The following is a 555,946-nucleotide window of genomic DNA, read 5'->3' on the forward strand; positions in this document are numbered from 1 at the left end:
TTCTTTTAAAGGGAAAATAAAATCCCTTGACTCTGACATTTACAATAGGAATTATCTGCTCTCTGACATTTGAGCTCATAAACTGAGGTCAACCAAATTTCTGTTCTAACTTACCCTGCTGTATCAGACCAGATATGAACTGACTGGCTGTCCCTTCCTCTAAAGAGCAGCCACCTGCCCCTTGCTCCCAGCACGTGAGTCAGGAAGCCTGGGAGTCATTTCAGTGATGATGGACTGAGCCTCAAGGAAATAAATGAGCAGAGGGGGAACTGGCTGAGGGTATTCTACAGCCCCCTCTTGTACCATAACAAATCATTTCCTTGCGCCCACAGGAGGTCTGTGTGCCCTGCCTCAGCAGTGCCGGCCGGCAGCAGCCGTGCCGGGTGTTATCAGTGGCTGCTGTGGCGGCGCAGCCGCTCCCGCGGGGGAGTTTCGGGCCGTGCCGTGACCCTGCTGCAGGTGCTGCGTGTGCCGGCAGGGCCAGCCTGTGGCTCGGGAGCTGCCGCTTCTGCCAGCAGGGCTGGCCCCGCCTGCCGGGGGATGCTCCGGGCTCTTTCCTGAGGCTCTGTGATGGTGGTGGCTGTCTCTGATACTGCTGTCTCTGATACTGCTGTCTCTGACATGCAGGCATGGTTTTAAAGGGATGAGAATCAGGACGAGGTTTTCATGGCTCCTTTGAAGACGGGTCCCTTGAAGCAGCATTAACAGTGATTTTCTGTGTCTGCATTGGCCTGGTGGGGAACAGATGAACAGGAACAATACAAGCCTGCCCTGGGCTCAGTAGTTGGGTGAATAAATGTAGGGGTAAATGGATCACTGTGGAGCTCAGAAATACAAGGCTAAGACAGGAGCTGAGGCAGAGCATGAAAAGGAGAGGCTTTGCCTGATCTCCCTCTTTTCTTTTTCTTTGAGAGGGGACTCAAAATGGTAGCAAGTGCTTCAATGAAGTTTTTATTTTTAAAGGAGGAGAGTAACAAAGATATAATTATGGTGGCACAATACTCTGTCCTGTCCATCATTAAGACAAACAGCTTTGAACAAGAACACTTACTCTGCTTTTAATTTGGCATGTATTGGGTTCAGTAAGCCAGCAGCACATTGGCCTTACCCTCTGCTCTGAACAGGAACCAAACTCTCTGTAACCCAGAGCTGGTCCAGCATGACTTTCTCCTGGCAGCATTTTGGCACTCGTGTGCAGCACAGGGACCAGCAGCAGCTGTACAATTTGCCCAGCAGTGTTAACCCTGCTGAGTGAAAGGCAGGTAAGGATCAGTGGCATAACTAAGCTTTGTAATGGGTTGTGCAGTTTTGTTTGCTGATGATCTCTAAAGGGAAACAGCTTAGGAAGAGTGCTGCAAGAGAAATGGAGGAGACTGCTGAGGGTTACAGTGGAGTGATGCTGGTGTTAGAGCAGGGCCCCCTGTCCAACCCAGCAGCTGATGTGTCAGTGCCCAAGGCAGGAGACTGGGGAAAGCCCAGCATGCTGGCCCCCTATACCCTGACCACTCTTCCATCACACCCCAGCTATTTCCTGATCACATTTGTGGCTTTAAGCAGCCAAGGCCACACAGAGTCCCAGGTCAAGTCACTGATGACCTACTCCCACATTTAATAAGTACCTTTTTCTCTTGGGCAGGGCAGAGGTGGGGAACAATGCAGAACAGAAGTGTCTTTATTCACCTTCCTGTTACTATGTAGAGTTTCCACGAAAAAAATCCTAGTCTTGCTACTGGAAGAGAGTGGAGGTAGCTGGTATGAGGCTTCCAGAGATCATGTGCTGGGTGGAGGGCCTGTAGTTTGTCTGACATTTAGCCCAAGCTGTTTGCACTAGTGAGGATTTTAATCAGGCTGTCATAGCAAGGCTATGAAAGGTTGCAGTTTTCCAAGTCCCAAGAAAATCATGGCAAAGAGAATAGAAAAGAACAGAATGGAAAATAATATACAGTCTGTATTCTGTGCGTTGTGCATGATGGGCAGCAGCTGAGTGGCACTGGGAACTACAAAGTCACCTTCTCGGTAAGGCACATCCCACTCACCCCAAAAGCTGTATTGGCTTGAGTCTCCCATACTGTAGTGCCAAAGGAAGCAAGCTCTCAGGGATAGTTTAAAAACAGCAAGGAGGGGAGAACATGCTGGGGGAGAAGGCATCACAGGCCACTGTCTTTTAAACTGTACTGGTTTTAGTTATTAAAAGTATTATTTACTGTATTCACTGTTTAATTTATTAAAGCTATTTTCAAAAGAAAATGGATTTACATTATTCTTGTCACTTTCAGGGCAACAAAGCTGGTGAAGAGTCTGGAGCACAAGTTCTAGTTGTTGTGTTCTAGTTTTAGCACAAGGAGCAGCTGAGGGAGCTGGGGTGTTTAGCCTGGAGGCTCAGGAGAGACCTTATCCCTGTCCACAACTGCCTGAGAGGAGGTTGCAGTCAGGTGGGGATCGGCCTCTTCTCTCACTCAGTTAGTGACAACAGGACATGGCCCCAAGCTGCCCCAGGGGAGGTTGCATTTGGACATAGAATTTTCTACACAGAAAGGGTGATTAGACATTGGAATGCACTGCCCAGGGAGGTGGTTTTTCAGTTTTTCAAATCTAGTTTGTTTTTTTTTTAATTCAGTTTGTAACAGGTGGATGATGCACCAAGTTAAAAAATTACTTTGCTGGTAAGAAGTAATTTTTGCTACCTCTTCCTTTAAATCCTTTAAATAAATGCTGAAGAGCTACAAATCAGCTTAATCATCACAGTTGCATTTTGTGTCCTTCTAAGTGCTTAACCTGGTCCCAGCAGAATTTACCATTTAGTGCAAAGAGGACAATGACACACAGGACAACTCTGTGTGGTATCAAAACTGAAAACAGTTGTAAAAAATCTTGTGGACAGTGAGTCAGGTGGAATTTGCTCCTTTAACTCTTAGAGCCAAAAGCATCTTCTTCTCTGGGTAGTTGTGTGTAAAACAGGGGTGCTCCCGAGAGCAGCTGAATGCCAGCCTCCCCTTCCTGAGGCGTGCAGTGAGTACAGACAAGCTGCCTGTAGGTGTCACACTCGGACTTCACATGGCATAAATGCAAGTCGGGAGCAGGTGGGCCTTCTGGTTTGTTTCTTAAATCAAAGCAACCTCACATGTTGCCTGTTTTAGTTAAAAAATAAACCTTAAATCCAAAGTTTGTTCTGTTCCAATCAAAAGAGGGAGAACTGCAGACAATACTGCTGACGTGGTCATGTCCCATACCCGTTTTAATGCAAATACTTCTGAGAAATAAAAAAGGTAAGTTTTAAATTATTGAATTGTGCACTCTGCAGCCATCTCAAGACCAGCAGCATATTCATTTTCAGCCTTCTGCCTCCTTATACGTTCATAACTTTTTTTTCCTTCACCACTGCAATTGGGCTGCCAGAGGGGAACACACATGAAATGTAAGAGGACCCAAAGGAGCTGTCACACCTTCCCTCAGAATGAGAACTGAGAAAAATACTATTTCTACTCCTCAGTCTTGCAATATGGTGATGATACTAATTATAAACAACAGTTTAAAACAGAAGAGTTTGTTACAGAAACCTACTAAAAAAGAAGTGCAAAAAGCTAATAATTACCAGATTTTGACACTGCTCTACTTTCCTGAAGGAATGGGGCAAATGGTACTTGACTGCAGACTAAAAAGTGGCAATACCTTTTACAAGCAGCAGATCTGAAGCCAGTTCTCCATAAATACGTCTGTTAACTATAGGGGGAAACATTTTAACCTACTGGCTTAATTACAAAATAGGGGACTATGCTGGGATAAAGGATTAGTTAGAAGTTTTACAGCTTAAATTCTGTTGAATTTAAGTGGCTACCAAATAGAATTAAACCTGCCCTTATTAATACCAAGACAAAGATAGCATTCACATTACTATTGAATCCATTGCTTTATAACAAAATGCAGATTACAGAAAAATACCAAGTTCAAAACTAACTTCTTGCTTGTATGTGAGCCAAAGATGGAGGAATTCATATAGAAGGTAGATAAAATGTGTACTTATCAGTTGCAAGAGGGCTTAGTAGGTACACTTGTACATGGGTCAATTTTCTGCTAAATGCCAGAATTTTAAAAATAAAGTTTTCTTTCATGTGGTGGTCTGAAGTCCTGGAAAATGGAAAGGAAGGCTTGTATACTTCAAACTGCCCACACAAATCTCTCTGGATGCAAATTTAGAATACACTTTTTCACGTAAATCTGAACTATGCAGGGTCCTTCTGGAACAGAGGCACGAGTCCACCTCTGTCTGTCAGTGAAATCCCAAATTTTACCCAAATACAGTGTTGTACTCAGTTCATGAATTACAGTAGGCAGAAACCAATACTGGTAACCTCTAAAAAAAGAGAATACAGTTCCTGAAAAACAAACCAACCAGAGAGAAAAACCCCATAAAATATCCTCTAAATTTCTAAAAGATTTTAAAAACACTTTGTTGTAAAAATAATGATTCAGGAAGTGTTTTGTGGTAAGAATATTTTATATATTTTTTTACACTTTTAACACTTACAAAAACATTCAAACACAAAAAAAAATTAAATAACTTTGGGAGCAGAATAAATCCTTCTGCCTACACACATACATCAATTCCAAGCTGTTGGCACAAAAAGTAATCCACATTCATAAAACCCTTACTACTATATCAAACATAAGTTAAGTAAATCATAGGCACTATTTTATCAAATCCATATTTCCACAATTCTGCAGTAAATCTCTAAACACAGAGCCCCATGATTTCCTGATATCAATGAACTGGTAATGCACAAAGGCTTTCTAGCAAACAGACAGTCTGTCTTCTCAGGAAGTCATTTGCTGTATTTCGGGGAGAATAGCAGAGAAAAAAATCCCTATAAAACTCAAGCTGAATTTACCCAAGCGATGAATTACTTAACTTAAGGAAACGTACACAAGTTTGATGCAGCCATGGCAAAACCCCCAATATTGTCACCTAAATTGACTTTCAAAATTTCTAAGTCAAGTGAAGTTTGATCCAATCCATCAAATTCTCCTTTCTTCAGTGAAGACTGCAGCACTGATTTGTACAATGCTGAAATATTAAAATTCAGGCTTTACTGAGAATATGCACATTTGATCTAGTCCTGTTTTCTGCTGAACAGTGCTGTGAGATACATCCATTCCCTGTACCTGCAGGTGACTCAAGGCTGCATTAGTGGTATGCACTGCTCTGTACTGGTGAAAGGTGCTTTCTGCTGCAATCTGACAATTACAGTATATTTGACACCCCGACTTTGAAGTCTTAGCACAGATCTTGGTCTGGTGTGTGAAATCACCCATCAACCCAGAGCTTGCTTGAGTAGTTTAAGTTGCAAGTTAGTCTCCACTCTTTCCTATTTGGTTTCTTCCAAGTCAAGTAGTATTGAATGGCTTTTCATCCAGGAATATGTTAATGTTGGCCTAAAATTCAAGTGCTAGAATTTCAGGATTAGTTATCCTCTTAGTGGTGGGAGCAAAATACACCAACAGTCCCAAACTCAGTTACTAATGGGGTTGAGGGCTACCTACCGTCCAAGCTGACTTGTAGTGTTTGTCAATCATTGCACAAAGGATTCACATTCTCTTACTTCATCAACTGTACATCCAAAATATTGAAAAACCTTCAAACAAAATCCCTTCCGCTTAACTAGTCCCACTCAATACAACTTTAGGTACAGATTTTTGTATGATGTCTTCCAAAACAGAAAACAATGGTTCAATGCTAAATATATCAGTTGTTCTGAGCAAAATGTATTAAAGTAAGTCAGAGCCACCAGAGGAGTTTAATAGCTTGTAAACAGACATAGCAGGTTTCATACTCTGTTACCAGTAATGTAAGATACACATATGTAAGGCAAAGTACATATTTAAACACACTTACATGGGCAATATCTTCTGTAAAAATATTTACAATTTAAAATAAACCAATTTAAGAAATGGATGAAAGTAAAAAAATAGGATACAGAAAACTCCCTCATACCATGGAACATCACCTAAATGAATATCATTTGGCATCAAGAGTCAACTCATTTCCTTAAAATTTGTATGTTACAAGTGCATAGTTGTGTTTCCTTCTCCTTAAATATCAGCATTTACAGTTGCTGCAGGCTGCATGTATAGTGGTATGGTATTAGAATAAATCAAAATTATCACTTGCTCTTTCTTTTGCAAGGAAACCTGCTATAAAAATTTTTTCCCCAAATAGCAAGCCATGTGTTAAAAATGTGGCTACAATAGTGAAGGCCATCTTTCCTGAGCCAGGAATTTAAAGTTAGAAAGATTGTACAACTGATACTAAGCCCTTTTGGCAATCGGACACAGGAGTGGCTAAAGCCAATAAATCAACATAGGAAAGATGCAATCTATACTATTGCATTGTGTGTCTGCTACATTCAAACTTTTTAATGCAACAGAAGTCATGGCTACAACTCCCTGTCTGCCCAATCCTCCAGAGTAGCTGCTGATTCTTCCTGCAGTACTGAAGGACAGATCCAGCCCCAGTTGGGATCTCATACAATTGATAAAAGCAACATTTCCCTAGCACTGTAGCAGTCTGCAATCAGAACATGAGCTCTGATTCATGTAGCCTTTTTCAATAGTACATATTCAGCAATCTTTCTGCTGAGTTAAAGCAGGCTGAAAATGAAGTTTTGAATGATGTGTGTTGATAGTTATCCTTGCTGTTTTTCAAGATGGGCATTTCTTTGGCATTCATTCATTTTTGCCCTGACATTGGCCACTCTCATAAATGCTCATATTGATAACATTTTTAGCAAGCAATAAAAAAGCCCCCAGAACTGATAGCAATTTAATGTAGAAGTGATTGTATGACCACCAAACATCTGATGTTAGATGTCATTAAAGTGCTGCTTTATAATAATCTCTGCCAGTTTGTGCTAATTAGAGACAGAGAGGTTTGGAATTTTTACAAATTCCAAGAGTCACATCTGAACAGTTTGTTTAATCAAGCTGTCTTTTCGCCTGGTGAGGAAGTATCCATGAGCACTGGAACTCTGCATTAAGCTGTGCAGATCAGTAGCAGCCATCTTTCCAACTCTCATCTTTCACGTTGCCATATGTCTTGGGAGTGGGTAATGATCTAAAATGAAATGAGATGTTTTTCAGTTTCATAAACAACTGTTCAAGTCTCTATCTACAATACATAAGAATTTAAACATTTATAAATAACTGAAATATACACTTCATTCATTTACTTCTCTGCAATACAGTTTACTTAGGGCAATCTCTAGAGTATTTTCAGTTTTAGGTTTCATGTGTTGTATCTTGGCAACTACCATGCCAGGAAAAAGGCTAAATAAATAAACAAACAGATAGAAAACTTATTGCTATTATACTCTGTGAAAATGCAAGCTTAATCTGCTTCCACCTAAAATGGGCCATTTTTCCAGTGATGTATATAAACAGGCAAATCCTTGTTTAGAATATTGCATTTTGCTTACATTAAAATCTGACATTCCTGGAAACTTGATTATTGCACTGTGTACAGAGTCTGCATTATAGAACCATGGAATTGTTTAGGCTGGAAATGAACTGTAAGATCATCAAGTCCTACCATTAACTCAGCACTGCCAAGGCCACCACAAGACCATGTCTCAAAATGCCACATCTACACATGTTTTAGATATCTCCAGGGATGATAACTCCACCACTTCCCTGGCCAGCCTGTTCCAATGTTTGAGAACCCTTTCAGTGAAGAGATCTCCCCTGATACCCAATCTAAACCTCCTCTGGTGCAAGCTGGGCTTATTTCCCTTAGCCCTGTACATGCAAACTTTAAAAATAAATTATAAAGTCAGTTTTAAAAAAGTTTAGTAAGTGAAACACTCTTCTATAAGCTGTGATTTGGACAACCACACTTCATTACTATTAGCAAACTCCAAGAAAAACAATTGCTTTTTATTCACAGAGTTTTGTACTGCTGATCAGTGCAGGCTTTAACCACAAAAGTCAGTGCTGTGACAGTCACTTGTCATTCCCCTGCCTAGCACTCACTGCAGAGCAGAACTTTTCCACTGTGCTATTTACCACCATTTTGTCTTTTTTACAGTACTACAGACTAACTGTTTTTAAAGAGATTCTTAATATTTTTAATTAAAGAGATTCTTAATATTTCTCATGGATGACTGCTTCCTTATGTCAGCTTCTACTTAACACCTTCAGTGAAAACCGACATTTACAGTTAATACTCAGTCTCTCTCGCAGTAGTTTTCAAAAAGACACATCAAGCAACTTCTATTCTTGGGTGTTAGCACAGTTATGTTTAAGCTAAAAATGCTGTTTCAGCCTGGAGGTTAACTGCAGTGCTTTTTATGTTAAGTTTAGCAAATGCTATAGATGTCTCGGTGCATCTTCCTTCTGGAAGTTTCCAGCTGCCCAAGGAGAGAAACTACTCTCACCATGGTACTGTTGCTTGAGTTATGGAAGCAAGCAGTTCTGACTTCAGAATGTGTCACTCTCTTGTCAGCTGTATTTTGGTAACTTTTTACCACATGCAGACAAATTCTTGCTGCCTTATCAGCCCAGACTATGATTTTATTTACTTAGTTCAGTATCTTCCATTACCGATTTCACTTTCACTCATTTACTTTCACTCTCTCATTAAAGAACCTTTATCTCTCAGTTTGGATTCAAAACTGTTTTGGAAATACTTCACATGGAGGTCTCCATTTCTGTTCTGAAAACCTTAAGATCAAAATAACAATTGCAAGAAGCAGCAGCACAAATACACAGTGAACAACATTAATTTTGAAACCTTCAACCTCAGACTGCCTGTCAGAGACTCACCTGCGAACAGGCTGTGCAAGTTTGCTACGAGGCACTGGGATGCCCCCTGTGGAAGGGGCACTGGGTCTGGGCAAGCCACTCCTCATCCCTGCTGGTCTGGTGAGAGTAGTGCTGTTAATACTGCTGGCAGGGTTGGGCAAGCCTGAGCTCTGGGCTGCGAGGGGCCCTGGTGAAGAACTGCTGTGCGTCAGCTGAGCGGCTTCTGGAGAGGCAGACGAGCCCGGCCCGTGGGCGCTGAACGCTTTCACCGGCTGCCGCAGGGCCAAGGGCGACGGTGCCGCGGGCGAGCGGAACTTACTCGAAGAGGGTACTGCAAAATACACAAGTCACTTTCAGCTTGTGTTACAGTATTACTGAAACTGGAAACTGGAAATTATGTGATTGTACAAACAATATGGAATGTATAATGGAATACAGCCAATCAAGCAGCAATGAGAAACAGGAATTCAGATGTCCTCTTTGTCATGTGTTTTTGATATCATAACCCTAATGCCCTCTTTGCTGACTACAAATATTTATTTGGATTTCTAAGTGATCCTAATCAGGCTATAACTGTTGTATCAGTTAAGTCAAAAAAAAAGAGAAGGTGGCTTGGGAAGAAATTTAACTGCTTCAGAAACATGTGAACATAATTCCCATCTGTGAAAGAACATGTTGAAAAATACAGTATTCTAGTGTGACACAGGCTTTAAACAGATTCAAAGTCTATTTTAGTCTTCAATGATGAAATTTTGAGCACAGAGCATCTTGGTGTTTCTTTAATGCTGTTCTGTTTAACCACTGAGTTAGAATTCATCTAAAGATATAGTTACATCCCACATTTTCTGGCAGACGGTAAAAAAAAAAGAGATGGGGTTATCTGTCCTGATTTCAGCTGGGATAGAGTTAATTTTTTTCCTAGTAACTGGTATAATGCTGTAGTTTGGATTAAGGATGACATCAGCCAACCCCCAACACCAAAGAGGTTAAGGTGCTGCTTAATGAAACTTAAACCAGACAACTCTTAACAATTTACAGCCTTCCTCTTCTTACAAACATTACCTAAATGATCAGTACAACTAATATCTGTTTTCTAGTACTTTGTACCTGAGTTGGTATGCAAGGTTTTCTTATCAGTCCTTTCTGGGATAGGTTAATAAGACAGAATATTCAACAGTCCTTTGATAATGCCAAACCTTAAGCATAATTCTTCACAAGTATGAGGAATATTTACAAATTATGCATAACTTATCACTGAATAGAATACTTAAATAAACTCATCATCTTAGTAATGGAATGAAATTTCACCAGCTTTTTGAAGTGATTAGAGTGAGTCAGTAAGAGTCAACACAGGATGATCAATCACATGACAAAAGCATGTTTACATCTAGTAAATCTGCATTAACTATACTTTCCTCTACTAAATAATTGTTTTATACTGAGACCAAAGTTGCATCGTTTTTGACTGATGTTGTGCATAAAGAAGCTGGTCCTTAACACAGCTTTTATTATAATTTTCAAGGTAGATCCAGTAAGAACGTGAGGAGTGAGAAAGGAGACAGGTAATGCAGGAATGCCGCATCCCAAATGGGGTACAGAAGAACTGGTAATTTTGAGATTGTATTCTGAAGCTGTTTTTTATAGGGGATGTCTAGGAAGATTAATATGTACCTCATTAGAGATGTGAATTGGATTTGATTCCTTTCTGGATTACCCAAGGGGGCCTTTCCCCTGACAGCAATATCAAACACAGCATGAAGCCGCTCATGAGAAAAGCTGACAAGAAAAGGTGACAGAGAGGTCAAAACCACGTGACAGTTGCTAAGTGGCAGGGAGATTAAGTAAAAAAACCTTAAAAGCTGGCATCAAGCCAGAGTATGGATTAAGGAAAGCATTACCAACGGAATGACTGGACAAGAAGAGCATCCAAGTGCTCCTAGGACTAAGATAGATTATATGTAAGTTTTTAAAACGTGACCTCAGCTGTTAACATCAATGCAATCAAATCTGCAGAATTTCCAAGTGACTCTACAGTGTAAATAGTGGGAGCTTTTACCACTGAACTCCTCATTACAATGCTTGGAACACAAACACAGCACCATGTTAGCAACTACCAACAAAGCAACGCCAGTGTATAAAAGCTGAGTGCAGCTTCGGGCCTCTTACAGGCACAACAGGGAAAAGGATTTTAGGTAAAGAATACAAGCAACAAGAAGTTGCAACAGAAGTAAGCTTCCAGCATTCCCAGCAGAAGTAAGGATCCAGTAAATTAGTCTTCTCCATCCTCTTTAACCTTCTGCTGGCCATATTTTACCATGCTGCAAACTTGAGCTGTCAATTCACAAAACATTTCCTGTCAGCACAGCATTGCAGACATTGCTGAGAGCTATATTCATTCTTGTGCATAAAGGAATGAATTGTCTTCTAGAGCAGCCCACATGATGCAGTCTGGCAAACTGCCTAATAGTACAGTTCTACAGATAAAGAATTTGGTCTCAGAGCAGTTTTTGATATTCATTATAGTCAGTTTGGTCTATCTGTAAGACAGGATCACAAAGACTGCCTCACAGACTATCTGGTAACTGCGTAACCATGTAGAGTATTTAGCTGATCCATGTTCAACAAAAACATGTAAACATGTAAGTGTAGCACTTAATAATTTTATACAACTCAGTCTCCTTATAAAGTAAACTAGAAACAGCTACAATTAAAACATCTGGCAGCCAAAAAAAAAAAAAAAAAAAGAAAAAAAAAAAGAAATTAAAAGGCATGGTGCAGTTATGATATTTAGATGTCCTACCCTCTCTGGATTCTGTCCTGGATTGTGGGCAGGGAGCACGAGATCTCCATGTGGCAAAGTAGGGTGCTGTGAAGCTGCAAACTTATTTGGCTTGCACTCCAAGGCCAGCTGCTGCACACCAACTTGAAAACAGATTAAATTCTAATGCAGTTGTTAAACCACAACCATTATGATGAGATGAATCACCCCAATATGAAAGAACAGATGAGGTATAACCACTGGAATCAATAAACTGATCTGTCATCTCAGTACAGGAAAGATGTGGACCTGTTGGAGCAGGTACAGAGCATGGATGAGTATCTCTCCTCTATCTGGAGAGAGGTGGAGGTCTTCAGCCTGGAGAAGAGAAGGTGCTGGGGAGATGTTACCACAAAGTGGTAAAAAAAAGCCAACATGTGTGTGAAAGGTGTCAAGCTATGCAATGAACAGTATTTTAAGAAGGTAAAATAATAAATTATCGCTCAGCTGTTCATTTTGCTGCTTCATTACTATTAAATACTTCTATACTCATGAGGATCTCAGATCAGAAGAAAGAAAAACCAACACATTAAGGACCATAAAATAGCAAATAACTGAAAAAGACAAAGCAAGTAACTGAAAGGGTCCTCATTTGCAGTAAGGAATGACAACAGCCATAAACTGGAATATATAACTGGCAGTGCAATATGCTCTGTTCCTCATTCTCTAAGGTTTAATAATTTTTTACAAACAATATAAACTCAAAGAAAAGCTGATTTTCTGTACATTCCTACAGGCTCAGACTAGGCCACTGACCTAATAAGTGTTCCAGACAGCCAGAGGGGGGCATGGCCAACTGGAAAGAAAGCAAAGAAAGCTCTGCAGAGGAATAGCAATGGTGCTCTTATGCAAGGCAGAACACTGTGAGAACTTTATCTGGTACGAAAGGTATGAAAACTGTTAAAAGGCTTCCTATTAAGACGTGAATCTGTTCCACAGGCCTCATACTCTGCTAAAACTTTCTGCATGGCATGAAGATGACTAAGGAGTTGGCACTGGCCCCAAGAGAAACACGTACATTCTGTCAGTCCCTCATGTCTGCACCAGTGACTCTCACAATACTCAAAGGATTCTAGCATCTACAAGCTTATGAATTGGTCTCAAGTGTAATATGATTTTTAAAATGAGATCATCTTGATTGTAATAGACAACAGACCAACTATGCTTAAAACCAGAATCATTGTTTACCTTAACTGTGAAATTGAGGCAGTGTCACATACAAGGCTGCCAGAGCTGATTAAAAATCAGATAAAACTGTCTAATTGTATTAGAGACTTGATATTTCATTGTATTAAAAAAAAAGTCAAGTTCAACCACTAGCAAACTGGAATATTATATACAAGAGTCTCTAATTCCTTGAGTCAACAAACCTTAATTCATCTGTGTTGGGATTAACCTTCTGTTTTTGAGAGGAAAAGAGAAAGCACAAGTACATGCAAAATAAGTTGACAGTCCACACTCATCTTCTCAAAGATAAATTTGTTAGCTTTTGTTCCCAGCACAAAGGACTGTATGAGTATTTTTACAACTTCTGTTTTAAAAACTGTATTTTGCCATTTAAAGAATTCCTATACAAATGCAGCCCTAGTGAATATGTATTTAGGAGTCTACTTTTCTAATCCCTATTTCCAGATTAATGTTAGAAAGTCACTGTTCCTTGGATTTTTATCTCAAAATTCAATCTCCTATATAACACAGAGTTTATTTTCAATATTTAGACCAAGAAGTTAACTTTCATACAGCAAGGACCACTGGGTTAATCTCTACAGTAATTGCAAGAGCAAGTTTAATAATCTAGAACATGTGAGATTTAATGCAGGCGAACCATTATCTGAGATTTGCTGGAGCTTGATAAGAGGTTGTAAGTTAATTACCTCCTTTTGTAGATGGAGTTTGAAGAAACTGTTTGGTTTTGAAGGCAGCACGAGGCAAATTTTTCTGCCTTTGCAGAGCTGTTGAAAGACAAGAAGTGTTATATTTGTCTAAGAAGAGAAGAAAACTAAATTTACTGGGAATTTCAGAATTGTATCCGCTTGTGAAGCATCAAGAAACAGTGTAAGTAAAACACTCTAAAAGCTGTTATGACTCTGGAAGTGATGGAGTTTTGTGAATGGTGCTTGCTCTTAATGGCAAAGAGTTGCAGAGGAGTGTGTCAGAAATTTTGCAGTGCAAAATGCGCAGATTTGGTAAGAGTAAAGCTTCTTGCAGGGCAAAAAGCCCAGAAATGCAAAACAAAAATTAAAACACCAAAGGGAGAACAAGCCACCTAGCAAACATGCTACAGCAATATGAGAGCAAGATTAGATACAGATGAAAATTAAACTGTTGTATTTGACCTAGGCAAGACTAAATTTTTAATTTTAGAAGTGTTTTCAAAAAAATATTCTAATACTATACAAAAGCATAAATCTTTGTCTAATATGATCATCATATAAACAAATTGTATTCTTCAGTTATGGAGACTTAAGCCTTCGTGAGAGATGTCTTTTTTCTCTCCTCTTCAAAAGTTATGCAAGAGGACTTAAGCTTAAAATGAAGACTTAACACTAAGATTTATCAACTGCCAGCATGTACCCAGCATGATGGAAATTGGTTTTTATTGCTCCTTTTCTCCCTCATCCTACCTTTTGCCTAGTAACACTCAGGGCTGGTGCTGCCTTGAAATGACCTCACTACCTACCAGTTACCAAGAGAGAAGCCAATGTTCCGAGAGCTGCAGAATCTTGGCATGGAGAGAATTACTTATTGCCAGAAGGAATGCACTGACTCAGCCTATTTCCATCGCAGCACATTTAAGGGGGAGAAGGAGGAAAGTAGTCAATGAAATAAAGCTTTGACTACACAGAGACTTCATAAAATGATAATGTATGAATAAACATCTCTGCTTATCTCAGTGTATGAAGTTTTATAGCAGCATAAAACTGATTGCACTAGCAAGGCTTATTTCCATAGTGAGAAGGAAGAAAGATGGGGGAACATCTGTGCAAAAAGATCCTGACCCTGAGTGAGGAATAATCCCATCACCAATTACTGAATATTGCTATAAAGAAGGTGGGGGGGAATAATTTGAATCCTAATGTTAGTTAATCCTTTTGCTTGATAGCATATAATGATTACTATCACCTTTCCTATGCTTCAGTCAGTGCAAAATACACAGTATTTTATGAACTATAAAAAATTCATCATATGTTTTATTAACATCACGCTGAAATTATGACTAGGTGGGCTATTCAATTTAGTCCTAAGAACTAACTAAAACTGTCGCCTTCAACAAACAGCAAAAAGGAATTAGATTGTTCATAAACAGTAAAATTCTGCCTGTGCCTACTACTAATAAACATTATTCCTTCTACCAACTAGAATCTAAATAGCCTTGGCAATATGTAATTCTTACTCAACTGGCACATGGTCTTCCTAGAAACCTTTTTTAAAGCATACATGTGAATAGCCAATTAAGTACAGTATGGTCTCTAAATATGAGCACAATTCCTAGAAATTTACTGAGGCAGACCACTAGGCAGACTGCTTCAGTCCTCAAGTATTCCACTTTATTATTTTCCACAGAATCACTGTTTTTGTTATACCACACAAAATGAAGAAAAGCTTCTTTCTTCGTATTTTGAATTTGTTTTGTCCTAATCCACTCAGATTTCAATATACTACTGCACATGGCACTTTCTTCCCCCATCATTATTCACACTTCTTGCAAGTCAGAGAGATGGGATGATATGGAAAGGATTTTAAATATGCATATATCAAATTCCTTCCTTCTCAATGGAGACTCTAGGAAATAGACACTCAATAGCAAAACATTTCTGTGCACTGAAACACTGAACAGAGCTTAGGCAGTACAATCTGAGCAATGCTGAGCAAACATGCAGTTTGAGATAAGTGCCCAGTGCATGTTTATCCACACCACTTGCTGCTCTTGAAGTGCTCTGTGTGCTGTGACATTCCCTGTCACAGCTGCTGCGTGCAGAACTCATGTAGTTACATTTACCTCTGATCAACTAACCGGACTACTTGGTCTCTTCAAAACTTACTCTTCCTCCTTTTACTCTGAACATGCCAAGCAGTTGGATCTTGGCAAGCAGACCAGTCACTTTACTGATAGTTTGAATCTACAGCTCGAGAAAGTTTTGTATTTAGCTCTTCTTAAAAGCATCTCTGTGCTCATAGTGCCACTAAATACAAAAGCATCACACAGAATTCAAAGGCAGGTAGCTCCTACGTGGAAGTCACCCTACCATTTCTAGAGCTTTGTACAATCTATGTGGTATAGGACCCAAACACAGAGATTTCCCATCACTAACACTTTAGACAATACCTATTCCTTGGGGAACACACATATTACCATATCTTCTAGTGTTTTAAGGTGAACTATTTACTAGCTTTTATATTTAAAAAAAAGTACTTTCTGCAGAATGGCACGGAGACTCAGATGTAAATGAAGAATCAAATTGTTAAAATTGCTACTTAATTCAGTCTCTCTTCAAAACCAATTTGGATTGTTCATGACACTGCAGCTAAAAGTTAAAAGGCCTATGTTTTCATGTTTACAGTTGTACCTCTAAACACATCACATGTGTCTTCCCTCTCTTCTGTAAGCAAGCAAATACAATTTGGCTATAAAACTGTAAGAGGAATTGTCATTTCAGAAACTTACTGGATTCCTAACTCATTTTTTGAATGCCAGCAACCATAGCAAGTTCAGTATTGCAGCCACAGCAAATGTGCAAGTAAATTATGAACCGCAAATCTTTGACAAGGAGCAGAGTAGTGACCTTGGGTGGCAAGCCAGCGTCCTTGCAAAGGTAAGCTCATGCAAAACTAGCAGCTGTATGAGGAAGCTTCAAATCCCAAGACCCAGAAATCATTGCCACGGGAAAACAAAAATTTGCTGCAATTTAACAGTGCTTTGTGCAAAGTGACAAAATATAAAACCAATAAAACAAAAAGTATACAATAAAAAGGACACAATTCTGGAAATCTTGATACAATGTACAGTTTTGCAGAAAAGTTTTTAATCCGGACTAAGCAAAGATACTTACTCATCGACTTCACACACAAACCGTTTTACGATTGTCAATAGCAAGACTCTGACAAACATCTGTAAGAGCAGGGAAACTGTAAAAGCTAGAAATCTGGCCTTTATTAATGATATTTAACTTACATTTAAATGTAAGTTGGTCTAGAGTGGTTCACATTTGGGGAAATTGTCTATGAAAGAAAAGTAAATTCACCTAGTAATTCTTAATGCATCCACAAGTTGAAAAAAAGAAATATAAACACAATCAGACCACTTTGGTTCCTGCAATGAAGTAACTGACTAAATATTGAATACTGAGTCTTCTGTTGTCTGGTCTTTCCAGAAAATTTAGCCATGAAGATACTTTTAATTCTGGAAATAGCCTTCTAGCTAAGTTGCTCTCTATGCTCTTCCCTTTCCAGTTCACTCAATTCTAAAGCACCAAATGAAATCTGTAGAGATTTTTACTAAAACTATTTTTTCATTAAATTTATTTCAGCTCATTTTGATAATTCTTCCTATCACTGAAATAGCACAGCTGTAGACCAGCTGCCCAACTCCTCTGAGTGCTTTCTACTTTGATAAGGCTGCCAAACAGGTAACAGTTGTGCATTTGAACTACACAAATGTCCTTTCAGCTTGAAATCCCACCTTCTGAGTGTCTGCCAAAGGTGGAAGAAGAGGGCCAAGGTGGAAGGATGCTGGAATAACTTATATGAACAATGGTAAAGTCACACTAACTTCTGTCTACTGCAGTATCACACACCTGGGACTGACTGTCCACACAATCCTTACATCTGCTCTGAGTCTGTACAAAGATGGAAACCTTGGAGTCTTTGGCTTGGTCTCTTATTCTGTGTTTAACTGTACTTGTTAGCTTTAACACATTGTTTTGAAAGTTTTAAGACAACCAACTAGGTATGCCACTGTGGCTTCACTGTTCTATAGGTAAAATACCCCTAGTTAAATTCACAAACATTATTTTTACATTTCCTGCCAAATATTTAGATTACGATAAGCCTTTATCACAGAATCTTTACAGTTCAAAGCTCTTCACATAAAATATTCATAATGTGTTCTTTCCTTGAAAATGTCACACAAGGTTATTAAATTCAGAAACTTGTTTTAAAAGAAATGGTCAGGAAACATTTAAACAACAGGAACTGGCAATATTGACATATAAAGAAACATTGAATATTTAATTTTCATTTGCTTTAGCTTATTTAAGGTCACCATTTTCAAGAGATTTGTGAGAATAGCAGTATTTTCATATCAGCAGTTAACTTTTGGAGAAACTAGGAGAGCAGTGGGAGTCCAGCAATGGGCTAATATGTTTTATGAGACACAGGTTCATCCAAACCATTTTTAGGAAGTAACTAACACTTTAAGTAAATAAAGTTGCCAACTGGATATATAATCCATATGCTCAGAAAAAAAAAAAAAAGAAAGAAAGAAACTGGATTAACTTAAAGGGCTAAGCTAAACTGAAATTAACACTTTCAGGTCATGTTTCACTTGTTAAAAAAAGCAATAAACATCATCTAGGTGTTTTTTTCAGAGCCTAGAAAGAAAAGTTTTGGACATGCTCAAATACTGTATTTATAATTCTTCATATTACTTCTACATATACTTCTGGTAAACTATGAATGACACCTTAATAAGAAACCAGACTTCGACTATTTTGCGAACCATAAAAACAGATTCACAAAAGTCTGATTACAAATCAAGATTAGCATCTCCAGCGTGGCATGCAATGTTCTGCCTTGCCCTGAGACTGGGCAAAGACAGCTGAACACCATCACTTAACTCTGAAATTCACACTGAAGTAGTACTAAAGGTACTTACTGGCTGAGGCTTGAGGTTGAATGCGAGGTATTCCTCCATTTGGCACTTGGAAGTTTGAGTCACTTCTGCTGTTTTTCACAGACTCTGCTTGGATGTTGGATGTCCTGGACAAGTTTGGAAGACTGCGCCTTAGCTTTTCTGTATGAAATAATACAAAGATACAACGTGTAGTCTGATGCTGGACAAAGGTCAGGTTGTGAACCCGTAGCTGAGCCCCAAATGTAAGTAGCCATATAAAACTACAATTTAAAAGTGTACTTTGCTACATTATTTCTTCTATCATATACAAAATATTTATGTATCTAAAGAGTACGAATGTCTTATTTCTCACCTATGGTGAAAAAAGTCAAGCATATTGTATTTTGAAATTGAAACATATCTGGATTGTGATTCTCTGGGTTTTATGGCAGTATTATCAAAGCTGGACAGACAAACCAAATTTGCACTTTGCACAGTTTTCCAATTATTTACCTAGAAGGTTATTTGTAACAAAACACTTGCCTGAAGAGTAAAAACAACATAGATGTTTGAATTTTTGAGACTGCCTTGTCCCATATCAGTCCATTACACAACAAATCACAGAGTCCCACTTGGTAAGGACCTCTTCATACACAGCATTATTCAAGTGTCCAGTTATGCTTCATCTTTCGCATATGACTTGACTTATCTACTCAGCTAATGCTGATACGTCAGGGGCCTTCTAATATTTGTACCACTGTTCACAGAATATGAAAAGATGTCATTAAGTACTTCTCAAGTCTAATGACATTCGGTGTATCTCCAACCCATGCAGAGCTGGGTTGATGACATACTTTGGACAGAGGACTGAAGATGCCTTGACAGGATGAGTGGCCAACCTGATTCTGCAGAGGGATGCAGGGAAGAAGTAGGTTACAATGCACAAGCACTAAAGGTGAAAACAAAACTAAGTCTTCATTGGCTGAATATTCCAATAAGTGTACTTTCTTCACTTAGCAGTCTGCATTCCTTTGTACTGCACTTGGTACATTGTTGAACCCTGTCAACCAAATTTCCCTCCAATCATTTTAGACAAATAATATTAAAAAAAAAACAAAGAGCAAATCTGAACAACTTTTTTTGGCTGCTGCTGTATCAACTCTGAATATCCAAGCAACACTCAACTGCACAAAAACCACTGCAAGATAACTCCTTGGAAGTGTTTCAGAAACACATGATCACATACTCTATTTTGATTCCTCTGGTATGTGGGATACTAGCTTTTGGTACCATTCCTCTCATAGGATATTTTTACTGCAGCTCATCTAGCACACATTAAGACTTTCATTTTAAGAAATGAATGGGAAAGGAATTCTCGATTAAGTTACAATATAATTGATTAGCTTTTGTGTTGCACATTTTCCTAGATACCTAAAATTTCCCCAAATCACTATTACTAGTAAGGGGAATTCTTAATATTTAAATGTATATTCTTTCTAAATTTAAAATCTTACTTGCTGGATAAAAAATACATTTGTTGAAATGGGAACTTGCTTGCAAAATTTCATCCCAGTAAAAGGAGTTTCTGCTAGATGGCTACTAGGAAAAAGTACATTCAAGAAGAAAAGTTGTATCAGGATTATATTATTTTGTTCTATGCCAATATTGTATAACTCTATGAATTTACTCCAAACTTTATTTATTACACAGTTTTCACAGCTTTGAGATATCTAAAATATCCAACAAATGCATAATATTTTTAAGACTATGTTCATGATTGAAAAGTTTCAGAGTCCTGTGCAACCAGAAGAAAGCATTCAGCTGCCTCAGAGGCTATAGGTATGCATAAATCACCATGTTACTCTTATCTGACCACAGTTACTTTCCTCTGCATTTTGTTCAGTCATCTGCAAGGCCTAACTCTACTAGTAAATGAGTTTCCCTGCTTTATTTTAGTGCATTTGCCTGCCAAATATAGACCTTGGTCGCCATGAAACTCAATTATACTCATTGACTGGATAACATCTAAAATAAATGTAAGCCTATTAACTTATCACACTGTAAGGGTGCCCCAGCAGAACTTAAGCTTTGCTTGCTCTGTGTTTTCTTCAGCAATTCAGAGATCAAACCACAATGTTACACAGGCACATAATTTTAGGACTGCACATTGACAAAACTCCTTTTACAGAAACTACACAGCTACTCGTGTAATGAACTTCAAACCGTTTTTTACCTTCACTTTTGACATTACTAGTTTGCAAGTCTGTAGGATGGCCTTGAAGGGAAAGACGAGGCTGCTGCAAGCGGCTGATCATGGGCTGCGGTGACACTCTGCTGTACTCTATGCTTCGAGCAGGTGATCGGGAGCGAGGCGAGTTTCTTGGGGATTGTTTTGGTGAAGGCCAGGGAGAACTGCGAGGTGATGGTGAGAACCTGCTAACAGCAGGGTGCACTGTGTGATGTGTGCCATCCTCCTCATCTTCTAAGCTCTGTGCATCAAGCTCCTGGTCGCTGAACGTGCCTCGCCGCGTGGAATTGCAGGAGGAGCCAGAACTACGCCGAGACGCTGTGGCTGCGTACTCTTGCCGCAGGCCTGGCAACAACAAGACCATTGTTTACTTGCTTCCAGCCCACAAATGGTTCCAATTAGAGACTGTGCACACAGATACCTGCACAGTTCTCAAACTCAGATTTGGCTCACCTTAACTCCTTTTATTGGAGGCATTAAATAAATTCCGATCAGTACCAAAAAGTTATCGACCAGCTAATGATGACTTGAATTACGTGAGCTCATTCCTTTTCCTAGTAAAGCAATCACCAGTATAGGTGTAATGTGTACGTACATGTTCATCTCCTCTCTCAGGCTGCAACTAGCAACACAGGCTACATCATAATTTTGGTATCAAGTAACATCCTACAACAATTACAGCAGCCACAGTGAAATGTCTCTTGCAATGTGTTAGTGAATTTAACCAAAAAAGCAACACAATAAGCTACCCCTAGAGAAACTGAAGGTGTTAGATCAGTGGTCTCTGAATCGTGGTGCCCACACCTCTGGGGATATACAAAGCAATCCACTGGCATAAAGCAAGAAAATTCTGAACAACTGATATTCTTAAAAGAGCATTTATCTTGTCTTTATCTCATACTTTTTAAAATTATATTTTTGTGTATGTGTATGTATATGTTAGATTAATACACATCTATAGTTTATTAAAAAGTACATATATTAGGCATTTGGTTTTGTTTTTTTTCACTGGTAAGGACACATAATAAAATAGTCTGGAGATCACCTAGTTAGACATCTGAAATTATTACCACTGCAAATTCAGAGGGACACAAAGTCTCAACTAAAGCTATAATTAAAGACAGACATCTATATAGGCACTTTTCTTAATAACTCTTTGCCATATTGACTTTATAAATCAATGATTTAAATTATGATTTAAGCATTGATATGACCAAGACTGGATTATATCAGGAAGGCACCAATCCCCTTAGAAGAACAGTGGCAGGCAGTAGTCCATTCAAACAATCATCCTTTTAGCAAATACTGTACCTTACAAAAGTCTTGTCCATTTTTCCTAAAGAAAACTTCTGCACAGCAACTTCCCTTGTTTAGCCGGGAGGCTGAAGTCCTTAACCAGCTTTCTTGGGCAAACTACATTTGTACATCCATAGTAGAAGTTATAATGCTTTTTCACACTTACTAAGCAACTACTACTGCAGTTATTAAAAAAAACCAAAATGCTCTATTTGATTTCAGGAAAAAAAAACAAACTTACTTTCTTCCTGCATTCGTGCTAAAATTTGCACATCTGTAACATCATTTAACTTGTAATTAGACCCAATAGAGTCTTCATCCATCTCCGACGCACTTAATTCACTGTCCAGAGAAGACTGTGGACTTAGTGGAGGATTTCTATCTCCTGAAATTTTAAGATGACCTATAGAAGGAAAATAAAGTAACAGGAATTGTTGTTACTAAAAAAAAAAAAAAAAAAAGAAAAAAAAAAAAGGCAAGCTGCATTTCCTTTCCTAGTAAAAACCACCAGTGAAGAGACTGCTACTGAGACATTGATCTGACAAACCATTTGACACATTTCATTATTTTATTGCAAACCTAGGCTGAAAATGTAACTTGTAACTTACAAAAGCAGGTCACAGCCATTACCTTCTAAAAATGGACAACTTTATAAAATCATTGCAATAGTCTCAAAACAGACTAGTGGCAAATAATTTGGTCTATCATAGCATGCTACAACTGCTGTGAAGTTTGCACAGCTCTACAAAAAAGCAACTGCATACCTGGTTCCATCTCTGCTTTCATTCTCACTTCTGTATATACCTTGTAGAATGTAAGTTTGGATCTTTCTTAACAATAACATTTTTGCTGATCTAATGAATATTGATTCAGTTTAGAATGCTTAAAATAGACTTTATCTGAAAATACTGCCTGTTCCACAAACACACCTTTGCTGAACTGTAACATGGAAACTATAACAAGGAGAAACTCTCCCTGTTCGCTGCCTTCTGCCTTCCCACTTCCTGTTACATCTCTGTCCCTCAGGCAGACATGTCATTGTAGCACACAATGCAGAGCAGAGCTACCAAGATAAAAACTGGGTAATGGCTCTCATGCAGTGCAGGCTTCTGTAAAAGCCCAGTGAACTAGTGATAGCTGGATTGTCAATGCAATGTTTTTTCATCTTTCCTGTAAGCTAACTTAAATTATATACAATAAGCCAACAGTCTGACTTCAGAGTAGAATACGTTCCAGGCACCAAATTTTTTCTACAGAGCAGAATAAAAGTAGAAAACATCGCCAGAAGTTAATGCTCACACTGATAGCTACAAAGGCTTATGGAATGCTTAACTGGAAAGTATGCTTCTTCACATATCAGAGGCGTTGCTGGATACACTGCATACCAAATGTTTCAGTTAGTAAACAATAGGATATAGTTGAAAAAACTTCACAACTAACCTTTGAACAGCTACCATGGAACTTAGACCCCTGTCAATTACAGAGTCAGTTCCAGAAGCCACTTGGAACTCTACAGAATTATCTCAGGTGTTTTGGTCTAACTGCTAATCACATCCATCAGTAATTCTTGGGTCACAGACACCCAAAGAAAACATTTTACATGTTTCTCATGCCAGAGAGTATGCAAAAATCCCTTCCTGAAAAGCTTAAAATGTGTGATGCACACATCCTACAAAATGCTGGAAAGTTCTGGAGTCTTTCTTACTCTAGTTCGATGCAAATGTTGTCTGAGCATATTTGTGAAGGAAGAGGAGGAAGAAAGGAAAAGACCAGACACACAGTGCCTTACCTGAGGTACCAGGAGGTATGAGCTGTTTCACTAAAGCAGATTTCACTGGTGTTGAGGAGGGAGAGTTGAAGCCACTGCTGTAGGGGCTGCCGGTATTTGGACTGTAGGAGCTCGCGTAACTGACCGCACTGAAAGGGCTGCTGTACAAACTCTGTCTCTTGAGAGCTGCAGGAAGGAGGGGAAAAGTGATTAATTATACTCAGTGAATCAATGAAAAACAAATACAATACTATACTGTGCCTTCACTGTGATTTAATTACTATGCAATTCAAGTAGAAAACTTCAGTCACCAGAAAATTTTTCCACTGCTTTCTTCACCCCTAGGTATAACCATAAAGTGAAAGGAGTGGCAGAAGAGGGCAAGACAAGATAGTGACAAGTGTTTTCTTTTCAGAAGTCAGATCTAAGATCACTACAGCTGATGTCTTTGAGATGTCCAGTGTAGGTGCTGGGAAGCAGGAAGGCAGTAGTAGCTCAGTTACACTAACACACACCCCATACACAACTACATACAAACCAGAGCACACCAGGAAGTTGCGTTCCCAGAACTCTCAGACCTCTCTGAATCACACAATACTTCAACAGTAACTCCAAGACTGGCACCACACAACTAAGCAGTATTATCTACAAAATTTCCTTAAGCATATGCTAAAATCAAAAGCCACTAAGTAAGGCAAATGCTTCTGTATAGATTTGTGGGTACCAGAACATACCAGACTAAAGCAAATTGACTATTTCCTACTGTTAACCTTCTGTTCTAATAACTTGGGATTTTTTGACCATAGGCTTCAACCTCATATGCAATATAAGATGTAAATTTGGTACTTTCCTCTGCCATTTGTTGTAAATGTTTCAATGTTGAAGAATTTTCAGATTCATTTTAAACACTGGTGAACATTAACAGTGGTGAACAGTATGATACTGAAAGTCCACTGGTTGTCAGCTATATTATTTGTTTAGTCACTTGATTATTTTGTTCAAAAGTTTACATTTTAAATGTAACAGAAAATGGAGTTTCACCTACAGAGGTAGTGGGATCCAAAAGATATTTAGACACTTTTGCTACAAATCAGTTCCTTCACTGCTGGAAGTATATTAATGCAGAAATGTATATAAGGACAAATTAAATTGCAAAATGTTAAGAAGAAAAAGCTAGAAAAGCCAACTTGATGTTATGTAAATCCAGATTAGATTTAGTTGCAGCTCACCCAGCTGCTGAAAGTAAGCAATTAAAAAATATTGTGTGACATTTCTCTTAGTGAAAAGGGGCTTCAATAAGTGCAGTAAGAATTAGGCTACTGATAGCAGTGGACAGAAAAAAAAAAGGAAAGGAACCCAAATTTCCTCACTAAAAATCATTGTTAATTTGACATTAGAAGCCAAAATAGATTACAGTTGCATGAAATGCTGCTTTCAGCAGCCAAGCCCAGCAAAGCTTCAGCTTCTCCCCTTTCATCTTGGTCACTACATCCTCAGTTGTCCAGTGCAAACATTGGTGGGGCTGCACTATTATCTGACCTACTAAAGCAGATTTAAGTTTAAAAATATATTATTTAAACTGATTTTAACTGTATTGCATCACTTAATCAGTTTTGAAGAGTGCCCCCAAAAAAACATAACATCCTAGCCAATGGCAGAATACAGAGGCAAAAGCAGCAGAAATTAAAGCTGACTTTGCAGCAAATTCCTAAAATCACATCTCATGTAAAGATCCTTTCTAAACCAGTTAGTATTACCAGTGTTTTAGTTAGAATGAAAAGACAGTTATAGATGAAGGATGAAAGGTTTATATTTCAGCTTTCACTGCAAGTCTTAAACAATATGTGTTAATTTCAGCAAGCTGTGACTTCACTAAATTCTAGCAAGTATTCATGAGATATTTTCAGTTTATTTTGAGTGTCAGAAGGGAAAACCTCCATTTGATTACAAAGCTCAGTAAACAAAGCCAGTAATTACAACTCACTCTGATCTGGATGATTATGATGAGGCCTTTGATATCAACTTCTAGCATTCACAAGGGAACCCCAAAGCATCTATTCCAATTGAATCTTTGTTCTCACACCAAAAAAAAAAATCTACTTTTCATCTCTTGCTGAAAAAGTCATTAAAAATCCCTAAGATCTAAGTCTGCACAACAGTTCTTTCTTTTGTATTTATTACACAGACAAGTATTTTAAAATATTAACCACACATTAGAAAACAGTTCTACTACTGTATAGTCTTCAAAACAGGCTCTTTGTATACATCCATAATGATACAAAGTATTTGATCATACACAGTTGGGGTTTTTTTGGATGAAATTTAGCAGGATTGTACTACATGTAAAAAGTTTGCTCCTGTATGTGGTGAGACTTGATACACACAGTAGTTTTGATGGTAGCTAATGTGAACCTTCATCAGCACAGCAGATTTTCCAAGAAAAAAAAAATCTGGATTCAAATCCATTTTCTGGACCAGAATTTCTAAAGGTTTTCCAGCAGGGATTTTTGTGACATTGCTATTTTTACAAATAGAGATATGGTATTTATTAGGAGTGTCAGACAAAACTACTAAGACAGATAATAATTTTAGAATTAAAATGATCCTAATATTAAACACTAGCTTACAAAAGATTACACATTAGCTTTTAAAACATCAGAAGGGAGGGCTGATAATCAGCAAGTTTATTATAACATAAATTTTCTTTTATAAAATACAGAAACAGTATGCAGCATCTAATTCCTTTTAGTTATGTTTCTGCTGAAATGGCAATGAATTTCCCTCTAGTCTGAACACACTTCCAACACTGAGCATGACTTGCTCTGCTGACAAGGCACTGTGCATCAGTAACTGCTAGCAGTTACTGCTAACAGCTCTCAGCTCCATGCTATTCTTCTCTCCTTGATTGTCATGCAATGAAAAATACAATGGAAGAAGACAATAAGATATACAAAAGAGCATTTGAGACTGAAAAAGAGGAAAAAGATATTAAGATTAGAAAGACCTAACAATGTAAAAAGAGTAAATGCAAAAGAAGCATCAGAGAGTCAATGCAAAAGAAGCATCAGCAAGGATTCAGGGAAGAAAGTTACAGACATCGAACAGCCTTATCCACGGAGATTGGAACCAGAATATGAACTGAACCAGTAGGTAGTAACAGGTTAAGTGATGGGTCCATGAGGTACAAGTACTATGTAAAATGCAAGTTACATGACACTCCTGAAGTTTAGAATAGGAAATACACACAAAGTTACAAGAAACACCACTTGTCTTCCCCAGTGGAGCTCCCTGATACCCTTATTCTTAAAGGAGGCTGGTTGCTCTGAAAGATAATTTTCTGTTTTGTTGAAAACTCATTTTTACATGCAATCTGTTCCAAGCAGCATGTGCTCCATTAGTATTTCCACCAATTAATACTACAAATTGTGTTATTCTTACAAGTATCACTGCCAGAAGCAGATTCACAGATCTAGGGGAAAACAAAAAAACCCACATCATTGGAATGTTAAAACTTTGAAATGTATCCATTTCACAGACAAGTTTCCTGCCATTGTGCTTCAGCTATGAATTTTTAAAGATACCCTGTGGGCAGCAGAATTAGTGGTATTTCCGGAAGACTTCTACTCAATTCTGAAAGAAGTTAAACCACAAACAGAATTATGTCAATCAACTGCTATCCATTCATAAACACTCAGTAGTATTCAGATTCCCACACCTGTATCATCCTTCATAAATCCCTGTGATGTGAGTGCTTTTTGTTGTTCACAATCTCAGTCTTTGCCTGTATCTAAGTCATGTATCATGTTAACTGTTGAGGTAAATTTTTAATAGACAATTGTCCAGGCAGCATAAAAAAGCACAAGAAATAGGGAAATATTTAGGGTGACTCGTACTGAAGGCACTTCCACCACTATGCCCATGATTTTCCTAAGAATAAAGAATGGATTGAAATTTTATTAAGAACAGTTTTAGTAGAAACCAGAATAAAGACTGAATTGCTCCAAAAAACAATACAAGGACAGGAAAGAAGTCACAGCCAAATAAATTCAACACAAAGTTTACATATAACCATGGAAAGGAGGTGGCTGCTGGAACCACTCCTGGAACTGTGTGTTCATACACTCTTAGCTCAAGTCCAACTATCTGCTAATTCCTGAAGATAACAGTTTAACATGTAGCAGTAGCAGACTACAAAAAGAGGCAACAGGAGGAGAATAGCTATTGATAACAGAAAGTAAGTTTTCTCAGCATAATTAAAAAAAAAATAGGTTCCAACAAAGAAACAAAACAAAGCAAGAAACCAGATGGACAGAGAATTCTAATCAGACCTTCAGGATTTTGCTGCTGGTTTGACATTAAAAAAGTCTGGTAATAGAAGGATGGAGAATGCAGACTTGCATTCTCACAGGGTCAAACACTCTCCAGTTTTGAATATAAGCAACTAATTAGTATGAAGGAAGAATCAAACTCTGGATTTTTTTAAAATCTGACTGTAACTAGATCTCAAGTTACTGGGGATGTGAGGAGAAGAAATCATTATCATCTCCCAAAAGTATTTAACAACATAAGCCTCCATTTCTTTAGGTGAAGTAAAACAGATAATCTAGCAGAAAATCAAGTTTCATGCTAAAATACTGACAAACACTAACAATTATGATATTTTAATATAGGCCTCTATTAAAAAAAAAAAAAAAAAGATGAGAAAACTTTTTGAGTTAAAACCATTGGCTTTTCCTGAAAACATCAGACCAAACTATGCAAGTATTACAAAACTCTGAAATCATGACTCATGATCTAATGCCTTCTTTCATTTCATTCATATGGGTAAAATGAGTAGAATTAATGACTTTATAAACCATAATGAAAGCTTTAGACACAAGTAATTGATAAATGTTTTATCTCACAACCATTAGCTAATTTTGATGCTGTTTCAGAATAAATACATACAACCCAGGGGTTTCAGTGTGCAGAAACTCACCTGACATTGTTTGCTCCAGCTTGTGGATCAGTGACTTCTTAGCACATTCAACATCAGGACTTGGGTAATCCAGTACCTGTCTGCACCAAACTAATGGACTGACACTTTTTTGCAGTGGATTTTTTTTCTTCTTTGGAGATGTATATAACCTGGAAAAGAGAGAAAAAAAAATAAACTATGAGGACAGACAAAATGAGCGTGAGATCAGACATGCAACAGAATACCACGGAGTATGCTATTTCTGTTTTTATACTCCACCTACACGATAGTACAATCCCAAAAGATAAAGCACAGCTTTGACCCTACAATTAACTATTTTGGAGTATAACAGCAATAACATATGCCTACCAAGGACTTCAGACACATCATGGACAATTTCACTGTCCATAATATACATAAACATACAAATCAGGATTAATCTTTTCAGACTCAACTGAAAGAAATAAAACACTATGCAATAGAGAACTCTTGTTTTCCTAAGCAAAGGAAGCAATAAGCATCTTAATAGCCAAGGAGCAGTGCTAAAGTACACAAAACACAACTACTGTTTCAGTAGCCTTGAACAATAAACAATTTATTTTTGTTTATTATTTCTATCCTAGCACCTGATCTTTTCACTCTCTTTGAACACAGAACAAAGAAACTATCTCTGTCCTAAGGAGGTACACAGTCAAGCATTAGGAACAAGGAAAAAGAGATAATGCACAGAGGAGAGTGGAGAGAAACAACGAGATCATATTGTTTTGCCAGATACACTGAAACCTTCGTCTGTCTGCATCTCCACTCATTTATTTTAACATCAACATTCCATGACTAAAGAAAGTAGTAGTCCAGTTTAAAACCTCTAGAAATTTAGCTGAAAACTTCTCCCTCAACAGACAGATCAAAGGAAAAGTCATAACCAATCACACACTCACAACAGGGAACTTTAAGCCTTACTTGGAATTAGAACCAAACTTGGAAATGTGGTTCATCAAAAGACAAAAGTGAATTGCAGGACAACTCTTAACTAGAGATTATGCATGTGTAGAATCAGCAAAACAAGTGTTTCTTCTAGGGTAATGACAGACTTCATATTCCAAGTGAATATGATTGCATGCCACACAGCGTCACTTAGGAACATCTGACAGTCTAATCAGACATGCTTCTGTACAAAATACACAGCAAAAGTTGTTCTCTTTATGCCAATGACATTAGCAACACAAGTTATTTCCTACAACTTTCTCTCTACAAGATTATCTCATCTCTCCTCTGTAATTCTAGAACTTGAACTGTTTGCGTTATAATAGCTTTTAGAGATTTTCTGTAATTACTACCATTAAGCTCACTTCTTACAAAAGCTTATGTTTCTAAAACCACCTCTCACCCAAAATACTGATCTTTATTAAAAGCGAGCTCCAAAACACTCTTCCCTCTAACACAGAAATTAGCAAGCTATGCTTGCAGATCCAGGCAAGAAAATATTTCAGCTGCCAGATTTTAAAATAAAAATGAAGCTGTTTGCTACAATCTAAATAGTCACTGTCACTTACTGTAGTTCAAGGGGTTTATGCTGTGGCCAATATCATGCTGTCTGTCGTAACTGCTTTTGTAGAAATGCCTGCAATTGGGCACTCAACCCAAAAGAAAAGCTAAAAGCTCTTCATGTATTTATAGCCCTGAAGATCCTTGAAAAGCACAAGAGTCACTCAATTTTCACAGTTGTGTAAACAATTACACCACTTTCTGTAATTTTTAGGACATCTCCATACCATTAAAAGTAATGTTTAACATTGACTATCTCTCCAGCATTTAGAATTTACTGTCTTTTTAGTACTTACCTGTACTCCTTTCTGTCCTAAGGTATGTTTATACAATACACAGAAGTGTCAAAGGCAACAAGGCCAGCTTTGCCCAGTACAGGCCAGACTCACTCCTGGTGCTCTGGATAGCTGGCATGCCTTGCTTTGTTTGAGAAGTTCCATGCACATTCAGTTTACAGTAGCAGCCAGTATAAAAGGTAAGAAATTAAAATGTATGTCCTCTTTGAGGACTGGTCTAATCAAAACTATACCTGATATTTTAAACTTCAACACATTCTTTTCAGGAATTCCCAATTGTTCCATTTGTTTCACAAGTAGTTTATTTACTGAAGCAATCCAGGCTCACACAGCTCCCTCCCTCTTTTCCACCTCCCTTTCTAACCAAATATATATTGCATATTCCCTCCACCTCTTCCAACTCCTTTATCAACCTTTGTTTCATAACTTGGACTTCAAGGAAAGACAGAACTTGACAACATACATATTTCATGCAACTCCAACACATACACACACATACACTGATGCAGTGACAAAACAGCTCTTTCAGGGCAATTTCTTGCACATCATGCAATTATCAAGTCTCACTATAAACAGTGATCTTAATATTCCACCTGACAAAGAACAGCCAATCTCAAGTCTTGAGACTGACTTAACTCTACTTGCTTTGCCTAACTTGGATTTTACAAAAACCAAAAGGACCAAGGGCAAGGCTAAGAATCAGAGTGATGCCTCTATTACTTCTTCCTCTTTGCCCAACATCAGAAAAAGAACAGATACATGAAGCTCAAACAAGTAACTTCACACAGCTAAGTGGTCTTCCTGGTCAAACTGTTTGATCCAAATGATATAGGTCCTCTTTAGCTGAAGAACCTTCCAGAAGAGATCCCATTTGTACCTGTCAATGCAATCTACAGCAACACAACAGCACTGACTGGCAGTACAGCAACTTCAAGACAGATTATCAGAATGACTTCATACATCTTTAACCACTGTAAATCAACTCTCTCAAAACAAGAAGTTAAAAATTATTGAAGAAGCTGACAACTTACAGTTGCCATCCATACTACAAATGTTAACACACCAGAAATATATACTCCAATCTCTCCTCAATGGAGTAAAGACTCCACAACTCAGTGACATAAGGTAAAGCAGAACAAAATGGTACATTAAGAAGAGCTCAGGAGCTTTGATCTACTTTGGAACAACACTAAGGAGACCAGACACTATGACTCTGCTGCAGCCATTAGTATTTCCTTCCTTTGGCTCTTACTAGTCAACCACAGCAGAGCAGCACCAACCTAAGGCTGAAAGCAGCCAGAGGCTCTACTGATTAGTTCCAGGAAGATGCAGCACAGAAAAGGGCAGAGCTTTTGCAGGAAGACTGCCCTGACTACAAGCAAATACGATGTCAGCCAAATGGAGCAAGATGCAGCACGTTGCACTGGGACACAGATGAGTCAGAAAAGGCTTTGAAGAAAGAGGACACACCACTGCAGCAGGAGTGGAATATCTGTGTACAGATTACCTCACCTGAGGAACACCTCCCAGTGCATTAAAATACAAGAGGCTAGTTGCTACAGGCATGAAACAAGAAGCCTGGAAAAAAAAGGAAGTGCCTTTTTGTATCAAATCCTTCCACTGCTCAGTACAAGAGTGAGGGAAAACATGAAGTCACAAATCTGAATTAGAAAGAAGATGGCAAGTGGAAGGAATCTGAAGTTAGAGCTCATTTATTTTAGTTACGTTAGGTTTAAGCAAAAACTGGAAGTTACAATAAGGGAAATTAAATGGGAGCACACAAAACATGATGCATGCAAAAGCAAGATTAAAAACCTGAAGACATTATGAGGAGAAAAAACTGAAATCCAAGGATAAATCAATAAGAAATGCCCCTAAAATACAAGAAAGAAACTTCACAGTGAAAAGCTAATGAAAACATATAAATCAGGAGACAATAATACTGGACAGTCTTGGAAACAGACAATTTAGAACACAACAGTGTCAGTCTAAGCTATTTTAAGACAGTTAAAAAGTTTTAGGAAATCCTATCTGAAGTGGCTTAAGCATGTTGAAATTTAAGACAGATTTTGAATGGACAGGTAAAGATCTGAAAAGCATCTCTGGCTGAAAGACAAATCAATCAAAAAATTAAGTGACATCCCTGCACTTACGTGGCCCACAGATCTCCTTTCCTTCTCCCCACCCCACAAAATTCCTGTGCCACAGCTGTGGCTGACTAAGACACACACTGTTTAGCCTGCAATTATTGGTTTTCAGCTCTACTTCACAGAATACTTCTAGTTCTGAGAGATTGTACAAACTACAGCAAACTCCAGTCTATGAATATAAACTGCAGAATATGAATACTACAAAAAGCCTTTGACAGACTCATTAAACCTTCATATCACAGTGGTACATCTCACTTACATAATGAAATTTTTAAGTAGAATTAAGAATATCCAAGAGGTTGCAAATTTGGAAGACAACTATCTTTCTGTGCCCAATTAAAGCTAGTTAGCTGTGCCCTGGCTAGTTGCTGGAAATTACTGCCATTATTCATTTCCTCATCCAGAAGAACATGTTTGTGTCGGAAAAGAATCTTGTAAAATGGGAACTGGGCCATCAAAGCCACCATCACGTACCTTCTCTAGAACTACCACACAAATTGTACAACTGTCCACTATCCGAGAAGCTTTTCATAAGAAATTTGTTAGTGCACATGTGCTCGAACATAGCGTTGTTCATATTTACATTCAAGAGAGAAAAGTTGAGAAGTTCTGTGTCCAAATAAATGTGCTCCAAAATAAAATTCCTTTTAATGACTACGCCTGAGAGCTCTATCAACAACTACAAGTTGTAGAAATGTGAATCATGCCTAAACAAGACATGATTATGTAGTAAATTTCAGGAATATCATTAGGAAACCCATATCAAAGATTTCCTTATATCTAAATATCAAGCATGTTTAAAAGCTATAATTATCACAAAAAAGGTCAGGAATTGAAATAGTTCTTTCTCAGAATTCTTCCTCCAGTCCTCAAATATCTGTTTCACAAATATGCATATCTCAAAGACAATAATCAAACTGAGTATTATTTAATGTTACCAATTGCTTTTCATTATAACACTGACGACTTCCATAATCCCTGCCTTTCCTCCATGCTTCTTTTCATATTATCTTCCTAGTTTGCAAAGATGTTATCTGAATTTGGTTAAACCCCAACAACTTTAAATCAAATTGACTTTTTATGTGTCACAAAATGAAAAGCAGCAATTTCTCTTTTACTTACACCATGGAAGAGAAATTGATCACAATCTGTCCTGCTTCCAAGGGGCCTAAACCACATTAATTCAATAAAATTTAACAGTTAAACAGGAAATGCTGCAATGCAATTTCAGCAATGGGGTTTCATTCAGGCGGAGCTCTAGCCTAAAACAGTCAGAGTATACTTTACCAGCTCACTATGGCAAACCAGGATTCCAAAACAATGCTGGTGCTCAAGGGACATCCAGCAATATGAGACAGAAGAATCATTACAGACGACAATCGTGTATCGCACACAGGCTCTTGGCCAAGTAACGCTAATGGATGGCTGGAACGGAAACTTGCACTGTTACCAACAGGTGCAAATTAGAAATAGCTGCTGAACGAGAGTGAGTGTAACAGCAAACGTATGTGCCTTCCATTTTAACTAGTCAGGATACACAGCCAGCCTGAGCTCTTAACAAACACTGAAACTATTACTTTTAGCTATTCAGTCAGTAAAAAAACACCAATAATTTAATTTTAAATTCACAATAACCGCCTTTTGTTAAATGAGGTAAATCAACTGTCAGCTATTTTAACCCTACCAAGGAGACCTGATGCTGATATGAAAACATGGGTGCTAGCATTTATAGCACTGTCATTTAAAGAGGAACAACTGTTCTGAAGTTTGCTGAGCAATTACATGTGCAAAACAGATACACAGCAAACTCTATACTCTTATGCACATGCTGCAAGTAAATTTTGAAGAAAAGTACAGCATGCTTTGCTCAAATTTAAAACAAAACTTCTCAGAGAGCTTAGTCTGGGAGACCGTGCAACAAGTTACCACAAAGGAAGTTACAGTGGGTTCCCAGCCCAGTAACTCATCTAGAGTAATTGCCCACGTGTGCACACTTATCCTGCAATAAACTCAAGACCCAATAAACTCTTTTTAAAAGCAGCATGGCAAGCCACCCTGCACCCTGTTATCCAGATAACACATCCACACCCAACCTTACCCAGCAAGTCAGGCAAGGAGGTGCACACCACTTCTCTGAAGATTTCTCCACTCTGGTCACCTCTTCTGCCCTATTGTCTTTGCAATTAATGAGTAAGAAAAGACCTGTTCAGACTGAACTTGAAAAAAATTAAATTTGATGCAATCTGGTTCTGGTTCAGCTAAACAGGAACACCCATAGAGTAGACTATGAAAGTTGCTGATAACTGGAGGAAATAATCAGCAGGCCTAAAGCAAATTCTCCATGGGTCTGTGCAGAGCTCAGTACAGTGTGCAAGTACAGATGTGCCAATCTGCAACATTCAGGACCTTATCAGGAAGAAAGTTTCAGCACATTAAACAACTTTCAGAAGCATATAGACAAGAAACTCATTATAAATTCACTAAAATATTTTTAATAATTTACCACATAATTTGAAGATTGTCTGATGCAAAAATGTTTAAAACGTGAAGTGAATCTGTATTTAAGTAAGCACAGAGAAGAAAAACAATCAAGCAAAAATATAAACAATCCCAAAATTCACTAATACTGTATGGATGTTTTAATAGCTAATGCTGCTATTAAAACAGCAGTGCCAAAGTTCCTTTGCTTGTTTGACAGTTGCACCTTCTCCTTACTTTTTCACTTGACACTTCTGTTCTGTTCTTACCTAAATGCATTTTAAAAGCTAAAAATAAGTTGATCAACTCTACAATGTAGATTTAAAGAAACATGTCACATTCTAGTATCAATTTCAATCACAGTATTAAGTGTTCTGTCTTAAATTCACAGCCACTTATCTCATGTAGGCATTAAATATAAAACAATTTTAACAGTTAAGAAAAATATTTATTCTTCTATGACAAAACTGCAGACAATTTCATAATGGGGTATGAAAATGTCTGTATTACACAAAACAGAAAAGAACAGTGATAACCAGCACCCTTTAACACCTATTACTGCCCACAGCAAGGTCCTTTTGAAATCAAAAGTAAAGACAAATCTTAACTTCTATCTGTAGACAAGCAAAACAGGCAAGATGAATCAATTTTTTATGAACAAACAATGATTTAATTTCTTTCCACAAGAGGCGTCCTCAGCTGCTAGAGAGGTATTTGATTTTGACAGCGTATAATCCCATATTTTAAACAGGACTTTGGGTTAAGTAGTAGTGTAGTGATCCAATCCATTTGAACCTAAAAGAGTTCATATGAGACTTAAATTTCATTGAATACATTCACCCTTTCAGTTGATTAAATTATTTTATGAATGACCTTGCATAGCCAAGGTCTTAGGAGCAGGATATTTATAAAACAGTTTAAGGGAAATCCACTTACTCACACCAACCCCTCCTAAAAGAAACAGGCTTGTTTCTTTTAGATTGCTCCATTAGCCCTCTGAAAATTTCCAACTTCATTAAGAGCAAAAACTCCATTAATCAAATGCATAAATACAAAGGCATCTTACCTTCATAGGAAAATAAAAGGGGTTGGACTATTTAGTGTTTCAACAGTCGAATAAGAAGGTGTTTAGAAATTCCAAGAGCTTGATTTCCATTTTTATTAAGCACTTTGGAACAAAAAAATCATCATTCTAGCTAAACTATCTTTATTATTAATTGCATATTAAACAACAGCAGGAAAACACTTTTTTTAAACAACCACATATCCATATTTTGTGATACGTGTGACAATTTGTAAGTTTTTACAATTGATCTTTTGTTTCATGCATTTGTGTCTCACTCAGTGTCCCATGCCTGAGAATGAAAATTAGTAGCTAAAACACTTCAGCATTATAGTTGCCAAAATATTAGTAAAGGAATCAAGATGTGCAAAAGACTGCCTATAAGTTTTGCTGCCTTTTGAGCAGCACAACTTGCACAGAAACATGAGGGTGCCACAATAACTGGCGGCCAAACACCTGACACCAGCAAGGGCAGCGCTCAGCGAACCATGCGGCTGCCCCGTGAGAGCCCAGAACTGCGTCAACAAAAACACAGCACTAACGCCACCACTGTCACCACACACTCTGTCAGGACATTCACTTTCTCTTAAGAGACTCATTATGTTACCCATGATTTAGAATTAATGTATAAAACAGTAAGATCTATTGTCACTACAATTCATGACATTTACAAATAAATTTGGCCATGCCACTCCAAACCTGCAGTGCAAATTTACCAGATTCTATTTCCACCAAGGGCTGTAGGCCCTTGTAGGTTACCAGGCATACAGCGAGAAATAAGAGTAGCTGCCTTGCACAGACTCATCTTCTGGGAGATGATACCTTGTGTTAATTTAGTGTTGGATGAGAATAAACTTATGCTCTCATACTTCTCCAGTGGATCGGGCTGAATGTCAGGCAAATGATTTCTCCAAGGAAGCGCACATGCCGTCTCCTCCCTGAGCAACTAAAACATTGCTCATGCATGGAGTCATTCCAGAATTTTTAAAGGCGTTCCTAACTCTGCAAGACATTTTTGTTTGTTTTGTAAATCTGTCTGCGTGTTTGCTTCCAGAGACCTTCGCAGATGGACCCACAATCAGTTCTGTTGCAAGACAGTCTGCATATCTGTTTAAACAAAAGTTTACACTTTTTGTCCCTGTACAAGCTTCCCTTGCATTTCTCTGTGGACATGATGCTGACACGGTGCTCCTCCCCACTATTTCTCCTGCAGCTCTGAGGCTGCTCCTCAACAACTGTCACAGCAAACTTCAAAACGACAGCTGGAGCCAGTGTGATGTTTGGAGAGAGCCAAGTCTCCTTGATTCTCAGTGGAAGCTCAATCAAATGTTAATAATGACAAGGCAGACAGCCACCTGCAGGTGTTTCTGCTGGAGCAGCAGGGTAAGCAGTCCATTTATACCGAGGAACCACCTAAGGGAAACCGTGATCCTACATCATTAGCAATAAATTAGAACGCCTAAGGGCAACACGTTTATGAGACGAGAAAGTGCTACATTTGCTGTCTTTACAGCTGAAAGAAATCGAGGCATTAAAGGTGCCCGATGCATGTCTGAAGTCTAACAGTACCTGTGGGCCAATTCTATACGCAGAAATTTCCCACAAGTTTCTCAATGCCTCTCCACCGCCTGCACTCCCGAAAACACTGCCGGCTCGTCCTGCGGCAGCACCGGAGCCCGCTCGGGGTCCGAGTGCCCCCAAGTAACGCTCCCCTCGCGGCCGAGCAGCAAGCAGGGCAGAGCCGCGGCCTCCAGGGAGCTTCACCGCCGCTTGCAGAAAGCCAAACACCCTTCCCCGGCAGGCGCCTAGTCCAGCTCATTAAGCCCTTCACCCAGCCCAGAGGGCGAGGCTGCCTCCGCACACAAAGCCCCGAGACCCCCTCCGACATCAGCCACACGCCTGGAAACAGCCCCTTCCCCACCCGGGCACGGCGGAGCCCTGCTCACCAACCCGCCCCCGCCCGATCCCCACCCCGGCCGCCTCCTCACCACCCGGTCTCGTCCTCATCGCAGCCGGCCAGCCGCTCCAGCTCCTCCGGCCTGAGCACCGCCGCGTCGTCCAGGAGGCCATTGCCGCCGTTATCCCCATCGCCACCGCCGGGCTCCTCGAGGAGCGAGTGTCGGGCGGTGGCCCTGGTGCTGAGACAGCGGCCGTCGGGCGACGCGGAGACGGCGGGGGGCGGCGAGGAGGGCCCGGCGCTCGGCAGGCGCTTGGGGCTGGCGGGGGCGGCGGGCAGGGCGCCGTGGCGGCTGCGAAGCTGTTCATTCTGCTTCTCTAGCTTCTTCACCAGCTCCTGCAGCTTCCGCACCTCCGCGTCCGCGTTCACGCCCGAGCCCACATCCTCCATGGCGGCCGCCGGCAGAGCGGCGGCTGCGCGGGGAGAGGCGGCCGTGCCGCCCCGTCTACGCGGCCCGGCGGCCGGCGGCGGGGCAGGGCTGGGGCGGGGCGCAGGACGCACATCCGCCGCCGCCATGTCACCGCCTCCGCCTCTGCCGCCGGAACCGCCGGCCCTCGCGCCGCCTTCTCTCCGGGCGGCCCGGAACGGCACGGCACGGCATGGCACGGAACGGCACGGCATGGCACGGAACGACACGGCACGGCCGAGCGTGGCGGCGGCTCGCGGCCCCGGCAGCGGGAGGCTGTGACTCAGCCCCGCCTGGGGCCGTGCGAGGAGCTCGTGCGGTGGGCTCGCTCCTGAGGGAGCGGCCTGGCCTGGCCTCCCCTCCCGTGTATTGGGCACCGCAGGTCCCGGACAGGAGTTGTATGGAAGCCCCGGAATATCTTTCAAAACCTTTCAAAACCTCTGGAGAGTACAAGGCTGCCCATGGTCCAAGGCCTAGGTGAAAGCGTTGGGCCTATTGTGTATGACAGACGTGTGAACTGAACATCCTTGGAGTGTACATTTTGTATAAATAGATGCATATTCTTTTAAAGGTTGTGGGGATTTTGCCTTCCATAGCAAAATTTACACCTTTAGGTTTAAGGAATTAGTGGGGCTTTGGGATTTGTCACAGAATCACAGAATGGATAATGTGGGAAGGGACCACAGTCGTTGATCTCGTCCAATCTCCCTGCTCAAGCAGAGTTATCGTAGAGCTCAGGGCACAGGATTGTGTTTATTGGGCAATGTGTTCCAGTAAAGAAGTTTTTTATATTCAGGTGGAACTTTCTGTGCATTTCTTTCTGCCCATTGCCTCCTGCCCTGTTTCTTGGGATGTTTTGTGTCTTGTGACGAATTGTCTCCAAATTTTGTCAGCTGGCATTGTGGGGATGCTCTGTGTCCCCCTTCCCTGAGCCACTGAGTGACACTGTCCTTAGTCCCACCCCTTCAGAATTTTTTCCTCTTCCAAAGTTCCATCTACTCACCAGCTTCATTTTGGAACCTGTTTTAGCAGGAGAGAGGAGGAACAGGAGAGAGGCAAGGGGGCCAGAGGATGGCTGGAGCTTGCAGGGGATGGCTCTGCTGTGAGCAGTTTTTACCAGGCTCAGGAAGGAAAGAAGGAAAATAAGACTGGGGTGCTCAGACCTGCGGGATGTGCTGAGAAGTTGCAAAGTTTGGGGGCATTTAATGCCACACAATCTGGTTGTGTTAGGTATGGTGCAGGGACTGCTGGTGTGTTGAGATTGCCAGGCATGACTTTACCACATCCTTACAAGACTGGGTCACTTCCTTGCCTTACCCAACACTCTCCCCTTATACATTCAAAGAATACATTCCCTGTATGTACAGCATTATTTGAGGGTTTATTCTGGCGTGGTTTTGCACTGTTACTGTTAGCTTCTCACCAGAATCCAGGCCTTTGATCCATACATGCAATTTATGTCATTGTTTTCCCAAAACAATTATCACCTTAAGTGTTTAACTGCATTAAAATACATCAGGGCTGCTATCTTCCAACAAAGCAATTTAATTACTCCTATGGTAATGTCTTCATTATCTGCAAATGAAGCAAACTTCTTATCAGCAGCAGATTTTGCCACAGATTTTGTATAATTCTCACAGTTGTAGAACTACTAAACAGTTTTGGCCCATAAGCTGAGACCTTTGGCACTCAACTCCCTGGCACCACGTTAATGACTATCATAACTCCTTAGAGACTGGTCTGTAAACCAGTTTGTAAATCCAGCTAGTTCTCTGTGTCTGTATGATATGGTACAAAGTCAAGTGCCTTAAGGGAATCCAGATATATTCTGTGAGAACAGTTACTTATCAACAGAAGTTACAGTCCTACCAAAAGGCCAAGAAAACTATAATATAAAGTTTTTTTACATTAAGGATCTTCCATGACCCCCATACTTACAGTGACACTGCTGATGATTCAGTAGTTGGTGGGTCTTAAAATATGCAGGGAACTTTATTCCAAATTAGAGCATTTATAGCAGGACCATGCAATATAACTTCTTTCTTCTTCTATGACTGTCCTCAGGCCAAACATCAGTGGTGTGAGAAACCCTCAGTCATTTGAATTAATCATGCTTCTATGGTAGCAACAGGAGGAGTTTAATCCTTTCTATAGTGCGAATACTGGTATCAGGATGGGACTGGTGGCTGGAACTGGGAGTGTGACAGTGTGAAGTGGGGCTCTGGCAAAGGGCTCTGCCAGGAGATGCAGACAGGCAGTGCAGAGGAGGACCAGGACCACAGAGACCTGGGCTCCTGGGAGCTGCTCCAAAACTGCAGCTGTTCCTGTGATTCTGTCATGTTTAGGTGCCTGCTCTGATAGCTAATGGGGCACTTCTGAGAGCTCTTTAGTGGTCAGTGCACTGCCTGCATCCTGCCTCTCCTCTGCTTCCTCTTCTTTCTCCCTTCCTCTCCCCCCAGTTCATTTTATGGTCTGTCTGTCCCCCAGATTTCCTACTCCAACCTTCTGTCCCCTGCTGACACCATTACTTTGCTGCCAGCAGCTGTAGAAATTTTTTCTCCCCACGAGATACACTCCCTGCAGGTGTGTGTGGACAAAGGGGGAGGAAAGTGAGAAAAAAGTCTCAGAAAAAAGCCTCAGAACTGCTGAATCATCTGCTATTTTTACAAAGAGTAAGGGCATAAATGAAATGAACAAAGGGAGTCACTGCTTAATAGTCACCATAGTCTGTGCTTTGAATAGCAAGAGCCATGATTCTGCTTTCTCATTCATTCCTGGGCTGTGAGTGCCCTTCTCATGTGCTGGGAGCTGAAGAGCAGCAGGGCTTGGTCCATAAGCTTCCTATGAAATACCAGGTCAATAACAGGCTTCCACAACCTTCTTGTTCCTCAGATTCCAAGCTTGCTCTGGCCAGAAGTGAGACCACACCCAAGCAGAGGCCCTTGGGTGGATATACAGAAATAGTATTAATTGATAGTAATGCTACAAAAATGAAACCTTTCCACTGTGTCACAAGGGCCAGAGAAATTCCTCTGTGTGTGAAATTAGATCTGTTGCAGAGTTTTTTTGTGAACAGCTGTGATTGCACCCACACTGTGTTTTCCCTTTTCACAGAGAGGGAGGAAAAGCAGCCTTTCCACAGCACTATTTCCAGATCTCAGTTCATGCATGGGTGCTTCTCTTGTCTGACTTGGGGCAGGTTCTAAACTCACAAGATGAGAGAAAATAAGGAGCAGTCTCTCCAAAGGAAGGGAAGTCTGAACAAGGCTCTCATGTCACTCAAATAATTCAACCCATCCTTCTGATAAGTGGATCCTAGAAAAAGGATCAAGATCCTAGAAAAAGCTCTCTAGCATGGACAGCCCTATGGTTAGTTTCTCACAGTGGTGATTTTCTGAATCTTTGTCTTTGCATCTGTCTGACTTTGAAACCTGGATTTCACTTGTCACATGAGAGGACAATCCCTCAGGGGGAATAGTACATGAAGATAGGTAGATGTGTTGTGGGAAGTTAATATTTGTTGTAAATATTTAACTTGATATCTGGAAAACTGGATTGGTTTTTAAGCAGCTTTGTTTATTCTCCTGCAGAAGGGTTGTTGCCTGCCAGACTTGTCAAAGGAGGTGTTCAGCAGGCCCACACATGTTTGTGTTAGGCAGCGTTTAGCTAAACCTTTGACAAAATATAAAGTATTGTTTATCATTACAATATATGGCACGTGCAAAAATTGAATACAGAGTGGAAGAAGCATGTTCCTGTCATAATATGTTCCTTTCAGAATTAAAGGCAGAACTGTTACTCTGGTTCTACTGAAAGAACCAACATTGTAACTTCAGTTATTTATAAGATACTTCTGACTACATCAGGCCCATCAGTGGTGAGACAGCACCAACAACGTTTAGCCCTTTAGACTGGAGTTTGGAAACTTAAAAATGTAGTCACTCTGCACACATCTTCAGTACCCATCCCCTAAAAACTGTAAACAGCAATGAGCTGTGCATAAATACACTTTTAAAGTCTTCATAAATAATTTTTCAAAAGTGTTTTCTGCTGACAGTGTTGTGAATGATAGACTGTGATCAGTATGTTGGTCTCCTTACCAAGTTACAAGGCACTTAACAAAATTGAGTTGAGCAAGCTTAACCATAGTCAAATTTAAATTATTCAGACAGAACAAGGTACTTGCTAAAGCATTGATTGGAATTTTTTAGTCTGGCTTACAATATATTTTGAGAAGAAAAGAGAAAAAGGAAAGGAAAGGGGAAAGCGGAAAGGGAAGGGAAAAGGGAAGAGCAAATTCAGTTTTGTCATGGTGTTAGCTACCAGTATTTCATTTTTATCAATCACTTGGAAATAGCTTAGTTGCTCTTAAAAAAACTGCAGAGTTCAACACACTTAAAATGCTGTGGTGACATGGAAATTGAATTGACATTGTGGTGACTCAGAACATTGGGAAAGGATTTATTGTTGTCGGGAAGATTCATGATTGATGTTCAGTTGCGAGTGCAGTGATTTTAATCACTTGGGTAACAGTGAGTGAAACCTTACATGTCTCCACCCGTATGAAGCAATCTTCTGTTCTGTCATTCAAAAAAAGTTCCCAAATTTGCTCTCCCAACATGGCTTTACTAACAGGCCAAGGCTGGAAGGAAGAAGACTTCATTGCACTCAAGAAGTTTTTAAAACAGTTTTCCTTCTGCACTTTTTTTAGCATGATAAAGCACCAAATCTTCAGAATGCAAAGTAATTGGAAAGTCAGGAACTTTCAAATGTGTTGAACGTTTGAAATGCTGCATACTGGAAAAGCTAGTATGTTTTAAATGTCTTTTTGCTTAGATTTGCAGAAAAATTGTTACTGAATAGGAGAGAGAGGGTATTCACATTGCACAGACAAAACTTTGCAATCAAATTAGGTTTATGCTCGATTTATTAATGGCTTGTATTTAACAAGGCTCTGTCTCTGTCTGAAGGCAGTATGCTAATGGTGACAAAAGTAATTGAGATTTGCAGTCAAGACAGGAAAATGTGTGACCGTGAGTAACCAAAATACTGTATGCAAACAAAAGATTTACCAAAGAAGCCTGAGATACTACATGAGTCTGGAGAGATACTACTTGAGTCTGGAGAGAAAACGAGAATATGTTATTTGAGATGTGGCATATCTCTGTATAATACAACTTCTGATCTTTTTTTTTTCTCTTCCCTGTTCTCTTTTGAGAAAGCTTTTGGCTATTTTGCACCGTATCGAAGGTATCCATCGCCATCTAGTGACACCACGTTATGCCTGAGTCTGAGCCTGTAACCGGAGCGTTCCCAGGGAGAAGCTGGTGCCCCAGGACTCCTGCCGCTCGTTCAGAAGTCTTGAGGGCAAGAGACCTCGGTCATGGCTTTGGTGGTCCAGGGCTCCCTCCTGAGGAGGTGGCTCAGAGAGGGGACAAATGTGCCTGGAGAGTTTCTCGTGGGACAGCTCTTGCCATGTCTGTGCAGTAGGGAGGTAGCACAGGTTTGTGTGTGCCCTGGCCTCTGCACTGACATTTTCCTGCCCACATTTTGGGGGCACTTGGAGAGGACACCCTGCACTTTCCACAGTGGAAGGAGTTCCCTGTATTTGGAGGATGCCATGAAGGAAATCCTACAGTGTAATCAGTCCCAGCACTTACTGATCTTCTTTTCTTCAAGACCAGCATTATTTAAAGCAGTGTCATGATGTTTTTCTTTTGGATTCTTGTATGGTAATTTTTTAATAAATCAAACGAGGGCTGATTTTACCCAGCAGGGATAAAATAACAAATAATTCATAGGACTGGCTAAAACATTCCCTCTGTCGTCCCTGCTGCTCAAATAAATGAGCTAACCTCAGTGAGGAGCTGAGTTAGTCACTGTGCCCTCTATCAGCAAGGACAAGTGAAAGGGAAGGCCCTGCAGGGAAACTAAAAGAAAATTAAAATTCATTTGTTTCCCAAAGCATGTTTTCCAGGGCCTAATTAAATGCATACCTTTTTGCTGAAGTCCACAAGAAGAACTATCATTACATTTCCTACTGCAAAAATATTATAGGGTTTGTAAATGAGAAGCAAATAGGGAAAATATTGTTTAGAAATCATGCTGGAAATAAGAGCAAGCTGTCCAGGAAGGGGGGCAGGAGACCTCTCAGAAGGGCTTGCAGGCAAATGGCCCTCTCATCATGGCTCCCAGCAAAGTCAAAGGAAAATAGACAGGTCTTGGTATGACAGGTCACCCACCATAAGTCAGTAGGCTTGATACAGAGATTCAGTTGCCCAGCTGCAGGTGGATCTTGATAAACAATTCGATGTAAAAAAAAAATCAGGACAAATGTATTCCATTATTTCCCTGCTGAATTATTTGCTTCCCTTCTAATGTTATCACAACATTCACCAAGCAGACTGGGATTTTTTCTTTTTCAGTAATGACTGCAACAGCAATATCATCCTTTAAGGTATACAGTATCACAAATCTTATTTCTTTTCCTCTGGTTTTGCTTTATTTTACAGACATTTTAGAGACTACTAAAAATTAGAAAAACCAGGCTGATAAAGTGGTCTGTGTCATTATTCATGCTCCTGCTTGTATAATGTATTTGTGTTTCTTCTGTTTCTGTTATCTATAGGGGGATACAGGATGGGTAAATGAAGGTGGTAGAGAATGTAATCTTATCCCCTAAAGAGTTGCAGCTGAACCAATTACTAAAGATTAGGAGCAGGCCTGATGTTAACAGGCCACAGCTGTAGCCAGTAAGGAGAGTGCTATAAAAGAGTGGATTGGTGGGAGCTGGAGTCAGCTGGCTGCTGTGAGGATAAGGAAGAGTCAGTGCCTGGAGGAGCTGCCTATGAGAAACATCGAGGAGGTACAAAGCTCTAGCAGTATGGAACCCTTGCAATGTAATGGTAATAGAACTCTTGCACTATGATGACAACAATTATCCACTTTAGATTATAAGGTCTTTGTGTGGAGCAGTTTTGCTCCAACTTCTGTTTTTTAAGTGCTTTGTTTTTCTCTAGTACACCTAGTAGAACTACTCAAGCATAAGTCAAGCTCTGCAGAATATAACTAGCTGGAATATTAATTTAAAAATACTTGTGATACTCAGCTGATTTGAAGCCAGAATAGCTCAGTCAGATAACTGTGGTAACTGTGGAAGCTAACTGGAATTCCTTTAAGCCTAAGTGCTCCAGAAATTATCTTTAGCATGTATCACAAAGGGAAAAAAAAAATGGAAATAGCTCCATTCGCAGTTAACTGGGAAACCCTGAGCTTTATAAAGTAAAGAGTGAGTCTACAAGGAACAGAAAATGAAGAAATGTCTTGCTAGACAAAAGGCATGTGAAAATGTCAAAAGTCAAGCTTAGGAAGAGGCTGCAAAAGAAGTTTAAGCAAATAGTGAAAGGTACCTTGGCCATATAAACAACAAAAAAGGAGTGGATGCCTTATAAATCATGGATGTGGTTGCAATTAAGGATAATTAAGGTCCCACCCCAAACTACCTGATTATTTGGCTCAGCATGAGTAATGATAATGCTGAAGTACACAGAGCTAAACCCAAAGATGTTCGTGAGAATGGATGTGGAAAGAAATTGCGTGAGGTGAAAATGAAGGGCAGAGAGCTTGCCTGTCAAGGAGGCCCAGTAGCAGAGATAATAAATCCAGCAGTAAGGTTTTTACTAAAACAGACAACAATACCGTGTGACTAAAAGACTAAAAATTGAAGTAGCAGTATTTAAGGAAAAAAGTGATGCACAAAAGTGCATTGTGATGATTTCAGTTGCCTGTAAGGACTCAACATTTTTGCGTAAGGAACAGCTATGGAAGCAGATAAAAATTGGAGACAGTTGCCAAGGATCAACTTGTATTTTTATTTGCTAAAATACACAATGTTTTAGACAATTGCAATGAAGCAAAAGCAAATCCATATAGATTTCAGTAAAGTGACTGACATGGTGTTACATGGAGGTCAGTGTGATGATGCAGGAAAATCGGAGGAAAGAAACCAGCCAAAGAGCAACAGCAATTACTGTACTTCAAGGAAACTGCCCTGGCTATAGTGGATGGTTTATGTAACTGGATTAGGGACTGGTGCATTTATTATTTCTGTTAATGGTTATGTCCAAAGACAAGAACTAATTAATGAAATACATTTGTGACCAAAATAAAATATCTGGGCTGAACTGCCATAAAACAAAGTCTTAATTAACAGAAGTCTAAGGCAACAAAGGCAAGGTACTTAAAAGAGTAGGAGGAATTTCTTCAGTAACTACAGATTTATCAGCTGCTGAATAAAAATGAAGAGAAAAGCCTGGTTCAAAATATTTTTGAAACTGTTTAAACTGAGACCTTATGGAGATTACTCAGAACATGTCACAGTGAAGAAACATTAAAATACTCTGAGACGTTTAGGAGACAGAACCTTAAAATGGCCAAGGAAATGCTGATACCTTAAGTATAGGTCAGGAGGTGTCTTGTTTGGCTCAACCAGATGAAACCAGATGTTGTTTTAGACAGCAACAAGGGTAAACACTGGGGAGGAAGAACTATGCAAGTCAAAGAGCAGTGCCCCATGAGCAGGTTTTCCAGTTTCCTCCACATCCAAGTTGCAGTTCTACACAGTCTGAACATTCCCAGTGCAAGCAATACATTAATAAGCCATGCATTGATGGTTTGCTATAACCAAAACCTGATCTTATACTCCCTATTTATTCCTATTATCAGTGGGAATTAAAAGCTTGTAGCATCAGGATCCCTCGGGTGCCTTTGTAATTCAGGTAAGTTGCAAAAATGCAAGATTTACTGTTGGGTTTTGTTAATGCATGTAATAATTATGAGTGTCAGTACACATACCATGTTGCGACTGTTCACTGACATGTATTTCTCTGTGTACATATATGTATTTGATTTCAATCAAAATGTTAAGCTGAGGTATTAGAATATGATCAGTAAAATAGCAGTAGAAATATTCTACCTCGCTGCCAGGTAGAATATAAAATTTTTAATACTTTTAAACAATTATATTTCTCTCTCAAAATTAAATAGGGGAAATAATATTTGAACATGTAGTTACCATCACAGAAAATCTGTTTATTGAGGGCTTGACAATAATAAGCACAGCAGAACATGTACATTTTATTAGAAGTTACCTACTGTATGTATTCTTCTCTGTAAAAATCCCTGGCTCCTTGCAGTATTGTACTTTGTACACATGGAGTTTAACTTATTTTATCATTTTCATCTTGAAACAGTCTTTGGAATGAGCTGTAACCTTCTAAATGCCTTTGTTCCTTGGTGGAAAGGCTGAGTCACTCGTCATGAGGGATTGATGGAGGATGCAAAATCAAAAGAATATATGGGACAGATTCAGCCCAAGTGTGGCTGATGTCAGTGGTGCTCTAGGGCTAAATATGAGCCACATTTAGGCTTTCTCCAGGAGAAGGGAACTGTCTTGGGCTGAGGCATCTTACCCCCATCACAACCAAACCGGCACATCAGGGCACAGTAGGATGCTGGTGTCTTGTTCAATAAGGCACATTTTGCACTTCCTCTGTTAACAGGTTTGAACCTGTTCCACTGCTGCACAAATCTTTAAGTACAGAAAGCCCTACATAAAAGCTAAGCTATATTCAGACCTCAGAAGATGTGCCAAAATGACAAAAGTCAACCCTTCGTGGAAAGTTCAGAGTAGAGGGAAAATTCAAAGGCCTCTTATTTTTAACTGAGAATGTAGCAGTTTGTCTCAATTTCCCAGCTCAAACAATGTGGCAGGCGGGTGAGAGTGAGATATTTTCTATGGGCTCAGTTCCTGGTATTGTTTGCAAGCCAAATGTAAGGGTAGATAGCAATGTGTCAGCCCACTCTCAGTCATGGCACAGGCATCTCCTACTAGTGACAGGCCTGGCTATTAGAACAAAGAAAAACATGAGGCAAGAGACTTAAAGACTTCTTCCTTTCTCATAAGCATTTTGGCAAGAAAATTTTGAGAAAAACATTAAGGTTTGTCCAAGGAATAGAATTATTATTAGAAAACCCCAAAGCTTTTAGTGCTCTTGACAATTTTTTTTCCAAAGAAATAAGTGACAGCTAAATAGTTCTCTGAAAATATTGGATTTATGACAAAGTCCAATGAAGCAGAGAGGGTATTGACTTGGGAAGGCTAGGGTTATGATCTGTTCACAATGCCATATTTCAAAGTGATGAACCATATTGTGTTGTTTTAACTTGTCTTTTGTTAGGTGTACAGCAAAGTGTGTGATCAGCCACACACGTGTGTGTATCTCTATGCTTATACATGCACATACACCTTTAAACACCATATTTGCAGACCATGTTGGACTTGAAAAATTGCTAGAATGCCGGACTGCAGCTTCAGGAGGTTGCAAGGAAGGAGCAATGAAGTATGAAGTGCAAATTCCCTCTTTATGACACTTGAGGGTCCCTAACTCTTCCTATACTTCAATATTAAGAGCTTTTAGGAACAATGAAGGCAATTTTTTCAGCAAGACCATAGCTGTAGACATGACATTGGGGAGGATGCAACATTCATCTTCACTCAGCTTTGTTGACAGCAAAGCACATTCACAGGGGTTGAATTAGGAAAAAAAAATTACATTTTATGTCCCTACTTCATTTAATCAGTAAATATTACTTGAAAAGTGATCATCAGTTAAATAAAACATTCTAACATGAAGTTGCAAATTCTTTAATAACAAAACAAATGCTACTTGCTGCAACTGTTTTGAAAGTTTGTAACATTAGTGTCTGTCAATGAAGGCTGGAAAATGGGTTTTAGAGGGAGTGTAGAATGTCAAATTCACTCTAAAATAATAGTAAGGTCATGTATGTGATTATCTACTCTGAATTGTCATTACTGGGATGCCAGCCTGATAAGGGCAGAAATTAGGGTCATGTGGCAAAATGCTTGGACTGAAGGCTGCTGCCATACTACTGATTCCATGTGCTGAAGTGAACTTTTATTGTCAACTGGATGCATGGTTCATTTTATTTTGCAATTGTGTTAGGGAATGCCAAATACACTAAAGCTCCATAAGCAAAACCATAGTCTGACCTACATGTAAATTCAGAATAATTTAACTAGGAACACAGCTATAATAATATCACAATCAGAATCTGACCTTCTCTTGGGGATTTGGCATGATAGGCTTCTAATCAATGTGGTTCAGCTGTATATACAGTGATAGAAACCTCTCAGAAATGGAAATAAAATATTTTTTTCTCTTGAGAGAGAAAAGTTGTTTGCATCTTTGCTTTACTTTCTAACCTTACTCAGTCTTACATAATATACAAGCTAAAATCATTGACACCTACTTTTCCGTAGTATATTCCAGTTCAACAGATCACATCTTGACACAAAATTTCCTTTCAGCATTTTCACTGTAAATTTGGTGTAGCTCGCCTAAAGTCAGATGTGAAATCCCAGTTTTGCTGAGCTCAGATTCTGTTCACTGAGCATGCATATTAATTGGTTAAATTTTGCTTTACCACCCGTATCTAAAGGCTAAACTTGCTTTTGAAATCTAAGAGTTGCCTCTTCAAGCAGACTTACTGTTTCCTTAGCAGCAGCACGTGCTAAGCCACATATGATGCTGTCACAGTGTCTGAGGCTGCCCTGCAGTGTCACCTAGACAGTTTTTGCCCACAGCTCCTGGTAGCTGCATGCTTCAGACAGTCCACATTGACTACATTAGCTGGCAGGGCAGTAGTTTTCAGATCTAAAGTTCCTTAGAGAGTGAATCCTACTGTGGTCCTTCTTGGTTACCTCCTAGGGGGTCCTCTGACAAGTATCTAGAGACTCAGAGAGCACAAGCTGACAATCACCAGAGCTGAACAACCCAGCATACTAATCCACATCCTTGTCTTTTTAGACAGTTGTTCTTTGTACCAGGACTGGCAGAGAATTTCAAAGTACTCCTTAGCACTACTGTTCTGACCCTGGATGTCAGGTAAAATGTGCAACTAAATGAAGACTCTACATTCTCTTCCATGTTATACATTCATGTTACTTTCCTGTTATGCTATTACATTAGCACATCAAGCCACCACTCAAATCAGGCTGCACTGTGCTGAAGACAGGGCCCTGTTTTTAATAACTAACTCCTTTGTTTGTGGCAAGTTGCACTGCAGCAGTACACCCTAGCACAGAGAAAGAGGAAAGAAGGGGTTGACAAATGTGTGTGGTTGTGTGATTTTACCAAACATTGTGGTCAAGCAGGCCCACCACTTACTAAAGAAATTTCTCAGACTCTGCAAGTTTATGGGTCTGGTAGCTTTAGAGAGGTCTATGGATTTTTGAAGGCTAATTTAGCCTGATACATGCTTCTTTAACCTTTTGTTCATTAAATCAGTAACTATATTAGAGTTCCTTGCAAAGTCTTGTGGGTTTTACTCCTGGCATATCAATAACCTCACTGTTTGATAAACTATTTCCCCAGTTTCTTTTTCCTACATAGAGTTAGCATTCATTTATGAGTCCTGCTAGAGTGTGGATATGAAAATCCCAAAATGTCAGGTGGCACAGCTGCATGCCAAAGGAAAATCTGGCATCAACTGACAGCAGTTCTCACTGAAAGGATGAAAGGTTACCATGGTGAAAATCACCCTGCATCCCCAAGAAGATTAATCCCAACTAGACCAGCAAAGGTTATCACCACAGTAGGTCAGGGCCTGCCCCTTCCCAGCCATCCAGCAGTAGCAGCAACATCCTCCCACTTGGAAACACTGGCTTCCTAGGCCAGAAAGGGAAGTTCCTAGAGGGGACTTTTCAGAGGAGATGGTGATCAAGGAAAGGACAAGTGATACATATGGATAATTGCTGTTCCATAAATCTAGATTATAACCACATAACAAAATAAATGTTATGTGGTTATATGTTTTGTTTGTGCACATAGCTTGAGCACAGATCTTTCATGTTGTGCTGGGCAATGTTCACAATGAAAAATGCTATAATAATCTAAAGCTGTGGGTGGTAAAACCCCAGATTCCCTGTATTCTAGAGTGCTTTCAAAACTCTTTAGTATTTTGACTGTACCTTCCTGTTGTGACTACGATATCTTGTAAATCAAAGAGTCACAGAATCATTTAGGTTGGAAAACATCTCTGAGATCATCAAGTTCAATCTTTGACCAATCATCACCTCGTTGATTAGACCATGGCATCAAGTGCCAGAAACAGTCATTTCTTGAGCACCTCCAGGGATGATGACTCCACCTCCTACATGGACAACCCATTCCAATGACTGACACCCTTTCAGTGACAAAATTCCTCCTAATGTCCAGCCTGAACCTCCTCTGGCATAACTTGAACCTATGTCCTCTCATCCTGCCACTTGTTATGTGGGAGAAAAAACTAATCCCTAGCCAACTCCAGCCTCCTTCCAGGTAGCTGTATGGGGCAATAAGGTCCACCCCGAGCCTCCTTTTCTCCAGGCTAGACACCCCCAGCTCCCTCAGCCACTCCTCATAGTGCTTGTGCTCCAGACCCTTCACCAGCCCCATTGCCCTTCTCTGGACTCACTGCAGCACCTCAACGTCCTTCTTGTAGCGAGGGACCCAGAACTGGACACAGGATTTGAGGTGCAGCCTCACCAGTACAGGGGGACAATCCCTGCCCTGCTCCTGCTGGCCACACTATTGCTGACACAGGCCAGGGTGCCATTGGTTTGCTTGGCCACCTGGGCACATCTGGCTCATGTTCAGCCCCTGTCACCAGCACCCCCAGGTCCTTTTCTGCTGGGCAGCTTTCCTGACACTCTTCCCCCAGCCTGTAGCACTGCACGGGGTTGTTGTGACCCAGGTGCTGGACCCAACACTTGCCTTGTTGAACCTCACACTACTGTTCTTAGCCCATGGATCCAGCCTGTCCAGATCCCTCTGCAGAGCCTTCCTGCCCTCCGGCAGATCAACACCCCCACCCAGCCTGGTGTCATCCATGAGTTTGCTGAGGGTGCACTTGATTCCCTCATCCTGACAAAGATATGGAACAGGACTGGGCCCAGTACTGAGCCCTGGCAAACACCACTAAGCACTGCCACCAGCTGGATGTGGCACCATTCACTCTCTGGGTCCAGCTGTCCATACAGTTTTTGACAGAGTGCACCCATCCAAGCCATCAGCTGCCTACTTTTCCTGGAGGATGTTGAGAGAGACCGTCTCAAAGGCTTTGCTGAAGTCCAGGCAGACTACATCCAACTGGGTCAAAGCTATGGAGAAAGGAAAACCAGCACATTTGCTGATAGGAAAACCAGATAATGAAGAATGACTGAAATTTTTCTCTCATTCACAGGGTTCCCTCTTGAGAGTGTTATCTCTGCCCACAGCAAGTGAGGGAAGAGTTATAAACAAAGAAAATGCTCAGTGACTAAATTGACAGAATCCTCTGAGAAATTAAGGGACAAAGAGGATTTGACAAAGAGGCATGTAAAGGAAAAAGAGCCTCTCTGTGATCGAGGAACTGGTAGACATGCCTCTCTCTGACCAGAAATATTACAGAGTGTCTTTTTGAACCCGAGCACACCCAAAAGAGCAACACTGGCTTCAATGAGAAAATGGACATGAAACATGAGATGCTGAAGCATCGGTAGGTTAAAAACTGGTGGAAAAGGTATTAAAGTTGCCATCCAACTTGTGTATTTGCCTTTCTCTCCCTGGTACTTTATGTAGGACTGAAATTTCAAAAGTCTCAGTATTTCCCAAAGTGGAGACTTTCTCCTTGAGACTTCACCACAAGGACTCTTCACTATTACTCTTTCCTTAGTAGTAGAGCAAAATCATGAGAAGCAGTGGCATCCTGTTGTTGCTTTGATTCCACCATCCTGATGATGTCCTTTGTCTGCTATTGTGGTAGAAAAAACACGGGAAGGGAACTGAGACCTGCAAACTCCATAAAGTTTGCAAGCAAGTTTGTGCTCCACCAGTCCCACCACAAATGCTCTGTCTGTTGGCTGATCAACATCAAAGTAGTTAACCCCTGATCAATAGTTGTAAGAACAACTTCAGCATGGAAACAGCCAAATGCTTTGAACCACAGGGATGTGCCCTGCTGTCCCTTTGCTTCTGCTGCAGCTCTGGAGTGAAGCCTCAGTAGTAAGGTAGCTGCTGCTAGTTAAGTCATAGTGTAGCATAACACATAATCTAGTTCTCTGCTAGATGTCACTTCTTTCTAGAGCTCAAAAAGGGCACCATATAGGGCAAAGCTATTTCAAGTTCCTCCTTTAAGCAACTTTTTGGTTTTATTGCCCTTTCCCTGTGCCACAGCAGCAGCAGAGGGGGTGAGGAAAGCTGTAGCTGCCATTGCTTGAAAAGTGAAGCAACAGTTGCCTGTTTGCAAAACTGACCACATCAGTGGCAGTAGGTAAAGGTGTCTGAATGGATGCCTGAGTGTGTGCTACCACAACTGCGTGGATGTGGAGGGAAGTGGGAGTGGTGACATGGGCTGGTGGTACTAGTCATCATAAAGTGGCTGCAAGGAGACTGCCTATGTATTTAAAACAGGCCCCACACACCAGGCATTCAGCCCTGTGACTCCCAGGTCTCAGCAGTTGTGTGACAGGCATGGGAGACATGGACACAGTGCCAAAGTAAGTTGGAGGAAATCCCTCAAGCAAAAACAAAGGCTCGGTAAGTCATTTCCTCTGAGCTGAACAGAAAGACATCTGTGTTGATACAGCTATTACACACTAATCACAACAAAACAATTCTCTTGTAAACGGCATAGACCCTGCTTGCTTTCCTCCAGGCTGACTGAAATGTGAGAGATGTATTTCCATTGAACTTTACAAGATCTTTTTCTTTCAATGTGGTTTTGCAGTGACAGTTTCTGTAGGTCAGACTGGGCTAAGAGGGTAAGGAGGTAAAGAATAGAGCCTACGTGCCATTTCAGTACAGACCCTGAACTTTGAAGTTCAGCACAGGCACCTGAGGTGCACAAAAGCCGCTTCAGTTATTCTGGCTGTGGGTTTGAGGTGGCTGGATGTGGCTGGCTGTTGGCATGGTTAATTATGAAGGAAGGCACTGGAACCCCGGGGGCACTGGGACACGAGCAGATCTGCGATGGGCATTGAAGAGGAGCAGCCTCGGGGTGCACAGCCCATTGGGGTTGGGGGAATGCTGTGCCTACCGCCACCGCACGGCCCAGCCCGGAGCGCTGCGAGCGCTCATCCTCCCCGTGGTTTGGCAAGAGAAATGCTGTAGTCAAAGCACAACTTTCACACAATTTACAGCCAGCTGGGGCCAAGAACATAGATTTTGAGGGAGCGTTTGCAACTTGCTCCGAACTACGTAATTTGCCTTTTTCTTGTACTTCTCGGACGGGATTCGAGGGCGCTCCCGACGGATCTGGTGGGCGTGGGACAGCTCAGTTCAGCTCAGCCTCTCGCAGCGCCGCACCCGCCCCGGGCGCCCAGACAAGCGCGGCCGCCCCGGGTTGCCCAAGCTGCTTCCTCCGCGGGCAGCCGCGCTCGGCGGGCGGAGGAGGAGGAGGAGGTGCCGCCTTCCCGGGCCGGAGAGAGGCAGTGCGGTGCCTCTCTCCCTTCCTCCCTCCCTCCCTCCCTCCTTCCGCCGCCCTCCACGCCGCCGGCGCCCGGACTCCTTCCGCGACGGCGGCCGGGACACGCAGGTAGGGCAGGTGAGACCGGCCGGGGGTGCCGGCCCGCTGAGGGAGCGGGGCCGCCCCAGCGCCGGCAGCCGCGGGGCCCTGCCGGGGGCCGGCACACGGAGCCCCCCTGCCACCGCTCCGAGCCCCAGGGCGTGCGGCACCGCCGGGGCCGAGGGCTGCTGCCTCGGAGCGCAGGTGTCACAGCAGCCCTAAGCGGGAGCGGTGACAAAAGCCGGCTTTGAAACCTTTGCTTAAAATTGCTCTAACTGTGTGATATAAAGGGGCTGTGGCCCAGGCTGCCAAGTCCATTTGAAAGGCCACACTGATGAGTATTTCTTTATGTGACTTTCTTCTCTGAGTCTTAGCTCCATGCAACCAGTGTGCTTTGCTAAGACTGTTTTGCCTCGTCTCATGGGAAGAATTGCCTTCTTTTGAGTTCAGTTATCCTAATAATTCCTCCTGCTTTCTGTCCCACACGGAGTTGCCTTTTGTTGGCAGTGCATGCTCTTACATAGCCTTGTGCTGGGATACAGCGCACCTGCTGCTTGTTCAGTGGGTGACGAGACTCGCGTGGTGCTTTTCCACAGGCTTCCTTTCTGCACCCTTAAAAGTTGGAACGGGTAACTATTTGTGCTGTAAACTGAAGTTTTAGTACCGGAATGGCCGTGAGCTCCTTGCTTGAAATGACAGATGCTGATCTGAAATACTCAGGGTTGTTTTTTGAGTCAAATACATATTGGTTTTATAGATGGAAAAACTGACTGTAGTAGAAATGCAGGCAAAAAGCTGTCTTGTGAGTACATGCTACTGGAGCTTTTGTTTTCATTTTAGCGTACGTGTTTCTGATATTCTGACTGTCTCACCTTTGATAGAGGATGATGTTTTGTTCAGTTTCTCAGAACTCTTCAGAGACTGGATGATGGGTTATTACTTATTGCTGTTACATAAATGTTTAAAGTATTTTGAGCTATCAGAAAGCACGTGCTTTTCTTTCCTTCTGGCACACCAGCTGTGCTGCTCAGATCATTTCACCTGTGCAGAGGAGGCCCTTCAGGTGTCCTGGTCTAGTTTGCTGGGTACTGCTCCTGTATGTGGGGAGATAGCTCCCGGACAGGGAGTTGCTTACACTCATTTGGTGGTTATGGTTTGTAAGGGGACTGCAGCAGGAAAGGGCCCATTTACTATCAGACTCTCCTCTGGTATTCTTTATGTTTCTCTGAGGGTTATTTATGTTTTATTTGTTGTGAGATACATTTTATCATGAAATGATCACATTTATCTCTGCACTTAGTTCTTATTGAAAGGGTGCCTTATATATGTTCCTCTAAATTTCTAAATGAATATTATGATTATTTTGAACCAAATGGTTGATTTCTATGTGAGCTTGCCTGCTGAAACCACTGAAAGCAGAGCAGCGTGATTATGTTTGGCATGTTTTTTGTCTTGATAAGATAATCTCATAGGTGCGCAAATCAAAACCATACTGGCAGTTACACCTCTGTCTTGAAGGAACTCTGGTTATCAACTGCCAGCCCTGCTTTTATTAACCCTTCTAAATTTGTAGGAATACCACCTATTTTTAATGTTAATATAGACTTTTTAAAGTCTTTGAAATATTTTAAAACCATTTACTGTGAGGTGGTTTGAAGTATGTCCTAAGTTAAATCACATTTTAATGCTTAGCTGTAGGCATTGTGGATTTGGCATTGTAGTGTATCCACTAGGCTGTTTACAGTAGATAGAAAGAGAGAAAAATAGTAGAGCTGATAAAACAATTATTAGTTCCATATTTTTTTATCTTGCCCTGAAACAACATTGTATTCAGAAGCACCATATGTAATAACCTGTAATGAAGTTAAAATAATTGGGAACTGGTTAATTTAATAGAATTACTTGGAAGCATCAAGAAAAGTCTTCCCCCCCACCAAATATAGGTGCAACTTGTTGTATATTTGATTACCTCTGTGTTATGTGAGCTAATAAACTGGATGCCCAAGATAAGGTGCAGAATAGTGTAAGTTTCATACAAATATTTATACCTCAAATATGCAAAACATTTTCTGTTTCTTAGACAATAGGAGTCTGTGCTGCCTGCTGACAATGCAAAGGTCATGGAAAACAGTCTTTAGCCTTTGTTAACCATTGATGTCTAAGATGTTTTTTGCTTTTGCTTAGTTTGAATTTTTTTCAGTAACCTATTACCTTCTTGCTGCTGAACCTGGAACTATTCTTTGGAAAAGGAAGATTTGTGCATGGCAAAGAATCGGTTGTAGCAGTCTACAATGACTCTCTTGCAGAAATAATATAAGGAACTACAAAAACTGAAAAATATGGAAAACAGTACTCAAACATAGTGGAGTACAGGTTGGCATGATGAAGAAAGCCTGAGGTGGTGGAGCTTTTATATTTCTAATTACATATGTGCTCCTGAAGGACATGTATCATATATTTTTGTATTTGTGCTATATATATTTTTGTTACTATCTAGATACATCTATTTGCTCAGAATTACAGGTACCTTATCTGGAAAGTGTGGCAATGGTCAGTCAGTTGCTGCACCATGGAAATTAGAGTGATGAAGTTCATTAAATTACCTGCTGATACCCATAGCTTTCTCCATTATGCAAAGTGCAAGGGAAAGATTCTCACTACACTGGCTGCTCCTTACTGCAGAGGGATCAGCCCAATTTACCCTAATTCTCCTGGCCAGGACTTCATGCCAGCACTAGGCCTTAGAGGTATTACTGATATAGTGGGACACAACTCTCCAGAAACCCATGAAATTGCACCAGTGTTTTAGCAAATGTCAGCCAGGTCTCAAGAAATGTATTTTTGTTGATGGAGCAGTTTACTTCTAGCAGCAAACCACTGGTTTGCTCTGCCAGCCCTCAGGCAGAGGAGCATTCTGCTCTCCTGCTTCTGGTCTGTTTTTCTAAGTGTATTTTCTAAAGGAAAAAGCATTAGGAAAGAAAGCAGTGTGCAAGTGAAGGAAACAAGTGTTTGGGTGGACACGTCTGCTCTTTGTCTGGTGTGGCAGAAGAGGAACTGGGGAACTGAGCACTGCCCTGTGGCCATTACAGCTCTGGCAGTTCTCAGTCATCCCCTGGCCTGGCTCAGCCCCATGGGCTATGATTCAGAGTCAGGGAAAACAACATATGAGCTAAAACCTTGAAAAATAGACAGGCACCTACATACCAGAGTGACAACAGTCTCATTGCAGAAGGTGCTTTGTGGGGAGGGGAGCAGCTTTCTGTCTTTCCTGGGCATGGAGGTGGGATGGAGAGAGAGATATTTCTTACAAGTACTGTGAAGTGGCCACTGTGTTCAGATGGAGTCATGAAATCTTGGGAAGAATTACAGAAGTCTCCTGAGAGTAGGTCTGTCCATCATGGGCAGGGTTTACCTTTCTTAGGAAGAACGACATCACCTAGAAGTTGTCTTGGGCTTGGTCAATACCCAAACATTTAGGAGGAAATTATATTGCTGAAAAGACACCTCTTGGTTGCACGGCTGTCCTGTATTCTGGGCAGTTCAGTAAAGCTCATGCTTAGCGTGGTGTGGTCCTGCCTTTGTGTGTGAGCAGGAGACAGGGTTTTCAGGAGCCTGCTGCAGAGAGAGGAGTTGCTCCAGGAGAGTCTGAGCCTGGCCAACAGCTGATGTACAAGAGCTGTTTCCCATCAGCTGTGGGACTCAGGTTTTGGTGAGGGGAAGGAGAATTGTTTGGCCATGCTAGCAGTCACACCTCCTCTGCTGAAGCAAAGCACCAAGCTGCCAACTGGGTTACTCTCTTTCAGCTCTTAAGGTAAAAATCCTGTGCAACATTAAACAAATGCAGGAAAAAAGGAAAAAAAAAAGTAGTGTGCTGAGGCCTGTGGGACCTGAGCAAAGGCTTTCTTGGCACTCCTGCTTTTTCTCATTTCCATTTCTCTTATCAGCAGATATGTGAATGGGTGCCACTTTGCCACACATAGGGTACAACTTCACGTAGGCTCAAGTAGGTCACAGCTGAGTTTCCTGTGAGGAGGGGTTTTGTTCAGCCTTGTGCCTATTGCAAGCTGTGATCTGATTAACTTGTAAGATCTAGGCCTTCTTTTCAATTGAATGTAGGGCAGAAAAGCATGGCTTTGGGTAGTAAAGGAAGCAGGACTCTTCCTTCTGAAAGAGGATCTGGCCACAACACTGGGACCCTGCCCTTCTAGGGGCACTTTCAGAGTGTGCACTGTACACTAATCTGGGACAAAGTCCTGGCCATTTATGTTTATGAAACAAAAAAAGGGTTCTCTTTGTTGTCTTTGTTTTTTTTTCCCTCCACAGGATAGCCACATAACTCACCATCAGACCCAGGTGATATCTGCTCCTTCATTTTAGTTAAAATTGTAAATCTGTCCTAGGCAGCCCTGTGAACAAATCTTGTCGGATTCACTGTGCTAGTTTACTGGATAGGTGAGATAATTATAATTAAGTTGAATATATATATATATATATATATATATATATATTCATATATATATTCATATATATATATATATCTTCATATATATCTATCTTCATATATTTATATATTAATATATTCAAGGTTGCTACTTGTCCTGTGAATTACAGGATGTCCTATATCACAGGGCGAGCTCCATATCCTGGCAGAAAAAATAACTGTGTGTTTTCCCTGCCTCCCCACTCTTATTCTGAGCATCTCTTCCTAGCTGAAGTGGCAGGCCACATCAGTGGTCTCCAGTGCTATGGCAGGAGGGGAAGAGGGGGGACTCTCCTGCTTTGAATTGTGTGACCCAGTTCAAGGGGTGTGCAAAGTAAGTTGAGCTGAGTGGGCCTTTTTCTGTCCCAAAAGAGATCTCCTAAACTGATAATTTTACATATACTTTGGGATCTTTTGAAATTAAAATTTCTACCTAATCTGTATCCAAAAGATGCTTAAAATAATTTTTTTTTAACATGAAGAGATCTAACACTCCAGTATTAAGAGTGGCTGGTTCAAAACTGCTATTGCAACTTGAATTTTCCTTGCTTACACCTAATCTGTTATGTGTTTAATTATGTAGCCACATGTGATTTTGCTGTTTCATTCAGCCCATGGCTGGTTGGACTGTTTCAGTTTGCTTTGTTGTGGTCAGCCTTGAGGACCATCCTCCTCCTCAGAGCTGCAGGCTGGCAATCAGTCATCCTCAGTGGTCCTTGAATATAGCAGGTTCTGTTGTTGGAAGGAGACATATTTATATATTTACTCCAGAGTGTCAGATGAACTGTGAGGGTCTGTTTTATCAGCAGGGAGTTTGGGAGAATGGCATGGTGAAAGGCTGTGGAGTGTGAGAGCAGTGGGAGGAGGCCATCGCTCTGTGCAGGCAGCCTCTTTGCCGCCACAGCAGCTTTCTCTTCCCACCAAGGCACTCTCTCCAACCATGAACGGGATTGCAACTTTCTGAGGGAAAAGTAAAAGTAAAAGTCATGGGCAAGCAGCAAAATTCCCTCAATTTGGTTTAGTTACTTTTCTGGATCTCTTAACCTGAAACTAACTCTGACAGTCAGTGTGATGCAGGCACTCCCCATGAAAAGCTGAGACCTAACCCTAAATCTTACCTTTGCAGTGCCTTAGCTTTACTTCTTGTAATTTTGGCCTCAATGGGACTGGATTATGGTAGCCCATGTTGTGATGATGTTTGGTTGATTCTCCAATATCCTTGTGTCTCACCATGGATAAGCAGAGTGCAGTAAGGTACTGTGAAGCATTAATGACTGTGTTGCATGATGTCTCAAAGAGTTTGAGCTGAATGCTGTTCCTTAATACCATAAATGTCTTGTGACTCCTCACAAGTGCAAGTCCAATTCCCTGTTTAACTTGCAACAGTTGAAGCACCTCAATGCATCTGAGATCTGATATCAAGGAGAGCAGAGATAACAAGCTGCTTTGCTAGAGATGCTCACTACCTTGCCTTAACCAGAGGAAAGGGAAAACACAAGACCACAGCCATGTGTCAGTTCTGTTTATTTTCAGATTCAGTGAGAAACTTTTCCCTTGAATTGATATTTACATATTGACATGAATGAAGCTGAAGTTCTTTGGTATTCCTTGTTTCTTAGGGTGCACTCTATGTGAAGGAGAAATTCTTCAAGGTCACAGCCTGGCTTTTCAGTTCTATATGAGGAGACTTTATTAGCAAGTGGCTGAAATGCAAGTAAAAGCAAGGATTTCTTTCACTACTTCCTGTGGGTAGGCAGGTGTTCAGCCATTCCCAGGAAAGCTGGTCTACAACATGCAAAGCAGTTTCTTGGGAAGACAAATGCCATAGCTCCAAATGTCTCCCCTTCCTCCTTCTTCCCCCCACTTTGTATACTGAGGTGATGTCATTGGTGTGGAACATCCCTTTGGTCATTTGAGTCACCTGTCCCTGCTGTGTCTTCTCCTAATTTCCCTTGCATCCCCAGTCTCCTTGCCAGCGTGGCACTGTGAAAAGCAGAAAAGGTCCTGGCTCTGTGCAAGCACTGCCCAGCAATAACAAAGCCATCTCTATATTATCAACACTGTGATCAGCACAGTTTCAAAACACAGCTCCATATTAGCCACTGTGAAGAAAGTTAACTCTACCCCAGCCAAAATAAGCACACCTATCCAGCATGTCAGGGTAAGAGAGTCTGGAATCACAAGATAAGCAGGCTGACCTTGCCAACACCACTGCTTTGCCACGCAGGGGAAGGGCAGAACACCATCTCAGCTGAAATGTAAATGGTTGTTCATTTCGTGTTCCATCTCCTGCACTTGTTTTGTAGTAGAGGGGTGAAAACAACATGGGGAAAAGGTGACATGGATATTTTCTGTTCCCCACTCACTGCCTTGGGTTTTTCCTGCACAGAAGGCAGTTCTGACCTGTAACTTTAGATATATTATTTAGATATAGATGAATGTTGCTTTTTCACACCTACTGAGCCCTGTCAGGTGGGACTAGTCAGTTGCTCAGTAGGTGTGAAAAGGCAACATTTATCAAGTGACCTTATAATGCTACCTCAAAATAATTACTTTGAAGGTAAATATATCCGTTAGTCGACAAGTGAGATGGGCCCAGTAGTTCATCATCTGAGTCAACTTCTCAGCTTTGTCTTCAGCAGAAGTTCTCATGTTTGTTGAAGCATTTCTTACTGTGTAGCTTCACAGAGTCTAGCATGTGGAGAACAAGTAGTTCTTTAGTAGGTGGAGAACAAGCAGTTGTTTAGGGAAAAAAGGTCTTGGAATGTTTGGAAAGAGAAATAACTGAGGAAGTATTAGTCATTCCCTGTGCATAAAGACAGTCACAATTTGTATGTATTTCAGTATTTTAGTTAGACCATGTCAAAACAGCTGAAATAAATTGAGCTTGTTTTTGTATAACCTAGCACATGCATATCTGAGATTGTATAACATTTGAGAAGGCAAGTTCAAATTGTGAAGAAAGTTAATTAAGTTGACTCCTTTATGGTAGTTGGAAAGAAGGATACCCTCAGGCACTGTTGATCTATTTTCTTTTTATATTTTTCTTTCCTATAGATTTGATTTATTTTTCTCATACTTGCAGTTTTGTGTACAAAAGCAAATGTCCTACTTGACAGTGAGCTTTAGGATTCCTTAACAGAGTTAGGTTCAACCTCTGATTTAATAGTGCTTTTATTTTTCCACCCCTCTAAACCTTCAGCTTCCTGGAGAAGTAGGAAAATCTTTTGCACAAGCATCACCCATTTCTTTTTCTGTTTCATTGCCAAACCTCATCTTTGCCCGTTTCTTTAGAAAGTGGGTGTTAATGTTTCTCTTCCCTTCTCATCAGCGGGGGATTTTTGGAAAAAGCCAAGGCAGCACTCAGCTTTACTGAGTGTCCAGCCAGTGGGGTGGTGGCGGGGTAGCCTTGGCCTGTGTGGAAGTGAAGCAAATACGCTCTGCTCTTGAGGTGCTTCTGCTCCTCCAAGCCAGTGCCATGCCACTTTGGAGTTAGCTCTTCCACATCCCTCTCTAATCTTATTTTGGAAACACTTGCCAGAAGAAAGCAGATTGTTTCCTTTCAAAGGTTCATAAACATGTGAAAGGGACCAGTACACCACATGCCTCTTCCCAGTCCAGAACCTGTCCTTCCCTTCCTGTTCTTACTTTATCTTTTACCTTTTCTCTGCCAGGTGAGGGTCAGTTATATTTGTACAGGTAAACCAAGCCAATATTCTTCACCAGACCTTTATGCTCCACAAGTGAATTAAGCAAATCTCTATGCTCTGCCTCATTGTGCCAGCTACAGTCAAACCTTGCAGCATCCTGAAGTCCTGGTGATAGCACCATAGAGGGCAAAACCTGCTGGATGACAATGGAAAATTGTTTGCTATTTTCACTTTGCTTTATACATGGTATTTAGAATAAAAATAAACCTGAGTTACAAAGTCCAGACCTAGGAAAATCTGCTGTCTCCCTTTTAAGGGTTAATATCAAACACTGAAGTTTCAGTCTTTCTTTTTTTTTTTTGTGCCTTGCTTTCCCATGTCCCAAACTAATTTTCAGCTTGTCTTGCAGCAGAGAACATTACAAATGATAGAGGGTTTTGCTCTGAGTAAACTGAAGGCAAAATAGTCAATGCAAATTTGTAAATATTGCAAAGCATTTTGTGGGAAAAATAAAACAACTAGAAGTACTCAGCCCTAGAGGAATGAATAAAAATATAAGAAGGTGATGAGGATAGTGAAAAATTATCAGTTCATCTTTTGTATGGCATCTCATAGTGCTGCTAACTCAAACTTAGTACTAAATAATTTCAAGTAAAAATGCCCATGTCAACATATTTCCTTCATCACGTATGGTAATAATGTAATTTTTGTTTCATAAATTTCCTGAATAATTTAGTGGTGAAGAAGTTGCCCTCTAAAGCTGTGAAAGGATAACTTAGTAACTGGAGTGTATGGTTTGCAGGCAATCCCAGTAAGGAGCAACAGCTGAATTTATAAATTACTTGGAGACCTGGACATGCCTGTTCTACTAAATCATCATTGTAAGGGGAAAAGAAACCCTTTTGGTGCTCTTACCATTTCCCTGAGCTGTTCTGTGTCCTCTCTGGGGTGCATTTCCCTTTTGCAATGGTTGATGCTCCAATTTGGTGTGATAAACACCTCAATGCCAGCTGACCCTAAGAGGGACCGTGACTTGTCATCATTGTTTTCTTTACTTACCCCAACTACCTAAGTTAGAATGCCAAAAGGAAACAAATGATGTATTTTGTAAAATGTAGTGAGCCTGTTTCCAAGAAATTTTGGAAAACTGGTTCTGATTGTGATAAAATGCTCCTTCTGTGTGTGTACATGGGTACCTTTCAGCTGAATAAAGGATATTTTGCAGCATCACATGGTCTCAGAGTCTCCAGTCAGAGTTGTCACAGAGTTGCCCCTTAGCCTGTTTACTTTTAAACCTAAATTTCATACAGGCAAATATAAATTTTATTTTTGCAGGGTTTGATTGTGTATATAAAATTAGCCATTTGTTGTTTGGCTGATTTTCAAAGAGAAACAAAGCTTTTGCAAACCTTTGGCTGTAATTTTGAAATCTCTTAGAAATTAGTCCCCCCAAATTACATTTCTCACAGTTAAAAAAAACCCCAAACTTGCATATGATGGAAGTGGTGGAAGTGGTTACTGAGAGTCTGCTGTTAAAAAAAAAAAGGGAAAAAAGTAAATCAAGTAAATCTAAATATTTCCTAATGTCTTTACTTCTCCTTTTTCTGGATACGATACATTTTGTATATTATTACAGTATTTCCCCCTGAACTTGAATTTTAAAATTATGACAGATTTTCACTAAAGTATATTTCTTTTGTATTTGCATTTCTGTGAAATTTACAGAAATGCATTTCTGTGAAATTTTGAACAGGAATTAATAACAGTTGTATTTTATTTTTTTGAGTTTGAATTTGCAACCTTAGATGTGGGACAAAAAGGCAATACAAGAGTATATTTTGCAACCTTTGCTTACTCTGAGTTGTAATTATTCAAATAAGCCTGTGGTGGATACTTATGTAAATGTTCACATGTAACTCCGTTCATGGTTTCATGGTAAAGCAACAGAAGCTCCAGCAGAAAAAGACAGGGTAATGAGTTCTCCTTTCCTTGTTCCTTCTCCACTGTTTCTGCTCTCTACCCAGAGGAGCTCTGGGCTGCATTTTCACTTGCCCCACTGCAGACATTTGCACAATATGAGCTTGGTCAGCAAACTGATCTGAACTGATTAAAATGGAGGAAAAATATTCTGAAATGTGCAGATTTGAGGAGGGATTACAAGGTACCAATTGGGTTTTTAAAATTGACATTTTGATTGATACTTTCAAAAATGGAAGTAGTGAATATTCTATTTTTTTTTTCAGTCTCCTGCCCTAGGAGGTACATTTTCAATGTTAAGTATCCAGATCTGGAGTTGACATGGGTTTGGATTGATGTGTCCCAAATCTGAAAAAGAGCAGTTGTGCACAATGTATGAAATCCGAGTCAGAAAGCTGAGGATGCTTATTCCTTAGAGAGATTGTCTGCCTTGATTGCCATCAGCTTAACATTAAGACTTTGCTATGAAGGACACAAATTCCTAGGGACATTTTACCATCAGGAGGTGTTGAAACTCAGAAAACTGTTCCACCTTGCTTTCATTTTTCTTTTCAGCTACCAATATTTTCTCCTAGTGTTCCTTTTGTATCATTGTGATAAGTATGTTTTTCAAAATGTGTTTTTGTCTTGTGAGCCCCTCCATGACTATGTGTGGTGGAAAGATTTGTGCCTTAAAAAGTAACAATTACTTGTTGCATTTGGCTGAGAGGAACTCTGGTCAGACTGGATGCACTTTCTCTTTTCTGCTTGCTAGAATTTGTGCTGGGATTTTCATACATTTTTTCAACTTTTTGAGTGTTGAAGGTGTTACAGTCCAGGTGGCTCACAGTGACTAATTGTTTCAATAAACAGACACAATCTGGGAGTGGGAACCAGAAGATGTGTGGGGTGGGTAGTGTTGCAACACCTGAGCTTACCACATCACTTGGTGGCTCAGTTTTCCCCAGTGAAAACTGGCAGAGGTGGCATGCATAAGCAGCTCTGCGTACAAGTGAAGATGTACCTCGTGCATTTGGACCAATATTGACTTAGAAGGCTCGTCTGAACAGCGGTTTTCATTTGTTTTGAGGAGGTGTATGGTGACTTCGTGGCTGTACAGATTAATAATTGTACAATGGGAAGATGGGAAACCTGAGCTGATGGAGATATTTTGAAACTTAAAGTTGAGGATGTTTTTCTGCCCTCAGAAAAGCTGAGAAACTGTAACTCTTTCTGATTTATGCCGTAATTCTGAGTCTTCAGCATCTCTGCAAATTGGATTGTCTTTGTTATTGTGTAACTATGGTTGGCAGGGAACAGGACAATTCCTTGGCACCAGTCACATCGTGAAAAGTTTACATTGGGTGTCAGCCTGAAACTCCCACAGGTGTTTATAACAAGATAACAATGTGTCATGCAAACAGCTCCGTGTTCCGAGGGTTGGTCTGGGAACAAAGGAGTGGTTGGGGGGAAGTGGGGCAGGGAAAATGTGCAGGAAGTGTCTAAAACTCTAATGAAGAAAAGTTGTGATATATGGGTTTGTTAAGAGGTAAGTGTGGCTGTTACTTGGGCTTCTTGATGGATTATTGCTATTCTGAAAAAGAACTTTCAGAATAATAGGTGAGGATTCACTTATCCTGAGCCAAACAGAAATGTATCTAGAGCCATTGGCTTGGAAATAACCCCAAATAAGGCAGGTTTCCGTGACCAAATGCAGATTCAAAGGCTGATCTTGTGACCTGGGAAACTGGTTCTAATCTGCTGAAATCTTCATAGCAGAGATAATTCAGTGTAGCAACCAAGAGCAGACATTTACTGATGTTTTTATTTTTTAACCCCGATTTTGTCAAAAGGATTTTTTTAATTCTTGTGTCATGTTAATGTAACTTAGAGAGAAATGAAATATATTAGCATTATCAGTATTGAGATTTGAAATCATAGTTAGCTTTGCATCCTTCTTGTGCTCTGCAATGCAGCACTCGAGGGATCTAGAGATATGATGGATAATAATTATGTTTTTCTTAAGTACAAACAGAGAATTTTTACTGTTGAGAACAGTAGAATTGTTTTGAGTGGGAGATCGTGTGATGGGAACTCTTAAAGTTTTGTATGCATTAAGCTGGTCTGAAAGTTAATACTGAATTTTAATTTTTTTGGACAATGTTTATATTTTCAGTTTATGGTAGTATTCTTCCTTCTGCAATTACCTTTAAGATTGCCAGTTTATTTTTAGAAGGACAATAAAACAGAATTGGTCAGCTTTAGTAATTAAATAACATATCCAAGACAATTGCTTATTAAAGGTCTGCCTTTTTCCCAGAATGCAATATGACAGATTACCAACAAAATATATGTGTTTGCATTTCAGAAGAAGAGAAATAACAAAATGTAGATTATTCATAATAATCACCATTTGCAGTCCAATCATCATCTTTTACTTATGCATCCTAGCCTTGTCTTATTTTGTAGTTTTATTTAAACCTGTTGCGGAATGATCTGATTGTCAGGGATGAGATATTTGTTGGGTGCAGGGAAAACTCAGACACTCAATATGAGTGTTCAGCAAGCTCCGTTTATTGAAGAGAGCATCAGACACTTACACAGCAAGTACTAAGCTCATGAATATTCTGTAATTTACACCATCCATTGGCTACACTACAACATCAGCTCTTCCCCATTCCTTAGGAGTTACATCCTTCTTTTCTCATGTCTCTTTCACTATTTGTTATCATGCTACAACTAAGCCTAAAGACACACTGTCTTACAGGTGCAAGACTTAGAATTAACCACAGCCTTGTATTTTTCCAATCTCTAATCAACTAAAATCCTAACATAAACCACTGATTTTTTTTTTTTTGACATATGAAGAGGTATTCCTAGGAAAGAAAATGATATTTTAAAGCTGTTAACAGCTACTTCCAGCTGTTAAGATAGCAGCAGTATGGGCTATGAGAGCTCAGCTGATCAAACCAGGCAGTGAAAAGTAGTATCGACCCTGGACTAGAAGGCCAAGAGTGTCACTTCATGTATTGTGACAGCCATCAATTGCTCACAAAATGAGACACACTACAGTGAGTTCGTTTACATTTGATTTTATTAAAAATTATATAGTGTAAGGCAGTGTTGTGAAGAGGTTTGTGGTTTTTCAGGATTCTCTGCCACAATTCTGTGAAATGTACTGTTTTGTCCATGCTGAAGTTATATTGCCTGTAGAGAAAAACGTGCATGCCATTTCCCCAGTGAATTCTGAAATACTCTAAGTAGCAAATAGGTGCATAAAGCAAGCCCTGTAAAGAATGAATTATTTTTTTGTTTTACTCTAGGGCTTTGGTTTGTGTTATCCCCCCACCCCCTCCAAACAGCTGAGAGATTGTTCAGTCACTGGTGCTTCAGCAGATGCTGCTGTTCCTTCTTCAAGCCATGGCTTCAGCTCCAGCTGTGCTGCTCTAGCCTGAATTGCTCTCCAGGTCTGTGCCTGCAGCTTCTCCTGGCTTTGGAGCACAGCTTCAGGCAGGGAGGGCAAGTGGTGCCATGGGCAGGGCTGGCAGAAAGGGAGCAAAGCAAAAGGGAGTGGGGAGGAAGATTTCTGGGACAGCTTCTGCACAACCTCTCCCACAGCTTTCATTCCTGCCTCCTTGCACTCCATTTAATGTGTCTGTGCAGGCAGATGAAATGTGTCATGTGCTGCATGATGAAATCCTGCTTCGATCCCTTCCCTAACCTGCTTCCCAGCCTGGCAGGAGGAACACCTGCACAAGGCAGGGTGGCATGGCAGGACAGTGGTGGGTTGATGAGGGAGGAGATCAGCTGTGTTTAAGCTGGCATCATTGTGAAGAACAGAGAAATTGCCTGCGGTGGAACCCTGAAGCCAGATTGGCCAAAAAAAGCAGCTGTGGGTGCACTGGCTTTCATGGACTCCTAAGTTTGTCCTGCAGGTATCTGTTATGATGTAGAGCTTAAAGCAGCTTGACATTACTGAGTGACCAAAACTGTGAATCCAATTGCTTGATTTTGATAGTCAGCATGAAGTCTTTCTCAACAGAAGCTGGAAGGCATATGCTTAGCAGTTTCTGAAAAACAAGCTTAAGTTCTTTTTTCTCAAACTGATTTCTTCTAAACAATCATTTGTGTCTAAAAATTTTCATTAATAAAATTGGGGTAAATTTTCAAAATTACTTCTACTGATCCATGTTAAGTACAAAGGGTTGTAGTAAATGTGATTAATCAGGCTGATGACTGGTCATTAGTGGAATTCTCCAGGGCTTCATTTTAGGCCCAGCATTCTTCAACATCCTCATAAAACACTTGGATGCAGGATTGAAAGAATATTAAATGAGCTTTCCAAAAATACTAAATTGGGAGTAGCTGCCCTCAAGGGCAGAAAGAGGCCCTGCAGATTAGAGAGACGGGCAATCACCAACCATTTGAAGTTTGACAAGGGCACATTGGGGATTCTGCACCTGGCATGGGACAGCCCTGGTTGTGTGTATAGACTGGGGAATGAGAGGCTGGAAAGCAGCACTGCAGGAAGGGACCTGGGAGCCGTGGTTGATGGCAAGGTGAACATGAGCCAGCAGTGCCCTGGCAGCCAGGAGGGCCAGCCCTGTCCTGGGTGCATCAGGCACAGCATCACCAGGCAGGCAAGGAAGGGGATTGTCCTGCTCTGCTCTGGGCTGGGGCAGCCTCACCTTGAATATTGTGGGCAGTTTTGGGTGCCACAATGTGAGAAAGACATTAAGCTATTGGGGAGCATCCAAAGGAGGGCAGCAAGGATGGTGAAGGGTCTAGAGGGGAATCCATATGAAGAATGTCTGAGGACACTTGGTCTGTACAGTCTGGAGGAGGCTGAGGGGAGACTTCACTGCAGTTGCAACTTTTTTGGGAGGGGAGGAGAAGGGGCAGACACTGATCTCTTCTCCCTTGTGACCAGTGAGAGGACCCAAGGGAATGGCCTGAAGTTGTGTCAGGAGAGGTTTAGGCTGGATATCAGAAAAATATTCTTCACTTAGAAGATGGTTTGGCACTGGGACAGGCTCCCCAGAGAAATGATCACAGCACCAAGCCTGACAGTTGAAGGAGCATTTGGACCATGCTCTCAGATAAATGGTGGGATGCTTGGGGCTGTCCTGTTCTGGGCCAGGAGTTTGACTTCCATGATCCTTGTAGGTCTCTTCCATGCAGGATATTCTATGATTCTATGATCTTCAATTTTGCGTATAGAACTCTTTTGCAAATGACATTTGTACATGCACAATTAGCATTTGAAATTAAATTAGCAATTAGCAATTAAAACTTCTATACAGGTTAGAAACTTCTGTACAGGTTTGAGGTGCAGAGCAGTTGTGCACTGCTGCTTGCCTGGAGCACATTTCAGACTTCTCACCCGTATTCTCTGTGACACAGGCTGCAGTGTACCTGATTTCATCCCAGTCACGTACAGCTTTGGGCTTCCTGGGAATGTGCCAGTGCAGCCCTCAGCTGAGCAAAGCCTGAACTTTTTAGTCTAATAATTAACTTTTGTAAACTTCCATGTGAGCTCCAGCTTTCTGTATATTCAGGCAGTTTCGTTTACAAGTAGAAGCTCTTTTTGTTACAGAAGTCTCCAATTCTGTGATCCTCCTAAGATCTGGTAATGTTTTATTCCTCATCTTCACAGGAACTGATGTTCAATGGCTAGAAGAGAGCTGACAAGAGGCTGAAATGAATACGACTACTATCCTACAAGAGATTTTGATTAAAAGATCGCAGCAGAAGAAGAGGACTTCTCCCTTGAACTACAAAGAGAGGCTTTTTGTGCTTACAAAGTCTATGTTAACATACTATGAAGGTCGAGCGGAGGTAGGAGACACAGATTGCCTTTGTTCCTTTTTGCTTTTGTACCACACTGGCTTTTTTTCCTACTGTATGTCATACTATCAAGAGCTGATGAGGGAAATGGTCTTTAGTGGCTGTGAACATGAGCTGGCACTTCTCTTATTTATAATGCAAGCTGGCAGAGGTGTAGGTAACTTACCTGGCAGTCAGTGTGAATTGATTCTCAATAGGAGTAGCAGTGTATAGCCAGGATGGCAGGAATGACATAAAACAGCATTTAGAGGTGGTCATCAAAGCTGATTTCTTTCTCTCTCCAGAGACATAAAAGATCGCACTGCTATGATGAATTGGGGAAAAGGTAGAAAAAGTTGCAATTGCAGTTTCTTGTAGCCGTGGGTACTGTGAAGGTCATTACATTAACATCTGACAATTACCTGCATTTGAACAGGAGAAAGATCATTTGATAGGAGTAGTGCATTGCAGACCAAGTTCAACAGAGACAAGATCCATTAGAGTGGATCATGCAGCCTGGTGATTGAAATGAAGCTGGAAGCAGTTTATCTTTGACCATACAAGCAACTCATCCAGATTACCACTTTCTGTGTAAATTCAGTTACTCAGAAAGTCATTGGTGTAAACCATGCAAATCCTCAGATCAGCATTTTTCCAAATAATCTTCAGACTCCGTTTCTTTAAGGTCACCTGCCCCCAGAGTATAGGTCACCTGCCCTGTCATATCCTCAGTGCTCAGGGTGAGATTTTTTTCCCCAGATCATCTGCCCTGTCATATCCTCAGTGCTGGGGGTGAGATTTTCCACTTAAGTGAGGCTACTTTCCATGTTTGTCACAATGCTGAAGAGGATTAAAATGACTGCAGTAGCTTGTGAAACATGTTGTATACCTTGGGAAGCCATTTAACACATAAAGCTTAATGGAGGGAGCCCTGCAACCTCTTGTCTTGGCTGTCTTACCTGTGCTAAAAGAAGAGGGTAGAGGAGAGCTAAGGCTTGCTAAGCATGTTTCTCTGCCAGATGTTATGGTTGCACCAGAACTGAGCTCACTTACCACGCTGCAAGGTGCTCACAGCACTTTGTTCTATGAAAGTAGCTTGGACACAGTCAGGGATTAAGAACAAGACCACAGACTGAGGCTGGAGGGGGCCTCTGGAGGCTGTCTGATTCAAGCAGGGCCACACAGAGCTGGTTGCCAAGAGCCAGCTGGCTGTCAAATATCTCTGTCCAGCTGGCTGTTGAGTATCTCCACTGATGGAGTCCTCACAGCCTTGCTTGGCAACCTGTGCTAGGGCACGGTGACCCTCACAGTAAAAAAAGACCAACATTGTTTCCTGGTGTTCAGATGGAGCCTCTTGTCTTTAGTTTGTACCCACTGCCTCTGGCCCTGTCACTGGACACTGCTGGCAATAGCCCAGCTCTGTCCTCTTTGCACACTCCTAGAGAATAAAGAGGTGGGGGCTAGGAAGTCCTCTGAAATATGTCTTGCCTGCTTATCCCATGTCTTACATTCAGATCAAATAGAAATGTGACAAACAGGTTTTGCAGGTCTAGTTGTCACCCTTTAAGAAGTTACCATTTCCAGCTTCCCCTCTTCCAGTCTTCCCCTTCCAGTTTTCCCTTTGCCTTGCACGTTAATGTCCTCTGGCTAAAATGCTTTTCCAGGAGACTGACTTGAGGATCTCTCTGAGAGGGGGTTTAAACTGTCAGTTTCATTTGCAGTGAGATTGAACAGGGCAGCCCATAGTGCCATCAGCAGAGGATGCAGTAACTTCTTAAAAAATTTCTGCCTCAGATACAGCCAGTTGGGCTGAAAATATGCATTATGCCTATGCTATGCCATCAGTTTGCTGCTGAAAAAGGCCATTTTATCCCTGTCCTAGACCTCCTAGACTCCTCTACTCACATGCTTTCATACTGGTCCTTCTTGGAGTCCATATTAAAAATTTGCTAACTTGACAGAATCATAGAATGGCCTGGGTCAGGAGGGACCTTGAAGTTCATCCAGTTCGAATCCCTCTGACCCTGGGCAGAGATACTTTCCACTAGCCCAGATTTCTCAGAGCTCCATCCAACCTAGAGCACTTCTAGGGATGGGGCACCCACCACCTCTGTGGGCAGCCTGTTCCAGTGCCTCACCACCCTTACAGTAAAGAACGACTTCCAGAAATCTGATCTCAGCCTACTCTTAGTTGGAAGCCGTTCCCCACTGTCCTGTCACTACCTGCCCTTGGAAACAGTTTCTGTCTTACTTGCCGGGTGCTGGAAGGCTGCAATTAGGTCAGCAGAAAGATATTGGATCTGGTTTTATTTTTGCTGGATTAGTGTTCTGCTGGGTTAGCACGCTGCATGACTGGGTGCAGGACCTAACAAGTGCCAGAGGCTGTGCCAGGTGGTGGAGGAGAACAGGATGATCCAAGTGTTGACATCAGCAGGTTGTTAGACTGGCTCAGCCATAATGCATTACTTTCCAACCTCAAATCATTTTCATTTTCACTGTTCCTCTCATTTTAGATTCTTTTAAACATTAATCAGCATTTTATTAACAATGTTGTCTGAAAATAGTGAGCTCTGATCTTAAAAGGGCGTACTGAATACTTTTATCTCTTTAAAAAACCACAACGGTAAGACTAAGATCTCTGTGGCACAGTTATTCCTTAATGTCTCTGGAGAACTTTAATGGCAAAGATGTTTGTGGGTTTGATTATTGTTTGGGTTTTTTTAAAGCCAATTGTGGTGGCTGTAAATATGTAAACTGCATATTCTGGCTAATTTATATGAAGAGAAAAATGTTATTAGCCATCAAGATAATTCTGCCCCCTCTGAATAACTGGGGGTTTGTTGCTGAAATAAATGTGACTCCTGTGTATGCTGGTTGAATTTAAAGACTTGACAGATGAAAGGATAGGTACAGACTGATTTAATTTTGGGCTTGGCACTATTCAAAGTCCAGATTGGTAAAATAAGCATGAAAATCCCAAGCCAAGAGGATCTCACACCCTCATTTTAATCCCACTACTGCAGTGGTAGCAGTCTGCCAAGGGTGGTTGAGTTCTGCTCCTCTAGGCAAGTGTGCAATTCCCAGTTTGATTGTTGACCAATCTGAAATATTTTCTTGTTTTCTTCCATTTTAACTTTTATGGAAGCTCAGTAGAGAGAGTTCAAGAAAAACCCAGGGCTTATGGGCACGTGAATAATCATACCACTTCTTTTTTAAAACAAGACTGAAGTAAATCTCGTTAACCAGATTAGTCAATACTCAGAGTGTGGGCAGGTTGGGATTATTAATAAAGTGACAGAATTAGACATTTTGTATGTCTGGTGACAGAAGTGGAACATTTATGACAACAAAAAGCAGTCAACCACAGCAAACAGTATTCATGTAAATGCTGCTGAGAGATTTAATTGTTCTGTGCAGCCAGAAGTGGAGCATCTCTGGCTCTTTGAACAGAAACTGCACGTTATAGACATCACACTTCTCTGTTTTTTCCTGTCCTGTGTACTGAAAAAAGTCCCATTTACCTTGCTTGGAGCAATAAATGATTATCTCCTAAACATAACTTCTAACAACAGGCTAAAATCTTGTTTTAGCTTGCTTATTACTGGTTTAAATCTTTCTATACATGCTTTCAAGCAGATCAGGCCCCTGCCATGGCACGATGGCAGTGCATGCCTGCAGTGAAGCTGGAACTGCACTGCTGCCATGAGAAGGAGAAATACACTTTATTCACTTAAAGATACTGCTCTGCTGTAAGTCATGGAGCAGGTGCATGAGCTATTGAAGGAGCACAGCTACAGAATCAGTGAAGAGGCTGCATTTCAAGACTGGTTTCAAAACACAGAAGCCTGAGGAAGGAGAATCCTGGTTTGGGCCACCTGTGCAAAGCTCTACAATTATGATTAATACCATGGGAAACTTATTTTGCATAGGAAGCCAATAGGACCTTGGCTTTTACTCATTACCTTCTGGGCATGATGCTGTTGGATAAAAAATGTGGAAGAAGTATCACCTTTAGGGTTTTTAAAAAGATGGACATTAAGAAGCTTGAAAATAAAAACACATCAGGAACCAATCTGCCTTAAGTGTCATGGAGATAGCTTTTTAATGTCAGAAAAGAGAAATATTCTGTTTAAGATGGGATGTGTTCTGGTTTTGTCTTTTTTTCTTGGTCATAAATTCTGAGAATTATGGGGAAATGGCATCTTTGCACTATTGTGCAATATTGGACTAACAATGATTATAAGCAAATGAAAAGGCTGAGCTGATGTTGTTTCTTGAAGCTCTTAATGGTTTATCAACTGGAAAGAGTATTTTCTATATTTTTTCCTAATGCTGCAAAAGTGGCCATTGAAATCTGAATGTGATGTGGTCCATTTACAATGAAGACAAAAATTCACTGTAGTAAAATATAACTGCATTGGTCTCTAAGCACAGAGTACTGGTCACAAATGTATAAAAATAGGGAAGAAGTAAAATATCTTCCTATTCTGAGCATGGAGATGTACTATAAAGTACATCTTGCTGGTTATGCTGCAGTCAGAAAGACTTGAGATATGTACAGTGTTCTCAAACATGTATGGTAGACTTACCAAGCCAGCTTTAAACACATTTATGTAGACAGTAGTAACTAGTTTGAAGTGGGAGGTGGTGGCATTTTTTCACGAACTGGCCCTTGTTCTTGAGGGCTGCTGCACTGTTCTTACTGGTGTCAGCTGGAGTAATGGAGTGTAGTGTGACTTTGCTGGATAATCTGGTTGTATAGCAAAGGCAGTGTTTGTTTGTTTCAAATGAGGAAAAACAAGCATGAAATATTTTATTAGGAAATCTCTTTTCAGTTTTGTGTGGTTTGAAAACTGAGGATAATATTTCAGGTGTGCTTCTGGTCATTTTCCTGAACTATTTTCTTTCAAGAAATCAAAACATACTAGTCAGTTTTAAATTGATAAGCAAATTCAAGGAATTTTGAAATTATTTCACTTGCTTGAAAATCAAATATTTCATGCAGTGATTAAAAAAAAATCTCATTCAGAACGGCTTTCTTTATTTTTGACCAGCAAAAATTTAGCTGAAATTTTAGTATGACTTTTTCCAAATTGCTAATTTCATCTTGAATGTAGGAGGGTAGGTTTGAATTCCAAGGAGGCATTTGTGGAAATAATACCACATATGCATGGCCCTAGGTAAGTTTAGCCATTTTCTGTCAAAAGTGAGCTCATATGTTGAATATTCAACTTAAAATTCCCTGGAGTTTATTTTCAAAGGATCAGTGCATTCTCACTTTCATCTGTGTCTGTTTGGAAAATCAAACCTTAAGTGTTTATCTAGGAGCCCACTGAAATTGTAAACACTTCAGTAAATATCAGCTGGACAATGGAAAGGAGGACTCATTTTACCAGCATGCCTGATGGCTGGTGTCGCACAGTTCATGTGTCCCCCACCCTCCTTTGGAGGCTGACTGCAAAGAGCAGCATCCTTTATTCCTCTTGAGTTAGCCAAGACCACACAAAAATTGCATCCAAGCTACTGCATCCATCAGGCTTGGCCACCACCTTCTTGTGGTTTATTGGCTTTCTCCTTGTGTGCCAGTGAGTCTGACTGCTGTGAATCCTTTCTCAGCACACAGTGAGAAGGTGTCTCTCACTGGGCAGCTGGATGGCCTCAGCTGGGGCAGGCTTGCTGCTGCATTACAGAACAGCCATGATAGCAAGTAACACCTACTGCACACAAGTTTTAGCTAGCTAGTACTGGCAGGGCGTCCTGCTTGAACATAAAAGTGCCACCAGACTAGAGGTGTTTGCTCTAGATGGCATTTTAGGCAAGGGAAATTCATCACGATGAAGGAAAGAGAGTAAGTGTAGGTGTTAGAGTACTTCTTGCAGTGAAATAGTTGGAAAGAGCTGGTCTGTGCAAGTGAGATGTCCTACCAGTTTGTTGGTTTGAAAACTTTCACATTGATGTTTCTCATGAGTGTGGTGCTTCCAAAAGGTGACACAGATCTGGTCATAATTTTATCAATCCTTGTCAATGTGTAAACTGTTAGTATCCTCATATATATTGAGCCTGTGCAATGTTCCCTTTCACCATGATATTTCTCTGTCACTCAGCTTGTTTATCAGTGATACTCTCTAGTTTGAAAGTGTGCTGATGTGTGTGGTTTGGTTACTGTCCTCCCACACAGGGCACAGCATGCTTGAATTAACCTTTCCATCCCACTGCAGCTTGCACTGACCATGAATGTGAAGCTGACTATGAGCTTATGAACATTAAATTTCTTTATGCTTTGGCATCTTTATTGTTTGCTCACGTTTGCTGTATGGATGACAGTTCACAGCAATAAATAGTGTACATTGGATTTTGCATTTTCAAAAGGCATAGGCTAAATCCTGGTTCCTGTGGTTACCCTGCATGTGTTTGGGTGGACAGGAGTCTGCAGTGCTAGAAGAGAGGAAGAGAAGGGGGCAGAGTTTGGGCTGCAGTGCTCACTGGCTCTGGAACTGCTGCACAGATGTTGGAGTAGGCACATCACTTACCTGTTTATTAGTATGCAGAAACCATTTCCTTCTACAGAGAAGGCAAATGATAGTTCCCTGAGGGAAAATGTTTAAGAACTTGAGAGGTGCAGAATGCTCCTGTCTTCAGTGGCAGTAGTGGTATTTGCCATTGGGATCAGACTTGTGTGAAAAGTTTATTGTGTAAACAGGGCTGTTACAAATGATAAAAGCCAACCAGAATATAAACGAAAAAAGCAGAATACAAACCTGAACGTTTTGGGGGGTTGCTCATTTTGAAAGTCTCTTCCTAAGGAAAAAAGGTCCTTCTGTGAGGGTTATGTTTGGTTCTTGTAATTTGAATATAGAGGAGACAGAAGCTACTGAAATTACAGTGGTGATATTTTAAGGAAGGAAAGATGAAGCTCTGGGGCCCACCCCGAAGCTGTAGGTTTCAGGGTAAAATTGTGTAGCTTCATTGCAACACTAATATTGTGCAAATACTTCATTTGGAGCACAGCAACATTATAGAGTTCCAAAAAGCTGTGCTTCTTTCTGTCCTTTTTTAATAGAAGATTAATTCATTCTTCTGTTGTTTATTCCCATAGTACCTATCCTTTATAATTTTTTAAATAATTACCCTGATTAATGTGATTTCCTTAGTCATTGCATAGGTGATTTAATTATTTTATATAAATGAAAGCACAATTCAGTATTACAATGCTTCTGAAACCAGTAGGTTTACAGAGAATTTTTTAGTTTCAAGTCACAGGTCATAATGATAGAGCTTTCTTAAATTACTTGTGAGTGAAAAGTATTCAAGTTGGAGACATAATGTAAAGCTTTTCATGTGAATGGGAGCAGCTTAACAGATGCATGGGAATGCTCACTTCTAAAGGGCAATTCATAAAGAAACCTAAGTTGTAAAAAAAAATTTGTTATGTTGTAGTAATGATTCCCTGTTTTCTATAACAACTACTGAAAGAAAAGTCAGCTATAAAATGAGAATCTGCAGTAACTACCCTTCTACAAGAATTTTGATTTTTATGAGATGGAACAAATGAAATGTAGATGAAGTTGAGGAGCAGAGATTGTAGTTGTTGAGATATAGAAAGGCAGGAATGAGAACATTTACCTTATGACTGGACAGGAATGGATGAGTCTTAAAGGTCTTAAGAAGGAAGAACTGGAAAATAGATGAGAGAAGGCTAGAGAAGTCCTAGTTTTTTAAAAAGCGTGCAGAAGAGAAGCTGGGAAACTTTAATCTGTGAAGATAATTTAGAGAAAAATGCAAGAAAAACCAAGCTTGTTGAAGGTACCTAGAAGATGCAGAAATTGCACATCAGCTAAAAAAGAAACACAACAAAATAAATAAACAAAAGAAAATAATCTCAGATTTATCTATGTCCTGTCTGCTATGAGGTGACAAGTCTTGTGGATAGTAGAGAGCAGCAGAAATCCTGTGTTTTCATCCCAGTAAAGGTTTTTTGACACAGCTGAATGAGACATTTTCATGTGTCAGCATTAGAAAATACCTATATAAACTTGTGTAAATCTGATTGCAGAGCACATGGGAAGCTGCTACTGTGTTGAACAGGCATTGGTGGCTTGTTTCTAGATTAATAGCCTGTCTTGAATGGGATGTCCTATTCTGCATTTTAGTATTTTCACTACTGATACTATTGTTGGAATAGAAGCTTGTGGAGTTCTCAGGTGAAATAAAACTTGAAGGAGCTGCAAATATTTTGACAAATAAGTCTAGAAATCCATGTGGTATATTTGGATTGGGTGTGTGGTGGGTTTAATTGTTTGCCTTTTTATTTTGTAGAATGCAATTCAGTGTGGACAAGTAAAAAGGCAGGATGCTGAAATGTTCAGATACAGCACAGCAATAAGTAGCCAAGAGTCAGGCTGTCCCCAGCAGGACCTGGGGCCTGTAGTTGTGGAGTCCATCACCTGGACCTTGAGAAAGTAGCTAAAGCAGCAAGTGCCTTGGCTGAGTGACCTCTTGGATCCTGTTTTGGGCTCTGGTCACTGGCCTGTGGTGCCTGTGGACTTGGGCTCTCCTCTCTGCATGGCTCAGACAGCATGGAGCTGAGTTTGGGCTGAATGCAAGGTGCCACTCACCCAGCAGCCAGAGGGAGAAAACAGGGCAGAAATGCTGCAGCTGGGCTGGGCAGACTGAGAGCTCTGTGTGTGTGGACTTCACAGAAAACCAAGAAGAGAAGACTCATCTGAAAGAACCTGTAGAGGTATAGCAGTTACTTTGACAGCAGAAGGGTTGAAGGTTATTTAAGGCCTGGTATGGATGGAGACCTGGCTGATTTATTATGTGTCCTTTACTTTTATGAGGTTGTAGCAATGTATCATAACTGCAGTTGTGCACATTTTAATGGCTGCCTCTCCATTGCAGGAGAAGAGTTAATTAATTACATTAATTACAGATACTGCACTGTAGTCATGGTTAGGAAGTTGTATCAGTGCTATGACAGAGAATTTATTTTTGTGCTTTTCAGTCTCTCCAGTGCTGGTCATTGACATCTGCTTAGCAGCCAGGCCGTGGTAATGGATTCTCAGTTTCTTAATCTACAAGACAGGGTTTAAAACTTTCTTCTTCTTAATTATGTCTGTATTTTTTCCCTTTAAATTCCTCCTTGTAGACAGATATTGGATCAGGTCAGACTAGATCAGAATAGTAATCACCTTTTATTTTCCTATCCATTCTAGCCACTTTCGAAAGGTAAATGAAAATACTTGATACTTGCTTTTCCTAATAATTTAAAAATATAATTGAAAGGAGAAGGGTATTCTTCAATATATTTAACACACTGGAAAATATAGGAATAGAAAATGTGGCCACCTAGCACCTAGTTATAGGAATTATATTCACATAATCTGTAATTGCTTGCCTCAAGAGGGAACTGCAGAAGTATTCAGTCAGTGCTTCTTATTAATAAATGGCAATATTATGAAAAGGAAAAAAACCCTGAAAGCCCAACCTCCCTCCCTGCAAAGAACCCAAAAATGAAAAAATACCCATGCATTTGGCTCTGGAGCATATTCTATCAGAGCAGCTGTCTGAAGGCAGTGTTGGCTTAGCCTGGCTTTTTGTGGTTTTGCAAAGTTGAAGAGACACTCCATAAAAGGAGATAAAAGTGGTGCTGTGATGTGTTGCACTTGTGAGAACCCAAGATCCATGGTCACATGCTGATGACCTCAGGATTTCCTATATGGGGGTAGGCATGGAAGAAAGAAATAATAAGTACTTCAAGGAAAGAGAGAAAGAGAGAGCATGGGGGAGACAAAAATCTAGATATTTCTTGCAGGCTGGGCTGACTTATGCATGTTTTCATTGAGGCTTTTTTTTTTTCCAAATCTAACATCCTTTGTGTTGTTTAACACCCCCACATACACACATACTTCTGCAGGGGTAAACAGTGCAATATGTTCATCAGCAAAGAGGAAATACGCTGAAGAATTATTTTCATCTGATAGTGAGAATATGGGCTTCTGTAGCTGTAAAGCTTCTGTATTTAGCAGAGGAGGAATTCCAAGTGTACAGAGGATCAGCTGTTTGATTGTACACTTATCTAACACTTGGGTATTTCTTGTCTTACTGTATTCTAAGATTATTTTTTTAAAGAATTGTGTAATCCTGTATTTGTTCCGTATCTGACAACATAGGTCTAGTGTTATGACTTCTTCATATTACTGTTTATTATGCTAAAATAAAGAGGAATAGCTTATTCTTTTGAGATTGTATGGAAACAAGACTTGGTCATACCCATTGTGAGCAAGGAGCAGGACTTCTAAAACTGTAAATCAATATTTTGAAACATAGGTAAATATGAAATGTGTACACCATTTTGAAAAGCTTTGTATAATAGTTTCTGTATAGTCACTTCCCTTTTGTTATTTTCAGAAAGAAGATACATTAAAAAAGAAAACCCACACCAAAACCCCGACCTTTAGTGTCACTTTGAAGTACATATTTTACCTATTTTAGGTTTTCCTTATTGGGATTTAGTATTTTTATTCCTTTATTACTGTTCTAACCATATTTGCTTCTATAGGCCTCCCTCTAGAGGCATATATTTATCTTTAGTAAAGGAGCAGACCAGGTTTGATAGATCCCTGTGTTTCACTGACCTATGATTCTTCCAAATGCTCTCTGAATACTTGTATCCCATTTAGACAGCATGCATGAATGTTCTGGTAAAATACTGCTACTTCTACAATAAATCTATCTTTTTTCTACTCTATTAGCCATCTTCCACCTAAAAAAAAAGTCTCTAAAAATCTCTCAAAATGTCCCTCTGCTTCCTACCCTTCAACATTGCATGATTAGCCATTGCACTAATTTTGTCTCTCTGTAGCTTTTGTTGCTGGAAAGAGTGGTTATGGTTGGATTTCTCAGGGCTGGCTCATTCCCACATCTCTACTTCCCAGCTGCTTCAGGGCTTGAGCTCTGCTTTGATTCTGCATTTCTGCACTTCATGTCTGCTGTACAGCTGGGTGTAGAGCCCACAGAACCCATTTGCCTGGAGAATAAATGCAACGCAGTTATGGTACGCAAGATGTCCTATTATTATAAAAGGAAATCATTTAGGTAGGGAGGAGAGAGAATTGCAGTGGTCTTTTTAGCATTTTTCTTGAGTCATTCTTTCCTGCTTCTGTGCACCATAGTTTATGTAATGAGTAATGGTCAGCTAAAACAGAGCTGCACACTTGGCATTAATAACTGTTGCTTCTGATGTGATCTGAAAATGTCTTGAGCAGTAGGTTTGTTTTTAATTTCACATATGCAAGGGGGTTTTTAAATCTACAAAATATAAATATAAATATTTTCTAAATATAAATGCAAGAACAGAAGAATCTTTCCTGACATTAGGTTTAATAAGGTGGATTGCCTTGTAAGGTGGGTTAGCTTTGTGTTAGCTTAATTTAGCATCATATGATGAAGCAAACTGAGCCACCCAAAATCAAGAAAGCATACAAAGGTAGGAATTAGAAAATACAATTACTAGAATGATGTGCTGTACAGCAGGGGGTTTCCTTTATGTTTTCCCCCCAAATGTTAGATGGTTATCTAGTTGGGTTCCAGACCTTTGTCCTCCTGTCAGTGTCCTCTGAGTGAGCTCCCTGAATGCAAGAATTGACATGAAAATCTCTGAGCCCAGAAGGAGGGTGATTCAAGATAGAATAATAGTGTGTTCCTCTAAGGGATTTCTGTGATTCTGGACAAAAACCCCCTCCAATGTGTATTGTCTGTCTGTCCTGCAACCTCAGTTAACCAGTGGGTGGGATCCAAGCAGTATGAGCACCCCTCTGGACACGGAGCAGGGTAGATAACTTACAGGAGTGGTGTTTCTTCTTCTTTGCCTGTTGTTGTGGAAGAAACGATCTGGGGAGGTGTCTTCAGCACAGTTATGTGGGTATTGAATTCTGGGGTTCATGAAAAAGCTGATCTTGTTTGGACCTTCCTGTTCTGCCTTGGCTAACCTGGCATCCCTGAAACTGCCAGGCAGCCACACAGTGACAAGGAGAGGGAGGGACAGTACTGCCTGCTCTGCCAAGTGGTGTATGTTTCAGTAACAACTTTTGGCTTTTGCATAACTTTAGGGAGTCAATGTTCAAGTAAGGGGATACCATAGAATATACTGAGTTTGGAGGTGAGCAACATAAAATAAAAAACTTAAAATGATTTTTTGGTAAAAAATCCAAGGTTACATACTTAGGACAAAATTATTTTTCAGCGTTACTTGATAAATCTTTGTAGTACAACTCACGGTAATGTTTATGATGTACTTTTTTTCTTTATGGTTGGTTAAAGTACCTAATTCCCCCATACATTCCCTTTAAAATCCACCTCTTTTGCATGTGTTGGTTTTTCTGGTAACAAATAGGAGTTGCAGCTTTATCTAAACTTATCCCTTGTCATTCTTCCTGGTGCTGACCATGATGTACATGAATTCTTTATTCATGTTCTCTCTGCACTAATCTATGTAAGACTCAGAATGCTAAATGCATTTTAAGTGCTGATGAAGCTTCATGGTAATTAACTGTAGTGTTTCTAGGGTGATGGAATCATAACTGATGCGTTTGAAGTTGTTCTTTGCTTCTGTTGGCAAGACTGTGTTTTCAGTTGCTTGTGATTGTACCAGACTTCTGCTATTTGGGCTAAAATTTCCATCCCCAAGAGAGGAGCTGAGTAAGGATTAGCATATCTCAAAGAATTCAGTAATTGCTAATTATTTCCACATTGTGTGAACAGTGTCAGTCTTTCATAAGATGTACTCTGGACTGGATGGATGTTCTGGATGTGCTTGGCAAATCAATTTTTTTGATGTGTATTAATTCAGTACCAGCCATGAGCTGCTACTGCTATTTTTTTGTTCTGGATTCCAGTAGAAACTTCCTCTCCTATTAGAGATTGGTTGTCCCAAAAGTGAGAGGTGGCACTGTACAGTCTTTCTGTGGATTTCAGTGTGGACTAAAGCCCAGTACACCTTCCTCTCATTATCAGCTCTTCTTCCAAGGGGCTGCCTCTCCAGAGTGTTGAGCTACACTGTCATTCCATGCACTGTGTAGCACCTGCTGAGCATCTTTGCCTTCTTTACAATGCTCATAATTATCAGTGAAGGTGACTAAATCTCAGATTTAGTCTGTGCTTTTGACTTTGCTTTTCTGGGCTTCTGCTAGCCTTGTTCAAAGAAGTTCCTTCAATACAGACCCCACTTTGGTCCAGGGTTACACCTGTATCTTCTGCCTTCTGTTTCATCAGGGACTTGTGTTGCCTGTGTAGCATCCAAATTTCTCTGGAACCTTAGTGGAACACTACAGAAGCCTCCAAATGGGGGGAGCACTTCAGCAACAGAACAAGGAAGCAGATCAGATGAGATTATACCAGTTTTATTCATAAACTCACCAAGGGGAAGCACTTATTTTTTCTCAAGTTATTTTTTGTAAAGAAGAGTATATTAAGCTTACAATCACATCTGTTTGGAAACTTTCTATATAAAGAATTGGTACTTTTCACTAAGCAAATTTAATGTACTCAGTGCATTTTCACAAGTGCAGATCTTTATACTTTCAGTTTTCAGACAACTTCTCCAGTTAAAGTCACATAAAGTGAAATCACTTTTATAAGTGGGAAAGAAATCAAGATGCCTCTGCTGAAAAAAAAGATAATTAGATAAATTTGTTATCTTTTAACAATGTTTTCTATCTTTCTTTTCTCTTATAGAAAAAGTACAGAAAAGGATCTGTGGATATTTCAAGGATTAAATGTGTAGAAGTTGTAAAAAATGATGGTATTATTCCATGTCAAAATAAATATCCTTTTCAGGTATGTTTTCTAAATATAAAATACATAAATTAAAGTGCTCTTTTCAACAACACCAAGTCATTTGGACATAACCAATTTAATCTAAAATTACTGTAAATTCCAAATAATGAGCCCATTCTCTGTCTCTTTTGGGCTGGTGGGAGGTAATTCACGATCAGTGGTTAAAACACATCCCCTGCAAGCTCTGCTGCCCTTGCAGTCCCTTTCCTTGGCAGTTGGGCCACAGACACTTGGTTGTTTTCTATTCCTCACCCTCAGCTTGAATTTTGACTGGAAACTGCCTTGCCCTGTTCTTCTGCTGGAACGAGTGAGCTGACATTAAATTTAATCTAATTGCCATGAAATTATATAGGAATAAGAAAATCAAAATATAACTTTTTTTTTTCCTGTTTCACTGTGAATTGAATGGAAATGAAAACAAAGTGCTTAGAGGGGAAAAAGAAAAATGTGGGGTTGGATGCTTACTATTCCCTCCTTACTATAGAGGGAATGGTTGGAGTGAGGAGGAATTCCACAGCTGGAGAGGGGCAGCAGTGACTCTGATCCATTTTTGCCACAGCAATACTCTTTTTCTGCCAATACAAGCAGTGGAGATATACAAAAGAGTCACTCCAGAGCAATACTGAATCAGATGGGAGAATGTCTGATTGCAAAGTAGCTTTCATTCATTAAACAGAAGTGTTTTTAGAAAAAGCACAGTGAAGAATGAACAAAGCAAAGCATGAAGCAAGCATTTTAAGGAATGCTGACAAGATAATATACCATTACAAAATTCTTCCTAATTCTCCTGATAACATCGTATCAGAATAATTACACCTTAATAATCTTTCCTGGTTTCTGCATTTTGTGCCTGAATACACTAATTTTGCTAGATGTAACAGTTATTTGTCTTACTCTGTTTCTTTAGGAAGAAATTAATTAACATTATGACGTGAATGTATTTTGATTATTTCTTTTCTCCCCTCCAGGTTGTATATGATGCTAATACACTTTATATTTTTGCACCGAGTGCACAAAGCCGGGATCAGTGGGTGAGGAACCTGAAAGAAGGTAATGGGAGCTGCTTGTACTTAAACCCTAACAAAGGCAGATAGCTTTACTTGAGCTGTCTGCATGGGTTGGACTTAACTTGGTGCTGTGTTTTGGATTTGTGGCCAAAACAGTGCTAAAAACCTACCAGTGTTGTGGTTGCTGGTTGAGCAGTGCTTGCACAGCATGGAGAATTTGCCTTTTTCTTCCTCATTTGCCCCCATCCACTGGGGGTGGACAAGAGGCTGGGAGATGACACAGCCAGGACAACAGGCTTGGTCTCACCAAAGGGATATTCCAAATAAAGTTGAGCTCAGCAATAAAAACTGGAGTAGAGGAAGTCAGGGGTTAGGGTTTTTCCTTCCCTATTGGCTGCTGCACAGGGGCTGGCTGGGCACTGGTCTGCTTGTGGGAGATGGTGAGTGATTTACTGTACATTACTTCTGGGCTCTTTCTTTCTCTTTTTTGGTTATTAAACTGTTTTTATCTCAAGCCAAAAGTTTTTATCTCTTGTCCTTTCTATTCCTTCCCCCATCCCATTGGGTTGTGAGAGTGGGGGAGTGCCTGCATGGGTGCTTAGCTGCTGGCTACATCAGCCCACCACAAATTACAAAAATGAAATGGTAGAGTTTCTGCTGCTCATATCTACCAATTTTAATTTTTATTGGGCCAGCTCATTGCTTGCCTACACAGGGTGTGGTAACAGGTACTGAGAGCCTCAAATGCTCAGACTGATCTAGTTTGATTTTGTGAAGTGCAGCTGCAATCGGAATTTGACTCTGCTTTTGCACAATGAGTTAAAAAGTTTATCCAAGCTAGCTGATGGCATCACTGGAAAGTTTTGTTTGGATGTAGCTAGACAACATTGTGGGCCTTAAGCTGATGTAAAATGATAGGAGGTATCTCTGCTGAGATGTGATTAGATAGTTGCTTTCACAGTGAGTAAAGGTGTTTTTTTAATTTGCCTCTTAATGCCCTCTCTCACCATCAGGTGCTCACATGAATTACAGGTGGTCTGTAAAGTAATAAGAAATTATTTCTGGGCTGGGGTCAGGGGGCAAGGAGCGACCTCTGAAACTCAGCAAGCCGCTAGCGTGGGGTAAGGAGCCTTCCAGGCCAAAATGATGAATTGTGCCACGGAATAGAGATAAATATCAGCTCCCTTTCCCTCCAGAACAGTGTTTGTAGATGAATTTGAGTCACTTGCAACAGCAGTAAAGGAGGAGGCAGAGCTCCCAAAGCCTACACAGCTGCCTGACTGATCCCAGTGGTGCAGGGTCTCCTTTCACTGATGCACCAAACCCATGCTAGGATGGCTGGTGTGGGGGGGGGGAGTAGGGCATACCCTTCTGGAATTAAGTTACTACCTTAAACATATCCTCTGTGATTGTTTTATCACCTCCATGTAAACTTGCAAGAAGAGATGCCATGCTAAAGTAAGGGCAAGCAAAGATTATGCCTCATGTTAAAGATATTGTAATATGTATTAAAAACTACCCTCTTACAGACTTCTTTTATTGTATCTTTCAATATATGCTCTTTTTCTTCTTGTAGAAATAAAGAACAACAGCAATATAATGGTAAAATATCATCCTAAATTCTGGACAGAGGGAATTTATCAGTGCTGTAGGCAGACAGAAAAATTAGCACCTGGCTGTGAAAAATATAGTCTTTTTGAAAACAGTAAGTACATACATTTTCTTATGAAGTTCTTCTGGTATATATTTCTGTATTTTTATATGATCCTATTGTCACACCTGAGTGCCCTGGCTATTAGGCAAATTTGTAGAGCAGAGTCAATCACTGGTACTGTGCCTAAAGTAAGACAAAAATAATTACCAAGCATTCTGGAAAAAATAGAAAAGCCAGCAAAATATCCTTGGAAAGAAAAGAAAGTTTATATAAATCTGAAAGAAATTATTGAAGTTGCTGAATTTAATTTGGTTTTTTTCTCCCATTTGAAACTTATTTGACCAAGGGTTTACCTTAGACTGAGGATAAAACCTTATGGTAAAAAGATTCAGCTGCAAATCTTGCCAGCTCTTCAGTTATTTATTGAAACCTCTGCATAGCCATATGAAGGAATAATAACTGCATTGCATTCAGTGTTCCTACACCAAGCTAAAAATGATACAACAAGATTTAATATGTTTACAGACACTGGATATCCTCAGAGGTTTGTAAATGCCCCTGTGCTGAACCTGGATGAGCTGTGACTTTTTCCAGGCTCCAGACTGCAGGTTCAGCAGTGGATGCTGCGCTGTGCATTGCTGTGGCACTGCAATATTGTCCAACAAAGGAGCTAGTTATTATTCAGTCCTTGATTTAAGGAAAATTCTCTTGTAGGGAAAGAAATTGAGCCATTGCTTGTCTCCCAGTTAAATCTGTGGCACCCAATGATTTCTTATGTCTGCATAGGCAGTCAGGGGGACCTGGGCATTTAGTAGCATTAGAAGACTTGCAGTACAAACAGGGGCTCATGGCTGATCTGATTCAGCAAAGTGAAAAGCATGACTATAGCTCAACGTTTTCAATGCATGAAAAAAACATTGCAGGGGAAAAAAAAAATTGGATCTGAGACATGGAATCAGAAAATACCTACAACTGTTATGCATTATTTAGCAAGGCAGGGGTCAAGGGCTTATGTATTTTAAAAGGGCAGATGTTAATACTAACAGACCTTTAGATCATCATGCTGACAAGAACACAGCTTCATTTTCTTATGCCTTTTACATCTCTATCCCTTTTTTATTTCTCACAAATTTTTGCATCTGAGGGCTGGTTCAGAGCTCTCTGTGGCATGCTCTGGTGTGCCATAGATGTTGCCAAATCTGTGGTCGATGTAACCTGCTGGCTGATTTGGGATGTCTTTGCAAGAATATTTAATCTCTTTTCCTATAGCTTAATTGGAGTTGTCTTTGCTTTCTGAATTTCTAAGCCATACTGAAGGCTTGTTCAAGCCTAATCTGAAATTTAAACCTTTTATTTAATTTTGAGATTTTTAGCTAAATGAATAGGCATAAATCCTCTCCTGTGCTTTGTTTCTAGATGTAATGAGATTGTCTTCTTCAATGCCAGAAAAAAGTGCGGTAGGTAGAATCTTTAAAATATTGAACAGCTAATTACTGCTTTTTGAAACAGTGCTTACATTTCTCAAAATACTTGCTGTATCCTGGAGCAAAGGTCTATTTCTGGATGCATCAATTGGCATCATACTCTATCTCAGGGTGAAGATAATCCCACTGAAATTTAGCTGCATCTGTTAGCTGTGTCTGTACTGCTGGTGGAAGATGTGGGCAAAAAGCAAATGCCAGCCAGCTTTGTTCTGTACTGGCAGCTGCAGGGCTGCAGCACAAGCCAGCCCCATGGATGGCACCTGCATGGTTTGCCTCCCCAGCCCCAGCTGCCCCCCAGGCCTAGCCCAGCTTTTGCCTCCAGGATGCCCAGGTGGGATGGTGAGGGTGAATGGGGCAGGAAGGTGGAGCAGCGTGGGATGATAATGATAATTTATAATGGTAATGATAATTTAATAATGTTGTGCTGTTTTCAGAGAAGGCCTCCCCCACCTGTTCCTCCAGTTGAAGAAAATGGGAATGAAGAGGAGGAGATAGTGGTAGCAATGTATGACTTTGAACCTACAGAACACCATGATTTAAGATTAGAGAAAGGTGAAGAATACACAGTGATTGAGAAGAATGACATTCATTGGTGGAAGGCGAGAGACAAATATGGGTAAAAATGAGTTCCTTATTTTTTGTTATAAAGTTCAAAAGTCTGTTCTCATATTGTAGAAGTTCATATTGACTATGTATCAAGAAATAACTGTGTTAGACTCTACATTAGGCCCAGGTTCTGAAATCTCATCCATGCATTCTCATGCAGAAACCAATTTTTAAAAGGGCAGTACTCGATAGATAGATTGTGGGACCCAAGTGCAAAGACAGTTCCAGAACTGGAAGCCTTTCCAATTGTGTTTACTTTCCAACTTTATAGCTCCACAATTAAAGCACCAGCCATCCTTTAAAACCTCACTAGACTGGTAAAGTATTCCCACTTCCCTGGGGAACATCTCATTAGGGAGCAATATGGGTTAACATTTAGCTCAGCAGGCTCTAACTTCCAGACTTGAATAATCATCATTTTACTTAATAGCTGGATCATTAGGGACAATCTTTGAATAAGTTGAGAGAGAATTGCAGTGAGATGCTGTAATGACTACAACTTCATATTCCCTGTATTAGAATTTTCCCTGCGGTTTCAAAGATGAAAGTTTTCATATTTCAATATTTATCAGGTTCCTGTTGCCATATGTTATGGGTAATTGTGAGTTATCAGGCTGTGCCAGGCTCCACATATATTTCCCCTGACTGACTGGGCTTCTGAGTGCAGAAGAGTGACAGAACAGCAGGGAGTTTCTCACTTTCCTTCATCCCTTCTGCTGTTTTCTTGGACACTTTTGCTGCCCATGACACTTTTCTAGGGGCGCTGAAAGTTAATGTGGGAATGCTGATGCAGAAAATTAGTTTTTGAATAATCAGTAGTAGGGTGGGTGGGTCATTAATTAATAAATTACATTGAGAGACCTCTGATAATTAGCAGAATGAAACAACTGTCTTCTAGGCATGCAATTTTACATGTTTTCACTCAGATGATATATTCTACATTTTTTTAGAAAACAAGGATATATTCCAAGCAACTATGTAACAGGAAAGAAGTCCAACAACCTTGATCAATATGAGTAAGTTGGAATTCCATAAAATGAAACCTATGCTTCAAGAATGACAATGTATTTTTAACATTTTGAAAGCAACTGCTCAACTAGAGGTTAAACTTAAGCAACTGAAGTAGGCACATATTTCTTCAGATTCTCCTCATTGGTTTTGTTAGGATTTATAATGTAAAATCAAGTCAGCAAGACAGCCATCAGCCTGTGGTATTTAGGCTGTCATGGTTAAAGCAAAATTCCCCTCTTAATTCTCTGGTAGACAAAGGGAAACTTTGAAGTAAATTTACCCATTTAAAGTGTGGTAAATGTTGTTTTAATAGTAAAGTGACGTGTCTGTCCAAAGTTTGTAGCAGTAAACACTAGAGGAGAAAACAGTGAAAGTCACTCTAAATAAACATAAAAGATTGGATATTTTGGAAGCTCTAGTTTTCAAGAAAATATGTAGTTCAATGCATTTCAGTGTAACTTAACAGCTATAAATGTCTAGCGTTTTTTTTTTTTTAATACTTTTTCCAGTTGATGTTTAATTAGGGAGTACTTATTTAAGAACATCAGGGTAAAATTTAACATGATAGTCTCCAAACCTGTTCTTGATGCTCAAACATCATTGTAGGATAAATTGTTATGTCTGAGAATTTAGGACATACTTCATGGCTTTTAGATAAAATGGAGGTGTCAGAAAATAATAAATAAAGCCAATGTTCAAAGCTATGTTAGTAGCTCCAAATCTTTACTCTTGGCTGTATATGGCTCCTACTTGCCATGTTTTGACAGAAGACAGAATTTCATCTGGGATTTTGCCCTTAGCTTGACTAGAGGGAATTCTTTGTTGCTTTCTCATCTTAAAAGCTCTTGCTAAGAGCTCTGCTCAGCTGTGGGCTGGCCTGCAGGGCTGGCAGAAAGGGAAGGAAGGAACTGCCTTATCTGGTCCAGCCACTTTGTGCTTTTACCACCTTGGGGCCAAAATTCTGAGTCTCTGTGCAGCCCAGGGAGCATTACTCCAGGTCATGTACCAACTGCAAGAAACCACTGTCTCCTGAGCAGGCACAATCTGATTAAAGGCTGCTGTGCCACTTCCCTGCTTGGTTACTGAAATAACAGCACAGCTCAAAACAACTGCACCCCTCCATTTGCCAACTGCCTGGTTTTCCTTTTTTTGTTGTTCTCTGTGACTGGCTGACATGCTGGTGCTTCTGTAGCTGCTTTAACCTGCCCATGCAGCTCAGAGATGTGCAGCCATGGCACTTAATTCAGAGTTTCAGCCCCCCCTGTGCTAGGTGGGTCCTCCCTGAGAGCCCAGAGGTGTGGGGTGCTGAATGGCAGAGTGGCAGCAGCTCCATGGGTGGTTTGACTGGCGTGCAGGCAGCTGCTTCCCAGGGCTGCCAGCCTTCCCCTTGGGCTGCTCTTCACAGCAACTGCTGCCATCAGCCTGGGTGTGTTGGACAAGTGTTGTTTCCAAAAACTTACATCCGTTCCCTGGGCTTTTGTGGGATGGATTTATTTCAGGGCTTTTTTATGGGACAGCTACACAGTGTGGTAGAGACTTATATTTGCATGTTATCAAAGGTTCAATTCTTGATCTTCATTTATCATAAAATTATTTAATCTCCAGCTTCATAACACTTTGCTTACAGCATTTTAGGCAAATAATGCACCTTGAGGAAGTTTTATTTATTGATGTTGTGTTGCAGGTGGTACAGCCGAAACCTGAACAGAAGCAAGGCAGAGCAGCTCCTCAGAAACGAGGTGAGCACATCAGCCTGGTGGTATCAACTGTGAAATTCACTTTAAATAGCTTCTTTAGTTAAAACAGAAGCTTATTTTGGCAAGTGCATATCCTGGAACCAAGTGAAAAAATCATGTTGCTTAAAACCAGTTGCTCAGAACTGTCAATGTGCTTGTGTTTTAGGATAAAGAAGGTGGTTTTGTGGTGAGAGACTCCAGTCAGCCTGGCCTGTATACTGTTTCCCTTTACACAAAATTTGGAGGGTGAGTTTCTGTGTTTTCTCTGCATACCTTGTCTCATCTGAATCTGTTTGTATCTGTATCCAAATTCATTGGCTGGGGGAAAGCCAGAACAGGGCTCAATAAAGAAATGGGCTGCTGATGAAAAAGAGGGGTGACTAAAATGAACTGCTCAACTCCATGGTAAGCTCCCATTTGGTTTAATCCAACATACACCTTAACCCCAACCCACAGCAGGAGGATTTGCTCTCCCACCCCATTTGGTCTCTTCTCTCCTGCCAGCCTGCATTTATGTCTGCATGTGTGAACTGGACTGGGGAGTTCACTGGGCTGAAAATTAACCTTTTCTGGGTTAATCTTCAACTTGGTTTGAGCACCGAGATGAAGGCGAGTTGCCAGTTCTTTGGATATTTGATATTCCAGCCATTCCCAGAGCATGAGGTGCTCTGCAGCTGTGCTGGCCCTTTCAGTTTACTTTCCCTTGTCAATGTGCTCCTCTTAAAAAATTCACCACAAATTGCATATTATTACTAATTGCTATTGTTGTTTTTTTTTCCAGGGAAGGTTCATCAGGAATAAGACACTACCATATAAAAGAAACCGTGACATCACCAAAACAGTACTACCTCGCAGAAAAACATCTCTTTAACTCCATTCCAGAAATAATTGAATATCACAGCCATAATGCAGCAGGTAGATTGATTGGATTCTTTCTATCACTTAAGGTTGATTTGAAAAGGACATTGAGACATTTTATTGTTTGAATGAAATTTTGGGGGGGGGGGTTGTGGATCCTTCCTTTTCACGGAAGCCATGAAACACTGTAGTTTCACATTATTTCAATAATGACAGTAATTTGAAAGGTTTTGTGCATGTGTGTATGTATATATATGTGTGTACATACGATGTATAAAACGTTCCTTCCCCAGAGTAACAGAAGAATAGTTGTATCAAGTCAGGAAAAATTTTCCCCTTAGCTCCACATAGTGCTTCTATCAGCTGCCTGTAACCCGCAGTAGATGAATAGGGATGGTACTTCCCCAGAACACTCTCCAGGCCCTACCTTTTTACCTGCTGCTCACTGCCACTTGAAATAATCTAACCTTCCCACACAGCAAACGGTTGAGGAGAACAATAATGTGTTGTTCAGAAAATCCCTACTCCAGATCCATAGCTGATGGCTGATGCTGATCTCTGCCCTCTGTATGATGGAATGGGGAGAGGATAGGAATTGAGTTCAAGGCACAGATACTAATACTTCTTTTTTCCAAGTCTTGTCTGTGCATTAATCTCACTCACTCAAGAGCTATAATTTCCAGATCTTTGCATCAAACTCAGACGGCTCAGCATTTCCTCATGCCCCCTTTTAATTTATTATAACTGATTTTTCTACATATTCTTAATTGTAGTCTGCAGTGAACACGAGGCTGCCTGGTGCTGTTTCAGAAGTAAACTGTGTCTCTTGAATTGTCATTGAACCTCAGGTCTTGTTACCAGGCTGCGCTACCCAGTGACCCCAAAGAGGACGACAGCACCCACAACGGCAGGATTCAGCTATGGTGATTGCCTGTTATCTTCATCTACACTTATTCTGATGATTTTATCTATGCTGAGATGCTACAGTACTTTCTAAAAGTTTTGAAAAGATCTGATTCTGTGCTGTGATTGGCTATATGAACTTACACTGGTCCAAGCTGTACTTTCAAGACCCTTGCACAGAGTATCAGCATGCAGAGGCACCATCTGCCACTGGTGCTCCAGGGGAATTTGGTCTTTTCCTCCCTGCTTTCTGCCATGGATATCTTGAGCTTTGCCTTGTTAGAGAGCTGTGCCTTTGATTCCTTCGTTAGTCTCCAGACTTCTGACTCAAACTTGAAACTTTAATCTTTGTTGAGGGGTTACCATTTTAAAATATAAATTTAGAATAGCCATTTTTAAAGTGTGGTGATGTGAGCAACTTCTTTACGTTGGCACAACTTTGTGGTGGCATTTTGTTGCAATCAAATCTGATAGTATCAGTATGTACTTACTGGCCTCAGAAAAGTTTGAATTTTGACTTCTTTGTTAGTCAGGAGCTGCTTAAAGGTCACGTCCACCTAAAAGTTTGTTTTGTGAAGTACAGAAGTGTTGAGTTTTCAAGTTAATTCTCAGACATTTTCTACCTAAATTACTTAATTTGCTACTAGTCCATTTTCTCTTTCCTCTTCCTTATCCTCTACCAGCTCAGTAGGTTCCTTAGCTGTTTGTTAACTTTTTTTACAGAGAAGTGGGAGATCAACCCCTCAGAGCTGACCTTCATGAGGGAGCTGGGGAGCGGCCTGTTCGGCGTGGTGCGCCTCGGGAAGTGGAGGGCGCAGTACAAGGTGGCCATCAAGGCAATTCGGGAAGGTGCCATGTATGAGGAGGACTTCATTGAAGAAGCTAAAGTTATGATGTGAGTTGTGTGCTTGGCACTTTGATTTCCAGTCCTAGGCCTCTGATGCTGTATACTGATTATAAATAAACTCTGGGGGAGGGGGTATTTCTGCAGTTTTGTGTGCTGGAGGACTAGCACTGCGTGGAGGAAGTAATAACGACATGATCTCAATCTTTTCAGGAAGCTAACTCATCCTAAACTAGTTCAGCTGTACGGTGTGTGCACACAGCAGAGGCCCATCTACATCGTGACAGAGTTCATGGAGCATGGCTGCCTTCTCAATTACCTGAGACAAAAACGGGGAGTTTTGAGTAAAGACACTCTGCTTACTATGTGCCAGGATGTGTGTGAGGGAATGGAGTACCTGGAGAGAAACAGCTTTATCCACAGAGACCTGGTAACATCCCATTGGGCAATACAGTCCTCTTTGAAATTTTTATTTGTGAATGTATTTATTCCTTTTTGAAACGGTCTGTTTGTTTACAACTGCTTCTGTTCTTGCAGAAAATTGAGAGGATGAAGTTGGCTCTTTATGGTCTAGTCAAGTCTCTAAAACTGCTCTGTACAAAAAATCATGAGAGATTTTTCTCTCCTAAGAAAATGGAATAAAATCTCTCTGAAATATTTATAAATAGTAGCAATTTGTGCTGATATAACAGCCTATCTCCTTTCTATATTGGTGCCATTTTCACCACACATTAATCCCTTGAGATGATAATTTTTTCCTGGTTTTCTTTTACACAGTAGTGTAGTTGTGAAAATGATGCTATCAAGAGGAGATGCGCGTGCACTTTTTATAATTAGAATACACCACTGAACGTGGTAAACTTGCTAAGCAATGAATACAAAGACATGATTAGATTGCTGTAATTTGTCTGCAAGAGACTCCAAGTTTCATCCAGCTCTAACCATTCCCATTGCAGGCTGCCAGGAACTGCTTGGTGAGTGACTCAGGAGTGGTCAAAGTCTCGGATTTTGGAATGACAAGGTATGTGTGAGTGTGCAAATGCATTTATGGAGATTTGGGAAAATTCACCTAAGCCTTGTACTTTGCCCAAAGGCAACACAGACCAAGCAAAATTGCATACAAAGATGATCTTTTTTGGCCTCTTCTTTTTGTTTTTTTGGGGTTTGTTTTGCTTTTTTCTTTTCTGGTATCTTTAATACTTGCTGGTTCTGTGTTGATTTCCTTACTCATTTTAAAAAAGACAGAGGTTGTGTTTCAGAGAGCAGAGCTGCTGCAGAGATAATAGTTAAACTGTGTTTTGTTAAATAAATGTTAGAAAGAGGCTGTTCAGTGAGTTTGGGATTCTCTTGGGATCAATGTTTCAGAGTTGTGCTGGCTGAAGGGCTGGGAGATGCTGAGATCTGGAGGGGGGTTAATTTCCTGCCCTTGTTAGCACCTGCGTGGGTGATGTGTTGGTGAGGCAGTGGTGGGAGCAGCTCTTCCAAGAAAGGTGTTAAAGCACCGTGGTTTGACTTTTGCCACATCTCTGTGCTGCTAAGTTTCTATGTCCCCTGACAACCGAGCTCAGACTGGCTGGTGAAAAACAGAAAATGAAATTTCTGCTTTTCCTTCATTTTCTCTCATAATAGAGACATTTAACTAGCAGGTGGCCTAGACCTGTGTTGTATAGCTAATAAATCACAAGAAAGGACTCTGGGGTAATATGAAAAATGAACAGTTGTGGCTGAAGCAGTAGTACTGTCCCAGGGAAGCTATTTTTATCTTGTGATGCTAACGCCCATGGCCATTAGGTGGCAATATGAACTTCTAGTACTCCAATCCAAAGCTAAATTAAAATTTGCAGGTTTGGAGACTGACAGAAGGATATCAGAAGGATATCATGTCTCTCTCTTTTTTCTTTTTTTCTTTTTTTTTTTTTTTTTCTTTTCTTTTTTTTTTTTTTTTTTTTTTTTGTGTGTGTGTGGTTTTTAGGTATGTCCTTGATGACCAATACACAAGTTCTTCAGGGGCTAAATTTCCAGTGAAATGGTGTCCCCCAGAAGTCTTTAATTACAGCCGATTCAGCAGCAAGTCAGATGTCTGGTCATTTGGTAAGATATTCATCATGGAAAGAAAGTGTATTTTTTATATTTTATCAGTAGCAGTTAAGCTCTGGTTATTGGGAAGGATTCAGACATTTGAGAAGAAGCTCAGAGAAATCATTTGCCATGGTTTTATTTGTGATAAAGTTCCAGTTCTGTTATTCATTAAAACCCATGCTACTAGAATAACAGATTTTCAGTGATGACACATGTGAAAAGTGTCTAGAATATGGATCTCAAACTATTTATCTATCAGAAAGCCTGAATCCAGGGCTCAAAATAAACACACATGTTTAATGAACACATATGTTTAAGAAGTTATTTATTTTCTTCTTTTTTTCCCCACAGGTGTTTTAATGTGGGAAGTATATACAGAAGGAAAAATGCCTTTTGAAAAAAGCTCCAACTATGAAGTGGTAACAATGGTTAGCCAAGGACATCGCTTGTATCGGCCCAAGCTGGCCTGTAAGCAGATGTATGAAATGATGATGATGTGCTGGCAGGAGGTATGTATTCATATACATATATTTAAATTTTGTTTGGTCTTTGAATTGAAATAAAGGTTGATCTAGAAATGGCAGTTATGGTCTCTAGAGCAGTGTTCTGAGTGCATCCAGGTCTCTCAGCTATTCATGTGCAACTGAACTAGAGCTCTGATAAGATAAAACATTGAAGAAATTTCTATTAAATAAATGAACTGTCAGATTAAGTATGTGAAGGCATTTAGTAACAAAATTAAATCATTTCTTATTTCAGAGGTCAGAAAATAGAGCTGATATAAAAGAGGCATCAGAGAATGACACCCAAAATTCTTAGGAGCATGAACAACTTGCAGAAAGAAAGATTGGAGCAGTTCATTGGGAAGGGTGGGAATGGGGAAGAAAAATAAAAAGGTGTAAAACTATGCAAATTTTTTAATTATATAAAGAGTGTAGTCCAGCTACACCTATTTATGCCTTTTCAAAACATAAAGAAAAGTGTGGCTTACTGAGATTAAGTGATACATCCCAAAATCCAGACAAGGAAATATTTTTACATTTAATACTTAATGAAATGCTAAATTCCTCACCAAAGAATGATGATATGTCCAGTAATTTATCAAAATCAACACAACTTTATTGATTTCTGATCACAACTGTGCATGCTTTTTATTTTTAGAAACCAGAGGAACGCCCAACTTTTGAAGAGTTGCTTCATGCAATCATTGACATTGCAGAGGGTGAAGATGCGTTTTGAAAAATGGCAACAGCAGCACAAGCAGAGAAAATAAGGCACTTCCCAGAGATATGTGCCTTTTTAGTTTCTTTTTAAGAACTTGATCCTGTAAGCTGTTGGGTGCTGCTAAATAAACAATGTGGGGAACCTGTAATATCTGATGCACTCCAGAACAAGGAGAATTTTCCATGATGTCGGGAAATGAGCACAGTATCTTCAGCAATATTAGCAATCTCTGTATTTTCTCTGAAAAGTCAGCATAGCTGTAAAGTTTAGCTCTTTATGGAGGTAGAAGATGTGGCCAGAGGCCAGGAACCTCATTTGTATTTAGTAGGTTGGGTTCCTGTACATACAGTCCACGTTTCTGGGTTTGTCTTTACATGGGCAGTAGCATTAGTAGTGATTTGCCTGCTTAAAAATGGAAGGTATCTATAAATGGCTTTTTACTGACACTGAAATGTTTCCAGAGATTCTCCAGAAACGTTCTTTTTCTTGGTTGATGGGTGTTTATCAAGAAGACAAAATGCACCTCTTTCATTTGCACATAGTAAGTTGTTGCCAGCTCAGTTTAGCATAACACTCTAAAAGCTGTGCTTCATGAGCCATGGTATGCCTGGAGTCATTGTAAAGTTGGTTTACCAGAGATCTCCCATGCTTAGTCTTCATGTTGCTAATGAAAAATAAGTCCAAGATTCACCACAACTGGCTGTGAGTGAACCATAGTACCATGTTTTGGATTAATTTTAAAATTATTTATATGCTGTATGTACTGTAAATATATAAATTGAATGCATTTATTTATATAAAGTGGGGGGTTTTTGTCTTGAAATGTTTAAGTAAAAATTTTTCCTTCCTTCACTTAAACACACAATTATACAGGGAGTTGTAAATGAAAGAAATTCTCGAATATGTTTAGGAAGGGCTCGTGTTTCTGTCTGTTGTCTGTACATACAGTGATCTAACCTTTTGTTCATAACAGGAGATATCATACTGCATGTGTGTGTAAATAAACTGAATGTTAACTATTGTTTGGAACCAACTAATTTGTGGCCTATAATTTACTGTCAATGCATCATAAGTCAAACTAATTGTTCACATGAATTTGGCATTATGGTAGGGCATGTATATACAGACACTCTCTGTCTCTTTAAATATATATATATATATATATATATATATATATATATATATATATATATGGTGGAATGAATACATATTTAAATGAATTTGGCCATGATGAAATGTTCAGCATTACCTGAACTTTCCTTGGAAGTTACATGCCCTGTCCCCTCTGCTGGAGGCTAACATCTCCACAGTCTTACTGAAGCCCACCTCAGTTAACCTCACTTTGTAACAGTGCATATGAGGGCTATTTGTACTCCTGTTTCACTGTAGTCACCTTCTAAGGAACTCAATTGTTTTCATTTTCTGTTGCTACTTCTGCTGTTGTGCCATGTGTAATAGCAAATAGATTGCAACAAAAGTTATTTTTGCAAGTAGTCAGAGAGAAGTATGATGAATTTTATTTCCAATGAAGTTATTAAAAGTAACCATAGTTAGCTTAATACATTCCATCATTCTGGCATTGGAGTATTTCAGTAATCAATTTTAGAGATGTCCAGATTCCCACACCGCTTTGCTTAATGTTTGCCTTTATGTTCAAAAGGAGGAAGCCTCCTCTTTCTTGGAAGAAGTGCTTTCCTTTCCTCATGCTATTCTATTGAAAAGCTACAGGCTGCCAGAAAGGTTCAAATGCCTATTTCCATCATGACAAAGTCTCAGAAGATTATTCCAACCATGCAAACTAACCTGTCAAATTGCTGAGTCCAAAACCACTCTCCTATCAGTAGTAACAGCAAGCATTGTTGAAAGGGAAAATCTAGTAGAAAAAGTAGTGGAAAAAGCAATGTGGAACATTTAAGGTAAGCTTTCCTTCCCTGACTGCTCCTTTGAACCCCACTTTCTCTTAAGATCCTCCAAAGTATGGTGCTGCTAACTCTTTCAACAACATATCCTGTCATAAGTAATGTTTTCCTTAAAACCTAAATGATGCTTAGGAAAATCAGAAGATTAATTACTTGCAATGAACCTTAAGCCTATTTCTTTGCAATAATTAAATATTTATCATTAATTTATATTATAAAACACACCCTAATTGTGTGAAGGTTTGGCAGCAGTTTTCTCAGTGGGATGGGTGCTTTGAATCTGACCCTTTCACTTGCTTCTTCCCAGTACCTGAATATAATTTCTGCCTACTTGGTAATGGGGTTGATACTGAGGATGTCAGGAACTCTGAGGCACCCAGTTTCTAGATGAATTATTTTTTTTTAGTTGAATGTAGCCTTAGGTGGCTTATTTTAGAAGGTATCAGAACTCCTCTGGAGGCAGCTGTGTTGCTGACTCTCCTGGAATCTTTGAAAGCACGCTGCTCACCCTTAAGCTACTTCAGCCCTTCCTCCCATTTTTATTATAACTGAATCCTGTCAGATGTTGGGGTCAAAAATCCATTTGAACAAAACCATTCAGTGATTTATATCTGCTGTGGGTTTTTTACTTAAAAAAAAAAATAGTTAGACCTAGTGGTAACAGCTTAATAATTTTTTTTTCTATAAAATATTTCATACCAGACCATTTTTTCTCCTTCTACTCTGTTTTTTTTTTTAAAGAAAAGGTAAGTAGGCGTGGTCAAGCAATATTTGTGGTTTACCATGCTTCATATCAGAGCAAAGAGCTCAGTTTGGGCTGTTTTACTGGCATGGCTGATGAAGGGAGGTTTGCATTTTCATTTTGATATAAACGGATAACCAGACATGATTCTTTCTACCTGTAAGTAAACTTGGGTGCATATTTTGATCTTGTAGTTTTGTTTTGTGCAACAGCAGTGTACTTAGCAAATGAAGTATTTAAATATTGCCATAAAAATATCAATCTACTTTCTCTTGCACTGCTAAGGGGATCTCTGTTAAGACTGCTTGTCTTGACTTTCAAAATTAACACACAAATATTAATCCATTGTACCACAGATTTAGCAAAGCAACTGTTTTTACATATAGATAGGGAGATGTTTCCAAATACTGTTCTTAAACTTGTGAACTACATGGACATGGACAGAGAGTTTGGTAGAGCTAAACCTATCCTTCCTCAGAGTAGAGTTAACTCACAGGAAAGACAGGAAGCCTCAGCTTGCACACATCTAAAACTGAAAGCTTGTATTTTAAAATTATTTTAGAAGCAAACTGTACTGTGGCTTTCTACCAGGTTATTGATTTTTGTAGTAATGTTGAAAACTGGCAGACCAGACCAGGAGGCATGGTGTGTTACAGCAAAGGTTTGGTGGGTGAAGCTGAGTTTGTAGTGTTGAACACAGTTAACCTTCTGCTCCATTGCAAGAGCAAGAGCTTCTTGCAAGCCAAAAAATGGTGGAAGAGTGCAAACCTTAGATGTGGACTGGAGTGCCTTCAGTGTTAGTAGCACTTTGGGAAACTGATTCAGAAAAAGGGATTTTCTTCTCAAATGAAGAAAATGGTGAAATAGCAAAGTTATAAAATGCCAATTATAAAAATTAATTTCTAAATTGTTGCTTTTGTCTTTGATGTTACTTTCCTAAAGCTTCCATTTACAGTGAGTAACAACTGAGGATGGGAGGAAGATGGCACGTATATGTGTGAATTTACCATGTATACAGACAGCATTATCAAGCCAAAGTGTACTCTGGGTGTTGTGGGACTGTATCAGGCCATGATGTGTTTTCACTCCACCTTCTCTGTTCTCATGGCACTCTCCTTAAGCTGCTTAAGCAAATGGCTGTTCCTGACAGCTGACCCATCTTTTTCTTCTTCCTCTTGCATCCCATCTGCTCTGTTGTGCACAGATAAATTTATTTCCAGGACTCAAAAGTTAGTTATCAAAATGTCAGCTGCACATTTTTAGGCTGTGTATTTGTCAGATTAGCTTCAACACCATTTTCCTAGTGTTTTTACTTTAGCCACATGCTTCTCGTGCCATGGTTATTTCTTGTTTTGAAAGAGAGCATCCTAATAGGTCTGATGTACAGAACTGTCGTGGTTCTTGCTAGTGTTGGGATTTGTGTTTGCTTGGCTGTCATCAGGGAGATAATGTGACCCTGCTTTATAAACAAGTGTCTTCTTCATAAACTGCTCATTCCCAGAAAGAAAAAGATATTAGCAGTGAAACACACTGTATTTGTTTATTCCTGTGTTAAATAACTTTGTCTAAGGTGGAAAGCTTTCATCAAAAATTGCAGAAATAAAAAATTCTGTATACAGTTTAAGAAGGAAGATGGCCAGTTATAGATTCAACACCTCAAATACTCTTCTTGTTTAATTTAAACCCAGGTTTTAAGCTATGAGTTTAGTTTTTCCATCATGACGTACCCCAAGGATCAAAGCAACGTGTGTACATAGCTTGTGTTGTGATAGAACTCAAGGGAATGTGAGCTGGAAGATTTAATGGGGCTGTGGGTGCTGCAGAAATCTTTCTTGTTATGGATTTAAAAGAAGCTGGATTTGAGTACTTTTTTATTTATGGGAAACTTTTTGGTTAGGCCAGAAACAGAGAGGTGGATTCTAAAATAATTGATAGCTCCATAAGTACTTTATTTGAAAAGACATCAAAATTAATTTACTGTTAAAAATTAGAGACTGTTTCTTCCTCTTAGCCTGTATTTCTTTCCTGTGTCCTGTCCAAGCAGTCTGTAATTCATAACATGGCAAATCTAACTGGTCTCTCTGTTCTCTTCCAAATATGGAACCCAAAGTGTGATTTCCTTGCTGAAGCACAACTCTCAGTGATACCATCAGTGACTAATCTTTAATTTATGAACTCTTCAGTGTGGTTACTTGAGCTGGGGACCAGGGGATCTAGGCCAGCTAATATGTGACTCTAACACTCCTTGACAAATCCAGTGTTTTGCTTAGGAGAATGTCCTTGGTGAAAAACTAAAGGAAATCAGATAGAATTGTTCCACTGATTTCAGGGATCTAGCAGAAGGGATAATCAAGAAGAAATGTTTTAAATGAGTAAATTCTATTTTCAAAGTACTTGTATTTTAAATTATAGCTTTTAAAAAATTGAAATACGAGAGTTTAAATATTATAATTCTTTCTTAGTTTTTCTGATGGGTGTTGAGAAAAGAGAAAGGAAGGAAGAGCTCAAGACCTGAGAGAGTGCATGTGGGGGTGAGAAGTGTCAGGCAGGAAATGCCATCTTCCTGCTGTGTGACAGCACACACTGCTTTGCAGCCCTCAGTGTCAGCATCTTCCTTGGTCACGGGGAGAGTTAAATCAAGTTACTCACTCAGTGTATCACAGCTTGCCCCATCTGTAATGTTGGCCATGTCTTCCTGAAATAGCATCACAGTTTGGGCCTACTTTCTGAAGTAAGTTATGAACTTAATAAATATGAATTTAATTGGGAGGGAAAAATGTACTTCAAGAAACTTACCAATGACCAGGGAGGATGTAAAGTGCATAGATCAGTACATGAGTCTTTGCTTGAGAACTGAAATTCCAAGCCATTAGGTCCAAGCTTCTTGCCTTAAGTCAATTTAACTTAAGCAGGACTGAGCTCTGCAGAGTTGAAGGCCTTTTTCTATGAGCTTTGATAATGTTTCCTGGCAGCCTTGGCAAATTTCCAAGCAGGAATGTACAGTTTGCACTGCAATGATTTACACTGGTACTAATTTCTACTGAATTAATTCCACAAATACTCTAGGAGTGATGGAGGGACAAAAGAATTTCAGAAGTGACTGAGGTTGCTGAAAAAAGATGTATAAAGACAAATTAATTCTCAAAGAACTGGAAATTGTCTGCTTTAGGATGATATCTGCTGGATTGATAGGCTGTGATTTCACACTTAAAATACTCTACTACTCCACTAAACTTTGGTAGGACTGTGCAGTTTTTGCTGCTCCTCCAGATCCTGCAGTTCAATTCAGTGTGGTCTTGTCTGATCCATGGCCTTAATCCAATCTGAGCCTTAATTTACAGTCTGCAGAATTTATCATCTCCTATTTTGTCATCTTTATTAGGTTACACATTCCATCCTTGGAAAAATTGCTCACCAAATGAAGCACATGTCCCAGGAAGAAACATCACAATTACAGCTTCAATCTATACTTTTTCTGTGGTTTTATGGATAGGACAAGAGGATAAATATTCAATATCATATATGCTTAGGGTATTTTTTTAAGATGTCACATGCAGTCATTCATTACTAATAGCTTTTAGCACAGTGAAAGGAGGGGGTCAGACATAAAAGTCATCCATTAACAAAACAAGTCTGAGATTCACTGAAGGCAAAAAGGATTCCTGACCTTACACTATAAATACACTCAAATTACTGGGCTCATAAAGAAAACAATCCAGAATTACACATCCATGGCATCTGTCTGAACCCTTGTTTTCAAGCTAACAGCCAAATCTTTAAAATCTAATTAGAAGATTATTTTAGTGTTACAATGAAAGTCTGCAGTGCTCTTTCTAACTATTTATTGTAAATGTTTTATATGGAGAGCAAATAAACTGAAGAGAAAGAATGTATTTAATTAGACTAGATGGTTCAATGAGAAGAAACAGGTTTTGAAATATCATGTTCCTGTTTGCAAATAACAACATACTTTATAGACATTGATTAAACTTCATGTCACTGGCTGAAATAAAAGAAACCCAAGCATTTCTTCACCCACAGTGTTGACTATTTATGAGGCAGGTTTAAATGGCCAAGGGACAATTCAATGTACACTGGACAATTATACAGCAAATCAACTTCATTGAAAATATCTTTTTAGTCTGGCTGCTTTGAAGAGAATTGTTGCTGTCAGCTGACTTGGGTATTTTTATTTGCTGCATTTTACACAGCTGTCACTGGAAACTTTTATCAAACAATCGATGGTGTCTTCTGATTACAGTCAGCTCATCCATTTCCCATACAATAGATTCTTCACAGGATTCAACAGTCTAGGGGAAACTTGACCATGACTTTCAAGACTGTCTAAACAAACCACTTATGAGACAGGGCTCTTCCAACTAAGAACTAGATTTGGTCTTATCGTTCTGACATCGAACATCCTCACTTTTTTTATTAGCACAAGATTTGCTATGCTGTGTACCTTCATAGGGAAAATAATTACGTTTTCATTATGTGGTAAGGTTGCTTAATTGTTTGAATGCTAAGATTCATATTCTTAGTACACTTGGCTTTCAGCTGGTAATAGGCAATGGCAAAAGGTTTCACAAGACACTAGAAGGGACATCCTATTTATTCCAGGCTGGATTAGGTCATTAGGATCAGCGATGCAAAAGTGCCATGAGGGCAAAACAAATAATGTGGAAGGAACTGGTGGGACTGCACAAAGAAATATCATTGAAATACAAAGCAGCAAAATTCTGAGACCTTGGGAAGTCTATTTCAAATAAAAATCTGAGGCGTCTTTGCAAACTGTGACATCTATGGCAGAGAAAAATAGGACACATTCTAGTGGGATATAAAGTTTATTTTGTGTTAGTGCTGCTGAATATGAGGGGAACCTTGTCTCTCCATCCCTGACTGACATGCTTCTTAAAAGAAGAACCTGAGCCTGTCCTGCAGGTGCTGCTGTGCCCTCCCACCTGCCCAGTGGTGACACTTCAGGGATCTGACCCAGTAAAAAGGGAGTACCTGCCCTTTTAGCATCCTGTCTTGTCCACTTTGAGATGAGATGAGATGAGGTGGAGAAGGAAAGAGTACAGGACTATAACTGCTGCAGCTTAGCTCAATCTGCTCTGGGAACACAAACTGGGGAAGGTACATCTCAGCCTGGGTAGGAGTGGACCAAGTGTCAACCATTTATTTACTTCATTCAAATATTTTTAATGCCTTCCAACATATTTAGTATCATATTATCTCTGCTGCATATACAAGATAGAGTGGATTGGTTTCTCTCTAAATTTTTGATGTCTGTGATAATGTATCTAATGTATTTTGGATTTAGAAACAATTTTGTAAACAAGGATTATCAGCCCCTTGACATGGAAGTGTAAAGCACATATTCTCTCTGCACTTCAAACCTAGGCTAGTGTATTCATTATATTAATGGCTGCAAAAGAAACAGGAAAATCAGTATTAATTCAGAGAAGTAAATGTAGTGTGGCTCCTTTAATAAACCTGAAAATAAAGAAAAGCTTTTCATGCAAGCATGGTTTTATATTTGTCTTGAATAATCTAAAAATTATGTCAGTGCTAAAGGGGACAGTTCTCCATCTCCTGTCCCTGACAAGAGTCTCATTCCCCTCAGTGCGCTAGGTAGAGCTTGTGCAGGGTGGTGTAATCAGCCAAACTGGTATGAATTTGGCTGACAATGTATCTTTTTTTATTATTTATTTTTGCTGATTTAGTGAGCTGATTTAGCTCATACATATAGCCTCATGATTGCCAAAACATTGTAAGGGAGACCGTGGTAGGAAAGGTCTGCTGGTTTTGGTGACTGCAAATTCAGCCATAATGATTTGCTAGATATCTCACAACAAGACAGAGCTAACAGTGGGTGTAAGCACATAGGATAGTCCTTAATTCTCTAAGTTTTGTGAGCAAACAAACAGAAACACTGCAAATATGGAAATTGTTCTTGTTCGCAGATCACACCATCCAGTCTGTTTTCTGCTGCTGCTGCTGCTCAGTGCAAGAAAGGTATGTGAAATGCTTAAACTTTTCAGTAATTAAATATCTACACATAAAGGACTTAATCAAGTCCCTCTATTTGCAGTAGAAGATGTAGGATGTATTTGCCATACATCCCTAATGAAGGAAGGCATGGATGGCCATGGAATTTTTAATGTGCCTGTTTACAGGTAGGCATTCACACGAATGCTTCATGTTTTTCAAAATCAGGGAAATGAGAACAAAAGTGAACCTGGAGCCTGACGCTGTCCTGGTGACCCAGTACTCTGCCTCACAGCCAGATGTTTCCTATGAATCTATTTGGAAGTGTGGGGTAAGTAACATTTTGGCAGGTGAAAAGAGAGAATTGACACACCGTGGCTCAGTACCAGGATAAGCAGGGGGGTAACTAGCTCTTGAGCATATAAAGTCCTTTGTTGCATAAAAATTACAGAGTAAGAGTAACTAAGCAATCTATAGTACAGAGAAAAGACTAGTTATAAAAAATACTTTGATTTTTCAGCAGCCCAAGAGACAGTTTAAGGACAAGCCATTACCTCCTCTGCCTCCTGAGGCCTTTGAAGACTACAAGGACAAACCCAGAGTTATTGCACTCTATGACTTCTTTGCTAGAGGGCCTTTAGATTTACCTCTCAAGAAATCAGAAGAATACATTGTCCTGGAACAGTATGATCCCCTCTGGTGGAAGGCAAGAGACCAACATGGGTAAGAGAGAGGGCATCTATTTCAATCTCCCTACAAAGAAAGAAAAAAGCCTTAAAACAACCTGTGCAAAGGTGGGCAGATAGAATGAGACTTATGGGACTATTTAGGAACAGGCTTGAAAGTGCTCAACTATATATGAGGCACACAGAATGACTGGGGAGACTTTCAGCAGGGCTTGGCACCCCAGAAGTGGACAGGGAATCTAGAACCTGTTGGGAATTCAGAGTTAAGCCCTACACTCAGTAGGTTCCTGAGCAACATAGGGATGTTTGAAGACCATGTGGATCACTGGGCTCTGGGCCATGTGAAAATCCAGCTTTCCATATTTCAAATGCTCTACAATGGAGCATGTAGGTGTAAAAACTTTATGAAACCACAGAGATTATGAAGACATTCCTGAAACATAAACTCTTCCCCAAAATACCTGGTTATTTCAGAGAGCTAGATAACTTCAATTAGGATCTTTTTCACAGTTATATTAGTTTTGTTTTGTTCCCCTTTCTCCTGTGTATTATCTTCAGTATATCCTGTTTGGGAATGGTTGCATGTTATATTATAACCATCTCCTTTCCCTTCTGATTTCTCCTTTAAATATTTTAAATGCTTTTTCTCAACTTATGTTTTCAGCAAAAGTATACTGACAACTATTTTGAACATACAAACAAGTACACACTTTGTATTTCTTCATATAGGAGGTTTGTACAGGCCAGAAATAAAGATGGTGGCTTCTGGTTCAGAAGGAAAATATTTTTTTCCTAAATCTCAGCCTATACCATCTGGCTTTTTCATTTGAGTAGCCATCCACAGTCATGGGACAAAAAGTTGTGCCTGGATGAAAGGACTCAAATTTTTATTCAGTTTTAATGCTGGAATTCAGTATCCAGCAACATAGCCCCCAAGATAAGGAATCTTTGTAATTCAACAAAAGGATGATGTATATCTTAATCCTACTTATCTTTTACACCATACTATAATATTATCCCCAATATGTCGTTTCAGGAATGAAGGTCTAATTCCCAGCAACTATGTTACAGAGAAGAAAAGCAATTTAGAAACATACAAGTAAGTACCTTTGAAAATTATAACTGGGCTTTTATTTCTAAAAATGGATTGCAGAAATACATTTTAATGTTTGAGCCTTCAAATTTTTATTAGACATGAACATGTTTATCAAAAGCTTTCTTTTTTTTTAATACAAAACATTACTCCTAAAATGAATTTAAATTCATGTACATGAATCATAGTGTCAGAATCCAGATTTTTCCTGTTTCTGTAGACCCAATGCATAATTCTGTATTCAGATCTTTGCCTGTTGTGATCATGTAGCTAATTCCATCTACTATAAATTTGAATTACTGGAGAGAAGATGAAAATTCTGAAAAATTGTAGAGAAGAAAGGCTTGACACATCATCCAGGACTGTAAATTTCATCACAGTTTGGCATAACTTTTTTTTTTTCCCCTGGGGTTTCTTTTTCTTTTTTTCTTCTTTTCTTTGAGCTAATACTTAGTCACAGTAAATTGGGGCCAAAAAGTTCTAAAAAAATGTCAAATAAAATCATTCTAAATTAAGACATATTCATATACAATGATAGTTCTAAACATGTTTTTGACTTGGAATAATGCAACTACTAAACTGTGAAACAAAGCAAACATTCATTTTTACTGTCTGAAATTAAGGATAGGTTATGTCCTTGTTGCAGGTGGTACTGCAGAAACATGAACAGAAGCCAGGCAGAACTTCTTTTGCACCAGAAGGTAATTCAGCTTACTCATAGAGCTAACAGTACTGAAAAAATACCTATCAGTAGAGGCATCAAGAGCATTATCACAGTCAAATCAAAATCTGTTTGGTATTCTGTAAGAGAGAAAAGTACATTGTAAGATTTCTACCTTAAAAGGTAAAGGCTTTCTGGTGTAAGTGTAAAGTGCAGACTATCCAGATTTCACAAAGCTTTAAGTTGTAGTCCCAGCAAATTCTATGCCAGATAAATCAAATTATGTGGCTTACTGTGCTTGTCTGTTACATTAGACATTAAAAACTGAAATCCATGTAGTAAGCTAATTAGCTCTGAGTTTAGCAGAACTTAACAAATCACTGCATCTTCCTTAAATACAGAGCAAACAATCCACACTGATTCTACCCCCTGTCAGTTACCAAAGTGCCTAACTCAGTCAAACTCATTGGGTCTTTGCTCAGGCCTAGGGCAAGAAAGACCAAGGAAGAATGTCTCAGACAGAATTGTTTTAACTGGATTTTTTTTTCTAGTGATTTGTACAATTTGATTTTTTAATAAATTGAAACATTTTCACTCTCTCACACTGAAGAGTATAATTCAGCTAAATTACTTATCTCTAAAAGTTTCCTGGCATTTATTATTTTCTCTTGGTTTATTTTGCTCTGCCATGTACCCGGCTATCTATTCCTGTTCTCCACTTCTTGATCTTCCTCCCAAATAGCCATAGGTATTCTACAGAATTTGGTAATCAGCTGCAAGTCCTGTCTCAAGGGAGCATTACTGAAGCTCAAAAGCATAAAATAACTCTACCTGGATTTCTTTTCAGCCCAAAGAAGGTGCCTTTGTTGTCAGGGATTCAAGCCGGCAGGGTCTTCTTACGCTGTCCATGTATTCGCGGGCTAAGGGGTGAGTTCCTCTGAATGGTCGGGGTTTGAATCAAGTGGTGATGGAAAAGCTTCCTGCAGACTCCTCAGAATAACTGGGTAGGCTGGACATGCAGTGCACAGGAGCAGGGAGCCACTGGGATGCTTTTCATGCAGAGTTAATCACCCTGTGTGCAGAAAAGATCAAGGGGGGTGGTGGATCTGGGAGTCAGTGTGCAAAGGTCCTGGCAAGACAGGATTACCTGCACTCTCTGAAATTCTCAAATGATCTGCTGTGGAAACCAGCTGTGGAAACCATGCCACAGCCTTTGGCCACTGCACCAAACTGTTTCCTTTCTCCACAGGCTCTGTGCACTGTAAATCCATCCCAGACTCTGCTGTGCTCAAACTTCACTTGCTTGTCTCCCAAAATCACCTCACCCCTACTTGTGCAGTCTTACTTTTGCTGGACAACAGCCACAGGACTCACACTTTCCCATATCAGGAGCAATCACCTACACCACTGATTTAACCTATTTCAAGCTGTCCTATACCCTCTTGATCAGCCCTCCCACATCCCCCTCTATCAACTGTGTCTGCTTTCCTTCTCTCCCTCTTACAGCAAGCCAGAGGTCAGAGCAGCTAATGCATTGCTGTTACCTCCACCCTCTTCCTCTCCCCCTCCATTCCCTCCTTGGAAATCTGGGGCCAGCCCTCCCCACCATCCCTGTGCTGGGGTCAGGCTCACAATTTCTGTAGGCTCAGGAGTGTTTCTGACAATGACTCAGTAATGCAGACTGTATAATGTCTCTGTATTCTGAGCTCTGCTCGCTGTGTCCACAATTTAGAGTACTAACCTTCAGCAACCACCAGCCTGAAATGCCAACTTAACTGCTTAATTTTGAGTGTCACAGAAGCAGGGATAAGCAGACAGCAAAATACACAGAAAGCAAAAAAGACAGATAATGCAAAGAAATACAGAAAAACAAAGGTGTCAAATAAAAGCTCCAATGAAGAGTCTTTGAAGAAACAGAACTGAAAATTTAATCTCATGCTATACATGAATATGTGTTTAAGTTTTTGGGGAGAAAATGCAGGTAATTTGTAACATTTCAATTTCAAGAGGTTGTATTCAAATGAATGTTAAATGAGGAGGAGCAATTCTTAAACACTGTGGCTATTTCTTATGAATGCATTGATAGAGGGGTAAAAAATACTTTGGCAACAAAAGTGGGGTTTTTTCTCTTGAAACAGTGTTCCACCTAGACACAGCCATTCTCAGCTGAGAACTGTGTCCCAAGTTTTCAGATTTTTCTATGTTTTCATAGTGAAATTTAAGCAGATTTATACTATAAATTATTTTTACTGAAAATTCTAATGCTTTGTTGATTTCAGAAGTCATAATGGGAATATTCTACATTATCAAATTAAACAAAATCACTCAGGACAATATTATGTAGCAGAAAATTATGTCTTCTCATCTGTTCCTGAGCTCATCGAGTATCATCAACACAATGCTGCAGGTAATGGATGTGAGCTGATAATGGTTTTACATCTTTTTCTAATAGCTTCCTTATAAAATCTGACACAAGTGTTTCTATTGGTAATGAATTCAAATATGCCTTGATTCTTTCTGCCAAAGTTATAGCTGTCATGTGCATATACCATGAGGGAAGTGAAATGACCAAACTTGTCTACATTATTAAATGAGTTTAGCAAAAATAAAAGACTGCTCTGTATTCTCCCGGTTCACATTTGATCGAATGGGACTTGGGTGTAATTTGATCATAATTCTTTCTTTGTCTATGACAAGGACCAGCATACATGCAATCTAATAAAAGCAGAAGCTATGCTGTGCATCAGCAGGCAGCATTCTACTGATTTTGAAAAAAACCCAACCCATAACACAAACAATCAAGGGCAGAATTAGTTCTCCAACACTGACTTTCAGCTTACCAGAGTTAGATACCCCTAACTGTTGGCTGATGGCAGATTTTTATAATTTTTAGCATGAAAAATATCCTTCACCTTGGTTCTGCCCATCATTTTAATACAATATAAAATGGTTTTACTCTGAATGAGGGAAGATGGGAAAACACAGGGAGATCCCTTGCTCTAGAGGGGAGGATATGGGAATGGACAGAGCCTTTTGCTGGAGGGAGGAGAATTGTAGGAAACACTTGTAGCAGAATTGGCCCTAAAAGTAGTAGTGGGAAGAATCAATTAACTCAGGGAGTCCTTGGTGAAGGATGTATTCACTAGTACCCTTGGCTTATTAATGCAAAGAAAATAAATGAGACACAAAAATATTTCAAACCTGAGAAGTCATGCGACCCTACTTAGGTCAGTGATACAGCATTTTAGAGGTCATTTATGCTTACTATCATGGTACAAAAAAGTAAGAGTATTAGTGTTGGCTTTATGAAGTAGAAATAGTTTTGTAGTCGGAGCCCTATTAAATAGTCTTTCTCCGTTTCTTCTCACTGTAGTGTTTTATCTGAGCAAACTAGGCAAAAATAACTTCAATAAATAAGAAATTTACATGAGATTCCAAGTAATTTTGTTTGAGAAGAAGTATGGTATAGCATATTTTAAAATTAAGTACTTGGTCAGCAGAATATTGTGGCTTTGTCCCCTACAGGTCTTATCACACGTCTCCGACATCCAGTGGGATCAGATGGATGCACCTCACCAGAAACTACAGGACTGAGTTATGGTAAATTTTTTATCTTCTTTTGAAGGAGATTTAGCTATCTGCTAAATATCTGAGGCAAGAATTTAGCTCATATTCACCCAGTTTAATTATTAAGTTGTATCTGTGAAATTCTTTGGTAATACTAAACACATAAACAGTGTAAGGTGTCAGTACTAAATGAGACACCTGACTGAGCTGCTTCTGTGACTGTTGTGCTTCTGTTACAACCCCAGTGCATTCAGAGCTATTTGGACTTTTCTAAGCAAACCTAAGACTCAAATAAACATTTAATAGCTTTTGAAAGGCTATTTGATTTTTGTAAATGCTTAGGAAACCAAAATTGAAACCTGAAATTAATACTATTTATGGAGAAGATTTTCTTTGTCAGTTCTGCAGGTTTTAGAAATAAGAATGGAATCTTATGTGGTATTGAAACAAACAAGCAATAAATGCGAGTTTTGTGTATATAGATCAGGAATTTCATACCATCTATTAGACAACAGGAACCTCCAAAACTGAGTATCTTTCATGTTCCCATGAATCTCATGGCTTAATATTTCTGAAGGGTTGAGCTATTGTAGTTATTACAATAAAGGCAGCCACTGACTATTTCTGTAGCTATACTATCCATCTGGAACTGGTTTGGAGATAAAAACATCACACATCATAGTGCCAAAAAAGTTCTCTTGTGTAATCAAAGCTAAACACTTGCCTTATCTTCAAGCCTCAGACATTCCTACATTAAGCAAAATTCCTAATCACATTCTTTAAGCTGTAAAATAGCAATTATATTTAAACATATATGAGCCAGTAAAAAATTTCAGATATTTAAAACTCATGCTATGACTGACGAACAAGTGTGATGCTTTGCAGTGCTCATTGACTGCCATCAGCAAGACATGTCTCCTGCAGCATGGCTCAGGAAAGCTGGCCTGACTCTCCTGACATTTTGGGTTGCTTTTGCAGAGGAGTGGGGATTAAACCCATCTGAACTGCTGATACTGAAAGAACTTGGGCGTGGGCAGTTTGGAGTTGTTTATCTTGGTAAATGGAAAGAGACTGTCAAGGTTGCCATCAAAACAATCAGTGAAGGTGCAATGTCTGAAGATGATTTCATAGAGGAGGCCAAACTGATGATGTAAGTACAAAAGCTATTCTGTCAGCTTACCAAGAAATAAATATAACCTAATTCCATTTCAAACAAACAAAGCAGTTTGATGGGAATGGTGGATGTGTGGGACAGAAAGGCTGATATAAAGGTCTGAACCAAGCTGATGCAGGTGCTTCCTATGCCCAGACTTTCTTTAGAGTGTGTCTTGCTTTGTACTGTGGAGCTCAATGGGGAATAAATGTTCTGGTAAAATGTAACTGTGCTCCTACAACTATTCTTTAATCCATACCTCAGTGTCTCTAGGAAGAGCTTCTACCCAACTAAAGCTTTTGAGAAACTATATTACCATACCTGCAAACTTTGGAAATTAAGGAAGTATCTACACGAGGTCTTGGCAAAGCCCAGAAGGGATGAACCCTTCCTTGCAGGGTCAAGGCCCCTGCCTGCAAACCAAGTGTAGCTCGACCTTTCCATTTTGCAGCAACCAAATCAAGCTTTGCATTCACTGCATTTATATAACTGATGAAGAATTATGGGTTCACAGAGTGAAATTTTGTAGAAAGTTTTAGAGAGAAAAGCATTAAGTACTGGGAGAACTCTTAGTATAGCTGAATAGGACACTGTTTATCAAGTAGTGAAATATTTTTTCAAAGCCATCACGAGAATCAAAGGTTTAGTTACCTGCCAAGAACAAATATTAGCCTGTTGAAAATGTGATTTTAAACAGGAAACTCTCCCACCCAAAGCTGGTCCAGCTTTATGGAGTGTGCGCCCTTCACAAGCCCCTCTATGTTGTGACTGAATTCATGGAAAATGGTTGCCTGCTCAGTTACCTGCGGCAAAGGCGGGGGAAACTCGGCAGAGACGTTCTCCTGAGCATGTGCCAGGACGTTTGTGAAGGGATGGAATATCTGGAAAGAAACAGCTTTATTCACCGTGATTTGGTAAGTACAATAGGTTTTCTGTGGCTCTTATCAAATATTTGCAGTACAGAATGTGCTGTTGCATTTTATGGGGCACTATGTATCCTGTAAGACTTCAACCCTGCAGGATCTAATAAGGAAAATCCAAACTTTTCAGCTGTTGTTTTGCCCATGGACAGCTCAAAAAACCACTTGAGAGAAGTTTGTCCATTGGAAACACCCCTTGAGAGCTCAGAGAAAATTAGGATATTGACATGGAACTAGCTGGTATTATGACATCTCAATGTGAAAGTGATTAGGACACAACCAGAATCACAGCATTACAAAATGTCAGCAACAATCAGAATTTTTTAAAATTGAAATATTTTTCTATCTATATTTTTTGGCTCTCTACAGCCATTCATTAATGTTGGGAGATATGAGTGGCTTTTCTGCCCATAGGCAGGGAATTCGAGAAAAGGAGTTTGTTTCTTTACTCCTTGATACTTTTTCAATGCTCACATTTGGATGCAGAGAGGAAATCTTCCTCCTCTCCTGCCTAGTTGCATGAAGAAATGTAAAATCTTGAAAATTACCAGGAAGTTCCTGATTTCTGTAATGAAAACATCAAAAAACAAATTTAAGAAGTTACACTATTTGTCCCTTGTGTTGATGTTCAGGAAAAGATCTGGTTGGATCATTAGACTCTGAAGCCTAAAAGTCTTTCACTGTTAAGAATACATAAACATACATACTACAAGCATATAAGTTGCCAGGTGCTATGTATGTGTAACTACACAATAGTGAAATATGTTCACTGACTCAAAAATTCATTAATATTTTTGACCAATACACTAATCTCCTTTCAGATATAAACAGCATGAGCTAGAGCAAATATAATCAGCTGCTGTATTTCTCTTAAAAATCTTTAGCCCAGATTTCAGATATGTTTCTCTCATTTTCCCCAGGCTGCAAGAAACTGTTTAGTCAATGAGGAGCACGTGGTTAAAGTATCTGACTTTGGCATGGCAAGGTACGAGGTCACTGACAAAGGTTTTGTGAGCACCCATTCTCAGACAGGTGCAGCATGATCTTTAGTTAACCTCACTGCTTGCTTCACTGGTTTGGGGGATCCCACTGTGGGTAATATTTGAATCCTGATGAAAATTGTAATGTTGTTTAACCACTGTGCCATGAACTGGATGTCATGTCCTCCTCTTGCTCTTGGTGAGAGCAAGATAGGTAAACACAGTGCCAGGTAAACTTCAGAGGTGTTTATGGACAGAGAAATGCCCAGAGTGCACAGGGCAGCCAGAAGCCTGAAGAAAGAAGTTCCCCAGCTTTGCTAGCAGGATGGAGGTGAGAAAGTCGCTAGGGACAGAACTGGAGCTGGTGCTGACCTCTGGAGGCTGCGGTAGCTGAGTAGGTGAGGCAGGATGCAGGGAGGACCATGTGGGTAGGAAGTGTGACACATGCTGCTCTGGAAGGGAAGTGGTTTTTCTGCTTAGTGATAGAATCAGCCAAAGTGAGGAAAGAGAGCACTCTCAACTCTGACAAGCACCAGCCTGAGAAACATAACTCTAGCCTCACAGACTTTCCTCAGAGGACACAGCTGAGCTGGCCAAATGACTGAATGCTGACCAAAGAGGACAACAAAAGGTTGTCCTCTTATAAGGCCAACATAAAGCCCTCTACTTTTGTGCTTTACTGGCTGGTTTTTCTGTGGGTTAGCATTAGGAGGCAGATGAGCTTGAAAGACAGTCAGTGGCTCTGAGCAGAAGGTTGTGGTGACACTTGTGGCTGCGAGTCGTTAGGTCAGCACAGCCATGCTCCTTCAGTTTTGCCTCCTATTTCTAACCTCAGGCTTACAACACCCTAGCAGTTTATAGCTAAGGACTTGTTTTTCAAAGGGCTATCCTGTACCATGGTTGTACTGCTCCCCAAAAGGGAAAGGTCAGCATCAGGGCTCTGGACTCATCCAAATGAATGAGAAAATACAGGAAGACCAAGGTGGCTGCCAGGCTCCAGCCTAAGAATAATGGACCTGAAAGGCTCACTGTGGCCACAAAGTGGAGATCAGTGGGCTGGCTCTAGGACTCACTATCCTGAGGAGGCCGTGGAAACGCAATGGGAACACAACCTAATTATTCAGAGCTCACACAACTGCTTTTACAGGTTATTTTGTACTGCTATTTCATATGTTCCTAATTCAACAGCCTCCCATGTTTCTGTGCCTGAACCAAAATGAGAAAGTGAGGCAAAAAGATTATTTATTTCAATGTGACCTCCTTTAAAAGGTGCTTTAAAAAAATTACCTTTATGCTTTCCCTGAGAATAAATGTGTGCTGCATGTCTGTGATCTGCTCAGGAACGTTAATACTTGGAAAATGTGCCCAGTGTTCATAAGGATGTTGGGGTCAGCCTAGTAGTCATTTAAAATGTTGCCCTATAAATGCCTGCATTAGGTAAATAATTTCATTTTATCTGGGAGGTCAGCTCCTATAAGCTTGGGGAAAAACAATTACATTAGTGCTCCTACAAGAACTGCTGTCTTGAATGTGATAAACATTTGTTTGTGTGCTGCTTTGGTAACAATGTCCCTGATATGGCATCTGTGAAGATGGACAGCAAGAGTCTTACTTGGGTAGAACAAGTGGTTGAAAAGGTGGATCCTTTAAAAAAAGGACTAATTATTTATTGCTGCTGATTTTCTTGCCCATGGTGATGTGTCTTATTGTCATCTTTTGGGTGTATATTAATAATTACCATCCTGTCACTCTTATGCTTGTATCAAAATGTTTTATTCTGACATAATTCTGATGAATAATCCAAATCATTCACTTAGACAAAAATGTCTTTAAGTGCATTGCTATGGGCTTTTTTGTGTGTGTGCATTTTATACTAAAATAGCGATATAATTTTGTTTCTAAATTGATACTATTTTTCTGGAATGAGTGGGAATTTCACTCATTGAAAAATATGTGGTTTCCTCTTATTCTTCAGGTATGTCATTGATGATGAATATATCAGCTCTTCAGGTGCCAAGTTTCCAGTCAAATGGTCATCTCCTGAAGTCTTTCATTTCAAAAAATATAGCAGCAAATCAGATGTCTGGTCATTTGGTGAGTTGATTGGGTGAAAGGGCAACCATACTTCCCTAAAAAAAACTACTGATGTGATTTAGGAAAGTATAAATTTCTACCCATACTACATATCTGAAACTTCAGTCTTTCCCAATTTTCAAAGTTTGCTTATATTGGACAAATGGATTTTTCATTCGGAAGGTTGCACCTTAAAAGTAGATTTTGACTGAAATGTGCATTTCTGATGAGTCCTCATTAGCCAAATGTATTCATCTGAGTTTCATGGACAATCACCTTAGCTGACTTAAAAGAGAGCAGAATTATATTAGTTGAAAATTGTTTGGGCTGTATCCTTCATTCAGCTCAGGCTGCCCGTACTCTCATTCATTTTTCAACACACAGAAGAATCAGGAGTGGTTTTTATTCTCCTAATTTTGTTGAAAACTTGTGGGTTTGGCATCTTTTGTTTTGTCCTAAACCTATTTTGGTTCACTTCTAGGTGTACTGATGTGGGAAGTTTTCACAGAAGGCAAAATGCCTTTTGAAACCAAGTCAAATGCTGAAGTTGTCCGTGAGATTTCTCAGGGTAACCGACTTTATCGACCACATTTGGCATCACATCCTGTGTACAAAGTCATGTACAGCTGCTGGCATGAGGTTTGTTCCCCATGTTTTTTTTTCCCTGAGGTATTACTTTGTTCTTAATTTTTAACATGGATGTAAGAGCAATCTTAAAAGCTCAAGGCATTAAATCCTTATTTCATATCTGTGGCATTCTCAGCATCTCCAACTGTTTTTGGAGTTTACAAAAGTTTGCAAGCCTCTGCTTCTTTTAACTGTTGCAGCTGAGAAATACAGAGCACACTATCAGTACAATAGGTCTAGAGCATCCCTGGTTGGAATATGCCACTGCTGTCCTGTTTCTCTGCTGGGTGCAATGTGATACCTTTTTTGTGCCTTTGTATTGTTCATGGCTTTCTCTAGATCTGCTCTGGATGATAACACACTCATACACCAAGTGGATATGCCCACTAAATGTAGATTTTGAAACCCCTTTTTCAAGTGTATATCAGTATCTCTGTACATCAGGGCAGCTCCTAAGGCTGCACCTCTTTCACCCTCTCCAAGCTGATTTAGTACTTCATGTTCTTTCACCATTTGTCCAGCACCTATTATTTCCTATATTGGTAACAAAACACTGATTTCCTCAACTTCTCCATCTGATTAGTCCCTTAAGGGCCCTCCTTCTCTAGTCTCTAGAAGAAATGAATCTTTATTTTAGGTTAAAAGTCCTTTCAGAAGAGCTTTGTGTGCAATTTTTTCATGTAAAATTGTGGGCATACACAGTGAGTAGCTGGGGAATCTTGTCGTTACCATTGCCTCCTTTATCTCCCACCTTACTCCTCTGAATAAAATTTTTAAATCCTGAGTAAAAAGAACAAGCTTAAGAGAAGGAAATCTAAATTGCATCCAGCTTGCCTGCTTACTGCAAACACCCATTGGGGTGCCATCCAGCAGAGAGATCATGGGGAAATTCTCTTTCCTGTCTGCCACCAGACAGGAGTTTGTTTTCCATGCTGAGCTGCAGCACTTCAAATTATACAGCAGTGAAGATCCTTTATCAAAAACACAGGAAGCATTCCTGAGTGCCATGGTTTCCTGGCTGGTAGAGCTTTCCACAAACCTACTGCAGGGAGAAATTCCATAGGAATTCTGATCCAGAATTGAAATAAGTATAAATAAATTTCAGGAATTTTTCACAAGTGTCTGTGCTCATGCTGCTGGTGTCATGAATAACAGATTTTTCTTTTTCTCTAAAATGACAAGCTTGATTTTTTTCATCTGTATTAATAAAATGAAATGTAATTTTTAAGTGTTATCTCATATGTACTTATATCCAATTTCTGAAGTCTGGTACTGTAATCAACCAATCTGCTAACACAAGTTTATCCTCTGCTTTTCTTTTCAGAAACCTGAAGGACGTCCTACTTTTGCAGAGTTAACAGTGACCCTCAGAGACCTAGCAGAGATGACATAATCACAGATTTTATACCAATGTATTTCCTGAAAGGTTAGCATTAAGCATGCCACTAATGAAGCTGGTACAGAAAACCTCAACAGTTAGGAGAGCTCTCTACCTAAATCACAGTACCAGCATCCTGCATACTGAAGCAGCTGTTTGGTCTTGGCACAGTTTTTCTTTTTTGAGAAAGATACTCCAGGACATTGGTTTGGGACTCCCAAGGCTTTGTTTTCATCATTAGGGAGAAAAATCTGTCTGAAAAGCAGTAACCAAGCCTACTCGCCTTATAGATATTTTTATTCATTCTTTTGTTCTGAGTTACACTAATTCTTGCATCAATATTATTACATTATTTATACTTAATATGACTCATGCACTGGGGAATAGTGATTGGCAGAGCAAAATGATGGAAGAACCTCTGATAAGCTCTGGCTGGGTCACTTCTAAAGGCAAGTCCTCGTGCACTGCACAGCATCCAGCCCTGGAGAAGCAGAGCAGGGCTCTGTCCAAGGGACAGCCAGCCCAGTGACTGGCTGCTGGGGCAGTGCCCACACGTGTGCCTGCACCCACTGCTTGGACAAAGTAGTGCCTCAACCCTCCCCTTGCAAATGGCCAGGATGGTTCATGGGCAAGTTAAAACAGGAAACTGACAGTGAAGCTCAGATGGATCCTATGACACCTTACATGGGCACATCTGTACCTCTACTTCTTATGCTATTATTCACTTTTAATTTTAAATATTAACTATGGTCAACACAAATATGTTGTAGAGAAGGAAAGGTAGATGGAATTCATAATTATTTAAAACAAAATAGATCATTGCAAATAAATATGTTCTTGGAAATATGTGATTGCATTGTGAATTATTTGTAGGTAAATACATCACAATATTTAGTGTTTTAGGGCTTTGTAGACAAAATATGTAAAACATGCTAGATAAAGAATTTGTTCAATTTAATTTTTGTCACAAATTGAGTCACAGTTTAATTTTTTATTTCCAAATATAAAAAACAACTGTAACATTAAAATTAAATATAGAAAACCCCACAAAGTTTGGAAATTTCCAAAGGATGATGGCATCTCATAATCAAATATAGTCCTGGCAGTAATCAGTCATCTTTACTACAATTGTGTTTTGATAGTTATCAAGGCTTGGGAAAGGAAATCATTAGTCCCAGTGTTTGATCATTTGGGAGTACCTTCAAACACACTTCTAAGGTATTTCTGCATCAAGTAAACCATGATATTCTCATTATTTCATGTAATTTCCCAGAAGAATTTATGTCACTGTTTACGTTCATAATCAATTTATTTATGAGAATTCAGTCCTTTATGAGAGCTATGACTGAATGCAGGCCTGTAACTGTTGTGGTTTAACCCCAGCTGGTAACAGTGCCATGCAGAGCTTGCTCACTGCCTCTGCCCTGGTGGGACAGACAGTCAGAAGGTAAAACTTGTGGGTGAGATAGGAACAGGTTATCAGCTGAAGCAAAGTAAGATGTAACAATAGCAATAGTGATTAAAGGCAGAAAGAGAGAGGACTAGAACCCAAGAGAAGCCAGTGATGCCCAGTACCAGTGCTCACTCCCTGCTGACTGATGCCCAGCCCATCCACAGGCAGTAACCAGCAGCCCCCAGCCAACTTCCCTCCCTCTCCCCCCCAGGCTGTACGTTGATCACGACATTCTATGGTACAAAATATCCCCTCGGCCACTTCAGCTCAGCTGTCCTGGCTCTGCTCCCTCTTAGCCAAGACTGAGACAACAACACAGTACACACATGGAGCTCACCACAGTTTATGTCCAGGCCACAGAAGTACAAAGCTTTTCAGCAGATGATGTACTACCAATGTGGAATTCAAGCTCTCTCCCCAATATAAAGTACATGGGGACTTTGAATAACATACGAGACATCTTTTTAAGCAGCTCTTGTAAAACTGGTTTTGCCATATTACTGCAAGTTAATGTGTAATACGTTACAGCACCCTGCAGTGAAAACCAGCTCCATTAGATTTATGTGCTCAAAGCATCTTGCTCCTGCCTGTCTCACTGAGCTGTCCCATGGTGAATATGGGACCCATATTCATGTTTCCACCCATCCAGAAACATGCTGGCCTAATAACTGGAGCCAATAATGCTTGCCTACCAGGCTTCCACTCCCCAATATAATCTTTCTGTAGGCTGCTTGGGGAAAAATTTGAAGGAGCCATTATTAACATTCTGACACAGAATAAATTTAACAGCTGCTATCATCAAGCTGACAGTAAATAAATGAAAAAGCATGAGAACTTGATTCAGAGTCAGTGAAACTGGTGCTTAATTGGCAGCAAGAAATGATCTGCAGTACAAAGGTCAAGTATCTACAGTGCATTTATTTACCAGCTACACTCTTACATAAGGACTGAGTAGGCCACCTTAGACCTCATGGTGACTGTGAGCTTAGGTCAAATTCCAACCATATTCTAGGCAAAAAACCAGATGAATAGTGAGTGACATCTTATCACTAACCATAAAGAGGTGTCTGCTTGCTGGTTTCTTTTTGAACTTCCATATGATGAAAATGAGATCTGGAAAAAGTAGTAAAGAAGGTACATCCATACAGGGAAACTTCCATCAAAGGCTGTAGGAGTGTTCAGCATTTGTAAAAATTTAGCTACTATTTGCTGATCAAACATCAGAAAACTTGGAACATAATATTATGGATGGGAGGAAAAGAGGCAGAACTCCAAGCTTTTGTGAGCCAGCCACTTAGGATACATCTCTTTTCTATAAAAAGATGCATTATTGACAAGATGGAATTTATTTTCAGAAAGTGAAATTAATTCACTTGTCAAAAGTACTCCTGAGAAACAGTGCAGACCAATAACTAGTGTGTACAGGGCTGGTGGCATTTGTTTCAGACCAATTCCTGCCTCCTCCCCCTCTCCCCCCAGCAGATTTCACAATGGGAGGCCCTGCAGGCCCACCAAAGCACATCACCATCCCTCCTCCCTCATGCACCACCAGTCTGGCTCCTGCTCAGCCTCCCACCCACATTCTGAACCATGGCATCATTTTAAAACCTGCCCAAAAGGAGTCAGCTACAGCAAACCTGTCCTGCTAGAAGGATATTTCCCAGCACGCTTTCCTAGCCAGTTTTATGTGGGGGGATAGAATGTAAGAGAATAGTGCAGAAGGTAATCTCACACCTGATGAGCTGCAGCTGTACCAATCAACAAAGATTAGGAACAGGCCTGCCCTTAACAGGCCACAGCTGTGTCAAATAAGGAGACGAGTGCTACAAAAGAGTGGGGTAGCTGGTGGTGAGGAGAGAGATGGAGTTTGTTGGCTGTGTTGTGAGGAGCTGTCCATAAGAAATCACTGAGAAGGTATGGGAGCTTTTGAAATAAGATGATGATAGTTTTATTTTGCTGGAATTTAAAGAATAAGAGAACATTTTCTAGGAGTATGCAGTTCCCTGTATAGCTCCAGGATGCAGCCTGATGAGATGAGTTTGAATTTTTGAATATGCACCCTTTGGGACAAAGATTTTGTTTATAGCATAGTTCTTTCAAGTGTGGCTGCAAAATGAAGATGGTAGAACAAATCTCTATAGAAACTAATAACTGATGTATTTCCTCCCAAAATTGTACAGGTGTTTTTAACCTATCCAAGTCTTCTTGACCTACCTAAATTTAGCTGGTGCAGCTATGTAAGGAACTTAATTGCCCATTAATTTGTCCTGAGATATGGTAATAATGAGTGGCTGCCAAGATTTGTTTAGTATCAACATTTAAAAGCATTGTTTAGTATCAACATTTAATTTGGTTAGCAATGTATTGCCTCTGAGGATTGCTTTGTTCTCCTTCTTAACCCTTTGCCCTACATACCAAAACACATCTAATTACTTTAAATAGTGTTCTTCATTTCGCTGCCTGGGAAACCTGACAATTCACTGAAACACTCTCCACTGAGACTGGCTGTGAGACACGCATGCTTTGGGTTTTATTCTCCAGTTTAGAAATATGAATGACACTCTTTTTTTTAATCCCCTGTTTAAAAAACACAGCTGATTTAGTACATAACCATGAATAATTTATTACAAGAGAAATGTTAGCATAATTTCAATTAAAAAATCAAAGTTATTCCAAAGTAGTAACTAAATATAAACATTTAAAAAATAGCCTCTCTTACAACAAATGTTTTTATACAAAAAATATCACTAATTTATTTCTAACATGATGGACTTGTTGTACACCATGAAAATAACCATTAACTTTGGTTTTTTGGCATTGTTAGAAAATAACATTCTTTTATTATTAGTTGCTATTTATGTGTAATAGCAGATACACAGATCCAGTAGGAAATACAGGAATTTTGCTTGGTATTAGCTCATTATTGCTAGCAGTTGGTATATAAGGAGTCCACAACCATCTCAAAGAAAGTATTATGATATATCTTTAAAAAATGCCAACACATGATCATTCAAGAACTGGACTTGTTGCTATTTCTTACAAATAACTCATTTGGTCACATCACTTTGACTCTATAAGCAAATAAAGGGGCCATGAACTATGCAAAATGCATTTCTTTTTTTATAGTCAACATTTTCTTCAGTTATTCTTTGAACTGTGTAATTCAGAGTGAAAAGCAATTCAAGTTTTTGTTAAAGAACAAACTATAAAACCCCCTCCATCTTTAGTATTTTTATTGTTTGTATTACTTGTTTTAACTATTAAGATTTTTAAAGCTTGGATGTGGTCAATGAAACCAAATTATTCTCTACATTAACTAAGAAGTAATGAAACCCTGTTAGTAGATTTTCTTGTCTGACGCTTTTTTAACAGCAAAGAATTGCTATCAATTTCATCACTCAAGCTGAAAAATACTCCAAATTGATAATGTATATAATGTCATTATAATTTGAAGGCAAGTACATTTTTGCTGGGTAACAGTGATGCCACACAAATATATGAAATATAAGCAGCAACCCTTTTGTAAAGGATGAGCTTTCTTTGGCAGAACAATTTTCTATCCATCCAAACTGTCTTCTTCTGCTAAACCTTTTGAACATTAGAAAACATATAGCCTGCTTCATGAGGAAGTTCCGCTTGGCATATATATTTCAGCTGATTAAAACCAGTTTTTAACTGCTGAAGTCATGGCATCCTCTGGCAAACTTTCTGGACTCACACTTAGAAATCCAAAGATTGGAAATGCTGCTTTGTGATGAGCTTGTCACCAACCACATGTCTGATTGCTGAAGTTACTTACTTACAAAGTGGAAAACAAAGAAGATTGTAATGAGCAAACCATGGACTGTGCGAGCTTTTTTGTGACAAGAAGATCCATGACCACAACTGAGGAACTACAGTACAGTTACCAATCTTCAAGGCCTCTGGTAGGTTAACATATTGTAAAACATCTAATAGGGGCAAATACTCTTTTTTAGAGAAGTCCAAACTCAAAAAAAAGACATTCTGACATTTCTCACCCCTTGCCTACAGCTCATCCCCTACCTAGTATTTTTAGTAGTAGTGCATAGATTGTAAAATGAATTTTTCACTAAGAATAAAAATTAACGGGACTGCTTTATTATTAATAAAGAACAATACTTTCCCAGAAAATAAGGAAAAAAATTTGAAAAGTTTATATGGGTTCTGATGGTTGTATATATGGGTTATAGATGGCTGTATAAGGAAGAATATGGAAATAAGTAAAGCCACTTCGTAATCCTCAAAACTACATGAAACAAAGGAGAAATTTTTAATTGCAGGTTCTGTTTTTCTCCTGGATTTGAATACTTAATTCTATAACCTCGTGTAACTTTTTAAGCCAGTAGCAGCTGTTTGCAGGCAAATGCATTTTTTTTCTTAAACTTGGTCTTAGTTTTGAAATAAAAAAGTACAGGCACATTCAGGAATTCACAATCCATTCAGGATTCCTTGGGTAGAAAAGCTGAGATATATCAAGAATTGCATTTGTGAAAATTTTTGTGACATCTAATCAATGTTCATTGGAAGGTCATCAAAAGTGAAAAAAATGTTGCACAAAATTTTAAATGAAAAACTAGTATGGTTAAACACTGTTTTCTTCATGTTATGTCTTCGATGAATATCCTTCATGTAGAATATCTACAAGCTCACTTGGCAGTAAATTACAAAAATATAAAGAAAGCCAGAAATATTAAGGCCATTGCAAGATAATAGCAGAGTACCTGCCACTTCAGCAAGGATTGTCTTTTATCATCCAAAGAAAATTTTATTTTTAAACATGGCTTACAAAGACCATTCTTTTTTGCTAAAATTTCCCAGGAAGAGAGGCTGCATAAAAAAAGGACCATGTTTTTAATTGTCTAACATATAATCACTTCCAGGTTTCTGTCTGTTGTGCTAATTACTGACCGTTTTCACTCATTACTGCCAACAGCTGACAATAGAGGAGTGGTCCACACTTAACTGGCCTCACAGACTAATTTCCAGAGGACTGCAGTCCTCTAGTAGACATGGGTGGGCTGAGTTTGCAATTCGTGATACTTTGACGACGAACACTGCTTGAGTGTTTCACTGACTGAATAAAATGTCCTCCTCATATGCCAAAGCTGGGTTTTCCATGCTCTCCAGCAAAGTGTGACTGGTTTCAGAGTCACGGTGTGGCGGTGACGATTCTTTGGCAACAGTGGACATCAGCTGACTCCAGGTGATGTTAGTGTTCTTGAAAGCATGCAGTAGGAAGATGCCAATGATGATGCTGCAGAATCCACTCAGGGTTCCAATGATGTCACCCAGTTCCATACTGCTCCACTCCTTGAACAAGATGATGGAGCACGTCACCACTGTGGTAGTGAAGCACACGTAGTAAATGGGCGTCACAAGGGATGTGTTGAACACGTCCAGTGCTTTGTTGAGGTAGCTGATCTGAGTGCTGACTGAGAGCACCAGGCTGCCCACCAGAATGTAAACCAGGGGATGGCGATAGACTGGCTTCCTCTGCAGCATCTGCTTGATGGCAATGCCCAGGCCCTTCACAGACGAGACGGAGAAGGCACCAATGAGAGAGCAAATTAAAATGTAGATCAGTATGTTTGTCTGACCTCTCTTTGGAGCCACAACAATGATCAGGACAAGGGCAACGACTGTCAGCAGAAGAGCAAATGTAACAAACACTGTAAAAAAGAGGAAAGGGAAGAGTAATGCACACAACATCAGACTATGCTCACAAACATGCTCAGAGTTGTTCAGTGTCCCAGACACTTCCCTGTGAACTGCAGCATATCTTCACTGCAATTGCGTACAGACCTGGATCTTGCAGCTTTCTTTCCATCTCATCTAGTGAGGTGACCTCCTCCTCCTCTGGGGCATGAATAACCATGACTGTTGACCCCAAAATGCTCAGTACACAGCCCAGCTTTCCATGAATATTCAGCTTCTCATTTAAAAAATAGGATGACAATATAGCACTGTTCAGCAAAACAGAAATAAAATGTTCAGCTCCACCATGCACAGAAGACATTCAAAATCTCTCTGTGTAGCATATCAGAAAACCTCTCTTGAATTTGGATATATGGTAAACCAGTCTGAAACAATCAAATTGTGAGGAGTTTTTCCACAAAAGTTGGTCATGACCAAGAAGGTAAGGTCAGGTTTTAGGGAGTTTAGCAGCCCTCAATTCTTCCTTCCAGGTTGTAAAAGGGTCCAAATTGCTAAGGAGCTTCTCATTCCTGATTGCCTGGGTCAGGGTATGCACTCTCACTGTAGATTAACCACAGAAGCTGTTTCTTTCTTCCGAAAATGGCTCAAAGCATTTAATTTGCCATTACAACCAATGCACATGAGTGCTGGAAACTATTCCTCATCTCTCCCCAGGCTCTCCCACCCAGGCACACTTTCTGCCTGGCTTGCTAGGGCTCCCCCCAAAACACAGAGAAGGCATCTCCCCCTTCAGAGATCAACCCCAGGATCTCCATAGGGTTGATTATTTAACCTAAGCACAATAACATGGCCTAAAACACCACTCACAGGGCATGATTAGCCTGCTAGAGAACAACCTTGGGCACAGACACAGGCTTAATGGTGTGTGAACACACAAATAGCTACTCAACCCACTGATCAAAATACAGACCTTTTTTTCACACAAGGGTAATGAGTTCACTGACATGAAGTTCTAACAACCCCTCTGTCCCATGAAAATTTGAATGATTGCTCTCCCCATCAAAGAAGAAGGCAATAAAGCTCAAGCTGTTTTTGCACAGCAGCAGCCAGGCATCCAGCTGATCTGCATTTACCAACATGCTGACCCCAGCCCCACTGCAGAGACTCAGTTACATTGGTTTTGGTTTTGCTATGACAGAACAGCTGCAGTTTGAGCAGGTCAATTATTCCAAGCATCCTAGGGGAGGGGGTTGTTTTTTGGGGGTTTTTTGTTTGGGTTATTTTTGTTTTGTTTTTAATATGTAGTGCATATTGTTTTAAACACAGTGTTTCATGTAATATACTCAGTTCTTAAAAATCAAATTTTTCCAATTAAAATACTATAACTTCATTTTGCTAAAAGATTATTTCCTATAAAATTTTTGCATGCACAGTCCACATCTTTTCTGCTGCTATGATGGCCACATTACTGTATGTGCTTAAGAACTTGGAAATTATTTTTTTCTTCATACATAGGAAACAATAAGTCTGTGAAAGACATTTATGTTTCAAAAGAACCACAAATTTTAATTGTGGATACAGAAGAAAGCTTAGATTTTCTTTGCCTTCTTTCCAAAATATTTCAATGACCAAAAAAATCAAAAGGTTTGCTAACTGTGCCTTAATATGAAATTGTGCTCCTATCAATAAAAATGTTTTTGAAAACATTTTGTGAAGGAATGCTGTATTTTTATTTAAAGTTTAATCACAGCCGAAGAACAGGATAACAGTTCTTAAAGTTCCAGTTCTCTAGGAATAGCTAAATTACCTTCTATCAGCAGTATACCTTGTTTATGCTGATAAGAATTACTTTGTGATCTAGGTGAAAAGCTGCTGGGAAGGCCTTCAGTGACCTTTGCAACAAGACTTTTGATTCCATCTACCCAGATAACTCAGTTCTAAATAAGGAAATATATATTTCCAGCAATCAACAAAAACCAATTTTTGCCCATAAATTGATTTTCAGTTTTTTATTAAAAATCTCTCCTTTCAGCCAAAGCCAGTATTTTTTCCCTCAGTGGTTCATTTGCCAAGGCTTGCTCCCCATTGGTACTGACCTTATGAGAACACTCAGGGCACCCAAGGGGGTAACCAAGGTTGCAGGTGCAAAGGCATAGGCAGCAAAGTTTGCAGCTTCTCCTAATCCCACTACAGAAGAAAGAACATTTGGATCAGCTTGGAGGAGAATATTAAAAGGCACGCTATTGTAAATATTTTGTACGACAACTCTGACAGCAAATAACAAACCAAAATCTTTTTTCTGCACTATACGTGCACATTTTCATTTCAAAATTAGCTGCAGAATTAGTAATGCTGAAAGGAAGTAAAATACTCTTCCCCTAGGTAGAAGCTGGACAGATGCAATTCCATGGCATTTTACCAGATATTAAAGAAAAGATGGTTATTCTGCAAAGAGATCTTAAGACCAAATGCAGTATTTGAAAGAAGGCATATGAGAAGAGCTTGTCATGAATGTGATTGCAAGGACATTTCTTTTAAGTGAAGGGAATGAAAAATCAGACAATAAATCTATTTAAAACAATCTGCTTTTTGTAGATTTACATATGGGCTGAGAGGAAAGAGCTGACTTACTTGATAGCAGTCCAGCCCACCAAACCCATTCCTTCAAATAAGAATATCCACCTTGTCCTGAAAGAGAAAAAAATAACCTTATCTTAGAGGAAACAGATCACCTTACTGTAAGAAACAAAAAGTACAGCCTCACATTTGCACTTACAAAGTACAAAAAGAGCATGTTACCTTGTAAGAGATACAAAAAGAAGAATATTTGATTTTGACTGACATTTTATTAATGACTCTACTGCTTTGTGACTTGGGCTTTCAGAAAATGCTATTTGACTAAATATTCACAGAGGAGAAGTTTCAAGCAAAAGTAAAATGTTTAAAAAGATTTTTGGTGAGCTTTAGAGATGTTTCAAAATGCTTTTCCAGGTCAGATCCAATATATTCACACAGTCAGCTGCAGTTTGACTCTCCTTTTATTTTAGGTTTGAAGAAATTAGAAAGAACAATGCCCCTGTGTGCATGACTCTTTTTTAACATAAAACATAAGTATATCTAATATTCAGTATCAGAGTTTTTTCAAATAACCAAATTCCCTGGAATAATATTTTCCAATAAAGACAACAAACAAAAGCAAAACTGCTAATGCTATGTATTTAAATCCACGCAAAGCAAATTAAGACATTAGTGCAACTGTTCTTTTTCTAGCTGTTCATCTGCTGACTTTGATGAAGGGATGGTTGTACTAACTGTAGAAACTTCTGTAATAAATGTCATTTCTACAACTCATTGCACTCACTTTAAAAAACCTGAGCAAAACCAAAAAGCTAAACCAGCCTAAGACTTTCAATCTCAAATGAGGGGGAAGAAAGATTGAAAAGGGAGAAGGGCATTTTGGAGGATAAGACAAATGGAGAATTTTATTTTGGTAACTAATTTCTCTCAGTAAGGAAATAGCACCAGCTCACTAGATTTAATACCCACTGCATATCCCTTAGTCCTAAGAGTTCTGAAATCCCAGTCCCTGTAACCACGCACAGAAATAATACCTTGTCTCCATCCCTCACCAAGACAGGACTTCTGGTCACCATTAAAGTAATTTTAAACATGTGATCTGTGAGTTGAACCTTGATTTTGTGAAGTTAGAAGAGGTGTTTGTGTCCCCAGCAGGAGCAAGGATGGCACCATCACCTACCAGCTCGGGTGACTCCTCTCTCTGCCAGTTTCAAAAGTCCTTTCTTCTTCAGTATGAAACTAGAACCAATAAAGATACTGGAGCCTATAGCCAAAGCCAAGCCAATGTAGAGGTGGTATTTGCTTCCAGAAGGAAGGGAATTGCTCCAGTTTGTTTCATTGCCAGCCCCCTCCATAGAGGTGAGGAGAGGAGAGTGTGATTCAGATACGTTGGTGATCTGGCACCATGCCTGGCAGGAGTCAGGGCGAGAAAAAGAGAGCACAGCACCTGGGAGCAGAAAAAGAAGGACAAATGATTCACAACACAGGCCCAGCACTGGAAGAGCCCTGTTCCCACTCTGCTCACTCCTTTTTGTGTCTTTGCAGAGCACCTGTAATTTCTGACAGTGAAATAACACACAAAACCCACACAATGCACACAGTGCTGCACTGGGTCATTACCCACTCCTGTAGCTCACAGGTGATTACATTATTTTACATCCCTATTTTGCACTTCATTGGCCAGACAGGCAATAAGGGAAATACCGAGGAATGAACAAAAAAAAAATTAGCTTCAGTTAAAAATTCAACTCAAAATCTTAAAAGCTAAACTGAAACCTGAAGATGAAAGGGCTCCTTTTTGTTGTGCAGAGAACACAAACATATAGCCAAATCCATGATTTTGGACTTTGCCTGTTAAAGTAAGCCTGCTGCAATTCAAGGCTTCTGGTTTTATATTGCTAGCTAAGATTGGAAAAACAAATGGAAAAAAAGGAAGGAAAATCAAACAGAGAGGAAACTGTCACTGCATATGGGAGCTAAGGCATTTTATAAAAACTGTTCAGTGAATACTGTGTGAGCCAAGTCTTATTTAACCGATCACAAAATTTTCAGGTGAAGGCCTCATTCCACCTCCCAGCAAATTTAATCTAACCTCAGAAAGCCCTGGTGGAGGTAGATCACAGCCAACAGGGGACAGCTCCCCAGCTATCCCTGCAACCCTGCTGGAGAGCTGGGTGATCCCGAGCACAGAGCAAAGGTTCACACTCAGCCAGCCAAGCATTATCAGCACCATGATGATGACAGTCTATGGGAATGGCATCATTGTAATCAGCCTAGATGTGTTTCTAAAGGAAGAGCAGGTACTGCATTTCCAAGAACAAAAGGAGTTGCTTTTTTCATGGGGAACAGGGGTCAGGCAGCAAAGCTGCCACAGGGCTTGGGCAGTCTAGGCTGACGTCTCAGTTTGTCACAGTGGAGTGCATCAGGCAGCCTGTGTGGGTTACACACTCTAGCCTGGAAAACTTTTAAGAGCAACCTTTTTTGTAAAGAAGGCTTATTGTGAAGATATGTTAAAATATGAAACAGTTTGCAGAAGTACAAAAGCTCAGTCCACTGTGATACAGAGGAAGCTAGGGATGCAACAAATAGATTTTTTCCCCATGTTTTCCCTGTAATTAAAATAATACATTAACGATTCATCCTGAAGAGTGACAGCATCAGTAATACATTCCCTTTGTTTCTTTTCTTTTCTTCTCCCCTTTCCCAACTGAAGAATTGGCACCTGGGGACTTGGTAGAAAAGGATGCGCCTCAGTGTTCACACATAAGCTCTGGAAATAAAAATGTTATATCAAAAGTACTTCACTGAACAATTAACAAGAAGCAGACTTGGATAATTCATTTAATACAGTTTAACAAAGAACAGTTAAAATACATAAGGTCCGAAAAATATCCTATTTGCTGTTGGCAATGCTGGTATTAGCTCTGGGAGACAGAACCCTTTTCAAGTAAGGAGCTAGAGTGAGTACCTGCTGCCTGTTTTCTCATTCCATATTATACAACAAACATACTACAGGAAGTTATAATTTGATTTGCAGGCTGTGCAAACACACTTCCTTGTTTGCTAAGAGTGTTTCCATATAACAGGATTTGTTTTGTATTGCTAAGTCAGACTTAATAAAAATGTTCCCACAAGATAGGCATGTTCATATTCACCAGCTGAAGATTAAAATCTTAGAGAACTTATATCCACATGCAGTTCCTGTTGCATAGTATGTAGGAGAGACACTATTCTACACTCTTATTATTACTAGAAATTACAGTTGGATAATGTAAAAATATGGAATTAGCATTTGCACCTGAAAGTATTTTAAAATCCTAAACTATTAGCATAGTCTTAGAAAAAGAAAAATTTGCATATACTTGTTATGACAAAATTAGTGAAGAATAAATCACAAAACAAAATTACACAAAAGTCCTTTAAGGATAAATATATTTTCTCTTTATAAACCCATACCAGGGCAAGATAAAAATGCCCTGCTCATGGCATGGTGATCGGTTTAAACAGTCTTCAAAGGTCCCTTCCAGTCCAAACTATTCTATTATTCTGTGAAAAAAAACCAACGGAGAGATGAATGAAATCCCTTAGCTCCCAATACCTATACTGATGCCAAACCAGGATGGTGTGAGAAGCAGTAACATTCCTTGCCTTTAATGAAATAAAAATCATGAAGATAAACACTCCTGATAAGTATAGTCCTTCAGTTTCCTGCAACAGTAAGGAAACTGTAAGGCAGCTTTCTATCAGTGCATTGGGTTTCTACAGTGAAGAAAATAACAATTTTCTTCCCCCTTTTTGGTGACTGGTGTACTTTCATTTAGCTGGAGATGAATGGCAGGCTTATTTTTTTTCACATGAAACAAAATGTTTTTCTATGTGTTCTAAAGGTTTTCATTCCTTGGCATACCTTATGACATCAGAAAAATTTAATCATGCCATTTGTACTAAGTCACCCAGTGACTGCCACAGGTTGTTTCTCTCCTTTCTGAATAACAATCTTTGCCCACATTCACAAAGAAATATTGGATTTATCACTGAGAAGACTAATCTTGAATGCTTATGATCTCTGTTTATTGGGATGAGCAGCTTCTCATGGTTAAAGAAAAAAAAAGTCATTTGTTCCACTTGCATGAAAAGTGGCATGTAACTGCACTGACCAAAGAACCACCTGAGAGGTGGGAAGAGGAGGCTGATCCAGGCATTACTGTTATTTTATTACCCTGTGAACAGTCTGAAGATCACTTGGAAAGGCTGAGGAAGATGACAAATCACTGAGGCTGCCTGGCTTGCTCAGCACAGAGTTTCTGTAGCTAAGCTAGTTTCACCTCCTACTTCCAAATGTCAACAAACACGAACGTGTCAGCAGAACTCCTCCTAGCAGAAATAATCTCTCCCAGCTCTGACTCAAGACTGGCAGCAACAGGAAACCAGTCTGAGCCAAGGCAGTTGCTGGTGTAAGTTCTGAACCTTTTTTATGATTCAGCTGCATTTTTTTTCTTTTTTTTTCCCCTTTAAACACCTAAATATTCTCTATCTGAATTGGGCAGACCAGACACTCCGGTGCTACACACTGTTTGTGACATCCATGACTTGCTGTCATTCTGCAGTTCAGGGCTGACTTGCCTTGGTTAGTGACAGCCAACTTGGTTCTTAACCTGCTACTGAAAGTACTGGTCCTAAGTCATCTCGAAAACTAACTGCTTTGATTAGACAATAATTTAACCATTTCTAGCGAGCTCATGACTCAGCTCACCCCTGGCAGAAACATGAAACGCCTTTCTCGGTCACCCAGGAAATACCAAGCCCACCTTTGCCAAGGCGCAGCTCCTGGGGCCAAACGTGGGTGTATCGAGAAGCAGCAAGGAATTCCTCCCTGGCACGCCTGGAGTGGAGACTCACCAAAACGCACAGAACAAAGCTGAAAAGATGTTTAACCCCAGGCAGCCGCGGCAGAACCGCAGGAGCTTCCCCGGCCCCGGACCCACGCCACTCCTCGGAAAACAACGGGGCGACGCCAGGGCGGAGGGGAATCTTACGGGGGCTCGGACACCGGGGGAACAGGAGCGTCCGAGCCCCGCCGGCCCTCCGCGTCCCGAGCGATGCGCACACCGAACAGACCGGGCCGGCCCCGCGGCCGCGCAGACACCGACCCGCACGGCAGGACGGACGGACGGGCAGACACTGACCCGCACGGCAGGACGGACGGACGGACAGACGCTGACCCGCACGGCAGGACAGACGGACGGACGGACAGACACTGACCCGCACGGCAGGACAGACGGACGGACGGACACTGACCCGCACGGCAGGACGGACGGACGGGCAGACACTGACCCGCACGGCAGGACGGACGGACAGACGGACGGACGGGCAGACACTGACCCGCACGGCAGGACGGACGGACGGACGGACAGACGCTGACCAGCACGGCAGGACGGACGGACGGACGGGCAGACGCTGACCCGCACGGCAGGACGGACGGACAGACGGACGGACGGGCAGACACTGACCCGCACGGCAGGACGGACGGACGGACGGACGGACAGACGCTGACCAGCACGGCAGGACGGACGGACGGGCAGCGCCCCTCCGGGCCCCACGGCTGCCAGGCTCCGCGGGCTCCGCCCGCCCGGGCGCGGCTCAGCGCACCTGGGCGCGCCCGCTCGCCGGCGGACACGGAGGCGGCATCCCCTCGGCCTGCGGGGAAAGGGCACGCAGGGCTCCGGGAGTGACCCCTAATGGGCTTCCTAGATCGTTATCGAGTCCCAGACCTGGGGAGTTCTGTGACCCCACCTGAACACTGAACCCAAAGAAAAGCGCGCTCTCCTGAAGTACCTTGGCAGCATTTGCCTCTCCTGGAGTCTCGACAGATTTAGTTTTCTTCCCCTTCGCAGCTGGGAGAAGAGATGAGCAGTCTTGATGTGCAACCCCTTGTGTCTGTGACAAGCGGCCTGTGCTCGCTTTGGCCGTGGATCTGCGGGCAAGCAGAGGGATCCCCCAGCCAAACTAGAACAAGGGCAGTGCCTGGTGATGCACACCCTGAGATGACTCCCTGTGGCTTAACAGGCTCCAGGTTGTTACAAGAAATAATTACCTTTATCACCCAAGACCTTAGTAGAATAGTTTCAACTAAGGTCTTGGCTTTGACATGATTACTTGAAATATATTTACAAAATGTAAGGTTTAATAAAACATTACATGCTGCCCAGCGAACTTCTTGGGACACTGCAGACCTTTAGCATGCACAGGATTTCTCTAACTGGAGTCAAAATTGCAAATTTAACACACCTCCACAGAGCACCACAGTGATACATGGGATTGAGATTAGAGCTGGAACCAGGCTTTGCAGCACCCAAACTAATCATCACTGGTTTTGAAAAGTTGTACCATTGGGCCATACTGCTGAAATACACTGACATTATCACCAAAATATCTTGGTTTTCCCTGGTTTAGGTATCCTTGAATTTGCAGTCCTGTGGTTAAACCAAGAGACCAGTTTCAATGTCTTAGTCTCATTTTTTTTATTTCTGTATTTATTTTTTAGCATAACCAGCACTCTGTATGTTAGGAGAAAAGGAACATTGAATTTCCTTTTTGTGATTTTAGTTACCATTCCACTTTATCTTTACTGTGTCTACACTATAACAACTTCTAGGGAAGGTGGCCTGAGTCCAGTGCAGGCTGCATGATAAATAGTGTGACTTCTCTGCTTTAACATTTCTAAAGCAGGTTACTGCTAAAAAAACAGAGCAAAAATTTTAAATTATATTTGAAAGAGTTAAATCAAAATTTCAAAGCATAATCTGAAAGTTTGGGAGAAAACTGTGATCTTCTTGTACAACATAAGCATGCCCATAGGATGAAACCACGTATATAGACAGATGCATGTCTGTAGTCTGCTTCAAATTCCTGCTTTTGTTATGTGTCCCCTCAGATCTGTCAACTCTGTTCATATCTGTTTCTGCAAAAATATGTCAATTTTTTGAGCTTGCTGCAATCCTGCAAGTGACTCTGTTGGCAGATGTGCTGAGAAGGGAAGTGGTAATATCCACAGAGCCCTGCTGGAGCAGCAGAGCAGGTGGGAGAGGGTGAGCTGCCAAAGACCACCTCTTCCTCTGGCACAGCTCTTGCCGCCCTGCTGCTCACAGCTTCACTGTGGTGCAGCACCCAGAGCAAGAATACTGAGAAACAGCACAGCTAGCACTTCTGTAGATGGGCCTCTGCATCAGCCAAGTCCTTTAGCAGGCCATGGACATCAAAGTCTATTTAATTAATAAATAAAATATTTAATCTGATTTACACATTTGTTGACAGCTGGCTGGGCATGAACCAGCAGTGTGCCCAGGTGGCTGGGAAAACCAATGGCATCCTGCCCTCTATCAGGAATAGTGTGGCCAGCAAAATTTTGTCCCCCTGAGGTTGACACTGATGAGGCCACATTGTGAATCCTGCGTTCAGTTCTGGGCCCATCACTACAAGAAGGACATTGAGGTGCTGGAGCAAGTCCAGAGAAGGGCAATGGAGCTGGTGAAGGGTCTGGAGCACAAGTCCTGTGAGGAGTGGCTGAGGGAGCTGGAGGTGTTTAGCCTGGAAAAAAGGAGGCTCAGGATAAACCTTACACCCCTCTACAACTGCCTGAAAGAAGGTTGTAGTTAGAAGAGGGTTGGTCCCTTGTCCCAAGTCAAAAGCACCAGGACAAGAAGAGATGGCTTCAGGTTGTGCCAGGGGAGGATTTTCTTCACTCAAAGGGTTGTCAAGCATTGCAACAAGCCACCTAAAGAAATGGTGCACACACCATCCCTGGAGGTATTCAAAAGATGTATAGATATGGTAGTGATGGGAATAGTTTAATGGTGAATGTAATAGTGTTGGGTTAAATTGTGCTTATTTATCTTAAGAATATTTTCCAACTTAATTGATGCTATATATTTATTGTTCCTTGGCTGAAAAGCTTTAAATGCTTCATATTTTGATATTGTAATAAACTCCAAAAAGCACTATGAGACCCTTTTTCTTCTGAGAAAAAAATGTGAAGTCACAAAAAAATTGTGACTAACAATCCAAGTCAATGGACAGATGCAAAAAACTTGCAATCCATAATATTATTACAGAAGAGAGTAGGCATATACTTCATGTGTAAATATTTCAATGATGATTAGCAGTTTTCACACTCAATTTGTTTTGAAGAACTTTGAGACAATGTCAGGAAGAAACTAACTACATAAAAGTAATTTATCAACATTGATATATTTTTCTTTATTTTGAATGGCATGTAAAAGTCAAATGGGAAAGAAAATAAAGTATTGATATACAATCTTGTTAACTGATATAAAGAGAAAAAAAATGCCATTTTGCCATTCAAAATGACACTTATAACTGATTTAGAGCAATGCCTGGATCATGAGGTAATGCAAATCAGCACAGAGCCATTTAATTCCCTGGAGCTGTGCCAGATGCAGCTAAGCACAGATCAACCTTTTGTGTATGAAGTAAAAATATGCATGTAGTAATAGTCAAAGCAATTTTGTGGCAGTTTCCATTTCTCCTAAAGAGGAATAAGTGTCTTATGAAACCCTGCTATGCTCTTCTATGTTATGGCATTATTCTCCCCCCCCATTAAATGTTTGGAAAATGCAAGAGAAAATTTATGTTAAGATTCTGCTACTTATGTAGTTACATAACTTCATTAATTATGTAGTATATGAAAGGTTTCATGAAACTTTCCTTAAAGCCAACAAGCACTGACTTTAATTGTTGATCTTCCATAAAAAGGGAAGCACCATCTAGCCAATTTTAGTATTTTACATTTATAACAGTCATGGTAAACCCCATTTTTGTGCCTTAATAAATCCCATCTTTATCTCTGTGTTAGCCATGAACAACTTAATTACAATAATTTGTGTATCTCTTTGGCTTTGTTATAAATTTAATCTTGAGGATTTTTTTTCTTATGTGCATAAACTTTGAGTTCCTTATGCAGTATTGAATTGTATTATGGTAAATACTGAAGATGATGACAAGTTTCACTACAATTAGAAAACCTGTTCACTATGCAGCTCATTCAGGTGCAGACATGAAGCAAGAACTATCTCTTTTATTACTATTTAGGAAAATTGCCTGTGGCATTTTTAAATCCTGTTATCATTACTCAGCTTCCCTGCTCTGCATTACTCTGCCAGCAGTCGTTGCTACATGACAGCGTCCAAACATGAGTTCTGTTCAATACAGAAGCTGCAAACAGATTCATTACCTTTCCTGGCATGTAGCCACACAAAAATTACTGAAGTAGATTTGCGAATGAAGCTCTGACCATGGGAACTCTATCTTCTCCACTACATGGTGATTTAGTGCAGACCTGCAGAATCAATACATGTGAAGAAATTAGGTTCAAATGAGAAAAACAAAAACGGTCTCTAGACAGAGGTGCAAAATTATTAAATTGCAGTACTTGCTGTGTAGAAATTAATTGTATATATGTTCCCTTATAAATGCCCACATAATGCCACCTTAACTCCTTCTTTACTACAAAGAGTGAATAACATGCAAGGCTGGATTTATTAAACCTTTTTTATCACAGTGCACTTTCTACCTCTCTTATTGGTGGCTATGGCATATATTGATGATTTTTGTTTAATTAATATCAGGTTTTGTTTAACTAATATCAGTTTTAATTTTTGTTTAATTAATATCAGTTTTAATTTTAATTTTTGTTTAATTAATATCAGTTGAATCACCTTTTTTATGTGTAAATGTTTCAGCATCATAATTCTGTGCAACCAAGATTTCCTATGTTATTTTAACTTGAAATAAAATTCTGCGAAACAGAAGTACTGACTGTACAGAAGTTCTGGAGCTTCTGTAGGGTCACTACAATTATTCTTTATCCCAATTATACCACTGAATGAAGATCTAGTATTTCCCAGAGAGTTTTCTGATAAGCCAGTCCCTCTGTTCCTTGCAGGTTTCAGCCTGGGAGCTGAGGAGAGATCTCAGGGGAGAAACACCCACTGAACCTGGAAGACACAAGGATAATCTTACTGCAGGTTCATCTCAGGACACAGAAAAAACTGCCAGGCATGGCCAGACACAGTGTACCCACATTGTCACTTTTCAGAAGTGCCAGTCCCTGTGCAGAGTAGTCATGCAGAAACTAGGCTCTGGACCTGGAGGGTGGTGGTGAGAGGTTTGAGACAGGGTTTGAGCACACTGTGCAGTGCTGTGCTCTGCGCCTGAGAGCACTTAGAGTGCTTTGTGATTCCAGCCTCATCTGAACATTAGAATCCAACTCACCAACACACATCTTAAATTGCTCCTATTTCACTCTCCATCACCCTGAAGTAAAAATACAGTACCACCTACTGGTGGAGACACTGTTGGCACTGATGGTTTTCCAGTCATCAAGCCTCATTGGGCCCAATTGAGCTTCATGACACTGAATTCTACACAAGAGCATAAGTAAGTCAGAAGCCCTGGAGTCTTCTCAGCTGCAGCACTTCCAACATGACATTAATTGTTGAAATCACATCAGCTCTAGAATAACCAGAACAATATTTGCAGTATATAAGCTGGTCAAAACTGTGATCCCAATCCAAACACTCGTCTGTTTACAGAGCTTCAACACAGTAAGCTGAAAGGCAATGTGCCATTCAAACCTGCTTATTTATAAGTCATAATACATATGTTTAATGTATCTAGTGTTTTGTTTATGAGTATCTGAAACTATATGTAGAATTAATAGGATTGAGAAGAATTACGGATGATGACAATGCAAGATGCAAAAAGAGATTACAGTTGGCCTACTAAAACAATAATCCATTAGTGCAGTCATTCTCCCATCAGTCAAGGTTACTTCACTGGAATACAGAATGACAGGAAAAATATCCATGAAAAATATTGACAGTCAACTAATATAATTGTCAGTGAAGTCAATGACAGCTATGTAACTGGCTTTTAAAGGAGGGCAGAATTGACACCACTGTGTTGAGCTTATCCAGAATTTGTTCTGCAAACTTCTTCACAGGTTAGTGAAGTCCTGGCCACTGTCAGACAAGAAAGCGGCCAGGCTTAGCAGGACTCATTTTCCTCTGTTTGAGAGCTTTGAAGAATTCCAGGGTAAACCGATAAAGGAAAAAATAAGTTAGTTTTGCTTTGCAGGACTTATTATTTTATAAGAAAACTGGCAGTTCTATACCAGATTAAAAAGGTGTATTCCTTTGTGACACATAACAAGGCATATGTCCCAAACATTTAGTGCCACCACATATTCACAGAATCGCTGCTCAGCACTGGACATTGACACCTTTCAGATAGCAAGACAAGGAAAACCCTGGAGAATGACAGAGGTAAATCTGATCAAGATTCAATACTGGTTGGATGCAGTAACCTTCTGAGATTCTTTCATATCTATGATCTTAGGATAAGAGATGCATTTCAGCTCTTCAAAGACAACAGTAAAGCATAAACCAGAATTTAAAAGATTATTCACTTTATATCTTTGTCATGTTGCATATCTTACTAAAACTGGCGTATGTGGCTTCCATTGTGCATAAGATTATACATTTCCTTGTTGCCCATTACTATCTTATTTTAAATTATTTTTATTCTTTAAATTTCAATGTATGTTCTCTTTTCTGGAAAATGGAATGACTGTCTTCAGGGCTGGAAAGTCATACCAGCAGAAGTGTTTAATTTGCTTCCATCATCAGGAGGCTGACTTGTGCTGAGCTTTTGTTTTATGATTAAATCCATAAACTCAGTCACCTGGGCTGCAAGATTTAAGTTGGTTCCTATGATAGCTAATGACATTTTTTCCTGCTGCCCTTGATTACAGAAACAAATGTATCATAATCCTAGAGTCCCAGGGGCTGGACTGCTTTCCTGAGTTCTGCTTTTTGTGAAGCAAAGTTAGAATGTAATTCATAGAATGTGAAAACTTTAGCTATGTCTCAGTTGTGACAAAGATAAATTCAAGTTTCAACATATACTTCTTTTTGCTGCTTAAGAGCTTTTTTCATTTTTCTTTTAAAAAGATGGGCCATGTACAAGATTCCAGATTGAAAAATTAATCACTCAAACTTCAGAGAACATTATTTTTCTCATTCTTATGGTATCCAGCAGTGAAATATGAAAGGTGAGGCATGCAAATACCATGTTCTCTTTTGAGGTATATCCTCATGGGGCCTTTCTTGACTCTCTAGCTACTACAGATGCACTTTTGCACGTTTCTAATGGAGGAGGAATGCAATTACTTAAACCATTTTGCAAAGTCATAATCCATACTGAAGCTGAAGATCAATTCAGTATCTTATAACTTCATCATCAAGGTATTTTCCACTAAAAATGTATCCACAATTCACTGGATTTTAAAGCATCAAAATATGTTATGTTATATTATTTAAGAGCTTTAAGTAATTTAAAATGTTATTTCCTTTTCTTCAGCCCTATGGTATACGCATTAAAATAAATTTTTAATTTATTCTAATTTTATTCCTTTCATAAAAGGAAATTTCCATGTATGGCATTTTATCTATTACAGTAAAAGAACCTGTTACGACTGCTAAAAAGCATCTGCAATATGTAAGAGAACAAGTGAGCAGTCAATACTGAATACACAGTTATTTACAATATTTTTTTCAGTTTCAAAACAGAGCACACTCCCATATTTGTCACTTCTTGTGCTTGCAAATAGGGCTAGTAAGCTTCTGCTCAGGTGAAGGATAATACTGACTGCCACTGTCACCTTCATCTCCCTCTAAATCTCAAAATCCATCACTAGGTCAAGGAAATCCTCCTCTAATAACCATGTCCTTCCTTGGGAATAATTCAGAGAACTGCACAGGGGGCTGGCTCTTTGTGAAATCAATCAATAAGCGAATAATTTTTGAAATGTTGATTATATTTAGTTTTTCATGGTGATACTGCTTATGTAGTAAGGAAATGTGGCTGATTTAAAGGACTGAAATCTCTAGCAGAAGCAGCAGATTGCATTCCTAAGGTAAGCATGCACACTGCTTGTTGAAACTGCTTATTGCAGAACTGCTGAGGACTCTTAGCATGTTAGAAAAGACAGATCATGCTGCAAATTTCAGTGTAAATGAATATTTTTTGCTGCTTTTTGTAAAGAAAAAAAAATAGAATCTGTATATGATGCCCAAATCTGTTCCAGGGAATCCTTATTTAAAGCATTTTGTGTATGAAAATAATGATTAGAAATGTGAATGTAGTGGGCCAGTAAAAAAGGGAGAAATACGTAAAATAAAACAGCAGAAGCAACAGAAGTTGGTCTTCCATTCATCACAATCCTTCATTTTCTTGCAGCCCTAAAGATTTTGATGTATAGTGATTAGTAGAATTAGTTTTCAGCTCATAATTCTTGAAAACTTGGTTGTTTATCATAGTAGTTACATTTTAAAAAATCCAAGTAGTAAAAGGATGATACTGTTTGAGATGATACTGTAAAAACCATATGGTAGAAATCTAAAACATGTCTATAGAAAACATCTATTACTTTTTGCATTTGCTACATAAATATGATAATGTGAAAATGTGCATCCCAATATTAAAAAGCACTGTAATAAGTTGTGACAATGTATCAGTTAAAGAAAAAAAATATGTGTGACTACAGAATAGGAAACATGATAGTGATAGAATTTAGTAAAAATTTTGAAATGCTTGAAAATGCATTAACATGAAGTTGGACCCAGGGAGTTTAATGTGATATTTTCTACTGTGCCCAGTATGGGCAAATGCTGTACCGAGGTATCAATGGTCCCCAAATTAGATTTAGTTTCTGTGTCTGTCCAACTTGCACTGGGCACATGCTGCATTAGCACTTCTGTGTCTTAGACTTGAGAACTTTAACTCCCCACAATTTGCTTTTAGACTAATGGAATTTGAAGATACTCTTGTGCTACACATCCTGACTGACAGGAAAAGAAGCTGGTGCAGCACTTACCTAAGCCTGACATTCAAACTTGGTATTCTGAGACTGCAGGGTAGTTAATACTTCAGTTTCTATGCCACTTAATGCTTTCAGTGCCTCAGTAATATGAAATGTCCAGTCCTGCCTCCAATGGCAGCTCCTCTTTCCCAGCAAATCCTACGCATGGCTGCCATGGCAGAACACACGGTATCCCACAGTACCTCTGCTTACAACAGACACCAACAGAGCCAGAGGAAATTTTTTATTTTGAAAAAATGCAAAGAAAATCCTATTAAACTGAAGAAGATGGGAATGTAGAGGACACAGATTTTTTTTTTCCCCAGCCTTCAGGCTCCATACTCTGGATCGGTGTGATTTTAGACACGTTCTATTTTAACATACTTATCATCATCTTTAAACTCCAGAACAAGTGCAAATCAGTATGTCTGGAGAGCAGTATGTCAATTTTTTTTTTTTTTTTTTTAACTAAAGAAGACTCAAAGAGCAAAAGTAAACATGAAAAATATATGCCTATGTAGAAATGCTGGTACTGTTAGTACTAACATGAACTGAGCCCACTCTGTTGGAGAAATTATTTCCCTTGAGAATAATGCATTTGAACTTGCCTGGTGCTGAGCTGGATACAGCTTTATTTTGCACCATTATTTGTGTGGTCCTGTGGAGGATATAGGTTTAATCAGGATGGAATTGTGTGTGCCAGCATTAATAGAGATTTCAGAGCACCTGTAAGCAGATATAAAGCTACTTAACTGAACCTCGTGTAATTTCAATCCTCTCACTTTCAAGCAGTAAGTCACTGGAAACCCTGGTACAGCTTTTAGTCTCCTGATGAATCTAACCTGAAGTTTACCATATCTTAGATACTTAGAATATTTTTATGTCTATTTGTCTTAGACCTGATCCATGCTGGTAAACATTGAAAGTCTGACCAGTAATATTGGACTGTATTTAGGACTATTCAAGGAATAACACATCTTAATTTTCAATCTTTATCTTTCTATTGTGTAGAATGTTAGATCTCAGTTGGTCAGAGCATGGTGTTTATAACACCAAGACTCTGGATTTGATCATTGTATGGGCCATTCACTTAAGGGTTGGGCTCAGTGGTCCTTGTGGATCCCTTTCAAATCAGAATATTCTGTTATTCTGTGATATTGCTGTATTATTTTTTGCGCCGTGTGTCATTCATGTCTGATGAGTGCTGGAAACATGAATTTCCCCTCCTATTTCCTGTATAGGCATATTTTTAGTTTCAGTGACAAATAAGGGAAGTCAAGTCTGGCAGCAATGTCAGCTGTGTCATTCTGCTCCTCCTTTGTGGTGCACCAGAATAAACTGCTGTGAGACTGATCCCTATGGCATTTGACTTCACTTATCAGTGGTACAGTCACTCATTTGCCAGCTTGTGGCTTACAGAGATCTCTATACTCTGATTTCACACATACAGGGATATTGTTACTGTGGTGGACAGCAGTATCAATATCTGCTTTATAATTCTCTCTAAATGGCCCTGGCAAGAGCAAACCACACCGGTAGAATTCATGCCTAAAGAGATGGCAGTCTCACTGATGCCAAGATATAACTGTAGGAATAAGTGGTGAAAAAGGAGAGCAGAAGTTAATTACACCAGTTCTAGAAAATTATGCAGTAGAATGCACTGTATTAGCTAGAAAACATTTTCAGGGTTTTTTTTTCCCTTGAGATGAACAGAGCAGACATAAAGAGCCACTAACACTTCTATTTAGGCGTTTATTTACCACCTGCTGTATGAGTAAGGAAACCACGGCATTAGAGTGCAAGTCTCTGTTACCAGATATACTGAGATTTCTTTGGACCTACAACCAGGGGATACTTCTTAGTCTGGTTTTCAGGATGCCATCTGCGCATGAATCTGTTTCTCTGTTTTGATACAGTGTTTCTGGCCTTTGGTTCAAAACCCAGAGAAACAGCGGTAGATGTTTCAAACACAATTGCTTAAATATTTTCAAAGTATGTGTCAAAACTCAGGAGTTTTGACCTAAAACCTAAATTAATGCTTCCCTAAAGATGTGTACAACGTTCCCTTTAGCAGGAGTTGCCTGGTCATTTTCTTGTCTGGTGGGAATGTCATGGGAGACAGGAAACTGCAAATATTCTTGTTGGGCTTCAGGAAAGCAAGAATGTAAAGGATTTATCCTTAGGAAAAAGAAATATTCTAGTTGTGAAATGACTTGATTCTTTTTTTATTCAGCCTTCTTCAATTACCCAAGTTAAAACAGACCTGACCATGAAGGTAGGAGTGATTGAGACCCATCACTCCCATGCAATTGTTCCCAGTGTGGTAGTGCATGACACCAGTAAGGACCATGGACTGATGCATGAAGGGGGAAACAGGTATGTTAAATATAGTTTTTGTCCATTTGTTTTTTGTTGGTTTTTTTTTTTTAGTTTGGTGATTTACATAGAATTATCTAAGCACATACACTTGCTATCATATAATTTTCTTCACTCTTAGTAAAAGTCAAAGTTTTTAAGATTACAGTATATTGCTTATTGTAAATATTTAGGAGATTTTTGTTTTTTAAATTTCAGCAGATATCATATAACTGTGTTGTTTTTTTGTTTCCCAGGCAACAGTATCTACCTGGAGTTTTTGCGTGCTACAATATTAACAATAATAGTAATAAAGATGAGTAAGTATCTTTGCCATTTGATAAAATGAGAGCAATGCAATTTTGATTCTAAAAGCAGAAATAAATAATTATAATAAATGTCTAATTGTTTCATTAGAAACAGTTATGTCATTCAAGTAAGCCCAAAAGAGACTGCACATACATTTCACTTCATGCACATCAGTTATGACGTTGATGATTCTTATTACCAAAGTTACTGATATTGTATCTATTGATTTATAACAAAAGTAGTTCTAGGTGAAATAACAAGCAGTAAGAAAAACACTTTTTTTGAAGGCTAAACACATAAGTACAATGTTATCCTTACTGAATTCAGATGCTTCTAATAAATAGAGGTTGAAGAAACAGGATGTGAATCCCACGACCTTATGATATTTTTCTTTTTCTTAGAGAGGAGAAGAAAAGGAAAAAAGAAAAGAAGAGGTAAGATGAAGAGTAATATTACTATTTCTAAGAGATTTAGGTTTTTTCCTACATATGTTTTACTTGGTCCTTAACAATGGAAAATGTTAATCTATTTCTTAGCAAGCCAGAGAAGAAAAAGGATGGAGAAACACAAAAGACCAAAGAAAAAAAGGAGAAAAATAAAAATAAAGATAAGTTGAAGAAGAAAGAAAATACAGAAGAGTAAGTATTTTTTGTTTAGGTCCAGATATGCTATGCAATAAAATAGCTTTTGATGTAAGAACAAATTCATTCACAGATGTCCTGTAAAGATGTTTATACTTTAGTGAATGAGTGTAAAATATGCTGTTGTTCTTCCTAAAGCAGAGTTGTTTTGACTTAACTTCATATGTGGGCAACAGAAATATGTATGCGTGGAGGTGATCTGAAACATTAATCAAGATAGATCTCCTTTGGATTCTGATTATCTAATATTTCTTGTACAACACACTGCAGCAAATGATGTGCCAGTATAAAGCAACCTCTTCCACATTCAAAGGCACCTACAAGCCAGTAAACTCTTCAATGCTCTAAAAGTTGTTGCTTTATGGTCTGCTTGGTAAATTCATAATTTTCTGGCTAAGGAAGAGAAACTCAAGACAGTGCAATAAGGAAGAGAAACTCAAGACAGTGTATGATTTCCTATTCTTTGGTATCTTTATGTAAACTATGCCAATGTTTTATCTTCCTCAGGGCCAGATTTTCCCTGTGAGAAAGGCATGATTCATCTCATAATTTATATTTATCTAAAAATTAATGGTCACATAATCTTTTTTTTAATGATAAAATAAATTATCAGACAAGAGAGTTGTTTGTGTAGGAAAAAATAATTTAAAAATCACATGTGCCACTATGAAGTGAGACTGCCAAGCTGACTTTCGTCAGCAAAATTTCAATTCTAAATTTGTATCACACCAAGTTGTACCAGCTTCATATCTTCCATGCACTTGAGCAAGGAAGTTTAACTTTGATAAAGACCATTTATTTCACAATAATAATTTCTGGAATGTTAATTCCTCAAAAATGACATGTGTATTTCAAGTCTCTCATTAAATTGCGTTTTTTCCCCTGCTTACCACTCAGGAAGAAGAAAGATATTTTCACCATTGATCCAGCAGGAAATATATATTACAACTGGTTGTTTTGCATCACAATGCCTGTCATGTACAACTGGACCATGATTATTGCTAGGTGATGTACTCCTTTAGTGACTACATAGAACTTCTGGAAAATCATAATATTCCTGACTAGATAAAAAAATAATCATTGATTCATACAAGTATTTAATTTTTGTTTTATGGTAATTTACTTTTGTTTTTTCATATTCAGAGCCTGTTTTGATGAGCTTCAGCACGATTACTTAGTGGCATGGTTTATTATTGATTATGTTTCTGATGCCATTTATGTTGCTGATATGTTTGTACGGACAAGGACAGGTAAATATACTCAAGGATTAATTACTCCTTTTTACATTTTTATGCCAGTTTTTTTTTAATCAAAACCCTACTACTTCTCTTATCTGAATTGCCTTGATGAGGTGCAATAGTAAAAAAAAGACACTGAGATTTCTGAAAGACTGCAGCCTTACTGTAAAAGTAGGAGAAATTCTGATTAAATTTTATGTATTACTCAAAGGATACATAAAGTTTGAGATATGCAGGTACAAGCTGTTCTGCCTGCAGCTGACTCAACAAGACAAAAAAAGAAGTGCAGCCAAGAAAGGATCAGGGGTTCTGAAAAACAAGCACCTAAATCTGGTTTTTGTATTAATGGGAGATTCAAGTATTTGCTTGATTTTCAAGACTATTGAGCAAGCAAGACATCCCATTAACTTCAGCTACAACTATTTATTTTAAAATATTAAGATATGGAGCTATTAAGTAGATACACTCAATATGGAACTGCAATTCCTGTGTTCAGATTCTTTTCCTCATTAATCACCCTTCCTATAGCTTGTGGATGTTTCTTTGGAGGGGAAGATGTTTTTTGGTTTTTTTTTTCCAGATGTTCACCATAGTGGAAAAGTGGAGGAAAATATTCAGATCTAGAATTGTTTATCTTTCATAGCTAAACCATATAGCACTGAGCTGACTATTTGGAAATAAGAAATTAAATAGTAAAAAGTAAGAGAAATTATGTTCCATATGGAATTTGCACCCAAAATATTTTTCAAAGTAGATTTGGACTGACCTTAAACTCAACATATTTGAACCTGTAGCTTCTTTTATTATTTACAATTTTATTTTAGGTTACCTGGAGCAAGGTCTTTTGGTGAAAGAAGAACATAAGCTACGAGAGAAATACAAGAAATCTTTTCAATTCAAATTAGATTTTCTGTCAATCTTACCAACTGATCTCTTATACTTTAAGTTAGGATTGAATTACCCAGAATTAAGAATAAACAGACTACTCAGAGTAGCTCGGATGTTTGAATTCTTCCAGAGAACAGAAACAAGAACAAACTACCCAAATATCTTCAGGATCTCTAACCTTGTCATGTACATTGTGATTATTATTCACTGGAATGCCTGTGTGTACTACTCCATCTCAAAAGCCATTGGATTTGGGGCTGACACGTGGGTCTACCCCAACACCTCAGATCCTGAATTTGCCCGCCTGACGAGAAAATATGTCTACAGTCTCTACTGGTCAACCCTGACCCTGACTACTATTGGTGAAACCCCCCCTCCTGTAAGAGATTCTGAGTATTTCTTTGTGGTTGTTGACTTCCTGGTTGGAGTACTGATCTTTGCTACCATCGTTGGTAACGTGGGCTCAATGATCTCCAACATGAATGCTGCCAGGGCGGAGTTCCAAGCAAGGATTGATGCTATCAAGCAGTATATGCACTTTCGGAATGTGAGTAAGGACATGGAAAAAAGAGTTATAAAGTGGTTTGACTACCTGTGGACAAACAAAAAGGCTGTGGATGAAAGGGAAGTCTTGAAGTACCTGCCAGATAAACTAAGAGCAGAGATTGCAATCAACGTTCACCTTGAAACGCTAAAAAAAGTTCGGATTTTTGCGGACTGTGAAGCGGGTTTGCTGGTTGAACTGGTTTTGAAACTCCAGCCCCAAGTATACAGTCCTGGAGATTATATTTGCAGAAAAGGAGATATTGGACGAGAGATGTACATTATCAAAGAAGGCAAGCTGGCAGTAGTTGCTGATGATGGAATTACCCAATTTGTGGTCCTAAGTGATGGCAGCTACTTCGGAGAAATCAGCATTCTTAACATCAAGGGTAGCAAAGCTGGCAATCGAAGAACAGCCAATATTAAAAGTATTGGATACTCAGACTTGTTTTGTCTGTCTAAAGATGATCTCATGGAGGCTTTAACAGAGTATCCAGATGCAAAGGCTATGCTGGAAGAAAAAGGCAAACAAATCCTAATGAAAGATGGGTTGCTGGACATTGAAATTGCAAATTTAGGAAGTGATCCTAAAGATCTGGAAGAGAAGGTCGCCTACATGGAACGTGCTATGGACAGGTTGCAAACAAAGTTTGCCAGGTTGTTGGCTGAGTATGAAGGTGCACAACAGAAAGTGAAAAAAAGACTTACACAAATAGAGAAAATATTGAAGCCAGTTATAGAGGAAGAATTTGCAGCCTTAGAAGAAGCAGATCCATCCACAGATAAACCTGGATTGTCAAAAGCAGAATAAAACCAATGGAAGTTGCCAATAAGACTGAGGGTTAAATCCTGACTGGGGCTTAACACATCGATTTCTAATCTTTGTAATACCTGACTATTAATTACAAAACTTTATTTGTTGAGACAATGCCACTAATCTCTGACAAGTAGCGCATATTTGGCAGTTTTGGGGCAGAAAAGAAGAATCAAGAATAAGAATGGAAGATAACACTTTGCTCTTGCACAAACAGGTGTTATTACCTGCTAATGTGTTTTGTACTCTCTGTAATGCTGCCCTATGACAGATGCACATGCACTGTCATATACTGGCAAATATTGGAAGTTTTGCTGATTGTTTTAAAATAATTTCTTTGTGTCTGCTTATGGAAAGAATGAAAGGTTTGGTAACAATTATATTATTTGAAGTCATTAACCTTTATATTACATTTGTGTATAAATGAGCACATTTTAATATCTACTGATTAACATGAAATTAATTAAGTATGCAATATTATAAAAAGAATTAGGTATATCTACTAATATTATCCACTCTCATTTACAATGTAGGTGAGACTACTGAAGACTGTAAGATTTGGAAAATACGATTACTTCATTGGGTACACCTTGGCTGATTTCTTGAAATATAAGCCGGCAGTTTGAAATATACCTTTTTTCAGGATAGTACATGCAAAGGCTGGAATACAGAGAGGAGAAAATACAACTTTTTGCAAGCATCAATATGAAAGATATGGATGGCTCATAATCTAGTGTTTTTTTCACAATAAGAACAAATAATATACAAACAATATAGAAATAAAAATATGCATTAAACATTGTTCTGTTCCATGTAATCATGTGGCTGCAGACTATCAAGTTTTGAAGATTTTAATTAAAAATGTTTATGTCCCTAATGTAACATTTGTTTATGCTGGCAGAGTGCAAGAGGAAGACATGACAGCAACAGGCCAAATTCTTCCTTCAGGGTCTTCTGTAGATGCTGTTGGGGGAAGAATATGACTAAAGAGACTGCTTTTTCCCACTGATAGAGGATTTCTTTTTTTCATACTTACCTCTGAGATAGTAAAGTCAGTAGATTCATATGTTAGATCAATTTTCAACTGCTTTAAAATGCATTATCTCCTTGGATCCTTTTTTCTTTTGCAAAAAAATAGTTTGCTTAGTTATGGTCTCGGCTGAGTGTTTGCAGCTGGGTATTTTCAGTAGAATTTGATCATAGACACATAGCATTGTTAAAGTTTGATGAAAGGGAGTGAAGCAAGGGACTGTAGAGAGAATGGATAATTCTCTGTTTAGGGAAGTTTGATTACTCTGAGCAACTGGACTGCCACTCTTAAAAAATACATATGTACATGTTACTGTCAATAATCTCTCTACACTTGATTCTCTCCTTAATGAGATGGAGATAATAAAAATTGGGTATTTTATAAAGTGCATTCCTTTCTGGCTGTTTTATATTTTGTAATGTTGATGCTTTCCAGCATGCCAGAGATTTAGAAATAACTCCTGATTTACTGCAAGGATGAAATTTTCTGAAGTACCTAATGCATAAGATATATATAAAACAACAAGGGTAAATATAAACACAAAATGGCTGTTCATGCCCTGTTGATCTGTGCTTTGAAGGATAAATGGCTTCATTAGGTGATAAGGGGAAAAGGTATGCCATCCTGCCGGTAAAGATTCTATCCCTGTACACAGGAACAAGGATTATTCTGGTATTTAGCTATATTGTGAGAGTTGGACTTTGCAATCAACATTCTTCCAGCTCAGGTCTTGAATATAATTTGCAATCTGTATGCCAGCAGCAACCTATCCTATATGGCTACTAGGCACTTAGAAGGTACTTTGATGAAGTGATGAAGACTTTTTATTAGATAAATGTGTGATATGAAGATTTTATTAAAAAAAGGACAGATATCTACTGTTAACTTTTTTTTTTTCAGTATTGATTCTTCAGTCTAAGACATGAATTGTATTCACTAGCTGCCTCTTTCTTGAGAATAAAAACTCTTTGATTTAAACAATTTCAAAATAAACAGAAAACCAGAATTTATCTCCAGTGGTTTGCTTACTATTTTCAGACTACTTATGGTTGGAAATCTTCTATAACGACTTTCATGAGAAGGTATTTGCTGAAAAAAGGCTAAATGCAAAGTTTCCTCCTGGCACACGACATAATGCAAGTGCTATAAGGAAATGTCAATAAAATTACAATTATTTCAACCTGCCATTATTTGTCAGAACTTGGGAGGCACACGGGTTCCTCAATACACGTTTCTGTATGCTAAAACTTTCTGGATGTGCTTCAGTCAAGTTTCTAAACAGGCTTTGTGGTCGGTTTTTAACTCTCATCCTCCAGGAGCTATGAAGTTATAGGAGTCACAGGAGCTGCGCAGAAAATGCCGGCAAGAGCCGCGCGGCGCCGGAGCAGCTGCCCGACATTCCCCGCGGAGAAAAGGCGGAGGCTCAGGGGCCCTGACCGCTGGTACAGCACCTGAAGGGAGGCGGTAGAGAGGGGATGGGGGCGGTGTCTTCTCCTAAGCAACGAGAGACAGGACGAGAGGAAATCTGCGCCAGGAGAGGTTAGATTCGTTTAGATTACTTAGATTAGTAACTAGGTTTCCTAGTAACTAGGAAAAATTTCAGCCGAAACGGTTGTCAAGCACTAGAATAGGCTGCCCAGGGAAGTGGTGGAGTCACCATCCCTTGAGGTATTTAAAAGCCGTATGGATGTGGCACTTGGGGACACGGTTCAATGTTGGACGTGGCAGCGCTGGGTTAATGACGGCGATCTCACACCCTTTCCAAGCTGGGACGCCCTGTGACCGGGGCACAGCGCCGCAGCCCCGGCTCCGAGACCGGCCGGCTGAGGCGGACCCGCCCGCCGCGCGGGGAGCGCCGGGAGTTGTAGTCGCGCTGCCGCGGGAGCACAGGCGGCGCCGCCGCCTCCACGGCCGGGCGGAGCGGCCAGGCCGGGCTGGGCCGGGCGGAGCGCTCTCCGGGCGGCTGTGCTGGTAGCGGGGGAGGCGGAGGGTCTGGTCCCAGCGCCGTCCTTCGCTCTCTGGCGAGGGACAAATGGAGGCTCAGTGGCGTCAGGGCGGCCGGGGCCGCGGCCGCGGCAGGCCCGGGGACGAGCTCGCCGCTCGCTCTGGGGCGGCCGCCCGGCCCCCGGCCGCTCGGGGCCGCGGCGCTGCCCGCGCTGCGGCAGCGGGGCCCATCGGCGACGGGGCCAGCGGTGAGTGTTGCGTTCCGCCCCCTAGCCGCGCTGCCGGGCCCCGGGCTGGGGAGCCGGCCGTGCCCGGAGCCCCTGCAGATGCGAGGTCGGGGCTGTCCCTGGCGGCGCGGGGAAGGGAGGCTGGCGGGCCCCCGCCCCCTCCCGCGCTGCTCGGCGGTGTCGAGCCGGTGCTCGCCATGTGCCGGGTCCTGCCTGCAGGCTCCTGCCGGGGAGAGACGCGGAGGCCTCGGGCAGTGGCGAGGAGCGAGGGGCTAAGCCCTCGCCAGGGTGCACTGGGTGCACCGTCTTCCTGAAGCATTAGAGGAAAGTGTGAAGTAATGGATGAAGTGTTTCTGTCTGGTTGGAAAGAGCCAGGGGAGTTGCTCGGTAGAGACAGCATTAGGTGCGCTGGTCAGCGAAACACTTGGCTTTGGTCTGGGAAAGGTGCGGGTGCTCGGTGTACGCGGCAGCTGGGAGTGCAAGTTCGTCCTCGGCAAATACAGCAGAGAAGTGCCAAAGACAGCTCTTTTCAGTGGCAGCATAGTTTCTTAAGAAAAGCCTTAAAGCTAAACTTGATGAAACCCTGGTAAATATATTGGGTCTAATAGAAAAATCTCCTGTGAAATAGCATGAACACACTCTTGCAGTAAAGATTTCTTGAATTTGAGGGAGATCGGTGAAAGTCATAATTTAAGAAATACCACATGCTTGAGAAATACCTGTGTGGTACCTGCAAGTTAACAGCTGTAAATTTCTTATAAACAAAACTGTGGGTCGTGTTTTGTTTTTCTCTTCCTCATGTGTGTCAATTGTGTTTGTGTGGGATGTCTGGGGTTTTTTTAAGTATCCTTTTCATAAAGCAGCATTATAGTTGCTTCTGCTCTGGTATGTTAGGTTTTATTTGTTGGCAGTATTGATAGATAATCCTGCTGTGAACTTTATTATAATGCACAGTAAAGAAGTAAATACAATTTAGCTCTTCTTGTGTGGTATTGAAATGGTAGTGATGTAGTACTCTTAAAAAATAAAATCAGCAAACTCTTTAAAGAAAAGGACAAGTGAAAGTATGTAGAACTGAATGTGGTATTTACAATTAGCTATCATGGTGTTAATCATCATTAGTATTTTCTCTTAATAGAATTATCTTCACTGAAGAAATTTGATGAAATTAAGAAGGCCAACCAGGCTGCAGCAAAAAAGCTAGTTGAAGACCAATTAAGCTCCTCGTCTGAAGATGATGATGAAGATGCTGAGGCAAAACAAGGGAAGATTTTGGACAAAACATTTACCATTTACACCAGTCAAACTGGTAATGTTTTTTTTCATTTCTTGACTTTTATTTTGGTCTGAAAGCATAAGCAATGCAGTATTATTGTATTAAAATTGTACTGTAGTTGGAAGGAAGGCACTCTATCGTGTCTTACATTAAAAATGTTCTTTCCCAGCAGTGCATGCTGGGTGTACTTCTTGTCTTTTCGTGCAGAAGCAATGGTATAGCTTTTAACTGTCTGAAGTGTGGCTTTTTAAATAATACACAACTGGCTTTATTCAGAGAAAAAATACTTGTGCAGTAGTTTCAGCATGTACAAAATAACAGATCAAATGTTACTAATTCCTTTAAAAATCTTTTTCCATTAAGATGGAGATGCAAGTGAACTGGAACGTACAAGACAGTACATGAATGAGGCCTTTCAGTCAGGGGCCATGACATGTCTCATCTGCATTGCTTCAGTTAAAAGGAACCAAGCTGTAAGTACTTTACAGTAATCTTTTGGAGCAAAACAAATGTTACTGTCTGAATAACTTGTATTATATTATTGAGGTTATTATTGGGATTGATAGCTTTAAAATGGTAAAAGTACTAAATGCAAATTTGGCGTCTTTGGATTTTGAAACACTGGAAGATGCAAGAGGTTACATGTGTAGCTTGTAATCAGAATGTGTCCTTTTTTTTGTCATATGTTTCTTATCATTGTGTAAAATAGCTATTTTTAAGTTTTAGGTAGTAGCAGGTGACAAAGATAAGTGCTTGAATGCCAGTGCTTGCAATTGTGTATTCCGTGTGCTATGGAGTAGCAAAGCAAAACATGAAATACTAGAACATTAGGAGATATTGTTAGGCTTACAGCAGGGAAACTAAGAGAAACTTCACTGCCCTTAATGCTGATTAGGTGAAAAAGAAGTGTGTGTGTCAGAGAAGTTTGTCCTATTTCATATAGGTACATTTTATATGGGAAAGATTTCAGGACAAATATTTTTTCCTCTTTCTGATAGAGGTACATGAACCAAAAACATGTAGAACTGTGATGCTTTGTGAAGGATGACCTGGAACAGAGACTAGGCAGAGCTAAAGGAATAAAGTAGGTATTTATTAAATGGACACACCTGGGGCAGTACAAGAGCCCAGGCAGGGCTACACCCAAGATGAACCCAAAATGGTCACAAAAAAGGGACAACCAGTCATGAGGTCTCTCACTTTTCTAAGTTCTGGTCCATTTGCATATTGGAGTTAATTGTCCAGTTATAGCTTTAGGTTATGAAGTCTCATTCTCCTTGTTTTTCTCTCTTTATTCCACTGTTTGTGCTCTTGGGCCTGAGATTTGGATCGGTTGTCCTTGCGTCCCCAGCTAGAGAAGGAATTGTGTGGTCTAAGCTACTCTGTGAAGAGAGCTCACCATCCCTTAATATGAAGCTCAGAGCTCCCCACAAAGCAGTACAGAATCTGGAAAATATAAAAGCTAAAACCTGAGGCATCAACTGTGTCTTTGACATGAAGAAGAAATGAAGTGAAATAATAATAATAAAAATAACAACAAAATAATAATAAATAATTTCAGAAAATATTTAAATTTCTTATTATAGATATACACAGACTACAAGTACCCAATGAAACTGTAGTCAGTAACTTCTTTCTAAAAAGAAATGCAATATATTTTGTATGAATTCTTAACATATTTAATCCATATTCTTTCAGACCTCAATGAGTTTTGCTTCATATTTCTATGGCTCTTGATAGAGTTAATCTTACCTTAGCGGAAGTGAGATGATTTGGTAACTTGAAAGCCTTCTTTTATAACTCAGTGGTTTGCTAATTATCTTGAATCTGTAGAATTTTGGCCAAGTCTGTTTGTTTATATAATGTCTCCTGCTTAGCTTTAGTTTTGGGAAGTTAGTTACCATAGTTATAGAAACTTAGTCATTGGCACTGTCCTCTGTAAGTTACTGGAGAAAATATCTGCATTTTCACAGTATTATTTCATAACATTGTCTGAAGTTATTTAAAAAAATAGTTAAAATTTTCTTCTGCACTTTTCTTACCAAATTGTTACAGTTTTGGGTAAAACTAAAGTCATCTTTGTGGTGCCAGGTGGTTTAATAAGAGAGAGTGGCACACACTGGGCCTTGGGAGGTGCAGTGTGGGTTCTAGGAAGGCAATATGATGGTTGGAGTAGCTTGCTCACAATGATGGTGGAGTCCCCATCCCTCAGGGCTTTCCAGCTTTGCTTGGCGAAGCTGTGTCTGAACAGAGCTAAGCTGGCAATAGTCCTTCTTTGGGCATCAGTTTGTGCTACATGACCTCCAATAGTGTTTAAATCAACATTTCTCTGATTATCTGAGTACTTTGGGCTCCATCAGCCTTGGCAAAAACTTCCTACGGGAGTTGAAAAAAAGATTACAGATATGAATCTGTAACAGGTATGAATCTATGTACTGATCTAACAGTGGGTATAATCTATCTTTGAAAAACCATTTTGGAAGGGAAGTATTTCTTCAGATGTTATGGATTTTCATCAGTGGAAACAGAAACCTAATTTAAAGCAATTGGTGCTTGATGTCTGCTCTTTAGGTCTGGAGCTGTTGTGGATGCTTTTGTATATTTCATCTGGTGTGTATCCAAAAGTGGGCCAAGGACAGCCTCTTCCTTGTATCTTCTCCTCTGACAGATGATGACTTTGGGAAGAAAGACTATCCCTGGCCATGGTGAGCTCCTCATGGTACATTTACAAAGTTATTTCTGTTGGGAAGACCAGGCAAACTGGTGTTCCTTTAGAAGGAGTGGTATTTGTACATCATGTGCACAACAACAACAACAACAAAAAAAAACTGTTCAGAAGGCTGACTTTTCTTTGCTTTTTAAAATTATGTAAGTTTCTGTTAACATGAATCAGAAAAATTTCACACTGTAACTAAAACCTTGCTGCATCAAATTTGTTTTAACCTCTTGGAAGGTAACTTATCTGTCATGTGTCTCAACTTCTGATATTTATTTCTGAATGGCTTTACATATTTTTCACTTTTAAAGTTGGCACCATGAAATAAGTTTAAAAAATATTGTCAAATAGCAAGATGTAGGGATTTGTTTATTTTTTTTAGTCTCGTTATAATCCAAACATTAAATTAGGTCTTGCAGTTTTCCTTGAGATGGTATAAAGAAGGAGGTAATAATGTGGCTACATGAATACAGTTTCCTAAGCAGTTTTGTTTAGGTAATAAAGTGTCAGTTGTTGTCTGGCAGCATCTCAAGTTGATAATGCATCTTCAGGCAAATGGTATTTTATTTTACATGTAAGGACATGCTAAAACTATGCTATCACTATAGACAAATGGTTCATGGTCTGTAATATATTATATCAGGGCAAAGTGGTGTTTTAATTGATAAAAATGAGTGCATAGGTGTTTCAGAATCTTTCTGTTCTTCTCTGAGGGGGACTTTCTTGTCTGTTGTCTTTTCTCAGTGTAGCCAGCAATGTGAATTGCTTTGTTTCTCCTTCCTCGTGTTGCCTCCTTTGTTCATGGCTTCTGTGGGGCCTGTTGGGCCTGTGGCACTTTATAAATCCCAGGCCTCTAGTGTCTGTCTACCTTTATCAATAATTATTTTTTTAACTTCTCTCAACATCAGGGATGAACAATGAAGGTGTACATCTTGAATCTAAATTTTTTCATATAAAATTCTAATTAGTATGCTTGGTTTTAATAGCATTGCTAAACTTTGTTTTACATGACTAATAGACTGCTACTAGTAAACCCCTGGTTTTTAATCCTTTATTTAATTGGTTCTATTTAAGTAGGTTAACTGTTGCATAGGTTCTTTTGATATTACTTGACATAAAAACTGTTCTGATTTTTGCTGTGCTTATTTTTGCCTATATGTATTCTTAGAGAAGATAAATTGCATTAACAAAGCAATTCCTTAGACATTCTAATTAATGTATTATAATATCTGACATATAGAAAGACTTTTTTTTCTGTTTTACTGTATATTTTTGTTATTCATTATAGTTGCTGTAAAAATATTAATTGGTAGCATTGAAACAGTCTTGGGAAGCCAAAATGATAAAACTGCTTTTTTTTTTTTTAATTGTTTTAAGAAGTTGTTTTTGTTTTGACTCCTTTTCCCCTTGTTTTAGTCCAAAATGTAGGTTTGAATACAAACGCTCTGAAACTCCCAGTAGGTATTACTGTTACTGTGGAAAAGTGGAGAATCCAGCAGTGGACCCATGGCTGGTACCTCACTCCTGTGGTCAAATATGTGAGAGGGAATTCAAACCTTCCTGTGGTCATAAATGTTTGCTGCTTTGTCATCCAGGTAAATCCTTTGTGTTTCTTGGTTGTGTGACCTGTATTTAGATACCTGTTATACAGTTCAACTTAGCATCTCTTAAGTATATTTAAAATTCCCAGAATAGAAGCGATGTAGTCAATGCTGAATGGTCATTAACAAGATGAATGGTCATTAACAAGATGCTGTTTTTCCTGTCATTAGGACCATGTCCACCTTGCCCAAAGATGGTCACAACAACGTGTCACTGTAAGAAGGCCAGAGCAGTGCCCCGGCGGTGCAGTGCCAAGGCGTGGTCTTGCCGCCTGCCGTGTGGGCGAACGCTGCTGTGTGGACAGCATGTTTGTGAGAATCCCTGTCATGCAGGTAGGCCAACCTTTTTAAATTTCAGAGCAGTAGCTGTTTCTGTTGTGAAGATACATCATTGTTTTGCAATTCCTATTCTGCGTCACTTTGCAATTGCATGCAGGAGATTGTCAGCCTTGTCCACGTGTCAGTAAACAACGGTGTATCTGTGGGAGACAGACAGCAGAGAGGCTTTGTGCAAGCCCTCAGTGGCAGTGTGATCAGGTATGTTGAACCTATCCTTTTAAACAGATTTCTCACCTTTATAAAATTTGATTACTTGATGTATTAAGGATTGGAAAAATGTATTCAGTAAGAAAAAAAAATTAGCTTTCGGAAGTGTACAAATTAAAAATATAAACAGCATTGTTTGAGTAGAGATTTAATTGGTGGCTCCATTAATTTTCTATAATAGTTAAAATGTTACTGTTCTGGAATTGTTCTGGGGTTACTCTAGTAGTGAATTTAACTTTGTATACTCTTTTGCTTTTATTTGAGGTTGAAATTTCAGCTGTTGCCTTCAAAAATAAGAATGAAACCACAGCTTAGCAGACAAGAGTTTCATACCTAATTTTAGGACTGTAGCAGAATGAAAGCTTGTGATTAATTCTTTGAAGTGTATTTGCAGCCTGTGCTTAAGACCAAGGCTATGGATTGACAGACTGGAAAAAATAAAAATAATTTTAAAAATTAAGTGGTGGAGGGGAGGCTGTATCAGGGGGTACTTGGCCATTCTGGTCCCAGTAAGGAAGGTACTTGGCCTCTGTGAAGTATCAGTTAAAATGCAGTTTATTTCAGCTAACACTGTAGAGAAAAGGAGTATAATCTAAAGACTAGCATGTCACTTTAGATCTCTGGAACCCCCAAGCTGTGCAGCATTGAATGGGCCATGATAGATGTGCAGCATACAGTGCAGACCCCACTTTGGTTGTTGAAAGTTATTGGAGGATCTTACAAGAGGAAAGCATCCTTGATCATAATTTCTACAGTCAAACACAAAGGCTGTTCAGATGAGAACTTCTTGCTGCTCTTTAGATAAAGGCAAGGACATGCAGACAGCATAATCACTGTACCAAGTGGGAGGTGCCTCCACTCTCTTGTGTACAGTAAGTTTATCCTGTGGCCAAAGCCTGTGTGCCCACAATGCAGGCCTGAAGGCTGAGCTGTAGGTGCAGCTGTAGGTGCAGCTCAGCAACTACTCAGGTTTTGTGAATCACCAACTCCTCACTGTACTGTGGCCTTCCAGGCAGGATCACTGCAGGGACAATCAGTTTTATTTCGTGAATCTGGAAAATACAACATTCATTAACAAAACTCAGAAAAAGTGAAATTCCATCCAGAAGCATTTCACTCCTGCTTTTTACCCTTGGCTTGCTTTGGTTTGGTATGTAGTTCTATTTCATTGCATTCACTGATTTCTCTGAATTTCTCAGGTGTGTGGGAAGTGTTTGCCATGTGGCAATCACACATGTGAACAAGTTTGTCATGCTGGTCCCTGTGGAGACTGTCCTCGTTCTGGAAAAAGGTCCTGCCCATGTGGAAAAACAAGTAAGCTACTCTTTTTTTTTTTTTTTTTTTTTTTTTTTTTTTTTTTTTAATGATAAATTGAATAAAAAGTCCTCCAGTCTTTCACAGTCGGTGGTTTAGGCTAATTCTGCAGGGCAGGGTCCATAAAAAGTTCTCACTGTCAACCATGACAGTACATTAACTTTTTTTTGCATGGCTTTCAAAGCTTTATTTAGCACCAGGGGTTTAATTTTTGATGGGAATAACTAAGTAAATCTAAGGAAGCTTTGAAAAAAACAAAAGACAACTGTCATTTGAACTTACTATACGTTGCATTTTTTTCCTAAATATTTTGGCCTTTTTTTTTTTGTTCCCTAAATGTTTACTTGTACTTTCCTCTCTTCATTTAGAGTTCACATTGCCTTGTACAGAAGATGTGCCCACCTGTGGTGATAGTTGTGACAAAGTTCTGGAATGTGGAATCCATAAATGTTCACAGCGCTGTCATCGGGGTCCCTGTGAAATATGCAGACAGGTTAGTCTTACTTTATCAGGTTCACATTTTGTTTGGGCTCTTCAACTATGTGCCTGGAACAGTGCAAGTCACCTAAGGAAAATGAAATCACATCTATCACAAAATCTGTCACTCTGTTTATTAAAAACTACATGTTCTTTCATTATTCCCCTCCCACCTCAACACAACTCTGAGTAAGTAGTTGAGCACTGTATTGAGTTGAGGCTGCACCTGTGGATGAGGGTATTGCTTTAGCTTGGATTTATTTCATTTTTTTAAAATTATTATGCCCTAAAAGACAAATTTCCCCTATCTTTTCTAGCTTCCTTCTGGCTTTGTCTTTCTATGATATTCCTTCATTAGTGAGATGGAAGGTGGTATAAAATAACACTATTTTCTTCTTTGTAAGAAAATTAATAGTAAGAAATTTACTGTGCTCTAGATATCTCTGGAGCTTCTGTGGTCTGGCCTACAAAGCCATTGCTCTGTCAGGTCTCAGCTGTCTCTTCCTGAATCAGCTTTGGCTACAAAATCTAGGTGATAGTAATCATCACTTGACAGCCGTGATGAAGGTCAGATAAACCTGCTCATCTACTTCTTAAATTATATGTATACACTAGGGGTGAATCTACTTTCATGTGCAGGAGAGGTACTCTTTTGTACTAATTTGTTTTGCAGTTACACTTATCTTGCAGGACACGCTTGCCTTGTGTATGCAGTGTAATGTTACTTTTCCTCAAACTTTCCTTTACAGATAGTAGTAGAACATTTTATTTTCCTTTTTTTCCCTCTTATATGAAAAACACCCTGCTTTTTTTGCCTGTGCTGGTGCCCAGGAGGTTGAGAAGCAGTGTCGCTGTGGGAAGCACACCAAGCGCATGCCGTGCCATAAGCCATACCTGTGTGAAACCAAGTGCACCAAAATCCGCGACTGCCAGAAGCACCAGTGCCGCAGGAAGGTGAGAGCCCACAGATGATCTTTCTCAAATGCATTGTTTAGCTGACTTGTGAAAAAAGTCTAGATAAAACCACATCAACTTGTTGCTCCACCTCATGTTACTGTGTAGCAAGAGGAATTTTCTTCCATGTCACTGAAATTAGTTTTGAATGTACCAGAATTCTCTGAAAAGGATGACATCAAGTAACACTCACTGGCCTTATAAGCAGGGAGGGGATTTTGACAACTCTACAGTTCCTGAAGGCAGTTTTGCTGTCAGGTTCTTGAGTAGTCACTGATGCTTTATGCTTTCTGCGGCAGTTAAATCAATTTATTTCCCTGCTTTGCAGGAAGAGCTGGGAAACACTTAAAATTTTGTCAGGGACACACTCTTTATTTTTCACAGCCCAGCATTCCATCCCACATACACAGCAGCGCAAGCAGCAGTGGTCTGACAGTTGGGAATTGGAGATTTGTTTCACTTCTTATTTGAAGTCAAAAGTATCAGAAATATCTTTTCAGTTTATTCATTCAAGAGAGCCTGAGAGTTGCCTCCTAGTTTTGAATTAATACTTTGGGAAAGTTGGACTACTTACCACAAACAGGCATGAAAAAATACAGTTGAACTCTTAAAGTATTTTTGAATATTATTGTTGTGGTAAATTTATTTTATGTAAAAAGATTACAAAACAAGTAAATGCAATGTTGACACCTCCATGGTGGAAAATCGAGGTTTCTTGTTGGAAGGTACTTTTCAAGTTAATAGAAAAGGTGATGTTCTCTCCTGATACAACATCCACTGATGTGATGATTTTATGAAATTTTTTGATTCTTTCATGTTACAGATTTAGGAATAGAAAATAAATAACTGGTTTTGAAATTACCTGCCTTTACTACAGAGGTAAAGGGTGTATAAAAAAATGGTTAGCAACATTTTTGTGCTGGGGACAATAGAGCACAAAAGTGGAAGAAATTGCAGAATAATGAGGTGAACTGTTAGATGTCCTATCTTCTGAAATTATTTGTGATTAAAATATTATAATATTTTGAGCTTTATGCTTTTTTGAAGCCCTCTGCCTTTTTAATGTGTTGAAATGATACATTAAAATGCGTTCTCTTGTTATTTTGTAATAAAAAAAAATTTTAGACCACTTCACAGGTAGCCTTTTTACTGGAATGGGTTTGAGGAAATTTGACTAAATTACACTGACTTTTTTTTAAAATAAGTATTGAAAAAATGAGATAGTAGAAGAGGGAAAGTGTACACCAAAAATATCAGTGTCCAGTTATTAGATTTCATGGGGCTTTTTTTAATAGTGCTGTTCTGGAAACTGTCCACCTTGTGATCAAGTCTGCGGGCGGACTCTTGGCTGCAGAAATCACAAATGCCCTTCAGGCTGCCACAGAGGTAAGAACAGGTGAAGAATCCCTGTAGTGATGGAATATTGCTTATTTTTTGCCAAATTTCATGCTTGCATGACTGTGTGTAGTGCTTAATAAATTCTCTCCATTGTTGCATGTGGGCTTTTTGTGGGGGCAGTGTGTTTGAAAGTGCTGGTTAGAACTTAAGGACTTACATAGTGGCAACCTCAATTTTTATGTGGTGATTTTGCTTAATACTTTTCCTCTGAAAATGCTCCTGTCTCCTTTCCAGTTGTGTAATACAAAAGCCATGGCTTGACTTCCATTTCTCAATAATTCTGTTCACTGAATATGCATAACAAAGTCCAAATGCATACAAGAAATGACTGCTGCTGATTGAGTCTGGACAGTTTTAAAAAATCCTAGAATGCAACATGTGGTACAAGTGGGCTTAAAATGAAAAAAAAAATATGATGGAGTTTGAATATATATCGGTATCCTATTGGTAAAAGAAAATAAGAACTTGTTACTGACTGAGAAGGATAACAAAAAAGTTTGCTTTGGAATCCAGTGACCTTGGTTAGAAAGATGCTGGAAATGGGCAAAATTACCTGGCAGATTGCTTGGACATTGGCTTGGTAGGGGGTTAAATTGGAATGACTGGAAAATTGTCTGCCCTCTCAGCAATTTTCCCCACAGAAGCTGCTGCCCTGCTGAAACAGCAGCCAAGTAGCCTCTGTAATTTTCCTTAGTATTCTGAAGTATAAATTGCAATGACTCAGGAAATAAATCACAACTTGTTCAGCCAGTCTTCCTTCTGAGGCAGTGACTCTTAGGAGAAGAGGATAGGTAAATGTGGTAGTTGTACCTGTTAACTTGCTATTAAATCTGTCACAATAAACTAGTAGTTTGGTTTTTCTCTGTATACTGTGCCCCCTATTCTCTTTCCCTTCCCTTTCTTCTCCATCCCCTCTCTAAAATCTTGGAAATATGTAATTTTTTTGGTGTACTGTCAGAAGAAAGCTGGTAACATTGCTTTTCCATGTTAGTTTGGTTGATAACTAAATTCTAGAATAAAATTCTGATAGGAAAACTCAAGAGCTTATGTTGTATTATGGGATAAGCTTTTATGTTGAATGATTGTTTGTATTTGGTGCTGCTGGCTAAAAGTGACAAAGATTTCTAGTAATTAACATGAAAACAATAAAGCAATGTCTGTAAGAAAGCAAAAGTGATCCTTGAGAATGTAAATAACAAATATATACACTTTGAAGAATAACTTGTCAAAAGAACATAATTATCTATTTACTCACTAAAGTTGCATATAATGAAGGTAATCACTAATGATACCAGATGATACATTTATTTTCTTTTCTAAATTCTCTGTGTTTTAACAAAATACAGTCCTGTACAGTTTGTAACATCTTCATAAATGTTTGAAAGTATTCCTTATAAAGGCAATTATTTTAATATAAAAATATTTATATTCAGTTGTTTCTCCCTATATACCAATATTTTAATAGCTACTGAAAGTTATGATTAATTATTTTATCTTTAGTATATAATACCAGGTCAGGGTAATTTTCCTATGGGCTGTCAGATTGCAGTGACCACTGATATTAAAGGAAATAATGCCTCATAGAAAATAACTTCTCAGATAGGGTCCTTTAAAAGGCACCAAATCTCAGCATTTTTAGAGGTTGGTGATAATAAACACTTGGCCTTTAGCAGGAAAAAGGTAACTTAATCTATTCTGTTCATGTTTTTGGTTTTTTTTTTTTTCCTTCTTTTCTTAAATATTTATTGTGCCTGCTGAAATTTACAGTATGTTGCCAGGGAATAGAAATGTTTTGCTTCCTACTGTAGTACATTATAATGCTTGATTTGAGAGCAGTGTGCGCTCACCTTGCCTTCAGGCTCTCTGAATCTCTGATCTCTGCCTTTCTGTATTTTTGAGAATGTAGCCAGTTGTCTTCCTTAACAGGATATTTAAGTGAATTGTAGACATATTAGCCACTCTGGGCACTATAGCTTTAGACCTTTGGTTTATTTTGCAAAAGTAGCTGGACAAGCTTGAGAAGGGGGCCCATGGAATCTCATGATGTTTACCAACCAGGTGCAAGGTGCTGCACCCCAGGGTTGGGGCAGTCCCTGGTATCAACATAGGCTGAGGGATGAACAGATCCAGAGCAGCCCTGCTGAGAGGGACTTGAGGGTACTGTGAGAGGCTGGACATGACCCAGCCATGGGCACTCACAGCCCAGAGAGCCAAAGGTGTCCTGGCTGCATCCAGAGCCCCATGGGCAGCAGGGCAGGGAGGGGATTCTGCCCCTCTGCTCTGCTCTGGTGAGACCCCACATGAAGTTGCATCCAACTCTGGGGTCCTAGCACAGGAAGGACGTGGACCTGTTGGAGAGAGTCCAGAGAAGGGCCACTAAGATGGTGAGAGGTATGGGCACCTCTCCTGTGAGGGAAAAGGGTGAGAGAATTAGGGTTATTAAACCTGGAGGCGACTGGCAGCCTTCCAGTCCCTAAGGCAGCCTACAAGAAAGATGGAGAGGGACTTTTTACAAAGACAGGCAGTGGCTGGACAAGGGGCAGGACAATTCTTTCAGTGAAAAGAGAATATGATTAGATTAGATTAGATTAGATTAGATTAGATTAGATTAGATTAGATTAGATTAGATTAGATTAGATTAGATTAGATTAGGAAGAGATTTTTTTGCTGTGAGAGTGGTGAGGCATTGGAACTGGTTGTCCAGAGGATTTTTGGATGCTCCATCCCTGGCAGTGTTTTGAGGGAGGGACTATGAGCAGTGTAGTCTAGTGAAATGTGTCCCTGCCCATGGCAGAGGGGTTGGATCTAAATCATCTTTAAGATCTCTTCCAGCCCAAATGATTCTCTGTTTCTGTGCATGCTGAACACTACAGTCTTATTTAATTTACTTTGCAATATGAAGACTGTAGTGCTTCCATCCTTTTCTCTTCAGCAGCCTTTTGCCAGTGAGACATCTGCTTCTTGAAATTCTGCTTTTCAGATCCTGCTAACAAGTCAGAATTGCTTAAAATTTTTTGCTGTAAATGTCTTCAGTTGTTTTCTTTAAAGCTTCAGAATGCAACATGATTAGTAAGCTAAAATCTGACATCTTTGCTTTTTTTAGCAGATTCATATTCTTGCTTTTAAATTACTCAATAATAAAACTTAGCAGTTGTCACTTGGTGAAGAAATGGTGTGGGAGAGTTATGAATTAAAACATAGATCTTTTACAGATACAGTTTTTAAAATGCATTAGATTCCTAACTTTATAGAGATGGAAGATGTTGTCAGGGAGGAAGCATTCATTATACATGGGCTGAGCATGAATATCATACTAAATCTGCACAACTTTATTGTACCAGTTTTTCAGTGTCCCTTTCTGAATTTAGATGAAAGATGACATTTCTTCATAGGTATGTAAAACTGAAATACAAATTGAAAACATTTAAGTGTTGTGTGATCCAAATAACTGGGTTTCTTTTATAAATGTGTTAAAAGGGTTATCTCTGACTTGCCTTTCACATTGTTAATATATTTATTTTTAGGTAGTTGTAATCCATGTCCGGAGACTGTAGATGTGAAATGCAATTGTGGAAAAACTGTCATCAAAGTGCCCTGCGGCAGAGAGCGCACCATCAAACCTCCCAAGTGCAAGCAACTGTGCAGGTCAGTATAGAAAGTGGGTCTGTTTCCTGTTCTTTAGTGGAGTTTAAAGTGTTCTTAAAGAAAGTGGTAAAATATACCTTGAAAGGCAAAATTTGTTCATTATCTGATTACAGTTATTACTTCTCAGTCTTCTGAATCCCCGACTTTGCCGATGCAGATTAGCAATAATCTCTCCTATCAGATTGTCATTGTCATGAAACACAGAGGTTTCATGAGCAGCTTGCCTGCCTCATGGGGGGGACATTCTGTCTCACCAAGCTCTTCCAACTCTGTAGACCAGCTCATTTCTTCAAGTCTCCTCTGGTATGTTTTGAAGTACCTCAGTGAGGCAGTTTATCTAGAAAACTAGCAAAAGAAAAAGAATATTTTCTGCTGGGATGTAGCAAGATTATGTAGTGCAGAGTAGAATTAGGATTGAAACAGCTGTTTGAATATGTAAACCAACTCTGATATTTTATTTAGAATTCCTCTCTAATTTTATTGTAAGGTTAACAACCCGCTGAAGATGAAAAGTAAACTAATTCACAAAAAACACCAAGAGCTTTTTCATTTCAGTTCTTTTTATGTTGAACATACTTGCCCAGTGACTGTAACTTTGTATTTCCTGCTGTCATATTGATTCATTCTTGGATTTTACTTCAGTCGGCCACCTACCTGTCACCATCCTACCCAGGAGAAACACTACTGTCACTTTGGGCGGTGCCCTCCGTGTCGCCAGCCCTGCCAGAAAACCTTAACCTGTGGCCATTTGTGCCCTGTTTCCTGCCATGATGAGGCACTTGTGAAGCAAACAGGCTCAGTAAGTAAACAGTGAAAAATGGTGCATTATCTGTGTTTGAACAATGAGCATCAGTTTGACCTGAATCTTCTGTTTTGGGGCTTTTGGAGTTCAGAGTAAACACATAATCAAGCCCACAGGGTAGGCATACTGCTCAGCATGATGCTAAGTGGTTCTAGCTCCTTTGTTGCAATCTAGCTAATTTCGTAATACATACTTGAATTGCTCAAAAGATAAGATTCTTGTTGGAGTTGTATTAAAAACATTTAATTTCAGCTTTAAGCAATTGCTTTTAGCATAAGAACCAAAAAAAATTTAAGTGTGGTATTCACAAAACCATCAAATTTTGCACAAGTTAAGAGGTCAGATATTGGCAGTTTTTAACATAACATAACATAACATGTGTTATGCACTGCATGATGGTAATTGAAGTAGCTTACTAGTTGAAATATTTTTACCTTTATTAACTGGTTAGAACTGTTTTACTGGTCTTTTTCATTTGGCTTGGTGCTTAATTTTTAGCACTAGGAGCCACAGGACTTAATTTTCCTATCCCTAACCACACTAAGGATAAAACTGTAATTTTTTTGTCTATATGGGATGTGGAGATTTCCATTAGTAAAAGCTAGTTAATAGAAAGTGAATTTCTTAGAATTGGAAAGGTTTTAGATTGTACATTTATTTATGGTCAGGCAGATAGTTCCATTTATGTTTTGTATTCAGCTGGTGTCTTTTGCTCTCAGCATCAGTCTGCAGGGCCTTGGGAACAGCCATCTGAGCCAGCCTTCATTCAGACTGCACTCCCATGCCCTCCCTGTGAGGTTCCTATACCAGTGTAAGTAGTAAAATAAAATAAGAAAAGCAAATTAAAAAAGGAGTTTTTATATGGAAGGTAATTATTTTGTGTCCAAGAAGTTATCAGGGATATTTTTTAAAAAATAACTGTTCTTCAGACTAGACCTCTGAAATAACTGAAAAATATGGTGTATTAGTAGAGAAAAAGAAGATGCTGTTTAGAAGAAAAGCAGGTTACTTTCTAAAAAGTAACTGATTTCATATACAACTACAATTAATTTGCAATGAAACAAATTTTGAGATTTTCATTATAAAACACAGCAATCCAAACAAGTGTTGAAAAGGGAGAGGCATTGAACTGCATAGATGGGTGATTTTCTTAGTTTGTACTTTTAAAAAATAGATTGCACTAATTTTTGTGTGAAAAGCAGTGTCGCTGTTTGAAGTCCCCGAAAGAAATAGGCATTTTCTAATCTCTGATTTTTTTTATTTTTTAACAGGGAGTGTCTTGGACAGCATGAGGTGAGTCATGGAAACTGCCCTGTGAAGTGAAATATGGCAGTTATCTTACTTTGTAAGTCTGGAAAACAAAAGGCATTAAAAAAATTAGTAGATTTTTAATAAATATTTTTTAACTGATCAAGTACTTTAACACAACAGCTTACATATTCATGGACAGAAATTTAAACTCATCATTTATGTAGCTCCCTATGTTTTCTTGCAGGTGTTTAAATTGTGTTTAAATGTTTTTTGGTGGTCTTCTTATTAAATATTTATGGTTTTCCCCCCTCACTCTATAGTTAGTATTCTCTCTCTGTCACACACTCTTGAGTTCTGTGCACTGCTGTGTGTATTTTAAAAGGATTAGGAATATAATGTCATACAGGAAAATTCTCATGTGACTTGGGTCTAAGCACACATGGATGAAGTCAGACAGTAGAGTGGAAACTTCTTTAGTGGTAATTAATAACTTATCTTTCTGGTGTGTAGCCTTCTCTAGTTCTAGATGGATTTGCTGTCTCTTTTGGCTTACGTGAGAAGAGAATCTAATTGAAACTTGGTAGCTGTCATCATGATTCACAATAATTTCTAAAAGTTACAAAATGTAAGGTCAAGTATCTTTTCTTGATTTCAGAAGATGATTGCTAAACTAATTTAAAAAACCATTTTGCTGTTATGGTTTTGTCTACTGGTATGTCTGCTATAAATTCAGTGTCAAAGCCTGACTAACTATATTAAAAAAATCCCGAGGATAATTTTAAGCAAGTAAAAAATTGTAGAAAACACTAAATAAATACAAAAATATTGAAGATACCTCTTTTTTTTTCCTTTTACCTTTATTAATAATGTCTTGCTGTGTGTTGTAATGGTGCCTCGATTATGTTTTGGTGACACCTTCAAATGTTGTTACCATGTGTCCATGTAGCTGCAGTCTGTTGGGGCAGCATGTTCCTAACCCATCCCGGCTGTGAATGCAGCTTTTCCATCGAGCTGTTTTGCAGCTTGATGGTTGCTGAAGAAAAGCTTGTCCTGAAAGTGGATGAAAAGATCAACAGTGTTTGTCTGTTTGTTGCTGAAACAGATGGGCTTTGCTTTGTTTTTCCACAGCCAGTTTGTTATTTAGTCAGTGACATGATTTTTGATAGGACATCCCGAATCTCACCCAAACTTCCATGAATTTATGTTAAACAAAATGCAAGCTGTGATCAATAGACCCAGTCTAGAACGTGATCTAGACAGTGTAAAAGGATTTGGTCCTGTTCAGATGATGACTGTGAAGTTTGTCCTTCCTCACAGCAGAAGGACAGTATTGTTACCTTAATAGAGAACATAGCAACAATTAGTACATACTTATTACTACTTGTTTCAGAATAATTAAAAAAAAAATCACTTTCTGTTGCATACTAGTCTTGGCAAAATTATCCAGTGGTTTTGGGTCATGTTTTCTATATGGATTTGCATAGACAATAAGGACAAATCCCTGTGAGTCTACAGCTGACTTTAATTGTTTAGATTTTTTGATGCTGCATGGTGCTGTAGATGAACTGTGACTTCTGTCAGCCTGCAGAGGGCGGTGCTACCTTCCTGCTGAAGTGCAGCAGTTCCTCGAGTGAAATTGTCTCCTATTTGAGATTTTGGTGGAAGTTATGGAAAAGAATGAGTCATTAATATGTATACGAAGTGTATTTTGTTTGCAGTGGATTTTGTGTTCATTGTACATTTTTGTGTTGCTCTGAGATCTCTGGAAAGAAAAAAAAAAAAAAACATGTAGTGTCTGTTCACTGTTTTACAGCCACATTGGTTCCTAACAAATAATCTCAGCTCAAATTAATTTACTTTTGTTAATAAGAGAAAACATATGTATTTAGGAATGCTTCCCTCCAGTAGAAGGGTCCAGCTCCTGAGGGGATTTTCACTGGAAGATGGGAACTGTTCACAAGTGGCAAAAGTAGTAGGAGCAATTTTCTTAAGCAAACTTTGGCTGTGAGTAGGTGTTTTCTGCTGTACTATGCTACTACTTATGTTGGACTGTTGTTATACCTCCTATAATGGAAGAGATAAAAAAGAAAGAAACTAGGAATGAAGCAGGCTGTAAAGTCTTCCTGTGTTTTATCAGGATGCCTGATGACAATGTGTAGAATTGAGAATAAAAGCAAACACCTTAGGACTTGTATAACAAGCAGATCTACTGTCTAATTTTTTAATATTTGGACAGTAAATTTAATTTGTGTAGATATTGGAGTTGGTTGCTCATTGGGAAGGTTTTGTATGGGGTTGTTTTATTTTATTTCTATTTGGTACTTAATTTAGGAAGTATTTTTAAGGGATTGATTTAGTTTGAGCTCTTATATGTTCTGGCATTTAGAACAAGCAATTTATCACTTAAGAACAGACTTAAAATTACTTTTCAGATCATGTAATTATATAAAATCTGTGCTTAGTGGGAGTATGATTCTACATGATGTTTAAGCTAAAAGAACATTTCTTTTAGCTGAAGTCTACAACCTTCTCTTAAATAATTTTACATATATTTATAAAAATAAATAACTCATCATTCTCCATTTGTAGGCTCTTAAAAGTAACTCCCAATTTTGTTTTAGGTTGTATGTCAGAAAAAACACCTATCAACAGTTGATACCATCCCAAAAAAGAAATCTTGATGTTCTGACTTTTCTTAACTTTTATATACATTGGAATTTCAGAGCAGTAGTACACATATGCTCTTTTAAAATCTTTTAAAATCAAGTTATTCTATATCTCTTTTTGATCGGAAACATACATTAAAGCTGATGCAAGGTAAATTATGACAAAGAAGGAAATATTTAGTGACTGTGATATCAATTTATCTGCTATGTGTGATTTTCTTCTAGTTGCCTAATTTCATTAAATGTTCTAGAGGAAGGAAAACACTCTGATTCTGCTTCCTTCTAAATATCCTGTATCAGGCTGGGCATATCATTGAACTCTTCTTGAGTGTTTCTTTTTTTCTTTTGAAAGGAATTTAATGGTATGTTTTAATAGTCTGAGTGGGATTTAGTTCTGGTTTTTTCATAGGAGGAAGACCATTACTCTGCCTCTAGGTAAAATTTAATGTGAAACTTGATGACTTTGTACGTATGGCTAAACACCTTATAAAGGTTTCCAGAATTTCCTTGTCCTGTTGATTTCTGTTTTCATATTCTAATTGATTTATGTGTTAATTGCTTTTATGCATTTGGGAGATTTCCTGGAAAGCTTCTGAAAGTTGTCATGTGGTTTTTTTCTTTCCTTCCTTTCCTTGTGGAAGACCTGTAGTCTGAAAATGTTGCCTTTTTTTTTTCCCCCCCCATTCAGCTTTCATAAAATACTTATGGTTCTCATCTGCCTTCTTCATTCTTCAGCTCATCAGCCTCCTGGAGTTTGTGGCTACTTTGATGTTTGTCTTTGTATTAAGAATTCCAGCCCTCATTTAACTATTTCAGAAACTCATTCCTACTGTAGGAAGTAAAAGTTTACTTTCTCAGCTGGATTTATTACTTAGATCCACAGCAGATAAATGGAGAAAAAATAATATAGGCTTAAATTAATTGAAAATTTTCAATTTTTGGCTACAGTGTCTGTTGATTCCAGGAGGTGGTTGTATCTTACTGAGCTCAAGCTGAAGCCCTGCTGGATGCAGCCAGAGGGCTGGAATGTTCCTTCTAGTTAGACCTCTGAAAGCTGCCAGTGTTGCCTGGCTGACTTGTGTGCTTCACCAGTCTGCCTTTGTTTAACAGTGCCCCTCATCTGTGTGCTTGAGCAATGCTCCTGGGAGGGATGCTCCAATTCTGCCTAAGTGCTTGGCTGTAACTGGAGCTAGGGGTTGTGTCCTTCTCTGGTGGAAGACTAACTCCTGGTAAAAGAAGTCTCACCAGCATTATGGAACAGCTGGAGCTAATTGCTGTTGTTGCCCTGATCTGGTGTCAGTGTCTGAGCCATGGGCAGAAGCATAGTCATCAAAATCTGAGTGGCAATGGGAGAGCAAGGAAAGGTAGAGAAGTGGGTGGAATGTAATGATTAATACATCTTTTTTTTCCTTCTTTTATCTTGTAATCCTTTGACTACTTATATTGCTACTGAAAGGATGTTATGCTCTGGGGAGAGAGATGGAGTAGGATGTGAAGGGGTGGGATATTAGGAACATCAAAACCTTTGGTGATTGCTAAGTGCATTCTGGGTAGGGTACTATTCTCTGCTTCAGACCCACTGCTTGCTGGCTTTTCCTTTTGTCAACAGAAGCATCCATCAGAGACAGAGGAGGATGTTTGCAAGGGGCAGTAGGGACCAGGTGTGCTTGTGGTATTGGTGCTTTAGCCAGCATGAGCTTCAGCTCTGACACGGGTGTCAAAGTGGTTGGATGTGATGGCCTCAAGGTTTTCTCCTGTGTATGCCATGCTTGATGTTCAGCCTGCCATGCAGTCTTGGTGAGTCAGGATGATCAGGGGAGTTCAGAAGTCTTGTGAATGAACTGGATTTTGAAGTGATGTAGTGGAGTAGTATTTTTTGGGTGAAGCCCAGAAAAATTTATATAGGCAAGTGGATTTAAATTGTGCTTTGTGTGCTTGAGGGAGGATAACATGGCCAGTGCTGAAGGGAGGCTGTCCCTCATTCTGCCCTGTGGGGTCATCTCTCTTTTCCGGTGTTCACCTGTTTGTATGGCCAGGCCACTGGCAAAAGTCAAGAAAATTTTTTCTATTGATTCCTTTTCTTCCATTTTGATTATTTGAATCATCCTTCTGTAAAGAGAGATGTGTGGTAGGACTTGTTCAAAGTGGTAGGAGAGTGCTGTGAGAGCTGTAGAGTTTGGAGAGAGAAAAAGAATGGGTACCCTGCAAAGCAGTTCAGTCAACCACAGTTGCAACATAAAATCACACCCTTGGTCTAGTCAAAGTGAGTTATGTCACATTAGCCTCTTGTGTAATAACATCACAAATAGTTTGTTTTTCTCTGAGAAATGACATGAAATTAAGAAACAAAATCAATTTTTTTGACAGAATGACAGAAAACTAATTTTTTTTTTGTATGAGTATTATATAATGGTTGGAAAATGCTAACGGTGAGTTTCCTCTAATCCTTTTGTATGGAGGGACTTGTACTATTCAACTTTAGGCAAGTAACCTACTTAGGAATTTACACTGGTTTCAGTACCAATGAAGAGTAATGCCTTTAAAGTAGATGCTCTGAAGGTTTCTGCAGAGTTCTGTTAACTGGAGTGTTGACCCCAAACTGGAAAGTACAAATGTGACATAAGACATTAAAATCTCAGTCCTATTCTGGAACTATTTCTGCTTCTCCTTACTTTTCCTGGGAGTTATATTTGATGTAGTCAGTATTTGCTTTTTAGCATTTCTGGCTTGGAGGTTTTCTGTTTTTGAGACTGTAAAATATTTTTGATTTATGTTGACCACAACACAATTAGCCCTGTAAAAGCAAACTGTTACTGTCTTTTGCAATAATAGTGAAGCACCCTAGAAACCTTTAATGGAAGACATGAGTGTAATTCAGAAAGATGGAGCAAATGGTGCTAAAAGATTTGAGTGCAAAATAATCTTTCAAAAAGAAAGGGAAACTATGCTACAAAAGTTAGCTTGTTTAATGAAGTGTGCCTTTTTCCTGTTATAGTCGGTGTAAAACAAATTTGTGTGGATACATTGTTATGTGGACACGAACCCAAATGATACTTAAAAAATCAAATAGAATTTCTCTGGTGTTTCTTCTTTTTCAAAGGAGAACCAAAGCTTCTCTGTAATAATTCTGTGTCTCTGTGTGTGTAAATTTATATATCTCACAGGCTACATATGTGCAATGCTTGTATATATATCCCACTTGCATATCTATATTTATTTTTTTATTTTTAACTTTTAGGTTAGTCCATTACCATGTCACTCTGCAAATCCCTACTCGTGTAAGAGATTTTGTGGGCGGCTTCTTGATTGTCAGAATCATACCTGTATGAAAGAATGTCATCGTGTTACTAAATCCAACAGCAGTGCAGATGGAAAGAAGGTAGGGTAATTTCCTGTTTGCTTTTGTTTTTGTATTTTATATGGAAATTGTCTTCAGTTTTACTTGGAAAATAAGGAATTTACAGCTAGCAGGTAAAGATCTATTCCAGATCCCACTGGGAGACTTGCATGTGTGCTGTTCCCATTGATGCTGTGACAGTTAGCTAATCTATATTTCCTTAGACTATAAACCTGAGACAGCATTGTGTTTTTTGCAAATTCTATAACTTTGTCTTGTGGTGACATTACTTTGATTTCATCAGAACTTTATTTAACACCCTAGAGAAGTCTCTTCTGAAGTTACAAAAAGTAGCTGTCAAGATCAAGGGGAGCTACTGATAATCCCTGTATACAAATGCACTTGTAATCTACTGGGGAAGCTGTTTACTGAGGAGAGTTTAAATGGGTTGAGGAGGCTGGGAGACCTTTAGGAGAGCACTGGAAATGTTGCAGAATTGCTGAAGACTTTTCAAAGTACTGGGATGATGTATTCATGTGTGGGAATTTATAAAATCAGAAGATTTTAAGAAAGTAAGAAAAGGACAGGCTCCAGAGACTTGTCAGAATAGAGAAATGCTGGAGCAGCAGAAAAAATATATTAGCAGTAGCGAAGATATGAAGACTAGAACAATAGGCCTGTGTGGCTTGGCTTTCTAAGTTGCAAAAAGTATATTTTAAATATACATTTAGAAACTTAAATGTGAATGGAGCTCTGTGCTTTGTCTTTTATAAACGAAGCATTGTATTAGAGAAAAAACTGCTGTTGTTTTAACCACAGCTAGGTGTTCTTCAAGTGATTAGATAGAACCACTGTCAATATGCTTTTGCTTTAAGTGATTATATGAACATGAATTTATCAGTGTCTACTAGAAACTGTCATTTATGCAGTTAAGTTGCAGGTGTTAACTGCTGAAGATAATGTGAAACCAAAGTGTAAAACTAAAATTGTTCAAGTTATGAGCAGTTAGAGGCACATATATGTGTTGTATGGTTTGGGAGAGCCATGATTTGGAGGAAAACAGCTTCTCAAGTTTTTTTTTTAAGCATTACTTTAGAAAAAGTTGCACCATGGGCAGTCTAGGCATTTAGAAAACACAGAAGCATTGAGTTGGGTGTAAAGCAGGAATGTTATATTTTAACTAGCTGACACTGAACTTAAATAGCATAATATCTCTGTGGATTCATGTCCTGGACGTGGTGGTGTTGTCATTTAATAACTGTATATCGTAACGCATTAATTTATGATTGTGGAAATTTTGTGTGAGGAGTATGGGCTGTTAGTACAACTGGTGGAACAGTGCAGCAACAGAGTGACATCAGTAAATAGTGAGTGACAGTTAAGCATCCCTAGTTCTGGCTATAAGAGGCTGCCTGCCTGCTGCCTCAGTTAAGCCAATTAAAATGTGAATGAGTCAGGACTATTCCTGGCTCCATTTTGAATGAGGCAGTACATTCTCAGAAGAATGAGAGTCTATGTACCTGCAAAGCATGGGTAAATCTCATTTCTCAATTTTCTTCAATTCTTATGAACTCAAGTTTGTGTTGACCTTTAGAGCTTTTGTTCTCTTGTTTTGGTAGACTAAATGTAGTCAGGGCTGATTTAATTTCTGGCTTATATGTCTGAGTAGTGATTTTTCTGTCTGGAATTTCAGTCTGTTCTGCATGTTGTGTTAGAAAAATGTTGCAGAAAGGCCAGCTCTTTACTTTTACCTACTGTTAAATGTTATATGACAGTTTTCTAAATGGCTTTAGTTGCTGTTGTTTTTCTTAGATTTGAATTTTTGTGAGTCAAGATTTGTAAAAAATCATTGTACAAAGGTTTCTTTTTAAACTTCAGCAAAAATTGTTCAGCTATAGATGGAGAAGGAAAGGGAACTGGGGAAAAACTAATAAAACCTTAAAATTCTTATGCTGTTATTTTGAACAGCATAAAGTGGAACACTGGTGTTGGAAAAGTCCTTTTAGGGAAGCTTTTTGTAGCTTCATTCCTGGATAAATTTGCTTTCCTTTGGCTGACTTCTTGGAAACTATACATTGAATGTGATAGTGGGCCTTAAATATTGTGTTGTGTAGGTTCAGTTGATAAATCATGTCAATCTGTCTAGGTCTATTTGGTTGCAGACTGGGGTTCTGGTAGTGTTGTTAAGAATATGAGTAGAAATGAAGCTTCATTTTCTGTGCTGTTGATCACCTTGTGCCGCTGATCGCTTCAGCTGGAATGAGAGTGGCATCATAGCTCTGGGAGACTTTTGTAGTCTGTGGAGTAGAAGCAAGACCTTAGGCAGTTCCTAGGATGTTCCCAAGTTAATAATTCTATTTGGAAGATTATACAAAATATCATATGTGTATGGAAATGGAATGACTTAAATTTGCTTCTTAAAATCAAGCAAACCAATCCTACCACCCCTGCATTAGAGGGTAGTATGTAATGACTCAAGCATTACAAGAAGATGGTGAGTGGAATAAGTTGGTTTTGAATATGTAATGACTTATTTTTTTAGCAATTTTCCTTAGAGAATTAACAGGGATTATGGTCACTTTCCAAAGCACTAATATTAAGGAGCTTCTTTTAAGCCCAGAAGGGAAAACAGAATTCTCTTTGACTGACAAACACTGGCATTTCTGTTTTTTTTCTTAAAAAACATATTTTAATAATTACTCTTGCTTGTGAAATATCTTACTGAACAGCTTGATTCTCATAGCAAAAACACGCCAACTCCTTCTTCTATGTAACAGATCATTAATGACACCCCACAAAACAAATACTTGGCATTTTCTTTAGTACTTTGTTTTAATTTTGTTAGGCGGGTCCAGAGTGTTCGCAGTGTGAAGAGGAGTGCACCAAGCCCCGGCCAGCTGGCTGTCCTCACCGATGTGTTTTGCCCTGTCATCCTGGGGACTGCCCATCATGTCTCCAGATGCTTAAAATAAAGTGTCACTGCAAACTATCAGTACTGTACATTGAATGCTTGTAAGTGTCAGAACACAAACCAGCTTTTCATTTCAATGCTATTAACTGGAAATAATTTGAAATGACTGGGGATGGGAGCTACTCTTATGGCAATTTATAAAACTTTTCTTGATTATAATTTCTAAGATAATGGTTTTTTCTATTTAAATTTTGCAAGTATTTTATTTGCTTTTACTGCTGAAACTGCTATAAATGCATGGATCTCATGAACAGAAATTGATTTTATAATACAGATAAATCCTTTAAATTATGCAAATATAATGTAATCTACATAAAATTTGTTCTATATGTGCTTATTTTAGAGTATGTAAAGAAGAATTTTATACAAGTATTAGAATGAATGTAGTTAGTCTAAAAGGTCTTTGTCTTTGCAGTTAATGTCTTTCAATTTCTAGCTTTAATTGAAAAACTGGTTAGTCTTTCAATTTATACACTTTTTAAATCATTTGTGTGTGTGGATAGATTTTAAGCTAGACTTCACGAAATATAAGTTGAAACTTGAGAATTCTGCTGAAAATATTCATCATATGCAAGTATTTTTTTCTTAATTTTCTTTAAAGTACCTCAAGTCCTCTAAATTTTTGTGGGTTTGTCTGTAAAAAAGGGCAGTTTATATTAGTCACTCAGGATGTGGACAAATGAGTCCGCTTTTATTTACAGTGAAATATACTGAATTATATACACCCCTAATTGCATTGACTTCTGTTGTTTTTAAATTGTTTGGGGTTTTTTTAACACAAATACATCTTTCCTTTTACAGAAAACTAACATGTGCTGATGTAAAAGAAAAGGAGCTTCTTATTTCCTGCAGAAATCAGTGTCCAAAAGAGGTAAGCCATATTAACAAAAAAATACTTCAGTTGATGGGTATGTGGCATTTTGTGAATATAGGCCAAGCAAACCAGAGAAGCTTAGTCTAAGTGAATATGTTAAATAATAGATGTGAAGGTGGTTAGTGGACTGTACTTCAAGGACAATTATTAATATATTGCTGTCACCTAGGAGGAGTATATTAAAGGGACAGGGGTTTGTCTCCAAGGCACGAATGGCTTGGATGTTTAAACACACAGATGAGCTTGAGTGTGAAAGAGTATGTCCTCTTACATGGTTAAAAACTAGTCATCAATCTATGTCTCATAAATGATAAGATGCTGTTTGATTAGGAAAAATGATAAGAATTGTATTTGCTATTCTCATGTAAGTGCAGGTTTAGAATCCCTATCTGTGCAATTTGGAGGCTAAGGGATTTTATACTTAATAAATGAGATGAGATAATAATGTCCTGGTGAATTAGTGAAATATATGTTAAGTAGTGTAAAATGGAAGACAAGCCAGTTAGTCTGTCTGCTGTATCTGGGTGCATCTAAAGGTTTGCTGTGAAGAAGAGAAGAATAATATCCTTACTACATGATACTTAGACTATGAGCCAGTAGCATCAGTAAAAAAAAATTCCTGTTCAATACTATGTTTAAATAATAAACTTTGTGGAACAGGGCAGGAGAAGCTACCAAATTTTCATCAGAAGCAGTTTAGAAATGTTTCAGGATGTCTCTTACAGCAGTGTCACCCACAACTGGATGTGAAGGATGGGCCAAAGGACTTTGTCCTTGTCCCTCTCAGTACTGCAGTTGTGTGGTGCTTGTGTGCTTTCAGAAATCACTGCGTTACTTACTGTGTTATGTTTGTTCCTTAGTTGCCATTAATTGTGCTGAGAGTGACAGCTCTTTCTTTACTCCATTTCCTGGAGGGTTAGAAAACATGTAAAGTGGAAAAGCAGGAATTTCATTATCATCCAGTGTCAGAAACTTCAAATTTGAGTCCTTGTCTTTATTAGAAAACTTTTTTATTATTATTATTTTGATTAAATACAAAAATTTACAAGATTTCTCCTGCTTTCCCAGCAGTGTCTGATGCTCTGCTTTTCAGACAAGATTGGGTTAACACCAACAGGAAGGCTGTGCTCTGTACATACTTGTGTTTTCTGCTTTTTGCCCTTGTAGATGCCTATCTGATGGATTTTTTTTCTGTACATGAATGTTCCTGTCACAATTTTCTCATCTGGATGTCTGAAAGCTGGTGGGGGAACACTTTGAGATATTACTTAATTGTCCATTTATCTCTTAATTTTGTCCTTTCATGTCCTTCTCTGTTACTTTGAGTTTATTTGCTCTGTGACTTCCTTCTCTGTATTTTCAAGAGTGCTTGCAATCTCTTATCATGAACTGTATGTTCTGTACTTCAGCTCCTCTTCAAAGAGTCTTTTGTTTCCCATAGCTCATCTTTGGTTAATATAACTGTTGTGATTTTTCTGAACGTATTCCCCAGACTTAGTCTGGGATTTAAAATCCACCTAGCAGTGGTCCCAAACTTCAGCTTGCAGTTCAGAATTGCCCTGTTCCACAGATAATGTCTTTTTTACTTAGTTTAGTGGGATGTGAAATAAGGAGTACAGCCACAGAGTTTGCATTCGTTTTATGAAGCAGCTCTAAAATTCTTACTCCTATAAATGCTTTGGAAAATAAGGTTTTTTTCTAACTTCTGCTATCCAGAGCATTGTTTTACTGTAATTGATGATGGGAAAATGCATGTTCTTCCTTTTCTGTGATGCTAGCTCTGGCTCTTACAGTCTTTCATGAAATATAGAAATTAGCTATTAGTACCTTCTTGCTTCAGGTAGTTCATATCTTTGTGTTACAATTCTTCCTACTTTCTTCAGATCCTGCTTTGATAGCTACATGGGTACTGTCTGGGGTTTTTACTATTTTTTGTCCAAAAAATCTGTTCCATTTCTCTGAATACTGAACAGTTCTAGGGATGTTTTGTCTGTTTGTGTTTTATGAAGAAAATATATCACTGCAGCTTTGAGAAAATGAGATACCTGTATCATAATACAAATTATACTGATAGTTCTCTTTTAAAGGAATCATTGATAAACACAATTTGAAGGGGCAGCCTTAACAGACACCACCCTGCCACTTCCATCACCACCTCTCCCCAGCAAACAACAAGCCAAGCCCATTTTGTTGTTTTTAAGTCTTTGTCTTATGAGGCAAGAACTTAGAAACAACTTGACCAGAGATAAGATGTATATGACTACTGATTTTGGAGCATTTATAAATTGCAGATCTAAAATGTCTGCCCAAAACTAATTTGGGAGTGTTTTTGTGTGCAGTTCTGGAGCCTCAAGTAAATTTCAAATTAGTGTTTCTTGAGAATTTTGTTATTCCGTGTCAGGAGCTGATATCGAGTCATTTGCAGAGCTCAGTGAAGTTGATTTTTCCTATAAATCAGTGTACACTATCACTTCTAGCTTACCATAGTGCAACTTAGGTTCAACAGAATGCAGTATTTTACTGCAGTTATCATTTTGAGATGTTTTTGGTTAATGGAAATTGCAGTAGACAATATTAGTAGACAGTGGTAGGACAGCTACCACATTTGTTTTACAGTTGCCATGGTACATTTGGGGATAAAGAAAACCAATTATATTGTCTGGTCCTTTGCAAAAATGCTACAGAAACTTGAAAAAATGGAGAAGTTTCATGCTTTTCTTTTGGCTATGGCAGTATAAAACTAAAAAAGTAACTTGTCAGCTGTATGCAATGCTGAATTTCCTTTCTGCTTTAGGGGGAAGCAGTGTCTTCAATACTGCAACAACTGTTATAAATGAGATATTTTAATTAAAAAGTTAATTATTTTGTTTGGTAGTAATAACAAGATATCCTGTTAAAGGAAATTTAACTTTATTTTTTTCTTAATCAGGGTGAATAAATTCTTATGCTTGCAGATGTTTTGAGACAATTCTAACATAGAAATTTTAAGTCGATCAGTTTTCATTGTCTTTGTTTTCCAGTTAGTATTTGTGAATCTGTATTTAATACTTTATTCCATGTAGTTAGTATTTTTTGACAAAATAGCCATACTTTGTAGTTTTACTGTGCACTCTACTTTTGTCTTGATGTGAAATACATGACTCCATTATGATAGATTTTTGGAGTTTTTTTTAATGCATTTAACTAATTAAGCATTCTGGAAATAAAATTTAATTCTGCAAACACACACTGCAAATGTATGTGGATTGTAAAAATTTGTAAAAATTCCAAAAAATTTGAAGTGATAAAATTCTCTTTTGTACTTAGCTTTTGGAATTGGTGCTCAAAAGTGCTATTTTCTTTAGGACCAGGCTATTTTCTGTGTTATGAGATGTGTAGTAACTCAAAGGTTGTGTTTACTGCCTTCTGTTGGAGTTCACTTAAACCTCCATAAGTGTTGACAGTTTATCATCATTGGGTATAATGTTAAGACTTAAATGCACTGCCTATGGAAAAAATATTTGTAGGACATTTTTTGTTTGGTTTTTTTTTTTCCGAGCTTTGGATTAATTCCCTTCTTTTAACAGCCTTGCCATATCAAACATAAAGCCTGTCCAATTTGGGCTTTAGTCAAGAAGCTATTGACAAGAGATTTTGTACAGTGCCCCTCCAAAGGGGGCACACACTTTGAGCACCAAGTAGTTCAGTACTGACACTTAAAAACAAGCAAAAAAAATCCTTTCCCATTACATTTTTTATCCAGCAGAAGCAGCAGAATAATTGCTTTTGTTTTCTGCAGTCATGGGGAAATGTTGTCTTGCCATTCATTTCACAGCTTCTCTTCATATTTTTTTAGTGTTGTTTTTACAGTGGAGGGAGTAAGAAGAAAGTTCCCCACACAGAGATATAGGACAAGAAAAAAGCTGGCAGGGAAACTTAAGTCTGTGCATTTGCTTTTCAGTATTGGATTAAACATACTCCTGTGCTATAAATATTTTGGTCTAATGGTGTCTAAGAATTTTATTGCAGAAGCACTTAGAGGATGAGATGAGGGTTACTGTCTTGAATTTGCAGCTCTGACATGTTAGTCAGGATACGACTGGGCTTTGACATTATTAATGAGTATGTGCCTAATTACTGTGGAAGAGTAAGCTGGAAGTAATGGTTCTAGCCATGGCTTGTTCTAGCCTGCATGAGGTGACTTGGAGGTGAGACTGGATGGAGTTACTGTGTCTGATGCTCTTGTGTAGGGAGCCAGGAGACAGTGTTCATGCAGTAGCAAATTGGTTTTGCAGAGACTGTGGTTAGTTGTGAGGAGACTCAGCCATTAGATTCCATGTTCTGAGTTGTAGTCTTGCCTTGGTAGCATACAAGACTTAGACAAGGTTCTCCCCTCATATTTTCAAAATGAGGCAAAATAACATTTTGATTTAAGGGAAAAATATTTGCTGATGATCAGTTGTGCCTGAAAAAACCTAGGTTCCTTCTTTGATAAGGTGACCAATTTATATATTTTCCCCTCCGGATAAAATGAATAGGTGAGATCTGCTGCATATGGTTTCAGCTGAGAGAGCGAGTCAATGCTACTTAGTGAATATCTAGTTCAGGTACAGGAGAGGGTTAATACCAGCATGAAGGTGGCTAAAAGAAACAACTGTGTTTGATTATCTTTTGAAAAAACCACCCAACTTCCTCCCCCAAAACAACATCAAAACTAAAGAAAAAGATGGAGCAAGAGATACTAACAATAAGGAAGATTTTTCAAGGACTGAACTGACGCTTAACTTTGCATTATTTTCAGTAATGACCTTGGCAGTAAAAACATTGTAATTTTCTGATGAAAAGTTGTGGGGTGTTGTCAGTGTATGAGAATTGAGGAAGTGCATCTGTAGAACACATGTAATGGGGTCATGTTATTAAATACAGAAAAACACCCCAAAACAATAAGACCATACATACGAAGCTTATAATAAGCTCCCAGGAAACAGCAGATATTCTTATTTTCACAGCATGATTAGCTGGAGAGAAATACAATGAGAGCTGAAGATGTTTTGGGGAACATGCTCTACTAAGAATGAGGTGCAATTAAGGCATTGTACAAAGTCCTTCTTGCTGAGATGTCACTTGAAATATTACATGCAGTTCTGGCTGTGTATTCAAGAAACATTGATTGAGCAAAGTTGAAATTCAGTTAAGGCAATACTATGATAATAAAGAGCCTTTTAAGAAAAGACAGAAGTGCTTCAATATGGGGATAAGAACTGCAGCTTAGACTAGCTAGAACAAACCTAGGAAACTAAAAAGAAAATAAGCTCTTACATCTTGTAGTGACCTCCTTAGTGAAATAGTAGAATAGGCTCAGAATGGGGGACTGTTTCCATAGTAAGTGTTCATCCAGTCCTGGAAAAATATATGTAGTACCTGCCTGTAGGAGGACTGGATTTCAGGACAGAACATGGTGACTTTAAAGGTTTCTTCTAGTCCTGTATGGAATGTGCTGAAACAATAACTAGGAAACTGAGCCAAAAGCACAAAGTATCTATAATGGTTTGTGATTGTCATGGACATTAAGTCATGTGTATGTGTTCCATAATTTTAGTCTGAAAGATTCATGTTCTGTTTAGGTGTGTGTTTCATGATACTGGCTCAGATGTTGTGCCCATTCCAATGGACTTCTGAAAACCCAGATTTACTAATCAAAGTTGTACCCACCTGGGTTTGATACTTACTGTTTTCATTCTTGTGGATGAAGTGATGTAGTATGTATACATTTTTAATTTTTAATACATGGGAAAAACAAATCTTAAAATTGTATGTCTTAGGGCATTTTCCAATTTGTGTTAATCCCTTAATGACATTTTCCAATTTGTGTTAATCCCTTAGTGAAGAGATGCAATTTCACTTTTGATAAAGAACACTGTCTAATGCTATTTTAAGTAGTTGGGGGCTTTAAAGCTCTCTATAAGTAAGTTGCTTAGATGTCTTCTGTGAGATTCTATCTTTGGTTATTAACAGTATTAGGTTATGTAATTGAAAATGAAAAATGGTTACTGGAAAGACTTCTTATGAGCAAGAGATATTTTTAGTCAAGTTCTTAACAATGAAAAAAATCTGTTTACTTTCCTGACATATTTTATCTAATGCAATGTTGGGAGCACTGCTACATTCTTATCAATCAGCATACTTAAATTAGTAACTCAATTCTTACACAGTAAATGAATGATATTTTCTTTGTAAGTTAAAAATTGCACTGGCAGTAAAAAAAGACTTTATCTTTCACATGGCAGAAATAAGATAATCTGCCAAATGCATGAATTGAGGATTTTGTGAAATTATTTTTGCCATTATAAGAATTTTGGTGACCTTTATTTGACTTTTGCATAGTTCAGATAATGCTGGAATAGAACTTTTTTTTTGCGATATTTTTCTTCTGATTTTTTCTCTTCCTTTATTACTCTGTCTAATCTACAAGTAGGTACAGTACACATAATTTCAGTTTTCAGGGTTTTCTACCTTATCCATTTGTATTCCCCCAGCATAGAGATGGCTAGGGTGATTGTTGTATATGTTACTGTGGAAATGACTGTTCTTGAAACATGTGAAAGGAGAAATTGTCTTCCAATGAAGCTGTGCCAATAAAAGAGAAATCATCCTACAGGAACTGAAATCCAGTATATAATAAGCAAACATTTCCCCCCACAAAAAAAAGAAAAGAAAAATCAATTATTTCACAAGTTAAAAGACTGATTACCTGAATGAGTTTTCTGTTAAAATTCTCTGTCTGAAATAAAACCAATTCCATAGGTTCTTGGTAATTTTACAATGCTTTATTGATGAGGGAGTTTAATTTGTGTTTTGTTCCTTACAGCTGCCCTGTGGTCACCGGTGTAAAGAGATTTGCCATTCAGGTAGCTGTCCTCTTAACTGCAGCCAGAAGGTCAAACTCCGATGTCTCTGTAAGAGACTGAAAAAGGTAAATTTACAAGATGCAGTTTTTGAAGGATGTGTATTCCTTACATGTTCATGAGCTTGTATGGATGCTGCAGATTGGAATAGGGCCTGTTGCTATAGTAGGGCTGTTACAATTCACATCACTGAAGATCTGGGCAGATTCACTGAAGATATCTGCAGATTCACTGGAGAATATAAAATCTTGTTAGTTCTAAAATATGTTAGCTGCCTGACTTACAATAGCTTTAACTTTATTCACACTTAAATTTTTGTGAGAAAAATACTCAGATAACCTGGAGTGATTTGAGAATAAAAATGACATTTTTATGACAATATTGGGAAAATGTACAGAAGTTGGAATTAGCACAGATATTGTGAAACCTGAACTACTATAATTAATTAAGATTCCCTGCAAACCTAAAAACAAGTATGGGTGTCAGCATCCTTAGCTTCTAACACAGATAAGGACAAAGTAATATAACAGGTTTACTATAGCTATACACTGTTATGAGGGGAACAACAGAAATTTATATGAAGTTTTGACAAATGATAATGTCTTAATGAAAAAAACCCATAATCTGTCATGTTCAAATTACCTTTCTGGACCCAAATTAACTTCTGAACTGTCCAGCAGTTCCCCAGAGTCCTCAGCTTCTCCAAAAAGTGTCTTGTGCATCCAAGAAGTCTTGCAGGTGGGATGCTCAGCAAGAGAAAAGATGACACATATAGAATAAGTGCTTAAAACTGAGTACCCTCTGCTTACAGATAACCACTTTGTTGTTTGTTTTTTTTTAAATTTCTTCAGTACTAGGAAAAGGGGAGAAAGTATGAATGACAATTACTTAATTTCCCCCCCCCATGACCAGACTATGTCCTGTAATCTAAGCCAGTTAAGATAATATATATTAAATTACTGACACTCTAAATGCAAAGGTTCAGAAGGTTATCTTATTTGTCTAAGGCAAACAGATGAGTAAAGAGGAGAAAAATTAAACTGGACTGTAGATTTATTCTTCCTTTCAGCTTAGCTTATTAGAAAGAAGGAAAAAAAGGACAATTTAATACATAATTACAGGTTGAAATAACATTCAGTCATTAACTTTATATGTTAAACCAATGTTTCACTAAATAAGAAAGTTTTATTATTTTCATAAAGAAGTTGAGAATTAAAATCTTATATAAGGAAATGATTATAAAAGACAAATTCTGCTTAACAGGAAGTGCAGTGCAGCAAGATACAAGAAGGCCAAGTTTCACTGGAATGTGATGCGTTATGCAAGGAAATGAAGAGGAAAGCATATGAGGTAATGTAACCATTGGAGCTATAATTCCTTCTCAGAGCTTCAAGAAAAGTAGAAAAAAGAACACATTATTTTTCAAGGCAGTACCTGCAGAAATGCAACATAAGTGGATGTGCTGTTGAATAGTAGCTATTTTTTCAGTCTTGAATTTATGAATGGTGTTAATTGACTCAAATACTATTTTTAAACAGTATTATGCTTTTTTTTTTTCTTTGAATTGATTGGAACTGATTCTTTCCTCTTTCACTGAGAACAAGTGATGATCAGTGATGATAAAATAGTCATTATTAGTGCTGTAAGACTAGAGTCAGACTGCTTTACAGAGCATTCTAAGATCTGTCTTTCCAATCAAGGTTTTGCAGCTATCAGTTGCTCAGCTTGTCCAGTGTGGAGTATAATCTGCCATGTGGTATTAGTTATCCTATACTGGAAGAATTGAGACTTTCTGGTAACTGCAGAATACTACCTAGACTGCTGTTAATGTGGCTTCTCCCGAGCTCAGCTCTTTTATGAAGTAAAGAATTTGCTGTGTGCTATCACACAGAAAGACAGGATAGGATCCTTGCTGTTACAAACCTTTAATAAAAACATACACAAAAAGAATTGATGCTAAGTTGCTTGGGTTTTATCAGGTAAGTGTTAGATGTTATAAATGTACAAGCCAAGAACTCAATGGGTAAGGCCAACAAGTCAGCTTCTGCTCAGATTTTCAGGATTGATTGACAGGTTCTAGCAAGTACCACACTGACCAAATCCTGCAACTTTGCTAGCAGGTTGAATGCTAAAGCCCTTGGGATATGCCTTTAGGGAATGCCAACCACAACAAATAGTTCCAGGAAGAATGTGAAGATGGTAAGTTCATAGTGTATGGAGTCCCTCCCTAAAGCCAGGTGAGCTGACAGTAAGGGTGCATGAGCTGAGACCCAGCAGCCTGTCTCAGAGTGCTGCAGTGTCAATGCTGTCTGCCTGGAGCAGATGCTCCTGCCAATGTCTTGCCCTGATGTAATCCACAGGTAGAAATGGTCTAAGGCAGTGAGCAAATGGCCACAAGTCTCTGCTGTAAGCAATGCCACAGACATACTGGATGGCACAACCTAGCTGTGTCTACCTTCTTCTCAGAAGAATGGGTATTTACTTGTTCTGGGGTTTTTATATAAAGTGATTAAGTTTTATTTAAGTTCTTTCTAGGCACCTTTTTGTAACCTGTGTTGATTTATTATCAAATTGCATACTACAATAGCCTACTAATATAGGCACTTTAATCAAGTGGCTTATTTATGTCTATTACTATTGAATGTGTCCAGACTGGAAAAAAACTTGGTGAAAACTGCAGACATTTACAAAGATAAATTAGTTTGCACATTTTTAAGACACCCATTAATTTCTAAAACCAAAGTGCATTAATTCTTAATGAAACTTTTCATGTTTGGCACCTATTGAGTAAGCATTTCTTACTCATTAGATTCCTAGGAATTGAATGTGTCTTTTACTGTACATTTTATTAAAGAAATAGTCCTAGAAATGTTTTCCCATGCTGTGATTATAATAGTTAAGGTTCCCTTTATCTGTGTACATTATACCTGTGTATCTTATACAAACATGACCACACCAGAGTAAAAAGAAACTTTTCTGTTGCTCTTTTCCAGATTTGAAGGCCAGTTTTTCTTTTGTAGCTGAAGTTTTGCCATTAGGTGGCAGTGAAAAACAAGGGGGCTCATTGTGTAGCTTTTTGCACACCAGATTTTCAGATTTCAGATGTGCATGGCTGAAAAGGTCCTTTACACACATTTCTAAAGAGACTCTGCCATTGCATCTAAATTAATGAAATTCTCAGTAGTGCTTTTATTTGATACAAGGTTTAGTAATTTCAAAATTAGTCAGAAAACCTGCAAATAGGACTGTACTTTTGGCCCTGCCCCCAGTCCCTGCTGTTTGATCTACAGCATGCTAAAGCATGAGCTAGTGTGCTTTCTCCTTAGTCATCCAACGCTCTTGAATTGGAAATTATTTGTAATCAATTCTACCTGTGCAAACAGTATTCAGTAAACTGTTTTCATTGTTAGTATGCAAATCATCCAGCTACTAGGATCAAGATTTTTTCATTTCAAGTTATTAATAGATTTTTACATCTAAATTTTCTAAGGGAGTGATTCAGTGACTGCAATGCTAAAAGCCTAAAAAAGGTATAAAAAAGGGAGATAGAGAAACTTCTTCCATATACTGTTCCTGTGGTAACTTAAGAGGGTGAGATGGTGTCTTTCTAATGGCCTTTGTTGGATTTATCTCCTATTAACATGCCTGGTTGTTTTTCAGTTGACATAAAATTTTGGCATCTACAAATGTCCTGTAGTACTGAAATTCTAGATTTAGCCAAATACTCTGTGGGAGTAGAACACTTTCCTCTATTGTGAGCCAAACTCCTGGTAAATTCATTTTATGCCTTTGCATTATGAAACATAATTATTGATGTTTTATCCCTGTTTGGCATCTGTGTACTCTCCAGGATTTCGTGTCCTGTTAGTCACCTGATGAATCCTAGCTATGCATATCTTCAGATGGGAGCCACTCCATCCTGTTGTCTTTTGTATACATTCAGGTTTCACATTTATTTATTATTCTAGGACCAAAATGGAATGCAGGTGCTAAGATTCAAGTATGTGACATCTTTATGTATTGACAATGTTTTCTGCACCATTTTTTTCTTAATACTTTTTAGCATTTAATTTGCTTCCTTGAACTCTGCAAAATATTTCCATAGAGTTATCAATAGTATCTTGCATGACTACTTTTCATGTGGCTTTTGGATGGTGGAGCTCATATGACGGAAAGTTTGCAGGCTTTTGCTGAGAACCATTCTATAGGAGTAATTATGACTTCTTAAGAAAATAGGCTTAGCTGCTGTTTACAACAATTTATTACAACTTTGTGTGTCTGGACAGATAAAAGAAGCAGAAACGAAAGCTGCTCTTGAAGAGGAGAAGCGAAGACAACAGGTATTAGGCTTTCTTTTTCCTCATCCACATCATACCCACCTTGTTCTTGTTAGTAAATAATGTCATTTACATGCTATTAAAAATTTATAGTTTTTAATGTGATATGCACAGTCATTCCTGTCAGCTGTTACCATACTCTGTGTGCTGTAAATTATTTACAATGGTTGAGGCCACATTTCTGCAAGCAATTTTCATAATTTTGTGCAAAATGATAACTTTGTATTACTATAGCTTTGTACAAGGTAATTTATTTTTAAACTAGTAAGTATGCTTTATTTTAATCAAACACTTTATACAGCATAAACACTACAGAATACTGAATAGCCTCTGCAAGATTTAAATATTGGGTGAAGCTGCCCTTCCCCCTCCTGTCATGAAAGAACAAGTACAGCTGGAAGAGTCTTTGTCCCTCAAGGTCTCTGGGCTGGGAGAGGAAACATGGATTTAGTGTAATTGGTGGTGAGGGCATGTGGTTGGCATTGTAATCCACAAAGCTGCTGTGCTGGTCACATTCAGGCAAACACTCTAAGCTCAGTTGGTGATGGCTAGGACAGGTTTGCCATCTGGAGTCTGCACGCCTTCCAGCCAGTTCATGTGTGCCTGTGCCTGAGTGAGCATTTGACACCAAATCATATTCCATGTCTGGTTTGTGCTTTCTGACTCCTTTTACTCAGTTATCGCAGCGTCTGTGTATTTGGTTTACACTTGTGTTTTCACCTGCATGTCACACTCTGTTTTTATCAGGGATCAGTGGCTTGCTCCCTTCAAGGGGGGAGCAAGGGAGGCTTACAGAGCTGATGCACTTGTGCCATTTCCCCAATCTCATTATGACAGACAGTCTCTCTGTGGGTCATAACTTCTGTTATACACACTTTTTAAGTTCTCTAAGTAATTTATGAAAATGTTACATCTAAATTGCTCTGGCTAGGCATGTTTTTGCTTATCAGAGGAGAACCTTATCTGCTCATCCTGCAAGAAAAACATGGTTATGCATCTGTCCAGAGCACCAGGCACTGTTCTGTGATCATCCTGCAATGTTTGTTGCAACATTCATATCTCAGCTGGCTATAGAATTGAGCACATATTTCCTCATATAACACCTAGACAGTTCTTTTAATTCTTATTCTCTAAGCTGACCCTGGAAATGTTACTTCTGGCATATAGGTCAGGAAGTGTGACTTACATACAGGTGTCTGAAACAAATCGGCAGAGCAAATCTGTAGGTGTTGGTTCTGCAAGCTGAGTACTGATGTATGCTAATGGACATTTAAACATGTGAAGAACATGTTTACAGTCCTAGAGCTAGAAAGCCAAATTTGCTGATGTTTGTCTTTTACTGAGTGTTTGCATGCATTCCAGATGCCATCTCACCCAAATACTAATGATTTCTGCTCAAAATCACTTGATTTATAGTCCCTCTAGTAAAGTCTCAGTAAGGAGGCTCCTCTGAAACAGTAGCAGATTCGCTCCACCAACACAGTGTGCTGGATTTTGGCTGGGTTCTTCAGCAGTGATTGTTTCTCTCTGCAGTCACACCACCATTGCTTTCTACTTGTACATCCTTTGAAGTCTCACAGTTCCAGCTCCACTGTAGTAACTTTAGGCAATATATGGCAACTGTTCCTGCATATGTGTTTTGTGATGGATGCAACTTCAGGGGTGGAAAACTTCACCTATACATAATGGATGCTATTAGAAGGTTCATTTAGTTATTTAGTGCATTAGGAAGCAGTAGGATAGAAACAGTAAAAAAAAAAAAGACAAAACAAATTGTTAAAAAAAAGAGACAGCTGTAACTAATAAATAGGCTCTAGAACTGCATGCCAGCACTAACCTCAACTACTGCAGCCTTTTTATGTAACATCGGTTCCCATCCAGTTAGAACTCATTATCTGCCATCTGTTGATGGAAGTTGGAGGACATCACTGTCGTAGGGTGTTGGGTCACATTAAAAGTATATTTTTGAGTGTACTCCCTTCTGACAAAAGTATGCATCTTGTACCACCTTCCTCAATGTCATTAGCACATTTTTGTAGAGACTGTTCATCTGTTAGTCACAGTTTCTTAAAACTATTTTGATTAATACTTCATTAAATGTTTTATATACAAATTAGTTAGTGCTCTAGTAAGTCTGTGCATTTATATTTTGGTATTTGCTATATTTGGTAGCAACTTTTGCTAATACCATTTACAGATGGAATCACTTGTTTCTTAGTGGAAGAGATGGCTTGGCTAGGCTTCTTGTTGTGGCCCTAGCAGCCAAACTTTCCCTCTGCTTCTAATTCAGAGGCACCCTGTGAGGCCAGGGTTTTCACAACTGCTAGAGGTGGAAAAAAGATCAGCACTTTGATTATTTAACAACTCAGACCAAGCTCTGTCTGTTCCTCTCCATTGTAAAAGGTTTAGTTAAATTTTCAAGCTAACTGTTTAGAGTTTCAATACTGGAAGTTAGGGTCTTGAACCTGAAGTGTAATTTACTGACTTGTAGGAAAGATTTATTTTCCCTTTTTTTTATGTCCAAAGAAATTTTTTAACAGATCCTTAGAAGTTAAATAGTCAAGTGTTCCCCTCCCTGTTAATAAAAATATATCCTCACTTTCAGTAAATACACTTTGTCACTGTTACTTGCATTACTTGGTTTTGTAAATTATATATTTATTTTTAGACAGGTTTTTGTAGAGTTCACTAGGAAAGCAATTCAATAGCTATTACATAATTTTGTTTGAGCACTATATTTTAATTGAACTATTGTAATTCCTAGAGCTTTCTGCTTTTAAAATGTACTGATCACAAGTGTATAGTAACTATAGAAGCTCCAAATTTTACTTGAGTGTCTTTCACTCAAGTAAATGAAATACTGTCATGAAATACTGCCATGTTGTCTTTAAAACCATAAAAACTCTGCCCTTGCCTTCAGATTTTGGATTTTGAAAAACTGTTTCATTAAAATACTTTGCTTTTCTAAGGGAGGATTACCTAGTTGAGAGTAATCTTGTTTCAAATGGGCTGTGACTTTGTCTGAACTCTTCTCCCATATCATCAGAGAAGTGCCAACAATTTCTGCCTTTATTAGGTACAAAGGAATAGACTTCAAAATAGGTCCCTTTCTCCTGCTAACAGTGGTATCTGGCTCAGGAAGGGAAGAGCTGCTTTGTGAAACTTGACAAATATTTGTTGTCAGTGAAGGAAGACCAGACATCAGGCAACCTTGAGTTTGAATGAAAATTTTATTTACTGAACTACTACTCTGTCCATTTCCCAAAAGAGTCTTTTTCTTGTTTTTATAATGCACCTACTGTATTGTCTTAGTCCCTCTTCCTGGCAGCACTGCAGTTGTAGTCACATAGATTTATTTCCTCTCTGGCCAGGCTTTGTCCCTGTTCACTGTCCATGATTCCTCTGCTTCAGCTCAGTCTTGTGCCTTTTGCCCAGCCAGTCCTGCCTTGCTGCGCTCTGCTACTCCCATCTCACTTCCTTTCACTCCATCTGGTTTCTCTGCTCCCTAGTGCCTTGTCTCATGTTTTCTCTGGTAGCTAACAACTTGACCAAAAATCCAGGAAATCATCAGACTTTTTCTGACTTTAGTCTGTCCCAGGTATTCCTAGCAATTAGATACCTTCTCATTGGAGCCTCATCCTAGTCTTCATTCTTTATTCTAGCTGCCTAGTTCCAGTTTTATTTCAGCTTTGTACACTCAAATGAGTTTTTTCTGTATTCTCATGAGGCTCTTTTAAAATAAATGTGGAGGGGGATGAGGAACAGGGATCAGAGATCCTATTGTTTATTCCAGACAGGACCCTGAAACTACCATTCTATGTTGGAAGCCTGGCATTCTTACTTTTACAATTGTTTTGCTCCATTTTTGGGCCTATAGGCATGTGCTTCCTACTGAAGGATATTATATACCACTTACATTCATATGAGTGATTAAATGTTCAAGTTACAACACTTAACAAATACAATATTTTTGTGTTTATCTAAGATTATAGCAATTATTCTAAAATTTAGTGACCATGCAAATATAAAGAATTGAGGGAAATAACATAGAGTTTTAGTTACTTATGTTTTTATTTACTTATGATTTAGTTTTGGCAGAATGCATCTTTATTACAAGGGAATGTCTTTGAAGATTTCAGCCTATGCCCTTATAGAAGTTGGTAAATTAGCTTAAATGCAAATGTGTTTTTTAATTTAAAAAAAAAAAAGTATTTTTAACATATTTCATGGAAATAACATTATTTTTAGCTTAATATTTTCAGCCTGAGTTAAAAAACTGAGCATACAAATCTTCAGTTGGCTGCATTTTTGGCAATGTTTTTATAGGAAACTAAACAATGGTTTACTACTTGAAAGCAGTGTGCTTTGTACCTGTGGGATGTAATGCCAATCTATGGGTGTAGTACACATCTGTGAGATGTGTAACTTCTGGCTGACAGTTATTTCTATGGAATGTTACTTGGTAATGTTCTTTAAAACCTTCATATTTCCTTGTTTTTAATTCCGATACAAATATCAACTACCTGTGGTTCTCTTTATCTAGGCTGAACTGGAAGCTTTTGAAAACAGATTAAAAGGGCGAAGAAAGAATAAGAGAAGAAAGGATGAGGTAGAAGTTGAACAATCATCATGGCAAAAGTACAAGAACTTCATTATGCTGCCAGTGTTCGGAGTTGCTGTTGTGATGGTTGCATGGCTCATGGTCTACAATGACTGAAAACAACTCAATATTTCATATACCTCAGTTGGATTTTCGGTAGCTGTTATTCCTACGTTAGTCTGTGTGTAACAGAACTTAATAAGCATAGATTATGTATGTATACTCTTTGCTAAGAAAAATGTAGAGGAGAGAAGAAATGTCGCCTTTTGTGTTACTACATTCACAGCACAAAACTGAAGTCAGACACCAAAAGTAATAGTAGATTCTAGTTTACACTGAAATGCTGATAGTTTGACTGGGATTTGTTAACATTTCTTCTATTATTCTGTTATTTTTCCTTGTCTTCATTTCATAATATTAAGAATAGCTTAGTATAAAATGGTTTATTGAATATATGTTTCCTGTAAAATCAGCTTAGTTGTTTATTGGAGGTTAGTGTTCTTATGCTCATCTTTGTTGTATCACACAATAATTCTATGCTTCACACCAGTTTTAATTATGGCACCTAACAGGGAACCTTGGGTCACTTAGGCTTGCATATTCTGGGGCCTTGTTCAGAGCTTTGTTAGATAAAGGAAATGTGAACTATCTTTCAATTCAGCTGTATCACAAACAAAACAGTGCCTGCCTCCTCCCCCCCCCCTTACAAACGGTGGGGTTTGCTTTTCTGTTGTTTCACCCTACCCCTTCCCACCCTTGTTTCCTCAAAATTGAACTAACTGAAAAGTTCCTTTAGTGGACAGATGCATATGCTGAACAGGGATGTCAAGAAGTTTCAGGGTACAAGGCTGCATTCTCACTGTTGCCCCAACGGCCAGCAGCAGAAAAACAGTCTGAAATTAAACCTAAGAGTATCAATTGACTATTCGTGTGGATAAATGTCAGAGTTGGATATTTGCACAGGTGTGCAAAAATGTAATTGGACAGTGTAACAATACAGTAATGTGATGTTCTGAAGTCATCTGATGCTTGGTAGTCACATTTAAACCTTCTAGCTAAACTTCCAAATGTTTAAATATTTTCTTACTGACACTTGTGAATACCTTGCTTTAGGTTATCAGTATTGGTGGGTAGAACTGGAAGGCTTTTATCTGGCTTCAGGATTATCAGAGAGGCTATGTAGTCTCAGCTGAGAGACTGCAAGTTCAATTCAGGAATGGGGAAATCAGAAAACTGAATTTTTAAACCTCTGCTAGAAACTTTTTGCTGATACTTGAGCATTGCAGGTTACTGCACAGTGATTACAACTCCTGCAAAAAATGGGGTGCATGGCCAACAGGTATTAGTATTATGCCCTTGTAATTCTGGCATACAATTTAATAACAAATCCTGCAAAAGCAGTGGGACCATATGTATGAGTAAGCAGAAAATGTTGCAGTTTGCTTGAAAGCTCTTCTGGTTGATTTTGACTTACTTGTGAAGGACCCAGTATTAATTTGAACAGATATCCAATTGTAATTCTGATTCAGCAGCAAGAAAATAAAATAGAAAAGCTGCAAAAAGGCAGAAGCTTTTGATTATATAGATTAAGAAAACAGATGAAATCAGTTTCTTTTCAGTTTTTCACAGAAGTTTGGTGAATGAGGAGAAAGGTGGGGAAAATTTGGCAATATTTAGCATGGATTGATGCTGTTCTATAGTACTTTGGTTGTAAATTAAATTTTAGAGATGCATATTACTTATGTGTCAGACCATTAGTATTTAAAGTTGTAGAATTAATTGAAATTACACTGTGCAAAATGGCATCTCCGTTGAATTTCTTATTTTTCTAGTATAAAAGGTAAACATTGTTTCATATTGTTGCTTTAACTTTTTTCTATCATATTAATGCCTGGAAGATAATATCAGATATGTTTAACAAGAGTGAGGTGATGCTATTCTATTGTGACTGCATATGTCAGTAACTCTTCTGTCACTAAGGAAAAAGGAGAGATATTTTTGTTCAGATGAAGTAAAATGTGATGGTTTATCCAAAAGTACAAAAAGATACCTTTCTGGCTGAAACATGGAAATCAACATGAATGAGAACTTTGTGGAAACAGCTTTTATCTTGCATGACTGTCACTAATTTTTTTTTATTTACTGCTAGCTTTAAAATAATTACAATGGAAAATTTATCCTTGCTTCTACAGCAAAGAGAAGAAACCTCTCTCTAGCAAGTTATACTAATTAACTGCACTTATTAGATGTTTGAAGAAGTTCTTAGTATTCTTTTCTGCATATTTGTGGGAAATACTGGAGAGGAAGAGGCTTCTCATTGATCATCTCCATTAAAGATTGCCATGAATTTTTACTATACAAATTCATTCTGTTCATACAAAGGTGTGTGTGAGTGGGCGTATTCCCTTTCTTAAAGGATTTGTATCTCTTCTGAACCTTGCATATGCAAGGCATACCTATGTTTGAAATTTTATTCAAAATAGTTCTGTATATCTTATCCAACCATCTGAGTCATTTGCACTCTGTTGGTCTGCCTGCTGAACCAGATATTTATTTCTTGGCATAAAAAAAGTGTGGGGGTTCAAGCAATCTGCAGTTTAATAAATCATAGGTTTTTGTTTGTTTCTTTAAAATATTTTTACAGTTAATATTTTGCCTTTCTTTGGTTGGAGCTCTGTGTTGTCAACAACCTTTGAAGTAAAAGATACAGATAAAATCACATTTTATTCAATATTAATGAAAGCTGGCAATTTTAGAAAAGAAATTTTGAGCTGAAGGTAGGGTTTGGTAGCAATTTATATGTAATGTGCTGTTACATAATGTAATGAGCAAATATTTTTAATGTTAACAGCTTACAAAAAAATGCATATTGATCAGTATCCATTAAAACAAATTATGTAATCTGACCTGCTGTTGAAGGGAAATTACAGTGATAGAAGCCTGATGATGACTTAACATGAAGAATATTTAGGTATGTGTAAAATGAAAAATATTGTGGCTTTTCCTGATTCTGGATGCATTGTGATGAAAATGTATCCTTCCATTGAGCCAAGGTTCTTACAACTGTTCAGTATGTTTGGGATTGGAAACTCCTAGGGCAAGTTTTTTCCCTGTAACAGTATCAATCCATTGTGTGTGTTAATTTAATGTAAAAACCAAGTCGGACAATAAATATATCAAAAACAACTTGAAAATTTGTTTGTTCTCAAGGACTGGTGTAGTGAAGCAGCAACTTCCCAGGTAAGGATGACTGACACACTGCAGCCCAAGATTTAGGTATACTTTCTGCCCCCTGCTCTGGTAGTGATGTTTCTTCCTTCTCAGATGAATGCTGGAATTATGTAATTGTGTTCCTTCATGTTACTGCTCTGACAAAATTGTGAAAATGGGTTGAGGAAGTCGATTAAGGTGAAACAAATGGGAATGGACTTGGTAGAGTTTTTTTTGGTCTCACAGGGAGACATATAGATGATTTATTAGACATTTGTGCTGACCTTAACTACTAGAGAAAGAAATGTTACTAAGCAGAAAGCACCAAAATTTGTTCATAAAAGCATCTATGTTTGATTGTGGCTTTAAAGCAGTGAACTCTCAGTTTGTCATCTCAGTAGTAGTTCAGGCTCCAAAACATATCTGCCCTGTGCCAGCTTTCTCTGGGTGATGAGCTTGTGTGATGTGAGGTTAGAGCACAGAGATGCTTGGTCTGAAGGGTGTTCCAGTGCCAGCCAGTGAAAGCTTGATGTGTGTGCTTTAGGTTGGAGCATTCTTGTTTGGACACACACAAACAGGCTCATGTGTGGCCCTGTTCTCATTTTCATTTAGTTTTGATATCCCTCTTCTGCTTGAGTTGCATACTGTTACCAGTTGTTATCTATGAGCATTTCAATTGCTCCCTTCCTTCATGATTATATTTGTATTCCTGTCTGCTCTTATTCAAGTAAATTATTTAGTTGCTTTAGAGAATTAGAAAATTAAGAACCTGTAGTGTCTTGAATTTCCTAGGAAAAGAAATGCAAGGTAAAAATTAAGGAAAAAAAATCAAGTCAAATTAATTATAAGATAATGAGATACACTTCTTTCCACTAAGATGGAAAGATGGTTAGATGTTAATGAATTATTTGAACACGGCATTATGATGTCTACATGCTGTGCTACCAGAAAACAATTCTGTGGTATGGATAGTGTATGAATATGACTTGTGATACATCAAACTCAACTGTAAGGTAGGCTGAACAGCAGCTGTATAGAAATAAGTCATGCTCTGAGGGAACTGTGGCTTCATTCAACCAAGCATTATATATGCTGTATGTTGCTCATGCAGTGATTTCCATAAAATCACCAACAAAACCAGAACTCAGGCTTTCTTTGTATGCTGCTGAATCTTGTGAAACTCCAGTTTCAGTGGCACTCCTGTTGGAGGAAATAGTTTGAGATTAGGAGTCAAGACTGACTTGGGGTTTGGAATTCACAGTTCTCCAGCTGAAGCCATCCTCAGCCAAGGCCAAGCTGGCTTTGCAGTCTGAGTCATGCACTGCACCTCTTAGATACCCATTGTCATTTACTGTTATTAGAATTTTTGACAGGGCTACCTAGTCTCTGTAATGAATCACAAATTATGGTTTGATTCCTGCATTACAGCACAAAATATTTGTTATTTTGCATAAATAATGTCTCTCTTTCCATGCTTTTCCTATTTTTGGTGCAATTGTTTTAAAACCACCACTGTTTTCCTGCAGATGCTGGAGGTTGTTTTGGAGAGATGTTTGGTTGGTTAGGTAAAAGGTGCAGCACTGAGTTACCATGAGCAGAAGCCTCTAAGTACATTGGCACTGCAGAAGCACAGAGAATACTGTCTGCACCATAACGTTTGCACACAAGGTAACAGGGCCTAAATCTGAAGGTATGGAAATACAGGTATGGAAAAGAAACTGGAAAAAAATGCTAAGCATCTTGTTTGTTATTTAAGCATAAACATATATAACACAATGTGTTTATATTTACAAATATAAACACTGTGATGAGGGGTATCACCCTCACTGATTGTCAAGAGTGCCGACAGGGCTGGAGGCCATATTCATAGAGAGGTGGTGGTTCACATTTTCTTGGGAGTTTTCTGATTTACATTTAGAATGATAGCAGTTCAGTAGTACTAAATCATACACAGGAAAAACTGGAAGCCTTTCTGGTTTACAGATGTCATCTCAGAACCCAGCAGTAGTCCCTGTGACTTTTGGAAGCGTCCTGAACTGTTTCTGTTCTGGTAGCACACACTTCCGCCCATTTTGTACTCATTGTTTTGTCCTGTTGACTTTATCATTCTTGGATAGTATTGGTGAGCTCTGTTGTGTGCACAGACCGGGGCTTCAGTCAGACTTGACATCTTTGAATGCAAACACAGGGCAAGGGAACAAATAGATCAAATGCAGGTCTTAAAAGCTGGTATCTCATGGGGGTAGGACATTTGCTCTGTCATTTGCAGCTTCAGGCGGCACTTGGCTCTTGGCCTGAGAATTTTGCTTCAATAGATACGCAACAGCCAGCACATCCCTCCAGCTCCGGATCATTGGGGCCGGTCAGGACCAGGACCGGCGTCGGGACAAGGGGTAACGCCGTCGGGTCGCCGCTGTTCTCCCGCGCAGCGCTTCCTCGCAGGGGAGGAACGGGGCACGGCAGGCTTGTCGCCAGGGGGCTGGGACCGGAGCTTTCCTGCGGGGAACGAGCTGGGGAAACGTGTCTTTGGCTCCGGAGGTTCCTCCTGCTGGAGCTCTTTCCCCTCCGCTTCTGCGGTGCCAGCGACTCTTTCAGCTCTCTTTGGAGCATTAGAAGCCGGGCTGCGACAGGCCAGCCGCTGTGCTACACAGGGAAGCGTTGCAGTCCCTGCAGGCGCCAAACTCTCCGTCCCTGGGCTGAAAGGAAAGCCTTTGCCGGAGCGTAACGTAAAATAAAGCGCAGGGAAGTCCATCCGCGGATGAATGAAGGGATACGGGAGTCTGGCGCACGCTTGCCAACCTCCGCTCTGAACTCTGCGCCTCGACTCGGTGGGCCGAGAGCGCCCGCAGGTCCGTGCGCTGGGCTGGCTTCGGATCGCTTCAGCCGCAAGTGCGCGTCCGGCCGACCCGGGGGCCAGGGCGCGGCGGAGCCCCGGCGAGCCAAGGTAAAGGGGTGCGAGGGGCGAGCCCCGCGGGTTCTTGCCCCCTACACCATCTCTGACTCAGGCTTGTCTTGCCACCTGAAGTCCTTCCCAGCGTGACGAGGCGTCCCTTGACCGGATGGGGGGATGGGGAGGGGCGCAAAGGCTGTGCCCACTCCATCCTCCCTCCCTGGGGGATGGCTTTAGGGCGAAATTAGCAAGTGGGCTGTCTCTCAGCGTGTCCCCAAGGGCTAGAGCCTTGTGTGCGAAAGGGGTGGGGATGTGGCTCTTTCTCGCGGAGGTTTATTATTATTGGGTGGAGGAGCGGGGAGGGGGAGTCTGCAGAGCAGACAAAATGCGAAGCCCTCCTGGCAAGTGTGTCTGTGCAGGAGGCGGGTGGACGCGGTTCGTCAGAGACCGAGGTAGAGAACGGTGAGGGGGCGGCCAAAGTGGAGAGGGGTCAGCAGCAGCCAGAGCATGCTCTCCACGCAACAGTTCCCTGCCCTGCCTGCGGAGGAGGAGCGCTACCGGCAGGTCCTCTCCGCCAGCCGGGTAAGGCGAACCTCGGGGCGCTCCCCTCCTCGCGGGGGGCCGCCTGGGGAGCGCGGGCCGGGGGCCTGGGAGGGCGGCTGGCTCCGCCGCTCGGTGACCCCCGGGCTGCGGGCGGGGGCAGCGCGCTCGGGGGACAGCTCCGGCCGCAGCCGGCCCAGGGGCAATTCCCGTGCGCGGCGCACAGCCTGCGCTGCCGCCGCGGGGCTGAGCGGTACGGTGCTTGGGCAGGCGGAGGAGGAGTCCTCGCCGAGCTGTTGTAGCGAGAACGGACCCGTGGCTCAAAGGCGGAAACGGGGCCGTGTCCCCCGGAGGGGCGGCCTAAAGGACGGCTGGGGACAAGTGACCTGCCGCGATGGGACCGTCCCGGAGCGCTCCTGTGTCTAAACTTGCGGGGACGCGCCGGGGACGGCCGCTTTCAAAGGCGGCAGGTGAGCCGCAGCCAAGAAGCGCTCGTTGTCGGCGTCTCAGGGAGAGCCGAGCGGCGCCCTCGACCCGCCAAGTGCGGAAGATCAGCGGGGCTGCTGTGCCCGGTAAATGCTCTGCCGCTGGAAGGAGCAGAGAGTTGTTCGAATCCGACAACAGGTCCGGCCAGGATTTGCAGGAGCAAAGTTTATGCTTAACCTCTGTCAGGGCTGTCATGGCAGCTCTATCGGGGGCTGGGCTCCCGGGGAACCGGTGCACCGTGACTCCGGCGCGGTAGTTGCCCCCCGGCATCAGCGGGAGCTGGCTTTATCCTTGCGTCGGTGCACCTTGCGGTCGGGCGGAGGCACCCCGAGCCCCCTCCCACGGCTGTCCGGCGGGATGGTACCGCTGGCCGTGAGGAGGTGATCCTTACAGGGTCACAGAGGGAGCCCTTAATCATTCCAGAGAGAGCCACCCTGTGTGCTTGCAAGTGTCCGGAGGCGATAGCGCAGGTGTGGTGTGGGCAGTCTCGCAGCACACACCTGTGGGGAGGGATGAGGGAGTCTGCCGCCGTTATGGGAGAGGCTGCATAAGAGAGGGAACCTGCAGGAGGTGGCTGCTGCGCTAGTGCGAGCTTGCAGGGTGGGTCCCCTGAGCCTGCCCTTCCCTCCGCTGGCCGGGGCGCAGGTGTCTCCCCGGTGTCTCCGGCGCGGGTGCACTGTCCGAGGGGCAGGCACGGCGGGGACCGCAGCTCTACAAGCGGGGAGCCCACGGCGAGCGAGCGGCAGCGTCCGCAGGGAGAGACCGGCTGCCCTCGCCCTCCGCCGCCGGGAGGGACCGGCGAGGGCCGCGCCGGAGCGCTGAGCCTGATGCGTGGCACTTGCGGAGAGGGCGACGGAGCTGCTCGCGCTGTCACACCGATCGTACGCGACCGAAATGCCGCAGCAGGGGGTTTCACAAGTTTATAAACACGGCAGTATACTTCAGTAGTATCATTGCTGCACTTGATTTAAAATGCAGAGTCCTTGGATGCATTTCATGGGAGGCAGTTAATTAATTAACTTAATTTACTGGCAGTCTGGTTGCGATTATGAAACTCTGAAGTGAAATCAAATATCTAGAGCTTTTAATGCATTCACAGGATCTCTTGGGAAGTTTTGGCTTTCAGCAGTAAGAGTGTAATAGTAGATTTTTCCATATGGGTATGTACACCCTTCCTGTGTTCCTAAATGAGAGATCAGTCAGCAGACTAAATTCTATTGATTGTTTTTGTAATGGATGCTCTAGTTGGAGATCTCTGTTATAAGCTTCTTGGGCGCTGTGACACATGAATGAATGAATGTTTCACTGAGATAGTCCAAACAGCGAAGTTGTAATACAAGAAATTAGAGAACTACTCTGCCTGTGTCTCTGTAAATGCTGGTGGTATCCCCAGAGGACCTTGGACATCTAGGTTCTGTGGGAAGATGGGGATTCCTCCAGCTGAACAAAGGAATTCCTAAACAGTGTTTAAACCTCTTTTAGAAATGAAATGCTCATGACTTTTTTTCCCTCCTCCGAAGGCCATTTATGAAGTACCCAAACAGGCAGGTCTTGCTGCCTGTGGAGAAGCCTGGCCCTCCAACCCCATACGTAATCCTCACTCAGCATGCATTTTTAAGGAAGCCACCAGCACTCATCCTCCTGAGAAGGCTCTCCTGGTGGTGAGCCATGCAGTACATACAGCATGCTTTCCCATGTTAGAGGAGCTTGCTTGTGCTTTTAGTGTCTCATGAAGCCATCAGGACAAAATACTGTTTTTCCTGAGTCTTTTGGAGCTGGAACTATAAAATACTGAGAAAACATTCACTTCCTTTCCATACGTCTTAGCTGGCACTCAACTGTGTGCAGATCACTGAAATGTCCAGCGAATTAAAAGTATTGCAGGTAGATGGTTGAAAATGTGTCATGATTTGAGGTGTTCTATAAAATGTGCACAGGACGATTTCATATATCTCTGTTATTGTTTGGCTGTTAATTATGTATTAGATGATGTCTGCAGATACAAGTCAAAGCCAGGACTGTTAACAGTGCCAGTAATTATTTTAAAATGTGGGTTTACTTGAATGTAGGAGTTGCCCTTTTTAAAATTTTTCTTTTCCTGCTAAGCTGATATACATGTTTAGGTCTTAGCACTCAGCTCCCTTGAGGAACATTACTGTCCTGGCATTGTATTAAGCCCGTGTATTGCCAGACACATAATTTCTTGTCATTAGTCGCACAGCCAGACAAGGAATGTGTGCAGAGGCTGAGGTGGATAAGCACCTAGACAGAAATTTCATTTGTCAGAAGGAGAATGGTCCTTTCAATTGAAGGTGAAACAGGCAAGGGAATTTTGGGATTGTTGTATCTGGTGAAGAAATCCAGCAGCTCCAACTCAACTGCTCTAACCAACAAATGGTGAACTGTAAACAAACCCTTTGTTTACAAGCAGGAAGACAACACTTCAGTGTGGCTAAGTGGATGTTTGAGCTCTGTCAATCTTTGCCATGCTGAGGCCCAGCAGATTCAGCTCATCCCAGTTCTGGAGACACAATATAAGCACTACTGGTACTTCCTTAGGAAGTGGGAGCTGTGGATTTGACTCCACCTGGACTGGGAGGCCCTGGGTACCAGGTCATGTGCTTTCAGGCTGAACAGGTCATGCTGTTAGGCAGTTACATACACTAGGAGATAGAGCCAGTGTTAGTGGGGTCAGGTTTTAAAAGGTGGTGGTTATAGCTACATTGTGTGGGAAGAGTCCTGTCAGCATGTCAGGCATCCTTAGCAAGTGCTTACAAGGCCAGATGAATGTCTTGTTTCTGAATGTCAGCCAGGGTTTGGCAGGGGCGGATGTCAGGCCACTTGCAGCAGGGCAGTTTTAGACTTGCAGATGCAACTAAGGCCCTTTCAAATGTGGCTGCCAGACGCCTCCTGATAGTTAAATGCCTTCAGGATGAAGCAGCTAAGTAAGCAGCAGGGCTTGAGGGGGGCAGTGTGATTACAGTTTGAAATACTGATGTTTGTAATCTGTCCCAGTTTCTTTCCCTACTGAAAAGAAATGGACCTCATAAGTGGCAATCTGGATACACAGAGTTCTCCAGTGCCAGGAGAGAAGGGTAGGTGATAACCTGCTATGAAGTGATGGATTGTCATAGTGGGAGAAAGCTTAAATCCTCTTTGCAAAAGTCTTTGCACTGATGAGGTGACTGAAGACAGTATCTAGATAGGTGCAGCCTGACTATTCTCATTGCCACTGAATTGTTAATTCTCTTGGTCCTCGGCAGTCAGTTGTTGCCTTGTGTACAGTTTCACTACAACTGTCCTGGGCCTCACTCCGGGAGCCCCCGCCCCCAGTTGCTGGGACTGCAGGGAGTGAGCCCTCGCTCCCCGGGAGGCTGCAGGAGTTAAACTGGACAGAGAGGGAAGGAAGAGCGCCTGGGCCTTGTCCCTTTGGCTCTCGCGGCAGCAGCCCCCATGTCCAGCGGGCTGTGCCCGTGTCCAGCGGGCTGTCCGCTCTCCCGGCCGCGGCGGCCTTGCCCGGCTGTGCTGAGGGGCGAAGGAGGGGCTGCTCCTGGGTGCCTCTCGCAGTCCGCAGCCCCGCGGCAGAAGAATACGATGCCGATCGCATCCTTTCCCTCAGTCCCCCGCCCTCTATAAATAACTCTGGCTGAGCTGACCTGTCAGATTCCCCCGGCAGAGCGGATCCCCTGACCCGGGCCGCCTGCAGTGGAAAGTCTGAATGCAAAACATACCGTAGTAAAAATAGAGCTGCCGGGGAGCCCCGCCGGCAGGTCCCGGCGGCTTTCGGGCCGCACCGGGCCCGGCTCCCGCTGTCCCCTGGGCGCTCCCGTCAGCACTGAGAGCTCCCCCGCTCCTAAATCTGTGTACGCTTTAATGCCCCTGTGGTGAATGCTTTTGTCGCTGTCAGATGGAAGCATAATTCATTTTTGCTGTGGAACAGATAGTTCTGAGTAGCATTTTTAATTTCAGCTTGCATTTCTAACCGACAAAGATGAAAGAAATACAAAAAATGGTTAATTTCCTAAATGTAAAAATAATAATGAGATGACTGTCAAGCAAGAGATTCTCATTTCAAAAAGAGGTGAGAATGTTGCTACCTCTGAAGTCTAAATTAGATTCCACCCTGTGCCTACCTTGTGCATACAGCTGCTCCCCTGAAGAGATAGATGCTCCTTGGGTATGGTTTCTAGACATTACAATTTAAAGCAGTGCTTGTAAATAAATTGTGCATATATTATTTCTGGTTGTTTTACCTGCGAAACTTGAATATCTGGGGGTTAAAGCCAGCAACAGACAGCAGAAAATGCTGTCTGATGCTGCTGGTTCATCCATGTCACAGTTGTTGGCCCTCAGTGCCCTTAAGGGCACAGCCAACTCCAGGGGTGGTGGTGGCCTGGCCCCGGCCCACAGCCAAGATTTTAAAGATTTTTTAAAAGATTTTACTTCCATCCCACATGTCCACTTGCTCTATCCCTACCCCATCCTGTGGGATGGGGAAGAAAACAGAAAGAATGAGAAAGCTCATAGGTCAAGATGAAGGCTGGGAGATCCCTTTGGGGTCACCATCATGGATAAAACAGACTTGAGTGGAGTAAATTAGTTTATTACTGGTTAATACATACTGACTGACTCAGATATTGTGAAACAAGAAGAAAAAATGAAGCAAGCATTAAAACACCTCAGGAAAACACCTCTCACTTCCCAGACCTCTCAGCTTCCCTTCAGACTCCTTCCCCCTTGTTATTGCCACAGCTGGCACTCAGTCCCTTCAGTGAGGCCATGAACAGTGCAGGGAAGGACTGTGGTTCTCTTCTACTCCTTCATTCTTGCTCATCCTCTGCTCTGGTGTGAATCCTCTGTGGGCTGCAGTCCTTTAGGAAGTATTTGCTCTACCATGGAGCATGTACTTCTCTGACCTTGGTGTTTGCTCTGCTGTATCTCACTCTTTTCCTGCTTTTCTGCCTGTGTGGCGCGTGTGCCCTTAAATACTTTTTCACAGAGGCACCACCAGCTTGGTTGATGGGCTCAGCTGTGTCCTGTGGTGTGGCTCCAGGTGGAACTGGGCATATCTGGCACACAGCAGCTCCTGCTCTCTTCTCAAGGAGGCCAAACTTGCAGTCCCCCCACTGCCAACAGCTTGCCACCTACATGGATGTCCATGTAATTGGGACACAACTGGTGGCCAGGGTACTGACCAGAGTAGCAGTGTTGCCTCTGTGGTTTTCTGCTTCCCTGTCCTTCTTCCCCTATCCCTAAATCATGAAGGAGTGAAAATAATCCAGCCATCGTTCCATTCCTTTTCATCATTTCTGTCATTAGAATGGAACCTTTGCATCATTTGCTTGTTTGGGTGCCACACAGTTTACAGTTCTCTGGTATTTTTGAGTTGTTTCTAGCATAAGGAACTTTTTTAGCACGTTGACCTGTAGAAACTGAATAGATACTGACAGAGCTGCTTTTGAATGGTGAAGTTTGTGCTGTGATGGTTCAGGTGCTGCCCCTGGGGGACAGCTCCTGTAAGTCTGTAGGAAAAAAGACTGTCAGGTTGCATCACTGCAGGTGCTCCTCTAAACTATTGCTCTTCCAGAATTTCAAGGCCAACTTTTTCTTGGAAAAGAAATACTTTGTATGTTGAACATTTAATTGATCTTCACCTAGTTCTTTAAGGGAAAGGGAGTGAAGGTAGAGTTTCCTTTTTTAGGACTGCATCAGATTTCATCTACTCCAATTCATGTGTTGTAGTTCAGGGAGAATCCAGTATTCAGTGTATGGTGCTCTTGCTTTGGGACTGGTTGATGGTTATCAAAGTCTGTCTTTCCCTTCTTCCCTTCCTAAAACATATAACACTCAGTTCTGCCATTTATAGAACCTGGTGTTTTAAAACTAATGTGCTAGAATCTTTCAGAACTGATTTGTTTGATGCCAGAGAGAGATTTCACTTGGCAATGATTTAGCAGTAGTAGCAACTGCCCAGAGCAATTCCTATTACTGTTCATCACCTCAAAAGAACTCCTAGTTTCAAAATAGCCTATACTGTCACTCTAATATTATTGAAAATTTCTTGATAACATCAAAGATTCAGGAAGCACTTCCTAAGGAAAGAGACTCTCATTTTCCCCCTGTTTTGCCTCTGAGTGAAGCAGTGAGAAATTGCTTATGTGCTCCTTGCATTGTTCCTCTCACTAATGGTTTCAGAAAGCACCCAGGTCTTTGTCTTGGAAATAAAACCTCTGGTAGGTAGCATTGAGGAGTTTTCCATCCCACATCTCTGAGTCCTGCAACTCTGCATGGATGTAATAGTCTAGCAGATAGCTGTAATACACAATCATGTTTTCTCCTGACTTCTGTGGGACAGTGGAGCAACATGGACATGTTTTACATTGCTGCCGCTTTTGCTATCAAATTTTTTTACTGGGTGGATTATTTTGCCTGTGGTAAAGCTGTCCTGAAACCAGTGGCACCTGGACATTATTGAAGCAGCACAGGCTACGTTTCTCAGACTTTTCCCAGTCTTCTGCATTTTCACATCTCGCGGAAGAAACACAGACAGCTGAGCCCACCTTGCCTTAACAACCTTTCCTTTTTTGCCATGAGTGACAGGTGTTGCTGAGAGATACTTTATTGTTTGAAAAAGCTAGTTCTGTGCATCTGCAAATATTGCCTAAATGGATAATTTATCTGAAAGAATATTGGGAACTGTAGAGTAAGTAGCTATCTTTCTTCTTCTTTTTTTTTTCTTACATTGCCTTTCGATATGCAGCAACTACATATCAGAATTATGTAGTAAATGCCTTTTCATAAGCTTGGTTTTCCCCCTGCTTAGCCATTTTAAGGGTGTTAGCTTAAATAATTTGAAGTGCATGTTGACAAGCCTGGAAAGGAAGTCTGAAATGATGATTGAATGTGTTTAGAAGTTGTTAACAAATCCTTTTCCCTATAAAGTGAGAGATATGGAATAGTGTTGATGGTGTGAGATGGTTTGGATTGTTTGAGGCTCCAGATGGTTTTCATTTGCTTTTTCCTTATCATAGATGGGATTATTCTATGACTCTTGGAGTTTTCCAAAGAAAATGTGAATGGAAGGAAATCTGGCATCTGTTCTATGGATGACAAAATGAATATTTCTAGCCATAAATACAGTAGAATTTTTATTTTTTGATGAAATAATCATTGTTATTGTCTCAGGGACTTAGATGGATGTTTTTATCCCATAAATCTTTGTGTGATCGAAAAGCTTAATTATTATAACAAAGTTCTAGTCAAATATATACACCAATGTAAGTGCCTTGTTAACCCATTTGATCTTTTCTGTATTGGCTCATTTCTTTTGTAAGTTCAGCAATATTGAATAGGTTTAATCTCTAGTCACCTCTCCAGTTATTTCTGTCTCAATGTCCTGGTAGTTTCAAAAAATATTCTTCCTTTTCTTTATTTTCTTTTACTGAAGCAAAATGTTCAAAGATGACATGTTTCTGAACAAAGTGGTACCCTACTGAAAAATGAATGAGTCACCTCTAAATTTTTTAGGTAGTAGGTTATCGACCTTTGTAACATCGCATAACCCCATTTTCATCTTTTGGAGGAGGTCAAATAAAAATCCAGCTATGCTGTACAGATAAGTCTTTGCTTTGACACTAAATCAAATACTTTCCTTTGATTGATATTCTGTTGGCCTTATCTTTGGTCCAAGGGTTAGTATCTTTTTAAATCATAATTCAGAAAAAAATTGGTAAAGTTAACATTATACATTCAAATTCTAAATTTTAATTTCTTCTAGGTAGATGTTTATAGTTGAAGAATAATTATGCATTTTTAAGGAAAAAATTGATTAAAAATGCATGAAAGATAAAGAGACAAATGATTTTAAAAAGGTTTCTGCAATTTTTTAGCTTGCATTCTAATTTTCCATCTAGTTGATGTAATTGAAAGCTTCTGATTTCAAATGGGCTTAGCAATTACATAATCAGCAGTAGGCATCGCACAGAGGGTTAAACCCTACTGATGAGGCATTAACAGGAAAAAAAGGTATGTCCAACTATGAGCTCGTAACTACTTTGTGTGGGGTGGGGCTTCTGATGGCATTTCTACATAAGCAGTGGGTGACTGATACACTGAATTTGAGCCGCAGGACAGGCAGGATTTCCTTTTGGCCTTTCTAGTTTTCCAGGCTTGAAAGATTATTTTAAGAGGAAGTTTTCAACTAACAGTATCCCTCCACCCCCTCAAAATGTTTTTGGTTTTTTTCCAATTTTTTTTATTGCCAGAAAGTAGGCCACTAAGATTTTTCTGTGGGGTTTTTTTTATGGTTTTCAAATTTGCCTTTCTTATGCTAATGGCTCTTCTGCAGACATCTGCTCATTGAATTCCCAGCTAGGCAGGAACCTGAAGAGGGTACTGTGTTCCTTACTCCCTGCTTGCTGGGTTGTGATTGTCAGCAGTGTGTAGCCAGAGGCTTGCCAGCGCTGTTCAGCGTGCTTAGCTCAATGCAATGAACATCTGGGTAGTCAGGAAAGCATTAGAATAGTCTCTCTGTGTGTTCAGAAAAACATCACGGCGCTGTGGAAACTTCCATGAGTAATTTTTGCAAGCCGTAGCAACTTAAAGAAAACTAAGAACCCCTGGAGCATGAATTCTGCATTAGCTGAAGAGTACTTTCCCCAGAACAATTTCCCACTGCTTGTGCAAGTGGGCTGAATGGATGTTCATGTTCTGGCGCTGAGAAGTATCAGATAATTCTAACCATAGTCTAATCCTTAAAATTACTGCCTTTCATACACACTTCAGTTTTTAAAAAATCTTTGCTATCTTCCATATGTTTACTGAACCTTGCTCATTTTATGAGGAATGGCAGCATCACACATCTTTGCCACCAGCTGTGAGTAGTAAAGAAGAGAGAACTTAGAAATGTAGTAAGTTTGCCATCAGCTGTACTATTTCCTAATCTGAACATTCTTGAGAATTCAACAAAGTTCCATTGTAAATGTGGGAAGTATCCCCACAGTAGTTTTAACTTTATATCAGTGAAATGATAAATAATTGTAAATATGTACAATATATAACGAAGTGTGTAAACAATTAGCATTTATGCCAAAACAAAATCATTATTCCGCAGCACTTCTTTTTAAAAATGAAGGGATCACAACATAAGAGTGATACTACTGTTCTCTAGTAATGATAAATATCCTTTTTTCCCTGTTTTCTAATTCAAGTTTTGAAGACAGATTTGTACTGACTGTATATGTTGGCTAATGGTGTGTCTAGTTCTTATTTACAATGAGATGGAGAACAGTTATTGATACCACACATGGAATCCATGGAAATCCTTTCTTTTCCACTTCCATCTTTTGCATGAGATGTTAAGCATAGGTTACCTGTAATGGAGAATCAAGGTGAAGAGTTTGCTTGTCAATAGCTTTCTGATGTCTAAATAAAATATTTTTAGGGAGACCAATTATTAAATTATTTATGTTTATTTTGATATCAAATAGATGTTTTTCAAAGTGCCTTTACAGTCCACTACATTGCCAGGATAGAACAGAGTATTCTTTACCTGAAGAACTATATGAAATGAGAATAAGCACAGAACTCCAAGCTTTCATGTTTATGCTTCAAGCAAAAGAATATGGCCTCTAGCACCAACCAAATACTTATTTTGGAAAGATATGCCCAGCTTTATATGACATCTCCTTTAGTGGGATACTCTGTATTTTGGATTGATTAATTTCATGGAAGAGTAGGGAGGTCTGATCGTCAAAATGAACTTCAAATGGATTATGTGAGCAATTTGTGTTTTGTTTGAGCATATGCAATTCCCTGGGAGAAGTTACAAGATGACAGTAAACTTGAACTATCAGGAAAATAGTGCATTTTATTGGCAAATAACTTTGTGATGATAACATACTTTCCATGTTTGCTGATTTGCTGTATGAAAAGGGTTGTTTGTTTGGGGTTTTTTTCCTGCCTTGTGTATGAAAAGGTGTTTGGTTGTTTTTTTTTTTCTACTTTACTGCATGAGAAGTTTTTTCCCCCTCTAAATGGCACTATTTCCTTTTAGAATAACTGCGACACTACTGTTCTTCAATTTGTGTACACTAGAATTTGGGTACTGCTTGTAAATGCAGACAAAAGCTGCTTAGTATCCAGTTTCTCGTGCTACCTGTACATTTATTTGTCAGTGTCCGTTTCAGTTTGCCTCTCTAATTCCTCTAACACTGAAAATGAAATATTCTGCAAAATTTTGCCTGTATGTCTTTTTAGTATGTGACTTTTTACCTCTGGGAGATTGATCTTACACTTTCTACTTGTTACAATGACTATTGAAGTATGATGTTATATTTTTTTGACAATAAAGTAGTCAAATGGAGGTGCATTGCTGCCTCCTAGTATTCATGTAAACAGGACAGAACTGATAAAAAATGTAGGCCATTTTCAGCTTCTGTTACTCATTACCAGGCCTTCGAGTATTATGAGTTGATCAGAAAAGGCTGTAAGAATGAGTATGGTTAAATTGATATATATATGTGGTGTTTTGTGCTTAAACATTGACACTTCACATGCTCAATTTTTGCTCTGTAACCATAACAGATGGGAACCATCTTCCTCTAATGGCAAAGGAAAAGCTGTAATGGCTGGTAGGGTCATGTCAGTTCAGTATCTAGAGATTTAAGACCAGCATCATAAAAGCAGATGAAATCACAAGACCTGACAACCGAGCCCTGCTTCAACATTAGAAGAGGAACAGTATCATGGATATGGAAAGAGCTGCAGGTAGTCATGTAATCTTACATAATTATTGCTTGGCTGGTTAGCAGATTCCTCAATGGCATTATGAGGACTTCTGAGGACAGTGGCATTATGAGGTGACCTGTTCACTGCCCTGTGACATTCTTTCTGCATTTCATGGTAGTACTTCTTTCCATTTCTCTCCATTACAAACACTAAATAATGCTTTGGTGTATGGCTTGCTCAAGATGTACCAATGCTTCTGATCTAGGAGGTGTCTTCTACATTTCTGTGTAGAGCACTATCATGCACAGAAGATACTGACAGTAGGCAATTACGTCTAATGATACTTCTTTATTGGGAGAACATCTGTTAGTTCTGTGGTGACAACAGCAGGAGATATTTTTGTCGAGTGCTCATACCATGATTCAGGCTGTTTTATAGACTAGTAACTTAGATACTTTTAGTATCTAAAAGGAAAATTGCATGCTGCCATTGGCTTTTCACCCATAAATCTTAATGTAATCTGTCACTTCTCTGCTTTAATATGACAGGCATGCTATTGAAATGACAGCCATGAGATCAGATTCTTTCCACGTCTTGCAGAAAATAAGCTGTGAATTTTGGTCCAATGAATTCTTAGTCTTTTTGCAGTCAGATGGGACTACACACTCTTTTTCATCTTACTTTTTTCTTCCCTCTGTGGTTCCAGAGAATAAACTGAGCAGTCTGATCCAGCAGTCCTAGATAAACCTAGAATTTTAAAATTTAAAATTTTAAAATTTAAAATTTAAAAATACACACTGAAATTAGCTCAGAATTTATTTTTAGTCTATTTCCTTTATTGCAGTCATTACTGAAAGAATGCCACTCAGGTTAGCAGTGGTTAATGTAATTTTGTTAGGGACAAAGCCTCTTAGCTGTCAAAAGAAATTATCAGATGTTGTCAGGTATCCTCTCTTCTGACTATATTCTTGTTAAACACAGAGCATGTTTGTATAAAAAGCAAATTACTTGTTGCCTTAAAAAACAAACACAGATATTTCCTAACTGTAGTGCACACAGAATTTAACTCTGAAAAATATTTCTTAGATTGAGTTTTCTAATAGCAGTTGTTGGAAGAGAACTTGCACCTGTTCTTCAAGTATTGAGAATATGTTTTAGTCCAGTGCTATATATATTTTTGGCTAAATCTATTTCATTTTGAAATCTTTAGCATTTACAGTTGATTTATTTCAGTGGGCCCTCAAGGATCCTGCTTTTAAGTCTTCTTGTCCTTTCCTTGGAAAGGGAGATATATAAGTATCTACCAGGTACCTCAGACTTACAGAATGAGTCAGAGAAACTGTTAACTACACAGAGAGTTGAGGGAGACAGGTTTCTTCTCAGCCACTAACCTAGAAGCTTGAAGTGAGCCAAGGAATAAGCATTTTGCACCCCTGTTTCCTTCCACAGGCCCATTTTTATCTGACAATTCCATTATTTATGTCTTTAGTCTATTATTTGTTCCTCTATTCCATTATTTTTAAGAACTGAGAGAACAGAGCACGTCTGCAGTTTATGCAGATGCCATTGTCATACTAGAGCACTTCAAGCTGGTGCATGTATTCTTTATGCATTGCAATATTTGGTGGCAAGAGACAAAGAAATACTGTCAGGGAATATACAAACAGTAAGTGTTCATGTCATTCATGTTTATCTATAGGACACTTTATTAAATTCTCATTGTTGGTATAGGAAAGAGCAAAACTATTTCTAGTTTTAATTCATATTCATCAGAGAATTTGACAGAAAAAAAACTAATGTAGATGTTCAAGTGATGAAAAATGGTAATATTGGGAAACTGGAAAAAATAATTTATGCTTGCATAGTCACTGATGATGATTTAAACAGGTGTATTGTTTTTCATGAGGTCTTTTCCTGTAGAAGGGAAAAATACAACATACTGTTTAGTTGCCTATAAATATTTACTCTGCAGTTCTACAGAACACGCAATTCATGGTGCTTAAAGAAGCATTTCTTTAACAATACAGCATTATTTTCTTGAGCAGACATTGAAAGTAAATTTGGATACAACAGCCCATTTTAAAATCTGTGGCACTGAGTTGTCAGTAGAAAGATTGAGATTTATTGCTTTCAGGAGCAGACAAGAAAGAAAATGTTTGATGTTCTCATTTAGTCTTGAACATTTATGTAAAGTAAGTAGTATTTGCAACACTAGTAGACTTTAGAAAACATTTCTCACATAAACACAGGATCACTGTTTCAATTGGCACACATTTAATGTTTCTGCTAGGTTGACTCTAAGGTTTATATATGACAATGGTGATAACTGCTCTCAGTTAAACACTTGTGCTTGAGATTATTAAGAACTCATGTGCCTCCAAAATAATCAATGTCATCCCCTCTTAACAAAAAGAGTCAAAAAGTGATGATGGATACTATTTCTGAATGTTTTTTCAAATATTTGAGAACAAAAATTTTGTTCTTTCTTGCTAAGTTTTTACTCCTAAGACAAACTATTTGTGGAGTCACAGGTCAGAATTTACTTTGTATTACACTGGGTAGAGTTGGACATTTCTGCCTGGGACTTGCAAGAAGTGCATCTTGGTTGGGAGTAATTTCTTTAGGAAACTGAGCTGGATCTAAAGTTTGTTTGTCTTGGAGAAACTAAGAATCAGCTCCTGAGTGCCTTGATCACTGAGCTGTGTAGTGATGGTCCTGCTCTTTGTCTGGCCCAGAAGAACCAGGTTCTTTTTTATAGAATATCATAATTTCAAGGCATGGCGTGCTGTGATTCAAGAGGAGTCTGTGTTCGTGTGGTTGTGATAGTCTGCTCAGTCTGCTCAATGTAGATCTCATTTTTTAACTGCTTCAGGCAAAGTAGGTATTGAACTCAATTGCCCCCTTTCCTGTGGGAGCGCTGCATCTACTGCATCGTTGTCTGTGCTTTCAGAAGTAATTATGGCAGAGTTTTGGGAGATCTGAGATCCTAGCAGAGTTGTGTTATTCCTCTGTTACCTGTGCTCAGAACTCGCAAGGGGGCCTAATAAAGGCTGTAGGAACTCAGACTGTGGAATTCAGGGAAGCCTGCTATGAGTACAGCAGCTAAAGCTGCTAGATTCCAGCATTACCAGAAGCAAAATGTCAGGCAGACACTGAAGACTTTAATAGGACAAGGTAGACAAGTGTGGACTACAGGAAGTCAAGCAGGTATTGTCTGAATGTTACAGGATTGAAGTTCGTAATATTCACCTAAACCCTTAACTTTATCTGTGACTGAATGTTTTAGATGTCACTTGTGGACAAGGGCATTAATTAAGCTGAGATATCCTGAAGTCTTGGTTTGAAACATTTACTACTTCTGAATAAGCTGCTGATTAAGAGAAAATAATTCTGACAACCAATTAACTCTCTGCAGTATTGATTATATTTTTTGTGTTGTGGAAGATGAGGATCAGATTACAGACCTTGTCATCTCACTCAGACTGTTTCAACAGACACTCTTTGTTCTCATCCTGAGCTAACTGTTTCAGATTTTCAGATAAATTCAACATCTTTAAGTTTACAATCCTGCTTGCTAGATAAATCTAGTAGTAGGACTGTGTTGAGACTGAATCACTGGAATAGGAGGAAGACTATCAAGGGAGATGCTACTAGTATGTCACACCATACCAATACCATATGCATTTTCAGTGTTAATGTCTTTACTTTGAACAGTGGAAGTAGGAAAAGAAGTCAAATGGGACAGACACTGCACTGGATGAGTCTCAAAGCCATACCAATACCATATGCATTTCCAGTGTTAATGTCATATGGGACAGGCACTGCACTCGATGAGTCTCAAAGCTCTACCAATACCATATGCATTTCCAGTGTTAATGTCTTTACTTTGAACAGTGGAAGTAGGAAAAGAAGTCAGATGGGACAGACACTGCGCTGGATGAGTCTTGAAGTGGTCAGATGATGTGATGCTTAGCAGTGTCAGAAAAGACACATACAACTTCACAAATGCAGTTTTCCTGGCTTCTACTGTCTGTCAAGGATCTTGCAGTGTCTAGTATCCAGGGGTTTCAGGAATAGTTGGTAATTCTATTATCAGTAAGGAAAATTACCTTCCAAATAGTCTTGTGCCATGCTGGAACAGGAGATACTGTATAATGATAGAAGATAATTCTGCAAATCCTACTTATGCCTGAGGTCTTCTCATTCAGTGCAGTAAATGGGACTGAGGTTATGGAGTGGTACAAATCCGGTGTCTTTGCAGCAATTCCTTAAGAAATAGTTCAGCTTTGGTTTGTGCCAGTCAGTCTGATGACCTGCTCTTTACAGAAAAGCACGTTCAGCAGAGCCAGCCAAAGGGATAACCCACAGAGACTGGCATTTACAAGAACTAATATTATTTAGATTGTAGACTTCAATCTCTTGAGGTTCTTCAGGGAGAGGCTGTCAGGGTAATGGATGCCTTTACTCTTGTGTCCTGACACAACCACCTTTGATGTGATTGATCTTCCTGACAAAGAGGATAAACAATTAGTCATCCTTTGGGAAGACACTGTCTGTAATGAATAAACTTACCATCTAGTTTCATGTTATCACAGGGAAGATTTTATTTTTTGGTCAATTTCAAACAAAGGGGCATTGACTTTGTAAGGGTTTCAATCTTGCTATTAAATATTAATTTGGAATTTTGTTTTTGTTTCTGTTTAAAACCAATGACGTTTCTCCAGTATACGTGATCATAGTATGAATGGAATTAGGTTTAAAAAATATAAAATGCATATTTAGGCTTTTACAGGGGTTTGAATTTTTTCAACAGCTCAGTTGAATTCAGAAAATTGTTTTTCTCTATTCTTTTGTATTCCACTCATAGGACAGAAAATGTGACTTGCATTATATAAAGTACTTAAAAAATCAGACATCATTACTGTGCAAATAACTCTTCTATTGTCACTTAAAGGTTATAATAGTATGTTGATTCTTTAATAAAAGAAACAAGAACACAGAGCTCTTGAATAATTAGTAATGGATTGTTTTAAATTATAAAATAATCTGTAGTTAGCCTTATTCCTTAAGTTTATTATCTGTTTTGCATTTTTTTCAAATGAAATGCCTATCCAACATCCAGTTCATTAGAAATGTTTAGAAATTTCAATGAAGCTATAGGTCTGTGGATATTGAGTAAAATTTAATAAATGATATGGATTGTGCTAGACTGTCCAGCAGGACGAAAATTTACATTCAACTTGTCCTTAAGAATCTATTAGCCATATACAGCATACATTTAAATCATGTAGCTGTGTAGTAGGGAGGGAGGACTGCTATTGAGAACATAGGAATTACTGATGGTCCCCAGCATGATGAAACTGCCTTTTTGTTTTTCAGGTCTTAGGAACAGATGAGGATAGTATGGGGGATGGCTGCTCTCAGAAACTGGCTTCTGCCAAGTTCCTTCGACTTTTGCTCCTGATACTGATTCCGTGCATTTGTGCTCTGATCCTTTTGCTGGTGATCCTGCTTACCTTTGTAGGTGAGTGCTTTTTTAATTAAGGAGACACTTTTTAATTTAAAGAGACTAAAACTAAGACCACATTCTCAAGTGCTAATATAACTGTAGACATTACACATACATCTTAGCACACCTATCTAAAAAGCAAATCTACTTAGTGACTGTTGCAGAGAAATAAATCTGCTATTTACATTCATATCCTTGAAACATATTTAAAGTATTGATGAGGAAACCTTTTCTGGTTTTCTCAAGGTAGATTTTTGAGGAACATATTATCTTGAACATGTAGATAGTGTTCAGCAGGTTTTTTACCAGTAAAAAAGATACTTTGGTTATCATTTTAGATCACTGTCAGTGAAATGGAATATATATCCGTTTGTCACACATTCATCTGCAAACCTGGTTCTTATTTTCAGGTGAAATTTAATTTATAAAGCCACAAATTTTTCTGAACAGCATACAAAATATTACTGTTTAAATAAGGAAAATTTTGTTCACTTCTTCTACATACAAAATAGGTATCAATGCAGAACCCCGAATATGTTTTGTGGTAACTATTTCAAGGTATTCATAGACTTCATAATGGCTTAGTCTGTTAAGTAATTTTGTGCATATGTCTTTCATAATTAAAAAGTGCTAATTTATTAGCATAATTTTTTTAAAAAGTCTTCCCTTTGTTACTTTTAGAAAAGCTGACATATCATTAAATTGCTTCAAGTACAAAATGAAAAGGACAATGAAACTAGGTTAAAGCATTATTTTTTCAGGAAAAAAAAAAGTTTAAAAATTTGCTTTCAGTGCTGAGTGTTTTTGGGGTTTTTTTAATTTTTCTTTTTATTAATGAGAACATTTTCAAATTGAGCTTCCTTAGATACTTCAGAAGCACATCTGAAATAAGTGGGACATTGTTTCCAGTATCCAGACATACAGATATAAATCTATTTTCCTGTTTTGAACACTCCAATTTCAATTCACATCAAACAGTCAAAAAACAAGCCTAGGAAGAAAGTAAAGATGTTTCAAAAGTACTGTCAAAATCAGAGCAACTTAAATCTGTTTTCTCCATTCAGTCTGTAAAGGATATGCAAACGATGTTGTAGGCCTGTTCTTTTCATTTAGTTTAAGTTCAGGAAGTAAGAAAACCCCCAAAGCTAGTGAATGTTATGATTGACAGCTAAGTCTTGGGTTGTATTTCTGAACTAAGAACAGTCTAAAATGGATTAAGATCAAGTAAGTCTTGCAATTAGGAAATAGGAAGCCGTTAAATTTGTTTTCCTTATGTTTAGCATTCCATGTGTATCTTTCATATCCTCTGCCCTAGATTTTCATTCTTTGGTGAGAAACCAGATAAAAAGGCAGGTGTATTTATATCAGTTATACTCAATCTCTTTCTCAGGCATGGATTGACCTGTGATTAAAATGTATGAAATCCTCTGGGAAATGGGGCCAGTTCGGATTCTACTTATGTAGCAAAAATCGTGACTGTCTCCTCTTAAGTCAACGTCACTACTGTAGGGTAAAGAATAAGGCTTGGTGTTATAACCCAAGTCTAAAACCTGCAAAGGTCCCTTTGGAAGCAGCTTTTGAATTAACATTTTATAATTTACTATTCTTCTCAGCAGCTTTCATTTTCTATGCATTGACATCCTAGAAGCAAATATATTTGATGACCAGAATTAGATGAACTAATGGTGTGGGGATTTAAAGTGTGTGTAATAGAATATAGTCTGTTACAGTAACTAATAATATTTATTATTGACCTGAAATAAATGAAATAAATATTACTTCATATTTATTTCAGGTCAATAATAACTGAATTCTAATACTGGTATGAAGTCTTACTGTGTAAGAAATAAGTTGATAGTTGAGTGGCTAATAGAAATTATTTGATGGGAGGGAGGTTGGAGGGGAGTGAGAGGAAGGAAGAAGGAAGGAAAGAAAAGAAAGAAAGATAGATTACTGCAGCTTAACTGACATGTAATAGTTTGGTATACCATGGGACCTTCATAGTATCAGTAAGGTGCCCATTTCTCTAGAGTGCAGAGTCATGGGTACAGACCCTGCAGCAAAAATCTCAGTTCATATGTGCTGGCCAGCTGTACTAGTGAACTAATGCTTTATTTCCTTTACAACTTCCTCATCAATTACCCATACTTTGTTAGACTGCTTTGCTCGATTTCATTAGCTTTTAAAGACTTGGTCTCTTGGAGCTTTCCTGCTCTGAAGAGCTAGAAATCTTCCACAGTTTATGCTGCCAGGATCTCAATTTATGAGCTTGAACAGTGTGACTATTTCTTAAATCTCTTAACTGTCCATTTTTAAGTAAACTGTCAATTTTTTAAAACCTGTCCATATTTAAGCAAAATATTAGTCCCCCAAAGTGAACAGCAAATGGAAATGATCATTAAAACTACTGGAAAGTGTTGCTTTGAAATGAATGGGTCTGGTCCCAGTAGTTCTGTTTTGTACCAAGCACAATGAATGTTTCTGTCATCTGGACATGCCCAGCTGTAGCTGGAGACACAAATTGAAAATGGTTACATCTATTTCTCAATTAATTAACTATCTGGCTTATGATTTACCATCTACAGCTCTGTATGAACCCAAGTCTGAAGAATAGTTCGGTGTAGTGTGCCTGTGTGTACATGAATAAAATGCATGCTCTGTATGTGCTGCATGTCTGTTAGCAAACATTGATAGAGAGTAATTAATTTCTCTTCACTGAAGAGATTAAGAAAGAACTAATTGTTTTAAAGCATCACTCTGTTTTCTTAGGTATCTTTAAATTTAAATACAGATGCTATAAAAACATATCCACTAAGCTTAATTTAGGATTTAAAATATACAATTGTGTTTTTAGGGGAAGGGTAGGGGGAAGGATGAAAATTAAAGTGAATGGGAGCCCAGTTCAGGGAGTGGATTCTGCAGCCTGGAATAAAGTCCCCAAAGTCTTTATGGTGCACTGGTAAAAGGACAGGACAGGAGGAGAATGTGGGAGAAGAAAGAGGTGACTGAGGAAGGTGACCTAAAACTTAGAAACTGAGTGGAAACAGAGTTGTCATCTGGAGCTAGCAAGTGGGGAATGCCAGAGACCTACACCTGCCTCCTCAAGGGCATACCTGAGCCAGGCTGATGTTATTTTGGAGGGAAAATTTGTTAAAAATAATTTTAATACTGCTCATTGTCAGTGGGGATGATACAATTAGGAAGTCCTTTTGTGTCGAAGAGCTTTGTTGTGTGGTCCCCTGTTAAGAGGAGTTGTTATCACTAGGAAACTAAAAATAGAACAAAAAAATGCAGTTGTTGGAATGATAGATGGAAAAAACCAACAAGCATTTGGGGATCTCAGTGAAAGAAGTAAATGACCTCGTGGCATTGATAGACATAGTTATTATTTGTTGTTCCAGAAAAAGAATTAAATAAGTCTGAGTGAGAAGAGGATAGAATCCAGTGGGTAGCCTCAATATTTTGTTTCACAGTATTTATTTGACCATGGTATTAAATCAAAGGGGGTTTTCAAACAATTTTCAAGAGTTTACCTGTCTTGTAATGCATTGCTTCTTATTCTGCTGAGTGATATATAAATAGCTAATCATTTTAACTTTAATTTAAAATTTATTAATAACTCTTTGGGACCAATGTTTTACAGCCTTTTTCTATTTTTATGCTGAGTGGAAGAGAAGAGACGAATCTAGGGAGGAGGAGGAGAGAGAATGTGAAAAAATACCTTAAGCTATTCTTGAATTATGGAAAAATACTATGCACTTTCCCACAGGAGTTCAAAAAGCTTATTTTAACTTTTTGAAAGCTGCAAAAAAACCTGATAAATTTTGAAACTTGAAACAAAGTAGGCTTCTGAATTCTAGAGATTCAGTGCTTTGTTTGAACACAAATACCTGATAAAGCCACATTTTAGTGACCACAATTTCTGAGACTCACTCTTCCTTAGACTTTAGCAAATCATATTAATACTAGTCCCTATTTGTGAAAATGCACTTACTCTTTGATTTTACTAGAGGACTCAAACAAAAAAAAAGTGCTGCTTAAATCATTTGCTGGTGGGAGATTTTTAGTTGTTTCTCTAAAGTACACACAGTAAATTCCTCCTAACCCCAATGACATATGAACATCTGCTGGTGGAAAACCAGAAACCCTAACATTTATATATATATGTATGTATAAAGCTCCCCTGGGTTTGTCCAGTAGAAGTTAGACATAAAGATTTACTCACAGTTAGTGACACTGGAGCCAAAACAATCCAGCCTGGATAAATGATGATATGATAAATCTCAAGTGGTAACTGTTTAATTGAAACTCACTATATTTCAGAAATTTCACCAGTTTTTCTTGCTGTTTGCATTTGCTATAGTTAAAAGTTGCTCAGTAAAAAAGAATATGCTGATGATGCTCCTTCTCAGCTATTCCAGTTCTCTTTTTTCCCTTACCTATAAAGCTTTCCAAGCCAAAGGCATTTAAGTTGGATTCTTCTGGCATTTTCAGTTACTTGTAGCTGTGATTAATAAGCATTTCTGCCTGCCCAGTCCTTGAATTTCAGACCAGTGAACTAATTTGTTCTAGCAGCAGAGTGCACAGAGAAGTGAGAAGAGGAATTCAGTAATGGGAATGGGCTCAGGACACCCTGTTGGGCTCTGTGTGGTGCCTGGAGCTGGTTTGTCTGGGTACAGAGCCTCGGGCAGTGGGGGGTGAACAAGGCCTAACTGGGAGGTGATGGTGCAATCTGCCATTTTGGTAAATGCAATAACCAAAATGAAAATTAACTCTGGGAGAGATGGTCCTGAGTGTTCTGTGGACTTAGGAGTCATGGAACCATAGAAAGATCATCTAATTCCAACCCCCCTGCCATCCCCCCTTGGTGCAGATGAACCCATTTGGGGTTCATCTGCACCAAGCAGCTAATGAAGAGTCAAATGAATATGAAGAACAGTTACTAAAATTATCAGTTGTTGACCAGGTACTTGGTACATTTGGAAGACTTTATGTTTTGATGATTCCTTTAAATTTTTTTATGACCAAGTCTAGGTGCACTGTGTCTATTATGATTGTTAAGCTGTTTTACCTGCCAGTGGCAAAAATTACTTTTACTATTTACCAAAAATTTCTTATATTTTAATACAGAGTGGTGCTTCTCTTCTAGCATTACATATGACTGTAACACGTTTGGTTAAAGAATTTGAGATAATATCTGTTGCTTTTATTATAGATAAATAAGTTATGTGCTCTACACATGTTAAAGATGTCTTCTTTATTATTTGGATTACTAGGTTAAAGATCAGTTTTCTTACTATGTAGTTTAAATTCCCAGGGCTTGTGGGATAGATCTACTTACTGTTTGTGAATTATAATTACTTGCAACTATTCAACATACGCAACTAAGAAAAGTCTATTTTTGTCTATAATATAACAATGATCGAAAAATAAAGCCAGCAAGTGACAGAATTTTAGAAAATAACTGTATATTTAAAATCCAGTATCAGAGAGGAATGACAAATAACTCAGGGCCCCATATTTAGCAGTGGTGGTTGAAATACATAATCTTATACAGAGAAAACAGTATCTCTTTCCATTTAACAAATTACTGAATATGGAATATGTTGAAAATAAAGCTTCATTGAATTGGATTTCTGAAGATGGTGGTACTATGAAAACAAGAGATGATGCAGTTTAAGAGGAGTAAAAAATAGCATTGTCCATCTTGTTAACATAATGATAGAATGAATGCATGTTGAAGCTTCTTGAAATTTCACTCCATAGTTTTAAACATGTAAGTATTTGGTGACATACTATAAATACGATTAAAATAGTTTAAGCTCATGGAAGCATTTGTTTCTCTATTTATCCTACAGCAACCATGTTTTATGTGCTCCTGTCATTTTGTTGCCAGATAGAATTCTTAAATTTGTCTTTAATTTCCATTTTGATATTAAAATACTTTTAAAATCTGTATCAGTATTTAGTTAGTGTTAACTTTCCAAAACAAATTGGTAACACTTTTCCAGGTGATGGTAATTTGGTGGTTTTTTCCTTTATTTCAGGAGTGTTAGAAAAAACATGCTTTTATTCAAATGGAAGTGAAGGCCTCACAGTTAATGGTGACTTTGAAATGTCTCCTGATCTTTTGCCAAATATGGTTGAAAATAGTTCCGAGACTGATCCCACAGTGGATCTCAGCACTCAGCCCTCTTCTTGGACCACCACGCCTTTATCCCACGTTGACCAAATGAACAAGAACTCAAATATATTTAGAGAATCTTTCCAGGAAAATTCCTTTGATCCCCCAACTCAAGCCACAGTGCTCAGTCATCAACCTGCCTCTGAAGCTGCTTTGGCAGAGGGCTCTGAAGACAGCACCCAGCTCTTTGCCACTGCAGTGGAAGCGACGTTGTGGTCTACAGAGACTTCTTTTAACAACACTGAGAGGATGACCACTCTGCCAGTATTAAGTCCTACCCGTCCATCTGTGTCACAAAAAATGGATCAGAAAAAAAGTAAGTTTATATTTTATTTGGCTCTATGGTTCTGGCCAAAAAACTACTTAGTATACTATTGGCATGTTCCCCTATGTGTTTCTTTGAGGTCTAAGGAACGTGTGTCCCTTTCCATAATTAATTTTGTTGTGTACATTTCATCTTGCAATCAACTGGTTTCTTATCAGAACATTTGTTCAACCTGTTAAGGAAGATGCTGTAAATTCTCTCAGTATGAAAACTTAAAATACATTCTTCAATTGGTGATAATCAGGCTTACCAAGCCTAGAAATGAGTTAGTGCACTTATTAAGTCTATAGATTGTATATTTTGTTTCTTTAAAACTATGCATGTGGCAAGTACATACTTGATCTTGGCATGTAATTGCAGTTACAATTTTTTATGTCTTAATGGATAAATTCTTCTCTAATTTGAAGCAGTTGTTTTTGTGTAGCAATGAAGTTCCATTGGCATTTTTGAGAGAGAGTAACAACAATTAACTGGGATCAGTACTTTTTTTTTTTTTTTACTATGAAGGTAGGTGCATTTTATTAATGTCATAGTAAATGTTATTGATTCATCATGTTCGTGGTAGTGAAGAATTCCCTGATACTGCTTTGCTAATTGCTGAAACAAAAGGGTACCATATTGAAATGAATCCATTTCTCTGGAGCTGCTTACCATTCCTTTTTTCTTAATCCTACCAGAGCACAGAGCAAAGCTTATTCATAAGGTCATAGAGAAAATGTAATGTAAATCAATGATTTATCAGTATTTTTTCTCTCCCCTAGACTATAGTGACTTCCTAAGCCATCTGAATGGTGCAGGCTTTTTGCAGGTTCTATTTGCTAAGTGATTTTTCTTAGGTAGATTTTTCTCTTTTTCTCTCCCTGCGCCCCAAACTCAGAATAAATGTATATAAATGGACACTTGAATCCTATTAGCGGTTAATTTATTTACTTCTTTTGGCAACTCAGCATATTATCACTGTGCCAAGGAACAGCAAGAAAGCATAATGTACTACACTACAAATATTTTCATAATCATGTTTGAAATATATCCAGGAAATATAGATGAAACAGTGTAAAGCTCTTTTGTCTTTTCTTACTATGTTGGAATAAACTCTTTTGAGATGCATATAACATGTATATGTAATATGCACATGTGTATGGCGCATGATATTTTCCCCTACTACAGTGGTAATGCAGGGACAGCACTACAGTGACTCAGGACAGCCTTAGGTTTGAATTTCTAATCTTTTTGGTATTATACAGAGAGGCACTTCTAGCACTTTCCAAGTATGTGTTCTATTCTGGTAAGTGCAGATCATTCCAACAGCAGTATGACTACGTGTATATTCAGCAGGCGTGACTACTTGGAATTCTATTGTGGCGTAGTATTTTCTGCGTAAAGAGAAAAGGACAAAAGGTTTCAAAGTCAAATTTGATACACTACAGATTTCTTAAAAAAAACCCCAACACAACAACAAAACAATCCCATTCCAAACTGCGATAACAAAAACCAAAACCCAGAGATAGTACATTACTAAACAATAACCTTGCACTCTTTGATTGCACTTTCAAGTGTTTTTCTTATCTGTATTCATGGGGACATTGTCTTAATTCTGTGTGTAGATTAAAAAAAATAAATATTCAGAAGAATTTGATCTCATAATAACTGTGTGTGTTCCCATGGCTCTCCGAGGCATGGACAACTAGAAAGCAGGGGCTTTCTAGCACTGTCTTCTACTCACTTCCTTTCTTGTTTTTTTTCTTAATTTGCCTTTGCAAATAAACTCCTTATACTTCATCTTTAGTCTCTTTGATCTTTTTTTTCAAATAGCTTTCTTCATGGAGAGATCCCTAAGGTAACATAGGACATGGTCTGATGTTCACAGGAAGTTCTTTAGTATTCTGATGTGGAGGACAGTGAGATATAAATGAATTTTGGTGCAGTGAAACTGGAATATTCTGTTGGAGTAAAATTTTTTATTTTTTTGGGACAGGTAAAAATTAAAGACCACATCAGATTAGTGGTAGTAGATCAAATATTTCTCTCTTTCTTAGTGTCTGAATCCAGCTGTGAGCATTATCACATGCCTGAAGAAGAATAAGCTAGGGCTGGCCTGCTGAGACCCTTGAACGCTATGTGGTAGCAGATTCCAGTGATATGCAGTGAGTCCTGGTGAGCGCTTGTTTGTCCTCCCATGAATTGACATAATCACTTTTGAACCCATGTGAAACGGAGGTTTGAGTTTTTTAAGCGTATCTTGTAAGGAAATTAACCTCTAAATGTGTGTCAGACTGATGTTCCATCATCATCAGGGCACACCAGCAGATCATCTGTCTGTACAAGTTTCATCTGGTTCAAATGTGGAGAGGTGAATGCATTTCTATTCATTTAGTAAGCATGTGTAACTTGGACTTTATGCTCGTTTTATTGCAGTACAATAAAAGATAAATGATATGTCATATGACATAGAGACTGCCAATTCAATGCCAACCAGACAAAATTCTGTGAACACGTTTGGACTGGCATTCATGTGGCTGTTAAGTTTTTGGTCGGTATTCCTAGTGCTGGATTTGCTTTACTGGTGGACCAGAGCTTCAGTAAAAGACATTAATAAGAGAAATTATAAATATTGTGACCATATGGTATTCAATAAAGTCTTGAAACTAACATAAGTAAGACATTGCTGAGTTACTAACTGGAGGGGAGTTAAATTTGGCACATATGACATCAATGATTTAAGAAGGCCTTTAAAGAAGAAGGAAGTACTTTGGCAGAAATTCTAGCAAAGAACGGATTAGTGGGTAAATAGGAATGAATGATACAATGCCTCACAAGTTTATTAGAAAGTTCTTCGAAGGCGACAGTGAAAATGCCAGCTAATAAAACATACTTGGCTTTTCAAAATGCTGTTAACAAGAGTCTTCACCAAGAAATCTTACAGACCTCTTGTCACAGACTATGCATTTGTTAGAAGACAGAAGGAGAACTAAAAATGAATGGCTAGGCTCCAGAGTGAAGAAAGTTGCTGGTGGAATCTTACAGACAGACAGTGTTTTCTGATCAGGGAAAACAGAAAATAGTCAAGTTATAACATTTCTGATACTACAAGTTGAGCTCCCTAGAATGAATAGCTGGGAATCACATAAAAGTTTCATAGTGGAAACAGTGGCTGATAAAATGTTTAAATGACTGTGCCAGTAGATACGAAAGAATGCTGGACGGTGGGAAACAATGCAAACTCTATCAAATACAATGCTGGACTTTCAGCTAGTGTTGCCACCAAAATGAGGACCTGATGGTTTGCTGCAGTCACCATTCTGTCTCCATGAGAATCCTCATCCTGAAGTCTACCAAGAACAAAAAAGAAAGTCCTGCCACTCTGTGTAACTTAAGAAAGATAACAGTTGAATTGGAAAAGGCAAATAGCAGGCAATCAGACCAGTAGAGACATGGAAAGACTTAGTTGTGGGGAGGCACTAAATAGAAGGAAGACACTGTTTCCTTCTGGAAGACAGCTGGCTTGTTAGTAAGTCATTGTGGTGAATAGTCAGACCATTTTGAGTGTCTAGGTGAAATAGAACCGTTACTCAAGTGTTTTTCATTATATGATGAGTTGCTTTTTTTTTTTTTCTTTTTTTCTTTTTTTTTCCTATCAGGCAGTAAACTAAAAAAAGAGACCTCATGGACTTACTGCCACGGGATGATGGGAAAACCAGAAAGTATGGAAATGCTTGGAGAAACTTTGTGAGGGGTTGGTCTGTTGGGGCTCGTAGAAACAATAGCCCATTGGAAACTTCTGACTTCTGAAGGTTCAAGATTTTATGTTGCCAGAAGTTGTTGTTATAGTCCTAGGTGATTGTTCCTTATATTTGCCCAATATTACTATAATTTTTCTTGAATACATAATAGTGACCCCTACCAAAGGTCAGCTTCTGAGTTAAATGTATCCTGTGTTACCTCTCTGTTGGGAAGCAAGTGAAGAAATATGTTTTTCCTATTGAGGTATTTGAGTTTGTGTGACTTCGTACCTAAATGTTTTCTGGAGGCATGGACCATGGTCCCAAGTCATGAGGACGGCTCACTGGAGAGTTTTCTGATAGCAAAACCATCAGGATGGGAGTCAGGCGAATCAATAGGTTCTGTAGTGTTTATTCATAGAGTTTAGAAGTATATGTAGTAATATTCTACTCATCTGTCAATCAATGCTTAAAAGAAAAAAGACCACATTTTAAATAGTAACTATTAAAAAGAGTAAAAAAAGGTTTCCCAAGGAAATATTAATACAATTTATTGCTACTTTTTCTCTTTGAAATAAAAGCAGACTGCACTGAGGCAGTAAAGCAGGAGACTCGATTCAGATGAAGCATGACTCCCTGTTTTGTAACACTGATGACTGGGGAGACAGAAGTAGAGAGAGCGAGGGCCGACCTTCTTCGTAGAAAAACATCTTGTAGATGAATGCAATATACACTGGGACAGGAAGTATTAGTGTCTGATTTTTTTTCTTCCATTCAAATATGGTGTATTTGCATATGTATATTTAATACTGCTTTTTCTTTGTGCCAAGTCTCCCGTAGATCCCCCCTAGCAGACAGTCTCGTAGCACCTCTGCCATTTCACAGAAGCAGTTTCAGTGGAGAGCTATACCGGTGGCCAGATCCTAACGTGAAAAGTAACAGGGCCAAGTTTGATCCTCAGCCATGCCCATCCATGGGGGCATCCCCGCGGCCCGGCCGGCGGTGAGCGGCGCTGAGGGCCGGACGCGCCCCTCAGCACGGCCCGGCCGCCGCTTGGGGCCCGGCCGCGCTCCTGCCCCGCGCCGCCGCCGCCAGAGGGCGCCGCGAACGCGAGTCCCGCGCCGCCGGAGCCGGGCAGGAGCGGGCCTGGAGCGGGGCAGGAGTGAGGCAGGAGTGGGAGAGGAGCGGGGCAGGAGTGGGAGAGGAGCGGGGCAGGAACGGAGCTGGAGAAGGGCCTGGAACGGGGCAGGAGTGCGACTGGAGCGGGGCTGGAGAGGGGCAGGATCGGGGCAGCGGGCGCTCCCGGCGAGCGAAACACGGTCACTTGCCCTAGTGCGGAGGAGGGTGAACGCCCTCCGAGCCCTAAACGATTGCTTTAAGGAATAAAGTGGGAAAGTGTTCTCGTAAAAGCGAGTCCCTGTCTCAAAAGTTTCAGAAAGCGCAGGAGTTTCAAAAAGCACAGGATTTATGTTTGCTTGCTTGCATCCAAGGAATCTTGGGTCTTTTCACCTTTCTAATGCATCTTTGCAGTCCTCCACTCAGCCTCGATGTTACCCTAATTCTTTTATCACTCAACTATGTTCAATTTATAAATGAAATAAATCTCTTTGTCACTACACAGTGTTTCTTACTATGTAGTTGGGTTTCTACCACTATTAGAATTCTACTACAAAGAATTTTGTGTTCTCCCAGAGCTGCTACAGAGGGTCTAGCTCACCTTTCTGTTTGGTAGGAAGAAGCAATATGAAAACCAGGATGGGGATAGCTGGACATAATTTGTCATGAGTAGGGCAGAAACAAGAAATTCCATGTCTCTGTATCTCAACCTTATGCTGCGCATACTAAAGACATTTTTCCTGCTGAAGCTAAGGTATCCAGTAACTGCATCCCAAGTCAGTCCAAAAGTTTGAGTCTCCCTAATCCCCAATATTGCCAGCAATGATCTAATAAACTATTTTGTCTTTTAGCTCAATTTTTGTTTAATTACTCATACCAGTTGGAGTAGACTCAGTTGTGTAAGGAGTAACAGCAGCACTGGGCCCATGGTAGATTTTTAGGGTATTTTTGTCCTCAAAAATAAAAAAGAATTCAAGATGTTGTTAAAACATTATTTTCTCTTGAATGGGAAATGGTTTTGGCTTTTCACATTGGCACAGAATAACATAAGCAGTGTCCTAATTATAAGGGCAGGAATTTAGCCACTCAAATGTATCTTTGCCATGCAAATGCAAGCATGATTAGACTAATACGGTAACCATTAATTTTGTTGGTGCTTGAGTCCATGCTTGAGAGTGTTTTCTCTTCCAGCAGTACAGTCTGTTTCATTACCTCACTTATACCGAAATTTTCCCTCAAAATTAAAGACAGTGAAAAAAGCTGCCTTAACATTTGGCAATACAGTTCTCATTTAAAATTTTTTTTCACTAGTCAAAAGAATCAAAATTTGATTTTCTTCCCTTGAAGAAATTTGAAATTGTATTTGCATTTCACAGGGCAAAATTAGTAAGCTGAGAGAAACGTGGATTTCCACAAAATTCATTATCAAGAACCTGGTTTTCATCAGTTTTACCATTGTTGTTTTTTATGAGTACATGAGCATAGCTTGAAAAGGAAACTGAAGTTTCTTACGTGTGAAATATATTAGCTGAAATCCAAAGGATCCTTAAAAGCCATTATTTAATATATGGAACAATTTTTCATTATCATTTATACTTATAAGGGAAAAAAGGCTTGCTAGCTTTTATTACCTGGTGTGTTACTGTTGTCAGGTAACTGCAAGTTTCCCAAAACTTCAGATGCTTGTATGAAAATTGTAATGATATTGTTAACATTGTCATACATTAGCTAAGCTTGTGATTTCAATTCTCTTTAATAAATTTGTGGCTCATTAATGCAATTCTTCTGTTTGTTGTTCATCTCTTGAAATTCAGTCTGATGAAGCAATGTTCCATATAAGATATCTAATAGACTTCAAATATTTGTTAGGATTAATATTGCAGTAAGTTCTGTGAATAACTAACACACCCTCCTTGAAGTTCCATGTATCTTTACTCTTTGGTCTTTCAGTGGTTTCATTTAGAGTGAGAGATTCCCACTTCTGCTCAGCTTTGGAAATAAAATCAGCTTTGTTTGAGTTTAAATGACGTGTGCTTCTGGCGTTGTGGATGTGTGTTCCTTTAAAACTTGAAAGAATGGAAGACTTTCAGCTTTACGCCTGTTTTGCATTCATCATGGCTTTTTATACTTTGTTGTTTGCATGTCAAACAGATGTTTGTTGTCAAACTGAATCATGAATTGACCAAGAGGCTAAGCAAGACTTCACATGCTTAGTGAAACTTTCAAGGATGGTAACAATGAAGCAAGGCATATCTGAAGATGATTGTTTGAGAGTTGCAGGCACTGGCTTTTGTTTCAGACCCATCAGGTTATATGAAACCATTTAAAAGGTATTTGTATGGCTATTTCAACAAAAAGATGATGTTAATATATTTTTTCTGTTCTATATTGTGATTGATCACTTTGTTTCCAAAGGTACACCTTACATCTGGTAGCAGTATGTGATTTTATGATTGATTGAATCCTTTTCCTTGGGTGTTTCCGAGACTCAAAGTCAGGGATGACAGTGTGCTGGCAGCAACCTCACTTGGAGCAGAAAGTTAGGTGGATACTTCCAAAGGACTCTTTCTACCAATAGTTCTGTGATTCTAGGGTATAAAAAAATTGGAAGTAGAACATGAACATTTTGATATTTAAGATAATCCTAATTTTCATGGGGAAATTTGTCGTTTCTCTCCAGCTGAAACAGGCAATTAAACAATGAGCTATAAGAGAGAGCTTTGAGGGAAGCTATTGATATTTATTAGTGGATTTATTTGAAAGAACAAAATAGACTTTCCATTCTGCGAAAAGCAGTTGAAATACAAGGATTTAAAAATCTCAGTTTGCACAAGCAACTTGCAGGCATCCTGTTCCAAAGATTTAAATACAACCTGAACTGACATAAAGCTGGAAGAAACTTAATCATGTTAAGCTCTTAAACATTTTCCTTTTGCACACTAAAAAATAGGGTTGTTTTTGACCTCTAATTGTTCAGGCTGAGAAAGTTTTTCAGAATTCTTCTTTGTTCACACAGCAAAAACTGGAACATTAAAGAATAACTGCATTAATGTAGCCAGGTAGGGTTATCTGCAAACAGAAGCATTCTGACTGTAGTGGTAGAAAAGGAATTAGACCTTCACTGAATATTTAAAAAATGCAATGCTTAAAAGAAACTTCCAGTGTTATAAACAGGAGAGTCAGTAGCAGTTGGATAAAGAAATGGGCAGGAAACTTGTATCTCATGTCCTGCAACACATAATTTGCAAAATGGGCTATCAGATTGAGAAGATCTAGACTGCAGTATTTCTGGCTAACACAATCAATCTTAGAGACAATGACAATGCTATAACAAAACAAACACATACTTTCCTCTGAAAAACATAGTTGTGGGAATTTCCCATAGGGAAAACAATTAATTTATTAGACTGATCAGTCTTAGTTTTCCAGGGCTTTGAAGATCAGTACCCAGATCTAAATCCTCCCCAGTGAATTTCCACATGGGAAGCTGCAGGTTGCAAAGCATATTTTGTGTGTACTTGCAGTGTCTTTCTTTTCAAGTGTGAGGTGCTGTATTGTGCTCTTAGGTTCTAGACAGATTTTGCAGGGAGGGGTTTGCTGTGTTAGTTTTATCTGAAACTGAGGTTGGTATAATTATCACTGTGAGATGTACTTGGAAAAAGGGCGCCTAATTTCTTATTAAATAGATCTGAAGAGTGGCCATCCTAGAAAGGTAATTAACCAGAAAGAGCTGGACAGCTCAGACACAGCTTATTTTTGTGCTGACCTATTCATAACCTAAACTATTTTAAGTCTTTTAGAAAAGCACTGTGGGCTTTTTTGTTTTGTTTTGAACATAACAGTATTGGTACATAATTAAAAGTTGTCAATCAAACTAGCATTCATTTTCACTTATTGAAAACATGTTTGTTAGAAAAACCCACAAAAAAACCCAACCAAAACCATCTGGATGCCTGCCTGGTTCCAGTGGAGGCTACCATTTTTATCCCCCTTTTTTTAAAAAAGCCCTATCAAGAGGGGTAAAGTCATGCACATATTTCAGAAGAATAGCAAAATCCTGTCCAACTTAATGTACCATGGAAAGTAGCCTGTAATGATAAATCTAAGTGTAAAATTAATTTCAATATGTGCCTTTTGTTTAATGGCAGGCTCTTAGAAATATGTCTCAAATTTCACTAAAGAATTCTGTAATTAGGAGATGACTAATCAAAATACCAGATCTGGAACACAGGCTTGCAGGGGGGTAAATATTCAGCCTCAGCCTTGGGTTTTGAGTTTATCTGTTCTCAGCTGTGCCTGCCCAAGGGATTAAAAAGTATGTGCTTCAGCCTAGAAGAGCAGCATCTGGAAGTAAATTGCTGACAGAAGTGGGGCTCCTAAAAATGAAGTGACTTGATGAAGTGTCCAGCCTTTTGCAATATTCTTTGGTCAAGAGAATAGCTGAGTTAGAATTTAAGACTTGCTCTGTGCAAGAAGTGTCTGAGGCAGACTGGGTGTGGTGTTCCACTCTAAAGCAGCTGGTACAGATTGCTTTAAAAAAATAATTATGATAACACTTCACCTCTGATCTAAAATAAGAGTTGTATTTCCCTCATGGGTAATCTACTCCCTACCTGGGAAATAATGAATTGTTTTTCTCTCTACTGCAGGTGGTCAGTAGCCTTACCACCTCTCCCTTTGGTACCTTGTGGAGCACAAGGGGGAGTTGACGATCTCTAATTCCTTTCAAATTGTATAATTCATTAGCTGAATGAAATTAAATGCAGACCAGTTCTCAGCTACTCCTGGTGCCTGACTTGTGTTTCAGATCCGTGACTGGGATTTGCTATTCTGTGGTTTGTTTTCCTCTTCCCCACATAAACTATTATGAGTCAGACGGGCTTCGTTTAAAAGTTGGTGATACTGACCAAGTGTCCCCATTCCCTTTGCTCTGAACCATACAGTGCTGCATGCTTTTATGGCATTTGTTTGCTCAGTGAGGTGACTCAGCCCTAACCCTGGCTAAGTCAGCTCTTGGGTGGTTTGGCGCAGAAGTTGTTTCAAAGGAAATGGCAAGCACACATGGTTGAAAGGAAGCAGTATGGTACCATTGCATCAGTTCAATTGTCTTGTGAAATGGTTTTCTGGTTGTGTCAGTTGACTTTAGAAAAGTCATGACCTTCTGTTGGAGACTTACTCGAGAAGTACCTCGCTTCTATCTTTAGGCTACCATCACTGTTATTGAGCCATCAGGAGAAAGGAGTTTGTCAAATATCTACGCACATGTAAATGTAAGCAACTTACTACTGCTTATATTCAGATTATGTCTTTGTGCTATAATAAGGCTGTATAAATGCACTCCTCTTAAGCCTTTCTTTAGGGACTAAGACATTACACATTTCATGTGTAAATTGCTTCTGATAATTTCCCAAAGGATCATTTATGCATAATATCATTTATTATCACTTAAAATAAAAGCTATTAGTGCTTTTATGTAAGTGCTTCTTAATAATCCATGTTTCCATTTTGCAGTACACTGTAGAGGATCTCTGTTCTAGTAAATGAGAAATGCTTTTTTTTCACAGCTAGAATAGGGGCTTCTTTTACATTGTTTTCCATCCCTTCAGTATTTTTACATTTTGGTAATGGTGATATTGCTGTTTGCACACACTTCTCCTTTTGTATTATCTACAGACACAGTATTTACCAAAGGTTAATTGGCTGTGGTAGCCCTCTTGAATGAGAAATACTGGTCAACCCCACAATTTTGTTCTTGTCAAGAGAGGCTATTAGAAATGGGGACCTTGCTGTTGACAGTTGTTTATAATATTGTGCTTTTACAGCAGAGTATGGAGTTAATTTGTCTTTTCCTTCACTTTGTCAATGCTTAATGGATGCTTTTAGGTATTTCCACGGTACAACTAAATACTTTGTCAGTTGCAAAGGAAACAAGAAGTATCATGGAATGGTGATTCTGTCACCAGTGGGTTTGTTGTTCTGTGTGGATGTTACAAATTTAGGTAGTGATAAAGCATCCCCTTACTGTTTTAGTGGATTTTTTTAACAGAGAGCAGGTATAAATAGGAAACAGCAACAAAGAAAACACTGGTCTCTTGATTTCTTTTGGCAAATAACTGTGTGGTAGTGGCTGGCATCAGTTTAGAGAAAGATAGCTGTTGAATAATTTACTTTTCGCTAAGTCGCCATCTTTAAAAATTAGAGATTAATTTTAATCTTGAAACTACAGCTTTTTATGCTATTTTTAGAAGGTGAATATATAATAAGGAATTGTTTAGTTCTCTCAGAGGACCTGTGCTTTAGTTGTAAGATAATGAAACATGTTGCCTGATATACATCAGTAAGGAAACCTTAAGAAATAAATGCTTTTGAACAATGTGATTTGTATTTTATAAGCTTCTTACTGACTAGAACTTCATTATTGAAATTACTCCTATGAAATTATCATTCAATACTTACTTAATATAATTGCAGAAATGCATCGTGTCTATTATTGTAGAAGAAGTTTTGAACTAATCAGAGCAGTTGGCATGTATTTTGTACATGATGTTTCTTTTTAAGCCTCAGTATGAGTGGAATTTTAAAATACTGTTTTGATTTTGTGCAAATGTACCGGAATAAATACAGAAGGACTATGTGCAATTGAAGAGAATCCTAGCAGGAGCCACAGATGAGGGGTTCAGCTCTTCTTCATTCATTGTGTTTACTTCAATTTCTTTCACTCCACTTTCCTTGTCATGAAGAATTTGGAACCTTCTTCATTTACAGATGTCTCTTTAGCAAATTTTTATTTTTCTAGTGTTATGGCGACAGTGTGTCTTGTTTCACATTAAATCTCAAGGAGCTACAGATGTCAAGAGAGTGACATCTTTAAAAAGGGAAGGCAACTATTTAGAACAACACTTGAGCATATGCTAACTTCATTCCTATTCAGACAGCACTTCAGCACATGCTTAAAAGATGCTCTAAGTAGAGAAGCTGTCTAGCCTCAAGATTAAAATTCAAAATAAGCTGAAGTATAGCTTTTAAAAAGTCATTTGGCATGTACCTTCCCTGTTGATTTGAATAGGGTCTGCTGGTGCTCTGAAATTATGAAAAAAATTGTCCATATAGTCTATGGCTAACTTTTATCCCTAGATGTGAGGATCTAAAGAGTTTTAAGCAGTTTATTCCATCACAATCTTGAGAACAGTGCTAAACTTAAGAATTCCCTTAATTACCCATGGTCTGACAGAGAGGTTCTGCAACTTTTCACAAATGTCTCCCTTCTGATTCGAGGCATCCAAGTAATGCTTACTAAAATAGTGCACTTCTAATGAGATAGATTCCTTTCAGAGCTACATGTCTCATTTTGGAAATACAATGAAAGATGTTAGATCTTGGTATGGCAGTCTCAAATATTCAGTTAGTGATTCAAAATGTATAGGAAAATAAAGTTAGGAACAGTCTTTGTAATGCTTTCGTTAGTATCTGCAATTTTAACTGCATGTAAAACACGTGTGATTCATTTAGATAGACTGAATTTTGGTAGGATGACAAGGCAGTCTGATGAAAACAAGTGTTTAATTTGTTATTTAGATAAAGGTACATTTGCAGTATTTGTGTTCTAAGTGTTTCTGCATTCCATGAGGGAAAAAAAAAGAAACAGAGGCTCAAGGGACATAGAAGTGTATTGGTTCTTTAGAACAAAGACATTGGTCCAAAAAATGCACCCCAGTCACTATAGATTGAAATAGGCTGAAATTATATGTATCTAAATAGCTTACACCCTTGTAAGTGTTTTTAAAATTCTTGTGTAAATAATTTTCAAAAATCTTACCTAGACCATAAACCATTAAGTGCAGAAAAGTTGGATGAAATCCAAGTAGCAGAAAATAACAAAGCATCACAAGCAACGTGGGATGTGTTGAAGAGTAAATTGCAGTCATGATTGAAAAGGTAATATGCACTTGTTATATGTCATAATTGTTAGATCATTTCTGAGATCTTGGGTGGAGGAGAAAGTATACAAATAGGGATATAAAAGGTCTATCTGAAAATAAGAGCTGCATTAACAATACAAGGTTGTAGAAATTATAGGATGAAGCTGATATTACAATACAGAAAGTGAAGAGAAGGTAAAGATAAAACACAAAAGGAAATATAATCACACAGGAGGTTATGTTCTATAAACAGTAATTTCCATTGTGTCCAGAATAAGAGAGACTCGGGTGGGGGGGAGACTGCAGGGGTCTACAATAGATGGGAAGAATAATTCAGGAGCTGAAATTGTCAGAGAAATGAAATGCTTTCATTATCTCACTGTTTATGATGGCAAATTCAGGACAGATGGCTAAAGGATAAGCATTTTTAGGAGTCTTGAAGGGGAAATATTAAAGGAAAGCAGAAAAAAAATTAAAAAAAAAAACAAAAAACAAAAGAAGGACCTTTAACTATATGATTTAAAAACAAAGCCAAGTGAACTGGATCCAAACTGAAAGTATAAAGAAAATTATGACTGACTTACATTGACTGGTATATTTTGAGTAGGATGGCAAAACTCTCTGTGATGTTTCCTTATTGACTTTTAACCATGACTCAAACCACGTCCTGACACCAACAGCTGCAGATTAACCAACAGAGTGCTTGTTAGAGGGATTGAGAGTTTTAGACTGGAGGAAATAGTAAAAATGATACAGAGATGTTGATCAGGCTTGAAAAAAATTGAAATCTAGATTTTTTTAAGCTATTTCCTTCCACAGTTTAATTTTGGTTTTCTGTCCATGTAAAGTTTTCCTTTGATTTATATTCTTATATAGTCAATATAGCCTGACACTGAGACTCATGAGAACTTTAACCTGTAGTGGGAATTATCCAAATGACCTAAATCTGTTACTCCATCTTTGATGTGTCCCTGTCCTTGCTTCTGTCTAGCCTTCCATACAGAAAGGTGACCTATAATTTCCCCTTCTCTCCCCACATCACTGAATTTTTTCCACATGACTCTGAGGTCTCTATTTAAGTTATGCTTGGTTGGCATGGAGTTTATCTTCCCTGCCATGGTCACCTCCATGCAGTGAGAAGCACCTAAAAATTATCCAAATATGACATGGCAAAGTGGGATCTAGGCCAGCTAGGTATTTAAAGAGACAATACAGCAATGCATGAATTGAAACTAACTTTGTAGAATTGTTTCAGTTCTCAGTTGTCTCTCAAAAAGTGTTCTCAATTATATGTTCATGCTACTTGAATTTGGAAAGAAAGGACATTTTCTATTAGGCTGTGGTGGATTTCTCTTTATGGGCTGCCAGATATCCACCCCGTTTCTCTCTCACTCTGTCCCCTCCACAGGACAGTGGGAGGCAGGAAACAAGATGAAAAATATCTTAGGTTGAGTGAAAAGCAGAGAGATCACTTATGGATTGCTGTCAGGTGCAAAACAGACCCAGGAAAATTATTTGAAAGACTGCCAATTAAAACCGGAACTGAATAGTGAGAAAAAAATATAAGAACTAAAACACTTTCCCTCATCCTGCCCTTCTTTCACAGGCTTTGTTTCACTCCTTCATTTCCAACTCCTCTACCTCCTGCCTGCTGTGAGTGGCACAGGAGGATGAGGAATGGGGTTGTGATCAGTTCATAAGACTTCCACTCTGCTGCTTCTTCCTCCTCACAGTTTTCCCTGCTTCACTGCTGGATCTCCTCATGGTCTGCAGTCCTTCCAGAGCAGATCTGGTGTGGGCCCTCTGGATGGGTTGCAGTTCCTCAGGATAAGCCTTCTTCACAGGCTGCAGTTCCTTCAGGGCATGGCCACCTGCTCTGGCACAGAGCCCTCCACAAGCTGCAGAGTGGAAAACTGCTCCATCCCAGCTCCCTTCCATGGGCTGCAGAGGAAATTCCTGCTGTGGTGCCTGAAGAGCCTTTCCCCTTTCTTCCCTCAGCTCAGTGTTACAGGATTCTTTCTCACACTTCCATTTTCCTCACTCAGTCCCAGTGCAGAATTTGGCTCTCCCAGCAGTGCTTCCCTCACAGCTGTGTCCTGTGGTCACCTGCTGGGTGCCAGCTGCCATGGGGCAGCTCTGGTCTCTGGCCACAGAGTCCAGCCTGTGAACCCCCATTGCCACCTACACTTGGTACTGAGAAAGCTGAGAAAAACAGGCAGATTTTGCACTAAACTGTGTAAGAGGAAGCAAAACCCAGAGAAATTGAGTAAAGTGAGAGAAATTGTATCTAAATTTTATTTTAATTGTAAATAAAATAAATTCTGGAGGAAATCCCCGCCATTTCAACTGGTAGGAAGAGCACTATTTGGGTACTCTTTGGACCCTTGGAAAAATACACTTAAGTTCAGGATAACAGATCTCAAGAAATTTAAGAAACTAATTCTATGGTAGTAGACTACTAAAATCAAATCATTAGGAGTGTCATACTCAAAAATTTTAACACTACAAGAAAAACAAGGTCTGAAGAAATGGATAGTTTTTATTACAACACCTGATATAGAATGAAGTACTATTAGCATTTCTGTCAAAGGAAAATTTAGCCAATAAATGGTAATGGTTTACAAGGATCTTGTGGCCTTGATGGTTACTGCAATGGTTAAAACATATCACATCACCCTCCAGCCACAAGATTTCATTGTACAAGCTCTTGTTTTGTCTTTCTGCAGTTCTGATCTTAACCTCTAGTTTCTGTCACTGCACTGCCCCACCCCTTCTCCTCTCTTGGAAAAAAATATTTTTTTGCCAAAAAGCCGGTCAATCAAATTATTTGATCCAAGTGAAATAGTTGTTTTTCTCCTCTTCCTCTCCTTTCACCCTGTGCCCACCAAAAAACGACATTGTGGTGCAAGCGAAGAGAAAAAAGGCAGACAGGCTGATGTGTAGAGCTGGTTCATTACATGGCCTCATAGATCTGGAAGCAGCAATCCCTTCTGGGTGAAGAACTATGGCCTTATGATCACTACAGGCATGGCTCAGTTTTGTAAAACTAAAAAGAGTGATTAAGCTTAGCTGCAGTTCTAGTTGCTTTTTTTGGGGGCTATGATGAACTTTGTCTTTTGGAAGAGAATGTACGTGGTTATTTCCAGTCAGCTCAGCCTGCTAGTTCAATGTATTTTGTGCAGATGCAGGCTGTAGGAACAATTTGAAGAGGAAAATGGGAAAGGGAAAATGTGCGGTTTAAATTAGTTTCAGCAGGACTGAACATGAAACTGTACGCTTGCACTGCAATTGTTGGAGTAGAAAAAAGCACTTTTTAACCAGTTCAATCCATTTGGCAATTGCTGGTGATAAACAGAAAACTCTTAATTCAGATGAATGTCAGAAATGACCCATATAACTAGGGACCATGCTGTTCTGATCAACAGTGTTTTCACATGCTGTTATTCCCATTCACTGCTCTTCTTACCTTCCTGTAGGTATTGCCAAAACTAGTTTATAATCCCCATAATTGCAGCCTTACAGTACATGAAAGGATCCTATAAAAATGATGGATAGAGACTATTTATATTTTTCTCTGTGTGATCATTCTGTTTCAAGGACAGGTCCTGGATTTATTATCTTCTTTCTTTTAAAAATTATATAATTGCCACAAAATTCCTTCTTCTTATCAATGAATTTTGAATTCATTGCTCTGCTGTCCAGCCAGTGAGTACCACAAAAGGATCAGATAGCTCCAAGGAACTGTGCCCTTCTCTGTCAGGACTGCATAAATTTTAAAAAGGTCTGAAGCAGTCCATGCATGTGTTCTCAGCAAAAAATGTCAGTACTTTACTTCTTGCCACATGCTGTGGCAGGGACTGTCTTGCAGTTGTGCCTCAGGAGATGCCTGATGATCCCATGAATAATTTTGATGAAATTTCACTTGATAAAATTTCTACTTGTGAAAGTAGAATGGTAGTGAAAAGAGAAACTTTATGCTAATGCTAAAGGCAGAGCAGCTTCAGAACCCATTTTTTTTTCTGTGTGACTTCTATTCTCAGCTTCCATTGAATTTCATTGTATCCAGGCTGTGTCAGAAAGAAATTTGTTTTGTTTTATTTCTATTCCAGTTTTGTAATAAGTTAGAGGATTGTAGAAATAGCTAAAAGCTTATTTGGTTTTCTAAGCTAAGCTTCTCTGGTGTATTTTTTTCTTATTTTTTGACTGTATTATAATAGCATTATGGAATGTAATCTTACCTGTGAGATACCAGCATTGTTTATATATTATATATACAAACTATTCAGTTCAATACATGCTCTTCAGTGGTCATACTGTTGTTCTGAATATACTGTTTTGATATCACAGGTGCCTGCAGAAATATCACCAACAGCCAGTGCCAAATGCTGCCATATAACTACACCACTGTCACTTCAGTTCTCTCCATTGTCAAGAGCATTGAAATGGAAAAGTTCCTGAAGTTCTTCAGTTACCTCAATCGTCTCAACTGCTATCAGCACATCATGCTGTTCGGCTGCAGCCTCGCTCTTCCTGAATGCATCAGTGATGGTGATGACAGGTATTTGGGAATGAAAATCCATCACTGGCTAGAGCCAGTCGCGGTAAAATACTCTCTGTCTAATCAGACAAGGGGAGATCCAAACTAAGCCTATGACTTCACTGCAAAATTCCTGTCTGTCAAAGCTATTGACAACATTTTTGCCATGATAAGCCAACTGTAATAGAGCTCTTTTAGAAAAATGTTGTCACTGTGTAAACTAAAATTGTGGTATTGGGGCAATCAGGCTTATTTTCCTAAAGAAGCCTGTCCAGAGTTCTTCTACCTAATTTCTCCAATCTGGCTGTGCCAGAATGGAATGTTTTGTAACAATAATGCCTTGGATATGTATAGTGTTGTCATAGATTGGGCTGGCTGTTTGTTAAACTATAAATTTGTTCAGTCATTTCCTTCAGCAAAGTTAATATTTTAAATATATTTTTGGTATTAAATTAGCAGGATATGTTCAGGGTGACGAACTATTCTGGAAGTTTAATGAGTGTATGTTTTTCTGCATTTACATAATTTCATAACATTAGTATAATGTGCATGCACTTTTAAATTGAGTTTGATTTGAAATAGGATCAGTACGTTTAGCAGAGCTGAAATCAAACATGACACAAAAAGGGGAAAAGGAATATTTTTTAAATATATATACACGATCTTTGATGTTTCTGGAGGGTGAAAGAGAGAGGATAGATTTCTTTCTCCTTGTTTTCATTTTTTATTTCCAGTTCCTCCACTGTGAAATTTAGTGGAAGAGAATGTGACAATTGAGTGTTTCAATGTGTTTCAAACAACATAACAAGCCCAGGAAGTTGACAGCTCTGCAGTTTAGAAGGAGTAGGATACTTATGAAAGTTTTGTGAGAACTGGTCAAAAATTCAGTTGCCAATAAAAGGTACTATCTCACCCCAGGCAATATATGCCTGAAGTGCATCACAATGATTCCTGGACTGGCTAATTAAGCTCACTAAAGTGACAGAAAATTAACCCAGGATAGAGGATGGTTACACAGATAGGATTAGTGGGGAGGAAAGGCAGCACAGATAATAGTGGAATTAGACTGATCTTTAGACTGGCTGAGTGCAAAGTGTACATATCTTTGTGGTGTACATATCTTTAGCCTACCAAAAGCTATTTTAAATTAACCCTATTTAATTGAGCGCATTATTAGTTATAGCACCTCTGCTCAAATTCAGTATACAATTTTTCTACTTAACAAATCTGATAAAAAATAGCCTTACATTACCTATTTTCTCTAAAAATTATTGAACAAAATAAGAAGGTTTAGATAATATATTGATGCATTTAAATGTTCAGCAACAGAATAGGCCATTTCTTTGTTGCTTTACTTACTCTGCCTTCTTTGGAATTTGACTTTCACAAACCTGTTGAGAGTGAGTTGTGTGTATCAAAAGTGCAAAACTCTTAAACCAATCAAATAAGTGAAATTGTGGAAGGATAAATTTTGTATGTTTCTTTTCCATTTCTTTCCTGATGACATGTTTTTGCTCTGGTTTTCAGTCAACCAAAATACTTTGAGATTCAAGAGTCAGGGGTTTTTTTTGGACTTTTCCTTTTCCCCCTTCCCCCTCTTTTCTCTTTTTGTTTTTCCTGCTTTCTATAGCAGCAACCTTCCCCCATTAATTAACAATGTCAAAGCTGCAACTGGATTTTGATTTGCTGTTTTATGTCTTGGAGGTCACAGTGGTTCCTCTATTTGTATTTTAATTGTTTTCTTTGGTGGAAAATATTGTTGCCCCTGCAGACTGGTGGGGAAGAAGGTCCAATGTGAGACTGCAAATGATGTAAGATTATATTAGAATCTGACTTCAGTTTTAGTAATCATATTTCCAGAGTGTGCCATGGATGTCACTGAAAATGCAGTGACTGCAGTCAGAGTGGCAACCACGGGAAGAACAGTAAGAGTGGATTGACAGTGTTAGTTAAGTCTAGTTTGCTAAACCTCAGTTGTCCTAATTTAAATTCCGGTTTCTCCTTTAAACAAGAATACCTTTTTTTTTTTTTTTTTTTTTTTTTTTCTGTAGACGACTAAGTGATTTTTGTGATTACTGTCCTTTTTGTAGCATCAAATTATTGCAGGCAAATACATATTTTACAGCCAAGAATAATTTATTTTAAGGAGCATCAGATCTGCAAAAAGTAGTTATTAACACCATCCCTTCCCTGCCCCATAACTCCTGTCAGTGAGATCTAGAGAAAAGCATATAACATAGTAGGGGGAAGTTACTTTGTATATGCTGAGTGCAGATACCAAAAATGAAAGAGACAAGCCCCTGTTAGGTCTGTTGAAGAAGGGAATCTGGTTGGCAGAAAGATAGCGAAGCAGAGGAGTCACTGTGGAAAGCCTCTGGTGGTAATGAATGCAGAAACGTCCATCTGCTGTAGTGTTTTTTGGGGGGCTGTTGTTGTCTAGAACATACAGTGTGACAAAACATCCCCTCATGTTGTGAGCAGCTGTTACTGACATCGTCATTATTTCCTGCCATCAGTTACAACTGGCTCATTCTAACGTCAGCCGTTCTATATCCGATCATCACTTTTCATTTGTTCTCTCTTTGCTTTGTGGAGCAATTGTCCCTAATGTATGTAAAGCTTAATGTGACAAATGTTGTTTACACACTGTGGAAGAGATGAAGCTCCTGTGATGCCTGGGATGTCTATTCTTAGGTATTGTTGAGAGTCTGTTGGCAGCTTGCAGCCATGGGAGCAATGATTGTGGCAGTGCGTTACAAGAAGGAACAAGAAGGAAAGTTACAAGCGCTAATCTTTGGCATCCAGTGAGCTGTCATTACATAGCTTTTCTCTGATATTTAAACTTATGTCTGTTTCCCATTTATTTTTCATGTATTTATAGACATTGTTTTCATTAACACTTGAAGGAACTTAAGTTTCAAGGCAGAGAGCATAGTCAGTATTTTTGTAGTTAGGTACGGGGAGTTCTAAATACTAGCACAATACTGTTGCTCTTCAGAAATGTTCTTCTGTATCTTACCACAGTGAAACCATGTGTGACATTAAAAATTCAGTAATTTTAAAAGCTTGCAATGTTTAATTTCAGCAACTGCGTATAAAATCAGCTATCCCTGCTCTTTTAAGAAAGTATGTAACAGTATCTATATACTACTTTCTAGTACAGAAAAATTTTTAAAGTACAACTACAACCTGAGTGAAATTGGAAATTTGAAGTGCAGTAAGGCTTTTTTGCATGCTTACCCATAATTTTTGTAGTAAGGGACTGCTTACATAAAGGTGTTATGCAAATTCATCCTTCTTGAGTGGTTGGATGAGATCTTTAAGTCAATACGACTTAAAAATCTGCCTTTAAAAGCCCTGTCCTACCCCAGTCCATCAGCACTGCTAAGAAAACATGAAAATTAATACCAGTGGTGGAAGAACACCTTAAACTAGATGTGCTGAGCTAATGACATCTAAAACATTCCCGGTAGTAACTTTGTCCCTTTGGGTAGTAGTAGTCTGTATCCTCTGACCATCACATGCAACACTGGTACTTGGTTGTAGGAGAGATCTGTCCTCAGAGCTATTGGTTATGATTAATGATTTAATCTAGTGAATTCTCCCTCAGCACTGAAGGACACTAAGAGTGGGCCAAAGGTCAGTTACTGCAACATAGTGGATGTTTATATATAGCAACTCACATGCATTGGATTCCACAATTCAAGAAGACAATAAAAGTTAATCTGCAATGTTTTCAGATTTCGAAAAGAAAAAAAAGGATGTATTTTAAAGCCAAAATTAATATAAAATTTAAAGATTTAAAATCATTAGAGAAATTTATAGTGGGTCAGCTTATTACTGCATAATGTAAACAGACTCGTTGATTGATGCTTTCTAATATTTCTTCCACTCTATGAAAAAATCAAATTTTATCAAAAGACTTGGAAAAATAGGCAGACTATATAAGATCCTTAAGGCCCATATACATGTCTTATTTTGACTTTTTATGCTGGGGATAAATTTGAAGCTTATGGATTCTCATACCCCTGTGCTGTCATGCTGCCTTAGAAACAGAAATAATAGCGTGAGTACTTGCATTAATCCTCTTTGTAGAAGTATATTCCAGAAAGCAGAGGAAATGTCTTCTATTGAGAGTTCCTCAGAGTCTCCTATCTTTGGAATTCAAACTTAATTTAGGCTAGAAAACAGTTTTAGGGCAATGCAAATTAAAAAAGTGCTCCCAAACTAAAATTCCAATGCACCTTGCCTTTCTGTACTTTTTTGCTCACTATGCTTTTTTCATGTCAGATATCTTTGAAAACAGGGTTGTGAAATGGCTTGTCTTCAGTTAGGGCTTGAAGAGTCCATTGGAGATCATGGCTTTTTATGCTGGATGCTGTACAAACATGCACTGAGGGGCAGCATCCTGCCTCCAGAAGTTTACAGCCAACATGAAGAAAGCAAGTAAAGGATGGGAAGAGAAAGTAATGTTGGCACATTAATGGCTTAGGAAGCCAAAACTGAGCAAGAAATTTGCAGTAGGGCAGAGAACTACTCAGTAACATTAATAGCCTGTACCTTTAGGAACAACATTATTTTTCATCTTGATTAAACCCTGAAAATTAATTTCACTTATTTATTCACTTAACTTGTGATCTAATGCACAGTGAATGTATGGCAAAACTCTCTGCCATAAGTCAACCTTTTTTTCCTCCCTCAGATTAATTCTAAAGAGCAAAACAATACAATAAAGGGAAAAGACTTCCTTTGATTTTTTAACTCTTTCTACGAAAGAGTTAGATGTGAATATCTATATGCAACATATTTTATTATGCTGTAGTATCTATGCTACAGTATCTGCAGTAGCCAGGTAAAGACTTGTAGAAAACCAAAGAGGTCAGAATAGGTCAACATGGTATGTTTGGAATGGGAGAAATTAACTAAAGAAAATTAGGTTAATACTAAATAGGTTCTAAGAAGTTTGTATGCAGTCAGATGTTCTTTGAATAGCTGCTGATATGACTCATAGTGGCAAATTCGATTCTGTGGTTGATTTTCTTAATCAATTAAATACATTGATTTTCTAAAGCAATAAGTTAATTTTTTTCTGGTTGATTGTCTTAATCTTTTTTCTGTAATTAGTAAAAAGGAAAAACCAAATAGTATGATTTTTGCTGTGGGCTTAAAATAGGATGAAATATTAGGTCCAAAATACAAATCCAGAAATACGTGTGGTGTCTTTTATTAAAAGCTGTCAACTGTTCAAAACAATTTCATTCATGTCCTGTTAGAAAATGGAAAGGAATCAATCTTCATAGAGTAATAGATATCTGCCTGTCATGTTTAGTATAATCCATGAATGAGACCAGTGGTGTGGTTATTTCCTTTTTCCTGTTTTTGTGAACTTCACTTGAAACTTATCCATGTTCTTTGTTTCTCCTGCTGACAGTAAAATAAATTATCTTTTAGCACATTTATAACAGCTAAACTTAGTAAAATAATGAGATGTTATTAAAAACCTACATTTTAGAGTTAATTGAGTTTTTTGAAGTGTTTAGGAGAAAAAGCTGACTGATCACATGGATCTTGTTTACATAGCTAATGAGAATTTTTGTTTTAAGGCTTTGAACAGGAAGCTATCAGCATACATTTGGGTTAATATCTATTACACAAAGTCCACAATGGGTTTAATTGTGTATGAACGATGTGTGGATATGTATGAGTTTGTATAGGCAATCCTCCACTGGCATGCTTCAATTTTGTTTTAATCCACTTGATTTTGGCAACAAAAGCAGGTATATATGCCAAGACAAAACAGCAGCTGCTAGGACCTCTGAATGAACAATCCCATAGGTAGTCTGTGACCCAGCTTTTATGCTGTCTTTTTATAGTGAACCTGTGTGGAGATGTCAAATTATAGATGCAGAGGGAACTTTGCCATTCTGCAGTTTTAAGAAATGTTCAAATTTTACACATTTATGAAGTTAGCTTCAGAGTAATTTTTGAAGAAAAGGTATTGAGAAACCCTCTTGGAAGGACATTTAAAATCCTCTCTCATAAACCTATCAGAGATGCTTTCATTGAAATTGGTGGTATTTCCTTTTAAACATTAAGCTACTGCACTGCTGGCAATCACTTTCCAGTTCTCCAAGGAATAAGGTGGGACAGTTTTCTCCTACCACCGTGTTGTCTCTTCATGTTTTTCTCATGACTTCATCTGGTGTAGTTCTTGCCATGATCCAGGCACATGGAGTAGAGACTTCTTTCAGATGCTTATAAGTGGCTACCAGTTGTTTCCTGGGTTTTGCAGTCCCGTCTTTCACATCCTGTGCAAGTTGCTCTTAATCCACTTCCTTTTTAATGGCGCCTCTTTAGCCTAAGGAATTTAACATGACCCACAAAGGCTATTCCAGCTGTAGTTCTGGCAGTAGTTGTTTGCCAAGGAGATACAGAAGTTTAGAATTGAATTTAGAATTCAATTCACAATAAAGCAGAGGTGATGTTCAGTGGATGAAGTGGTTTATACATAGAATGTTTGAATGTCTTTTGTTTCAAATGTTGCCATGACTTGGCTTGCAGCCCTTCAGAATCCAGCAGACGAATTGTGTGACAAAAACAAACCCACACTGTTGTAAAATCTGTCTTTGGATATAACAGAGTCATAATCCAGTCTTCAGTTTTTAAATCTTCAGTTTTTAAATCTAAATTTTTAAGTCTGTTTAAGTGCAGTTGTGACTTGAACCACAAAACCTTGGAGGTCCAGCTAATGAAAAACATGTATAGTCAAATCCTGTCAAAAAGGAACACAAAAATTAGAGTGTAAAGTGTTGCAAATGCTTGCCCACATAAATAGTGTTCTCTATCTGCTAGTTTTTGGGGTTTTTTGTGTGTCTTGTTATTGTTGATTTAAAGCATCCTCCCAAGGGAATCGATGTGTTATTGTTCAGCAGAAAAACTGAGGAATACACAGGGTCTGTGTTCCTTGAAAAAGCCCAGAACACCAAAACAAATGAATAATTTTTTTATTAATGTTGTCCTTTCTAGCAGTTAATAAGCTTCCAACAGATGTAATTTAACCACTTGTTATAATAATGATTTTATGGTGTAATTTTTTGATAAGCAAAATGTTGAGAATAGAGTTGCTAATGGCAGATAGTCAGTGTGTTGTGAGAAACATTTTGTAAGGCTTTATGCAATGTCAGTACTCAATGTCAGCTCCAGTCTACCATCAAATTGATAGCACACTAATTCAAGGTGAAGTAGAACTAATTTACAGCAACGAGAAAGTGACATGGTTGGGAGGTGTAATGCATTGGGGAGAGTTTCAAACTAGCAAAACTGTCTGTTTAATGTATCAGTAAAATAGCACTAGATAGTTCCTGTCCTGTGTACTTCTGAAAGTGTTTATGTGCAGTAACAGATGTCATATGCAAAGCCATGATTGAAAACATGTTTCAATGATGAATTCAGTGTTTCAGACATGAATTTCTAAATGTAAGGAGACAGTGAATAAAATCAGGGTGACTTGAAATGGAAAATTGAATAGGTAATAAATAGATACATGGATCAAAACAAATCTACAATATGCAGATAACAGAAAGAGATGAAATATTTGCACAGAAAAAGAATCAAGAAGTAAATAAATCCTCAAGCCCCAATTTGTGCTCTAAGGAAAGATAATTTTTCAAAAACCAAAATTTTATTTCTGCTGTCCTATGAGTATAACATGTTCTTCTTGAGACATGAGTGAGACTTTTAGTCTGTGTAACTGTTGAGGCTTGGCTGCTATGGGTGAGCCTAAACGTTCCCAATAGCTCAGGGTGGTACTGGATCTAGGTATGGAGCCTTAAGATAACTCTGTGATGCCAGTTCTTTTACACAGGTGCAGTGTCAGGAAGGACAAACCAGGGACAAAATATAGGGGAAAAGGACGGAGAGGATGCTCGAAAGAATGTGTTTTTCACATTCAGAGAACTGTCCCTTCCCTGCCCACAAACTGTTTAGAATTACTGGTATGAATAATTTATCAATAAGTCATCATAAAGAAAGAGGGGATTAACTCAGAAATTAATTAAAAAATAAAAAGTTAGAAAAGCAATATGGAAATATAGACATTGGCATCCTGCATTGGCCAGAATTATGTGTGTGATCCAATGTGTGTGAAGCCAGCCTTTGCCGTAGCAGGCAGCATCAAAACTTTGTGCAGTGTTTCACCCTCCCCACTGATGTAACTTCAAATGTGTGTGTGATGGATGCACCAGAGTTAAAAGGCTATCATATAGAGAAACACTTTTGAGAACAGTCTGGGCATGGAAATGTCTGCTTGAAACTATATTTCACAATGCTGCACAGAGAAGTTAAAGGAAGGAGGCAGAAAGGAAAATCAGGAGGACTGGTTATTTTATTAATGAATAAGTTATTGATTGATTTCCTTCAGCCCTGTTGTTGCAATGATTTTATGTGTGTATTATCTGTTATAAGCTGTGGTTTATGGTTCCTAAGTTGGTATATTAACTAGAGATCATAAGTCAGTCTTCTGCACATGCAATATATTATTAATAATAATATATTATTTCTTATAAATAAATAGTGATCATTTATGGAGCTTAAATAACTTTTACAAATACTCTTAAAATTAGCATGGCTTTTTGTTAATGTCTCTTTGCTAATTTAGAAAATGCTTTTTCACAGAATAAAATTTATTTAATTTAATAAATTGCAATAGTTGTAGGGTAGGAACTTTAGGTGAAACATTGCATTTTCATAAACATTACAGGAGCATTAACACTGATCTTCCTGTTTTACTGGTGTAAATCTGGGCTCACAACCAGAAACATACAGATGAGGTAACAATTTATCTTAGTATGGTAGATAGAACTCTTCTGCTAGATATGAGTACACCCTATTGTGCAGCAATTAGTAAAGAAAATGGTTTCAGATTAAAGTGTGGTTAAAGAATTCTTGAAAAATTCCTATGCTTTTCAGCTCATTTTTAACGTCTTTTAGTGCCCATCATATTAATAAATAGCTTGTAAACTATCTGCACTCAAACCCTGTTGAGGATTCAGTTAGTGAGACATGCTTACCTCACAAGTCTGTTTTTGTCAGAAGTTATTGTTGCCCTGTTGGAGACTCCAGAGGAAAGCACCAGGCTCTCAGGCTGAGCAGGGCAGTCAAACTAGAATCACAAGGTTACGCAGGTGGGCAGGAGAGAAACTTCTGGAACTCTTCTGGTTCACATCAGGATGAGCATTAAAGATGAATGAAACTCCTCAGGGCCACTTTCAGTTGGGTTTTGAGGATCTTTGAGGCTGAAGGTTTCACAACCCTTCTGGAGAACATGTTCCAGATTACTGTTTCACAATAGATATTGCTATATAAAAGGCTAGTGGTGCTGAAAGATTCAGTATTATCCTTTTCTCCTGCTTGTTATTCCCCATCTCAGGACATGTTTTTCCATGTCCTGTCAAGAGTATTTAGTCAGCTCCATGATAGATTGGATTTGGAAACTGATTTGAATTAAATTAGGAGTGACTGATGCTATCCATTGTATAACAGCATGAAGTGCCGTGCTGGCACAAAGAATTAGGGAAGAGAGGTGGGGAGAGGTTTTGTAGCAGGCTGATGGGGGGTAGAACAGCTTCCTTAAATTGATGAGATCTGCTTCTGACAGATTTGTTTGTGAAACAATTTTAATGTGAACTTGAAGCAGCATGATAATGGCTTACAATGATTTTCTACTTGACAGAGAAGATCCTTGAATGTTGATGAGTAAGAAGTGTGTCTGATTCTTTAGGATTCCTGATAAGATGCAGCTCAGAAAATTTTACCTTGTTTTGATTCTTGAGGTCTTCCTTTTTGGCCATGCTCTGAAGTGCACAGGGAAACATGAGTTCTGGAAAACTGCATGAAATTACGGGTACTTCTCACAATCATCTGTGGAAATGGAAGGCAGTTCTTTAGGTACAGTATTGTTTTGGGTGTATTTATTATCCTGAAGATACAAATACTTAGAGCAGCTGTGCAATGCGTGATTTACTTCCAGTTAGTCCAGTATTCCTGTAGCAGTACAGTGATTGAAATACTGGTGTGTAATGCACAGGACTTCAGTTTCATTGTGCCAGCTTCTCTTTCCCAAGTGTGAATTCTGTTTGCTGAAATCAAAAGATCTTGTAACCTGGATTTTCAGGCATTTTTGGAGTTTGTTTTGTTTTTTAAATGAAATTTCTATAGAGTAAACTAAATAAACGGTGTGTTCATAATTTGCATAATAAATACTAGGCAAGATTTTCAGAAATTTGACTTCATTTAGGAGTCATTTTGGCAGATAGTACAATATTGTAAAAATAGCTGATATTTGTAGCAATATTCTTAATAATACTTATTTCAACTGATTCATGGCTGAACTAAAGCTCTAATTAATGAATTTAGTGCCTCTCACCTATTTTCACTGTTGTCTTTGAATCAATGATGGGATCAGTAAGAGAAATCTGGAAGGGCTGATTGCTGTAGTCAGAACAGGTCATCCCAACTGATTATGGTCATTGTACAAACACAGTGAAAATTTTTGATAGATTTTTTTCTTTTCAATGCTACATTGCAATATTTATGCTTTGGCTGTACAGTGTATGCTTTAGGAGTTTCTGATTGTTAGAGTATTATAAGCTCAACTTGTGATATCTTGTGCTGTCATGGAAAGTGACTGAGGAGTCAGAGGGGATTTCTGAATTTGTTCCTTGCTGGTTCACAGAATCATACAATATCCTGGGTTGGAAGATACCCACAAGGATCATCAAAGTCCAGCTCCTGGCCCTGCACAGGAGCATCTCCAAGGGTCACACCACGTGCCTGAGAGAATTGTCCAAGTGCTTCTTGAACATTGTCAGGCTGGTGCAGTGACCACTTCCCTAGGGAGCCTGTTCCAGTGCCCAAACATCCTCTGGGGCAAGAACTTTTGCCTGATACCCAACCTAAACCTCCCCTGACTCAACTTCATGCTGTTCCCTCGAGCCCTGTCACTGGTTCCAAACTTGAAGAGATCAGTGTCTGCCTCTCCACTTCCCTTCATGAGGAAGTTGCAGATTATGATGAGGTCTCCTCCTCTCAGTCTTCTCGTCTCCAAGCTGAACAGACCAAGCGTCCTCAGTCTCTTCTCATATGGGTTCCCCTCTAGACCCTTCATCATCTTTATTGGCCTCCTTTGGATGCTCTTTAATAGTTTAATATCTGTCTTACCAGAACTGCCCCCAGGACTTGAGGTGAGGCTGCCCCAGTGCAGAGCAGAGTGGGACAATCCCCTCCTTTGCCCAGCTAATGATGCTGTGCCTGATGCATCCTAGGACAGGGTTGTCCATCCTGGCTGCCAGGGCACTGCTGACTCAGATGTGACTCCTTATTTTGGTCAAAATAGTTTATCTGGGTTTTGTCTACAAAATAAATTATTGCGCTGACAAAAAATTCTGACTTGCGTTGTAGAGACTGTATGTGTCCATTTTTAAGGATATCAACACAGTTTGGCCAGATGGTCTGAAAAGCATTTCTAAGCCTGAAAGAGATGTTAAAATAACAGCAGTTGATGTAGAAGATGTAAAATTCAACAGCAGCCGCTGCTTCCTTTGCTCATTTTTGGATAGATAAGAAGAGTCTTTTTTATCTAATGGTATATTTGGATTTGTTCTCAGTTCCACTTTCAGTGGAATCAGGAATTTATATTTCCCCCCTGTCTGAACAGCTTTCACAGTTCTGTGTGAGCTATTTGTTAGGTATGGTACTCTTGGATAGCAGATGTGTTCTAAGACTTTTGCAAGTATAACACTTTAGCTGTCTCTTTCCTGTTGCCATAAGATATGGCAACTATTAAGGAGTAGTTAATTTGAACTGTCATTCTTAGTGAAAAAAAATCTGTGTGGGCCCACGGAAGAGATTCCAGTCCAGCTTTTTTAATCAGATTTGGTTTTGCCACTTTTCTGTTCTCATGGCCTTTAAACAGATTGTTCTTCCATGCTGCAGGCAATCCATTCAGTATCTCCATCTTTTTCATTCTCATTGTGTAACCCAGGCTTTTTTCAGTCTCTTGGAAAGGGCACTCCTCTTGTGGTTCATCTGTAGTTGCCAAGCTTCATGACTGTAAATGGGTTATTCATGGGTGTATGAGTTAGAAGTGACCTTCTGCACTATCTTAATAAATCCTTAAATCCTTATGCTGAGTCCATGGAGGGCAGATGAGTGGACACTTTACCTGCAGTTCAGCAGTTCATGCCCAGCCTTAATCTTGTCTAAGCAGCTCTAACCATTACTCAGGCTCCCACCCCGGGAAACTGAGCTGCTGTGCCTTTTACCATGTTCACCTCTGAGGCCTTTTTTTTCGTTTAAAATGTTCCATGTTTCTCAGAGTATGAGCCTTAAACTTTTACAGGTAATTTTGCATCTTTGTACTTACACACATGAACCTGTTTTGAGAACACTATGTGCATTTAAGCTAAAAACTAGGTGGGAGGTAGTACTTTGCTTTTAGTTTTGCAAAGTGTTACATGGAATTGAGATGCCATCTTTCAGAGTTGCTATATGGATTCGATACATTTTTGTCAAGTGAAATAAATACAAAAATCTAAAATAATCTTGCTTTCTTTTCAGATTTTATTATGTAAAGAAGCAAATTTCCGATTTAAACCCCTATCTAAGAGACAAAATAGAAATTCAAACCTTCAAATGAACTTGAAAGTTAGAGATGAAAACCAAACAAGAAAAGATAAAAATACATATTTTTCTTGATTATGTGAAACATTATCAACCAATTTGTTTAAAAATCCATGAATCAAGAAGTGATATTGAGAGGTTTATGAGTTTGTCTGATAAAACTGTCAGTGACTGTGCTGCTCTCCATATTGAAGTACTTGTGAGAGGGCACTGAGAACGATTTCACAAGAATGGTCACTGTAGAAAACTGTAATCCTGGGTGTGTGTGTTTGCTCTGTTGTAGAAACTTCTTTTTCTGACATTTATATTTTCTGAAAGTCATTATTGTTAGAATATCATGAAAAGTATTAAAGACAGTTAGAACACACAAAGGCTGGTGTGTGGGCTAATCACTCCAACTTGTTTGATTTCAGGGCTGTAGCAATAAAGAGTGACCTCAGTTTTCTTCTTCCCATTATTTCATGATGTTTCAGTTTGTCCTTGCCCTCATCCTCCCTGCCCCAGCAATCTCTCACAATTGTATTACCAGTTCATTTATTTTGCCTCAGGCCTGAGATCTGTCACCATTCTTAGCATGGGTGCTTGTGTATGAATGATACAGCAAAATATCCTGCAGTTGTTTTTAACTTGTCTCAGTACCTGAATACAGCTTATTGTGTGGCCACAGAAAAAGTTATCCTGAAACAACTGAAGGGATGAAGCTGGGGAAAGAACAGTAATGAGAACCAGCAGAAAATGTTCATCAGTCTGCCTGCAGTCAGGTTGTCTAATGAGCCACAAATGCGACCTTTAGCAATGCAGCCAACAGTTGTGTGTTCTCAGAGTGATCTTTGTGCTGCATTTCAGCTCTGGCATAACAACTTGGTTGTAAGCCTTTTGCAAATCATTTACCTTCTATTGTTTTAACCTGTAAAATTGCAATAATTAATTTCTCAACAGGGCATGTCTATAGCAGTGCTTTTACCAGTGGAGATACTATTGTGAAGACACAAAGAAATACCACATATAATATTGAGCACTAGATATATTATTGTGTTTACCAAGTTGTATGAGGAGCTTCTGCAGGATGGTTAATTGTTGATTTTATTTAATTTAATGCTTTTTTCAGCTCTAGCAATTTCTACTTCTCCCTCTCATGACATCTTATTCCTTCTTTCCATGTATCCTTTTGGAGGACCCAATCAATTGCTTCTATTTTTTTTGTCACATTACTCTTCAATTGAATGAGTTATTTGACCTCTTATTTACAGCCTAAAACCAGCTCTTACAAGCAGCAAAACTGAAAGTAGCACGGAACCAGATCCAGTCTTTTGGGAACTAAGCTGCACACAGTGCTGCTGCTTCCAGAAAAGACATGCCCTCAGTGTCTCCTGAGGTTGGGAGTCAGATTCTTTACCTAGCTTGAATCTTGAGCTAACCTTAGAAAATGTGGTCAATTCTGAAGCAAGAGGAAAACAATCACCATGAGGATCTTCCCTCTCCTTACAGCTTCTTGGAGTATTATTTCTTTGATAACTTCTAGTACTTAAAACACTAAGAAACAGAGTCTACTGAGGACCCCTGTGCACATTGTAATGTGATTGCAAAGAAGAGAAGGAGTAAATTCTGAGAAAAAAATAATCTAAAAATGTAAAAGATCTCTGAGTTCTAAGGAGCAGATCCCTGTAGGATTATAATTAGGCAATCTGAGTTCCAGTGTAAGTGAACGCTCGGTGATTGTCATGACAAGGAAGTCAGATATTCTGCTTTCAGACAGTGTTTAACCTCTTTGGAAACTTAAAATCACTTAATAGAGTATATACTGTATTGAATATATGTGCTTCAATGAGTATTTAGTACGAAATTTCTGATAGCTTCTTCAATGATGCCTTATGCAAATTTAAAGCCCTTATATATTCTCTCTACCTTTAATATGCTTTTTAATAAGCTGTAAAGAAGATTTCTAATTTTTTTTTTGTTTCCTACATTTCTTAATTTTGGCATTTCTATGCAGCTGAATTTACTCAATTGTGGGCTTTGGGTCTGGGGAAACCAACCACAGAGATAAAAATATGTCGTATTTTCTTTCTTTCATCAAACTCCAATTTCAGGAGCTTTTCTATTAATATCCTGAAGAGCAGAATCACATGCTAGTATGTTGCAACCTGCTTCTATGCCTGCCACTGATGCCAAATCAATTATGGTAGGATTGCCATAGACCTGCCAGTTTATTTTAAAAATTATTAGTCTCTGAGTAGCTGTAAATAAGACTAATCAAGATAAAGACTATTAATAATATTTTCATCCTCCAGCAAATTAAGCAATAAGTCCATAATAAACTTGATCACTATCCAGAAATATTTAATTTATGGGCCGCACATGACTCAACATTGAAACTGGGCCAAATATTGCAGTAATCACTGGATAATCCCATGTTTTCTGTTTTGTCACAGCTCCTCTAGGGGCTAAAAATTCTGCTTGGTTATTTGATCACCCCGTAGTTGTCTTTTAGAAGACTGGTAATTTCCAAATTATTACTGTTCTGTGCATGTCTGTGGTAGGTTGACCCTGGCTGGTCACCAGGTGCTCTCCAAAGCTGCTCTGTTATTTCCCTCCTCAGCTGGATTGGGAATGTAGAACGGATTGAGATGTGGACAAGGAGACATCTCCCACCAGCTACTGTCATAGGCAGACTTGACGTGGGGAAAGGAATTTAATTCACTGCCAATCAAATCAGAGCAAGGCAATGAGAAAAGTAACCCCAAATCTTAAAATAACTTCCTCACAGCCTTCTCTTCTTCCTGTCTTTAAATTTGGTCATGAATTCTCTAACTCCTGTCCCCTCAGAGGTGCAGGGTATGGCAAGTGTGGCCTGGTGGTCAGTTCATCACACATTGTCACTGTCACTCCTTCCTTCTCAGGAGAAGGACTCCTCACACACTTCCTTTTCTCCACCTATGGGGTCCCTCCTATGGGGGACACAGCCCTCCAGGAACTTCTCCATTGTGAGTCCTTGCCATGGGCCACGTTCTTCATGGACTGCTGCAGTGTGGGTCCCTCCCACAGTGTGCAGTCCTTCAGGAACTTCAGGCTGCTCCAGTGTTGGTTCACCAAAGGGTCACAGGTTCTGCCAGCAAACTGCTCCAGTGTGGGGTCCCTGAGGGTCACAGCTTCCTTTGGGCATCCACCTATTCCAGAGTAGAGTCATCCAGGGACTGCACATTCTGCCCCACCTGCTGCACTGACTTTGGTATCTAGAGTTGCTTCCCTCCCATATTTTCACTCCTTTCTCCTGGCTGCAGTTGCCTTGCGCAGATTTTTTTCCCTGCCTCCTTAAATATTGCAGAGGTACAGCAGCCATCAGTGATGGGCTCAGCTTTGGCCAGTGGTGGGTCTGTCTGTCATCTGACTGGAGTTGGGTCTGTCAGACACAGGAGAAGTTTCTGGCAGCTTCTTACAGGAGCCACCCCTGTATCCCTCCCACTACAAGAACCTTGCCATGCAAATCCAATACCATATAAATAAAAGAGGTGAACTTTTTGTATTTTTGGGATTTTTCCTCATACAGATGTAAAGAATTCAATGTGCAGATAGATATTCTGAAAAAAAATACATTTTTAGAAGCTTTTTAACAATTATGCGTAAGTATAACTCTGCATAGTTACATTTTAATATAGCTTTTTAATATTATTTTTTTAAGTTTTGATTTAAATGAATGTTCAGTATGTTGAAAGACCTTTGAAAACAAGGAACCATATAGATGGAAGTTTTCTGTAGTTACATTTGAAGATATTGACATACACATGCTACTATTGCCTGGTTGTTAAATGTCAGGCTATAGCTGAGGTGTGGTGCTTTAAAAGTTAATGATTTAGGTGTGGGTCAGGAAAAACAGAGATCATATCAAATACTCCAGACTTGTATGAAACTTTGTATGAGAGTCCTCAAGAACTCTTTATGCTCTATTTATTTATTTGTTCGGGATTTTTTGCAAATACCATTCCCATTGGTAGAAATCATGTGTACAGATTGGTTTTAACTGTGATTAGTAGATCTCTGTCAGAGACCTGTTAAATTCAAGTAATGTCCCTACTGACACTTTTTTTTGAGAACAAAAAATATACTGAGCAAAATGTAATGCCTTCAGATTACTGTTTGTGATCATCAGGTATGCTCCATTGCACCAGTAAATGAGGTAGACTCACTGCTTACAATGCTTTTCACGCTAATACAGTTTGTAGCATATTTTTCTTGTTTTGTAAAAAATGAACAGAAAGTTAAATTAAGCATATCAGATTGAATAAAATACAGGGTTATCACCAACAAGTCAAATCAATACTCCATTTTAGTTTTGGGACATCTTATTTCTTACAGATATTTTGGAACTCAAGTGCATTCTGTAGTAAGTAGCAGCATTTCTTTTGGCATTTTTCTGTACTAGGGAACCTCTGTCAAACCAGAAGTGTTATTAGTATATTAGCTAAGAAGGAAAAGCTTAAAAATGTCTGGAGACAGTCACTTGCCCTATCAAATCCCCTTTATTTAAAGAGTTTCTCAGGCTCCAGATAGGAGGCAGTAATGGCTGCTGAAGAGCTCTTGTGCCCTTTCTTTCTCTGCATATTGAATAGGTTCTGTAAAAAGAAGAAGAGTATTTTAGAACATCTTTATCTGAAGAGCCTTTACAAGTCAGAGAAACTTAGTTTGCCAGTACAATGTGCAGAACTAATAAGTGGCAGCTCTTCTGTCCTCAGATGAAACCATTCTTGGTTTTGTACACAGCATATAGGTGATCTTTGGTGCAAACATTTTCCGTCTTTCAACAGATCACAAAAATCTGGTGGTGAGAAGGGCTATTTTAGAATATATATGGTTCTTTACAGGCAACAATAGTCTGCCATCCTGGAAGCTGCAAGAGACAATTTTAGAGATAAATTCCCTGATTTGATTCTGAGATAAGTTCAGTACTGCAGCATGTGAAGTGCAAAACTTGTGTAAAACTCTGAAGCATTACTTGGAGAATGTATCTCTAAAAACGCCCTTTTAAAAAAAGGGGTTCCAGCCAGAGTATGTAAAGAACTCAGTAACAGCACTGGCAGCACACTTGTCTTTCTAGATACTAAGCAGAGAAAGGCAACCATACTGACTTCCAAATACTTATGCAAGTGAATATTGCTTTACATCAAACTCTTAGTTAACATTCTGGTGAGGCAGCTCTGGCAGCTTTTAAATTTCTTTCTTATGTTTTCTGCCATGTCACACAGTTGCTAAAAAAGTACCATGTTATTCTCTGTTACTGTAAAATGAAACACTAAGTTGGTAAATTTTTGGGTACTGTAAACTTCTTCAGTTCAGGCCACTTCCTTGTGACTGAATATGGAATTCTAGCCATGGTTTTGAGATGGGCAGATACAACTGAGAGTCAGATGTAAAGAGAAAGATGTCTGTGGTGTACCAGGAAAAGATTCTTCTGAGGCATTGTGAATGGTTATTAATAAAGCAAAACTTGATTTGCTAAAGCCTAAGAGGTTCTGCAGTCATTTAAACATAAACTGCAAAAATGTTGGGTCGAAAATTTAATCACTGTAAGGGTATGGGTGTAGCCCTGTAGAGCACAAGATTTGTCAAAAGCATTTATTACTACTTTTTGCACTTTCTAAAAAGTTCTCACATACTGCTAAAGTAATTATAATTTTAAATTTTGCTCTGTTTCTTGTCTTTAGTCGAGGCCTCTTGCCCTGCAGGACGTTTTGTGAGGCAGCAAAAGAAGGCTGTGAACCAGTCCTGGGTATGGTGAATGCTTCTTGGCCAGACTTCTTGAAGTGCTCTCAATTCCAGAACAAAACTGAGAATGACACCACTACAAGGGTATGCTTCTCACCACACCAAGAAAAAGGAAAGCAGTGTATGTTTCCATTCTTAACTGTTACACTGTGTTTATGAGTTTTCATTTAATAATTTATTTTCTTCCTGTGTAGGAAAAGCTCTGGGGTGAAAGTATTATTTATTGTTCTATGTTCCATCTTATTACTGTAGTAAAGTCTCGTTGTCAGTTGTTTATAGTTTGCAGCGCTTTAATTGTTCAGGCTGATTTTTTTCAAACTTGTGTTGATTTAAGGCCTTTTTATTTTACATCAAAAATTCTGAGCTGTTTCAAGGAAAGTAATATGACCTGTTTGTTGACTTTTTGTTTGCTAGCTCTAATAAATAGAAGTGTGTTATTTGCAATGGGAACCCGATACACAGGCCAAATTTCAAGTGTCTCTCCTTTTTCCTTGCTGTAAAAATGAGCCCAAAACTGATCAAGAGGTAAACTTCTCAAAAAGCATGGTCTTTATATGCCCGCACATAAAGTCATAGAATCATTTTTTATCTTGAAAAAGATATTGAAGGTCATCCAGTCCAGCTGTTAACTCAGCACTGCCAAATCCACCACTAAACCATGTCCCTAAGTGTCATGTCTATGCATCTTTTAGATACCTGCAGGGATGATGACAACACCACTTACCAGGGAGGCCTGTTCCCATGGCTGACCAGCCTTCCCATGAAGAAATGGGAAACCTCTGCTGGTTCTCCTCGAGGCTTTTTCCTCCTGTCATATCGCTCGTGACTTGGAGGAAGGCACTCACTGCCACCTTTATACAACCTCCTTCCTGGCAGTTGTAGAGAGTGATCAGGTCTCCCCTGAGCATTTTTTCCCCTAGGCCAAGTAAGCCCAGATCCTTCAGCACTCCTCCTAAGACTTGCGCTCTGTGGCCCCTTCCCCTGTTCTATTGCCCTTCTCTAGACATGCTCCAGCACCTCAATGTCTTTCTTGAACTGAGGGCCAAAACAAACACAGGATTCCAACTGTGGCTTCACCAGTGCCATGTACAGCAGGGGACAATCATTGCCCTGGTTCTGCTGTCCACACTGTTGCTGACACAGGCCAGGATGCCATTGGCCTGCTTGGCCACCTGGGCACTCAATGGCTCATGTTCAGCCAGCTGGCGACCAGCATTCTCTGGTCATTTTCCACTGGGCAGCTTTCCAGCCAGTCTCTAAAAACAAGACATTTCCGTCTCCTCAGAGGTGCTGCTGTGTTCTCTAGATCCAGATCTAGAGGCGAGATCACAGCTGAGAGCAGTAAGCCTGACTTTTTCTCACTGACCCCATTGCTGGAGTTCCCTTGCTGGCATCTGAGACTTTGCTGTTGATAGGCATTCTGTGAGATGAAGAGACTGAGGCTTGTACAGTCTATCTTTGGCTTCTAGCTTTGCTAATGACTTCTGTGTGACATTAAACAAGAAGAAATGGTATGATGAAAACTGTTTTTCAATTTTTTATTAAAAACCCCTGAGAATATATTCTTTAAATCTACCTTAAAAGGTCAGGGAAGTTTTAAATTGTTTCTTTGAATGTTTGTTAATGGTACAATTAAAATAGATGATGTATCCTGGGCTACCTCCTTGCAGTTCCTGAGTATACATAATGATATAGCCTAAAATTATTAGACCAAGTCTTTTACCAGCTGGATTCTCTCCAGCTCTAAAGGCAAATTTTTGAAGAGTTGTGAAGTAAAGGAGACTGTTGTCCATATCTGCCTTCATCTGTGGGACTTTTTGTACTGGCTGAGGTAGCGAAGGATCCTAAGGATTGTGTCTTGTTGAAGTTGAATGACTGCCAGTTAAATTGAACGCTGTCCACAAATTTTTATTATAGAGTCCTGTGGTATTTTGTGCAAGTTGCTGTAGTGAAAGCTGCTGGGACCAGTGTATTAACTGTATGATAAAAATATATAATATGTATGCTGAAAAAAATAGATCTAATAGATCTCTCTAAATCGGAACATTAAGCAAGTAAATATAATTTTTTTTCTGTGTCTCAAATTCCTTGTGTAAAGTGGGGCTAAAAGTGTCCTTTTAGCTCACAGGGTTGCTGTAACCATTGTTTGTTACAGCTGGTCAGAGTGTTCGAAAGCCCCACCAAATCTAGAGAGCTGAGCTTAGATTAAACCAGAAGAGATTTTGTCACTTATGAAACTTTCCAGTTTCAGAATAGCCTGTGGTAAAATAATATATTTACTATTGTTAGAGAAGGAGCTGTTAAGAATAGTGCCTGGTTAATTATTATTCCATAATCTGTATGGCAGGATTGGTATTCATCTGGTAGTGAACTGCAGAAATTATGGGTAAGTACACAGTGCTTTTTCTTACCAGGGGAAAAAATGTAGAGCCAGTTGTGAGATTGGCTGCTCCTACCTGACAGACTGTGGAGATCCTTATTGTTCTACTTATTGTCAGTTCTGACATCTTGTTGTATAAAACAAAAGGGGTTTTTTAAATTGAATTTTTCATCGTGCATGATGATAGGAATGGTTTTCATGTGGAATGAGAGACTATGATTGAACTGTGTTCCAGGACCTGCAGGGAGCCTACAAGAAAGATGGAGACAGGCTATTTACAAAAACATGTGGTGACAGGACAAGGGGAAATGGCTTCAGACTGAGAGTAGGTTTAGATTAGATATTAGGAAGAAAATCTTCACTGTGGGGGTGGTGAGGCACTGGAACAGGTTGCTCAGAGAAGTTGTGGATGCGCCATCCCTGGAAGTGTTCAAGGCCAGGCTGGATGGGGCTCTGAGCAACCTGGTCTAGTGGAAGGTGTGACTTACTGTGGCAGAGTGGTTGGAATAAGATGATTTTTAAGGTCCCTTCCAACCCAAGCCCTTCTACCATTCTATGATTCTATGAATAAGGAGAATATTTTGACCTTTATTTTTATTTGAAAGAATGGTTCTAATGTGGCTCCTCTGTGACTGAAAAAGGTAAGAGTTTGGGTTCACTAGGCTGCTTATCTTACAGAAATAAACTGTATTGTTCTTGAATATTTGTTTTTGCAGTTTGTATATTTAAGAGAATTTACTTCTCTGACCACAGTAGAACCAAAAGCTGAGTCTGATTCTCTGTTCTAATCCCTTTTCATCTAGTGCTCAGCAAAAACTGCTTTTCACACTCCTCTCTGGGTTCAGTTCCTGGAAATGTCACGAGCATGTCCTTGGCTTATGACTGTTTATTTCTCAACTCTGTGGTTTCTTTTGGGGTTTGGTGCCTCCAGATTACATGCAGTGAATCCTTCCCTGCCCACATATGCCTTGCATATAACCTGTTTTGTGTGATGTACTTCTCTTTTGCATCTTTAGTTATATCTTATGTTTATCAAAATTAAGGTCTGACTGCTGTACATGCTTGTTTCACAGATTCTTGTACAGTGTCACCCAGTCACTCAATCCCAAACAAAATTTTCCCTTGTTTTCTCTTGCTTATTTTTGTCTGATTTTGGCTAAAAACTCCATATCCTCCACATTTTCTGAATTGAAGATTGTCACTCTAAAAAATCCTTGAATGCCATAGTTCCAAGCCCTGTTGGAGAAAATATGCTTGAGTCGTGTTATAGTTAGAATCTAGAGCATTTATCCTGGGAACAGTTAACAGTTCTTCTAAAAAATGTTTATTGGTTAGAATAGGGATTTTCTTGAGGATACATACTGGTCCATGTGTCATGGCTAATATTTATCTTTGTCTAAAATTTAGCTCCTCAAGCATTGGAAATTGAGTGTACAATACCAGTGTGGGGAATCTGTTATGAAATGCATCCCTGATGTGAATGCAGATGTACTGATTGTACTGGAAAGTTCAAGCCATGCTATTATAGTAAGAACATCTGAATGTAAAATGTCTGAGTCATTCAGTCACTCTCTGAGTCACTGAGAAGAAGTTGCAGGTCTGAAGGCTGATATCCTTCATATTGGTACCTGTTTACACAAGTGAATTCTCATTAGGTGAGAAAATCAGCTACCCTAATAATAGTTGTAAGAATTTTTATTTTGAGATTTAAGGTAGGTGGTTGAAGTGGTTTCACAAGTTTAATGAGCTATGAGCATATAAAGGAGTGAGCAGGAGGCATTATCAGTAATTCACTCCACATGTGACCAATAATCCATTCTGGGGAGAAGAAATCCCAGAAACCTTCCTGAGGGCTGATACTCATATCCCTACTCACAGAAAAATTTCAGCTCTGCTTTAGTCTCTCTCTCAACTGACCCTGTTTACAATGTTATTTTATTAGCTTTGACCAGCCAACATAATGGTTGTTGTTAATACCATATCAGAAGAAAAACCAGTAGCTTGAATGAGAAGTGAAGCAACACAAAAATCTGACTTAGATTAACATGGAGCTCACAAAAGAGCCCTGAAGTTATTTTTCTGTTAATTTGAATCGTAAAATGCTTTCAAAAGCAGCAGTGAATATGATGCTTCTACTGTTTATACCACAAAACTATGTAAATTACAGTATAGAGTTATGAGACATTGTTCACTTCTGTATTTTTGCTAAAGAGACACTATGAATAATGTCTGTCTCTGTTAAAGAAGTGATGAGCCTGAACTGCACTTCATTGTGGCCTGAACTGCACTTCATTGTCATGAGATCTTGAGTTGGAAGGGACCCTAAAATCATCTTATTCCAACCCTCTACCATAGTAAGTCACACCTTCCACTAGACCAGGATGCTCAGAGCCCCATCCAGCGTGGCCTTGAACACTTCCAGGGATGGGGCATCCACAACTTCTCTGCACAACCTATCCAGTGTCTCACCACCCTCACAGTAAAGATTTTCTTCCTAATATCTAATCTAAATCTACTCTCTTTCAGTTTGAAGCCTTTCCCCTTGTCCTATTATTACTTGTTCTTATAAAAAGTTCCTCTCCATCTTTCTTGTAGGGTCCCTGCAGGTATTGGAAGGCTGCAATTAGGTCACCCCTAGCTTCATTCAAGCTGCCATTGATTATTAGAATTATCTTTGAGGAATAATTTGTGTAGAGAGTTCGAATCCCTTATTGCAACAAGTACTTATTTTTCAATAGGCAATATAATTATATACATCCAGTAGATAATTTTTCTGAGAAAAAGCTTTTAAAATCAGGCAGATACACTATCTTTCCTTGTGCCCTTGCATTTACTTAATGCAGTGAAACTATGATTTGTGTATGTGTAACATTGATGCTGAACAGCTGCAAAACCAGCAATAGTGGAATAATTTTTTGAGGAAGACAGAATGTTTTTCAGGATTGTCATATTGTTTCATGTGAAGAAACACACACGGTTGCTTAAACTATTTCCCCCACCAAATCACTTTAATTCTGTAGATCCTGCATTATATTTTGTTGTTTTCTCTGGTTTTTATTCTCCTATTCTGCCTGTGTTCCTGTTTTTTTGCCTGTTTCTTTTCCAGCTTGGAGTTTATTATGTGGCCTTTTTAGGCCACATCACTTGAGGGAAAGAAAAAGGTATTTTGTCTTTTTTCTCCCACAGGATTTTGCATCCTAAGGAAATAGAGAAATGAACAATTACCTGGGGGTAAGGAGTTGCCAGCTTTTCTAATTCCATGATTGTGATCATAGTGTGATCAAAACTTTCTAGAATTGACAGCAACAAGATGCATACACTGTAGTGCTGGGTACATACATGGTAGAGGAAACAGGTGATGAAAATCTAAAAGTGAGAGAATACAGGGATTCCTCTGTGTTCCATTGTGCTGTTATGACTATATGGGTAAAGAAAAAGTGCATCTGTTTTATAATTCTGACTCCAAAAGCTAAGGAAATCAAAAGCCCAGAAAATGAGAACAGGCCAAGACTATGTGGCAGTACTTTTCCAAATTCTCCTGCATTTTCCATCCAAGAATCCATGAGATTCAAGGATTCTTCTGTAATTTGTGACCTGCCATAGATTTTTATTCAATTAATGTGTCCCTTTGTTACATGGGTCTGTGTACGTTTTAGCATCCATAGTATTGTGTTCCAGAATGTTACAGCTTGTCAGTGTATTGCATGAAGAGCACTGCCTTTGCTTGTTTTAATACCTCTTACTTCTTGCATAGCATAATGCAAGGTAGTAAATGTGATCTCCTCTTTGCTTTGAAAAGAAAAATTGGCAGCACTTTCCATGGTCATTTTCACAGTTGTGTAGAATGCTTTATCTATTGCTGTACCTTGAAATGCAACCAGATGTCAATCTGGTAAAATAATCTTTATTTCAGTCTGCTCTCTGCAGCTTTCCAAGGACCTTTCCACATAATCTTCTATAGATGACATTCCAGTAATCTAGTTGGAAAGTACAGCAAATAAATGGTCTTGCCTCCTCAAAGGCACTTTTGATAGTACACCAGACACAGGTGAAATTAAATACTTTTTACTGCCACTGGTGTTTAGTCCAGGATTTTGGAAGCTAATCTAGATTGTAAAGCTTTCTGGGTAAGGACTAAAACAAGCAAGTTTCTCTATTAGCAAGGATTGCTCCCATTTTATTTGGGCTTATTTACATAACATTCTTCTTCAGGAGTTTGTGTGTGTGTATATATTTGCGTGATTTTATTATTAAATGTGTAAATTATTTACAGAGGTATCAGTAATTAACATTTCCCATCATATTTCTTTAGAATAACACCTTTGCCATTTGTAATAATTTTGAGTGGAATGGTCTGTGTTTTTCCTATTTCAGACATCTATTCCAGACATTATTTCTTCTGCTGCTACTTTGTTTCTTATAGTACCAGGGTTTCTGAGTGTGTAGCCTGTGTTCAGTAAAGTCCTATAAATGGTTGCATACCTAAATCCACTAGGTTCCAGATCAAAATTTAGCATTCAAGAAAAGTGTTTGCTTTACAGCATTAGATAAGGCTTTTATAATTTCCATTAAAATCTGATCTTTGGAGGTGTGATGGAACGGTTTTCAGCCTGCTGAAAACTTCTTGCACAAGCTTGGTAGAAAGCAGAAATTCCATTAATTGGAGGTACTGTCCACAATGTCTGTACTCTCCTTGCCCTGAACCTGGACCAAACATATCCAGTCATTACCTATTAGAAGACTGCGAGAGGTGAGATTAAAATTTCTAAAGATTCCATCTGATTGCAGCTGGAAGCTAAAACTGAGAGATAAAGAAAACTAATTTCACTCTTCCTCTTGTTTTTTGTATAACATACAAGATAAACAGCAAAATGCTCACTTTAGGTGTGCAGAAATGGAGAAGTGGTTTGGGATAGGACCAGAACAAAACAGAGATGTATTAAGGAGGCAGAGTCAGGATGACTTATAAGTGCTTCAACACACTTTTTCATAGCCCAGAAATGAATATGGGACCCTGGAACCTTTTCTCTTTTGATCTGTAAGAAAAGTTATCTGATATTCCTGCTGTTAACTTCCATTCTCTCAGGCCGACTGGCATATTCACACAAAAGATAGGAGTCCATTACTCTTGCAGTCTTAGTACCAGTGAAGATCTTTGATGGAGATCTCCATCAAAGCAAATCAAGATGGTTCTTTTTGAGCTATTTATGCTCTTTTCCTTTTTAAACATGAAGGAAATTCTGTTAAAGCCAAGTTATAAGAACATAAGATTACCCGTCAGTTAAAGTTGCCTCTCCAACCTCTAAGAGCCTTTCTTGTAAAATGAATTACAAAATTTTGATTATACTGTCATATTGTACTTTTACCTGACATCATCATTTGTGGGAAAAACTCTGGTGTCCAGGGAACCAGTACTTCCATACCAAGGAGGTCTGTTGTTTCTCGGGGGCCCTGTAGAGCTTAGTGACCGCAGAAATCAGGAGGTGCAATGTATAGGGCAGGGAACTGGAGAGATAAAAAGATTAGCTCATAATGAAGTGTGACATTATCCTGTGAAGTGAGATTCTTGCCCTGTCACTGTTGCAATGACCACGCTGAACAAGGCACTTGAATAAAAATTTTCTCTACTGTTCTTTGAACACTTCCAGCTAACTGGACTCTTCATTTGTATAGCTGGAGTTTATTTGCAATTGAGACATTTGCATCTACAAGTAAAGGTAACAAGAGCTGGTCTTTGAAAATGACATCAGTCTCTACCGTCCAAAAAAAATCACATGCTGATTTTTGTGTCTTAGATGTTATTACTCATTAGTCCTCATAATGTTCACTTTATTATCTCATTGCCTCATTTTTCATGCTATAAAATGAGACAGTGACTGTTATCTGATCTCATGTTTTTCTTAAGCCTATTGTATTTTGCAGTTCATAATACTTTTCCAAAACTGGTAGAATACTGATGAGGCTGTTACTGTTCAGTGAGAGGTTAGGAAATGTGTCCAAGCACACAGTGTGAGGGAGCTTACTGAGGAACACATCATTAGGGTGTGCAAAATGATGATCCTTGTGGTTTTGCACTACCTTGTCACTGATGAAGAGTCACAAACACTAAACGGCACAAACCAGTTGAATATCTTTGGTTTAAATTCATATTAGGGCATCTAATTAGTGTTTTGGGCACGGTTCATTAAAGTTAGCGTTAGAAGTTTACCTCCTTTACAATATATTGCATAAGCAGCTTTCACTGCAATAACCATGTTCTCATTATCCAACTAGAAAATGATGTTTGTATTGCAAAATCAAAATTATTTGCTGTCCAAGTGAACAGTACACCTAGAAATGTAATGGAAAAGATTTTGAAATTATTCAAAAGTTTTTATTACAAATGAATTTTCCACAAAGAGTGTGTGTTTCAGTTGACTAAGTCTAAGTTTGCCCCGTATCTTGGGGATAATAAAATAATAGTGAGGCTTAGAAAAGAAGGTAAATATGTTGGGAAAAAATAATCTCCTGCTGACAAAATTTAAAGCTAACAGTGAAGGTACCGAGAGTGTGTATGTTTGTGTGTAGAGACATTGCCATAGTGTGATAGAAAAGACTGCTATTCTAGGACCACAAATAAAGCTAAAAATCTAGGTAAATAGTTTAATGTGCAGCCAGTGCAAGCTGGAGCTATTTGTCATTTTTGAAAAGCACTGAAGAAGCATGCCCAGTGCTAAGTGGTACCTCGAGGCACCCGATGTATAACTATTAGTTTGGCAAATGAGAGGAGTACCAGAGGGCTGTACAGTAAAGCCAGTCTTAAGCAGAAATTATTATATGTTTTGGGCATATTCCACATGAGCATATAAGGCTCCTTCCTTCATCCCAGGGCAGATTTAACAGGTGCAGTAGTCCTTTCATGACTGCTTGTTGAGGTCTTTTAAAATGGGTCATTCATTGATAGAAATTTTAAATGGCTTTATGCTGTCTCAAAAATTGAGATTGTTTTTTCTTTTAGGTCTTCCTCTTGACTTCTTGCATTCAGTGATGTTCCTCTGAGAGCTATCCTAATGTTTTCCAAATTGGAAATACGTTTCAATCCCTGTGGGGGATTGAGTATCAGTTTAACATTTGTAAGACTGTAGTATCACTAACTTTGTAGTGTTGATGCTAATGCTTTTTCTCCACATTCTGTCTTTTCTGCTCTCTTACAGCACTGTGTGGAGGAGAGGAGAGTTTCATGTGTGCCAGTGGGATTTGCATCCCAGGGAAACTGCAGTGCAATGGCTACAACGACTGTGATGATTGGAGTGATGAGGTCCATTGTAGTAAGTTTCTTAAACCTTGCAGTGTTCTGCTGAAGTACTGAATCCATTCAGGGAAACCTGGAAGCTGAAGCAGGCTGTTGGCACAGAACAGGAACTTTGCATAGTGTTTGCATATATTGACATTTGGACTATGTTTAGCTTTGCTCACTAAGGCCACAGCATGTGCTTTTGATCTGTCAAATTTTATACCTTGAGGGGGAGAGAGAGAGCTTTGTGGAAATAAGAAGTATTTTGGTTTTTTGGTTTTTTTTTTTTTTTTTTTTGGGTTTTTTTTTTTTTTTTTGGTTTGTTTGGTTTCTTGGTTTTTTTTTGTTTTGTTTTGTTTTTTTGGGGATTTTTTTTTTTAATGGATCAGTAGTGTACATCAGAAAGGAGCAATTCTGATAATCAGCTGCAAACTGTTAGTTGTAGCTTTATCCTGGGCCTTGGCATTGATTTTAGACTAGATGCAAGACCATCTGTTTAGAAAGTCCTCTTGGTCTCAACCCTGGATGTGATTTATTTAAGTTAATCCCAGTATGTGCTGCAGCAGAATGTACATATGTGATAGCTTAATTTTCATGTATTTGTCTGTGGTAGAGCTTGTCTTTAGAGTTTCTATGTGTTTTTCTTTGTTAACAAAACACCTTGAACTACAAACACCTTTAGAGAAGTGGAGCAAATGTACCTTAAGAAAACAATGAGAAGGCAAGAGGAAAAAGAACAGAGGAAGATGTGGAAAAATTACTAAATGGGGACTATACAGGACATGATACCACAAAACAGGATTTCTCATTCAGACTTTGAAAAATGTCAGACTGTTCAGTTTAGACTCAACTCAAAAGATTAGTTCTTATTAGTGATTTAAGAGCCTGGACATTCCAAGACTCACAGAGCTGCTTTTAAGGAAGTTGTTGTTAGATTTTATCTGGTATACTCCAAGGAATAAATGAGAGCAATTTCCTCCTGGTATCAATATGAATAAGGCTAGAGCTTGCTTTTCCTTTAATAGCCTATAATTCATTTCTTGGAGGGTGAGATAATGTCTATTATGTAAAAAGTATTGTGTGTTTTTATTTTCCGATTTTTCATGTCAGCATTAGCTTTAGATTTAAAGTAAGCTAAAAGATTCAAAAATGCCTATGAAAATATGGCTCTCAAGTTCTATTGGAAATGGGAAAAGAAGAAATTAGTAGTAAGAGAATGTCTTGGAAAAGACATATTACATGTCTTGAAAAACCAAGCATAAATTTCAGGAGCTAGTATTACCTTTGAAAGGACACCTGTGTGTTTAATGATACAGGGTCTATATGGAGAGGGCATCCTTCATTAGGATGCTTGGTAGGAGTTGAGGAGAGGGTGTGGAGGTCAAATATGACTTTCCTGAATTACACAGCAGGAAGAGCCAACCTGAAGGAAGACCTGTTTGCCTGAAAGCTTGCCTGATAAAAGATGCTGTGTTTCTTGCAGTCCTTGCCCTTCTCAAAGTCTTTAGTCACCTCACTAAATTATAGAATAGGCTGCTCAGAGTCCCATCCAAGCTGACCTTGAATATTTCCAGGAATGAGGTGTCTACCTTTCCTCTGGGTTCACCATCCTCATTGTAGAGCATTTGTTCCTTATGTCTAGTCTAAAAATACCCTCTTCTAAAACTATTACTCCTTGTCCTATAACCAGAGGCCCAGCTAAAAAGTCTGTCCCCATCTTTCCTATAAGCTCCCCTAAAGTGCTGAAAGGCCACTATTTCTCCAGGAGAAACAACCCCAGCCCTCTCTCAGCCTTTCTTCAAAGGAGAGCTGTTCCATCCCTATGGTGATTTTGTAGCCTTGTCTGGACCTCTTCCAACAGGTCCATGTGTTTCCTGTGCTGTGGCACTTAGGGCTGGATGCAGCACTCCAGGTGGGCTTTCACAAGAGCAGAGCAGAGGAACAGAATCACTTCCTCGGCCTTCTGGCCACGCTGCTTCTGATGCAGCCCAGGATACAACTGGCTTTCTGGGCTGCAAGTGCACATTGCTGACTCATGTGCAGCTGCCCATCTACCAGTTCCCCCAAGTTTTCTGTCAGGGCTGCTTTCCATCTGTTCATCCCCCAACCTATGTTGATACCTGGGTTGTTGACACCTGACCCAGGTGCAGCACCTTGTACTTGATCTTGCTAGACCACAGGAGTCCCATGTGCCCGCTTCTTGAGCTTGTCCAGGTCCCTCTGTATGGCATCCTGTCCTTCAGGTGTGATAACCACACCACTCAGCTTGACATCCACACCATCTCTCCTCTCTCCTGCAGCTTTGCTGAGGCTGTGCTTCATCCCCTTGTCTGTGTTATTAATGAAGACATTAGATAACACTGGTCCCGGTACAGAGCCCCAAGGGACACCACTGGTCACTGATGTTCTTTGGGATTCTGAGCTGTTGAGCCTTGGGACATGATCATCCAACCAATTCCTTATCCACCAAACAGTCCACCCATGAAATCCATCTCTCTCCAGTTTAGAGATGTTGTGGGAGTTTGCCCAGACCCATGTGCAGCAGGTCCTTTTGGATCTGGGTCATACACGGATCAAACCTGCCACGTTGGCTTTTCCACTATGGTTTAACCAATTGAGCTTATCTCAGGGCCAAATTGTTGAATGCAGAAGATTGCCCAGGCTTCATTTGTGTTTAGTGAAGTACAGTAAAATTGGAGTACAAGTAAAATTGTATTTAATTTTTGTGAAAATGGGGATATCCCCATCATTTATAAAATTTGAGCCTTTTACAAGTGGCAGCTGCCAATTGCCCATCTTACTTAACAGAGTAACCAACTACCTTTACAATACATTATTGCCAATATCTTGAAGAAAATGTATATTAAGGCTGTTAGACTTTCATCAAGACTTTCTTTCCCTCCCAAGGAAGTTTGTATTCTTTTTGTTTACCCTGTCTGTGTGGGCCTCTGGGTTGTCTACCCTGAAGGACACTGCAGCGGCTTCAGAGGTATGGATGGAAACAGGAATGGGGATATGAATGGAAATTAAACAGTAAATTATCCAGAGGAAATAACATAGAAAAAGGCAGTTTTGTTTCATTTGCAGGAGGAGCAGTGGAAGAAGCACAGAAACTGTCAGTTACAAACTGATCAATAAGATTAAAGGTTGCCAGAGTACTTCATGCTGTTGCATGTTCAAAACAAGTGATGTTTAGAATTTACTCTCAGTGGGGTGTTGGTCTGCTTACTGGAAGCAAGAACTTAAAATTTATTTTCTTTTACTGTGGGGTTTTTGTTATTCCCTGTTTTATGAATAATGGTTCTTTTTGAAGTTGAATTAACCATTGAGTATGTAGCTCACGGCTCAGCCTTATTATTTTACTTCATATCCTGAAGCATTTCCTTCTTATTAAGCTATAAATTCTGTTTGAACCTTCTAAGATAATGTGAAACTTGAAGAAAGCACTAATACTTCTGTGGGGGAAGGAGAGGAAGTGACTCATGTTCAAGTTCCAGAGTTGTTTTTCACCTAGGAAGTGAAACACTTGGTTGACATTGATATGAAGGGGTAGAAACCCCACTGCACCTTCTGGAAGAGTTCTGCACCTTTCTGTGTAATTCCTTAGAAGGATACCCTGCTTTGAAAGGGGAACCAGTGTGCAGTCATGAACACAGGAGTCACAAGAGGAGAGGGGGAAGTGGTAGCCTGATTCTGTTGTTTTGTGGTTGATCATCTCAGAAGAAAGGAGGCACTTTGGTTCCAGTCCCTGCTTTTTGGGCTCTCTCTCTGTTTTCTGGGGAATAATTAATTTAAAATGCCCACATATGCCAGTAAAAACGGGCACAAAGGACTTTCTTCGTTCCAGTGGCTTAGCTCCAACAGGAAGGCAGTGTTGTCCACCCAGTTGTTCTGTGTCTTGGCATTCTCCCTGGAAAGCTAGAGGTCAAGGAAAGGTCTAGAAGAAGACAGTGAAACTGTCTTCTCCCTTCCTAGCTGTATGCTTGAAATCAAAAGTTATTACTGATGGGACCAGATACCACAAACCATAATTTCTCTTCAACCCTTTCAACTACAACAAAGATTCCATATTTTTATTGAACCTGATATTATTCAAGTGTTATGGTTATTCTCAGAGAATATCTGGCAGGTTTTGCTGATGCATCCAGTCATGGAGAAAAAATGATGAACCCACCCAGTGCTGACAGTAAGAGTTCCGTGATGAGAAGGCACCAGGCTAGATCTCCTGAGCTCCAAAGTGTGTTGAGCATAAAGCTCATTTGAAACCATTGTAACACCAAAGGCAGGTTCAAAAGTAGGGTCTAGGGATCTTGATTCTGCTGTAGAATCTTCATCTCCACTTTCATCTCCACTTAACAGCCACATCAGGTAGTCAGGATTTTCCTAGTAATCTGAAATGGTGATGCCTACAACATTTCTTGAGAACTTTTATGTCTATAAATTAATTAAACGTTTAGGTCCCTATGTGCAGCCAGAGCACACTCTCCTTATGGTATTGGTCAAAAAATCACCTGGCAGGGAGAGAGTAAAAATTTCTAAAAATGGCTTTTGATTTTTCATATTCTTTCAGATTAGTTTCTCATAAACTGGTAAACACCAGTATTAATACAGAGCTGTAAGTTTTAAGGTCTCTTTAGCTAATCTGGTGTGTAGTCAGTACAGGGTTCATATTTCATATGAATGTTCCAATGCAACCTTCACATTTTACATGCTTTGTTTTGTAGATTGCAGCAATGATGTGTTTCGTTGTGACACGGGAAAATGCCTCAATTACACCTTTGTTTGTGATGGATATGATGACTGTGGAGACCTTAGTGATGAGCAAAATTGTGGTAAATGAAAGTTATGTGCTTTTCTAAAGTCTTTAAAATATCAGGACTGCCTAACCCAGTAAACATTTTCCTTAAACTACTGAAGGAGTAATATACCCTGTTCTTACTGCATTTGAACACAGTGAAAACAGCTCACAGATTATATATGAAATTTGAAACGGTTTAAAGGAGAGTTCTGGATCAATCCAAATCTTGAAAGGTTTGGTATTTATAAGAAATACTGCTATTTTCAACTTGCTTTAAACTAATTCCAAAAGATGCTTCGTTGCTAGCTTGACTGGATTTAATTGGGAGTAAAGCAGACTACATGAGGGCACTGCTGGTGCCAACTGTTTTATAGCTGGTGTTTTTACATAAGATTGATAGTGAAGTTGTATGTTTTGATTATCAAATTCTGTTTCTTTCAAATTGTCTTGTCAATCAACTTTCCATGTTTTCATGACACTTACCTACCTACCGTATGTATCTACCTATACTTAACTCCCATAGGAGAATGAATGAAGTTTTGAAATTAAAAAAGAATAATCTTAGCATGTAGATATTGGGAAATGTAGACAGCCTGATTTTTACTAACTTTTGGTTCTGTTACTACGCCTGAGAACAATTGAGTTTTCTGAAATAATTTTTAACAGTTAAAATATTATTTCTCCCTTTTTTTCCATATGCTTTTCTAAGAAAGAACACAAAGAATATAAAAACTGAAAATCAAGGCACATTTTTTTCTGAGATTTTAAAAAATTTCTTCAAATTCAGCACACTCTTAAGACTTTTCCATATTTTCTTGTCAGTTTTGGTTATTTAGTGGGTTCCTTTTCATAAATAATCTTAGTTTAAACATGATTAAGTTTTTCTAAATGTTGATCTCTCTCCTATCTTTCCTACCTTGACATAGGTTTTTTCTATACAATTTTTAAAATCTAAGTTTTTGTACATGCTATACTTGGTTTTCATAGCAGATTTGGAGGAGTGGACTGTGTCTGTTCTCTCTGTTTTGGTGTAAAGTCAGTGTGCTCAGCATAAGGCTCTTTGTGCTTTTAGGTAGAAAGAGTAAGATGACAATTAGAATGATTTCTTTGTAGATAATTCTTATGGAAAATTCCAAGTACATGCCAAAAATATAGTTTCTGAACTTGAGAAATATTTTTTGAATGTCTTAGTAAAAAGATAAATGAAGGAAATTATTTTCTCTGATGGTTACTGAAAATGTTGGTTAACTGAAACCATTCCCTGAGATGGTGTGCCAGATCTTCTAATGGGCTTAACAAATCTTAGAAACTTGTTTATTTACAAATAATCACAGCTGTGCAGCTGGGAGAAGGAATGAGCGCATCACTATACAGGCAATACAATTAATAATAAAAGTCTGCAGATAGAAAAAATTTCTTAATATAATTTATTAATACAAAAAGTGTCATTAATAAGATTAGCTAATAAGCATAGAACAATGGATCAGTAATATAAAATATACAAATAGTAACTTAGCATCCTTTTTCTTTCTTCAAATTTGCATTTTATGTAGATTGCAATCCAGTGACACATCACCAGTGTGGAGAGGGGAGATGTATAACAGCTGATTGGGTATGTGATGGTGACCATGACTGTATAGACAAATCAGATGAGATCAATTGCTGTAAGTTCCCTTAATCTCTAAATTATTTTTTCTTTCTTTGAAAACTAAAAAAACTAAAAAAAAAAAAAAGACGGCAAAACTATAAACTTATTTTATTTCAGAAGTTCACACTTGAGAAATGTCTGTTTTCAGTAGACAGCAACAGCAAACTAAATATTTCTTGCCTTTGTTAAGAAGTAAAGCATTGCTTTGTGTTAGAGCTTCTTGTTAATTACAGAATTAGCTTTTTGTTAATTGTAATGTTCCCACTATATGAGTAAAAACTGTGTACATTTTTTTCCTTGGGGAAGCTAAGATTTCTTCTCAGGCTGTTCTAATGCCTGACATTTATAGTGTCAGTCTCTGCAGGTAAAGATCAGTGCAGCTATTGGAAAATTAGCTGACACATAATGAGAAATGCCTCCTGATCTCCAGTGCTAAGCGCTGTTATCAGCTCCTCCTAAAATAACTTCAGTGTGATGTTCAGATATAGTGCAGAGCTTCACTGAGCTCATTGATTGTCTTTTTAGTATTTTTGTCACTGAGCTCAGAATATTGTCTTTTTAATATTTTTTGTCTCTCTAGCATGTCACAGTCAGGGTCTGGTGGAGTGCAGAAATGGGCAGTGCATTCCTAGTGCATTCCAGTGTGATGGAGATAATGATTGTAAAGATGGAAGTGATGAAGAAAACTGCAGTGAAAGTAAGGATATGCCTCATTTTACTCTTCTCACTAAACCTACCATTGACTGCTATGTTTCACAGTGCCTTTAGCTAAAGCTGTCTGACAAATTACTTTCTTTACCCTTCAAATAACTCTTGCTAAGGCTGCTTGGTGTGTGCTTTCACACAGGCATTTGTAAGCAGACTTATTTTAGTACTTAAAATTATTTTAAAAAGTGAAGAAGTGGGGGTGATATTTAGCACAGTATTTAGTTATCTGATATAATTAGCTGTCACTTGAAATACATTGTTTGGAGCAATGAGAATCTACTGTTACAGGAACTGGTGTCATTTGAGGAGGAATTTTCTCATTAAAATCCTTTTCTTTATCACAAGTTGGGAATCAGAGAAAGAATGTTTTCATGAGTAAACTAAAGATTCAGTGTGACTAAGGGAAAATTTATGAGAACATGAGTTCTCTAGGCTACTTGATTGCTATCTTATTATGGACTCTATGAGAGAAGAGGAAACTAAGGAATGGCTGGAGCCCCAGAACATGGTTTTCCAAAGACACTCAGAAAGCAATGTTGTTATGATGATTTCAAAATTTGAAGGTATTTTTCGCATGTAATTCTCTTATTCCTGGTAAGGTATAGGTTCAGATTGCAGCCTTCCTTTAATGCAAGAATTATTATTGTCTTTTAAAAATTAATTTAAAATTAATTATTTTAAATAAATTTAAATAGTTGACCTTATGCAGAAAGCTAGTGTTGGCAAGTGTAGTGCTGATAGGACAGGCTATTTAATAGTTATTAGAGTAGAAAAGACCTGTTATCATAAAATAGACACACAGTGTGATTATATAAGCCTTGTTTCTTTAGGAAACCAGTCTAAAAGAAATCCTTTCATAAGCATGTTACTCAATCCCTTCTTTTCACAGAAAGTTCTTGGGATCTTCCTACTCCAATTTAGGTACTTTCATTCCAAAAAATACCAGAGAAGCTGAAACAGAAAAATTATTATTATTTTTCTTCACTTTTAATGTTGACATAACATAAAGGTCTTGCATGAAGTATCTTCTAGTTGTGACTGTGGCAGTCTTAAAACCCAGAAACAAGTTTTTCTCCTCAGTTCTGACTGTGCACTTTCACAAAATGTTCACCTTTTATTCTTCTTTTTTGATGTCCAGTCTCAGTCTTATCCTATGAATTCTTTTATCCTTCCTTTGTCTTACATGATATAGGCTAGAAGCCAGTGATGTATTTTGTTCTCAAAATTTTTTCCCTTTTGATGTTGAAGCAATGGTTAAAAATCTTTTTTTGGTATGATGAATAGGTATAGGTTAAAATATTCAAGCAGTAGTATGGGGTGATAATTATCACTACATGATTTCTGCCTTGCCACTAAACTGCAGAGCTTTTAAATACAAACATTTTCCTAATTTTTGTTATTAATTCTTCAATGTGCAAAAGTTCTATCCAGTATTTTGCAGTATTGTGTAGAGAAAAATTCTTTCTTTAGGCAACCATATCCCATCCATCCTAATTTGCATGGGAATGTGTTGGCAGAATTTAGATTTCAGTCATCTTTATTTCCTTGCAAAGTCCATGCAAAAGCAAGGCAGAATTCTTGTTTGTAATTTACAATAGTAAATTTCTTAATATTTTGTTGTTTCCAGCAACTGCAAAAAAATGTAGTAGGACATTCACTTATTACAAAGATTTTTCTGCTCTACAAATAAAATTTTAAAATTTTGGACGTCTGTCAGAGTCAGTGGAGTTAGACCTAATGGAGTCTGGAGTACTTGTTTTGTTACAAACACAGTAAATATGAGAAATCAGCATGGAAGTTTGAGGTCAGGGTGTAGTGACTTCCCCTTGCCTATAAAAGGATCTTGTGTCCTAGTAGCAGTGTATACATTCAGATATTACAAGTGACTGTTGCTTCATCTCTATCTGGAAGAGAAAAGTGGTCTCCTTCACTGCATGCCTTAAGGAAATGTAAGATATCTATGAGTACTGCTCTCATTCACTTTGTGACAATAGACATCTAACACAGATGTATGCACAACTGTTTCTGTGATCTCTTCAAAAGACAGTGTACCGTGTGTGTGTTTGTAGAAATTCAGCATTATTTGTGCTAGGATCAAAAGAATCTACCTTATAGCACAGGGATTTTTAAAGTATAGGAAGGAGTTGGAGCTTTAACTTTAAAAGCAATTTTAATATAAATATTTGGAATAACTCTAGAAGCCAAAAGGCTTTTCCTGCCTTTGAAGTTCCATTTTGCAGTCAGATGCAGCTGTTAAATAAGATTGTCAGTCTCTATAGCAAAGAAATTACCTCTGTTGCTTCAATATATAACATGTATGAATGGAAGTAAATCTACTTTATAATATGGTAGATACGACTATATCAATTAGACAAGGTTGTTGTCAAGGCTGTTGAAACTAGATTATTCTTCAGCACCTTCTGTATGTCCAATGGAGGGATGCATGATTAATGTTCATGGGCAGTAGTGCAATACAAATACTAAGCAATCAGGGCAGTAAGCTATTTTAAACAGGATGAGATGATGAACACCATCTATTTAGTCTCTCCTTACAGAAGAGTGAACTAAAAGACTCCTTTTGCACATGGAAGAGAGAATTTAATGGTTTGGAAAGGAGCTAGCACAAATATGAGAGAGAGAAGACCAGGGATTTGTCAGATAAAGTAACTACTCAAGTAGTTCAGAAACTTTTGATGAAGTGTTGGTTTTATTTATTCTGACGTCCGTTATTAGGACCATAACATTTTTGGATTCCTTTGTGTTGTTGTTTATTTTTTAACCAATCAAAGGAAGACATTTAGTGTTCATCTCTGATCTTTCTTTAGGATGTCTTTTATTGTCAACCAAAACAATCATAAAATGAGAAGCAGATCAACTAAATGGCATTGAAGAACAATTCCCAGACAGTGATCTCTTTCAATTAGGGCCTATTGTTCTTTTTGAAATGTGATTTGCAGGACTTTTCATATTCTGCATGGTAAATGTCTTTCAGAAATCCAAGCCTCTCATTCAGAAACTGGGATATAATTTTTTATATTGAACAGAGGGGTAAGGGAAGTGAGAACTGAACAGTGTTGCACACTTTTCTTCCTTACTGCACTTGCAATGGTGTTGGGTACTTACTCAAATATGTAAAGGAAATACTTAATTTTTATGTAAACACTGTACTCTCTCATTATGCTCCAGTCATTTTTATTAGTCTGGTAAATCATTTGAAAAGTACTTTTCTACTTCCCTCAGATCAAACCCTCTGTCAGGAGGGAGACCAGAGGTGCTCCTCCTGCCCTGATCCCTGTGGAGCCTCTCCCTGTGAGATGAGGAACAGCCAGGCAAACTGCAGTAAGTAGGGCATGTGCTTCATACTGTTACTCTTTTAGGGTGTTCCAGTTTATAATGAGGATGGAGGGTAGAACACAGTAAGTAATACTTCAGTTTTCTAGCTAATGTAGATGTCTAATGACTAAGCTCTGACAAGGGCAATATTGAAGAAAATATGTCATCAAAGCTCTTGATTATTGATGTACTAGGACTGGTAGAATTTGACATTGAGGTATTTTAATTTTCTCTTCTGTGAAATGTATTGTAGGTAAGGGAGTAGCAGGACCTCTTAAGCTGTAGGACAGACTAAGAAGGAAAGACTAACATTTGGGTTACTTAAAATTAATCAGAACACATGGACCATATGTTCTGTTTATTCCTCTCTGGATTATCAGGAATTGCGTGTGAGAGTCAATGTTATTATTTTCAAACCTACAGTGACACTTTTGCACGTAACATAACGTAATCTTTCTAAACACAACATGAAAATTATAATCATATTGAAAAGAGCTATCAACATGTAAAGAGCTCTGTCTCTTTACAGAGACAGCATTTCAGTAGACCAGATTTTCTTCCAGAATTCACTTAAACCTGTATAAATACTAAGTATAATAAAAGAGAATGGTATAAGTACATTTCAACCCTTTAATCTTGAATACTGTTATGTTACACAAGCACTTAGAATATTGCATGTACTTTTGTGGTCATCCTGAAATATTGATGAATGTGTAGAGTTCTGTACACATGAAAGAAAGATATTTACTGGCCAAAATCAAAAGATGAGCCCAAACTGATCTGGGCATCTCAGGCAAAAGTGTGGAAGGACAAGGGATAGTTCATCATGAAGGAAAGGAAATGGAGGTAATGTGGGGTGAATTGTTAAAGTCATTAAACCTCATGTACCCCAAAGATGTGACTGAATGGTTTGAGACAACAGAAACAGTTCAGTATTGGTAGTATGCCAGGATTTAGCAGTGAGGAAAAGCTGGATGTAAAATGAGCTTTGTGATGATCAGATTAGGAGTACATAGTAAAAAAAGTTATAACACCACATGCCAGAGCAATAAAGAATGCCCAGTTCAGCTGGTTAGCTGAATAATTGGCTGTTGGATCTTCTTCCACCTTCTCTCAAAGATACAGCTATGGGATGACACAATTGTCACACTGTGCTAGTAACTGATGCTAGCAACTGGCTAACAGAGAATATTAATCATATTAAGGTATATTTGCTCCCAGAATAGACAAATTTATCCATTCTTTTACTTTTGAATGGTATACTTTTTTGTGGAAAAACTTTCTCAATATACCCAGAGTAAATAAGTTTAAATAATTTCACAATCATCTCATTGCTAAATAAAAAGTTAAATTTCAATCTGAATTGAAATGAAATTCTGTCTGTAGTTTTCTGTTATGGTGGAAAATTGAAAAATAAATATTTCTGAATACCAGTGTGAGAAGAAGCAGAAAAGCTATACAAATTTTAGAAATCCAAAATACTTGGCTAGTTCAAAATTTGCTGTGATAAACTCCCAAAAGTTGGGAGATTTTTGTATGTAGCTCTAATGTATATATAATCATATGGACTTGCAGCTGTTGCGTCTGTCTTTGCTTATCATTCTAATTTGTTACTAGTTATGTCTTACCCAAGTTAAATTACTAGCATGTAGACTGTCTCTTGCTCAATGCTTGTGCAATACATAACCTAATTGTCTCCTCCTTCAGATCTTGGTAAGCAATGAAAAAAATTAAAAGCAAATCCTGGCTTCTGTTTTCTACACAGAGAAACTGTGCAGTCTCTGTCACTAGTGAGACTTTTTATGACCTGACTGTCTAAAGCCTTGAGAAAGCTGATCAGTCCTCAGAGCTGACCTGCTTTGATCAGGGCATTGGAGTAGAGACCTCCTGAGATCCTTTCTAACCCAAAGTATCTGATGATTTTTGTCTTCCTAATTTTGGCAACTGCCCTGTCAGTTTGAGGTGTGTCATGGTAGCTTAGTAGGTACACCAGTGTGTTGTGTACAGTACACTCTGTGCTGGCTTAAGGATGGTTTATTGTACCACCTTAACATTAAGATGTTGCTCAGAAAGATAATGACTATTAGTAAGGAAATAAAAGTATCTTAATGGGTTATGAGGTAAGCAGGGTTCAAACCCACCTTTACTGTTAAGAATAGGCTTGTAAGATCTCTAGCTCTGGAACTTGTAATTTCTCAAACCTGAGAGGATATCCCCTGACTGATAAATTTTAAATAAGTAAGGAGTTACTTAAATAAGTATGGAATTACTTCTGTATTTAATTAATCTCACACCATTTGTGGTTCTGTTTGTTTTCTCTCTGTGAAAGGTCAGTGTGAACCAATTACTCTGGAACTTTGTATGAACTTGCCTTACAACTATACTTATTACCCAAACTACCTGGGCCACAGGACACAGAAGGAAGCCTCGATCAGCTGGGAGTCTTCCCTTTTCCCAGCTTTGGTTCAGACCAACTGCTACAAGTACCTGATGTTTTTTGCCTGCACAATCTTAGTACCAAAATGTGACCCCCATACAAATCAGCGGATCCCACCTTGCAGGTACTATGCTAAACCATATTTCATTTAATTTTTGACTGTCTGTCATAGTAGATTTTCCCAGTTTTATGCTTTCATTGAAAATGCCAAAAATTTTGCTTTGGAATTCTATAGGAAAAGGATGTTGCTGACCAGGATGCTCAGGTCAGCGTTGGAGGTCCCTCTTTGGAGGGCTGCTCTCCAATTTGTGCCTAGTGCTACCCAACCCTAGGTACAGTATCAGGCATTTGTTCTTGTTAAATTTCATGTCCTTGATGATTACCCAGTGCAAAGGCCTCTTGTCCCTTCAGAGTCAACACCATCTCTTGGTTTTGTATAATCAGCAAGCTTGCTAATGGTGCACTAAACTGCTGCATCCAGACCATTGATAGGTGTACAGAACAGGACAGGCCCTGCAGCTGAACCCAGAGGAGCAGTGCAGGTGAGCAGTCAGCAACCAGATGCAGCCCTGTTTGCCAGGACTCTTCAGTTTTTCACCCAGGGCACTGTGAAAAAATATAAAAAAATTCAATTCATTAAAAGGTCAAAGGAAAATGAGTGGAACGAGATGCCTTCCCTGAATGGACTGTCTCTAGAAGAAAGATGTGTAAATAATCAAAATACATAAAGACAAATTAAAATTACATTAAAGCAATTTTAAAAAAAGGGGGGAATCCTTTGATTGAATATTTTTCAATCTAGTAGGATCCCAGACAAAAGTAGTGGCTAAATGTTTCAAACATTAGGGGATTTTTTTATTATGCCTTTTTACCTTTGTAATTTTGAAGTCTTTGCCAGTGGGTATTTTGAGAGAAACCGTGGATGATTTTTAATCTCAGTGGATTGAACAAATTTTGTAGTGATTCCCATCTTTTTTAAGGTTAAAAAAATGCTGCAGAAGGACTTTATTCATGCCTTTTCCTGACTGACCAACCAAACTTGTCTAACAGCAGATGAAGATGTAAGAAAGTGTTATGTTGCTGTAACTGACAACAGCCTCAAGACTGGGCTGGTCTCAGCTTTGCTTTTCTCAAAGTTTTAATTTTATTGAATTGCCGGGGAGTTCTTCTCTCTTTTGTTTGCAGGCTTAAATATTTTGACCTTCTGAAGCCCTGTGGTTTCTGAGATAGCGTAATCAGAAGAGGTAGCATTTCACTCATACAAAATGTGTTTGGTTTTTTTTCTCTGAAGGAGAGCAGTTAGTGCTTCTTAAAAATTGTTCTCTGCCATCTCTTACAGAGGAGAGCATATTTGTGAGCAGTTATATTTGGTTATTAACCTATTTATAACATAAATGCGCGACAGTAACTTATGTTTCAATCATAGCATTCTTTGATATATGTATTTTTTTCATATTAAAACATCTGTTTGTCTGATTTTATTCTTGATCTTCATGTTTATCTTCAGCTAGGATTATTAACTTCTAGTATCTGTGAATTTCTGAGCCATTCAGTTATTTGGTACAATTCTGCTTTGTCTCCTCAGGACATTATGTGTACAGTCTAAGGAGCGCTGTGAGGCTGTGCTTGGGATTGTAGGTCTGCAGTGGCCAGAGGATACAGACTGCACTCAGTTTCCAGATGAGAACTCAGATAACCAAACCTGTCTAACACCAGATGAAGATGTGGAAGGTACCTCCTACATATATTACAGCAAATAAGAGATTTAAATGGGTTCCCAAAGTCACTGGTCTTTGGTTTTTTTATATGTCCCCTTTAATTTTAATATTTAAACTGTGGAAATTATTCCAAACTGAGTTCCTCTACTCAGCCATGCTAGTCTCTTGGCAGAATTCTTTGCTTGATTTCTTGCTCCAGGGAATTGCTAGCACTCAATGAAAGAGTTCCTTAAAGATCTGCCAACTCTGTTCCACTCCTTTGTCCCAAAGTGGTACTGTGAGATCAGGCAGAAGTAGTGAAAGGGTTAATTAATGGAAAGTTATAACCAGTTTTCATTAGTTGAAATAGACACATAATTGTCAATCTCTTTTTCTTTTTTTTTTTTTTTTTAATCCTGGGAATTTTTTTATACTTATTTCAATGCATAATACACCACCACCACAATGGTGAGAAGAGTAGCTAGGAAATTCATACCCATGGTCTAAACATTGCATGCCAGTGATTTGGCAAAGCAATGACATTTGACAGAGAGCAACATGGAAGGGAGAGCTCTGTAAAATGTTGCTCCACCACGTTCCTGGTGCAATTGTGAAGAGTCTCACCTGACACATAATTCCAGTCTCATAAGCTTTCTGTCTGTGTTATTTACCCTTCTGAAAGAGCCTGGGTGACAAGTGAGGGCCCATGGCGTGATGAAGCTTTGTCTCAGGGAGTGCTGTTTGTCCCTGTTGGTTGTCCTTGGCAGAGTGCTCCCCCAGTCACTTCAAGTGCCGCTCGGGGCGGTGCGTGCTGGCGGCGCGGAGGTGCGACGGGCAGGCTGACTGCGAGGACGACAGCGACGAGGACAGCTGTGGTAAGGACGCGCTGTCAGCTGCAGTGGAGGGCAGCTGCAGCTCTGGAGAATGAGCTTCAGCTTTCGTTCACTTATTTGAATTGTAGCACAAGAGTTCAGAGAAGGAGAACCCCCCCCTTTTTGTGTGTCTAAAAGTATATTTACAGTATCTGTAAAAATACTATATAGCAAGGATCCTTCTTAATCAACATGAATACTATTTATGGTACCTGATCGTTCAGATTCTGACAACCATACTCTGCGATGTTTTGAGTATTCCTTAAAGAATCAAGTTAAAAAATTTCTGCAGATTTATTATTTTCATATTGCTGAAGGCTTTACTGAGCTAAAATGTAACTCCCTGGCAGATTAAGTCTTGAATCTGTAAATGCAGTTTTAAATTTATACATGATAATGTTCTCATTAGGATGTATAGACAAAAGATACCGTTATGATGTATTGCGTTGCTGAAGTGGATTCTGCATGTTTTTTCAGATTGGTCAAGTTACAAGTACAAGCATAAACCCTTGGAATTTATTCCCCAGTATGTTTCTGAGTTTACTTTTAGTATAGATGATTTTGACTTTTAACTTAAGGGGGATGTATTGAGCCTGAAAGAATCAAGAAATCTCTTGTTCATTACATATCCTTTTACCTGCTGGCAGGACAGTTTCAGAAAGAGAAAGGAGTTCTAAATATTTATTAATTGACTAAGCTGAAGTCTTCATGGAGGTCTGCATGCAGGCCTGGCATCCCTAGGGGCAAAGAGATTAATCATACATCACTAAGGATTTAGAGAAGAGGTGTGCTTATGAGCAAAGGATTGGAAAACATTGCAGCAGAGTAGGATTAAGTTGTACAACCTGTGTATTTTCTTTAAACTGAGAAAGGGTTAAGTGGGAAGCAGAGTTTATGTGAACAACAAAACTGTGGCAATAAGAGAATTTCTACTCAGAGACAGTAAAATAAAATCCAACACCAGAAAGCTAAAGCTAGGCTAAAGTTCAATCTTAGCAGCTTTATAAAATGCTTCTTTTTAAAAAGCAGATTGTTTTAATGTTTGCAGTAGCCAAGGGTTCATTTACCCCCAATAAGTGATGTATTCTCAGTCTCTGGGAGTCTCCAGATCATTCTTGTATTCTCTCTCCTCTTTCTTTATTTCTTTCCTTCCCCCCACCCCTGTAAAAAAGAAAGAAAGGGATAAAAAAAAAAAGGTTATGCTCTCTGAAATATGATTTAATATTAGGTAATTCTCTTGTTTGTGTTATAAAGGAAAGTCAGAGTTGATGGTCACGGTGATTCTTTCAGAGTTTGACATCTCTTTACTTTGAATCAATTGTCTCAATTGTCCTCCTTGCCAAATATTTTTTTGTTGACACCAATTTTGAACTCCTTAGAAAACGAATTGTTATGTGTCTTTTAGGATAATTTTGTTCTACTGGACATTAACATATGAAATATTGTTCTAATATGTAACATTTGTTTCTTGAGTGGATCTCTCTCTAAAGTCTAGACAGAATGTCACAAGCAATCAGCAGAATTCTTATCAGTTTCTATAAATATGGAAGACTGTATCAGCTAGCAAATTACTGCTGTCAGGGTGACATTACATTGACCAGGGCTAATACTGTTACTGAAAAACAAAAAGTCCTTGTAGAGCTCCAGGGGTAGCTGTTTCTAACTTATTCATATTCCATGTGTGCAAGACAAAATCAAAACTTGATGATCTTTCCATGTGTAAATGGATAGCTCAAATTTTCTTGGCTTTATCCTTTTAAATTGGTTTTCTAACATTAAAAAAAGACAGACTGTTTAATTTGAAACCCTTGTATTTGAAGTGCTTTAAATGATCTATGTGGAACAGCTTTACAATGCAGGCAGGAAGAGGCTGAAAAAGACTAGCTGCAACTTTCTTATGCTTAGACTACTCTGGCCAAAAAATATAAGTTAGAACCTTCCAAAGAGGTGTACTCTCCCCATGCAGAGCAGAGCTGGATTCAGCAGCCACTGTCTCCTTCTGTCAGCAATCCCTGCCATGCTTTCTCATGGGCTGTGTGAGAGGACATCTCAGCCATGCAATTGCACGGAAATCCTCAGACTTTAGTGCCATCCACACTGGGATTTGGGGAGAAAATTTGACTGGGGTTACTGGAAGTGAGACTTCTGAGTGCAATAAAGTGCAGGGAAGGTAATTTCAAAAAATATTATTATGAAAAGTGTCACGAGATTTTGTGGTATTAAATATTATAGTTGGTTGTAATTGAATGTGTTAAATTGCTGCTGCTGAGCAATGCCTCTGGCAGGGAGCAGAACAGGATCCTACACCTACTAAAGAAATTGAGGATATAACATTCATGGCCAATACTGTCTCACTATTTTCTGCAATCTGGGTTTTGACCTGTAGTATTTTAGGTGAGAGAAAAATGTGGTGGTCTTGATGTTAATGATTTAATGATAATTGGGTGGGAAATGTATATATGGACAACAATTTGTAACTTCATTCATATTATGAAGAAGAAGGAAGGCAAGATCATATATGAAACCATATCTCTTGTCAAAATATATTTTTGAGATGGGGTTAATTTACATATAGACAAGTTTTCCTAGCTCTGTTTTCACTTCCCTTTCATTGAATTAAAAATGCATGTGACAAAAATAATTAGAGAGGAAATATAAATACTGCAAATGGTGGTAGGTGATCTCTACCAACAAAACAGTGTACTTGAACACTGAATTTAGTAACTAGTGAATTTTTCATAGGGAAATGTCTCTGTATTTGTCTATGTGATTAGTTTTGGAGAGTCCTGGTAAGCTTCACAGTGTAACACTGTGATGCGTGATGAAGAGAAAAGGAAACGTGTATTAAATGAATTGTGAACGCTGCTAAAAATTTGCTAGGTTCATAAATTATGGGGAGTTTAAGCTTTTTTTATTTCGTATTCGTAACAAGATCCTAAAATTGAATTCCTTATTCTATATAAGAGTAGAGATTTTTTTTTGTTTCAATTAATTTTTCATCAAAAGTTATCAGAAATATTGTCAAGAAGGAGACCTGGAAAGTGGTGGTACCCAAGAAAGTTATTTGATCGTGAGGAATTAGTTTCAAAGGTTAAGGCTGCTTATTTCTCTGGGCTTTAACCTTTATTTACATGTTTTTTCAAATCTAAACAAAATCAAGCACCCCACACATCCAGGTACAGGTAAAACCTGAACAGATTTTTCCATTAATCCAGTAGGGATTCTGTGGTTCATATTTGTAAAATATGTACTTCAGAATTAAAATTTCTTGGAAACAATATATTTGCTTATAACTTACTGCTTTCACAGTTGCAGGTCCAGGCAAAGAGAGGTGCTGCTTTAAATACTGTTTTTAAATTTATGCCTGAATTATTTGTATGTGTGAACATCAGGGCTATCGATTGAGTTTGCCCTTAGATTAAAATGAAAAGTATCATCTATAGAGCAGGCCAAACAAGGCAATCAAATAATCTGGCTTAGTCAGGACAATATGTCATTTTTATGGCTTCCTATAAAACCAGAGTGTCAGTCATGCAGGACATTAGTATGTCAAAGTATTTAAACTGATATCACAATAAAATATTTTTTTAGCTGATGGAAATAAAAAGTGGAATAAAACAAGAGAAAACTATTTTCTAAAATGTACCTTGGCCTATTCTTAATTTCCTCTAGCTGACCAATAGGAATTTTTCTGTCAAAGCACTTTGACCTAGTTTTGTATTACTTCTCTTTCTACCCTTCATTCTGATTCTGTGTTAAATTCTGCATCAGCACTGCCAGAAAAAAAACATGTATTTCTACAGTGTTTCATAGAGATTCCATGCTTTTATAGGATATGCTTTTGAAAGACTGAGGAATTTCTATGGACTTGAGAATTATAAAAGTTCTTATATTACTAGCAAATGTATTTCAATAATAGTGGTGTATGGGTTTTGAGCTAATTGAGCTAATGCCCAAACCATTATAGATATAGACACTCATAATACAATTATTATTTCAAAAGCACTGAAGTATTTTGAAGTGTTACAATATTTAGATCCATTTATCAAGTGTGCACTGTGCCAGTCTTATTTCCATTTCTTCATTAGTAACTATTCTTGGTACCTTCTAAAATTTATATTGCAAGTGAAAATATTTTGTGCGTTTCAGGACTTTTAAGGAAGAAAGCATTTGATTCAATATTGCATACAAATATTTCAGAAATGTGCTTCTCTGCCTCCAGGTTGTAGAGAAAGGGGTCTTTGGGAGTGTCCTTTGAAGAAGGTGTGCATCAAACACACTATGATCTGTGATGGTTTCCCAGACTGCCCTGACATGATGGATGAAAAGAATTGCTGTAAGGACTCATGCAGTTTGTTACTCCCTTAAAAGCTGATCACATTTTTGGGATGTTGAGGTGCAAAATCAGTCAAAGTAAAAAGACTTTATGCTTTCTATAGCAGAAAGACTTAGTCATTCCCTCAGTTCCCCTTTCAGTTTGTCTGTGGCACCAATTTCCCTCTTTCCTCATCTTTTGTTCTTTGTTGTTCACATCCTGAGATCCTTGCTGTCTGTTTGGTCACTCTTGTCCTCTTTTTCTTTTTTTTCTTTTCTCTTTCTCCCTCCTTGTTCTTGTGCCTTTGTAGAGTTGTTCTTTTTTTCCTTGTAGATTTTTGACTTCTTTTCCCAGGTTCTTTAACTTCATTCCATACAGACATTGCTCATATCTGCCTACTGCTCATTTTTTTCCTTGATTTCTACTTAACTGTTTTTTGGTAAATGTCTTACATTTTATTGTAAACAATGCCTTATTTAGTTTCTTTCCTGATTGACATTTCTTAGGTTCTGTCTCCCTGCTTGGCTCCACAGGTTCCTTCTGCAATCCAATCTGTGACAGCATCAAGATACAGAGCTTAGGAGGGTGCACGAGTGGCATGGGCACACAGTCCAGGTGCACAGTGCAAGTCTGTTCAGAGTGCTGGCAGGGAGCAGCCTGCACCCTGCTCCCCTCTGGGGGCTGCCCTCAGTTCTCTTTCCTCTGTTTCCATCCGAGAATGGGATGGGAAGTGGTGGAATATCTGCACACAGCAGCTGCTTTGCAGGCTCCCACCCTGCATACTGAGCTGGGAGTGAGTGCCCTGGGAGGTTAGCTCCACTTTCTGAATCCTCCTCTTTTGAGAAAACTGGTGTGTGGGCATGCTGCCAACACAAGGAAGCAGAAAAGACATACTGGGAGAAGGTCTGCACAACAAAGGAGGGATCATTGGTTGGCAAAGTTGGCTGAAAACTGAAATTTTTCATTCTCTGAGGAAACCTGGTATTTTGTCATTTTTGCTGGGATGTTTGGATATAGTTTTGTGATTTAAAAGAAGTTGCTCCTGAGTCTCTGGAGTTCTGTTGGTAGGAGCATTTTGTGTCCTAAGTGAAGCCTATGGGTATGTTTGCCAAAATGAAGAGCAGCCTGTGTGTGTATTGCTAGATCAAACTTTGTTTCTCTTTGGGAAGCTGAAGCTCACAAAACATTTCTTAATCTGCTTTCATTGTAAAGATTATACCACTTAATTTCCAAGCTCTGTGCTGTAATCTAAAGAGTGGATGTGGTATTAAAGTGATTTACTTGTGATCCCACATTAGGATTATGACAGAGAAAAGATTACCAAAGGGCTAAGGTTAATCTAGTTCATAATTACCGGAGTATATTTCCTCTCTGCTTTTAATTTGGGGCTTGAATAGTCTAAAATGGAAGCAAAGTTTTCCCAGCTGAGGGGTTCCAGTTTTTGAATTATGCTCTCTCTGGAAGGTGGAGTTAAAGTGCTTTTTCTGGTTTTGCATGCTTTATTCCAGAGGTAGAAAGACCAGGGGTAGGCAGCACTGCCTGCTCTATCTGTATGGTTTTCCCCATGGAGTGCACTTTTTGTACTGGTGTTGCAAATAAGTGCTTGGATTGTATAAATTGGCAGTATAAATGCTGCACATCAGCCAAACATGGGCACAACTGAATGCAGCTCCCTTCCATGCATTTTCTCCCCCTCTGCCCTCCCCCAGGTCTCAGAATTCCCTAATGATGGGGTTTATACAAGCTGGAAATATGTTAGTGAGGAAGTTACTGTGCTTCTACATGCCTGCCTTTTGGAAGGGAGGTTGTTGGAGGAGAAGTCATTTGTAAATGTAAGCTATTGTAGTTCCCGTACTGAACAGAGTCTGGAAATCCATATGTAAGGATACCAGCTGTGAACTGGAGCATGTCTATCAGTACAGCAGTTCTCTACCTCTAAAGTGGAGATAAAAATAAATACAAAATTTTCAAAAGCAAAGGAGAATTCAAAAATTAATATATAATTGCTGTGGATGAGAGGAAATAGATACTCATTGTGGTAAAATATTTTTTTCAAAAACCATGAAGAACTAAACAAATTTGGATCAGTCGGCTAAAAAGCACAGAACAGTATTTTCTCTTACAGCTTCTGAGAGGTTAAGACAGGTTTCATATTACAAGATCACAAATGATACTAAGTAATCCCAGATCTTGCATTTATAGATGCTCTTCCTTCCCTCTGAATTGCAATGCCCTAAGTCACTGCATGGCAGCAACCACTTTCTGCATCAGTGGTATCCATGCTGAATTTTCTTGCAAATCTGCTTCACTTCCTTTTCCATAAGTCTGATCTGTGTCTACCTTGACTCTCCTCAATTTTCCATGTCAATGTGAATTTCACTTCAATCATGTCTTTCTCAGGAGGAAGCATGTTTTTGTCTTTGCAGCATTTTGTGACAAGAGTGAACTTGAATGTGCCAACCATGAGTGTGTGCCCCGTGAACTCTGGTGTGATGGGCAGGCAGACTGCACTGACAGCTCAGATGAATGGGACTGTGGTAAGTTTCTTCTCAAAGTGGTGTTTGGGTGATGGTAGCAATCACTGGTGATTTAATTCAGAGTACAGTGGTGGAGAGGGGCTCCCTCTGTTAGCCAAGAGAAGACTGGGGTGAGGTTGGGAAAGCATGCAAGGAAGCAGGCAGAAGAGAAAGCAAAAGCTCAGTGTGAAGTGTCACAGTGCAAAGATACAAGAAAAGTGATAGAGCAAGAAAATGTGCAAATGATGTCTGTAATCTGGAAAGTATTGTGGATAGAGGAGAGATTAAGAAGACATTGAGATTTGGAAGGACCTTATGAGAATCTTTTTTGCTTGTGATAAAAGCAGTTCCTGAATTTTTTTATACAGATTAAGAGAGAAGAAATGGTGATGGTCTTTCTATCTAGATTATCTAACTAGATTAAGGCTATAAAAATTAAGGCTATCAGCAACCCATGTGAATCTGTGCTGGTGAATTAGAAGTATTTGGGTTTATTCTTACACTCTCGATGCCTTTGCTGTTCAGTGTCTCATGCTGTTCACTCCTAACAAGGTTCAGATAACCACACTTGCCTTGGTTTTAAGTTGCATAGCTATTCAGCATGTAAAGCTAGGAAAAGTGCCAGCAACTTGGAAGAATCTTGAATGTAGTTGCATGTTTTCAGTTTTCCATCTATAAAACTACTTGAAATAATACTGAAGTTTTCTTCCTTTTTTCTTTCCAGTTACACTGTCTAAAACCAGGAATTCCTTGATGCTCCTGACTGTTCACAGGTCAGCTGCTGATAACCATGTTTGTGCTGATGACTGGCAAGAAAACTTAAGCCAACTGGCCTGCAATCAGATGGGTTTAGGGTAAGGTCAGTAGTTTGTAGCTTTGATGATTTCTTAGGACAGTTGGAGTGCTGGTGTTAGATGTGAACTATCATTGTTCACTGCAATGTTAGACCTGGTGTGGAAATGGTTCACAGAGAAAAGAGGTAACGAAATTTTGTGAACTGTGGCAGAATTTCACTAAAATCTAGGCACTTTCACCTTTACAACTTTATAAACATTGCATGATTGTTATTAAGAGTGTTTTGAAGAGATAATGGTGTTTTGCCAAGGCTCAGTACATGCACTAACAGTTACTGCGGAGGCTCAGAATGTAATACTCTGTTTCTTCCTAAAGAATTAAAGCAGACTTAGGAAATACAAGAAAAATCATCTTCATTTATTTGCATTCTGCAATAAATACTGTAGGTTAGACAAGTGGATGTATTTAACTTGGGCATCTCTGGACAACAAATTGTTAAAGAGAGGGTTTCTGTGTGGAACTCAGAAAAAGAAATAGCTTTTAAGTGTCTTACTGCATGCACACTAAATTGTGGAGTAATCGATGCAAAATATAACTGTTGGATAAAAAACAAGTTCAGCTGCTCTGATATTCACAGCTGTCTCTTACAGGGAAGAGGCAAATCTGATGGTATAGAAGGCTGTCTTTTGCCAGTGTGAATTAAGAGGTGTCTTTTCTGTTAGCTTTTCTCCACTACACAAACTGACATTCTTTGTACCTTTCTCAAAGGAGGATAAAGACCCTGGGTTAGTTAAGTACACTTCATGTACTCTGTATTGTCTTGCACTGCAGGGATACTTGGCATCCATTCTAACAGATGCCCCGAATTGAAGACCACCTGAAACTGGACTGCCTGCCATTATAACACACAATTTTATACTCCTCTGTCTAGTTTAGTGTATCTAAATAATATTTGCATTATCTTTTTGCTTTAGCTTTATATAGCATCCTAATAAAGCTTTGTGGAGTGATAGAATATACTGAGTTGGAAGGGACCCATCAGTGTCATTGAGTCCAACTCCTGGCCCTACACAGGACACTCCAACAAACACACCCTGTGCCTGAGAGCACTGTGCAAATCCTTCTTGAAGTCAGACAGGCATGGTGCTGTGACCACTTCCCTGAAGAGCCTGTTCCAGTGCCCAGCCATCTCTGGAGGAAAAACCTTTCCCTGTTACCTAACCCAAACTTCTCCCTGATGTTTCATACCATCCCCTTGAGTCCTGTCACTGGTCACCAGATTGAAGAGATCGGTGTCTGCCCCTCTGCTTACCCTCCAGAGGTAACCAAGTACCGCAGACACTCCTCATACAGCTTCCCTTCCTGTCCCTTCACCATCCTCCTGGCCATCTTTTGGATGCTCTCTAGCAGTTTAATGTCTCAGATTGTGGCACCCAGAACGTCCCACAATATTCAAGGTGAGGCCACCCCAGTGCAGAGCAGAGCAGAGCAGGACAATCCTCTCCCTTGCCTGGCTGGTGATGCTGTCCCTGATGCTCCCCAGGACAGGGTTGTCCCTCCTGGCTGTGTGGGCACTGCTGACTCATGTTCACCTTGCCATTGGTCCTAACATAAAATTTGCTTCTCTTTTCCATGATGCTTGCTGCTGGGAAAATGAAAATGTATTGAACTATCACAACACCTCTGATTCTCTCCATTTTTCAAGGGTGTGTCTAGGCTGAAATCAGCGTTTCCACCTACACCTTCCTGCTTCGTCACTGATGCTTGCTAACAGTGTCATCAATCCTGCGCTTTTAAGAAACATAAGAGACAAAAATGATTCCTAAATCTCAAAGCTCAATTTTATAACAAGGTGATATATTCTAAAAATTAATTTTTCTAAAAGATATTCTTGGTAGGGACAGGAAATTGTGTCAAGGCAGCAGGAAATTCTGAAGTCAATTCAGTTCTGAAGTCTACAACTTCAGTTTGACTCCACTACTAATTTCTAATTCTTTCTTGCAGTACTTCAGAAAACCAGATCAGTGTTTGTCTTTCCTTTCTTAATGCCCCATTTTGTCAGTAACCTGAGGCCTGATTTTCTTAGCTATTCTTCTAGTTTTTGTGGAGTGGCACTGCCAAAAATACAGTAAATTAGCTTTGAAAAGCCGTAAGAAAAACAAAAATTATGATGCATTACTAGAACTGATTTCCAAAATCAGTTCTTATATACTCCAGTTCTTAAATACTCTTTATTTCCAAAAGGAGTAATATGAGCAATGCAGCTGTTTAATTATTTTGTTAACATTGCATAAGGATTCAGTGAAAATGTCACAGAGGCTAATGTTTTCTATATGGTAAAATGGAAGACTCTATAATTGAAGTTTCATGCCACTGTGTAATCTGATCTGAAGCTATGAACTTCATCTCTTAGTATTTACATCCTGTATAAATTATTTAATTGACTTACAACAAGAATGGCTGAATGTGAGGTTGACAATATTGGTGTTTTTAACAAGCTCTTTATGCTCACCATTGAGGGTGCAGGTAAATTAGACTGTATATTGCACAGAACTCAAGTAATGATAAAACATCTCCTTTTACATTAAAAAAATTAATAAATAAATAGGAAATGTTTTATGCAGTGCTTTTCTGCAAGTATTCCTAATGGGAACAGCTTCATTTTACTCCTTCAGAAAATTAAAGCTGTGAATGTACAAATTCTGTCCATATTAGAGCACACTGCAGAACCACCCAGTTTTGTGGCTGTTAATTACTTACTTAATAATTATTTACAGCAACTCTTGATTTTGCTTTAATAGCGCTTTTGTTTATTTTTACAGAAAAGTAATGCATATTATGAGTGAGATATCAAATTAAAGACTTATTAATGCCTTAGACCAGGAATTACAATGAATGATAGCTTTTGGAATTTTTATTTTCTGTAAAGCTCTGCAAACTATTTTTAATAACTATCTAGTGCTTTGCCAAATAAAAACTCCCAATTACTATATAGGGTGGTAATGTTTCAAATATAAAGGCAATGTCTTTCTAACAGCTTTTGGATATTTTAGTTATTTAAAAATAACAGATTTTAATATTTTAGGCTAAATTAATCTGAAAAAAACAAATGAAGATAATGAAGTGATAGTGGTTAAAGTTAGGTTAATTTAATGGATAGTTGTAACGCATTTTACAGAATAGCAGTGTCTGTTTGGAACATACAAACCTTCAGTCTGAAGCAACATGAAAAGTTCATTCTATTCTGCCCATTTCACAAAATGCAAGCAATTTTGCTGGCTGTTTGCCAGTTATAATTCCACAGACGATGTGGTTTTCCAGTTTTTCATAGCACCATTCGTGGAATGTGTTGTGTGATGCATGATGCAACATCCCACAAAGCCACAAGTTCTAAGCATTGTCTGAAAGGCTTTGGACTATTGATGGCTGGTGCTCAAGCTATGCAACATGTAATCTTAGCAGTTCTTACATTTTTCTCTAGTACAAAAGATGTTAAATTTGTTTGTGTGTAATGCCAAGAGCTTACTGGGAATGCTCAAGTCTTAGGTTTCAAAGTTTACAACCAGATGGGACTATCATGCCACCTAATCTGACTGCCTCTTTATGTCAGGACATATAAGTTTATTCAGAAACTTCTGACTGAGGCCCAGATTTCATTACAGTGAATTTAAATGCAGTCTCTGGCAATGGGTTTTTCTGTTAACTTAGGTAGAGAACAGAACAGCATTCAGTCTCACATCTGTCCTGTTGTGTTCTAGAGGCTGTGCTGCTGAGGATGGGTGTACTGCATAGGTTCAGAATGTTGGAAGAATGTTGGAAGAATGTATTTTGTCATGATGTTCAGTTGAAAAAAAACCACTTTTCATGTACTTGGAAGTCCACATTATTTGTTGATGAAATGGCAATCATAAAAGCATGGTCTGCTCAGCTCTGAAATTTGATAAAGGCAGTAGTGGAGTTGTTCCTATCATTCTGTGAAAATATAGTGGAATAATTTGTCTTCCTTGGCTGCTCTAGGATGATAGAGCAAATACAACAAACTTCAAGAGTTTGTGCTCAGCAGAGTACGGGGAGATTTTACTTCACCGGCATGCTCTGGTCTAGTATCAGTGTAAAATTGCAGCTGTCTACCAAATTACTTGTTTTTAAAAATCTCCTGTTATCTCTTCCTGTGCCTGCTGCTCCTTTTCTTGGAGGCAGTGTCACTGGTGGTCCACTGAAACCAGCAGCTCCTTTTCCTTCTTTCCTCTGCTGTGGCATCTGCTGTGCATGTATTTATGAAAGGGGTGGGCTAGTTTGTTGTTGCTGCCTGGCTTTCTGTCTTTTCTGGTACTTTTCACTCAATGTCTTTGGCATAAAGATCTTGAATATTTGACAACTTAGCAGTCAAGCTGCTGGGCAAACAAACTCTTGTTTTCACATGATCTAATTTGTTTTTTTAATTACTCTGTAATGATTTCTGCAAGAGGAATAATGGAAGCGCAGCTAATGTTTTATTTGCTCAAAGAACATAACAAAAACAAACCCCAGAATCCTGTAATACTCATGTAATAAATTTGAACTTCTGAATGAAACTTCATTTTCTCCAAGAATAGGCATGACATTTAGTGAAACAAATTCCTTGCCAAAGAGGAAGTATTTGTACTCATTCATTCAATCTAGATTTCTAGATCCATTCAACAGAATGTAACATGCTCTTAACCTGCCTTGAATTTATTCATATTTTCCATGGTCACAGTGTTCTGTTAATCCTGTAGATGATGTAGAAAGATAGGAAATTTTTACATTTCATTTAATTTTTTAAGAATGGCAACTAATAACTCATTACAGAATTTTACTGAAAATAGAGCTGTGGTAGATGTGGAAGACTGTTCTAGTAAATTGGAGCAATAATAGACCAATGTTAAAATATGTAGACTTTATTCAGTGTATTAAAGTTGTGCTAGACTAATATCTGATAGATTATGTCTCATCTTTCATGTACATATGTAGTTTAAAATATAATTATTTGGATAAGGCTGTTTTTGAAGAAATTCCAGCCTTATGATTCCTGACAAATCGTGACAGTTTCTTCAAACAGTCATTAAACATATGGTCAGTGCCCTCATATAACACTTTCTAGTTCCATGATTGGGTATTTTCTTTTTTTTAAAAGTAAAATGATTCTTACTCATAATTTTATTATCTCAAACAGCCTTGGAGCTGTCTGAATGTTCTTCTGGGTAGTTGGCCATAGGTGGCCATACCTGACCTGCAGAGGTCCCTTCCAAGCCCAACCATTCTGTGATTGGTTAAAAGAAAAATAGGAATAGGAATGCTACCAAACCAGGAAATGTTCTTATTCTAATGATTGGTCACAAATCCTTTTTCAAACTGTTTTATGCTGTAACTTGTACATTTTAAATCTACTGCCCCCTTTTTTCTTTCATTTTTTATACAGGAGCTTCCAGATTCAGAATTACTCCTTTTAACACTAAACAGATATAAATCTCTCTGCAGTGAAAATTTATTCTGAAATCTGCAAGCTGAAGTGGTTTTGGGAGTTTTTTTGACTTATGTATTGAAACTAAAATAGTGTAGATTTAGACTAGTCATAAGGAATAAATGTTTCACAATGAGGATGGTGAAACACTGGAACAGGTTACCCAGAGGAATGGTAGACACCTCATTCCTGGAAATATTCAAGGTCAGCTTGGATGGGACTCTGAGCAGCCTATTCTATAATTTAGTGAGGTGACTAAAGAGTTTGAGAAGGGCAAGGACTGCAAGAAACACAGCATCTTTTATCAGGCAAGCTTTCAGGCAAACAGGTCTTCCTTCAGGTTGGCTCTTCCTGCTGTGTAATTCAGGAAAGTCATATTTGACCTCCACACCCTCTCCTCGACTCCTACCAAGCATCCTAATGAAGGATGCCCTCTGCATATAGACCCTGTATCATTAAACACTTTCAAAGGAGTCCTTTCAAAGGTGATCTTCGCTTGTGAAATGATGTCAGTGTAAGCTTCAGATGTAAAAAGTAAGCTCAAAAATGTAAAAATGCCTATGAGAATGTTGCTCTCAAGTTCTGTTAGAGATGAGAGAAGAAGAAATTCTAATAAAAGAATAAATATGTTACATAACTTGAAAAAAAGCAAGCATAAATTACACTATGGGAAGATTTCTTAGTGAATAATCATTCTGTAAAGGATGATGTTGAAGAAAGAAACAAGTGAATTTTGTTCAAATTCAGTGAATACTTTCATTATGGGGGAAAAAAGGTTGAAAAATCAAATTGTTTGTTTCAAATTTTTGAAATTAAACAACTAGAATTTTGTTTTAAGTCAACATTTTTCTCTGAAATTCATCCAATTTTTAAAATTAAAGGCTAATTGACTTTAAATGAAGGACTTAACATTAAATTTTAAGTTGAATTAATACTTCCAGCTAAGAAAATTAGGATTGTATTTGAAGCTTTAACTTCAGACTGAAGCATCTTTTTTCAGGTTTAGCTACAGAATGATACTTTATGAAACCTGTAATTTACAGAGTCAGAGAACAGAGTGCTGCAAAGTCAGGCCTCTGTTATCAGCACTGTTTTCAGCACAAATCTGAAACACAACCTCATCCTAGCTGTGAAGAAAATTAACTCTATCCCAGCCAAAACCAGCATGCAGAGATAAAGCAAGCAAGTAATTTTTTTGCACTATGAGTTAACTCATTTTTTGTAGACTTGACTAGTTTATCAGCTAGGAGATAAGACGGAGGGATTTTGAAACCTGAAAATATCACAGTGATTATCAACTTTCTACCAAAAAATTTCAAGAATAATTTAATCATACTTTTTTTTTTCTTTTTCTATCAATGCAGTGAATACTTTTAATTTCTATTTTCTATGTTTCAGTATGTTTTCACTTTAAAAATTCAGATATCTTTGATTTTATTACTCTTACAGTGAAGGTTTTGATGTTTTACTCCATATTCTATGGCACAGCTTGGCTTTAGAGAATTCTGGTCAAGACTAAGAAGATTTAAACCAGTATGTACAGACAGGAAACAGATGCTGTTCCAGCTCTGAAAGAGGCCTAATTTGCTTTAAATGAGTGCCCATATGTGAGTGATCCATTGCCTTCTGGCCTAACTCAAGGCTTCCTTTCTCAAACCTGCTCTCGCATGAGGCTACAAGAATGGAATTACAGAAAGTAAACTGACATGTGTCACTGTTACCTGAAAGCAAGAAGTAATCCAGTTTATGGATTATACTTTATCCTAAACTTGCAGTTTAATGAATTTGAACAACTTCTTCCAAATGGAAAAGGGAGAATAAGGTATTGAAAACATTGCTGAACAGAAGTATCCCAGATATGTTACAAACAGAATGATGAGCTTCATAACCTAAAATTAGTCCCTGCCTTCTAGTTTGTGTTCTGCTTTTTCGTTATAATTTGGTATGCAAGTCATAATGGTTATTTTTTACTGTAAACTTTGACTGCTGTGCACAGTGATCAGCAGGTAGCAGACTAGAATGCTCTGAGAACTTTTTATTAAATATTTCCATTTTACAGTTTATCTAATGAAACATTACTTTTCCCCACTGATAGCACATTTTTAATGTAGAACACAGACCAGGTTCTCTTTTTCTCTCTTAATTCTAAAAATTTCTCTCTTAAACACACATAAGAGAATCGTTAGCTTGAAATTAAATTCTTTAAAGGAATATTCTAATTTTTAAGTTAAAATTGAAAAATTAGTAAAATTTAAGTTGGAAATTCCTACTTGAGTAATGTGCTACTGCAAATTGAAATGTTTTGCCTGATTTTACAAGTAACTGATTTTATAGGTTGTTAAATATTTTGAATTGACTTAGATTAAAGGAAACTTTTAGATCAAAGGAATTAGCTATGTTAGAATTTTATGTGCCCTGTGATGGTCATTAGATCTAGCAGACATCTTTCTGTGAAGGAGCAAGACTGACCTGATGATCTCGGAGCTTTTTCCAACCTAATTATTTCTGTGATTCAGTGCTTCAGCGAATGTTCTGTAATATTGAATATGCACTGGTGTGTGAAAGTCTGATCTAGTAACTGTTGGCCTTCTTTAAGATTTAGCTCTTCATCATAGGCTCTGGTCACTACAGTATGTTTGTATTGTGCAAAAGAATAATAAAATCCTCACTGTAACAGGCATCTGGAGAGCATCTAATCCTTCTCCCACTTGAAGCACTGATCCCTATTGCCAAATGAGATCAGTTCAACCACTGCTCTGTTTAGCCAAGTCTTGAAAACTTTGATGGATGGGGCTCTCTGTTCCAGGGCTGCTTCACCTTCCTAATGAAAAGGATTTCCTTTTTGTGTGCCCTGAGTCTCCAAAGCTGTAGGTCAAGGCTGTTTCCCCATGTTATGCCATGCAGCACTATTGAGAAAAATTTGTTTCAGTCATGTTTTAACTCCTCTTCGAGTAGTTGCAGGTTGCTGCTGAATTGCCCTTCAGCTTCCTCTTCACAAGAATAACCAAGTTCAGTACCCTCAACCTCTCCTTAAGAGTCAGTGCCAGAGGCCCCTCTAAAATCTGAAAGCCATTTGTGTGATCCTTTCCAGTTTCTAAATATCATCTTAAACTGATGTACCTCAAACTGCACACTGTCTTCCAGTATGTATGGTTTCAGTCAACAAACACTGTTTCAATTTTCCTTTTTGCCAGAAAGGATAATAATTGAAAGCGCTAATTTAAAATCCACACCAAGTTTCTGAGCAAAGCAATTATGGTATATTCAAACCAAAAGGGAAAACAGAAAACTAAGAGAAGTAAAGGAGCCTTCTGAAAGCATTTAATAAAAAAGTATTTATTTGTTTGGCGTGAAATCTTGAAAGATATTACAACTTCAACAGGTCACTAAACTAAAAAACAGGCAGGAGAGCTGTTTTTGAACTTGAAGACGTAGCTTGATGTCTAGAAGTAATTAGCAATATAACCTTGTTGTCTTAGAAACTCAGAAGAAAGTGTATGCTACAGCTCCAAGAGGGACAAGGAGATCCTGCTGTCTGCTGTGTTTCTGGAGCACAGGATGGGGCTGGTAAAAGGGGTACCCATTGCTTCGCCTCCCTCCTTTTCTCTGAGTGCTTTAGAGTCCCTGGTGTAATGTGTGCTCCTGGCTCAGCAGCCCCTCTGAAAGTCTCACACTTAGAAACTCTCACCAGCCTGAATCTTTATTCCTGAGATTTTTAGCTCATGTTCTCTCATTCTCTAGCGATTCTGAGAATGCTCTGGTCTCTACACAAATGCTAACCATTGTCTCCAGCTTTCTTCATCTAGAAATGAGGCTCTTTGTTCCCCTTCATTCTGGCTATTCCTCATTAAGTAGATGAAAGGAGACAAGTGGCAGCCCTTGCCTATCTAAAAGAAAATCTTTTATAAGCAACATCAAGGGGGGAACATAAATGTTTATAGAAGCCATTCTAAAGATATAAATTAAGGTATCCTGGTAGATATAAATTAAGGTATCCTGGATTTGAGTGTTTTATATCAAACAGTGATCACCAAAGAAAAAAGGTATAGGTATGATCTTTCGACTTTTGCTTTATTTAAGTAAAATAAAAAAAGGTATAGGTATGATCTTTTGACTTTTGCTTTATTTAAGTAAAATAAAAAAAGGTATAGGTATGATCTTTTGACTTTTGCTTTATTTAAGTAAAATAACTATGAAATTTCATGCAGGTATATAAGTGTTTTGTAGGTTTTTGCCTTGATTTAGAAGCACATATCTCCATAATTCTGATTGTAGCATCACTGTAATCTGTAATCCAGAACTGCATCAAAAAAATCTGGTATTTGGTATTAATCAAATGCCATGATATTTGCACCTTTTTGCACATTTTTGAGTTACATATTTTATAGATCAGATACTATTTACCAGTTTATAAAATACCACTGTACACAGTTATGAAATGGTGAACATCACTGTTCAGAGATCATAAGGCAGAATGTCATTGTAAGAAAAAGGTTTGCACATGTTTGGTAGGGAAAAGGGTGGGAAATATGGAAGAGAGCAGATCTTTATGTGAATTCTAAAAGCAGGCACGGAGAAGGAAAACTCTTTTTGCAGCAAACATATGCCTGCACATTCTGGTTAGTAGATCATGGAATAACATTTGCTTAATGTGCCCAGAGAAGGTTCTGAAAAATAAGTCATGTAACAGGCAGGGTCCAGGGCCGTGACCTCAAAGTTTGGTTTATTCTGCCACCTGTGTTGAAAATATTTCCATATGGTTACACTGACAACTTTACCATTAAACACAATTCTTTGATCTCTGTTAGCCTGTGCAGTCACGTGGATAAAGAGTGCTGGTGTTTTGTAAAGATTGTTTATAAAAGTAATATAATCAGTATTGAGAATTGGACTGAAAGACAAGCTAATATCCTGGCTGGCATTACCAGGTACTGTCATGAGAGACTGGGTTCAGAGGCCAGTTTAAGGACACATCACAGTTTTGCTGAAATTCTCTAATTCTCTTTTCCATGAGTTAGGATTTAGAATTTGGCCTTTGACTGGTGTTTGGGTGAGCACAGCTTCAAAGTCCTTGTCATTGACAGGGATTGATGGCTAATCATGAATGGTTCTGTGCTGGAAAGCTGCATGACAAGTTAAGTAATTTAGAAATGCTCTATTTTTTCCATTTGGCAGTCAAGGTATAATAAAATAGCAATTTCTTGAGTCTATCAGGCAATACCTAGGCTGAGGAAGTGGATATATGGAAATATCTCCTGGTGAACCATTCTAACCCTCACGTACTTGTTAGGTTGCTGCAGAAGAACAGGTTTGTTTGACATTGTCACCAGTGATTTGTTCTGTTTCGCAAAGCAGGCAGCTTGGACTTACAGATGCTCTCAGGCCTTATTAACAAGGCCTAGACTGCTCTTTACTGTTAAATTTTAATGGATTTCCAATTACAGGAATCTAAGAAAGTATTTTTTCTGTTACCTCTTTTCCATATGAAGACAAGAAACTGTTGAAAGAGGATCAATGTATGCATTACAGTAAATGCCAGCAGAAGGTTCTTGCTGTTCCTGATTCCAGTTCTGCTTCTTGTTGGGAAGTGCAGTGTGACAGTCATGTTGGCTGGCCTCCCTTCTCAGGGTGATTTCATTCTCCTAACTGTATATCTGCCACTCCTGGCTTTGCCATATCAGTCAGATGTGTGTCTTTAGAGTAAATAGGTATGTTAGGGTCTCTTCACCTTCATAACTGTAACATTCTATCAATGTTTTTCATTTGTTTCAGAGGACCATCCAAAACAGAAATTGTAATAGAGAGTGAGCAAATGCAGGACCAAAAATGGCTGAATCTGCACTCAGACTGGAAGAATAAAAATGCATCCACTTTACATGCACTTCTAGTGAATGGGTAAGTAACAGGTTTAAAAAGACCTATTTCACTGCTGTGAGTGGTCACTTACCAGTGCAGGATGACAAACTCTGGTAAGCTTTTTTTTCCATGGTGTCTGTGTATAAATCCCAGCAAATTCTCATGTAAGTTGTTAAGATACATTCTGCAATTACTTTAGTGTCAGGGGCCCGTTCTGGTAGAATAAGAGCATTGGAGTGATAAAGAGGTGATGCCCTTGAAGCACCTGGACCAAACAGCTTGGATAAATCTCTGCTGAGCAAGAAAGTCTTGCAGCTACTATAGAGCAAAATCTGCAGACACATCTTACCATCCTCTGCAGCCTGAGTAGTCTGGATTCATTCATTTGGAGCAACTACAGCTCCTTCATTAGAGGCTAGATCCACTTACAGAAGGTTTCCTTAGCTCTGGCTTCAGATGATTCCTTTTAATTAACCCAACTAAAGAGGTAATTATTAATGAGAAGCCAGGATCTTATGGCTGAGACATTCAAAGTGTGACTTTGAAGAGCCAGTGAAGTAAAAATCCAGGGCAAACCTGGGAGAGCCACCTAATCCCCATGGGCAACTGCATTCTTCAAAAACCACATTCATAATTTCCCTTTGAAATGCCCAGAAGCTTTCAGAACATTCTTCTTCCACAGAAAATCCTTGTGTTTCACAAGAAAAGATTGTCTTGAGTAACTGCAGAGATACAATATGTGTGAAGACAAAAATCTGAGGAAGAAATCGACATTTCTTTTGCTTGGCTCCATTATTTTCTATACTCAAAGTATTCCCTAGTGGCATAAAACTAAAAAGATTGGCTTGCAAGGGCCTAATTTGGCTTTCTTACATCTCAGTTCTGTACCTTTTTTGTTTTACATTGGTATTTTCCCCATTCCTTTAAGTTAATTAATAGTTTTTCATCTAGAAGGGGCATTACTGAATGATACTTGAAAGTTGTCTTTTTAACTCGTTGATTTTCCTTTCTCACTGTCTTTTGTCTCTAGCCTAAAAGTATCTAAATGCTTTTCTCCAGAGTAATACAAGAATAAACACCTTGGGTTGTGACCAGATTTAAAGGCAGATCCACAATTCTGTTCTGTTCAGTCACTAAAGTCCAAAGCAGAAATTTCAAGGTACTTTTTGACATTTTTGGAAGAGGTCTGCTAGAAAACATATGAAGTAATGGATCTGGAGCCTCTTGAGTTACAAATTCTAGTCACAAAATATTTAGTTTTGCCCAAAGTGCAGGTTAAAGGAGGGAAAACATCAGTAGTGATTATTGTTAAATCTATAGCATAATTGAAAAATACATGTAGGAAATAGATCTTCCAGTCCCCCTGAATTCAGAAAATGGATAAGAAGAAGTGAGAAGCTGAGGAGGAAGGGTGCGTGAAGGGTGAGCCTGTTTTTGTTTTGGCTGCATCCAGTGCAGATGACTGGGAAGTGCCCCTGAGCCCTGCAGTCTGGGTGTATTCATCTGTGTCACCTGCAGCATGTAAAAGGTTTCTGCTGTGGAGTATGCTGGATGTTTAAAGGAGTTGCCAGGCTTCTGGACTAATGGGAACTTGGCCAAGAACTAACAAACACACCACTAAATCAAAAAGTTTTGATAGGAGGGAACAGCACAGTGCAGGCAGTGCACACATAAAGGCTTAAAAGTTTTCTCTTTAGAGCTGGCTGAATGGTAAGTAAAAAAAAACAAGTGTAAAACACGAGCATGGCTGGTCTCAGTTATATTCCATGTATTTTCTTTGCCTGTCAAAATTGTGCACAAAATTTAATTTCCTGAAAATGGTTGTCTATCTCTACTATCTCTAGAAAAATAATTTTTTGAACTGGGTTTTCTGGAAGAGAAATAGACCGATTCTTACGGTGTATGAATGAGTTATATGCAATGTAAGGGACAAAGGTTTGGTGAAATTCCAGATTCAAGGTAATCTCGTGGGCTGGCTGACACTGTTGTTTTGCCCACATTAGTATCTATGATTTAACATGAAATGCAGCCTCTTTTTAGGTGGTTGCAGTTTTAAAGATGCTGCCTACCTGCTGGGATTAAAGTCTGCAAAGAATTACCTGGCAAAGAAATGACCTGTGTATTCAGGTCTGCACCTGCCTCAGAAAAACATGTACACAGTAGGAATGAAAAAACTGTGGAAATAAAAAGGCAATCAGCTAGTTGTGCAACAGTGTTTGCTGGATTGAATTGTGATTTCTCCTCCCTTGGCAAAAAAAATCAATTCTTCCCTCTCTTATCTGAAGATATTCAATAGAAAGTAGAAGTTCTTGTTGTTCTAATACCTTCTGCAGATTTCCTGGATTCTTTTAAAATAGCCAAACTCTTAGGCCATGAAAGATCATCTGTTAGCAAAGGCATTTCAAAGAAAATCCTGTCCTTTGAGTGTAAAGAAGAGGAGACTGGCAATCTGTGCTTTCAGGTGCTGTAAATAAGAACTTGACAGACTGTGCATCCCAGCTGACCTCAGAGCTGGATCCACGCCCAGGGAGCAAGGCAGTCTGCAAAATACATGACACCTATTCATGAAATGTATTGTAAAGCTGAACTAATATTCTGAATTATCTTCAGGCAGATGCTGGAAGCCATGGATGATCTGGCATAAGAAGCTCCTTGACTGTCTTTTTACAGTTTGAGGGAATTTTTAACAGCTGGATTACAGCAATGAGTACAATACCTGTGCTGATTTTCAAATTACCAAAATGAATCAATTAATGAGATTTCTACCATGTTTTGTTTCAATATTTAGACAGACGTGTCAAAGCAGAAGCAAGGTGGCTCTCTTTTGCACTAAAGAAGGTAAGAGAGAAGTGCTTATAAAATAGGTATTTTTCAAAATGTGTTAAATCACTTTGAAAATGCAGATGTTTAGTGTGGAGTCATTCTGAATTTTTTACTACACCTCTGCAAAATCTAATTTTGCACTGGTTTATTTTTCCCTACTTTACTCAGTCTCATCAGCTTTTCTTATATTTTGACTAGGATGCTGTGTGTTAAGGTAGCCCATTCCTGATACGACTAAAGGAATTCTGTCAGCAGTTAGGTTTCAAAAGGTAATTTGATAAAACTTCCTGCTGGAAATATCCTTAACCAGCAGAGTTGTTAGCAGAGTGTCTGCCTGGGAGTTGAAGCTGTGATCTAGTTGTTTAGTTCAGGAGGACAGAAGAACCTGAAGCAGAAAGTTATGGACCAAGTCTGTTGGCACAGCAGGTTGGGCAATTTTAAGTGGTTTGAAAATGCAAATTTCTTCATCTCTGGTGAAACCATGTTCTGGTGAAACCATGTTCTACAGACAAGAAGAGCTTTGCTGAAGAACACTTGAACTATGAAGTAGGTTGAGTCAGGGAAAAGGAATTACAAGACAGCAGCTAAATTTGGGAAACTAATCGAAACATTTGCTACTTGTCAGAGAAAGGCAAAAGCTCAAAGGAGCTTTCAAAAATCTCATTGAAGGTATTTTGTGCTGACATATGTTGCTTACTCTATGAAGTTAAATGAACACAGTAAGAATTATAAGGTACAAAAAAACATTGCTCCAGTTTATTTCTTCAGCACTAAATTCCCTCATACATGCAATGGCAGCATATCCTCCCTTGGGATGCTAGTTGCAAAAACTGGTGCTCTTCTTTTGTTCTCTAAATTAGACTGAGTATAAACAATAAATAACAAGCCTGGCGTCTTTCAAATCCAAAAAAGAAAGTGAAGCAAAAGTGAAGGGTTTTTTTAGAGTAGTAACTGGCAGGTGGTAGTCTGGTGTAACTTCTAGTGGAAGTGGCTTGTAAAGTGTAATGGACGAAGTACTAGAATGTCTTCAGATCTCAAATATTCTCATTCAGTAATTTCTGCAGGCAAAGTGAGTTTTCTGCTGGGTAGCTGAGTAAACACCATGACATTAACCTCACACCTGACTTAAGAAAAACCTTATTATTAGCTGAGCAGATTTCCAGAAGCAATTATTCTGGATAATACAAAGTAGGCCAAACATGTCACTAGCTAGAAGGAAAAAAATCCATCAGGAAATCGGAGTGAAAGGACGTAAAGATTCCAAAACTTGGCTTGGTTAATATTTCAGGCAAAATTAATAACCGGAGAGCAAATCCTTTGATCCAAAGGGATGCAAAAAGCGGCTCAGTGTTTGATACAGGTGTGTGCCAAAGGCTTTGGTTTGGTGATTTGCCTTGGTTGGTGGTTACCCTGAGCAGTGCAGCGGATGAGGCCGTTTCAGGGCTGTGACAAGGTCAAGGGCCGTGCCCAGCGCGGTGCCACTAACGCCGCTGTCCCCGCAGAGTGCGGCCGCCGCCCCGCCGCCCGCATGAGCAAGAGGATCCTGGGGGGCCGCACGAGCCGGCCGGGGCGCTGGCCCTGGCAGTGCTCCCTGCAGAGCGAGCCCAGCGGGCACGTCTGCGGCTGTGTGCTCATCGCCCGCAGATGGGTCCTGACCGTCGCTCACTGCTTCGAGGGGTGAGAGCGCTCTGACGTTTCGCTGCTCGCGCGTTGTGTGAAAAATGCCTGTTTTATGATCGGCTTTTCGCAAATGTTGAAATGAATGTTATGTGTGTTGGGTTAGAAAGTAATGCTGTGTTAATTTTCTTAAGTAGTGTGTTAAGTATAGTTTTAAGTTATAGCATAATGTTAAAATAGAAACTATGCTGTGTATGATACTTCTTTTCTAAAAGAAAAGACTTGCACAGAGATAGCAGTCACAAGACACATAGATCTTTCAGAGAAAGAGAATTTATTCCTCTATTATCAGGAGAAACAAACTTCTTCCCGCCTTGCTCAGGCAGAACAACGCTGTTAAGATTATGAAGAAGTTGACGATGACCAGAAGGAATGCTGTATTTGAACAGAATTTATGCATTATGTATGAAATGTATGAATATGCAACAAGTTATTGTTTTTAGGAGTTAATCCTCTGTTAACGTGTGTCCTTTTCTGGGCTTGTGCTGCCCAGAGAAAGGTACCCCGACATCCATTACTCTTTGTTTCTATTGTCTCATATTGTCCTAATTCAAATTGTCCAAATTATTATTACACCAATTGTAGTACTATTTTTATAACCATTTTATTACTATTAGACTTTTAAAATTTTAAAAACAAGTGATTAGTGTTTTTCACATATTGCACGTGTGAATTTACAAGTTCTCCCTCTAGCAAACACATGGGGTGTAGGTAAAGAGGTAAAGACCTTTGCAGAACAGCCAGTCACAGAGACCTGGATTTAGGAGACTAAAAAGAAGGTAAAAGGTACAAACAGGCATCAGCTTAGGTTTTCACATTTTATTATTCTCTGCTGGCATGTCTACTGATGAAAGCTAAATGAAGATGCCCTGACTTTTAGCAGGAAACAGGAAAAGGAAGAAGACCAAAGCACTAATTCTATAGCTGTCATACAACTGCCATGAGTTTAAAAATCATCCTCTGTACCAGTGTAGAAAAGACCCTGAAAAAATGCTGTGGCCCCTGGTAGAAAGAAAAACTGAGTATTTATTCATGGTGCAAATGACATATTGAAATCACTGCCTTTTCTTTTTATGCAGCCCACTCTTTCATTAGGATTGCAATAATTAACAAGTCAGTATTAACAGCTGAGTGCCTCCTGGTATCAGAGGCCATGGTGGAAGGACAGTCTGGAGTGCAGAGGGTGTTTACATGTCTTAGCAATTGTTTTGATCATTGCCAACTTTTTGGTGCTAACCAATATTTCTTTTTGATGAACCACAGATTTCACAGGGAGCTTTATTACCTGATTTATTTCATCATGTACCAAATTTTTTAAATTGAATTTCTAAAGATAATTTAAACAGGTGTTTTCTGCTGTAGTTAGCAAGTACTTCTTTGGCATATGGTTACTTAATCCTGCTTTAAACTGCAAATTATTTTAAACTGCACAAAACACTTTCTTTATGTTTAAGGCAGCAGAAATTCTATATTAAGCAAGATTCTCTTGAACTGATATTTCTTAATAGTGTTAGTCATTCACTTTTTCAGTAAAACTTTCGTCTTTTTTATTTCTGAAAAACTAAATTTTTTGGTGTTTGTCCTTCTAAACTAACAGTTTGCTAAACCTGTGTAATACAAACAAGAGTACTGTATTTTATCAGATTTTGGGTCCAGAAGGAGTTTCTCTTCCTTCTCCATCTATTTTTAAATACACTCCCGGAATATTTCCTATCCTTTGGAAGAACACTTCCTGGTGATCTAAAATAAAGGGTGAGACAGAGGTTCAGCAATATTGGACTGCTGTTGAATTTCCTGGATAAGATTCCTCTCATTACTGAAAGATAAGCAAAGCAACTGTCACATTATAAAGTAAAAATTCTCCCAGTTTTGTCAAATGCAGAAAAAGTGCCACTACATTTTTGTGCTGTTTATTTACTCCTCATGTAGAGCTGCATAATATCCCTGTGAGTTAAGAGTATAACTTCTTTCTCATTTATATTCTAAAGACCTGAAGATACTAAGATATTCTGGTCTAATAATTGACTGAGAAGTTATATGGACTTATTTCTCTTCTGCCTTTCTGAATAGACTGGGGAGGATGTACCCAGAAGCCAAAACCTTGAAATTCTTCATTTGTAAGAACTTTTTTTTGTAAGCTTAAGTATCATCAGCAAGACCATTCTTTGTCACAATTTTTTTTTACACAAAGTATTTTAAAAATTTCCCAAACCAACCAGACAATACATCAATATAAAAGGATTTTAAAATGTTCTGGTCCTTTATACAAAATGCTCCATTTTGTGAAACTCATGTGAAGTTTGGAATACAAAACATAAGGACCATATAAAAACAATACAAATAGCCATGAATTCTTGTAGAGGGCATAAATAAAAAGGGCTGCATTAACATTTTGTTGTTTGCAAGTTTTCTTATTATAGTCCCCCTTGAGTTTTGTCAAGACCATTTTGAAATGCCTTACATTAAAGTAACCAAAACATTTAGAGATTTTTTTAATGTGTAGGACAATGCATTCTGGCTGACTACTTATTTCTCTAGGCAATGCTACTTTACAATGGTCATGAACACAATAGCATATAAATATGCTCAGTACTTCATTTCTGTAACTTTATGGAGCAGCTCATGAATTGATCATGATGCTAAAATGATCCTTACAGTCTTAAATGCCAGAATGTTCATCTAACTCTTAAGAAAAACATAGTCTTGATTCAGCAACTGAATTTCTTTACAAATTACAGAAATTAAAATCCTCTTGAGCACTATCAAAAAGCTGAAATTTCGCATGCTTTTACTTGCACTGCTTTGAATACGCTTCAGTCCTGTCAAAGGTGCTTAGTTACATGAATTGTCTTTCAGCAGTTGTGAAAAAAGGTGACTTTTTGGAGAGCTTTTAGCATCACAGACCAATTGGAAACCACAAAGAACCCACAACTAATCCTGCGACCAGTTAGGACAGAGAGATTACAGCCTCGAAGCCTTCCATAAAATCTAGGCTTTTCTGATGTGTCTCAACAAACAATAGTTCAGTGTTCCCTCCTGTATCATATGTATCACTGCTTTGTGGTCTTGTATGTTTACCAAAAAAGTCTCAAAAAAATTTAAGAGTCAAAGTAACCTTTGATCTTAGGCATATAAAGTACTTGGCACAGACTGAATGCTGAATAAATAAGGGTTTTTTACCATGGCTATCAAAACCATTTAATTTACACAATAAAATTGCTTATTTGAGACTCCTTAGGGTTTTCAGCGAGGCTTAACTGCTGTCAGCAGCAGACTACTGAAAAATATTCTCACCCCAGCAAAATCTGCGTGTGCCCACCAGTGAGCGTGTGAGCAACTAACGCTGGGAAGGATCCAAGGGATGACTTTGACAGCCTTTAATAGAACAACTAATAGATGGTTACATATCTTCTGAGGGAGTGAGCTTTAATGTGTTTGATTGCAAGCAGGAGGGAAGTTAAAAGCATTGAATTCTGTTGCTCAGATCTTTGCTGTAAGAAATAATGCATAAATATCTGTTTTCTTCTTGTAGTATTTGCATGCTTTGCAAAGTGTAGTGTACAAAAAGGGAGAAAAAAATATCTTGGGTATTTTAGCTTAAAAGAAAAAGAAAAACCTTGACTGAAATTTCACTTTTTTTTTTCTTTTTTTTTTTCTTTTCTTTTTTTTTTTTTTTTACAAAGGAGAGAAAGTGCAGCTGTCTGGAAAGTGGTGTTTGGGATTAGCAATCTTGATCATCCATCAAGTTTCATGCAGACCCGACTAGTGAGGACCATCATCCTCCATCCACGCTACAACAGAGCAGTTGTAGACTATGATATCAGCATTGTGGAACTCGATGAGGACATCAACGAGACAAGCTATGTGAGACCTGTCTGCTTGCCCAGCAAGAACCAGTTGGTTCAGCCAGACACCTACTGCTACATCACAGGCTGGGGACACATGGGCAACAAAAGTAAGCTCAATGTTTCTGTGACTTTTGAAAAGTAAGAGTATTTCTGTGACTTTTGAAAAACTTGTGAAGCTTCTACTGAGTTAATCCAATAAGTGATAATGTTACAAACTTTTGTCCATTTATACTATTACTGGATCTTAGTAAATAATGGGGAAGTGTAACTACTCTTGAAGGGATCAAGCTGTGACTATAGCCTAGCTTTTTCAAGCAGCAGCCTCAATTTATGCTCCGTAATACTTACTTAGACACTGACTTGATTTTTAAAAAGATTGAGGATCTGGAAACTTCTATCAAGAAAGTCCCCCACGTTAGTTATGACTTTACCCGTCTAAGTTGCGGTCAGAACAGTATTGCAAAGGTAGCACCTCTTCAGAAACCCTCTCAGTTCAGAGAAGGCTGGGGACACTGGAAGCACTGGCATAGAGGCTGGAGGAACAGGGTCATGAATCATTTCATACTTGTGGGACAATTTATTCCACAATCACAAGTGTTGTTTTTGTACCTCTGAATAGGTTAGTGTGTTTTCTTGTTTTGGGGCTGCCACAATCCTTGTCAAGAACTGTTGTGTTATGTAAATCTTTGGTCAGGTAAAATAATTCTGCATGAAGAGTATGCAAATTAGTCTGGCTCCAACACTTTTAGTGCACTAGCCATTGTGTTTCTGCCTTTGCTATTATTATAGTAATTACTAGGGATGGCTTTTCCATACATTGGGTAAGGAAATCTTTCTTTCTGTATTGCTTCAGTGGAACTTCAGTTGTAGTGGCCAGTTTAGATGAGGTACAAATTGAACTGGATATGGGAATGGTAAGCTGTTTACTGGCATCTCTACCCATCTAAAATATCTCTACTTGATGTCAGGAGAAAAACTCTGACAGTTCTTTTTGCAGACTGGTAAATAGTTTTATGTTCTCTAATGTGGTCAGAGTTGATTTTTAAAGGTTTTATGCTAGGAAGCATCAAAACCCACTGTGGCTACATAGCATTTAGGTTGAACAAATTTGATTAGAATTTGAGCTCATTAAGTTGCTTGGACTAGGAAGAAGTCTTTTATTGTCTCTTGAACATATTACAATAATTTCATTAGGTTCAGATCCTGATTTCCTGTTCTGGTACATTCTGTAAGTCAAATTTATCCAAACATAGCCAAAATAGTTCTGATTATTACCAAGTTTTACCATGACAGACACCAAGAAACAGGGAGGTCCTACCCTGGAACAGTGAGTCAAACCTATTGTCCACTTCTCCCACATTACCATTTTCTAGCCACTACTGCCCCCATCTTGTAAGTCACAAATTGCAGCATGTCAAGGTGTGAATGCTCAATAAACAGCAAATGTCACACCAGTCCTTGTGTGCTTAGTCCTTCTCCAGAATGCAACACATAGTGCTCCTTACATTTGATACATATATAGAGAGCAATATTTATAATATATCCCAGTGGAAATGTTTGTCATACCTCATGGAGTCATAATAGGTAAGTATTTGTGAATTTGTGTATAGTAAACACCTAATTCTGTTTTTCAGTGCCTTTCAAGCTTCAAGAAGGAGAGGTTCGCATAATTTCCTTAGAGCAATGCCAGTCATATTTTGACATGAAAATCATCACCAGCAGGATGCTGTGTGCAGGCTACGAATCTGGCACCGTGGACTCTTGCATGGTAGGCTTCTCTGTAAGGAGAAAGTTTCCAGAAACAAAATTGCTTTTAGAAATAAAAATACTGTGATGTTAATTAGGTGTAGCATACTTTATGTATTCTAGGAATGACAGCTGTCTATTTATATACTTGAACCCAACTTTTATCATTACTATTATTGTTAATATTGGTGTAAAGAACTTATCTTCATGCTACTGAAATGCTGCTTGAAGACTCTAGGGTTTATCTTTATTAGTTAAATTTTTAATTTTTATGAGCCTTTTGCAGGTTATTTTTTGTACAAATGTAATGGGTAATAAATACTGGTAATGCTGCGTGTGGCTACACAGTTCAGCAGGTTTTTACAGCTGAGTTATTTGCTAAAGGCAAGTGGCTGTGGGAAATGTGATACAGCTTTAATGATGAGTGCTGGCCACGTGTGTAATAGAGTGATTTTAACTTTCCTGTTGCAGGGTGACAGTGGAGGACCACTTGTGTGCGAGCATACTGCCGGGCGCTGGACTCTGTTTGGTTTAACATCCTGGGGCTCTGTCTGCTTTTCCAAGGTTTTGGGACCTGGAGTTTACAGTAACGTGTCACATTTTATTGAGTGGATTGAAAGACAAATATATATCCACACCTTTCTGCTAAACTAACTCCAGATGGTAAGGATTATGCTGACAGACAGAAGAAAAAAGGAATCAGCACTTCAACACTGAAGGTTTTGCAGTCCAGAAACTCTGTGAAAAGGAGTTTCAAGCTCTGTCTATTCTTGTTGTGGAGCAATGGAATATGCAGTGTATGTTACTGGTAAATCCTCTGCTCGTGAATATACTTTGTGGTAGAATTAATAATCCTTTTGACTTTTCTTTTAACTGTGTTGTGGTGCTATTCTAAACACTGCAAAAAGCTTAAAAGAAAAGAATCAACCACTTTCTGCCTTTCAGCTATTAAAACTAAGCAGTAGCACAGACTAGAAGAACTTTTTAAAATAACCTATTTTAATACTATTCAGTTAGTAGCACATGCATTTTCACTCACTTCTTGTGATGAGGAAGGAACTTTGTGCATTCATGTGGCCCTGCAGGACGTACATTCACAAGGACAACTCTGACAGGGGCATACCACATGCTGGAGGAAGAGATTGATGGGTTTGTACATCCATGTGGCACAGGACACATCAAAGCACACGTGCACATCTCCAAAGGTGTGTAGCCATATGCTCCTGGCATGCCTGAGCGAGTGCATTTTGTCCCTCAGGGTGGTTCATTTGCATAGGCATACCCCTGTACTGTCCTCATTCCACAGCTTCTGTTCCCAGAGCCAGACTGGGCATCTCTCTGGGGTGATGCAGGAACCAGTAGGCCCACAGACCCATAACTGCCAGTAGAGGCACTAGAGACCAAAACTTTATTGTTCAGACTCTGTGGACAGCCTCTAGCACTTAATCTTCTGAAGCTTCCAACGTCCTAATGTGTCTAGGAAACACCCATGTCTCAGCAGCACTACACTGAGCAGTGTATTTATCAAACCTGTGCCCCACTGGCTTTCCCCCTCACACTGTATCGTGTGTTCAGCGTACAAAGCATGCACTGACCATCTCCAGCCCTCTAAAAACCTAAGAGGGTTGGCAATACCACTGCAATGGTTTTCCCTCCTAGAGTCAGCTAGTTTGGACATCTTGTGAGACATGGAAAATGCAGATTTAAAATGCAATAGATGCAGTGTGGTCACTGTCACAATATTGGGGAACTGGGTAATTTTTATAGGTCTCTTCTTGTACCTTGCATTTAAAGTTTAATTTTGACGGCAAGATAAAACATTTGGGAAAAGGAAAAAAGCAGAAAGAGTTTGATGGAAGACTTGGCTTCTGTTGAAATGAGTATTAGAAATACCAGATGCAAAGTACAACAGCTTCACCAGCAAAGGCTCGAGGAGCCCAGCTCAAGTGCTTGGTAGCCAGATGTGGAGTGCTCTGTGCAGTAGTAAGACACTGAGCCTTAACTCTACTTAACTCCAAGAGAATCTGGTTGAAAAAGATTATGATGGAGCTTGGCACCTTTTTATGGTGCTAGAGGGGAAGTATGTCCTATCAACTGGTGTAGATCATGTCCTGCACAGCTATCAGCTTTTAGGAGGCTACAACAGGACGAGTTGGGAATCTGAGGACTACAAGACAAATTCCACTGGGGAACAATGCATTTAAAATTTGTGTTTTCAGTGCTGTGCCTGGTCCCCTGTGAATCCAGCCTAAGGCACATAATAATCATCTCTGCTACCTCTGGCACGGCCCCATGACAGCAAGGCAGGGCCTTGTCAATAGCATGACTGACTGCTGCATGTGAAAACATGCATAAAAAAGACCTAACACATGGACATTTCAGGTACTATGAATCATGTTGCAACTCATCTCCACAGATCTATTGCTTTTGTGAAGGTTTATTTCTTCTCTCCATATCTTCTCCTTAAACATTGCTAACATTAGAACATTAGTGACACTAGACTGCGCTGTAGACATGAATATTAATAAATACTCAATATTTATGTTATGGATTCTGAAACTATTGAAGTGATTACTCAGTCACTGTTTCATGCTCAGAAGGAAAACTCTTTGAGGCTTCGCTAGGTTTGAGTGTTGGGGTTTTTTAGTATCTTAGGGATATAACACTTAAAATACTCTTCTGTGACCATGTTTATCTAGTGCAAGTAGATTACAGCTGAAGCAGGTTATTGATGTCTTTGCCTCAAGGACATGGAGGCTGGAGCTCAGTTCTCATTCAGCTTTCCTCTGGGGCTGGGATCTCTGTGGCTGTAGAGCAGAGAAGTTCTGAGTCCTGGAGCTGGTTCAGGAGTTCCCTGAGGTGTGGGTGGCCCAGTGGTTGTTAGAGCCAGCTGGCTGGTGTCAGACAGGTTCTGGCCAGTGTGTTTTCCAAAGAGGTGCTGCTCCAGAATAAGCAACCCAGCCTGGCTGCTCTCCACCAGATATGGTCTGTGGTTAGCAGCTTTGAATTTTGTAAAGCACCAGAATACATAAGTCATTCATGTAGATATTAGCATTACCAAATGATAACATGTAACTACACATTTTAGTTACCTGGATTTGACCTTCCACCAGTTTCCAGAGTCCCTCCCAGGAAATGAAGTAGAGGCTTGCTTAAACATAAGGTCCAGGCCTGTCCTATATGGGATCAGTCTGAAGAAATTCCAGGCTGAACCCCATCCCAGATGGCTCTAGGAGGGAGCACTCTTATCCTTTCCCATGACTGTGTCTGACACAACATTCCATGTAAAGAGGAGATTTGTAATTTTATAGATGTATTTTTATACGAGGTTTTTTATGTGTGCACATGAAATAGGCAAACGTGCTCCTCCTTCCACTGTCTCAAGCCTTTTCCTGTGTGCTGAACAATGGCTGTGATCACAGTTACGCTGTTTGTCCCACAGTGTAGCCTCGTTGTAAGGTAACGTTTGTTGGTTTTGCTTCTACCACAGCTGTATCTCCAAATGGAAGCAGTGCCACTCTCAGTTAAGCCAACATGTTTCTTTCTAGTTGTACTAATAAAAATTTACAGTCATTTTCCAAATAACTTCTGTTGAACATGTGTTTTAATCTTTAGAGGGACTAAATGATAATATGGAGGTAAAAAGTTACAACTTTAGCAACAATGCCAAAAATAGCCTTCAAAAGGCATTTCTGAATCCTTAGCTGACCTTTTTTAGCAGCCCTATTAGTACTGCAGTTCTTGTGGAGATTCTGGCACTACCACCACTGTAGAACTTCTAGTTTTTTCTGTGTGTATGCTTCCAATACAGAATATTAATAGGAATACTGCTGCAGACAACTACTGCGAACTTAGAAATCTGAAAAATTAAAGCTGCAATCTGAACACATTTTGTTCTATAATTTTGCTCTGGAATGCAGTTAGTTTTAAATAAAAAATCTCTTATAAGTTGTACACAGAATTTCAACAACATGGTACACATGCTGAAATCAAAATAATAAGCAGACAGAAGCTTAACACTGTTAAAATTTACCTTTCCACTGCAATAAGGAAGCCAGGACCATGAGGGTAAGAGTAACATAACAACAAATAATACAAAATTCACACTGAAATTCATCTATGGGAACATTGTTAAGACAGTCACATTTGGAAGTTGCCCATCAGCCTTGGCCAAGAGCCAGGGCTGGTGGGAGCAGTCGGTTCTCTGCTTTAGCTGGTCCTCAGCCAGTCCTCAGCCTTGTGCTGCAGCCAGTGGGGCTGTGGAAAACACAGCTCAGGCTAAACATCAGCTCAAACAGTGCCCCAGGAACAGACCAAAGCTCACTGTGCTGCCAGAATACTCAGCAAAGGCTGTGGCTGACTGCCACCCACAAATCTTTAGCACAGGTGTGGTTGCTGAGAAAGAAAAAAAATTTAAAGCATGTACTTTCTTCTGTAAGTCAAACACTGCACATCAAAATCAGAGTTAAGGCTGTTCTAGATGTAGCTGTAAAGTTTGGGGCAGTTGAAGGTGGTTCTTTTGGTTTGTTTTCATATTAAAGAAGTGTAAATGCTGTGCTTCCTTTCATGACATGTGGAAGGCACCTGTGAGATGCTCTTAAAAAGCTTATTTTCAAAATGGAAAAGTCAGATTTTGCTGTGCCTAAGTGGAGAAGCAAGCAGGTGATTGCAGTGTTTTCAGTGCTAAAAAAAATAATAAAGGGAACATTGAACTGTTGAGAAGCACAGGGAGTGCAATGTGTTTCTACCCTTCATTTGGCACTACTTTAGTTATGGCCAATTAATATTTTAAAGCTTTTCCTAAAGACTCATGACCCTCATCTCCCTTTCAATAAAAGACAGCAAGTAATCACAGCAAATGCCTTCAGCTATTTCTTCTGTTTGTCCACCACAAAAAAACCCAACAAACCCAACCACCACACCAAAAAAACTTAACAGTCAAACAAAAATAAAACCCAATCCAACCCCCAAAGCAAGTTTTACCCAACAGATAATTATGTTATGACCCAGACTGCTTGTTGAAATCCTCTAATAAAATACAACTGTAGAGGGCAGTTTTAATCAATATGGAGTACCAATATGCAATAAACACACACACACACACACACACACGTGTGTTACTTTTCACTACTTCAAGTGGTACAAAAGCATTTACAATCTCAGCAGAGAGGATCAGTGTCCTGAAAGCCTCACTGCACTAAGTTGTGAGTAATGGAGTGCTGAGGCTTCTAAAGAGTCACATAATAGCAATTTAAATGTCCATCATGGAGCTGGTGCTGGGTCTAACAGATGACTCCCACTCATATTTCTTCATGTCATTATTTTGATGCCATGGCTTAGTCAGAAGGTTTTACTTCTGATCTTACTCTGATCTTACTTACAGCTTTTGTATGAAAAAATGCAAACTCCTGACAGTAAATGATCATCTACCTGTCAAATCTGCTGGTAGGTTGTGCTTCTGCAGCAGAGGCAGCAAGAGGGCAGGTCACAGGCCGGTGCTGTCCCCAAACTCTTATTCGCACAGGCAGGGGGGACAGAGCTGAGGCCTGCACTCCCTCAGGTCACTGGAAATGCTGGAGCCCCCCCATCAAAGTTCAACATACCTCAGTCATAGAGTTGGAGACCTGTAAAACATGGACCAGTCTCCTCTCACTGGCCACAGGTGCAGAGAGGCCATGGATTTAAAGTGCAGAAGAAACATTCAGGTCAGATAATGAAAAAAAAAACCCACTATTTGAGGGCAGGAGAGCACTGCTTGTTTCTCTGGAGTTCTTTACATCAGGATAACATCCACTAGGAAGGACAAGGGTGGAGCTGAGCCTGCCTTGGGATTGTGGAGCAGAGTAGATGATTTCACTTCATCCCAGTAACTCTCTTCCTGTGTGATTCTGCCCCAGTACCAGCTTGTCTCCCTGCACAACTTGCAGCCTTGCAGCTCTCATTTCTTGAAGAGAAAGCGGAGATGTTCCACTTGGGAAATTTGGAGTATGCTCATAGCAAGATGCCTCCCCACAGCAAGAAGGATGTTTCAGATAAACATCTGAAAAAGTAACCCAAAACAACATGATCTCTTGGAGTTTGAATGTCTGCGGTCACTTCAAAGGCCTCTTCTTTATGTTAGAACCTACCAAAAACATTTTATCATATGTTGAACCGAACTAAAAAAAAAAAAAATTCAGAAATGGCTGTCATCACTTTCTCCTTCCACTACTTTTCTTCTACAGGCTAAAAAAACTACATTTTCTCTTTCTCCCCTCACTTACACTAGGGATAGAGTCAGTCCTAATTACATTCTACCTTTTGAACACAGAGCTGTTTTAAACATTTGGTTACATGTGGTGACTGGCATTTGAATGAACTCAGCATGCCCTCAATATCTGCCCTGTATAGCAGCAGCTGTCCAGACCTCACAGCGTTTGTTTAAATTCTTTCAGAGATCTTAAAAGATGTGGAATATGTAATGTTGATCATTGATGTGGAAAGCTCATGGTTCAATTAGAAAGCAGAGCCCTGGCCTGAAACATGGTGCCTAAAAATAAGCACACAAATCTGGGCAATTTGAAAACAGAAAAGTCTGAGAAAGTAACAGAACTAAAAAATGGGCTCAGCACTAATAATTCATTAGCAGCTACAGTTTGAGGAAATTGTTTATTTCAACAGGTGCTAGTGAATACAAACAGATTTCCTAAGCTCCTCTCTAAATTGTCCATGTAACTTTTTGGGAATGGAAGTAAAAAGGAGGCAGTATTTTAGAGTCTGGAATCTAGAAGCTGCCACATGCACCTCAGCCACTTTTTGTGCAGTGTGTGAGCAGCGGAAAACTGGCAGAGGGCAGGACTCGTCTATCTTGGAAGACAGATGAACAACAGCACTTAAATGTGAGACATGCAATGCAAGATGCATTCTTTTGAGCAGCCTTTAGAGACACATAAGCTGATTATTATAAAAGCTTGGAGAAATTTTAAAGCACCCGAGAGTGAAGAAGAGTGATGTTACCAGCTAAAAGCTGCTATTTGTAAGAGAAGACCTGAAGACAGACTGGAGCTCCTCACTGCTGCTGGCTGACAATTTTGCAGTACAGGCATGAGGTAGTTTAGAGAAAAGACAGCCAGCCAACATCTGAATTGGGTGAAGTAGGAAAAAAGTCCATTTTGGTGGCAGACAACGTGAAATGGCACATGGAGTCAAAATGGAGTGACACACCTGGAGAATGACCTGACATGGAAAACAAAAGGCTGCACTTAGGGTTTGCTCTTTATGTGAAGAAGGCAGTGAGGGAGCCATGTTACATATGTCTCACTTGGGCTTCCCTCTTATGGTTAAAATTGTGTTTGTCCAGCAGGGAGATGGCCCATGCAAGAGCCTGGTGAACAAAGTGGACTACAGTGCTTACATAAATTACTGTCTACACACACTACAACATGTAATAAAAAGTCTTGAAACAAGCCAACCAGTAACACAACATCCCAGCCCTGTAGCTTACTTCATTCTTCAGCAACTGATGAATGCCAGGGCATGCTAGGGTTCTGGGGCACAGTGTAAGGGAGCAGGCTGACTTACCTCAACTGCACTCTGTGAATCCACATTCATGCAATGCACTGTCCATAACACCACGAGGTGTTATGCAATGTTGCATACAAGAAATAAGCAGTATGCAAAGTCTAGTGTGTGAAGAAATATAAAAAATAATTCAGACATTTAGACTGTGAATATCTTAATAAATTACAGCAAAGTCTTACAAACAAGCTTTTAAGGAAATGTGTTTGTCATCTACCTTGGCTGAAGAAAACAAAACCACAGCATGGCAGAAATCAGCAGTTACTACTCCTGTCTTTAACCAGCTAGCATTCTAACTTTGTAAAATACAGTAAAGCATCTTCTTCACACAAAACAGAACTCAAAACTGCTCTGTGTGCTGGAGTTACAGCACTGCTGCCCTTTTCAGAAGCACACACAGAGACTTTGGCACATGATCTATTGCCACCAAATGTAAATGTATTATTTCCCTTTGGTAAATTCAGTCTCTTCAGAGTTCAAGCCACTTGTACTCCCAGACTCATCCTGAATGTCTGGTAAGAAGGAGGTGTTCTTTAATAACCTATCTCTTGAACAGGTCTGAAAAGGTGTTTTAGATGCTGGCAAAACACTGTCAGTTCTTTCTTCCTCTGATAAAGCACCTGCAGCTGAGCTGGACGGCACAGAAGTAGGCTGGAGCTCCACCCTATAATTCACATTGCACTCATCTTTCCATCTCTTAATTTCTTTCATCTGCTCCTTGGGGGACAGTCTGACAAGGCACTTGGCTCTCAACACCGGAGATGGAAACAGTGTTCCTTGGAGAACTCTTATCAAATACCTACAAAATAAACACAGTTACAAATAAGCAGTTTAAAAGAAACCCCAAAACTGTTTCCAGTGACTAAAGGAAACCAAACACCATTCAAGTAGCCCTGAAGCCAAACCTAGTTCTTGGACTAGAACTAGGTGATCTTTAAGGTCTCTTCCAACACAGGCCATTCTATAATTCTATGATATGAGAACTGACTTAACTGGCAATTTAGGTTGGTTTAAATCACAGATTTTTGCAGTGGATTTTCAGGCAACAGGGCATCCAATGTCTGTCCTTCCATAAGAGAACTTCTTTAAACCTCCAGTGGAAGCCCCAATCTCACTCCCTCATGCCAGAAGCTGCAGAGGACCCCCTGGTTTCACAATGCCCATGGGTGGAGGCTTTTCAGGACCATACAAAGGATGATATCAGAAATAAACATTGGAAAAAAACATGCATGTGACAGCAGTTGTCCCATAACAGGTACTTCTGCTTCAAATCACTGCAGTAGAAAAGCTGAAATTAGCCACAACAGCTATAAATCTTCTCATTCCCTGTTGACACAGGGAGAGTACTTTTGACTTAAGCAATTTCTAAACAGTTTGCCTTTAGTTCACCATGAAAACCATTGCCATCTTCAAAATTCAACAGCCACACACTGGAAGTAGCCACCAAGCTGAAACCTTTATCCTGCCTTGGCTCTCTACAGCCCTACCAAAAGGTCTCAGAACAGCCTTTATCTAATAATTTGTCATGTAGAGGAGATTTACTGTGTGTGAAAGAAAAGGCTCTACTGTCACCACCTGAACCAAGCTGAGAGCAGGGACAGAAAATCACGTGTTTCTTGCACTTCATGGTTTGTCATTCTGCTGAAGTGTGAGCCAAAGCCATCATCAGTCAGATCAGATCAGTCATAATCCCCAGTGAGTGCACTAAAACTCTTGATGACACGCTTGAGACACAGATCAGAGATGTTCAAACAGGACTTAATACTTGGTGGCCATTGCAGGCATCTGCAGGCATGGCTCTGCCAGCAGGACTGATAACTTATGCAGCCTGTACTACAGCACTTGATCCAGAAACTGTGCTCAGACTGTGTCTAATGACATTAAATTACATCAGGTGAGCAGGAGACAGCACTTATCTCCTCAACTCTTCTCAGTAACTGTCTGTGCAATTCAATTTAAAGTCTCATTCTTTCTGAAATGATGTAAGAGGGAAAGAAAGAGACACAACACAGAACAATGAGTAATTAGCACTGGAGGCACTTCACTGTAGGCTACAGACTTGAGTTCATGCTCAGGCAGTGAAATGAAGATAGCTGTGGCTACGAAAGAAAGCCAAAGGGAAGGTTTGATGAAGTCTCTTTCACTGGCTTTCACGTGGTTTGGTTTGCTCTGTTGGCTCATTCAGGTGTCTCCCTGCTCACCATACTGGAGTCTTCCACCTCCACCCAATACTACTGCCCTTCCAGGGTGAATTAATTATTAAACTTGAACTTCAGTGAGACAAAAAAAATATCAAGACCCCTTGTGAATCTAGTCAGCATTTTTCCAACCCACAAAGAAGCCTGTACATGCATTCTTCACTCTAAATACTCTTGTACATATTCATCACATAAATTTCAAACAGAAAATCATTTCACAAAGTAACACAGACTAAGCACAGTATTTCTTTGTCTATATATAGTACATGTCCAACTCTTGTCACTAATGTAACTGATATGTATATTTAATTATGAACTCTGTGATTACAAAAATTACTGTTTCTTTGCCCTCCAAAGACAATAATTAATATTATATAAGTCACAAAAGAAAATTTTTATTACTGAAATTTGCTTGGAGAACTAAATGGAACTAAAAAGTTGTCCTCACATATCTTGGTTTAATAAATTACTGAAATCTTCATTTTTACTGTGGGATGCTAGGGAGGAAAGAGCTAGCCAGAGTTTCATAACATCACTGACTCACAGAAAACTAATTTTGGTAACATCAGTAATCTATAATTTCATAACAGAAACTCACCTGGGTAGCAGAGCAATGCAAGTAGTCAGGAGGCAAACTAAGTAAAATACTGGGTCTGTCATGTGCTTTTCCATGATCCAGTAAAAGTCTGATTGTGGGTTGTGGGTTTTGTAGGTTGCTCCAACAGCCAGAGTGAACACAAAGTAAAATAGCATGCTGCCAACTATAACTACTGCATGTATCCATGTCTGCAATTCCAGCAAGGAAAGAAATTAGATTTAAGCTGTAAAACAAAAAGACTGTTATGTCTGTATTTACATGAACATATACACTTTTCCTCCAAGGGCAGCTGTTGAATGTAACAGAGGATACATCTGTTCAGATAATATTCCTAATTTCATACAAAACAATCCAGAAAGAATGGAGCCTTCCTTCTACAGTATACAGGTGTTCCAGACATTTAATGTCTTAAAATTCTCATAAATTCATAGCTTTTCATTCTTTTGTGAAAGACATTTGCCTCAGATTACTACCTCATTCACTGGTAGCAGAGAAAGCTTTCTGAAGCAAATGGAGGTGAGATCTTCACATGACACCACCTTTATATATCTTGCTTGAGACGTTGGTTACCTTTCTACACTGGAGTTTTTCTGTAATTTTACACCTAAATGGCCATAGCAGCTACTAAGAAAACAACATTGTCACTGTTCTTACAGCCTGTCAACATTAAAAAATGCCAAACAAAACACATTTAAGTTCTCTAATCAGAGTGTGAATACACTCATGCTATATATATATATTCTCAATAAAGACATTTTAATTATGGCTGTCATACTCTCAAAAGAACAGTGAAAAGACAATCACAACTTGACGTTTCATCCACTACAAAACAATCCTAAAAATACTTCTAAAAAGTCAAAGAAAACCCAAAATTGATTAATAAGTGTTCTTCTACTGTACCCATTATTGTATTTTCTTTAAAATTAAGCCAAACCCCCAAGTATTACCCTTGTAAGTACTCTAGATTTATCCAAGCTAAGGCAGATGCTTTAGCTGTGCAGACTTGAAAACTGAAATAATGTTTCTTAGCATACTGGTTTTCCACTTCTGGCATCAAAATACACCTCTGAGCTGTTTATCCTGGCCACAGAGAAAATCAATTCCAAGCATTCAAATTCAGCAATTTACACTGTTGTCTTTGAGATGCAAACTTTGCAAACCAAAGAAGTTTCAGCAGATCACTGGTGGATTTTTGACCATTTGCAAAACTGGTAAAAGTAGGGTAGCTTGGGGGATTCAACATCCCTCAAACCACCCTACTTTAAAAGAAAGCAGGATCATTTCACTATTAAAAAATAATTCTGAGGACCAGTTTTGTTAATTTTAGTCATATTTCTATTGGTTCCAATGACAGATGCGTTAGGAGAGCTCACATGACCACATAAATACAATATTTAGGGTTTGACCCTTTCATACTTATTCTGTTTTGTATTTGAAGACCTCTCTTCCCTTTAATTTTACTGAAAGCTGTATGTACATACTCTGTAAGGAATATACTCTTTGGGAAACAAAGTACTCACCACAGATTTGCACTCAATGAGCAGGTGTAACAGCATAATGAAGAGTGCTGCTGTGTTTATGGGGTTTCCAAAAGAAAAAATGTCTATGTCTGAGCCACAGTAAGTCTGTAAAGGAAGACAGTGGTCAGTGTCAAATATTCTTTATATACAGTCCTAACATGAAGTGGCATGAATAACTTCAATAGCATACATATTTGTACATACACAGTTCAGTTCTGTTCCAATTATGATCTTAGTATACATTCATATACCATGGATATACTAAGGAAGTAAAAATCAAATACTTCATTCTATTCTCTAATTTGCTTAGGTTTTAAGTGAGTCAAAATGTATAAATATATTCTGTAGCCAGCACTTACAAAGTAAGGCACAAAAAAGCAAACGAGACTTTGGTAAAAAGCATCCAGCAAGGTTATCCAGAAAGCTGAAGGCAAGTAAGCCTGTAAGAGAAAAACATAATGGCATTGTAACAAATTGAACAAATTGCTGCATCCTTAACTAGCATTAATTCGGATCTGGGGAAGGATTATCTACAGAAGTAATTCCAGTTAGTTTCCAAGTGAAAAAGGCATCTTTTGTGTTACAGTTATTAGAACAAAGATCTCCCTCCACACTAACATTCAGTATTTCAATCAGCAGCCAGCTCTGGGAACTCTGATCCTGCAGCTGTTCCTATCAGAATGGATGCACCAGAGCCTCAGCTGAGTCCCAGGGAGGGGAGGGGGCTGATGGACAGGGAAGTACCCTGCAGCTTGCCATCACTGAATACCAAGTCCCACCTTCTTCTATCTCCATCTCTTTTTGTTATGTGTGCTGTCTGACTCTTCTGTGTGGATGGGACTCCTCTGTGAGCTAATTTAACTCATGAGATGTGAGAAACCAACTCACTTTTCTGCTGGAATAACACATTGATTTTTTTAGTGAGTTAAATCAGCTCCTGGGAGGACCTGATGGGATAACTGGCACTAGGAAAACAGTTTAACTACATGGATGAAGAGGGAACAGGAAGAAAAAAAGGAGAAGGGAATAAGACACTTTCCCTCAGCAGCAGCAGCAGATTGCTATGACAGATCAACCACCTAGGAAACCATAGCTGCCTGTGCTCAGGCTCAGCTATGTCCCATTCCTTCAGGCACTGAGGTGAGACACAGAGGTCAGAAGCTCAATCATCCAGGATGTCCTCTATGATTACTGGAGAGATGGGTTTTTCCAAAGAGCTTGTCATCCCTTTTTTAAGAACTGAACCACTGTCTGAAAGTGATGTGGAAAACTTATTTGCCTTTCAGGAAAGTATTTTAATCTACTAAAGATGAATCCCATTTACTGTTCCATTATTTTTTATGGTTTATACAAAGCTCTACACTCATGATGTCATGGTGCAATATTGTGATGTTGCATCTTACTGCATCTTTTAAAGCACTTCTCTTTTTTCGATGCTGTATTTAAGTCCAAGCAATTATTTCCATGTGCTTCCATGCACGAAAGGAAATGATAATAACTCTAACCACAGAGCAAGGAATGATGAGATGGACAAAAGACAAAAAACTAACAGAAGATAAGGGAATAAAAAGGAAAAGAAGAAAATATATTATGCAATGCAGTAATTCTGATTAAGTTGCTTCAAAACCTACATCTCAGCTCAGATCACTGCATTGTACATATCCTAAAGATCAAAACAAATAATGAGGCCTTGCAACATTTATTTAAACAAAATTCTTTGACTGACAAAGCACAGACCTGCTCAAGCCAATCTACACAGGTTTGGATTGGTACCTAAAGAATACTTTGTGTTTCAAAAGTACTGTAAACCAAGAAACATAAAGTATTTAAGTGTATATAAAAAGAAAAGTAGAAGTCTACAAACAAGTAAACAATTTGTCCATTCAGTGTATAACCTTCTTTCCCTTCTAGACCAGACCTAAACTTCTACTAGGTTATAATAAATGAGACAACGCTAGCACACAACACGTTGTAGCTCTTTTTTTTAGTAGTATTTGTTAGAATAAAGTAGAATAGAACAAAATAAAATATTTCATTTGGAAGGGATTATGTGATCCAACTGCCTGACCACAGCAGGGCTGACCAAAAGTTCAAGCATGTTATTAAGGGCATTGTGGAAATAATGGTAAAGAAATGCCTTCTAATGATATTGTAGGATCTGATCATAAAGAAAATGTTGAGTTTTAGGTGACTCATATAGTCAGTGTGTCTTCTTTCTGGACTATTAGTACCTATTTTGTCTCAGGCTCAGTATGTCTCTGCCTTCAATTGTTATAACAAAGATATTATTTTAATTATTAAATATTTAGAAATATAAATTTAAAATTATGCTAGATTTCATGCTAAGCAAAGCAGAAATCAGGAAAAAACTCACTGAGTTATATAATTTTGACTTATAAACTACTGTCCCACTCCCTCTGGTTTTCTGTGCTAAAAGTTTGGACAGAAATTACTGACAGACCAGTATCATGTATAGTGTTTTCACATGGGAAGGCAAATTTCAGAACATACCTGTAGGGTGAAAAGTACCCTGACTGACAGAAGTTCTTTGAGGATTATTTGAAATTAATCTGCTATGGTTCTTTGTCAGTTGAGATCTTTACATGACAAAGAAAAAAAATAGAGTATACAGAGTGCCCTTATCTTGTTCAAACAACTCCCAGTTTGAGGAAGAATGTGGACAGCTGACACAATGAATGAAATAAACATGCTGGTAACAATGTTTGTCTAGTACATCCCTTTACCCAAAGTCTTGAATTTCTTTTATCATCCAAATGTCTGATAAGATTGGGTCTATTACTGAAAAGACCCTAAAAAATCTTTTGAAAACCAGGTTTTTATTTGTGCACATATTGCACAGGCCTTGACATTTCCTAACAGAGAAAGTAATTTAAAACAATGTTTATCTGAGATGAAACATAAAAGAAAGGCAGAAATGGCTCAAATGCTGACCATTTCAATTTGCTTCAGGCCAAGCACTCTGTAACCTACCACAGATTTCTGGCTCATTGTGTAAAGCTGTGGGAGTTCCATGAGTATCTCTGCAGATATATCTTTGTCCAAGACACCATAAATGATGGGTGGCACCGATGTAAAAAGGAGATTGAAAAGAATCAAGATCCAGTAGTCAGTCATTGAAGTGCCTGAAAACCCGCAGAAAAACTGGTACCAAAACAGGAGATTCACATAGGTCTGAAAAGCCAAAGATGACATGATGAAATTTTAGCCATTGACAAATGCTTTAAAAACAAGAGAAAAACTGGTAGGTCTTAGGTCTGGTTATAGTAAACTGTGGAAACATTTAAAAATCACACATGACTTGCTGAAACAGTTGTGCTGCCACCATATTAGTAGTGCCCCTCACCCACTGTTTCATGAAATCAAACAATGGCTTTGACTGGGAAATTTAGTCCAAGAAATAAGAGCCTCTGGCCTCTGCAGACAAATGAGAAACTGAATTGTTTGACACATGCTTTTTGAAACCATTCACAATAGGAAGAGAAAAAAGAAAATAAAAGTCTCACTAAACCTAACAGTGCTCAAAAATACGCAAAATTCTCCTAGAATGGGACAGCTACATACCACGTTCTTGTAGAAGAAGTAAAGCACCATGTTGGTAAGTCTTGTATAACACCAGTGACCATGGACAAGCAGCAGCTTCCTGAGGTGTCTAAACTGAGGGATTGCAAAGTCACTTGCCATCACAGCCTGTGACACACAAGAAGAAAAGGATATGCTATAACCAAACTGTTAAAAACAAGCTTCAGATACCGACAACCAAGCAACTTACCAACTGCTGGAAATTTTTATTTTACAATTTTTTATACATAGTGCTTGCCAGGTTATCCTCCCTCAGATATCCCCTTCCATACAAGACTTTACAACTAACATACAGAGCTCAGTCCAACAGAGCAGGCAGGAATATGGCTGTCATCATTCTTACCACACAATAAATCACTGCATAGAAATCACTGACACTTAGGCTGCTCATTTCCCTGCAGGACATGAGGAATATGGAGCTCGCTGACAGGCAGCAAACTATTGTTTGAAGCTTGACCTGTGGCATTCAGCTTCTGATTGCTCCTGGTGGAATGCTGAGGACGGGGTGTGAGGCTCAGGCTGCAAAGTTTTGCCCATGTAAGGGAACAGACTGTGGAGCTATTGGGTCTCCAGAGTACATTCTGAACTGATTTAAAATGGAACCTGACATCATTTGCAGCTGTCTTTGGATACGCTACCTGCATGCCTTCCTGGCCAGATATTCCCACACCAGTGTCAGCCACCTGGATCATACTGACATCATTGGCACCATCACCTACAGAGAAAAGAGGAAAAATCAAAACTAGCTTGGCTGGCTATCACATTGCTATGGAGGTGGCATGAAAAGACAAATACAAACACCAGAGAGTTCAGAGAAATACCTTTTTATGGTCAACACTGAAAAACACTATGGAAAACAGGACTAGTAAGTGGAACACACAACTGAACGGAGCTATGTTCTCCAAATAGATCATAGATGTTCCATCTGTCAGAATTTAGCTGGCATGATGCACCACAAAATATGAGTGCTTTAAATCACAGCCAGTCATCTCCCCTCCGCCTCCTAATTTTGGGTGGTTATGATGGAAAAAAAATTGCTCTCACTTGCTGCTTTGCATAGTTCATAACAATGAGTCAGGCTGTTCTTACTGCTTTATACTGACCTAAGTTTATAGACTGAATTTGCTACTTCAGAAGACAGGCATCATCTCACATCAGACACAACTACAATTCAAAGGATTACCTTGCTCATAAAATAAATTTTGTGACAGACATTAACAAAATATACAAGAGAAGAAACTGGCTTCTACTTCTTTTCAGAGAAGGGATGATAACCACAAGACTCACCTACAGCTAACGTCATTGCCTTTAGCTTATTTCGCACCAGTTGAACCAGGACACTCTTCTGCAGTGGTGTGGCTTGGCAACAGACTACAGCCCGACATTTTTCTGTGAGTTCCAAGAAAATATTCTGTAGGCTGTCATGAAGGACATGCTCTAAAGTCCTTCCATCAATAACCAGGCCTGAATTGAACCCTTGAGCTTGGGTGGAGGGACTTGCAGAGACATTTCCAAGTTTCTCACTGTGGTTTTTTTTGACAAAAGCATTCTTCTGGATATCTTCTAAAATTTTGCTCATTACCAAGGCACAGGCATCCTAATAAAAGACAAGAGAAAGGCATCTTATGAAATTCTGTTTGTAGTCTGCCTCCCTTTTTTTAACTCATAAAGTACATATGGGGAAAATGTCAAATGCTGTCCTTGTATAGTATTTATCTTGAAAGGCTCAGACAAGAGGCTGAATACCCCTTTAAAATCACAAAAGATGTAGACTGCTGTTAATGAAAGTGTGATAAACTTTGCTTGAGCAGATTTGCTTGGGTATTGCACTAAGAGAAGAGAGAAAAACCTATGCAAGCCAGAAGACTTTCACAAATTAGCAGGAAGAGCAACCACAAAGAATTCTGTAATATAAATACAGCTTTGATAAAACTTTTGCTCTCTGTTTCTTTTGTCTGGCATGCAAAGCCAAAAGTGCTCTTCATATCACCTTACAGGTGAGCTGCCATGAATTACTGAGGAACTGGCCTTGTGGAATGTTTTACCTTATCAGAATCAATATGAGATGCTCAAAAAGTTTGTGGTATCAATATATATAAAGCACATGCAACACAGAAAAAAATACATCTTCTTAAATCTTCTCATCATTTTGCTTTGAAATGCAACAGTATCAAATCCTAGTTTTTATTCCTGAGCCTAGTTAGAGGGAGGAAGAGCACTTCTGCAAAAGGGGCTTAGTTCTCATTGTCAAGTAAGACACTAATTTCCCAGCAGAATAAAGGAAAATGTTGGCACAAATCAAACTCCAAGCTTTCCTCAAACACAACTGGACTAAAAATCCTTTTTTCACTTTATTTTCCCCACAGTTAATTCTTGCCACACTATCTTTTATGGCATATACGAATTGTATTTCTTAAGATACATATAAAGCAGAGAAAAAAAAGAAAAATTAAAGAATTAAAGAACAATCCTCCAAACCCGGGCCATATCAACTCCTTAGCTTACCACTGAGAGAAATTAGGAAGTTTATTCAATTAAAATAATTAATCATAATGTAGGGACTGCATATAAAAAAACAGATCTTCAAACAGACTTTCTACATACATAGAATGGATTTCATATTTTACCCACAAGGAAGAACAATACAGAAAAGCAAATGTTCTTTGATTTCCCAAGCAAACAACATTTGCTTTTCTGTATTGTCCTGTGGACTAGCCCTATTGAATTTTTCAGCAGAGAAGAAATTCTACTTTTCTACTCACCCTAGTCTGTGATATAAGAGTGAAGATTCTGTCCTCTGGTTCCAGCAGTTTACAAGCATAGGCAATGTTGACAGCTGTCTCTCTCTTGTCACCTGTCAACATCCATATTTTTATTCCAGCTTTCCGCAATGCCTGTATTGTGTCTGGAACACCCTCCTGCAGGCGATCTTCAATGCCAGTGGCACCTAAAGTCAGAGAAGCAGAAAGATTAGTGCTGCTGTATTTCCAGAACCAAAATGCTTCAAGAGTGACAGGATGAGCTGGTTTTCTCTTTGCACCCACATCCCAAAACAGACATGCTACCACGATGTGCTTGGAATTTCCTGAAAGCAAGCACCTTGCAGTATCAAGTTGTTTAACCTCCTTATTTTCACTTCCATTTAATGTTAGGGCCAACCCATATTGCTTATTGTCACACCAGAGACACAAGCCTGCAAGACAGCAGGTCTCCAAAGCAGCTTGACTTCTCTCTGTTGGCTTTAGTGGCAAAGGACACCTGTATAGCCTTAAAAAATCATCAGTTTGCAGCACTGCTCTAGCTTCTCTCCAGAAAGTGAAGCCAGTGATCCCAGAATTCCTTCAGTATCAAGGTTTATTGCATTTGCACTAAGCAGATATGACACAAACGGAGAGAAGGAGCACACTTTACACAATAGGGTCTGTCTCTCTTCAGCTTCTAGCATGAGCTGCCTTTACCACCACAGTCAGATCTTTGCACTTTGTTTTCCCAATGTTATTTGCTGGGCAGTTCTCTAAAATGATTATCCCAGACTGCCTGCAGTTTACCTTCCACACACCTACAGCAAACACTTTTGTTTCATTTCTGCACAGCTGAATGACCTTCAGAGGAGAGGTTCTGGCACAGGCATGCCTTACTTCTCTCTATGTTGTTAAAGGAGAACACAGCACAAGCACATCTGCTGTGCCATGAATGCAACACTTATAGGAAATATGCCCAGAAGTGGGGTATCTCTGAGTATTTGCACAGGCAGTCCTATGACTTGTTACTATCATTTCATGTGTTTGTTATAATTACATTTAAAAAATCTAGTGAAAATAGAAAAATACATAATATTAACAATAAAAGAAACAAAAAAACCCCTATAACAATAGATTTTTACAAAAATCAGGAAAGCACCATCTATTCTCAGTGTGCTTTACAACTAGTACAAACTTACCAGTGAGATTTATGAAAATTCAGGAGTGATGATAAATTCTAATTCTGTAAAACGCCATGTGTTACACAGATTGAGATTAACACAGCTCTCTGAAAGTAAATTCCAATTATGAAAATCACAGGCATTTTCCTGGGAGTTACAGTATTTTCTACCTACCAAGCAAAGTTAGTTTGGTCTCAAGCCTCATGGCAGACTCAAGCAGCAGGTCCTCCCTATTGTCAATGCTGGTTTCTGCTAAAAAACGATGATTTAACCACTCAGCATATTCTGCATCACTCATCACCTACACAGGGAGGGAAAACATAGGCATGTATCTACACTGGGTTTTGAACAGTGCATCAGAAGTGTTCTTATGGTTCTTCTGCTGTCCCCATCCCAAACCTACAAGTGCAGCCCTTGGCAGCACATTGCTTACATGCTCCAGGATGTCCATAGATTTAGTACAATGTTCAGTGTGTTAGATTACTTTTCCAGGCTACTTACTCATTGGCACCCTGCAGGTTCCTGGGGCTGCCTGACAGATTTCCATTTGGATAGAAGGCAGGCAGGGCAATGGGCACAGTGCAATGTCCCCACTGCTGCTCACCTGCAGTGCTGACACTGGCACAGAACCACTGCACAGCTGGGTACATCTTGATGGCTGCACAGCTACACAGCCTGTGCTTTCACTTTGCAAAAAGCTTTATCAAGAGGCTTCTAGCCTGTTTCAATCCCTATGGACTTTTACTTCCAAGCAGCTTTGAATTTAAAATGGAATCTCAAAACATCACTTCAGTTGTGCATCCACAGCTTGTAACACTGCAACTGTTTGTGAAACCCAATAAAACAGGTGTGACTTAATCTCTTTTCTGTGTCTGGAATTCCACCTAGGGTAAGATTCACACAATGAGACCTGCTTATGACTCCTGAAGAAAAATCTGGCTATTTGACAATCCCTGTTTTAAAATTAAGATGCTAAATGCTTGGCATCATGAACTGACAAAAACGGCAATCTAACAGATATCAAGAATTGATCTGGGTTTTCTTACAAATTCTTCCTAAATTAACATCAGGATAAACAAAATGTGGCAATAGAAGAATCTGTTTGGAAGACATGATGTTTGCTCCATTGGTGGTACCACTGAGGCTGGTCACAGACTGCAAACATTCTACAAAATATGTATTAAAAGAAATACCTTCTTAGCAATACACAGAGTGCGTAGTCCTCTTCTGGCATAATCATCCAAATGCTGCTGAGTTCTTTCTTTAATCTTCTCTTCAATTTCAGAATTATTACTATGTACTGTCACACAAAAAGAAGAGAAAGCAAATTAAACATGCATGTTTAGGCTCAATTTAGCAGAAAATTTTGAAGGTCTAAATACATTCCTGAAGTAGCAAAATGTTAAAACTTATCATTAAGGAGTGAATTACAAGTTCTGTAGATACCTTCAGATGCACTTCTCAACAAATCCATCATGACTGAGTCTGCACCTTTTGTGTACACCACCACTTGGTTGGAGACTGGATGCCGAACCACCACTGACATCCTTTTCCGCAGTGAATCAAAAGGCAGGATATGCAAAAGCTGAAACGTTAAAGGCCCCAGACCTGCAAACTCCACAGTTACTTGATCTGGAGTCCTAGACTGTAAAACACATTTATAAGCCCTAGCAGCATGAACCAAGGCAGCTTCATCTGGACTCTCAGCTTCATAACAGAGTTTTGGTGTGGGAGATAATTCAATAGATGACACAGCATGGTTGGGTTCACCACCAGCAGCTACATTCTCTAGATGGATTTCTCCAGGCACTTGAGAATTTTCTGGGCTGTCAATAGCGTGAGGTTCAGAAATCCTTTGAGCATCTCCATCCAAAGTAGGTGAAGCCAGTTTCATTCTAAAAATAGACAGTTTTCTCACAAAAGTATTGGGGCTCTCGGATGATGACTCCTTTACACTTGGAAGTGGAGAAGAACTTAGTCTCCAGACTGAAAACCTCTGGAACATTTGCCTGATTTCCTCAAGTGATTTAATAGGCATCCTACTCAGTGAAGAGAGTCTCATCTGGAACAGAATGGTTAGAGAAAATATTTATGTTAAACTTTTCCTTTTTATTATATTAAGGAAGGACACCTTACAAAATATGTATGCTTCATAATGAAAGCAGTATTTTAAAATTTACCATGTGTTTGACTGCTTGTTTTAAAGATGTCCAGTTCAAGTAAACCATTTGAGTACAGTAAGCAGCCTCTAAAAGCTGTAAAATTGGATGTGTTTCATGTTGAATTCATGACTCCATGCAATACTTCAGAACTTCCAGTAATGAACAGAGTAAGTATGACATTGTAACTTTTTGAAGTTGTGGCACACTGAACTAAACACTTTAACCCTTGTGCTGAATTAGCAAAATACTTGTGAACAATAAACCAATCCCCTCACACTAACTGCTAAACATTCAGTTTATGTTTATCAACAGTTATCTGTTGATAACTTATCAACAGTTTTTAGTGGTTTGAATTAAAAGAAAGTTCCCCTGTGATCAGTGTTATAAAATAATTGGCTTCCTGTTACTCAGAACAGCTAGGGAGCTAACAGCTTACAAAAATAAGGGATAGGGATACAAGGCTGACATTCCTTTCTCACTGCTGGTAAGGATGTAAGAATGAGTTACCAGGAAGCATGTTCTCTTTGCCACTGAAAATCAAAAAGTAGGGACAAACTATGGCTCAGTCCTCCACAGTTCCAGCAAGGTGCAATGTGTCTCCATTCAACATCATGGAAACAGAGACTAGGAATGTCCTTTCATTGCCTCTTCCTATGGCAACACTGAAACTTCCCGTTGGCCTTGAGTTATCTCCTGTCATTCCCTAATCATGAACTCAGAAACCCCCTTCCACATTGCTCCTCCCAATCTACCTATCAGTGACTTGGAGAACTTCTACCCTGCTGGCAAGTTATTCAGACATATTACTTCCAAAAAACCAAGATTCTCACCTGTGAGAGTCTCCATCCCATTTAAGGATTAGGTAACTATTGACTATGAACTCATCCTCCTCACATGGAACTCTAGGCTGCCTACCGGACACTTTCTGGGAATGCTTGGAAGCACAATAAAACATAAAGCTTATTTATAAATAGGAGGTACTTTATACCCCACAGGATATGTTTTGTGAACGTCTCCAGCTATGGCTGTGGGTTTACTACCTAGACGGACACGAAAATCTAGTTCTGCACATGTCACTAATTTTTTTTTTCCATAAACAAAGTCAGCAAATGTAAATCACCAGGTAATGAGGGAAAGAAGTCAAAGATGAACTTGGGAATTATCCTGCAACACAGTCAAAACTGGCAAAAAATAGAGTTATGAAAATCCCACACTGAAAAAACCCAAAAGATTTGAAAAAAAGTACTATTTTTTAATAAAAGCTAGGTTGTGTGCACTCCAAACTACTAAACCAGGGCAGACTAGAAAATGCACTGTTAATTCATGGTGAAACAACTTTATGCCATTCTGCAAAGCAATTTTTCTTCAGACTAATATACATATAAAGCTTCATCTTCCATACTTTTGCTGAATGTCTATTTCAATAGTCAGGGAATAGTATTCCATGAGGTAAGAGCATTTTTAGTTTCAATATTCTGTGAATCTTCAGTGATTATTCTTATTTTTCAGCCAACAATAATCTACTTGTGAAGGTAACCTGACTGTTAATGTATTATTACAGGAAGTTATACCCATATCTAAAGAAACCCGTAACTAGAATATGGAAAAAATTACAACTGCAATTTAATCTCCAAATTTGTCTTGTAAAAGTTACAAATGGTCACAGAAACAAGAAGATTGAAGCCAATTTATCTGTATTATTTTATTCATTAACTCATTGCACTCCATGGTTTTACAGTAATTACCTTCTTCCTAATAGGACAAAAATGCAGAGGTGAAAACGATAGTTTTTTAAATGTCAGTTAATAGTATTTTTATTTTTGTAACTGAACCAAAAGGAGATCAGCTACTTGCAAATATGGTCAAATAACCAAAAGCATGACCTTACCTTCTGACGTGTCTGATTGGGGCCTGAGACTACAACAGTATTACAGATTGCCAGAGCAAGAAAGAAATCAGTGATATACATTGTCTCCAAAGATAACTCGCTGCTAGCTTCTTCTGATTGTTGATAGGAATGAAAAGAAATTTGACTGAACTTCTCCAGCAGTTGTGGGTCTGGTACAACATCTGTTTCCTATTTTGAAATGAACAAAAGTTTCCATCAGGTTATAAACTTAGCCTCTGGAGGTTAAATCAGTTACAGACGATCAAAATGTAGAAGTTCATACAACTTCCCTCCTGTGCTGAGTTGTAATACCAGGAAACAGAGGAACACTGGCATCTTCACTGCCTTGCGCTAGTCCACTGAAAATGGCAAACTTCCTGCCCAAAGACGTAAACACTAAAGGCTTAGTTCATAGCTTTAGACACTTCAACAGAGATTAACTATGATGAATGATATTCAGATACCTTCAGGTACAGAAGCAGAGCTTTCTCCTCACATAACCTCAAATAAGTATTGACCATATTGGTATTTCCTATTAAAAACAAAGGAAAATGCTAGAAACCTCTTAAAATAAAAGAACAAACTGTTATTCAGTAATTTCATTTGAATTGATCATGGATGCAGAGCAGCAAGAGTCAAAGTACAGATCCTCATGAGCCAACATGTGTCTACAATGTCAGCTGTAAACAGCATGCAACCAAGCCATCATGACACCCCAAATTTTGGTGGAAGAGAGAAGGGATTTCTTAAATGACAACCAATCTGATCAAATGGGAGTAAAAAGAGATACCTTCATGAGTTAATTCAGAAATTTAGCAATAAACCAAACAGCTTCTACTTACTATGGGACTGCTGAAAGCCATGTGTCCTGAGTTGGGAATATCACCTGCTTCATCTTGCCTTTTGAATGCAGAGTAACTACCAGATAACTGGTTCAAAGACTTTCTCTTCAAAGGTTCACGCACAGCTCTGCAGTTGTGCCCCTGACATTTTGATGTAGGGGTTGAAGAGCCACAGTGACAATCAGCTGAATCCTCATCCTCTGAATCAATCTCTTGATAGGATTCCAACCTCTTTGCTAAGGAAAGGGAAACAAAATTATTGTTCCACAAGCAAAAGAAACGTCTCCGAAGTAAGGAATTACTTATATAGTTAAGAATAATCCACCATGTATGAAAAATTAAACCTGTAACAAGCCACCACGTGTCTTCCTGTTTGAGCAGCATTCTACTGGATTGAATCCAGAAGACAGAACAAAAATTATCTGAATTCTACATAACTGGAGTTCAAATAAACCGGTGTCATACAACCTCCGGAAGGGCACATTGATGGGAGTCAAATGCATGTTCAAGTGAAGGGAAATTGCATAGAGGTAGGAAGGTAATAGCTTGTTTTCCGTGAACACTGCGGCTATCAGAAGACCCAATGGCTCCATATTGTGGCAAGATGAACTCAGGCTAGGTATCAACAAAACCTTGTCAGAGGTGATGGGACAAATTAGAATGGAATGCCTGAGAAAGCACTGAATAGGACTTTACTGGAGGTTCTGAAGAAATAAAACAAAGAATTTCATAAAGAATAATAGCAAAAATGCTGCTTTAAGCCAGAAAAAGAGGACCAGACTTCTGACAAGTTTTCTAGCCATTATGTTACGATGGATCAGGATTGTATGTCAGAGGTTTGATAAATACAGCTGCCAGCACGAACTCATTCAAACTGTGTTTATTATTTCAGTATTGGACACCCCCTCACAAAAAGATACACATTTTCTGAATTTTTAATTGAAAAGCAAGTTTCAATAATCAAACTTTGTCTGGACATGTGTAACACCTTTGTGCCAGAGATGCAAATGCAGTTCTGTTTCTCTCCACAAATCAATTGTGTAAACAATCTCTGCAGCAAATGGAAACACTCCTATGCTATCATGTGCTTGATTAAGAACATATCCAAGTGTTTGCACTGGAGTTCTGAGAGTGTTTGACCACATGCCAGAAGCTGAAACCTCTGGAAAGCACTGGAACTACGTACACTATTCAGCTTTCAAGTTTTACCTTGCACTGTGAAAACAGCATTCCATGGTCATACACTAGCACTTCAGAGCCTAAAATCCACAGACAGCATGGAACTTCTTCCATAAGGAGTAAAGAATATTTAGTTCATGGTTTCAAATATGTTGGAAAAATGATCCAGGTGGACAAAGGTTGAGTGTCTTACCATTTTCCTCATGGCAATACTCCTGTCCTGCAATGCTGCATCTCCGAAAAACCATCTTATTTTCAGTGAGGGTTCCAGTCTTGTCAGAGAAAATATACTGAATCTGGCCAAGGTCTTCAGCAATATTTAGTGCTCGACACTGAATACTTGAGTCTGTTTTCTCATGGTAAAAATCAATGTCATTCTGTATTAAATAAATTTGTCCCAATTTGACAATTTCAATTGAAACATAGAGAGAAACAGGGATCAAGACCTAGCAAAATAAAACATAGGGATTAAATAACACCAAGGTCTTTGGCCAGTTACAAGCACTAAGTAGCTCTACTGAAGCCAAAGAGTTACTTCAAGGGTACAATAGAGATCAGAATATGACCCATGTTCAAAGCAGATCAGTTACCTGTAACAAAATTATCATTGTCCAGAACATATAGAAGCCTGCTAATGCTGGAGGATTTGATTTCCCATCTGGCCTGGGGATGTTAAAAAAAGGTATTTCCGAATACCTACTTAACCAAAGTCCATGACCTTGAAAACAAAAACAAGATAAAGTCAATCAGTTTTACGTGAAGCATTTCACGGCTCAGAGTTATTATGTTAGCTGTTACACTCTGCAGTTCTTTCTAAGCTTTTAAACTACAATTTTATATCTTGGGGTTTTTTCCCCAACAGGAGTCCCAAGTTTCAATACATACATAAAGAAACACCTTACATGCCTTCCATCAACTGCATCTAGACAACATATCTCAGAAATAAACAAAAATTAACTACACTTCACAAACAGTTTCTTCCCTCCAAAAAAACTTGCTGGCAATTAATTTTCTTATCCTTACTTGTTTAGGTTTTAGTCTACTAGTGAACACATTATCATGTCATAACTTTTAAGTGTAACCTGAAGAAGTTTTATTAAACGTATTTTAACATATTTTAAACACCTTTATGATTTGTCAGAAAAGTTAGTCTGTTTATATGTACTCAAGCTAATACTTTAATCAACCTCTAAAATACCAAGTCAGTCCAACTCTAGTTACACTAGGTCTCTCACCTCAGTGTGTACATGTATCTCATATTACCTGAAAAATCCCAGGGGAGAACAGGAGTTTTGCTGAACAGTTAGTTAGAAAAAAGATAAATCAAATGGAGAAACAGGATCCAGACCCAAAAATTCACATCAGGAACACACTTTTTAACCACACTCCAGATCAAACATGACAAAATTAACTTAAACCTCACAGAACTCCCACCTTTCAGAAAATTACATCTGGATGAAGACTGACAAAATCAATCAGCCACAAAATAAAAAACTAACCATTGTAGGCTGAGAAAGGAAAATAGCAGGAATCTGAGCAATTCTCACTTACCTACTGCACCAGTTAAACACATCAAAAGTAGGAGCAGAACACACCAAAGAATATCAGTGTTCACTTTTCTTTCCAATTTACTACGCTTGTAATGAGGGCCGCTGTTATTCAGCATAGCTTTGGTTTCATGACCTGCAACCAAAAAGAAGGTTGGAATTCTCTAATAACAGGTATCACAACTGCAAGTGCTTTATATTTCCAAAGCTTTGGGAAACAGAATATTTCTATTAAGTAATATTTGAACAGCCATTATAAATATGAGTAAATCAGATTCTCCTATAACACATGAATCCTGTCCTAAAGAAAACTGAACAAGTTAAATCAAAATCTGTCATATATAAGTCAACTTTCATTAGCTTACATAAAATGTCACTAATATTCTTTCCTTTAGAAACATTATTCTTGACCCTTCCATTATTTTAACATTTTCTACAAAACCCTACACCTGTGTTACAACTATCTGGCTGGATACATCATATTGATTAGTGTAAAAAACTCTGTCCTTTCTACAAATTGTAGAACAGAACCAGAAGAACAGCAGTAGCTTCAGTTTTGATTAAGAAAAAAGTCCTAAGCAAGTCACACATTTCCATATACATTTCAAATCTCAGTTTACCATTGCAACTAACAAGTTGAGGATGAGGATCTGTTCACACACAACAGATCTGCCCTTCCAGGAATAATCAGAGGTATCAGATGTTACGGTGAAAACAGAAACAAACTTAACTCAGATATGAATTCTTAATATTTCTACCTATGGCTGCCTTCTGCTGGATTCAAGCTTTTACTCTCCCAATTCCCCTTTGTACAGTACTGTTTCTCAGGGCACACAACTACCTTGTTTGCAAGCCTGTGAAAGCCAGGGCAGTTCACTAACCTGCATATACCACTATGCCTACCACAGCTTCTGTGTTTCTTACTGTGCATCCTCGGAGCAGTAAGTTTTCCTTGCTGAGACCCACTCGGTCCATGTTTGAATGCTCACTGCAAAAAAAAAAGCACCTCATGTCAGCTGTAGGAATCCAGCAATTACCAACCAGGCTTTGCAAAACCATTAGGAACAGATTTCCCAAAGAAGCTGCAAGTCACTGAATGCCATCCTGACATGTCTGATTGGACTTTTCAAATGAATGGAGTAACAGGAAAGCAGATCGCCCTTTAAAATCTGAACATTTGCCATATGGTATTTGAGAAGCAGGCAACACTATTGAAAAGACTGGAAATCTAAACACTGGAAATCTAAACCCCTATCCTATTCAGATTATCAGCATCAGAAAATATTTGAAAAAAATATTAAATCTCATCGTAAATTTCCTGTGAGCACCATCACTCCTGTGGTATACTTCCAGTGCAGCTAGGCCCACTCTTTGTCAAGGTGCTTCCTCAGAGACTAAGATTTATATTTATTTATTTTTATTCTCAAATATCTAATGTGTCAGTGTGCAAAGGGAAGAATAAAGACATTCTAACGCTCAAAACCTGAAAACAGGTAAAAAAGCAGTTTGTTTTCCTACTATCTATAGAAAGTCATAAACATGTAAGTATCACAGAATCATAGAATGGCTGGGGTTGGAAGGGACCTTAATAATCATCTAGTACCTTAATGTCCCCTCCAACTCTAACCATGAAGAAAACTCATAAACCCAGTCTGAAGAAAAGACAGAGATAGGCATACTGGTCAAAAGGAGTTTGATCAATTGACTCAAGGTTACACAAAAGAAATCAGAGTAGGAAAGTAAGCCAGTCCTTCCGATTTCTAATTCTAAGCAATGCAGCTTGCCCAGTCAGGCTGTGGTCCAGACCAAATACTACAGATACCATATATTATGAAGAGCAGATTTAAAACAACTATTTCAAGTATGAAGTCTGCAAAACAACCTGAACTAAGATGTTGAACATATTTAATACAAAATAAAAAGCATCAGTGCCCCATCTGCTGCTCAGAAAACCCTTCTGGAGCTCTGTCTGTTGTGCTGCACTCAGAAATGCAGTGGTGCAAACTGACCTCTATCCATATCACTACTTCTTAAAGCAAACATTACAAGATCTCCTAAAATTAGTAAGAATGCCAAAACAAATGACAATAAGTTTAAAGAGCCAGCAAGCCTACTTACACAAAGCCTCGGAAACGATTGAGGTCGTTGTTAGGACTTTCACACTCTATTCTACTGGAAAATTCTTCTGGATCAATTTCAGAGACCTAAAGCCATGGGAAGGGAAAAAAACCCAGAGAACTCAGACAAAATGTGTAGAACCTAAAAACATTGTAAATTTAGAGGTTCAGATATCACTACCTAACAATTTAGCCTCTAAATTGTAGGCTGCTGGTGGTGTTGATGGTCTCCTACTCAGTATAAATCAGACTTACACACCATAGGTCTTCCTAGTAAATATTAAACACTGTCAAGTATCAGTTAAATTGCTGATATTTTGAGAACACTGGAGAGGAAAAAAATGTGTGGAAGGATGAGGAGGAAGAAAAAAACACAAAAGCAGTAATCTGAAAGGCAGAGATTTCCCATAGATTTTTCTCATTGTATGATAATGAAAAAACAGGAAAAAGAGACACTGTCTTCTCTGCAAGCAGAATTTCTTGCAAACAGACTTTTTTTCCCAAAACCATGACCAGGACGGTTTCCGTGCTAACACAAAGCAAGCAGGTAGAACTTTGCAATGATGTTTGAGACTTACAAGTACCAAAGAAAGGCTGTTATAAAAGACCAGAACTACATATTGCAAACAAAAAGCAGGTGAGAATTTCAGTGAAAAGTCAAGTAAACTAACTCTCCCGTATTAATGAGAATAAACATGACCAGAAGTAAGAGAAAAACCAAAAGGCCTTATCTATGGAATTACCTGCTATTGTGATTTAATTTCAATTGATGGCATATGAATATGCTTCTAGTCTCTAGTATAACACAGGCTTCCCTCTGGTAAAACTGAGTCATTTCCAAGCTGAGTATCTGCCACTAACTCTTTGGAAAGCCATTTGTTCTACTTTTTTTAAAAAAACCCAATGACCAAGGTTTCAAACTCCCAAGCATAATTCACCTAGTTCACAGGTGTTAGTGAATATATCTTCAAAATAATTACAAGTCTCTGAGAAGGCTGTACTCTATCAACTGGATGACTTCACACTGGCAGAATAGCATCTGTGAGCTTAAAACACAATCCTGTAAGTAGAATTTGAAACTCAGAAGATATCATATTGTCACAAGTACTTTGTTAGCTTGATTAAAATTCTTTTTTGCTATGTTTTGCTATATTGATTTGTTGCACTGCATCGACCTGAAGTCAGCATGAACACAGCCTTTGACACAGATATATTCAGTTTCTTTGCAAACTTACTTAACTGTGAAAGACCTGTCTCCCTACTGGCCCTTCTCATGTTGATTTGCATTGGAGGTACAACATTCCTATAAGATGTTATAGACAGAATGTTTGACAGATGCTTAGCAAGAATTTTGCACTGTACACTGATTACCCAAATAAGAACTAATCTCAAAGTGAAATAGTCAAAGCAGTAAATTATTTTCTTCCACTGTCTAGAAACATCTAAATATATATTGCTGGTGGAGCTTCCTGTAATGTACCTTGAAACAGCAAGCACTGAAACTCTGGGTGTAATTTATAGTGGACACAGCTATCTACACTCTGCCAGCATAAAACAGAGGTTACAAAAACTATGTCCTAAAGCAGCTGTCTTGATATGGACACTCATCTTCCTGGACTATAAGTTTATTTTCTATATTTTTTCATTATAACTGTAATTTTGCAAAGCAAATACTGAGGGTAGAAGCCTTTGTATGTTATTTCTTGAGAAGTTTTCTTATGTTTCCTGGCACAAAAGAGAAGATTTAAATTTTGGCAGAATTAGAATTACTTGAATTTTGTGCAAAGGTCCCTAAAGAAGGGAGACAATAAAGATGGAAACTGAGTAAGTGAGTTGGGAATGACAGGCATCAGACACTCACTGACATGGGGAGATGCAGATTCCCAGGGCCAAGCCCGCTTGCTTTGGCTGTGCTGTGTTCCTGCCACACACACCATTTGATAACATAGCATGGGAATGGAGTGGGTGTATGGCTAAGGTGGAAGAGGAGACCTAGGAATGCCTTTGATCAGCTTGGCTGAGGCTTCCCAGAAGAAAAGAACAGCACTTGCCACTAGCTTTGAGGATGCTGCAGCCAGGGCTGGATTCAGTCACTGACCATACAGGCTTACAGGGAACCAACTGCTACAGTTCTTTGCTACTTCTTGTAATCTAAAAGGAAATATTTGCTGCTCACAGTGTTAGTGCTAATGGCATATCAGTTCCTCCACCCCCATGAACCTGTACATGGTTCAGCTAACCACATGAGGGGTAGAAGAAAAAGAGATTAAACCCTTCCTAAGAGGAAGCAAAATTTTAGTATCTTGAAAGCAGCAGAGTAATGTCAGTTTGTTCACAAAACTGTTTTATCACCCTCAGGAACTCAGTCCTCTTCTGTTTTATGTATTTCTCTTTGAATGCCAAGATGGTTGGAGACAGTGTTCTATGTTTCATCACCCACTGCTATTTAAGAAGCCTCAAGTTAGTTTCCCCATTTCTTTCCTGTTGTCATTTAACCATTGAAAAAAATAATTCAAAAATCACTATGAGAGTTTCAGCACCTGCCTCCTGCTTTCATTTTGCCTTGTCTTCTCTTAAAGGAATCCCATGTGCATCAACAGTGCCCCATTGATAAACTTTCTCATTGTGTTTCTACTTCCTCAGTCACAAAGAAGCAGGACATAACAACCTTGGAAAAAGATTAAGATTCCGTAATTATTGTATTCATATGTTCTTTAATTTGGTGTTGTTTATTCCTTTTCTTCTGAGGTTAAAAAGTGGGAGAGGTCAGTCAGTCAACCCCTTACACAGCACTGCCAGTTTTACTCAGCCTGAGTTTATAAGGACAAATTCCCAGGCTGGAGCTCAGTTGGAGGTGCACTCAAGGTCTGTGAAGCAGACCATGACTGCACATTCAAAAACCAAGCCATCTGACAAGAAGATTCTACAGGAACTATAAATGGTTTTTTCCTATTTGATTACAAAAATGAACAGTCCTGGCGAAGGAATTGACACTTTTTTTGGACAGCATGACTCTTCTTAGAATTTTGATACAAGCTTTCAGAAAATGAAAAAGTCAGTCTTTTTCTTGAGTGGAACTCAAATCAGACCTTGGTAGCAGGAGCTGCTACAAGAATTGGGCCACCTCAATATGCTGTAAGCCTGAAGAACCATTGGAATTTTGCTTTGTGTAATAATATGTATATAAAAAAGGATCAAACAGTCCTTCCTGCTTTGCTGTTTTAAGATTAAATCAAGAAATAAAAATAAAAACAGAAGTAAAAATAAAAGTAAGCATGTGACTGTTAGGGGATAAGAAACAGCCTCGTACATGGATAGCACGTCACACCCTTGGTACTACCAGACCCACTAAGGAATGGCACTTAGAGACAACTTCTCCTCATTTCCTCACCACTGCTGTCAATTCAGAGGCAGTTCAGGTAATTTTTATCTCCAGAGGTCTAAACACTCCATTGTTATGGACAACACTGAAGCTCCCTGCAGTTGTTTTAAGCATGGTGTTCCAGCAGCAGAACTGAAGTCTACAGAAATGTCAGGACTCTTTAATCTTTTAATATTGTCTTTTTTGTGCCAGCCTCCAGCATTCTGGCTGCTAGGCATAATATTAAAATATTATATGGGAGTAACAAAGTGTATGCAATGTGAAGAAAGGCTGAAAAAGATAGTACCTGCTCTTCTCTCTAGGCCTTTAGATAGCACAGAAATCCCTTCTAAAAAACTCCAATTTCTCACCCACGACATGTTATGCACCATAAGTAACTACTTGAGGTTTACAGTAATTGTTAATTTTGCTGGTTTTCATTACTTGAAATAGACCTGTCTTTCTCTGGGTTATGTGAACATGAAAAGATTTGCTCCAAAACCACTCAAGCAACAAATTAGAACTGTGTTACCTAGTACCTTGATTTTCAGATGGGGATTGCTGAGCTACCATGAATTAGGCAGTCTAGAGGGCTGTTTGGGTTTTTTTAGTTCACCACGTGTCATGTCAGCTTTCTTACACCACTAGAAAAGCACAATTTTTACCTGCTCTGAATATCCTCTCACCACCTGTCTCTGCTTTAGATTGGTTTCTCCATCAAGGCCTGCAGTTTCAATATAACAGATCCCATCTGGGTCACTGGAATATAACAGCACCATGTCAGCAGGAATGATTTCATTGCGTGAAAGCCGGACAAAGTCCCCAACATTGACATTTTTCCAGCACTCATCTGTGTATTTCTTCTCTTTCCTGAAATACACAGAAGAACAGTTATTTTTTTACAAATGCATAAGCTGAAACTGAGAAAAATCTAGAGGTGCTATTTGTGATGGCTACTACAACATATAAAAAGTGACATTTTCCAAAATACTTGTTTTCCCACATGGAAACAGAGCATGCAAAAAAGATTAAAAAAACCCCATTCACTATACTTCCTTCATCTTTGTATTTTACATCTTGGAATATCCTTTTATGACAGGTATACAAGAAAAACAATTATGTGGACAGCACTGGTATATTCTTGGAGAAGTTTTTTGATGGTTAATTTAGAATATGATGCATTCCTGTCTTTTTATCATCCATGATAATAGATGCCTAGCAGACTCACCACTAGCAGATTGCCTGCCTGACTTGCACCCACACTGTATAACACTGCAGTCCTGCATGGTGGAATACAGATGTTAACACTTATACTGAATGAACTGTGTGATGCACACAAGTAGAAAACCATCTTGTTCTTTTGGGGAAATGGCATCACACTATGAGTATGACGTAATGCCATTAATGAATGATAAACTAGCAACCTTTCAATTTCCATTAAGCTGTTTAAAAATAATTAAAAATACACCTTTCAAAACAAATGCTATGTTTGACAATGCTTAACTAGTCAAAGTGCCCTGGTTAGTACAGTACAAACACATGCATGAACTCACTTGCCTCAAAGCAGAACTTTTTTTCCAGATTTTACACTAATATGATAACCATTTAACAAAACTGGTGACCTAGTCACAATTAGTTCCTGAGTGAACATATCTAAACAGCCCTGCTTGAGCAGGGGGATTAAGACTAAATTACTTCAGAGACCTTTTCCAAATTACATTATTTTATGCTTCTATAAGTATCCAGAAGGTAAGCAAAAGAGTTATTACTTTCATATAATAGTCATAGTCAAATAATAACAATAAACCACAAACACTCTTGTCTCTTACCTGCTATATACTTTGGTTACTAAGTTGTTTATCTGTTTATCCATTTTGTACCTTGAATAATCTTCCAGACCATCCTTCACTGCAATAATTGTCAGAACCCCAATCAGAGGTAGCATTGTAATTTCTTTTTGGAAAGCTTCAACTAGAGGAACCCAATTTAGGACAGCCAGAAATAGGAAATATAAATTGGCAATTCTGAAACAAAGAGAAAACACAGGATTTAACTGTGCGAGCAGGCAATGATCCTCATTTCCCCACTCCATGCTATACAGACATTTAAGTTACCAGCAATTTATCTTTTCTTCACCCACAATTTAAGGAATAAGTATCCCAAACTCTGTTTTCACTATCCAGTCAATAGACTACTTAGCAACACAGTTGCTTAACATACATGACCAGGTAATGCAGAAACCAAGAATTCTCCTGTATTTTCAGACTGTTGTCCAGGCACATGTTTTCCAGAGTGAGGCACTGATGAATTTTGCACTCTCAGATTTCCAGGTCCTTTAAACTTAATTTTATCATCTCTTATGGAAGATGACATATTTTAAAAAGGGAGCCATCCTGTAACCTCCTTGTGTAGCTTGACAAATCCGCAGCTCTTCAAGCAGAAGGAGGATGAAAAAAATTGGCAAGGCAGAAAGACATGAGGGAAGCAGAAATAGACAATTGCAGGAAATAAGCTGAAAAGCCCACTGTTGATTGGTGTGTGGCAGTGCTCCAAGAGCAAGGAACAGTTCCATAGTCCAAAGAACAGAATAAGCAGAAAGTACATAAGCTAAGGAGAAAAGGAATAGCTCAACAATGATGATACTCAAGAAACTCTGGCCTTATATAATGTATCTTTTCAGAAGTGATAGGTCAGCAAGAGGAATAATTTTTTAATATATAGTAACACACACAAATGTTTAAATAGAAGGATTCAGCTTCAGAAGAATTACCACAATCAAAAAGGAGTTCCTTACCTGTGAAATTGTTCAAATAAATTCCGTGGTAAAAAATTCAATAAAGTATACCTAGTAGTTCGTATTTTGTTGTTCATGTACAGTTTTGATACTTTTTCATACTCTTCCTTAAAATGTCCCAAACAGGGTATCACTATCCTATGTTTGCCAGTAGTTTTTGATGATTGATAGCACTTGGTACTTGAATTGTTGCTGCTGCACTCTCTGCCCTCTGCTGATATCAGTCGCTGCCATCGGTATCGGGCCCAGCGGATGGGATCTGCCATTGCACCTGAAACACTTTACAGTCCAAGGAGAATCATCTCTCTGAAATGTCTGAAAATACAGCAAGTTACACAACAATTCTGTAAAGGCTTCAACAAAAAGTCACAGCTACCATTTTGAATGAACCTAGGGAAAAAAAACTGATTTTCATAATGAACCCAACCCAGACTGTTAGTAGGTTATGTAAAGTCAGGAACTTCTGCTTCAAAGATTGAATTTATCTGAATTTCATCAAACCTTTCAGGATTCGATAATTTGATTACTCTGTTTAAAATGCACAATATTTTTGTAATAGATGTCCACCCACCAGTTTCTCATGCTGTAGCATGGTGCAGAAAGGTAGACAAGCTGCTAATTCTGCAGAGAACAGCATTTTGAAAGGAATCCTCATCTCAGACACTGCAGTCTGTGCTGATGGTTAACAAAAGTTCTTAAACTCAGAAGTCAACAATCTAGTAATATGCATCTGAGTACAGCCTTAGACACAAAGTGAGGACTTGCCAGTGAAAGGCACTAAGTAGCTATTATCAACCAAACTGCTTCCAGTGAATTAAAGAGGTTTGAGAACTTTTAACAAATGACAGAGGATTAATAAATTTCATGCCAATGCTTCTCCTTTATCCACCTAGCTAAGCTCTAGCATTCTACCCAGGAATTTCTTTTCCTACAGAGAGTCAAAGTTCATAGCTATAGGTGATACTCATTTATAGATATATGTGTTGCTCACTTTATCAAATCACCCAATGCAGTCAGAAAAGGCCTCTTGCACAAACCATGCTTTAGTAGAAGCTCTGAAGTGCTGGTTTTTATAACAAAGGTTTTTACAATTTGAAACTTTTAACTAATGGTTGCTACATTTCTTGTATTACTTCTTCCATAGAACAGTTCATCTCATATTTGTTTAAAACTATAAATTGTACAAGCCCAAAATCACCAGTACTTCTCACTCTGGGTTACATTCCTTCCATCTGGTATTTTACTGCCTGCGTAGATTCTAGCAAAATTTTTTAATAAAGCCTCTTTCTAAATTCCCACACAAAAGCTGCTTCTAAAAATTGCTGGATCTTCCTAAAGGAAATCTCTTTACAACAGACTCTCCTGTGTGGTCATCAAACTAATCCTGACTTTGGTTTCAATGAATTCAAGCTTCTGTTCATGTGGTATCTTTCTCTTCTACTGACAAATGCCACTCTGTCCTGCTCAGATTCCTCCAAAATGTTGCTCTAAATAGGAATTTTCCAAACTATCAACTTGACTATTTTATCCAGACTATCTTGTACATATCTTTGTTGATTCTTCTATTACAACTTCAGAATTCTTGACACGTGAGTGCAATGCCCTCACCAGGTCCTCTAAAAATTGGGTACTGTTCATATCTCCACATCAACCCATTCTGTTCTGAAAAAGGAGATTCTTCGCACTTCCTAAAAAGCCAGGATGTCTGTGTCACAGCTAGAAAGTTTTTCTCTGAAGCTTATCTGGCCTCTTCATCGCTTCAAATTAAGATGGGACATTTTTGTCCCATCACCATTAGATGTGGTAGCTACTGACTGTCATGGGGCCTCAGAAGACTGTAACTCTGTACATGAAAATCACCTTCTTTACAAACCATGACCTGCACATGAAGGAGAAACAAAACCCCACCAAAACCTCTATATAACATCTCCTCTCAGCATCCCCTGGCAGTATCCTGCTGTACTTCCAAGGCCCTTCAGCTCCCCCAGACATCATGAGGGTCCAGTCTGAGGAAATGGCTTTCCTTTTTTCCTCAGTCCTAAACCTTGTGGTCCCAGTAATCATCAGACTACCAAAGGCCACAAGGGAATGTAGCAATGTCTGGGACTTCTAGGAGAAGCAAGAAAGAAGAAGTTGTGAAGATTTTTTAAAATACACGGCATCCTCTGATTTTCACAGAATGTGGCATCTTCTATCTTTGCTTCCTCTAGTTGTACTGCCTGGGAGACAGTTCCCAGAGGGACTTCCCTCTGCAGAGAGGTTACTATCCTATTTTTGTCAGGGTCAGCCCTTCCTCCAGAAAGGGGAACTCACATTTAGAGCAACTATTTCACACCAATGAATCACTTTCAATGTATGGCTACCATACAGACATACATATGAACACTGACCAGTACACATGGGAAAGAGATGCTTCAGTAAATTTACACTTTTTTCCCAGGATGTCTGTTAATTGTCTGAGCCTGAGAACAAGTTAAAGATTGAAAGGTTTTCAAAAATGTTTAGGGACTGCAGAACGTACTGCTAGCGGAGTCCATACATGACTTTCAATAAACCTAGAGCTCCCAAACCCCCAAATTAACACAGACTCATCTACAAAAGCCAGGACTGAATTAAAGAACAAAGTACTGGAAATTAAAGAATTTTAAAAGATGACTGGCTGAAAAGAGGTAGGTTGGGTGTTTTTCCTGCAATAACGAATTTCAGCAGTTCAGCAATTAAAAAAGCCCCAAACTTCTGGATTCTGGATGGCATCCTTAAGGCCTGGCCATTTTGAAGAAACAACAATTCTCCTTAACTGTCTCTGCTGTGACAAATCAGTAATTGTAAAACAGATTTTGCACAATGGAAGACCTTTAAAATAAATGTACGCTTTAACTAAAAATATGCTGGATTATCACGGAGAGTTTTACCACAATTTAGTCTGTAAAATTTATCAGACTCCTTTAAGCTTTCATCTTTAGCATGAATCATGCAGGGTGTGTCCATTAACCACACTTGTGCCCAATAATCTGACATATCTCTACACACTGTTACAGTGTACAATGACCTAGGAGCAAACTTAAGGAAGTAAATGGCAGGAAATTTCCCAAGATACCGCCAGCCAGATATCTGAAATTAGGTTATATTTGTAGTGAAAATCATGTTTGTTTTCATAAGACCAGGCAAACAAACATCTGACACTGATGAAGAAGAAAGAAAGTCTTTCTTGATCTCCCAGGGCTAATGGGAATGCAAAAGCTTAAACAGGAGATCCTGTTCATTCAGTGAAAATTATATAGGCAAAATAATGCATACAGCTAAAGTATACCTCACAAATTTCAAAACCTTCCAAAATCTAAGTATTTTTGGTTTCCATAATCTATTCTCTTTTCTAGCATTTGATGACCAGTGACCACTATTTATACAAAATAAAGTAGATGAGAAAGCAGGGAGGAAGAGCACTGGACATTTTAACATGGCAGCATGTTAAGAAGGAATTCCCCACCACTGAATGAGGAGCTAACAGTTTTAACTGCACATGCAATGCTGCTGAAGAGCAGTCACCCCTCACCACAAACATATCCTCTCTGACTCCTGACACAGCCCCAAAACCTCTGTCCCACCCTTCCTCAGAGAAGCAGAGCTTAAAAAGGAACAGGAAACATCAGATTCAGTTCTGTGCACTGCATGTTTTTGTCAGTATCTCCAGTATTCTAATGTAACCACATCTAAGAAAAATGAAGATTGTAGGGATGAGAAATAACTACAAACCCACTGGAAACATTGTATGAGAAATAAAAAATAATCTCCTATGATCAGAGAGGTGAATCAGACAATTAACAGACATGCTGGGAAAAAAGTATCTGGATCTCCTCCTCTGCCATAATGCCCTCTGACTCACCTGGGATTTGACTGAGATACTATTTTGCAATTTTTTTTTTCAAATAATTTGCATCAGCACTTTAAAAAAGCACTTTTGATATTTCAAACTTCAGAAACCTCTTTTGCATTTCTTAAGTCAATTTTGAGTAATTTTATTCTTCTTCTTCAATAAATTTGGTTCATAAAATATTGAACACATTTTCTGCAGTCAGGAGTTTCATCAACTTAATGTTAGACATTTTAGAGGATTAAGCCACCAAATATCAAATAAAAGCTATTTTAAACAATTTTTCTGATAAATTAATTCCCTTAAAACATTATTTGACCCTCTTGTCATGTTATTTTTCATAGCCAAGTTTTGAGTTTCCCCAGCTAATGTGAACTTAAAGGAAAAATACAAACCAGCAGATATTTCTTGAAACATTGGCAAGTGATCTACAAGATGAGTTACTCTGAACCACTATTTTTAGAAGTTAATTTCTAAAAAATATCTTTATGTTTAAAACCCCCAGGAATAATGTTCATGCATTTGAAAACAGGAAGCCTAAAACATCACCTGCTAAGTTCTGAGGACAGCCTCACACAATCTAGCCTATCCTTATTTTCACCCTACACACTGTTCAAGTAAACACTCGTGATCTTGCTAAATGGAAATAGCTGATATAGAGGCATTTCAGACATGTCTTACACTCAAAAAGGGAAGTTCTTGTAGTAAGCTTACTAACTGTTACTAACATAATGATACCAATGAAAAGTGGAAGGCAGTTATATGACACTGGGTTTATTTGCTTTCTTGCTTTTTTTCTACACCAATTCCTTCATGTGCTCTGATTCTTTCCTCTTCTTATAATGCAGTTTGAGATATGAAAAACTGGCAGACCAGATATGGTTAACAGGCAATAGCTGGCTGTCATACCTTTGTTAAAGCAAGGCACAACAGCATCAGTTTTACCACAGGACAGATCAACACTCTCCTTGTCTGATCATCCTATATCACAACAAAAACAGGCTTTGAGAACTCTCTGCTAGTGGTAATGCTGAGAAAATCCCTACTTTTAAATGGTCTGTACCCCAGAAGAAGGGCCTGGAATGATAAAGCCCCACGTAAGCATTCTCTTGTAGGTGTATTTCACATCTGTAAGTTGTTTTCTTTTCCAGTGACTTCCACTGTCTTTTGTAAATTCTGTCAGCTTCCAATTCTGTGAAGCATCACCTGCATATCTGCATGCAACCCTTTACTCCCAGCTTTCCTGCTGGGGGATGGAGCTGACACTAAAAATTCCTCAGTTCCAGTTATATTATTGGTAGCCTTTGGCAAGTCACTGAGCAATCCCTGACTGCTCTCATACTAGATAATTTCTTAAGATCACCAGCAAAACAGATGTGTAGATAATTTAGCCTATGTTTATCCTGCTCTGGTAGTGCACCTTACTATTATGTTGTGGTCATTTGCTCACATGTCATGTACAGTGCCTTACCATTTACCCTGGCTTCTCCTAACCACTTCCTGCCTTCTGACAACATCCTTCTCTTTTGCTGTGATCTCCAAATAATTAGTCCTCATTTTTCTTTCAGAAAATTCTTTGTTAAATGCACTTGGTAAATGACCTGTTTCACAAGAATGTTCCCCAGACCTTTGACACATGCACGTTTATGGTGTGTGTCTCTATCCTGCTGCTTCTCAGGCAGTGTACAGTAGGCCTTCACCTGGGCTAGTTTCCAGTAGGAAGTAATATGTCAGGGTAAATGGTAAGGCACTTGTTGGCAAACAGAAATGCAATAAAATAAATTAATTATCTTAGCCGAAAAATTTCTACAGCACCTCAAAGAGAAGCAGCTCAGACAATGAATCTCCCCCTTAGGTCTGAGGCTGTGGGTGACCAGGGAATATAAACAATGCTATCCTAGATGGATATGGGGGAAGTGTGGATCATCCCCAGTCCATACAACAGTCCGATTTAAACCTCTTAGCAAGTGTTACTGCACAGGTTCACTAAACTACACTAGCACTTTTGTCACTACACTGACAGAAATACACAGGTTAAACATTAAAAACTCCTCCTAATCCTCTTTTAAACTTCTGAGTTTTAAAACTCAGAAGCTAGCAGAAAATGAAGAAGCTTCAGGGAACCAGGGGCTGAAGATCAATTCACACGCTGAAGAACAAATTTTTCTCCTTTGCTGCTTTCTCTGTAACATGATATTTCAAAAATTTGTCACATGTTTGCAAGCCAATAGGAAATCTGCTGAGACATTCTAATGTGCCAAATAGATCTGGATAAGAGACTTTTGCTGTCAATTTATGGGACAAATAGCCAAAAACCTGCAGGAATCAAGACTTCAAATTGAGAAAATTATGTGATCATTTGCAACCATGAATTCTGAGATATATTTATCAAAGAGATCTAAGAATTCTTGAATTAAGAGTGGAAGGCAGATGTTAGTATAAACAATCACTTGCTGTGGCACTATTTCACCATGCACTCCTACCTACAAAGTATAATTTAGCATGGGCAACACTGAAACCTTGCAAGCCTTAAAAAACCTTGGATCTTAGAAAGGAAATTTCTTGATTATGAGTATGTTAAGCTGTGGGAACTCAGCACATCACTGCAGATGTGTCACAGACATCTTTTGTGAAAAACCCTTTCTTTAGGATTTTTCCCTCTTCTGGAAGGCTGAGGCCCCAGAAAGAGAATATAAACAATGGTTATCTGCTGCCGTGGAATGCAACAGGTGCACCTGTGATTAGCCCATGTTGCATGTGTACAATTAAGGGCCAATCAAAGACAAGTTCTCTCTGGGACAGAATCAGAGAGAACTCCATTGTTGATTCATTCTTTTTATATTCTTAGCATAGCAAGCTTCTGAACTTCTCTATTTCTTTTAGTATAGTCTTAACGTAACTTATAGCATAAATTAATAAATCCAGCCTTCTGATCATGGAGTCAAGATTCTTGTCTCTCTCTTCAACCCCTGAGGAACCCTTGCAAGCCCTGTAACACCGGATATCCAGAGTTACCGAGACAACCCTTGGGGGGCTCGGAGATCCTGGAATGTTGCCAAAAGTACCTGGTGGCTGCATCTTCTTCAGACCCTTCTGGCTGCTTTCCCAAGGAGTTATCAGTGCTCTCCTGGGAACACGTCCAGCTCGGGAGCTGCCTGCTCGGCGCTTCAGGGCTGCTCCCCTTGGTGGGAGATGCCCGGCAGGAAGGCCAAATGTCCGCTCCGGCTGTTTGTCCTGTTCGTCTCTGCCCGGACACGCGTAGGACGGCCCTGGGACAGCCCGCGCCTCAAAGGATGAGTCTGCACTCTTCAGATTTTCAGTCTTCGAATTGTTTATTATTTCTCATCTACAGAATTTTCTTTCTGCCCAACAGAGGTCTGACCAGCAAGGCAGCCAAGGGCACTCTGACCTCCTAGTGGGCGGTCATCTCTTTTTGTACTAAAAGCTACGTACATCATATTTACCTTTATTTCCCAATACCGTTCACCCATATTAGCAAGTGCACCTTCACCACGGACCAATCCCAAAGTGCCAACATCACCACAGAAAATGGATGACAAGAAGAAGAAAGAAGAAGGACAAGACATGCCCTGACCCCTCCATCTTGTCTCCATAAACCCCCTGTACCAAAACTCTAAAATCTATATTTCACCCTGTAAATACATCATTCTTACACCATTCGCTCCCAAATGACTCTCATGTCCTCAAACAGGTGGCACACCCCTTGAAGGGCCAAAGTCAAGCCACCAGGTACTTTTGGCAACATTCCAGGATCTCCGAGCCCCCCAAGGGCTGTCTCGGTAACTCTGGACACCCGGAGTGATGTGCTGAGTTCCCACATTAAGCCAGCCATCAACAGCTCTTCACAAATTATAAAGAACCAGCAGAATGCATTAAAACCCAAGAAGTGCCAAGGCCATGACACAAGGGTGGATGCAAGATAATTTAATAGTAAACCATTAAGTGATACTGGTTAACATACTACAGTGTGGGAGCAGAAAAATATAAAATAGTATAAAAGCAGAAAATCTCCTTCATCTTGGGAAAAGTTATTTAGGATGCCAAACAGATCTTGTACCTATAGACACAACCAAACCATACACTACCAAATTTTAGGTTTAAATTTCAGGTGAAATAGTTCCAAAATAAAACTGAAGACTGCTGGAGAGTGGTCATCTGTGAAAATATTTTACATCCTTTTCTCCATCAGAAAAGTTCTCCTTTATGCCATGTTCTCATGTGCCACATTGTTCTCAAAACTGTAAACCAAAACTTATGACTGTCTTTCCACAGAGGTACATCTTTAACTTATGGTCAGACAGCATTTAGTCACTACAGATGCTTTGCTATGTATGAAATTCACATAAATTTCACAGTAAAACTAAGGTGTGGACCATATTAAAAATTTATACTGGTGTTCATGTAACACAGAAGAATTTGGTTTGTTTTTTTTCTTCTTTGTAGCCACATACACTCCCTATGCTACCATAAATACTTTTAAGAGGAATGGATCCACACTGGCATACTGCTGGTTTCTAAAGGGCTAGAACTCATTTGTCTAGATAAGGTCTGGCACGCTCATTGAAATTTATACTGAAAGTACCTATTAAAGCAAGAAATTGTACTTGAGTTCCTAAAATCCTAGATTAGGTTTCTGACTATTTTTAATATTCTTCTGGTTTTCTAAGATACCCACATTATCAGCTACTCAAAAGTTCCATAAATTCCCAAAGTATGCATTGAGGTTTTCAGGTCTAATTCTCCAGGGTTAGTGAATTTTTGACAAAACCAACTCTTGTACAACCTCAGGAAGACAATCAAATATGCCACAGAGCAATAAAACCCAAGCCTACTGCTTGGGGATATATTGACAGGAATAACCTGTGAATCCACTTTAACCACTAGAGATTTCCTGTAAGACTATAAAACATACTCTTGAGATGTTATTTCAAACCTGAAAGTGAGAAGTAACCTACAGCAACTGAGGGCTCAACTACAAATGTGTATCTTTAAAGTTTTTATTAACAAAAATTCAGCCAAAATATATAGAAGCCTAAAAACAAAATATGCAAGGAGTTAAGAATGCTGAAATTCTAACCCTAGTAACCCCAAAACTATCTAAGACACCAGATAATCACTGTCGCGAGCAGCTGAACTGAGTTAAAAGTTAACACTGAAAAGAATTGTGCTCAGTTCTGCCTTCCACTCCTGGCTTAGTCAACTCCTTCATAATGAGTCTGGTACTCACTGAACCTGGTTCTCACTGATCTGCAAGACCTTCTACTAACTCAAAGACAGTAACACCACTGGATTTCCCAATCCATCATTACAGCTGTGAAAGTACTCATGTTGGCATAAGCAAGGTAGGACAGGAATGTCTGATTAGAGAGTATCTTTGAGTACTCATTTAGAGCACTTGGCCCCAATTTCAGTCTAGTTTTCATTAAAAACATGTATCAGTTCTGGTTATTGCCTTTGGCATTCAGATCATCCAGGGCAGTGGCAATTAAGAAAAGAATGTGATCCTCACCTGTCAGTCCTACCTTTTGCTCCTGTAAGCAGTAAATGCCCATGCACAAACTGTAAAAATTCAGTCTCAAGGACTGGCTTCAGACTAGCTTTGGAGTCTCACAGAAGACCTAAGATAATTCAATTCACCCCAATCCTAGGTAAACCACTTAGTGCCCTCCCTGCTGGAAACCACCACTAATGAAAACAAGAATAATTGCAATTCTGTTAACTTTTGGTGATGATATGAAGACAAGTATGTTGTTAAATAAGAGGTTTGCTAACACTATGGTCATTGGAGAGACACGAATACCCTGTAAGTACTGCTTTGCAAATATTAAAAAATTAGTAATTTTGTTATTAGAAGTACATTTTTCTTCTGTATGTCCTTCAGATATGAACTTGGATTATTCTTTCCCATCTTTGTGAATACTTTTTATAATTCAGTCCAGTAACTACTGCTGTGATCCAATCCTGCGAGTGAACATGTGCACTATGCACTCCTGCGTACTTTCCTGGACCTTCAGGAATTTCCCTGCGATTTACACGGACTGCAGTCTACTTCCCTGCCATGAATCTGTGAAGTAGCAAAAAGCTGACACCTCAGTCACCACGGTGAGCTATTAAAACAAAGACTTTTGTTTCTGGAGTCAAAGTCGAGGAGATGAACACACGCGGTGGCGGGGGGGGTGGAGGTCGCTCATGGTCCCGGGGACACTTAAAAACACAAACCCCCACACTGTCCTTTTCCACGGCCGAGTTTCTGGGGGCCGCTCCGGTGCCGGCAGCGCTCTCCGGGCCGGCGGCCGGGCTGAGGGGAGCTCCCCCGCGGCCGCGGCTTCCGCGTTTCCCCCGCCTCGTCTCGGCCCCGGAGCCCGGCACCGCTGTCCTCCCGCACCACCATCCTCGCACCCGGCCCCACGGGCAAGCTGCCCCATGAAACGGCTCAGGACTTACCGACGGAGCCGCGCACATCCCCGGGGAATGGCCGCGCACCCGCCCCGCCCCGCCGGTGCTGCCCGCCCCTCCGGCCGCCTCCGCCCCTCCGCTGTCCCCCGCAGCCCTCGGCCGCTCGTTCCCTTCGCCCCCTTCCCCTCTGATCCTTCTGCCCCGAGCGGTGACTGAGGCGGGAACGCCGGCCCGGGCTGCGGCCGGGGACCCTTCCAAAAGCGGCTCCCTGGGTGAGGGAGCTTTGCTCTCTGCCGTAGAGGCTTAGTTATTGTTTAAAGGTTTGTTTTTCCTTTGCCTTAAGGCCTCGGCAGATGGAGTTTGGGGCAGGAGTACGACTGTCACAGAACCTGACACCCTTGACAGCTCGTAAAGGACTGATGGTCTTACTTTTTTACAGTCATTTACAACACTGAGGGCAGCTTGGCCTGTCTAAACCTAAATTTTCCAGCGACTGGGCTAATCAAGGTCAGTAAACACTTCCTCTTGTTTTTTAGGAAGTAAGACTCTGGCTATTGAGAATCTGCCCAAATTGCCTTACACAAATCACTGCCATCAGGAATCTCAGTGAGTTTTTTCATCAATAATCCTTGTAAAGTCCCACATTGTCCTTTATTGCCTTTTTCATCAGTAACCCTTGTGAAGTCCCACATTCTCCTTTATGATCTTACTGCCTCCCAGGGCACTCTTGGAGGCTGCCTCTTACAATGAAATCACACAGCGTTTTACATGAAAGAGAGAGGATTCCTGATTCAAGACCGTCTTTTGCTGAAAAAGAAAGAAGAAGAAAAAAATCCACCAGGAAATGTTATTTGCAGATCTCTTGGTCCCTATTGGAATAGACTGGGGTTCCCAGTACTTGTCCAGGGCTGTGCTGAGCAGTGGTACTCGGTTGTGCTCTCCTTCCCATCTATGTGCATGGTGGTTTTTTCCACTGTTTCCTGCATTCTAGCATGTCCTGCACCCCTGACCACACACTGAAAACAATTTGGTTACGTTTAGTGAATAGCTGCTGATGGTCTGCTCTTTGGAGTGCCCATATGGTTAGTGGAAATCTCAAAACACATCGGCATGTCAGATGGAATAAAAATTCTACACGAAGAAAGTCTGTCACTACTGTCTTGAAATGACATAGGTTCTTGGCAGAAAAAGATGTAGAGTTCTATTTCTTTGCAGGATCTACCTCCCTTGCTGGCTCAGGTGCTGCAGAAAAGAGGAATCAGCTCTGGGGAGGGCAGAGCAAGCTGCTGCAAGATACAAGGTGGTAGTAGGCTTTGCCAAAACCCAGTTACTTTAAAGTGATTTAATCAGTTAACATTGATTTATTGGAACATTCAAGTTGGCAAAGATGCTTGACAAAGAAGAGAATATCACAGGGCTTGTCACCAACCACAGTTACTGTAATCCCATTGCAACTGTAAATAATTCATATCCAGAGTCTTTCATTTCCCGTTCATTTTTTTATACATGACAGTCCATTCTGTAAGCCTCCAACTATGAAATGTATTGTTTTGTTTGCCTTGTTTGTGCAGCAATAACAATTGCCTCAATTAGGCCTCTACATCAGTGCATGCAGAAATACCTGAGCAAGCCATAAATGAGCTACTCTGGCTGCCTGAAAGAGCACAGCTGCCTTAGTGCAGCACTCTGTGCACTCTAATTAGATGTGCTGAAGCAGAGCATGGGAGCTGTTTGGAGAGGCAAGGCTGATCAGGTGAGTGGGAGGCACTGCTGACTCCTGACTTGGCCATTGCCAAGTCACATTTGCACATTACACATGTGCACTTTTATCCTTCAATACAATTGTCTAGTAGTATGAATGGTCTTGATTCCAGGCACGCAAAGCAACCATCCAGCGTGTCTGAAGTGTAATAACACTGAACATCCTCCACACAGATATATCCTTTTTTTGTGGTTGTTTCCCCAGAGATCTGCAGGTGTTTTTTATATCATCTCCTGAACTGCCACATGAACAAGGAAAACTTTGAAATTCAGGTCAACCAGGGTAGTGGTAATAACAAAAGAATGTGATCCTCACCTGTCAGTCCTACCTTTTGCTCCTGTAAACAGTCAGTGCCCACACACTAACTGTAAACATTCAGTTTAAAACAGTGGCTTCAGACCAGCTTTGGAGTCACACAGAAGAGCTAAGTTAATTCAATTCCATTCTGATCTTAGTGCCACTAAGTGCCCTAAACCATTTAGTGCCTTCCCTGCTGGAAACCACCACTAATGAAAACAAGAATAATGACAATTCTGTTATCTCTTGGTGATAATATGAAGACAAGTATGTTTTTAAATAAGAAGTTTCTCAACACTTTGGTAATGGATGAGATGTGAATGCCCTGTAAGTATTGCTTTGTAAGTACTAAAATAATTTTGATATTAGAAGTACATTTTTCTTCAGTATCTGTCTTTCTGACAAGAACTGATTATTCTTTCCAGTCTTTATGAATACTTTTCATAACTAAATCCAGTAAGTATTATCGTGGTCCAACCCTCTGAGTGACCATGTCTGCTCTGCACCCCTCCACACTTTCCTGAAGTTTCAGGAATTTCCCTGACATTAGTCCAATGACACAAGAGCTGTTGATGACTCCAAGACAGTCACAGAGCTCTTTGTGTATTTCAGACTCTCCATCTGTTCATGGCTGCAATAACTGTGCAAGTACAAGCATGAACAACTCAGCCTGCTGTGCTCATACAGACGCTGTTTTGGACACATGAAAGAGAGGAACTCATGAACTGCTGACTAAACATGTTGGCAAACTGAAAACTTTCCAATGAAGACCTGAAAGGAAGAGGGAAGTTTGCCATAGCATGCTATCAAACATTTCCCAGAGCACCTCAGGTTAATGGAATGTGAAAACCTGGGTATGATTCTTCTCTGGCAGAATCTCCTCCCCAGAGAACCATACCCACTGATGATTCCAGTGCCAAAACACATAAATAGCAGTGCCAGTGGGGATTTGGGGTTGTAGACATAGATGGTTATCATCACTGCAGTGTGGGTGCTCCCACATCAGCTTAGTGCATTCATATCAGGTCAGTGGATATACTGAGGAGATCCAGTGTATATTTACAGGTAAATAGTGACATATTATGATATCCACTCTAGTTGAAATACATGTGAAGATGTGGTGACATATTAATAATAACATATCCAGAAAGGGATTTTATTACTATCCAGTAATTTCATGATGCTTTTACTTCCTTAGCTCTGCAGTAAATATAAATAATTTAACCAAAGCAGAGATTTAAAAAAAAACCCCTTGAATTTTAAAGTACATTGAATAATTGTTTACCAGATCATTGGCTGATAAATGTGTTTATATGTGTTTAGAGTCCTAAGCAATGCTGCCAGAGCAAATTAAAGCAGTCTGTTGTGCTTATCACTAAGGTAATTTCCTCCAGATCATCAGATGTATCTCCTGGCAGGACCCCTGGAAGATGGATACACAGTGAACAAACAGCTGTTTATCTGCTCTAGTTTGTGTGTGGCCATAGCCTTTATTTACCATACAATGTCTAGATCTGTACTGGTTTATTGATTTCCTTGTGAGGAGATTGTTTTTATCACTTGAGTGAGCATTTTATAAATAGGCATGAATTTTCCTTCAATTTTCCTGCTCCCTGTGAGACAAGAAGGTATTACTACTTTCAGGTTACAAATAAAATTGGAATAAGGGAGAATAAACACCACAACATGGAAGTGTTTGTTAGTGAATCTGAGCCTACATGCTCAGTTTGAAAGATTGAGCATTTTAAAAAACATTTTATTATGCAAGATACATCCTATGTAAATTATATACATTTTAAAATCTTGAAAGACATAGAGTTGAATGTAAATATTATTTGGGAACTTTCCTGAAAGGCATTTTCAGGGTCATTAAATCCTTGTAATTGCAAGCATACCATACAATCTGTTTCATAAACTGACTGAATTTTTCTAAAACTACTTAGGTATTTTGCTCATATTACTCTGCTAAAAAATTGCCCCAGAGTTTGGTTGCTGTGAAGGTTAAGAATTATCTTGTAGCTTCTAAACTCAGTTTCATACCCATTTGCTCATATACTAACAGTGACCACTGCTTCCATTAAATAATTCTTTTTGTTCCTGGTGTTTATCGATCCACCTTTGTTTTGCTAAAGTAAACCAGATAAGAATGAAACATATCAACCTGACCAAAGGCTAACTAAATTACGAATGAAAGCGACCAGCCAAAGGTGTAGTGCAGTTTAACAATCCATTCAGACCTTGGTTAATGTTGGATAAATTGCTGTGACATAGCTTGTGTAGACAAGTTTTAAGGGAATAACTGACTAATGCTCACTCATGTAATCCTAATTCTTTGCCTGTGATTTATACCATCAAGTTTAAGCAACTGCAGAATGGAAGGAATAAGGAAGTTGGCATTAGATGCCAGTTCTGGAGTGCAGTTATTAGCAGCCAGTAGCAGTTATTGTTATTGGCACAGGACTTACTGATTGCCACTCACTGTGGTGTGGCATTGTGTGTATTAGGAACTTCCATCCTGAAAGCCACTGAGATGAAACTTTTTGTTCTAGAGATTTTCATCTTATCCTTTCTGCATAAAGTAATTATCAGTTGGAATTTAACAAGGGATCTGAAAGTCTTTCATTGAGAGTCTTTAAGAGGCTCTGAATTAACAAGACAAGCAGAAAAGAATTTTAAATTAGATACTGTCAGCTTACTGCATCAGGAATTGACTTCTTATCCTGACATTTTTACTTTATCCAATAGAGAAGCTGAGGTGGTTATCTGTGGGGAGACTCAAGCTTCTAACAATCCATATTCACTCCCTGTGAACTAACACAGGCCCATTGAATAAGGAGACACAAAACTAACCCTAAAAAAAGGAAACACCATGTAATGCTGATACTTGTGTACTGATAGAGGAGTGTGAAGGATTGGAAAGTAGTTCTAGCTAAGTGGAATTGCAAATAGGCAGATTGATACACTTGGAAAATTGCTTTATTCCTTCTTTTTCTATTTGCTCTGATGTGGCAGTTTCAATGGCTAATCTTCAGCCATATCTATCTAACTTGTCATTAGCTGGTTTACACTGTTACAGTATAATTGAGTGTCAAAACACTTCTGATATGCACTTAGGATATATACTTATGTGCCTTCCCTGTCATTGTATATAGAAGCAAGTTGGCTTGTTGAATTTATCTGGTCCACAAATAACCTTAATTCTACACTTTCTTTTTATCAAACCACTTTATCAGCTAACAAAAGGAACTGAGTCAGTGATATCAAATGAAATATTTAGTAACTGTTGTATTTTTTCTATGTCTTTGCTTGCATAAAGTTACTGTCTGTGTTATAATACTTTTCAAGTGTTTTTTTTTCCTATTACATTTTCCTTCAGTTTTTCTAACACAATTTCTACTGGACAGTGACTCCAGCCTGCCAAGCAAATTTTGTCAGTATTCTAACTTAACTACTTAGACCACAATTACTATATCAATTTTTTTAACAAATAATAATAATCCAGCAGATAGATATGAAGATACCACTCAAACTTTTTTATTCTCTCAGGTGTTTTTCACAAGGGAAAATCCAAGGCTGGTATCTCATAAAATGGTTAATTTAAGGTTAGGAACCCTAGAACCAGATTAAAAGTGTCCACAAGACACTACACTGAAAAAATATAATGTTTATTGTTTATGTATAGTTAAACATTTTTGAAGGTGAAACTTTGCCCCAGCAGACATTATATCTGATAATTTCACCTTCTAGAGCCAGTAAACCAAGATAAAGTCCAAACAAAAGTAGACCAAGACTGAGACAAAGCACAAGTTCAGCTTTAGCTAACTTGGAGGAAATGTTACCACATGGGTGTTTCTGATCCACTTGTGAGCCCAGTGCATCACAGATCCAAGATGAATGAATGGAAAGCAATACCCATGGTAAAGACAAGAGAGATTTATACTTTCACAAGTATTGTAGGTCAAGTTCAAATTTAGAAGAAAGCTTAGGGTTTACTTGTAACCTGCACTATGTGACAATATTAAACCAACTGCTCCTTGCTAGAACTTTGTAATATATTGCATTGTAAATAACATAAGGAAAACACATGTCCTGTTTTGAAGTGAACAATTTATATTTTCTCTTTATTTTGCCTATATATGGAGAATACTTATTTAAGAAAAACCAGGAAAATTATAATAATTGTAAATTTCCTGGTTTAAGTTGCTCAGTATTTCTCCAAATCGTGAAATGAAAATTTCTGACTACATTCTTTATTGTGTCACCTGGAAGAACAAGTAGGTCATGTTTTCACAATGCAAACAAATTTTCTAGATAGCTCTTCTCTAGAATTTGCTCCAGAGTAATTCTAAATTATAGTAAATGTCACCTACTTTATTAAAAATTAAAAATACCTCTCCTGATGTAATAAAATCAACTCACTGAAAACTTGGTGTGAGCAAAATAGTAATCAAAATACCACTCTCCCCTACATAATAAGATTCATTATTTTATTTATTATTCCTATAGCAATTTTTGCCATTCATTATTGCAATAGCAAACCCTATTTGTATGTAGGGGTTTTTGTACATTTTCCTATGTACAAAACTCTTGCACCTGTGCGTGCACTAGAGGGCGTCCAGATTTTTTCAGATGGCTGGTAGTGTTTTTTGAAAAATTAGAATTTTTTTTTTTTTTGTACAGAGAGAAATTATACATAGGCAAGCTGAGATGTTTGGATTGATGCAGTGTCTTATTCATCAGGAACTAAGCCATGAGAAAATTTCCAGTGTAAAAAAGTGCCTCTCTTCTTTTTGTGCCTTTGCTAATTTGAGACACGCTCAAGATAAAAAAAAAAAGAAGAAGAACCAAAGAAAGGGGAATGGCAGTAATATGATTCAAAGCACAATTTGTTGCAGGAGTCATGGAAGTCCTAGGTCATGTAGTCATACAACTGCAACAAGACTTAGCAAAGTTTGAAAAGCTGGTAAATATGCAGAAGCTGTCCAGGACACTGACAATTCCTTCTAAAAACCTAGTTTTCAAATTAAGACTTGAATAGTCAGTTAGCTTTGAGAGAAGTTGTCACTTTCATAGTATTTGTTTTGCTATCTTTTGGAGAAGCCTATTCTTATTTCCCATGGAAAAGACAAGAGCTGTAGGAAGCAGAAATGTGAAAAGCTGCTTTGTATTATTTAGAGACCACAAAGAAGTCTAGAAAATCTGGCTAATACAATGTGCTGCCTAATGGACACAGATTGACAAGACTGAGAAAGACTTATAAATTACAAGAAATTTTGTGAGGAATTCCTGGGAGAAAGTTGGCTTTATTTACCCTGGAAGAGATTTAGTCAAAAAAATCTCAGTATGGATGTATCTGTATGCAAACTGTTTTTTCTTAGTCTGTCACAGTTGCCTTCTCTGTATATGCCCTTGGTTGAAACAACCTCTGTCAGCAGAAACAGAGTATTGCCAGTGTAACTTTCATCAGCTGCTCTTTTCATTTCATTTCAAAATATGTGATAAAATAAAATCCATAGAAGCTGTAATAGTAGCTCTCAACTCAGAGTTATATAATAAATACAGACCCTGAAGTCCTTGTGTAGATTACATGTTTGTAGTGGGGTGTTTATTATTTTAGGAATACTTTCTCCCCACTGCTATTATGACGGGTCGGTGCAACTTGCTATGCAGCATATTCCAGCATCTACTAATTGTTGTTTACTACTAGGGTTAAGAGTCACCATAATCTACCCTATGGGCATTTTTTTTTTCTGTTTTATGATGTCCAAAGATTTTTGAAATGCACTAACACATTCTTACCATTCATTATTAATACTGAAATCTTAAGGTTGGGCTTGGAAAAGCAAGGGAATATTTTGACTTAGTTTTACTACATCTACCCTAAAAGGGATTGCTAATTTTCTGTTGTTGTCATTTTGAATTCCAGACATTACAATCATTAGACCTGAAAATTGTGAGTAAAATTCCAGTCCTGATGTGTACCTGGTGTTCAGTTCACCCAGAATTTTAAAGCATGAAGAAAGAGACATAGAAGGATAGAAATGGTGACAATAGATTTTTCCTTATGAAATGGTATTGATAGAGAAGATAAAGATAAACTTTCTGCAGGTTTCTTGAGCATGGGATAAGAAATAAAGGGTCTGAATTGTAGAAAGGAGAGTTAGGAGAATATTCATAATGTTCTTGCAGGATGGAAGATGAAGACTCCTCCCTCTCCAATCAAAGCTTATGCAAAGAAGTGTGTCTTGGGGACAGGAGAGGAGAGGCAGGGTAGGTCTGTAGTGCCCAGCTGCTTACAAAAGGTGGTGACCAGTGGTACTCATGAGCAGAGTCCCAGCTACTGACTCCAGTTGGTCTTCTAAGCAGTTGTTTTAGTTGGGATATGGCTCAAGCCAACTACAGGCTCCTTGGAGTACTTAGGATGTCACTTTTCTAGTCTAAGCTATTCCTCTGCCTCTGTCCTGCAGAATACCAGGTGTGATACCAGCTCCTGGCACAGCCAGGCAGGTATTGAGAGGTATACAGTGCAGATATTTTACACACCTATGATAGTAACTGATTTCAAGTAATATGTACAGTATTTTTTTTCCATCTAGTACTTCCAAGTATGCTTGGAGTGTTCCCAACAGTAGCACTTCCTCCCTCAAGATCTTACAGTGTAGCAGAGCTCTTTTGAATGATCTCTTCAGTATGCTTTTGTCCATGAAAGGCAGTACAAATTTCAGTGCATAAACTGTGACTCTAAGGGGTGTTGAACAACAGCAATGCCCCTCAGAGCTGTTGCTAGTTCTTCAGTGCAGTCTGTGGGAAGGACAGAACTGCTACAGAAACCAACAACATGATTTTGAAATATTAGTGAGAAGTGAATTCAGGAACATTTAAGTTCCTTTTGTTACATCTCTTACTGGAAAAAGGAGACGTGACAGAGAGATGTGTGAAGCTGTGGATACAGACTGTATCCACAGTGTGCATGACACACTGCACTCCTCATGTCTCAGAGAGTGAATACATGAGTGTTATGTTCACTGAATAGGGACTGAGGAAAAGAACCAAAACTTCTCATGGTTTTGTATGTCCAAAATTTACAAGTAAAATTATTTGTGAAACAGATTTGTCATTCAGAAGGACTTATGATTATAGATTATGAAGAGCAAATAGGTGATAAAGTATGTTATGCACATCAGTGTCATGTTCATTCAGCCTCACTATGAACTTCACTGGCTCATAAGAGTGTAAACATTAAATAGAGATATGTTCTTTTCAACCTCCTTCAGCTGCAGCACATCACTATGATTACGATTCTATGTAAGCTTCTACAAGAACTTTCAAGATTCCTGATTTAATAATTAAAGTTCACTGATTGACATTCATGTGTCAACCAATTTCATCTAAGTATGGGCTACCAGAAGGGGTAGTTTTGTCTTACCCCTCATTCCCAACTGCAAAGGTCACTTCTGTCAGAAATGGTGCTCTGTTCACAGTGGAAATCTGACCCATGGGAAAAAAAAAGAATGCAAAAATAAAATTACTTTTCATCTACATCAGCTGCAATTTCATCCTGCAGCCCCAGGGCCTTAGTGCAGGCATGAGGGTCTGGGAGAGGAAACTGAGCTGGCAATGGGGACTAGGGGACCAGTGGGACCTCCCTTCTCCACAGCAACCCACGTTTAGCTCAGCACAATCTCAACTGCAGTCTCGGTGTTTCCACTGCATTGAAAAATGCCTTTACTGTCCCCTTTGTGTGGGTAAAATACACAGTTACCTATTTATTTCTATTGACATACCTGTTTAATAGTTCCTTGTGGGACACTTACACTGGTGCTTGGATATTCTCCCCAGCTGGATATACTTAGAGCAATGTACTGAGACTTCTTCTTTTCTCCGCAAAACATTACAACACTATCCTACTATACTATGTACACGTTATATATAGCAATAATTATATATTATATATAATAATATATAATTATTACTATAGTGTTATGATAAAATTTATGTTACTATAATATTAATAACCTATGGTTATTAAATTATTTCCCAAGGTTTTAATTACTGGCATTCTTCCAAAACCAAGGGAAACAAAAGGATTGATCTTAAAATGGGTTTAATTACTGTAGTTTACCTTGTGGGTTTTCTTTATAAACAAATAACCCCCCCTACAAGTCATCAGCAATGTGGATAAAATAATGTAAAGTTCACTCTACACTTTTCTCTCATAAAATTGCTTCTTTCCTTGCTGCTCTGAAATCCATGCCTAGTTACTTACCGTTCTACAAGTTTCCCTCCCTGATTTTGTGGCTATTTGAGAGCTTAACTTCAAGGGGTGATGTGGGTTGTTACTGCTGCGGTACAGAAGCATGAAAACCAGGCATTTTTAAAGATTAAGGCTTGATGGCAGATACAAATAATGCAGTTCCAAACAAAGTCCAAACTGCCAAAGGCCAATGTTATGTCCCCTACTTCCCTGCAGCTGAACATGAGCTCTGAAAGATGGATTTATAACCCAGCTGTGGTTTCCTTGAGCAGTCTGACTTTGCTCCTCATGGGCCAATAGGCTGAATCAAAAATATTACTTTGAAACTACATCTATGTGAAAAAATGAAAAGTGAAATATTTTATTCCTCAGACTGGGACAAAATTAGCTGCTTTGAAAATGTTCACTGGGACAGTGTCACGTGGGATGGCAATTTCCCATCCTCTTCTCTCTGTTCCTGTCTTCATGCGTTACTTCTTTGCTCTCTTCCACTTTTCACTTGTTTGATCCCTTTCAACTGAGTGGGACGCTCACCACCTCTCTCTTTATTCCGTAAATTATTTCATTGCAAGTCTGGATCACCTTCGTATTTCTCCTGTTGTGGCTGGGTTTGAATTGTTTGGAGCAGACGCTCCCCCTGGTGCTCCGTTTTGTAGCGCACAACACAGGTCAGTCCAAGTGGGTAAGTTTCCACTTATCTAGCAAATCTCTAGGGGAATAAAGGAAATTAGTATTGAAAATAATTTTTCAAATTTGAAATTTCATCTACTCCTCATTTAAACAGCAGCTTTGAGTAATTTCTCCATAATGAAATTGAATAAATTTTCTTAAAAGCTTAATCTACTAGCAGTAGCAAACCCTAAGGAAAATGGGGAGAATTTGAGAGTTTTCAGTCAGCAAAACCTGAAGTCGGTTCTTCCCCATGTATTTCTTCTCCAGAACTCCCATGCACCACATCATTCCCACAAGGCCACATGACTGTGAAGAAGTTGTGCTGCAGACTGAGTTAACCAGCGTGGTTTTTTTACAAACACCTTCTATCCACCAGTTTGGACTTGTAGCTGCTTTGGTATTCTTACAGCCCAGTGTTGCACCTACATGTGCATAACTGTTTGACTGTAAATTAGCCTTGTGATTCCAGTGAAATAAAGTCTGCCTACAGGTATAACACTCTGTGCAGTTTTGTGACCTGCTGTGACTTGAATTCTTCTGAAGGTTTTCTTGTAAAAGTGATCAGAGCAATTTTGCTTCTTCGCATTCACATTCCATCAATTCAACACATGGTTGCTGAAGTGTTCAATTCAACCATGGTTGAAGTGAAGGTCACTGCTAATGTAAAAAGCTGTTCCATAAACCTCCTCCACTATTCTGGCTAGGATTGAATTCACACTTTGATAAAGCATTAAAAAAATGAGCTCTTCACGGTAAACACTGTACAAGCAGCACGGGCTTTTGCAGTCAGTGTTTCTCCTGACTTCCTCAATTTGATTTAAAATCACAGAAGATGTGGCGCCGGTTCTAAGTCTTGAGCTTCCTCTCTTGCCACCAAGTGCAAATTTAACTTATTCAGGGGCAAAAATCAAAGCTGCAAGGCAGGCAGAATGCAAACATAGCTTAAGTGTTATGGCCTATAAAAGCTTGTAAAATTCGGGGGGTTCTGGTTCATTCGCCCGCAGGTCGCACGGTGCACACTCTGCTCCCCAAGCGCGCCGGGCGGTCGGGGCTGGGACTCGAACCCGTGACCTCGGGCGGATGAGGGCGGGTGTTCGCACGTGCGCATGCGCGCTGGCGGCGGGGCGGTCACGAGGTGGAGATGCCGCGGCCGCTGGAGAAGCTCCCGGCGGAGCGGGCGCTCGAGGTGGGCTCCGGGCAGGGCCGGGCAGGGCAGGGCAGGGCAGGTGGGCCGGGCCTGGGCCCTCCGACAGCGGTGAGGGAGGCAGGGCCCGCCGGCGGCGCGGGGCTCAGAGCGGGCCGTCCCTCTCCTCCCGCCAGGCCGCAGTGGCAGAGGGCAGTGCTTTGGGATAGTAGGGAGGCCCACGGCTCGGAAATGCAGCTCGGGTTGTGCGGCAGCCCCGGTGCGCGGGGGACTGAGCCGCCCTGTGCCTCGGCTTCTCGGCAGCGCTGAAGTTGTGCTCACAGCCGTTCAGTCCGCTTGTAAGTGCAGGGTGAACGTGAACCGGATTGTGATTCCTGGGGCCACACCTCGTGAACTGTCTCTAAGGGGAGAAGGGAGGAGAGTTCATATTCAGGGAGTGCCTGTTCTGCCGTCCGGAAGCACTGAGGCAGTCCCCAGTGGAGGGAGGGTTGGTAACTGAAGTGCTTGATCAGTCTCATGTTCCGTCTCAGAAGTACAGATTAACCGTGAGAGAATTATAAATTACGTATCACTTCCTTTCAGTTCCTTCATAAGGTAATTGATGGCATCTGTGGCCGTGCGTACCCTCGGTACCAGGATTATGGCAATGTTTGGAGCTTGTCGGAGTGGATGGAGGTTTTAGAAGAAACTGTGAGATATTTCAAAACTGCAGTTGGCAAAAATATGTCTGACGAAGAGGTAAGGGCTCATCACTGATTTGCCTTGACTTGGACAGATCATGACTGGAGTGATTAGTTCTGCAGTTTGTTTAATCCTAAAATATTTTTATAGTGTAGGATTTATAGGTAGTGGATTCAACCTAAATAGGTAGAAGGTAAGCAGCATTTAGGCTGCCAAGACGTCTACAACAAAAAGTGAAATAGATGCTGATTTTTAAATATTTTTCTAATATCACAGGATACTTGTTAAAATACTGGTTTAATTACTTAAATTGGTATTTTGAGTATCCCCAGATTAAATATATTTATATAATACTACTCATTAACAATGAAACCAGTTCACTTTCTTGTTTGGTTTTCTTTATTTGTATTTTATACCATTGAAGTGGTATAAAATATTGACTGTATGTAAATAAATTTTGTAAAGAATCTAAGTGTGAATGGAGGACCGTGTGATGCAGGTACTGTAGTTCAGGACATTCCTATAGGTATAAACTTTGCAAAATCTATTAGAAATATTAATTCTCATCTCTTGCATATTGCTGGTATTTTGACCACCTGCTAGCAGCTGAGTCAAAGAAATTGAGGGAGCCTATGTAGCCTTGGGGACCTCCCTACATCAGTATTTCTGTTTCAGCTGAGCTGATGTATTTAGCCTCTGCCCTGATGCTGAGAAAATTGCAGACCTACATCTGAGTTGCTTGGGGGTGTGATGTTCTCTTGATTTGAGGGTTGCATGTAAGAAGGCTGATAAAACCTCTGTTCTCTGGAGTCTTTTAATTTAAATTATTTTTTTCTCTGGGTGTTGCTGTGGTAAACACTGACTCTTAACTACCAAAGACAGAGAGCAGCCACAAAGGGCAGCTATCAGCTTAGATATTTTAGTTATTGCAGGTGGTACATGTTAATTCTGTGCTTCATAGTGCAAGTAATCATGGTTTTAATTTTTATTTTTATTTTTGCAGGCTGCTCAGCAGATAGTGGAGTTAAATTCAGATTATCAAGAAGCAATCACAAAATGTCTGAAAGGTAGAAAAGAAGAAATCAGGAATGCCCTAGTAGAAAATGTACATGCAATCTCTTCTGCCCAGCTGCAGGATTTTGACTGGCAGTTAAAGGTGAGACTGTTGCCTTGACATTGTTTGAAAGCAATGTTCTACAAAAGGGAAGTAACTTGGTTCAGTCCCATTAGGCCTCTGCACAGTGGTTCAATTTTTATAGGTATTGCAAAAGCATGTTAATGACTGATGCAAAAACATCAAAGACTTGTCAGAAATTTGGAAATGTAAATTTTAAAATTTTGTTTTACTTTGTTTTTCCCCTCTTTTCTTTTAAAGCTGCGCAGGGACACTTGGTGGTATTCAGGAGCACCTCAACGTTTTGTATGCTGTTATAATTTTGAGGCCAGAATAAACAATGTTTACTCTCAAAGGAAGAAGAAGTATATGCCTAATTTTAAGATTAGTTGACTGATTCAGGATAAGTTTTCTTCACTTTCTTCAAATGTTCATATTTTTGCAATGGACATTTAATACTTGGATTGAAATAATTTATCATTAGACTTTCTGTTTTGGTAATAAACCAGTGATGTTGGAGTTGCCTAAGTTTGGATGGTGGTTTGAGGTTATGAAGACCTTAAGCTTGATCAAAGACTTAAAAACATTACTTATACTGTTTATATTTTTGATTAGACTGTGAGAGCTGTTAAACAGATTTGTAGGGCTGTTAAGTAGTTTTCCATGTTTACAAGAGTGCTCAATAATTTCTGCAGCAAACAGCTTTGGAAATCCAAGAACAATGCCCAAAACAGACAAGTTTTTGCAAGAGCAGAAAAGGCATCATAATGTGCTTTTGATGAACTGTTATTGGCTTGATCTCTTGCTAACTGCATTTACTACTGACAAAAATATGAACTTGCGTGAACTCTTGTTTTTTGTTTGTGGCTTCTTTTAAGTTTTTTGTCTAGAGAATTTTTTGAGTTTCTTTCTATTTTGTGATGCAAATTTCTGGTACATGTCTGAACTATTATTTTTCTTAAAACCACTTTTTTTTCCCCCCTTGAGCTGGCTCTGATTTTTTTTTTTCACTTGCCATGATTGAGCTCTACTGCATTCTGTACTCTAAATAAAGATAGGTCTGTACAATACTAACCTATAGTGCTATCAACTGATCTCTGATTTTAATGTATTTTAAAGTGAGCAAATCCTTTGTTTTCACCTAGAATACCAAAATGTGGTAGCCCAGAATTTTAACAAATTGGTTTTGGCAAGTGTATATGACAAGTCTGTGAAGAGGATGGTCTTTATTCAATGTATTTTTGTATTAACAAACAAACAAAAATCCCAATAATGGAGGAAAAAACCCTGAAAACAGCAGACTTTACTTATTGAAGTTAATTTTGTCATGCTGATGTTTGTTCTGGTATTACAAGTTCAATATAAAATACAGATATGACATTATGAAAGACTAAAAATTTAATGGCTCCACCTTATACTTTATTGTTATTGTGTCAATCTACATAGCTTGCTCTCTCCAGTGATAAGATCTCCATGCTGCAAATGCCACTCCTCAATCTTGATTTGGATGTGAGAGAAAATGGTGAAATTAAGCCAATTTCTATAGAGATGAATAAGGAAGAGTTGCAGAACCTAATAAATGCACTGGAAGCTGCAAATAAGGTAACTTCTACTGATATAATATTTTGTTCCTGACTTGTAAGGTACTGATTTATTTCAAGCAGAATTCGTAGAATCATAGCATAGTTTGGATTGAAAAGGATCTGTAAAGGTTGTCTAGTCTAAGCTCACTGCAATGAGCATGGCCATTTTTTACTAGATCAGGTTGCTCAGACCACTCTCCAATGTTTCAGTGTTTCATGTGTCCAGTGTTTCACCACACTGATTGTAAAAAGTTTCTTCCTAATATCTAGACTAAATCTAATTTCTTTAATTTGATTACCCCTATCCTATGCTGAAAGATTGGTGAGAACTCCCATGTTTCCCTCAGCTTCAAAAAATGTCTGGGAGTGTTATTTGGTTCATATTAAGTCCTTTAATTTCCATGGCACATGGTGAATCAGGAAGAAAGTTACAAAGATTACAGTATAGTGAGCCAAGAAAAAAATTTCAAGTGAAGCTATAAGGCTTCTGAGACACTGAAGGGTCTTGGACTTCTTCACAGAAAAGGCTAAGGAAAATGAGGATTTGAAGAAAATAGTGTTTATAGGAAATTATAGCCCTTAAGAGCTTTCACATCTTGCTTCCATATGGATTGTCTTCCTGCAGAACTAAATAAAAATAGTATGTGAGCAAGGATTCATCCAGGACAGATTTGAGTGTTCTCATGCCCTTTGTTCTGCTTGAGGGTCTGTCTGGAAGCTGTGGGATGTGTCATCTCCATACTTAGTTCTGTGGGCACATGAGGAGGAATTCACTTCAGAATTGGTCCCTTGGCTCTGCTTTGTGCAGGAGGAATCTCACTGCACCTGGACTTGCTATTCTGCTTTTTGATTGTAGGCAGCTAAAGAATGGTTTGAATGCAGTAAAGGGTAAAGAAAGGTATTTTAAGTGATGGTTTTGTGGGATTCATAGGCTTCTTCTCATAGGCTGCTTAAATTTTGTTCTTAACCAACGTTAATCTCGTTCCTTTTCTCCTTTTTGAAGGTTGTCTTACAACTGAAATGATGGAATTCAGGTCAACAGTATCTGCTGGTGATGGCTCCCTAAATGATTTGGGGGAAAAACGTGTTTACTGCAAAGTGGAAAGGTTTTGGTGCTGTAAAATACTGAAGTCAGAAGACTCTTATGACCAAATGAATTACTAATCCTTCAATAAAAATAATAAATTCTTGTATCTATTTGACCAAAAATATAAAAATCTAATGTACAGTTGCTTTTAGTACTAAAGATTTACAGACATTTGGAAGATAATCACTTACAATATGTGCCATATTTGTTTTGGTAAAACTTTGGCAGTGACTGCACAGGTGCCTGGTGAAACCAAGGCATCTTACTGGCATTTTATGTTACCTTATCTAAAGTGCCATGCTAATAAAGAATGAGAGAGTATTTGTAGCATTAATGTATTTATACTTGTAAATATGGTAAATAAACACCTGACTTTGTGTGTGAATAATTGTAGTAGGCTGCTTTTTCATTTATGAATCACTTAATCTTTTTAGAAGCTTTTAGGGAAAATCACCTTTACAAACAAAACTAGTGTAGAATGACAGAACAGCTGAGGTTGGATGTGAACTCTGGAGGTTTTCTTAATTCCTCAAACAGGGTAATGTAGAGCAGGATGTACAGGCCTGTCTCCAGATGTCTTGAGTATTTCCCAGTGATTCAGGCACCACAATTTCTCTAGGCACTCTGTTCAGTGCTCAGAAGTAGAAAAGGCACTGCAGCTTTATTCAGAGTAAAGTTGTAGTTTTTAGCTTAGTTTTTGTATCTTAGTTGGTAGCTTTTCAATTAAAAATATTAATGTTCTCAAAAGGGGATGCAGTGCTGGAGAGGAGTTGACTTGTATAGACTATGAGAAAGATATTCCTGGCTCACTTAATACAGGAGATAATTGGCAAATTCTACTCTAAACTTTTCTGAAACCTGATGGAGTTTTGATTGTGGTATGTAACAAAAGTTAAAAGCACTAACACTAGGGAAGGGTACACCAGAGGTCTTACAGTTTCTACTATTTTTTAGAGCACTTTTCCATACATAAAGAGCAAATGATCTGTAATGCTTACATGAATACTGATGTATGATTCTCATTGTGTGCATGTGTGTGTCTTAGGCAAGTTTTGTGTAATAATAAGGAAAATTATTGATGACTTAACTTTATTCCTAGTTTCAAAATCAGGGTCTTGAGTTTATTCCACTGTATTTTGTTGTGCCATAGGTTTTCATATATGCAAAGTTTAGTACACTAATATAAAATAATGGACTTCAGAGTACTGGTCACAGAGGAGGAAGATGAGCTCTTGTAGAAAGGCTTGTAAAAAGGATTTTAGTGGGTCTAATAAATAGGAAACCTAAATACATTGTTTCCCTTTTATTTAATCAGACATACATGTTCAGTGTCCGCAATTGAAGAATGGAGAAGTGGGTAAAGAGTTCTAAAAATGAATGAGTTGAAGATGTATTTTAGTGAAAGGAGTGCAACCTCTAGCAGATACGGTTTTATCATAATCTTGAATTTCCATAAGCAACAAATTTCATAATGGATTAAATAACAGAGATCTTATAGAAATGGTACAAAATTCAAACTAAAAATCAGGTTGGAATTGATAATTGCTTAATTTTATTAAAAATCTGGAAAGAGTTACTACAGGTTGTCCAGCAGCATGTTAGGAGGATGCTGGTTTTTTAATTGTGAGTGTACGGAATAAATTTATCAAGTCTCTTCATTTTATTTATAGGTATATTTGTGTTGACTATGCTTTTTGTTTCTCCAGATCTAGTTGTTTTATAGAAGAATATGGCCTTCCTTATGTATTTAAATGCTCCATGTATTGTGTGAAGCGTGTCTGAAGGTATAACTCTCGCTCATCTGATGGGCGTGTATTGCTGAAGGGCTTTGCTAGAGAAAAGAGGCTTTATTTTTTGTTTTTATTGTTGCCATGCTGTTTTCTATAATTTAGAACAAAAGGAATGGAAACTACTTTTATTTATAGTTGCAGATTTAATAACAGCAATTTATTTCATAAAAGTGTGCTCTATCATTTGGGATGTTGTTTGGATAGAAGAAACTCGTGTGCTGATGTATTCATATAATTTATAGATGTACTGTGAAAACTAAACAAAAAAAATACCTAAAAATTCTGTACTTCAGTGAAAGATGGATATTTAAAACTAATTTTTAGTGTGTTGCTGAAGTGAACTTTTTTTGCTTCCTCTTAGTTTTCAACATCAACCACTCAAAAATACAAAATTAGTAGTATTTTCTCAATAACAAATGGTCACAAATAATAACTTCCATTTTTATGTACAACCAGTGAAACTTCTGTTGAAGAATCTGCTGCAGATGCTACTTTCAATATTTGTGACTTTTTCTTAACAGTTGACTTAAAGTGTTTACATAGCTTCATTTTAAATTCTCTAGCAACTTATGTAATAATGGATTTCTAATTAAGGGTATGTAGTGGTGTTCAGTCTGTAGTATCATCGAACATTTGTCTGTCCTCTACTGCAGCACTGAACAGAAAAGGCTGAAAAAATCTTTTTTCAATGGTTTTTTGCTTTAACAAGAAGACAGGTTTCTGATACTGCTGTTGAAAGAAATAAATGTTCAATGAGATGCCTTTTTTTTTTAATAGGTGTTAGACTTTATTGAAAAAGAGTATTTTTAATATAACCATCAAAATTAAGTTTTTAATAGGGGGCATAACAACACAGTGTGAGTGGCTAGAAGGGGACTGGAGCTCCAGTTGACAAGCAGTTGAGAAGCAGCAGCTAAAACATGGCATTGTATTTGAAATGTGCATCCTGACCTTACATATCTACACAGAAATGAAAGGCACATAATGGCCTCCAGCAGATGGCAAGGAAAAGGACCAGAAAGAATGGAGAACAGAGCTTGCTCTTTGTACTATCTGTCAGATTTTATTTCTTTTTCTCTTTGCTCAGAAAATTAGGTACTTCTGGAACAAGCCAAGGTCTCCTGTTGTGACAGATAAGGCCTTTGTGGAGACTGTACCAGACCAGATTAATGAAAAAAGCCAGACCTTTCACAAGACCCATTACAGTGGTGTCATCTTCAGCTACACTTTGCTGGATGCAGGTAGACATGAGCAGGGTAAATAGGACAAACCTACACAGGACAAAAACACCTGAAACAAACTTGTGACCAGAAGCACATCTTGAGGAGAGTTTGTGGTGTGAGGAGCCCCACTGACAAAGAAACTTGTGCCTGTGACTAAGAATTAGGCCAAAGGTGTGAGAGTTTAAAGAGACCCAATTAGCATCAATGAACTGAATTTTGTCCTTGCTTTTCTGCTCTATTTGCCAATAACTGTATTTTCCTACCTTCTTCCATGTGTGAGCTCATTCTAATTAACTGGCTGCAGCATGTGGAATAGCTGTGGAGTTTGCACATGCCACCACACTAACTGGTAAGTGTTGTTCCCAGGAGATGCTGCTCCTTTGGCCCAATTCAAGGCCATGGGTTGCTGTTCTCCCAGTCCCTACCTAGCAGAGCAGCTCACTTCTGGGGCCTGCAGTGGCATGGGCAAAACCCCCCAAGCTAACCATCATAAAGGTGTTCAGGAAATCTCTCTGGTTTTGCAGGTACTAAGGAGAGGCCTCTTGAGTATGTAATTTACACCAGAAACAAAACTTTGTACAGGAGGCTTTTTTTACACCAGAAACAAAACTTTGTACAGGAGGCTTTTTGAACCAAAAGCTAATGAAATCAGTACCTACAATATAATAGACACACTGTAGGAAGTTTTGATTTCACCACCTCAAAAGCACCTACAGAAATTCATATTGCATAAGCAGACCTGCAATTTGAATCAGAAAATCAGCATATCTTGATACAAAATATAAAAAGTGAATTATAAAAATAATGTTACTTGCCCTCTGCTAGTGCTCATTGCATTTTTCTCTGTTTCACAGAACTCTTCCCTTGATTTCAGAAAAATCTTTTTTTTCATATAAGCCATGTCAGCTTTGATCTTGGTATGCTAAAGGGAACCAGAACTGCATATGAGCAGCAAACTGTCAGTATGGAATTGACTATTGTTTATAAAACTGCTTTTGCAACAAAGCAATTATATATGCCAAGAAGCTGTGTTTTTAAAAGATCTAAATAAGTCTGTAGAACATTTCTGAGTTCTGAAGCAAGCCTTTCTGATGGGAAACATATTGAGACATAATTATGCTTTCTTCTGAAAGGTGGTTTTAAGAACCAGTAACACCCTATCCTGAAGTATGCACATTTTGCTATCATTTTGATTTGTGAATTAATATTTAAAATGCAGTATCAGCAGTAAAGGGATTTTTACTCTTCTAGTACTAATGAATGCTTTCATAAGTGCATCAAGATAGTCCATAATTTTTTTTTTTACTTTAAATCAACCTCAGTTACATTTGGTGGTATACACTGTTTCCTCTGTAAAATTTTAGTTCATACCTGCTTTAGGGCTTCTCCAGAAGGACCAAATGACTCCCACCAAAGCCTAGAAAATGAGGCAAATATCACAAATATCATTCTTTGGATTTTTGCAGGCCTGTGAGGAGAGTACTACAGAGAGAAGGCTCTGGCTATTTTTAAGCATTGGGTTACTCAGCTAGTTTAGCTAACAGAGTAATGAAAGGCACTGGAAGGTGTGGGGATTTTTATAACTGGGAACTGTTAGAGTTCCACAGGAACTGCTTTGATGATGGACTATCTGTGGGGAAGGATTCCTAGGATATAGATTAAATAGATTTTTTTGAGGGCTACGAAGGCAGAGGTTTCAGATCTGTTGTATTTCTATTGATATTGTTTTAAATGGGAGCCAGAGTGACATAGGATCATCTGAGAGCTGCTGGAAACTTCCTTTGTGAAACCCAATCCTGAATTCTTTACCTATGCCAAAGTCTCAATCAGCTCTTTCTTGAAATTATGATTTGCCTGATTTGTTTCAGAAATGTTAGCTATAGTGTACAACATTCTAAGTTTCTTCTAAAAATATAAAAAAATCAGGTAATATGTTGTCAGCTAGATCAAAACAGGAAATGAAGTTTCAGAGACAGGAAGAAGGAGACTGGTATGTTCACAGATGTGGATGAGATGGCTGATGTTCTCACCAAAAGGCATGATCTGCTAAAGGAAACCATCTTTCTTACATTTTGACAGTGGGACTGATTTTATACTTTTGCTTGAGACAGTGCAGGTACAGAGAGCCAGGGATGAGTTAAAAGAAATTGGTCAGAGATGATCTCTAGCAATATGACATGCTTTTGCTGCCATGTAATTATATTGGTTCCTCACTGGTATTCACAGTCAAATGCAATTGGACTTTGCAATAAAAAATGTAAAAGAGTGAGTACCAGGCCATTTCTTAGATTGGCACCAGCATGAGACAAGAAGGGATGTTTTTATAATTCTGGGAGATTCAAGGTTACTTACAAAATAATTGAGAAATACACATGGCAAGAAACAAACAGCACCATTAGAGTTACCTCTGCACTCCAAGGCAGCAAGTAGACCAAAGTCACCCGGTCTTCTTTTAAAAAATGCCACCTTTTTTATTTGTCACTTAATTCTTTCAGCCTGTGCATATACATTTCAGCATTACTACATGCTGAAATTCATTATTCTCGTGTGATCTCTTGCCTTCCTTGGGCTGCAGGGTGATTGGGTGCCCAAGGAGGTAGGAAGAAATGCACAGTCACAGATGTGGGGAGGTCATGCTTTGTAATAGAGAACCCATTTTTAAAGTAGTTTTTTACATAACTGATATAATCCAGCCTTTTTTTTACTAATACTCCCAAGGACGTGTTAGCAATGCATCCTCAATATGTGAGGATTCATGGGAACAGGCTCCTTGGTGATGGGAAACAGCTGGTGGAATGTGGCCCTCAGCCCCTGGGTGACTTTCCTTGTGATTTATGTCAAGAAATCCTCCACTTGCAGTACAAAGGGAAGGAACATTTCCTGTAAGGGTGAACTAGGTGAACCAGCAGAGATTCTAAAATTGCAACCTCTGTGCTGTTCAGTGCATAAAGCAATGTAATGTCAAAAATATTCCTGTTTCACTGAAAAGACTGGGTTTCGTGTCTAATAAGGCTGGAGTTCATCAAGTTTCTTTCTGCCAGAGAAGAGGCAGATGACAATGTGAGCTTTGTCCTCTGCTAACATAGCTGCTTTGTTGAAACTTGTAGGAATCTAGTATCTCAGATCCATACTGTTCTTTTAGCTTTTGAACAAAAAGAAAATTATTGGTTGATATTCTCAATAGATTCAAATGTTGTTGGGAGACTCCCGGTAGGCACACAAATGTACATGCTCAGGGACAGTAGAAACTCAATGCCTCAGGAAACCCAGCCAAAAATGACTTCCAGTAGAAATTGCATCAGAGCTGCACAAACTGCATAGGAGTTTAGCTAAAACCTAATTAGCAATAGGTCCTTACCTGTGCTGATCTTGAAGCCTGGTTCTTCAGGGTAGGGAAACTACTAAAGTACAACTGTAAGGGAACTTGGCATTACAGCATTATTCAGCTTTATTGCATAAAGTCAGCCAAATTACTCCAATTTATTGATGGGAAGAGATTGTGTTTCTTTTGTGCTCCATAATTTCTAGCTCCAGATGGCATTGTGCCTGGGTAACCTATAAATGGACTCATTTTGCCATGCCATGCCATGCCACTAATAACCACTGGCTTTTCCTTGCTGCCAAGCTATTGCTCTCAGGTGAGAAATGATTTCTTCTGCTTTTTTCTCTAGAAGTTGCTCCTACAGTTAGTGGCTCTTGCCTCTGTATGTGATGGGTCATTAGTCCCTGCTGCCAAACTTTGCACCAAGAGCTGGCAGCTGTTTCCTGACTCAGGTGGTGGTGGTGGCTTCCAGCTCTTGGTGCAGACAGGCCTTGGTGTGTGTTGCCCAGAATGTCCTGTGGGGCTGGGGTTTGGATAGGTGTGTGTTCAGTGTCTCCTGGGGCAGAAGGCTACATCCTCCTATTTTGGGACATGCTGTTCTTAAGGAGTTTTGCATGTGCTCTGCTCTTGTTTTGTTAATGGCTTTTACTCTGCTCCCTTTTTTTTTAATTTTTGTTTTTCTTGGAACTGTACAATGTAACTGATTTTAGTCCATGTACCTATCAACTTTGCCAGGAGTATCTGGCTGAACCATAAACTAGAAAAATATGTGTATGGATATGTTAGGGGCCTGCAAAAGAAATGCTGAAGACTAGTAAAGCTGATCTTTGCTCTTGTAATCCAAAACAAAGGATCCTCCTTTTCTAACCTAAAGACTTTTAGATGTCATGTTAGATGTTGGCTCTTCTAAAATGTTCACTGCAGCTGTAAGGAGAGGTTGCAGTATCTCTTCACCACTGGATCAGCTGGACTTAATTACTTACCTGAGGTCTGTCTGTGAATGTCTTTTGGAAATCTGGCAATGCAAAACGTGAATCACTGATGGTTGTATTTTACACTACAAATCTGCAGAATTCATTACTTTCTTTGAATTACTTTCTTTGATTTAATTTTTGTGTATAAGCACAAAGCAGGCAAATTCAATGGCTCATGGACTTACTCTGTTAAGTCTCATTTGAATTCAAAGAATTCAAAACTATTTAATGGATATGTGTTTGCAATGGACAGCACATATGGTCCTACTGCTGTCTCCCTCCTGGTGCTATTTTTTGCAGTTTTGGAAAGTTCAGTTTGCAAGACTTCCTTAATTTAATTTATTTAATATATATTATACCTATTTATCATAGGTGGAAGATGACTGATCTGTTGCTCCTCAGCTGCATGGACATTGCCCTTTGCCTGTGGCTCCTTGCCTGGAGCTGTGTCAGGCAGTAGGCTGCCAGGTAAGAAAGGCAGCTCCTCAGGAGGAGGGCACCAGCATTCCCAGTGTGCTCTAAGGCTCAGCTGCATCTCCTGGTTCTCAGTGGAATGAAGAAATCTGAAGGAATTCAGAATTCTGTGTGCAGAAATTTCCTCAGATCTGTTCCCAGACATCTACCAACTTTTGGGAGAATGTTGCAATTACCAGCCGCAGGAAACCTGGGCCTTAAGAAAAATCTTGGCCTGGGGTATCCCACAGAGTTCATTCAGGGAATCAACATGTGTTTTTTTTCTACTTTTTAACACAAAATTACATATGGTACAACTGTTCTGATAAATATCGACTTTACTTCTGTTATTGTGGAAATAACAGAATTCCATTAAGATCAAATCAGCTGCTTACTTGCTTGGATACTCCGTGGGATTTCTCTCTGCTACCTTTTTTCTTTTGAAGATCTCTGTCTATGAAAATGTTATTTGACTTCTCCTTGAGTGATATTTCTCAAACACACTATGGAAATACTTCCCAGTAAAGCTATTAAGTTTGAAGTGAAGCATGGTGCAATAGTTACAATTCTTTAAACTGTAATTTCTTCAAATTTCTCTTTGCTCTGAGTGGTGAAAGACAGTGACATAGCTACTGCTAGTAGTTTGACTGTGTTGTTTGGAAGCATGCTGCTGTAAGCTGCCAATATATGATAAGAAATACAGTGGGACAAATTTCCACTTAAAAAAATTAAATTTGGCGCAGAAAGGTCATGGGTGATGCACAAACTTTGTAAAAATCAAGGTAGAGCAATTTTTCTCAAGAGGCTCCTTAAGAGCTGATCTGTACTGTTCTGATCTAAATGTTGCAACCCTGGATTTGTGTTGGGTTGTTGTTTTCTTTTTAAAAGCTTAAATCTAGAAGTGTTCCATGCTGGAGAATCTTACGTTGAACATGGGACATTATAGCTACTTGCAGTTCTTCAGAATTAATGAGATTGAGAAGGAAAAGAAACAAGTCTAATTATGTTAGTCTGTGGTAACATTATTGCATAACTTAGTGGACATAATACAGCCAGTAAACAATATTAAAAAGAATAAACATGATGGGAAAGACCATTCTGGACCACTTGTCTATCAGGTTAACATCAGTCAGATCAGGGATTTTGACTTTGATCTGGGATGCCCTCCTGTGTAAGTGTCCCTTTTTATGGAGCCTGTGCCTGTCCAGAGCACTCCTGCTGCAGAGGTCTCTGCTGGAAGTGGCTCTTCTGTGCTGCAGGTTGGCACTGTCGCTCGTGTGCCCGGTGGCTCGGGGCTCATGGAAGATGGTGCAAATGTTATTTCGTAGCTCAAGAGGCTCCAGAAGCATGTTTCCATGGGCATCAACCTGTGTCAAGGAAGGAATGGGGATTAGACGAGCTCCTCAGCCAGCCCAAGGTGTTTCCCAGATGGACTTTGTGGCTCTAGTGTCAGGGGGCTCCTGGGGCTGCAGTGACAGTCCTGTCTAGTACATTCACAAAGGTGAAAAGACACGGAATACGCTTTCCTGACTGGCGTGAAATTAGCTATTCAAGCACCTTCCATCCTAGCTTGGTTCCTTGGTTTTGTAATTCACTTAATTGTCTCATCCTCTGTGAAGTAAGACTTTTGCAATTTTGTCTTTTACTTGGACCATGGTCTTTTTGAAATACTGATCTTTAAATCTGGTGACTGGCACCTGAAGCTTTCACATACTCAAGATAGAAAGAAAATGTTGCTGTCTCTGCCCATTTTAAACAGTTTTTGACTGTTTTAGTGCTGCAGGTTAGTTTCTAAAATTTTTTAACAATGGGTTCATCATATGAAGAGCATGTAGATACACGATACACTTGTATTTTATCAGTTATTATAAAATACTCGTGATGAGAATTGATTTTGGGCAATAACTCTATTACAGGGATGAAACCATAGCACATTAACTTGTTCATGTACAGATAGAATAATCCATTTTATTCAATGAAAACTTACATTCAGTTGCATTTTTATGTGTTAGTATCAGAAGCAGCTGTTTCAAATATGTCTGTCCCTTTATTTGTGCTATTAATCAAAGCACTGTTTTAAATACCTGAGCAAAGAACTGGAAACTGCAACCAGTATGTACATGTCTGGCACAAACAATTATATATATAAAAATATTAAATATTTTTGTATCATTGTCTTCTCATGTAGGAGTGTAATTAACCATGAATTGCTGCATTGCTGTGAAGTGTTCTCCTTTTCACAAATCTTTCATTTTCTACACATTTGTAGTAAAACCTCTTCTGAAAAGTTTTTGTGCTATTTCCAGATTAACTTCTGATTTCTCCACAAAGACTTAATAGATGTTTCAAATTCACAGATATTTAAACATCCACCATGGCTCATGTGAGAGAAATATACATCATAACACTGGCCTCTTAAATGAAACTTCAAGGTCTTCACCTTGAGGCTTGAATATTACTGTTGTTTTTGGTAAATTGTGGTGTTGGACCTATCCCAAATTTATAACAAACTCGATCATGCCTGTGGATGCCTTTATATCAGCGAATAAGATTTGAAGTATGTGCAAGAAGAAATTCCAAACAAAACATACAGGAAACCTAGTTTTTGTGAGTTGCTGCAAAGGAAAGATGGCACCAAAGAAAGTCTCAGTTCCACCTGGCAATGTGGAAGATGTTCTTTCCCATCACAAGGAGAAATCTTTACATCATTACTGACAGCATATTTGCACTGTGCCAGACTAAGCACTTAATAACTGAAAGAAAAGCAGTGAAGGGAATATTTGTACAAAAGCCACACAAGAGAACTGTAGGGTAAAAAAGCCTTCTAAGTGAAGCAATAAGGCATCACAGGTAGAAAATGCACTATTTTGCTTTAGAAATTGATTGATGACAAATTTGCTGAAATGAGAATTCAGTGGTAACACCCCAGTTCCTGCCACTGTTTTGGTGGGAAAAGCTCACATGTTCTGGGTTAGAAAGGTCAGCTTGTCACAAATCAGCATGGTTTCAAATGTTTCAAATGTTTGCTTGAGATATGGCCTGTATATTCATACTTTTTAGGTCACTTCTTTAAATTTAAGAAGAAGGAAGATTTAAGCTAGGGTCTTCTACTCCTCAGAGGATGGCCATAACTATGGGACTATTCATTTACTCTGAAGATCTGATGTGTTTTCTGTGCAGTCAGATACTATCACTGGCAATCCTTGAACCTTAACCTTTTTACTAATAAACAGTGATATTCCATAAGCTGTTAGTGTGAGTCCTTCCCAGGTGCTGGCTGTTGCTGGCAGTGGGTAACATAAATAAAGAGGAAGACCCATTAAGGGGTCATAAACTGGGAAGACCTGCTGAGGGGTCTCCCTCAGGCTGTCCCCGTCAGTGACATCTCGGTTTGACAAATGAACAAGGAGATATCAACGGTCTTTATGCTTTATTCAGAGAAACAGAAAGATTGATTACTACAAATTAATAGTTTTTGTATATTAAAAATAAAAATGGCATAAATTGTGAAGGTGGAGAGACTTTATTTCCATCTTCTTCGGTCTTTATCGAACAGCCACATATGAAACAGCAGTTAGTTCTGTTCCAGTTTTCATGTGGTCTTCTCTACACTGTTCATATTGTTTGCTGAGTGTTGCTCAAGCATCTAAAGCTTGTGTTATCTGGTGGAGGAATTTGAACTCTTTTAGTCTTTGGAGTTGTATGTCAGATGAGAATGATCAATATCTTCACCTGGCACAAAGAGATGAAGCACTGTTACATATCTTCTAGTAGTTACAGGTGTCTGTATGGATAAGTGGTGTGGGTCAAGAGTAAAAGGGAAAAAATGTCCCATACTTACAACTGTACTTCTTTTATGCTCAAAAACCGACTTTCCCCTGCTCTGGTGCAGGCATCATAATACCAGTGAAAAATCTCAAAAAATGATGGAGAGGGGCTGGGAGCTGTTTCCCTGGAGGTAACAGAACCTTACTGTGTCCCACTGTTCTGGTCACGTACACTCTTCCTGCCAAAGACAGAAATACAACTGTTGGAAATCAGCATTTCGGTGCTGAGTAAAATTAATGTTCACAATGTCTCACATCAGTGTGTGGAACACAAAATTCACCAATATCCATTCACATGTGTGTGTTTATGATATGTGGGCATATAAACGTATTTATAATCGCAAACTTGCCCTGTACAGGCAGAAAGCAGTCTGTTCACTCAAAGCACTCTCAGTCTCAGAATGGGATTGCTCTCTGAAGTGTGAGCACTTAGAAATCCTGGTACAAAGCATGTATTACTTCTTTTTTTCTATCAGAAAAATGACGGTGTATGCAATGGTGGTGCTTTAAAAATTTTCCATCCCATTCTGAGTACCAATCCCAGTGTAATCTTTGCTGCATAACTATTAGACAAAAGCTTTTAGTTATGAGTTATGGCATTTTGTTAGTTAAATGAACTCTCCAAATATGTAGGAGAAGAACTTACCTGCACTCTTATCCTTTACTCAGTTCAGTGCACTGGGGCACATGTAGCCAAGGCTGACCTCTGAAGAAGTCTTGATTTCTTCTTCATCATGAATCCTTGCTGTGCTGCTTCTCACCTAGGCTGGGTTATCTCAGGAGCTGTTGAGGCAGCTGGTTGGAGTTTGTGGGTTATGTTGTTTTTTCCCTTTCCTTATTTTCCATAGAAATGGATAGGCAGTGTCTGTGCAGGACAATCCATACTGGGGTGGTTTATCTGCTGTGCTCTGTGGAAGACAGTACTTTGTGGGGTCTTGGAGACTGCTGATTGCCTGAACTGAATTTGTGTCCTCACTGTAATAAAGCATCTCCTACACAGTGGGACAGAAGGCAAAGAACTTTTAATGGGCTCATGAGTTCACTGAGACTGAGGATATGATGACTTTGTTAATGAGGCATAGCTGTGGTGGTGGGACACCAAACACACAGCTCTAGAATTAATAAGATATCACAGAGTTTCTGAAATGCACTTCCAGATGTGTATGTGACACTGTAGCCATCTATCAAGATGAAGTCTTACTTCTTAGAGTTTTATGTGTTGGTCTCATTTTTCAGACTGAACAGAGGGCACAAATACAGTTTTGTTCAAATGTTTTCACCTCAGGCCACAGCAGTAAAAAAGTTTATAGGACAGCCTGGGCAATATCTCATTAAAACTTGGATGTAATATATTGTAAGGAAAGCACAGGAAGGAAGAAAATTTTTGGCTTGTTAGGATATGTATTTTCTTCTGCACCAGACTGGGCCAAATACACCTGAGGCTTCAAAGGATTTGTTTCTGAAAAACTGGGGAAAAGTGAAAAAAGTTTACAGATGTTTGCAAGTACTCAGTGACGTCTTGCAAAATTAAACTCATCCTCATTAAAAATATGTCCATAGTATTACTTTCTGTAAGTTTTCTGGCTTGTTTTTTAAAGAGGGGGCAATTGTGTGCCTGAATTTAGCTGAGGGAAAAAATCCTGACACCTGTGAAAGCTGTTAAACCTAGCAGCAGCATCCTTGTGTTCCTCAAAGGTCAGTGCTACAGGTTTCATTCAGGGCTCACTGAAGCAACTGAGCTTGTCTATGCTTTTTATTTTTGGTGAAGTTTCTGTATGTAAAGAGGAACTTTACTATAAACATTTCTTCTATACCACCTTCTAAAGCAAAAAAAAAAAAAAAAAAGATACAGCTGAAGTGATAAATGTTTAACTTCCTTGTACCCCTTGTACTTCTTCTGCAAGAAATACAAAGAAGAAAGAAATACGTGTCCTAAATATTCATTTGCATTTTCTGTATTTTCTTACTCTGTTTCCAGTTGAAGATGGAGCAGACCATATTTTGCTGTGATCTCCTTAAAATACAATTTTTCTCTAGGCAATCTTAAATACCTTTGCATTGCTTTTGCACATGTTCTATCTGTATTTATCTCTATCATCATATAGATGAACATTTTTACAGTAAAAGTAATGTTTGACAAGATATCTTGAACATTTTACCTGGACTCTATTTGTTTCCAGTCTGCTCTTCTCTCCTGTAGCATGTCCTGCTCTGCCTGCTGTCTTTTTTTGACGTTGAGGTCCTTTCCCAAAGAATATGTAGTTTACAAAGGCATATTCCAGCAAGGCCAGGAACACAAACACAAAGCATCCCATCAGGTAAATATCTATTGCCTTGACATAGGGAATCTTTGGCAAGGTCTCCCTGAGGTGGGTGCTGATGGTGGTCATGGTCAGCACAGTCGTGATTCCTGCGAAGGGAAGAAACAGACGTTGACTCATGAGACAAGGAAGGAGATTTGAGCACAGAAGACACAATGGCAGCATTGCACTTCTCATGCAGATGGGTTAATTTTGTGATCAGGTTCTTAGCAGCCAAAGGAATGTGTTTTTTGCAGAACTGGAAAGGAACATATCCGTGCAAGTCTGCTGATAGCACCTTCCTTGGCTTTTCATGCAATGGAGGATGAATGAAATAACCTTTAATAGCCCAGGCTATGTTGGAACTTCTTGCCTTAATTTTTGCAGTTACTGTGCTAGGGAATGTGGTGTTAGCTGACTCGGATAGCAAAAGTTGATTCTGACCTGGATAGCAAAAGCTTTTCTTTCTATGTGAGAAAATGCTTCTTACTTCATTTACAGCAGTAGCTCTGCTTGACCCTATAGGTGACTTGCATTGCTGTGGGATTCTGCAGTAAGTATGTAGCTTTTGATTTTAAATGGAAGATTAAAAGGAGAACGGGGAGCCTTTTGATAAAGTGATGGTCGGTCTTTGATGAAGAGAAGGTTATATACATGCTTGAACCAAAGTAGCTTTTCCTGTTAACTAGGTGCTTGCAAGTAAAGCATTTCCATCTCATTGTGTTATCCACCACTGAATGATTTTTTTCTCATATGTGTTTTTTCTTTTAGCTGGCTGAAATTATTTTTTAGTCTGCTTTAATCACAGGTCATTAGTGCATGCAGAGAATAGCTCTAGGCACAGGTGTAACAAGTTTAATTTTCAGGGAGATGGGACAAAATGGCTTTTTGGCAATAGAGCTGCAAAACATATATGCCTTAAAGCACAGACAGTGCAGAAGATCTTCATTCTTATGGAAAGTTGTAGGGAGGAAGGTGGTATGGGAAAGAACTAACTACAGGTAAACCAGATTTATTTGGTGTAAACTGGTCTATCTCCAGTGATGTCAGTGGGATCTTGTGTATTCCTTCCAGTCACAGATCTGGCCTGAGAGAACACCTAACATCACGAGGGATTGTTCATGCAGCACAGTGTGGATAGCCTAAGAAACCTGAATTGGACTTTACACTCCAGTTTGGAAGCAAATTGTTTTCAAAAAATGCTTGCAAACCATTATGACAACAGGAAGTCAGTCAGAATCCCAACCTAAGTGTGGAGCAAGAGCTTCAGATGTAGCAAGGTCACACCTGCCTGCCTTCCTGACAAGCCTGTGCTGCTTGTGTAAGATCACAATTAATGATGCTACAACCAGCAGAATGGATTCGGTGCCACTGTTTTCAAAGGGAGCAAGTGCCCACATCATTCAGTCATTTTGAGAAGAAGTTACCTAGAGCAACTCTGGCTGCAGAGGCATCATAATTGATCCAAAAAGACACCCATGACAGAATTGTGATCAGCGTGGAAGGCATGTAGGTTTGCAAAATGAAGTATCCAATATTTCTTTTAAGCCGGAAGCTAAGTGAGAGTCGAGGATATGCTCCTGGAAGAAAGAAGTCATGTAATGACTAATGCCTCACAAAAGGTAGGCACTGATATTTCTGGGTTGGAGGAAGAGGGGACAACATTTTTTAACTTGTCAGTGCTTACCTGTTGTAAATTCCACTCTCTTTGATACCATCTTGTAATCCACAATAGAAAATTGTGGGAGCTCGATGTTATTAACTCCTGTCACTGCTGACTCTCCTCCATTCCAGTAAAATTCAATATCATCAGTAGTGTATCCATCTGAAATAGAGGCACAACTTGATTACTGACTTTGCTTTATTACTTTGCTTAAATAGTAGCAGTTCAAGTGGAAGGAGCTGCTGTTAAACAGGAACTCAGCCTTCAGTTGTGTGACATTCCTGTTACACAGAAGCCTTCTCTATGCCCTGAGGAAGATTCTAGATGTAGAAGAGGAGAAGACAAAAAACAAGGACGGAATTCATGATTAAAGTTTGTTTTTTAGCTAGCTCTAATACTACTACTTTTCAGTCAGGCTTGAGCTGCTCAGTTTGCCAACAACATCATCAGCAAAACTTTTAAACTCTCTTTGGAGGAGCTCTGACAGTAAAACCAAGTTCAGTCCCCAGATTTTCATTTGATTTCCTATGCAGGATGTGACAACATACACAGTGGGGAGCCAGTGGAGACAAAGATGATTCTAGAAGAATTAAGGTGCCTGTAGTGTCACCTGACAATGTCTGTCAGAGCTGTAGGTAACCCTTTGATATTCATGAAGCATTTTATATTTTAATTAGACCATGCCATCTTTGATCTTCTGTTATCACAGAACTATTTCTTTTTTTCTCCAAAACTAGCACCTTTCTTCTGTTTCCTTTTAACAGTGATGTTGATTATTTATAATGTAATTAAAAATTAATTTGCTATTATATCACTGGAAATGTTAACATTATTGTTACCATTTTCAGAAATATTTTGATTGAACTCAGAAGTGACTGAGTTTCAAAAAAAATCTCACAATTGACAACATTTTGAACTAATATTTAAACTGATTCCACTTTATTGCATTTTTCTACTTTCCCCAGATATCTACCAGAGGAGAGAACATCTCATCTATTTTTAAATTTTTCCTTCAGGTGTTAGATTTAATCAGATTTAAATCATATAACACAGATCAAATAAAAACATGTGTTTGAAATCAAACCTTTAGAAAACTTGACAGTACTTTTGCCAGTTGAACCAACTGCAGCCTTGAAGCCTCCATAGAGTTAGGAATATATCCCTTCATATGCACAAGAAATGCAATATCAAGCTAGGGAAATTGGTCTTGAGATGTCTTTTCCTATGATGGTGCCTGGTAATAGCCTCATCCCTGGAAGGCTGACCACATGCAGAGCAGATCCATGGTTTCCCTGGTGACAGTCAGAGAAGCTCCAGAGATTGCTTGGAAAGTCTGCAGCTACTGAACAGCTATTTTGATGCAAACACGCCATGATGGGCTGAACAAGGTTAAATGTTCAGAAATTTTATTTCTGAACTGCTCAGTGCCATGGTGTTCAAATTATCTGAATTGCTCTGAAAACCACAGAAACTTATGTAATATGGGTTGCTGCTGCAAGCTTAAAACTGGGTTTCCCATTACTTATGCTATTTTATTTTTGTTTCAAATGACCCATCCCAGGGCTGTGACACAGAGCTCTGCATGGCTGGTTTTCATTCCTTTTTGCTGCAAAAGGTCAGGTAGCTGCTTGGTACTGAGACTGCAGTAGCTGCTTTAAAGGCTTTGCACACAAACCCCAGGCCTGACATGAGCTGCATGTAGGGTGTGATACAGAATGGCTGAAAGTGAATGAACGCTGCTAAGACTGTTTAAAAGACCAAGACTGAGATTGGAAGGGAAGTGTTAACTTCATTTTCTTGCAAAACTGTTTTATGAAAACCTTCTCTTGAAGGATTTATCTTCTCAGAAAAGGTGGTGCGAAACAGATGGCATTGGAACTGCCATCTCACACTGAAAGGGCATTGATTATGTGTAGACTTTGTACCACACAGATATCCTCTACAAGAGGTAATACCCATCCTTTGTCTGTAGGGGACAGAATAAAAAAACAAAAGGGCCATCACTACCTAAATGTTGAGCAGCTACTTGCTGCAAAGTCACAGGTGAAGGTTTAGATGTGAGAATCCTGAACTCTGCCTCAGGCTTTGGAAGAAAACGATGGAAATGATCCTTCTGTTCTGTGCTGTCATCACCTGTTGCCCTTTTCACATCCTGCCCTCCAATTTAGCTCAGATTGTGCCGTTTCCTTGGGCAGAGCAGGCTGGGACCCAGGGCAGCCTCCAGTCCTCAGGAGCTCCTGACTTCACTTGCAGCTTCTTAAGGCAGCCACAGCCACCCTCTCTGCAGTTTCTCTGATGTTTTGAGAGAAGAAATAATAGTTTGGCACCTTATTGGGGCTGAAACTCCCTTCCCTGAAGATGAATTGTTACTGATTGTTAAAACCCACAAAGCTGCCAAATAAACACCTGGGATATCAGTAGGCAGATTTCAAAAAGAAAACAGGTGCAACATGCTGCAAAAAGATTGCACCATGTTACTGATACACTGTGTGGTCATGTTGGATTTTTGCAAAAGGAAATTACGTGAGTTTTGTAATGTAGACAATGTGCTTTTCCCTAGTTTTGCTCTCTATGACTTTGGCTACTAAGTGAAAAGTAGAACTAGTGGGTTATAAAGTCAACTAGCCAAAAGGAAGAGCCTTGCATGTAAGACAAGCTGTCACTGCTGATAGGCCATGCTTTTAATCTCTCCAAACTTCCAAATACAACAAAAAGTGGCTCGAATGTGAGCTACTTTTCCTGAATATATCGATTTTTTTCCTTGAATTAAAGCTTCCCTAAGTTGATGGAAATTAAGAGAAAGGGATAGTGATTTTTTTTTTTACCCAGGAGCATTCACATTTTTAGAAAAGTAGTTGAGCAAAAACATCTTCCTGTGGTTTTAGGTACAGTGAACTTCAGTACATTCATTGTTTTCTTGGCAGTCATTGTAATATCTCTGCTAGACACTAACAAGGTGTAAATTCTCCCTGGGCAGTCCATTCCCCGATAGGATTGTTGCTGTGTGATGCCCTTTCCTTATGTGTTTTGCACATTGTTCTAGGTGTGTAAGGGGCATTGGTTTTCATGGCTGACAGTGGCTCAGAGACGCAGGAATCTCACAGGTGATCATGTTTCATAGGGGTCCACATGGCTTTGTTCTAGAAAACTTGCAAGGGTGACAGCTGGCTGCAGGTTAAAGACAGGAATCGATCTCAGCTCAGGAGACAGATTGCTCCTTCTCTTTTTTCAAATGGACAGCGGCTTTAAGCGAGGATCTGTAGTGATGTAAATTAAGAAACCTCCAAGTGTGGAGCAGTACTGACTGCTGGCTAGCAGGCAATGGAAACCCCTTATTTCGAGCAGCAAATGCCGTGGTGTTTACAAAGGAAGAAAAGCTGTTTCAGTAATAGGAAAAGTGAGTCTTGCCCTTGCAGCGGCCAGTGTTAATGCTGGTTTGTTCGCTGAACTTACCAGTACTGCCCAGGTACTCCCTCGGCAGCTCTTTTGCCATGTAATCCTTGTCCCTCTGGGTACCTATTCATGCCACCAATTTAAAAAGCACGGCTCTGCTTTTGTGACAGAGAGAGCAGCACTCGCCGCTGGATCGTGATGTCCGAACACGAATTTCATACAAGTCAGAGACACCGCGGGCCCGCAGTGTTTCAGTGATGCTGACAAGAGCTGTCACGGGCCGGACGGGAGAACACCGGGAGAGCGGCGGGAGAACACCGGGAGAGCGGCGGGAGAACACCGGAGAACACCGGGAGAGCGGCGGGAGAGCGGCGGGAGAACACCGGGAGAGTGGCGGGAGAACACCGGAGAACACCGGGAGAGCGGCGGGAGAACACCGGGAGAGCGGCGGGAGAGCGGCGGGAGAACACCGGGAGAGCGGCGGGAGAACACCGGAGAACACCGGGAGAGCGGCGGGAGAACACCGGAGAACACCGGAGAACACCGGGAGAGCGGCGGGAGAGCGGCGGGAGAGCGGCGAGAGAACACCGGAGAACACCGGGAGAGCGGCGGGAGAACACCGGGCGGGCGTGGGCAGCGCCGGGCGGCTCCAGCAGCGCGCCCCGGGACCGCGCGGGGGCGCCCGCGCTCCGCCTCGGGACCGCGCGGGGATTGCGCGGGGATTGCGCGGGCAGCCGAACCCCGAACCGATCGTTTGTGGAGCTGGTTTGCTCCCAGCTTCTGCAGCGAGCCTGGCCTCATTGCTGTGCTGGTGTCCCTAGCAGTCTAGCTCGCTTAATCAAGTAGTTTTCCCAGGAATTCTCCGTGTGGTTTTGTTGACCTAAATAATAAGTGACCACTAAAAATTTATTTATTTATTTGTTGTATAATTAACAATGGTCCCTGAAAAATATTTGTTCTACTTGAGCCTTTTCTTTTTTGCTTGCTAGATTATTTTCCATCTTTAAAACCACTAAAAAGTACATTTAATTGCCCAGCTCGAGATATAAAACTTCTGCTTCCTAGAAAATCTTGTCTCGAAATTAAAATACCTTAAATTAAAATCAATTAAATTAATTAAAATTAATCTTAAAATACAGCACTTAATTGCCAAGTTTTGTTTTTTTTTTAAACTCAGCATCTGAGAGTTTAAGTGAGAATGCTTGGTCAGAAGTACCACAGATTTAAAAAGCAACTATATACAGACATGGCAAGAAATAGGTTATGTATAAATCTCCCTGTTCACAGAAAAAAATGCTTAGAAATGTTGCTGACATTGTGATTTAACCAAGTTTAACAGTGTATAGGATGTCACCAGGCTGTTCTGTTTTACACTGCAGCACTTCTCAAATATCTCTGGGATAAGTGAGGATGTGTGTTACACTGACAAATACAGATCATGGTTCCACAATCATTAGCAATTCAATGGAGATGTCCAAACAGAATCCCTTTTCCCTTCTGATTCTCCGGGGCAGGGGAGCAGGTAGCTCTGGAACACCCAGCAGCCGGATCTCTTCCTTTGGATCTAAACAGGGCTTTCAAAAGGCTACAGCAATTCTGCGTGCACAAATTAGTTGGCCCTGGGCAAGGACAGGGTCCTTAGGCTGAGGTTGAGACTGTACCCCAAGCCTCTTTCATTCCTCCTGGATTGTGTCTTTCCTTAACGACCTAAGTCTTTGTCGCTAAATGTCTTACGTTTTTTTTTTGTTATTATTCCTATGATTGTATTCAAACAGGAAGATAACTCATTCCTTCCACACATCACCAAGGCAGTACGTACAGTGGTAAGTATATTGTGCTATTTAATCTTAAATAATCTTAAATCTGACTTGTGACTGGGGCACCACACATCTGAAGATGTGTTTTGGAAATCAGTGTAACTAGTTAACATTAAGGTGATAGAAGAGATTTCCTGCCACTTGAGTGTGTATTTGCATGTATAGGGTACTTTTTTCTTCCACTGAGAGATATTTTTTGTTTTTCATGGGGATATGAGTTAGCCTTAGCAACACTGGCTCAGATGAAACTTGGTTACTTTTACTTGCTGGAGTACTAAACATTGTCAGTTATTTAAGAAGGTTTCTCAAATAAAAATAAATTTTATGTATGCGGCAATCTGTTCCACCCAGTTGGAGACATAACTTCCTATCCATTAGAAGAGGAAAATAAACATTATTACAGCATAAAGTCACTCTTGCAAGATCCTAATCTAGTTCAAAGAGTGAATTATAACCTTGCCTTAATTTGCAAGTACTTTTAATGTTGGTTCAGTTTTACTTGTTATCATTTTTTGCCAGTGAGACTTGACACAAACCTGAAAGTCCTGTGGAAGAGACATTATTTATTTGGTTTTGCTTAATATCTGTTTAATGGCTAACCCAACAGGACTTGTCTGTATCACTGTGCCTCAACAGAGGGAAATGAAGCATTCTGGGTAAGTAGTCAAACTTGTATTGAAAATGCCTTCCAGCTAATTTGGCTCCTTCTACTGGACTATGCCAGTGATGGCAAAGGAACTTAAAGGCTAAAATAAGCATAATGTAATGAACAATCAGAAACACATCGGTATGTTTTAGCTAGCATGGCTTTCATGTGCAAGAGCACCTCCTGTAAGGCATACTGGTATTTTTGTTTCCTGTTCACTAGTAAGAATGTAATTCTCATTAGCTATGAAAAAAAAAAAAAAAACAACAAAACAACAAACTAAAGAATTATTAGAAAAGGGAAGCAAATGCAAAATTCTTTGCTTGCATTTCCATATACATTCCAATTCACATTGTGCTATTTCATGGAGTTTCCTTTCTTTGTCCAAAATAGCAATCCTAAATTGACTAGAATGAAGGACACACTTGATTCCAGTGAAGAAAGGACCTGTCTGAGTCAAGATTCTTTAGCCTGGAGGCAAGGTGGCTGATAAAAAGTCTGTAAGATCCTAAGTTAACATGGTGAGCTTGAAGAGCACATGATAATTTATAGGCCATCAGACTTTCAGACCAAGAAAACAACAAATCATATCTACTGGCTAGTTTGAAAGAAATAAAGAGAAATTCAGCATACAGATAAACTGCAGAAATCACTCATTGACATGAATGTCCTTAGTTTCTGCTTGTTCAAAAGCTGTCATAGAATCACAGAATAAAAATCTATCCAGGATGTTAAGTATGATACTATTTCTGACTGGATGTAGCAAAGGGCAGGACACTCACTGGAGGTGCATACTGAGGAACTATCAGCACAAGTGTCCTAGGCTCTGTTCTGTCTTCATTGATATGTTCTGCTGGCCACTCTCAGACACAAGATAATGGTTAAGACAGACACTTGATCTAAGACAGTACAACAGTTAGGGTCTGACATGTTCCAGTGCAGCCTGATTTACCCATCTCATTTCTTTCACCTTTACAATACTTTCCTTTCATCACTGCAGTGATGACTTTTAGACTGATGTTAAGGGTCTCTGACTCTACACATCTCTGTGTAATTCCTGTAAATCAAACGGTGATTAAAAAGTCTTGTTCATGCCCACACATTCTGTGTAGTAATAAGCAGCCTGCCCATAGTAGCTTAGAGCTAAGATGTCATTAAAAACTCTGAAGTTCCTTACATGCAAATGGTTAGTGAGCAGTGCCAGTGAACAAATTTGGACTTGAATAATTTTGATGACCTATTGTCTAAAAAATTTCCACCAGTAATATATTGATTTAAAACATTTTTTCAGAAAGCAGGCAAGCAGTATGTGTTCATGACTGGTGTCCTCTTGTGCAGCCCAGATGCTTGTGTAATTGTACATGTAATATGTACAAGGACAGGTCAGCTCTGACACACACATCATGCATCAGTTTCGACAGGATTTTAGCAAGTTTCTCATCTTATAAGTTAGTTTGAGTAGCTCTGAAGCATGAAATTTTAAGATGGCACTTTGGTAGTTACATATGCTGAGGAACATTTTGTTTAATTGCTTCCACATTTCTCATTCATTTGTATGAATCCTCTTCTCTTGTGGGGTTGAAACCACCATAAGTTCTGAAGTCACACTGTCATGTTCTTGCCTAAAGACTTGTCAACAGTGATTAGTGCAGGAGCTATGCATGAGAAGGTTAACCCAAAGAGTCTCCTTACCTTGTATGCCATTTCACTTGCTGGTGGTACCAGACTGTCCTTGAGTGCCTGGAGCTGGAAAGAGAGGATTTGTTTCTTTCCAGTGGTAAGTGTCAGAAATCCCAGCAATCTTCTCTTCCTGTCATCCTGAGATGCCTTTTTCCTGAATCTGTTTTGATCTTTCTGCTTCTCCCTTTCTTATTCTTCTTTTGAGTGGGGACACTACTGGTTACCAGCTGTATCTCAACTGGCAGAAAGGTGAGCCAAAGATCCTGACCTCTTCTGGAGAGGTTTGATTGCTTTTATTTTCCCTCTTTCTTTTTTCCTTCTAACCTTTATTCTCCTCTGGTTTGATGAGGAGGAAGTAAATATCAATTTTCAGGAGCAGCAAAATGCAGACCACACACTGTTTCTACTCTAGTCCCAGCAGCACAGTCTGGTAGTGCTAGACTCAGGATGAAAGACCTTGGCATGTTGAGAGAGACCTGCCCCCTCCTGAAAGCCTCATGCAATCCTTCACCTTGTATGCTAACTCAAAGGACTTCCACACCTTCACACAAACCTGACAAAGGTAACTTGTGTGCTGTGCTGTCAGGAGCACATTTTATACAGAATTTGTAAGTCCCATGCAAATCCTTTTTCAACCCCATCAGTTTCTTCCTTCCTCTTTTTTTTTTCTCATTTGAGCTGCTGTACAATAGATGACTCTCACAGTCTGAGCCATAATCCTAGAAGTTTTTTTCTGACTTGAGTTGCTTTACAAAGTTAAAAAGGGAACAACACTATTTATAAGCACATTATGTAAACATTAGCAACAGAGGTTCAGCTGCTTAGCATTCAATTAATTTAGTTCAGTCAATATTGTGTGGTACACAGTTTTGTCTGCTCATATTGTAAACACATCTTGCCCTTGAGCACTTCATTTGACTAATTAAGATCTACTTCTAAGTGCTCTCATTTTGTTGCCAGGCAGACTCGCCCAACTTTAGATACAGATGTTGTACTTGGTGAAAAAAGCTTTTAAAATCCAGATCCACCTGGTTGGTGCTCTAGTGGGTCAGGCCAAAACCTGCTCATCTTTAAGGCAGTAGGGTCTCTGCTTTCCACAGGACTCAGACTGGGGATGAATCAGGACATTGTATGTTTCTTACCTATGCCAGCATGTCTTATAAAAGTACACATATTTCTGTGCAATATTGTGTTCCCACCTGAGACAGTGAAAATCATTTTTAAATTTTAATTATTTAATGCAAGTGCATAAAGTTTTTCAGAGAGTTAAATGGAGAAATGTGGGAAATGGATTTGTAGAAAGAATTTGTCTCATCCTTCTCATGAGACTAGAAATGAAACAAAAGTTTTTAAAACACCTTTCTGTTGCTCCATCTCTAACTCAAAAAAAAGTATTGTCCGACATGGAACCAAGTACAAGTCCACTGTACTTGGGCGTTATAAGATAAGTTTTAAGATAATTTTAAGATAAGTCATCTTCCCACTGAGATTTGAGGCATTGTGTTTTGTTACTTGTATTACTGCAGTGTCAAGAAGCCATACATACAGATCAAGACAGAGAAGGGATAGGCACTGAGTAGATAATTTCTCAAGATTTATAATATCTGTAAATACAGATGCATTGGGGGAAAGGCTTCATTTTCACAAACTGAAGCAAATCCATGAGTACCAGAATGTTCCAATTTGTTCTGGGTTTTTTTTCTTCTATACAGCAATTCACACCTTCGCAGAAGACACCTTGTCTTGAAATATTTAAACAATACTTATGGCTGTGCCATTTTACTGTGCCATTATAGAACAACTGTATTGTCTCAAAGCACAGTATACCACCTCTTCCAAGATTGTTATATTACCAGGTGCAAAGATTATTTTTCCTTCAGCTCTGACTGCAGAAATACAGACTCATCTAAGAGCACAGCTGCTTCTGTAGAAGTCAGCACTTCCTCCAAATGAATCCTTAATTTTTTTTAAAGCAATCTAAGCTTTTCCTTTTGCTGTTGCCTGGCCTGACGAGTCTCAGAGGCTGAGGACTGAGACTTGATGAGGTTGTGCTGGGAACTGACTCAGCTCCAGCTTTTCTGTCCTCTGTGGTCACCAGGGGACACTCTGGGTCACATATTGGGACTTCTGAGATTACTGAGATGACACTAAACAAGAAGAGCAGTCGGTGAAAATAACTCTGCATTCCTCTGTGTGTAATTAAAAAAGTGCTTAAGACAGTCCAAGCTTTGCTAATTTCATATGCTCATGTTCTGGAATTGTTGAATGTCAAATATTTGCTATTAAAATCTATGCATCCATATAAAGACAAGCTATCCATCTTTTTGAAAATAAAATGTGAAAGTCATATAGACTAAACTATCTGCATCTGAGTGACTTGTAAATTTGTGTGCAGTGTAAAAATACATTTTGAAAGTGACATAACTGATTTATAGTCCTCTGGGGAAAGAAATATTTCCAAAGTGTGGAAACAGAGCAGTCACTGTGGCTTAACACTAGTGTGCTGTGAAGAATGAATTATTTTAGCTCAGTGGCTGACTTAAAAGATGAGTGGTAAGGAATGACACAAACCGAGCCAAAAATACATTTTAACTTTTGATGTGAAGAAAAAAAAAACAAAAAAAAAAGGAAGCATGCAGTCCTACTTGGCTAATTTCTCGGTTTCAATATCAACAAGCTATTTGTGAATCTGCTTCTCAAAGTATCTAAAAAACAACTTGCTCAGTTTCACAGCTCTGTGCTAGTCGTTCTGTTCCTGTGATGTTTAAATCGACTGCTGTGGATGCTCATGCTGTAACTTTAAAATCTCTCTTGTTTTGCTGCCAGCATGTTCTCTGCAGCTCAGAAGGATGGCATGTCAGAAGTTAATGTGGATCCACAGATTGTTGTGTGCATGCAGAGTCTCCACGGGCAATCCTTCTGAGAGTGCATTTGCAATGACACCAGCTCAGTATGTATATTCTGCATAGGGTATATGGAGTAACCTAGGCTCTATTATCTAAATGCCTTAATAAATTATAAAGTGAGTTTCAAATTGCAAAATATGTTGCCCAGAGAGTAGTCATTTTGCTGTCCCAGTGGGCAGTATATGGGATAACTTGGCAGCCTTTTGTGCTGACCTCCATTCCTGCTCTGCTCTTGCTGGGGTGTTTTGTATGGTACTGTCTTGCTTGTTTTATGAGTATACTGTGATAAAATGTGCTTTTCTGTGTCCTGCTGTTGCCTATTCTTTTGTTAGGCTTTGTGGGAGCTTGACCATGGCATTTGATCCAGGGGCAGAGTCTTTGTGAAATAAAGTGATTTGTGCATGTCAGAGCACAGGCAGCAATGGGAGTACAGCAGGCATGGATGGAGACCCACCTGCACACGGGTGAGTTGGGAAAGCTGTCAATAGGATGACATGCTAAGAACATCCTATCATTTACAGCTGGCACATTAGGTGAAGATGGGCAGACAGGAACCCTTCTGACTTTTTCATTCAGACAGTTTGCATTGCATTGCACTGTTTGAATGAGATGAGTTTTGGAACCTCTATCTTGCTCCTCTTAGTCCACCAAGTTTGGAAGAAATTTAAAGCTGAATATGTATTTTAGAACACTTAAAGGAATTAGCCAGAAGCAGAAGAAAGTTTTTATTCCCAGTGTTATGCTGTAACAACCAGAGACAAGTCAAAGTGGAGAAAATGAGTGGGTTTTTTTACCCAGGGTTTACAGGACCCATGGAAAGCAACACATTCCAGAGAACAGGTGTATGGCTGACAGGTCTCATGGGAGAGCTGGGGCAGTCTTGGCAGGAGAGTGAGTGAGAGAAGCTCTTCATTTACAGATGTGAAAAACCTAAGCAACTGGTACTGGGGGGCTGTACTCTTTAGGAACATCAGAAATAGAAGCTCTTAAAAAAGGTATTGGGTTCATCCTCCTTCCAGAGTTTTTCTTTTTAATTGGGAAGGGGCCTTGCAACTGGCTTTTAGAATACTCTCAGCAGCAAGCTCCTTTGAGAAAGGAGAAATTATGCTTTCTGTGGAACCAATTTGATATGCTTGGTGAGAAGCAGGATGAGATCAGATGCCCTTTTAGTGGTTTTGGATACTTTAGGGACAATATATAAGTGGATCCAGCTCAAAGCTCTTGCTGCCTCAGGTATGAGAACAGCAATATTCATTAGTGAATTTTTATTGCTAGGCATGAATAAATTACTGGATATCTGGTGCCTGCAGACAGGCAGAGGAAAAGCTGTATGGGAAAGCTTGGACTTAAGACAGGTTTTTCATCTCTAAAAAAAATCCCTATTTGTTTGAGGTGTAAGTTCTTACATCCTTGGTAGTTCAAATGCAGCCATACCCTGGATCAATGCAATCTTGTCTCAAGCAGAGATCTGTGATAAATCTGTTCAAATCTCATTCCCTCAGCCGGCTCTGTGCCAACAAAGGTGATAATGAATGTTTAGGTATGAACTCAGTTGTTTTTTTCCTAGCAATAAACTATGTAGAGATTCAAGCGGAGCATTTTATTGATTTACTTTAATATCACTCGAAGTTGGTTGTGCTTTCATAGAAGCATTACAGGTATTTAGTATTAGATCTATTTCTATATGAAGAAGGGACAGCCATAAAACAATGGAATTGAAACAGAGTTGCCATTTCTTATACTGTAGCCAACTGAATAAATCTTCCTCTTTTCCTCAAGTATCTCTGTTCAGGTTTCTGTGGGCTTGTTCAGTTCACCCATTCAAGTGGTTTCTAAGGGTGCTGCTGACAAAGCTAACACACAGTTCAGTGTTGCAGTGTTGATCCCTGAATCCTGCTGCAGCATTAACTGTTGTCATAGAGACACAGATTTTTGAGTCCAAAGGGACAGTTTTGATAGTCAGCTCAGACCTGTTGTAAAACACATAGTAGCTTGCCAATAAGTAAATAACTTTGCCAAACTGGAGCACAGCTGGTCCCTCCCTCTCCTGTGACAGTGAAACACATTTCACTGAAGTTTGTGAGATGCTGTAAGTGAAACCCCAAATAGGGTTTTATTTATTGTAAGAGTGATGCTGTCAGCACACATTTTTTTCAGATGAGTGAAAGCCAGGTGCAAGCTTACTGCACAAGATCCGGCTGCTACTGTGCTACTGGCAACCTCAGAGGAACAAAGAATATTAAAACAATAACAGTATTCTGTCTTACGCTCTAGGTAGTGCAGTGAGGTTAGCACTTGTAAAGAAGGATGCTAGAGTGGGGCAGTTGTATGCAGTCAGAAGTCTCTGACAGACAATCTCTGGGTAATATAATTGTAGCATTTGATGCTGCCATCCCTGGTTGTTTGCCTCCTCCTTCTACTTGTTCCTTTATCAGCTGTGTGTCCATGCAAGTCCCGAGCCTGTGGTGGCTGCTGCCAGGAACAGTGGATTTGTGCCAAGGCACTGGGTTCTGAACTGCCATAGCAGGTGTAGCCCTTGCCAAAGGCTACCTGATACAGCAGAACTAACAGCTGGGGGATTTAACATCTTAAATTACCAAGCTAACATCCATCAGAGCTCATGTGAGAGTGCCAAGCAGTCTGTGTAACCTCCAGCCAAATATTAAATCTCCTCTTTCCCAGTACATGCTCATCTGTGAGAAATGGATTGTTACAGATCCCAGCTCCACTGATGAAGCAGTTCCAGTTATAAAATCCCTTGAGTCCGTACACAGAAGTTTCCAGTGGCCATCGTGGTATTAGACACTGGAACAAGTGCAAAATGTCTGATATGGTCTCCCCATCTTCCACTGCAGAATTTGGAATAAGGTGAACTGGTTGGGTAAAGCCGTGAAAAATGTGCGTGAAGGAACATGTGCAGCCAAAATGCTCCCCTCCTAAATGTATACATTTCTCTTGTTGTCAGCCATGCATACATAGCTTCTGCAGTCTTGCAAGATAGCTTTAGGAAAGCTGGAAATGCAATTTTTTTCATGAAAATAATCTGCTGGCTCAATGTGCTCATGCATTATCCATGACTTTGCTGTGCTGCTGGAGAGGTTTGATAATTGTGCAGCGTTTCCTTGTGCTCTTTTCCATTCCTGTGTCACACAGCTGTACTGCTGCTATTTGCAATGCCTGAAATTACTCACTGTTAAGTACTAATAAGGAACAATTCTTGTCACTTTAGGTTTTCAGGGACTGTCTTTGGCTAATTACCACAGCATCCCTACGAGGCGAAATGAGTCAGTGCCTTTCTGCTCACAAGTAGTGCAATGTTCATCTATTCTTTGACAAATTTATCTATGGGACCTCCTGGCTCCTCTGGAACATGCTCCCTTATGTGGCAGGAGTAAGTCACCCTTAAAAACTCATGAGAACCCAAAAGAGAGCCAGGCTGTGTGTGCTTCAGCATTGGTGCTCTGTGGCAGTGCTGCACAGCTGCACAGCTGTTGTGGATGCATTGGGGAGCACTCAGGTTTTGGAGGGGAAAATGTGCCTCCAGCTGGCTTGTTTTAGAAATGGGGAAGCACCCTGGGACTCTCTGAGAAGCCACTTGCCTGCCAGCCTTTGGGAATGAAGGAAGTCCTGCAGCTCTCACAGTACAAAGTACTGCTCTGGAAGCTGGTGCCACATGGGTTAAGCCACAAAACTGTGCACAGTATACAAATGAACAAGCCCACTTTCCAGTGCTTTGAAAATGGTTTGGCAGTGCACATCCTGCACAGTATCTGTCTAGTGGTGAGAAATGGTGCTTGCTATTGCAGACTTGCTTAGTGATTTCAAGACTTGCTTAGTGACTACAGCACCACCTTCCTTGGCCCTTTTACTTAAGGAATAGTTCTGTCCTGGGGTTTATTGAATTCCTGTCTGTCCCAAAATTGCGGTGGACAAGCCTTTCTATCAGAGACATTTTTTTAACCAAAAAAAAAAATGAACAGTTTCATTTTCAACCTAGTGCTGTGAACATTCTATACTAGCACAATAGAAACAGAACAGAAGATCAGTAGCTGAAGGGTGATGCAGGAGCTGGAAGGAGAACTTGAAGGTGGGAATCTTATCAACTGGTTCTGTCATGGAAGCAAATGGCACATGCCTAACACACATGGCATGAGCAGAGAAGCCATGGTCATGGTTATCACCCCTTTATTCACCTTATTTCATTCTGTCCCCTCATTACTCTCAAGGGGATTAGTTGGCACTACTGAGTGCAGAGTACTCTGGACAAGTGGCTTACTTGTACTCAAATGCCTAAGAAAGAAGCAGGCAGCTTGGCCTTCAGAACTCTATTCTTCCAAATATGATGTCCTGGTTTAGGGCACCCCAGGCCATATGATCCATAATTTTTGAGTATTTTAGACATGCAGAATAGAAGAACTGTGGTGCATTAGAAGGTATGTTTTAGGTGGAAAATTGTCAAAGACACCAATGCCCCTGACACATCTACTACTTGTGGGCTTCCAGTAGCAGGTAAGCACATCTGTGCTTTTGGAAAATGATTCTGTTGTTAGTAGAACTGACCTAAATACTCATGAGAAGAAATTGACTCTCCAATGTTGACCTGTTGCAAATTGTGATCACGTCAACAAGTCTTAACGTATCAACATATGCATATCTGGAGACATGAATTATTTATACAAGTGTTCAAAAGGTCTGAAAAGCAATTTTCTTTTGGGCATGTGTGACTGGCCACATGAATGACATGGTATTCTCTCATCCCTGGTTGTGTTAGCATTTTAATTGCTTATTCCATCTGATGCTAATTTTGATTCTTGATGAGGTCTCAGGGGTAGTACCAAATCCATTCTCACTGAGAACATTTATACCTACAAATCTTAATTTATGTGAAAGCTTGTGAAAAGAGAGGTACAAACCAGTAAAGTGTCAGTCTAATTTCATTATTTGGGCTGATATATGCTAGCTGATAAATGCTTACCTACTTTCATCATCTTCTGTCATGACTGAGCTGGGGACTTCAAATCAACTACCTCCCAACAAATAAACTAGGTATGTGTTCAATATGAATGCAACTTCACTATTGTCACACATTTTGGTTGCTGTGGTATTGTATATATATCTGTTTCCTCTGCTAATCAGATGGAAAAGTGACTGAGGAGAAGTGTTATGCACTATATTTTGAAAATCAAGTCTTGACTCATTCTCCAAATGCATCCATTACACACCTTAATAAGTTTAAGCCAGAAGATGAGCCAAGCAGCAGCAAGGAAGAAAAAGGTTTTGTGCCAAAAATAGGCAAGGGACTGCAAAGCCCAAGTATGTGAAGACAACCATGCATCTTAACAAGATACTGTAAAGTGGTGGATTGTGACACTTGACTGAGTTTTGAACAAGCAGAAAGGGACTGGGGGGATCAGTAGCGAGATGGGAAACACTGAAAAGGGAAGCTACATGGCCAGCATAATAAAGATTATTTTAAAAAGCATTACAGGCATTTCTCTAACAGCTACCATCATAAAATAAAGAGACAATAACAAAAATTTGTAAATGCATGCTGTGTTCCTATGCTCATGGAAGACAGTGACAAAGCTCTCATTAACCTTGGAGCTGAAAGATCAAGTTATTCCCTTTTATAGCCTCCAAATGATTTGGTAACAGCAATTGATCAATCCTGCCAGAACCACGTGGGACAGATGTCAATCTAGATGTTAGAGAAGAATGTGCTAAGGTGAAGTAATTAATCCAGGTTCAGCAGTGCTTGGGCACTGAAGATGGACAGTGCTTGACTGCTGTCCTCTCAGCTAATATTCAAAAAATACCCTCCTCCTTTCCTTGTCAAGAGATTTTGAAAGGCATCTTACAAACTTGGATCAACCAGTATTGTGAACGAAACTCATTTTGGCTTGTGTATTACAGAAATACATTTAGTATGTTCAGTGTGCAAGCTCACTGAACCCATAGTTTTTGAACAACTTGCTCCTGTTTTGCCCAACCTGTGAATGTGGTTCAATTCTCAGCTGTCATCTAGCCAACCCTTTCCCTCCAGTAACTTACAACTTTCAATTTCTAGTGTGCAGTTTTGTTCATCCAGAGGATATCTGCGTAGATCCATCATGCAAGCAGCTGTTGTTGTGATCCTGTAAGAGGAGGGTGAAAAAACTTAATAAGACTTGAAACAACATTTTACTTGTTTGAGATGGCAAGATTTTCTATAATGGATTTTGTGTTTGTTTAAATACAGAATGGTATCTACTTGGATTCCTGTCATGCAGTCTTTATAGAGCTGGTAAAGCATGATTAATTTACGCAGCACAGCACAGTGGTTACAGGATAAAGCATAAAACTATATGCTGAACATTGTAGAGAGGATTTTGACTCAAAAGTTTATGTGTAAAAGTGTACAGTGCTTTGAAGGACATTCAGTGAGATTTCTACTTGGACATTTTTTCTTAAATGTTCTTAATTGAGAAATCTTCAAATTGTTTTATTTTTATCTCATATTGCTGATATCTTTCTTTTTCCATTTCATTGTCACTTACTGCTGTTTTGTCTGATAGGTAGGTGTATTTTCATCCATGCTGTGGAGTACCTGATAATACTTCATTCATTATTTTTATGCTTTCATAATCAGTTTATCACTAGCTATGATAATTGTATATCACTTCTTAAGTATGGCATGAGGCAAGCAAACACTAGAGAAATATAACATCATACAGTGGTTACTTCATGAACATTGAGAGTAACTATGATTGCAGGCTGGATATTTCAGATCCTTAGTTCTTCTATAGGGCATGTGAGTTGATATTTGGTCCCTAAAGATATTCTCCATAGCCTAAGACTTTTTGCAAGGCAGTTCCTCTCCCTTGTTAGATCATAAATCACAAGAACATCTAAAAAAATATTTGCTGATAAGTCTGTGACTGTGTGGGAGGAAGGTTAAATGACTTCATGAGGATGGGGATCAAATTTTAAAGCTCCCTTTGAGAAAGACAATTAGATCAGTGTTTTCAAACTCACAAAAGTGAGTTATCACCTTCATTTGCCCCCCCCTTTTTCTTTTTTTTCTTTTTGGTGATAGATGGGCTCTTAAATGCTTATAAACTTTTGAAGTTGTGAATGGGCAAACTTGGCTTCTACTTTTATTGGTCTCTCTCCTTCTCTCTCCAAAGATTTATACCAGATAAAGGCAGATAACCTCTTTTCTTGATCTGGATTTGGTCCTGTTGTTCCAGTTCCATGTTAATGAACACCAGAGGAGCACATTTTGAGATTTTACTTTTGATGTGCTGAAAGTCAAGCACAATTACATGCTGTATTGGGGTGATAATCCTTGCTGTCACTGAACTGTCAGAAATTAAAAAGGAAAAAAAATGCCACATGCTTTATTACTGTGACATACTTCAACATTTCTTAACTCTACAAAATTCATAAGAACCAGCCCATGAAACTACTCTGGACCATGAAAATGGTACATTTATACTTTTTTTCAGGCTGACTTTGTCACATTCAATAGAAATGCATGTGCCTTCACATGCATTTGCCATAGAAATGCATTTGCCATAAAAAAAGGTCTTCAGCTGCAGTAGGACCTTATTTAGATTATCCATATATCAATTACACCTTACTGAGAGGCACTGAGAAGACACTCATTTGTCAGACACCTGCTTAATAACACTTAAGCTCACGCATAACAATATACTAACATTAGTCACAGTCAAATGCTTTTAATGAAGGTTCCATAGGGAAATGTTTTGTTCCCAATTAATAAATTGGCCTTTATGGTAATTTAGTTGACCTGTATCACCAGAGGGTTTTCTGAACAGAGTGCTACTGTGGTGAGGCAGCACTCCCCTGCCACCTCCTCAGGCTGCTCTGTGATCTCAGGGACTCCCACTAGACTTGGCTTTTGGGCAGTGAGTTGAGTGCTGATGTACCTTGACCGTGCCACAAATTCTTGCATGGCTAAGGTGGGGGTGGCACTCTCTGTACCAGCGACTTCTGCTGCCTCCCCAAAGAAGGGTACAAGAGATTCTCAGTCATCCTCTGATACCCTTGAACATTATTTACCTGGATTGTAGCCTGAGTGGAGCCGTACCGTCGTTTTTAAGAACTCCAGTAATTACCAGCTTGGATTGCAGCCAGGATAGAAACTCACTAATGACTAAAGCCAAGCATTTTGTGACCCTCTAAGCAGCTCTTCTGGACTGCAGTGGATGCACCTCTCTCTTAGAGGGACACCTCTCAGAGCTTTGCTATACTTGCTGGACTGAAAACTCATGGTGGGACCCACACTGACACCCCCACTCCCGCTCAAGGCTCAAGTCTCACCCACAGAGAAATGACAAGGTATTTAATATGAGTATTTCATTGGATTTGAGGGTAATTTTTAACAGATATATCTTTGTAAATTTATTTAGACACAGAGATTGTGTCTGTAGATGTTGGTGTGTGTGAAGTGATTGAAACACACTATAGCAAGTATAGCATGAATGTTGTAATCTTGAATCTATAATGAGTCATGCACCCTCTTCTGCACCCTTACACTTTTTTCTTCCTGGTCTCTGTGCAAATTCCAAACTGATTCTAATCCAATTTTCATAGGTATGCTTCATCTTTGTAGTAAGTAACAGAGTAAACCCTTCCATAGCACTTTGTGAAGTACAAATTTACATGAAACCTTCTTTTGCTAATATATTTGACAATGGTTTTTGACTCATCCTAAGCACTCATTTGTGATAACCAGTTTGAATGACCAGTTATTCCTAATGGCTGGGTATCTGTACTGCTGACTTCTGCAGCTCTGCATATTTTACATAAGTTACATAAGCAATTAGCTATTCTTTACATCATCAATGCAAATTGATAGTGAAGTAGTAATTAATATAATTGTTTGTATCAGAAATTTAAATATTCTACACAATCTTTCCCCCTGACATTGTAATTCTGACAACTGTACTGTCTTCTCCACCAGCCTGCCAACACAATATGGTTCCTCCTAAAGTTGGAGGTGCTTAAAATTTATTGAGAATCTTATGTTTCCATGAAAATAATTACATGTAATTAAAGGAGTGCTTCAGGATTCAGAAACCTTCATTACCTGTAGTTCATAAATCTGCCTTTCAAGCATGTTTCTCACTCTTGATAGAGCTCAGCTGTGTAAAATTGCTAATGGCATTATGCTCTGGATAACCATAAAACTTATTTAAGCAGATAAATTAAACCCAGATGAAATCATAGTAATTGTTGTCTCGGTGAAAATAAAATCAAGTATTTTATTATAAATAGAGTAAATAAATCCCAGACCTGTTAGTGGTTGTACTCCCTCTGGGTGGAGGAAGTAACTGATGGCTTGCACATGCCCCAGAAGCTTAAAAATAAAGACATTCAAATGCAGAATACAGGGGTGTAATGGCAGGAAGGAGATTGCAATAATCTGAACATAGGGAAAAGCTCCAATAAATCTGTGTTCAAGAGGATTAGACCTGAAAGGCCCTAGGCACAAGTTTGTGGCAATGGTAGAATAACATGAGGCTCTGTACATGTTTAAGTGGAGGATTAATCCTACACTTGAAGCAGAACTATTTATATCTCAAAGTAGGATATGTTTCTTCCAGGCTTTCCATTCTTGAAATACATTTTAAGTTCAGGTGTTGGGGCTAATTTATTTTGTTTGTACATTGTCTTTTATTCTACTGTCTTTACATTCTTTAGAATCATTTGGCTACAAATGTTAAAAATGGGATTATGCAAAGAAGACAAGCAGTTAGGTGGAGATATTTCATTATGCTACTTAATTTCACTCATGTCAGTACTCAGACATTCTGAGATGGAATGAAGTCTAAACTGCCAACAGGCAAGATAAATAGTATTTGCATAAAAGCAAAATCAACTGATTTAATTTTTTGAAATTGTGGCTTGGGATTCAAGTTATTTCATCCTCTGCTTAGCTTTTACTTTGATGCCTTACTCTCTGAATATCTTATACTTACTGTATAGCCAAGTTATTTTTTGCTAAATATAAGATTAAATTAAAAAAACCAAACCACTGATGTCCAGTATTTGCAAAACTGTCTTCCACTAAATAATACTGTCAGAGATTTCCCTAGAGAGCAGCTGGGTTTGTAGAAACAAATGTTAAAGCTTAGTATTTTGAGTTAAATCATCAATGAGCAGTTAAAATAAATTCAGAATGAACACAGGAAGTAGATTTATGGTTCAGTACTTAGATAATTTCCTCAATGTGCTGTCAAAAAGCTGATCCTCAATTCTTGGACAAGAAATAGATGCAATATTTAAGACAGCAATAATAATTAAATGTGAAGATGATGAGAGCTAAACAATGCAAATTCTATTGTGAAATGTTTCCTTCATTTGGAGGTCAGGTATCAAATTTTAATATGTTTGTTCTTTTTCTGCCAGTCAACAGAGCATAAATTATAAATGTACATGAGGATATGAACTGGGATGGACTAATTTTTTTTTCCTTAAAAGCTAAATGAAATCTTCAAATCAAATTAAGAAGAAACATGCTTCTCTTAATCACTATAGGTGCTAGGGCTCTAGTACATGCTGGAAGTAGACTTTCATATTCCAGGAAAAAAATTGCTTTTATTAAATCAGTGTTATTTAACTTTACTGGTATCAGGGAACTTAGTCCCTGAGGAACATCAGAACCCAGATCCATATCCCTGGTGTAGCTAGTTTAATTTTTCTGAAACTGGAAGAATCTTGATGTTTGAGTGGGGATGTCTTGTAAGGAGAGTTATTGAAGGAATAGAAGAAGGCAGAAATAAAAATATATGCAATCTGCAATTTTTTTCTCTGTCCAAGCCATGTACAAGGTTTACAATTCTCAAACCTGCTGACACCACACATTTCCAAGCACAGCCTGAGTGCTTGACCCTGGGAGAAATGTCATCTCTGCACCTGGAAATGTGTCCAACTTCTACTGCCTGGAGCAGCCTACTTGTAGGGTGCACAATGAACATCAGCATTATTGGTTTGGTACTGGGTATTTGATATAATGTCGTGTGCACTTGGGAAATCTGTATTCAACAGCCTGTGTGTTGCTTGTCTGGCCACATTCCAATAAAGTCTATTAAATTCTATTATAAAAAGGAGTTATGAGTATTAGTAAAATTGGCAAGGGCTAAAAGATGATTAAATAGTAATGCTTTCACAGATCTCATTAGAAGCTGAGAAAAAATTTGCAATATTAGATCCTTAGTTTTAGATATGAGTACATTAGCATGTGAAAACTTTTCTTTTTTTTTTTTTCAATTAGAAAATGATTATATTTTAGCTAATTTTCCCAGTAGGACATATATTTGTGGCTCTAGGGTGACAAGCTGTCAACTTCTAGGTCACAGCTGCAGACCGCATACTTTGAGATAAACTCAAGTTTACAAAGAAAGCTTTTGTATGATTTAGCTTAAAAAGTACAACACACATTTTCTTTTGATCTTGCTCAGAGAAATAGTACAGTTGAATAATCATGACAACATAAAAAGGACCTTGAGGAAAACGTGTAAAGAGAAACACACAGCTCAAAGACCTTTATAATATTGGGTAAAGTGACCTGTTATACTTAAGTTGCACAAAGATTAGGCAGGGAAAAATGCGTCAGACTATGGGCTTTCTACTGTATTTTATCAATACCCTGAACTTGACAGTGTTTGCTTGATTTGCCACTCCTTCATCTTTGTCCCTTTAGTTGCCCACATTGAACCTTAAACGAAATGTGAGCAGCTCAGCAATACCATCAGTTGCCTCAGGTATCAAGGACTTGAGCTACTATAGCTGCAGCCAGAAAGGGACACATGGTAAAATTTTGCAATGCCTTTCAAGGGCTGAAACATTGCTTTTAAGGTAAAATGAGCTGCAGTGTTCAGTGACAACACCACCCAACAAAACCACAACAAACTATTGAAAAAAACTAGAAGAAGAAATAACTAATAGTAGCACTGACTAGTGCTCTAGCTAGTAATGGTCACGGATTTGTGCTGAGACCTGGAGCAATCATTCTGGGTTTGTCTTTCCCTGTGTAACTAGTAACATTCCTGAGAGTGAATAGACTTGTCAGATGTAGAGGAGGAATACTGGGTTTTCTCTGAAGTGTAAATACAAATGTCTGTTTTCAAGCCAAAGACAGGCATAAAAAGTTAATCTGCAGGATGTCAAATCAATCAACTGCATTGGCTCAAAATAAGAATTTAAAAAAAACAACTTAATGAAAACATGACTGCCCTTATTGCTCTTTCCATTCTGATATGCTCTCCCCAAAAGCTACTGAGCTGTCTGCCTGGGCTGCCATGTTGTCCTGTAGGTCCTCTGAGACACTCCTTATCCCATTCTTATTTCCCCCTGGTTATATCAACTCAACAGCAGCCAAGACAAATGAAGCAGAATTTGCCTGAACTGAGTGTTCTTGAATCTGTTCATCAGTTGGGCTCTGTGTTGGGCCCTAAAGATAGTTAAATAGCACCATATCCGAGGGGAGTAATGATGATGATGAACTGATGAAGGCAGTGCTCCCACATAATGAATTTTGTTATTTCCATGTCAGTGGGAATATTCACCACCAGTGAATTGCTGGTAAACTGCCTGAGCTTTGTCTGAAACAGAAGTCCTGGAAGAGTCAAAATTCTATTCTTAAAGAATGTTCCCTGTCTGTCTCAGCAGCAGAGCCTAATCCTGAGGTATCCATTCAGTCTCAGTCAGGGGCAAGCCACAGAGCACAGTGTGACACCCACTGAGGAGAGAAAGAATGGTTTGTGACTGTGTCTTCACATGCCCAAACAGTTACTGAGTCTAATGCAGGATGTGCTGATTGGAGTAAGCATGTGCCTGGTCTTGTTGTTGTGGTCATTTCACTCTGCTTCAATAAGTACTCTTTAACATGACCCAGGCACTATTTTATCACACTTGTTATGTCCCTACAAAGCTATGCAATGGTCAAATGCCCTTCTGCTAGACTGAACTTACTATGAATTTGGAACTTATCATTCATTTGCTGTTTATTCTTCCCGTCCCCCTTACATGTTGTATTTTCTCGCCTTTTTTTTTTTTTTTTTTTTTTTTTTTTGTTGGTTGGTTTTTGATTTTTTGAGATTTTTTTGTTTGTCTGTTTGTTTGAATAATGAAGGGTTGTTTACTGGAAAAGGTCACTGCTGATCTTCCTTTAAGTACTCCAGGTTCAGAAATCTCTTGCAGAACTTGGGGCATATGTATTTTGTGGTGAAGGCTTTCAGATGCAGCACACTGTGATAATGGTATTGTGATCTATAGGACAATACTGCCTAAGAACTGCCTGCGGCAAGTGATGTCTTCAAGCAGAATTCTCTGTTCCTTACTCTGATTTTTATTGTAAAATGTAAGCTGGTGGTATCATTCCCACCTTTAGTCTCATTTCTGAATGCAAATAAGTATTATCAAGTGTGTTAGGCAGGTGCTACTGGATGCTTATGGGAACACTGTGCTTTTGTGTTTTATGTCCTGCTTGGCAGTGGTTTAAAAAGATTTGCTGCTGGAGCTGTAGGTCACTTTTTTCCCCTGTATTTTTTTCACAGAAAACACTGACTTCTATAGTCAGTGCAAAGTAGGAGTGTATCAAAGGTTACATAATTTTCAATTAGAGTGCTGGGGGCATGAAAGTATTTTGGGGAAGGGGACATTACATTTCAGTTGTCTTGGGAGATTTATTTTGCCACTCCAAGTAATTGTCAGTAAATTAATAATTTTTTGCTTACACCCTTAGTGAATAGTCTTTCAGCTGCCAGAACTCTACTTCAGATACGTAGTTACACAGTTAAGTAGCTGTTTAGGACTATCATGAATAGGGATGGGGTGGGGAAATTACCCGAAATTCAGACAAGCTGACTTGCTGGCTTTGCCTTTTCCAAGGGAAGAACCTGAAGCTCCAGCAGAGCAGTGGCAATAGGAGGCAATGGGAAAGGGAGAGCTCGTACATAGAGGAGATAAGGAGAGAGGTGGTGAGATAAAAGGTCTGTAAGAAAACATTGCTCTGACTGAATTAGAACCTCCTAAAATCAAACCCCTAAGCCAGATATGTACTTTTTAAAGATAACGTAAGACCATTATTCTGTTCAATGTAGTGCATCAGAAATAGTTCAGAGTAGAGTGAAGATGAGTGGTGGAAGGATGAAGATGTTTGTAAATATCAAGAATAATAATAAAAAAATCACTACAATTTTACAGTGTAAAACCTTTTAAACATTAAAAAAAGCTGTGCAGTTGATGCTTCTAAGCCAAATTTCTGTGCAATGAGGATTTTTACTGTACAGCCATAAACCCATGAAAATAAATTTTACAATATAAATCCCAAGAGGCCTATAACCACACCGGGGCAACCAAGATACTTCAATAAAAAGTTCCTTAGATTTGGAGCTGAAATTTACTGCAAATAGTAATTTAGTTTGACAGTGCAACTATGTTGCAAGATAAAAAGAAAAACACCAAGCTAGATGGGAAGTGCTTAGCATAAAGGAAGGTTCAAGAGAAAAATAAAGTCAGATGACTGTTTTTCAATCTGGTTTGAATTTAAAAAAAAAAAAAAGTTGATAAATCTGTAACTTTTTCAATGTCTGTATGCAAACCTTCTAAAAGTGACTAAATGCCAGAAAGGTGCAGATTATATCCATTGACAAAACCACCCTGCTCAGGGGAGAATACAAGTCTGCTAGATGACAGCAGTGATGTTAGTGTCATCTGGTATGGTCACCTTTTGGTTTGGTTGTTGAGTTCTTGCTTATTTCAAAACAAAACCAAATTAGACACCAGCATACACCTGCTCTCTTTGGCAGGAGCAGAAACAAGGCAGTCTCTTCCATATGCAGCCTGGTTTGGAAGGCTTCATGATGTGCTTGGGCAAAACAGCTGGTGGTTTCAGGTTTGTTTTTTTGATATTGTTTCACGCTTGGTTTTGTTTGGTTGGGTGGTTTTGGTTTGTTTGGGTTTTTTCTTTTGTTTTGTGTTTTTTTGGGAGAGGGGGAAGGGGGGAAGAGATGCTTTTTTCCTCATGTCTTGAGTAATCTCAGAGCAGCAAGCCTGAGAGTTCAAGGAGCATTTGGACAGTACTCTCAGGCACAGGGTGTGATTTTTGGGGCTGTCCTGTGCAGGGCCAGGAGTTGGACTTTGATGATCATTGTGGGTCCCTTCCAACTCAGAATGTTCTGTGATTCTGTGATCTTTGATATTCTGCAGGCTCAGACTCTGCAGGCTTTTGTTCTCTCCTAGCAACACATCTGCATTTGATTTCTACAAGTAGTTGGTGCGTAATTCCTCACAGTCAGTATCTGTTGCTGTGCCTGTCTCTTCTAACTTTACCTTTAAGAGCACAATACAATAGGCTCTTTCTAATGCTCTGTGCCTTTATTTATGCAATATTTACAAGGACAGAACACGTAAAAATCTCCTTAGTAGACAGAGATGCTCTTTGCCATAATGTTCAAGTACTGAATTAAGACTGAAGCTTATAGAACAGACCAACTTTTCTGCTTATGTTGTCTGAGTAGTTAAGGAGAATTTTTAGATAAAAACCAGGTTGTTTATGGTGCTAAATTCTCTCTTTGTGTTGTTTCATCATAACCTTTTTGTGTTGCATGGCTTCTTGAGTCCCAAGAGGTAGTTGGGTAATTTTACTTTTTTTTTTTTTTCTTTTTTTATCCTTCTCACAGGACAAGAGGATAATACAGTGTGGCATTGCTACTTGACTACTGTCTCATATCTCTGTTGAATCTCATACCTCAGAAGTTCTTCCCTGAACTGTTTTGATGCTGTAAGTCACAATAAATTACATGGGCATTCTTTCATTAAGATAAACTAATAAAAATGTAAAAAAAGTATGAAAGGCATTGTGTCAGCCTGTAGGGTTTTGAAACTCTCATCCCTATACTTTCCATCTTGTATATTTTTTACTACTATTCTCAAGTCTAGTAACTAAATAACATATTACTGCTAAGGTTTAGTGTCCAGTGGTTTCACAGAATGATTTCTTTTCCTTCAATGAAGACCTTATTTTTGTATCCAAGGATGGAGTTTGAAACCTTTATAGGAGAAGGGTTTAAAAATGGGTTTGGAAATGTTGCGTTTTAAAATTCATATATTGCATCTTCTACTAGTTTCATACATTCTTCCTGCATCTAATTTAAAGATGCTTTGGAAGGGAAAATATTTACATATACATTTTACTTATTGTTACCTTTACACAGAGTAAGTGCATACCTGGCATGCTGAGGAGAACTGAGATAAGTTTTTTCCTTTGATCTTTAAACTCCTCTTGCTATGGCCACGACTTTCTCTTTGAGTATGCTAATAACTCTTCAATTTATCAAATAATTTGCTTATACTGATAAAATTTCCTACAGGTGACTGAGTATAGCAGAAGATTGAGCTATTCCCTGTGAAAGCAAAAAGTCCTGAACAGCACTGTGCAGTATTCAGGCAGATTTACTTATAATCTTGTGAGCATGCAGGCCTTTGATTTTTTCTTAAGAAAATGCTTTGATATTTTCACTGGCATCTTAAACATAAGCCTGACATTTTGCCATTAGGAAGTCATAGAAAAAAGGAATTAAAAATGGAATAAAAGATCACTAGTGAGTGAAAGCTCATACATATATATCAAACAGCCATCACCTCAATGCTCACAAAAGATAGAAACTTCCTTTGCCATTGAGAAAACTTTTCCAGCTTATAGGGAGACCTACAAAATATCCTCAAAGATTAATCTGGAAAGTAAGCTTTATGTCTGTATCATCCACAGCCACAAGAGTGAAATTATATGGGTACAAAATACTTGTGGAAGAGGCTGCTGTTTATAACCCAGGCAGTTTAATTACACAGTGCTCTGAATGGCTGTACCTGCAGAATGGAGGAGGCAGTGACTACAGGATGGGTTGAAATATTTTAGATGAGCTTTTCAGGAAAGAAAATGCTGATGATCTGTGAGTTACAGCAATTGTTCTAACACGTACTTAGCCTGAAATTTGTTGGGCTAGACAAAATTCGTTTTGGTATTTTACTCTTCTTGCAGTCCTGAAATGTCTGCATTTTCAGGCTTTTTTTTTTTTTTTTTTGTGTTCACTTGTTATCAAATGGAATATAGCTAATTCTGTTTATATGTTCTTTATTGATAACCATACAGATCACCCATCAGTTTGAATTCCTTATATTCAGCAGATAGGCTGCCCATTTGAATCATCAACATGAATTCTGAGAATAAGGGATATTTTAAAGTATTTTGAGCATTTAACTAAGCATATGCATCTGCTATGCAGAGTTCTCCTTTTTAGTGATTGCTTATGAGAAATTAAATAAGGTTGCACTAACATACCATATATAGCATAATTAAATATTACTGAAACATCTGTGACACACCTTCAAAACAAAACCCTTCTCTTTTCTCATTTTCTCTCAGCAGAGTCCCAGCAGGGGGCTCCCAGGTAACACAAAAATCTGTTGCAGTCTTAATACACACTTGGTGCCCACACTTGGATGATAACATGTATTTTAAAACTTTCGAGAATTTGAGTTAAATTACTCCTTAGAGTAGTCTTTTTGTTTTTTTTTCTTTTTAAGCCTTTTACTTAAAGCAGGTATTACTTGCTGAACTCTTTTGGCTCATCTTGAAGTGTTTCAGTGGGAATTGCTTTTCTGTGCATCCAAAGGTAGATGGGTGGTGAGAAGTTGAAATTGTTGCCTTAGGGGTTTTAAAAATCTGGCTGATACAGGTCTTGTGGCAGTTTAGGCTTAACTCTGATATCCCTGAGAGATATCTTGGAGTGCTTATGTACTTCAGTAATTCTCTGTAGATGGGTTAAATGTATACCCTGTGTTATCAAATTATATAAAGAGTAGAGTTATCAGTCTCAGATAAAGAAATAATTTTAAAAATTAAATATTGCTATAGCTTTCTAGAATCCTGCCAAAAATTTAAAAGTCCTAATTTTATAGCTTTTCCATGCACTTCTTTTAGGGAAAGACTCAACAGCTGGAGACATTGTAACAAGACAAGTAAGCCAGTAGCCAAATGTATTTGAAATCATGCCAGCTGGGATCAATGGAATATTTCTTAGGAAATACTCTGACAATCTTTTATTCTCTCCCTACTTTCCACATGAAAATCTGACTAGAGATTTCTGGAAAGTATTTCTTCAGAACCTCTTATTCAGGTATGGAAATATTTCTTGCAGAATAGTTTAGGACTAATAAAATGGAAATTGAGATTTTTTTTAAATTGGACTCCAAAGGTGTATTCCACAGATGGTTTCTGGCAGAAGAAAATAACAGGAAATGGGTTGGACATTATTTGAACTCAATCCATAACAATAAAATCTGTGCAATCTTTCTTTCTTTTCTTTTCTCCCTTGGCCAGGAGATTTTAAAATTGATGAATGCAGCACTGAAAATATATGGGTAATTTAATTGTATAACTGTTAGGCCTTTAAAAACCTGCTCAATTTTAGCTCTCATTTTACTAAAAAATAGCTAGCCTTAAGGTATTTGGTCTTTTGTTTGTAAAAAGGCTTATCAACAAACCTGAGAACAAGTTTGAAACACCTCATATCTACTAATAAACCTCAAAATATTCCATTTTCCACACCAGATTTATTTTACAGGTTCTTGATTTACACAAATCTGGACTGGAACTAGATTTATGCTTCCAATACAGCCATTTGATCACACTGTCTCACATAGTTTACAAATCCATCTATCTAATGACTATGAAAAATGCTGCATTTGCAGTCGCTTGTGATTTTACTCTCTGAGGTTGCTACAGAGGCTCTGCGGAAAGAGACAGCAGCAGCATGCATCAGAGATGTTATGTTAAACTTCCCAGGCCTGAGAAGTTTTTAAACTCTCCCAGGTTTCTGGGAGATGGGAGATGTAAGATTACTCATTGTACAGAACTTACCTTAGACTATAAACTCCTCTGTCTGAGGACTGATGGTAGCACAAGAGGGCATCCATGTTTCTTCTTGGATGACTGGTGTCTGGTTGAACTAAGCTTATTGTTATGCATGTGGCTTGGAAAATTTTGTCTTTGGCATTTTCTTGTGAATATGAAGAACTGGGCACTTTGTGGAAAACATTTAGTTTTGCAATAAGCAACCATGAGTAATTTGTATGTGTTTTGGTTTGGTCTTAACTATTTTTTTTCAAAGAGAAGCTAGGTGTAATGAGTGTATATTCTTATTAATCTGACTCTAGAAAGAACCTGAGTGTGTTTTTTTCCATTTGTGTGCTTGTGTTTTATTTAGTAGTTTGGGTTTTATTTTGTTGTGGTGTTTTCTGTTGTTGCTGTACCTGGGAGTTTGCCATTTGCTTTTCTGGTGGAATTTCAAAAATTGGAGCCAGTGTTTCTGTCATGTTGCTGGTATTGAGGCTGGAGACTGACTGCTGTGTAACCCTCACCTGGGGCAGGTACCTCAGCTGAGGTGAAACCAGACAGAGCTGCACCCAGGCTGGGGGAGCTGAGCTGATGTTGCTGCCTGATGATTTACCCAGAGACTGAGGAACAGCCCACTGTCTCCTCAGACTCCCGTGTAGGTCACTCCCATATACATTTACCTACTATAGGTTTTAAGTGCTGAATGATTTTCAAGTTGCTTTTTCCAACTTTGACTCCTGCTTTAGGCTCTGAGTAACTCCAGGACTTCTGATATTTCTACATTCTTCTTCCCTGGAAGATCATAACTAACTAGATTTGTAATCCAAAACAACATGAATTGTATTTGAAGTACCTACCTCCTGTCTGCTCAGTTTGATTTCCTTATTAATGGTTTTATAAATTAAAGCATTTTATTTGTCACATATTTTGCCTCTTAAAATGAGGCCATTTTGTCCTGGCAGTTATAACACCATGTATGTTGATACTATAGAAGAAGTGCCAAATACAGGAATATACTGCTGTATTTTATGGAGTAGCTAATTTTATATTTTACATTTTATTATACTCAAGGGCTTGGCTATTATCTAGGTTGTGAATTCTCTTGCAGCTACTTTTAAGCCAGGCCAATGATATTTGAGAGGAAAGGCTAATCCTCTTTTTAGGTGGAGATATTTATAGAAGAGTGAGGGTTAAAGAGAAAATATATTGCCTGAAAACATTTTTAATGCATTATTATTTGCATCTTTGCACTGTCCTCAAAAAATGGATTTTAATTTCTCATAAAATTAATTATAAACACTGCATTTGATAGCTGTAGTGAATTAAATCAGTGCAGGTTTGTTTTTCACATTAATACCCTTAAGCAGTTCATATGGCACCAGCCAATCTTTTGTGTGCTGCAGCTCAGAGCAGACATGGCCTGACTGCTCTGGGCTTTGAGCAAGGGCATGTCCCTGAGAACAGCAGCCCCCACAACCTGGCATCACTTACTAATTTTCCTTTTTCACTTTATGTCTCTCCCAAACAGACTTTATCAGCATTTGTTCAGGATTTCAGCAGCTTTACAGGTAGTGTTTATTAGGAAAGTGCTTGTCTCTGAGAGAACACCTAAATTAAGACTCTTCCCTCTTTTGCGTCTAACTGCATTTATCAGTTTGGAGTAGGCCTGGTAAAATATTTGCTGTCTCCCCTAGGACCTTAATTTACCTTCCTAATACATTTATTGCACAGAAATGGCACAGATTTCCTCATCCTACGCCCCTCTGATTTTTGGTTCAATAACTGTTTCACTGATATAACGAATCAACATCAATATAAATGAAATGAGAGTAAGGTTAGTTTTAAGCAGCTAAAACTTGTATTTTGTTCTTCAGTATTAGCTGTTCTCAGCATGCTCAAAATTAATAGTAAGTAAGTTGGACATCTGCAGCAAAGTACAGATTTAATTACTGTTCCTTTTAAAATTTTATCATTAGAGGGAATTTCTTTTTAATAAATGGCTTTTTAATGAAGTTCAGGACCTGAAAAACACACAAAATGTGGTATGTACAAAATTTATGGTGATATGACATATACTAAAGTATGTTAAAATATTAGGACTCAGAACTATTTTAGATTTATTATATATATAGATTTATAAAATAAATCTATTTTATGTACCTGTATAAAAACATACTGTAAAATAATCTGTACTGCTCAAATATATTCCAGCTATATAACTTAAATTGCAGTGGTTTTTAAAAGTCTTTTTCCTTCTTCTTTCAAAAATACAAGTAAGTGTTGTAATTGTATATGTCCATTTGGTGTTACTTGCAAAGTATAAATGGCAAGAAATGTGCTAAAAATCTAGAATTTCAGGGGAAAAGCAAATATTATGATATTATGCAAACTTAAGCACTAACTTCCAGAGTATGCAGGTTAAGTATGTGCTGCTTCAGTGGAGTGTATCTAACTGGCTACACTGAAACAACAGGAGTAACATGGCCCAGCTGTGAAAAGCTCGTGAGGATTTTCATTCTGGTTACTCAGTTGTAGGATATCTCTGCATATCTTTTACAGCATGTAGAAGAGAAAGCTGAGCTAGTAAATACAGAAAAATTCCCTTCTCATTTGATGCCTACCCCCTAAAAGCAAATAAAGAAGGAAATACTTGTAAAAACTTGTCTATATTATTACTGGATGAAGTGATCCTTAGAGTGTGTATATAAATTTATTTGAAATACCTCTTGATCAAAAGTACTTCAGTGCTACTCTCTGTCACTAAATTCTTTTGTCACTTGAATTTTGTCTCCCAGTATGTTTGAGCCAACTATAATAGTGTTACTAATACACACTAGAGATAAGCTTTGGTGAGACTGGAGCTCTTTTAAAAGTAAGACATCGTAAAAAAAATTAAAAACCATTTTATTTAGAAGTCCAATTTTTATGCAGATGAGGTTGACAGTGAAAGAGTAACAATTTCAAAATATTGGAAGATATTTGCACTTCTGATATGGGAGAAAAAGAGGATTTACTCAGATTTAGTAGGCAGAACAGAGCCTGTAAAATAGAAGACAATAAAATCATCCAATATGTATTTATACCAGGATGGTAAGAGATGGTGTGCTGCCTAGAAAATATGTAACCCATACACTGCAGTGCCTTTCAGCTTTAAAATTAAACATTTGTTAAATATTGGCTAATCATTTTTATTTGTTCTTTTGATAGTGTTAATGAGATTAAATAGTTATTAAAAATACTAATATATTTAAATAGTTGCCATATCATTTCAGTAATCTGAATTTGATCTAGACTCTGCTTCAATTAAGTCATCTTTGAAAAAAGCTTAGGGGGCTTTGCACTACAAAATGCTTATTTAGTTCTTCAAAGTGCTGTACTTGATAGCTGCAATCAATTACAGCATCTAAAGCTTGTGTTGAAATTCAGGCCTGTGAGGGCAGTTATGACTCCACCATGTGGAGTTTATATACTTCAACTACTGATTACAGGAGCCAATGCTCATATGTTTAAATCTGAGTCCATGTTCAGCACTTGTGTATTTCTGTTTTTTTTTTTTTTTAACAAACTCTCTACAGAGATCAGTTCAACCTGAATTATGTCCTCCTCTTCCCTATGTATTAAATGGAAGAAATTATGAATAATTGCTTGATTTATTTTTGCAAAGTTCTTGTATACTTTTAGGGTCTAAAAATATAAAGGGAGTGCCAAATTGGTTCTCATGATTCTTAAAATGCTCACTGCTAAATCTTTTGCCACTGATGCGTGGAAGAAATATTTTTGTAGGATTTTCAAAATTATCACCTAATAAAATACTACCTTATAATTTTTTCTGTAGTGAAATAAAGTGTAGCTTTTTATTTCACTATATAGATGACATGGATTTTTCTCATTTAGAACAATGCAGTCTGTTTTTTTGGCCGGACCTGTTTAGTAAGACAAGTAGGACAGTCTATTGAGTACTAGTGTAAATTGGCCACTTGTTGCCATGATGGGCTGTCCTCAGAAGAACGCAATAACTGACTCTTTAAGGAAATCCATGAAGGTGTTTAGAGGAAAACCAAAACTCCATAATTCCGAAACATGGGATTATGGCAAGGCAAAAGCAATCCACAAACTATTAAAATTTTACTGCTATAAAAGATGTAAACAACTGTATAGCAATTTTCCTTAATAACACTCTCAGCTATATTGCCAAAATTGAGGTAGTAAAAAGTAAAAGTCTCCACTTAATTTAACTTTCAAGATCATACTAAAAATAAAATATTCTGCATTGAATACAGCTTTTCTTGTGTTCCACCTCTAGGATTTTCTTCCATGGATATTGTATGAATAAATGGTTAGTAAATCAAATGTTAAATGGATCAGTTCTCATTTGTGAATTGGTTGGAGGTAAGTGAGTTTGTCTGCCAGTGTCTGTACCACAGAAAACCTTCTCTGTGTAAGAAGTGGTGAAATAAATCTTTATGTTGAAGACAAAGATTATTCTTCCCCTTATCCTCTTGCAATTGCAGCAGTGCCTAGCAAAGTGGCATCCTCTGCTGTAGCAGTATAAAAATGTGTGGTCTCACTAAAACCAAAAGTTTTGGATGCTCCAAACCAGCTCTTCACACCTTGTCATGGTATGCTCAGTCCCCCTGCCTTGACATAAAGAATTGCCCTAATCAAAGGTGGGTTTGTGTCTGAACGTTAGAAAAGAGACAGACGTCTGTGCAAAGGTATTGCTGAAGGTATGTTACACTTCCTAACACCTAACTCTGCTGAAGAACATGCTCCTTCCAACACACAAAAAATTCTGCTGTAAGGCAATGTCATGATACAAGAACAGAAGTCTCCAAAGCAACATGGTGTCATTTTTCTGCTAGTGAAAATCTGAGAAGAATTAAGAGGTAGCATAAAATACTAGGAAAGGATGATTTAAATCAGAGCTTCCATTCCTGACATCATGACATAAGAATCTGAACATGAAATTCAGTACAATAAATTATTAACAGTTCCTTAAATAACTCAAAGACACATTACATGTCTAGCATCTTACTTGGGAAAGCTGGAGAAAGGAGAAGCAAAAGAAGCAACAGAATGTATTGGTTTAAGATTTTGGAGCTCTGGGAGAGATTTCCAGAGAATCTTGCCTGAACAGGGAATAAAAGTAATGAGAGACACTGCTAATGCCAGAAATGTTAGAGCTGAGGGCATCCAATCACTTATTAAAAATGGGTAAGGGAAAAAAAAAGAATAATCCAGTATTTTACCAGCTGTACTGGCACCCGGCTGGCACTGTCCCATACACCAGCCTCAGAGTGCTGCAGGTTTGCACATTGACCCAAAGAGATTTTTCCCTTTCTCTTAGGAAGCAGGTGGCTTCAGAAAATGAAAATAGCTCCTGGCAGGAGTACTTGACAGAAACTGAAGAAATATGATCTTCAGGTAGATAATAATTAACAGTGACACTCAACTTCCTTGGGATATTTGAAAAGAAATTCAGTGAAATATTACCATGGAGTCAAATGTGTTTGTGTGTGTAGTTCTTGGGTGAAAGGATGAAAGAGTTATTTGGTTTGTAATATTACACATTTTTTTCTACTGTGAACAATTAACAGACCTGCCTTTTGAGGCAGCAGACATAACAACAATGCCCAGTTTTAGAGGTCAGAAGGCTTAGGAGTATTCTCTGTCTGCACAAGTTCATAGCACACATTGTTCTTTAAACTGTGGGGACATAACAGCTGAAAGTTACTGGACAAAATAGCCATAGGGATTACTGAGTTTATCATAGAAACAATACAATAATGGAGACATAGTGAAGTGATAATGCTTTGTTACATGGTCTAAAACCACTCCAGTGTATTATGTGCATGTTTTCCTTGTTTATTCATCTGTAAAGCCAAATGGTTAACCTTGGTTTATTTCTCTTCAGCTCTGCTGAGGCTGAACATTACATCAATGACAAACTGCTGTGTACACGGGTGCAAGCAAACAGGTTATTTAGAGCTGTTATGATTGTTCTAATTTCTGTTTAAAGAAGCCAGTAAAATTTCATAGCTGAGCCTGAACAGAAATATTAACTCTGGACTGAAAACAGAAAAGCTGGGGAACAGGAGGCATGAGGGAAAGGAAGCATTTAAATCATCCTTGAGATATGGTTAAAGACCCTGACTAATTTGTGAAGAACTCAGACTCTGGTTGCAGCATAATTGGTGTTGTTTTTCTTGTTCAAGACATGCGAGGCCAATGCTCTGTCTTCAGCCAAGAAAATGAAACTCACGGGTCACAACCCATGTGAGAGCTTTGGTGATACTGTCTTCATGCTCTCTACTGCACAGATGCTAAATCAAGGTAATATGCTGCAGTTTCTTTTCTGCTTGTGAGACTAGATTGGAACTGTGCTCAAATTTCTGAATGCTGAATTTTACCTAGAAGTATTTTCTGCAGTGCTTTCTCTTGTTTAGTTTCTTACAAGGCCTATATGTCACCTGGAATATGAAAAAATTGATGCTTACATGAATTAAAGGTAACCTATAGGCTGACAGAAGCATATTTATTACCATGAGGAAAGTGACCACAGATGCAAGTTTAGTGCAATAACCGCCATCTATTGCAGGAAGAAAATTTTAATGCATCTTCATTTTATCTTCTGCTCATTTGTTATTTTTGTCTTTGGTTAGAGCTTTCTTGTGGGATGGGGACATGTGTTTTTACTCACAACTACAGGCCAAAGTCTGTTCACCAGATGTGTCTAAACAGCTGCCTATTCTTGGGGAAAACATGGTGCATCAGCTTGAGCAGTGAAAAAGACCTGACTGCTCAGCATCTCTTCCTGCATGCAGCTGGTGATAGCAACGCTGTCAGTGTTTATGGGCCCATCTGGCAAAACTTGGCCTTGCTGCACCCTGAGACCCTATACTCAGGCATTCAGATAATATTAAAATAATTTATGCAAATCTACAAATATCTCCTTTGTATTCTCTACCAAATATCACATTTCTTCAAATGATTCCAAATTTTAAATTCCCATTGTCCTAAAGAGAAATTTTAGAAGGAAGGAAGTGTTTGTGTGAGCTGTGATTGATTACCAGGTGAGAGCCAAAATGAAGAACTCTTTAATAGTTTTAACACATTCAGAAGAGTTGGAAGAAAGAGGCATTAGGCTTCGTTAGCTATGGCTGTAGCTGTTAAAGGTAGTGTTGCTGCTCTGTGGAAAATCCTTGGGTGTGTTGTGGTTGACTAAATTAAGTATATGCTGACTCATACATGAGAAACCAGGAAAAAAGCACAGGAAAGTGGCACTGATTCCACCTGCACTTCTGCCAGCACAGACAGATTAAAACGCCCAACATACCGTAGGCCATAAAGGACTGTCCCATCTGGATGGAGTCGGATCATTCGGTTTTTCACTGTCACCCCATGGACAAATGATTTCTTGTCATTTTGGAAATACGTGTCCGGCACCCAGAGCTGGTCGGCCACTCTGTTGTCCAGAGTTAAGTTCAAAGGTATTCCAGAATAAGAGAGCCTTTTGTCCCTCCAGGACTGCTGAAAGTACATGGTCAAGGTGTAGTCCTAGGGAAGAAACAAGAAGGGCTTTTTGTATTTTCATACTGATTGACTGACCAGAAGTTTAGTTTCGGATGAATCTCAGTAACTGAGTATCAGTAGCAATAGGAAATTCAAGGATCATCAAGGCATTGTTACCACTAGGCACGATCATGAATCTTGGCCTGTTCATACTAGTGTCAAACTTGACACTTACCAGTGGCAGTGACAACACCAGGCTTTCATGATCTCTAGACTCACAGGGAATAATAGATGGCACATTTGGGTCTCCAGCTTGTGGATCAAATTTGGTTTCTAATTTTTCTTTTTTTAAATGTGAAAAGAGCAGTGTTTAGCTGAGCTCAGACAAATAGCATTGCATAAGACTTAGGATATTTTTCTGATATTCCCTCCCTTCACCCTGAAAGATTCCCCCCACAATCCAGAAAGGCCTAGCCCTCCTCAGAAAGAACAAATACAAGCTCAGAACATAATGGATAACTTCCCATTCCGCCTCTGCTGGAGTTGCCATATGTAATGACTCCAGATAGCCAGGCATATCTTGTCTCAGCCTGGGAAATGTGGTGCTTTCTGTCCTTGCCAATTGGATTTTACTGTACAGAAAATCAACAACTTGGCTATCATGTTATAACTCCAGTGAAACACCATTTATGCAGCCTTTCAGCTTTCATTTTGTCTGAAAAGAAATTGTTCTAAAGGCTTGTAGTCTGATTTACTCTCGTGTATATGTCTTTCTGGGAAATTGATGATTTTAAAGGTAGTCAATTTTTTCAAGTGGAAAAATGCATGTACTTTGTAGCTCATGGAGTTCTTAAAAGATGAGTAGAACAGCAGTATGTGGACTATTAGTTTTCTCTTCTTCATCTCCTCCCCCAGCCCTGTTTTCAAGTGACAGGTCACTTTGTCACACGTTTTTATGGTAGAAGCGCATCAAAATCATAGCTATTACTGAAAAAATTGGTCTGGTCAGGAGTAAGATTTTCTTTTATGTGATAAAAACCTTACCTCTGTCATTGTCACAAATCCTAGCCTGGACTCTAATTCTTGAAGAAACAGCATAAAAGCTGTCTGATACAATTTGCACTCTTCATCTATAGTGGCTTCTTAAGACTGTATCATTGCCATGAAATCAAAGCAGAGTTGCTTTTCAAAAAGACTTTTTACCTGAAGAGTCACCATCCAACAGAGCTATAATACAGACTTGCCAGTGAAAGTTGTTAATAAAAATACTGTTCTTCTTTGTCCTGGGCCAGTAGTTTTCTTTGGGTTTTTTCTTTATGGGTGAAATATCGTGATTGATGATCAGTGGTTATATACAACACAACAATTACATCCACTGCGAGCACAGACCCCAGATTTGCAAGGATTTCATAGATATGCCCCTTTTCAGGCCTGAATTAGGTTACTACCCACAACAGACACAAGAGGCTGTATGCTGAAGGTTTGTTCAGTTTTTTGCTGGCCTGGGCCACTAGGAGGAGGTCAGAACATCTTTCCTTTTCAGACCATGCTGGTCAAGCCTGGAACTGCAAAGTCATCCAGTGAGATATATGCTGCATTTTGCTGAGTAGGTGATTTAATTTAAATAGGGGTACAGAGCAACAGGAGTACTAACGAGGCAAATTTTTGAATGTAAAACTTGAATAGAGGTGGGTTAGAAGCATCACTTAAAGAGAAGTTTACCCTTAGCTCTTCTTACACATATACAAAAACCAGTTGGGAACTGGATGAGAGAAATCAAAAATTAAAAACAAAACCAAAAATCAGCCAAACATGAAAGTACAAAACAAAACTCCCACCCAACACCACAAATACCCCATAAGCCCCCATCACTATTCTGGTGCAGTTTTTATACGTTTTATCTGTTTCCTAACCTGCCCTATTTCAAATCTCTTTAGGTAGAAAACTTTCATAGATGACTGATAAAATTCAAACCCTCAGTGCTGCACCTGCTATCCTCTACATCTTCTGCCTGATCCAGCAGAGTGTATGTAGCCTGCAGCACAGATGGAACCGAAATTCTGATTATACATAATTATCTTTTCTCCTTCTTGCCTTTCTTTATATTTTCCCTAGGCCTTAAGGCTGCTTTTGTGGAATTGTAATACTGCTCTATAGAAAACCAAACAATTGAGAATGGTGTCTATGCAATGGCTCTCATAGCTCAATCAAGAGAAGAATAGCCACAGTAAGCTACAAGAGATCTTAAAGGATGTGATCAAGTGAAAGATAAAGAAATTCTGTCTCTTGGCTATGACTACTAGAAGAAGTTGAGTTGCTATTTTTAGCATCATAGTCTGTTAAAAAAAATTTGTTTCATCCAGCATTTGTGCTTTACACAAAATGCTGCTGTTGGCAACACCACAGTAGAGAGAGTGATCCTCTGGTCTGCAAATGTGCAGTACTATGGAGAAGTATGTGGCAAGCCTGCAAGTGTTAATGAAGAAAAAAACTCTGAGCTTCATCCTAAAGGAATCTCAGGGTTTCCTAACTGAACAAATTATCTATTTTTTTTTTCCATTCCTCATACGTGAGGGTATTACTCATTCGGTATTTAAATAAGAAAAATAGTCTGATGTTACATTGTCAGAGTCCCTGTTGCAGTAAGTTCATATTTTAAAAAGTATAGTCAAAGACTGTTTTAATGAAAAGCAAATTACAGCTGCACTATAATAACCCCAATTTTGTAGTTATAAAATTTCTAATTTTTTTTTTTAATGGAATACAGCCTTAACCTTCTTATCTCTCATCAGCGAAGTATTAAATGTTGGCAAACCATATGGCTAGCCACATCTTGGGGGTTCTTGTATAATTTTTTATATTGTACAGTGGTGTGAGTGAAGTGAGGATTTAATGACTACTTGTCTTCTACCCTGTAAAATATGCTGAGGATTTTGTGCTTTCAAGCTCTAGACTATATGAATAATTTCTGAATCTGTCACATCTGTAGTGGTAATTGGCTGCAGAATTTTTTTAGCTTCTTATGAAAGCTTCCCAAGATCTCAAGTATAAGTCTAGATATGAAAATAAATCACACTGTATTTAACTTTCATATTTAAAAAATTCTATTCATGAGTTTAAGAAGCAGGAACCAATGTAAAATTTAAAAAGAGAATCTGTTTCTGCAGCTAACTGTTCTTTCAAATGATTTTTTTTAAAAACAATTCATGTTCTATAGAAACACACTAAAGAGTTTTTTTTTTCCTGAACTTTACTTTTCATAATTAAAAAAATCTGTAATTCTGCTGAAAAATCATGATATTTCATTAGATTTAATAGTGCTGTTTATGCATCTGATCTACTTTCCCTTTTTCCATGAAAAAAATTGATTTACTAGTATGAGATCTTTTTCTCTTAGTAATTGTGCAAATTTCTTATTTCTTTGTATCAAACCAGAAATTTGTATATGTGTGTACGTAGATGTGTACTATAACTTATAAGTAAATCTGTATCAGTGCTTTAATAAAGTGCATTAGGTTGCTAAGAAAAATACATGCTAGTCCTAGTTAAGAGAAGTTCTGTGAAAATGTAAGCGAAACTAGTCTATTTTACTCAAAATTGAAAGCTCTTTCATAGTCTGAATTTAAGAAACCTAATAGATAAATACTGGCACCAAGCCTCACAGTATAAATTTCTCAGTAAAGAAAATTAAGAATAATTGAAGAATATTGTACTTGAGGTCAGATGAACAATTTAGAGTGCCAGTAAGGAACAGACTGAAGAGTCACCATACAATAATAATACCTTTTTAAATTCTATTTTCCCCCTATTCTTTTATTTTTTTTGGTGGAATAAAAATAGATAATGTAAGGGCAAGAACAGATTTTTTTTCCTTTCCTGTTAAACCTCTGTAGATCTCTGAAACTAGAAGAGATATATTAAAATAACTGAAGAATTTGGATTTGCTGGTAATTTTGTACTCTGTGATTTACCAGTTCAGTACAGCAGAATTTAATGTGGAATACATTGTTATATTATAATCTAACCTTCTGAGAGACACAGAACTAGAACTTCACCATGTTTATCAACTGAATTATGGATTCTGGCAGAATAAAAGATGAGTTCACATGTCTGCTGTACTGCTAGTTGTTTCTTCTTTCACAAAGTCCATATTTTAAGGAGAAAATAGGGAATCTTTTAATGTGCAATGTTCAGCTTGGTGGTCTAAAAGACCTTTCGTTTTTCCCCTTTCCAAGGTGGCCTTAATCTAAGCTCTGTTATCATTTAATGAACTGAACAGCAGGTTAGCACACTGTGATATATTTAAGTATATAACTGGATATCAAAGCACACTCTGAAAGTCTTAACAGCTAAAAATAAATAATGTGGATGCAGTTATTAGCAAAAATTAGCAAATCAAATACTATTTTGTGAATATTTAGCTGGTCTGGGTCGATATCAGACATTAGCTCTCTACATAAGTTTGCACATGAAGGCACTGTGCAGCAAAATTAATACGTGAAGTGCACCAATATCATACTTCTAATAGACAGCAGTGTATATTGGTAGTTGTGGGATGAACACTGTAAACCCAAACAATCTTAAATTTAAATTTTATCCTTGGGAACCACCCACTAATACAATATCTGGCAGCCTCACAAAAAATGAGATGCAATGACATTCAGATACATTGTAACAATCAAGACAAATGTAACTGGAATTGCAATTTAAAATTAAACATGGAGTATTAATCAGAATATTAATATTGACAGCAATAATGCCATAAATGCAGAAAAGCAATATATGTAAATGCTGCTGTGACTGCAAACTCTTGTTAATTGGGAAAGAGTGTTTTCCATGTTTATCTAATAGAAGAATAGGAAGGGCAGAGTTTTGAAAGAATGGCGAATATATAAATTTGCAAATTGTAAAAAATTGTACTCATTCCTATGTTGCAAGAGTGCTAATGTATCAGAAGCAGCTGTCAGTTGTTCAGCAAGTTAATTGTCCTACTTTGGAACTCCAAGGGAAGGTCCATATCCTCACCTGCAGAAGAGCTATTTTATGGTAGGAAGACACAAATGGTGATGTGGGATTTTGGGTTTATGTTTGGAATTTGTGTGTGGTTTTATTTTCTTATTTCTTTGTGGGCTGTTTTTGGTCCTCCCCCACCTCTTGCATGCCCCTGATGCTCAGTTCCAGATACTGCACAGTAATTAGTGGAAAAATTTTTTTGCTAAAATTAAGGAGGAAGAATATACTGGTTCTACTCATATTCTTTTCTAAGAATGTCAGGGGAGCTGCATCTCTTTATTAAGTCTCCAGTCCAGCCAAGCAAGGAAGCCAGGGAATTAGGGGGCACAGTACTGGACTAGTTGTACTTGCCTTTCTTTCTAAGGACACAGTTCAGAGTTCCTGTGGATGTTTTCAATGAAGACTGACATAGCATATGTTACCCAGTTTCTTCTCTTCTATCCAAATTAGTGGGAAGATGGGAGAAGGAGCATGTACTCTGTCAGCTACACTTCTGTTAGGGAAAATGGAAGAGAAAGCTAGGACTCCATGACAATAGGACAAACACCTTCTATTTCCCACACAGGAGCTGTTCGATGTTCTTTAACAGGATCAGAATTTTCACACAGCAAACTTCAGTTTTGCAGAGAGCATATTTTCCACCAGAAAATTACAGATTGTTTAGAGATGTGAGATTTTTGTAGGAGAAAAAGTTGTGTGAGGTATTGTTAGGCCAAGTGCCAGATCCTATGCTTTGGTTAAACAGCCCTAGGCTGTGCAACAGTCTGGGGGCAGAGTGGTTGGAAAGTGGCCCAGCAGAAAAGGACCTGGGGATGTGGCTGAACATGAGCCAGATGTGCCCAGGTGGCCAAGAAGGCAAGCGGCATCCTGGCCTATGTCAAGAATAGTGTGGCCAGCAGAATCAGGACAGTGATTGTCCCCCTGTACTCAGCTGGTGAGGCTGCACCTCAAGTGCTGTGATCAGTCTTAAGCCCTTCACAGCAAGAAAGACATTGAGGTGCTGGAGGATTTCCAGAGAACAGCAACAAAACTGTTGAAGGGTCTGGAGTGTAAGTCGCAAGAGGAGCAGCTGAGGGACCTGGGCTTGTTTAATCTGGAGAAAAGGAGTCTTGGTGGGACCTTATCTCTCTCTCTACAACTACCTGAAAGGAAAGTAGTCAGTCTTTTCACCCAGTGAGCAACATGGGAAGCACTATGGAGGTTCAGGTTGGATGTCAGGAGGATTTTCTTCACAGAAAGGGTTGTTAAACATTGGAAAGGACTGTGCTGCGAGGTGGTGGGGTCAGGGTCACCATCCCTGGAGGTGTTCAAGAAGCTACCAGATGTGGCACTTAGTGCCTTGGTCTGGTTGACAAGGTGATCAATCAAAGGTTGGACAATGTGACCTCAGAGATCTTTTCCAACCCAAATGATTCTGTGATTTTTAAATTTTGTTTCATCCAGCCTGGAGATGAAACATCAATACAAAGGAGTAGGACTGGGCATTTGGGAGAAAATTGTACTTCCCATCTTCTTGTGTGGACTATATGGAGATGGCTCTCTACTGACTGGAGGATTGGCTCATGACTTGGGCATAGATGAGCTCTGAGTGTTTATCAGATGGAACGTCATGTGAGGACTAAAGCAAACTAAGCCGAAGATAGTTGGGAGGGTGCAGCACTTTCAAGTTCCCATTAAGGAAAAACATTGTAGAAGACTGAAGAATTAATTAAACACCACTTCCCTTGCTACCTATAAGCAAGATAATTGGAAAGCAGCCTGTTTTCTATCAATGGTTGTTGCTGAAACACTTGATTATATTTCTCCTTTGCAATTTCCATCTAGCTCAGCAGGGGTGAACTATGAGACCATTACAGTGTGCTGTGTATCTAAGGATGATGACACACTGCTAAGAGCTCAGTAGAACTTGTGGTGTCAGTGCACAGTGCTGCAGGTGAAGCTGAACTGATTGCAATCTTAGGAGCAGATGGGAGAGGTTTGTTGACTTTTGTCTTGAACCTACTAACAGTACTAGAAATCTTACAGGAACTGGACAGAAAGATAGAAAACAAGAAAGTGAGTATCAGCAATGGAAAATGAATTGGAGTCACAGGATGAAGAAGCTCATCGTGTGAAGTAAAAGAAAATCCCCACAAACCTTAATGCTGTGTTGAGCAGAGCCTTAAGCCAGACTTTAAAGTCAGAAATCAGAAATAAAGACAGCCAACCATAGCTAGACTCTTTGGCTCCAGAAGATGCTTAACAATGTAGGAGGGAAGTATGAGGTTGGGCTAACTTTATAAAAACAGCAACTGATTTTTTTTAATGCCTTTATATATTTATAAAATTTATTTTTTACCCATTTAGGAGCAGGAGTTATTTCTACTTCTATGGGTCTGGTGATTGAAATCTATTTGATTCCTCCTGCCTGGTTCTCAGCTGTCATTCTACTATATCAAGTCTCTTTAGTTTCGAGCAAAGCAGATGGAGGTCAAAGTGACATGTGATGAGTCGGTGTCTCTACCTGGAATAGAAACAGTAATTACATAGCTGCTGCCAGATCTTTACACTTGTGTATACCTTACTGGGGTTTTTTTTGTGTGTGTGTGGGTATTTTTGGTGTTTTTTTTGTTTTTTTTTAATTGGTTGGTTGCTTTGTAGCTTTGCATGTAACAACTACTTTTTTGTTTTTTCCCTAAATGCTCAGGACAACTTTGTTTTCATTGTTCATTAGACTTATGATTGAATAGTGTTCTATAAAATAGTCATGATTATGATGGCTTATGTGGCCAGAGATATTTTTCCTGTATATTTTTGGCACCTTGACTGCTTTACAGGATTCTAACCCATAAATCATAGGTCAGGCTGATATTCGCATTTTGCGCTGTATTTGGAAACCAGGGATAGAGGAACACCATGACATTTCTCCTTTATAATGACAGCCAAAGCAGAGGTATTTTGCACTTAGAGGGCATAACACTAAGGGTATTAGTGACACTGTCATAGTGCAGTGCTGGTTGCAAAATCCTCTGGGAATTTCTAGTCCAATCTCCTGTCAGAAGCAGGACTGTCACCAACATGCCTCAGGTTGAGATATTCCTTTGTCTAGAAAATCTTGAAGACCCTCAAGAATGGGAATTCCACAACATCTGTGGGCAAACTCTTCCAGGGCAGCACTACCTTTTTGGTAAATATTTCCTGACATCTACTCTAACCCTCCCTAAGTGCCGTTAGTAGTTGCTGCCCTTCACTATTTTGTCTGTCATTACTGAGAGTGGTTTTACTGCAATCTTCCCTTCAGGACATTGAAGGTTGCTATGAGGTTTTCCTTTGGCTTTTCTCCTTGCCAACTGAAGCAAGGCAAGTTCCAATGTCTCTCCTGATAGGTTATGTGCTCAAGGCCCTGGCCACACTGATAGCATTTCACTAGAGGAAAGAAATGGGAGACACTGTTGAAAGTGCAGCAGTACCATTACAGAATATGGGAAGGTAATAATTTCCCTCTGTGCTGCCCATATCCCTGCCAGTGTCACTTAGTATACAGTCTACACAATGAAAGTGCACTTTGTGGCTTGTATTCAGCTGCTGCTCAGTCCATGAGTTTTCCACCTGCTGAATTCAGAGTTTCCTGGCTGGACCTAGAGATGGGTATGTTTTTTGTTTTTCACGCCACCAGAAGCCTTCTCAATGACATATTTTTCACCAGGGCTGGCAGCAGTTTTGACATTCTTATCAGTGAACTCCTAATTATCTTTTGACCCATGTTGTATGTATCTTCATTTTACATTTAATGTAACTAGAGAAGCCTTTCTTGTTGCCCTGTTTCTTTTTACTGTCATGTCCAACTAGGATTTGAAGCAGTATTTTTATGCTTCACAGAACTAAAGACTCTTTGAGGTTGGAAGGGTCTCATTGAGATTGAGAGAGCATTTTAAACATGGAAGTTTCAAATGAGGAGAGCCTCAGCTGCTCTCCTGAAATCCAGGGCTGTGATCCTGCTTTTAGTTGTTTTTCTCTCCTCTCAGATTACTGAATTCTACCATTTCATTGTCATTGCAACTAAGGCTGTCTCTGACTTCCTTATTTCAGACAAAGTTTTTTATTCTTGTAACTACAAGGTGTAGCAGATCATGTGTTCTTGTTAGCTTCTCAGTTACCAGGAAGCTGTCACCAGTGTGTTCAAGAAGTCTTCCAGATTTCCTGAGCCCTCCTGCATCATCCTTCTGGCAGATACAGTAGTGGTTAGTGTCCCATGAGGAACAGGACCTGTGCACATGAGACTTCTAGTTGTTGGAAGAAAGTCTCATCTGCATTTTCTTTCTGGTCAGGATGTCTATAGTAAATACTCACAATACAAGACCAAACAATATTGTTTTGTCTGCTAATCTTAATCCATAAACTGTTGTTTGGGTTCTGATCCATCCCAAAGCAGAGCTCCAAGTATTCCAGCTGTTTTCTCACATAGAGGGCAGCTCCATTTCCTCTCATTTTCAGCCAGTTGACCAGTAATTCTTCTTTCTGGTTTCCCTGCCAGTTCTGTTGCCTTGTTTCCTCCTCCTGTATGCTCCCATCTGTGTTTTAGTTCATGAAGGTGCTTCTGTCTTAGCCTGGCAGTTCTGCTGGTGAAATTCTGGCCTTCTTGCATGACACAGTGGATTGTTCCTGGTTTTCTTAAAAATTCAGCCTCATCTCTTTCTGCTTGATGACTGCTTGCTGGGGAATTTTACTTACCAATTACCCAAATAAGCCAAACTCTACTGTCCTGATGTCCTGAGTCCAACTCCACTGCTCACTGTCTCAGTTATCCTCCAGATCCTGAATTCTGTCATCTTGGGATCACTGCAAACCAAATGTGCTGTAAATACTAGCTTTTCATCTGGGATGTTTCAACAAAAGGCAGCTTGAGGAAAAACCCTTCATGCGATTTCTCATGAGCTGCATAATTTAAATATTATTAAGCTGCTTACATGATAATCTAACATCACAGCTGGTGAGTATACAACACTGAGGTAGACTCTCTGTGGAAAATTTGCTTTTGGCTTTTGCAGGGAATCAGATTGCCTTTAAATGCATGTATTGTTGACACTAAATCCTCAGAGCAGAATGCAGAGCAGAATGCAGAGTGTTGATAGTAAAGGACTTAGTTTTATTTTTATTTTAACAGCATAATCAGTTGGATAACTAATGGCACTGGCCAATTCAATTTGATTAATCTGATTAAAACCCTACATATGCAGTGCTTTTGCCAGTCTCATGGGAACCAACATTTCAAAATACTGCATAGTATGTGGAGACATTTTAGGAGATGAAAAAAAAAACCAAGAGCAAATAACTCATCAGTCAGTTGGAAAGCATCTGATTAATACTCTTGAGTACTGACTAGGATATGGAGGTGCAGGCTCTCTTTTCTGCAAAATATGTAACTAAGGAGAACATGGGATTAGTAATTATCTGAGGAATTGAGTAGCTTAGTGCAAAAGATTGGGATTGGTGCCAATATACTGAAAATCTGGGAGAATGTCTTCATGTAAATGACTTTATTTATAACGCAAACCTCAAAATCAGTTTTATTTAATGCTTGGAGCAGTAAAACCTCTCTCTGAGACTGAAATTTCAGAAGGCTTCTGCCTCAGTGAAGCCCAAGACAACTGCTACTTCCATTCCTTCCTGTGTGACCACACACATTTGAATAACTAGTTAGGAAGTGGAAGGAACACAGATTAGAGAAGAACTGTGTCATTACTATTTTTGCATGGTGTTTTTCTGTGTAGGTAAATTCCTTGATCCTGTCTCCACCACCAATGGCTATCCAAGCATTGGTTCTGTGGCAGGAAAGGACAACTAAGAGTGAAGGATGAAGCCAAAGCAGCTTTGCAGAGCAGCTCACAGCAGCTGTGAAACTACAGCTCTGGAGTGGAATTTACAGTCCCAAGAACGAGGCAGGGAAAACTAAAGGATCTTGTGAAAGATCACAGGAGACATGTACCACTGTCCTCAGTCAAGGCAATTTTCATGTTTTCTAGTCAGAGGAGGCCTGAGTGAATCAGAATGAGTTAGCACTGTGCTGTCAGGCATGGGGCTACAGCTGAGAGCAGGTTTGGTAGCTGGGTACAGCTGTTCTACAGTGTCAAGTCGGAGTGACAGAAGCAGCTCAGTTCTATTGCCAGGGTTGCACCAACCCTTCTCAAACGACTGTGACACCCAAGCACCTCATGGATTGGCATCTATCTACTCTCTTATATTTGCTAGGTAAGTTGATATTTGCTACGTTAGTGTTTTCACAGTATTAAAATACTGCAGGAGCTCAGCAGCAGCCAGTCAACTGTTTCAGTATTACCTTGGCTCTGTTAGCTCGTTTATTAACTTGGGGGAAAAAAATAGAGATTGTACAGAATGCTGAGGTGCTGTTGTGAAGTTTGTCCAGCATGGTGACCTCTGAGAGGGGCAGATGGAACCTTGCTGGCAGAAGCATGGAGTTACTTAGTTGAGTTGTTGTCTGGGTTTTTTTACATGTCCCTGTGCTTCTGAAATATTCATTTTTGGTCCATCTTGAAAGGTCAGGAGAAGTACACATAGCAGTTCTTTTGCACACAGCTTCACTTCCCATGGTGCTTTCTAGAGACAGCTGTGTCACGCTACAAAGGATAAAGTTAAAACATCTATGTGACCCATACTTGATGATCACTGATGCACATGACATAAACCTGGTGTGTCCTGAATTTATTGCAACTGATACGATATATGCTGGAGGGACTATTGAGGGCTGAGGGATCTTAAATCCATGGGTTGTTGGCCAAGCAATATTTTCTTCTGAAGCTTTAATTTCTGAAGTCATTGTAAAGCCTTAACTGTGTCAACTAAAAGTCCACATGAATATTTTTCCATTTAGAAACAAACAAACTGCTGTTTGTTACTGGTAAGTTTTCACTGTTTCACAAATTAAGACAATTTCAGTCCAAGAGAGGAATGGAAATTCACTGTGTTTTTGTAGTGAAACAAGGATTGTTTCTATGCATTTATTCCTCCTTCTACAAATATGACTGCTTTTCTGTTTCTTAATGCCTCTACTGTGTAGTAAGACTAATTTCCCACTGAAATAGACTTGGATTTAGCCAGAGATGTTCTACATGCAGCTGGCCAAACTGTGAAGGTTAGGTTTGTGACGCTACTGTTCAAAGCTGAAGTGTGATATTTTCTCATCTACAGCTTTTTGTAGGACTGGTTTAACTTCTTGCAGAGCTAATCATAGGTGCTGTTATCAGAGCACTATGAAGTGTAGAGGTCCAGAAGGCTTGGCCATTCTGAAGACAGTGCTCATAAATGAGGTGTTTGAGGACACAAATGGAAGCCAGTGTCAGTGAAGCATCACTCCTATAGAGCAGTAAACTATGGGACAGATATAACCTCTTTTCCTCTTGCCACCTACAAAGACTCTGTGGCAAGAAAGAGGTGGTAGTGAGAAACAGACTAGGGGAAACTCCTGGGACAGGAGATCAGGTGTTTGGAAGTTTTGGTGCACGGCAGAGGTGGCCAAGTCATGCCACTGTTCCTGGTATGAGCAACAATGTAGGTGATGGGAAGGATGTCGTCTTTGTGGTAATGGTGGTGAATCTTGCTGATCTTCAATATGATAAAATAGCTCTGGCTATTGGCTCCTAAGCAGACTTAAGACCCTCACAGGTAATGAGACAAGTGAAGCTACAGCACAAAGTAGGATGCAGCAGCACCATGCCATGCAGCAAGAAAATCTTGGAAGCAACATGGCAAGTGCTTTCAGTTAAGGTTCCTGATGATATGGTGATAGGTGATAGGTTCCTGATGGGTGAAGTCAAGTATGGGGTTAGTAAAATGAACACTTTCCATATTTTTCCTGTTATTTGCCTTAATCACACACACATTGATTAAATCATTACAGAACCAATGGGTTTGCATCAGTAGACACTGAATGCTAAGAGATAAACATGCTGGTCATAGGACTCTCCAGATGGAAATATGTTTTATCTGAATGACTTTGTAGTTTTTCACTTGTTTATAGCAGGAATGGCTTTTAGATCTGTTAGGGTATAATAAAAAATTAACTGAGCTACAAAAATAAGTTATCCTCCTGCTTGCTTTCAGCTAATTACAACATCTTAAGGCATCTCAGGATAGTAGAACATCTGTTCCCTGAAGATTGACCCTTCTCAGACAATAATTATAGAGCTAATGAGTGGAGTGGAGAATGGAATTTAGGAAACAAGGGACAGCTCTGCCTTTCTGTTCTCGCCTTAGCATATTCCTTTCATTAAACTGACTTCCTAACATAGCCTACAGCAAACTTTTCAGATGCAATAGTCCATTTTCTTTGGAAAAGGATAGAAAATCAAATAGTAGCTCTGGAACTTGAACACCTTGCTCTAACAATTGGTGTTAGCAGATCATCAGAAGCAGATAGTACTGCCTCCTTTTCCAACCACTCTGAACCCTAGAGCACAATACCAGAAACATATATCCAGTATTCACTAGTGTTGTTGCAGGGAGATCTCCTATAATTTATCATAATTTGAGTGATATAAATTACTCTTCTGGTATGCTTTTCAGTTTGCTATTTTTAGTGATAGAAGTGACACCTAATTTGCACTTGTTAAAACAGGCTTACGAAAGTGTGTTGTAAATAAATCTTGGGAGGAATATAAATTAGCATGGTGCAGGGCAAAATAGCTTCCCTTTTGTGGGTCAGAATGAAAATAATGTTGGGGGGGTGGAGATTGCTCCACTTCTCTATGTTAGAGAATTCTTGTACCTTTTTATATAGTATTGGATGCTGGCTACAGTGGAGACAGGACTTTAAATGGTCACCAAGTCTTAGCATGACAGCCCTCTTGTTCTAAGACAGCCAGATGAATGTTAACTCTTAGGTGTCCTCTAGATTAGTGATAAAACAGACAAAAAATGTTGGCTTATTGAACAGTGAAATAGCTGCAGATGAGTAAGATCTTTGTGGCTTCTGCAAGAAATATGTATATAGGTAATGTAATCCTACTAATGTGCAGAGGACATTGTGTAGAGGACAGGATGGGAGAGGATGTGTAGAGGACAGGATGGGAGAATAGTTTGATTTTGGCTACAGCAAAATGAAGTTCAGTAGGCTTAATAGGTACCATTTGTGGTCTGCTGCAATGGTAGCTGCCACAGTTTTATGACATGGATAATGCTTTTACGTCTCAGCTGCAGGGGCAACCATGATAGCCTAGTCCCTGCCCAGCACTTGTTTTTTATCATATATCCTCTTCTATATCACCAACCTGATGTTTGGGAAAAGCCTTTCTGTGATGGGGATATCTGTTATGTTAAAGATCAGTGTTCTGTGTGAGAACAGTGTTTTTATTTCTCCCTTTTTGTATTTACAGGAAAAATTCTTGTTCTTTAATCCTGATTTCAGTCAGTTTTTAATCGTATTCTGTCTTCAAATTCTGTCTGCAAAGATTGCTTGTCATAAAGATACCTATTTTCTATGGTATCAATGTAGATTCAGCATTAGGTGTCAGTTCAATACTGGGTGAACTGTTTAAATCTCTCTCCAAGCCTTTTCCTTCTTCATTTCATGGAGAGTCAAAGTCTAGCAACTGAAAGGTAATCACTATGGTTACAGCATCTAGTTCTAGCAACAAATCCAAGATTTAAGTCTTAAAGCTTGTAGCAAAATATATATATTTGAGACACCCCAGACATTTGGGATCATGTTAGCAAGCGTTAAAACAGACATTGACAGTTTGAGATAATTCCATTGCAATGCTCTGCTTGCAAGACAATGGTCTGCAATTATAAGTGGATTGTTTACATAGAGATGTAAGAATACTTACTAGTTTAAAATGCAGCTCAAAGCAATATTGGGTTTTCAAACATCTAAGATTTAATCACTGCCTAGTTTGAAGTCTGTGTCAACACTGTCAGCCAGAAGAAAGATTGAAACTTGGATCCTTCCCAGCTGCAAATATTACGAAGACATCACTGAGCCATTTTTAGGCATTACAGGAGCAGATGACTTTATGGCCCAGGTGGCTGATATTTCATGTGCTGAGGTCCCTCACCCCAATTAGTAACTAATTTCTATCCATCTGTTCACAGATGGCAGAAAATCACTGATCTACCACGGTTCTCTCTGACAGATAGGTATCCATCCATAAGCCAAATTAATAACCCAAGACCAGAATTGCCCAGGGAAATTTCTCGAGATGATATCAGTGCCTGAACACTGCTAGTGCAGGACTAATGGCTCTTCCCAGAGACAAGTCTAATGGGAAAATCTAGATAAATAATGCTTTTAAGCTGGCAAATGTCTCTTCTGACTGTGGCTCAGGCATAGGAATGAATCTAGATAGAGAATGTCTAATCTGGATCATTCTATAGTACAGGATAGGGTACAGGATTGTGCTTTATGCTTAATGGATGGGGGAAAAAGGTGGAGAGTTCTGAGAGAACTGAATTTCTAACCTGACTGCTAACTAGTGTAGGGCAAGAGATTCTACATCCCAGATGGGTTTTGTTATTGAATTATCAGAATGGAACCACTTGCTAATCTCAAAGGGCTTATTATCCTACCACTTTTCATAACATCTTACAGTATATTTGTTCATTCTGGAGAAAAGAAGACTTTGGGATGATGTGATTGCAGCCTTCAGTATCTGAAGGCAGCCTACAAGGAAGATGGAGAGAGGCTTTTTACAAAAACATGGAGTGACAGGACAAGGGGGAATGAGTACTAACTGAAAGAAAGTTTAGATTAGATATTATCAAAAAATTCTTTACTGTGAGGCTGGTGAGGTACTGGAACAGGTTGCTCAGAGAAGTTGTGGATCCCTGGCAGTGTTCAAGGCAAGGTTGGCTGGGGCTTTTAGGAGCCTCCCCTAGTGAGAGGTGTTTCACCCAATGCAGGAGTGTTGGAACTAGATGGTCTTTGAGGTCCCTTCCAATCCAAGCCATTGTATGGTTTTATTACTTGCTCTCTACATACTTTTTCATACTGAAGTGCAAAACTAATTACAATTTTTAATCAAATCTTTAAGCAAAGCCCATTCAGTTATAAATAGCACACGGTATTTTTTCATTTGATATATGACTTTTTCAACTTTATGGTACTGATTTCTGAGTCTTTGAGGAAACTGTAATCTTATATAACATTTAACTGCAAGTAACTTTTCTATTTAGTGACTCATAATTGTGGTTTATTTTTGTCCTGAATCTATTAAATATAATATTAGATGTAGAATATTCTCTGGCAAGTCTTTGAACTTTACACCTAAGTCAACTGTATCACAACTAGCTAGTACATATTTACCATGGGATTTGTTTGTTTGTTTTGGTAAATAAATTAGGATGTGACAGCTGCTGCTGCTCTCACTTGACCTTTATATTGAGGATGTTTAAAAGGATGCATTGTTTCAGATTAAGTTTCATTCGTATATGAGATCTGAGATTAATTGATACCTCCTTTTACCCTAGAATTTGTTTTGTTTTGCTTAGAGGATTCTCAAGAATTATGTAAATTGTGTGGTGAGTCTTTTTTTTTTTTTTTGTTTGGTTTCTGTTTTAATACCTTAAGTGACAAAATTAGAAACAGCTGGAGATGAAATAAAATGCAACATATGCTTAGCAATTGTAGATCAATGTAATTTCTTGTTTATTCTGTGACTGATTCCCTAGATAAAAGAAATCTGGTGGACCTCGGCTATCTAATGTTCAATAAAACATCTTTGATTACATCATGTAAATGGATGAAAATGGGAATTAGAACAAAAGAAGTGTCATGGTTCAACCCCAGCTGGCAACTATGCATCATACAGCCACTTGGTTACTCTCCCTACCTCTCCCAGCAGGATGGGTCCAAGAGAATTGAAAGGGTAAAAGTGAGAAAACTCATGGGTTGAGATAAGAACAGCTTAATAACAGAAATAAAACAACATTAGTAATAAATTGTAGTGAAAATCTAAATCACAAAGAGAGAGAGAGAGATATAAAACCCAAGGAAGACAAATGATGAAAATGAAAGCAATTGCTGAGCACCAGTTGACCATTGCTCAGCCAGGGCCTCAGCACTGGCACCCTGGCCACTTCTGCCCTGGTTCAGGGCGGAGCATGGCACCACATGGAATGGAATGGAATGGAATGGAATGGAATGGAATGGAATGGAATGGAATGGAATGGAATGGAATGGAATGGAATGGAATATCCCTTGGGTCAGCTGGGGTCAGCTGTCCTGGATGTGCCCCCTCCCAACCCCTTGTGCATCCCCAGCCTCCTCACTGGTGCTGTGGGATGAGGAGCTGAGGTGGCCTTGCCTCTCTGGAAGCACTGCTCAGCAATAACCACAATGTCCCTGTCTGATCAGCACTGCAGAAACCCAAACCACAGCCCCACACTGCGCAACTGTGAAGAGAATTAACTCCACTCCAGCCAAACTCAGAAAAAACAGTAGAGTGGTTAAGATTCTGGTTTAGAGGGGCTGTGCCAGTACAGTATGGTGAACACAGAAAGTCACACGCCAAGGGAGATTACAGGCAGAAATACTCAAAGGATGAGATTTGGGACTAATTTTTATTTTCTCTTATATTTTTTTCTGCCACTACAAAAATCAAAATGTAACAAAGAAATCTGCAGCTGAAATTAAAGTAAGGAGCCACTGTTACATCAGAGAGCATCAGAATATCACAATGATCATCTTGAGTGCTGGGGCAGTAAAAGTGGGATTATATTCAATACTGAAAAGGAAGAGACAAACTATAAGGAAATATTTTATAAGACGAGACCTTGTTGGGGAACGGGATGAAAAAAAAGATGAAAGAGCTGAATACTTATCTATCTGATATGTCACTTGAGCATCAAGAAATAGCAGCATCAGAAGGAAGCATGAGGTATTTGGGGTTTGTTGCCTGGGGGAGGGAGGTTTGTCTCTTTTTTTGTTTTTTTTGAAGTCAGTAGACAAATGGAAAAGAACTTTGGATCACCCAAAAGTGAATACTTAATGAAAGTTCCTTGAAAATAGTTTTATTCAAATGATACCTCATATTTGTTTTGTTTCACTTTTTTTAAACTACTTCATTAAATAGAGATGAATATACTATAAAATACGATCCTATAAATCAGGCTGTTGACACAGTATTTTTTTTACACTGGAGAGGTCAAAATTAATAAATTGTGAGAAGAATTAATAAATAATTATTTTTAAAATGATTTCTGTTGTGAAAGCCCTCCTCAAAGTTCTACTTACATGATTCAAAGTGTGTGGGTGTTCGGCCTCTTTCTAAGGTACACCTACCAGTTTTTATATGAATTACAGAATCATACAATTTGGAGGGAAGCTCCAGAAAACCTCCTCCAGCTCACAGCATATCCAATGAGATCAGGCTTCTTGGGGCCTCATGCACCTGAGTTCTGAATATCTCCAAGGATATTCTCCACAACCTCCCTGGACAACTGTTCTGGTGCTTCATAGTCCCAACAGGGAGGGGAAATCTTCATTCTTATGTTCAGTCAGAATCTCTCACATACCAATTTTTGCCCCTTGTCTCTCATCTAATGCCTATGTGTGTAAGATAAATACAAAAAAGCTCATGTATTGAACTAAAAATTTCAGTAGAGCTAATTATGATTATTAATTATATTACATGATGATACTGAATTTCAAATTCTTCTTATATATTCCTGCATGATGTTTTAACATTTGTTTTTGAACAGGAAATGTCTCATTGTTTAAAAGCATGTTAAAGTAGAATTATGTTTGAAAATAAGATAACAGGTTTTTAAAAGTTTCAACTGTACTGTCATTATCTGTAAAATAATTTTTTTCCACTGAGTTAATATTTGAAATTTTTGGCTGAAATGCTTAGCTTTAAACATCTACACAAGAAAATCAAGTAGATCAAAGGGCTTCTCTAATTTGTTAAATCTTCACTTACAAATGAAGAAAAAGTTGTCACAGGCATGTGTTGAGTTGGTGATTTTAAACCTTGACCTGGTGGGGAAAATCTCTCTCTCATTCAAGTGTAGGAAATGACTTTCATTCACATATGATATTTTCCGAGGTAATCCCCTGTATTATTTCACCCTGTAATATTCTAGTAATAGCACCTGTGTGTGCCTATGCTGTTTTTCTTTTTAACTTAAAGTGTTTGGGAAAAACACTGAGAAATAATTTTTTTTAGCCATGAAATGCTATCATGTGTCAGCAGAAAAATGACAGAAATGGAGCTCATGAAGAATTAATCTAGAACATTTTACTTTGATTGAATTCTTATTAATAAAAAGAAAATAATAGTGAGAACTTTGAGTCACTTTGAGTAACAGCTATTAAAAGTCAGAGGTGTTTTACTTTGTTTTAGACTCTTGCAGAATTCCCAAGTGTGAAAAAAACTGAGGGATGAGGAGGAAAGGAAAGACAAACAACCTTTGTAGTATACTCGTACCAAAGAAATGTTGGGAATCAAATATTGTATTTGCATGCTTATAGAGATGCACAGGTGATTTGCAACTATGTTGAGCATTTCCTTTAGCTGGTGTAGATGTTTGCAAATCTCGTGCAGATGTTTGCAAACAATTTTTCTTTCTGGCCAATGTACTGTGTATAAAGGAATAATAGTGCAGCTCAAATAGTAAATCTATAGGAATGCTTCAGTGTGTATCTTGGCATAAGAATTGGCTTGCAGCTAAGCCTTTTGTAATCATCTGAAATCTTAGACAGAGGAAGATCTGACATTTGATTTTAGAATACCAGTTCATTTCCCTTTCTTTTCTGTAAGGCATATCATATTTCTTTAATAAAAAAAGAAACATCTCCCTAACAGAAGACACTGATATTACGATAAAGGAGCATAATAGAAGCCATAGGGACAAAGACAGTGTTTGCATTAATTTCTCATCTGTTTGCAAATTTTTTTAATACCAATTTTTCATTTAATGTGGCTGTTTTGTATGGCTATGACAAATAAGACACTTCCTATTCAAGCCACGGTGCTCCTGGCTCTCTGCATCTCCTGAGCATATGCTATAAAGCCACTGAGGAATGAAAATAAAACTGGACCCTGTACAAATTCTGAACACAGTGCATCCTGCCTCTTGCATTTTTCTGTAAACACACTGCTTTGGTTAGATCAACAGACAGCCTGGCTTTTCACCAGGCTTGCAGAGCTTCTTCAATCAGACTGCAAGGAGGGTGGGGTGGTTAAGGCAATACAACATTTGTAAGGGCAAAGAGAATGTAAAATTGCCAGCAGAGATGCTGGGAAAGAGGAAGAGAGTATGCAGAAAAAAACCGAAAGATCTTATTTCAATCCTGGGAAAATCTGGAAGAATTTGTTACAGGAGAAAATCAGAAGCTCTATTGTAAATTCACCAAGATGTTAGTGTCATATAATAATTGTTTCTGAGCTTCTTCATTTTTATACCTGGTTAGTTTAAAATACTGAATTGCTCTGTTAGAACTTCACAAGCTCTTTATATATACTTCAGATATGTATGAACACACAATTTGATCATCTGAACTTTGACATTAATTTTCTCAGGTACTTTCTGTAACTTTTTGATTGCAGTGTCCTCTCAGGAAGAATATTCAGCTTGATTTAGAACAAAACTTTGTCTGCTGCCATTCAATCCTATGTTATTACTGAGCGTGCCATTCCTTGTTTCCTTAACTGAATTTAGATGCAGAGGGATGGGGGTCCAGGTCCTTTTCTTGAAAGGAGTTAGTAAAGTAAGATCAGAAAGATCTTAGCCATGCCTAGCACAATGAGGCTAGAGGTGTAACAAACCTTTTCAAGGTTCTTACAGACATTCTAAAGTAGAAAGATGTAGGTAATATAGCCAGCAGTAAACCCAAGAAATTCTAAGAAAGTAACATGGGATTCACGGAGCTCCTTTAGCAATGAAAAGCAGCATACCACCTTTCCACAGAAAAACTGGTTCAGGCAGGTGTTGACTGCCTGTGGAAATCAATGCTCTTTTCTGACAAATGCATTAATTTGTAACGGCTGGTAGTATCAACTGTAGGCAATCTCCCTGATCTCATAAAGACAACTCCTACATTTCACAGATGGTGAAATCTAAAACTATTTTTGATGCTAGTCTGGATCAATGCTTTCATGAAAGAAACCCAAAATCCTTCCCTTAGCTGCTGCTTTCCACTTTGAGTAGCCACATGTTTGTTTGTTTGTTTGTTTTTTCCTACAATGATGAGGTAATTTTAGAAATGCTTGTTAAGAGATACAAAATAGGTAGACCCTTTTGGGGACAGTAATGGAGAATTCAGCACTAAATTCTGTGATTATACATGCCAGCCACTTGACCATTCTTCTGAGTTTTCTTTATGTGCTTATATTTCTCTAGCAAGTTACATAAATTCAGCATTTAATTGCTATTTCTGTTCTGAAACTTTCAACCTTCTACTTTGCAACTGAAGCAGGGTTAATTAGCCAACCCTAAACTTCAAATACCCTCATTAGCCATCAAGTATTACTGAATAATGATACCATCAAGAAAATTTATAATATTACAAAGTGAAAGCAGCAGGATCTTCCGAATGTTTTGTTCACAAGAACTTACATGTTAACGAGCACAGACTTATGTCTGACAAGGACCTTTAAAGGAAATAGGAGAATCATATTAAATTCAGAGATGTGCTTTTGATGTTTGTTTTGCTGTATTTCAGGTAAATTAAAAAGTCTGTGCATACCGCTTTGACTATTCCGACAACCTGAATTTTGAAGCAATTGGCCTGAATTTCTGCAATTGTTTCCATTTTTGTTATTTGCTTATTGTGTACCACATAATTGGTTTTCCTTTCTTTGTAAAACTGATGTCTTTTATGTAACAAAGTTCACTTGCAAATTGACTAGTTATGAACACACTACAGGAATATGCCCCTTATCTCACAGAGGAAAGTTTCACATTACTTTCAATTGTGGGAATGTGTTTACAAAGACAGTATTTGGAGAGGCTTTGTTTTGGAGTAAAATGATGTTTCACCCCCTGCAACAGTGAACCATATGAGTTCCACCATGGTTCAGGATTTTAACCTAAAACGTGCCCCAAATAGCAAAAATATGCCTTTTTATAAGTGCATCACACATGAAGAAAAAGAAAATTCTCAACATCTTCTCAGTACTTTAGAGACATACTTGCCAGAGATACACAATGCAATGATGAATATCAGAATACCAAGATGCCAAGATAAAGATTTTTAAATTTTTTTTCTAAACCTAAGAATTTTATTTTGTCTGAAATCCTTTTTTCCATTTTTGCTTCCGAATTCCTCTCTTATAGGATAGTCTATTTTTCCATTTCAGCCTTTTACTATGTGAATATAAAAATATTAATTTATCATAGAAATAAATGTCTGTTGATTACAGAAATGACTAGTATGAAAGGCTGTTTCAAGTTCATTTATATATTCAATTTGGTTTTTTAACAGACTTGATATAAGGTGTTTTAGAAGATGAAGGAAGAAGTAACCCTACAGAGAAATGATGGGTCAAGCTTAACTAATTTTTAAATGAATTCATAAGAAACATGATCTCTTTCCATAGAGAAGAAAAGCAAGTCATTTGCTCCTCAGTTAATCCTTTCCCGTTGAAAGCATCACTCACCATGAAAACTCACAGATCACCTTGCCAAAGCACCTCTCCTCTCCATCAGTGACACAAGGTTGGACCTTTACAGCATGAGGGTTACTTCAACAAATATTTTTTCATAGTTTTCTAACATTATGATATACTTTTCAGCTTATTCTAGCCAGCATGTCTGCTTTGTTTCTTTTTTTTCCTCTCTCTAAGGCAACTCCAAAGCCTACAATCTGTTAGATGTTTTAAAGCTCAGCTTTCTTATATGAGTCTGGTACTTTTCACAGAAGCTGGAAGATGCTGCGTGAAAAGGGTGCCTTGTTGCAGTTATTTTCTGCTTGTGCAAGAATCTGCACCAGAACATGGAGTTCAAGAGAATAAGATTTCTGTCATATGTTCCCAACTCACTTTTCTTAACTGTATTCAACATATTTCAGCAGTCATTGTTAGCTGCAGTGGATATTTAGTTTATTTAGTGGATATTTCATGTCATTTCTCTTGAATATGAAAGCAGAAAAAATTTCTGTTAGTTTTGTCATAAGTCAAATTTTTGTGATATATGTTCAGACACCTAGTCCTTCCTGCTTCTTATGTCTTCCTAATTCCAGCATCATCTTAATGGGAAACATTATTATGTGTACATATAATGGAGTCCACAACCTGGCCCACAGTTGACTTCCAGGTGACACTGAACAAACAAGTACTAATCTCCAAAGCTCTAATGGGCAGGAGCCTGAAGTTTTGCCTTCTTGAGTCCTATTCTCACTGGCTCAACCTATGTTGCGCAGGTGTTCTCTGCTGAACCCTCATTAGACCTGATATATCAGGCATCCCAGCCAGAGAACATATTCAAACAGTCAGTGGCTTTAATTTGCCCAAATGCACAAGTTTTCTTTGGGAGGAAGACAAGGTGAACTGTGCAAATAATGGATTAAAAGTGACCTTTTGCAGCACGAGCTGTGGTGTGGAAAGCAGGGTGAGCAATAGGGTGCCCATGGCCCTCAGGCAGGGCTGCGCAGCTCTGCTGTTGGCAGGGGATACATCAGGAAACCTATGACCTGCTGGAAGGTGTGCTGTAGAGTTACTTTGTGAAAAGTCCTTGGTATAGGGGCATGACACAGCCTGCTTTTGTAGCCTTCCAGATCACCTCACCTAGTCATGGTGGGGGTAGCAGATTCAGGCTTAGAGTTCATTTTTGTAAGTAGACTTGAATATTTTCATGATTTGATCAGCAGAAGATAGGAAAACATATTTATATTTGATGAACACCATAAATAATGGAAGCAGATTATTTGAACTGAACAGTTTTGTGGTTTTCCTAGAGGAAGTGAATCACTGTTTTCATGTATTTAGGTCCTCACATGGCATTTGAGGAGTCCCAATGATATCTTTGTTTTACAATATTTCAGAACTTTTGTAAGGGTTCTAACTTTTCTTCAGCAACACACAAATTACTTGGTGAATAACATTCTGGCTTACGACTGGACTTTGTCTTAAATAATAATGCTTAAAATAAAGTAGCAAATGTTGGTGGTTTGTTTTCTCTTGTGTTTTTCCTGCTTTGGCATCTCCCACATTTATTCTTCCTCTTCTGTCATTTCTAGCTGGATTCAATTAATAAAAATGTGCCCAAGACATCTATCTCTACATCACGTTTTTTCCACCTTTTTGAATTTATATCAAGCTATTTTTTGGTGTGATTCTTCAGGGATTTCTTGGTCAGCTGTCTGAGTCACAGAAACCATATGGGAATTTCTCCTTCACTTTGATCCTAACAAATGCTAGGGTGGTGCTGGGTGAGAAATGTTTTCTGAAACTCAGAGACAGGAATATACACTACTCCTAGAAGTTCAGAACATTAAAACCATTTTGTGTTGACACTAGTCAATACAGAAGTAGCTGTTATTTACAATTTTTCTTACTTTAAACCCTAAGAGTATAATTACACTTGCCATGGTGAACTGTTCTTTCCTGTTCAGTACCTACCAGCTTGCTTTCCTGTTTTTAGTTCGCATTTAATTATCATCAGCCTCTGATGCTAGTAGGACAAATTGTCTCTCCAACTACATGGCAGGAGAGTTCTTTGTTTTTATGTTTTCCTTTCTCACGTATCTTAGACAACCCACCAAGGAAATTGGGTGGGTGAATTTTTGTTCACTTGTTTGTCCACTGTAAGTAGACCACAAATAGTCAGATTAAAATCCTGTGTCTGTGTAGGTGGGGGAAGGAGGCTTGAATTAGGAAAGAGTTATGTAGCCACCTGAGATGAAGCATCCATGTAAATAGACAAATAAGTACAAAGAAGCTCTGCCATGTCTGTTTGAGAATAATAAAACTGTATCTGTATGAGATGCAGAAAATTAGCACTACGTGTAGGTTCTGGTCCAGAGACTAGTATGGAAGGATCAGTTTATAAAGAAACTTATAATATAGCCAAGAACTGGAAAGATGTTTTGTGCCTTCTTCCCTGACACATGCCTGTAGGAGTGACATGTACTATCTGGTCCTTTCTGGGAAACCAAGATGCAGGTGTATCAGAGCCTTGTGTCAGCACATGGTTCATTTCATCATGAACACACACATCACTTCATGAACACGTTTATCAGAATGAAAACTAGACACGCCAAGTGCTTCATTAGTGAGGTTTCAATGAGCATGAATTGATTTAGGGCATGTTTCTCTTAACTAAGTGTTGGGTTTATACTTGTGCTGACTAAACCCTTAGTAGTTTACTTGAAAGTATAAATTTCAAGCCTTGAATAAACAAGTACCAACAAAGAAGGAGCTTAAAAAGGATGATCTTTAGAATCAGATCACAATGTCTAAAGAACCACATGGCACTGTAAGACTTTTACAAAAGCCAAAATACAAAATAGGTCACCTGTCCTGCTGAGTGGTGGCAGATGTTAAAACAACTGCTCTGTAAATGAACTCTGCTCTGTGCTAAAGAGCCACCTACAGAGATTTGAGTTAAAACCCTGTGATAAAACCCCTTTGAAATGGACTCATAAATATTGTGCTACACAAATGGGAAAATAATTGAAAAAGAAACATAAAAATAAAAATATGCTCAAAATTAAGTTGGAACAAACATGAATTAATGCTATTAATTTGTCTGTTTTACAGAATATGACATTGCCAATCCTTTGATTACTATTTTTAGTTTAGATTGCCAGCCCAGTTATACTGAGGATATTATTTCTTTCTCCAGAGGACAGTTTTATGAAAAAAACCTCCTGGGCAATCACTTTGGAAATGTGACATGTGATGCCAACAGTTGTTTTTGGCACATACTCTTCAAGGCTTCTGTGGTTTGGAAAGGGAAACGTCCAAAAACAATCCCTGAAAAATGTCCTGACAGAGTCTTGCTTTGCTTAAGTGTCTTTGACACTGTATGGAATGTCATGCAGACTTTTAACAAGTTCTCAACTCTTTCTGCCTTAATTCCTACAACCATTAACAGGTCTACAGCTGCATTCTACAACTACACCCAGGACTTCAAAAGCCAGGCACAAACCCCAGATATGTGCCACATGCTGGAAGAATCCCAAGGAGCAGGTCTGTGGGTTCTAGCGGTTTTTAAAAAATCAGGCCACTTATCCAAAGATGTACCTAAGAAGAATTTGGAAATAAGGAGAAATTTAAATCATTCTAGCCCTGGAATGCTGTCAGAATTTTAAAAACATGTTTTCTTGGCAGCTATATCTACTATATGCCATACTTTACTGGTCTAATTTTTATGTGCTATTTAGTCAGTATTTACTATTTTACCTATTTACAACATTCAGTGGCATGTTTTATAAACCATAGTAAGGTTAGACACAGTATTGATTTTCTGTTGCTAAAATATGTCAAGATAATGTTCCAATCTGCTGTAGAAGTGACAGGTAAGGCTCATTAATCCACTATGGACCTCCACCATAACCAGTTTCAGAAACTTATTATTTTTATTTCTTTAATCACCTTCATAAGTCATCTATGTGTGGCATCTTCAGATGCTGAAATACAGACTTTCAACTATATCCTGAACTCTGAAGGAAGGAGCAAAATGAGGTTGAGGGGTAGGGGGAGAGCCTAACAGACTATTCAAAACCAGTTCCAATTCATAATTAACAAACAATCCTGAATGTCTTGGAAAGTAATAAGCTGCTAGTATCAAGAAATGTAAACTTATCAGCATTTGTGTAAGAATTATTGTGGTGAGTTTGCACTGAGTATTTTTCTTATTTTCTCTTGGTCCTAACTTCTCTGTGCCTCGGCTCACACACCTGTAAAATAGTAAATCTTGGCTATTTCACAGGGATGTTCTGAGACTCAATTAATTACACTCATTAAAGGACTGTAGTTATTATATTGTATTATAGAAAATGTCACACTTTAATTGGTAAGAAATGTCAAAATAGGCATACATGGGAAGAGATATGTCTCTTGAAGGCTCTTTAAACTTTTTAATTTGAAAATCAAAAAGGAAGAGAATGAAAAAGAAATCAGTATAATGTTTCCTTTGCTGCTAGTTTTGCAAGACTTGTTCAGACTGAGAATGTGTAGACTTTGGGAACTGTAGACAAAACAAAAGACAGCATGGTGTCTTCAGCCTAGAAAGAGGGTCTGGAACTCAACTACTGAGGCATCCTTTTAACCTTCCACCTACTACGATATAGCAGCTGAATCTTTTGGAAAGCTGTAGCTCTGGCACTAGAAATAGCGTCTTTGTACTGAGCATATTTTTTGAGACCTTTTTCTTTGATTCAGAACCAAGCCAAAGTCTATTTGTCATTGCCTGGGGAATTGCAAGCATGTGGCTTCTCTGAAGGTTTTAGTAAACTTCTGCTTGAAATTTTGGTAGACTTGCAATCCCAAGTGATTTTTGGATTCCCTAGGAGGGAAATTGCCTTTCATCCTTTCAAGTAGTTTGGATATAGCAGCTATCTCAACTCAATTAGTATTTATTGCTTAAAACACTCCCCGCAGCTACACCACAGGAGAAAATTAACATTTGGTTAAGAAATTTGCAATTCCTTGATGCAAATCACAGAGATAAATATATATATCTATATACATGCCCACATATATATATACATATTTGTGGAGATGTAAATTCCTGCCTCTGGGTAGGAACACCACTATTCACTGGTATATACTGGTGGATATTCACCTGGAAAGTGGCCTGAACATGAGCCAGAAATGTGCCCTTGCTGCAGAGAAGCTTAATGGTACCTTGGGCTGTGTTTGTCAAACAACATGTTGCCAGCAGGTTGGTGAAGGTGATCCTTTCTCTACTCAACCCTGGCATGACCAAAGCTGGATATTGTGTCCAGTTCTGGGCTCCTCAGAAGAAAACATACATGGAACTGCTGGAGAGAGTTTAATTAAAGGGCTAAAAAGGTGTTTAAGGGACAGAAGCACCTCTCCTGTGAGGAAAGGTTATGAGAACTGGGGCTGTTTAGCCTGGAGAAGAGAAAGCTGAGGGGCAATCTCATTCATGTCTGTAAATGCCTGAAGGGATTGTGGAAAGAGGACAGAGCCTGGCTATTTCCAGTGGTGCTCAGTGACAGGACAAGAGTGAGCAGGCACAAACTGAAACACAGAAGTTTCTCCTGAATTTCCCAAACCTGCTTTTCATTGTGAGGGCTGACTGAGCACTGGTACATGTTACCAAGAGAGGTCACGGAGTCTCAATTCTTGAAGATATTGAAAAGCTGTCTGGGAATGGTGCTGTACAAGACACAGTGGCCCTGCTGGAGCAGAGGAGTTGGACCAAATTACCTCTAAGGATGCCTCCCAATCTCAACAGTTCTGTGATTTTTACCAATGTAGTTTATGAAAAGTTTGCAGTTTTTGGGTGGTTTAAGTCCTGGATATTTATGCAGCCGCAATGTCGACTGAGGAGAATTTGGCTTTTCTGACTTAGGCCATCACCCTTCACCAATACACGTTTATTCAGAAGATTGAAATGCTTACTGAGATCATGCAAAAGGTGAATTAGACTCAGATGGGTTTACCTAAGCTGTAGTGCTTCACACATTCTGCTAGCACACTGCATGCTGCATTAGCTGCTTTCTGCCTTATTACTCTATAAAGTCCTAAATGTTTAGTGAGAGAATTAGCTTTCCACATCTGATAGCTCTGCTGCTGCAGTTAATGTTAATGGGTGAACTAACAACCAGTTTTAAAGAGAGGGGATAAAGTAGAAACATCTCATGAACAGTAAAATACCTTTTCCCTTAAAGTCACAGCAAGATAGGAAGTGAGAAATGCAGGCAAATGTGATGTGCTCTGGGGACTTTGAGCTGACATATGGTATTAACAGGTATCTATTATAAGCAAGGGAAATTTTCAGGCATCCATTCATTAGAAAAAAATGGATAATCTTACAAACTTTTTTTTGCAAGTGTTTTGTTTAACTTCTCAGTGAAATTTCTGGGTACCTGACTTTTCTCCTGCTTCCTACTTTTGCACCTTATGAACACTTTGGCTCAAACATCTATGGCAGAGATGTTCACCAAAGGGGCACACTGGGCATGTGGTGAGCTCAATTAGCTAAAGCACTTCCTAGTCCCAGATGTTTAGGTTTGACCTCGATAGATAATTTCTGTAGCTCAGGTAGAATGATGGTAATCTACATTGTCATTTTGTTTCTGATATTGATGTCTGTTGAAAATGATGTTGTTGTGCTATACAACACAGACAGGTAAAAACAAGCATTCATGTACTTGTCTAGGAAGATTTTGGATGATCCATTCTGCAGTGGATCTGATATAGAGAAAAGCAGCTCCAAACAGAAGTATGATATGAACTAAACTCAGTCTTCATACTGAAAGGGAGCTTAATTATATAATTTTATTTGCTGTAAAATTGTAGACATCATATTTATTTCAACCCGGTTTAAAAACAATGAAACTACTGTATTTTTGTTTTCATGTGGAATACATCCAGCACAGCACCTGGTTTATATTGTGATGTGTGCAAGGTTAATGGGTAAAGATCCGTGGCAATGAAGAACTGTACTGACTAGTTTGGCATTGAGATGACTACAAGGAAGAATAAATCCAGTGCTAATTAGGGAACAAATATCAAAATGATTGTTCTTAATCATTTGTTGTGTTATGAAGAGGGAAGTTTTGAGAAGCCAGTATTCAATGAAGAAGACTTTAATGCATAACATTTAGCCACCAGTAGAAAATTAGGGATTTAGGATTTGAAATGTCTGCAAAATTATTTACAAAAGAGAAATGGGGAATTGCATAGTACAGCCTGCAGCTGTGGTAAGCGAAATCTCTGGTTACAAACAAATGATTTCAAGACTAGTGTTCCAAACAACTCACAGCTGAACCTAACCCAAGACTGGCAGCTGATGGCAGCCCACGTAATAAAACAAAGAAAAAAGAGCACTATGGCAGCAGAGAGAATCAGAGGAAATCTACAGCTGTGATACGTGCGAGAAAAATCTCAGTTTTCTTTGAACTCTTCCTTTTGTGTCCAGTATCACTCCTACCAATGCTTCAGATTAAAAAAAAGAAATATGTTGAATATTTTTTGAGTTGCAACAGAAGTCTTTGGAAGAAGAAGAAGGAACAGATTCAAACACATACAGGGTACAGTAGATTTCTAAACTATAGAACAGCTTCTAGAAAATACTGTGTTTCCTTGAGGAGGAAAAGATGTGGTAGGTGCTGTGCCTGTAGCCAGCTGACCAAGGTGCTGCACACTGGAATGGGGGAATGTGTTGTAGTGGCACAATAATGGGCTGAAGGCATAACCCAGTACGTCCTGAAGACTGATTGTGACTGACTAAAAGTAACAAAGAAGCAACACTTGGTAAATTGTAAACTCAGGTGTACTCTGAAGAACTGGAAAGATACCAGGGAAATAAGATTATTTCTGAAAATATTTTGTGCTGGTAAAGATGCTGAAATGAGTTGCATTGTACACTGAAAAGGGAATTTGGAAGGGTAAGGGGCCGAAGTAAGCAGCAAAATCCATTTTGTGCCTAAAAAAGTTGAACTTAACAAAGGTTTCAATGAAAATTTTATGGTTTCGTAGTGGCCAGATGTGCCATTGTCTTTTATTTCATGTACTAAGTGCCTTTGTTATGACAAAATTTTAATGAACTAAGTTCCCAAACAGCAAACACCACTGGCAGTAGGATGTATGAATTATTCAAGCAGGATAATCCTGGCAAAGTGGTGAGGCTCTGCCTCCAGAGGCACACTGTGTGTCCTGGGTGGAGGAGGGCTTCTGTCAGGGGTGCACTGTACAGCCTAGCTTGAAGTCATGGCACGTAATGAGTGTGCAGCTTTAACCTTGGTGAAAGAGCAAATCTCTGGCCTATTTGGGAAGAGTGTCAACAACATGAGTGAGAAGGTTTCAGAAGCACTTGAATTGTGGCACTTGTTGGAAAGGGTGTAGGGCAACCTTAAAAACTCTTGTTTGCCTTTAGAGAGTCTCTAATACGAAGCCATTAGTTCTAGATAGTACAAAGAATGCTTAGGGCAATACACTGAAAAATAAGAAGCCCAGCAGAAGAATATAATGATTACTTCCAAAATCTGTTTCTGAGAATATCTGGCTTCTGGCTGAACAGAATTTATTAAGCTAATAACTCTTCTCCTGACTGGAACTGATCGAAACTGCCAGAAGCAGGACACCACTGTTGGGCAGTTTGGGATAACTTGAAGTATCAATTGAAGTTACAGCTTCTGTTATAATGGATCTGACCAAAGATACACAGCCTTTTTGAGAGCTTTCTGCACAGTAAAATGAATTTGTTTCTTTTCCTTGGGTTCTTGCAGCCAGGTTTTCATGGCTTTTGCCTACACTGCTGGGGAGCAAAGCATCACAGTGAATAGATGGGGCAGCTAAGCTGTTCCTTTAGAGGTCCTGTGCTCACATCAGACCTGAGGCCCCAGGGAACTGCTGTACCAGCTCACTCCTCAGAGAGTGACTTCTTAGCTTTGAATTGCTAACTCTGGCTGACAATGATCTATAATGTATCACTCACTCTGCTTTTAAAAACAACGGGAAGGACAAAATGCCACAATGAAATGAAGCAAAGGATTGGCTAAGCTGTGTTAACATGCTTGGAAATAAACAAAGCCCAAGCAAAGCCACTGTTAGTGTCAGAGTTCCTTGGCTGTCACATTCAATCATACAAATCCCAGTGATGTTATGTCTGCAGCAGATGTGTTTTATTATTTACAATGGGTTGTGGGGAACTTGCCTTATAGTTGCATATGTTTTGGTGCTACAATCTTTGTTCCCCTAGGCCATTTCAGGTCCTCTAAGAGTCCTGGTGCAGAGCTAGATTTTTCTTGGATATCTTTTCCTTTATGTGCTGCTGGAATGCTTTCTTTTTTTTTTTTTTGAGTTGACACCATACTGAACACAACATTGTAGGTCATGTATTCTCTTAATAAAATCAGGCAGAGCTTTCTGTTGAAAACTTTCTTAATTGGTCTGTCACAAAGAGTGAGCATTGAGGGCCAGGCAGTAATTTCCTGGAAATATGAAGAGCTGTGTTTGGTCTAAGGGTGATGAATTAGGCAGACTTTCAAAAGGTTGGCAAAGGAAACATTTGTAAATTAGAGAAATCATCTCAGATCTACTTTTATTTAAAAATCTGTATCCACACTAGTTTTGAGCAAGGACAAGAGGATGCAGCAGAGCATCGTGAGAACAGATCATCAGCAACCAGCAGTTGTGAGGACAAGACACTGTTACCTAGCAACTTCTCAAAGCTGTCTTTTATAAATCCATCCTGTCATGGATGTCATGTATAAACCACAGTTGGTCTTCACAGATTTTGCACTACTTAGTACTATAAAATATATCTTCTGAGCAGTAGCATCATTGGCAGGTATTAAATCATGGCAGTCCAGGTTTTTCTTGCCCTACCTGTTCCCACAGCAAGGTGAGGGCTGTGGATTTGCTTTTTTGCGTAAGTTACCATAAGCTGCTGAAGTTCACAGATGGGGCAGCGTTTGTGGGAGCTGTTGTTCTTTCTTGTACAGATTGAGAAAGAATGGACAATTATCTGTGGTAATTTCCATGCCTATAAGCTGCTCTCTGTCTTTTGCAGCAGAAGGTGACTATGATCTGTAATTTTTTCTTTCTGAGGTAAAGAACCCTTACTCTGACTCAGTATTAAAATATGAAATGAATAAGTGGAGATATTCTCAATTTTGACAAGTCCTGCTTTACTATACCTCTATAGATTTCTCAGACAAATTATTTGATTCTGGACAGACATTTTGAATGTCACAGCATTTCAGATATTCAGCAAGACTGATTTAAAGCCTTAGCTCTTCTTTCTAATCTTTGCCTACTAATCACATTTATTTTGAGGTAATTCAAGTACACCATTGTTTGCAATGGCATTTGGAGTTGGAATTTAGAAATTCTAATCCTTGCTTCATGTTTCACTCCTTGCACTATTTTGATGTGTACACTGTAATACTGTAAATAGGGAGTTGGTCACATTATCCTAAATATTACACCAAAAAAATACTGTGCTGATTCCTGCATTACCCTTTTAAAATACTTTCCATCCTTTGTTATGAGCAGAGGGAGTGCAGCATCTCTTGCTTCAATAATTATCTCTAATTTGATGTGTTATGAACTGGACTATTTTGCTTGGATTCTATTACAGTACAAGAAGTTCAATATGTTGTTCTCTATGGCTCCTAGAAGCTGACAGGCATCACATCTCAAAAAAAGAAAAAAAAAACAGGAAAAAGAAAGGAAAAAAAATATTATATTAAAAAACAGTGTCATGTTTTGAAGTACTAAAATGAAGTAGTAAAATATTGTGGCTTTTCAATTACTCATGGTTACTTTAAGTGGCTTGATATTGTACACTATCAGAGATACTGAGAGGACTGAGCTCCCATTCTGGCTTTATTTTGTGGGTTTTCAGCATTCCTTCTATGTGAGAAAATGTCACTGGAAATTGTCACTATCTATAAGAAGGTTGTAAAGAAATTTTAAGATAGAAGCCTGTCACAGTAGTGGTGAATTCAACCTTAAACGTTTAGTGACAGAACTGTGGTTTTGTTTCATTTTTATTTGTACATTTTTTGGGTGTTTTTTTTTGGTTTTGTTTTTGTTTTGGTTTTTTGGGACAGGATTTGTTTAAATTTCTGTCTGTAATAGATAAAGCAATGATTGTAATGACAGAAAAGATTCTGCTGTCTTTTCCTTTACCTACCTTGTATTTGTGTTGAGATCTTGATAAATTCAGAAAACAGCCTGAAAAAAATGTGACGTGATTCAGTTTATGACACATTCAAGTTCTATGCTCAACAGTAATATATATATATATATATATATACACACTGAATGTGTATATATACAGGACAGAGAATAAGAAGCAGCTCTGAGCAAGATGTAGCTTACAAAAAGAACGCGGACCACTGTGAAGCTGTTGCAGAAGGAAAAGTGGCATATGCTCTAGTGGGATGTGTAAAAAGAAGGAGAATCTGCAACAGTTTGTATTTAACACAGTACAGAGAAGACATATAGGAGATAAGATATAGCAGTTTTCAAGTACCTGAAAGACTATTGCTGACTTGACTAGCTGACGACTTTTTGACCTGCAAAGTAAAGACAGGATGGGCTTAGAATGCAACAAAGTCGATGTCAGTTAGCAAGGGGAAAACTTTCTAATTCCGAGGATATATTTTACATCAGTTACTTCAGGTTGTTACAGGGGATCAGTCACTGTCAGTTTCTAAGCCCCTATTAACCACAGGTGTTGTGCAGGTACTATAGCACTACTAACACTTGCAACATTCAAAGAAACGGACTGTGGAACTTTCTCAGGATTCTCTGAAATTGCCAATATGTCTAAGTGCAATATTTCATCATCAGTCAATTTCATCATCAATTATTTGGTAAGAGGCAGCATGAAAGGTAACATAGTTTTGAAGTACATTAATTTATTTTACAATTACTCAAATATGTATTCATGCCAATTCCTAATGTTCCAGCAGCAAATGTTAATAGCATCTAAAGAAAGTGTCCTAAATACACACAGAGTGATCTTGAAGATAGAAATTATCCTGTTACCAGAGCTGCAGGTCATCCTCAGCTGAAGTCTTGCTTTTGAGGTTCCCTACATCCCCAAAACCTTTAGTCTCTTCTATTACCTCTCCTAGCTGTGGAAAACTTCCTACAGACAACTTTTTCAGCCCCCTTCCCTTTACTATAATATACAGTCTTTCAATCTGATAATGACAGGTGGTAAGTTGTAACCAGGACCACCTTTTCTAACTCGTGAACTCAGGACAATGGGCACTGGTGACGAAAAAAATTTGGTTTTCACACCAGCTGGATTCCTACATGCTTTTGTTTTGGCTCAGTTGTTTCCTTTATCAAAGTATTAAGACTTGTAACTTAGATAATGAAGTCTTTTGAGTCAGAGATACCACCTACTGTTTGATTAACATCTTGCACATGGGTTTTCCCTCTATGTAAAGATGTCTATGTCTCTTTTTGGTACTTGCTCTCAGGCCCTTCACTGGCTCAGAGTGCCTAAGGCACTGGATCCGATTAATAACTGGAATGATTTCAGGTCAAATCCTTGGCAGGACATGAGTAGAGCACTCATTCTGGAAATGGCTCTAAACAGCAGAGCTTGATTATTTGATTAGTGCCTGATTTCCAGTTAAACACTTAATAAATCTTATCTATTATGGTATGCTGTGCACAATATGTGGCATATGAAAGTGGGCAGCTGTTAAGATGCCCACTGTGCTGCTCAGCATAATGGCCAGCCAGACAGAGTGCAAATGAAGAAAGCTGCCAAGCCCTGTGTGAGGAGTGGGCATCTCAGGGAGAAAAAAAAGAGGGTATGGTAGAAAAAAAGGTAGATGGGTAGTAGCAATGATGGAAGAGAAGGGAAATGTTTTAGGACCTAGGGGAGGGGGCTGCAGACACTGCTTATCAGGTGAAGCACAGGTATTGACCTACTTGTTTCAAGTTGATTACTCATACTTATCATTTACCATCCGATTTTTTAAATTTTTTTTTTTTTTTACTGCATTATATATCAGCTCAACATGAAAACTGAGGCTGGAGCCAAGATAAAAATTTTGCAACCAGTTAGTTGCTGAGCAAAGTGAACTGAGCACAAGGTAAGGGTTAGAGCACAACATAAGACCACCTCAGGGAAGCTGCTCTCATTCACAGATTAATTAATTGGAAATGCTACTTTTGGCCCTGTGAACTGGAAGATGGTAAAAATTTTCAAGTCTTTCAGAAACACTAGTCATTGAGCAACCAGAGCATCTTGACAGGAAAAGGAGCAAAACCTGTCAGAAGTATGGACTTAAAAGATTTTTGGGATACTCCTAGGAAAATCCATGATGAAGTACTTGGTAACATAAAAAGAAGACAAGTTTAGAAAAACAGTGGTATGTTTCTAACATGGAACTTCTCCCATTGTTCTTTTCTGGCAAATGATTAATTTATTATCAAAGTATTTCTAAGAAACTCCTTGTGGTAACACAACTACACACAGTCTATTTGGTCCAGAAAGGAACTGAACTGAGGCAACCTGACTTTTTCAAGCAAAAATGAACATATCTACCTGTTTTGAAGGTTTATCAACAAAAAACCTAAGTGCTACTGATTGCAACATTAACAAATTGGTACAGAGGACAGTAAGGTACAGCATTTTTTCCTATTAAATGTAACTTGATTAGTGTAGTTCTTTTTATGTTTTTATGTTTATTTGACATATCTTTATTTTTAAAGAAAGTTACATAGTTTCTGCCTTTTTGTAATTTGTTATTGTGAGTCTCTTAACTACCACCATGCCTTCAAATTTTATCCCCATAGGCCTCGAATGATGAAGTTTTCTTCAGCTGAAAGTAATTTTAATTTGAAATGCACACAGAAAACCAGTACCTTATTTTTTTAACTCAGCAGTGCAAGTCTGATGGCATCAGATGCCCCTAAGAGCTAGTGGTTCTATGACTTAATTACACAATTTAAGTCTACAAATTAAGCCTAACAACATCTGAAATTACTGTGATTTGTTCTATCTTTCTGACTCCATTTCCATGCTTGAGAAATCAAGTGCATAGGGAGGAGAAGCATTACTGTGCTCCTGCTCTTTCCCTGGCTGCAGCACTGGGACCAAAGGAACTTGAAGCCATGGGATGAAATGCCTCCTCCCAGCACAGGGATGGGGCACACCAAGGCTGTGATTTTAAGAAGCACTGCATGTAAGAAGGAGGCATGAAATCAGCTGCAATAAATAACATTATTTCTAAACCGGGAGGCTTTAATTGCTTCACACTCTTATGTAACTGGGGCCTCTGAGAGTGTGGGTGTGTGTTTAAATGCACATCAGTGTGTTTCTGTCATGCCATTTCCAGATGGCAAATATGGAACTGGAGAGTATCTCCAAATAGAGCTTTGCTAAAGCCACTCACACTGCTTCAGATTGGGAGTGGAGAAAAAAGTCTAACAACATTAGTGACTGATTCAATTACCCTGGCTTATTGATGTGTTTTATTGCTGATTCTTGATTTTTTTTCCCTTGCTCACTATCTCACATACATTGTCCCCCTCATTTAATAAATCCATTTTTCTCTTTATATGAAGTGTTATTTCACTTAAGAGTAGTAAAATTTCTTATACTTTTGACAGACATTTTGTGCATCTTAAAATGATAATAAATTGATTGATAACTTGCTGGGCAGACATTTCTTTCTCTAGGACAGTAAAAATGAGCTTAGATTATTATTTGGACCAGATTCCTAACACCTATGGGGCTGTACTTTGACCTGAAAATTTCTACCTTGGTGGAACACAAACAAGGCTCACAGTAGGTGAGCAGTTTAGTTTATACATTTTAGGCCTTCATAATTGCTCTTCAGTAATGTGAAAAGGTTTTGTCAGGTAGCAGACAAAATGAGAGAGCTAATATAAAAAATAAAACTATTTTTACATCATAAATAGCTGCAGCAAATTCTCTATTTGAATCTAAGCCTAGCCCTCTAGATGCTGCTTTCCTGGGATTGCAGATGGAAGCATCAGTTCAGGCTCTAGGTTCTTTTGGAAATTTGTCTTTTGGAAACTGCAGTAACTCTTCTAGGATGAATCTGAGAGTATTCTTGTTCCTTCAGAGTTAAGCCTTACACTAGCCAAAAACAGTATGAGAAGACCTCTGGAGTTAGAGGGAAGGCTGTATGGAAATTCAAGCCTAGAAAACTTAAGCTTATTTCATATGTATGTGCTCCTTGGTTCTTAAGGATTCAGCACAGGGAAATCACATCTTGCAAACTGTGCAGGACATATGCAATGATAGCAAACAGATTCTCCTTGTGGCAAAGAATGCTGTGTCAGGATCTGTAGCCTTCTGTTGTAAAAAGTACATGGGAGATGCAGCATGAGCGGGTTTGTATACACCCATATACTCAGTGGGCTGCAGGTTTCGTATCAGTACAAATAAATACATTTCCTGTCTTGAGGATAAGACAAAATAACTCACTAATTTTGACAAAAATTCAGTTTCACAGCCACAAGAGTGTGGGTCTGCCAGGCACCATCTACCTGCGTGGGATGGAAGCAAAGGCCAAATGAGCTCCCTTTCCTGACACTTGTGTCTGTTTGTGTATTCAGTTACACCTAAAGCAGCTCTTTCCCTGCCAGTGCCGAGCTCATGTACCCACAGCCTGCCCTGCTGTCTGGAGGAATGTAAGGAGAAGGTTGCCGGCCTCCTCTCCCTCCCACCAAAGCAGCTTTAACCACACAGCCTTTTCCTGCAGTGTCAGCGCCGGCAAGCACAGCAGAACCAGGGGTGCATTGCAAGAGGAAATTGCCTCCAGGGATGCATGGGGAGAGGGCAGTTGAATGAGTAGTTTTGGGGAGAGGCAACCTAGACTAGAGTTGGGGTCACTGCTGGGAGAAGTACAGGATTCCCTTCTATGTTTACCCTTACAAATTTTCTGTGTCCAGCACTTGCTTAGTTTAGGTAACCGCTTACTTTGCTTGAGTCCTTGCCATCACCAATCCCAGCTTTCAGAGCTCTGTTTTAACCTGTTCTGTCTGGGAAACACAAGCCAGTAAGGAATAACAGTTATGTTCCCATACATTGCACCAGCAGCTGGGAATCATGTGGTGATGCAGTGGGAGGCACTGACCTCCTGCCTCACACCCTTATTTAGCACATGCAGTCACAAAGGAGCAAGATGCTGCATGTGCTCCAGTTTGTAATTCCCAGTACAAACACTCATGCAGAGCTCTTGGGTGTGTATTTCAGTTAGAATTACACACACCATGTATTCTGATGATGAATTTGCTACAAGACTAGAGAAAGGTAATAAATTATTTATGACTTGACAGATTCCTGTTTATAATCCTTGTGGCTATTGCTGTACTGCTGCTAGATTTTAGCACCTTTGAGAAAGGACTTCATATTAAGAAATTTGTCATCTGAAAAATAAAGCCTGTCAGCACATTTGGTACAGAGGGGCTTCAACTATCCAAATAATCTTCTAAGCAGGCTTCTTTTATCTTTCTAGGGAGGTTTTACAACTTCACTGTAGAAAATCCAGAGAAATATAGTTTCTCTTCATAAAAATTATCTTTATGATTTAGCTTCTTTGTTATCCTTACCTCTGCTGAAAATGTGGTCACGTAAAATGTTGCATACTAAGAATTTATAATATAGGTTCTTACACAGACCTACATAATTTTCTAGACAGGTGAAGAAGCCTCCCTTGGCAGTGGAATACGTTCAGTCCTTACTCCTTGCCAAGGCAATGGAAGAAGATTTTAATTGTGAGTTTTCATGCATTCCTACTTTGTAAGTTTGCTGGATTTCTACTCAACTCCTGGGGGAAGAGAATTCCCACCAGAACTGCATATGCAAACATTTTAATCTGGTATTAGTGTGGTTTTAATATTAGGCATTTATGGAGGTAGGGCAGGACCTCAGATATGTTACACCTTGTATTTTCTTACCCAAAACCATGCAATTGCTTCTACAGGAGCAACTTAGCACTACACCAGGATAACTTAGTTCAAATCATTCCTCAAGCAGATGTTGTGTTTTAATGTAGTTTGGTTTTTAGCTGGGGATAGAGACCACAAGCTATGGAAGCCATTCCTTGTAAGGACCTGGGCAGCTTCCTTCAGACCTGACAGAACCAATCAGCCAGCTAGTTTTGAATGCTGACACTCTGATAAATCACTTAAGAAAGCTGAAGGCACCTCTGTGAAATCACATTTAGAAATGAACAAACCCCAGGCAAAGCTCTCCTGTTTCTGGCCTTTGATCAGGTAAGCGGATGCTGGCAAGACCAGGACGTGAGGCCCAGCCCTGCTCTGCTGCACGGCCAGGCTGGCCCAGCCATCCATAGGCCAGGGCGAGATATCAACTCTGTCAGTGCACACATGAAACTTGCAGACATCAATCCTCTCTCGAGTGAGAAAAAAGGAAAGGGTGAAGACACATAAAGAAAATAACATGGAGACACCAGTGTCAGTAAAGAAGGAGTCAAATCCCAGATGGGAGGAGAATGAGGAGATGTCTTAGTCTTGGGCTGAAATTCTCTTGTAAGGCTATGGGGAAGATATAATTGCTGCATCAGACTTTTTTTTTTCCTGTAACCCATGGAATGCATTGGGGGGGATGTAGCATTCTAACTAAACATGTGAGCAGAGGCACCTGCAAGCAGATGTTGACATAGCAGTGATCCATTGAGAAGCTTGAAAAAAGAGAAATGAGTGAGATGAAAAACCTTGCCCCGGGAATGGAAGAAGAAAACCTCTGTTCCCAGAGATAAGAGAACTTTTGTTTCTATACTTGAGCAGCTCATCCTTAAAATTGTACCCCAATAAACTGAAATGACCCATGGTGGTAGCTGTGGGAAAACTACCAAAACTGTGGGAGGGACCTCACAATTTCAGATTTCTGGGTGGCTGCTATTCATGAAAATTAAAATCACAAGAGAATTTTTTCTTGTGGAAAAGTCTTCATGGCATGGTAAGAGAAACTCCTCTCCCTAAGTGGACTGAAAAAAGATTATTTTAAGAGTGGCAGGCTGACTGAAAATACCAAATTTGTCTCTTTACGTTGTTGGTGGGGAAAAAAAGGGAAAAGCTGGGAGGAGGAGAAGTATTCTGAAAGCTTATTCTGATTTCTTACTGTTTTTCTTTTAATTCTGTTAATAAAGTTTTCTTATACCCTTTAAAATCTTGAGCCTGCTTTGCTCTCCTCCTAATCCTTATCTCACAGCAGAAAATGAGTAAATAATTCTAGTGGGTGCACTGGTGTTTGGCCAGTACTAAACCCGCTATGGGAGACATGAAATCAGTTAGTCCAGAGCACAGAAATTGTCTTTCGCAAACTGCCCAAAGGCAGCCAAGTGAAGACAACAGTACTGTACCTTTTTCCTCTGTTACAAACATCTGGTTTGCAAGGACACACCATGAGCAATCAGTTAGGAAGAAAACTTCAGTCTGGCTTGGTTAGGTTGAGTGAGCTGACCCCATGCTCTAATTTCATCCATGTGACTCTTCTGACACAAGTCTTGGTACAGACAACCTAAATGGCTTCTGACCCATGTCTGTACTGAGAGAGAAATGATACAGCTGTATTTCTGGATGCCAAGGCTAAATTCATCATCCCTGCTGAGTCTGGGTGAATGATTTTGGGCACAGGGCTGCAAGATCTGGCTTCCCTGCTTCCAGACTAAAACTAGAATCTTCATGTTATCCTGCATAACATGGAATCCCTGGAAAGGGATTAGCTGGATGATTATCTTACATTCCATCACAGGGTGACCAATCATTGTCTTGGATACCTCACATTCTCCAGGCATGCTGTAGATTCTGGTTTAATTCAAGGTGCCATTCCACCTACTCTATCACACACTGCAGGCCTGACACAGTGCTGCTGTTCAGATTTGGCCTGATGAAACAGAGTGGAAAGAGCAGGGAACAGGGCTCTAAATTTAGTCTGTTTAGAATGCCACACCACTCAGTATGCCCATCTATTTTCAAAGCTGCAATAAAGCAGCATGGCAATACTAGTAAATGTCATTAGTTCTTTGAATTGAAATAATTACTTCCAGCCAACAGTAATACATTAGAGCAATTCTCATCTACTACATTGGAGTAATTCTTGGCAGTGTGAACATAATGAATCTGATACATATAATGAATCTGATACAACCATCCAACTAAAACTTGGAATATAAATTCTCAGCCAGTAATCACTTCCTTTTTGCCTCTTTTCCTTTTAGTCAAGGCAGAATGATTTTTTTTTTCAGTCAGAGAGTCATAAAGTTTTTGTTTGAAGTTTTTATTGGTTTTCAAAAATGTAGTTGATTGGTTAATGTGATTTTGTTGTAAATAATCCTTCTCTTTAATAAAATCCTTCTCTTTTGAACAAATGCCATTTTAAAGCTTTAAGATATTTACCTTATTTACCTGAAATTATTTTTTTTTCAGTTAATAGATTATAAATTTCATTACCCAAATATATTGATATACTGTCATAGATCTTAACTAGGCTGTGAATACTAAAGTACTGACCTTGTCCCATTTTCTGTAGAAAACTTTCCATGAAAAGAATAGCTCAAGCATGCCAAGTGTGTATTCTTCAAAGAGCATCAGCATTTGAAACACTCTGAAATTATACAGAACCCAGTATTTTGTCATTGTGGTTCTTAAACCTGATACTGATTTCTCTGTTGTTGGTATAAATCCCTGGTACAAATGGAGTTATTGCTGACTTATGTTGGAGAATTAAGTCCTACTGAGGCTGTTACCACTAGAATGGGCTTGGGAATGGAACTGGGAACTTGATTACAGCTCCTTCTATTTGTGAACTGGTCTTCACTATTTGTACTCTCTGTCTGGACTAAGTCCAAACACTACATCTGAAGAGATTTAGAGACTTCAAACTAGTTGAGAAAACAGTGTGCTTTGATTCTTCAACTATTTGTGCTAAATTTTGAATAATCGTACTGAAAAGAGAGGAGAGAGCAACTCCTGCTTGCTCCAAAGAGATGTTGGTTAGACAGTGAGCACATACTCTCTGACATCTTTTAAGAAACTACTTCAAATGCTCTGACACCTTTAATAAATTATTTCAATACCTTTAAAAGGTATCTTTTAATGATCACATCTTTGGTTATCAATGGTGTTGGAAGATGCTGATGGTTCTAATGTAGAAAAGCTTGTTAGAAGGCTTGATCTATGTCACAGGTTATGAGAAGACCTGTACAGATATTGTATAATCCACTGGTGCTTTTTTGCCCAATGGCAGATTTACTTACAGCTAGAAAATCCCTCCAGTTTGAACACAGAGGAGATGTTGAACTTCATGGCTGCACTCTGAATGATTACTGATAGACAATATCCTGCACAGCAAAGGGGAACCACCAGTCACAGGACTTTATTTCTTTATTTAATTTTCCTTACAAGCTATTTGTGTTTATTTGTATGATACTTCGCCTTGCTGGCAATCACTAAAGGAATGCCCCTAAAAAACTGAAGTGTTAAATGTTTCTTCTGTTTCTTTTTCACAACTAACCTTCCAATACCACTGTAATGGAGAAGCAGAGTTTTATGCAAGCTAAGCAAAAGGAGTGGATGAACCTACAGTCTGAGCAAGAACAACATAATGGGGAAAGGAACAAAAATACTTACAGCAATACAGAGCTAGGGAAGCCCAGTATTTCTGATATGTCCAAATTGACAAAAATGATAAGCATTCTGAATCTCTTTCACGCCCCTCCCTCCAGTCTTCATTATTATACTTTCTTCAGTATATTCAGATATTCTGAACCAAACAGTAGGAAGGATTTTTACTTGATATTGCTTCCAGTTGTTTTCATTCCAGAACAGATGAATTACGGAAAAGAAAGTAAAAAACCAGTTGTGTCTCTGAAGCCCAGGACAGAAACAAATTGTATCACTGCTTTGACAAACATGTTAGACTCAGTGAAAACAAAACTGCATTTTATTTTGCTGTTCTATAATCAGTTTACAGATTGCAGAAACTTATAGAAAAGATAAAATGGTCAAAGACTTGGAGACCCCATAAAACCACATTTGGTGGAGTTTTTTTTGCTAATGTGTGCAAGTCCAGTAGATATTGTTAGTTTTAAGTGTCAGGTTTATGATCAACAGGTTGGAAAAGAATTTTAAAATGCATATTTGTAGGTATATTCTTTCATAAGATAATCCTCTTAACCACTTCTTTCTCAACTGTGTGAGCAAAAATTAATTCTCAAGTGATTAGGAACTGGAGTTATGAGCATTCAAAGACACTACTCCATGATATGCAAATGCTGGAAGCAAATCATAGTCACCTAATAAAACACGAAAATACAGATGCAGAAATATATCATACAGAGAAATAAATCCTTCTTTGTGACTCTAGTTCTTATGCTGTGAAATTAATTTAGGTAATTCTTCTTTTAAAATGAAATCAGAAGTACCATAAAATATCATCCCATCCTGTAGTAGTAAATCTCATGGATGTTGCTATAACTGGTCATGTTGAAAAGCTCAGGCCTTCAGCAAAAGAAAATAATACTGCTACATAAAATACAACTGCAACTCTCCAGCTGACTTAGGAACTGAATCAGACTATCTAGGGTCATAGCCTAAGGACAGCTTTCCTTTCTAGTCCTGGTTCAGGGAAGAACACCACTGCCTTTTACATGATCCCTAACAACTTCATATATGATGTCCTTGATCATTGTCCTGAGCAGTTTGTTGTTACCAGATAACATTTCTTTGCCTGATTCATACTTTTGACTAAGTAAATGTTTAAGCAACTGTGGCCAGGCATTCCTACCTCTTTTGGAAGTTACTTTTTTTTCAAGTATCTTATTTTTAATGGTTTTTTTTGTTTAGAGAGTGCAATATACACACACAGTTCTGCTGCTGCTTGTCAACTTTTGTATTCCAACAGATGCAAATACTTGTAGTGGAAAGCAAGGGATAGATTAATGGGTTTTGGAGTATTTTTTGCAACAGATTTTTGTACACTGACAATTTGTTAGCAGCAAACCTCAAATGAAGAAGACTTCAAAGATTGTACAAGAAAAACAAGTAATACCCATTTGGGAACATGGGAAACATAAAGAAACAATGGCTGCAACAGGTACAGGAAGAACAGTTTATAGAATCTTCAGGATAAAATTTGGATTTCTGCACTGTTTTCATTTACCATTTAGTTCACCAAGGGAATCCATTGATATTTTCCATGGAACACCCTGAAGGGAGACAGAAACTGAGTCATAGTATTTTGATTCTATAAAAACTTAATAACAGTATTTTGATTATATTTTTAAAAATTTGTACCTTCGTGTAGAAGTAGCAAGAAAGCTAACAGTAAATTTCATAACACTGTTTAATATCATTCTCAGTTGTTGGTACTGTCTGGTTTACAAAACATTTTCTGGAGCAAGGAGGCTATAGAGTAGAGCTGGGAATTTGTTTCAGTTCCAAAGATTATAATATCTGTTCACAATCATGGTAGAGCACTACAGGATTGCTTCTCATCTTCGGGAAGATTTCTATGAATTTTTCCTTCGTTCTGTTTGTTTAGCAATGAAGAGTAAAGTGATGCTTTAGATTATTCCATTCCATTTTCCAGTGTTAATACCAAATCCCTAGCCTTTTGTGGACCCTTATTTTAATGATAATCACTAAATAAATATAGGAATTTAGGAAGCATTTTTCAAGACAGTGTTTCCCCCACCATACTTCAGTCAAAATCCTCCTACTCCAATCCCTAGTTATGCAGCTACCTGAGCAAACACCTTTAGCACTAGTTATTGAAACACCAGTTCTGGGTTTTTATCATTTGAGCTACAGCAAGGGATGAGGACAAGAGACAGGAGCCATGGGACAGAAGAATGCAGAGAGCTCTCTTTGGAAAGGAAATTTTCATGGCCATCTTCTTCCATCTTGCTAAATACAGACAATAAAACATGGTATAAAATAAAATTAAATTTTAAAAATTAAAGGTAAATTACATTTTGTATTTCTCTTTAGATTGTATTATGCTTACAGGTATCTAGATAGTAGAGATTTAACCTGTTAGCAGACAGACAAAAAACCAATTGTTTTGTATTTAATTTTTAATGTTTAATCTCTTCTGAGACATTTCATTGCTCAGACATCATCTTTAATGAAAAATGTAGTTATTTTAAAAAATTTGATTGTACAATGACAGATTATATACAATACACCATCTAGTATTTATATTTCAGTCTGGCATGCTCTAGGTACATTATTATCATATTATTTACATATCTCTTCCTGCTGATTCTTGCTGAAATGCATTTCACTGATCCTCTGATACACTTTTATCACTTGACTCTGAACTCAAATTGTCAGTAAGACTGTCTGGGTGTATCACGACTACAAAGAAACTGAGAAATTGCCCATGTCTGCTATCAAGATATTATATCACTCCCTGCTAAGGTGAGAAACATACTCTAGCTTGATGCTAGAATCCACTTCAGGGAAACATACTGCACACCCTCACCAAACTCAGAAACATGCTGGAGAGAAGAGGACTATTTTGTTTTGGTTTCTTTTAAAGCAGTGCTCTTGACCTGGGTCTAAGGTATGCCTCACTGTCTGCACTGAAGGCTCATACACTATTTGCTTTCCTTGCTTCCAGTGCCATTTTAAAATGTCAGTGTTCTCCCTGGAACCAGACAAAAACCATGGAATTCCAACTAAATGACTCTCAAAGTGCAGGCTAATTTCAGCAGCTCCATAAGTAAACTCTAGCTGGGTATCTTCCTAAAAGATACCAGAAGTCCCCCTTTACATCTGCCACAGAGGTGCTCTGTTGCTCACATCTATGACAATGAATCAGATACCCTGTGACCTTTCAGCTTTGCTGCCCCTTTGTGCATATCTCATGTGTCAGAAGATATTGAATATGGGAAAAAAAAAAAGATTTGCGGATAGCCTACTGCTGCATATTTAATGGAAAACCGAACACTGAGAAAATAAGCTGGATTTGGATTGCTGACACTAAAAAACGTGTTTACTTATCTTATTGTAGCATATTTTCACTCAGTCTTGCATGAAAATTCATTCTTGGCACTGATAGGGAAAGCAATATAGAAGTTTGCCTATCTTCTAGAATTCATACTGTGGAAAATACACTCTCTCCAGGAATTTGATTGTTTCAGGTCTGCAATATTGCCCAGGCTGAGTAGTCAAAGCTTTTTATCTACATCCTTATCTCAAAGATGCTGATTCCAAACTTACTTCAGTCAGAGTACCTAAGAACTTGTTGAGAAATAATTTATGCCGGCAAAGTATCTTGAACATGTTTATTCCTAGTTCTTTTCACAAACAAATTTAATATATATCATTTTCCAGGATGACAAGCAGAAAGTTGAGTGAATGCAGGAAGTCATGTACTAAAATAAACAGGTTGCAGGTATATTTAGGTAAGATTGTTTGGATGTAAGAACAGGCATGAAAACAGAATTAATAAAATATTGTTTAGAGTATAAAAAAACCAGTAGGGCTCTGCTGTAAGGAACAAAATAACAGAGAAATGAGGAGGTTTGGGGATGATACATGGAATTGCAATTACTTTCCATCCAACATCTGAAAGACACTTTGTTCTGGAATACATACATATACAGAAGTTGGCTTTTGAAACTACACTTTGCTTGTCCTCTTTCTTTCATCTGAATATGACTCATCCAATACAGACTAGTTACTACCAACTTATGATAGTACTGGTGAACAGGAGTTCTGATCTAATGTCAATGTGTAGTGAAAAGTACAACTCCAAAATGAACTACTCCTATGATGTGTAAAGGCTTTACACATCAGTTGTTGAGTTTTCTCAGCAACATCTGAAAATACACCTAGGAATCAGGAACAGAACCAAGCATGCCCTTCCAGACTGCCTAAGGCAGATCCTCGCATAGCTGGTACTTGCAATGGCATATGATGTTTTATTAACTTGAAAGTAATGACCATTGATTTTAAAGACACCATATCAGAGAAAAAACTTGAGGGGAAAAAAGCACTAATTAATGTAAAACAAAGGAGAAAAATGACTGCTTTCCTTTTGTGAAAGGAGCAGATGTTTATATGTGATACAAAAGTCATAAAATAAACAGATGAGAAATAATGTCTTGGGAGTTAAGGACCCTGACTGAGATAGGGAAGGACTGCTCAACAATGTTCTGACTTCAGACTGGCTTGGAGTAAGAAAGTAAATACACAATGAAAGGTAGGATTCTCCTCACTTAGTGTATGGACTAGGTTAGATAACTTCTCTCATTTCACACTTTACCCTTAACAAATGCATCAGGTTTTGACAGGGATCTAAATATCTTGTCATTCTTAGGTCCTGTCATTCATTCATTATCTTTAAGCAGCTACAACACCAGTTCACTCAGTTGTAGGGACTTGTCAAGTGCACAAAAATTTCCAATTGGCACTTATCAGCCATATTAACTTGTGTTGCCTTTGACTGGTCTTTCTTATAGAGACATGGCCAAAAGAATGAGTCTAAGAAGCAATTTTATGCACCAAACCACACTAATATCCATACAGTTTTCAGAGGCCTTTACATTACTTCTGCAATTGGTCTGGAAATGTGATAATGCTTGAATCCCGAGACTAAGAATTGCTAAGTGAAAAAGTGCTCCTTGCTTTGAACTTAAGGAGTAACATATTATAAAGCAGGGAAAAAAAAATCTTTTTCAAGGTCTCATACTGCCTAACTTTAGCCTCCTAACCTTAAAGAAATATCAGCATAGATTTTGTGCAATAGAATTAATAAAGAATGAGATTAGGATTCAAACTTCAAAAAGTTACAATCTGCATTACCTCTCTGGTGAGTAGACCGCTAACAACTGAAGATATTTGGCACTATTGCACTCAATTCTCATTCCAGCACATCAGTAGCAGTATTTCAGAATTGAAGTACTTGCCCTCCTCATCCACCCAGGAACTAAAGCTAGGTATCCACACTCTTTTATCCCTGGGATGGCTGACTTTAAAAGTGCTACTCCCAGCATAAGACACAACTTACCAAGAGGCCAAAGCTGCAATGCAGAATTGTCTAAAAGCACATTGGGCCTGGCACTGACAGAGCACCCAGTGAAGTAAGTGTCCACTCTAGAAATAAGAATGGCAGGTCTGGGAAGAGTATTTTCAGCTGTCAGCCACACACTTTGTATGAAGGTTATTGTTTCTTCGGGTGCACTAAAACTCTTTCACAAATACTTAAAGAAAAATGTCCTTTCCACAGAGGGGAATTTCTGCTTGTGCTAACTGCCCTGGTAAGTGTGTGGGACAAAAAGCAGAATTTGTGCCAGTCTTTATTGTTTCTTCCTCCCCACATGCCAGCCTTGCAATACCTTGCAAAAGACAATGAGGACTGAGTGATAAATTTGAAAAACTGCCACCTCCCTTATGATGAGCAAAACCCTCTGCTTTTGCATGTTGTTATCACATTCCAAAAACTGGGAAAATAATGTCCTGAAATTAAGTAAGGTTAAATAGCCTTCCTAACAGAATAATCATGCAAGTTGCTTACCTGTTCTGTTAATCACAAGAAATAGGCATTTAGTGGCATCAAACACAAAACAGAAAGAAAGATAAAGCTTCATATTTTGATGTCTGATTCTTCTGACAAATGACTATCATTATCGTCTTCTCCTGTGAAACCATCTGCAAACAACATATTCTTAAATATTAGAGTGAATATGTAAGCTAAATAAATAATGAATACACGAAGATTCCCCAAGGCAGCGCAGAATCGTACGTGCTTTGAAAGCTAATGCTGACAAAGTATGCATGATGCTGTGTGGTATTCAGAAGCTTCTCTTTCTTCTTACATTCACTATGTTCACCTGGAAACCTACTGTACTGGGCACAGTACTGTGATGAGTGGAGTTAAATTCACAGTTGCCTCTTGATATATCACAATATGTCATTCAGCAATACCACTGAGGAAAATGTAATTACTATGCAACATCTTCTGCCTTCTTGGGATTGCTCACTAGGTAAGTAAGAAATAAATTCCTGTCAAGACTGCAGGAGTATTGTTGTAGAGATGTAGGAACAGACCAGCTGGGTCATAAGCCATGATGCTGTGTTGAAATAACTGGTCACAGGGGATATATTCTTTTTTAGCTGCAGGCTAAAAAGAATATGAGTATGCCTTTTCTTTCCACCTGAGTGTGCAGAAACTTGCTCACTGTTCAAATGAATGCTCATACAATGCATTTATTTCCCATAGTATCCCTGAAAGGTAGAAATCTTAACAGAGAAGCAACTGAGGGCCAGAAAAATTAAAACAAACAAACCAGTAAAAAAAATCCATGTAAGGACAGAAATTTACAGTTTGGTTCCACTTGATATCTCTCCCCTGAGACTCCTTTCTTCCATAAAGCAAATAACATATAACTCCTGTAGGCATTGATCTCCTGCTGAACACTAGAGTGAAATCTGACACTGGTCTCCAAAACACTTTCTGAGCATGACCCACCTGAATCACCACCCTTTTCTTTGGAATAAGGACCTCCACTCACAGCTTTTTCTGCTACTACAATGACTGTTGTGATTACCAGGAGGAAGAGGCATTAACACCCACATATTTTCCTAATTTCAGTAAAAAATTCAAAGCTCCTATTATGGATCTAGTTTGATTTCTTCATTTTAAAGTCAAATATGCAAATAAAAGCAAAGGTACCTACAAAGAACAGAAGAGGTTCCCACTTGTGACTTCTAAAACTTGCACGCCATTCTGATAATGTGGTGTGGGTGTGAATAATAAAAAAGAAGATGCATATGTAGTTGTTCATGTTCATTGTCTTTTCACTGGATCTGGCTCAGCATAGACTAAGGAGACTGAGGTCTCTGATTACTCTTGGAAAGACCTGATAGCTTCTCATACCAATGTTTAAATTATACCATCATAGAATGGTTATGGGTGGAAGGGACAACATCACCTAGCTCCAACCTCCCTGCCATGGACAGGGACAGCCTTCACTAGAGCAGGTTGCTCAGAGCCCCATCCAACCTGGCCTTGGACACTTCCAGGGATGGGGCAGCCACAACTTCTGGGCCCCCTGTTCCAGTGCCTCACCACCCTCACAGCAAAGAATGTCTTCCTAATATCTAATCTAAACCCATTATCTTTTTGTTTAAAGCCATCAACCATTGTCCTGTCACTACACGCCCTTGTAAAAAGTCCCTCCATCTTTCTTGTAGGCTGCTTCAGGGACTGGAAGGCTGCAATTAGGTTACCCCTGTTGTCTTCTCCAGGCTGAACAATCCCAATTCTTCATATAAGAGCTGCTCCATCCCTCCAACCATCTTGGTGGCCTCCTGTGGACTTGCTTCAATGAATTCATGTTCTTCCTGTGCTGGGGACCCCAGAGCTGGACACAACACCCCAGTGGGGTCTCACCAGAGCAGAGCAGAGAGCAGAGAGCAGAGCAGAGCAGAGGGGCAGAATCCCCTCCCTCCCCTGCTGCCCACACTGCTCTGGATGCAGCCCAGGACACCTTTGGCTCAGGAGTTTGAGTGCACATGGCTGGGTCAAGTCCAGCCTGTCACCCAACAGCACCCCCAAATCCTTCTCAACAAGGCTGCTCTTGATCTGTTCATCCCCCAGCCTGTGTTGATACTGAGGGTTGCTCCAACCCTTAATTTAAACACTAAGCTAGGATGCAGGAAAATAGTAAAAATGCTTCAGAAAACCCAAGCTGTCTGCAAACCAAGACTCTGCAATGACAGAGAATATATTCCCACGAGGGTAACAGACTTCTTGTTTTTTTCTCAATTGCTCATTTTCATTCTTTTTTGCATTTTGCTTCTCAGAGGCATCATCTGAGAAGCAAAATTAAGCTTCTAAAAAGTTTTTTCTTGATGTCTGTGTGTTCAGAGCAGTTTGTTTTGAGTTTACACATTACTGGCAAAATTTTTTCCAAGAAAATGCAGTTACAGCAGGAAAGTATAATCATCTTAACTAAGGTTCGTTTGACTCAATACTGATGCAACTTCACTGGTTTTCAGAGGAACCTAACGAATTAACAAGGTGAGCCAAGCACATCAATGCTCCACGTCCTCCAGAGAAGCCATTTGGAGCTGATATTCCGAAGGGGAAGAACAGCTAATAAATGGGAACAATCTTTTCCCCTACCAAGACGTTAAATATATTTTTCTTAACTCAAGAGCACACGGATAAATATAAATCTTAGCTAATAAAGTATTTCAAACAAAGTGTATTGGTTCAAAATTGCATTTGGCTTGCTGTTGCATAAAGTTTGTCCAGCTTCTTGCTCCAGAGTTCTTGAATATTGCAACATGTTGTACTGATCACTTCTGTTTACTGGAAGTTACATGAAATACTGACTTTCCATTGTTTTGGACTAAAAATTGCAAAATTATGCATACTAATGATTTAACAGATTCATAATGTTTGAAGTACAGAGCTCCATATTTTTAAATTCCTTTCCATAACAGTGTGCTGAATTCTTCATTACTGCAATCACTTAGATGAGAAAATACCAGCACAACAATTGCTTTATTGCAAGTTCCTTCTAGCCCCACAAACATCCTTGGAAAAAAAAAAAAAACAAACTATGCAATTCATAAAAAATGCTGCCTGCATTGCAAGAGGTTCTAAATAGAAAAAATATAAAACTATAAAAAATAATCTACCACAGTATTGCTGTTTCAAATCTGAAAAGAATTAGCCATCTGTCATGACAGCAGCTTGACCTGATGGGCCCTACAGAGCAGCAGTGAGATCAGCAGGGTCCCTGCTGAGCCAGCAGTCCTTTCCTGCCCAGTCAGGCCCTGATGCTATTCCCTGGCATAACAGGTTGTCCTCAGCAACACCGCTTCCACTTACTTGTTCTCTATGATCTGGAGCACCACTGTTGCCGGGATTTTCAAACAGCAACTGTGGAAAAGTCATTGAAACCATGAGGTTCCACAATAAACCCAGGTAATAAGCTTGCCTGAGTAATACGTCAGAATCATCTGCAGATTAATATTTAACTTCAGAATTTACAGGTGGCCGTCAATCCCATGTTTTGTTCCCTTCATAGGAAACCAGAGACAAAACTGCACTGCCTATGAAATGTGCTAATGTGAATGAAACCTCCAAACCTCATCCATTTCCCTCCTTGACCAGTGTATTATTTTGATCAGTTAATGGTTTACAAAAAAACGCTGATTAAGGAAAGGATAAATCATAACAAAGAACACAGGATGGGAGGGTATAATTCCAGTCTCGGTTACTCTCTCATGCTGTTGAAGAGCAACAACACAGAAAATTAAAAAGAAACAAAGGTTTAAAAATTATGTAACCTGGAGAGCTGAACTGCTCCTGCAAGCTGCTGAGTAAACTGTTGAGCTGGTGGAGATATTATCTACTTCAATTTAGTGGTGTAAGAAATTTTATTGGTGAGCATATTCATTGAAAACATGGGACTATCAGCATCTAGGCCACTTGGATGGGACAGCAGTGCACTGCAGTAATTAGGGCTTGCAGAAGCTTCTGAGATACACAAGCACAAACACATCTACATGCCATTGACTTCTACTGATGTTACTTCAGTTACACTTACGAGGCCCTTGAGGTTACAATTATGCTACAAAATTAAATTAATTCCTCTTTTAATATGATTAAGATCCTGCATAATATTTAGACACCGTTTATGTGTTTCAACAGTTTTAACTTTGCTAACTCTTCAGTTCTTTCTACAGGCAATTAAAAAAGACATGACTGAAATTCTTCCATCTCAGTCAAACGGATTGACGAGTTTTAATGGAGAACATTTATTCCAACCTTTAATTAAGTTTGGCAGTCTGAAATCATTAATCTGTGCTTTGAAACTATGTACTGTAACGTGAGCATTTAAAACCATACAAGTCAATCTTGTTATAAGGTGGATGTCTGAGTAATAATGCAGCTTTCTAGAAGCTGCCTCTTAATCTTTTAAATTACCTTTCCTTAGTTCGTGACATAAACCAATAAGGATTTGCCCCAACAGGGGATGAAATCAACCCCAGTGTGACACTGCTTTTGCCAAAAGCAACCATTTAATCTTGCAAGGTTATTCTAAAAGTTGATAGGCAAGAAATCTGATCTACATTTTCCATCCCACGTAAACCTTAACACAGTTATTACTTAAAGAAAGAATCAACTGCATTATCTGGTGTTATTCTGCTAGATTATTCAGTGACTCCTACGACCAATTTCCTTGTGAGCATATTTGCAGTAGTTTAGCCTTTGGGGTGGAAATAATTTCATTTTAATATGTTTTTTGGAGCACTGCCAGAGTTACAGGCATTTTCTATGTGAGAGAATTCTACAAGCATGAAAGTGCATACCTTGAGATTCTGGGTTCTCTTTCTAGAAGAAAATAAGGAGTCTCAAAGAGCATTAAAGTATAAAATCTTTCTAGTGGCCATCTTGGCTACTTGTCAACATCTGCCAGAAGACCTTATAGTTATTTTTTTGGCCTTTACCGATGCTTTAAAGTCCAGCACACTCAAGATGGATGGGAGAGAAAAAACTACTGAGAACTCTCCCAAGCAGCTGCTGTTCAGAATACAGTGATCAACAAAACACATCGGTAGGGAATACCTTTAAATAAAGCCAATCTCTGGGTTTAACAGTTTGAGCTGCTGTCACAGAATACGTGGAATCCTGTGAACAGGAACAGGTCTTTCTGGCAATAGCTTTTCAGGTTGTCACTGTTCCTCCACCGAGGTTCTCCCCCCTTTTCCAACCTCAGGGTGAGCTAGTGGTGTGAGTGTTCCCTCTCTTGGTTGCACAGCTTCAGCTTCAGGTCTTTACTGAGCTGCAGTTGGTAGATAATTAATTATTATGGCCTAGAGGAGGTATGGAACTTTTCAAGCAATAGAGTACAAAGTAAAGCTGATTAAAAAAAAAAAAAAAAAAAAGACTATGTTTTGCAGGCATTTGAAATGCATGCCTTGAATTTCCTTGCGAAGAATTCTTAGTTTGAAAGGTTCTGATACTCTCTTTCAGAAGCCAGATGTAAAATCCAAAATCAGAAGTAAATGGGAAATGCAATTGTGGAAAATGTGAAAGCTTTTAAATAACCACTTGTCCTGTCCTGCACACAAGAAAAGAAGCATGAAATTTAATTTTATGGATTTATTTTCCATTTTTTAGAAAGAAGTTAATTTAGGAGAATACGTCTTTTTGAGTTAATAATTTGTGTTCCATTACTACACAATGACTTGGCACTGTGAATGTTTCCAAAGGTCTGTACCACTGAACTGTAGGACTTGTGCACAATAACAGATCCCCAGCTGGATGTTTCCAGCAGTCACACCACAACCAGGTTGTCCGATGCACGTACACTAAACAGGCAGTGCCAGGGAAATCCTTTCATTTTCCCTTCCACATAACTAAAAAGCCTATCTCTTTACAGGCATACCCCTTATTTAATGAAATCCTACACACCTCAGACTGGGTGCTAAAGGTTCCACTACTAAAGGAGAAGGTGTCACCCCTTTAATTTCATAGGCACCATTATGATATGATTCACTCCCTATTGTGGGAGTCAGGAGAGTTGCATTTGAGGGGAACTGTGAGTTTAACATTAGACAAAAGAAATACATATTTTCTAAAGGGCATTCACAGCTAGTTTGTCTAAGCCTTGAAATCAGAAAAGTATTGTACCTGTCAGCCTAAAGGAAAATGTGGACTACAGCTTATATCAACCCTGAAACTGGTCTCAATTTTGTTTGAGATTTAAAAGAATACGATATATCAGATTTCTGGATCATATGAGACAACATTCACATTATTGCTTTATAAGTTTTGCTTGTTTATCAATTTTGTTGAATAAATGCTTATTCTTGTTAAATTGAAAACGATCCAACAAAACGTCCACTAACAGTGACCCAGTCATTTAACCTCAAGCTGCCCATTTCTACATTCATTCCACATTTCACTTTCTAATATAATTACTCCTGTTTGGAACAGACAGTGATGAAATGATCTGGCCTTTATGTATTATTACTTGATTAGTTTTTCCATATTTGCTGAAAAAAAATAAAATCAGTTACTGAACATTCTTATTAATATTGAAGTGTCTCTGCATCTCCTTCATGCTCTTTAGGACAGTTGCTATATAACAAAAAAAGTATTTCTCCTTTCTTCTTCTGCACTACTGCTAAGTAAATTTTCATTAATAATTATTAGGCTTTATGACTTTTCAGAAAAAAAATAAGTTTAATCTAATTAGTTTAATATTAACATCTTCTGGTAAATATATTTAGACCAAGGACCATTTATTATCATTTGTGTTTCCACACTGGCTGGGGCTAAAGGAATTTTTGACATTTTAGTTCTATATAAACCAGGCTTACAATTACAAAAAATGAGACTTGGCTGCTGTGATGCAAAGAGCATGAGATGGGGCTCATAATGCCAATTTGGTTCCCAGGATTTATTTCCTATGTTGAGATTCACAACAGCCACCATGCTAAATTCTCAGATACCTAATTAAGACAGGAAGGAGGAATAGGATGTGTGAAATTCTGGCTACTCCAGTAAACACCACTTAAGTCTTTCTCAATCTGCAAAAAGTGTCTTAAGATAACCTCCATGTACATAAGGTCCTTCTACCATTTCTGGAGCTGGGATCTAATGCACGAGCAGTGGCCTGCCAGGATTAATGGTCAAACTTTCAGTGCCTTGGTTCTAAGCATTACCCAGCTCAAGTGTTAAAGCCCACAGACTCAGATCCTCTTGGCTAAACATCTACCACTGTAGGATGCCACAGCCACCTGGGCTAACAACAACCCTAAAGTAAGGGGAAGGCCTTTGCTCTTCTAGGCCCTGGATGCTTCTGTGGCAAACTGGAAAACTATATATATATATGTTTATATATATATATATATATGTATATATATACACATGCATATATGTTTATGCAGTTGCTTATTTAATTATCCACTTTACAAAAAGTATACAAAAAGTCAGTGGTTTAAGCTATATAAATTATTTCAAATTTATAAAAGATATTACCCAACAGGTTGGAATGTTAAATAAACTAATCTCTGCAAGATTTGTGGCTCATTTGGGAGATCAGATAAATATAAGAGCCTTGAATACAATTTTAGAGAAGCCAAAAAATTATACACTCTTCCCTTGATTTTATTTATCTCTTTTTGCTGAGACAGGAAACCTTCAGTCTGTGATCCCAGAAATTACATCATCATCAGTGTAAGATCAGTATGGTAGGTCAAGAACAGCGTTCCCAATATAAAATAAAGGGATTTTTTCCTTTTTTTTCTTTCCTCTTTGCATCTTTTTATAACTACTCTATAAAAGGTTTTTTATCATATACATTTTTTTAAACTTTAGGACATGCACATGACATCTTTTGCTCATTATAAAGATTTGACCACCTTTACTTCAGTAAGAAACACATTTTAGAGAAAATTATAACATGTACTGCGTGTCATTTTTTTCTGAGTCCAGTTACTTCTCTTGACTGTTTCTTAGTAGATAGAGAAATACATTATTAGTTTGCTTGCCCTGAAGCATGACACTAATTGGTGCCAATCATTCTGCCCATGTTTATTCTTGATGTACAAGCAGCATCTTCTGCCAACCACATAAAGGCATCAGAGTGAACCAGACACCACAGCAGCTCAATAGATCTAGTCATAGCATGGTTTTAATGAACTCTATACTCGTGTAAATGTCTATTATACTTATGGAGCTCTGTCATAAATGAAAATTAGCTCAACAGTCATTAACTGAGACACGGAAAAAGGTCACCATGTGCCTTTGGAAGGTAATGCTTGCACTTACCACAGCAAGGCTGTGAAAATCAGATGGAAAACTGAACTAAAACTTATCTCATGGGACATTAGGGAGGAAGCATGGTTAGAAACAGGCAATGGTAACTAGGATGTTTACATTCTACTTCTCCTGCTTGTTTGTTGTATGACAAGCTCTTCAGATTATTACCTGCAAAAATCAACATAAGACAACATATCTGATGTCAAATGGGAGAGTCATAAGAATGAGCATTTCAATTAATCTTTCTGTAAAAGCTGGTATGGCAGCTCACCACAGTATTATTGAACTACCAAGCAGGTACAAAATAATGCTATTTAATGAGCTGAGGAGATGAGGACTGAGTAGTAAGGGAGAAAAACTAGAACAGTTGACTTCAAGACTGTGCAAGTCTTGCTTCATTAACTGAGTAATTTTACAATAGTCTCACAGATTAGAACAAGCCACTTTAACCAGCCAAGCTGCTGGAACAGACAAGTACTATTGGTGCTTGCAGAATTCAAAATAATTCTATTGCCTATATCTCAACCTTTTACCCTAGGACTGGATCTACTTGGACATACAAATCACCCCATTGACATGGCAGACAGTCTACATCACCATGTCCCACCCAACACACCAAATGAGAGCACCTCCTCTCTCTCTCTCCCTCTCTCTCTCTATATACAATATTTACTCTTATTTATGCATTGAGACTGGAACACAAAATAACTCTGTGGGCACCATGACTGGAAATGTGTGCCTCTATCACTCTAGACATAAGTTTTCATGTTCCTGAGCAAAGCCAAGGGATAAGACAATTCCCTCCAATACTGCTAGGGTGAGACTGATTGAACTCTGGTGGATCCAACCAGACTCTCTTGTCAGGAGAACCTCACATGATGTATTGCCCTCCTTACTCCTATGCCTTCAGCAACAAAACTGCCCTACTGCCAGAGGACACTATAAACTTAAATCTTCTGAAAAACATTTCTGGCTCTGAAGCCAAAGAATTGTAGTTTTTACTAAATAAATTTTAAAAAATCTGTAAGACTGAGTTTAAAGTAAAAGAAGATTAATGACTTACATGTGACTGCAACATTAAGCATCTCAAGGCTATGATTTCTCAGAAATAAAAGTACCAGAAGAAAGCATTATTTTACTAGGTAAAAAACCTTTTCTTCTTATGCCAAGATATCAACAACCTTGTTTTTGCAATGATGGATGAAATTACTGATCACTGTCCAAAACCAGGCAGACAATCTCTAGCAACACCATAAAGACCTTGCAACACAGAACACCAGATATGGGTATGTACAGGTAGCACTTGTGATATCAAAGCCCTTTTAAACTGATTCAGAATGGAGACTCCATATTTTGCATTCAGGAATGGCAACAGCTACAGCTGGGAACAGTTGCTTCCTTCCACTGTGAGATGCGGCATTTTATGAAATGAAAACATTTTATTACTTTTTGACCAGTTTTAGTCAAGCTGCCCCCTACACACAGAGATTATATAAAAACTTCATTTAGCATATAACTTCTCTTTCCCAGAGGATTTTCAAGTGCTGGAATGGAGAGGAAGCTTGTGAGCTGGTGACAATCCCTGTGAGATTGCCACTGGAAACTGTGACACCCACCCCCTACAGATTAACAGTATTTCAGGTGTTGAGACTTTACAAGATAAGTTTTGGACTTTTCACAACAGGTGTTTTTGTGCTTTGCTCCATTTGGCTTTTTCCAGATGTGAAAGCAGCAATCCCACTACAGTGTCACAGAAATAGCTTGGAGTTGGAATAGATTTGTTCTTTGACTATTTTGATAAGATCTGTGTTCTGTTTCCTCTGCCTTATTTGTGTGGTCTGCACCATGCTCCTCCCTGAAAGTACAATACAGGAACAGGAAGACCAGGAGTTGAAACTTGCAAAATGCTGTCTCTGTCTGCAGACCTTGGTATGCTATACACAACATGACAAATTTTGTTTCCTCCCCACTCTACCATGCATATTCATAAGCAAATAAAACAGTAGCACACAAACAGAACCTGTGATACATATAACAAGCAACAGAAAAAAAAACTAAGCATGAACGTAAAACAAAAAAAATCAATGAAAAGATTGTTTGCATGGCAGCTATTAACTAATACACCAAGGAAAAAATCCCCACCTTTGGGTAAATTACTTCTAACAGGCAAATATCACCCAGTGAAATAAACAGCTGATCAGAATGGAAATGTAAGGTTTATAATCTTCTTTTAACTAAGTAGGTGTTCCCTTATGTACAGAAAGCAACTGAGATTTTCAAGTGAGATCAAACACAAGAAAAGAGAGTGAGAGCAAAATGCCCATGATGCTGACTAATTCAACATGATTTTGTACAACGTTCAAACTTGCAACTGATTCATTGTCTTCTGGGAAAAGGCTGTCAAAGGAGGCTGGCACTAAAGTCACATTTTTGCTCTTTAAACCTGCTTGCCTATTAGCATTCCTTCCTGCAGGAGAACTGAAATCAAACGCAGTATGTTTCACACCTGTAGCTACGAGACTTCTGATTTTGATAGCAGGAAGCATCCATATGTACTTATTCTGCAGTGTTGTTATTTTTTCCCCTTCTACAAGAAAGAGAGCATTTTCTAGAAGTCCTTATTTTCTCTTTGCACCTTTTACTCAAGGCTACTAGCATGCAAAGTGAACTGTCTAACTCTTTGAATAATTTAACATGAAAACACGCACATCTGGCCATCTGCTGCTACAGTTCAAGAAACTACAGCATTTCCGACGGCAGCTGCTGACTACGCAAAGGGCAAACCAGGGCAAGAGGGACGCAGAACCTCAAACCTGCAGCAGGTATTCTGACCGGGACAGGGAGCTCTTCTGAAGTGCCACCACAGGCATGCCAACATCATCCCAAAAACGCAAATAACTTTTCCTAGCAACTGCGACGTGTTCGGTTATTTTGCGGCAATCCCAGTGGCTCGGTACGCGCATCCCCGCGCAGCCGGGCTCCCGGCCGCTCGCATCGCGGGGCGCCGTGGGCTCCGGCCCGAGGGTCACTCACCATGTTGACTTCCGAGACCACGTCGATGCTGGCGATCTCTATCCGCATGCCCACATCCACGGGCGGACCTGCGGGGGGAGCGGGAGGCGGCGTTAGCGCACCTGGGGGACCGGGGCGCGGGTCGGGGGCCGCGGGCGCCTCACCTCCGAAGTCCGGGCGGAGGCGGATGTCGTAGCCTTGGAGCAGCCTGTCCACAGTCTCCTTCACGTAGGACATGTTGCTGGGCCCGTCGGCGCTGCGGGAAGAAGCACAAGCGGGTTAAGGAGGCGGCCGGGCAGCCCCGCGCCCGCCTGTCTCCCTTCTCCCTGCCTCCGTCCGCAGCCCGGCGGCGCTCACCTGCGCGCCGCGCACGCCACGGCCAGCGCCAGCGGCAGCAGCAGCGCCCGCGGGCCGGCCCGCCTCGCAGCCGTCCCCATCCCGGCCGCCGCCTCACGGGGGACGAGCCGCGGACTGGAACTTGGTGCGGACCGGCGGGGAGAGCCAATTCCCGAGAGCGGGACGCATGCGCGGAGCGGAGCGCCGCGGCCCCGGCGTGCCCCTCTGCCCGCCCCGGCCGCCCGGGCCCGGCCGGGCCGCGCCCGCCGCGGGCTGCTGAGGGAGCGGGGCCCGAGGGCGCGGCGCCGCAACAGGTACCGCGGCAGCCGTGAGGGCGGCGGGGCCCCGCGGCTGGAGGGGCACAGCGGGACCCTAACCCCCGAACTGCCGAGAGGAAGGGGCTGCCACCGCCGGGCGCAATCTCCCTCGGTGGAGCGCCGGCTTCCCGTCAAGAGACAGTGAATGATTGTTCAGGGCGCTTCGGGGTGAAAATTCTCCTCGATGTAATGTTAGCCGCGAAGTGAAAGGGGCGCGGCCATTCGGACAGCAATGGCACGTTTTGCTGCAGGTCGCCTTTTGCCGAGCGGCGGAGGCTTGAGGACAGCGGAGCGCTCGGCGCTCCCGCAGCGGTACCCGCGGTGCCCCGGGAAACTGATCTGGAGTTCCAGTGTTTTAACCAATGTAACTGATCTTGCGTTACAACTTCTTTTTTAAGACTCTCGGAATGGATGCTCTAAAGTAACCTGACCTTTCTTGTGCATCGTTACACAGTGACTGATCGGAGCCCTGTGCATAGTTCATGACTTTGCCGGTGCCGCTCGCTTTCACTGCACCGTAGCGCAGCAGAATTAACATTTATCCCTTTCAGGTTCAGCCCATCTCCTCTGTGCGCTTCACAGTCCTGCGTGCGGTGCCCTTGGGATACGTATTGGATGCTTCTGAGTCTGCTACAGCGTCATGCAGACTTGTTTCTGAGAAACGGCAGACTTGGTGATGTTTCTTGTAGCTAAAATACGCCACGATATTTGAAAAATGCTGGAATATTGATATAGTTTGTGACACACATTCTACCAATAGTTTTGAGCAGCTTTTGGATCAAATTTTTGAACAATGCATTTTTCTATGAAAATTGGTCCCTTTTGGAGAAGGAGCCCAACATGCTTCCTGATAGATTACTATGGGAGTCCTTAATCTCACATCTGCTTTCTCCAACCACAAGTGTACAAATTTATGAAAATAATTATTTTATCAGTTCTTTGTAACAGTATATAATAAATATTTTCGATTTTCTTTTAGGAGTTTTATATTTCTTTCTTTTCCTCCTAGTTCAGTAATTAGCTGCTGAAAAATGTGACCTCCAGCTCAACTTGAGAGTACTTTAGGATTGCTGTTTGAAAGAGTTTGTTAAATTATAATTGGTGTGGCTTGTGTAGGGTGCTTAAAAAAAAGAGAAATCCTACCTATAGCTGTCTGCCAATTAGCCAAATAGTATCTTTTAGTATCTTTAATTAGAATTGTATCCCACACAGCCATCATAAAGTTACCTGGTTCTTCTGAATTAGGATTTACCATACAGCTATATATTTTACTTCTTGATGGTATGCAGCATTACATTTAGCTTTGTCATAAGCCATAGAGTTAATTATGCCTGTATTTAATGGAGACCACTGCTCTCCATGGCTTGCCAAAATCTGTCTTAAGGCATAAGTGCAGAGTTAGAATTCTTAATCTACTGCACATTTCAGGGCAGCTTTAGTTCAGATGAGCTGTAGTCTGGGCCCTGGACTGAATGCACGTTAGTGGTTGAACTGTTTTAGGTGAATTTCTGATCTTACCATCTGGTCTGAGAAGGCATGAGCAAAGCCTGTCCTGCAAGTCTCCTGCAATCAGGGATGCCTCAGCCCCGCAAATGTACTTCCAGGAGGGATGAGGATGTTCTTATTGGCAAGCTGGCTCCTCTGAGAGCTCTCCCAACCAAGCTGTATTGGCTTCTGGAGACCAGCCTCAAACTTCATCCACTGAACATCCCAAAAATGAGACCCAAACTGTTGAAATTTAACTCTATTTTGTACAGCTTGATTAGTGGGGACATCTGGGCTCTAAACTTGGTTTTTGAAACAACTGCAAATATCCTGCAGTGGAGAGACAATGCTGAACAGATCCCTCACTATTGGGGGCTTGGGAACAAGGAGATTTATATGGTTTTTTAAAAAACTGTACAAAGGAGGAGCTGCAGGGCATTACGCTGCCAGAGCAGAGGGGGTGAGAAGGATTTCTCTTTCCCTATGGGGAGGATGATGGAAACATGTGTGAGACCTGTTTTCCATTGTTTTCAGGACTAAAAAGATACATTATCAGCAGGACTTCCACTCTCACATGTGTTGCTAGCTGAAGTAGTCAATTAATTAAGAATTTGGAAGTTCTGCTCTCTTTGCAGGTCATCTCTTTCTAGGAGAATATAGTATGCTTTTCCAGGCCACCAATGTGGAAGAATTTTGATGTAATTTTTATAAAACATTCCATGTGACATAATTCTTGCTTCAGAATCTCCTTAACAACACCTTGTGCCAAGAGCAAAGACATACAAAATGAATGACTATGGGGAAGGGGCTAACACTCAAATATTATGCCTATTGTTTACAAATGTTTTCTAAAAGATTATACAGGTGATGAGACATCTGGTGATGAGTTTTTGACATGTGCTTCAAATGGCAGCTGCTTCTTTCCATCCACTCCAACGGGGTTTGCTCAAACAGTGAGGCTCAGTGAGACCTGGTGGGTACTACACATGGCTTTTGGGCATCTTGGAATTTGCTGAGCACCCCAGAATACAGGCAACTAAGTAGGTGGCTAATTTGCAGTTTTGGAAATCAGGCTGCTTAGTGTCCAAAATTCTAGGATCTTAATCTGGAGAGTTTTGGCACTAGTTTTCAATATTTTTAGTTCTCTCACCTCTGAAATATGAGTTATAAATCTGTGGTTTTTAAATAAGACTGGATATAACACAGGTGCTATACCAAGAAAAGTGCATGTCCTCTGCATGGAAATTTCTACCTTTACAGAAATAATTAAATATTTCTATTGCTATTACCTTTCCTGTCCACTCTGTCAGTGAATTGAGCTCCCATGGCAGAGCTACCACCCTGACCCATGTGTGCAGCAGCATGCTGAGGTGGCATGCAGTCAGCTCACAGCCTATGGGAGCTGTAACCCCATTGTACCAAGCCCAGTTTGGTTTTCAAACACCTGTGGTGGCTTCAATTTCTGCTCCTATGGTCTTTTATTATTTCCTCATACTGTTGTTCAAAACCTTGAAATCCTTGCTAATGATAGTGCCAAGTTTCTTTCCCAATCATTTCTAGTCTGGGATTAGTATGTACAGGGTCTATGAGATACAAATACAACTTGTACATAAGATTTTAAAAATATATTTTCTGGTCTTTGTTAGACAAGGCAGACCTTTTGGGCAGGGAATAATTTCATATTTGTTCAACATATGTAAGCAATAATAAACTAAACCAATTGAAATCCACTAGTTTTATCACATTAACCATGACCTTTTTTTCATATTCTAAGGCATGTCAAGTACTTACTAGAAGCAAGACAAATAATATTATCATAAAGCATGATGCAGAAACTATCCTGGGCCAAATGTATGTTCATTTTTTACCTTCATTATGTTTAATCTTTCAGGATGGCATCTTTTTTCTTACACAAATTGATGTTTCCACTTTACTAAATACCTTTTTTGCACTGCTCATTTTAATTTGGCACCAGAAAGTGCACATCATACAAAGATAATACCCTGCTCAGATAGTGTTGGCTAATTAAAAAAAAAAAAAAAAGCAAGATCACTGAAAAAGACGGAAATTTGGAGATTCTTTCAGTGTCCCACTAGATAAGCTCTGTAGGCAGGTGTCTGGGTTTAGGAAGACCACAAGTTTCAAAGAAATAAAGGGAGAAAAATGTAAACATTATGACTATACAATCTCTCTCTCTACTGATATTTTGTGCCTTCTTAAAAGTAGAATGAAAGAAGGTGTCTCTGTGTTTCTGCTCAAAACAAATGGGGAGCTGTGTCCCTCATAGTGTAGACTTTGTGTGGGGAGGTGGTAACTGAAAATGGTAATTGTGATATTGACAGGTTTTGAGAAAGTGCAAATAGGGACTTGCAGACACTGGATACTCCTAGATGTGCCCAATTGGAACTGCTGTGTGGATTTTTCATACTACATACACAGTTGAAAGAAAAATGTGAATTAGGATGGGTACACATTTTTGTTTTTAATTGGCACTGAGCAGGCGACATTTTGCAGTAATTATATAAATTATATAAATTCAAAATTTTGGATAAATTTTTTTAACAATTAAGATGAATGGTTGGGTTTGAAAACAATGAAGTGAAACCTTGAAATTATGAAATGACTACCTGGGCAGGTAAAAAACAAATCTTGTTCATATTTATACATAAAGAGGCAGGTAATGAAATAGGTCACTTATTTCATCTGCTTAGTGATAGTGCTATTGTTGTTTGGTACCCACAGCAATCCCTCAAGTCAAGTAGAGCTTGTGAGCCATCTTCTCAAATGACAGAAAACTGCAAGCTGGAAGTACTTTTAGTGTGCCTTGGGGATTTCAGTGCAGCAGCAAAGCTGTGCAAGCGATCGACAAGAGCTGAGGACTGCCATGCTGAACTCGTGCTTTATCCTGGGATCTGTAGGCAGTGTGGTACTGCTGCACACTGAGGAGATCACCTCACCCTCACACCTATCTCCCTCTCCTTTGGGTCTCTCAGCAAGCCCTCACTCTTATCTCAGGAAAGAAAAAGGTTCCTCTTTGTGCTCTATTTTCATCCCTCTCTTTATACCCTGTAAAGATCAATTAAGGTCTTTCTACAGTGCACATTCTACTTTGTTTTAAAGGATTGTAAAATGCTTAGGAGAGTTATTTTAAGGAATTAATAGTAAATATCAAAAGTGTGAATCAGTTACTCACTTTTAATATTCAAAATGAGAGTATATTAGTTATAGGATTTTGTCCTGTAATAATTATAGCCAGGATAATTTAGTGAGTCTTTTAATCATGTCAACTAAACATATGTACTACTCATTTGAAATCCCTTTTTAGATTTCCCAACTTTTTGTCTAGACCACCATTCAACATCCATTCTTACCTTAGAGAATTTGTTTCCTCTCAAGATGTGCATGCCCAGTACTGCACCCCTAATGGCAGAAAACCGTAGAGCAGCACATTTTCTTTGCCCTCCCTCCTCACCACCGATGGGAAACAACCTTGCTTCAAAGTCCTTCATCCCAGCTGTGAAAGATTCAGAAGCTCCTTCAGCCTCTGATTCTGGCTCAAGAGAAGTAGTAGGGGCTAAAGAGTAAGGTCTTTGTGCCAGTTGCTATAGAGATTATACAAAAAGACAATTTTAGTTTCAGAGAACAAACCATTCAGGGTAAATAAGGCTAGACAAGACACAAGTGTTCAGACAGACATGAAGAAGGTGAAGGCAGCAGTTAGTCTGCATGCATTTGTATAGTTTGTATGGACATATTAACTACAAGGAGCCAGTCATCTGAAGTGTTGTTGGAAAAAGGAAGGCAGTTGATGGCCGCACTGCAGAAGCTGGTTTTAAGGAGGTATTTACAAAACAGAGAAATATGAAAGATTATTTTGATTTTTCTTTAAAGGTACTTCAGATACTTCCTTTTATACAGCTCCTAAATTTGAGTTTTTACCGTAGTGGAGTATGTCAGAAGCAGGACAGAAAGAGTAAACAGCTGATGTTTTAAACTGGAGAAACTGAGCATATGTACACATTTTGATTACAAGCAGCTCCCTTGGTTTTAAGAGGCTGATGCATACTGTGGCAAGGTGCTTTTACATTTGCAGGATTGAGAACTTTGCTTCTATGTTTTTTAGGCCAGCTCCTGTCTTCATTTGTAAAGGCTATTTTTTGCCCTTTTTTTTTTTTTGGCATAAGAAACAAAGCACTGTTAGTTGAATGGCTCAAAAATTATTTTTCTGATAAATGGATTAATTAACCCAGATTTGCCTTTCCATTGTTTCCTGAAGCAGCTCACTGCAAATCCTTATTAAAATTATCAGGTTATGAATAGTATTCTCATACTCACAAGCATTTTACCACACAGAGCCACTAGAATGCAATGTGTCTCTTTCTCCCATTTCAGTGATGTGATGCACTCACTACAAACACTTGTGAATGTGAGTCATGTAAATAAGAGCCTAACTTGTTTTCTTCTAGCAATAGGGGGATAGAATGGCTGAATTTAGTCACATATGCAATTTCACTGGAGATATGTTCCATAACTGTGTAGCTCAGAGTTGATTTCTCAGGAAGAACCAAGTAAAAACTGGATCAAAATGAAATTTTCTTCGAGAAAATATAAATTTTTGCATTATATACTCTCAAGAAGTTTTGAATTAAAAAATACTCCTAAGCAACCTGGTCTATCTTTGAGGTTAATGCATCTCAGAGAAGAAAGTGAGCTTGGCTCTGCAGTTGAGCAGGAGGTAGGCTACTCAGCTTCCCCTTCTAGTTCCAAGTATTTTGTGGACTTAAAGGGTGGTAACATTGCTTTCTGCCTCTACTTCTGGTTTATAATTCTTCCATAGAAATGGTAGTTCCAGTTCCTTTTCAATCTCCCGTAGCCTCTCCTTATTTGGTGTATTATATTGCTGAGAAGGTTGAAGATCCTGGCTAGTTGTTCCTCAAGCTAGTTTTACATTAGAAATTTTGGGGTTTGACTTAAATCTGATTTGTGATGAAAACTGGTGCAGAACACAGGTCTTTTCTATTGGCCACCACTTCCAGTTTTAAAATCAAATCTACCCAAAATTAATCTTAGTGCACTGAAGACCCAGACTCCAAATCACATACTCCTCAAAGAGCCAAATTCAGTAAGAAAGGAAACAGACATTTTGATTGAGATTTTATAGTACCTGTTTTTTAACAATATGTAGGTTGTGAATTATATATATTTAATAAATGTATGTTAAAACCCTAAAAAGGAAAAGCTTGAACAGAGCCATGAATGGGCATCAGAAATAGAAGCAGTTCTTTATCTTGCTGTTGCATCTGCCTCATGAAAGGTAGGCATTTTATATTTCCACTCATGATCAAGGTTGTCTGCTGCTTCCAAAGATGGAGGTGACAATAAGACAAATTTGCATTGTATTTCAAGAATATGTTTACAAATACGACACCTCTCACATTTAAGAGTGAGTTTTATGGAAAGAGCAAAATATAACAATAAAACCTGCCAGACTGAAAACTTGCAAGCTGCTTTCTTCGATGATGGCAAATTCCCCTGGAATTCTGTTGTCAACTTAGAGCCATGAAAATGACAGCATTAGGTACCACCATGCACAGTCATACCTACGCTAGGAGAAAACAAAGTGGGCATGACTTTAACAAATGCAATAGTCCTACACACCAGCTGCTTGCACACTCCTTTCTTGTCTTAGGAGCACATTTGAAGAGTGAGACAGATGCTTCTGGCTTGCTGAAATAAAGAGCACGTGTGAATCTCTTCTGCTGGGAGTCACTTTGTCATCAGGGAAGTGTAAGACAACAAGTAATTTTACTTCTCTCTTTAAGTGATGTAGGGGTTCAGGTCTAAAATCCATGATTTATGTATGTTGTGTGGGCTGGCAGCAGTCACTGGAAGCAGTCCATATACTGAGAAATGGATTGTGCCCTGTCATTTAGCTGCTTTTAGCTAGTTGAAAAAGAACCTTAAAATAAAGGCTAAAATAAGTGCAAAGTTAAGAATTCAAAGAAAAAAAGAAATTGAACACAGAAGCAGAGAATTGGCAAAGATGTTCCTCAGCCAGATCACAGAACTGGGATGCTTTAGTGGTTTTCTAACCCCCATTTGTATCTCTTCCCACTGCAGTGGCAGGCACAGGGGCACAAGGATGCTCCCATGGATAACTTCTCTTAGAAGAGATGTTCAGGAGGAATGGTTCAACAGCATGGAGTGTTGCTTTATTCACTGCTCATACATTTTGGAAAAGACTGAACTTTTTATGGCTGCCTTCAAACCCAGCTCAGAGGGTGAAACCATCGTGTCTTCTCTTTTGGAGCAACGAGCAGCATGTTAAAGCTCGGGAAGCAGTAAAAGGTGAGATAAGGGATGCAGGAGCATCCCCTTGTTCCCTTGAGCTTCTCTTGAGCAGCATCAAGCATTTGTGTGATGTCAGTATTAGCTTCAGACAGTTTTCAGTACCATTTTGGGACAGGACTGAATAGAGGTTGAAAGAAGATTTAGTTTTGTGTGCAGAAGAGGCCAAAAGAACAAATATTAATATATTAATGATTTGGAAACCTTTTTCTGTCATCTTTTCCTACTGTAAGGGTTGGTTTAGCAATCTTTTGCATGATTTGACTTCTCTTATTCTCAACTTCTTTGTTGTGTCTTCCATTGTCTCGGTGTCTCCTTACGTGGCTTGTTCTTTGATTCAGAGTGTTTCTCTCCCTTCACCTGGTATATTAAAGCTTAATTTTTACTTCAGCTCAGGACATTATCAAGGTTTTAATTTCAGAAAATGTGCAAAATGTGTTTTAGTGAGAGGTGCTAGGCCATGTGAGTGGCAGACAAGTCAAATTCCTGTTCACCACCCTTTGAGAAAGCAAAATGTTGCCTGCCTGTAGTCAGAAAGGGAACTGAAGAATTAGAAAATTTGTATTAGGGGATTAAACTGAAATTATGAAGCTATAAGAAAACAAAGTATTTTAAATATAGAGAAAATTCCAACACTATAATAAATAAGGAACTCAGAATGAAAAATGGTATCTTGTTCTGATCCAGAATCACCCACATAGGTGGCAGGGTTTTTGTTTACTTCAATGAGTTTTGGAGCAGGTCCTAAACGACCCTAGTATATAAACCATACATAAGTCAAGGAAGGTTTTTACTTCTTGGGTAAAGAAAAGATCACATATAGCTTTGGGTTAATAAGGCAGCAAGAGCACCTTATCCATCCTCTAAAAACCATTCATCCTGTGAATTATGCCTCCTGGAATTGTGTATTTTTCTCTGTTAAATATTCAGCTTCCTTTTTGTCCCTTGGATTTTCCACCCAATCATTTTCACCATTAGAAGTGGAAGTCTTCATTTGTCATGTCTGAGTGGGCTAAGAGGTGATGCATGTGAAGGACTGTTCACAAAGACAGGGTTTTTCTCAGAGAGTGTTAATCTCATGTACTCTCATATCTGTGTCCAGCAGAGAAATATTTAGAAAGCTGATTAGGTATTAAACATCTGAAATAAGACTCGAAGTTGACAAAATGTCTAAACTACTAAGGACATGGGCATTGGTTAAATACTGACCTATTTGGTAATAATACTTAGTATTTCTAAACATATTAAAATCCCTGTGTGCATTTGAACTAATTAATGCCTTCAAATATCCCTACAAATATAGAAGGCTTTTCTAAATTTTGAAGAACAGGAAATTCAAACATGGAGGTGTGGGGATGAAAATTTTAAATGCAGATTTGGGTATTCACCTCCACAAGGTCTGTGTCAGTCTTATGTATAAATTGATGCATGCAGACTGAACTACCCTTGTTAGAAGATTTGGCCTAAATGACTTATCCAAGGCTACAGAATTCAATGGCAGAGCTGAGAAAGGATCCAAGGTATCATAATATTTCTGTTTTTAAGTGCATTGTGCCCTGTGAATTTTATAATTATAATAATGATTGTTTTTCATGCCATTCTTGAAAAATTCAATCTAGTACTTAAGACATGAAATACTGCAGCTGGACTGGATCCACCCCATGGTGTGCACAAACTAGCACACTCTGTGACTGTGTCCAGGACTTCCAAGCTGAATTACACTGCAATTTCCCTTTGTGTGGGAAGGGGAAGGGGTAGAGACTATACAGTGGATATACAGAGACTATACAGAGACTGTTCACTGTGCAAGAGGTGAGCTAGCTCCCCATTGCTGTAGAATGGGATTAGATCCCTCTTGCTTGCCGCTGAGGACATGGCCTCCTGCTAGGCTACCACTGTAAAATGCCTCTCTGGGAGAGTAGTGAAGATCTGGGAACTAGTTATGGAAAGCAGCTAACAAATATCTTATCTTGTCAAATGGTCTTAGCAGCCACTGCTGTCAGCAGGAGGGAACAGCACACTGTGCATCCCAAGCAGTTCTCAGCTCCTTGCAAATGATACTAAGGTATACCTCAAAATACTTGAAAGAAGTACTTAATTTTTTCTCTTTTCTACCTGCTCATCATTTCACTGTTTTCTTTGCCTGATGCCTTTTTATTGATGCCTATAAAACAAAACCACCTGCCTTGTGCTGCCCACTGCTACTTTCCTTTTCTTTCTGAGGATATGAAATTTTTCCTCAGTAACGCTGAGATGGGAATAATGCCACTCCATGCAACAACCACCAGATGGTAATGAAGAGCAGACTAGTGGAGTGTCTTTTGTAGCTTTAGTGTTTTGCCACAGTGGCAAATTTTGCTTTTACTAGCAGAACTTACAGGTCTAAACACCAATTTGTTCAGCTGCTTACCTCTGCGCCAGTCTGCTTGGCAGTTCTATTTGTATTATCCCCCCAATAATTCTGTTTGCTTTTATACTAAAATATGTGAAAGGGAATATTCTCTACCTAATGCACAAATGCTGATATTATTATTTAGTACAAAAATGTTCTTATTATAAGGAAGGTTTGACTATATTTGGTGTATCACTGTATGAGCTATCTCTTGTGAGAAAGTAGATGCAGAACACCTTTAAGTGAGTGTATTCCTTGTGTCTTCTGCTGCCATTAAATTTCTCCAAATGTTATGAAGGGTGTGCCTCTTTCAAGGTAGAAAGGAAAGTCTGTAAGTGTGCGTGCTTGATATCAGCAAAGGGAGCAGTGTTGAGAAATGAACCAAACCACGGCGAAGTTCTTAGCTGAACACCATTGTCAGTGAAGAGGAGGTGTTGAGCACAGCTCACCAACCCCCCAGCATGGCAACATGAGGGAAGAGCAGCATCAACAGGGCCTCTTAAGCACTGCTAGCCCCAGACCTTAGAGAACCAGAAGTCAGCCCCACAGGGCTCATGAGAAGTCTCAGTTTTACTTACCTGCCTGCAGGATTTTGGGTTCTTTATGCAGTACTTGTAAACCATCCAGGTCAAATTTTCAGGTTTTTCCTGGCACTATACAATCCAGAGACTTTGCAACCTTTCCTTTCCTCCTTTTAAAGAAAAATGAGGCTCCTCCTCCTCTGGTGCAAGCCAGGCACCAGGAAGGCAGGGAGAAAATCACTAGAGCTGTTGCCAATGGCTTCACTGCGGCTTCCATGGAATATTTAAGTCACTCCCCAGGTATCTGCCCATGACTCATAAACTTCTGGGATTAGTAGACATGTAATGACTGGGAACAATGAAGCCTTCCAAGAAAGCAGTTTTTTGGTGCATCTTCTCTCTTGTTCCTTCTGGGAGCAGTTGCCAGCAGCAGGATGCAGCTGTCTTAAAACCAATAGGCAGAGCAGCAGGCTCAGCCTGAAAGCAGGAATCTGAAGGAGACTGCAATTGGGAGCATCCAGCCTTCCTCCCCTCTCCATCTGAGCTACGGCAGCCCCCGCAGACTTCCCCTCCTCAGCCCCCTGCCCCTCTCTGCCCTGCCTGTCACTTCTGAGTGCTGCAGGAAGTGTGCAACTGTTGCTCGTGGCAACCAAAAATTTTTGACACACTTTGTATTAAATGTGGGAGCCCTGACAGGGAAAGGCAAGATACAGGGCAGTGTCTTCCCAGGTTCCTCCCCACAACCTTGGCTGCCATGTCCTTCACCTCATTGAAAGAGAGACACATTTGTATTGCTTTTAGGAACATCTGCATGAAGAGGGTTTTCTTATCTTCTTTTTCTGGAGATGCCCATTTTAGAGACAGAAATCAGGAGATCTCTTCGATTTCCCACTTTGTCAATGAGGACATGACTACAACTTGTCCTGATGGCCCTGGCTGCAGATGTGACATGGGTCAGTGATGTGTCAAATTATATGAGTGTGTGTGCCAGGAAAGTATTGGGGTCAGATGAGAAAGAAGACATGAAGGCACATGAATCCTCTAGTGCTTTCTTGGTGACAACACTTTTTTGCCCCAGATTGCAGTTCCTGCAGTAAATGCTTCCACAAACACTGAGAGGACCCCTTAAATATAAAGCTCACAGTTTACCTCCTTAAACATCCATGTGTCAATCACTATAATCCATATAAATCTTATTGCAATCAGTAATAGCAATATATACATGTGTGTATATATATATATATTTATATTTGGTACTCAAAGGATTTTCTAGTCTTATTCCAAGCAATCAAGGACATATGTGTTAAAATAACCATGGTACTGTAGAGCAGTCTTGTAAATACCATATGTCAGAGGAAAAAATACACAGCTAAATGCATGTCGGCATCAGCTCCTGCAGTTTCGTAGGAGTTCTGGCCATGGAAGTGAAGCAAAGCTGGGCCAGCTGGAGGTTCAATTTTACACAGAGCTTATGCTGTGCTCTGAAAAGACAGGTGAGGATGTGACTAGAAAAATGACCTGGGACACAGCAAACTGGAATTAAGCTCATGTTCTGCTGCAAATTTCTTATATTGGAAGCTGTTACATTTCATGCATTGTGTTGCATTGCCACTTTTTGTGTCTCTATTCCCAGAGAAACAGAAATAACAGAACTTTCTTGTATCTAGTCCTTACTTAGTCTTGTTTATCTAGACTGTAAGTTCTTTAGAGAGGCAAGTGCGTAGGTAAAAACTTTGTGATCAGATACTGAAATAGGAACCTGGAAAAAAAATTTCGAGAACTACATCGGGAAAGGGAACTATGGGGAAGCTGGAACGGGAAGAAGACCCAGAAAGAGCTTATTATCTTAGTGTTCCCAGAGCAGAACTTAGGTTTCAATCAATAGACCCAAAATCTATATTCCTTAACCATAAGCACATCACTAGAGGTGTAGTCAAGGCCCACAATATCCTGGTATCCTCCCTGATTGAAAACTCTTCCCTGAACAGGTAGTACAGACTTTCCCTGAACTCCAGATCAAAGCTTTGATAAAGCTAAGGCATGCAGGTTTCCATGATCTCTGTAATCAGTGTGGATGTTGGAGAAGAAGGGAATGAAAGACCCTTTAGTTTGTACAGTAAATGTATCTGTATATTTTCTTGGTCATTTGCCAAAAAAGGGATTGAAGGTATGCATTTTCCAAACAATGCATCCTCAACCCCTGATTTTTCAAAAGGATGTATGTGAAAACAAGTTGTTGGTTCAAGATTGTAAGAAACTCTACTGATATGGATAGAAACTAAAAAATCCAAGAAATCAATGACTTACCTATTTAGATAAAGAAACATTGAAATACTTGGCAGTGATCCCAGTTTTATCTTCTCTTTTCTAAGAGTTACAGGTTTTTAACTATGCAACATATAGCTGAGCATTAAAGATTTTCACGGCCTTTTAAATCCTAGCTTGTCTGTCTTCATGGATTTGATGCCAAAACTGAATCAGGTAAAAAAATCAGCTGAATAATTAAATCTGCTGGGGGAAAGAATGGAACCTGTGATTTGCCTATATAACCTGTAGTGTTGATAGAGCCTATGGTTTACAAAGGGGGGGAAAAGCAGCAAAACCAAAAAGTACAAACCCTGTAAAGGTTAGATAATGATTAACACAAGAAAATAACTGACTTCCTTTTTATTTCCACTTAATCTGATGGCAAAGTAGAAATGGGAAGGGTGATAAGAAAACCTGCTTCTCTGTGTTGTAACAAATAAAAAAATTATTAAGCTGTACTTAAGATCCATAGCTCTGGATAAACCTTCTTTTGAGGCTTGGCCAGAATGTCTGCTTCATCAAAAATCATTAGTAGGATACATCAGTAGAGGGACAGAAAAAAAAATTCTATTTAAAAAATTCAAGTGCTTTCTGAGCATATGGAGCCTGGCAAAAATAGTCCCCTTCTTACAATAGTCCCCGATGGGTGAGATTTCTTCAGAGAAATCTTGGAAGAATTGATGGTAAAAGCTGGAGAAGCTGGGAAAATGCTGAATTCAGCAAACACTTTTGGGGACCATCAATCCAGCCTGTGACCACTAAATCCTTCTTGGAGTCATCAAGTTATTTTAGAGAGATGATATAACCCAGATACTCTGTGAAGAGATCAAAGACCATTTGAAGCAGTACTTTTCAAAACAGCATACATCTGCTGGTGACGAAGAAGAACCTCTGGAGTTTCTGTGTGTTTATGCTACAAATACATTACCAAAAAAAACCCCAGAATAGCTCTTAAATTGTAATTGAGAAAACATTGAAATTTACCAGGGCAATGCATACATCAGAAGTAATAAACACTCAGAGGGGCTATATGTGGCTTACAGGAATGTTTACTGTTATTTTGAACTGCTTTAAGTTCCTTTTTCTTTCAAGTCTAGTTTTGTAAATGCTTCATTAATCTACAAATGATTCAGTTTTTCAGATATCAAGGACAACATTCTGGTTTTGGTATTAATCTGATGGATTTCTTGATAATCATTGCTGGATTTAAGGGAGATTATAAAAACTCATGAATTTGAGATGTTTTAGAATTAATTTTCTAAATTTATACAAAGTGAATTTATACAAAGTGAATTTTCATTAGTTTGAGCACCTGTTGGGAGTAAATGCAGTCCTGTGGCACCCAGATACTGCATCAATACAACCCAAGGCAGGCTGGGTATGACAGGAGGGCACTATGTCTACATTTTCTTAGAAAAAACAACATGAGCGTCCTTTTAGAAGCCATGAGTATTTCTTGCCCTTGCATGGTATGTCCACAAATCTTGTAACCTGATGTTACTTTTACTTCAGTTACTTCAGTTACCTCACTGAAGTACCTGTACTGAAGAGACAAAAAGTATCAATAATGTTGTTCTTTGTTCTGAAGAACTTGGAAATCATTCAAAGACCAGCTCAGTTCCTAGAATTGATGAAAGGGAGAATTTATTTGATTTCTAGCTGTAGCAGAACTACTGACTCCAGGCATGGCTTTAGAGGGTTCTGTGATAGCATTTCTCACAACGTTCATGTGGTGAGATCATTACTGGTGAATACCACTAGATTTTCTATTTCAGCTCACCCAGGTGTCTACACATATCCAGAAGGTATTAAAACAATCTAAACCCAAGGGTGTCCCAGCTCTGCCTGGGTGTTCGTTGTCTTCCTCAGCAGCTGCAGTAAGTGACAGTGCCGTAGAGCCATGTTTTGCTCCAAGTTTGTGACTAACCAGCAGGATTCTGCCCAGTTCTCAATTACCCTCTATTGCCCTGACTTTCATTTTTTGAGTTTCACTTCTGTCAGCAAAATTTAACTGATGTATCCCTATATAAGATAATCTCAGTAGGAAATATTTTCAATATTCTGCAATAAGGGTCTACTTTTTATTTCAAGGGAGAAAAACTTGACACTCTCTTTACTGGAGGTGAGTTCTCAGTATCCCCCTGGCATAGACCATGCTAGAGCAGAAGGTTGATCCAGAGAAACAAATCACAACACTTTACAGAAGATCCCAAGTGGCTGATTAACCCAGAGAAATTTATCTGACTCTGGTGAAATTAGACTTCTGAAGAGCTGTTCATCCATCCTTCTGTTGCTCCTGATCAGATTGATAACGGAGACAGAGCAGTGGACTCTCTCTGTTGTGCTGGTTTTCACCTGTGTGTGGAGTTAAACAGAGCCTCATCAAAAGAGCTGAAGTGACCTTGGTGTGACATCACACCGTCTGTGCTGTCCAGGTTTGTAAATACTGCACAGGGCGTGTACGCCATCCATAGGCAGGCGGCCCCTCGGTGACGTTTTGGCAGCACATTTGTCATTCCACTAAGGCAGTCAGATCAGAATCCTGTAAAGCAGTCAGGAGATGAGGATCCTTGTCAAAATCTCAGGAAGCAGACTAGTAATCTGCAGAGGCCTGAATAGGGCTTTTAAAATTGGAAGCAGAACTGACTGCCTAGACAGAGTTTTTGAAAGATAAACAGCGTCAGCAGGCTAAATGGATTTCAAGCACATCTTTAATTGTTTTTCAAGCGAATCAGCAAAGGGGACCCTAGCTGGAGCAAGCTCTGAAGTACAGTCAGGAAGATTTCAAATGTACAGTGGTTTTGAAGATGATCAGGCATTTCAGTGCTAAAAGATACTGTAGTAAGTAATGAAGAAAGACATTTCACGGTCGGCATTGAGAGTAAAAGACATGTAGTCATTGGGTCAATTACAATACCTGCCCTATGTGCATGATGAATTTCACCACCCTCATTAAAATTGACATGCACACTGATTTTCAAACCTCAAAGATTGTCTCTGCAGCACACTTGATCAGAAGAACAAGTTTTTTATTGCCAATATTTACTGCGTGTGGAACACACCCCATTCTCTTCCTTTCCCCCACTCTTCCCCCCACCCAACCATCCCAATAGCTTGTGACAGACTAACAACACTTCTGAGTGGATTTTACTGTAATTCTTCAGAATCCCTTGGACCTTGCATAATGGAATTTTTTTGGGTCACCAAATCATGTTTCCTAATTATAGGAATGATAAGAAAAGAAAAAAGAAAAAACCCATCAGATATAATGTGAAACGATTCCCTTATTCTGGCTTTTTTTGCTTTTAGAAACCTGGGATAACCCACTCGCTTCCATCTGTTTTGGGCGCGCTCTGTTTTAACCTTGAAGTCAAAGCTTTCCTTCACCTCCTCTTCCTACCTCTCTCCTGCCAGCTCCTCTCCCGCCGGAGCGGAGAGACCCTCCTGCCCCCAAGCCCTCCTCGCTGGGGAATCATTCTCCCCCGCCCGCCCCCGCTCTCGGGTTTGTTCCCCTCGCGGGGAGCAGAGGCGATCGGGACGAGCGGGGGCTCCGCCAGCGCGGGCACCCCCGCGACGCCCCCGGCCGCCGTTCCCGCGCCGTCACGCACCCCCGCACCCCCGCACCCCCGCACCGCCGCCCGAGGCAGCGGCGGCCGCCGGCCGGGCCGCGAGGGGAGCGCGGGGCGGAGCGCGGGGCCGCGGGCGGGGCGGGGCGGGGGCGGGCGCGGGGGGAGCGGCGGGCCCGGCGCCTGTTGCCCCGAGAGAGTTAACGGCGCGGGGAAACTCGCTCGCCGCTCCTCCGCCCGTGCCGGGCGCTTGGCAACCGGGGCGCCGCGCATGTGGGACCGCCGGGGGCCGCCGCCCCCCCGCCGGGCCCCGCGTCCCCCTCCCCGCCCCGGACAAGGCGTTTAACGTGCCCAGGCGTGAAGTATGGCATGCAAAGATGGTTTCTGCCAAGGAGCCAGCCATCGCCATGTCCTCGGGTCTCTCCATCGCCCTCCTGCACTGCCTGTGCCTGGCGACCTGGTGAGTAGCCCGGCGGCGGCGGGGGACCCGGGCGGCCGGTCCGGTGCCGCCGCTCCCTCGGGCTCCGGCGGCTCCGCTCACCCGCTCCCTCTTTGCCTCGCAGTCTCACCGGGCCGCCAGGGCAGACCAAAAAAGAGGAGAAATTGTGGCCGGAGAATTTTACCAACATCCTGAACAGCCTCCTGGATGGCTATGACAACCGGCTGCGACCGGGATTCGGGGGTACGGTGGCGGCGCGGTGCCGGCGGCGGGCGGGGGGTCGCTGGGCTGGGGCGGGGGACGCGGCGCTCACCGCTCGGACCGACCCGCTGCCGACCGAAAACGGTGGGGGTGTGTCCCCATCCGTGCTGCGGGGTCCGAACCCTCCGGGAGGGGCCGGCGGCGAGGCAGAGGGTGGCCCGAAAGCCCGGGGGGTGCTGCGCAGTCCCGGCCGCGGGGGCCCCGCTGGGGCGGTCCCGGCCTCAGCCCCCGCTTTGCTGCTCTGCCCACATCCCGGCATCGGGCGGCTGCTGCTGCGCTGGAGGAAAAAATAAGCGCTGAGGCTGGTGCGCGTTGGTTTGGTGGGGACGGAGTGACCGGTCTAACACCCGTATTCCTCTCGGTCTTGGCGGGTTTTGACCCGTAAATGCCACGATCGGGTCCTAAAAGAAACAAGTGTACTTTTGGCAGCCTAGGAGGTTAGGTCTGATGGATTCTGTTCCCCTAGTTAGGGAAAATCAGAGCTCAGGTGCCAGTTCTTTACCACAGTTGCTGAAATTCCAGGTTTGATTTAGAAGTCGTAGACTTGATGGCTGTATAGGAATTAGACGTGGCGGGGTTTTAAATTTGCCTTCACCTGTGCTCTGCGTGTGGGGGTTTTGGGCCTCTTCCTTTCCCCAGGCTGTAAAGATGCAGTTTTGTGGTGCTGAAGAAGCAGCCAGACTTGCTGTTCTTTATGATTTTGATGTTTTTGTGCAGGGTCTTGGAACCAAAAATCATTAAGATCCAGGCAAAATAAAAGTTTATTTTGTAATCTGGAAAGAAGGTATTAAAAACGCAAATTTGAAACTAAAAGTAATATTAAAATATTTATTAAAAAATGCTACAGACCTTTTCATGATGCTCAGAGCTGTAATGAGGTTTTTATAGGCTGCTTCCAATACAGGATTGAATGAGATCCTTGCGTAGGTTTATGTTGCAAAATACTTTCTTCCTCCTCTGAAAGTACCTTCTCCATACATGTGATCCATCCACACTGACATGTATGCCAGCACATTCCCCACATGCCATATGCAGTGCTCTCACATGCATGATTGTGATTGTCAAAGGACAGCGCCTGGCACCCATGGACCACTCTCATTATTTTGAGTGTGTGGAATAAATGAGGCCTTCTTAAGTTAGCTTACACATCAAGTGAGAAGGAAGCTAAATTTATTAACACCCGGAGGAGTCATTGGGAACTGATAGTCTTTTGCAATTTAGTCTTTGTGGAGAGGTTACAGACACTTCTGCACGCGTACAAGAGATGTGCTAAGTTTGGCATCATTTTAGGTTGAATGCCAAGTAATTAGTCATCTAGAAAAGATGCTTTATGAGCATTATCAGATTTCCAAAATTAAACAACCACTAAATATGTAATATATGGTGATTTTTATTTTAATACAGTTGTCCTTTGCCAGATGTTTTGCAAGAGTAGGTATTTTTCCCCTGTCAGTGTGGAAGACTTTCAGAAAACGCGATCAAGGAGAAAAAGTTCATTGTATCTTCTTGAACTTTCACATTGGGAATATTGAAGTAAATGAGAGAGGGAAGCAAAACCTCAGATTTCAGCCTGGGGAAAACATCTCTGGGCCAATATTTCACAAAATGGATATTATTTTGCTTCTTCCTTCCTCATAACCATCTCTATGGCTAACATTTAACCACTCATCTTTGAGTTTTGAACTTTTAAGTAAAACATGGAGGAAAATGCTTTGGTTTTAAAAATGATGCTTGCCTCCCTAGCTCCTTACAGTGAAAATTATCTACACCCGATTTGAGAAGAACAACTTTGGATTAAAAAAAACCAAAAGCAAAACCAACCAAAGAAAGAAATTTCTGTAACTGATCAGATTTCACTTTTTGACATTGCTCAGAGTAATAACTACAGACCATTTATTCAAATAGAGAATACAAAAATCAACTTTTACCTTTATTTTGGGGCTTTTTCCTGATAAATCTTTATCAGAAGTGGGATTTGTAGCTCGAAAGTGGGTCACTCACTAGTTTATAGCATTGCAAACAAAATGTCAGAGGGGATGGGAATATTCAGAGATGGAAAGTGTAGTGTGTTTTGGGAATGTTAAAGCTACATCACCTTCTGATGAACAGCAGAATACTTATTTTTGTTTTCTTCTTGAAGCTGATTCACTATCTAGTTTTCACAGGGCCTGAAATGAAAGGAAGGTTTTATTTTAAGAACAAAAGGCCTCACAGAGAACTAACTGATGCTGATTTTAAACTTCATATTGATGAAAATATTTCTAATTCTGGCACAAATTATGTTTAAAATCAGACTTGGGGAGGTGGCCAAATTCTGAATTTTGCTGGCATGTTACAGCATTACCACAAATAAAAATACATGAAGATAATTCACACGCGGAGCAAAGTAGAAAATGTTTGATTTTGGAAATTGCCTACAACTGGATCAATATTCTCCATACTATCATTAATTTGCACAATTTTTGGTAGTTTTGGAGGAGAAGTCAGATTGCCTCAGCATGCTTACAAATGTCGACGTGGTCTCCCAGGAGAGTTGTGAACACCAGTGGAGTATGTGGAAGCTTCTGTTGGTGGTAGATATGCATTGACACCTTGAACCATAAGTTCACTTAATTAAATGAATTTAATAAACTTAAAAAGTTGCTGTCACCTTAAGATGCACTGCGAAGTTTGGTAATGTGAGAAACAAAACCAGATGTGTTTATTAAAAAGGTTACTAAAAGACCATTTAGGTGAAAGTTCAATTAAGCTGAGGCAGGGGGAGAATCTAACTCTCTAGATTTGCTACTCTTTAGTAGCAAAGAAATGTCACCTAGCAATTGAATGAAATAAAGCAGAATGGGCAGTTTCATGTAGGAAAAGAAAAAAGCCCTGCAACTGCTGTCAGGAAGACTTTAAATGCATAAGAGTTTTGAATTTGGGTAGATGGAAGATATTTAGAGACTAATGAGTAAAGTAATGCTGTATGATGTTTGAAAATAGTGTGATGGAAGTGAAGTTAGTTCATTTCCTACACTGTATGTTCTGTTATACCCTTATCCCGAATTTCTGCATGCAATTTATAATCCAAGTAGGTTTTGTGGTCAAAACCACTCTATAAAAACAGTGTTTTTACAGAAACTGCTTGTAGTGACATTAATTAAAATCATCTGCTGGAAAACTTCGAGCGTACTACCAGAGTACTATTTTGATTCAGCTGTAAAAGTTTGAAGTAGAAGCATTTCTAGGTAAACCCTGTCTACAGTTTTCATCTGCTTTTAAAATTTTGTATATTACATTAAATTTCAGAAGCTTTATTTTCTCTGGAAATCACCTTATTTTCTGGTCGTTAGTTTCAAACTGACAGTAGAAGTCCAAAGTCTTTGAAAGGAGCCTTATTCACTTGAAGTAAAAAGCCTGGGTCTGATTTGCCATTTTAAACCCTTGCATGGTTTCAGACTTTACCTGAGTGACTCTTGACATTAGTAAGGGCCTGCAAGAGCTGATTCAAACCTGTATTGGATAGTAACTTTGAAAAATATGCTGATGTCTTTGAAATTGGCATGATACAGTACCTAATCACACTTAAACCTAGACTTAGAGATATAGGAAGGAATAAGGAGACTGAAGCTGATGAGAGTGACAAGACTGTGTGCTGCTGTGTATCTGCTAATTTTAATGAACTGTGCCTTTCAGACAACATCTGATCTCTGGTATCTTGCTTTTACTGGCCAGTTGTATGTCCAACCAAAGAAAATAAGTGGTGTGTGACTTGCCTCCTGCCCCAGGCTCTCAGGTTGGCTGTGGAACCTACTGACCACAAGCTGTGGCATCACCCACAGCCTGCTGCTGATGTGTTGAGGTGTGGTTGCCCATCAGCTGGTGAAAGATGGAGCCCTCTCCCTTCCTGAGTTCTGTTAATTTGTGTGAGGTAGAACCTGGCACAAGTTTTGAGTCTCACTATCGACTACTGGTGTTAGCTCTGTGGCTTTCTCTGTGGAAATTGCCACATCCGCTGCTGACTCCTGAATAGAAGGCATAGGACTGTGTTCATCCATTTCCCTTTTTCTTTTCTTCCTCCCTTTGTGTTCTTTCCCATGATCTTGTGATTGAGTGCAGCTCAGTAGTGCAGCTGAGTACTTGGTAGAATTAAATATATTGGCCATTGTCTCCCCTAGGAAGGATAGGAGAAGGATTCTGTGCCCCTTTAGTCTGTGTGTTCTTCAGCTGATGAACAGCATTTCTGAAGAGTTTCATTTCCTGTCTATGCAGGACTTTAGTCAGAAAATAAACACAGAATACATTTGAAGTGCAAAGGCAATTTTCTCTTTTTAGAGAAAATAAAAATATCTGCATGATTATTTGCTCTTACTAGGAACTCAGGCGTACCTTAAAGGTTCCATTGCTCAGCATAATAGATATTATAGTTTATTTTTACTATTTAGATTGCAAATGGACTTGAAGTGAGCATTGAAAAGGGAAGTGGGTCATTTTTTTTTCCCAGCAGTTGTCCATTCTTTCTCAGCTGGTGAAAGTTGATGACTCAAAGCTTAACAGGATATGGTGTTAGATACCTGTAGGTGACAGATTTGAATTTGGCCTCCGTTAGTAATGCTTGAAGTCATTACCATCTGTCTGTTGTTCAGTGATCTGTGTAAAATTAGCTGATATTCTTAGTCCAGTTCTTAGTAGACAGGTGTCCACATCATGAAAACTGGCACCAGTAGCAGGCTTATTGGCTGGCTCAGCAGAGATGTTTTGCTGATAAATAGGCAAAGAAATAGTAGTCTCCTAATTTCTGGAGGTGTACTTTTCCCTTTTCAGGTTCAGACATGCTGATGGATGAACATACATAGAGACAAAGGTTATTGCGTGCTGCTGTGTTTGTTGTATTGTAATTTGATAGAGAATGTAGCCCATGTGTTTGAGTTCTGCATTAATTTTTAAAAAATGCCCTATCTACTTCTGGCTTCTGAGCAGAATTCTTACATATAGCAGGTGACCTTAGCTGTTCTTTCTGATAGAATGAAACAAGAGAACATATTTCATATGATGGGGTTTTTTTTTCTTTTTTTCCTCACTTAAAAAATGTCAACCCTATTCAGGCAGCAAGAACTTGGACAGAGAAAACACCAAATCGTTCACACGTAGTTATATTTAAAAAAAAAATCTGTAGCAACTACTTTTTTTTTTTTTTTTAATGTAGCCGTAGGAACTGATGTAATATGATTTTATGTGGTTTATATATCCTGGGATTGATCTCATAATAGCACCAATAACTGCACAGCATAACTGCACTTTGTATGTTGAAACCTTTGTACAGGCTTGTTTGTTAATGTCTCCGTTTAGTTGCAGGACCCTTGATGGCAAAATTTGCAATATACAGAAAGCTTGTTCAGGATTTGAGTGTTTACATACAGCAGGGATCTCTGCAGTGACAGTTGCCTATGGAGACGCAGGGATAATGGAACCCTTTCACTGGGAGCTGTGCTGCAGTTCATCCCATATGTTGACATAAAATGCATGGGAGAGCTCTCTTGCACTCCTCTTCCCAGGGTTAGGGCCTGGCATCACTTCTTCAGCCCACATGTAACATCTATAACACTGAACTATTCTGGCTTTTTGCAGGGGTTGCTTTTAATCCTGCCTGAGCTTCTTTAAAGTATATTATCTTGCAAGCAGTGATTCAGACGTAACTGTTCCCACTGCAGTGTGTAGGACTCTCCTCCTATTTCATTGACACAAAAATACACACCAGTATGATATAAATAGTTCTTCAGCATTCCTGAAGATTTATGGTGGATAGATACTTTGTGAAGATCCATTGAGGGGTAAGCCCAAATGGTCATATTTAAAGTTAATTTGCCTTCTTACAACTCACTGCATTTTATTGCCAGTAATAGAGCGTTAAGGATTCTAATAGGATCTTCTGCTTGCAGAGCCTGAGTTGATTAAGTGGTGCAACACATTCGTTTTGGAGGGCTGCTTAAATCACCAGTAAAAGTAGGTTAGGTGACTACAGATCACCTCCTCGTTGACAGGAATTCCCACGATTAATAATAGTTTAAAAAAGAGGCAGCAGCATGACTCACTATTTATACCCCCGCTATTGTTACCAACTATGTTTTCTTCTAGAACAAGAAGAATAAGAGGTAGGTATTGGTGTCGCCAGAGATACTCCTGGGTTGGCATTAAGTACTGGGATGTGCTGGAAAATCCAAGATTTGTCACTTCACAACTGTTAAGGCCAGTGTAGGTGGAAGACGTGGAGCATGAAAGGGCTGCAATTGGAGAGAAAGCATAAAGGAGATAATCAGCTTCACTGTCTTTGCTCCTACCAGACACTGAACTGTTTGGCCAAGGCCAAAGGCTGCAAATCAAGGATTTGTATGTCTGTACTAGCTGGATAACTGTTATGATGTTTAAAGTATCTCTAGATACACATTCATCTGCCATTTTCTAGTGGAATAAGGTGTGATTTTCACATCTGTTTTGTTACTCTTCTGCCATCATGTTGGACAAGCAACTGAAATATATTTGTGGCCTCATAATTGTCTGAGAGTTCCTGCTTCCTTCTTTCTCATGGGTCATACTAATAAATATTTGAGGGTAGAATAGCAGTTACTGGAGAGTGAATTCAAACAATTCAAACATGGTTTTAGTCTTGTGCTGCTGCTGCAGTGTTTCTAAATAGCATTAACTTGTAGGCTTGGTGATTTGGAGATTAGCTTCTTGATATTAGCTTCCCCCTTTCTGAGAAACTTCAAAAACCAGTTGCAATGCCTATCGTCCATGAAGCTGTAAGCATTTAATAAAACAAAAGAAATCAATGTCTGAGTAGAAGCAGCTCATGCCTGTAGGAAAACCTTTGCTCAATTTGGTATGATTGTAAAATTACAGTGTTCTGTGAGCTAAAGAAAAGACTATACCTTCAGAGGAAAAGCACTTAAAGGTCTGGGATTTATTTAAGGACTATTCCTATTTAGTTTCTTAGAACTAACAAGTAAAGCAGTTCCTGAAAGGAATTCAGGCACTTGTCTCTGTTACTCAGTAAAAAGGGAGTACTGAATATTGAGCTCAGTTCCTGAAAGGGAATCCTTCAGGAACTGAGTGCAGTATTCAGTATTCTCTTATTATTGAGTAACAAAGACCAATTCCTGTATTTTGTTATTAAAGCTATGTGGGAAAATGAATTTTTCACTTCTGTAGAACTGATTGCAGAACTATTTCAAGATCAAATGAAATGAATATCTATCTATTTAAATCAACCCTGGATAAATTTTAAAAGTGTACTTATGGGAGATCAGTGGTAATTGAATCTCGTCTATTTCTACATGCAAGTATGACTGGGCTTTTCTCTGCTGTTTTCTAGCACTGTAGATAAATGTCTTCACTTCTAATCTCTTGGAGCTCTTCTGCTCTCCAGAAATCAATATATTCAGGAAATGTCATTGGACCATGTGGTTAGTAAAATGAGCGATCGTGGATTTCCCTGACTGATGAACACTTTATTATTTGGAGAAAGGGGAGCAGCTTCCATGTTCAGGCAGTAACCCATTGCAAAACAAATGGCCTGGTATGAAAGTGTGTAATCTGGAACTTGGTGGTTGCTTCTTAAAAGGCTCTTTGAGACAGACATGCCAAACTATACAACTTTCCAGGGATCTCTGAGCTACCAACTGTTGTACAGTGGAATTTCTACTTTTATTTTGAAAAAATGCCCTTCTGAGAAACTTAGCTTCCAGCAAAGTAATCTTTTTGACATTTAGATGAAAAATTCTTAGCTTTTCATCTCTAAATAATAGGCAAATTCTATAGTAAAAAAAATTTGCATGGTTCTCTTTTACTTTTTGTTCACAGCTTGAGACTTATTCTAGGTGCAAGAACTTCAATTTCCCTATTTTCCCATTGCTTACTTCTTTTTTTATCTTTTACCATTTGATTCAAAGTGACATCTGTGAAGACTGATTTTTTAGAATTTTTTTTCTTTTCAAGTGGGACATTCTTCTGCTGCTAACTCTGTTGAATCTTTCCTTCTTTCATTTTTAGATTGCAAATATTATGATAAAACCTGATTTATCAGACTTGAGCCACTTATCCTTTATAGTAATTTGAGTTGTAGGGGTTTAGAATCTGGTTGTGAATTTGTAGATGATGCATTTTGTTTTCAAACAGATACCGTTTGGTAAGACCTTTGGTAGATTTCTTTATCAAACTTATGATGTGAGTTAATTACCTGAATTAAACTGTTAGCTAATGCTTTGATCACAAAATCGTCGTAACAGCGGATCATGATTAGCAGCCTTCTAGATTATTACATTAGGAAGAGACCCAAATCCCAGTGAAATTAGTGCATGTTTTCTGTGGTTTAAGGGGAAATGTAGAGTGTACGGAAGAGCAAATGCCCATTTAAGACTTCAAGGTAGTAAAAGAAATAATACATTAAAATGAAACTGCTTTCTCTGGTGGTTGATTTGCCATAGGCAGTTGTGAGAGTGCAAAACCTCTGTTCAATGCACTGTTTTTGGCAGCGTCCTAAGTATCTTTGGTTCTTTCACGACAGACATTGTAGCAGAATGTGCATCTTGGTTCAAACCCTCAAAGGTACTTAGACCTCCAACTTTTATTTTGGATATTAGTATTAAAGCACTTAAGTACATCTCAGGAAGTGGATGCAGTTCTTGATCCTGCGATACTAAATTACTTGGTACATAGCATGCTAATGTCTGTTGCCCAGTTATTGCCTGTAGGTCCAAATATTAGCAATAAATGCTTTGAGGAAAGTGGATTTCTGGGATTCAGTGCTTGTTGTAAGGTAGAATGGTGTTTTCAGTGAGCCTTTTAATTTTTTGGCATCAGTTTTCTTAGCGCTTGAGTCAACTTTGGTTTTCTGAATGGGGATTTGCATGGCAATGCTGCTTTTGATTTACTTATGTGGTAAAGGTAATTGAGAAGTGCTTCTTATTTGAGACTTATGTGAATTGACCTCTGTTTGCATTTTGCTCTTGCTCGTCCACAGAACCCTGAAAGCGGTAACTGTTCACACACCAGGATCATTTATGGGAATTGTTGACCTGCAAAATTCAAATTTTCTTGCTCACTTCCTTTTCATACATTAGGTCCTGTTACTGAAGTCAAAACAGATATATATGTCACCAGTTTTGGACCTGTTTCTGATGTAGAAATGGTATGTATTTCTGGGATTAAAATGCTATTTCCTGGTTCTGAGAAACCATTAGCTGCAGTAGGAGTGGATGCTTCATCTGTACTGTTCTGTCAATCATGCAAATTAGGCAAGATTAGTAACAGCTTAATTTACAGGTTATAATTAGATACATAAGGCCTGATTCTGGTCACACTTTCAGTGGGTTTTGGCTGGCTTAAGAAATTCACTTCATGGGATTTAAAACAGATTTTCACGGCACAGAGGCAGAATCCAGCCTTGCAGGGAGTGTCCAAGTAAGTCTACTGTGGGGAAAATGTGTAATATCTTTGAAATTGCTTTTCATTTCTGAAACTTGTGGTATGCTCAGGTGAATAGTAATGACATCACTTCAAAAATACTTGTTGACGTTTTCATTTCAGATGAATGCCCTTTGCTGATCTTTGTGCTCCTTTAAGCATCACTCTCAGCAAATGTTTGTCTGAAAAGAGTTTTCACAAGTATATTCAGAAATTAAATGTCCAAGTCACATGCATGAAACAGTAACAGAGGAGAAATATTACATTTGCATGTTCTGTTATTTGTGGCTGAACGGCTTTTGATTTCAAGGTCAAATCCAGCAAAACTCTCATCAACTTCTCAAATACAGTGATGCACCCTTAAATCATGAAGCAGTTGATCTTTTTATAACATAATCAAGAAATCCCATGGAAACAATGCAGCCATATGTGTTGAACTGAACTTCTTCATGGAAAAAGCAGTTTCAGGGTAGTAATTTTCTTCCCATATAGTGCTGTTGTTCACTTTGTGTTGCACCTGATTTAATTTTGTTATATGGAAAGGTATGTGATAGTAAGGTATTTTTTTCCAGAGCTACAGTTGTGACAGCACTCGAATGTTGAAATGCATCTTACCCCTTTTTTGATTATCACGTGCAGGATGATGCTTTTCAGAGTGACAAGGGGTACAAGAATGTGGTCCCAAGGAAATCTAGTAATAAGTGCCTCAAATCTGCAGTGAGGGCTGCACGTCATCTCTCAGGTTTCATTTTCAGGGGAAGTTATTAGTTGTACTGGAGCATATATCTAGGCAGAAGTGACAACATGGACTGAAGATGGGTAAGGAACTTGAAAAAGGAAAGTTTATTTCCCCTTTCTTCATTAAGGATGATTTAGGAGGCTATTTAGGGATGCAGGAATTGTTTCTGGAATACTCTTCAGTTAATATATCCATTAGTGACCCAATGTAATCTGAATGTGGCTGCACTCATAAAACTTGCTGCAACAGTGACGCGTGCTATGGTCTCAGTACAGGGGAGGTCAGAACGTCTTTTTAGTTGCTTTTGTACCCATTTTCATTTTATGAATGGCTTTCATTTAATGAAAATGGTTGAGATCTTATATTACAAAATCTGTCAGGTAGAAGCTAATAACAGAAACTGCTACTTATGAGTTATGAATTTGCCAGCAAGAAATGACACTAGAGGAGACACTTTTCATGGATTGACTGTAAATCACAGTGGAGGATACAGTTGTGGAAAAGAAGATATGCAATCCTAAGATGCATTACTAGTAGTCATGCCTCCTGCCAATGCAAACAGTTACGGTTTTACAAGTAATTTCAATGGAGACATTATGCAGAAAAATTTGAAATCTAGTCAGAAAACATTGTTTGGCTTAACAACAAAATCAAAACTGTAAGTTAGAAAGGACTTAAACGTGACCTTTTTCATTGCCACATGGAAGCTTTTTTATGAAATGCTTTAGCTTCCTGGGATGAGAAATGCATTCTTTCATCCATTCATTCACATTTGATTTCTCATGATGTGCCTCTGTCTGCCATTCTGCAGTTGTTTGCATGTTTTCTTTGGAGCATCTGAGTGACTTTTCTGAGGAAGTTAATGGGATAGTTACATACTTTTAAAAAATGTAGATATATATGCAAATATCTATATAGTTTATTATCCCTGTTTTGTGGGCATGGCAAAAGATTTACTTAGCTTTCCTCAGTTAAAAGCTTACTTTCCATGAGATGAAGCTGGGTTTTCTTTCCTAACTTTAAAGTGGAACTAATCATTTGTCCTGGTATTTTCAATTTAGCCAGCAGCAGCTGATCAATGGATATATTTTCTTTAAAAATCTGTTGACAATTCTTGTCAGAGATAATTTTGTTTCCAGTTATATGCTTGACTTCCAACTCAGTTGTCTGCTTCCTTGAACTTAATTAGGTTAATTATTCCTTAATGATTAAATGTGTAGCAGTTTATTGATATGACTAATGTAAGAAATTAAGCTATTAAGAAATACACAAGACACTTTAATTGGTGGAAAGATGTTTTTGTAGTGGACTTAGGATTTTCTTCTCTAATGATTTCTTTGCTCCTGAGGGATTTCTTCTTTTACAGGAAACACACATGCAAATGTGATCTTTGTTTTTCTGCAATTTAATACAGGAATATACAATGGATGTCTTCTTTCGTCAGACATGGGTAGATAAAAGATTAAAATATGATGGCCCTATTGAAATTTTAAGACTTAACAACTTGATGGTTTCGAAGGTATGGACTCCTGATACTTTCTTCAGGAATGGGAAAAAGTCTGTTGCACATAATATGACAGCCCCAAATAAACTCTTCAGAATAATGAGAAATGGCACCATCCTGTACACAATGAGGTATCTAATGTATTTGTTTGACTTCTTACAATTACTGTATGCAAAAGTTGTACTGCCTAGACAAAATGGCAACCAGAGACTATTTAATTTGTTCCATTATAGGCTTACAATAAGTGCAGAGTGTCCCATGAGATTAGTGGATTTTCCCATGGATGGTCATGCTTGTCCTCTCAAATTTGGGAGTTGTAAGTTGCAATTATCAAATTTCTTGTGACTACAGAATTTAAATAGTAGAATTAAATTTTAAGCAGTTACTAGACTTTATGAATTTAGAGAGTTATGTCTTGATATGCAATCTCTATGCAGAAAAAACTCCTGTTAATTTCCTCAATACTTCTATTTAGTACCTCAAAAATTAAACCCAGAGAACTAAAAAGCAGGTGGTGATTCAGCTATTATGTTAAACCCCACTACTCTGGACACGCAGTTGCTTGAAATTTGTTGTTTTTCTTGGTTCCTGGGGAGGAATTGGATACTCAGTGAAGTGAGAGGTTATCTGGAGAAGAGAAACTTACCTTTAAACAGCCGGGTAAAAGACACCTAGGGAAGCAGGTTAGCTGACTTTCTCTACAGATAGTGGAAGCACATTGGCATCTTAAGAAAGAGGTGTAGGTTATGTGTAGAGATTTGATGTCTATTTGTAATTGTCTGTCTGCTGGCCTGTAATAGGAGTTTGCATGGCAAGTTTAGACAAAATAAATAACTTTTTAACTGGTGCGAAAAATCTTAGTGCAGATGACTTTTCTGCTTTGAAGTCAGATGTAGGTTTTTGAAAAATATCCAAATTTTGGATAGAGGAACAGTTTGGGATTGCTGCATAAAAACTAGAGAGAGTAACTGTGGTTCCCTGATGTGAATCCTAAGCAGAGACCTCTGAGACCCCCTGGAAATGGTTGGTGCGCTCCATTGACTATCTTGTTATTCTTTTAAGCCTTCTTGGTCACTGACTTCTCTGCTTTAGACCCTCCAATGGCTGGACATTAATCTGTTCTCCTTGACCCCAGAGCTCTGAAGTCAGGAATTGCTGCAGAGCCTTCAGAGATTTTGCATTGCATAAATTTAGCTTATACAGCTGGATAGTCAGCCTGAACAGAGGTATGAAAGACACAGCTCTGATACGACTTTTCATCAGTGGAAGCCATGTGCTGCAAGATTTGCCTTTGATATCAGCTGTATGATAGGGGGGATTTGATAGTGGGGGCTCATTCATAGTAACAGCTCTTCAGACAGAATCACCACTCAGCAGGAATTGCTGAACACTAGTCTGATGTTTCCCACAGTGAAACTTGAAATAACGTGTAACCATTTCAAATGTAAGACTGATTTGATTCAATTTTAACAGGAGTTTGGACTGTGTAGGGATTGAATGCTAGCCCTAAGACATGTCTTTTGAATTAAATGTAAAAATGTTTCTTTGTGTGTGCTTATTTTGGGGCCATTGTGAATTCTTTGCTGACCTACGGTTTCTGGCAAATATTTTAAACAGAAGTTTAAAATTTTGCCATTTTTAGTATAATCATCTTTTTTTTTTGTAAAGTAATGTGCACCCAACCTTCAAAATATATCTTCCTTGTACATACTCTTTTCTTTTTTATATTAGTATATTGTAATGGTAAAATTATAGTTAGAAATTGCTGAAATAAAGATAAGCTTTACATGCCCAGTAAGGGCTGATCCATAAGGAATTTATGTTTAGTCTTCACATTCATATTTGAACTGAATTTATGTGTGACACTTGACATATTACCTCAGCTCTTATTTATTCTACTCCAAGTGTGGCTTTTTGGGGGTAACTTAACATGAAAGGTATTTTCTGAAGTTGTTCATGTATGTTTTACTGTTTGGTTTCAGTAGCTTTGGCTTTGGTTCTTAGTAAGGCATGAGAAAAAGTTTCCTATTTATGCAAACTGATGCTGTGTTGTAGATGCTTATCCAAAGAGTGAAATGATTTATACCTGGACAAAAGGACCTGAGAAGTCAGTGGAAGTTCCTGAGGAGTCTTCCAGTTTAGTTCAGTATGACCTGCTTGGGCATACGGTATCCTCTGAAACTATAAAATCTATTACAGGTAGGAATCTCATCAGTAAAAGTCAACTTGAGGTAAAACTAACCTGTAACATTGCCCAAAGCCTTTTTTCTTTTTCTTCCTGTACGTTTTATTCTACTGAATGTCATAGGGCATGTATTAAGGGCTGAGGGTGTAAATCTGAATTAGGTTTCTGTCCTTGAGATTTACATTTGCAGATTCATTACAGTAGATTGTGACAGTCTTTCAGAAAGCTAGAATGAGATCATTACTCCAAGGGACAAAATGAGCATTTAATCACTGCTTAAAATGCAGTTTGAAGAGTCGAGAGGATGCCTGGGTGAGGAAGTAATTTCTCAGCACTGTATCCACATTATGTGCAAAAGACTTCCTTTGTTTGGTGGTGCAAACAGCTCGGGATAGAAGTACAGCATACAGAATGGGTTATTAAAACCATAAAAACCCTCTAGCCAGATAAGGGTAGGCACAAATACATTTGTCACAATAGATACTTCTGCTGATTTGTGCTGTAAGAAATAAGGCAAATGGCGACTACAGGCATCCAAAATGACTGAAGTATCACTGATGAGCAGTATGGTGATAAACAAGCATATTCCCAAAATATTTTTAAAATTTGGAATCGTTTTCTAAGCATCAGCAGGTTTGGGTGTTGTGAGATAGTCAAAATGAAACCAGTAAAGCAAACATACTTCATGTATTCCTCTATGGATGGTTTACTCAAAGATAAAATGGAATTTTGCAATTCACTAGAAATTTACTTCTCAGCATATAGATTATTATGAATTAATAAAAAAAAATTCCTTGGTGTCCCAAAAGGCTCATTCTGTAGTGCCTTATTGTAGACAGTTTGTTGTGTTTATGGTAAAACTGCTTTTTTGGTCTGTTTGCTTAATATGAATTACAACATTCTAGATAAATTTAGAGTATTTTTAATTCTTCTCAATGATTTGTTTCATTATCATAGTGGGACTGACTTAAAAATCTAGCAAAAAGTTGAGATGCTTGAATAACATTTGATGTGTATCATTGTTCTTAATTTTTTATTCAGCAGGTAGGTACCACAATGTTACAGATACTGTGGTAGGTAGATAAATTGTGTTGTTGGATTCTCATCTTCAACAGCTGTCAAAAGGATTTTTAAAATCCTGCTTATACTGTAAAATGTAATTCAGTATTAGTTGTATTATAGCATTTTTGATATCAACTTCTGTCTAAGGACCTACTCTTTCTGGGATTTTTAAACAAACCTTCATTCATTCTTCTTCTAAGAAGATATTTTTCTGTGAATGTAAAGATACATGAATAGCATCACCTTAAACAATCCTACTTGAGAGCCTGAAACAAATTTTATACACAGAAAAATATTTTCTTTTGGTTTTTTTTAGGTGAATATATTGTTATGACAGTTTATTTCCATCTGAGACGGAAAATGGGTTATTTTATGATTCAAACCTACATCCCCTGCATTATGACCGTGATCCTCTCTCAAGTTTCATTTTGGATAAATAAGGAATCAGTACCTGCTAGAACTGTTTTTGGTAATTATTTCCTTTTTTTTAACTTTTTCTTGTACTTGCTCTTTTAATAACTCTCACTAGAATAGGCCTTTTCAGTGCCTTGGGGTATACTCCATGCTATTGCAGAAACAAGGGGATAGTTTAAATTCAGAGTATATTCCATGCTATTGCAGAAACAAGAGGATAATTTAAAGTCAGGGGGAATCTTGCTGTTGATGTATGAAGAATGTTGTTGAGTGAATCCTTGGACTCTGAGGAGAAACTTGGAATATATAGCCAGAAGGGTGGCATGGTAACATGCAGCAAATGGCTCCGCAGCTCTAGGGATTCTACCTGCTTGAGGGAACAAAACTGGAAAGACCTGGCTCTGAGTAATACACTCAAGTCCTTAGTCTACATCCAGATCAGGTTTATCCTCCAGTGGATAGTAGTGAAAGTACTTGAACTCAAGGTTTATAGAATACTTGTACAATAAATTATTTTGGGGTGTGTGAGATGTTCCAATGTCTTGTGAGGTATCTGTGTCATCAGTGGAAGCTCGCCATGAATAAGGCTTAGATTCTGTTACTGTAATTTCATATTTAGTGCTTTTCTTTCCTTTCTGCCACTGCCATCGTGAAAATGAATTAAAAAAGCAAACTGATCACAAGATATTAAAATTGATCTTTTCAAAATACAGCTTGAATGAGGTGGCACAGTGAAAATAACAGAAAATCTTCAGTGGAAGACAAAGTGCAAGAATCTAAATGGAAATATGTTTCCTAACAAAGAAATAGGATAAAAGCATTTAAAAAGCTGCCTAAAGCAGGAAGAGAATGCTCTGCTAAAAGCCTCTCTATAGACTGCTAGATGCTGGCAAGAGTAATAGGGACAGTTGTACTGGCAGCTCCAAGTCTTGCAGAAGAATGATTTAATAAAGAAAAATCTGACAAAGACTGTCAGTAAACTGATATTGTCACAGGTTACCTCCTTGTTTTTGGTTAATGTTTGGTCATTTATTTTACTTTACCCTATTTTTATATCTATTAAGAAAATGTTTTTAGAAACAATTCAGACAAAGTTTTTGCTTGAAGTGGACAGAGGTCTACTCAGGTCTTTAGAAAGGATGGGGCTAAACAGAGGTGGGCCTCATCCAGGGAAAGAAACAAAACCCAAATAACCAACTTTCCCTGGGTTTGTTTTTTTTTTTTTCCTCAGACTTAAACATTTTCAGTGGTGTGGTTTTCAACACCTTCCCACTGAAGAAGGTTTTGTGAGCTTGCATCTGTATTTTTTATCCTCCTGAAAACTCTGAGAAATCCTTTGAGCTGTCATGACCTGGCTGCTACTCTTTTGTTTTTCTTCTTTGGAAGGAAGGACTGATTTACTTGTGAGCATTTCTCTGTATGGCAGTGTGTTGGTGAAGCCTTTTTTATTATATTACCTTGATGGAATACCATCATTTAGCAAATGGGGATGGGAGAAATCTGTTGAAAAACCTAATCTTAATGAATTTAAATTCTTCTAAGCATAGAAATTGCATCTTGAATTAGAATGGATACAGTGTTCTTTTCATAAGAGTAAGGACATCTCTATTTGTAGTCACTCATCACTGAGGTTATCATACTAGGACTTATGCAGTGTTCAATGCATACTTGGGATTTTACATTGCTATGATATGGGATATTCTGGATGAAAAAAGAAAAAAAGATTCCATTCATTTGTTTTTTATGCGGCATGTGTTTGCATTCGAAGTACTACCATGAAGTGGCCATCTTTTGATGGCCATTTTTAGTGTTCATGCTTCACACATTTTAATTAAAGTTGTTATTTCAGAAGATGAAAATTAATTAAATTTCATTGGCTGACTAGTAGCAGAAGGCTGTAAAAAAAACCTGACGATTTCTTAACTAACAGAGTTTTTAGCATAATATTCTTCCTTGGCACCAAAATGTTTCCTGGGTTACAAATGTGATCAGAGACACAGATGCAGAATAATAGGGGGCATCCAGAGCCGTTTACAGGAGAAGTCATGTTTTTGTTGCAGTCTGAGGAGTACTCCCCAATTTAACAACTTATATTTTTTTCACATGTTTAGAAAATAACTTGTAAAAAATTCAACTGAACTTGATGTGAAAAACATATAAAATGAAGGCTTCTGTGTTTTTTTTCCATGTGAGCTGTAGATGATCTGCTGAAGTCATGGCTTTCTGTGGCTCCTTTAAAAAGTGGTAAGCTGTTTTAGGACTTAGCTGCTCATGGATATGTCATGCTTGCCATGACTTTAATGCTGTACTCACAAGCAGCAGAGAATGGCTCATATGTGATTTAAAATTCTTTGTTTGAAGGTCCTTACCAGTTATTGCCTTGTTTTACTTTGATTCAACAGTTCTTTTGCTTTATTTTTTAAAAGGAATAACCACAGTGTTGACAATGACGACGCTGAGCATCAGTGCAAGACATTCACTGCCAAAAGTATCCTATGCTACTGCCATGGACTGGTTCATAGCAGTTTGCTTTGCCTTTGTGTTCTCTGCTCTGATTGAGTTTGCTGCTGTCAACTATTTCACTAACATTCAAATGGAAAGAGCCAAAAGGAAGACGGTCAAGTCCCTTCTTGAATTCCCAGTTGCTCCAGTACAAAGGAAAAGAAGTACAGAAGAGACATTCACGGTATGTTTCCAGCTTATGCAAACATTTTCTGCATTTTTGGTAGTGTTTCTCAGTAAAAATTGGCCTTCATCTTCCTCCTAGGCTCCCTTTGAGCTAATGATGATTGTACATCAGATTAATGGTTAATACTATACTGTATTCAATTACAAAGACCTGTAAAACATGATTTAATTCTTATTTGGTTATTGAATAAACTCAGGGGTGAGGTGGCAATTATGTCCATCCATATGTGAAGTCTCTTCTATGTTTGTGTTTTGATGAAGGTCAGTTAGGATGGGAATCTTGAGGAAACTTAGTTTCCTTTTCCTTTTCCACATTGATTCTGTATAGACTGATTATACAGGCCAAGATATTGCAGATTATAAGGGCATCAGGTTATCCTATGTGGCTAATGTCTTTAATGAATTAAAATACGTTGAAGCATACAGTGCTCCAGCTGTACCTTGGAGCACTTCTCTAAACATCACAGATCTTGCATTGCATGTGTTGCCTGCCAAGAAATTTCTTTCTTTATCTGTTACAATTTCAGGAATTTTTGAAGAACATTGGATGGAAACTTTTTGTCTACCATAGATGTTATTTTAATTTGCACAGTAGTTCACCTCAATTGCTGATAAGTTTTTGTGGCTCTCTTTAGCAAAACGCTTGTCTGCTTTCCTAATGCTTTGGATTTAGTGTGACTTGTGGGGGAGTTGTTTTAGTGTGTGGACTAGCTAATAGGGGGGTCAGTCTCATTTCCAGTTGGGCTCACTTGTGATTACCCATTCTTCTATTCTCCCATTCCCAATAAATGGTGCTTACTGTCTGAAGCAGCTGTTGATGAGGCATGTAGCTAACAAAGGCACTGCAGCACCTGTCCTAGCCGTGCAGGGGCCATTTCTTCCCAGCCGTGACTGGCTCTTGGCAACGCCACTCAAGAAGTGAGACGCTGACAGCAGCATGGTGATTTACTTACTCTTCCTGTCAGCCTGACTTTGTAATTTCCTTTGGCTGAGCCAGGATTTAAGAAGTGCTGTTTTAGACTAACTCTTGTTAATTTTGTCTTCTGTCTCTTTTCACATCTCATTTGTCTCCTTCCCTATTCATCCTCTCATTTTTGCCTTCCCACCCCTTCCATTTTCTATCGCTGCGCAGCTGCTGTCCACCCACTTCCATTTTTCTTCCTCTTCTTTGCTCTCCTACAGTAGATACTGTTTTCAATCTCCTGGCTGTGTTGTTATGTTAGCTCCCATTTCTGCTTAGAAGGATAGATATCCTCCTGGAGAGTTTGTTATTTGTCACTCCTGCTGGTAAGAGACAGGAACCAAGAAATATGTTTATAGTAGCACGAAGTTCACCTTGTACACAGAGGCATTAGTGCTATGAGCTTATGCTAAGCTTCTTGACTCTGCAGCAAGAGGTTTAGTAGAGTATCTTGGCTGCTCCTGAGGAGTGAAAGTAAATACTTCTTTTGGTGGTAGGTTTTATTTGGATACCTAGGAAAATAAATTACTTAAGAACATTTTAATCCTAGGTTTATTTATTAGATTTTATTTTAAATAATAGGAAAACAGTCATTTACTCAGGTAGCTTAATAAAACTTATTCTCATGGAGGCTTCAAAGAACTCTTTTGATTCATGGACGGAATTATTTTAAATTAGTAGTGTGTAATGCTTAGCCATTTATACACATTTTGGAGAAGTTCCTCTTTCTCTCCTTTTTTTTCCCTATTGTTCTTCTTCTTCTTACTATTGCTATTATTTTTTTTTTTTTAACAGCAGCAACAGAACACACATCTTTTTTCAACTTGGAAGGTAGATAAAATGAGATGTGAAGAGTTCTATTCCACTGCTTAATTAATACTGCTGGGATAAATATGGTAGCGTTCTCACAGATTGGGAGATTTTGAAAGCACTCAAGGGAGCAATCTACTCAAGGGGTTACACATTAATGTTATGAGTATGTAAATGAGTGATAGTGTTGATTGTACCTTGAACTGTTATTTTTTTTCAAGAGTTTCTCCTTTATTCTGCCTATACTAAGGTTTAAGACTTTGCTCTTTTAAGACAGGTGTGCAAGGTGAGCCCACAGCTACTGTTAATAAAGGCTTAACTACTGTGCAATCCTTTCTATGACTGGAGGATTACTTCTGGTCTCCCACTGTGCAGAACAGAAGCTAGGATCTAATTCTCTAGAACCTTACATGGATGTTACACCCTGCTTTCCAACCTGACATGTAAAGTACTCCTTGCTATATTTTGCTTCTAAGGACTAATCTATAATTTTTAAAAATTCCTCATTATTATGTATTATATTATTTTATCTTTAATCATTATACTATTATTATTATTATTATTGAATTATTTATTTATTCCTTATAATGAATCTGACTTTTTTTTGTTCTGCACAAATACTGTCTAGTCAGTGCTGATAATGAAATCTCAGTTTCCTTGGTACTGAGATTGGTGGTGAGTTTGTGGTGCACAAAGAATCCAGGACAATATCCGGACTGTAGCATGTAATTTGTAAGCAGTGTTTCTTAATGTGAATCTGCACGTTTTTTCTCAATAGATAAATGATAGTATTTAGTAGTATTTAAAAAAAATCTCTCCTGTGCTGGCACTGTTGTGGTAGAAATTCTGTTAGTAGCAGTACAATTACCAGAGTTTGAGGAAAAGTTGCATGTTAAACCTGAACTTTTTTTCAAACAGACTTTGCCTATAATACTAAATTTTCCAGTCTCGCAAAATTAAAAATTTTCACTTAGCCCAGAAAGGATGTGTATGATTATTAGGAAAGAAGATGCCTGAATACCTAATCCTTACAGTTCTTTCTGTTGAATATCTCGCCATTTGCAAAGGGCTTTGGTTCTTCTACTAACTGGGAGGGGAGATTGCTGCCTTGAGCCTATATTTTAGCCTACCTTGAAATGGCATACAGGTGTCTCGGCCCACTTTTTTTGCAACTGGGATGCTGTCTGTGTAGGTCCCCTGAAAAATTGTTGAAGTTCTTAAGGAAAACAAACATGGTGACATTATAGTTTGAAATAAGGGTTTTGTTTTATGAGCTGTTAATTCTATATTATGGACTGGATGGTTTCACTCATTTGATCTTTTTTTTTCCCTAAAGTAACATGGTGGGATTGTCCTTGAAGGATTCTATGAGGGAGCAAGTTGGGTTATGAAACTGGATTAGCTATAGAATATGAAGATTTTCCTATCTGATTATATTAGAAATTAGGCATATTAACAGTAAACTTTGGTAAAGATAAATTGCACATTATTAGAAGTCCTTTTATGACAAGTAAATCTTTGACCAATTTCTGACCAGAGAATTAAAGTGAGTTTTCTGTATTGAATAAGTTCATATATTACTCATGCTAATTAGAATTTTTCAATGGTGGGTTATTTTTCTCTTTTTGGTCAAAACAACTTTTATAGTTGTCTTGGATCAAAGGCAACCCCTATCATTTATCATTATGATCAAATGATTTGGATGTATTTCTTCACTAGAACTAAAGATTTACTGTAGAAAATGTGGGCTATCTGGTTTTCTAAGTTATTCTCTTATGTAATTATATTTACTTTTTTGGAGCCACATGATGGGTATTTCTGATTAATACATTGATTAAAGTAAGCACTAAATGCAGTTCAGAGTCTAGCTAAGTAGTCTGAACTGTGTTAATTCCAAGAAAAAAATCCTGGCATCAAGCTAATTTGCTGAGCTGAGGGTAGCAGGAGCAAGCCTGCAATAGCTGCAGATGCAGCTTTTTTGTGTTTCTTTATCACTTGATTTGACTTTAGCCATGGTAATCTTCAGTATTTTTTATACTCCTTCCCCTGCCTACCCTATTTCAACTCTTTCTTCTTGTCTTTAACTTCTTGATACAAATTTAATGTGTTTCAATGAGGAGTGCAGTTCTGCAGAAGACATCCCAGGAGTAAGACCCAAGCTTTTTTGAGGTCTGCCTGGAGCTCACGAGGGACTTGGACAGACTTTCTGTCAGGCACAGCAGGACAGCACTTAAATATGTGCTCAACCCAAGAGAGGTAACTCAAACCTTGGTTACCTGTGGTTTCTTTGTTTTGAGAGCAAGTTAAAATGCTTTCTGTTTAGAAGGAATGAATCTATCCCTAAATGTTCTGAACTGCTTTTGTTAGTATAAGCAGAAATATTGCTGCAAGTCAATGTGTGATGGAAATGAATGATTTATAGTTTGTTATTGGATTCATGAGTCTATTTTTATGCTTCTGTACTATTTCCTTTTCACTGTATTCCTATGAAGTTTATTTTTAAAGACCTACCCAGTTTTGGAGATGAAGAATGCTACTGAAAAGTAGTCTTCAAAAAATAGACTCCTAAACAGTGGTAACAGGAGCTTCAACCTCAGCTGTTTGTTAAAAGAGTGTGAAACTCAGAAAAAATCAGGTCAGACTCAAAAAAAACCCTTTTGAATGGAATTATTTCTTCAAACTCAGCCACAAGTAGGTTGTAACTATCAATTTTTCTTGTTTTTTTCTGAAGACAGTTAAATGTCATCTTGTCCTTAGCAAGTCCTATAGCTTCTAATGGGGGAACTCGGGGGTCCAGCTGTTCACTGCCATGTAGGCACACACTCCTCTCCTAGCTTGGGTGCTTTGTGGCTCAAATCCACCTTGCAAGTTTACGAGAAATGTTGTCATGTGGACAACCTGCATGCTGCTTTTGTGTGATTCAGATGTATTTTCTCTGGTATGAAATACTTATCTTTTAGTCATTTATGGACACAGCTCAAGTTACATGGTGGGGTGGGAGAAAAGTGGAAAATCCTTTGTCAGCCCCCAGACATCTAGAGCAATTAATCTGGTTGATGGCCAGCTCTGTTCCCCAAACTCCTGACTTACAGAACAAAGATTGGGCTTGATAAATTGTTCTGATGGGCTGCATACAATCTTGAAGCTATAGGTAGGATACTTCATTTTTTAGTGTGCCAATTGTTGTTGTTGTTGTTGTTGTTAATCCCTGATGTTGATTAATGGTGAGATGTCAGCAGATACACTCTTGTGTCTAAAGTTTCACTTTAAGTGAAACTGAAAATTTTAGCCTCTGGAACAAAACTTCTATTTGAATACACAGATGTACTGGAGAGGTACCAAAAACATACCAGACCTAGAGTAGTACCACTTACTTTGCTCCTTCTTTGGAGTAGTGGGATAATGGCTTCCTTTGTCCCAGCAATAGTGAAGTGGAGCTAAACCCTCCTGCCTCATATATGAATTGAAGTATTTGAAGAGCAGCTTGGTCTTGATGGCAACACTTGGACCACAGATCTGGTTCTGGACTCCTTATGTGCGTGCACAGCCTATCTCCTTTGTGTGACTTAAACAGTCCTGCAGTTAGGACATCATTTCAGTTAGGACAGTTTTTAAATATAATGACCATTTTTTTCTGCTTCACTACTTCTCCACTGCCTAGGGTTGTTACGGTTTGGGTTTTTTAGGGCAGTGGCATTTAAAACTCAGATCCTAATGAAGGAAGTCAGGCTCGAGAAATGCATAGAGTTCCATCTAAATATAAGTACAGGACCATACACATGGAAGCTGCTGTGCCATTGAACAATTTCTTTGACATGTCAACAGTTTTCTGCTGCTCTAATTTCATTAGTCAACATTTTTGTTGTTGATGATTTACAGTCAAGATATGCTAGAATCAGGTTTAAATAGGGTAAGAGTGGGTGCAGGTCATAAACAACTGGCATATTTTGTACTGAATGCTGCTTGAAAGATAGGAGAGATTAATCACCTGGGAGAAGGTTGCAGTGACTTAGTGGGAAGTTTCAATTTTTGGATACCTGAAGGTAGATCCAAAATGGTTAATGAAATATTTTGTTAGTTGTGATGGTCAGGTCCAATGTTTTATGGGGCTTTTTATGCTTCCTTGATTTTATTTGCCTTCTGTTGTTTTTCTGCTTTGTTTTTTGGTGCAGTTTTTGCATGGGGTTTTTTTTTTTTGGGGGGGGGGTTTGGGGGTGGGGTCTGTTGTGTGTTCATTTGGGGCTCTTTTGCTATTGGTTTTGGTTGTATGGTTTTTTGGTTTGGTTTGTTTGGGTTTTTTGTTTGGTTTATTTGGTTATTTTTGGGATTTTTTGTTTGTTTGGGGTTTTTGTTTGTTTTTATTTTTTTTACTTGGTTCACTAGACTTAGACAGTTGTACAGATCAACTGGCACTATTCATAATGTATAAAGCTAAAAATGGGCTCAAACAATATGACTTGGGCATAAATGAGAGACATAAAATGTAAAAATTTTGTTTAATATGTCACATAATATTTCTTTTTAAATAGCACAAATTAAAGTGCTATCTTAAAAATTTTTGTCTTTCTTCAACAACCTCATATTATTCTACCTTTAATATGCTTGGGTTGTGGAATGAATTTATACTGTAAGTAGAGACATTTCTCTACTGCAAAGTGAGCAGAGTAATTAATGGAAGTAGGCAATGTAGTATAGGATTTGTGCCTAGATTCTGACCCAACTTGATTGTAAACCCCACTGAATTCCGGAATTCAGTTATAGTGAAGATAGAAAAGGGCAGGGTGCTTGACCAAAATTGTTGGGATGTAAAGGTGGACAATGAAGTTGTTCCTTATTGTAGTGGAAATGTTTTTTTGGGGGGAAGGTTGGGTTTATTATGACTTTTTTTTTTTTTTTTCAATATGCACAAAAAGAAGCAGGAGTTTAGTTGCAGCACCTGGTAGATAACAAAAAATCCTTCTGTAGTGCTGTCTTCTCCAAGCCTTATTAGGAAATGTTATAATTGATCACTCTTCAATTTCCTGTAAGTATTAGAATGAAATTTCACAAAGTAGACAAGGAAATACAGAGTAATAATAATACTTGGCTGTTACTCATCTCATGCTAAAATACTTAACAGTGTTTATTCTAAGTTGTGGAAGACTTTATTTAAGCAGTATTAGGATAAGGCTTCTTTTTGGAAACCAAAGCATAATGCAGTTATTTTAAAAAATAGTGTATCCTGTTGTTTTAAATTCCAAAAATGTGCGTGAATGTCTTTCTCTGTCATTGTGATGATTTACTGGAAAAAAAAAAGATTATCTTGCTCCAAAAAACCATATTCCTTGATTTTTTTCCATTAGAATATACAATGTATGTTTCTGTTTAATAATAAGTTATTTTTCTGACAGTACGAGTTGCAAGCATTCAGATAGGTCTTCTATTGATATAATGTCAATTTCCTCCCTTTTAAAATTCTTTTTTTGTAGAGGGAAATGTTACATAGTCAAAAAAATATCTTGTAGGATTTCAGAAACATCAAGTCAAGGTCAATTCTTTATGGTGACAGGGGTAAAATTTTCAGATTGTCCAGCATCAACCCTTACACTGAAAATTGTTGGGGAGTTTATAGTTTTCCCTTGTAATGGTTAGTATGAAATGATGTCTCTGAACACAAGACTCTTCATATTTTCTGCTTAAACCTTTTCATGTATTTATATTTAAATATTAGTTTTGTTTCCCCTCCACAAAAGTTTTCAATACTGGTGCATCCAACAACACCATAACACATTTGAATTTTCCAGTTGTCTGTAAGATTTCTGTCTGACTTCATTTTTTACACTGGGAAAATTGGAATCAGAAGAAATAAGTATTGAGAAGCTTGGGAAAGTCTACAATGAAATGGGTGTTCAAAGCGCTTTCAGGAAACTACTAAATCAAATTCAACTATGGCTTTAAGGTCAATGAAATTTGAAAGATACAGAAAATAACTAAGGTCCTTGGTTCCTAATCAGCCATTCTTCTTCCTTTCAGAGATGTCACACAAATCACCAGTTCATTAGGACATGACTTAGGCTAATAGGTTTGTTCCCCACCATTGTTACGTTTTCAGTTCTTTCATTTTGTCATAAGATAAATAAAATCTTTAAGAATTGTGTGCACCAGTGCACACATGTTTGCATGTGTAAGGCTTTTAGGCAGCACACAAGTGGATGGATTTATTTGGCATAAATTTGCCATGGTTTTTGTAGTTTATTTTTTGTGCACTTTTATGCCTGTCTAGTGGTAGAACATAGAATGGAGTGCTCTTCTTTCTTTTTTTCCCTTCCCATCACATGATTCAGATTGCAAAATGCACAGAGTGGATATTGAACTGGCTCTTATAACATATCTCCCCTTTGTTTTTTCTTTCTAAATAATTTGCACTGCTCTCTGCACTGCTAGATCTAGGGACTAGAATTAATTGTATTTTGTGGCAGGTGGAGTTTTACTTGGCTATATTCCAGGGCTCTGTAAAGCAACCCAAAGTCTCTAGTATTATTCCAGTAAAATTCTGATTGACTGGCTCTGCAACATAGTAGTAAACCAGGGTAGATTTCTCCTCCAAGTTTTGCTTTTGCTCGCAGCAGGTCAATATGGTGCCTCAGTGGGATTTGGGACAAGCAGCATTATTTACACTGATGACAACATGCTGCTTCCCTGATAAATGTCAAATAGTGTGAATTTGGCAGGCTATACAATGTCCTCCCAGAAGAACAGACTGTTTTCTCAGGAAGGATTGGTAAGGATAAAAACCACTATGGTAGATTTTAATAGTAAAATATTACTAAATTATCATACAAACAATTTTGTTGTTGCAGCTAAACAGTAAGTGATGTCAGACTTTGGTTGCTCTAAGCTTTCAAATTTTTGAATGAAGTTTTGCTTGGATTAATTGAGTTCTCCCAGTTTGGGAAGCCCATGCTCTCATATAATACATTGCTGACACTCCTATATATTCATTTATCTGTTTCTCATTGAAGTTTTAGTTGTGCTGTCATGAAAGACACTACTTGTATCCTTGGAAAATTGACAGAAAAGCATAAAGGTGTTTATTGGCTGTTAAGTTTTGATTCCATTCTACTAACACCTCATTGTTACATACCTGATTATTTGAATAAACTATTAAAATTCTTATCAATTTTAAAACTGCTTTGATTGTGCTTCCATTTTCAGAAATTTTTTTTTGACTGGTTGATTTTGTGTTTGGGTTTTGTTTTTTACTTAGGGAGATGAAGTATGCAAAATGGTGATTAGTCACCTGAAAGGCTTAATCACTAAATTTCCCTGGGAGGCATGTAAAAAAACTGACTTGCTGCTTGTTAAATGTTTGACATGCATCTTAGGTGGATGCCTACCCTGTTTCAACTCAGTGGCCAGTATGCCTCTTAGATACAGCCTCCGACAAATCCATGTGGGAGTCTGAGCAGACTTGAGTCCTGCCTTTTCAATACCAGAGAATTAGATTAGTAGCCAGACTGCTAAGTAGTCCTTGGCATATTAAGTTCTATGGAAGCTGCTCTCATTATGTTAAATAATTTGTGTGGGGCCATGGAGAAGGAAAGGAATTGATTCTGGAGCTGGCTTGTCTGTGCGTGCCCTGCAATGGAAGGGCAAGATTGAAGTGTGGAGAAAGGAGCATCTCCAGGAAGGAAGGATGATCACTTGTGCTAGAATATCCAGTGGCCTGGTGGGGAAACACTTGAGATGTGAAAAGGCTGTGTTGGTATCCCTGTGACAGTCAAGGCAGATTTGAGAAGTGGTCTCCGATCATCAAACCCATGCTCCCCTCCTGGTTGCTGGGTTACAGCAGAGGAGGACAGAGTCTTTTCCTGAGTGTCTTTTTACAGTGTGTCTTAGCTGTCTTGCCTCAGGAAAGAGTTCAGAGCTGGAAGCACTGGATACAGTTGGGTGGCTCCTTCTGCAAAGGCATGTAATTTAGGCTGTGATCCCACCCAGGGCATTTCTCTCCAGCTTTGACAGCTGCTTGCTGGATGTCGAAGTGTTAGCTCTCTCTCCCACTAGAACTGGTACCAGATGGTGGTGGTGTGACTTGTAAAGTCTGCTGTGCATTTATCCCTGGGAAAAGAGAATTTACTCCTTTAAGTATTGTACTACCTCAGTCCCAGAAAGAGATACCATTTTAGTGATGTCCTGTGGCAAAGATCTGTTGTGAACTAGAAAATGTATTGACCTGCGGCAGTGAGCTCTCCACTTGAGTAAATAAGCAGTGCAAAAGCAGCCCTGGGATCTTGCATAGTGATGCTGTGAAGCTCTGTCATGGGGTGAGCCTGACACAGGTCTTCAGAAGTGTCTGTATATCCAACCCCACAACTTCTGAGCTGTTTTCCAAGGAGTCCTGAGGAAGATTAGAGGAATGCATCTGAATTATATTGCCAATACATGGCTCTGGTTTTAATGTGCACCTGTTTTTCAAGAGTTGATGATGGCTGTGCTTCCTGGTGATCAGAGAGCCTAAGAAGGGGATTTTCCATGCTGAGTACTACTGATACTCTGCTAGCTCAGGCAGTAAGAGCTGCTTATTTTGGATTCACATCTCAAAAAGATGTGCCCATCATAAAAACTGTGAAAAAATTTAAAATTACAGAGACTGATTTAAAGTTGCTATGTAGAGCACTAACGGGCTACAGAAAGATGCTCTTGAGTTGCATGAAACAGCTGACTGTACAATGTTGCACCAACACAAGAGTTTCTCACAGCTTGCAGTGTTCTCACTGCTTTTGTTTTTAAATGAAGTCCTAAGGACTAACTTCCCTGGTGTTCTGGTAATCACTTTTATCATTGCTGCATTCTCCCCAGGACACGACTTGTGACTTTTAAATTATGTTCTTGTTTGTTTTATGGATTCTAGGTTGGCCTTATCATAGGAAATATGCAGTGTGGTTGTTACCAGCTCTCTTTGTTCTGTAACAAGATGACTAAGTTTGTCAGTTCAGTACTGCATATTGCTGTGCTGATGATCCCCTTCCCTTGAACCTCAGCTCAGCTGCTGCACGCTACTTCACTTGGTGCTAAATTTGCAATCTTGACTTCATTGAAGTGCAAAATTGCCTCGCTTGTCAAAAACTGGTAATACATAAAAAACAATCCGGTACTTTATTTTTTTTGGCTCAAGTTGAGGCTTACATAGGCTTAGAAATAGTTTCAGAATTTCCACATTATGTGAGCAGCTGTTTATGGTGTACAAACCATGTTAAATATTGAAGAATTTAGATCAGCTCATATTTGTGCATCATTTTAGTGCTGTAGTAAACAGCAGTATCCGTCAAAGTTCAGCTTACATAGAAAAGCAAATGATGTGTGAGTTGATTTTTGGCAATAGATTTGTTGAAGGGGTTTTTTTTGTTTGTTCTATACATTCTGTCATAGAAATTGACCATCAGACTTACTCCACAAATCTGCCACAGTATTAAGCTATAAATTGCATAGATTTATCCTGAGCTATGCTGAAAGCTTCTTTCATTATATTATTCATGGTTAATTGCATCTGAATCCACTGGTAAAGGGAAGGATACAGCATTAATTACCACATTTTACTTATATTTGTAAGGAGGTTGGTATAGATGTCCTACCTTCATGCTAAATGGACTTTCTGTTCTAGTACTAGCAAAAGGGCATCTTGCATCAGGACATTACACATAGGAAGAATTTGTATTCAATGATTATTTCCCTAATTTAGTTCTTTTAAGGATAAAATGCATGGGAAATAGTATGTGATACTTAAAACTAAAGCAAAATCTCAATGCCTTTTAAAGCAGTCAGTACTTAAAAAATCTTTTTTCATATTGCACACTATGTGATAAAATTTGTCTGACTGAATTTGAACCTCCTGTCCTATCTTACAGCCTCCTTCCTCCTCAGTGAAGTATGCTTATGCATAGGATGGGAGTTTTCTAAACCTGTTTTACTGAGCAAGTTTTTTGTTTTGGTTTTTGGTTTTTAGTTGTATTCACTAAGGAAATATTCATTTGGGTAGGAAGGAGGAGTGATTATGAGTCTCTTCTGAAAAAGACTTTACTCCACATTTTCCCATATTTGGTCAATTCCTTGGCTTTACTACACTCACCTATCTACCTCTGGCACGATCAAAGTTTTGGTGATAAATGTTTGAAGTTCCGTGAAGGCTGGAATTTAGTTTTCACTGTTTGTGATATTGGCTGTTAAAAATAAAATAGGTATACATTAGTGCACATTAATGTATCCTAGCCAACCACAGAGCTTTAGCCAATGAAGATGTCTTGCAATTAGGACAATATATGTATTCTCAGAGCTCTTGAGAACTTTGATTATGCACAGACAGGAATTGTGCACTCAAATCACTGAAAATTTTGAAATTCATCCATACTGTTTCTGCCAGTAAAGGTTCAGAGGCTGAATTCTCCTGACAGGATCTATAGCAATAAAGTTTCCTCTTGAAGGGGGATTTATCGGAGCAAAGCAGTTACAACTTCTGATTTGGTGGTGATCAGAGTTTCTGGTGTGTGTGGAATTGGTTGTACCAATTAATTGGACCTATCAGATGGATAGACTGTTTCAAAGAAAAGGTGAAGCAGCATTTACCTAAGCAGAATTTGTTGTTTTATAGACAGGCAGTCTTTCTCAGATCTATTAAGCCTGGCACTGCACAGTGGAATAGACTGGATGTTATGGTAGTTTCCAGCTCCCATTTTGCATCCCTGAGATATACAATTTTAAATGTCTCCCAAAAGTCTTACTGAAATACCTCCAGAAAATCAGAACCTGTATTAATCCAGAGTGAGAATGTGAAAAATGTGCCCTCGGTGTTTCCTGTGGAGCCTCGTCTGGACTAGCACAGCAGTCCTGTTGGCTCTGGACAATTGAGTGCTTTCCTGACTTGCCCTCGTAAAAGAATCCTTACTTTTGGATAAGCCCTTCCTTTCTTGGCTTGAATTTTCATTTGGCTCCTATTTGATTTTCATGTTATGTTTCTTGTTTTTGTGCCTGTGATGGGTTGACCCTGGCTGAACACCAGGTGCCCACCAGAGATGCTCTATCACTCCTCTCCTAAACTGAGCAGGGTAGAGAAAATACAACAAAAAGCTCATAGGTCAAGATAAGGACAAGGAGAGATCCCTCACCAATTACTATCATGGGCAAAAAAGACTCAACTTGTGGAAAATTAGTTTAATTTATTACTAGTCAAAGCAGAGTAGGGTAATGAGAAAACAAAAACTAAATTTTAAAACATCTTCCCTGAAGCCTTCTTCCTGTGCTTAATTTTACTCCTGAATTTATCTCCTGCCCTAGAGTGGTTCAGGGGGATGGGATGTAGTTACAGTCAGTTCATTACAAGTTATCTCTGCCACTCCTTCTTCCTCAGGGGTAAGAATCTTCACATTCTTGTCTTGCTCTCGTGTGAGGACCCTCCTGGGGCAGACAGTCCTCCATGAACTTTTCCAGTGTGAGTCCTTCCCAGGCTTTGCAGTTTTCATGAGCTGCTGCAGTGTAGGTCCCTTCCATGGAGTGCAGTCCTTCAAAACCAGGCTGCTCCACACTCTGGCATGGGGACCTCCATGGGCTGCAGGTGCATGTTTGTCAGACACAGTGGAAGTTTCTGGCAGCTTCTCACAGAATGCACCCCTGTGGCCCCTATGTCATGCAAACCTTGCCATCCAAACCTAGTCAGTGCTTCCAAACAAAAAGGCAGTTTTGTGTTTTGTTCTGTTGTTTTAAAAAGGATAAAGTGAAATAATTTTGGGAGGTAGCAAGTGTTTGCATACGTTTATAATTTTGTTGGTCAGATTGTCATTATCACATTACCCTTTTACTAGGGGTATATATATGGCACAGAGATGTTGTTTTGGGCAGTGAGCATTGATGACTTCCATCTGCTTAGTTTTGCAAGCCTTCAAGTGACATGCAGCGCTCCACCAGGTATTACTAAGTCTCTAGTAAATGTACCCCTGTCCTGATTGTACTTTATCATTTCAATTTAGCAGTCTTGAAAATGACTTTACTGTTCCTGGGTCATTGACAACCCTAGTATGAAAGTATCCAAATTTCACATCTGTATGTACTTCTGCACTTCCGAAAGTGTGACTTGGGCTTCTCTATCAAACAGTAAATTAGTGTTTCTTTAGGAAAAACCAGTTTCTTCTAGTCCTCTGCTTCTTTGGATTGCAGATGCAGAATAATAAATAAAAGGGATTGACATGCTTCTATGCAGGAAGGAAAACTGAAATTTAAGAGGGATTATTTGATATATCAACTGTGAGCTGGCAAATACATCAGACATGAACAGGCATAAAGCTGTGACAGTTTCAGATAAATTCAGGCCAACAGTATTGCCAGTGACAGATTTGTACTGCAATTAACAGGATTAGGAACCAGCATTCTGGTCATGATAGGAATACTATCAAGTGATTTTATTTTTTTTTTTTAAGTTTTTTTTTTTTAGATTTCTTTTTAGCTTCAATTTCTTGGTTTCCTTGAGCAGAACAGTGAAAGCACAATTGGTGTAGCAGAAAGACACAGTGTCACTCTTGTCACTACTCAAGGTACTGCTAGTACTTGAATAACACCTAACCTAGTCTCTGTTACTGCTCTGTCACTTGGCTGGAGAGAGCTGCTGTTGGATGAAGGAGGAAAGACATTGCTGCCTGCTTTCTCTCCCTTTGAGTTCTGCTGTGAGCTTTGGCAGGGTTCTCTGGGAAGGCTGGAGGGAAGGGGAGCCAAAGGCACAGTTGGTATGGTGCAGGGCAATGCTTGGGAATAATCAGAGAGGCATAAAACATAGGACTTTTTATATATAACTAGTGGTTGTTTCATCCTGCCTGTATTTAGACCTATGTACCCTATCTGTCCTCAAGTCTTTGTCTTCTGGAAATCAGTTAGTTTCTTAATTAGAAGATACTCACATATTATATCTAAAGTATTATATGTTTTACATCATATTTAGGTGCATTGCTGAAGGTCAGAAGTCTTTAAATACCTTTCCAGAAGGAAGTTCAGGACATGTTAGTCTTCCTCTTAAGTGCAGAGAATAAAGGCAGAAGCCAAGTCCTACTCCCAAAAGTCAGAATGTTAAACTCTGATGGATTTTCTATTCCTGTACTTCCTTATCTGTATTTTGGTTTCTCATGCAGCCTAATAAGTACTATTTGGTTGAAGAATATCTTTCAGAAAGACATCCAGACTTGCCTGAAGACACCAAGTGATGGATAATTCACTGCTTCTCTTACCTAATGAATGGAGAGGAGTAATTGATGAGAGACTAATTTATTCCCTGGTTCAGTTGTGTTTGGTTTATTTATTGCCTATGGTTGATGTGAAAAAGCACTGGCTTTATTTCTGAAAGAACAGCAATGTGGCAACTTGGTTTTCTGAATACTTGCATTTTAACAATCTCTTCTGTAGAAGACTAGAGTTCCTAGTATATGGTAGTTATTTTTCTGGAGATATATAGAATAAATAAACCTTCATGGCTAGAAAGTTGCATCTAGAATGTTTTTATATTATCAGAGAAAGAGGTGACATTGGGGAATCTTGTTTTGAGCTTGAGCCTGGAAAAAGGTGTGACTCTAGCCTGAGAATCCTTAGCTTCATGATATTCAGTTTGTATAGGTACTGCACCACATGGAGTGTGATGTCTTCACTCTGGTATTCCAGCCACAGGTAAAAGGAATTCTTGTTTGTCACTTTATATGCTATTAAATCCATTTTCATAATTTTTTTGGTATCTTTGTTCTTCAGGATCTGCTATGGTTATATTTGTGAGTATTACTTGGATAGTGCTTGATTATAGTTTCCATTGCTTTTGTTTGAGTGTTTATTTTAAGAATGACAAGTATTTTTTTGTAACTTTGCAGAGTACAGATGCCAATTCAAATGTGAGGAAAAGAACAAATGCCACAGTACAGTCTGAAGCTGATGGTGGGAGCCGAATTGACACAAGGCACAGCTCTGTCCAGCCTCCCTCTGTAGCTCAGGGGTCTTCTGACATTACCCCCCACTCCCTTTCTGCATCAAGTCCCAACCCTTTCACACGAATCAACGCATCAGAGACATTATCCTCTGCAAGAGCTACACCTCCAGCTCCTCCTTCTACCCCAATTTTAACTGGATTTGTATCCCAGCATGCCACAGCTGGATCCCCTTCCATTCAGCACTTGCTTGGATCTAGACTGGAGCAGATTCAGACCACCACACCTAGTACATTAGGAGCATCTGCAAAGCCATCTGCTGTCACACCACCTCCTCCCCCCGCCTCCCACTCTGGCACGAGTAAGATAGACAAATATGCACGCATTTTATTTCCTGTTACCTTTGGAGCATTTAACATGGTCTACTGGGTGGTGTATCTATCCAAGGATACCATGGAAAAATCAGAAAGTCTAATGTAGTTTTGCTGCTATGTAGTAGTTCCTAAATTATACTCACATTTGATGCAGAGTTTCTTCTTTTGAAACTATTTAAAAAGGTCAGTAATTCTTATTTATAAAAGCTGTGTGGTACTTTCCCGTTCTAAAGGCTGGATTTACTGGGGATAATTTGTTAACTCTTAACAGAGTAATGGGTAACAGTAATGGGTCTTCCTCCCTTCAGCCAGCAATGAACCAACACTTGCTTGATTTAAGCTACTCTGGCTGCACAGAACTTGCAATTGGAAGGAACATGCACCTGAAAGAAATCAGAGGCAGAGGTGCACGGCTGTGCAGTGGAACACATCTGACTGCTAGGAATATGCATGTTGGCTATCACAAATGCCTGAGGCACCCAGCACTGCTGTCTGGACACAGCATTGCATTCTCTGAGTGTGAGGTCTATGTCCTGTATATTTTGACAGTGCTTGCTAGAAAAGGACTTTCCCTGCTAGATTAAAATCGACAGAATGGGGGGAAGAAAATCAATAGCAGCGAAAGGGAAGAGAGTCCAGCCTGGGAGAGTGCAACTCCAGGAAAGTTATGCAAAGGAGTTGTAGAGCTCCGTATATTTTTACTAAGCATTATTTTGCATTGTAACCTGGGAAATTCTCACACCAAACTAAGAATGAGTGAACCTTGTAAAATCTGAAATCTGATGTAATTCTCAAAATTGGATTTTCTTGTTTGGTAAGGTGATCTTAAGTGGGTGATTCTTCTTTGACCTTGCTGACCAGCTTGAGTGGATTTATTCCTAAATTACATCAATTGTAGTAGATGAGGACCAGACCACAATGTTCAACTTTTCATTTAAATTCTTTGCTTTTTCTTTGGATGCTTTGGGTTTTGGTTTGTTTTTTGTTTTTTCCCCCCATACTTTTCAGTTACACTTCTGATTTCCTTTAAACACATATTCCATTCCCCCCTCCACCTCCTTATGTAATGTTTGTGTCAAGTTAAATTTTCAACACAGTTTTAAAAGTGGCTTGAAAATTAAACAAAAAAAGCCCCATTTCCTGTGCACAGATGAGTGTGGCATGTCACTGAGTGAATGAAAGACACTCTTTTTGAGAAGGACTGCTGTGGTATAAATAAGAAAGTAAACTTTCTAGGTGGATCTCAGGCTAAAAATGTTAATTTACTATCCATTTGTTCACTTTAAACTGTGGCATAGATAGGTGCTTTTCTTACCAAATTGCAGTATGCAAGCAGGCAACATTATTAAAGAGTTGAATAGTTAAACCTGATAGAAATCCTAATCATAAACATTATTTTCACTAGAACAGATAGAAAACAAATTGCCAATAAATAAAAGAAATGTTTGTACAGAACTGTCTGGCTTGGCAAATGGTTAGTGTTTCTGTGCAGGTGACAAGTGAGAATCAAGGGCCAAATTCTCAGCTATGCTCTGGCTGTGCCTTTAAAGGGTCTGGAGTAATCCTTAGCTTCAGCTGACTGGATAGGAGATTGGCGGCCTATTGTCAAAGTCTTGTGCTGCAAGGCAGATCAGGTGAGTGTTCAGTGGTTCTGTGCCCAGAGAATGACCAAGGGACTTCTGGAGACCACAAGCTGCTGGCAACAAAAGGGAGGCATAAGACTGCCCTAGACTATGCTGGGACAAGAGTCAGGGTAAAAAGCCCCATAATGGTAAAACTATGACTGTGCCTCTGTCTCTCCAAGCCTTTTAGCCAGCTCATGGCTGAGAATCCGACCTTTAACTTGTGGGACCTGGGAGATACCTGGCAAGAGATACTGCAGTGTGCAGTATGGATCCCAGATGGTTCTTTCATGTGTAATAATGAACTGTAGATGATAGAATGCAGTGGAAATGTCTTATGTAACTTTATTATAATGGAGTGATATAATCAGTTGCCTAAGTCTTTCTTTTACATAAGGGGTGCTCTAAAAGGGCCAGGTATGGTTCTTTCCTTTTTCATCTTCTACATCCGGGAGATGGTTGAGACTACAGCACTCATTAGGAAAAAATTGCGTGGCATAATGGAGAACTGGAAATGGAGCACCCGTGCATGATGTCCAACTGCAGTAGTTTGTATCTTTGGATGCACTGCTATTTGCTGTAGCTGTTTCCTCTCTAATTAGGTCACATTGTTACAAATTGTTGAAATAGAAGATGGTATGCAAGGGATTATTTATTTGGTTAAACCAGAATAAACAAAGTGAAACCTCTGGCAATTATTGATTATAATTGCGCAGGTGATAAAATATGTCTAGCATGAAAAATGGTGACCTGCTGTGTGGAGAACTTAATATTTGCACCAGAAGTTAATGAAATTACTCTTTGCTTTTTTTCTGTGATGAAAACCAAGGATGTTCTCTCACAGGCAGAACTTTAAACAATTCATTAGAAACAGTTGTCTGTTCTTTCCACCCATCCCTGTATAGTGATTTTATAATCAGCTTTTTCTAGTGCATCGTTCAGTGGGATCAACACTAGTTCAAGCTAAGATTGATCTAAATGTGCTGCTTCAATTCACTCGTAGTTTCTGTTTAAAGACTTAAAAGGAGTAAAAAGAACTGCAAAAATAATAAACTACAAGTATTTATTTCTATACTTCCATTTTGGGAGAAATTTTTAATGATACCACAGAAAAAGTTACCTACTTTAAATATCCAGTGTATTTCTGAAGTACCAAAAGTTCCAAAATGTCCATGCCTAAATTCAAAATGAAGTACATTAAAAAAAATCATGATGAGTCTAGGAATAATTTATTGTACTTTACTACATTTTTATGTTGCATCATATGAAGAAATTGCCATAATTACCTTTCCAAATTACATGTGGACAATGTAAATAGGAATTTATTGTTAACAGTTGTTCCTAATTATTTTTAATCTCCCTGGATGATCAGAGACAGTAAAACAAAAAAGAGCACTGCAATATACCAGTGATACCATAACTTGAAAGCACAAAAGGAGATATGTGCTTAATATAGCAGCCCAAATCTGCTAACTAAAATCCTAAGGGAGAACATTGCAGGTGTCATTTCAGTGACCGAACAGCTTATTAGAGATGAGGTTCAGTGAGATGAACTCTACAGGAGCTATATTTTTAGGTTTTTGTTCTTTTTTTTCTATCGGCTTTGTTGAACAATCTTTTTTTGACAGTATCATGCTGGTTTAAAACTAACCAAACACTTCAGATAAGTTCACATCTATCAACCAGGAAAGGAAACTGGAGAGAAAGACAAAAATCTTTACAAGGAAATAGAGGTAGTTGTCCGCTGATATTTCCTCAGAGACATTGTTACCAGCAACAAAACTCCCACAGATTGCAGTGATGCAGCCCTGACCACTAATGCAGCCACTTGAGAAAAACAGTTAAAAACTTGGTTCAGGAAGATTGCCTTCACAGGAACTGACGTGTGGTTTGTAGTCAATTGTGAGCCCACTGTTAACAGGTTTCACTGCAACTGAAAATAATGAAGATGAGAAAGGTTGCCAGCTTAGCCCCCAGCCCTTCAAGGTGACCTGAACTCTTGGAGCTCACCAGCAGTACTGGAATCTGTTTTTCCTCCTATTAAAATGGACTTGTGTCTATCAAATGGATGTTGGTAGTGCATTTCTTCTCCCATGTGTCTTTGAAGGGCAAAAAAGACTTTAAACTGCGTAGTTATCCACTCTACATTACCCTTTCATCAGGCAAGTAAACTGGATGATAATTGAATGAAAGAGGTAAATAGTTTAATAGGGAATGTGATTAGAGCTCTTCTGTTAACAGGAGCTGAGAGTTATTGATTACAGGGTGTTCAAGTGTAGCCTTTGGCATCTCATCCTCTTCAACATTCAGAATGGACCTTACCCATAAATGGGGGAACCAAGTAAATGTATTTAATAGGATTTACCAGTATTTCTACTAAAAATTGAATGAACTCAGCTTTTTTATATGCCCAGAATTCCATCTTCTTCCACTGTACTGTGCACCTGCTGTGTGTCATTTGGCCTCTGTGTCCCTTAATGCTGTAGCTCATTGTCTGTGTGCCATGTGAGACTGTCAGGGTATGCGATATCTATTTATCCAATTTATCCAAAGCCTGACTTTCCATATTCCTTGTGCTGTTAGAAGTGTAGGGAAGGCCAGAATGGGAGAAATGACACACAGGCTTTGTAAGGGACACACATTGGCCATCCGGGACATTTTTCCATAGATCCTTCAGATTCCTTAGGAGACCCTTTTTCAGTGTGCTATAGCAGCACATTACACATACAAATCCCAAGAGGTGCCAGAGCTCTGCTTGAGTAGCAGAATAGATCATGGGCTTTGCACACTTCTTATAACTTTTGCTTAACTTGGAAGGAGGAAAGAAATTTTGGTGAGTTCCTTGCCTTCCTGGGACTTGCCAGTAAGGGCTTGACCTCACTAAGATAGAAGGGGTCTGTGTGGCTAGCGCTGGTTATGAATTGCAATACAGATGGCTGACAAAAACCCACCTTTGTTTTTATTTAATCCTAATATTGAAAAATAGATTAGGAAAAAAGCAGCTGTAGTGTTGAGGTTTATACTAGGTTTAGTATAACATCTGCTGATGGTACTGATCAAGCCAAGGATGATCAGAGTTGTAGAACTTCAGGGCTATACAGCAGTAAGTTTGTAGCAGGTCAGTGCTAAGTGGGGAGAAAAGGAGATGCTTCCCTTCATACTCTGACAGGAGTAAAGCAATAAAGCATAAGCTTTATTGCTGCTCTATTTATATGTGATAGAACAAAACTGCATAAACAAATTTCATACTCAATGAAAATCTGAGAGGCAAATAGCATTATGGGGATCAGTATTAACCACCAGACACCAACCCCCAAAGAATGGGGAAAAATCCAAGAAAAAAATTAAGTTAAATGACAGTAGCATATTTTAAAATAATTTAGGTTTTTTTTTTTTTTTTCAAGATCCTGCATTTCTTTCACTGTGGGCTTCCAAGGTGAGTTTACATTTTTTTAAGAATCTCTACTGGTATCCACTGGCACCAGTATGTGTTTTTAATTTTCTTCAGTTTACTTTAAAAGGGAAGTTTACTGGAAGGAAAAATGTGCCATTTTGAAAGCGTCTGATATGCGTTAATTTGTACCGTCCTCATTTGTAGGCCTCTTCTCAGAGTCAAGATGTAGCTATTTTGGAGAATGTGAATGTGGAGAGAGTTTCAGTGTGTTCTGAGTAAATCAGACTGAAAGTAAATTTTTGCCACATCCAAGGCAAGTGAGAGTAGTGTGAAGTACAGAGCACCCTGTAAAGATCTCTCTTTGCTAATGTTATATTCTGTGTTAACTGGAGGGAATGAAAAATGCAATTATTGTAAAATTGATAGAATTTGAAAAATATAATTTGTTTTCACACGAGTTAGAAATTGGTAGGTATTTATTTCAGAATTAAATAGCTTTGTCTTCTAGTCCATAACTTTTTGCATCTAAAAGTATCTCTTAGACTTCCTCATGCTTTTTGTATTATTCTGCTGGAAAGGATTTCAGAGAAAGTCAGTTAGTATCCATTGCAGTTCACTATATTTTTGGTTAGAATTCTAGTTTCATTTTCTTGTGCAAGAGGAATGGAGAGCATGATGGCTTTTTCAAAATAAAAATAACACTGGCAAAACAAAAGCCTTGGTGATTCCCTTTTTTAGAAAACCCTCCAAACTCCCATCAATTTTTGAATGGTTTTAAAAAAAATAGTGTAGTTCTAGCATTTAAAAATACTAATGCTGTTGCAGCCTGAGTACATATACATGTATATATATATATATATATTCCTTGAAATAATATAATTTCCCTGAATTTTAAGGAAGCAGAGTCAAGATGCACTTGCTAATAGTTCTATATTGAAAGAGTACCTTTCTGGATGGAAAATACCATGTGAGGTAGGTATTTTTTTATCACTGTCTTCATATACCTGTTTTCAAGAAAAAGATCTGGAGAAAGAGTGTGACATTACTGAATTAATCTTCAAGTTGCATGAAATCTGGGTTATTTCCTGCTGGTCATCTTGCTGCTGCATTCGCAAAAAGATTTGCTTAGTGTTTTTGTGAATGCAGTATCCAGGTTGCTGTTAACTGACAGCAGTCTGTGGATGATCTGATGACATAAAGAAACACTAAAGGAAACCATTGATTGTGAATATGTTTTCAACCTTGGAAAAGACTTAACTGGAGTTTGGTAGAAGAAGCAGATGACAGTATGAAACACTCAGCTCTACTTCTGAGCTCAGTACATTGAAAAAATTAGTTGAGTACTGCTTTGTCTTGCATCATCATCTTGTGCTGGTGGCTCATCTCCATGGTAAGTAAAACTGCTATGAGGATGGAGGTCTCAGAAGTAAAGAATGTCTACAAGTACTTCTTCAAAGTTATTTTGAAATATGAGATATCTAACCTTATTACTAAGAGTAATGTCACAGTATGCTTTATATTTGCAAGCTTGAAAGTCTCCTTTTCTGTTAGGATGTGCCAGGTTGTCAAATGAACCTTTCAAAAGTAGATGATTCTGTATGTACATGTATTTCATTTTTTTGTTAATTTGTGGCAACATTCTCTATCACCAGAGGAGTGGTGGAGATTTGAGGTGTTTCAGATAACCAGAGCTCTTGAGCAATCACTTTAAAATATTTGTTTCATAGATACATGCCTTTGCAAATCAATACCAGCAGTGCTTTTGTGGTAAAAAATAATCCACCTGTGAAAAATTCTGGTCTTGAATGCTTAACCCACGTTTGAAGGGGTGATGAAGCACATTGGGCAAGGCAGGACTCAGGGCATGTTTATTCTTAGAGGCTTCTGAATTGGAGCTGGCTTATGTTCTGCCATCTTCTGGAGCAATCTGCACCAGAGAGGCTACAAGCAGAATCCATGAGCTTTTTGCAAGCTTTTTTTGAGACTACACCATAAGTGTACATTACTGCTGAGTGTAGCACTCTCACCTTCTTCTTTATTGCCTTGCTTTGTGTGTGGGAAAGAATTTCAGTGTTTGTGGGGAAGCAGGCTGAAATAACTTGTCCAGCTAAACCCCCAGTTTTGTCTTGTTTCCTTTTGGCTGGTTGGTAGTAGTGGGGTCTGTCTGATCTGGCTCCCATCTCAGCGCTGGTACAAAGGAGGGTGTGGAGAGCCTGGATTGATGCTTTGAGCTGGGTTAATGATGGTGTGAAACCACAGCCTGAGGATTCTCCCCTTCCCTCCACTGTCATTAAAACAGAGGCTCTCTCAGGCTGTCTCAAACCTCCTGTGCCCCTGTGGTCATTTTTCCTCCACAGAGGTGATTTTGTGTATTATATCAATGACAAGTCATGGACTAAAAAAAAACAACAAAAAAAGAGGCCAGAATTTTTGAAAGACACAAATCAATGAAGTTATTTGAAGAGAGAGAAAAGGAGAGAAGGAAAAACATGAGTATGGATGAAAAAATTAATTCTTGCTACCAAGCAGTTATTTTAAGATATGTCCTATTAGAGGTACTAGAACTGCATCTGGCAGGAAACAGCCTAGAAATAATTATTCCTTCATTATAAGTATAATGAGAAAGTATTAAAGAAAAGTGTCTAATGTCCTGTTATAAACATTTGTGTTCCATTGAAGCTGTTTGCAAAAATGGTATTTTCTTTGTCAGCCAGGAAGAATTAGGAGACAGAATAGGAAAGGGAAAAGAATGAGTTTTATTAAGTTTTACTGCTTCCCTTTGTTTTAGAACATTTCTCAACCAAAAATGTAAACAGTAACATTAAAAAAAAATAATCTTTCTGGTGCTCTATACATTTAATTTTCAGTAATGAAGCACTTTGGAATGTTTAGCATTTAACTTGCTTTATGTTTAAGAGACTAAATAGAGAGCATGCTGTCTCTGATTTAATTCAGTTATCAGAGGGGATGTGGGTGAAAAAAAAAGCTTTCATTACAGTAACAACCAGGTTTTTTTTAAAGTATCATGCTTTCCTACTAAATCTGAAGACTTCATTCTTGTACCTGAATTCACGGGAGCTGTTTGGTGCTGAGCATTTCTGATAATCCAGTCAGTGCTACAGCGTGTGGGCTGCACCTGCATTTAGAGTTGCCATGTCTGAAAATGTACATTCACAAGCTGGCACTTGCAGAGCATGGATCCACAAAAGGCAAAGGTGTGTGTGTGTGTGTGTGTGTGTGTACCCACAGTGGGTGCATGAGAGCTGTTGTGCTGCTCGTGTGGGAGAAGATGGGAGTCTGTGGTCAGAAACAGAGGGTAAGGAGAGTGTGCCTGCCTCTCTCAGAGGCTGAGCAGAGCTTATATTGGATTAAGCCACTTAAGAAAATGCCCCTTAAACCCCTTTTCCAAATAGGCAGCGTAGGAGCAAGCTGAGTGCAATGTGGAATTCAGCTCCAACTGCAAATCCTGCCCGAGGATCAGCACAGTTAATCTCCCCTAAGGGTTCTGGTGCTGTGGCTAGAAGACTGAAAAGATGTGAGGCAGCTTCTACTGCCAGCTGGGATGCCCTCATGTTGCTGTGCATCCAAGCTGTCCTGTAGTGCAACAGGGTCTTTGGAGTAGTGGGAGGGGGATGGAAAATGCTTTTTTGGAGTACAAAATAGGGCAGAGTGAAAACTTCCTTCAGGTCAGCACTGCTCAGCAACAGCACAGAAGGTCCCAGAGGAGCACCAAGGTGTTCTGCTCCTTGTCTGCTCCTTGCCTATCTGCTAAATGCTCTGAAGTGAAGAGTGGTGGGAGTGACAAATACAGGTCTGGTAATGAAACAGAAGATGCTTAGTGCTGCTGCCAGGTAAGTGCCCACAGTCTCCTGCCAGCAGCTTGTGGGCCTTCCCAGAGACAGAACTGCAGCGCTGACTTTTTGTAGGTCTAATTATTATGCCCCCACCATCTCTCCTGTAACTTAAACACTGGGAAAAGGGGGTTCTCTTTGATGCTCTATTTTGTTGCATAATTATGCACATTTTTCCATTTTGTTGCATAATTATTAAGAAGAAAATCAAGCTGAATTCTTCTCATTTTTAAACTTTTTTTAAAAGAGGCTTCCTCACCTGCAGACATGGAAATCAAAAGCTCCATTGCAAACTTCAGGAAGGTAGGAAACACTTCTATGCAAACTTATGTCTATGATTATCTCACAAAGATAGCTTTTGTTTTCAAAGAAAATCTCTAATTTGGAGGATATTTAGTTAAATCTTTAAACATTTTATATACAAAAATATTTTCTCTGTACTGAAAATGTGAATTTTATTTGTAGACATTTCACTTAGGAAGGTAAGGTGAAATGCATGTGGATTTTCTGTTGAGCTTAGCTGTGGGATATTCAGTAGTAGCCATTTAATAAATACATGGATTATATTTTTTCTCTTTGGACAATGTGGAGACAATATATAAACAAAAGGTGGGAAGATTCTGTGGAGAGGTTTTAAAATGCTACTTCTCGCTTCTTCTCTGGCTATCATACACATAAATATAGTGAAATCAGATAAGAAAAGATATGTGAGTGAAAAAAAGGCTGTCTTTGATCTTCACATTCTAAGTTGATCTTACTAAATATGCAATTAACCAGCTTCCCTGTACACTTCCATGATTTCTCTCTGCTATGCCATGGGTGAACTGTGGAAGACCTAGGAATTTTTAGGTTCAATATATCAATCCATTTAAGAGAGCACTCAGTGCTGGCCTTGCTGAGTTTGGAGCATGTTTTTGTAAGTGGTGGAGCAATCTGTTCAGCAGGACAAGGTATCCCAGTTCTGGATAAGAACAGCTGAGGCATTTTCCTGAGGTAAGATGTTAGAGTTGAATTAAGTTTAAGGGCTTCTCATTAGCTGTTCTAAACTTCAAAATGAACAATCTAAACCAATCTTTGGCATGTTCTGCTACTTTTGCACTGTTTTGGTTTGCTCAAGTTCTGTCCCTGACTTTGCTCCCTTGCTATGTGGCTGAGTGGCTGAGGTGAGGAGCAGCAGTTTCTGGGACGGTGTGGGATTCCCACGCCTTCCCTTTGGCCACAGGCTCTCTATGCATCACATCTCCACCCCAGGTGGACAGCAGAATCTGGGCAGGGAGAGGGTGTGCATCCATGCCAGGGGCAGATAAACCCTGGCAGTCAAGCAGAAGGCACAGTGTTAGTAGGGCTGGAGTCCTAAGGAATGGTGAGTAAGGATTTAGGGGTGGGCTTCAAGATCCAGTGCTAGTGCAGTGGCATAAACCAAGTTTGGCTGCTTGAGATACGGGTCAGTTGTAGAACAGACAAAAGTTTTCAGGTTTCTGATTTTCTGGATGACTAACTTGTGCTCTGTGCTGCATCACTAGCAGGCATCCAGAGCAGAGACAGTGTGTTAAAAGTCCATCTGCAAACACAGTGTTGACTTGCTGGTAGTAAGTAAATAAGGCACCTAGAAGTTGCCCTGGGTACCTTTTTCTCACCTTTATCTACCACCCTTGCACTCTGCCAGTCCTGATATTCCAAACTGCTGGGGCACTTGAATGAGCTGTTAAAATCCAAATGATGGAGATCCTTTCTCTCACTCTTTCTACTCACAAATTCACAGCTGAGGGGCAGACTGGGAGATACCAACTTCTGTGCTAATTCTAAGTTTAAGACCTGTGTATCAGGAACCGCCCCCCCCAGAAAAAGTATTCATATGTGATGTGTAGCTGCTGCTATATGTCATATATATTGTGTCATTTTAAGCTGAAAATGAAAAGAAGTTAAATAAAAAATGTGATATTTACTGATATTTTGTTTTACTGTAAGCTTTTCTTTTCCTGAGAAGCCCTGTCCATTGCAACCAAAACATCTGGGTTTAGGCTTAGACATTGCAAGGAAGACTCCCAGTGAAATATATGAAGCTTTTGGAAGTACTTTTATATTTTTTTTCTGTAAAAGTAGTGGCATGCAGAAAATACACTTAAAGCAAACACAGTAAAAATGCTTTTTAAACACCCCCTGCAGGAAAGTTCTATCTTCTCTGTCAATATCTTACTACTTCTGCAACATGTGGCTGACCTGGATGCATGTTGCAAGAGTTCCTGTGCCATACCAAAATCTGATGTTTATCCCTTTGTATTGGCTCATACATGGGGAAAAAGTGAAAGGAAATCAAAGCAAGGGAAGCCTTTTGTTGAATTCTTTTGCACTATTCTTGGTGCACATTTTAGTTGCATGGAACAATGTGGCTGGGAAGATTTGAAGAATTAAGAAGGTTAACTAAATTATTTGAATGATATGTTCAATGCTGGTCACCTGACTATACTAACAAACTTAAAAGGTGGTTTGATAGCTGTCAACTTGTTTTGCTATTGTGCAGCTTAACTGTTACCTTCCTGTATTATGAACATCTATGTATTTGGAAAATAAATCCATCTTGCAAGAAAGATTGTGCAAAAAAAATTGTTCCTATTATACTCCAGTGTATTGCTGATGTCAAATAAAATACAATTGTGAGAGTTCTTAAACAGTTGTCTTTCTAATTGTGGCCTGAAGCAGAAAGAGAAAGGAATACAGTAAACCTCTTTTATATGGATTCTCCTGAAATGATTGCTGCAACATTGATGCTAGCTAAATGGTTCCATCAACCTGATGTTTTAGATATGAATAGATAAAGTGGGTTTCCTGAGCAATAAGCAATATGATGAATGTTAATCTGCTTTATTATTTATTAAGATGGCAGACCAGTTACTGATGTATCATTGCCATGATGTATCTCATTATGTCAACAAGCTAAAAGCAACATGAATTACCTTGCCTCTCTCAGCAGAAACAAATAATACACAGATTAGCAATGCTCACTTTATTATCTAATTTATTTATTTTTTATTCCTGTGAGATAATCCAAGAGAGCACTTCCTTCTTGCCTTACCTGCCAACAGAACATTCATCAGCTGCTCTATTTCTTAACATGACCTAAAGTGATTTTCTATTATTCTTTACTTGGGCCTGGCAAAGCTTCTGTACATTAGAAGCCACAGACTTTTAAAATTGGTGTTTCAGCAAAAATTAACTATAGCTTGCAACAAATATGTGTATAGAGGCATGTATGGAGAAATCATTTTGGTCTGAGTAGTGGCCCATGCAAAGCAGGGAGTGGGGAATCCTAGTTTATTTTGCTAAGTGTGGCCAGGACCATCAAATCTCTTTGCAGGCTGAGCTGAAAGCTGTCAGAACGGCTTGCAGTGCTGCAAAGTGCTGTAATTGCTGCTTGCTTCAGGGACAGATGTTGATGCCAAGAAATCTGCTATGTTTGACAACCACAGCTAGATCATAGATTTGGGAGACTACAGCCCTTTCTCCTAGCTTCTGTGGCTGTCATTTCGAAGCCTGTAGCACAAATTAGTCATACATGCTGCTGCTGCCACTTAACGCTACATGGCATGATACTACCTACCCCACCTCTCACATTTTACTCACGTCACTTGCATTGATTAGATGGGGATTTCTGCTGTTAGGTTATGGCAAGGCCTGTTTGGCATCTGAGGAGAGTTTCAGTGGATGCTGGGGTCAGGTTTTATGTAATTTAGAACTATGGCTACTGGTAGTATAAGATGGATTCAACCTGAAGGCTGAAAATTATCAGAAACTTCACTTGGGAGGGTGAAAAACACTTCCTAAATTAATTTTTAATACCTCTTTGTGTACTGGGTGTGATTAGTGCTTCTTAAGAGCGTTAGATCCATTTCTGGTTGTAGGAGCATGAGATTTCTGTTTTATATATTTTCAGTCTGAGTTTAAGGGAATTGAGCCTGTGTTTTCTGTCTGAGTGGTCTTACTGTGGGCCCATGAAATATTTGATATTGAGCTGGGAATAGGAGCTCTCAATTCCCATTAAATGTATTTACTTTTATATGTAGTACTTAGTACTTCTCTTAGGAGAACAGCACAGCTGAGGAGGACTTGGTTGTGGAAGTCAGGTTCTGGCTTTTTGCCTACCACTGCCTTCTGCCCTTTTCCCTTCTTCCTTTCTGCAGGGTTGAGTCTCAAGTTTGTATTCTCAAATTTATATTTGGATGCTCTTTTGGAATGGCCCTGGAGAAGACACAATCAACTATGGTCTTAAATGCTGAATTTGGACCAAAATGAAATGGACCAAATTCAGCATTTGCTCTCAAATGCTGAATATCAGTGTTCATCTACTGAACAGCCTCTGACCTGGTATGTATATAAAGGTAAAACCTGCTCAGCCTGTCCAGTGGTCTGAAATGGTAACACTAAATTTTTCTAGGAATCCAGCAAGATGACAGCTCCAGATAAAAGTGAAGAAGCATCTGGGAAAAGGCTGGCTGTAGCTCATGTGACATTTCATAGCTTATGCGAGCAATTTTCATGTCAGGAGGGCAGCCAGTGCAGGCACAGAGAGACAGAAGTTGCATCAACTTCAGCACAGCCAAGTGAGCCTGGAAGAAAAATTCCAAATACAAGGTGGAGGGTTGTCCCAGTCTGAGTGCAGGAAGGAGCTGGTAGCACCCTCATGCTGTTAGGGGAGGGAAGATGAAGGTGTGAGTTGATGTGATTAAGCCAGCAAAATTTAGAGAAATTATAGA

General features: G+C 38.9%; 11 protein-coding genes across 19 annotated transcripts; 7 read left to right on the plus strand and 4 right to left on the minus strand.

Annotated features, from left to right (window-relative positions):
• Nucleotides 1-4,484: 4,484 nt before the first annotated feature.
• On the minus strand, nt 4,485-38,591 carry SLAIN2 (SLAIN motif family member 2). Of its 7 annotated transcripts, none has more exons than XM_058024079.1 (9): nt 38,233-38,591; nt 28,734-28,882; nt 23,777-23,941; nt 22,229-22,390; nt 20,677-21,036; nt 18,486-18,623; nt 13,486-13,563; nt 8,815-9,124; nt 4,485-7,108 (listed from the first exon to the last, which is right to left on the minus strand). In XM_058024079.1, exons 1-9 carry the CDS (start codon nt 38,589-38,591, stop codon nt 7,042-7,044), a joined length of 1,788 nt encoding a protein of 595 aa, XP_057880062.1. In that variant the 3' UTR covers nt 4,485-7,041. The 7 variants fall into 7 exon arrangements, with proteins under 7 accessions (XP_057880062.1, XP_057880063.1, XP_057880066.1 ...); XM_058024083.1 differs by lacking the exon at nt 4,485-7,108 and adding an exon at nt 11,594-11,715 and having other exon boundaries at nt 8,973-9,124; XM_058024080.1 differs by lacking the exon at nt 13,486-13,563.
• Nucleotides 38,592-70,998: 32,407 nt separating this feature from the next.
• On the plus strand, nt 70,999-99,355 carry TEC (tec protein tyrosine kinase). Its single transcript, XM_058024353.1, has 17 exons — nt 70,999-71,136; nt 84,859-84,960; nt 85,929-86,010; nt 87,544-87,672; nt 89,038-89,078; nt 89,540-89,721; nt 90,662-90,727; nt 92,407-92,461; nt 92,625-92,704; nt 93,240-93,373; nt 94,165-94,239; nt 94,943-95,114; nt 95,277-95,493; nt 96,020-96,084; nt 97,036-97,154; nt 97,494-97,651; nt 98,304-99,355. Exons 1-17 carry the CDS (start codon nt 70,999-71,001, stop codon nt 98,379-98,381), a joined length of 1,893 nt encoding a protein of 630 aa, XP_057880336.1. The 3' UTR covers nt 98,382-99,355.
• Nucleotides 99,356-102,745: 3,390 nt separating this feature from the next.
• Nucleotides 102,746-120,171, plus strand: LOC131084076 (tyrosine-protein kinase TXK-like). Its single transcript, XM_058025172.1, has 15 exons — nt 102,746-102,750; nt 106,938-107,045; nt 107,247-107,349; nt 107,539-107,741; nt 108,741-108,803; nt 109,444-109,498; nt 110,306-110,385; nt 111,738-111,865; nt 112,984-113,058; nt 114,004-114,175; nt 114,876-115,092; nt 116,019-116,083; nt 118,054-118,172; nt 118,633-118,790; nt 120,103-120,171. The coding sequence occupies exons 1-15, from the start codon at nt 102,746-102,748 to the stop codon at nt 120,169-120,171; spliced, it is 1,620 nt and encodes a 539-aa protein (XP_057881155.1).
• Nucleotides 120,172-126,697: 6,526 nt separating this feature from the next.
• Nucleotides 126,698-135,550, minus strand: NIPAL1 (NIPA like domain containing 1). Its single transcript, XM_058024749.1, is given in 7 exon segments — nt 126,698-127,299; nt 127,433-127,593; nt 129,382-129,472; nt 129,917-129,973; nt 131,043-131,309; nt 135,417-135,487; nt 135,489-135,550. Coding segments are annotated over 7 exon segments (1,311 nt in total).
• Nucleotides 135,551-146,070: 10,520 nt separating this feature from the next.
• Nucleotides 146,071-150,586, plus strand: CNGA1 (cyclic nucleotide gated channel subunit alpha 1). Its single transcript, XM_058024881.1, is given in 7 exon segments — nt 146,071-146,182; nt 146,410-146,480; nt 146,874-146,899; nt 147,002-147,103; nt 148,004-148,111; nt 148,250-148,356; nt 149,169-150,586. Coding segments are annotated over 7 exon segments (1,944 nt in total).
• A 3,065-nt stretch (nt 150,587-153,651) lies between these two features.
• Nucleotides 153,652-198,625, plus strand: NFXL1 (nuclear transcription factor, X-box binding like 1). The gene is made up of 22 exons (XM_058024823.1): nt 153,652-153,811; nt 154,929-155,099; nt 155,430-155,539; nt 157,638-157,771; nt 159,199-159,377; nt 159,555-159,716; nt 159,820-159,920; nt 161,129-161,243; nt 161,612-161,736; nt 162,552-162,674; nt 163,970-164,060; nt 167,597-167,717; nt 168,360-168,516; nt 169,239-169,330; nt 169,791-169,812; nt 175,675-175,815; nt 178,619-178,785; nt 179,546-179,615; nt 186,466-186,570; nt 187,766-187,852; nt 190,789-190,842; nt 195,383-198,625. The coding sequence occupies exons 1-22, from the start codon at nt 153,652-153,654 to the stop codon at nt 195,554-195,556; spliced, it is 2,661 nt and encodes an 886-aa protein (XP_057880806.1). The 3' UTR covers nt 195,557-198,625.
• Nucleotides 198,626-202,005: 3,380 nt separating this feature from the next.
• CORIN (corin, serine peptidase) lies at nt 202,006-317,919 on the plus strand. The gene is made up of 22 exons (XM_058024979.1): nt 202,006-202,121; nt 218,673-218,817; nt 224,850-225,302; nt 242,413-242,623; nt 260,980-261,161; nt 270,614-270,727; nt 275,418-275,525; nt 277,045-277,155; nt 277,720-277,836; nt 281,088-281,186; nt 283,510-283,741; nt 285,203-285,348; nt 286,082-286,189; nt 290,409-290,522; nt 292,928-293,038; nt 293,742-293,871; nt 305,067-305,189; nt 307,939-307,988; nt 309,476-309,650; nt 313,334-313,605; nt 315,133-315,266; nt 315,716-317,919. The coding sequence occupies exons 1-22, from the start codon at nt 202,047-202,049 to the stop codon at nt 315,896-315,898; spliced, it is 3,393 nt and encodes a 1,130-aa protein (XP_057880962.1). The 5' UTR covers nt 202,006-202,046; the 3' UTR covers nt 315,899-317,919.
• Nucleotides 317,920-321,439: 3,520 nt separating this feature from the next.
• On the minus strand, nt 321,440-350,795 carry ATP10D (ATPase phospholipid transporting 10D (putative)). Its single transcript, XM_058024383.1, has 22 exons — nt 350,530-350,795; nt 349,565-349,759; nt 348,401-348,605; nt 344,376-344,461; nt 343,139-343,245; nt 342,262-342,393; nt 341,301-341,428; nt 340,904-341,156; nt 339,532-339,767; nt 338,690-338,878; nt 336,086-336,701; nt 335,833-335,939; nt 334,814-334,940; nt 333,480-333,664; nt 332,005-332,314; nt 331,356-331,432; nt 330,700-330,825; nt 330,109-330,309; nt 327,477-327,557; nt 327,118-327,222; nt 325,598-325,785; nt 321,440-323,600 (listed from the first exon to the last, which is right to left on the minus strand). The coding sequence occupies exons 1-22, from the start codon at nt 350,793-350,795 to the stop codon at nt 323,243-323,245; spliced, it is 4,278 nt and encodes a 1,425-aa protein (XP_057880366.1). The 3' UTR covers nt 321,440-323,242.
• Nucleotides 350,796-372,917: 22,122 nt separating this feature from the next.
• Nucleotides 372,918-377,800, plus strand: COMMD8 (COMM domain containing 8). 2 transcript variants are annotated; one of them, XM_058025306.1, is made up of 5 exons: nt 372,918-372,988; nt 373,529-373,684; nt 374,631-374,783; nt 376,188-376,343; nt 377,328-377,800. In XM_058025306.1, the coding sequence occupies exons 1-5, from the start codon at nt 372,944-372,946 to the stop codon at nt 377,346-377,348; spliced, it is 531 nt and encodes a 176-aa protein (XP_057881289.1). In that variant the 5' UTR covers nt 372,918-372,943; the 3' UTR covers nt 377,349-377,800. The 2 variants fall into 2 exon arrangements, with proteins under 2 accessions (XP_057881289.1, XP_057881288.1); XM_058025305.1 differs by lacking the exon at nt 377,328-377,800 and having other exon boundaries at nt 376,188-376,376.
• Nucleotides 377,801-381,021: 3,221 nt separating this feature from the next.
• Nucleotides 381,022-490,529, minus strand: GABRB1 (gamma-aminobutyric acid type A receptor subunit beta1). 2 transcript variants are annotated; one of them, XR_009114518.1, is made up of 10 exons: nt 490,421-490,529; nt 490,278-490,345; nt 429,649-429,869; nt 409,457-409,539; nt 392,988-393,125; nt 392,728-392,880; nt 391,160-391,410; nt 389,647-389,908; nt 389,015-389,179; nt 388,587-388,905 (listed from the first exon to the last, which is right to left on the minus strand). XR_009114518.1 is itself a non-coding variant. In XM_058025304.1 (8 exons), the coding sequence occupies exons 1-8, from the start codon at nt 490,491-490,493 to the stop codon at nt 386,208-386,210; spliced, it is 1,320 nt and encodes a 439-aa protein (XP_057881287.1). In that variant the 5' UTR covers nt 490,494-490,529; the 3' UTR covers nt 381,022-386,207. The 2 variants fall into 2 exon arrangements, 1 of the variants encoding a protein (XP_057881287.1); XM_058025304.1 differs by lacking the exons at nt 388,587-388,905; nt 389,015-389,179; nt 389,647-389,908 and adding an exon at nt 381,022-386,540.
• Nucleotides 490,530-507,846: 17,317 nt separating this feature from the next.
• Nucleotides 507,847-544,317, plus strand: GABRA4 (gamma-aminobutyric acid type A receptor subunit alpha4). The gene is made up of 9 exons (XM_058025133.1): nt 507,847-507,988; nt 508,092-508,210; nt 517,327-517,394; nt 519,823-520,043; nt 520,146-520,228; nt 521,968-522,111; nt 523,476-523,628; nt 526,000-526,259; nt 541,901-544,317. The coding sequence occupies exons 1-9, from the start codon at nt 507,906-507,908 to the stop codon at nt 542,432-542,434; spliced, it is 1,665 nt and encodes a 554-aa protein (XP_057881116.1). The 5' UTR covers nt 507,847-507,905; the 3' UTR covers nt 542,435-544,317.
• The last annotated feature ends 11,629 nt before the right edge of the window (nt 544,318-555,946 follow it).

This window comes from Melospiza georgiana, chromosome 5, assembly GCF_028018845.1.
Source record: "Melospiza georgiana isolate bMelGeo1 chromosome 5, bMelGeo1.pri, whole genome shotgun sequence".
Taxonomy (NCBI): domain Eukaryota; kingdom Metazoa; phylum Chordata; class Aves; order Passeriformes; family Passerellidae; genus Melospiza; species Melospiza georgiana.

Bases quoted from the DNA above. Each gene is read 5' to 3' on its own strand.
- CORIN (XM_058024979.1), top strand. From the start codon at position 202,047: ATGCTCTCCACGCAACAGTTCCCTGCCCTGCCTGCGGAGGAGGAGCGC. The intron at 261,162-270,613 runs GTATGTTTCCAT...GCTCTCTTACAG, and splicing joins CCAAGAAAAAGGAAAGCAGT to CACTGTGTGGAGGAGAGGAG. The intron at 293,039-293,741 runs GTAAGTTTCTTC...TTTTCTTTCCAG, and splicing joins CTCAGATGAATGGGACTGTG to TTACACTGTCTAAAACCAGG.
- TEC (XM_058024353.1), top strand. From the start codon at position 70,999: ATGAATACGACTACTATCCTACAAGAGATTTTGATTAAAAGATCGCAG. The intron at 89,722-90,661 runs GTAAAAATGAGT...ACATTTTTTTAG, and splicing joins AAGGCGAGAGACAAATATGG to AAAACAAGGATATATTCCAA. The intron at 92,705-93,239 runs GTGAGTTTCTGT...TTTTTTTTCCAG, and splicing joins CTTTACACAAAATTTGGAGG to GGAAGGTTCATCAGGAATAA.
- GABRB1 (XM_058025304.1), bottom strand. From the start codon at position 490,493: ATGTCCTACGTGAAGGAGACTGTGGACAGGCTGCTCCAAGGCTACGAC. The intron at 429,870-490,277 runs GTGAGTGACCCT...TTTCTTCCCTAG, and splicing joins TGGTCTCGGAAGTCAACATG to GACTACACCTTGACCATGTA. The intron at 392,881-392,987 runs GTAAGCACTGAC...TCTTTCTTCCAG, and splicing joins GAGAGTGGAATTTACAACAG to GAGCATATCCTCGACTCTCA.
- GABRA4 (XM_058025133.1), top strand. From the start codon at position 507,906: ATGGTTTCTGCCAAGGAGCCAGCCATCGCCATGTCCTCGGGTCTCTCC. The intron at 508,211-517,326 runs GTACGGTGGCGG...TTCATACATTAG, and splicing joins GCTGCGACCGGGATTCGGGG to GTCCTGTTACTGAAGTCAAA. The intron at 522,112-523,475 runs GTAGGAATCTCA...GGTTTTTTTTAG, and splicing joins AACTATAAAATCTATTACAG to GTGAATATATTGTTATGACA.
- LOC131084076 (XM_058025172.1), top strand. The intron at 107,350-107,538 runs GTAAGTAACATT...TTGATTTTTCAG, and splicing joins AATCTATTTGGAAGTGTGGG to CAGCCCAAGAGACAGTTTAA. The intron at 116,084-118,053 runs GTACGAGGTCAC...CTTATTCTTCAG, and splicing joins TCTGACTTTGGCATGGCAAG to GTATGTCATTGATGATGAAT.
- COMMD8 (XM_058025305.1), top strand. From the start codon at position 372,944: ATGCCGCGGCCGCTGGAGAAGCTCCCGGCGGAGCGGGCGCTCGAG. The intron at 373,685-374,630 runs GTAAGGGCTCAT...TTATTTTTGCAG, and splicing joins AAAATATGTCTGACGAAGAG to GCTGCTCAGCAGATAGTGGA. The intron at 374,784-376,187 runs GTGAGACTGTTG...CAATCTACATAG, and splicing joins ATTTTGACTGGCAGTTAAAG to CTTGCTCTCTCCAGTGATAA.
- SLAIN2 (XM_058024079.1), bottom strand. From the start codon at position 38,591: ATGGAGGATGTGGGCTCGGGCGTGAACGCGGACGCGGAGGTGCGGAAG. The intron at 28,883-38,232 runs GTGAGGAGGCGG...TCTCTTTTCCAG, and splicing joins GATGAGGACGAGACCGGGTG to GTTATATACATCTCCAAAGA. The intron at 9,125-13,485 runs GTAATTAACTTA...TGTATTTTGCAG, and splicing joins AACTCCATCTACAAAAGGAG to TACCCTCTTCGAGTAAGTTC.
- NFXL1 (XM_058024823.1), top strand. From the start codon at position 153,652: ATGGAGGCTCAGTGGCGTCAGGGCGGCCGGGGCCGCGGCCGCGGCAGG. The intron at 159,921-161,128 runs GTATGTTGAACC...TGAATTTCTCAG, and splicing joins CTCAGTGGCAGTGTGATCAG to GTGTGTGGGAAGTGTTTGCC. The intron at 190,843-195,382 runs GTATTAGGCTTT...CTCTTTATCTAG, and splicing joins AGGAGAAGCGAAGACAACAG to GCTGAACTGGAAGCTTTTGA.
- ATP10D (XM_058024383.1), bottom strand. From the start codon at position 350,795: ATGGCAGATCCCATCCGCTGGGCCCGATACCGATGGCAGCGACTGATA. The intron at 330,826-331,355 runs GTAGCGTATCCA...TGTGTGTCACAG, and splicing joins CTGGCCAGGAAGGCATGCAG to GCTGTGATGGCAAGTGACTT. The intron at 330,310-330,699 runs GTATGTAGCTGT...TTGGCTTTTCAG, and splicing joins ACTTCTTCTACAAGAACGTG to ACCTATGTGAATCTCCTGTT.